The sequence below is a fragment of the Oenanthe melanoleuca genome, chromosome 7 (assembly GCF_029582105.1).
Source record: "Oenanthe melanoleuca isolate GR-GAL-2019-014 chromosome 7, OMel1.0, whole genome shotgun sequence".
Taxonomy (NCBI): domain Eukaryota; kingdom Metazoa; phylum Chordata; class Aves; order Passeriformes; family Muscicapidae; genus Oenanthe; species Oenanthe melanoleuca.
The window spans coordinates 31,030,355-31,607,070 of NC_079341.1; the positions used below are offsets into that span (position 1 = coordinate 31,030,355).

A 576,716-nucleotide genomic window follows, 5' to 3' on the forward strand; every position below is an offset into this window, starting at 1 on the left:
AGTGTCCAGTTCCGTGTGGGAGAGCTCAGGGGAGAAGTGGATCACCTCAATGGAAGTGAGGAGAAAGACAGCAAGAAAAGCAGGCTGGGGGCATGACCTGAAAGGCCTTGGAATGGAAGGCTGTGAGCACTGAGGGGCAGGGGAGCACAGGAACTCTACATTTACTTTGCTGTCAAATTAAATCTAATGTGAACTTTGCTCTTGTACAATAATCCCTTCTTCCCTTGTTTTCTTGTTAGACTCTTGCTTCTCTTATCAATGCATTCCTGTACTGAATTCCAACAGTGACATTAATGCTTTTTTGAGATGTAATTCCTCTCACAAAGAGCAGGAATAAAAGATTTCAGATTCACAGTGAACCTAATATTGACAAGATACATCTATTGCTATCACAATAAAACATGTCTGTAAAAACACCAGAGTTGTTCTCTTGCTTCCCACAGATTTTACAGATGGAATTGGTCTGTGGACACTGAGGGCCCAGTTTCATCTTCTATTATCCAGCATACCAACATTTCTGTCTTTGGTGAACTCATGTTCAGGCTTGGCAGAATCAGTGTTTTCAAACACATTTTAAATATTAACTATTTTCCCTAAGGAAAAAAACCCAAAAATATTAGCCTAAGAGAGGACAGTATTGAAATGGAGCAACCATAAGAAAGATGACAAGGAATTGTGGAAGAAAAGTTAAGGGAAGGTGTTCTGCTTTTGAACTTCTCAAGTTTATTTTGTGTTATATCTGTTGAAGAGTGCCACAGATTAGGATTATCACCAGGGATAATTATTGCTGTCTGGTCTAATTCAGCAGAGCGCTGAGTTCCTGGGTGGCTCATGTTCTTGAAGCTGTGCTGGTATCAATAGTGACACTGACAGGAAGGTGAGGGCCCACCTCAGCCTTTCTTATCCAGACCCCTCTCTGGAAGATCTGCTCCATTACCAAGTGCTTGATAGCAAAGAACCAAGGAAGTAAACAAATGTCTGCTGGGATTGCATTTTAAGAAACTTGAGAGTAAAATCAACCTTTGAGTTTAAATTTTTCATACAATACAGCAGTAATTTATCTTTCAGCTAAAGAAAAGCAGATGTTGGAATGGAAATACACATGAGAAGACATGGCAACAGTTGTGAAATCTGTAATTTCTTTTTAAATTTCTTTTTACTTTTTCTTGTTTGTCCTGGATATTTTGTGTAGTCTTAACAGAACAAAGCCATTAAAATTTCTATGAAGACATATTTTTAAAGGAAAAGTTAAGTAGAACAGAAAAGAGGGTAGTAGGAATAAAGGGCAGGATCAACAGCAAAATAGTCCGAGTCAAAATCAAACCAGAATGGAAGCCAAAGAACTCTGCAAGTGTAACCCTTCAAAAATCCCTCATAATTACTAATTACTCTGACATGTTTGTGTGGTGAGAATCTGTTCCTGGTGTGAATTCCTAATGACAAGGATATTTTAAATGTTGAGCTATTTCTTTCAAACACTGCCACTGAAGAAAAATTACTGCGGGACCATCAATAGCTGGGTATGCAAAGCTTGCAAGCCTTCATTAAGGGAGAACTATTTTGCTGAAAATTTATTTCTGTAATGTTCAGCAGAACAATTCCACCTGCTCCATACTGAAAGATTTAGTTTCATATACTTTTCTGACTGCACGTGAAACCAGTTGCTGGTTTCACTTGTAATCTTCATTTGTAATTGATTTGGGCTGTAAGATTGCACACCTTATGAAGCATATTTCTTTAGGTACCCTGCTGTCTCTGAATTTAGTTGGAGTTTGTCACTGAAGCCATCTGTCCTTCCAAGAAAATAGTTTTAATCAATACCTGCTACATATGTAATGAACCCTGATTCCTCTGAAGTCAGTGGTAGCTGTGCTGGAGCCTGGATCACTTGTATCAGCAATTGAAAATGGTGCTTGTAATCTACCTCATTATATACCTGTAGATGTATTTATGTTACATATTTATGAATAAGCAAACACAAAGTACATTTATAACCAGCTTCTATTAAAATGTTTTCAAAAACAGTAAGTGTATAGCATTGTTTTATAGTATGACCTGATAGAACTAGAATAGTTCTAATAGGGAAGATAGTAAGAGAATTGTTATTAAAACAAATTCTCTTTAAACTTCACCCTGTTGAAGATGAAATATTTTAAGAGAAATTTAAAAGAATTACAGAAAAATTGTTACCTAAAGAGAAAGGATTTAAAGAAATCTGTGCCTTTTTTATAAGCAATAATCCCAGTGCTATGTAATTTCAATTGACATGTGATTTATGGCTGTGAAAAGGAGTCTGTATAGCTCTTTCAAAACATAAAGTGAGGGAGTGGCATCCTTTGAGCAAAAATCTCTGGGGCTCTATCTGCTTAAGTGTTTCCTAAGTTTCAGCACTATGAGAATATGAGAATACTCCATTGTTAGGGGATTTTGGAAGCATGCCTGGATCAAGGAAGTACTTCCTCGTCATGCTGTTTCCTTTCCCAAACAATGTAAAAAATGGTCTTTTCAACCAAACATCTAGAAATGGTCACTTTGTACATTGTCCAACTAGAGCACAACCATCATAAGATAAACCATTCACTTGCATGAATAGCTCCATGTTATTACTGTGACTTCCTTTTTATTTTCAGGGTGATTTTGTTTTGATTTATGTATATGCATAGAAGTTCAAGCCCCTGTATAATGATTGTGTCATAAAACTCACCAAGAAAGCAGCGACTCCCCCTGCTCACTGCCCTCAGTGTGCATTCACTGGGGCAGCCTCACTACACCCCTCAGCTTTTCACATGCTCCTCTAACATGGACTTGGTACCACCTGATCAGAGTAAAAACACACCTACAAATAATGGATTACCCCACAAAGAATGGGTTACAGTGCATTTTACCCCACTGCTTTGAGTGTTCTGACTTTACTTCCAAACATTTCAGAGGAAGCAAAAGTAATTTCGCATCATATTCCATTCTTGGTTTAGCCTTGCATGATCCAAAGGTTTTCTAGCTAATCTCAGGCACTCAAAATGTGTGCATTAGAGTATTAGGTGAATATCCATGTTTTAGTCCAGCATTGCTGTTGGCAATTGCAAAAACATAGCAAAATACTTAGTGCCTGAATTCAGTGGAAAAAGTCTTTGTAAATACATGATAAATCTTTTAAACTGACACATAGCATTTTAAACTGAATTGTAACCAATACTCAGTGATTTGTAATCAAACTCACATTTGTTCTCTGTTCTGTGTCTTGAGTTGCATATTTAAAATTACTTGGACAAACTATTTTTTTATTACTTCAAGAAAGTGCAGAGACTATGCATTGTGTATATCTTGAAGAATGTCGTTATTATTCTGTATGCTAGAGAGGAGTAATTTGTAAAAAGACTTGGAGAGTCCCTTTGAAAACTTAGGAGAATTCTTGGTTTGTGTGGACTTGTCCAATGTATAAATCACAAAATTAGATTCATTTGCCTTTGTTGTGGAATTTACACTTTGAGAAACACATTTACTGGAACCACTTTTGCTTCACAAACATCTTAAAAGCCACAAAAAATCAGCTTAAAGGTGAATTTTGTTTTGAAATTGAGTAAATTAGTATTTTTTACCAACATGGTATATTTGGAAAAGCTCACTTGATTTGAGAGAAATTTACCTTATTTTCTCTGACTTACTCATAGGTAAAAAGACAGAACTGGATTCATAATTACTTGCTATGTTTTCTCATGACAACTTCATCCAATTTGCAAATATTTGCTCTGTAAACAGTACAAATATATATTATATTCATATTTATAGGTATTTATAGATATATAAAGTTATTTAGAAATAAATACATGCATCTTTTGACTGGAACAAAACCCCAAGGAACTTGCCACTCCTTTTCAAGACAGTTTTCTGTCCATAGATTCATTAATGGCAGTTAACAATGGCAGTTTTATAAAAATCATTCCTCTGGGGCATGGGTTTAAGTTTTTTTAAATATTACTAATTAATTTTCTACACAAATTCTTTCTGTTGTTTGTTTAGTATCCTTTTAGTGGTCTTTGGCAGTAACATGACTGCTGAGTTTATTCTCTCTTGCACCCTCTTTCCTGTTAACTCTGCTTGAGGTAGCAGTTGGTTGACTGAAGCATAATGGGAATAATCTAAGTTAATGTTGGGGGCTCTAAACATTTCCTCAACAAATAAGCAGCAGTGTGTTGATAGCCTGTAAGTATTTTATAAGTGCAATTAAATCACAGTGATTGATTGGTCTGGGGTGAAAATCAGAATCATTTGGAACAGCAAATTCTTCACAGGGAAACCCTCACTAAATTAAGAAAACACATAAATGAGCAACAAAAATAAACCATTTAAGTTCTACCACTATACCACGTTTTCTTCATTTTTCAGCCCTGTTTAGGAGGAACAATGTGATCAAAGTGAGACCTTTTGTTTCTTGAGAATGCATCTTTTCTGGTGTTAATTTGAGTGAAAACACACATTAGACTTAGCTGATCTAAAAGTTTAGTTGCTAAAAGCAGGGGAGGAAATTTATGTCCGTTTCATTTTATCTCACTTTTCTCTCCCTTTGCCTGGCTCCAGGTTTCAAAATCTTGCACTTTTGTAGTACTTGTTGGATTCCTCATAGAACACATTCAATTCACTAAATTGCTGGAAAATTACCTATTTTCTGCCAGGTTTTGTGCTGGTTCAGCACTGAATCAGCTCAGCACAGAATCAGATGATTACTACTGTCATTGCAAGGGAAAGAGTGCAGGATGCAGCCAAGGTTGCAGCCTCCTCACTGGAGAGGAGTTGAAAATAGAAAGGTCTTGTATTTATGAGAATATCTAATATAAAACATGGAATTTAATGTAAAGTTTAGCATAGTGGCACCAGTTCCACTAAATCAATTGGGTGCAGTGCCTGTGAAAAAAACCCTGCAATATACATGTTGCCTGTTTCAGCTCTGTTTGACTATAGGTATTAATTTTTTTGCTTTTTTTAAATGCTAGGTTCCTTTTTATATTTTTTACATGTAAGTAATAGTTGTGTTTGTTTTGTTAATGTAAGTACATATACTCTCAATGGCTCTGTTCTCTTGGGTATCCATTACCTCTGAATGCACTCAACTAATGTGAAGACATGATTAATTAGACAATTAAGATTTCAGCACTAATTATTGATAATTCTATAATCTGTCTAATTCCTACTAAAAATGCTTTGATGAACTGACGCACATTCTGTGTTTTTAAAAGGATCCTAAAGATTGTATTATTACTTAAAGAAATCTGGATGTACCCAGGAAATGGAAAGCTTCCTAAGAGGAAAACCACTTACCTCCCTCAGAGCAGATACACTTCAGTAGAATAACTTTATTTCTAGTCAAAAATGGCTTTGATTCAGCTACATTTGATTGCTATTAATATGTGGAACTAAACTAAATTTAGAACCACAGCAAAGGCAGAAGAAATGTAGGATTGACTTTGTAGACATGGCATAAAGGTTAGGCACTTACACTAATCTGAGTTTGATTCCTGAGACTATAAACTTTAGCAATTGCTTAAATAGATTGGTTTTCACTTGTAGATATTTTGCCTCAAAAATTCCTAAATAACAGTTTAAGTAATTCTAAACATAATGTTAACTGCAGCAAATGTATTCTGGTGAAAAAAAACACCTGACATGGAACTCAGGTGTCAAGTGGATAATCAGTATGTACTGAAACTCATTTTCCTGCTTTTCACAAGACATGCAATTTTCTAATACATTATTGTGTATTTAGAATTGTAAATAAAAGCACTGTGAAAAATTCAACCAGAAATGAAAATACCACTCAATAACTTTTTTTCATATACTTTTATTTTACCTTGAACAGAAAATTTTGCAAACCATCAATTACTGAGAATGGAGGGAAAAACCCTAGCATGTAACAGAGGAGGCTTTGGTTATAAGTGCCATTTCTACAGCAGAGTTAAGCTATTGTAAACCAAACATCTTGTAGTAAGGTAAAAATATCCAGACAAACTTTTAGGAATAACAGCAACACCAAAAAACATTTACATATAAACAACAGAGAAATATTTTCTAAACTTTTAAAAGTCACTTTGCTACAATCCAAAGTGTTTAGTTCACATATCTATACATACAGACAGTCACTAAAACTTTTGTGAACCAACCACTTGTCCACAGGACCTGCCTAGACAGTTTGTCATCAATACGAAAGGTTTTTTTTATATAAATAAGTCAATTAAACTTCACAGAGACTAAAAGAAACAATATAAAATTCCAACTGTAAATAAATCTGTACATTATGGTCAGTCTTATTTGTATGAAATCTTGCGCAACTTCAAAGTGTCTCTTTGTAAAATGATGGCAAGGAGCAGCGTTAGCTGGAATGGAAACTCGAAGACTCTGACTCTGTAGAAACAGAAGAATGTCCTGCACGTTTGCCTTTTGAAAGAATCTTGAGGCTTGATCCTCTGCTAACTGATGTTAAGGCATTTTGAGCTGATGTTTTGAACTTGGCACCCAGGAAGGCATACAGAATTGGATTCAGGCAGCAGTGGAAGAATGCCAGGGCTTCCGTAATGGAGATCCATTTGTGCACTATGGTATCCAAGCTGCAGCGGTGCCTGATGACTCCCAGCAAGATGAAGGTGTCAATGCTGATGCCAATGTAATAGGGCAGCCAGCAGGCAAAGAAGGCAAGGATGAGGATAACTGTGGTCTTCAAGGCCTTGCGCTTCTGGTGGCCTTTGGAATGCGATAGCTTGGATATGATAATACAATAGCAAATCAGAATTATTAGACCAGGCAAGACAAGTCCTACCAAGATATGCTGGAATCTGAAAGAGATCAGCCAGTTTTCGTGAGGGTACATGCGATCACAGAGATACTTCCCTTCTACTTCACTGGTACTGGCAAAGATTACATCGGGCACTGTCAGGAGCAGAGCTGGCAGCCACACACCTACATACACCACCTTCTCAGCCAGCAGCTTTCGTGGGCGCTGGCTGTTGGTGGCATGCACTATCGCTAGGTAACGATCTAAACTTATGAAGGCCAAAATCAAGACACTGCTATAGAGATTGACTGTGTAAATGACATGAACTGCCTTGCACAGAACATTCCCGAAGTACCAGCTTATGGCTGCATCCACAGACCAGAATGGCAAGGTGATGACAAAAAGGAGGTCAGCCACAGAGAGGTGCAGCCTATATTTATCAGTCATGTTTCTTTGCTTCTTCTGGTAGCCCATAACCATAATAACCAATCCATTGCCAATTATTCCAGTTATGAAGATGATGGAGTAGATTGTTGGCAAGAAGATCCGGTTGAAATCGGCATTCTCATGCTGAAAGCATGGCTCTTCATAGTCTCCATAGTCACCCGAACCAATCTCATCCGTGCCATTTTCAGAAAATTCAATTAATAACCCAGATGACAGCTAAAAAAAGGGAAAAAAATAAAATTAAATATTAGTTCCTCTGCAAAAACTTACTCTATATGACAATATGTAAAGAATTGCTTGAACAGTCTCCACTGTCACAAATGGGCCAACGTTTTGAAAACCAGATGCGAAAATACAATGTTTATATACACATATATAACATACACAGCGAGTAAGAATAAGTTTGAAGAGTTCCTTTGTCTTTGAGGAGTAAGATCTTGCTAAGGGCAGGGCATGATGGAGCAAAGAAAGATAATGGCTACTCCCAGAAATATCGTTTGTTCTGGACACTTCAATGCTCTTATCAGATGGACACTACAAATGGAAGAGCCCAGAAAGTGCCAGATGCAAGAGGTCTGTCCATACAGAGCATGACCTATCACATTTAACTCCTACAATAGAGGGCTATAAAAAAAATTACTTAGAAATGCTGCTGCTCCAAAGTCCTTTCTCATTAAGAGGATGGGGTCAAGGAGAAATAGAGAAGGTACCCTCGGCTGATGTAATAAAGGATAAATAATAGCAAGAATTCCCTGCTGAGAAGCAATTGACAGCTCCACACACTCAGCCAAGGAAAAAACCCCAAAGCCCATAAAGAAAGAATGAAAGCGAGAGGTAACCTTAATCAGAGGAACTCAAACCCTGTGAAGGGTCACCACGATGGGCCACGTTCCCTCCCTTTGTTCCCCACCCTCTGCGGCTGCGGGGCAGGGGGTAAGCGCGGCCGGCGCGGGACTGCAGCCAGACGGACCAAGTGAGCATAAGCGGTGGAAAAAGGAAGCGAAATTCGGTGAGGGCATTGCGAGCGCGTCAGGAAACCACCAACGGTTTTGGGCACGGCGCTAAAAGTAGTGGTGGCGGGAGAGTGCCATCTGGCTATGTGCAATTCCTCAGCTTTTCAGATTTTTCTTGTCGTGCCCTGTGTCCTACGGACCCCCGAGCTCCGCGCAGGGCGCGCCCGACAGACCCGCAGCGCTTCACACGCGGAGGCACCGGCTCCACGCGGGCATTAACTGCGGCCCTAAAGTTGGAACTTGCCAGAGATCTCCTTTTTGCTCCTAACTACTCTTCAATCCGAGGCGGAGGAGCTGCCTCCGGAAGAGTGAGACGCGGCCTCGTTAGCCCGGGGAGCGGGCGGGACGGCCGGGCGCTGCCGCGGCTCCCAGTCCCGCCGGCAGCCCGAGGTCTGGGCGCGCACCGAGGCAAAGGGTGCCTCCATTCCCTGGAGTCAGACCGCTCCAAACTTCCTCGCCTCTTCCCCTCTCATCACTCCTGCAGCGCTAATTGCTTTGCCGGAGTTTTGCGCTCCACAAAGTGCCACATGTCACTTGAACTGACGGCCGAGCAGCAGAGCCCCGGAGAAGGAGCGGAGTCCTGCAGCTGGAATTTGCAGCGACTGCAGCTGTGCCAAGGTCCGAAGCGCTGCAGGCAGAGGCAGCAGCGGCCGGGGCTCGGAGGGGAGCCCTGCCCGTTCGCGCCCCGCACACCCCTCCGCTGTCCCTACCCCCGCCACCCGCAGCCTCGCCGAGGGCACCTTTGTTTGCAAACAGCGCGCACATGGGCGGCCGGCCGCGCTCCCGGCACTTACATCCAGGCTGTCGAGGCTGCTGTCCATGCTCAGAGCCATCGGACGGCTCCGCGCTCCCAGGCTGTTGCCGCGGCTGCAATGACACTACTGGCAGCTCTTCTAGCGGGACTCTTTTATACGGCCCGGGCTGGCCCCCCCGCGCCCCCGGGGCAGCCGCATCTGGCTCCTCCCCAGTGTCGCCGCCCTCTCGGGCTCCGGGCGGGCGCCTCGGGCCGCTCTTTGTCTGCCGCCCCGGGCATGGGAATTGCACTTGCCCGGAGCGCCCGGGGGGACCACGCTCCTCACGGGGGCATTTGCCCCCCTCTGATTGATGTGCTCATACAAGCGGGCTTTTGAATTTCCCCTCAAGAACATTCTTTGAAGTGTGTTGTAGAGCCCTGTGTTGCCATGGGTACCTCAGGCGGGCTCCGAATGAAGTCACTGGTCCAGGAGTCGTGTGGAGGAGGAAGAGCAGGGGTCCTGTATACCATTCAAAATACTGGCAACTCTGTACTCAAAGTTGTCTCTTCCCCCCTGCTGAGGAGAGGCAGGAAGCAAGGGCTGGTCCCTGCTGAGGGATGAGAGGTTCTACAAACCTTTCAGGGCTGCAAAGTGAGTGGGTTGCAGGTTGCCCTCTGAACTCCTCTGGCACCTGTGAATTTGGGTAAGAAGTTGGATGATGATCTGTTTCAGGTGCGTGAATAATATTAAAAAAATCCAAAAACGAAACAAAAAGCCCCGAAAACAAAAACCACACAAACAAACAAAACCCAAAAAAACAACACTACAACAAAAAAACCACACACAACCCCTGCAAAAAAACCAAACCAAACCACAAAAAATCATACACACGCACACAAGTGCACACACACAGACACTCGCACATGCAACCCACCAAACCCCTCCCCAAAACCCGAACAAATAAACCCCCAAGCCCTGAAATTATGTATGAATATACATAGAATATACATAGCAATCATAGGATAGGTGTGCAAGAGAAAATCAACCCAAATATAGAGAGAGACAAACAAAATAGAATAAGTTATTTCCTCTACAGTTATCTCTGGTGTCTCAGTACTGTTACTATTCATACAGGCAAATTAATTTGCAGAAAATATTTTGATTAGCATAGTGGGTTGTGTGTGTGTCCCCTCAATTTCACAACTCACAACAAAAAGTTAGTGAATAGCTATATTGGGAATAATTCATTCAGTTATATAGATTTACTCTTTACACTTGATTTTTGTAGTGGAAAGAAGGGAGAAAATATTCTTTATGTAATAACCATGTGCTCAAATTACCCTGGTAGCCTCAAGGGATGATAAAAGTGAAAGTTTGACCAAAATTTTATTCTAAAATACCCATATTATCAGCTACATTCTTTGAGTTAGTTAAAACACCAGTTTCAAATGCAAATATTATTTTCAAGTATTTGACAAGAGCTACTCTCTTAGTCTTCCTCTAAAAGCTCTAGAACTCTTTCTCACACCCTACAGTGAGTATGAATTTGGTTATGATTAATAACCAAATAATCTTTATCTTTAAAACATGGTATATAAGGCATGATAATAATATAATAATGTGATTGTATAATTTAGCTGCACTGTAATTTGATTGTAATTCTTATTTTGTTAGCTGGTCTGGGATATCACATACAAGTTGCATTAAAATTTAACTGTAAATTTTTATAATTCAGGAATTACCAGTCTTCAGAAAATTCAGTATCTACTTTGTGTTTATATCCAGAAAAATCCAAGGGACACCATGCTAGAATTCTATAGAAATAAAAGATCTTCTCCTGAGTCTCCATATTTAGATGCTAATGACAGATAACTTATGATGCCCTAAGTCTTCTTTGAAAACTAATATGACAAAATTGTAATTATTGATATACATTCTTTATTTTCCATGGAATCCGTGATATGTTTACTACTTTTTAGACACACAAATAGGGACAACACACATTCCCCAAGTCATCACAGAATGTGCAGCACAACATTAGATTACCAGGCAGATAAATGAGCAGATGAGGGATTTTTATCTACAAATGAGTAGGATCATGTCTAAATAATCATCTTTCACTCTTTCACTTATGCGGGATGCCCAGCTCATAGCACCATCAATTGCCATGCGGTTTTCAGCAGGGATATGGTGCTGGAAAGGCTCTCCAGCCTGATAAACATGCAAACCTGAGAAGCAGATTTTCAGAATTACGCATATTGAACAGGCTCTAAAAAACTAATCGGGACATGGAACCACTCACAGGGGAGGTGAGCTTTAAGGGAAGATTGCCTTCTGCTTGGTCAGAAATTCATATAGGTGACAGATGTGTTTTTTGGAGAAGTATTCTCATCTTGGAGGGGCATACATGATTATACATTGCTCCTTCTCTAAGTGTGCAGTGCAGGACATTAAAATATGCTCATAGTGCAGGTAACTTGTGGCAATGACTGCAGATAAGCAAAAGATATATAATGATATCATAACATAACAGAACAGAACATATAACATAATAGAAGTATGTGAGGTCTAGAGCTGTTTGACAAGTTTGCGAGTTGCTTTTTATTGGGGTGGATAGCATGGAGTGCATTGGTATGTGGGGAGGGATGCACAGAACTGTGAATGTAGTTACAGCCCAAGCAGACAAATGCTCCCACAGCTTCATTTTACTATACAGATAGACCTGTAACAGCAAAATATGTGATATAGGAATAGATTATGTTAATTAGTGGGATATGGGACAATCACTCATTGTGATTTGTGTTCTTTGTGTTCATAGATAGCCCAAGAAATTCGGAACTGAGGAATGGTTCACTGAATTAGGCGTGAAGCATGGTAGTGCTGAGTGAAGGGAAATTTGGGCATGATACTGATCTGATGAGATGTTACTGTGACTTGTTTGGATGAAGGTCCTCTAAAACTGTCATTCACACTGCTGCTTTGTTATCTATGATCTCTTTTGTTTCCCCTATCAGAAAATCCATGTGAAAACTTCCTTTGGTGCACAGAGGACCATCCAGGGCAAGTTAATGATTTCCAAAGTGATAAAAGAAGGGAGCTGTTTCTGCAGAGCATGTAATTCTGAGTCAGCTACAAATCTTCTTGAGACAGAGCTAGCAAATAGCAATTTCCAAGCTTATGTTTTGCATTACGTGTTTTCCTGGTCACAAAATTACTGTGAAAATCAGACCCTTCCTAACCCACCTAATACATGTTTTTATTACTGAAAGCATGCCTTCTAAGAGTCAAAATCCTACGTGTTCTTACAGTGTTATACTAAGAGTACAATTTCTCAGGTTGTGAATCATTAACTGCTTTTCTTCTAAAAAGAGACATAAGTGATGGTCATGTAAGAGCCAAGTAGTTGCTAACAAACCTTTCTAATGGTAAAAAATACTCTTTTGATTTAGCATCCACACAAGTAGAAAAATAAATTGCATTTTATTTAACCATGACCCTGTGGTAAATGATTTACTTGATCTGAAGGCTTCATAAATGCTTTTAACAAAATAAACTTATAGCTAATAAAACTTTGATGGACCATTTCCTGTGAGCAACACCTAACACAGAGGAGGTATGATCCTTGGATTTGTGTAATGTATCCATACCACCATGTATTAGTTACAATGGTGTGTTTATAAATTGTTTGTTATTTTTGTGGCATTAATGGAACTATATTTTCAGGACACATTGAAGACTGTATCATAAAAACACATAACCACCAATATGACTGAAATGACTGTACTGTATAGTAAGAAGTTAATAATTTTCAAATATTCACTGATTTTCTCTGTGCATGTCAACTCCTGTACTGAAGGGCTTCTGAAATTAGAATGTCATCTGAAAAATTGACAGAAAACGTGCTCAAGATTACATGCAAGACATCAACTTTGAGTAGTGGATTTTTCTATTATAAAATATATTCCAGTGAACCAATGCTGTGGATTAGCTGCTAGATGAAAAACCGTTTCCTGATAAAACTCAGAAGTTTATTACAACACACTGGATTGACTTAATGACAAATGGGTCTTCAAGTGGCCTGAAGTTGTATACATAAAAAGGAAAAGGATATACTCTCCCTTTTCCATCTGATCTTTCTGTTGAAGTGGGAAAGGTATCAATCTTACGCCTGTTAGAATGGTTACAAGCGGTTTGCTGGGGTTGGGTTTCACTTAATGGCTTTCTTTGCTCTTGGTTCTCAAAGCTGCCTTTCTCCATTTCTTCCTGCCTGTGCTGCAGTGGAAAAAGCCTACCAACTGTTACCCTGATCTTGGAAGGAAAGTGCCCCGTTTATGGGCAGGGTGCCACCTACACTTACTAATTCGAAAGCACAAAGACAAAATAAAACCTGTGAAGGAGCAAGACATATCTTTCAATTAGTAGCATGTTACATTGCCACAGAAATAAGTCCCTGTATGAAAGGAATGATATTGGAATATCACAACAAAATTATAGGAAAACCCTTAACATCAGTATAAGGTAACAAAAGTGTTATCAGCCCAAACTCCAGATTTCTTTATGTTTCCTTCCTTTTAACAAGGACAATTTATTTTGTTTCCTTTAAGTGTTGCCACAAGGCCAATATGTCTAAAGTCAGCACAGAAAAGTCAGCAGGAAAAAAAAAGAAGTGCTATCCTCTAAAAAGAGTCATAGTGACTCTTGTGTTTTAATCCCACCTCCATCTGTGGCCTGCAGCAAATCACTTAACCCTCTGACTGTGTTCAGCCAACTGTAAAATGGGGATAACAATACCTACTTACCTACCTCAGAGGAGACTTGTAGGGATTAATTGGTAGATGTTTGCAAGGCACTTTGAAGACAGAAAGTGCTTAATTTAGAGCCTGTTGAAATTATTGGTGACACTGATCAGCTAGAATTCAAAGGGGACCAAACTCATTAAGGTTCTGATCTTCCTCCATTTGGCTGTGTTTATGGGTTAGCAAATCTCACTGCATGCGGACAGTTTATTGTTTGTTTGGAAGCAGAGTAGACTAAAAAGATGCTTTGAACAACTTTCTTAATCCTTTTAAAAAACATGTCTTCATTTGCATATCGCTGGAGCTGAAGGGTTTATCTTTGATGATTCTATAGCAGAACACTTCTGGAGACATGTTGAAGTGGGGTTTTTTTCCAGAACTGTGGTCAGTTCAAAAGTATGAAAACAAAGTAAAGCCCTAATGATGTCATAAGGAGTTTCTTTCCTATAACCAGAGATAATTTTGGCTTTCAGAGCATTTAGATAGATTTCTGTTTAGTTATGAGATGTGTTTCTTATAATGTTCTTTTATGCTGTAAAGTTCCATTAGAAACTTGCTCCAGTTCAGTTTGGATTACTAAGGATAGGATTTGTTTCTGAGGATCCATGCTTAGAGCATACTATATTTTAAGAGAACATGGATAAATTAGAAAACATGTCCAGCTATTCATGCATACATGAATATTTGTCAAATGTCATTTTTTCTTGTAGATAGCTTCAGAAGCACAGTTGTATCTGGGACTGTCCATTGCTGCTCCTACCTGTGAGAACAGGACTTGGCTAATTGGAGACTAAGAAACTAAATAGGGCCCAGAGCAGGTTAGTCTAGCTTGGAATCTGCAGGTTCATTCCAACTTGAATTATTCTATGACTGAAAATGCCTCCATCAGACCATGTCCTCATGCCGCTGCTACAGGCAGTGCCCAGAGTTATCTGGATCAAAACAAATCCCCTTATGTTTAATTACGTTAAACCCATTTGCTCTACACAATGGAAATGGCATTTTGATGTTGAGTTTCCGCCCTGACAGTTTTTGATCAATCTTTTGTTGAAATGGTGTCTATGGAATTGTGTGCTTGGGATGTAGTAAGGTGTGCCAGCATGTACCATGTTTTCTTCATAATTTTCACACATTTCTTCTACTTCTTTTCTTTGGATGCCATAGTAGGCATTTTTTTTCCACATGTTGTGAGCTTCTGAGCTTCTTGAAATAATTTACTTAACCTCATTTGCCCACTTGTCTACAGAGTGGCACTGAAAGCAGAGCGAGAGCAACCACTCTTCCTGTTTAGCTCAGTTTGTCATCTGAAGCTCACAAATGTTTTAGTTTTATTGCATCAGCTCTGAAGTAAAGTCTGTACATATAGGTGCTGAATGTCAGCTCAGATGCTTGTTTTAGAATCCAGGATTTCTGCTGGTTCAGCAAGTACGAAGGTTGCCCAAATTCAGTGATGAACATTAGTTTCTTTCTTTTGGATCTCTCCTCCCACTATTTCCCTGAAAATTCACTTTGGAATTTTAAAATTCCAAACGCTTTTTTTTCCTTAGTATTAGAAACCATCTTTGCCATATGCAATTGAGATATGTGCAAGACCGAGACTAAGCTTACATTTTTGAGTTAGTCCTTCCTACTTAGGTAATATTAGCTCAGTAACTGGGATGTCTGTTGAAACATGACCAAACATTTCTAAAACAATTAAAAAACTTCCACTAGATGATGACAAATTTTTGGTCCTGCTGCCAAGCCCTCTATATACAGTTCTTGGCAAAATACCATGAGTAAATACCCATATACAGCCTGTTGTATCCATTTATTTATAGCCAAATACAAGGATGTAGATGGAGACCTGTAGGAATATTTATGGCGGGTAAATTCCTTTCTCTGTTCATTAATTGCCAGTGAAATGAGCATGATATTACACACTCCTTATTTTAAGCAGATTTGTCAAAAATAGTGATATTTGTTCTTGCTGGTTTGAAAATTTAGCAGGTAGAATTTGAGGCCAATAAACACTAAAATCACATAGTAGGATTTCTTCTCAGTCATTAGATGAACAATCTTTTGAAAGGAAGAGAACTGCTTGAAGAAATTATTGGCATGTTGAACCTTTTTCTTGTTTGATGGGGAGGTAAATCCAATTTTCAGAGTATATCTTGCCACATATAGAGTCACATGACACAAGGAGCTGTTCTCTTACAACTGAACTTGCTAAACTTTCATCTTGCTGGTTTAGATTCATTTTTAGTGAGTGGAACAGGCAATTTTAGACAAACTTTATGCTGAACCAGGCATCATCCATGTTATTTCCATAATGGGTGGAACAAAGATTGTACAAACATCATGGTGTGTGCTCTGGCTGATTCTAGAGAAGAGTGACAGCATGCTAGTGCCTGGTTCAGGTCAGATCCATAGGGAACTGGGGATTCAGCAACAAAATGAGAAACCATGGAGCTCTCCCCTCTACAAGAGAAGTTGAGGCAGAATCCTTACGGAGCATAAAGAGTAGAAGATGAGCACCCTAGAAAATAAAGGACATTAAAAAACTCTTCATGCCTTTTCCTTTTGCACAAAGAGAACTGCAATAGGCTGGTACATGGACCTTAAGGTAAAATAGCTCTGTTCCTCCCTGCCAGGGAAAGGAGAAGTCTCCACCTGAACTCAGATCAGTTCTTTTTCTACTGTCTCACCAGACTACTGCACACATCACAGAAACATCTAGAAGCTGAGTTGTCATTATTATGTTTGGTCATGTGTGCACAGTTGTTCATGGTTCAGTATGCCTAGTTATGCATCAGGCTACATAAAAACATCTTCCCCAAACCTGCATGTAAACAGGGAACACGTGAGTGTCAGTGGAGAAGAGAAAGCACCATCCAAACAAAGTGTCTCTGTGTTTAGGTTTTTCATCACCCCCAAGGTACATCTGAACACAAGAACAGGGAGTAGGAACTCCAATACTCAAGTGATGATTCCAATTTAGCTTAATTTGCTTCAAATATTTTCCATTTAAAACTGTAGTCTGCAATCCTGTTCCTTCATTTGTGAGTGAAGTACAATTGAACATGGGAAGAAAAATTTTAGTCCTAAATACTCAGTTTATAGATTAATTTGCTATTCTAGGAATTTGCTATAATTTTAAGCAGATGGTTCTATATTTCTGAGGTTATTTTTCAGTAGTGAGTGAATATTGTGAAAAACATACAAGAGGGGAATTCTAAAAATACTCCTAGGTTACAGTCTGTGTTCAGGACAGACTGTACCAAGTTATGTTCAATTTTTTTTTTTTTTTTTAATTTTTTTTGACGTATAAAAACAGGAAGAAGCCTTGCTTCTTCTGAGGACCCTGACAAATGTTTCTACCTGGCTCTTTCTAGAAAGATCTCTTCAAGTGCCAAGCAGGGGTCACTGTAACCATGGATACTTATACTCCATTTTCCCCTGGTTTTCTGTTAAAAACTTGGTAGGATGCCCAGTTTAGACCACATTTTGAGTTAGGTAATCATAGGCTCAGCCTGCTCTTATGCATTGTGGTTTTAAGTTTTCAACGGTTTCTCTGTGGTTTGAAAGCTCTGTTTTTTATTCCCTCTTCTTTTCTAAGCAAAGAAGATGTTAAAGCAAAGTTACTTGATAACACTTACTCCACCAAAATAATATCTTTTGGGAAGGTTTGATTGCTGCGTGGTTTAAAACTGAAAGCCACTCAGAAACCACTTAAGCATCATATTCAATGTGAAATATCTAACATTTTACTGCATCTGGAAAGAGACTGTTCAATTTCTGGAATTTGTCAACATGCACCTAGGAATTAAGAAAGACCTGATCTGTTTTCAACATGCATCTTACAAGTCAATCATAAAAATATTTCTAAATGATTTTAGTGAAAAATAGAATACTTATGATGTAGCCTGTCAATCCTCCTTTGCTGTTTGATATAGACCTACAAAGGATTTGAGGGTGGGATGAGTGGTGTAATCCAGCTGAGGGGAGAAACCAATTATAGATTTTTCTCACCTTTTGAAAATATTGAGAGTACTTAGTAGGTGGACAAAGACAAAGATTCCCAAAATAAACAAGAATGAATGAGTATTTGGAAATGGAAACCACTTTTCTGGGTATGGAAGCAAAGCTCAAGAAGGTCAGAAGAACCCTATCAGCTCCATCCAATTCTAAAAGGACTGTGTCAAGCCTTGAAATTTAGTTAGTTTTAAATAAATCTGTCAACACTAGGACAAAGTTATGTGACTACTGAGTGGAAATGCACAGCCTATATGTGAAAAGAATAACAGAGGCTGCTATTGCTTTAGTTGTCTTACTGGAGTGCAAAGCTTTAGAACAACCTCTGGTGAGAAAAATATTTTAAAATGTGGAAATAAATGGAAAGTAGAGTGAAAAGAAAGTTGAATTTATAAAGGTATATTGTAGTAGGACTACTTAATAGCTTTTATTGATAATCACTTCCTTAGGTAAATGAAATACAGTAGGTTCCATTTGTCTGGACCTTAGTAAAGCATTTCATAGGATGCTCTTTAAGTGCTGACAATTCATTGAGCTAGACTCTGAGAGTTAATACAAGGTATCTATTATGAAAGAAGACATTTATAAAATAAAATAACGGTGATGACACTGAAAGGGAACCAGGAAAGCTGTTCAAGGTTCATGGGTGGAACAATGGTTACTCCATTTTGCATTAGCTTTAGAACAAAAAGTTGACTCCTGAAATCCACTGCTAGTGGAAAATGAGGTGCCACTGCTGAAATTGGGATATCCTCTGACCTGACAGAAGTGACAAGACACAAAGAGAATAGCCAGTTTCAGGATGAGTCTGAATTTCTCCTGTACATCTCGGAAAGCTGCATTGTTCATTGAATGCATCAAGTAGGGCATTCTAAAGGGAAAAAGAAGTACTGAGGGGAGAAAGTGCTGTTGCTGCCAAATAGAGCACTGAAAAGGTGATTTTGGAAATATTTTTTTACAATTCTTAACAAGAAAAATGAATTCAAATAGAAGGTGCAGAGAAAGGTGATTGGGGTGAAGTGTAGAATGGAGAGCTGCTCCTGCAAGAACAGACTGAAAGAGCTTCTTTTCATCCCTTCACAAAAGGGATGTTGAAAGGGACAATGGAGCAAGGTAGTAGACATCTACTAGAAAAGAAATACTGGGTGCAGTATGGCACACAGATGACTGGATGTAATACCATGGTAAATATACACTGTAAAAATATGAACAAGTTGTTAACTGTCAGAGGAATGAGCTTTAGGAACAGCTCCCCATAAAAGAGGATTTTAACCAATTGCCTGCTTTGACAGATTTGTTGGGCTTGTTGACCCTAGATCAGTCCCATTATCCTAAGTTCTGATCTGAAATTCTGTTCCTTCTGTAGCTACAATGTCTATGAAATTTAAAATATAATATACCTGATGATCACAGAATATAAGCATTTGTAAAACTTTTACACTATGCATTTTTGCTAAATTCAAAAGTTTGTGTTTCTTTCTTTTGGGTCTCAAGAGCTATTAGGGTAGCAAGATCTATGTGTGATGCAAAGAGCTGCTGAGAATCTACCCTTCTGAGAGAGGCCCCTAAAGACAAAGTAGAATTGAATAGTCTGTAAAATCCTGATCTTGTTCTAAGGGAGAAGCAATTTTCAGCCACAAATGTCAGATTTTAGTATCCAAGCTATGCCAGAGTTGGTGAGCAAATCTCTGTTGACCAATACAATAATAACTGCTCATGTCAAGTGTATTTGTACCTTGAAAATGTGTATCTTAGAGTAAAATCAGTCATGTTCTGTGCTGCTGCTTACCACAAAAACTCAGAGTCATTGATTCAATAGTTTCTGACTGATTGTGTGAGAAATGCTCTTGTAAAGAAGATTCCAGAAAGGCAAATGTTAGTATTTGAAAAGAAGTCAAACACAATTCAAATCTTACGAACAAAGGGACAGAAGAGCCTTTCCATCTTCTGTCTGACTGCCAGTGGAAGGTGGTTTCCTCTAGGAAAGGTAGAAATCAAAGGCAAGAAGAGGCAAGTAAAAACAAAATGTAAACACGCAGAGCCAGAATCTGGAGGTCAGGAGGAGGTCAGTGCCTGACATGGTAAAACTAAGGTTTAATTGTGTTAGACTTTGATTTTTAAATTAGTACCCCACTAAGGGAAAGGCTGCATTCTAAACAGCAAATACTTTGGGTGCATTATGTTAGATATTAGGAAATACAATCACAATCACAAATCCATTGTAAAGTTGTTTTTTTTTAAATTATTGTAGCTTGGATGCTACTAGAATGTATCTTTAAATTTTAAACACTCTGTAGAATTTGAATGCTCATTTGTGTCTGTTCTTATAAATTGGATGTACACAATGAAATAGAAGTAATGTAATAAAGAACAACAGCTTGTCTCTACCTCTAGATAATATCCAGTTGAATGCAGAGCAAAACTTGTGCAGCTTCTTACATCCCAGTCAGGGACAGATGGACAAGAAATGGCAGTGAGTGTTTAACTGGCCGCATGCCCAGTCTTTAATGCAAAGTCCCTGAAAAGGCTCTTAGTTCTGGGTAACAAAACACTGGCAAGTCTGCCTGTGATTCTTTGTAATATTCTTGACATGGAAACCACTTCCCATACAGGTAAATTCCATCTCAGAGAGATAACTTGTGAGCAGGAACCACAAAATAAAAACTGAAAGACAATAAACTTCATGGTAAGAGATAAAAGGAAAACACGTGAAAATAATACTGTATATACAATATAATACATGTATATTCATCCCAGAACAGCTTGTCCAACACAAAATATCATCCATGAAAGAAGAGAAAGAGGAATATCAGCTCAATAATTTACTTGCAAGTGCTGCTACCAGAGCTGTAATCTCCCTAGAAGCCAGACTGACTTCTGCATCAGCTTTTCACAACTAATGTGGTCAGCTGGGAAAGGAGTGTGGATCCAGGCTGTTGTTCCCAAGGTGGAGAAATCACCTTGATGGCAAAGCTTTTTGTTGTGGAATGAGGGCTGCTTCAGGTTAAACAGTGAAGAGAGTGAGGACAGCAAAGAGGAAAGATGAACAATAAGTTCAGAAGAAGCAAATAAATAGGAACAGAGAGAGTGGGGTCACTGAAGGACAAGAACATGAAAAGATGGTGACTTATGAAGTTGATAGTCCCTCTTTTTTATTTTTGGTTGTCACAAAACCATAGAAAAGCAACCTTATACTGGTGCATGAGACAAGGTGAAGATTTTTCAGTCAAGGAGCAGGTCTGTTTGAATTGCTGCAGGCTGAGCAGAATGACAAATGAAAATGGAGACAAAAACGGGGGCCTTAGGGGAAATTTGTCCTAGGTCAGTACAGACAGGGATAGTACCAGAGTCATACAGACTTATTTATCATCCAAGGAAAAAAGACAAGAGAAACCAGAGAAAATAATGGACTTACTTACACTTTATTTCTGTGAGAAATACTTTAAACACAAATAGGCAGACACAAAGTTCTTTAATAACACATGTTGGTACCTTTGTACTTGTGTCTACTTTAAAAAGAAAGAAATGGAGTGCGTGTGAAAGTGTAAGATAGGCAGGTTTCAAGACAATTAAACCTGTTCTATTCCTAGAGCCAGGAGAGCACAACCAGCAGAAGTCAATTATGCATGATGTTATCATTTCTGTCTCTTGCTGTTAAATAGCAAATCTCTTTATCTGTTTGTCAACCATGTTATTACTAATACATTTTAAATGTATCTTTATATTTATCAAATATCAGTATTCTTTCTACTACTGTTAAACAGGAAACCTTTGTGAGTTATTCCTGTGATTTCTTGCTTGATATGGAAGAACATGTACACACATTCTCTGCCCTTTGCACTGTGCAATGGTGTGGGGGGAACAAGTCTCCTTTTAACTGTAACAGGGGACAACTTGTAGTGTATTTCCCTCTGAACTGCATGACAAAGGACCAAAATAATCACCACAACAACTCACAAGATAGCATTTTATCTGCTCTGATTGCAGGATTTCCATAGATAGAGGGCTTTATTTTTTGCAGAGTAGTGCTATAATAGCCCTGAGAGTCCCACCAGTTTCATTGCTAACCATGAGGACCTACCTACAGAATAAAAAGAGTTTATTTAGTTCTTTCCTTGCAGTAGTCAATGGAATGTCACTCAGGTCGAAGTGTAAGATGGGGCCACTTGTCCATTAGGAAGTGGAATGAAACCACTAATTCATTTTATGTAGACTACAAACCAGCTGCCAGACAGTAATAATTTTCAGTCAGTGCTGACCTGGGGTAGATATAACAAGTGACCTAGAAATAAAAAGCTGGGTAGGCAACTGCAAATCCCCTGAGTTGTTTGAAAAGGCATGCCTCTAAAAGATTTAGAAATGTATAATTTAGTAAGGGGCAGACAGTGTGTTTTAATTAATATGCTTGTATTTTTCTAGGTTGGATTTTTTTTCCAGTTTACTTGATACTGTAATTTATGTCAGTAAAGAATGGGTATAAAATGTTATTTCCTAAGAATAGTTGCATTTTGTATCAACTTTACATGCAATTATATTAACCTATGAACAGGAAAGTAGTACAGAATCAAATTCCTGCAGGGCAGATTTGCATTTATGAAAATGAATGACAATGCTGTGAGTAAATGCAGTGCATTTTGAAATCACTAAAATATTTCTTTGGTTGTCCCTGTCAGGGGAGGTGCCCAGAAATGAGTAATGAGACTCTTCAGGGCAGGGGCCTTGGCAAAAAAAGCTGACACTGTTAGTTCTGAACAAACATGAATAACAGGGGGGCAAATTATAAAATAATGAATGGCCTAGAGAAAACAGAGGAGGACCTCATTGTTATCTAATTTTACAAGACAAAAATAAGGGGACAGTCAATGAACTTAATATAGTTGTGACCTATTGCTCTTTGGCTGAGGAAGTCACACAGCTGGGGTGCCTGAGAGCCAGTGGCAGAGGGAGGTCACTGCCCTGGTGTGTTGGGAGCACTGCTGTGATTTTCAGAATGCTGAACCTAGAAGTGGACAGATTCCAGAGAGGAGGAGATGCTTATTAGAATACTGAATATATCCAGAACTATTCCAATCTGTAATACCTGCTCCCACAGTAATAAGTTTCAGGCAGATAAAGGGTAGATGGCTATTCACTTTTTTTTTCCTGATAGGGTTAATCTCGTGATATTTTAGTTCCCTAAGCTGGTTCATTGTGGAATTGGAGCCCATACAAGGGAATGGTGGGGTTGTATTACTAGAATCAAGACTGATATTAGTGGGGCAAGCCATTAGATCTTCTTACCACTAATGTGAAAATGCATTTTGAGAGATCCATGGAAAATATAATGGCTGGCATGAGGGCAAAAAGGAAAACATTTATCAGCTGGGTAGGGGAGGGTGGTTGCATTTTCTCCTGCTGGCCACTGACAAATGAAGGTAATATGTGCTAGGGCCTAATGCAGTGTAGAAATTCCCATATTTCTATTGATATAAACCACAACATTTTAATTTACCTTGAGAGAAGCTACACTCCAGTCCTTGCTACATAGAACTTGTCAGTTGAGGCTCCAGGGTTTTGATAATGGCTCTACTTTTCATTGTTGGATGACTCCAGGCAAACCATTTCCCTGCCACTGCAGCAGCTTAATGCTTTCTGAAAGGAAGATAACACATTGTGTACTGGACTCCAAGAAAACCTTGAATACTGGATGATCTCATAGCTGGGTTAGGAAACATGAATGAAAAAATGTTTAGTTAGTTAGGCTTTGGAGTTTTTAGGAGGAAGAAAACCCAAAAGCAACCAAAAAACCAACCAAATTTGGGTTTGAGCTATTGGTAAAGGTGACCTCAAATTACCTTGCATTGACTGTGGCAGAACTGTGCCTAAGAAGAGGGGACACTACAGGTGTGACCTGCCTGTCACAATCACAAAGTCACCTTATGGCACCTCAGTTTACTACGAGGCATTAGTCTCCAAAGGCTGTCCATGCACACCTTTCACCTCTGCAAAATCAAGGTGATCTGTTGTCTTATTCTATGTCTGTCGTGGTACTATTCTACTCATTTTCTGAAACTGCAAGATCTACAAAATATTTTGTTTTTACTTTCAGCCAGCAAGAAACTTTTAGCCATATTTTGGGCTGTTTGATGGAAATACTGAGCTTTGCAGTTTTCCCCATTGAGGGTGAGGTTGCTGACCTCTATTGAAACAGTTTGTGGGATAGATACTAAACCATTTTTGTCTTCTGCACAGCTAAATTTTGCTCTTGATGTTGACAGTTCCATCGTTCCAGTAGGATAGAGCTGTCATCAAGGGAAGTTGAGATCACACAGCATGAAATGGTGTCTCATTTAAATGGCACTGAAGGAGAGCTTGGACATAGAGAACAAATAATTTAACCTAACTGAATGTCCTGATGAGAGGAATGGGGAGGACTGAAAATGCAGATGATGATGGACTTCCAGTGGTTTGCACTGGTTTGAAGGTTTAGTGAAATATCCTTCCATACATTGATTATACCTGTAGACATAGAAAATTGGACTCCTCAGCCATTAGTCTATGACTATCTATAGTAAATTACCAAAGAATGGATGAAGAACAGTTCTTTTTTGATCAAGGGTAGAAAAGGTTTTACCAACTAGGACAAACCTCACATTTCACTTCTATTATGGTTTTATGTCTGCAATCCAAATAGAAATGTCTGTTTCTAAGGTTAGAAGAAATGTTTTCCTAAAATAAATTTTAAAGCCAGGAGGCAAATAAATTTGTGGCTTAGGCAGAAATTCCCTGTTTTGTAGTATACATTCAAACTGAATTACTTCAGAGTTAATAGTGCCCATCTATGGCTGTCTGCAAAGGAAGTTGCCTATCAGCTGGTTGGGGAAATATTCTGAGGTTTCTCATGAAAAGAAATATGAATATTTCCTCAAAAATATAAATTAATTAAAAAATAATGAGGACCAACAAACAGAGCAGAGCTAACATGAAAAGCAATGAATTCAGAGTACAGTTCAGTGAACTGGACCCTGCGTTAGCATCTCTTCTCTTAAACCTTGAAAATTAAGAAACATCAAAACAACGACTTCTGATAACCCCCTCAAATAAGGCTTAAATTCCTGCAGTGATTCCTTTGCTGAAGTAGCTGCTTTGTGTAACAATGAGCCCTATACAAAGGCTCCCTGGGGCAGGAATATAGGCAGGATGCAGGCTTATAACTTTGCTGGCCCAGTCAAGACTTTTTATAGCCTTGGGCTTCACAGCACCAGTTAATTTGGGGAACTGTTTAACTGACTTTTAGTTATACAATGTTCCTCTCTCTGTGTTTAACTGAAAACTCTTGGTTACACCAGTTAGCATCATTGTGGTACTTGTAAAATAACTAGAAAGCTGAAATCAGTGAATTTATGTTGCAAGTACAAGAGTGGGTGAAGAGAATGAAAACAAAGAAGTTAATTCGAAATTTTGAGTAATTTTCCTTTTCCTTTTGCTACAGTTGGCATGATTTCTTTGTAAAGCAATGGCCACTGCCACTGACTACTCAACTGCAGCTCCACAATAAAAGCCTCTGTTCCTCCCCTTGTTCCTCTCCTTCAGCCCTCCACCCTCAAAAATCCCCTCCTGAACCTCATTCTGAAAGCAGAAGGAGCTTCACACGTTCTGAACATCCAGTAATTACTAAATACATCTCTATTGTCAAGTTAATTTTTGTATAGAACTGAGGCTTACTGAAGTTTCCTTTGTTTGTGATGTTCCCATGTTTGTGTCTCTCAGAGGTCTGTAGGAACATGATAAATTATATTTTATTAGCATCTTTTCATTACTTCATTGGAAAGCTCACACCAATAATCATTTTCTGAACACTCTGCAACCAAGGATACGGTACAAGACCACTCAGATCTTAGGCTCAGATCTTAGGTTTCTAACTTAAGAGATTGGAACTCAAACTGAAAATGAGAGACCAAAGATATAATGGAAAAAAATTGGCAACATCTTACAAAAACATACATTGGATTTTTAACACATATAAACTAGTAATTCTGATCTTTAGCAAAACTTCATTGTGTTGCTAAAAGGAGGTCTGGTTTTGTTTTTTTTTTTGAGAGTAGAAATTTGAAAGGGAAAGAAAGCTGCAGTGATCAGGTTCTACTTCCCTTCCCTTAATTGCAGACCCACCTAAAAATAAAACCTTAGCATGGTGTCACATGAGAGAAGAAAATGCCATCAACCTGCCACAGATGGCATGCTGGTTTCTGTGGTTCATGGTGAGCATCTTCTGTTCATTGACATAATCAAAAGGCACTTGGTGACATCAATTGATCTGAAACCTCCTGCACACTGCCACTTTTTCTGCTTCTTACCTCAAGGGTTTTCTGTGTTGGTTTCAGCTGTAAGTGAAAACTGGTTTGGACTTATTCCTTGAGCTAAGTATTTCTTGATGCAATTTATATTAAGGACTTTTTTCCCCCTTGAACCGTGGTAGGAACAAATATAATGCAATCAATTCTCTGCCAGAGAAATCTTTCTTAAAATAATATTTTCTCTTCAGAAATCTACCTTTTTTTTGTTTTGTTTTGTTTTTGTTTTACCTCTGTTTTTTAAAGGCAGAAGAGGCATCTAGTAGAAACCAAACTGCTTCCTTATGGGAACATATCCAACTCAGTCTTCTGAGTTACTGAGATATCTTCTGGATATCTGAGATACTTCCCCAGAAATCTTAACATGATACGTAAGTGGAGGCAGTGTGATCAAAACCACAGCAGTTCAAGTGATTTTTATGGAGTGGTGCCCCCCTCTAAGTGACTACATTGATTAGAAGGAAATAACTCAGTTTTAGAGAGCTTGAATTACATGTCCATGCACACTTAAACACAGATTTGGTGAGACTACTTGCACAGAAAAGTGTACTATCAATGCAAATCTTTCTTTTCTTTTCTTCTCAAATAATGATTCATTAATAAAGAGTGTAATATATTTTTTATATCAAGAAAGTTTTCACTAAGTTAAGTGTAGAGCTGTTTGAGCTGCAGGCAGCACAAGGAAAGGTGTACAATAATTATGGAAGCAGGTAAGAGATTTCAGAGCTTGCAGGCCTAACGTGTCAGAACTCTGAATAAAAACCTACATTCCAACAACATTTCCTATTGCAAGATTTCCAAGATTCTGATGAGAGCTCAGAACAAAAGCTGCTCTGTTTCTCCTGGGGTTTGTGTCAACCAGTTGTCTTATTATTCCTGATACTTTGCCAATTATACTGTACGCTTGGAGAAAGGGATGAAAAAGCAGCTTTTCTCTTTAAAGAGATTTAAACTTCAAAATCTTGTTACTGTGACTGAGCTGCAGAAGGCTGGCTGAAATGCCAGCTATGGAGTACAGCAGAGGCACTGCTGGCAACATTTTTACAAGGTTCCACATAATAGCATTCCTGTGTGATGACCTTAAGGTTATAGATGTTTCCATAAATTATAGATTTAAATTTTTTTATGGGTAGGAATTGTAGTACAATAGATGAGATTAGAAACAAATCCAGCATGATGAGCAATCTTTGTTTTCTAGATTTCTTCCATTTTCTATCATTTTGAATGGTTGGATTTACAAATTTATAATTATTTTAAACATATTTCTGATGCAAATATATTTAATTTGATTGTCTCAACTGCCTTAAACATTAAAGCAACATAAAGAGGCACAGTCTTTTATGCATTAACTGTGTTTTAAGGAAATGTGCTTTTATACTTGTATCTTTGGAATAGCTTTGTCTTAGTAGAAATGCATTCTTTGTATTTGCATTGTATTGTGTGTATAAATAACCTTTAACAGAGGTTTTTGGAGTGCCACAGAATAATTTAGGTTTTAAACCTAACTTTTACTTAATCAAGTCTTCTAATTTAAAAGTCTTGTGGAATAAAACCCCACTGATTTCTTCCATTTTTAAAAACAATGTTTTAAGCCCCTTCTGACAGCTTTACTAAGATAAAATTGCCACTGAACAATACATAGTAAGTATTTTTGCATTCAACTATATTTCCTTAACTAAAATCATCAAAATTGCATTTATTATTAATGCTACTTGTCTTGGTTCTCTTATGAGATCACAATCTGCGACAAGAAATGATATTTCAAAAGTTCAAATCCTTGCATATCATAGCCTGAACCAATTGGAGAAATTTTGAGTAACTTGGATCTGATGTGAGAAAGTCATTCTCAAATTTTCTGCATGTGGACTTTTAGAATTGTTAATATTAGTAATACAGTACCTGAAGTATTTTTCAGTGAGAAAGCTGTCAAACACAACAAAGGAACTTTCAGTCAGTTTATGAGAATTTTAAATATTTTTTGGTAATATTGTCCAGAATCAGAAATGAAACTGAAAGCTGGATTGTGGGAGAAACCGTCATGTTGAGTCAGATGTCTTTTTCCCAGGACTTAAACTAAAACCACACCAAAGTGGAGCTATGAAGAAAAGTCCTTTGAACCAAGAAAAATCCTGTGGGTAGCAGGAAGCTGAACAGTAACAAGAGGGAGGGGCAGTAATGGAGCTGCAAATACAGCCTTGGTCAAAGATGCTTTTATATCTGCTTGTTATTTTAGGGCATTTTTTTTACAATAGGAATTGGTTACTTAACATTCTGTCTTGATTTCTAAATTTATATATATTTATATTATTTATATTTATATTTATATTTATATTTATATTTATATTTATATTTATATTTATATACCTACAATTTCTTTTTCCAGTACAAAATGTGTTCTTTTATAGTACACATTTTCTATACAATACAGAGCAAGATCATTTTAATTAAGGAGACAGATTCTGACAACTATGCAAATTATTATTTTACTATCTGGTATACCAAATAGCCATAAGAATCTACAAAAATTAAATAAATCCTAGTGGGGTGCCCCACCAGTAGTCACAAGGCTGATGGCAAACTTACATATGTGAGACAATAGAAATATTAAAAGAATTTTAAGGATAGCTGAAGTTTTGATATGCTTTTCAAATTTTTACACTGTTACATAAAATAGTAGAAGGAAGCAAAGAAATTGGTTTATTGCTGCAATAAATTAACCCAAAAGAAAGATTCAGAGGCCATGGGTCTGAATCATGATGTTGGTATTAATGACACAGGAAGGCAGCTCTCCTTGTGTAGCACTGCAAGTTTATAAAATTGAAATGTCATGCTCGTGCTGTATTTCATAGATGGGAGATAAATGGCAGTACATGTCATGAAATATGAGGGACTAACGGAATCTGGTACAAGCACTTTGTGAAATTATAAAGGTTAAAAAATGTTATCACAGTGGAGAATCTCCATCATCAAATCTAGGGAAAATAAGGTCTTTGCAGAGTTAATTTCATTACATTGGCCTTATTTTCATACACTGCTTAAAACCTGTTGTTGAGGACTGGCAGAGGGCATGCTGCAGAAAAAAAAAAAGATCAAAGGGAAAGGTGTGTCTTTGAGACCTTATTCATTGGAGAGTGTGTGTTAATGGTATTGAACTGGCATGCAGCATTTTATTTGTAGATATCCAAATGCTCTGACGCAGAAAACCATTATCTCTGTTCTACAGATGGTGAGATGGGAGCACAGAGAGTTATCTACCAGGGCCATGTTGAAGATTATGAAGTCAGGAGCAGAACTACAAGATCTCTTTAACTCTGTCTCAGGACAGCACAACAGGTATGGATTTGTATATTCTTAAGTAGCTACACTCACTATCATACCTGACTCTCTCAAAAAAAGTTCAGCTATCTCTTGATTGCACAGCAATGCTCTCTTTCTGCTGTAAATCTTGATAGCACTAATTATATTGGTAGAATTTGCTACAGACAATTTTGCTGAAGCAATAAGCCAGGTTACCGTTCCATTAAGTCTAATAGAAACCTTTAGGGGAATGCTGGTATGGGGTCAAGTAAGCCTCCTCCCTCTCCTCCTCCTCTTTTTGTTATTATTATAGTTACTCCTTGTTTAGGTAGTGTCTGCAATGTTCTGGGCAATTTCCCAACATAAAAGAAGGCAATATTTCCTTCCCTAAGAGGTTACATGATAAAAAACAGTCAAAAAGATAAAGAGTAGAAAAGGTCAGAATAGAAGCCATTAGTGGTTTAGCATCTTGTCACGTTTAGTGAGTGTACTGAGTCACTGAATAATCTCCAAGAGTCCCTGCCTGGCCATCATCAACTTAAAAGAAAGCTCTTCCCATTTTTACTAATTTGACCTGTTTGTGTGTAGATGACTGTTGCCCATTCTCAAGAAAGTAATATTTTCTGCCCCAGTTGTTGATTTGGGAGGGCACCATGAAACACCTAATGTTTAAATAGGTTTAGTCATAGAGTTCCTACTGATAATGAACCATTCTGCTCAGAACTTCTATAATCTGTACATCTTGGCTGATTTTTAGTGTGTGAATGGGGGCTATTGTACTAAAAATACAAATCAGTGCACAGGGGCAAAGCTGCACACACAAGCAATTGGTAATAATCCAGTTCATAATAACATTACAAAAGAAGAACACATTATAAGCCAAACGTTACAGAGAACAGTAATAGAACAGATTGTCTAATGCTTTTAAGTCCTCAATTCAAATCAAGTTTTGGTCTGTATCTACCAAATGTTACTGTTTGATTGTTTTTCAAAGGCCTATAATAAAGACATTTACCTGTCTTAATTTGTGTGCTTACAGCTTGAAAATTATGACTGCAATAAAAATCTTGTTTTAGCAGACTTCATAATGCCCTTAATTTACTTTTGGCAGAGTGGGGACATTTGGAAATTCTTAATAAGTCCTTTCTGGGAATTCCACCTGCATAGAGACCTCATCAGATGGTTACTATCCTTACAAGGACTATGTTTAAGTTTAAAAACTGTGTGTTTATAAAATGCAAGCATCAGAACAGGGCTGAAAGCATTGATTACTCGTCTGAGCTTGATGGTTTTCAAAATTCAGAACTTGGCCAATTATTTTGATATTATTAATGAATAGAGTTTTATCTGGGATGATGTTATTTATCCACCTAATAATCTGTCTAATGTCCACATTAAACCACGACAATGGTAGAAGTAACTTAATAAAAGCAACCTATTCTTCCCACATTTTTCCATTGCTGTATCTTCAGCTGCCATAAAAGATGCTCTTTCTCATCTTGCAACACACATTAGAAGATAGATAAAAACAGAAACAGTACAAAATAAAGCTCACAAAGGAGCAGGATGCTTATCATCACAATAATGCCCAGATAAAATCTAACAAACACGATAGATGGGATCAGGGGAAAAAGGATCTTCCTAATTGCTTTACAAGCAGAGTTAGCAAAAGATACCTGAAAATACACAAATTAAAATCTCCAATGCCAGGTTAAAAATACATAAAGTTTTAAAACAACCAGGTAAGAAAAGTGCTAAAGAAAAATTAAGAGGTGAGTGACAACATTTTCATGATGAGTTTATTGTTTGAATCATATTTCTCATGTGAACTAAGTATTTGTATATTTGAAATACATTTAACAAAATTAGTGTTTTGCTGAAATTAGTTTCATTTAAACTGTTGTTTCTTATACATTAGCATCTGTGAAGTCTGGGGATTTCTAAATTGAAAAAAAATTGCTCTTTTAAAATATTGTAATTGCCTGCAACAGACTACCAGGTTTTTGTAGTATCTCACTTGTTATGCAGTTATTGATAAATTCCCTTTTTTTGGGCTTATGTCTAATGGTGAGGTTCCACAAACAATTTATGCAAGGGTTAATTGTAGATTGTCACACAAAGAGGTGTTTTCAGCTCTTTGGAAACTGGCTGAAAACTAAGTATTTTCAGTGTTAGTTTTCAGTAGGATCAGTGAGCTGATCTTGTTTATCCTTTGGCTGTATGATCTCTAGAGCCCACACAAGGGAAGTGGTGGGAACACGCAGCTGGAGATAAAAGAAAGTTGGATTGCCCTGTTCAGGAGCAGTGCAGTCTTAGATCAGCTTAAATTGACTGTGAAATCTCACTTTTAGTAGAGAGGGAAATTTGCTGATTTACAGAGCGAGGACATTGGCACCGATGTCTGATTTCTGTCTTACATGGGTTTAAATTAGCAGCAACTTTATTCAAGTAAGCTTAAAATAATAGGGAAGCGCTAGGAGTATTTTTTTAAATTAGGAAAATTGTTATACCCATCAAAAGAAACAAGTTCATTTCTTCAGTGATATATAAAAAAGCTTTTTATATATTCTATTTGAGCCTTTACAGGCTTCCCATTTATGCACAGGTTCTAATGGGTCTGTGGGACCTGCCCAGGCTTACTTCCACCTTAATAAATTTACTATAAAAGTCAGGAAACTGAACATGGAAATATGTGTAGCGGCTTTCCCAGTGCCAGGCTGTGGCTTTATCAAAATTGATCTTCTCTTATGCTGGGTGCCTGTTTGCCTTGGAAATTGGTTGTTGGAGGTGAACATTTCTGTGTCTTTGTTTCAATGGGTAGATTTACTGACTTGCTGTCAGGGCACAGAAGCACTGAGAGCCCTTAGCAGCCCCCATGGCACCTCTGTGACCCCACCCATGGCGCAGGACCCCATCTCTGCCCCCCAGTGCCATCAGCCCTTGCACCAGTGAGATGCCACAGCCCTGCCCAGCCTGGGCACTGCAGAGTCTGCTCTTGTCCTGCCAAACCCTGCTCCTTGCCTATGTCACACACTTTGGGGGTGCTCTGGAGTGTCCCCAGCTGCCCCAACCTGCCCCTCTCCCTCAAGGGGGCTGAGATAGGTGCTGTAATGCAGTTTTACTGTGGTAAAGCAGGCAGTGGTTTCAGCTCTTCCATGTATTGTAAATCAATACCCATCACAGAAAAAAAAAAAAAAGGATATTCTACTGGTTGTGCCATGTTTTTGTAATTCTGCCATCTCATGCCTCTTCTGGGGAGATTTGTTTTGCAGTAATTTTGCACAGAGCTAAATGTGTACTTATTGCATTCATTACATGAATTATTACTGGCCAATCAATTACTATCTGATACAATTATTTTCTAGCAGAAAAGAAATTAAACTGGTAAGTGGGCAATTTCTGTGGTCAGTAAAGTTTAATATTTAATGACATTATTGAAATGTTATTACTGTGGTATTGATTTTCTTATTAAAAGTTACAATTGAAAGCATAATTGATACTATTTTGATTTGATTTCTCTTTAAACCAGAAATATATTTTTCTACTTTATCTTAGAAAAGATTTTCCACAACCTTGATATTTCTGGCTGTCTGGCTTGAGTAGTCTGAGATTTCTTTTTGTTGTTAAGTGGGGGAAAGTTCTTTGTCTGTCACTCATCTTCGAAACAGAAGCAACACTTGAGTGAGAGCTTCCCTGTCACCTTCTCGTGTCTCCTTTTGTTTATCTGACACTGTTGTGAGACATTTGGAACCCTCCAGCACAATATAAAACATTTGTTTGGCAGGTTGGGCCTCCTCATCCTTTGATGGGTAGAGCACATGTGAAGAAGAGTTGTTGGACACATCTGATCTTGTTCTGTGTGCCTGAATCTATAAATTCCTCTCATTTAATAACTTAGAAAAACTCTCCTCCCTGTCCTTGAAAAAGATCAGCTCCACACTCTGTCTACTGAAAATATTTCCATTTCAAATCAGAGCAAAATAATGTATTGCTGCTTTTTAAGCATTGTTATTAAATACCTAGTACTCCACATTTCAGCTCACTTTCTGTTTTGTGAGTGGTCTTTGCTGGGATTTGAAGCCAGCTGAGAAATGTGCTTTGTGCTGTGCACATGCCCAGGCAGTCCATTCCATTTTAGATACCATAGCACAAGCAAGTTTTTACTGTTTTCTGTAGTTAATAGAGATTAGTTTCGAATTTATACCAAATTTATACCAAATCATCTTATCTGGAAGAATACAGAGAGAAATAAAGTAAGAAAGAGCATTTGAGATCAAAAAATTCCACAGTGCATATGTGAACTTGGATATTTCTTCATTTTATGTAAGAGAAATGTCACATGAAGCTGCTCATATAATTTAAAATGGCATCAGATTTTGTTTTTAGATGCACACCTACAAATTGAGCAACATTGTTCAGTGCATGGAAAAGTACCTCTTCCCATTGTTTTGAGCAGGGAAGTCAAAGCTGGCCTCTTGCAAACCATTTTTTTCTGCTGTAAAGATTTACACTTTGCCTGTGCCTGTTTTTCAGGCTGCTTCAGCAGAGCTGCTATGTCCTAGGCCATGCAGAACAGTGTTTTGAGAGACTGGGGGGACACACCAGTAAATGCTCTGAGAGCTTGTTTGCACATCTGCTAGTTATTGAATTGCTCCATTTGGTCAAGTGATGGACAGGCATGTTTTTATAGTTTGAAGATGCTGGCTTCAAATCGAGATGGCTTGGGGAAAATAAAAGATACATTATTTTCCTTAGGAATGGCAAAAGGGGGTGTGTTCCCTGTTAGCACAGTGCTGCTGTGCCACAGGAGTGCCACTACACCAGGGCTCGGACACGAGCTTTCTTACGTGAGTTTGTGAAAATAGCACAGAAGCTGGCAGCCACCAGTGGTCTAAGGTAAGTGTGTGTAAGACATGTACATGTATGGGGTAAATAATAAACCACACTGTTTGTGCCTGCTTGAGGATAGATAAATCTAGATAGATAAATAGTGCATGTGGTATCTTAGTGGGTTTGTGTGTGTGCAAAGGGCTACCCTCAACTATGCAATAGTATTGAATTACAGCTAAGACATTCTGCTTCTTTGTGAGAGGAAATCAAACATTTGTATTCTAATAGAATACTCTGTGCAATGACCTAAGATACTTTTAATTACAAATAGACCTGGAATCCACTCTCTGTGTACCTGTCAGTATTCCACCAAGACTCTCTGCAGTGTAATGTTGGTACAACATTCACCTTTGAATTACATATTCTGTACACTTCATGCATACAGATCTTTAGAATTAGAAAATCTTGAAATATACATAGTTAGAAAATGCAAAAGGCTTTTTTCCCCTCCCTGAAGTGATTGTTAGTAACCTATCATCACAATTAAACACAGAGGATAATAATTACTTTCCCTTCCTAAACACTTCTAATCCCTTTATGCCAAACCAGGTGAGGCACAGAACATTCTCTATTAATTCTCAGTGATCCAATCTGGGATACAGATAAGACATATTTGACTGATTCTGCTAACCTTCACTGTGAAGAGGAAAGATGAGTCTCAGGAGAACAATGAGCAAATTGAAATTGCAAATTCAGGAAACAGTATTGCAACTTCAATTACTTGAGTGAGGAAACAAATTGAAGCTCTGTCACAACTTAACTTGCAAAATGTAAAAACACCAGACATAAGTAAAACAAAACCTGTCATTAAATCCATCTATCCATTTTGATAATGCTTTTTAAGTTTTTTCCCCCCGAGACTGTAGATTTCTTTATCTTATGGGGAATTGTGTGCAAGAAAGGTTTAAAGCACTGTAAATATATCAGAGAAGTTTTACAGAAACTGCAGTATCTATCTAATTGCATTTATTGATAAATGCAAAGCTAGCATTTACTTGGGATAAACTAAGTTTCACTGAATAGTTACTGAGATATTTTCCAACATATTAATTTGCTTTAATATGGTCTTCAATTTGTTTCACACTTCAAGGTCAGTCTGAGCCCTTGTAGCTTTAAAATAATTGCAGGCCTTGAATATCCAGCTTAAAATGTTGTCTTTGGTTTTCAGAGATTTACACATCTGTGTTTTCACTACAAATCTATGTACGTGCAGGTACCAGTTTATTCCACACTCATGGCTTGTGTTTCTTTCTGTGCTATTGCATCACCAAACCCAGTTCAGTGTTGTCATAGCAAATTTAACAGTAAATAGTGGCAGTAAACTTTCATTTGAAGAATGGGTCTATAATCTCAAAATTAGTATACAAATTTTCAGAATGCAAAATGCTACATTGTCTTCAAAGCGTAGACCTAAGCTTGTGGGTCTTCACTTTGTACTTGCATTTTATTTTGTGTTTACAAAATATTGATGACAAAGGAAACTTCACTTGTTATTATTATTGTTTTTGCCTTTTCTTGAAGAGATTTGACATTTCTTGTGAATAAAACAGTTACTAATAATGGTGGCATGTGCTAATGACATCTGTGTAAGCAGCAACTCTTAACAGAAATAAAGCTTTTGGAAAAAGCTTATGAGGTTTGCACTCTTGCCAGGTGAATTAACAGTATTTTACTAGAGTTTCAAATGTTAAAACCTTTTATTTATACAGAAATTGCCCATCCTATTATGAGAAAATGTATTCAATAAAGAGGAAGCTTTTTGAAATTCCTGTCTGTTTCAGTTTTCCTTTTCCCATGTGTTGCAATTTAAAAGAATCTATCCACAAGCTCAGATAGAAGTTGGTTCCACAAGACATGCATGTGCTGAGGCCCCTTGGCTTCAGGAGGTCACTAGGGAATGGCTAAGTCCAGCAGTGACTTGATGGCCACTCTTTTGACAGGGGATAATATTTTTTAAGATTCATTGTAATAAAGAAGTCAAGAGAATAAACATGAGAAGTTGGAAGGCAAAAAACTCGAACCAGATTAAACAGGAACTTCAGAGAAAAAGTCATCTGAGCAAGGTTTGTGGAAAATACCAACGTTGTTTGTGTGGTGAAGTGTTAGATCAGCTGTGAGCTCTTGCAGATGTTTGACAATGCAGAGTTTATCTTCTGTGTCTGCAGAGTCCAGTGCAAGAGTTCTGCAGAGAAGTATCTTCTGTAGGATATATAGGATGCAGTTGTACCAATCCTTCCTTCTCTGTAGACATAATGGGGATGAGAGTTATTCTCAGAGAGGCAGAGGCAGAAATTACCTTTTGAGTTTTTGAGCTCAAGGCTTTGGGAAAAAGCAAAGAGAAGTTGATTACAGAACAAAAGGATGCAGAGGAGCTCTAAAGCTGGAACACATAGCAGGTGACTAGACAGATTACCTAGTCATGAGTATAGGGATGAATTATAGATCCAGATAAATTAAATGTGCATGAAATTAAATTTAAAACTTCCCTTGTTTCCTGAAGAGTGGAATTAGAAAGACTTGAATGTAACTACTGCAGCCCTGGTGCAGAATAAAACTCCAGTTTTCAGAGATCTGTGTAGATCTAGATTAGGGCTCTGGCAACCACCAGTTGTTCAGATGTATATCTCTCAATTTGCTTCAGAAGTGTTATCCCTGATTTGCAGAGCTGCACTTTTAGGTGTTAGACTTCTGCACTGGCTTATTCTGTCCCCAAAATGAGCCCTTGGCTCTGCTGTGGGCACATCCCCTCGTCTCTGTAGTGTTTGTGTAGAAATGTGGTTCCAGGAGGTAACACCAACAGACCAAGTGTAGCTGCTGGGGAAATCGTTGGGTTGCTCTGATGCAAACAGGATATGATATGTTTCTGGATGTGGGCTGTAAAGGCTTTTTGTGAACCTGTGGAACACTCTAGAGCTCAAAAGTGCCGAGAGGCTGCTCCCTAGAGAAGTAAAAATTGCTTTACAGTAGAGTGTCAGAGGAGCAGAAGAAAAGTGCCTAACGGAGCAGGGACTCCAGCAGTATTCTGGGAGCTGAGAGGAATTAAATCAAGGTTCAGGAAACCAAAGAATAAAGATATCAAAACCCAGAGCTTTTGAATAGCCTAGTTAAGAGAACCTGAGGGAGTTAGGCATCCTGTCAGTGTTCAGTTTATAGTGGACATATAGTGTTTATGAAAATATATGCAGATAGATTAGCTCTTTGGAACACTGCTGGAAAATTGTCAGCAATTCTTTGCTCTGTTTTTCTATAAACATTTATATTATACCCTCTTTTATATTTTATGCTTCACAATGACATTTGGCTTTGCCAAATGTATTTCAGAGGAACTTCATTATTTTTGTATTGTTTGTGGTATGAGCATGAACTTTGACTTCCTGCCTTCCAATTTAGTTTGGTGTCTAGCTTTTTGCTGTCTGGGTCACTCATGTTACAGCTGGAGTTTCCTGTTTTCAAACCCATATCAGCCAACCATGTAAATCTGAGGGTCAGCTCGTTTAGAAATGATGCATGATTCCAGTCACTTGTTTACTGAAATAAATTAGATTTACGTAATGAAAGCTGTCAGGTGCTGTATCAATCTTCTGCACTAGTCAAAGTACTTCCTTATTTACAATTCTTGTTTCTTGATGTGCAGCTCAGCCACACAAAAATGCTTCATTTCACTTGGAGGACAAGTGAAAACTTCTTTTAGACAAATCTGTTCTTGAATTTTGTGAGCCTGATAGAAAAAGTCATTACTAATGAGAGTTGACAGTATTCTCTGTGTAAAATCTTGGGTGAAATAGTAATCATTTTGGGTCTAATATCATAGTCTATACCTGCAAGTAAAAATGTCCGTCTGTGTATGTGTATTATCTCCTCTATCTGGAAGAGGAAGGGAGAGTGGAGGGACATCCACAGGTAAACATGATCCTGAAATCTAGCACTTCCTAGAGAGAGTTTTTTTAGGAAATAGGAAATGCTGTTTCCTAACTCTAAAAAGAACCCCCACAGTTTCTGTAGGATGACTATGGTGGGTCAGTGTGAGCCTCCCAGATCCATCTCTCCAAGAGTGGAAATGCCAAGTCATTTTAGAGGAAGGGTCCCCAGAGGGGGTCATCTGGAGATTTGTTCTCTTTGGGCAGTTCTGGGGGTGCTGGAAGGCAAGGCACTTTGCCTCTCTCTTGTCTGTGAGTGCTAGATTTTCTCAAAGGGGTTTGCTGATGCCATCATTTCTAATATCAGCAGCATTGCCAACCACAAGTATAAGCTTCTCCTCCCTTGCCCATCAGAGAGCCTCCAAAGCATCATGAGATTTGCTGAAGTCATGAGAATTTGAAGCTGCCATACTTATGAAGTTCTTTTTATTTGACTTCTTGTTTTTGTGTCTTCAGGATACACCCAAGTCACACTGGGCAGTGTTCCTCCTAGAGGTCACATGGTGGCCCACAGTTACATCAGCTGAGGCCTGAACCAAAACACGAAAGTGTTACATGCAGTAAGTCCTGAGAGTTCTGAACACTGTAGCAGATGGAGTGTAGTCAAAACTGGCTTGCTCTTCTTTTTCTGATTCAGCATGAATTCAGAGTAACTTCTATTAAATATGAAGAGTGTTTACTCTGCAGCAAAAGAAAGTACATATTCATCTGGTTTGTGTTACTTGATTAACTATGCCCCCAGTAGTGATGACTACTAATTTAAAAATAAAAAGCATTTAGAACATTTAGGTGTTGCTTTTATTTACAATTAAGGATTCTTTGCAGAGCTCTAACAATGTAAATTGGCCCTTAAGTGCATTGAAATTGCATTTAAGCTTCAGCAAGGTAATAAGAATAATTTCCACTGATTTTCCTGTCAATTTAGGGTTTCTGATCACAGCTAAAGATCTGTCTGTATTTGATGAACAGGCCAACAAGTTTACCCGAGCAAAATGGGTATAGCTTCTTCATATCTGAGATATTCATTGCCAATAGAAAGGGTCTTCTAATCAGTGTACTTGTATTTTTAAAAATCAGTTTGTTGGATAGATGATAATATGATGTGAATTCCACCTCAGACAAATTCAGATTGTCAAAGCAAATGTTGTACTAAGGGTGTGAGTAGTACTAATGGAAATAACTGGGTCACAGACAAGCGTGAGAGGAATCAGAATATTAACATTTTTCTTTTACTTGACATTCATAATATATGATTGAGAGTTTTGTGCATATTTGACCAAGCCATTGTCAGCCTCAAATCTGAGTTTTATATTTTTATATTCACAGTTTTTAAGTCCCAGCAATTTTCCTATGAGTCAATTTTGTTTGTGTGAACTATGAAGTTGAACTTTATCTTGTAACTTTAAAAGAAAGTGTACTGGCAGCAGCTGGGGGCTATGGCCCTCTTAACATCCTCCATGAGTGGAAGTGGTGGTGGTTAGTTCTAGGCAGACTCAGGTATTGTGTTCATCCCTGGAGGCCCTTCCCACTGTACATTAAGCCAGATGCTTTGCGTGTTCCTTGGGAGCAAGCGTGCACAGTGAATTAATCTGTCAAGCTTTTAATATGCAAATTTATACATATATACATACACGCATCCACAGAGAAACACAAAGAGAGGTGCAGGCACACATTGGTATGCACAGTGATCTTCCTTTGTTTTAGAGAAAATAAGGTCAGACAAGTGCAACATGGAGAAGGAAGCACGTTCTCCTTCTCGAGGGAATTCCTTCTGTAGGCCTGTGTCAGCAACACAGAATATTCCTGCTCTAGGATGGATGAGTGAGTGTCACCATTGTGATCCAGTTCTGAAGGTTCTAAGCAAGGAGCTGCCAAAAACAGCCTTTACCATAAAGGTGTATAAAATAATTTGTACAACTTGCCAGCAAACTGGTGAGCACCATATGATTAAAATAAATGGTCTTAATTAAAATTAATAGTCTTAAACTTTATTCAGCATTCTGGTGGATGTCAAGGTAGGACATGTTTAATACATTCATGGCAGTCTGTGTTTCAGGGGATGTGCATTGCTATAATTTGAATTGTTGGCACTTCCTGAGGGTCAGCACCTTCATACTTGTGTTCTGCATTGTTATGATCTGGTGAGTAGGTGAGAAAGAGCAGCCTCCAGGGTGTGAGCATCCTATAACTGGATCACGTGGGGTGTGTCTATTTTTAGGGCATTTTTTAAGCTGTGGTGTTTCTGTGTCTGTACCTCAGTGGTGCAGTTTAGTCTCTGCAGGAAGCAGTTTTGTGACTGATGGAAAACAAGCACTGTGCAGATAGCAATACTTAGGATGTGGATACAAGGTGCCTCCTCCAGAGGAATGTGCACCTTCTTTGAGGATGATCTCCCACCAGTTTGCTTTCTGCATGTGGGATTTTGCTGGTAGCAAGAACATCACAGTAACAGTCCAACTTATAGGTAAATGTTGAAGTGTTCCTAGGCCTTTGCCTTTGGAAGGCCTTTTACAGGGAATTTGGTTAATCCTTGTTGGGATCAAAGGGAAGGGTCTGACAGTCAGGGTGGTAAGAGCTGAACTGAGCAAAATGTCAATTTTTAGCGGATAGGACTTGGTGAGACTCTAAGTAACAAATCTGTTGTAAGCCATAACAGTAAATAGTGATAGAGCTGGGACCGGTGCAGCATTCAAATGGTTACTTAGGCTGACATCACTGATGAACAAATTGGGTGTCCCTCATCTGTTTGTTTGTGACATATATAGTTTTCTTCAAAGGTATTAATCAGCATTCCTACTAGGAATAGTGTTTAATTTAAATTAACCCTGTAACTGATTAATTACATAAAATGTACCTTGGTTTTCTAGGCAGCTACAGAACTTGCATTGATGGTAGAATAGCAACAGATTCCCTACCTTCACTTTAAGTTTGGTATTATAGAAGTCTCCCATGCAAGATAAGTTTCAGCCCTCACCTAATTAAAGCTCAAATGTATTAACTCAGACAAGATGTTAAAAAAATTGAGAGCTTCAAGCTGCAGTGGTAATTCCTAATGCTCCTACCTTATTCCAGTAGAAATTATATGTACTCTTAAATTCCCCTTCAGGAACCCTCAGTAACCTGTAAGAGCTCTCTAATTCTGCCATGAAGATTAATTTGTATCTGTGGTGAATATTTGAAACACTGACTCTTGCTTGTAATTCATCTAGATTAGGCTTCTCCTCTGCTGTGATTTTACTTAATAGTGATGCAGTTTCTCCATCTACCAAATGATAAAAACATGAATTCCAACAGCTGCAGGAAATGTTCTGTGGTGAATTATTTTCTTTTTGTTTATTTCTGTCTTCAGAGATTACATGTGATAACAAAAATTCTTTTAAAAAACCTTTCCCAATTTCTTGGATAAGACAGATATTTGAAGGGGATAAGAAATGGAAAGTACAGTACCAGGAAGCACACAGTTCTGAGTATTGATTTACCCCCACCTTAAATCCAGCATTTCACTACAGACAGCCTGCTGCTGGATGATTTTCTGCTTTAGACAGATTCTCTACAAACTTCCTCATATTCTGTTCATGCGAGGAGGGAAAACAACTGGAACTGGTGTGAGTTACTGAGTAGGCAAGTCCCGTGCACTGGAGCCAGAGACTGCCCTGCGTTTAATCTGGGCTCAAGATTCTGACTCATTTTGTGATCCCGAGCAAATCATTTGACCTTCTTGATCTTGTGCCAGCTCAGATGGAAAATTAGCAAAAAAAAGGTAAAAAGCAAAGGCTGCAGTGGAAACTTGGTTGTGTGACTGAACGGAATAGATGAAACGAGTAAATGTACAGGTGTTTCCCTGCGTTTACCCAACTGATACCAAAGGGAGCCACAGCAGGATTTAAACAAAAGACAGAAAATAGCAAGTTTGGCATTTTTTCTGGCTGGGCAGTCTTTCATAATATGTGGCATTTCACTGGAAACAACCCATTACAAATACATTAAAACAAAGCAGTTCAGTCTGCTGTTACTACCGAGGTGCCATCCACAAGGAATGTGAATTTGATAGCCACAGTAATTTTTTCTGCTCTTATGTTTCCCCTTGGCTTTGGCATGGCATTTGATAGCTCTCACTTCCACTTGTCCTGCCTTGAACAGAAGAGCCCCAGAAGTTCAGAAACCACTATGAAAGATTCTACTCAATGGGGGGAAATCCCTCAGAATCACAGGGTCTTGCTTCTACTTCTCCCACTCTTTCCCACTGAACCTCTGTTTTCATCTTACCTATCTCTAAATTATTTGCATTGATGTTCTCTAATATACTGAAATAAGCAATACTGAAAATTCGAGGATCAAGTACTCAATTAAAAAAAATTGGTTTGCTTTGAAAAAAAATTAGTTACTTATGGGAGTGTGATGGAAGCAATGGCTGTGATAATGTTGAGGCTTTAGTGCCTCTAGGAGGGAAGGTACAATTAGCAAGGGAAAGGAATAAAGTTAATGGTATAGTCTGAGCAGGAATTGAAAACAAATAAAAAGAAAAGTTTTACATTATATTCCTCCTCCATCCACATTACTAAAGCTCCTTTAAAAATTGAAATCCTGGAAAAAATTGTTACAGTTGTGGTTGTATCACAGGCCACTTTTTCAAGCTTGTTATGATGTCACCAGAGCTGCACAATTATTTCAAGTCTTACTGCCCACATTGCTTTTATAATTTTTCTTTGCATATCACTGTTACATTAGAAACTGTTAACACCAGCTGTGAGTTTGTTTGACATTCCACTAAGAATTCAAAAGTGACTTAGTCCTAGATGTAGTTTTATGGCATTGTTTTATTTTTATTACCGTGTCATGGAAAACATGTTCATATTACTGAAATCCATCTGAGAGAGATCTTATTACCTGAAAAAAAATGGAGGTTTTGATCTTCATACATCAAAGGTAATCCTTTTCCACTCCACAACTGGTTTAACACTAGTCACGTGAATGCCACTTTTGTAAGTGTTTTCTGAGAATGTCAGAAACTTCCCTATTCCTCAATGCCTTTAGCTTACATGATTTTTCTTTTTCTATCTAAAAATGTATAACTAAAAATGTATATTAATTATATTTTTTTTCCACTGGTGCAAAGCAGACTCCAGCCATAGATGCCTTAAAGCATTGACTTGGAGTAAGGAAATTTTATTTCCATTGTTATTAAATCTGGGACGTTTTCCCTATTTAAGAATTATTTTCTCATGTATTATTTTCATTTACTAAGTGAGCCTAAAACTGAGTTTTTGCTCTGAACATCTATTGCCTGTGCTGGACTTCAGCCTGGTGCAAGCTACCTACTGTAAAGGCGAGATAAAATCTGAACCTTGAACTAAGCCTGTCTTTGAAATAGAAGTAAAACTTTCATCTGAGCTTCTGGGAGGAGTGTCTGAAAATAGGACTGAGATCTGAATTTCACGGCCTGATCCTGTCTTGCTGATTGGAATTGTCCTATAGTTACACTGAAGTTATTTTGATTAGGGTAGTAAAGGAAACTGTTTCTCATTCAGTCTGATTCACCATGCTCGGACTTCTTTCTCATGACTGATTAAACAAAACACCATTTATTGTGTGTGTAGGTTACCATGGTGACAAGAAACACTGAACATCAATGAAACTGATTAGAAATTGTGATTCTGTATCTTCAGGAAGTTATCTTTTGTACAGAGACTTTCTTATAATTTTGGATTAATGAATTAGCTTTGGGAAAGCAATCTCTAAATTTGCTACCACAAACATATGGTCTAGGTGCACACCAGTAACTTGTATGGGCAAATTAGCCCATACAGAAGCAAACATTTTCAGAAGCAAACAAAGGCAAATCATTTGTTTAAGATGTGGATCTGGGAAGCCTGAGTCCTTTCCCAGATTCAAACACAAACATCTTGTTTGGCCTTGGACCTTATCACATAAAGACTTTTTTAAAGGCCTGTTCTTTTGAGCACTTGTGTTTTCAGGCACATGAGGTACTTTAGGCCTGTTTTATTTCAGATATTCTGTATATCTGTGATTTTAGTTGTCATCTTTGAGAAACTACTTTTTTCCCACTCTAAAATATACATCTTAAAGCAAGACAGTACAGCATAAATACTTTGTTTTCATATAGTAGCCCACTGTGCAGAACATCTTTTCACTTCCCTTTTCTGGGCTATTGATGAGATTTTCTTAAAATAAAAATGATGTTGTTTTCTTTTACCAGTAGGTTCCAATTGCTGCATTTGTTTGGTGCTGTCTTTCTCAAGAAAGTAGCATGAACTAATCAGGCCATTTTCATGAATGAATGAAGACTAGACATAACAAAGATTATAGCAGGATGAATCTAACTTAAAAATTAATCTAGCTTGGCCTGAATCAATTGTGTGGAAAAGAAGCAGCTTTGATCTTACCCCGTGTGACAGAATTTAGTGGATTTTACAGTTCCTGTAAATGCACCTGCTTGGGCCTTGGAAGAGGATGCTAAACATATGGAGAAATTATCTTTGCATTTACTCTTGTGTCTGTAAAAGCCTATCTCCCTGTTTGTTTTCCATGTCTGGAGTGAGATTCCATTATTTTTCCCTGTTTACAGGGATGCTTCAGAGACAGGCATCAGCTGCTAATGCCTTAGCCCTTATAATGTCCTGGTAGACAATTTCAGAGATCCTCAATATGAAAGCAGTCTGGTTAGACTGGGATGGAGACAAGCTTAGAATTGCCAAAGTCTGAAACATTAATGTGGTGGGTTCAGTGTGAGGGATCTGAGGTTTTCTTTTTCCCCACAAAAAAACCCAAAACAAGCTAGCATGAAGAATGAATTTATGGATTCCCTACAGAATATGATTTGTCCTGGCCATGGAGAGGTCACGGGTAGGGCGGTGTAGGTAGGATTAGACATACAGACTTGGCTTGATGATTTATTTTTGGTTTGAAACTAATATCACTTTTCTGCTATACTGCTCAGTTACAGTCCATGACAGATGGGAAGAATCCATAGCCATTTGAACTGCTTATAATATTTCAGCATTTACCACTGAAATCCTCCAGTTCATTGTGTGTTATTTTTGAGAGAAGTGATTAAAACAAAAAAAAAGCATAAATCAAATTTTCTTTCTCTCTTTATTTCTTCTGTCTCTCCCCCTTCTTCTGTCTCCCCTTCTTTTCTTCTTTGGAAGAGCTCCAAGAGATACATTAGGAAATCTAATGCCAAATGCCAACAAAGACTCAACCAGTATCAGGATAAGTCTGTAAAATATATTTTTGTTAGTACATAAAAAGGCCTGCAAACTAAAGACTTCTTTATTTTACTGAGTTACAGATAAAATACTGAATAGCAGTCATCTCAATCAGACATGAAACTTTTTGAAAAAAATTCCATTTGACTCTAAAAATTGTGTAACAGCTTTTTCTCCAAAGCTTTGTTGGGAGTTTGACACCGAGACATGTTTGTTCCAGTCAGCTTATAGTAGAAGTGTTTAGTACTTCTTGGCTGCAGATGCCCATGAACTTTAAAAGGTGCTGAAGGATTGTTCAACACATAGGGAGACTCAAGGAAAAGATTTTATTTGATTTTATTTTACTTGAGAATATTAACCAAAATATGTCAGAGGAACTGACGGCAGAATTCAGGACTCTTGACTCTGTTTGAGTCTAACTTTGCCAGATGCTGCTTCATTATTCCTGTGCTCCATGGGAATATTAACTTCAGCAACAACTTTTGCAAGAGTAAACTTGTATTTGCCAACATTCCTTTGGTAGTGATATGGATGGATAAGAATATTAGCAAGATACAGACTATTCTTTATTATTGTTCCTGTGGTTAAACCTACACCAGAAGATGATGAAAGGTGGAAGGATTGGCAGATGACAGCCTGACACCAGTTTGATTGTCTAGGAAATTATATCCTATGTAGGACAAATTCCTGTATTCCTCTATTAAACACAAGCTACAGTGTGGTGAATGAGATATTACAGTGCTAAAATGCACTAAAATGTCCAGGGAGGTGGTTTCAAGTCTGTCATGGAATGGGCACTTCTATGGCCTTCTTGGAGTTGAAGCTACATTATATCCCACACAACAAAAAGATTAGGAAGGGAAAGATTAGGTAGAAACAGTTTTTTATTTTGGTGAGCCAGAAGGAATAATCACACAAGAGTGAAAGTAGAACGATATCTTCAAACCCTGCCTAAAGGGTTTTGCTGACTCTTTTGTGGAATTACATAGCAGACTGGCTAAGATTATAAGACTTAATTATTGTAAGGTTGGTATGGATGAAAACCTGAGACACTTCCTCAGGAGCAAGGGATGAGTGAATTCATGTCACAGTAGGAATCCTGAAATCCACTGAACACAGAGGGATTGAATGGTGCTACTAATGTGGCTAATTTCTGCTAATGCCACTAATAGTTTCTTTGTGGGCAAACTATTCTCCCCATGCCTTTCTCCACTATAGTGCACCAAGCTTAGGCTCCCACATTGCTTTGGTAATGTTGGAGGCAGTAGGCTCAGCTGACTGCACTGACAATATAGGACATTGCTGCCAAAGATACAGCAGAGGGATTTATCCTATAAAACAAATTCTGCCTGTTTCATATAAAAATCTTCCTCTGACAAACGGTTGTATACACTCCAAAGCTAATCAGTGCTGCAAAACAAGTGGTCTTTAGTAGACAGCAATTAAGGAATTAGGGGGATTCTCTAAAAGGGAAAGTCCTTTGCAGTAAAATAGGTGCCATGAAAGTGACAAAGTGATTATGGGCCTTCTTTGGTGTGGAAGGGAAGTGTCCCGTCACACTGGCTCCAAGACCCAGCAGGTGGGTTCCCCACCTGAATGGTCCCGGGGGCATGTGGTTGCACCTCGGAACAAAAGGAACATGAACAGCTTGGGATGAGCTCACAGGCAGAGCCTGAGGCTGGAGATAAAATCTTGAAAGAAAGAAAATTTCTTTCACTTTCCATTCTGAGGAGGAAGATGTTTTGGACTAGGTTGAAAAAAAAAAGGAAAACTGAAAGTTGTCGAGAAAGACAGTAAATAAAAGTAGATTAGGACAATTTAAAGATTCGATGTCCACAGTCTGATCATTTATTTCTTGAGTTGCTATGGACTAACTGATCAGTACAATGAGAATTCATCAGCAGAAGCACGAACATTTCCTGTTATTATTGCTAAGCCATTTTTGGTAACCTGTTGTTCCCTATGCTCTGGGGACAGTTACAGGATCTAAGTCAGTCACTGGCAGAAGGGAGAGAACTTTATAAGAATGGGACAGAAAGCAGGTGTGTGATGCATAAGTACATCCCCGTTGTTATAAATAATCTCATTTATTTTGTCTTTTTCTGGTCAGTTTAATTCTATTCACTTTTGTTCATGTTAATTTATTTTTTTTCCTCTTTTCGTTTTCTGTGTTCTAGCTAAGACAAAGAATGATGTTAGCTTGAGTATTTGGACTGCTTTATGCTCTGGTTTTGCCTGCCTCATTTGATTCCCTTTATATCTGCTTTTCTATATCCCACCTCTGTAGTTTTTTCCAATTAGTTTTTGTTTCTCCCCTTTGTTACTCCTCTCCTTACAGTGGTGATTTCTGTACAGAGGACCCACTATCACCAGGAATTAGTTTCACACCCCCCCCCTCAATTTACTTGCCCCATTGTGGTGACACTCAGTCCCTGGAGGCCTGGATCCTATTGGTACCCCTGACCTGAGCTCAAGGTTCTGTAGTGAGCTCTAATTAGCTGCTAACAGGGGCTGAGAGGACAAACTACAAATCCCTCTATTGTGAAATAGTCTGACCTTTCGTTTGCTGAAGCCAGTGATTCCCAGGGAATTGGGATTGGGCCCAAAGTCTTGGAAGAAGCTTAAGCTATTTAAATTTTCCTGTGTAGCAACAGAAGTGGCATTCTTGGCTCTCTGAAGTACAGCTCTCACAAGGCCAGTGCTGCTGTTTATTCTCTCTTGCCATACTATCTCAGTTATGAATTCATCATGTTCGAGACCCTAAAGTACAGAGTCAAATAAAGCCACTTGCAATGATCCAGAGTTGCCATTACTGCCCCTCTTCAGCTATGGGTAGCAAGCCTTGCATACATCACCCCAGCAATATTTACCCAGAGCCATGAAAACTGCTGGAATTGTGCTTTGCCCCTGCTAGACTAAGTGCACTTTTTAATAGGCATGGGTTGAAAGCAAATTGACTTTTTAAAGGGAAACAGGCTGCTCCTCAAAAACTATTAGAGATTCTGTCATCTGGAATATCCCTATCGTGTTGACCTTATTTACAGATTTCATGAAAAATACAGCATCATAACATTGATGTATAGACCCTCTAGCATCCAATTTCTTTAAAGGATGCCTCCATATGAAATAAGGATGCTGGTTGTGAATCCATGCATGCTGAGGCAATACTAATGAGAGTAAGCACTGTGGAATATATTGCACACAAAGCCTTTTTTTAAATGTAGTCATACAGTTTGGAAATAAAGCAATTTGGCATCTTACCATGGCTACAAATGAGGTGGTGTTATGGGAGGGGGAGTCAGGCAATAAAAGTGACAGTGGTGGGGTGTTATTGACAGCTCTTTTCGTAATTACAAACTGTGTACACATCTCTCCACATTATCCAAGCTCTGGTCTTCTTTAGAAGTGAAACACAACCATAGGATGGTGACATTTCATTCAGTCTGTTGGAATAACAATTTATCATAAGCAATTAAAATATCTCTTTTATTATTTTTATGCTTTTTATTGTTACAATCATGCTCACAAACATAATTTACATGCTCCAAGGACCATGCCAGACAAGGAGGCAAAATAGACACAAATCAGGTGTTTTACAGCCCAAATTTACAGTGAAGAGGTCAGGATTCCTCAGGGATTCTGAGTGAACGCTAAGGAAGATTCAGGAGAGCTGAAAACAATGCGAGTGATAATGTGTTCCTTTGTCTAGAACTGCAAATGGCAGCTACTCTGGGGAGCCTTTTGGAGAGAATAGACTTGAAACAAATAGGCTTGGGATTCCTGGGCCTCTTGCTGATAAGGGCTGGTAAATTGAGGAGCTGTAGTCCAAAAGATCGACCAAACAACAGTCCACAGATGCTTGGGCTAATGTGAAGGACATTGGGGAAGGGAGTGTCCGGTTAAGGGAGTTCTGTCAGACTTGTGACTTTTCCAGTTGTTTTTAGTGTCTCCATCTTCTCTCTTATTTAAACAAACTTAGCAAGAAAGCCTGGAAGTGTTTATTCTGCTAATCTTTCCTGTAATTCCAGGGAATTCTTTACTTGTCTGGAATGCTTTTATACTATCCGTGATTTTTGGGTCACAATAGAATGGCAGTCATTGTAAAATTGTTGTATTTATGAAAGTGAATATATGGTCATTTTTGCCATTTATATTTGTACCTAACAAAATGACAGCAAAATACTAAAGATATTGTCTAATTATCTTTCAGAAAATTTTCAGTCTTTTTTCTCTTTTAAGTTGATAGCTAAGTGCTTTTTTATTTGAATTGGTATCAGCCTGTGAAAGCTATGCTATATCTTGCAAAGAAAACTATTTATCAGTGTGACATAAATCCTCATAATTCAGCATTCAAGTATACAAGTATGCCATATACAAATACATTCTGAAGAACTTTCAATAAAATAAAATAAAATAAAATAAAATAAAATAATGCTTCTGTGATACAAATTTGTCTTTTCCCTGGAGGCTAAAGTTATCAAGAGCAAAGATCTTTAGTCTGAAACAAGGGTATCTGTTTGGCTTTCATACCTTGGCCATCAGTGCATTTTGAGTGGGGCTTATAGAAATTTATAGCAAGCGTTGCACACACTTTTAGCCTGCATTTTTTGTATGATCAATAGATCAGAATTGAATGATATCTGTACCTTAGAGTCAGCAATTCAATTTAATAGACAACATATTAAATTATGCAGAACCTCCTAGGTCCTTAAAATAATGTTAAAACTCAATTTCATGTTTGGCAAACAGTCAGTGTGGCTCTGTTGATGCTGAGTGAACACTGAGGTCATGCAACAGCAAATTCTGCTCTGGGGTGCTCATGTAATGAACAAATAACAGCATTAAGATCAGTGGGGTGACTGACTTTACAACAGTGTGTGCTGGGGCACTATGTGACTCTTATGGGAAGAGTCTCTTCCTGCTGCATCTGAACAGTGAGGAGCAGATGTGGACTACTGATATAAATGGAGTTTAGATTTTTCACTGACAAGTGGGAGCCTTTGCTGACAAACCTCAGCATATCCATAGGTCAAAACACATTGATTATACATACTGACATATTGAGTTAGTTCAGAAGTAATCATTCTTCCAATAAATGATAAAGTTATGTTCTATGCAACATTGCTTACTGGAAATTTGACCCCTGACTCTCATATGTCTCCTCAAATTGTGTACAACAATGCAAATGATCATGCATCAGGGTGCTCTGTGCAGCACAAATATGCTCTTTTGAGCCAAACAAAAAACAAGTCCATCTTGTTTTCTGTATTCCATTTTCTTTAAGCCTTGTGCTGACATGTAATGGTTGGTATACTTTCAGCAGGTAAAATTGGCTCCTTTTCCAATCATGAAAATTTGTTTCTGCCCCTAATAATATGGGTTCTTTTTTATACACATCAATAGAGTCAGCTCCTTAGGTGGCCATGTGAGTACCTGAGTTAAAAGAAGTGTTGTTTTTCTGAGATAAGTAACCTTTGGATATGACTGCCTGCCATTCTCAACTTGTGCAATGAGACAAGTTCCTATATTTGAAAGTCTTGAAGATTTCCAGCTCTTTGTTTTCACCTGGAAGAATTTTAACAATTAGTGGATGGAAACTTCAAGGCTGTAACTGATGAGTGTCCTTTCTTTGAAAATAAATTAGTTTAGCTTATGGTTTATGGCAATTACATCACATAATATGAAATGATGTTTATGGGACCTCATCCATCTTGATCAGTTGTGACAGAAGACACTTTGTGGGGAGAGCTGAGCAGGACTTCAGAACTCATTTCACCTTCTGTTGCTTAAAGGAGAAAACTAAGGAAGTTCCATGTTTCTGGTTTAGTTTTTGCCAAGGCTGAGAACTAAATTATTATTATTAGTGCTGCTATTGGAGCACTTTCACATATTTTTGTTTTATGTCATCAAGGGCCTGGTACCATTTCAGGGAAGGTGATACTGGTGCTGAGGTAGCAGTGCCCTCACTGATCCTGGCACTGTCCTTCAGGGTCTGCCCATGGTGTCAGACAGGGACAGGAGCTGATGCCAGGTCCATCAACAGCCCCAGAAAAGGCAAGGGATGAACCAGGTCCAGGGTCCTTCCAGGGAGCCCAGCCAGGGGTAAAAGGAGACAGAGCCAGGGGCAGGATGGGGGACAAAGCCACAGGTGGGTTCAAAATGCAGCCGGGGGATGAGGCCACAGGCAGGATTTGGAGCCCTTTGTAACACATCTGTGAGGATGGAGACAGCACACCGCCTGCCACGTGGGGAGACAAACCCAGAGGCAAACATACCTACAGAACAGCTCAGGCAAGGACTGAAAGCCTGCAATTAAATGGAGCCCCGGGGCCAGACCCCAGGGGCAAGGGAGTGGAAACAGGGCCATTAAGACCTATTAGTGTGCGCAAATCCCAGCATTTTAGAAAAGAGAGTCCTTTCACTGAAGATCTTTGTCTACCAGTGGAAAATACACAATACACAGAGTTAAAGAAATTGTGCAACTCAGTTACTCAATGTGTCTTAGTATCAGGTTCTTTCTGTCTTTGCAGAGGCAAAATAATAATCTAACAAATATTTTAAATGTTTTTCGCAGAAGGAACCACAATGTAACAGGAGTTAAGAGAATAACTGGGAAGCCTGTTTTAAAATGTTGTACCTTTAATATGTGATCACTACCAAAGCTCTGAAAATAGATTACAGAATTTGAAGCTATTTTACAGTAATTTTGACTATTGTCTTTTAACTTCTATGTTATTGGGCCATTAGACGCATTAACCCACTGTGTTTGTCTAAAAAGCAGTGGAGAGGAAGAAGCAGGAAAAAAGAAATTATTCCTGAGAGGTGCCTTATCTCGATCCCACACTTGAGAGCTGTCGAGGGACAATGGCTGAGCCATTGGTTTTGAGAACTTTGTCTTAATCTCCTGCTGAGTTTACGGGACTGGTATTATCTAGGAAGGGCAAACCCTGAGAATGCAGAGGAATAACCCCCTTGTGACTGGGTGGTTAAAAGGGGTTCTTCCTCAATAGAGAGGTCAGTGAGTTGTTGGGGGAGACAGGCTGGAGTGTGCAATGTTTGAAAGGGCAAGGTCTGTCCATCCCAATGGCTGACAGAGTGAGCCTTTGACAAAGATAATCCAGAAATGTCTCCAGCTCTTCACAGTCTCATTTTAAGACGATGGATTTGATCTATGAGTTAAATAATAAATGTTTTTTACTTTTGGGAGCTATTTTGTCAATACCTCATACCTGTCAGTATGTCTGAAGTGGAACTAAACAGCCTGTTAGCATCTGACTCAATGCATATATCCTGATTCCTGTTAAACTAAATGTGTCTGACTAATCAATTCAAAATATTTGCTTTGTGTTTATTTTTGTTTAGAAAACCAGGGCTGGGTAAAGACACATGGTGGCTAGGAACAGTAAACTTTAGCAGTAATGGGGAAATTACTAGTGTCTTGTGCCTCACAGACCGACTTCCAAGTATATCCTTCCATATAAACTTACTTCTTTGTTTGGTTGTTATACTCCAAATTGCATGGTATAATGCATCCTCCAACATGTGCTTTCTGGTTTTTTTATTGCAAACATCTAAAATTAGAAGAAACTCAAGGAAGTTTTTAATAAACACTTTGTACCACTTGTGGGACTTCTAATTTAATTTATGAACTACCATGACAAATCTTGCAAAGCTGTGAAATTAAATGAAACAAAAGCAGCTTGTTTACATGATAATTATTACCATATAATTTCCATACCCCAAAGGTGGTACTACATCACAATTAATTGATCATCAGTGATTATGAGTGCCAGGACCATTCAGGTTATATTGGTGGCCTGCAAATAAGCTGTTACCAAATGCAAGGAGCTAAACTGCACTGGAAATGCTGGAAGTAGCAACCCATGCCTGGCTACATGCTCAGTTCTCTCTATAAATGCACAAAGATAGCACTGCTATGTCACTTATCAGAAGTGCAGTGTGAGCCTGGATGCTGAGAGCCTGTATGGTGTTTGCCATAGATAGATCAGTTCAAAAGAAAATCAGACTGTTTATATTTCCTGGAAATTCAGCTTTGTAGCTCACTAGGAAAAAAAGTCCTTGTTGCAAAACTTATTCACTGAGAAACAAAAAAACAGTGAGTTTATTTGTCATAAAGGAGTGGAGTACAGGAGTCAAGGCCCTCTCTCTTCTTGTAGAGAATCCTCCTCTGCCTGGCTCTAGAACATGGGAAGCACTGATACTCCTGCTCTCCTATCATGGAGAGGTGGATGAGAATATATTAACAGCTTTGTATTTGTGCAGCTAGTGAGCAGTAGAGGGTAAAAGTGGATTTTCTCATTCTCAAGTATCCTGTTGCTTGTTGGATTGAGTCTTCACCCATTTATTACCATTTCAAGCAGTTCTTCCTATGGAAATGTGGTGAGTATGGTGATGAAACCTCAGCAGATTTTTCCCAAAACTTCCCATGAATTAAAACTCAGGAAAAGATTCCTCCTGGAAGGAAGGACAAAGATGGTAGTGTGCCAGCCAAGTGAATTGTAGCATGAGATGTTACACTCGGAGTTTTCCTATTAAACTTTCATTGGAGCCTTTTAAAGAAATCTGTTGCTTTGTAGAATGGGGAAGCCAATGAAATATTTCTCCTGTCTGGATATTTGGAATGAAGAGAATGGTAACTTAGAAGGAGAAATTCCACGGCTTTCAATCTATACATCAATGAGTTACTTGCAGTTTCTTCTTGTTGTCTGCTCAACTGGTATTTTCAAATGTCTCTCTTTGTTGATTTTTGGCATTGAAATATGAGTAGGGGCATGACAATAGAAAGTGGAAAGGCACATTCCCGAGTTTTTTGGTACATTATTCCATGAATCTATTTTGTCAGTTGCACATGACCAATTGACCTTTGAAAATGTGTCAGAAATAACTCCGCATCTTGATGGATGACACTGACCTTAATAACAATAACAAAAAGCGAGTAAAAAATGCGGTCCCTTTTCTTTGTAATCACCATGGACTGCTGGCTGTCAAACTCAGACTTTCCTTATTGTTCTTCTCATTTACAAGCCAGACAGCATTACAATGGTTTTTACTTACTGGCTACTGCAGGAGCTAACGTGGGGCTGGGTAGTGCAAGTGCAGCAGCCAGAACTCCCTGGTAGGGACAGAAAGGGGAAGGAGTGGGAACTGACTTCAAATATATGGCAGAGGCTTTGAGGCAAGAGTGTCAGTCTGTTGGGGCACACTGAGACTGGCTGGTGTTTTTCCAGCTTATTTCTCCTCTAAAGAAAAGACTTTTGAACACTGCAGTGATAAGCATGGTGTTTGCACCTAGCAGCAGGCACAGATGAAGACATTTCTGGCTCCTGATAACACACAATATATGCTTTATTGTGTGTGTATTGCATAGAGAAACAGACGTGGATTAGATTCTTGTGGACAGATTATGAAATGTTTCCTTTGTATTCATGGCTGAAACGGACTAATAGGATTTACCTGATTCAGAGATCAGATCAGGCCTTGTTTAAAGGAACAGGCAAACCAAGAATGGGAACAGCAACTTTCTGTATCAATACAAGCAGGGAAAAATAAAGAAATATAACGGCTGCAACTTCTATAATACTTTTATCCTGGTGTGGCATGATGCAACCTACTTATTATAATTTAAAAAAAAATCTTTCGTGGAGCCATTCATTGAAAATGTCATAATTTTAAAATGTTGATAAAGAAAACATAGGAAATAATACAATATCTGGAGTTAATGGAAAAAGTGCCATATTGATCTGATACACCTTTTGTGCCTGTAAGTTTAGGAAGCAGAGAGTACTCACAGTACACAATTTACTAAACTTGTCTAAAAAAGTGGGTCCAGTATGATGAGCCTTTACTCTCATGCTTTAAAGAAGGCCTTTGTGATTCTATTCTGATCGGGTACTTTTCCAGATTTCATGCTCATTAAAACATCAATTACCTCTGACATTTCTATCAGTCTCCTATTAAGTTTGCACTTACCAAATTTCCAGAAATCCTGAGCAAATTAATCCAGGCATTAATCAGACTGCAGAGGGAATAACTTAAAAAATGAGGAAAAAGAGATTGGTATAATTTATGATAATAGATTTTGAAATAAATTGCTTCCTTGAGTTAATAGCATGTTCTCTTGTGACTATATACTTGATATTACACTGGAAGCAGTTCTTTTTTGACTAGATCAATTAGTTATTGTTTGCATAGCACTTTGAAGGTGCAAAGTACCACGTTAAATGCCGGCTTGTTGTTATAATTGCTGTTTCAGTCAATGATCTACCAGGATCATATTCCTTTTTGCAAAACGCATTTAACAGCTGTCCAGTTGTCTTTACCCACCCCATCAAAGTCTTTTCTTTCTCTTCCATATTTTTAGCGAATCCTCAATTGTGCTGGTGGGTTTTCAATTGGAAGGTTTCTTTCTTGTAACACTCAATAGCCACCTCATTGTGCCGAAAAGACCCAGGAGGGAGACAGGCCAAAGTTATTATTACCTATTATTACTTACTATTGCCTCAATTAAGGGGTTTAAAAGCCCCCAGACCTGGAATCAATAAGATCAGAAATGGAATAAATTAGTTATATTTACTCTGTTTATTTTCCTCCCCTTACATTACGGAATCTCTTACCACAGAGATAGGGTTACATCTCTGTGAATTTCAAAGCCATTAGAGTTTTGAAATGATAAGAATTAACTGAATTGAAATAAATACTGTTTTCAAAGGGACTTGTTTTGGGGCTGCACAGCAGGGGACATTCTGCATTGTATGCTGAATTCAAGTTAGATATAGAGTCACAATGGGTAAGTTGTTAAGCTTCAGTTGAATTTAGTTGCAATTGAAATACTCAAAGCTGGTGGGATTCTGGCTGTTTGCAGGGAAGCTCTCAGGTACTAATCTAGTCATTCCTAACAAAGAGGTGGAGTTGCTGAAACGCAATGCTTGTTTTTCTTTCCTACTTTTTTGTCTAGACTTATAAATATTTAAGCCTATTGCTGAGCTTCTATATAATACAGGACTCTGTACATCACATCCTAATTGTACTTTCAGAACAAAATGAGAGCTAAGCAAAAAAATGGGAAAGTGAGAATAGGGACATTGCAGACATAGACATCTAAGAAATTGTGATTAATACCACTCACCAGTTTTATAACGCTTTTGTCTAGTGGCACTGGCCTGGAACAAACAATAACAAACCAACCATAATGTAACATCCCCTGAGAGCCATTTGGATCATGCAGGAGCTGGAGAGCCGACAGCATGAGCTAGTGAAAATTGCTCTAATTACTTGTTAAGATACACTCTGAAATCTGGCAGAGGAAGCTGTGCTGAGCGCCTCAAATGGTGCAGCAGTGCCACCACCTGAAAGAAAGGGAGACTCTAAAGGGGTAGGAGAAAGCAGTGAGGACAATTAAATGAAAGCATGGTAAAGGGATTTCTCATTCTGAAATCTAACTGAAATTCTACTGCAGTCATTCCCAATGAGACCAGCCTTTGACCTTGCACCCAGAGATCAGTTAGTTTCCATCTCTAGAACTAAATCCAGGATGTACTGGGTATGGCATATGTGTAAAACCTGAGCAACAGAGAAACAAAACTAGGACAGGAAAGGGTTCTCTCCTTGCGTGGGGTGTAGGAAGGTGCCATGAAGGATCTCTTGTTCCCTGAGCTCCTCCTTTAGACTGATGTTCCTTCTGCATGCCTCCTTTCCTGCTTTCCTTTCCTGCTTTTCCTTTTAATCTTTGCACAGGATTCCAGGATTGGAAGGTGAGAGTAGAAGTAAGAAAGAACAGCCTTTACACTCTCTTTACATGCATGTCATATTGATGACTGGAGGACAAGATAGTAAGAAGTGTGATCACCAAGGAAATATATTTACTAAGGGGTAGCACTGAGCAGCCCTGCCTTCAGGGTCTTATCTAGTCAGGCATAGCTGATGGAGCACCTTCACAGCCTAACATGCACTGGGGCCAAATCATTGGAAAAAAAGAAGAATGGAACTCTTTCTGATAGCAGCTTGTCTCTCTGATATATGCCAGGGACTGCTAAGATTTTATGTTAAATTAAATGTCCAAAGTTCAAATGTTTTGGGGTAAGAAACCCCAATAGTTAACATCATAGAAAGAGGTCAAAACTGTCTATATAAATTTGTTAATTTAGAGCTTTAAAGGATATATAGTTGTCATCCTAGGCTGATTGTGTAAAATGCCATCTGTGGATGATTTTGTAGGATTGTCATCCTTGGCTGATTTGAAAGGCCCACATATTGTGGCTTCTGAAGAAAAAGTAAGACTGAAATGTGCTGTTTAAATAATTCAATTTTTTAGCCAGGAGTCATTGTAAATATTTTCTATGTGTGAAATGGTTTTGCATTCAGAATTTCAGGCTCAGTTCACACTTTTAGTCCTCTTCAACACTGCTGTTTATGAGTTGGAATCATTAATTCCTAGCAATCAAATCTATGTTGTCATTTGGAACATTGCATTCAATTTAATATAGGTTACGTGGATTCGAGTTTTTGGTAATGTTTCATTTGTTATTCAGCACTCAGACAAGCCTCCCCCAGCACTAACAGGTTATCAAAATCAAATTTCTGATGATTAACCGGTCATAGTCTTTGCTGTGTTAGATATGTCAGGTTTCCATTGATGATTTTAAACACGGATTTTTAGTAAACACTATTCCTAAAAAGTAAAGAAAAGATAAAGTTTCCCAGTTGGGAAATGAGTTGCTGAAGTGTTTCTATCCATTTATTGGCAGTGTGAATGATGAAAAACCAAACAGGTGCACAACAGAGAGCCAAAATCTTCTGTGGGCCTGTAAAAACAAACTCTCCCTCCCTCTTCTGCTGAGGTGAGTCTAAGAGGGAGCCTTCCTGTTTGTTTTTTCCCAAACAAGGAGGAAGCACTGAGCTTTATTTTCCTATATCTTGTTTAGCCACCTTGATTAGAGTCTACATTCAGGTTCCTTCATGGACAGTGTGTTATATAGGTTGTTTGAGGTTAAGTAACAATGGGGAGCAGGGCTAGCACAGTTTCCCATGTCTCTAAATATAAACACAATAAGAATCCTGTTAAGACAATGAAGCAAGATAGAAACAGGCTTGCTGCTCGAGCGTGTAGGTTCTTTTTCTTGTTTTTTGGCCATTATGTAAACTGACATTCTGTTTTTCCCATTTGAGAGCAGACCTCTGCCTTATCATCATCACTGCAGATGTGCCCAGAGAGTGTTTACCAATAAGGAAAAGAGACATTGCCGTTGTCTGGGTTGTTATTTCCTACAACAAAGAATAGGGGAGTTGGGATGAAGGAGGAGGACGGAAAGCAGCCGGTGTTAAACGCTGCAGGCGACAATGTAAGCAGAGCCCCTGATGCGTGGTTAGAGCAGAGCTGTGCAGAGCTGCCACCTTCCCTCTGCAGTGTGGGTGGAAGGGAGAAGTGCAAACTGCTGCCATACTGTTGGCTTTGCACCCATATCCACAGGCACAAAGTCCAGAATGTTTCAATGCAAACTCTGCAAGCTTTTCTCCCTCCTCAGTGATAGTTACACCAGGTCAAACCCTTCCATGCAGGTTTGTGACACTCAGATCAGCTGGGTCTCAGACCACACAAGGCACCTGTATATCAGCTTGGTTTTGCTCTAGTGCAGGCCATTTACACCAAAATTGGCTGAAATACTAATTAATGTAACTTTAATGCAAAAGATCCTGCCATCAGTAAATAAAAAAATATTTTCCATAGATGGAGGAGAGGCTAGTTCCACGACAAAACTGAATTCTCTGCAAAAATAGGCAATACTTGCTTTCAAGCAAAATCAAATTAAAGTATAAACAGAGGCAGAATATAACAATTTGTAGGCTGGAAAAATGTTTGTGCAGTAATAACAATATTTTAACTGTTAAATATTCATGAATATAACAGAATTTAATAAAGACAAGAAGGTTACAAATTTCAGCTGAGCTCTGGATCAGAGCTTTTCTCCTTGCTCAGATACATGATCGCCTTATGCCTAAAGTGGCTGTGACTGCTAAAAAGCAATTTCTGAGAGTCATGGAGTATTCAGGCTTGGGATTTTAGATTGCTTCTTTGTCTGAAAAAAAGCAAGCTAAATGTCTTTAGAAAGTGTACATGAACTCCACCAGCCACTAAAACCTTCCTTCTAACCACACAGCTGTCACTGCTCTTGTGGCTTTGTAGTTTCCGCAAAATACAAAGTATAGTTTTCCCTAATTAATTGTTAGGACAAGGCTTTAACAGATACTTGATTAAGATCTTGGGGCATAAACGGTTAAAGAATGGAAGGATCTGAGAAGTGTTTTTGCCTGTGGTATACAGCCTTATGCTGTTTGTTTCTCAGTGACACAAAAGGTTCTTTAAATTTTTGCAGTGGGAATAATAAGCACAGAGTTCAGGTCTCACTTATGTGGTTAAGAGAAATAAAAAAACAGAGGTAAAAGTGAAATCCTGACCCTGTTAACAAGTAAATGTAGAGTGTCAGGACTTGAAGTCATTCTGACTTCTCCAAGCTATAAATGTTAAAAACCCACCATTGTCTATTTTGGAGTGGAAATGCCTCAGATTCTGTGTTCAGTAAAAACAACTTCATTGTCTCTTCATAGCTGATTAAGACACGCTCAGCTGCAGAGCAGCACAGGTACAACCAAGAGCAGAATTTGTGATCTTTGGGTTATTTGTCCAGATTCAGCCTCCAAGACAAAGTGTCACCATCTGTGAGCGAAGGTCTTGGCAGCTGTATTCCAGGTGGCCGTTTAACTTGTATTAATATAGCTTCACCCTCTGCATTGATCCCTTTGTGACAGTTTGGAGATGCCATAGAAATGGAAAGCGAGGGCACAAGGTTACTTCTCCTGCACTGGAGTCACACACATAATATGTACTGACCTCCTGGGATTTGGTGGAGTGGTTCATTAGTGTAGTGGAACTTATTCAAGACTCTAAGCTTTTTCTGCCCGGTATTTGTCTCTATAATTACACGCTTTTTTTTTTTTTTTTTTTTTCCTTCCCCTCCTTTTTTTTCCCCCTCCCCAGAAATACTTGTTTCTAGAAAGCTATAGGGCTAATGAGCCCGGAAATTTAAAAGAAGCCTTTATGTAATTGTTATGGCACATTTTATGTGCATTGCAACATCATATTCCTATAGAGAAGAAAATCTATATTTCTCCATCATACTTTAAAGACTAATTCCCTGGAGTAATCTCCATTCTTTACTAGTTTATTCTAAATAAAATTGATTTTTTCCTAAGAGATTAAAACCTACCTTGAAGATTGTGAATGGTTTTGTTGTGTAGGACTTTATTAATAGACTCCCTGCAGCCTAATTCTGTTTATACAACTTGAAAACAATAAAAAGAGTTGACAGTTTTGTCAGTTGTGTTTGCTAAAAAAAAAAAGTAAAAAAGGAAACACAGAGTCCTCCTTGCCCGATGTAGCAAGCGCCAGCGCTGTAAACAAACTTCAACGGAGCGTTTAGGAAGATGTGAGTCACGGCTCAGGGCAGAGCGGGCTGTTTGTTGGGTTTCTCTGTGAAGTGACAAGTTCTATAGGCAGGGAGGAGCCGTGGGGCTCGGTGGCGAGCAGGACACGCGGGTTTATCGCGACAGCCCCGGGGCTGAAGGGGCCCGATGGCAGCCAGAGACCCCGGGCTGGGGCACAGCGCGGGCCGGGGCCAGGCTGAGCTGGAGGGGCCGCGGGCAGCGGCTTCCTGCACACACACCGAAACTGTGCCCTCGGTGTGGGCGTGGGGGAGAGAGAGAGAGAGGGAGGGAGAGAGAGAGAGAGGGAGGGAGGGAGAGAGAGAGAGAGAGAGAGAGAGTGAGAGAGAGAGAGAGAGAGAGAGAGAGAGAGAGAGACAGAGAGAGAGAGAGGGAGGGAGAGAGAGAGAGAGAGGGAGGGAGGGAGAGAGCGAGAGAGAGAGAGGGAGGGAGGGAGAGGAAGAGAGAGACAGAGAGAGACAGAGAGAGAGAGAGAGAGACAGAGAGAGAGAGACGGAGAGAGACAGAGAGAGAGAGAGAGAGAGAAAGAGAGAGAGAAAGAAAGAAAGAAAGAAAGAAAGAAAGAAAGAAAGAAAGAAAGAAAGAAAGAAAGAAAGAAAGAAAGAAAGAAAGAAAGAAAGAAAGAAAGAAAGAAAGAAAAAGAAAGAAAGAGGTAAACTCTACACCGCCGCATAGCAAATGCAGTGTTCAACTGGTAGATAGGAGTGCAAATTTACAGTTCCTAGGCAATTGTATTCGAAGCGAGAGAAAGGAGATGACACCGGGGGTGTTAATGCGGAGACATTTAATTCTGAATGTGGTTATCTTCACAGAACTGAAGATCGCTTTGCAGGTGATCGGAGAAATTCTCCAGGTTCTAGAGTCAGACGCCTTTGTAATCTGCCTTACTTTGGGAGCTGAATGAACCGTGCCTGTCCCCCCTGGCAGAGCACAGGAGTTTCTACTACTGTAGTAAACTTTTTGTTCAAGATAATTTGGCAAAAGTGACTTGTGAGCTTGACTAAATTTCCAGCAGCTTAATTTTGGTATAGGTCAGGCTCCCTCAGAACTCAGCTGAGTTCTGCCCCCCGAATCCTGTCACCAAACCTGGTCTTAAAATTCCAATATTATATTATTTAGCAGCTTGCATTCATTTAAGATACACAATTTTACTCAAGACACGTTCTCTATTTCTTCTTCATGGCGAATTGCTTCAAATTTTGGAATTTGTGCTTAAATCTCTCAGCAAACTGCTAGCTTAGAACGGATAAGGATTGTACAAACGTTTTTCTACATGAAAAACCATCAAAACATCTTTATTAGGTTCTTCCTAAGAACTTTCACTGAGTTCTTCAGCTGACAGATGTGCTGAGTAGGAAGCACGTGTGTATTCCTACTGATTTGAGTTCAAACTGGTCTTAAATTTCATCAAATAGTGCCCTGAAACTAATGGTGGTCTTTTAATTGTGGTAAACCAGAAGTGACTTCAGAGATATCGAAGTGTGATATGCATTTAAGCAGCCCAAATCACGACAAATAATGGTCTTGTGACACAAGCACCTTGGAGGGTTCAACCCGAAATTTACATCAAGTGCAGGGAGGTTTTTATCAGAATGCTGTTGGGGTCCTGCCCGTTTCCCTTAAGCATTTTTTAAATGGTGAGGTTTTGCTTTTTATAATAAAATTGTAGGAATACAATTTATAAGGTGTCATCTATTCATTAGTAAAAGGTTTAAATTTCACTTTCTTTATAAAAACCGGGGAGATCCATCCCTAGAAAGGTAGGCAAAAGTGCATTAGGAACATAGAGCACATAGGAACATGTTACAAATGGGTGTATTGGGAGCGGGTAACTTAAAATTAAGCCTTTGTCACAGAAATGAGGAAAAAAACCAACAATCTGTTTGGCTGACAGCAGACTGGGGGTGTGAACCAGGTCAAGGAATCCCAAGCAAAGACAGAGGCTGAGAAGTATGAAACTCAAGAAAGGAAATGAGCTAAATATCAGTATTTCTGAACAATCTGGGGGTCCCAGGTTGGAAAAAAAAGTTCTCTTATCTTCCCTAAGTCAGAACTTGAACAGTTTTGAACTTGAGTCATCTTTTGTGCTTTCCACTTGATATGGGAATTATCTTCAAAGCAGTTATCTAAAGTTTTCTGTCCACATAAAAAGACCCCCAACAACTTAAAAGGAATACTAAATACAGCTGAAAGCAGTATAAATCTACTTAATGCTGAGTAAAAAAATATCCTTTTATCTATCAGTAGATCATTGATTCGGATACAGCCACATCATAGAGGGGGGGGAAGAGGAGCTCCTGAAGAAAAGATAGGAGAGAGGATAAAAAAACCCAAAACTATTTTTACCTCCAGGAATTATATTTAATTTTCTTGGTATTTTAAAATATTTTTATGTAAGACAGGATTTCCATTGAGCTAATAATAATCCAAGAAACATGCTGTCATAAATTCCTGGGATATATGTTCCTAAGGTTTCTTTTTCCACCCTCTGAAAATGCATTGAACTAATAATGAATGGGGACTCCAGGCCCATAAATAGAAATACTTCACTTCCAATCTATTTTTGAGAGAAGTTTCATGGAGTGATTTGATCCAGGTACTGTGTACAGTGACCTTGTTCTCATTCCAGTGACACTGGAGCTCATTACAGGCATTACAGGCAGCAGGATTAATTTGTGTGAGAAAGAGGAGAAAGCTGCTATTTTAAAGCAAGAATAAAATTTACATGCAAAAACCCATAAGACCCTCAGTGATATTATGCAACTTATTTGTGATGTGTTTTTCTGAAATATAATCAATGTTGTTTGAACCTGGCCTTTTTCTTGGGAAATTATTTTTGGCAATAAAGAACAGAGGTGGAAACATGTTAACATTAGCCAGCTGTGAATCTCATTAATTTAAATAATGCTGCTCTCAAAACTCATCCAACAGCAACAGCTTAGTTCAACAATTTCCTTTTCAGTCTAGTTCATTGCTATCAGCCTTTTACCCAGTTTCTTCATCACCTCATGGTGTCCATAGAGTTGTGTTGATCATTTTCTTTGTGGTTCCGTTTGAAGGCTGTTGCTGGAGTCCATACCCTGTTCACAGAATCTAAAAGAAATTGGACTGAATGTGGTGAAAAAGGTTAATTATCACTCCTACCGTGTGTGCATGTGAGCCTGATGATATGGGATAGTGGAGGTCTATATGTATATATGTATGTATATATATATAATTAAATGTTAAATTTTTGCACATGCCTTGATCAAGATTATTACAAAGGAACTTTTTCAGATTCTGAGAAAGTGCTTTAAATGAAAGTGTATATTTGATATATATGTGCTTCTTAAGTTTTTGTGAAAGGTCATTTTTTTATCTTATGAAATACGCTTTAAGAATATACATCTATGAGACAACCAAATGAAAACAAATTCTTGCTATATCCTATTCGTAGTAAAAAATGGGTAAAGAGTAATTCAAGTTACTGGTAAATGAATTTCATCTTTACTTGACCTTTGTAAAGCAATAGAATAATAATCACAGGTCTCGCTCCATGGTTATTCCGTTGTTTTTAGTCTCCTAGTGCTGTTCATACACACAGGTATGGTGCTTACAGATGCATTATCATTTCCAAATAACTGCTTCAGGCAAACCGTTGATGGAGTGCTGCCATCTCTTGGTTATGCAAATTATATGTTGCAAGATATTGGGCACTTTTCTGAGATGGAAATGCCCTCCCTCAATAGCTTTGTTATGTGAAGGGTGATGCTCAGCTCTAATATTCAACACATTTACAGACATTTTCCATTTAATATGTGCAGCAAGGTTACTAGAGATTTTTTAATGGCTTTGAGTTTGTCCTTCCTATTAAAGATGGGGAGGTTGGCTGCTGTTGTGAAAGTTTATCTTTAAGATAAAAGATAAAGGACCCCTGTTTTGTAGCTGGTGATGTCGAGGAGAGACCATGCACATGTAGCACTAATGCTTCTGGTTGTGTGTGCTTATGTAATTAACAGGTACTTATGACAAGTTGTCCTTAGTGAGAGTCAATTATCCATGACCTTACAATAACACACAAAGTAGAAAAGAACATACAGGTGATGGGACCAGACCCCTTGGAAGTGTGGGCACAGGAATGGTACCAGAGGCCATAGGGTCATCAGATTAAAGAAACAACAGCCACCCAAAATGTTAAAGTACCTTTTCTATAATGCTGAAAAGAATGTGGATTTGATCAGAACCTCAGGTGCGTTTGTCGCTATGGAGCTAGGGGGACTCAAGTCAACCCACTCATGGTATTCCACATGCAGTTGCTCACCCAGGGGCACCCATTGCCTGCTCCAAGTCCTTATAAAGCCACCACACTCTTCCTCAGAATCCATTTACTGTGGCAGTTTCTTTGGGAGAGCAGGATGACAGAGCAACATAAGACATTGTGCTTATTAAACGGTACACACTGAGCTTTAGCAACCTGAATCCTAAGGAGGGAAGCTGTGCATTCCCTCTCTATGCCAGCTCCTACATTGTATTATGCATTCTCCTCCTGGTTATTATCTTCTGTAATGCAACTTTAAACTGGTTATTTATCCTTGCATAAACATGTAGAAAATTCCACTTACTGGCAGCAGTATTTATTCAGTTGGTGATAGGCATCTTTAAATACTCAAGTTAGGTACTTCCTGGTCTGTACAGGCTCAGAACATGCCGCAGATATGTTTGGTATATCCTTTGATAATTTACAGAAATTCTGTTTGGCCGTTAATTTTCTGCCTACAAGCATCACTCCACTGTTTCAGTTGGATTCAGACATAATAATTAGGGCACAGGCTTCCAGTGATAGCCTAAAAAATGTTCCAGTCTCAGCTCCACCTACTACAACTTTCCTGGTGTCATATCCAAGGCTTTCAGTGTTGACCTCTTTTGGAACAGTTCTAGTTTTGGAAAGGTGTGAAGCATCAACTTGATTTAAGTGGCATTGAACAAATAGGCTGCATTTACACAAATACAAGTTAGAGAAGTGACTGTCACTCTGTTTTAAAATAAATGGTTGAAAATATACCTCCAACACTCTGTTCAGGGAATATGGTGTCTCTAATTAGCACAGTAAGGAAATGACACATCTGCTGTATCCTAGGGACATGATACATGCATGGGCCTGAGTAGGAAAGAAAGGAAAATACCTTCTTAATTAAGCTTTAGTTTACTTTTCCTAGTTCATCTTTCTTTGCTCAGTTGTTTATAGTAGGTGACAGCAACAGTGGGAGATGAAATAATTAAATGAGATTTTTTAAAATCCTCATTCTCTGTGTGAAAAGTGGCTGCAATCTATGAAACACCCTGATGGTTTGCATTCTCTACTGCTCTTTCAATATTCTCAAATCTCCTATGTTCCTCCTTCAGCAGAAGCTGAGATAAATAGTCTTGCTAATTGGTTGATTCAGTTTCTCTAACATCATCCTTACCGAATTCCTTGTTAAGTGAGTGGGAAAGAAATAAAGACTGCAAAACTCTTTCAATTTTCTTGCTTTGTCTGGGTGAGGATCAAATATTCATGGAGAAAATGAAACACTTTCATGAGACTTAAAATTCAGAATAAGTGGTTTTGAAACTTTTGCCTAAGGACGTGTTTTATAAAGCTTGGAAAAAATGGTCTGTCTGTTCTTACCAGCTGTAATCTGTATGTGAGAGGTGTAGTGGGGCTACATTGAAAATCCTTTTCCTTCCCTTTCCACTTCACCAACAGTGCAGCAGTTTAAAGAATGTGAAGGAATGAAGAATGTGAAGGCCTTCCAAATTCACACTTGTTATTAGAAAGGTCAGGAAACCATTTCTCCATTGTTGGTCTTGTGTATATTTGCATGGCCAGTATGGACACCGCATTTCAGCAGTGATGTGAGAAAAACAAGGTGTTACCTCCATCCCCTACCAGGACAGCCTGAAATTGCTGTTTAACTTTGGAATGCCTACATTTCAAGTTTCCTTCTGAAGTGAAAATCTCCTGCTGCGTTGCCAGCAGCTAGGGACAATGTCACTTTTCACTGTATATGTCAGAATCTTGGATGGGTTTTTTTTAGAACACTGTTTAGGTCAGAGAAGCATTTTGGAGGTAGAATAGCTATGTCTGCATTATGTGAGAATTCTGAGGCACCTACAATACTAGGACAGAAATGAGATTCCCTTCTGTGAGTAAAAATAGATAAGCTGGTGTGGCTGAACTAGAAAGGCTGCTGAAAATCTGGGAAAAAAATTTTCCTGGCCTTATTTAATATCCAGTGATATTCATGTGTTGCATGTCTATTCTGGTGAATATTTCCCATGGCCTGTAGGACAACAGTACAACCACCTGCCATGCTGCTTACATGACCTCTCAGGGGATTGTTTCTGCTCGCTTACACCCTGCCAAATGAGCTGTAGTTTTCATTCCCACTCTACTCCCTTCACTGTAATTCATGCATTTGTGAATAACATGGTTATTTCTTCTCATACTTTCCACTTTTTGTGTGAGGAGAGTTTTGTGCTTCCTGGACACATATGTAGGGACACCCCATGCAGTTTGGGAGATGCCTTACTTAAAAAAATATATTGACTAATTTAATCAGGGGTGGTAATAAGTTATGCTTGTCTTCACTTCTTCAAAAAAGAAAATCTTTGCTTTTGATTCTTCCTAGTCACAGGCAATCAGAGGGTGCCCCATGTGAGCAGTTAACTGCTGTAAGCTTTGGAGGACAGAAGCAGCTCCCTGGAGGTGACAGCAGCTATGTTCAGTTCAGAGTGTTGGTGATGATGAAGGAAATACTTCTTTCTCCAGGAGCCAAAGCTTGGAGGCTGACAGTGAGAGAGTGAATGAGCCAACTCAGCTTGCACAAGGCAGCCATCAGTGGCAGAGATGGCAGTTTACTGGGAAATGGCCATTTCATTTTCTGTGTTTGTGCTAGTAAAGGACCCTGTCAGCACACATTCACACACACAACTCTAAGTGCAGCTGTCTTTGATCGATTACACTGCAAGGAGGCTGCTTGTAATTCTTTGTTTGTTCCAGTTTATATACTAGACTGTCTCTTGGTCACCTTATTAGTCTGATCCTTGGGTGAATATTTAATACATAATCACATATTTTTAGATTTTTTTTATTTATTCCGGGCTTCTATATTAAAGCTAATTAATATTTATACTTTATTCAAATAGGGATGATTTTTTTCTTCTTTCACCTTGTATAAGATAACAATCCTTTCTCTGCTATAAAACTGGGATGTTTTCAATCACCCTTTTCTTCACTAAATGTTGGCAGCAAGTTTTACAAGCTTTTGTTTTATTTCCCACTCCTCTTAGATGCTCCTACACAGTGTATCTCAAACAATTGGCTATGAACTATCTATATTATTCTGATCCATATGTTGGTGAAATTATATCAACAATATTTACTGCACTGAAAGGCTTTGAGAGCATCCAGCAGAACAGCAGCTTGGCTGGTAATAACTTTGAAACAGAAATAGGTTGTATTTTTTATAGCTGAAGAAAAAAAGTTTAATATTGATGTCAAAAATTCATACACAGCCTTTTTTTTGTTTTTAGCATACTCAGTAAAAGAAAGGAAGCGTGTATATGGGTCAGTTTTAAGAAAATGTGCAAATAATAGAAATGTACTGACCAGTCACATTGTTCTGCCAGGTAGAAATGTCTAAACCACAGCATCATTTGGTTATGTGTTTTTGTGTTGCAGAAAGATTGTTATGTTACAAGTTTTAAGAATTTCATGGCACAATCAACTTACCAAGCTGTCCTAGAGAAACAAACTTTAGCATAAAATTCAAGTACAGTAGAGACAGTTACATTTCTGCTATAGGTGAGCAACACTGTCAAGTTCAAAAGTGAATGGGCAGTGACTCTGGTTTTACACCGCATTTCAGAAAAGAATTCTTTTATTTGCCAGTGTATGTGTGTGCTGTATTTCTACTGTCACTGTTCTTTACAAGGAAATTGTAGGCTCTTGTTCTTCATCAGGAAATTGAGAAAAAGTGCTTCCAGCTACATTATTCCATGGCAGTGAAACAGTTTAAATGGTTCAGTTTTTATGCAGGTGAGTAAAGATTTCATATCATTATGCATCTGTCCTCCTGATTCTTTGGCTATGGCTCACATGGCCTAAAACTTGAGATGACAGCATTGTTGGTGAGCATTTGGAAAGGAAGGCTGCTATGTCCTACCCTTTCCAGCGAGTTACAGAAAGTTGTCTTTCTAACTTCCAGTAGAATATCAGTACAACTTGCACAAGACAGAAGAAAGCAAAAGCCTGAGCTAAATAGCAAAATAGAACACAAAGTCAATGAAGTTTATTAATAGAACTATTTAAAAAATAATAGATTTCTAAATGCATACATGTCTTACATGTAGTGAAGGCATCTTTTGTAACAATACTTACTTCCAGCCATAGCACGGAAATTTGCCCAGGAGAAGATAGGAAAAAATGTGTTTAGAGTTCTTAAAGCAGACAAACAATTTCTGACAGACTGACTGATAAGCAGAGCAATCATTTGATGAACAGGGAAACCTGCCTTGGCATGATACTGATATGTTTTTCTTAGATAAGGTGCACCATGGGGTGTAGAATGCACGCCAAAATATACACCAAACACACACCATTCTAACAATTTTATTTTTTATAAAATACGCATCAGAATACTCACTCCATGAAGTTCTACATGAGGGCTGGAGCATCCTCCCTTTTTAAAAAAGGACACTCTTACAGCTCTTACACTGTTTGTGCATGAATAACAGTTCAGGCAGAATGAGTACACAAGTCCTAATGCAATTTGACACCCACTTGAAATTTTAAAGCTCTTTCTCTATGATGCAAAGATTAATGAGGATTTAATCAGAAACCTCTGAGAATATGGGGCATAACTGTAAAGCTACAAATGAGAGATATTCACTAACATGTTACTGAGAAGAAAATCTGCTGGATATGTTGCAGTATCAAGAGTTTTTTTCTTTATTTGTGAACAATTAATCAGGTAAATCTGTGCCCTGAAGTCAGTAACATTCTGAAGAGCAACAAAAATGTCCTCACATGAGTATGCAGTTAACAAGAAATTGTGTTTTACATTTAAATATAATTGAACTAAATAACAAGTTCCCTTCTTTAGTCAGACAACAGCAGAATGACTGGTAGACCTTTCAGTGAAGAGTGACTAGCACCCAGTCAGGAGGAATTTCTGTCTTTGCCAGCACTAATGATATTACTTTGACTATTTCAAATTATTAGGAAGTTAAATAATGTTTTAGTATTAAAAAAAAAAAAAAAAAAAAAAAAAGCTGAAACATTGTTGAGCAAAATCATTAATTTGGCTGCCGGTAGTTTGCTGCCTGTGGGTCTTCAAGGATGTAGATTGAGGACATTGTCTCACCAGAGGGGGTGTGCTCTCTGTGTGGCAGAACTCAAGGATTTCAATTCTGCAACGCTAACAATGTAACTCACCTTTCCTGAGGTGAACAGACTGCACAGGGCATTTTGACATAATTACTGCACAAAGTGGGACCTTCAAATAAAGATATAATCCCTGTTTATAAAGTGATTCATAACACCTTAAGCGAGTAGATGGCAAACCTAATTAGGCTGTTTCATAATGATCACTTTCTGCATTTGCTGTTGCTTTATGGGTCAGTGTTTGGGAGACAAAAGCAGCTGTGACCACCATGTGATCCAGAACCTCCTAAACCATGCTCAGCTCTGCTCTGTGACCCACTGCTAGTCCATGAAGTGTGTCATTGTCAGGCACCAGCAGCACCAAATTAACACTTGATAAAGCTGACTGCCAAAAAAAGGCACAGCATAGGCTCACCCAGCTGATGACTCCCTGCTTCAACATCAGTCCAAAACTTTGTCTTGGTCCAAACTTGATCCCAGCTGATCACCCAGAAACATTGCTCGCTTGTACCCCTTGTTCAGGATGTGACAGCAGAAGCTGACAAAATGAGTATATGCAGTTTAAGTAGGAAAATGTGAGATTGCAGTGCTCATTTGGAAACAGTGGGAATGGGAAGACAGGAGAAATAGTATCAGGATCCCGACCTGGGAAAACTGAGGTTGTGCCCATGCTCTTCCATGTTACAGGATGGAAATATGTCCCTGTACATGTCACACCACATACCCCACTCACAATAAGCATAGTATAATGCAGATGTGGATTAAATATGATGTTTGAGAACTATTTTTTTTTTTAATAAACTGCTTCATTAACTTCATCCATTTTAACAGGAAAGTTAAATAAGAGGGTAAGTTAAAGGGAAACAACATCCAAAGAACCCCTATTCTTACTATCATTTTTAAAAGGATTTTCTTTGACACATTTTTAATCTGCTGTAATATATTATGATGTATTACTTTTCCTATGGATCACTGGTGGATAATCTTGTACTACTGCTGATTTACATCACTGCAAGCCATGCCAGTGTTTGTGTGACAATGTAAGGCAGGAGTCATTCACTCACTTTCTGCTGGTGGAATTAAGAAAATTCATGCATATCCCTACTGTTCAGACCTTGAGAACTATTAATTGCCTTAAGATTAGGCTTAGGAACAGAGCAGAACACTTAATCTTCTAAGAGGTCTAAATCTTATTTACCATTCAGCTACAAGCTCTTTATTTAAAAAAAATCTTCAACGAGAGAAGCTTTTAATTGTAAAGATTTAACCCTTAACCAGATTCCTAGTTAGATTAAATCTGATCTAATAAGCTAATTGTTAAACAGCTGATGATGTGTGCCAAATCTCTGTGGTCATTTGCTTAAGGTGGTGCTTGTACCAAGTGCACCCAGATTTGTGCCGCTGTGTAAGGGTGGCCTCTACATGAATCTTCTTTATGTAAGTGCCATATTCCCATTCACATTGTTTTTGTGAGATGCTTTTTAGCCATAGGAGCAGGGCATCCTTTAACATAACATAACCCCTTCTCTTATACTTAGCACAGACATGGTATAATTGTATAAAGTGCTTCCTTATACCATTAGTGTCCATTGCAAACTGCCTGATCCTTCCTGCTTTGGATGTCAAGGGTACTTTCCCTTTTTAATGCTGATGTTAGGAAGATCTGGCCTGGCGTTTGATAGTTTTCTGTGACAAAATATAAGATGGCCAAGGTGGAGCTACCAGTGATGTACTGGGATCATAGGAGTTGAAACAACCTCCAGTGTATTCTAATAAAACATCTCTGCTCCAAGATCTGTAAAGTACATGTGGCATTAGGTACACCAGCCTTTTGCAGAGTTTGCTAAATAATCATGTAACACTTTGTGTCTCCTCTGGCCGCTGTCCTCTTAAAGATAGAGATGTTCTTCCATATAATTATGTTGGAAAATAACCCTAAAATTCTGAGTTTGAAGGAAAATGAGAGCTTTACCAAACACAGAAAGCAAGAGAAGTTGGTCTCATGCCTATTGACAAATCACTGACTTTCATTGCTGGCTTTGGCTACTTCTGGACCCCGTCAGTAGCCAGAGCTGTGCCACTACTGCTTTCCCCACCACTGCCAGTGTTTGAATTCACACAGAGATTCAGATCATTGCTGCAAAGGAGTGATCCTTAGTTCCAGGTGACTCAGCTTCCATGCCTGTGATCCACGCAGGTTGAGCATCAACAGGAGCAAACTGGCCCCAGATTCAGCCTTTCTGCACTGGAGCTGATTCAGCTCGTAGAATACACAGTGACAAATTACTAAATGTCCCCTGTTTTTGAGAGGCATTCAAAATCCAATGGGAGCAGATGAGACCACTGCACTCTGAAAGTGGTGCTTCCTTTTCTTCTCTGAACACTGATAATAGCAATTGACTTGAGGGTGATAGTAACCATCTCCTCTGAAAATAAACGTGAAGCATTTTCCACTCATCTTGCTGTAATAACTAAAGGAAGCAGCTTTTTCAGAGTGTGTAGAAACCAAATACAATTATTGCTTCCTTCCTAACACTGACCCAGCAGCCTACAATTGGTCCCTGAAGAATCACAGGCAGGTTGAAAGCATCAGCTGAACACACCATCCCCACAGGCGGCTCCCGGGGACACGGAGCACCAGGAGGATCGCATCCCCATGGACACGGTCACATGGACACGGAGCACAGGAACAACACTTGTTTGGGCCAGCTGCCGTTTAGATTTTTATTTCGATAAAAGATGACAACGTGTTCTCCGGTCTCTGGTTCCCCTCTCCAGAGCGGGAGGTTACAGCCCGAGAGCGGGGAGGGAGCTGAGGCGCGAGGCTTTGGGAGCCTGTCCGGCTCACAGGAGCTCTCCTGAGGCTTTCGGGATCCCTGAGCTGCCGGTGCCCCGAGCAGCCCCGCCCGGCCGGTTCGGTCAGAGAGGAGTGCGGAAAGCGAGGCCGGAGCGGCTCTGGCAGAGCGGGGAGCGGGCGCGGCGCGCCGGCCGCCGCCGGAGGGCAGCCTGGTGTATCCAAACCCCGAAACCTCCGTGGTTTAAAAATCAGCCCAGTCTCCAGAGATGAACGGCTCCACGGAAAATGCTTCCATGAAAATACCTGTTCCAAACCTTAAAGCCCGCCCGTGGTTTAGCAGACAAAGGCGCGGCCAGCGCGGGGACATTAACAGGTGCCCGTACAGCCAGCGAGCGGCTCACGGCTATCGCTCCAGGGAAAATGCAAATTTTTATTCCTTCCATTTTCCTCAGAGAAACAGGGAACTGCGGGTGAGAGGAAAGCTTTACAAACAATTTGATAGGGGAAGGTATGGATATTGGCATCTTTGGAATGGTTCAAAGTGTTCCTACTGGCTTTGGGCAGCAGGTTTATTATAGAGACCCGACTGCTTGGCTCCTGAAACAGGACATGGGTCTGCACAAGGCTGAACTTCTCAACTTTGGGGTAAAACTGTAGCGGTTCAAGGGGAGAATATGTGGAAAGCGGTTCAGGAAGGCTGTACCTTCCTAGTACCTCAGTCAATTGGGAAAAGGAGAGGGCAACAGGCGGCCGGGAGTTTGGGATAAAAGGAGGATGCGCCCACCGAGAGCTCGAGAGAGAAAATCCAGCGGGCGTGTGTGCCAGTGGACTCTCTCCCTTGATTCGAATAAAGTCTCAGGACTCCTCTGTGTCCTTTTCGGACATAAACTCTGGCGTTTGTGGATTTTCCTGGCACGGGCAGGGCTCTGTTACTGCACTGTCTGCAGGAACGGGATATGCAGACGGACGGCTGCGTCCCCCACGTGCGCACAAGTGAGGACAGGAGCTGCCACTCAAAGGCTGTGACAGAAAATCAGGTGCAATGCTAAAACTGAAAGGAATAGAGTGAAAGAAAAACTCACCACTCCCCCTCCCCAGTGTTTGGCATTACACGTTTGGCTGTAATGGCAGATACATTAACCCTAAATTACATGGAAATGTCAAAGCAAATACCCCATGAAAGCATCTAAAAGCATGTTTATTCCCTGACTCTCTATTGCCTTTGAACTGTTATCCTATGTCTGTGTAGCTATAGATGTTAGAGGGAATTTCACAAAATAGGCAGAGGAAGGTAAAAAACCACTTCAGAGTAGCAAACATTTCTTTTAAGAAAAAATTACTACCTTATAGTAGGAAAAGCTTTTATTTAGATTTTTGTGTTTGAAGCATTTCTTGATCTGACCACTGCCAGAGGAAAAAAAACAAAACCAACAAGCCATTTTTTTGAGTCTCAGGCTTTTCAATCAGCCAGTGGTGCCACCTCCATGTGTGGGTTTCAGAATTCCTCTGGTCTGGAGGATGCTGGTGCAGGTCAGAGATGGCACAGGTGCCACTTCTGCAGCTCATGCTGTACCACAGAGCTAAGAGAGGAGGGAAATCTTTTTTTGTACTGAATGAAAACAGCAGCTGGTCAAATCATCCACCTGTGAATTGCTTTAGGAGAAAACGAATCATGGGGCAAGCCCATTGAAAACAGCAAAGGAAGTTGGCTTCATTACCATTCAGGAAGGTGTCAAACGATGACCTTCTATGAAAATACTTTATGACACCCCTTATGTGTCCTTACTTACTTTGTGGAGAATTCAGATTTAAAAAGTAGCTACCCAATGTGCATGCTTTCATGGTGCCTGTAATTGGAAGACTAAAATAAAAACCTATAACGTATTCAAGGATACAATATTCAACAGGGATAGAACAGCCTATCCCTTAATATCTTTTGAGCAACTTTAGATCTGGATTAGGCTTAGGAGCAGAGCAGTAAAGTTTGAGGATGAACCAAAAGACTGGGGGTTAACATGGATGAAGTGTAATTCTCACATGGTCTTCCCACAAGACTTTGGTCATAAATGTTACAAGCCTTGTGAGGCCCAGGGTGTTCAGAATAAGGATGTACTTCTATTTATGCTGGATCTCCTATTTGAGATCCAACCTGGAACTTATATCCCAGGTATCGATTTGCATGCAAAATCCCTTAACTTTTGTTGTTATGATTTCCTAAGTTCTTCTATAATTTATCAGTAGCCATCTACACTATAACACCTCATACATTTTCCATGACGTCTAAAATGCTAAATTTCCCAGTAGTTTAAATTATTTTCTGTTCCAAGCACAGGTAAAAGATTTTTTCCTACTGTCTGCCATTAGATTCCATACAAAGCCTTGTTAACTAGATGGAGTATGTAAGTGAAGTTTGTGATTACTTCTTGTGCTGCAAGTCTTTCTGTGGTTGCAAGTGTTCTGTGGAGTTTAAATAATAAGACTCAGTCCTAAGATGTTCAGTAAACAAGATGAATTAAAAAATTTCAGTATCAAAATAGTTCAGTGTCACCACCAGACGAAGAGTAACTTCCCATGCTCACAGCTGCAGGGACTTGGCAAAGGGACTATACTTCTCATATTCTACAAGCCAACCCAAAAGCCAGATGGAAAGGCAGGAGGAGGTCTGGAAACTCCTGGATGACAAACTGCCATGTCACAAACACCCTTTGCAATGCATTTTAGAACTGAAAGGCTGGACATGGCTAAGCAGCATCAAAAGCTCCAGTCTCAAGCTAGGATTCTCTGAAGTGATCCCTTGTAGCCACTGTAGTTCCTAGCTGCAGACAGAAGTCAAGGTGATGCTTGGAGCTGAACTCATGGAAGCAAAGTCCAAGTATCATCTGAAAATATTCACTCTAATAATTGAATCTGGATGTAAAATTGCATAATTAATCTTGGATAAAGGCAAAGCCAAATAAATTGCAGCACTAGCAGGCCTTTTGATTAACAGAACAAGAGGTTCTCTCTGACAGACTGCAGGGCAAGGATCTCTCTTTGTAGTCTGTTCCCTCTCTGATGGTAGATTTGGCTAATTCTCATTGGGTCTATCCAGTCTGAAGTTTTGCGGTTCTTATTTTCTGTAGAAGGAGTAGAGATTTACGAGATACTTGGTTGTTTAATTTAGCTGGAAGATACGGACAGCTCTAGCTTAGGAGTCTTCCTGAGAAACTTTTGGAAAAAGCTGTACTCTGGACAGGGAGTTCCTACATACCCAATATGAGAATATGGCACAGCACAAAGCCTGGGAGCTGCTGGGGTGTCACCCTTAGTGCTGCACCTGTGTGACACTTCTCTCTCCTGTCTCCCATATTTCCATTCTGTTACTGATGCTGTCTCCCAGAGGCCACAGAAGCAAATCCACAGGGATCCCCGCCAGGCTCCCTCTTGCTGGACTGGAGAGGGTCAGGATCTGCACAGTGGTTGGGATTTGGAAAGCTGTGAGGAAGACACAGGCCATGCTCTTTCCCAGCCTTTTAAGGTGGGCATCTGGTATCTGTACTAAGGAAAGGGAATTTTCAGCTGGGTTAATAAATAAAATGTGAAGATCTGACACACTGTCAGCATTTGTGGGGTTCTGGCCTCCTGAGTGTCTCTCTGATCCTTTGGACTGGATATTTCCTTTGTAGCCATCAAACAGGCTTGGGCTGGGATGAAGAGAGAAATCAAGCAGCCTCTGCTTTTGCTTGCATGCAGTGCTGGAATTGGCTTAATACACTCCTTTGCTTAGGAGGAGACTTACTGCTAAGTTTAAATTCAGAAAACATACCTACCTGTAAATCCCTTCTCCTCCCAGTGGAGCTGAGAAAGCAGCAAAAGACCAGCTGAAATAAAGTTTAATTTGACAAAAATAGGGAAAATAGCTATTATTTATTCATTAGCTTAAGCGGTGAATAACAGCACAGCACTAAAAATGTGAATGACAGGAATAACACAGTGATTCCCACATAGAGCCACAAAATCTTGATGCAGGCAGAAAGACTGGTTTGATGTGACACTGATGTAGACATGTAATTCCAAACAGTTGGTGTGTATTACCTTAAATGCCATTAAAGTAATCAGTTGTGAAGGTACTACAGACTTAAATTTTCAAATATCCCTGAATGACTTGAATATAATGCTATGGATGTAAAGTGAAATCTTCCTTTAATGGATTTAAATCCATTGCACGATATTTGAAGGCTTGAAAAAGAATAATTTTCAGGATTTTGACAGACAAAATGTGAGTTCTTTTAGGCTTAGATGTAAGTATTAATGATACAGCTGAATGAATTACTTCCTTTTACTTTTCTGTGATTTATATATAAAAGAGAAATTTCACAATAAGTTTGTGTCTTCAGCCTGTATCTTTGATTTCCTAAGTAAAAACCATAAACATTATTCTAAAGACCTTTTCTGTTTTTTTTAAAATGTCATATATGTAATTATTTAACTGTAAATACAGGTTCTTAATGTCTAAAGAGGAAACCTGAAGAAAGAGATTAGCTGAAAGGAATTCCTTTTAAAAAAGTGTGGATTTGTTTAGAATGTGAGTTGTTTCAAATGCATCAGTTGAACTGATTCAGTAAGAGAGGGATTTTGGATTTGCACAGCATTACAATGTGTATCATTCTCCCCATGCTTTGTTATGCACTGCAGATTCAGTGAGACATATCCTTACTGCAGGTCCTCTGTACAGTTGTGTTTTTAGACCTGCATATAATCTCCTTCATTAAAAATATTTGTTTTGATAAATAAGAAATGCTCTTTTCCTGATCCTCACAGCACTAACGAAGCAAGCCTTCATTGATAAGCTTTATTAAATCCAGACTCTTCCTATTTTTAGAATGATACAACTGAAGAGATACATTCTTGTGTGCATTATTTTGAGGTTCACTAATTCCTTCAGTCTGAAAATATTGGTATTAATGTACAGCAAACATCCATGCATATTGCACAGTGGGTTTACAATGGGGAGAGACACACACATGAAGTAGAAAACAAACACACCAGGAATTACCTCCTGGGATTTTTTGAGAGAAAAGGCATTGATAACCAACAGAGGGTGTTTCAGCCTGATAATGAGCAGATGTAGCTGGCAATCTTTCCTACCTTGCTCTTTAAATAAATCATTATGTGAGTAAAGCCTAATTTCTGATGTGCCTTTGGTGAGTTGCATGTAGAACATGCACAGGGGAAAGTAGTCCATGCTGCACCATTCATTAGGCTTCTTTAATGGTTATTTATGTAGATGTCAGAAATGTATGGTGCTGGTGGGAATGGAATACATGAACAGCTGTAAAGGCAAAACAGTATTTTGGAAGTTGTGCTGTTCGTTCCTGCTCATTACCCTCAGGTATAGATATTGTCTGGGTGCCCATTTTGAGGACTTGATATAAAAAGATTGCAAGTGACAATCTTTTTTGGCAATGCCTTGATATTATTTTCTTCATTTGAATTTAAAGAAGATTCTTGATTTTGTCACATGTACTTGCCTCAATTATTGGTATTTCCTCACATGATGAGTCAAAGATTTGATATAATTATGTAAGTTCAAATTGTGCTGTGTTTTGTTTAATCTCCTTTTATATCTGGGGAGCTCAGAAGATCCAGGCATTGTGAAAACATTTGTCTAAGTCTTAATCTTCTTATTTGATTCACAATGCTTCATATGAAAACAGCTCAAGGACTTTCAAGAAGAACAAAAAATCGGAATGGACCATTTCAACAGTCGAATTGAAAAAGATCTGATTTTGGTTTTGTGGTTCTTTGGAAACTAAAATACTTAGATGTAGGATTTTACTGTTTTGTATTCATGTTTAATTATTCAGCCCACATTGATATAATTTAAAAAATATGGTGCAGAAAGGTTCTGAGTTTTCACTAGTGAAGCTGTTAACCTGACATGCACCGAGCAAGCTTGGAGCTTAGCAGGAATGCCAGTCCAGAAATGTGGAAAACAGTCCAAAAATGTGGTGTTTTGAGTTGGTTCTTCAAGCACTTAAGGAATTACGTGCAAAAATATCTTGTTCAACTATCCTTGTGCCTGGTGACAGACATATTTAAGTTCTCAGAGATTTTTTTCATTCTAAAGATGAAATGTTTAGAGTTCTAGTTTTGGAGTAAAAATTTTCCTTTTCTGATATTTTTTCCTTGAGAAAGGTTGCTTGTAAAATTGTGTTGCAGAGGGCTATCAGTATTTGTTTACAATTGCATTAATTGATTTATGACCAAAGCAAATTAATAAAGGTAGCATATGTGGATGGTCATTAGAAAGACATATTCCCTGACACCAAAAAGGAAGTAATGAGATGAATTTCTTATACTTGAGCAAGATCCAAGACAGTTTTAGGGAAATTGAGAAGGTCTCAGAAGATATTAATCAGAAAAATATCAATAATGCTTAAACATCAGAAAAAGCAGCATATCCTAAAAAATAGACAATATTTTATATACACTAGCAATACTTAATTGCTATTCCTAAATTCCAGTCAGGCTGAGCTTCAAAACATGGGATAAGTCAGAGATATTAAATACTATGAAAACAAGTTTAACATCCTACTAGTTTTGGCTTCTTATTCCTAAAGTGTGCATGGGAGAAAACCAAGAGATCTATGGCTTAGAAAAGCTAATTTGAAAAGAACTTCAAGCTCGTAAGAGTTAAGAAGAGACTCAGTGTCACATAGTGAGAAACCCAGACTCAGTAGAGCTTGTAAAAGTCAACTCATGAACTGTGCCATGAAATGTCCTTGGTAACATCAATAAAGATACTTTGGGTTATCTGCATGTGGACAGGAGAGAGAAGGACAAAATGGTGAATTTGTATTTCTTATCCTCTCTAGGCAACTGTGATAAAGTCAAGTCATATTTGTAGCTTCAAGCAAGACGAACAGGACTTTGATAATTCTGAATCATAGATGATTCAGAGTTTTGGACTTGTATTTATACAAGTGTTAAAACGTAAAATTCATGTGATTTTGTACTGATAGAGGGGATGTACCACATACATGCATACATGTACACACACAAGCTTAAATAGGTAAATTACTGCATTGCACCACTGCAGTTGCAATTACAGGATCTTACACCTACGTACTGCTTTCCAGCAGTGAAGAAATGTCCAAATATGAATAAACCTCCTTCTGTGCAAAGGCATTACTCTTATATTGTGCTCCTTTCCAAACTGATATAGATTGGTGTATGAAATGCACAAGCATGTTCAGTGAGAGAGTGATAGAAAATTTCCTGATATTTTTGCATCTGAAATGGATGAATTCTCTGTCAATCCGTTTTTCTTCAAAAAATATTCTGACATCAAGGCTGGATAGCATAGCAGCACAAATGCCATTATCATGTTGATTGAGGTAAAGGGCAGAAGTGTTGGTCGTGGCAATGCAGCAGAGAAGAGAAATTTCTTACAGCAAAACTAAAGCTTAAAACAATTTAAATAAAAAGCCCTGTACTATCCAGGGGGGGCAGTACTTTCACAAAATCTGGGAACTAATAGTAAAGATCAGCATAGGGAGAAAAAAATGTGATGGGAGAGAGAATAAATCAGCAAAAAAAAGAGAAAACTACCCTGGAAAAAAAACAAGTAGAGCAGAGGAGAAACATAAAAAACAAATACACTCCTTTGTTTCAGACTTAGCAAAGCTGCAGTGTGGATTGCAACTTGAAGTTAAAAACCCCTCAACCTCAAGTTGCTCGGGTCAGAAACAACCTGAACACAGCTTCAACACTTTCTTGCCAACAGGTATCATTGGTTTTATCTGGACTGCAGGGCTGCAGCCTTTTCTTCTCTGGCTTTTCAGGACCCTTTATGGTCCATACCAAAGAGCTCCATTCTGTATTTTTCTTTTTCACTTCTTGTCTCTGCTTTACACTGGCTCTGATAATTCCTTTAGCATCTGTTCATACCTACTGTGCTGCTCCAGATCTCCCTAACAAGATTCTTCTTTTGTATGATCCTGGTCTCTACATTAACCTTTCTCTTTTCTTTGCTTTTTCTTGTGTTCTGTTAGCACCTCTTATCCATAAAATGCATTTGTAGTGTCCTGCCCTGCTCTTAACACAATCCTTGTGCTGGACTTCATGTGACTTTCCTTCAGACCATTGTTTTTTTTTGGAGATTCTTGGCAAAGCACTTTACCTCCCTTTCCTTCAAGTTTCACTGCTGTAATATGGTGATAATATTGTTGACTTCCCTTGTAAAATGTTTTTAAATCTACCAGGGAAGCTCTGCATAACAAGTGAATATTATTCCTATTGAAATCAATATGCACTAAGGTGAGCAGTGGGTATCTCTTTAATGTAAGATCCTGTTTGATCTTCATCTGTCCAGCTGAGACAAAAAATGTGCATGCTGTGTATCAAGTGCAGGCTGCAGCCTGAGCTCCAGCTCAAATTTATTTATAATACACAGTGTGTACATGATTTCAAGGTTATATCATTGGCTTGAAAACCTTAAGGAGGGATTGTGAGCTGCATTTGTGGCTCCCTTCCTGCCATGGGTATGGGTACACAAGAAAGAGCGAGAGCAGGTGCGTGAACTTCCATCCTTGGTCTAATGGACGCATGGAAGCACATTGTTATGTGTATGTTAAGCTTTCTACATGTGCTAACTCAAAAATATGGTCATGGCTTTCCTTAAAATTTTCTCAAAAGTCCTTTCTCTCTATGTTGAGAATAAGCAAGAGCAATTCTCCCCAGAAGGTGAAGTTCAAAGCTGCTATTTCTGAAAACAGTTGAGAAAGAAAATGCCACATCAGTTTTGGCTCTGACATCTTGTGTCTTTCAACTTACCCTTTTGTGAAACAAACAATACAGGTAAGAAGAAAGCTGGCACACACTTATCCTGCATTAGAATGAAGGTTGTATTGAAATTATTTCAGAGAGCTTTTTGGTTTTACATGAATTATGAGTTGTAAACTTTTCTTAGTGGAAATGTCTGAAGCATTTACCTTGTGAAGCCATTATTGCCAACTTCCCATTGGTTTTTTGTGTGGAGAATAATATGATATTTCATCAGATACTGAAATACAAAATATTCTGAAAAATAAATGAAATATTGTGTGGAAAGCTGTGTTTCCATAAATAGTGATTAAGTTTTTCTGCACCTGTGAATGAATGCTAAGTGTTACACATTGGTATTGGATAGGAATTGTTGTGGTTACATAACCTCTCAAGGTAATTTTCACACCCAGATTCTAGTGTTTATAGTATGATCATAAGCTATCTGTCTATTAGTCATCTGTCAATCATTCATATATCAATGGATGTAATGATGTCTATTTTTATCTTTGCTTGTTTACTTGTTTGGGTTGCTTTTCTTAAATTTATTTAATACTGAAATTTTAACAAGAAATTGTTGTGCTCGAATCTTTTGGGGATCTTTGGTAGAACTGATCACCTATGATCCCAATGTTTCCCTTTATTTGTACCCACTTATTCCCATGTTTTGAACAGGCCTGTTGGTAGGAGTGCTTTAGAGTTTAAGACTATGCTGAATGTCTAAATTCCCACTATCCTGAGATGGTGTCATTCCATTAGGTCTTGCTTAATTTCTTCTTCAGTGCTATTTTCTTGTTTCCTTCCACAGTAAACTAATGTATAAAACTTAAAAGGTCTGCAGACACTAAGAAATGAAAAGGAGAGTGATTCATCTTGGCTGTGGACTGAACAATAGATTTCATCACTGTCACTGCTGAGCAGAGTTCCTTGTCTGCTCCTGACATGATAACAGTCAGCTGCACTACCAGCCTCCAGTGCCCCAGGAGGGAAGCTGACTGCCAGCTCTGACTGTGGATATTTTCTTTTTTTTGCAGCACCATAGAATAGAATCTAAAGCTGGGTTTATACTAGCAAACAAAGAATTTAAAACTATTTGAATATTTGCTTTTCTATTTCCAGTATAGACTTTATATAGAGATGAGAATATTTCTGGGCATTCTTAATTAGTCCATAGACTGTTTAAGGAAAGGAAAACTTGGATAGCTGCTGGTTTGGTCTGCTCAGTGTTTTGCCCTTCCCAGGCTTGATCTGTATAGCTCAACCAGAGTGAGCTGGGGCCTCTTGTTAAGGCAGAGGGGATGTTTAGGTTTCCTGCTGCCGTGTTGGTGAGTTTGACAGTGACATAATCAAGAAGCTGTGTGTGTGGTGGGTAGATGGGGTTTGGTAAGAGGACTCAGAGGGCTCAGATCTGTGCTTGCCCAGCAAGGCAGGTACTGACAAAATGACTATGCCTGCCTATGACTAATCTGCCAATCTCTGAAGTAGCCTCTTCCTACCATTTCTCCTGAGAAAGGAACATACAGTTTTCTCTCTTCTGGTGTGGATCCAGGTAAATCTGTTGTAATCTTAGAGCTTGCAGTTCTGCTTTCTCCAAGAACAATGACTGTATAATTTCTTTAAAGTGTAGTGCTCTCTCCAGTGAAAGCTCTTTGCAGGAGCCATGACACACATAGCTTGCTTTAAGGTTTTCCTTTAGTCATACCATTCCCTGAACCGGGGAAGATGCAGCTTCTCTGGGGACTCTCCTGGGATCTCTCCTCTGACCTCCATCCTCTCTTCCTATGAGATGTCTCAATTTGCTGGTGCTCAAACTCACCAACCTGCCTTTGACAAATCCATTTGTGGAAGTGGAAATGGGATCCTTGAGTGTGACTCATTTGTCTGTCATCTTCCACGTGCATCCTGGACATCTGCTCTTTTGCATTTGTCTTTGCTCTTCCTGCTACAACACAGTCACACAGGGGATTGTCACCATCTGCCCTAGTTGGTTATTTGCCACTAAATAGTGTGTAAATAACATTTTATTTGGTAAAAATAATGAAAGCATCATTTACTTTTGCAAACAAGCAGTTTATTTTATTGACAGTACCAAGATGATGGAATTTCCTAACTTTTTATACTGAACTGCTTCTTGGGAATAGGAGAAAACTTACTCTGAAGTGGAGATAAGAAAAATCATTGTCTGAACTGATACCATCTGAAGTCTAAGGATGGTAACTGCATAGACAGAGGTCTCCAGATTCATTTCTTGTACACTCAGTAGAATTAATCTAAGAGTGGCATTATTTTGGATCGGTGCAGTGTTGATGTAAGAAAACCACTGGGAAAGAAAAGAATTATTTTTATTAGTATCAGGACTGAGCAGAAAAGTACCTGAGCAGAAGATATAGAAATGTCTGTTTGCATGTGATAAGCAGTAAATCACTTTATTTGAAACACTTTCCATGTAATATATCACGATTGTCTTTGCAAGGTACTTCTTGTATGTGTGTGCTCCAGTCTCATCATGCTCTACACTGTCCAAACATAAAAAAGAGTAAAAGCCATCCTCAAACAGTTGAAAATCTAAGTGAAAGGCAAACATAAAGATAAAGCAAATAGATAAAGGGAAGAGTGGAAGATGTAGGGAGTACAAATGGTTTGAGAGAATGAGTCTTAGCCTTGTGACTAGTTCCTGCAAGAAATGTAGAGATCATGCTAGTATGGGGTTTTATGAATCATTTTGATAAAGCTGTTATCAAAGAATGAATCAAAATAGTTCCTGTTAAGGAAAACATTATCTTTGCAGTCCATTAGAATTCTTTCATTACTTGAGGACAGGAAATCTTGTAGCTACTATAGTAAATACAGTTTATGTGGATAAAGTCACTCAAAAAAATTATCTCAGTACAAGAAGGAAGTTCTCTTGCAGATTAGGGAGTTCTAAGAAGGTGAGAAATAAGGACTTGAGAGAAAGATTAATAGTTGAGCAATGTAAAGATCCATACTGGAACTTGTGAAAATTGTCTGGAAAGGAAATAAATAGTCCTTTTTTTTTTTTTTTCTTTTTGTTGCTGACAAGGTGAAATTACGTGGGCCTTGTTGACTCCAGGAGATACGAGGAATGCAGAAGGATCAAACTGTGATCGAGCAGTCAGTAATAAATGACAGGTGAGCTTCAGGGTAGACAGCTGATGGTAACTGATGCTGAAGGGACAATTGGAACTAATCATACTGCCTGATAGATTCTAAATTAGCTGTAACAACTCAGAGAAAAATACTTGGTCATTGCAGGGAACAGCATTGAGAAGGCTGCAGTTCAGTGCAGTCTAGAAAGAAATTGAGATGTTAGATTGTATTAAGACAAAACAAGTATTGTTACAAGAATTTATAGTACACCTTTGCCTGTATTAAAGGGTTCAATCTCAACATTCTATCTCAAAGAGCACATGAAATAATAGAAAAGATCCTAAAGAGAGCAACTGGAATGATGAAAAAATATCAAAACAATTGCTGGAGAAGTAAATGTCAGGATATTTGAAGACAGTGCTAAGGGGAAATTAATATGGGGAAACATAATAGATGAATGATAGTAAGGTGAATCCTCTTTTGTCTGTTTAAAATGAAGTGAAAAGGATGCTTCAATTAACTTTACCAAAGTGTAGTTAAAAGGCAGCAGACTCAAAATAATGAGCAAACTGAACTATCCAAATGTTTTCTTTCTTGACACTTTGCTGAGACAAAGATGAGCTGAGATGTTCAGAGTTGGCTGTTCCTCAGTGGCTCCTGCCCTTGGTGTGTGGCCACTCTGGGCTCCAGGGCTCTTGGTACCCCAAGGTACAGCTGGTCACCAAAGAACCACAGCTGGCCACTCCAGGAATGGTTTCTTACCCCATTTTTCAGGACCAGAACCTAAAACTGTACCTTGTACCTCTGAATGACTGGCTAAGCCCCAAATATTCTTGTGAGTGCAGTACTCTCTATACAGGTGAGGGAACAGCCCCTGATGCTGCCCAGCTTTCTGGCATCCCACACCTGAGAATTCAAACTGCTGCTCATTTCTGCCTTTCTGCCTTCAGGCCCTTAGATGTTTTATCAAGGATCCTGTCATGAGCACTTCAGCAGGTTAATTACCTTTCACCCTGCAAAGCTTCATTATCACTGCCATCTGTTTAGTGAATACTTTATCTGGACAGGCTCTGGTCTAAGTTTCTTCCATAATGTACCTTGGATATTTTGTGTAAACTTTTTAAATGGGCAGGTAGTTGACAGTAAAAGGATCAGAATACCTGGAATCTGTTATTCACTCCCTCAAACATGTCATTGCTCCAACTGCATAACTACAGCCATTGCAATAATTTCCCTTTTTATGCCTGTGTACCATTGTTTAGCCTAAAAGTGACAGATTTTTGGTAACTTAAGGATGACTCATTTTCTGAAGATCTCCTAAAATAACTCTGGAAATTTTACCCTTTAATATAAATTTTAAAACAAATAATCAGAGTAGTACTTTTGTTATTTTTCATAGATTTTCATGGGCAGAACAAGCATGCTTTTATGGGAGGTTTGAAAAATAGCATTGATAAGACAAGGACAGCAGACAGGATTGATGTGACTGAGAGATCCCTCAGCCCTCTGAAGTAACTTCTGACTAAGTTTGTCTAATTTGTCCTTTAATACTCCTGTCTGCAATTTAGACATATTAGCAGAGTGGGCAGTAAGGGTAACCTCTTGCAAAACTTCTCTGTTATTTGATGACTGTTATGTCTCCTTGAGTCCTGGCTGAATTAAACAAACCCAATTCTCTCAACCTCTCCTCTCAGAAGGTATTTTCAAACCTTTGATTGTTCCTGCTGCTCTCAGCTGTCCAGCTGACTTGCTTCTTCCTGGAAGTTTGGTGAATTAAACTCCCTACAGTGCTCCAGCCTCAGGCTGTGGCCTGCTGAGGGCTCCTTCAAATGTCCTATGTGTGTCATCTTCATCACATGCCCTTGTAAGGGGATAATTTTATTAGCAAAAATACCCACTCATATTCTGCTGGTAATTGTTTATCCTCCACATCTTTTTTTTTCCCAAATTAATTGTGTTATTAGGTGTTCCACATGTTGTATGTGCACAACTGATGATTTCTACATAAGTACAGTGTATTGCACTTGTTTTCCCTGAATTGTATCTTATTTGTATCTTCAGTTTGTTTAGATAAGTTTTGAATTTTAATCCTGTCCTCAAGAGTCCCTATGTATCCTGCCAGCTCGATATTATCTGCAAATTTAATTACTGTGTGTTTTATTCCATCACTGAAGTCATTCATAAAGATGCTGAATAGCACTGATCTCAGCTTAGGCTCTTGCAGGAGCTTTGCTCTATGCATCGTTTCATTTTGGCAGTTAACCAGCAATTTTACAGACATTTTTTAGTACTTGTACAATAACTTCATCGAGATTGTGCCAGCTTAGCTCATTTTTGACAATATCACAAGAGATTGTGTAAAAAGCTTTTCTGAGGTTAATCTAAAACTAATCCTCAGCTCAGAAGCCTATTAACCTGTCCTAGAAGCAAGTCAGGCTGACTTTTAGGGAGCTTGATATTTTATAGGTCGCCTTTTTCTGTTGTTAGACACTTGCCTGCCCCTCTGACTTCAAAGGTAAATCACAAAAGGATCTAGGTTTGAATAAAACCAGCACAAAACATTTCTGTTACCTGATTTCTTTCCCCAGACTGTCTCTTTCTATTTATTGCTAATGTACTTAGGAAGTATTCTCATGTTGCTGTTTTCTTATGTATTTATAGTTGTGCTTTAGCTTTTTGTATTTTTTTTTTTTTTTTAGCTTTTAGTATTTTGCCTCTATGCTCCTGCAACCACATCAAGATACTAAATAGGAGGCAACTGGCTTTTATTTCAAAGCCAAGCCATTTTTCATCTTTAATAAGATGACCTAGTGGTCACTGCTGGCCTGTACTTTCCAAGCAGACTGTTCACAGTTTCCTGCATTGTGTGCCTTTGCATATTTTCCAGTCTATATACACTGGATGTTGACTCCATTAAAAAGACACAGAGTAAGCTCTTCTCCTGGTGTGTCACTCCTGTACGTTCCTTCCTCTTCATGTTCGAAGAAATAAAGTCAGCTGTAAGAGAGCTGATTTCCACTGGTTATAATAATTTTTGGTTTAGATGGCTCATTTTTTTCTCTTTCTGATGCAGCAAATAGTTGGTGATAATCAGAAACAAAAGAGCTGGTGTGTATACTCATTGTAAACAAAGCATATTTTGCTGCAACAGGGGTGATTAGACATGAGCTGTCAGCATATTCCCATGTTCTACAGTTAACTGTGCATTAAAACTAATAATGGGAATAATAACTTCTATTATACAGAGCAGAGCTGCTTTGCAGTCCCTACCTAATGTACTGTGGAAGTGTAGCCCCTACCTGGGGCAGGTGACAATCAAAGAGCACAGAGTGCACCAGCTAAGTCTGGGAAAGGGAAAATGTCTGCAAAACTCACAGAGAAAATATAAAGAAGCAGGAAATTTTTTTTTACAGCCCAAGACAGGATAAACATTTCTGTTAATTGACTGGCCAGGGATGGGAGGACATTCCTTCTTTTCTGTGGGTTATGTGGGTAAAGATTTAGTGGCTGCATTCTGGCCCACAAAGGTAATTTCACATATGGTGGTCCCTGACAGCCAAGGAAGTTATCTACTCTCTGTTACACAAGCATAAACTTCTTTTAATATTCCTCTCTATTGCCATTTAACTGGGCTGTTTGTGACATAGAAGTGGTGTGATATACAAATCAACTCTGGATGAAGTAAAGTGGGCATTTTCAAAAGACCTGATTATGGCACATTGTGAGTCTGTCTGAGATTAATCTGTTTGTTTGTGTTCACTTTCTGTTGTACTTTGGTGGCAATAATACTCATAAGCAATAATAGCTGATTTTTCTCTATGATCATTTGCATAAGAAGTTAGATGAGAAATATGGTATTGCCCAGTGATCTGTGCATCATCATCATCATCATCATCATCATCATCATCAGTGCATCTAATCAGCATTAGCTGTGCAGCTTACGCTCCGAGCTGTAATACCAAGGAAAGGAATGAGAGCTGTGATTAGCAATTCTGAAAGATGGGGTCTGATTGGGGAATCCCTGCCCACAAGAATGATTGAACTCATTCTCCCTCAGAGTGGAAGCTGCTCCTGGCAGTGATATGGATGTCTGTGTGCTATAACTTGGACTGAGGCCATCCTTTCTCCTCTGAAAGGTCACCGAAGAGCCATCAAATAGCAGCAGCTTTCAGCTTCATGTCAGAAGTAGTTTGCCAGTCACAAGGCAGCACTTCACCAAGTTTTAAATTCACCCTGTTACATCAGGAGCAATGTAATAAGCTCTGGTAGTCACACAGAACATGAACTATCCTCTTGGATAACACTTAATGTATGCTTTGTCATCCCTGAAACTCCACAGTCTTGTATTGTGCTATTATAGTTAAGGAAGAATATCTACCTGGTGAATCACTCCTACTAAATCTGATTTACTTGTGGCAAAGCCTAAAACAAACAGCCCAACACATTCACAGAAGTGAGATGTACGGCTTTCCCTTTGCTATTCCACACACAGGATAATGACAATGGAAATAACTGCAAAGGGTACTGAGACACCTTGAGGAAAATGACTGGTTGTAATCGTGCCTGACCTCTATCTGTCGCCCGTCCTTTATTCGTGGTCTGTACAACAGTGGAACCAATGCACATTATTAAAAAACAAAACCAATTCTGTACCTACTGAATGATAGACAGGGCATGTTATTTTTCAGGTCTACTGTCTTGCTTTCTACCACCTTTCTCTTACTACCAAAAAAAGGGCAAAGGAAACTTTTTTTTTTTTTTTTTTTTTGTTTAAAAATGTGTGCCTTGCATTTCTCTTCTGATAACAAAAAAAACCAGTGTTCCTATACTATTATTTATTACTGTGCATTGTCTGCTAAGGCTATGTTTTCTATCATGGGATTCAAATTGCTTCTTGTGCCATCAGCATTTTCCTTTTTCACATTTCTTTCAAGGCAAAATAGAAAATCTATTTCTCTGCAGTAGCAACAGTGATCTGGGGAAACTTTATTTAGGGTGAAAGGTAAAATAATGGAGTCAGAATAAACATCTACACTAAAAGTCTATTTAGAACATCAAACCCCAATGTATTCATAAGACAGAATTGTATCTGTTCTAAATTGAGCTTAAGAAGATATAGAAACATAGTGTGTAATGACCACCAACCTGTCTATTTGCATTACAGATTAAAAAATCTGAAGATGTATTAATGAGGAGTGGAGATGAAAAGACTATGTGTTTATGGCAGACAGTATATTTATTTTGCAGAAAAGCTGTGTGAAGGCAGTGCCATTCTTGTAATGATAAAACCTGGAGCACATTTAAAACTTAACAAATGCATTCCCATCCAGGGTTATTGCACAGGAGACCACATAAATAAAAATTCAAACACTGCTTTCTTAATTCACACATACAGTTACATTTAATGACACCAGGACTTCCAACATGAGTAAAACCAGCAGGGTCTGGCCCATAAAAATGATTCTTGTTTGCAGCCTGCCTGTTTTATACAGCTTAGCACTAAGATATCCTTTACTGTCTTTGCAGCAGCAGCAGCTCTGATTTAAGGAGATGCTGACTTCTACCCTCCAGCTCCTCATTGCCTTTCCATGGTACCTCCTCAGCTCTGGCAACACAAGTCTTGATGGGACCATTAGACCAACCAAATGTGGAAAAAAATTACAGCCAGTACCCTGTGCTTATTCCACACACAAATAGCAATGCAGAGGAAAAGATCTAGGAACTTTAACGAGTGTAGCTCATCCAAAGATAAATAAAAGCAGTCATTAGGCAATGACAGATAGAGAAGCAGGGTCTGGTTTTGTGTGCCAGACCTCTCCTCTAGTGCAGTAAATGTTTTAGTGATACAGCGGTCAGAAAAGAAAGGACTGTGAAGGCTAAATATTTAGTTTAAAAAGCAGTATTAAAATGTACTTATTCCAGCATCTTCTGAGTTTCAGAGTGAGCCTGTGCATAACAGTAGCATTTACAAAATTTAGCTATTACAGGAACTGACAGGTTTATGTTGGACAGCTTAAACTTTCAAGTTATCAACTTTTTACAGGTAATGAGAAATGATAAGAAATTCTGTCTACAATGCAAGAGAAAAGAAGGAACATAAATTGCAGTGCAATTAGCTTCTTTTTCCTCTCTTCTCTGAATACACGGCTAATGGATATCATTCAAACTGCTGGAGTCACAGATGGGGTACAAGGCTCTGCTCTGAAATCATTTAACTATGTGCTTAACTTAAAGATGTGAGCACCGTAAAAGCTGAAAACGCTGAGATGGCCTGCTCTTAATCTGTAGGGGCTCAGTATTTTGCTGATCAGGGCTGGACTACTGAGCCTTTGCAGGAATGAATGCAAGCTGATCTGCTTATGAGAGGCTTTAATGGAAATTTCATTTTCCCTTTCATTTAAAATTCTGTCAACAGTATGTCCTTCCTGGCCCCTGCAGGAGGAAGTGTATCTCCATAATGCTTCATTGTTGCTGCAGCAAATGGGCTGTAAAGTAAATGTCCTAATTAGTATTTGAATCATTAGGCTGGGTGTAGTTTGTCCTGCCGAACTCTGAGCTCTTTGGTATTCTAAAGAAAAGAAAAGAAAGTCCTCTGCACATTTTCATAGTTTCTTTTTGCTTTAAGACTGTTGTGACTCGACAATCACTCTTCTGCTGCCAGCTAGCAAGGGGAGGATCCTTATTTTTGTTTTTATTTCTGTACTTTCAATTTTTGACCTGAGAAGAGAGGTTGGCATCCCAGAAAGCACATTTACCTTTAATTTTTACCTTGAGGATTTCAGGTGCAGTATAAGCATTCTGCTTCAGAGGATCATTTATACATCATTTATATTTATAATTTTTGCCCTCTAGAATCTTTTTTAAACGTAAGACATAGGCATGTCTTGGTGTCCAAAGGGACTTTTATGTGGGCCTTGAATAATTTAGTGCTGGTACTAACAACAATGGATGCTGACATGACTATGTGTCACCTAGAGAATCTCTACATAGAGAGACTGTCTAGCTCTGAGTACCCCAGTGAGCTCTTCAGAGTGTTGAGGTGGCTTTCAAGTACAGAAGAAAGAAGGAATAAATGTGTAAAAAGTGAACCCTTTTGCAAGAGAGAGCTGCAAATGGAGTTTGGATGTACGAGATCCTCAGTGTGTGAAATAGCTGAGGCTGTTAGGAGGACAAAAGCACTGTAATAAGTCAAGGAAGAAAGAAAATAGAGAAGCTTGAGATTAAATTCCATATTTGTAATTCCAGGTTGGTTTGGGTGTTTTAAAATTTGTGTTGTGGTGTGAAAACTCTTTGAGGCTCAAATATATTCTGGAGCTCTTCCAATTAAAGACCTTATTGAAACCAAAGTGAAAAAATGCTCTCATCTATCATGTTTGCTCTAGACTTAGTTAACTGATTCCCTCCAGAAGACATCTACAGGCACAGGAAAGTCCTTAGGAAACAGCCTGGCAAAGGATCCAGGCAGCTCAAAGTGAATGGTGCAGTTGAGGAACTGTTGAGGAACACAACTCACTAAGACACTGCCAGGAGATTGAACAAACAGTCCTGCTTTGCAGGAGGACTGGCTTTTGGAACAAAGACACTGGCAATTCCTGTGCTGCTGTTTCACCTTATTTTATCTATTAACATGTTTGCCCTGGATTTTATCTGCACCCTGAGCAAAGCTGTGGGAAGCAGTGATAGTGTAGATTGACATTAAGATAGACATTAAGAGAGATCTGATGTGATCTGATTTGGTCTGATGTGATCTGATCTGATCTGCCTGGGAAGCAGCAGTGGCTCAGGTGCAATGCTAATGCAGAACAGCATTCAGAGTGATCAGATTTACTGGCACAGAGCTGGCATCAAGGTTGCCTTAATGGCAGAAATGGCCCATAATGGCAAAAATGGCCCATCTGCAACTGGTGCTGTCGGCTGGAGTTGCACTAAGTCTCTGGAATGGCTGGTTGCTTTCTCTGTGTGCTGTGTGATGAGTCTATTACTGTTTATCTTGTAAATATGCATTTAGGGACCTTATAAACCTGCCTGAATTGTTGCATCTGTATACTAACTGCTCCTTCATAGCCTTGGTGGCTTAGTTAAAGGACTGTCGAAAGTGCACGTCATTAACTTGACTGACTGCAGGAGCCCCAAAGGTTTATCTTACCAGTGCAGGTGTTGAACTGGAGTGTGGGAGTAATTTGAGTGGCTAGAGCAGAAGAATAGGAGGCTGGAAATGTCATGGAGTCTCTCACTGGTGTATTTTGAGTCTCTCTTAACCTCACTACTCACCCTTGTTACAAGAGTGTTTGAAGAGAGAAAGAAATGTCAGCAAAGGCTTTCAGAATCTTGGAGTTTAGGTGCTGTAGAAAAGCATGCCAAATCGTATGTCTCCATTTAGGAAATAACAGTTATTAATTCTTTCAATCAAACTACTCAAAGCTTTTATTCTTGTGCAAAGTTGTAGTTTACAGCCTATTTAGGTTAAAAAAAACTCAAGCAAAACCAAGAAAACCAACAAAAAAAGGCTTTGTTAGGAGTTTATTATAGGAGTACCATAAACCTTGCCACTAAAATTGCACTTTTGCAGAAGAAAAATGGCAGCTAGGTTCTCTCATTAATGAGATACTGGCTAACTGCATTGAAAAAGATCAAAATAAAAAAAAGAGTAGCTTAAGTTTGAAATGAAAACTTCAGCCCTTTCCAAATGCAACCTCTTCCCATGGAGTTTGTGAACTTGCAACATAGGAAAACACAGTTTGGAAGGGACCTTTGAGAGCCATTTGAGTCTTCCCCCACACAGAACCAACAACATCACATCAAGGATTGCTCAGGGTTTTGTCTGTCTAGTATTGAAAATCTTCCATGACTCAAATTGCTCCCTTAAAATAAACCACACCAAACCAAACCAAACCAAACCAAACCAAACCAAACCAAACCAAACCAAACCAAACCAAACCAAACCAAACCATACCAAACCAAACCAAACCAAACCAAAAACAAAACCAAAAAAACCAACCAACCAATCAACCAACCAAAAAACAAAACAAAAAAAAAAAACCCAGGAAACTATTTTGGAGGGATTGATCTGGCTTCTGCCTTTTGAGTTTAAGCCTAAAGTTTCAGCTTTCAAGATCAGTGAGCAACTGTTGATTGAAGAACACAAAAACATCCTCCAGGAGGGAGGTGCAAACTGTCCCTACACAGGTGTAAATTCCTTATGAATAACTGTCCTTTAGTACCTAAAGAGTGAAACAAACAAACAAACAAATAAAATGAGCAACTTTCCTCTCTCTTAAGTTTCATTTCCAAGCTAAATTTTAAACCACACTGCAGTGACAGGAGTGCTGTACATAAAATTTTTGAAGTCAGGATAAAGAATGGAAACACAGATCTTTTATTACAGTGCTGTTAAGGATGTTGCTGTAGTAAATAAAGTACTGTTAATATTTTAAGAATGGCATCCCTGAAGTATCTTATAAGATATTTCTCCTCAACTGCCTTTCTTTAGCTGGAAAAAGGAAAAGTGGTTCATATAAACACATGTGCCTCTATCTCATCAACCACACATGTAATTTTTTCAGGGGGCAATTAAATTTAGTTGTACAAATTTTTTCATATCAAAATTAAATACTTAGTTTTATACTAAATATAAATTAAGAATTTCTGAACTGAAATAATTTGTACATTTTTCATTATTTTTCTTTGTGGACCTCTAGTGCCTTAGGATAATGAATATAATTATAAAATAATGCCCCCAAAAGACAGATATGTGCTTAGCATTATTTATTCCAAGCAGAAAGCTTGTATTTACAAAGTTTGGCTTGTGCATGTGGCTGGATCATGAAATTATTTATCAAATTATTTCAAATAATTAATGAGATGATTGGAAACTGTTCACAAATAATTCAAACAAAAAGTGATTACATTAAACAAGTAAATAATTGATTGTGAACTGTTTGTCCAGCTCAATTCCAAACAAATTCTTCCAATGTCAGGGAAATGAAAGAAAAGGATATTTGTAATACCCACAGATTGCTTTCACGCTGCTCCAGCACAAGCACTCCTTCACTGATATGGAGTGATTGCCAGAATTTTTCTGTCATTTCCCTAAATTACTGCATGTGCATATTGTGTCAAATGGACTCCAGTCATAGGGAAATCATCTGAGGGAAACAAGGTCATTTCAGAACTGTAAGACAAAAAGTGACTTAACTTAAAGGAGTAGTATATACTATAATGTCTTTTAAAGTGGTTTTGAAGCAAGGAACATTTTAATGAACTATGGAGCACAATAAATGAGTTTTTAAGTAGAAGGAGAGGACAGAGATGAACTGGGGGAAAAAAGAAATGGAACTGAGGAAACAAAATGAGTGAGGTATGAGCAAAACTGCTCTGCCACACTGTGAGAAGGAAGAGAGCAAATCTCGTGAGTGCCACTTCATTCAGTGTTTAGAAAAGCACTATTTCTTTGCTAGGAAATGTAGGCCATTATCAGTCACTGATATTTCAATCATAACATGGGGGAAAAAAAACCCATTAAAGTAAACTCAAGTTCTATTTTCCCTCCTCTTTTCATTTGTTAAGTGCAGGGACAAAAACTTCTCTTCTAAAAGATACATTTATCAATTTATTTATTTACTATGTTACCTATCAAAAGTCAATGTACAGTTGTATTTGGTAATTTATTTCACCATGAAACATGCAGGAGTCGGTTTTTTTCCATGGAATATTTAAAATTATGTGAACGTCTACTTTACACTGCTCTACTGATAAGCTAACCAAAAGGGATATTAATTCTCTCATATTGGCCATGATGTGCATAATTTCAGATAACAAATGCAGAGCTGGAATGTGACTCTTCTTATTTCCACTCTATCTCCATCTATTCATTGGACATTGTTAAAACAATAATGGAAAAAACAAGGACCCAGATATAAAAAAACAATAATGGTAAAAACAATAATGGTAAAAACAAGGGACCCAGATATAAATAAGGTATCATAGGTAAATAAGTAAGTTTACTCCACAGCAAATGATTTTTCACTACAGCTACCCAGAAAATAGCTTTTTTCTTTCATAAAATATCCAAGTCCAAACCTGACAAATATGTATTGAAATCCCTGGGTTGATTCAGGACTGATCCAGATGTTCTGAAGGGCTCCTGGGTGGGCCAGTCTGATGAATGGGGCATTTCAGGCAAAAGTATTTTAATTTTCAAGACAAAATATGGAAGGCTTTTTTGTTGTTTGCATTTTTTCCTTATTCCTTTCAGGCAACAGTGACATTTCCACAGAAAGAGAACACCACTAGTAATTTTTGAAAAAATAGAGTTGTAATTTTTTTATCCATTTTTTAAAATTGGGACTTTGTTGTCCCCATCCTTTCCTCTACTTTATGCCTGCTTTGCTGGGCTATGGCTGAACCACCTGTTTCACAGACCTGTGATAATCCATTTCTTGGGTGGTTTTCTACTTGTGTTTAAATTAGAGGTAGGGAAGGGAATTGAAATATTCTCCTGCTATTCCATAAATGTTAATTCTGTTGCAGAAATACAGATGAGAGCAAGACTTTGTCTTCCCTTGTGAGACCAGTAAAATATACAGACAAAAAATGTTTGTACATGCTCAACAACCAGATAGTTTAGCAAATCCTTCCTTAAAATTTTTTCTATGTAAATAAACACCAATAAATGTTTTTGCTTTAAACACCTTGATTGTTTAGCATGCAGAATTTTAGACATGTCAGCTCTGGTTGTTTGATTTATACCTCTGACCTATCTCTAATTATTTTAACCTTATAATTTGCATAAATCCAATCTTTGCTGTCAGACTTGGAAGACAACAGAAATCCCCTTATGCATTGTGATTCACTAAAGAAATTAGAGGTGTGATGCATTCTCATTTGACCCTATACAACTTCTTCTAACTTTGAATTACTCCAGTGAATTTTTCTGCTGTTGAAAGTAAAAGATGTAGAGAACAGATTACTGCTGAGTGCTGCCTTGTGATAGGGAAATGCTTTTTGCCTGCTTCTGACAAAGGGAATCGATGACTCCCTGCAACATCTGTGCTGTACCTGAGCTGCCCAGCTCAGCAGGGAGGGTTGGACTGTGGCTCTCAAGAAATTCAGGTCAGAGCCACTGGTTTGCTTCATTATACCAGCTATCAAACTTGCAAACTTGAATTTGAATTCTGTTTCGAATTCTGCATGCTGACTCATCATGCCATAGGGAATTCAGTTTTTTTAGACCTTTGGTTCAAGCCCACTTTGAGCTGTGAGGATGCTGCCAGACTGCTATTGACACTTAGCACTGTATTAACTGGGAGATCTCTCTGAGGGGCAAATGGCCCTTTCTTGCTTTTCTCAGCTCCCTGAGCCAGAGTGAGCATCTGTGTGGGTGGTGGAAAAGTGTGCAATGTGAAATGACAGTTTAAACTTCCAAAATTTATTTCTATGGAAGAAGCTGTTTTGAGAAGAGAAATGGTGGCCTTATCAGGTATGGTTTCATACATAAAATTGAAAAGTTTATTTAGGTGGCATTTGCCTGGTGCTTTACCCCAGTGCAAGAGGGTGATTAGTACTTCCTTACCTCACAAAACGTGGTGACAGGCCTTCATCTGAAAAAACTGGGAGCTGTTCTGATGTTGCAATACTGAAGGCCATTACTATCTATTAGCTCAGATGGATTAAAAGGTTAAACCAGTTTCTGGTGAAAATTAATTATGCTGAGAATTCAGTTAGAAGTGTTCTTTGATGTCTGGCATTTGCACGTCTGTGATGAGGAATAGGTCACCTGCTTTGTGCATAAACTCTCAAGGCTTACAGGAAGAGGAGTAGCAAAGTTCCCTGCTAATCTGCTTCTGCTTAAGGATGAGTTTCCTACTGATGTGGAGGGATCACACCTCGCTGATGTGATTATCTGCAGGCTGGCTGATGCTGGGCAGGAATTAGAAGCAGCTTTGTGGCATCATTTAGTGATAGTTGTCTCACTGTCCTGCTTAGTTACAGCAAGGAGCTCTCCATCCTCTTTCATTCTGCTCTTGTGGAGGTGCTGGGGAGAACACTGATACTAAAAGGTGGAAATGCAATATATTTATTTAACAGTAATGTGACAAATCAGGCTTTCATTGGTCTGGCCATGGGCTACATGACCCTTCCACACCATGAGGTTTGATAACCTGCTGACTTTGACACCACTGCTCACCTACTGGAGTCCACCTTGACACAGGTACTTCTGTGTCAGTGCTGGAGCGTTATCGTTTTGTACACCTGGCTCTTAGCAGGCTTGGGTAAGTCCTGCCCCCACCTTGCTGTGCCTCTGTGTCGTGAGGCAGTGCCACAAGCTGTTGACAGTGTGTCTGGCACAATTTGGGAGTGAGCTAAGTAGCAACTTTATATACACATGTTCCTTTATGAAGAGAAGAAAAGGAGCTAGGTTATGATGACCTGTAAAAATAAAAGCTTTGAGAATAAGGTCAGTGACACATGCTTAGGAAATTGCTTGCAGGGAAGACTCATTGCCTTCAAGGCAGTAAATGTTACCGGTATGTAGTTACTGCCTTCATGAGAAAGGTGCTGTATACTCGAGAAGTGGCAAAGCTCCTGCCAATCACACAGCTCATGGGGCTCATTTCAGAGCAGCCTCAAGGATGTTAAAAACCTGCAATGCTCGCTTTCTCTACATCCTCTGCTGCCTTCAGCATGAGAGTTAGTCATGTTAGTTGCACGGCTTCCCTGCCCTCTTACAGACAACCTGAATTCAGAGTTTGAACATAACAGCTGGTTTTGTAAGCCTGAGACATCAACTGACCACTCCAGTTCCACTGTGAACAGAGCCAAAAGCAGTGCTCGAGTAATTCTCGTGATGATAGAATAGGCTTGCAACTGTGCTTAATTGGAGTCTATTATTGCTGAAGAAATTGTTGATTCCACACAGGGCAATTAAGTGCTCAATATTGCTTCTACCTGGAGAGAGTCTTGCTTTTCAAAGAAAATAGAAACAGAGAGCCCAGCCAGCTCTGTGTTTGCAGCATTTTGCTCACCTCGGCTTTTGATCTTTATGTAAATGAAATAACCATTCCACATCATTGAAACCATATGCACAGAGCAGTTTAAAATATTGGCTAGTTCTCGGGTCAGTGATGGCAGAACAATGTGGAAGTAACAAAGAGGAAGATGATTATGCAAAACAAGAGTTACCTTCTCAAATGAACAAGTCACAAGCATTTTCCTTTCATGACACTTAGGAGAAATGTCCCCAAGCTTTGCAAGCAATTTGGATCTGCTAAATCAAAATATTGCCATCATTAAATATAGTCTGCAATTAAATAATTATCTCCCTTCTCTCCATTGTGTTCCACTATACAGGAAGCCTTACTGGGAGTGAGGATTTTGTTAGGTGACTTTGTGATTAAGCTTTAAAGATACAGGTTTGGAAAAGTTGCAGTAAACTTACTTTCCTAAGTGCTGTAAGTGCCCCATTGCTAAAGTGCACATCATTAGAATAAAGACTGCAATTCATTACCCATGACTTGTAACTCAGCTCTTTCTTATATCTCCCTTTGATTAAAGGCTCTGGCTTCATGCAACTATTTCATTTCTAGGTCTACTCGTTATAGATGCAACATAATCTTCGATGAGCTGTGGCTTGTAAATTGAGTATCTTTAGACAAGTGTTGTTTAGCATCTCACTGTAGAACTAATGAGTAGAGTTTATGTCTAAATTCATCCCTAACATAGTTCCAGTAAGGATAAATGGAGCCAGGAATGCATATTCTGCTATGTGGGTTTTATCCCCTACTTCCCTTTACTGAAGTCTCTGACACCATTGCAGCTGAGGAAGAAATAAGAACAAACAGGCATTTGGTGACTTTGTAACTCCACTTGTGCTATGGTGGAGCAGTGCAAGTGTGCAGAAAAGCAAGCAGCACATCATGAGAATTCCTTCTTTTATCTGAAGAATATCTCTTATCCAGAAAGATCATGAAGAGCTTTGCACTCGGGGAAGTGTGAATAACACTGCTAAGTCCTTCTAGTCAGAGAGGTGAAAAGGCAGTCATTGGACTGGGAAAGGGTAATTGACTGATGGCTTCTGTGACCCTGCTACTCAGAGAGAGAAGGACCTTGTCAGTCAGACAAAAAATTACTGCTTAGGAACAAGCCCAGAAATTCAGTCATATAGCTCCAATTATTAGTTAGGTCTGTGCATTTTAACCCTTCATGTGATGCTTTAAAAATGGAGGGACACACAGAGCTAGCAGCAGTTGGAAGGCATTTATGCCTTTAATGAGAGACATCCTGGCTGCCAGTGTCCTTCCTTTAAAAGCACAATTAGAGAGCAGCAGGAGGGAAGGGAAGATGGTGAAACCCGAGGGAGCTCTGGGATCTCTGCTCCCTGCAGTGCTAATGGTGCTCCTCAGAGGCACCTTCATGTAGGGGGTATGATGTGTGCCTGGCGAGGAAGGCTGAAGGTCACTGCTCCAAATGTTGTTTTTACACTGAAATGTAAAAGAAATTGCTCAAGCCTTACAGTGGCTGAGAGCAGATTTTGGCACAGCCTTCATTTGTAGCCCTCCCTATCATAAGATGAAAGCTTTGCAGTCCAGCAGAGTTTGAATGACCTTTACACCTCAAGGTCAGGCAGGTTTTTTTGTCTGAGCTTCTAAGACTTTCCTTGCTGCTAATTGTATGTGTAGAAATAGAAATTTTCCTGGCATGTAAATGCACCTGCCTCAAATCAAAGCCTGAATTTGACTTCTGGAAAATGTCAAAAGAGATCTTTCCTGTTCCTGTTATGTTGTGTGGTAGCTCTGAATACACTGACTTCTGGATTTTGCCCAAGGAAGATCTCAGAAGCCTCCTGTGGAGTTTGTTACTGCCATCAAATGGACTTGAAGAAGGAAAACAACTTGCTGTGTTTTCAGACAAAGCTAACACATTTTGTTTTTGCTCCTTGAAGGCTTTTCAGAAGGGGGCATGTACTGTTTCAACTGACTAGGACTTTCCTGGTGTGTTTCATCACTTTCTGATTCAACGTTTAGGTTTTTGGAAAAGTTGCTTACAGCATTGAGGTACCTCTGCTTTTTTTTTTGTTTTTTTTTTTCCCCTTTTCCCATTTGAAAGGGAATTTCATTCTTTAAAGTGTCAGCAGGTGTTCAGAGTACAGCCTTTCTATAAGGAGAACCAGCCTTTGTTATATGTGATTTATCTATGGGATGTTCCTTCATTTGTCATTGGTGAGGCAGAAAATTAGGCAATGTGGAGGGAGGCTGGAGTGGTGTGAGCAAAGATGAGTTGTCCTGGTAAAAGGCTTTTTGCTGGCCAGCTCTGCCTGAGGCTGAGCAGAGGGGCTAGAGAAAGGCTAAAGGGCTGCAACACAGCTAAATCAATTTGGGGTAATTTGGATCTGAATTCTTTCTGATTATTTGGCCTCAACTACTTCTGGCCTCAACTACTGGCCTCGACTGTCAGTGAGCATAGTTGTGGAAACAGTGGAAGTGCAGTGGAAATGAGAATTTACTGTGCCATGCATTAGTGTAGAAAGTCAAACAGTGTCTTTTTGCCTTGCTCTGAGACAGATTTCTCTGGTTGTTTCCAGAGATCAGACAAAGGCTCTGATCTGTGACTGAGCACATCACACCAGCCAACCTCTCTTGTGATTGATTTTTGATATTTACAGATGCTGTGGTACTGCAGATGGAGGTTATGAGCTATATCCTATGGTTTTGTCTGTCCAAATCTGAACACGTGTACTATATATTAAAAAAGGCACTAACTTAGATGAACAAATTTATAATGAAGAAAAAAAACCCAAACACCTTAACACAGAGCTAGGATATAGCAAAATAGTTTTAAATCACTTGTTTCAGTCTCATAATTAGCAGTTCATCATTTCTTGACCTTGTGTAGAGTCTGTAGGACACAGTTCCTGTGGTGCTGTGGCTGAGCTGACACTGGCTGGGCACCAGGTGCCCACCAAAGCCACTCTGTCACTGCCCTCCTCAGCTGGGCAGGGGGAGGAAACTTAATGAAAGCTTCATGGGGAGAAATCATTCAGTTACTGTCACAGGGAAAACAGAGTCGGGGAAATTAGTTTAATTTATCACCAATCAAATCGCAGCTGGATAAGGAGAAATAAAACCAGATCTTAAAATCATCTTCTCCTCACCCCTCCCTTCTTCATGGCTCCACTTCACTCATGATTTTCTCCACCTTCCCCCCGCACCTGCCATGCAGGGGGATGGGGAATGGGGCTGTGGCCAGTTCATCACACCTTGTCTCTGCCATTCCTTCCTCAGGGGGAGATTCCTCACTGTTCCCTGCTCCAGTGTGGGGTCTCTCCCATGGGAGACACTCCTCCATGAACTTCTCCAATGTGTGTCCTTTCCGTGGGCTGCAGGTCGTCACGAGCTGGGTCCTTCAGGAATGTGCAAACATGCTGAGACTCACTCTGCCATCCTTGTTATTGATTTGTATCCACCTGACATTCCAAGGAATGTTAATAATACCTGGTGCTCTTCAGTGTATAAAATATGTCTTCTTTTTTCCTCAAGTGGAGCTGAATAAAGACTGTTTATTTTTCACAGTCCTTAAGTGAGGAACACAGTGATTGACTGTAGCTGTGAGGTGTACATATCCTGTTGAAACAAATTATGGGCAAAGAGTTGTATAATTCATTCACTGATGTGAGCTAAGTTCATATAACACTGTCTCAATATCTGACTGATACTGCTGTTTAGTAGATGTGACATTTAAAAGTTTAATCATGATCCTGCAGCATTCACTTGGCTCATCCTAAATTGTGGAATAAGAAATGGGGCATTTGGCATGCTTTCAGGCACACTGCTATCTGCTGCAAAGTACTCAGTAATATTTCTAAATGCATGGATCAACCTTTTCATCTATTGATCTCAGAATGTTTTACTGAGTTAAGTAAGAATCATCACCTTTCCTATTAAAAAAAAAAGAAAAAAAAGAGAGAAGAGAGGTAAGAATGAAGAACCTTTAGAAAATCTCTTTCTTCTCACCATATGTACAGCAGGAGACCAGTGTCCAGCACTCCTGTGGTTTGGGAGAGTCTTTCAGGGTTTGATTTGAGGCTGATGTCTGTTCACAGTGAGACTTTATTAATCTTCGAAATACCAGCTCTGTCTTGATGGTGTTGTAGGTGGTTGCACAGATGAGGACAGTATGTATCACATGTATCTCTTTCCCTCTGCTTTCAGATTTTATGTTTGTTTGGGAATTTGAGCAGTAAATCACAGGTGAAAAAGAAAGAAAAAAGTAAATTATATGCTGATACTGAATCTTTTCTTATTACAGACATCGAACAGCAAGACTGGACTTGTGTAGAACAGATTTAAAGTATTGAAATGTCAATGTTGTTAAGTACATGCCTTAAATTACTTTTCCCAATGAAGAAGAAACACGAAAATATGTTCAAATCTTTTATCTGTCTTCAGTGACCTAACATAAATTTAGATTCACAGTTTTAACTTTGGCTGTTGTTTTTTTCCCTGTCTGTTGATAAAATGCTACTCTTGTAGATAAGTGTAAATACACTCCACACTTCTAACTTGGGTTTACCTGAGACATTATATGGACTATTTTATATGGGCAAAAGCACATAGTCTATTGGGAGGGATTTCTTTTGCTAATTTTTTGGGGGATTCTGGAAATTTGATTGTATGTGATTCAGACTCAATTTGATCTTCTTTTAAGAATAAGGCAAAAACTGCTGAAAGCCCACCCCACATACACAGAAAAATAAATACAAATATTCTTTAGACTCTTTCTTGATATTTCTCTAAGGAGTGAAATAGGGTTTGCTTTTATGCCCCTTTGAATGTCAGCACTGTTTTGGAGAGTCGAGGTGGAAATGCCTTCCTTGCACTTTTGATGTAATAATTTTGGAAGTTCAGATGCTGGCATCTGTTGTGGTGGCTGGTGTCAGAATCTTAGTTTTACCAAAATGAAGCAGCTGTACTGGCTCTGGCCTCATTTCTTCCCAGTGCCTCTGCCTGATGTCATTAAACTGGTTTAATGGCCTGGTTTTACCTGTGCTCTCTGAGAAGTCACTGGTTGTTGCCTCCTTTGTTTTGGGGCTGGGTACACAATACCCCCATGTGTGATTTTACCCTGTGGTCTTGAGCACTGGCCTTGGTGCTGTTCCAGGGATCCTGGAGCTGTGTGGGGTGAAACAGCTGCTGCATCTTGGGAATAGCAGCTTTGGGAATAGGGGTGAAGGCTGATACAATGAAGGGGGTGGCTACTAATCATGATGTTGCATTTCCTTCATTTGGTCTTGATCTAGACCTGCCCCAAGTAGTTTTTTACTGGCCTTACAGAGTGGGTGCTCTTCTCCTTCCTTCAGTTCTGGTGCAAATTTGTGGTGTTCACCTAATGGCATTTTCATTGTACAGATTTAGTGGGGGAACAACTGGAAGCAGAAGGAGACAGAAGACAAAAAAAAAAATCATAGTGCTGAGAGGCTCCAACCAAACCTTCAAAGAAAGATTTCAGCACTTGCTAAAATATATTTCAGTAGTTAATACAAGTGATTGCCTCTCATGGTCACAGTATGTAACACAAAATAAGGAGATATTTCCCATGTTATACAGATGAGGAGCTGTGAGGAAATGTAGATATTAAAGAGAGCCTACAGTTGAACCAGGAGTTCAACAAGGCTCAGGGGGAAAGAACCTTTATTCAGTTCTCTCTAAAACCACTTTCCTCCCTCCTTTTACTTGTTCTTTTCACTTCTCTCTAACTTCATTTTTAACCTGCTTCTCTTTTTTCATTATCATTTACCCTTCTACTATTTCCCAGAAATCAAAAGCTTTGCTGATGCTGGTAGCCCACAAACTGCAGCAGTGTAGAGTGTGTGACTCATGGGGGAGTGAAAGGTGCTTGCACAAAGGGATAAACCTCCTACTCCAGCCAAAAGAGTAGAAAAAGGTAGATTGTCAGTCAGGAGAATTTGTCTATTGGGCTCTTGTAAACTGGCATGATAAAGCCATAGGTAAGGAAAACTTAATTCCATTTATTATGCGGAGATTAAAAGTGACTTTAGCATCCATGTCAGAGAGATGATGGATGGAAACTTCTTATTCACACATTTTTTCAGTGAACTCTATTAAGGTGCAAGCCTAGGTGGAATTTAGTATGCTAATTTCAGAGCAAGTACATTAGACTGCTGAATCTAACAAAATATGTTTCCTTAGTAGATCCTGCAATGTGTCTTACTGAAAACAATGTTCAATATTCTTAATGATGGTCTGTGCATATGTAGAGAATTGATTATTTAAGAGCAAAAAGGTGTTCAGTCATGGTTTCCTTTCTGGACCCAGCAAAATTCCCACTCAACATTTTATTTCTCTGAGCTCTGTTAACTTTTTCAGCACTTATATTCTAATGAAAGTTACACTCAGGAAAGTTTTATGTTCCTTTCAATGCTAACGTTTTCCTTGGTACTACTTTCCTTACCCTGTTACCTTCCCTGTATGTGAAGGGGTGCAATTCCTGAGCTGTAATTTCTTTTACTGGTTCAGAGGAGGTTAAATCCCACTGGTGTCCCTCCAGGGAGTCAGACACGTGTTATAATCCTGAGTTACACAGCTAAAGCTGCTGAGGACTTTCCTCCTGTTTCTCTCCAAAATCCTTTGAGTAGCATTATCTGACCCTCAGCACTCAACCTCAGCTATACTTCAATAGTCACTGAAATACCAGGCAAAGGGAAGAGACAGCACCCTTTCAGGCAGTTAGTGAGATGGCTCTCAGCTGATCCGTCTCCCTTGGTGTGCCAGGAGGTTGACAGAGAGGAGAGAAACACAAAGTGTTTAAGTTTTAATTTTTTTTTTTGTTTTAATCTTACCCATCAATTTGTATCTATTTTAACTTTTTTAGTGATTCAGTTGGTGGCACAGATTTCTGCAGGTGAGGAGGTTTTAGTCAAGGCATACCTGTTAAGGAACAGGAAAAGTCCACCTAACCCTATCTGGTATTTTACAGGAATCCTGAACACTTGTTAAAATCAGAGAGAGTTCTACTAATTTCGATAGTGTTAAGTTAATAAACAGGAGGTAAGTAACCAGGCTGTACAGTAAGTCAGGCTAAGATTTAAAACCTGAATCTTCATCTCCTTGCTGCTGTGCTGATCCTTCTGGAACATGTTTCTTCCTTAGGATGCTTGTCTTTTATTCCAGAAAAAAAAAAAAAAAAATATAGGAAAATAAAATAAGAACAATAAAAGAAAATATTTCCTTAGACACTGAGTATGTGAGTAGATGGAATGCACATACAGACAAAATTTGTGGTTACTGTCACCACTGGCACAGGGATTGCCCTAAAGTGTGCTTGGATGTTAACTTAGGGTCAACATAGTCAATCTCTCCAATATGAATATTTTCAAGAGCAAAAATGTTGAGATATTCCTTTGCTATTTCTACTAGAAATCAGTTGTGATTGGATTTTAGAAAATGGCTTATTTTTTCAATACTTTTATTTTTTATATCAAACATTGTAACATCTTTTATCCAATACATCTTCTAGGTACAGATAGTGCAAATCCCATCAATTTCATATGTTCAGAGAGATAATGTATTAAGGAAGCTGTGACATACACTAGAAATACTGTGTATCTGTAGGAAATACAGCCTTGTATTTCTACAGAACTTATTTACATGAAGTTATTGGCACCCAGAATTTCCATACTTCTGTACCTACCCAGCAACCTGCTATAAAGTTTCTGTGGTCAGTCATTGCCTGCTTTGCACCTTATTTATGCATTGCACAGCTGATGTCAAATCAGACCTGGCACTTTGTTTATGCTGCACTTACTTTGCACATATATGAATGACTGACAGGACTGCAATGCAGAAAGGAACAAGACCCCTATTTCTAGTGTGTGTGAGTGTGTGTGTGTGTGATCTGGATTTTTTAAAGCAATACAAAAATGAATAATCAAATCTAAGGGTACAGAAATTACAAGGAAAAAGATCACTATTATAAAAAACCAGTAATGCCACTTTGGAGCTGAACATGCACAATATAGAGAGATTTGCTGATGAAGTGTTACTGGGGCAGATGATTTCTGGATGGATGGATGATAGAACTGCAATAAGACTACTCTGAGCTGGCTGCAGGTAAAGTTCCTTCTTTGAAAGCATGGTGCAAATGTAAATAAAAGGGAAAATTATTCAACTGAAAACATAGTAGCCAAAACCCTCAGCCTGTTTTGTCCAAGATAACACTATTTCAGTCTCTTTTTCTTCTCATTAGTTTAGATTAATTTGTGAAATAGTTTCAGATGAATTAAGTAGAAAGATGTGATTTTTGTTATTTGAATCATTCTGTCCTGTGATACAGTATGAGCTCATGACATATTTGAATTTCCTTTTGCATGAGAAGCAAATTTCTTACCAAATTGCTGAAATATAAAGACTAACGTTTTCATGAGATATGTTGAACTGTAGCTTTATCTTACCAAACACTTGATACTGGGAAGATAATGAAAACTGTGCTGCAGGCTAACTCCACTACTAATTTCCACTACTAATGGTAGCCCTAGTTTGGATACTGAAAAAAATATGGTTGCATTCCTAGTTGTAATAAAAGATAGCTATCTTTTTATCAATTCTTTCCTGTTCCCACTGCAAACAAAGAACAAAGGTGGAGTTCTTGAGTGAAACAGGGCAAGCCAAGATGGAAGAGCTGGCAGGTCCCTCTCTTCTGTCTGGTCATGGTCTGAAGGCACCATAAGTCAGGGGACTGGAGGAAACAATGAATTCCCACTTCAAAGGGAGTTCAGTCAAAAACTAGTGAAAAGGCTTCAAAGCTGATAAGTCAACTGGGAGTTGAAAGAATGGGGAAGATGGGCGTTCTCCCACTCTAGGGGTACACTCATTACATCATTGAAAGTAGTTTTAAAGTCTGAAGACACAGGAAGCATTTGATTGCAGATGGATTACCTCAGTCAGTCTGAGTTCAGGCCGGGCTGGAAGATGATGGCAGTCTATTTTTTCCTGTGGTATCATGGAAATCGATCACTTTTCATGCACAGAGAGTTGATAGACAAGCACCAGGCATCACTGGACATAACCTTATTGATTTTCTTGATAATCAAGAATGAAAAAAATCACAAGGGAAACAAGAGACAAGATGAACTCCAGACCTCTGACTAGCTGATCTCTCAGTTTTACCTGTACTTACAGCTTGTTTGTACATGAAAGAAAAGCTCATGTGTCTGTTCCTGTCCTTCTCCTCTGCTTTTACAAAGGTGGATTCTCTGAATGTGTTCTCAAGCAAAAAGAGAAGAAAGAATAATCAGGTGCAAGAGTTGAAAATCAAAATTTTTGTGAGTCTAAACTCAAGCAATCATTTAGAATTTGTCAGTAATTTGAACTGTCAACTTCAGCCTCCCTTACATGAATTGGCATTTTTAGGACACTATTTCATTGTTGAGAAATTCCTTGGAGTTTTTTTCCTTCCAAACTTAGTTTAATTTTTCCAGAAAATATGAAAGGAGCATCTGAATGAATTCCTCTGCTTTTACCAGTTCTTCTGGGTCAGTGTGGTACTGTAATCCTGGACAAATGTTATAATTCTCTTGGACATCCAGCTCTGCTTCTACTCACACAGCTAAGCAAAAGCTTCCAGGATGAAAGAGTCCTTCCTATTAGGGCAAAAGCCAGCCTGGAATCCCAGAGATGTTTATTGTCATTTTCTGTGGATTTTGAATTATGTCAGTCTATTCTCTGAGGTTATCATATGTAATAATGACAGTAATAAGTCACTGTAAAATAACTGTGCATTTCCAGACCGTTCCAGGAGAAATAAACATCAGAAAAATGTGTTATGAAATAATCACAAAAATACTGTTAGTGTTTAAAGTGAGGTTTCCAGCTGCCTTCTCCACCTTGACGTTGTTTTTTTATGGGAAGTGATGGGATTGGATATCTGTGTGTAATAGGAGAGGAGAGGGTGGAGGAAGGAAAACTTCCTTGAGCTGTTGTTTCAGCCTGGGGGTACAAAGCACTTCATCCACTCACATCAGCCACCTAAACTGGGTATTCTCTTCCTATAAATGCTGGAAACACATGGGTAGTTTCAGTCTCAGCTATAGGAATTTCAGTCAAAAGCAATTCCACTGATTTCTCTGGAAACCTTTGAGCAATTCTTGAGAAAAAGAAACCATAGCAATAATCTTTGCAATGAAAGTACTCTGTATTGGGGTGTTTTCTGGGGCATGAGCTGGGTTTCCTGGAAGACTGGGAAAATCTATGGGTTCTAGAAAGGAGGACAGGAGCTAGTTATCAAAAATTGCAAGTACAATCTTAGAGTTATTATACTCCAAAGTCTGGCAATAAGTGCAGGTTACCTGAAACTGGGGCCTCTGCAGGCTCTTCTGGAGGTGACTGAGGCAGTGGGACAAGAAACACAGCTGCAGTTTTCAGTTTTGAAAAGCAGGATTTGCACCATGGGCTGGCTTAAAATCTGGGGAAGTCTCAAAGCATGTGACAAAGAACATCTTAATTTTGCTTTGAAGAAACTGGAAAACTTAAAACTTGCAGTCACCAATGGAAATCAGTGTGCTAGAGATCCCTCAGAACTAAGGGGAAAACAAGAACTTCCTGATGAGGTTTATATTGTCATGCATTTTGAGCATTCCCTTAAGAGCTGTTCCTGCTTCAGCCACAATATGGAGGGCTGTCCTGAGACCAGCCTGGATGTTTCCATGCAGATGACTTGCGTTTTCATCATAGGTTTCAATAAAATAATGTTTAAAGTGATCGAGATCTCTCGGATTAAGTGCTCTCTGTTGTGTCTTAAAGTAGTCTTTAGCCTCTACAGAAAAGACTGATAACTTACAGAATCTCCTCCTGAGAGAGCCAGTTTAGACTTTAAGACATAACCAAAGACTTTCCTGGGAAAACTTTAGAAGAAATACTCCAAAGTGCAATACATTTATCACTAGGTCTAAATTTTATGTAATTTGGGTTCTTTATGATTATATTTCAGTTGTTATACTGCCAGTCTTGTGTGTTTTGTTCAGTGCCTGCCCATTTGTATGCTGTGTAATTGGAAAGCAGGATGAACAATGGGGAAATAACTGTTACACTGGTGCTTTTATGGGCTCTATATTCCAGGAGAAGTCAGCCATAAGGGACTCCCCCAGTCCCCTTCCTCCCTCAGAAGAAATGTTCCATAGGGGTTGGTGGAGGAGTGATGCAGACCGTCTGTACTTCTGGTCAAATTTAGGAAACAAGGCTGAAATATTTCTTGCTTTGTGTTGCTGGAGCGAGGAAAGTGAATGAAGACCTAGGAAGGGCTGGGTTTTCTGGGGAGATGCTGAATAATGCTGGGGGAGTGGGACAGTGCTGTGCCTGTTGCTGCAGATATTGCAGGGCAGGAGAGGGGCTCTGACTGCCACTTCTCTGTAACAGTGAAAATTCTCAGTTTGTTCCTCTTTTACAGGACTGAAAACAAGTAAACATGTTTAAGAAGGCTTTTTCTTATGTGCTTAAGAAATATTTTTAAAAATCCTTTTTATGATCAAAACGTTTGTCAAAAATTTGTTGTTTTCCCAGTCAAGAAAGAGTGGAAAAGCACTGAGAGTTCTGGATGTAAAACAGACAGGAGGTGGTCACACTGTGGTTTCACTCAGACATGGCAGAGGCAGAGGTGAGAATTAGTAGGTTTAACAGGAAATAGAGGAGAAACTGTGAGGATCCAAGTTTTTATGAGAGAGTGTGGCTTACAGGCATGGGGAGGGAAGGGGACCCTAGGGGAGAACAACTTGGCTGTGGAGCTTCTGCCTTGGATCTGTAGGGATGAGATTGATGGAGCTGGATGAAAAAATTGATGATGGAGAAAGAAACTGAAGAAGCAGTTATAGATCAAATTTGAGGTATAGGGAGGCATTTGCAGGTATAGAGGAAAAGATTTTAGTGCTGGTTTGCAAAGAAATCAAGGACAATGTAAAAGAAGGAATTCAGTTCAAGTTCATGCAAAGACATGGAGAGGAGGGAGGAACAGTTGGAAGAGGGGGAAGGGGGAAAAAGTGGGAAAGGAGGTCCTGATGTTCTGCTTAAGATCTCTTTAGCAGAGGGATAAAACCTAACAGCAAGGGGACATTCTGTGGGACTGCTAAAGTTGCCTTGGTGGGAGGCACAGAAAGAGCGAAACTGCGATTAAGTTTGTAAGAAAATGGACAAAAGGAGAAGGAGAATTCCTGTGGAGGCAAGGACAAAAGTGAACAGACAATAGCACTGCACTGAATTGGTGAAAACTGTTCCTTTCTGCATCAGCTGCTCGATGGCACATTTTCTGTGGCGCTGTAAGGAGCACCTGCTCAGATTCCCAGTATCCCCGTGATTTCTGTTGAGGAACCACAGTGCACATGAAAGGTCTTTTATAAGTGACCAATTAGAGGACAAATAGAAACTGTTTTCCTAGCAGAAGTGCACTTGAACTGCAGGTTGAACAGACTGCTCTGAGAAGGATACCACGGTCTCTGGAGGCAGGGACAGAGCATTGCTGAGCAGCCCCTGCAGTTGGGGAAGGGCAGGATGTGCATGTGGCCCTCCACAGACATCCAGCTCCATTAAAGCTTCTTAGTTTCTACAGGCATCATTATTTGAGAATATATTTTTAAGCTAATGGAAAGGTTTTTAAAAATCTGTTGGGATTTGCAAACTTTAAAGAGAGATTTCCAAGAAAGTAATTGGCTTTGCCTTCATTCAGACACTGAAGCTCAATTTTTGGTGCAGGAGAGCATTAAAAACAGCAAAGAAAAATAGCCTAGGTGCATATAGTTGTAATACATGCTGCATTTGTAGCATCCCCAACAGGATACAAAAACAATATAGCCAAGGCACTTTGCTAGCGTGAAAGAGCATCATTCCTTTGGTATTAGTTTATAGCACATGGAGTCATCTCTCACTTGCAGGAAAAGTCACTGAAATAATTTATGTCACTATTAAACAGCTTCTCTGCTGATCCATTGCAGCCTCAGCACATTAACTATATTTACCATCTAAGATACAGAAAGGATTCTGTCCTATCTGATGAGGAAGCAATAAAGTTTTAGTGAAATGGACGTAAATCAAAGTTTAAGTTTGCCTAGTAAAAATACATAAAGCTATGTTTCACATCATGTTTTATGCATAGCAGTATTCTGCATATATGAATAAAACCTGCATTTGTTGGTAAATACTGCTTCCATATTGTTGATTGTTTTGGTCTGTAAATTAAACCTGTGTACATGCAATGATCTAAAGAAAAATGCATTTTTTGGTCCATAACTGTTTGTAAAAAAGATGCATTGAATGGTAGGAGGAGGAGAGGAAATAGCCTAAATATGTAAAGCAGTCACTTCCTGACATCTTCTTGGTTTCAAGTGCACAGTTTGCTGCATTTACCTGGATTTCTTTTTGGAGCTGGAGGTTTTGCATTGAGCTGTCACTTTATTAAAGTCTTGCAGAGTGTCTCTGTACGTGTCAGACTGGCCACAGGATGGGGTTTATTCCTGTAAGTGCTTTCCTGGAAGATGATTTGGCCACCAAGAACCTTTGTATATATAAGGTAATGACACTTTACTTGGTCACAGGGAAACATAACACAAGCTTCTTCTGTTCTTGCTTTGGTAATCCTGAAATCATCATTCACCAAGTGCCTTTGCTCAGACATTTACTGAAGTTCTGAGGTAAGAGCTGGTAGATGGCTGCTTCTGTTTTAAGTCAGGCCCAGTGTTAAAATGTGGCTCCTTTCTCTGATGACAAAGAGCAGCAGGTTTGGGGGGAGTGGGATCAGGCCCTGGGAGTGCTCAGGCTGGAGTGACAGTGCCTTGAAGATGGATTGTGCTGGCCCTCACCTATCAAGGTAAGAATTGGGGAGCAACAGGATGCTTCATTTTGACACTATGTGATATTTCAATATCATCTATCATGGTTACTTTAATTTATCCCTTTTCTGTATATCTTGAAGACTTAAAAAGTTCCACTGAGACATATCAGTAAGATAGGAGCTATGCTGAAGGAGGCAGGTGTCAGCTGTCCCAGAAAAAGGATATTCAGAATCCATCAGAATCTGTAGCCATCACCTTTTATATGGACAAAGTTACCATGCCTGGCAGGCTGTCTCAGTGTGTCCAATTGTCTGCTGTAACAAACACATCTTTAGGCTTCCAGAAAAGTAAGGTCATTGCTTGGATGAGTAATCTGACACAGAAAGAGATGCAGTGGGATAGGTCTGCTGCTCTCCAAACAGTGTGCAGAAAAATAATAGTAAAACCAAAAGATAACATATAAGCAATAAAAATAGCAGGTATCTCTTCCTAGGCACATCAATCCCAGCATCATCAGCCCAGCCATGAGTTAGATGGTGAGGGAAAAACAGAGACAAAATGTGTCTCATTTCAGCACTGAAGATTACATGCCATCAAAAAGATAAAATTACCTGAGACCCTTCCAGATCACCTAAAAGTTGGGGTTGTGTATATGCAGCACATTGGAAAACTAGCCCAATTTATCATCTTTGCAAGAAAGCAAATACTTGGCAGGTTTTGTATTTTAAACAGCACTCAAAGTGCATGAAAATAAATAAATAAGGTAACCTTAAAGTCTAAGCCCAGGAATGAAAATCTGAGCAGACTTCAGCCTTCATCATCAGCTTAGCTCTCTGGGTGTGACAGGCAATTTTCCTTTTTAATTTTCTCCAGCAGTAAGGAAGCTAATGGTACATCTTAAAAGATATGACCTTATCCTTGTAAAGCTACCTGAAGCTTGGCAGAAAATAGGATGGCCTCACTGTCTAAAAAAGGCTGGCTTGAAGGGAAAAATTCCCTTCTTTCTTGCACCAATGGGCTGCAGAATGGGAGAGAATATTTTATACTTGTACACCATTTTTATTCTGCTCCAGGTTCTGCTGCATCCCTGTGGTGGTTTTTAGAGGTATTACTTTATATATTTTTATATTATGGATGTTCCACATAGATAGATATGACTCTGTTTGGCCAGAATTAATATTGTTAGGGCCAACTTTCTCAATAGCATACCTAGGTGCAGACTTTTCCTCCTCACAGTCCTCTTGAAGTCCACAGTCTGGTGTGTATTCATAAGGCTGTGGGTTTGTTTGGCTTCAACAAGGCAAGGATTTTGATAAAATAAAAAATATAAATTGCAGCCAGAGCTATTTCAGTGAGCAATCTGTCAAAATATCATTGGTGCTCTGAATCTGTCATAACTGTGGTGAGAGAAAATAGTAAATTCTGCTGTGTTTGTTTCTGTAGGGTTGCTGGTCTGGATACACTCTCACTTTATTGGTAAATGATACATACAACTGTATTAATTTTATATATATACATAAACACCTTTTTCTATCATCTTCTGTGGTTTTTAGTAGAGAAAGGCATTTCACCACTAGTTTTTGGCAGTAGTAACTCCATTATCTCACAATTTCATCTGCTGTCAGAAAATGAAATGTTTAAACACCATGAAATTCCTTTTCTAAGATGTCATACAGGACAGAGCCCACGTCACAGGGCTGTAGTTACAGGAGGAGTGTATTTTCCTTTCACTGCTCAGCTCTGTTGCTGTCTCCTGCTTTTCATTTGTTGTATATTTTCATTAGAAATGCAATGTTGCATCCTCTTGTCATTCATGGAATTAATGAATTCTGAGCCCCTGGTCTGTTCAAAGAGTAAAGTCTGGTGCTTTCAAATATTTTGAATGGATTTCCAATCTTGTGGCCAAAGGCTGGGATTCCATGCCAATCCAGCCATAGATGGCAAGGGAGGGCAGGAGGCAGAGCACTGTCATTCTGGCACCAACCCTCAGGTACCTTTTGGGAAGAACGTGTGGTTTAAACCTTCTGTCCAAATTCCCATTCTCTGTGTGGTTGAGCAGAAAACTAAACCTGAACATCACAAATGCCAAAATAATGATCTAGTCATTGGACCATGTGTCCTCTATTTAACTTGACTTTAGATTTTGCACTCTGCTGACTCACACGTGCAACTACTGTTATTACAGGTGCCTAAAGACTTGAGCACACATGATGTGTTGCTTTAAACTCATTTCACATTTCAAAGGTTTGCTTCATGATCAAAGGGGCTGGAGACTTCTTTCTAAATGAAAACAGACATTTTGGGACTATTTTGTCATATAGCCACCAGAGAAGAGAAAAGGCTGGGAAGGAGGAGAGGGACTGGCAATCAAGTAAAAACAAGCTTCTTTTTTCTGGTCTGACTTTGCATGACTAAGACTTGGCTGGAAAGAAGAATATCTTCCCATTCTTTAGGTCTGTTCAATCAGGAAGTTTTTGAAATGCATCTGGAACTCAAATGGAATAGAGAGTACTTCTAATGGATCTAAAGAATGTTTTTGCATAAGAGAACTTAGTTTTGAGCTACCAGGTTCTCTGTCAGGCCCTGAGTGTTTGTGGAACAGTGACTCAGTTTCAGGAGCAGGGATGCAGCATGGCCACATCTGGGAGCTGTAGCCTGTGGGTGCCAGCATTTAGGGGGAATTTGGAGCCTCCCCACCTGCCCTGTCAGGATAAGAGTTATCTATTTTCTTACTTAAACCTTCTGAAATGTAATGTATTTTCTTCATCCAAGGGCAAAATCTACCCAGTTTAGCTGGTTTTGGTCCATGTCTGTGACTCTTTCCAGTTTGCTGTGGGTCTCCTGGAACTCAGGTGGCCCTCTGGCAAGCCATAGCCCCTGTATTTCAGGAACTCTCACAGATCTGGCAACTGTTTTTCTGACTGGTATCAAGATGATCTGTAGAGATACCAGGCAGAGAAAAAGAGAAGATTCAGATGCTGTCAGGAGTTGTCAGGGTGTTTGTTTATTTGCTTTGATAGTTGCAGTGGATGTTCTGGGTCATTAGTTTCAATTCAGGAAGATTCAAGCTAAGGTCACTTAGCCCAGCTGGAGAGAGCAGCTCAAGCTGTTTGCCTCCACATGTGGGTGGTACAGATGCAGATGTTATTTTGGACCACTTTAATGTTAGTTCTGCATCCTTGAAGCTTTGTAGTTTTAAGTGTCTGAAGTGAGTGAGTGTCCTGGGGCAGACCCTTGAAATTTATGGCATCTGAGGGTCATGATTTGAAGCACAACTCTATATTATCTTCAGAAACACAAGGAAGAGATCTCCTGGAGATACTGTTTTGTCAGAAAATAATAATTGACTGGACCTATCAACACTCGTTTGCTCTCTGACTGCTAACCCTGGCTATTACTGATCATGTAGCATGTTAAAGCTGATGTCTGACTTGAGTGATGTATTGATAAGGATATTTCAGTGGCTTTGAAGTCTAGAAGAGTGATGATTTATGGAGTCTGTGCCTTTAGAAAGGGAGGAACTATGTTGCAACAAGAAGCTTTCAAAATGTGGGGTCAGTGGTTGCCACTCATTCCCCAGAGTCCCATTATTTGTGCCTTCATCCAATAGCTGAGGCCAAATGCTTTCAGATGTTTTATACCCCAGGACATGCCTGCTATTTTGAGAGCAAAAGCAAGTTTGGGTGTTTCTGGATTTGTATTTGCAATGCTCCTAGTATGAGGATCCTTCACCTCAGATTACCTTTTGCAAGTGATCTGTGAAAAATTTGAATATCCAAGGACTATTGTAAAGAGTGCTGTGTAATGCTTATGAGCTTAATCCATAGTATAATCCCCAAATTTAGTGTATCCTGGCAAGTTTCCTTGAATAAGTGTACTTTGCAGCCAGATCCAGCAAAAAGAATAAACTCCATGAGTTAAGCAGAATGGCCAATATTCTTTTTAAAATTAATTCTTGCTTATGTGGCTCTAGTCTGGCATGGCTGCGATTGCCTCTGTGTTGAGCATTGAAAAAATAAATGGTTTAAATCCCTGAGAATCTCTAATGATATTTCTGAAAATTAACAGCTTCATTTTTTCCTCTTTCTCCTCTATTTTCTGCCACCTTTTCTCACATCTGTCTTAGTGGACTTGTCAGAACTCAAGACAAGAAGTCAGCCAGTACAAGTGGGAAAGTGGGGCATGATATCAAGGAGTGTCTTTAGGACTTGGTAGATGTGTAGCTGGAATGCTTTACAGGTGATTTTATGTGAGTATGGGTTGGTGCTTGTCACTTCTGGTCTGTGAACAAGAATACTTGCCATGAGCACATCAATCACTTGGAATAAGAAGTTGCAGTAGGGATTGATCTTCCTTTGAAATACCAGTTCAAAGCCTTATTGTTCCCCATATTATCTTTAGGATGGAAAAATGGTAAAAGATGCTTCCCTGGTTAATGATAGCTAAAACCAAAGTATCATTTTCCTTTTCTTAGAGCTTTGGGAGAGATTTCTGGATGTATTTCCTGATTTCTTAATGTGTTTCCAAATTTCACAAAATCCTACACGTGGTTCTAGTTTTTAACCATCTTCATTCTGTGCTTGCTCCAGATTAAAACACCAATTCTATGAGTAGAGAATTTCCTCCTGAAACACCAAGAGGGCTCTAGGGAGGTGGTGGTTACAGACCCTTTGGAAGGGAAGGGGGCACACACCCTTAGCCAGGGGCTGGGAATCCTTTGCCTTGGCACTGTCAGCACCAGAGCTCTAGGATATTGCTCTTAGCGAGGACAGTTTAACAAACAAACAAACACCACAACTGACAGGGCAGAGCAGCTGAACAAACAGACAAGGGTATAATTTATCCCTTTCCCTGGTTTTCAGTGTCTATTTAATGCATTAGCTAATATGATCCTGACTGTGTGATGTCAGTTGTGACAGAAGCGGCTTCCTCTGTTGTTTTTAGCCTGGGTTTAATTTGGAACAAAGGAAGAGAGGGTAAGAGGTGGAAGAGTTGGCACAAGAGAGGAAAATGGGAGGGCTGGGCAGAGAAGAGAGAAAGAGCACTGTCACCAGTGACTGTGGGACAGAAAGTCCCTAATAATCTTGTCTAGGCTTTAATTACTCATCTCTTGGCTACCACTGATAATTTTATCTGACCTTGACAATTGTAGCCATGCCAAATCCCAACTTTTTTTCTATCCCCTTGGTCAGGATGGATCATCTTGCTGAGAACTGACAGATCATCCCACATCCCACGACACAGATCTAGCTTTGTTGCATTTACAAATGCAAGGTTCTGTCTCAAACTGCCTTCCCAGTCTGAAGACACATATTGGAAATGTCTTTGTTGCCATCCCTCACATTGCTGCTTATAATTCATTCCTGATGGATCCTGTCTTATTCTATTCCTTTTCTGGCTTCCTCCATTTTAGATCCTCTTTGATTTTGGGGCTGAATCTCTCTTTATTTGTTTACAAGGAGTTTAGCAGAATGGGATTATCTCCCACGACAAGGGCTTTTGCATACCATGCTGATGGGAATGACAAAAATATATGAAAAAAATATTGACAGACAACTTGTATTCCTTGTATTTTAGTCATGTTTTTGATATCTCTGGTACCCACAACTCCCACTTTTCCCTCACAGTTAGCTGATGACCTCCAGGGTCATCAATACCTAATGCTTTTTCGTTTCATTTGGCAGAATATGCCACTGAACTCTGGCTGCTATTACCACCCCTATTTCCATGTGAGTGCTTCTGCAATAACTGTGATTCACAATCATATGGAAGGACACTGGAGAGCTGGAAAACTACTACCTATGAGGAAAATTAGAGGAAAAATTTCTGCCTTAAAATATCTGATTCCTGTCTTCCTCAGATATACAGATTGAGCCTTAACTACACAGAGGAGTTTTTTATTGTTTCTGTCAAGGAGGATGAAGTAAGGATTCTGATTGAATAAATGATGTGTGTGAGGCATGGCTGATGACTAGCAATCATTGATTTGCCCAGCTTTAGTTTTCAAACACTGCAATTGTTTTCCTATTTTGAGTTCACTGTCTCTGAAACTATATTATATGTTAGTACTCTGAATATTTTATATTGCCATGCTTCTTTTTACCCAGGTTTCTGCCTCTCTTCTTTTATCAGCATTGTAATGGCCTGGGCTTTGAATTGTTTTATCACTTTTGAAGAAATTGACTGAACAAATAATGTTGCTCTTTTGTTGATTGCCTTGTTGTCACTTAAATTCTATTCCAATATAATGGGTAAGTTATTACTTCTAAGACAGATTTGCTACTGCATTTTTTTTCTCTGGTTTTGAGAAAAAGGAAGAAATCTCAGTAACAATTGTATTTCTTAGGAAGGAAGAAGATACTGTGCATTTGACTCTCATGAGAATATTTGATTTTCATTTTAGGGTAATACACTCTCTAATTAATGAAGAGGAGACTTTCAAAGGTGAAAATGCAAGTGAGGTTCATGGTAGTCCCTATGGTTTCTCTTTTCTTCTCTCATTGTATGACTTTGCACCTTTTTTGACTAGTGGCCCAATAAATGAATACTCTTTCATCTATATTGCTCTGATTGTCAGTAAGAGGAGGAATCCAGAGCACCCAAGCAGGATGGGAGCAAGCCAGCAGTCCTGTTCTCATTAGTAATGTTTGGCCACACACATTTTGCCTAAGTCTTTGAAGCAGTGTAGTTACTCTGAATTTACTGTGAGGAATTTGCCACAATGAGCTGAGACAGAATGCAGGTCTCTATTAGATGTGTAAATAATTGCACATTTGTCACATGTGGAAAGCTGGCTTGATGTATGTGTAAAGATAACTGTTTCTTGATGAGCTCAAGTCCTTGAGTTTTAGTGCTTTAAGAGATTTATGGATAGTTGCCTGAGACAGCACAATGTCTGTGCTTGGAACAATGTACTTTTAGAACCTATGCATCCAGGTAATAGGCCTGATATTTACATCTAAGGAATGCCCCAAATGAATGCTGTAATCAATACCAAATCTGAGTAGTCAGCATCTCTGAAAGGTAATGCCCAGAAAGAGAAGCAAGTGGCTTTCCTTTTGTGAAAGAAGAAATTAAGAAAAAGACATCAAGAAATAAAACACAGAAAAGGAAAATAAAGAAAACCACCAAACAACATCTCAACTCTCCTCTGCTTTTCAGAAAATAAGGGGTTTGTACCATTTTTACTATTTATAGCTCTTCTAAGTGTGAAGAAGCAGCTATGAAGAGGAAAATTCCCAATCAAAGGTGTCATATGTGGGAGAAAAGGAGCTGCTTGTTTTCAGGCTGAAGAGGTAGAGGTTAAGTGACAGTTTGAAAACAGCTGAGACTCATTCTAAAAAACTCAGCATGGTGTACTTATTTGTAAAGGAAAGGGGTACGAGCAGAGGTGCTGATTTCTTTTTCTCTTCAAGAAGGAGCTTTGTTGGAGTTTGTCTAGGCTGCTGTCAAAAATAATTAATATTGTGTGGCATGAAAAAAAACATAAAAACTAAAAAACCCCTCTCAGAACCCCCAAAATGTTCTTTGCTTTGTGGCTGCCTGTATCACATTGCCCTGCAGCAGAAACTGAGTGAAATCAAAGGCAGCTGTAGTGAGATTTTCACAGGGACTGAGGCAATGGTAAAAAGGTGCATCAAGAGGGAAGTACCTCCTGCCTGGGTCAAAACAACCTGAATCAACTGCAGCCTCTCCAAATCGATATCCAGGATGATAAGAGGTATAAAACTTTTAGAGTGTTGGCCTGAAGAAATAGTAGGAGCTGTCAGAGTCCATCTGAGAGGCAGTTGAGCAAGAACACGATGGTGGGAACGGAGCTGTGCTTGCCTGATGAGGAAAGGGGGTTACCTGGGGTGTGGGGCCTCCTGTGGTCACGTGGAAATGTCCCAAGGGGATGCAAGAACTGGTTCTCTGATGTCCCTTTGGGTAGTTAATGGCACTGGGAGTCCCAAGTGATTCTCTGAGAAAGCAGAATTGCTGCCCTGCTCAGGACCCAGGATGCCAGGCAGTTGTTCAAGATGACCACGAGGTTCCTCGTCCTGTCTAGAGCACATTGAGAGCATCCTGCAAACCCCTGTTTTATGACTGACTGGAAAACAGAATTTAATTTATCATGTGGAAAGCAGGAGTGTGTTATTGGGATAGGGTAACAGATAGATGAAGAACAGTTCTATGACACCTTTTAGACCAGCTGCAATATACAATTGTATAAAAATAAGGTTTAAGAAAAAAAACGGAAGCAGATAGATATTAGATGTATTGCAATTTTCTTTTTAGTATAAAAATTATGTTGTACTTCCTGCTGGGAGGGACTTTATCAGTCCAGTTAAACTGAAGCTTTGCAAATTTATCATGGAGGCAACTTCTTTGAATGTAGTAGAGAACTGCTGCTGGGACTTGCATGAGTCTTTGTGTCTCTTGCTTGATTTTGGACAGCTATCAAAAAGCAAGCATAAATTATAATTTACAGGTAACAGTGTGCAGAAAAGCTCATTTGTTGCTGCTCCACACTGTTATATGCTAATTGTCAGCCACACTCTTTTCTTCAAAATATGAGTCTGTCTGTCTAACCACAGTGTGGCACTAATGGTATAAATGCAGTAGAACACAGATGGAAATTAAACAGCAGCTGGGTAATCATCTTCATAAATCTAATATTAAAAATACCACAATCCTTTAATTTTTGTTCTGCTTGTATAAGGCAGAGCTGCATGACAAATAGCTATCATAACTTTACTGAGAGGAATGCAGCTTGTGACCGGTTTAAACCAAATGACTCTTTTGCCCTGCTGTCCTCACTTGAGCTTTTGAGCACCAGTATTAACAATCTGGTAAACACCAGATCGGGGCCATAAGCACTCATTAGCCTCCCAGAGAAGGGCCACCTCTGGTTTGTTGAATATTGATTAGGAGGCACCAGAACACACCAGTCTGAAGCCACCAGGGAAGATGCTGAACATCTGAAGCATTTCCTCTGCATTTCATGAAGCTCTGGATCAAATCTGCTGTGGCCACTTTCATTTTTGTTTTTACTGACCACCTTCTTTATCCTTTTGCTATTGTACAGGACTGGGCACTGTAGAAAGCTGATTGAACAATAAACAGAAGTATTGCTGTCACCCTGAGCCTCTCATGGGATGGAGGAGTACTCTGACAACTTAACTGGGCTTTCCCATCCCTCATGGACATGCCTACTTCCTTTCCTTCCTCTGATGCATTGCAAGTGTAATGTGTCTTGTCCTGCTGCCAATACCACCACAATAGATTGCTGTGCTTCTCTGAATAGAGATACTGGTGAGTCATTTTCATCTCTACTGAAATTAATTCATCTGTTTTCCCCCAGTTTGCATCGAAATCAGGTAACTTGACTGATTTAAAGTCCATACTCGCAATTGGTAAATATAGAAAGCCCTTCTAAAGACAGTTTCTTGGAATTGGTAGCATAATGGTAAATACTGTTGAAGATGACCTTGAGGTAATAACTTCAAAAGCTGATAATAGGATTTATGCTCTGGTAGTAGAAGGTGTTTAAAAATTAAACAAGCAAAACATTGTTTCAGTATTAAAAAACCTCGTATGTTGTCTTAATATGTGCTATAATCCAAGCCTGACTGTGCATAATAAGCTTGTAATTCCATTGATCCATTGATGGGGAGATAACAAACCCCTGTAAATGGCAAATGGGTTGTGTGTGAGCAACGTGATATTGCTGGCCCTGCTGCAGTGCTGTAACTTCTCTGTAGCCTTTGCTGTGTCACTGTCCTGCCTGGGGCTGCCCTGCCTTGCTCAGAGCCCTCAGCAGGCTGGAAAGCAAACCAGTGAGGTTTGCAGATGATTCCAGCAGTTCAGGCCCTGCTTTGCCTGCCCTGGCAGCCCTCCCCTCCTAAGGGCTGTGCAGGCAGTGGTTTGTGAGCATGCAGAGCTGGATAAAGGCATCCCTGCACTGGTTATCACACAGCAACCACACCAGTTGCTTATGTTGCTGGTTTTGCAAAAGGTTCTTGAAGCAATTTTCCCCATTTTTCCCTATGCTCACATTAAGAATTTTCAAGGGGCTGACATTTTATGGTCATACACAGTGTGATAAGGGAGGCAACTTTTTAATGTGAAGTTAAACATGAATGTTGAATAAATGTGGGATGTAGATATAAGCATTAAAGGGGAATGTTATAGTTGAAAGGAAGTGTTTAGTATTGTGAATTACTGGCAAAAGGGGGGCAAACTTGCTCTTCAATTCTTCTCACTGCACAAAAAACTGCATTTCTTAAGGCATGATCCTCTACTGTTGAAGTCAATGACAAAAAAAAATTTACATACTTCTTTGATAAGTGAAGGTTGAAGACTCAAAAGAGCTGTTAATATCGTCTTGCCCATTAGTTGTTTTGGAAAATGAAACAAGCTCCTTTAGACCTCTCTTCCCATCTCTTACAGCTCCAAAATCAGCAAAACAGATTATGGGCTAGAGATACAATCTCACTTCTCTCCGCTGTCTAGGAGTCCATAAGTTTGCCCTTATGAAGCATAGCCCTGCAGAAAAGAGGAAAATCTATTTAATTTTGTTCTGCATTATACACTCCAGAAAATGTAACTTTATCTATATAACAGTCTGTGATGAGGAAGAGAGGAGGAGCTGCTCGTCTAATAGTCTGCTTGTTCCTAATTCTGAATCTTGCCACACTTTCCTGAGGCAACACTGATCCAATCCATCCTAATTGCCTCTCTTAGCTCAATGTAGACTTCATAAAAAGTAAATATCAGGTTCATGCAAAATAAGTTTTGCTTTGCTGAGTGTTAAAGTCTGCCCTTCTGATTCAGACCCTTATTTTTATTCAGAGAAAGTCAGTGGATGTGTCTCATAACTTTTTGGGAGCATTTGTACCATCCATATGGTTGTTTTTTTCTGAAGAGGAATATGACTGGAGTTAAGGCATTTGCTGTTAAATAAATGTTTCTTGTTTTAATTTCTCATCACTCCCAAAGAGTTTGGATGGAAATCATAGTGCTTTGATACAGATGGAGCTCTGAGGTAGATTGCTGCAGTGATGAGGAGATATTATGGACTTCTTAAATAGTGCGTAGGTGTCTGGGGAGAATGGGATGCAATCTTGTCTTGAGCATCAGACAAGGTGGTGATCCTGGGAGCTGGAAACACCAGCTGCCTCCTGCCCAGATGCAGGTCACCCTGCAGTGCTGTTGTGACACACTGGTCACCCTCTAGCTCAGTTGTGGGGCCAGCAGCACCATATGTGAGTTTAAGGTTGGCGCAAGAACACTTGTTTCTCCCAAAAACCCCACCTTCTCTGTGATTTTTAATTCAAATGAGGGCATCATTAACTGGGAAGTCTAGTTTAGATATTCAAGTCCCTAAAGATGTGGAGAGGAAAAGATTTGTCAGGGATTATTCCCAGGGCAGGATGACCAATTGAAGGGAGTGAGAGGAGGCACAGCTGGGATCTCCCACCAGAGCTGCTCAGAGGGGTCTCTTGGATTCAGCTGGGTGCTCTAGACCCAGCCCAGGGCTGCTATTGCCCAAAGGACAGCAGTTGCTCATATTCTGGGCTGGGTGACCTCCTTTGACATTGCAGAAGCCTCTCTTTGGGCTGGCAGACAGGGAGCTACCCTGAGCTCTCCCCTGTGACTGCCCCTTGGGAAGTGTCTGTTGAGGGGGACATGTGCACACAAATAAAAACTACAAATACACCAAGATGCAAAATGTGACTCCTTCAGTCTGTGTACAAGCTGTGAACACCTTGATATGAAAAAATGAAGTATTGCAGTGTTCAGGTACCAGTTTGGTGGGAGGAGTTTAGAACTTTTCAAATCAATGCAGTGTCAGTGACCTGTAACTCAACACTGCCAGATTGTCTTCAAATCAGAGACCTCAACCTCTTCTCTGTTTGTGTTCAAGATAAACCTGACAGTTTTCAGTCTGAGCTGTTTTTTACTTCCCTAGCCAAGATTGTATGCCACTAAAAATAGAGTATATAATAAAAATTATGGCTTTTAGACATGAGGCCTTCAGGATGGCTCCATTATATTGCAGTTTTGTTAATTAAAATGAAGAGGGGAAAGATATCTAATAGGGTTGTGCTAATAAAGCATGAAATGAACAGTCTTACCTTAAGACACTTGTCTATCTGTTTTTCCTTACTGTGTGAGCAATTGTCTCTGTCTTCCTTAAAATACACTGAAATTGAGGAAAGTTTTTCTTCTGTTCTTTTAAAGGAAACTTCTAGGCCTTCTTATTCACTGTCATTCAGGCACCCTCTGATTTGTCACATAATTGTGTTTAGGCATCTTTGGGCAGTGCATGGGAGCACAGTGGAGCCTGGCTCAATAGGTGCTTAGTGTTGAATTCAGATTGCCATGTGCTACAGACTGAATTGCTGGAGCTGCTGGATTAATAGGCTGGGATTTTTTTTCCCCTGTGTGATTGCAGGGGAACTTGGACTGAAAAATAACTTTCACTTCTCACCTTAAACCTGGAGAGTTTCTCAAATAGTCTGTGGTGTTCTAAATCTGCAATACAATTTGTAGACTCTTAATAGTGATCATAATACAGAAGCAAAGCTTTTATATCAGTATGACTATACCAAGAAAGAAAATTGAATCTTTCCCCATGTTTTCTGAATTAAATTTTAAAACATTCAGCAGCAGTGTAGATCTAGAAGCAGTAGGTAATGTTGAACTCGATTCTTTGAGCATGATATTATGCCCCCAGCATTAATTTTTTTTTTTGCATGGTTGTACTACATTTAGCTTTAATTCTTCATATGAAACCTATGCATTTGTATTTTTTACACATTTCCACCCAATAGAATTGGAGCCCTCATGAACGGATTGGAGTGACCTTACGCGTTCACAGGGCTGGGAACAATAATGGCTTCATTTAAATACCATTTAAAACATTACATTTTGCTAATGCTTTAAAGTATTTTGTATTAACATGAACATTGCTCACAAGAATATTGGTTTCCAAAAGAAAGAAATAGTGCAGCTGTCAGGTTTAAATAAAAAGAAAGTTCATGCAGAAGTCAAGTTTGTCCGTGCACTTTCCAGGAGAATTCAGAGGTGAGAGCAGAGCAGGGGTTCAAATGGGCAGAGTTGCCTGGCACTGAGTTGCCCATGGGACTTCTGCCAGTGACAGTAGCCAGCACAGCTTTCAAATGGGTTATAAAATCCTGGAAATCCAAGCAGAAGCAAGATGTAAAATATGTTAGCTTCTGTCACTTGCAAGGCTCAGAGAGACACCACTGTAGAAATAAAAAGTAATATTCTGAGTAAACCAAAATGACAGAACATGCATTGCAAAGTGCTGCTCAAGCATATAAAGTGCAATCCAGCCACTAACTCGAATGAAATATTCTGCAAAGTGTTATTGAGCACCAGCCTTGCACCACAGCAGTGTCTGCACAGAAGATCTCTGGGTAGGAACTGGAAAAAGTTCTGATAACTTATCCAAAGAAGTCATTAGAGCTAGTAAGGGAAAAATTTTTGGAGTATAGCTGATCAATCCATCTGAAACTGTTGCTAAAAGGAAACAAAAAATATATTTCTTGGTACGAGTTTTGATAGCTGAAGTGAGGTTTTTCCAGAGTTGAAATGCATCAGGTTTCTGATAGCCATTATTAGATGAAATACTGTTGGGAGACTTCAGCTCTGAGCTGATCTTGTCCCATTTCACCAGAATTAAAGGGTGATTTGTGAGGTTGCTGTGGTGGGAGCAATAGTAGTAATTTTTTGTTGCAGGGCTTAAGATTTTATTGGGTGTTGTGCAAGGGAAAATGAAAAATCTCAATGTATGTTCTCAATTCTACGTTTTTAAAATGTGCAATGCTGGAGCTTAAACTAGGCATTGCTTTTGGTGTCTGAATAGTAAAGAAAAGTCAGATTTTTCATCATGTACTGGCTGTGAAATATTTAAAAGTAATGAAAATAGTCTGGATAAAGATTTTAATCTCAAATATTAATGAATGTCTATATATTTGTCTGCTCAATCTGAAATTGGATATTAATTTTAAAAGAAAAAAAAAAAAAAAAGAAAGAAACTCCAAACTTTCTAGTCCTTCACTGATGGTAACAAGGAATGTGAACAGCACACTGGGCAGGCACTGTGTGCTGGTGGCACACCAGCCACCACTGAGCTGGCACAGCTGCAGCTCTTGGTGGCACTTGCCAACTTGTCACAGCTTCTTGCTGAGCTAAGTCTCCCTTGGAGTGAGTGTTTTGTGTGAACAGGACTGAATCCACTGTTTTAGGTTGCCAAGCCCATGGCTTGTGTAACAAAGCCTTGTTCTTCAAGGAGGGTGACTGCAAGCCAAGCCTTCCTCTGTGACCACAAGCAGAGAGTTACCAGTGGAGTTTCAGTCTCTTGAGAGCAGCTGGAGCTGTCAATGGGATGTGTCTGGTACTGTGGTGAGAAATGGACCCAGAATCTCAGGCTGCTGGGGCAGCACATCAGTCTCTAATGCAGCCACTAGGGACAGACATAATCACACACATTAAAGGCTTATTTTATGGCACAGACTGTGTGACTAACTAGGTCTGACATGTTTGATCTAGATCCTTGTGCTCACATTGCAGTTTAGCTGTGCTGAGAGCTGCCTGGGCTCTCTCCTTGTCCTGCAATGTGCTGCTGCAGGCTCAGTGTCCTTGCCAGGACACCTGCCCTGTCTCTGTCACACGTTTGACTACAGTGCTCATGTACCTTAAACCTGTGCGGTTTATTTCCACTGAGCTTGTCCATTTGGGTTCACATTTAGATTCTTAGCTAGTGCCAGCTGGGTGTTTCTCCAGTTGTTTTAACAATGTTTTTCTTTGTGGAGTGAGACTTCAAGCACACCTCAGGGATAAAGATAAGATTTGAAACTGGGAGCCATATCATTTAAGAAAAATTCAAACTCTTCAGAAAGAAAGAAACAGCAGGAATGATTTGATTTTTCAAATCATGTTAGAGGGAAAAGTTTATGCAACAACAACAGAAACAAATTTGTTTGTATGTTTGGTGGGTTTTTTTTGCCAGGCCTCAGATTCAGGGTATCGAATGGATTATTATTGGTTCTTATCTAAGTTTAGAAAGAGCTGTGAATATATAATGAATACAACAGAGAGATTTCAGTGTTTATTGGTTTACTAGTTTATTGATGCTTCACTTGCCTGTCTTTGTAAGATGTGCCATTTATGAATACAGGGCTAATCTCCAAAGACAGTCGAGATTTGTTCCATTTATTGCTCTTCTGAGTTTGCCTTTTGGCAAAAAGTCTCAGATCAGGAACCGTTTGCATATCAAGACTCACAGGTCTCCTTTGAAAACCTGCCAGGTCTTGGAAGTCATGAAACCTCTCACTTTAAATTAAGGGAACAGTAATGGAATGTATTAATTCTAATTATTAACATTTTTTTTGTAATAGGCGTAGTTAATTTTGCCATAACTTCATGTAACTGAATAAAGACGGCTTGCAGTGTTCTGGCTTTCACTCAGGGGAAGTACAAGAAATTCTGCAGAGGGGAGGTATTTTGGACATAAGTTACAACAAAGTTTATGTTTATTATGCTGATAAGGGAACAGCCAATGCAACACTGGTCATGCTGCTGGTGGTGTCCATAGGGAAAGGTCAGGTGCAGTTGTTTCAACCCTTTTAGAGGGCTCTGAAGCTGCTTCATAAATGATGGTTTATGTTGATCAGTGAAGCAGGGATTGCTGCATAGCTTATTAACAACAACCAGACCGGGAGGAAAATACCTTAAACATCTCTGTTCTTGGGTGGAGGCAGTCTGGCAGCAAGGAGAGCAGTGAAGCAAGCACAGCTTGGGGCTGGACTCATTTCCCTGGAGCCTGTGGGCTGGCTGGGCCTGTGAGCAGGCTGGAAGCACCCTGTGGCTGTGGCCTCAGAGGGGTTAGCCAAGGATGGCTTTTGCCTTCCCTAAGTGTCTAATTAGAAATGTTTCTCCTGAAGGAGCTTCAGCTTGCAGAAGGAGAGGGAAAGTGCTGTGCAAGGAATGGTGAAGTGGTGGTGATGAGCAGAAAAAGCAATAATTGGCAAATAGTGGGAGCTGCAAAGGCACAATCGAATGCTTGTAAAGGGCACTCGGGTTTGAGAACAGGAGAGGGAGGCAGGAGGATCTACTGATGGCACTGCACAGGGAGCTGATCCACAGTCATTGAGAAGTGTCTTTGCTGGCTGCTTTATAAAAACAAAATAGTGCTGCCTCTTGCCATTTTAAAAAGCAGGAACTGAGCTTCTCTCTGTCCAGCACCTCCTCTGTTCCCAGATCCTCATTTGTGTCACAGGAGAGCTGGACTTGTGGTTACAGGAAAAAGTGGCACTGCTCTATCGACTCAAGCACCCACAAACCACCTGTCACTCCTCACAACTCAGGGAGGATTGATGCTCAGAGAACCCATCAGTCCAGAACAGCAAGGCAAATAACAGCCCCAGCTGCCCAGACTTATTTAATATTTATCCCAGACCTATGCGGTGCTCTTCCCTCTGGAGCTCAATTCCAGTTTTTGCTCATTTGATCCATCTTTGAGACAAATATAGAGGTGTTCTTTCAATGGGGGAAAGAAAATGAGTGCCATCAGCAGGGAGCTTGATGGCAAATGTGCCCCTCAGTGTATTGCACTGTCTGTTCTCTCAACAATCAATCCATAAATGACCTTTTCCCTTTGCACTCTACTCTATAGCAGAATTTCTCTTGTATAAGCTGACCAGCTTCTTTCTGTTTCCCAAATCCTCCTATTGTGCTGTAACTGCCTTATTAAAATTTCCATGAGCATATGGAAACGTTATAATAAGTTTCTCAATATGAAGTTCTAACAGTGACTATTCAGTTCTGTAGGCTATAGATCACCTCTCATATGCTTTTGAATCAGGTATTGATGTTGCTCTATATTATAATGGGGTTATATTTCATTTTCTTAATGTCACATTTTTATTAATTTCTGATATTGATACCATACTAAGTATCTTATTCATATGAGCACAATTTCTTAGGTCGAAGGTATAATTAAATGTGCACCAGGAAGGTGTGGCTTGCATCTTGGTACTGAAAATGACTTATAATCTTTATAACTATTACATATCTTATGTTTCATAGATAGGTGTGTCATATTCCACTTAATGCTTTGATAGTGAGGTTCTTTAGTTGTTGTAAAGTATTTCTGTGTATTCTGTATTTCCTATCACTCTTAAAATTGCTGTTCCTTTTACTTAACATGTTCTTTTTGCTTTGCCTCAGAATTTCTCTCCAGTCTATGACTATGTTGATTCTGTCACTCATCCTTTATTATCTATTTAGTTTTAGTTGCATTGGTGGGACTTACGTACTAATTGTAGTCTTCTGGACCAGCTTTTCCAATGTGACACTGCTACTATGAAGGCAGTGCTTAGCAGAAAAATTCTAGCAGTGGAAGTCACATGGAAGTGACTTGAAGCAGTGAAATGCAATGTCTCAGAATCTGGAGAGCAAATCAAGCCCCCTGAAATTTCAGTTCTGATGTGAAGGACAGCTTGACTTTTTGTATGTTTCCTCCTGTTATTGCAATAACACTGGTGGGAATAATGCTGTGAGTGACTTTCCTCTAGAACTGAAAGCAGGAAAGATGTCTGGGTGCAAATGGATACAGCTCCTGTTAGCTGCTGGTGTGCACAGAGGTCAAGGGAATTTGCTTGGTGCAAGATACGGTTCATGAGACTTGTGATTTCCTGCTTGGTGTAGTTTGCCTTGCTTGGCATCTTCTGCTAATATTAAGGGAGGGTGCCAGGCAGCTAAAGCCAAAATATCAGTTGTGTGTTTTGGAAAACTGAAACATTCTAAGACTAAAATATTCCTACTTTAATAGTAGCTTTTTGTCAAAGATACAAGAAAACCAAGTCTTGCATAGGCAGCTGGTGTGGAACATGGTCAACAAGGTTTAAAACTGTAAATTGGCTGAAATATGGAGCTAAATCTTGAAATGTTCTCTCTGAATAACCTATTTTAATAGTCTGAGAGTCAGCTGCATAAAGTTTGCACTATTTTCTTCAGACTCCAGTAACGATGAATGTTCTTACAAACCTTTTGTTTTTCCAACAAGAAAAAAAAGTAATGTTGTTTCCCAGTATCCCTTTAGCAACAATAATGAATCCTCTGGCACTCCTAACTAAGAATTTAATGTCAAGTTTACCTTTCACCCTTAACTCATCTAGACGTTAACTGATCTATAAAATTCACTTGAGGATTCATTGCCAATTATAAAACTCTTCTGAAATGTGGATTTTTTTTCTTTATATTAAAATACTTCAGTCAGTGAAATATCTTCACATCAAACAAATGATGGATGAATGATCGATTGCCAATACATCTGGTTCATTCAGTTTTGCATTTTATTACTTTGTGGACGAGGCAGACATTATCCAGATTCTTCTGTCAATGACACCAATGGAAACCCGAACTAATTGTAGTGAATGGCACTGATCTGCATTTTCACACATCATTGACCAAAATACAGCCCAGAGCCCAGAGGAAGAGGTGGCACTTAGGAAAGCTGTGAAGGATGCAATGCCATAAAGCTCAGAGCAGCTGGACTTAGTTAAAAATCCTTGGAGTCTTGCTTTGCTACAAGCACATTTGATTTTTGATTTTTCACTGTCTTTTCACCAGGACTAAATGCTGCTGCTTGGTGGGAAACATTTGGTTTTGTTAGGGGCTAGCTAGCACCTGTTCCTTAAGGGGACTTCCATAGAAATGGGCTGGTCCTGATGCTCTGGGAGGAATGTGGTTGAGGGGGTCATCATGGAAAAGCAAAAGTCAAATCCTCTCCTTCTAGAATGAGAGGAAAATGTGGAAGCCTTCTGCTCTGTTTTTTGGTAAAAGTTTGCTGATGTGTTTTATGGATTTGGAGGCAGATATAATGATAAGATTAAAATGGAAAAAAACCAAAAGTAAATGTGGGGTCAAAGGAAAGCTGCTGTTTGGGGCCCCTTGTTAGAACAGGGAGGTTTATTGAACTGCTGCAGAGTGACAGTGCAGTCCTGGTGACTGGCACTGCCCACCTCAGTCAGGTGTTCCATCACCTTCCATATTCACAGCCAGCCCCATCCTTGGGGCTCTGATGTCACTGGAAAGGAGCTCAAGTGAAAATACTGTCAGGACTCCTGTTTACCTTGAGGAAGGAGTGGAAAGAAATGAGGTGAAAGCTGTATTTGCAATGAATCACTCCCAGAAAATGGTTTATTGCAGAGATATCTATGAAAGGGAAGGCAGGATGAGAAGCACACATGAGCCCACCAGATCTATTAACTGAGGTTGTCCAGGGCAAGAATCAACAAGAGAAGATTTTGCACTTATTGCTGGAAAATATGTCAGCATCCCTCAGGAATTCCAACTGCCCTTTGATAATAACTGCTAAAACCCAGTGTTTTCAGGATTTGCAGGTGTCAATCTAACTCATGTTTTTTCTCACCTGTGATGTATATTTCAGTTTATTTTTTTCTCAAAGTAAATGTGCTGCAAAAAACCCTCCCAGTCCAAAAAGTGCAACACATTTAACCAGCAGACAATCAGCTATGTAGATTTTAAATGTATCATTCATACAGGATATTAAGAATAAAATGAGTTTACTCATCGTCTGAAAAGCTCTGAATAATAAATTTTTAAAATGCTTTTGTATTTTCTGGAGAACGAGGTCACAAAGGTAATTTAGATGTTTCTTTATGATGGTTTATCTCAGTATTTTAAATAGGTGTATCATTGTGTGAAGGCTCTAAAAAACAACAAAGGAAAGCAAAGCATTGTAACCTCTATTTGTAGTGCTTGATGACAGTGAATTGGAAATGTTAAACAAGAAAAATAAAATGGCTGCAGTGTTCTGTGATAGTTCTGTGTATATTCTTGACAAATGCTTTGATGTTGAAAACTCCCATTGTGATATTTTTCAGAAAGGAACACTTCATTTTTTTATTATCCAAACTGCTTTAAAAGTATGTCATTGTTTCCATGTTTACAGTTTATGTAGTCTAATAACAATGTTTAGGGAATAAAAGGCACTGAATACTTCTTGTAGGGGCCAGAGACATTTTTGGAGAGTGAATATTTGCAATATTAAACAGGTATTTTGCTTTGAAATGGGGAAGAAGAAACAGTTATTTTTGGGTTTTACTGTGAAAGGGCAATTTTGCATTGGGCAACTAAACTACTGGTTGTACACCCATATATCAGCGAAATAGATTCTACAGCTGCTTTTCAGCTGTTGGTGCATAGCCAGGCTATGGTAATGCCATGAGTTTCCAGCTTGCCCTGCAATGCTGTAAACTCACCTGAGCTGCAATTGCACACCTGCTTCCCGATGCTGCTGGGCTTAGTGTCTTAAATACACGTATTTTTAAGTCTTTGTGGAAATTTGTGCAGATTTCCCTCAGGCCAGGAGCTTGAATAGGGCTCCTAAATGCTGCAGTCTGGAAGTGTCTGTGGTGTAAGTGCCTGTCATGAAACACGAGTTGCATTTTCTCACTTTGCTGTTTGATGTCTGTCAGAGCTGGCGGTTCAGCTGGAGCCCTTCACACTGGGAGAAAAAGGAGCTGGGTTTGGGGCTTTGGCTCCAGCTGGGAGGGTCTAAACTTTTCCAGAAGGAAATGACAGCCTTGCTCAGGGCTGCTCTTACACCTTGGAGCATCATGGAACTCCCCAAAGTCACAAGGGTTGTCTTGGCTTTATACACTGGTTTTCTTCCTCTGGTACTCTCGAGCTCTGTGTAAGTTTTGAATAGCTGTAGGTAGAGAAATTCATCCCCAAAGATGTTCTTTTCTTTGTCTGCAGAAGTTTCTGTCTTTCGGAGAAGGCAGGTACATTACCCTGCCTAAACAACGTCTTTGAGATTGACTGTGAGAGTACACTGTGAGGCAGCACTAAAGACACTATAAATAGTGAATCATCTGTCGCAGACAAACCAGCTCCTGTAATGGAATCACTTGGATAGGTGCCATTTATCCTTATCATTTTTCTAGTGAAAGTTTTACATTAGGGGAAAAAGACACGAAGAAATGTTTTCTAGCTGCCTGCCCGTCATCCTTGAACCAAGATTTATACAGGAACTGATCTTTGTATCTTTAACATTTATTGGTATTAACAACAGAGGAGTGTAACAAATAGTCAGACTCACCATTTTTGCAAGATATCAAAGAGGTCGGGAATAATTTTATTTCTTTTTTTCTTTCTTCTTGGAAATCACAATGTCATTTATGAAAAAATATTTGGGAGGAATATGAAGAAAGTTAGAAAAGCTGCTGCCTGTCCTACTAAGCTATTTAGAAAGATTTACTAATGAGTCACAGTGAAAGAAGCCAGATGAGCAAGAATGCAATTATTTACACTAGATTTGCAACACGAGATGTGTAACAGCTACACCAGCTTAAGGAGCACCCAGCTGCCTCCCCTCGTCTCGGTTGGTGAATTCCCACCTGTGCTGTGGTTGTTCCTGCAATTGTTCAAGCAGCAGCACAAATTAGAGCAATAAAATTATCTGGGTGAGGTAGGTTTTAGCCTGGATAATTTTACTGGTCTGCAGTGTGGCACCACAGAGGGATGGCATCAGAGTTTGGTGGCAGACTGAAACAGAAATGTGAATAAGCAGTTGAGAGCTGGGAGGAAGATTAGAAACGTAGATTAATTTTGGTACAGTCTTGTTATGTCCAGACCTGTCATAATTAATGAGAAGCACATGAACTAACTGTGTAACTTGTCTTTCATTGCTTCATCTGGTTTCCTATTTTATTGGTCCATGCAGCTCAGAGTGAAAAAAACCCCAGTTATTTGTCTCTAAGTGCTGTAATTGTTCAGTGTACCATTCCCTATGTATTAGAGTTAACTGTAACAGCCTGGTGGAGAAAGTGGTAGCAAAACCTGGGTGAGAAGGATTCAAAACCAGCAACAGCAACACAGGGGGAGGAACTACCTCCAAAAAATACTGTATTGTAGAAGCCAAGTCTAAATACAAGTCGAGACTGATTTGCTGGCAGCAAAAAGACAAGGAAAAAACCAAACGTGAGATGCAATAAAAAAACAATGATGGTGAAAGTAAAACAAAACTGTTTTCTGACTTAAGATCAGTCATTTTATTGATTTTTAAAATAAAAGCTCTATTTTGTTATGTGTGCCTGAATATACCAGGCAAAACATAAACCCTGAAATGCTCACATAGCCTCGGGCAGCCCCCAGCCCCCTGGCCAATAACTCTTGTCTGGCTCGTGCTGCAAGTACAACAGTGTGTGTACTCTGTCTGCAAGGTCATTTATCCACAAAATCCCAGAGAGCTGCATCAAAAGGGTCAAGAACAAGCTCTTTTGGATCTACACTAGGCAAATCACTGCATTTTTGTTAAAACAATTGTAAAAATCACTGAGAAAGTTTAAAAAATCCAGTGCAAAGACACATGATTACTACAGTGTGTGTCTAGAATCTGCTTCTTAAATGTAGTTCTGCAGCAGTTAAACACTAAGGTAACCCCTGGAGCTCAGATTTGTCTGACAGAGGAAATCCAGGGATAAAATCTCTTTTCAAACAAAGCCATACCGAAGCCGATGAAAGAGAAAGATGATGCTCATTGGGTTTTCTAGAAAAATATTAATATGGTAACATCTTTAGATCTATGGATTGTGCAATTCCAATGCCTTCAGTGGGATTGCACCAGCTTAGCCTGCTGAGCATTTCAACCAGCACACCCAGCTCTGCACTGAATGAATCTTCTGATAACAGATTCGAGAGGTGTGATTCAATAACTCCTGTTCTCTTAGGCGCCAAAATGCTTGTAGCACATCTAGAAGTGCAGGGCACTTGATCCTGCCAGAGAGCCCTTGCTTCTGTTGAGGGAGTTGCCAGTATAATTGCAGAAGGTGAAATGGGTTAAGTCTGTTACAGCTGGTCACTCGAGCCCCCTTTAGGGAGGTGAGAAAGGCACCGAGTCAAGTGGCACTGCTGAACTGGCTCCATTCCACCCCGGAGTGTGATTCAGCATCCCAGTGTGCCTGTGGCATCTCAAAACTGATGGCAATGTGATCCTGCCTTATAACCAGGTATTGATTGAGAAAGGTGGAGCCATGGGCATCTGTGCTCATTTGGAACAACTTCTGACTGCTGACAGGGTGGATTGGGGTTGGGAAAGAATTTGGTGTGCAGCCACTTGTTAAATGAGAGATATGGAGTTAATCCCACTAATTGTTCTAGTGCCCTGGGACTTTTTCCTTCCTGGTCCTCATTTTGATAGCAGAAGTCCACTGTGGCAGTTGTGCAAATACAGAACAGTTGGAGACAGAGTGATACAAACTCCCTTCTGCAGTTGGAGGAGGAAGAATGATATATATATGCAATTTCCATAAAATCCAGACCTCTGGTAGTTGTTCTGCTTACTTCTGGGGCTCTGAATTGGAAACTTCTGCATTTCGTCACACACACTGTGGTATTTTGGTAGTTTTTGTCAAATCGTTTCTGGGTTTGCTTATACATGAGTCTTATTTTGGTTTTGGACTTTGCACAGTACTTGAAGAGAACGGCAGAAAATCCAAAGCCCTTAATATTTCACTTCAGACTCTAAAATTAGCTTAATGCATTTCATAAAAACACCATTTGAAAGTCAGCCTTATGCTGAACAAGAAATTAATGTATTTTAAGTGAAAAGAACAATTTAATGATTGGATTTATCAGATATTTATGTATAATGAATGCAAAAGTAGATATTTATTTATGCTTTAGCATACGTTTAAAGAGGGAATTAATAGGATTTATAAAGATTTGAGAATTTTTCTTAATTTTGACCGATCCTTGTAATAAGAACTTATTAGGGTTTTCCTCAAATGTATCAAAATGATCAAAATGAACCCAAAGTCTCTGGTTTAAGTCTTTGAGTACACTTAAGACTACTTAGGATTAGTACTTGAAACCAGCTTTTTTTCCTGATAAATACTGAGGGCAGTTCCTAGGATCCCAGTGATAACTTGCTGTATTGTGTCTTCTTCCTTACACTGTGCATGCATTGAGTTACAGGAAGCTATTCAGATATCCTAATAAGCCATGATAGAAAATCCTACACAAAATTCTTATCAAAACATAGCTTAAAAACTGAAGCACTTGCTCAGCTCAGATGGAAGCTCTGATATCAAATGGAAATATAGTAGAAATCTTTCTATGGGCTCTGTTAGAACTGGCTGCAAAGTACTCAGGACCTACCTACAAGTTAGCAGGCATTGCTTTCTGGCTGATAGCAGAAAGAACAGATAAGAAAGAAAGAGTCATTGGATGAAATGGGGAAAAAGCTTCTTTCCATTTCACAAGATAGGGGTATTTGTAGGTGTAACTACAGCACCCTTGAGTAAGAAGAATAGCAATGTTCCTTGATAGTGTCTAAGACCTAAATTAAACTATGCTTTGCTCAGGGAATGAGTAAACTGAAACACTTCTCTTTTAACCATGGGCCATTTTGCTTGGCAAACTGCCTTGATATTTAAATGGTGAAATACTTGATAAAACCATGCCTTAGTCTGGTAGTGCTTTGATAAAATTAACCCATTAGTCAGCCCAGGACAGGCTGTCAGTCCCTCTGCAGTGATGGGACTGGTGTTGACTGCCAGCAGCCTCATCACTTCTTTTTCTTGTGCTATTCTGTATTACAAGAGAAAGTTAGCTGTTGAAAAGTTATTTTTATGCTAGTGCAGAGGCAATATCTCAAAAGGGAAGCTTCTTCTGGAATTTATTTTGCTTATCTGAAGTGAAATGTCCCACTGCAGAGCAGAGCAGCCACTACCTGTGTTTCTGTAACATGGGTGAGTGTGTCAGTCAAGATAATGACTGCTCCAACACAATCTGGTCTCTTCATTTCTCCGTCCCTTTATTCCTTGACTTGTTATCATACCCACGCCTAGAAAATCCAGGTCAGCCCGGCTCCTTTCAGCCAAAACAAACCCAGTAACAACCCCCACGCTATTAGCAGGGGATGGGGACAATTTCTTGACGTGTGAGGAAGGTTCTCAGACTTCCTTCCTAGTGAGTCATCCTGGAGAAGACCAGCATGAAAGGTTGCATGGCTCCCACACCCCCACCCGCCAGCCTCTCTTATACAGACTCCTCATTAATGGAGGGATTGCGTTAAAAGGAATAAACCTTCCCTCAGAGGATCAATTAGCAACCTTAAAAATAGAATAAAGGAAGACAGAAGCCTTTGCAGAGCCTTTCTGCCAGTAGCTCTCCTTTGCAGTGAAAAATCCAGGAGTAAGCAAGAGTGTGACAGATGATGGAGAGGTTTCTGTCCTCATTCCCTTTTAACACTTCCTTCACTGTAATTACTGGAGTGTTACTGGTCACAGCAATCCAGTTAGACCTGCAGCAGCTCTTCTATTAACAGTTTCTATTTCCAGGGCTTTTCACTCAGCTGTAAATACTCACTAACGGGGACAGTTTGGCACACAAAACCTTACTAAATGCACAAAGTTCAGAATGATTTCTCCATGCAATTGTTCTAAAATCTCAATATTTCATTACTGCAACAAAAATACAAGTGTTGCAACAGTTTCTGCATCTATGACTTTGAGTCATGAGAGTTTAGATATAAAACCCAATCCATCCCTTGGATCTGCCAAAAATACCTTATTATCTCTACCAATCAATTGGCAATATCTTGGGAAATGATAGTGTTTTGATAATTAAATAACTTGCAGCTGTACAGGAATACTGAAATCTTTTTGACATGTATAGCAAAGGCAGGAGGCTTAAAGGATCCCTGAAAATGTCCAATGCAGACTTCCTTATATAGGAATTAATCTAAACACTCAAATCTAGGTCACAAGTAGATAGCATTGCCCAATGTGTCTTTAAAATTTCCTGCTACTTTATTTTTACTTTACAATTCATATTACTGCCCTCCTACAATTGGCCTTAAGTGTTACGATTTTCAAAAATGTGAAATGTATTTTTCAACACCCTTTGCTATCAGTAATTTGACACAAAGGACACAAAGCAAAGATTTCACGAAATACCCTTGACTTTATCACATTTCATTATATAACATTTTGTGGAAGAGAAAAATGATTAAAATGTCTCAGTCCAAAAAGTAGTTGGAATAAGTTGCAGATTGTGTATGTTCAGCTGCCCTTATGCAGCTTTGATTTGTGTGGCCAGCACTTACTCAGCAGTTCAGTATAACTCTTATTGACCTTGGCAGCTGTCACATCGCTTGCTGGATTTTATGTCGCTGGAGGTGTCAGTGTTCAGGGGAAAGATGTGCAGAATATGCGTGGTTTTATTTGCAGGCGGGAATGAGGTAGAACCCAAACTGCATTTCCAACAGCATTATTTCACAGATGACAGTCACAGGAGACCTGTGACCAACTTTAACCTTTTAATAGTACGCATAAATTAAGGCTACGAGAGAATACTGAGCTGCCAATTATAGAACTGTAGTTCCAGGGTCTGTGATTAGCATATTCTTCCCTACTTGCCCCATGACAAAAATGAATAGCAGAAGCTTTATGAAACATTTTCTGAGAGCAGAAACTCATAGAAACTTATCTCCAAATAAATTTAATGTGCAAAGTAGGTTAGTAAAGCTTCCATTAGCTACTAAATACCCAGAGTGAGAAGGTGGAGCAGAGTGTAGACTAATGTTTCCTTTGTTCCTTAAACAATACCTGATGGGGTTTTTTTGGCCTACAACTGCTCCTGCAGAATGCAAAGAACAAAGTATGAGGATGACCTTCCCCAAGGCAGTCAAGTTCACCCTGAATCCTTACCTGCATAATGGTTCTGCAATAAACAGATGTGGCTTTGCAGTATTTGTAATATAAAATGTAATGTTTTCTGAATGTCTTGATGTCCTCTTGAGAGTGTCCCAGGGTGAGTTTGGATTTCAAGTCTGAACGCTGTTGCACCTCAAGGTTTTCTTTGGGATCATGTTTCTAGGTGGTGTGCAAGATTCTTGGAGTCCCCAGCCTGGTCTGATCCTTGTGTGCTGAAAAGGCTGAGCTCTGTGGGTTTGGGGATGTTTTTTTTGGTGTATTCTTCACTCTGTTGATCCACCGGACCTGTCGGTGCACGTAACCCACTGCTGGGCATGAAATATGCCTGAGAAATGGTTTGTGGATGTTGCCTGCAGAAGCTCCCCACAGAAATGGCCTCAGCAACAGCAGCTGCAGCATCGTGCCAGCTCCTGCAGTAACTCTTGGTGACAGATGTCACCTTTTTGGAATGTCCAGAGCCATCTGTGACACTTTTATTTTGACCTTGTATTGATTAGCCCTTTGTTTTTTTTTAAAGTTCCAGCAAATAATGATGCTAATCCAGATAAAACCCAGTCACAAGTGAAGGTCAGCATTATCTAGATGCCAGCCTCCAGCCCTTTCCTAATGGGAGCTGAAATGGCACCTGAAAGATTTTATGATTTTAGTGGACTTTTAAGAGAGACAAATTTATTGATATCATTCTGAAAATGGTGATTTCAATCACTGCAGTTAATTGTGCATGATTTCCCAATAGATTAAAAATACAACATTTCATAAAAAATGAATAAGTTGCAAAAATTTAAAAGCCTCAGAGTGATTTCTGTGTTACACCAGAGCATTTTTCTTGTATTCTGTGTTTATAAAGTGTTTTTTAATCAAGTGTAGAATAAAAAGCAAAACAGCATGCAGACACATGAATATGACACTGTAAGAAGAACACTTGAGCTACTGATTTCTACTACATGGTAAAGCTTAACAGTTCCATCCTGTGTTATATCTTTAGTATTTTTAATGGCAGATACTGACTTAATTTTAGTGGCTGTGCTGTGAAGAGTGTCCAGACATCCAACATCCATGTCCTTGCAACCCCAGACATTTCTGTCACACGAAGCTGAGAGAATTGCAGACTGATACAGGGGTTTTGCACTATTTCATTGGAACTAACTTTTCATTGACCTTTGGTGGAGAAATCCCTTTAACTACAGCCTGGTCTTTTATTTCCTGGAGGGTTGGAATCAGAGTTAATGAGTGTATATTGAGGTGAGAAACCCTGGTGCCCTTTTCTTGGAAGCGTGCTCCCCTCTCTACTTACCATTACTGGGTGGCTATTAGGAGAAGCACACCAGCACCACAGAAAATAAAGAGCAAAGCAGATGCTCTCTCCCTTGCTTTCTTTTGGACAAGAAATTTTCAGTTTAATCCTAAGTTGGGGTTTCCTTTTTCCCCCCTTTTTTCACAAAGAGGAGCATACTCAAACAAGGTTTTAGTTACCATGTTTAAACATGGCTTGGGAGACTTCTGCCCTTTTGCTGTACAGATGATGCCCTGTCTCCTCTTTCTGAGCTCCTCTATGAATTCCTTGGCTATTCAAGGCCATGAAAAACAGAGTGGGAGATACTTTCAACCTTACCAGAAGTGCAGTGGCTGTTGTACCAGAGCTCTGCCATTTCCTGCTGCCCGTTGCAGGTTGGGTGTGTCCCAGACGCTCAATCAGACATGTCCATTACAACTGCTGAGTCAACAGAGCCGGGAGGCAGAGGTGGCTGTGTCATACTAAATAGTTTTCTTTGCAGATCCTTTCCTTCCTGAGTCTCTTTGTACCCCTGATCTTATCGATTGTATTGGCTCTGCTAATTTAGCAGTCCTTTGGGCTGATGATCATAATTACAACACACAGCACAGCTTGAGTAAACAGGTCCATTGCAGCCCTAATGTTTTTGGCTGTCCAATGGCAAATAAACACATTTGGCAAGAAGTGCTTCTTTAATGACTTTCACTGGTTGCTACAAAGCTGGAGGAGCTATTGCAGTGTATGCAGAAAAGGGGAACTATTCTGTATAAAGTTCAGCTCCATACACTTTTCCAGGTAGTTCTAAAACTGTTGTAAGACAGTTCTTTTGAAGCAGATAGACATTGACAGGATTCAAGGTAATTTTTATTATGCCTACCTAACTACAATCTTTCGATTGTTAAAAATGAGGTAAATATTTATGCTTGATTTTATTTCGACAGCTATCTTGGAGTAGATGTGTCATACAGTTGGCAGAGCAGATTTTAAATTAACATGTTTACTTTAAAGCTCGGTGGTAAAATGTAACTGCAGAGCAGAAAGTTGCATATATTATAGACAGTAATTGGAAATAATTATAAAATTCTCTACTAGAAAATTGTGATGAAAGAACACTTAGATGAATGACAAATGAGCTGTTCAAAGTTCCAGTGATGACAAAGGTAAGGCTGTGTGGGCAAGGTTAATTCTCTTCCTTTGTGCACGAGCACTGCAAGTACTAATGATCCCCCCTTCCACCTTGAAAGTTTTGTGCTGCAATCACTGGGCAAGCCCCATACTCTTTATTATTTTATGCCTACCCTTGAAGGTGTAAAACCCAATACCATTAATTGCAGTTGGGGTTACACTGTGCCCTGGTGCAAGCCCACATATTCTCTTCATTAACCCAATATGACAACAGAATCTGGACAATAAGCAAAAGCCCTTATTTGCCTCATTATACATTCCTATCCCAGTCACTCTTCCCTTAATTTAGCTGCAAGGTAGAATAAATAATTCTGCTTAGCAAAAGAAATGTGAATTGGAGGGATTTGTGTATTCCCTTTGTGGCATGGCACTGCAGCCCTTGCCAGGGGCAGTTTGCTGGTGGTGGCTGGGGTGCTCACCAGGTGCAGCCCTTGGTCCTGGGCACCCAAGTGACCACCCAGGGGAGGGTGATGCCCACCAGCTCCTGCCCATTCTCCCAGGTGGCTGAAGTTTTGACAACAAAACCCACCTTGGATCCAGAAATTCTAGCCTTTGGCATTCCAGATGAAGTCCACAGGACTTCAGAGAATCAGACAAAATTACCTCCTGAATTATCTCTTAAATTAATTTAAAACTAATATACATTCAGTTCTGAGGTAGGACAGGTGCTTATAGGCAAGGTTTTGAAAGGAATTTAGTGATCTAAGATATGTATGTCTTTAAGATGCAGCAAGGAGGAGTGATCAGTGTTGGGAAACAACTGATGTGATCAGTTTTAGCAGCATATTTTTCTGTCAGTTTTATCCTTGCAGCTCTTTGGATAAAATAGATTTAGTGGGAGTTCTGGGCATACTGTGATTCATCTGGCTGGAGCACTTAAACATGTCTCGGCAATTTGTTTTTAGTTTAACCAGCATTTAAACTCAATCTTTTAAGTAGGTACAGACATTATTTGTACATTATTTAATCCTATGCAAAAATTTCTTCAGTTTATTGCTAGCTGTGATACCCAAATCAGTTTGCTGCCAGAACATCAAGTACTGTTTGATCTAATTCAGCTTTATTGGATAAAGATTATACTGTAAGTTAGGTCTACTTGTGAAAGCCTTTCTTTCCTGTAGACAAATATTTAATATCTGCACTCACTTGTAAAGCTCACTTTACAAGAGAGATACTTCAGAGAAGAATGTTATCACCCTCAACGTGACTTTACCTGCAAGTAAAGCACAGAACTAGAAACTGTAAGAAAATGAATAGAAATAGTGTTTTCTCTTGGGTGTGATCATAAGACAAGTGCCAAGCTGGGAAAGTCCATTTCTGGCCAGACTTGCTTCTGTTTTATTGGGATGTGACTGCTGAGCTTTTGTCACAGCTGAAGCCTGCAATTAGGTCAGAGGGATTTTTCCATCTCTTTGGCCTTCCCTTGATTTGTGGGCAGTCGTGGTACTGTCTGAAATTTAACAAACTGATTAAGGAATTTTTGGGCCACAGTAAACTCTGTATTTTCTAGTTAACTTTTTACTAAGGGCAAATCTACTTGTGGGATGATGGCCCTTGGTTAATGATTAGCTGTTATTGATCACTGTATTTTGAGGAAGTGTTCCTTCTTGGCTTTTTTTGGGTTGAGTAGCGAGTGCTTTGCAGAAGAAGAATCTGTGTGATCATGACACATATAGGAGCAAAAAGAACAAGTGTTTCAAGAATGTCCTGCTGTGGCATTACCTCCCCTGCAGAAGACAGCAGCTGAATTTGCACTCTGTCAGAGAGCTGAGAAGTCAGGCTCTTTCCTATGACCCACAACAATTTCCAGAACAGTCTGAAGAGCAAAAGGTGATTTCTTTTTTTTTAAATTCCTTTTATCTGAATGACAGGATGCAGACAGCCCAGCAGAGATTGAGGTTTATGTGGAGAGATTCCCAGGCAGCCAGGAACCCTTTGTTTTTAGCCCTTCCTCCTGTTTGCACTCCTACACGTTTAAATGAGCAATGTGTGCCTGACTTAGGAGTAGCAGAGAAGCCACCTGATATAAATGAGGTTTCCTCTCTCCTTTCTTTCCTGCCTGGAGAAATCTAAATGAAGGATCATCTTTGTTATTATGAGACAAGATGTGCCTGGTTGTTCTGCAGGATTATTTATGAAGTGAATGCCAACAGGAGAGTTAGCTCTCTGAGGATCAGTGCTCAGGTCTGAGCTACTACCTTCGGCACAGTAATAACATCACTGTCAAAAAGTGGAGGGTTTTTTTTCCCCCTTCAACCTACAAATTTCTTACAGCATATCTTTTCTATTATTTAAATTTTTGGTATGATATAACTCAACTTGTGCAATCTTCCTTGTGATTAGGTCCTTAAATACTCAGCAGTCCAACTTTAAACTCTGGAAGAAGCGTAGGCATCAAAACATTTTCATAGAGGGAAGGAAGGTTTCTGAATACTAAAGCTGTGTTGAATCTGTAGTCGCTGTTACGCATTGCAGGGAAGCCCGTGGATGCTGTGGAATACAGTCCAAGGAAGAGTTCTCAGAATTATTGATATTCAGACCAATAAATGTCTGACATTTATCCCTTAACAGGATGGTGACTTTTCACCTTCCAGGTATGCTGCAGCTGGAAACCTTATGCAACCACTTCTCACAGAGAAGATAATTGAGCCACATTAACTTCAAAGGTACTACTTGCGTAAGAAAATGAGATTTAGTGCAAGGTTTATAAATATGCTATAATCAGACCATTAATTGTGTCATCTTTTTGGCACAGCAGTTGACATTGCTTGTTCCTGTAAGTATGTATTATTTCATAGTTTCATTTAACAATTGTTTTGCCTCACACCGAGGAAGTTTGACGTACGCAATGCTGACGATGTGGAAATAAGGCAAATCTAAGAAGACATGGGTTGTGCATGTTAGTTAATTGCCAGATTTTTTTTAGTTCCTTATTGCAAAACTCCACATCTAACAATTATTAAAATAGTGTATTTCCACTGACTAAAATATTTGCTGGATGCCAAATGGATATTAGATTGATTTCGTATTAAATGAAGAAGAATGAATCTAAGTATACAATGAGACTAGTGAGCAGCAGGGTTTATTTTTAGATTTTACTTTTAAAGCTAAACACTATCTTTAAGTCCAAAAGGAATGTGCCATTTCTTTCATTACTTTTTTACACTTGATTTCTTTTGGCAGGTTAAGACAGCAACTTTGCATGAAATGGATGATTGGTTGGGAAATTGTGAATCCTGGTTTCCAGGTTATTTCTTTTCTAATAAATCATTTATAGAAAAAGTGGTCTTCTGAAGTTGTCTCATTAGTCTTCATTTTTTCTGTCTTTTCTCGATTTTCTTTTTAAAAGACTCTGGTTAAATAACCACCATCCTCTTTCAAATTCATGGGTGCAACTAACCCCTCAAAATGAACAAATGGCCCCTCTTTGATCATTGCTGTTGTTAAGAATTTAGTTTTCACAATGAATATAATACTGAAATCCTTTTTTTCTAAACCTAGAGATGAGTCCCTGTCCCTTATTAAGGTCCCTTTTTGCCTCCCTCAGTACCCAGGGCGTTCATCACTGGCTGTGCACAGGTCCTGGCCTCTGTAGTAGCTGCTGCAGCCTGTGCTGCAGTGGTCCCAGGTGGGGAAATGTTCTCTGGAGCTTGTCAGATCTGGAAATAATTTGCTGTGCTGAGGGTCAAAATGCCTTCTCACTTCCACTATGGTTGTGAGCACAAATGAAATTTTAAAACTACCTTTGTTCTGCTCTCCTTAGTAGAAGCACTGGAATCCAGCCACCTCAGGTCCTAGCCCACTGTGTCTGCCATTTAGAAACCCATGTAGGGTTTTTTCTGTCATTCATTTTGCTGCCAGGAATCAAATATTTAATCATTTACAAGGATCCTTTTCAGATTTCTACATGGATGAGAAGACATCAATCAAATTATGGGCACTTGCTGGCAATTATATGGACTTGATCTGGCTGCTCAGAGGAGCATGAATGAATTTAGAGTAACATTTAATGGCTCAGAAAAAAATTTCTCTTTTGGTCATCTCCACATGAAACTCTTAGTGTCAGGATTTGGGTAAACTGAATAGCTTGTGACTTCCTCTTCCCATTACCTTTTTCCTCACTGTGTTTGCTCTTGAAACTGAAGGAATTAAATCTGCACAAGTCTCAGATTTTCTTTAAAACTTCAGTCCATTTAAGCCAAGGTGCCCTTTGTAGGAGTTGGGAGAGAACTGAGTTTCCTCTGATTTATTTTCATCTGGGCTCATGTAATTCTAGATACAAAACTGAAAAGAAAAATGTTTTGAATTCCTTTGGCACTGTTGTATCATAGCTAAAAATGGTGTGAAGTGAAAGGGAAGTTGGTGGCTTGTTGTGGATCACCCCTTTCAAAGTGCAATAATTTGCTATCAGTGTCCTACTCCCTTGCCAAGGTGAAGCCAGTCATTGCTGGCTACAGGGTTTCAGAGAGGACCATAGGAGACACAGAATGGTGGAGGCTGCTCTAAATTTTGTCTGGCAGTTGGGAGTGTTTGAAGGTTTAAAACCAATTTGGGGCTTCCTGCAGCTGCTGGCAGCCTGAAGTGTTAGATGGGAAAAGTATTTATCAAGGAGCAAATATTTTTTAACTGAATCAACACCTCAGAAAAGAGAAAGTTGGTTTTGAAGGATTTCTGAAGACTAGGAATAAGTTTCAAGGAGTCATGGAGGAATGAAGTCTCCTTTGAAAAATGTCTGATGTGGTAAAGAAAGCCATTACTTCTCTGGAGAAGCTGGGAACACCATCTTGTCTGTTTTCCTTTGGGGACTTTTATGAGCAATTATTTTATTCCAGGTATGAAATTCCTCATCACTTGCCACTGAGATTTAAATATATATTTGTTTCTCTCATTCATGTTTGAATGAATGGTAGCATTGACGCTGTTCTTGCTATATTGATAGATGAAAGTTTTTACAGGCAGGGTCTAGATGTCCCTCCTTTAATATGATGGAGTCAGATCCATTGCTGATAACTGTAGAATCACAGAATGGTTTGTGTTGGAAGGCACTTTAAAGACTATCTCATTCCAAACCCCTGCCCCAGGCAGGGACACTTTCCACTATCCCAGGCTGCTCCAAGCCCCATCCAGCCTGGCCTTGGACACTTCCAGGAATGGGGCAGCCACAGCTCCTCTGGGTACCCTGTGCTGGGACCTCACCACACTCAGGGAAAATAATTTCTTCCTAATCTCTAATCTAATCCTGCCCTCTGTCAGTTTGCATCCATTCCCCCTTGTCCTATCAATTCACCCAGGGACATGGCATTGCCTTTCCACATCCTGGAAACACGTGAGGATTTACCTGAACTTATCTCTCGTGTAAAGCACACTGGTACCAGTAACATTGGTTCTCCTCTTCAGATGCTTTGCCCAAGGGATGCAGCTATACTTTGGTGGGTCTTTGTTTAGAAACTACCTTAATGTGTATGTTACTAATGTAATTTAACTTCAGAGCAGGAGATCACCAGTCAGTGAGGGATATTACCTCATCTACTCAGTAAAGGTAAATGCACAAGTACAGCACAAAAGCTGAGCAAATGTATCATTTCCCCCTTCTTTACATAGTTAAAATATTTTATATTGCATCTTTCATTAACTGTTATTTAAATAATCTTTTTACTGTGCAAGTTTTCGTAGTAATGAGTTTTAGAAGGTTGCAGAGAGACTGCAGAAAGGGAATGTTTTGCCCTTCAGACTGGTGAGGAAATGCATGTGCTGCATAAATGGGAGAGGGAATTAAGCTGTGTCCCAGAGCTGATCCCAAAGAAATGAAGTTGCTTTTGTGTGGTGTCCCTTACCTGCCCACACTGCAAAATGAAACCTTGGCTCTGGTAGGAGCTTGCTCCTACAAGGCAGTGAAATCCTTACACCTTACACAGAGCACTTCAGTTACCAGCTACAGCTCAGAGTTACATGAAACAGAACGAGGGGGAGAAATCTCCCTTACTTTGGAACTTTGAAAGAAATAGACATCTTTTTCACTTGGGGTAGTATTGTATTTTTGTGCTTGTATTTTCTGGTCCTTAGCACAAGAGATATCTTACTCTATCTGACCAGGGGCCTGCCTCGTAGTCTTTGCTAGTGGCAGTGGAGGTGTTATTCAGAGACTGCACGAGTGCCCTGCCCTCCTGTGTGACCATTCCTCTCCTTATTCCCCAGAATAATTGAATTATGAACATTAGAGTATGTTTTTAAACGGAAAGTACATGATTCTGCTATAAAATATGATTTATTTTAATATTGCATTCATTTTTACAATGCCATCCATTTCCACCCCAAATAAATAAAGTCTGTTCAAATGGGAACTGTAAATATTAGGGGTTTGTGGTGAACCACAAAAAAGTGACCGTCAACATCCACAGTTAGTGATTGCTCATAATGATTTCATTTAAGAATACCTTTATAGTAACTGCTGCTAACATTTGTATTCTGAAAATTATCATATCATAGGTGATACATTAGGTGAAAGCCATCACCTCTCATAGAGATGGGAGATATGGATTCTGTTGACTCTCAGGCTGCTGCTGCTGAGCTTAGAGACCTTTGCTAGACTAGGAAAACCCCTGATTATAGGTAGTTTTATATTATTTTTAGTTAGCACAGATTGCAGCTGGTGAGCTACCATTAGCTGTCATTGGCTCACTGAGGAATTCATGTCCTTTTAAATTATTTTTGAATGTGTGCCTACAGGCTCTAATGGGCTCCTTGAAGCATTATAAATGAATAAATCAGCAAGAGGTACCCACCAAATGATTACACCAGGGGGTGTAAATGGTTTAGAAAGGAAGCACTTACTTAATATTAAATATTTGTCTTAAGCTGCATACAACTTCTGAACAACTGACTCCCCAGTTGCTGTTAAAAATGCTTATTTTTGTGTTGTAGACAAGGCACAGGAATCTATGTAAAAACTGAGATGTATATGGAGAAGAGCTTGTGACCCCTGTGAGTTAAAAATTAAGTTTGGGATGGGAAACAAAGAGAGACATTTTAATCATGGTTGCTGCCAGGGGAATTTTCCCCCCTCATTTTTTAAAAATCTGTGTCGTTGGGAGAAAAATGACATGATGACAGTTAATTATAACTAATCCTGCAGTGCTTCAATACAGACTAATATAAAGTTCAGAGGGTTCCACCAGCAGTTAGTTATATCCTTTGGAAGCAATGAGATTTTGCCTGAAATAGTTGTATTGTTTCTTGGCATTTGAAAAAAACCCCACATTGTGCAGTAAATTAGTCTGATATGGTGCTGAAAACCAAGGGTATAGTGAAAGAAGGGATATTTCAGCATACGTATGTAAGTTCCAGGACTACAAAGTGTCTTTTAAAACAGTTTTTGTTACAAAAAACAAAACAGAAATGTCATTAAAAAATGAAACTTAGCAGTTAGTAAGACCATGGGTCAAGTGAACTGTTTCAACTTCTGTAGGCATTTAAAGTGAAAAATAAATAACTGCAAAGCAGAGAAAGAAACATTAGGTTAGGATTTCAGAGGTAGGAAATCATTAATAAAGTTAGTAACTGTTGCCTTTACCCATCAGTAGTATTAAGGCATTCTACACCACGTGATCTTTGCCATTAGAAGGGTTTGGGTCCATTATTCCCCATCTCGTTGCTCCTGCTGGATGTGCTGCATGGGATGGCTTTGTGGATTTATTAAAATGGGAGATGACTTGTCATGGAAAGAAAGAGGAGCAAATACACTGAACTAAATCCTAAATGCTGTTAGGAGGCTGCAGTGTTTTTCTGGCAGGACAGCCTGTGTGGGAAATGATGTGCACAGTAAGCAAGCCTTCAGGAGAAATGAACCTAAACACTTGGCTTCCCTGGAAGTGTCAGACAAATTCACTATCACCCTTAAATACAGAGGAAGAAAAATGTAGAGGGTGATTTTTTTTAAACCTTCCTTAAAAATGTAGCAAAAATAGTTTCAAATGTTTTGTGGCTGTTCTTGAACTTTAGTTGAGGTCTTTTCTACATGTATCCCACTTACATAGATATGAATGATGTTTGAATTGAATCTTTACTATTGAATTGAATCCTTACTGCTGGAAACTGGTTAAATTTAGAATGTTATTTTCTATTAAAATTGCAGAAAAATGCAATTCTAGAAAGTTACGAAAAGCTTGATAAGGTGATGGAAAATTGTGAATAATGCATTTATTGTGTTTGCATGTGTAGACAGAGGGGACTTATACTCAGGTATTCTAAGTGCTTTTCTAAGGTAAACAGGGTGCATACAAATTTTGGAGAGTGCTGTGATGTTTAGTCATTAAACAGGTAGCCTCTGGAGAAGGAAAGGGACCTGGCATGAAGGGAAGGCTTTTAGCTGAGTTGAACATCCTTCTCATCTTTGGTTCTTCAGGCAAAAAGTGATGACTGCTTTCCAGTACAACACAAATCAGAGAAACCTTCTGAAAAATGTGGCTGAATATTAATCTATTGGCTGAATTTCTGTTTGTTCTTTCATCCCAATTCTGTTCTATCTTTTTGTCTTTAATTTTGTCTTTTTTTGTCTTTAAAATTGCAGCCATTTATAGAGTGAACACTTTACTATTTCATGATATTTTTTTCCACACAAGATGGAATTTAACAGCAGCTCATTGAAATTATAAATTGCATCAAGGTAAATGTTTAAGGCCAGGCTGGATGGAGCTCTGAGCAACCTAACCAGGAATTTAGTGGAATGTGTCACTGTCCATGGCAGGGGGTTGGAACAAGATGATCTGTAAATTCCTTTTCAACCCAGGCCATTCTATAATACCATGAATCTGTAGTATTATCAAGGCAGATTTTTTTTGTAGTGTTGGAAGTACTTATGTGTACTGGTTTGTAAGACATTCATGAGATAAAAACACCTAAATCCAGTAAAGCATGGTAGGAAGTGAAACCTGTTCATTCTGAGCGTGGCTGAGCCAAACCAGATTTTTGTAGACATGCAGAAAGTGCTTACCACCACTGGCATGTTTAGAGGGACCACTCCTCTCTCCAGTGGATCCCCAGAAGAATGAAACAGGATTCAACCTCCTTGAGACAAAGTCCTTCTTGGGAACCTCCTGTGCTGGTGTGTATCTGCAGAGCCCAAGGCGTGACTAAGGATGATAGGCAATAACTAAGCAGCATGTTAAAAATAGCAAGTCAATTTAAAATCAGCATCAGAATGCCATTATTGATTGTGTAGAGCAAATCCCTTACCTTGTACTCAACACTTAATTAAAGCAGTGGAACAGAAGCACTAATAGAGAGAAAAAAACCCCAAAGCAAAACCATAATGATTAGAAAATATCTTTAATTTTAGTGTTCTGCTCCACAGTCATTGATAGATTTCAAATCTAATTACTAGTCACTAGCTTGAGCCTTCTTTATCTCTTGTTACCACTTTTTCTACTAGCAGTGTGTTGGGACAAAAAACCCTAACACTCGACAGGTGCCCAGCTGCTAAATTATTGCCAGTAACTATTTGCAGGGAGACCCTTCTTTGAGTAGGTGCTTGCTGCTCCTTCTGTAAAGCAAGACTCCAATCAGGAAAGGTTAATAGCTTGTGAAGAGCCTCCATGCAGCTTTTCTTGCCCTGCCATGGCTGGTGAATAGGTGGCAGATGTGTTTCTTCTTGCTGCACCCTACTCATGTTTTTCTTTAACCTGCAAACCAAGCACTTAAAAAGGATTTTCTCTCTTAATCACAAATACTACTGTCGTGTTTCCTCTGACATTAACAAGGATATCACAGTTTTAGGCTCTGGGGGCTCTAGTAATTGGTCTTTCATAGGAGTTCTGCTCTGTGCTTTAATTTGTAGTGATTATTTATTCGGTGAGTGTTCCTCCTTCTTCAACCCATCACTGGCATCAAAAGGTCTGATCCTGCATTCTCAAAAATAACACTCAACATGATCTTGAAATTTGAACAGGACGAATGATTCCAATTTACACCCTCTACTGCCTGTGCCTTGAACTATGGTGTAGAGTAAGGCCATGTAAAAAGGAGCTTTGTGTGCCTTGAGAAACACTTCTCATTTGTGGGACAGTTGGGTGGAGAAAAATAGGAAGTGACAGATGGGTTGTGGGGAAAAGGGGGTTGTTGTGCTGATCAGCCCCTGCAGGTCTGTGCCACTGGGAGGATTGATTTCAAGCCCTGGTTCAGAAGTTATTTCAGGTTCAGTCAGGGATGCACACTGGGATTTGGGTATTGTACTCACTAATGGTGGTGGGTTGGGATCCAACATTAACACAGGCTGGATCTATTCACAGAGGTGTGCTCTAACTAGGATGTTGGTAAAGATGAATATCCTGTCTGAATGCATTTCTTCTGTTGCTAAAGAAGTCATCATCTAAGGATATGATCACAACAGGGCTGCCATCAATTATGCTGGTGTCTTGATAACTCCATAATTAAAAATAAATTATGCTTGGTCCTTAATAGGACCAACATTAAACTGTATGCCTGTTTAATCTCTGTTAAATCTGCCACAAAGAAATGACACCATGAGAAGTGCGAATGAATGATACCCTTTTTTCCCCTTCCCTGATTCTAATTACACATGATGGCACTTGCAATGTCCCTTGTGAATGCACAAAATTGGTGCAGCAGGGGAAATGCAAGCTTCCCTATGCTGCAGTCTGTTCATTAACATCGATTTCTGAGGCACTGCCCCTAAGGACGAGAGGATAATTTCTTTTTTCAGTTTCTCATGATCCCAGGTTGTAATAGACTATTAAAAATAATTTCTAAACCTCAGTGTAAGTTCTGGAACAGTGAGAGGTTTATAAAACTCCTCATAACCAACCTTTCCATGGAGCATTAAAGCCCAACTAACCACTCCTACTTTGTTCCTGGCCTGCATATAACACTTACCTAAAGCTGTGCCTTTGGGCTGCTAATCCATTGTGTCAGCCTTTCATTATTTGCTTGGCTTTCTGCTGCTTTTCTATGGTGCAGTATGAAAATTGATACAACTTACTTTCCATATTGGGAAAACTGTCATTTATTTGGCAAAGTTATGAACATCCTGGTAAAGCTCACATAGTTCAGATTTCTTCTCCTGAGTTGTACCAGCTTTTGTGGTACAGCGTAGAAACATCACTATGACTACACTGACAAAGTTTTCACTATGAGAAAAATAGAAACTTGATCTATTCGTCTAACTGGCTTTGCTCTGATTTGTACGGTCCCTTTTATTAACTTGGAGCACAGGAACAAATGCTGAATATTCATGAAAAGGGTCCCTATTTCCTGAGTTCCACATTAATTATTATTACAAAAATTGCACCCAAGACACTTTCCCTAAGTTTTTTCTTTTTAATCTTCCTCTTTTGAAAAAAAATTGCCATCTACAGAAAGAATAAAATTTAAGTCCAACTAGCTTCAGTAACAAATCATAGTGTGCATATTAATGATAGAGACTGAGAGAACAAATCATAGGTGAGCCCTAATTTCGACAGCTCTTCATCCACATTACTCTAGTAGCTACTTTTAGATAACATAAAAAGTGAATTATGGGAGTATTATGAAAGACTTCCTAACAAATGCAGAATACATTCATAGGGACATTCTGTAACAGTTTGCTCACTTTCCATTAAGGCTGTAGTGGGTGGCTTGTACCATTTTGCTCTGAATCTTTGCTCCCTAAGAGGCAGACAAAAACTTGGCATCATGTTTTTATGCAAGATTACCTCTTTGTTTTTAAGCCTGGAATGCCATGTTTTGAAACTGTTCTCTGTTCCTGCATAAGCTTTATTCCAGATGCTGTGCAGGCAGGCTGGTTCAGGTCCCCATGGTACTGAGTACAGGAGGAGGTGGCTGCTTTGCCCATCTCGCTGAAGATGGACCTGCCTGTAGTCTGTGGCTTTCTGCCCAGCTCTGCTGGAACTGGCTGTTGCATCGTGAGCTTTGCCAAAATTTTTCACAATAACAAGCTCCAATCTACATAACACCTGGCCTGTACAAACCAGGTCATTATGAACTTGATCCAAGCTGTCATTCAAGCAGCTTTGTTATTCCCTTCTTAGGCTGGGCCAGTCATCCATAAGCAAGAGCAAGGCTTAAACCTCCCAGGCCCCACAGCACTCAGGTACCAATTTTCTTTCTTTGAGCCCCACCAAGCAGGTGAGATCCTTGTAACAAGAGGATCACAAGTAGCAGAAACATGAAGGGACAATGAGTGACCTGGGCTAAACCCCAGCCTTACAGGTTACTCCGAGTTCTGAGCTCTTTCCACTCTATTTTTGTGCTTTTATTTTCCTGTTGCTGCTTCTTGGTCTCATTCTTCAGCCTTTCTATTCAAATTGAGAAAAGCAGGTTTACTTAATGTATTTCCTGCATATTCACTCCGTATTCATTTCCTACACATCTTTTAGGTATATATAGTCAATCCATGTTTTTGAGGAAAGAGAAAGTCCTATGGAAGAGAATCAAAGCCAAAATGTGTGTGATGAGGGGAGCTGGCACTCAGCTGGCTGGAGGACTGTGAGGACTCTCTTGCCCTCTTGTGCTGCCTCTTCTTTTCATCAGTGCTACTCTTGGGGCTTCAGGGAGGAGTTCAGGCTCCCATATCCAGATGCTGGATTAGCTGCATTAATGCAAACTCTGCATTGGCAAATTAAGCTAAGAATTGCAGCATTGCAGTTCCCCATATGCTTCAATTCCAGGTTAACCATGAGGGGCAAAATGTGGCTATTCTCAGCAGACAACAACACAAGAGCTGTGAGAAGGCAAAGAGAGTGTAACTGCCTGTAGTCCAGAGCCAGTCAGGTAAAAGGAAGTGTCACTTGTGAAAAACTCCTGACATTTCAAGAGGTGTCTTTTTGTCTGTGTCAGGCAAAAATGAGACCTTTAAATTTTTTTCAATGGAAAAAAGAGACCAGTAAAGCTGGGGCTAGTGCAGCTGTGGTGGGTGCCCTCTGCCACTCACTCTTGGGACAAGGCTCTCTGACCAGGGAAAGAGCCAAGGAAAAATTCTTCTTAAAACCAATCCTCTTTGACCAAGTGTTTCCACTCTGACAAATATAAATTTTCTCACAAAACTTAGTTTGGAACATTCCTGACCAGCTGTGTGCAATCTCTGGTGAACTGTCCTTCCCCAGCAAATGTCCAGGATTTTATAATTCATCAGAGCAATGAGAGAGGCTGAACCTGGAGCCAGGAAATTCGTGTTTCAATCTCTGATCAGGATTTCATATCTATGATATGTATCACCACATCTCTCTGCCTTCATTTCTACTCTTCTGTCTCCCATCTTTGTAAAGTAGAACTCTCTGAAAGTAAAAACAGTGATTTTTTTAAACAGCATGGAGCAAAACAAAGTTCTGGTTTCATTTTGAGTTTGTAAATGATGTGAACAATCCTCACATGAAGATTTAATCGTTCTATAATCAGGATCATAGATGATGCAACCATGTTCATTAAAATATTATATATGTTGTTCTTGTTAAATAGAGAATGTCCAAGTGAACCTGAACATTTTCAAAACCTGAATAGGTTATCCCTTGGGTTCTTTAACATACAAGGGATGTTCTGTTCTTTAACAGAAATAAGAACTGTGTGAAAAGCAGGAATAGATACTGTAGTAATTTCATTGTGCATACAGTCACCTCTTACTGTCTGAGTTGGATATATGCATTAATTTTTCCTGAAAAATGCTTAAACTTAATGACCGGGTCTCAAATAAAAAAGAAAAAAAAAAAAAGAAAAAAAATGTTCTTCAGAATAATGGCTATTTGAATTTTTGAATAATGCAGATCTCTGAACTGAGATCATTCACTTCATGTATTTAAAAAGTGATGGATTCAGTATCCTCCATGCAATCAATAAATGTTCCTTCCTTAATCGAGGACTTCCGCCAGTTTGGTGATCTCTGGCACTAATTACTTCCCTCAAAAATATGACTTAGATGAATTTGAAACTAAATGGGACCAGTGTTCCTTGGGCAAAGATGGTGATTGTGTGTTCAGCTGTGGGCCCCTCATCTCAGGAAGGACACTGGGGGGCTGGAGGGTGTCCAGGGAAGGAAGGGAGCTGGGAAGGGCTGTGCAGCTCAGGGTGATGGGGAAGGAAGGGAGCTGGGAAAGGCTGTGCAGCTCAGGGTGATGGGGAGGGAAGGGAGCTGGGAAGGGCTGTGCAGCTCAGGGTGATGGGGAGGGAAGGGAGCTGGGAAAGGCTGTGCAGCACAGGGTGATGGGGAAGGAAGGGAGCTGGGAAGGGCTGTGCAGCTCAGGGTGATGGGGAGGGAAGGGAGCTGGGAAGGGCTGTGCAGCTCAGGGTGATGGGGAGCAGCTCGGGGAGCTGGGGGCGCTCAGCCTGGAGAAAAGGAGGTGCAGAGGTGAGCTCAGCTCTACAACTCCCACCTGGAGCATCCCGGTGTGGGTGGGCTCTGCTCAGGGTAACAAGACGAGAGAACACGGCTTTGACTCGTGCCAGGGAAGCTTTAGTTGGATATTTGGAGGAATTTCTCCATAGAAAGGGTGATTACATTGGAACTGCCCGGAGAGGTGGCGGAGTCACGGTCCCTGCAGGTGTTTGAGGAAAGCCTGGCTGTGGCACTGGGTGCTGGTCTGGTTAACAAGGGGGTGATCGATCACAGATTGGACTCGATGATCCCACAGAGCTTTTCCAGCCCAATCCCTTCCGCAATTCTGCGATCACCTGGAGCTGTTACGGAAGCACTGCAAGCACCCTCAGCACTGCGTTGCGAGAGCACGAGGAGATCGGTGAGAACGCGGTGTTGGGAATACGGTGTGGGGCAAGCATACAACTGAAATCCATCTTTGGCTAGTTTTGTAGCGCGTTTTTAGCACAAGCCTCGCCGTGTGCGCCCGAACAACTCCCGGGCTCCCTCAGCCCTCAGGCCTGTCCCGCCGCCGCCCGGCAGAGGGCGCCGCGCGCGCCGCGCCGCTCCGCGCGGGCTGCGGGGGCAGGGCCGCGCCTCCTCCATCTTCGCTCCGCCCGCGGCCCCTCCGCGCCGCGGGGCCGAGCGGGGACTGCGCGCCCGTCCCGCCCCGCTCGCCCGCGGCGCCGGCTCCGGCTCCGGCTCCGGCTCCGGCTCCGGCTCCGCACAGCTCCCGCCGCAGCGCGCCGCGCTCCATGCCGCGCCCCGGGATGCCAGGAGGTGCGGCCGCCCCGCTGCCGGGGGAGAGGGTGGGTCCGGGGGCTCGGCTCCGCGGGCGGGGTGTGGGTGCGTGGATGGACGGACGGACCCGTCGGGTCGCGCCGCGCGGGAGAAGTTACCGCGGTTCTGGGAGCGCTCCCGTCTCGCTGCTGGCCGCATCTCGCTGCGCCGGTCCGGCTGCTGCCCCCGCGGAGGAGCGGGGCAGGGCGGAGCAGCCTCAGACAGGTGAAGTTGGGATGGGGCCGGGCAGCGGCACCGGCGGCTCGGGCGGGCTCGGTGCGGGCACCGCCGCCAACTCCGCTCCGCCGAGCAGCGCTCAAAGTAGCGCGGCTGCCGCGGGCAGGGCGGTCGCGGCTGGGTCTGGGCTCCGGTTCGCTTCTAAACCGCTACTTTTCCACCTGCCCACCACCGCCAGTCACAGCATCGCAATGTGCTTGGGGTGTCTTTTTCCTTCCGTAGATTCTTCAGTCGGTGTTTTAAAGAAAACGCTTATACGCTCCTTCATTAACCATTCATTACTTTGAACGTTCGTTCTTAATTTGTGCTCGTCTTTGTATTTGCTTTGTGTGCTATTATTCATTCAAGGTCAAACCGTATAGAGTTCGGACTTTATTTATGTGAAGAGATGGTGAGGACTCTGTAATGCTGTTCCTTTCCTCCTCCTCGCCTCCCTCCCACTCCTGTGCCTGCCTGAGCGTTTCTGTAGAAGGCTTTTAAAAGAATAGATGAGGGTCATAAAAAGTATTTGCTGACCACTGCCTCCAGTTCTTTTGTATAATTGAAAAATATTGGTTAATTCCTCTAATGAAAACAGAAAATCAACTTAAAGAATTGATTGCCTGAGAGTGTAATTTTTTTGACGAAGTTGTGCAGGAGATGTCTGTTGCGTGTGCAGGTGAGTGACATAATCTACCTGTTAGAAATGGGTACCACTGAAGGTACCTGTGAGAGGACGTGATGCCAGAGAGCTGCTGCTGTTTGTGCCTCGTGTCACACAGGTGCCTTGCATGTCTGCTCTTGCAACTTGCGTTGTGAAATCTTCAAACTTTCGGGAAACTGATTGAAAAAAGTAGCGAACTCGTTAGCTTCTGAAAAGATTCCAGTGGAATTTAGGTAGTGCCGTGTCAGAGGTGAAAGCTGGGGTTAAAGGGAGGTGGTGGACTCTAGGGGTACATCCCAAGGAAGGCAGGTATGGCTGTGTTGGGGTGTGCGAGGTGTGCGTGGGCTTTGCTGGTTCTTGGCTGCTCCGTGGGGCTGGGACCAGCTCAGAATGCACAGCTTTGTGTCTTTGCGGGGGGGCAGGCTCAAGGTGTTAAGTGCTGAATTTCCCTAAGGATGGAAGCGGGGGAATTCTGTGCCTGCCTGTACTTTACATAGTGCCGAGCTGGTTTTAGAGCGTTGTGGAAGTTGCTGCTTTTACTGCTGCGAACATCAGCCAGGAGAGCATGACCCTGCTGTAAGTTGTGATGGTTTTGCTGCTTGCTTTGGTAGGACTGGATAAAGTTTTCATTGTTAATTATTACAAAAATTATCGAGAGTCTGTTCTCAGCAGTCTTTTCTGCAACACAAGGAAAGAGCAGGAGATTGTACACTCTGCTTTTTTTATCTCGGCTCCGTGAGAGGAAGCTGTGTCTAGTCATCTTCGTAGGTGAAAACAGAGGATTTTTTTCACAGCATTGAAAAGCATTTTCTGAAGAATCAGAAGTAAACATCACTCATTAGTAAACTTTCTCTTCTGCTTTGCCTCAATGGTGTTTCAAAGATCCCATTTCACTCTGGTAATGGAAGACCAAAAGAGCTGTTAAGCTCCATCTGTATGCATTAGGGTAGGTGGTTGATTTGTACCCTGGGGCCATATTATCTGCTATTTCATTACTTCTGGATCAGTAATGATATGCAGGAAAACTGTATTTGTAGTGCCTGCTTTCCAGGGATGTGTGTTCACTAGAAAGCCTCCCCGATAAGATCGCACGCCGCGCGTTCGCTGACGCGCTGCGCTGCTGGAGGCGCTCGGGCTGCTGCCTGCAGCTGGCACACAACTTCTGGGGTTTGTGACTGAGGAATGGGGATTCCCACGGGTCTCCTTGCTCCTTAATGTAATTTATTTTTTACCTAACCAGTATTTGGTGTCTTACGTGCCCTCTTGTACCTGTTTAGATGCTTTCCCCTTTAGTGATTGGGCACAGCAGCGGCTGCCCCAGTGGCTGGGAGCAGAGGAGAGCACATGAGGAACCCGAGCTGGGGCAGGAGAAATGTGCCAGGTATGCTGTGCCAAGCTCAGTGCTGAATAATAGCACAAAGGTAGCCGTGTAAGAGTGGTTTTGGGCAGTGGAAAACCCAGGTGGTTGCTGTACTTTGGAAGCTTTTGATTCCCTGCTGGTAGGTGAGCAGGGGTGTTGTGGTGAAGATGTGATGTGAATGGTTTCATCCAGGTGTCCAAGGCAACTAAGCTAGTCTGGCTTTGCAGGCTGTAAGCAAAGAGTGGGATAAGAAATTACCAAACAATAAATTACCCTGAGTTGACAGTGCTTCACTGGCACCACAAGTACCTGTGTCTGCTTTTCTTCCCTGCCCTGCACTGCTGCTGGCACCCCATACCTTAACTCAAGTGGGTTATGAAATCTGAGCAACAGGGATGCTGTTGCAGATTAAAGAGGTGATGGAAATGCCCCTAGGCTGTTGTTCGAGGAGGTAAGTTCTTTATTCTCCACTAGAAGCATATGCTGTGCTTTAATGGGTTGTGCTCAGTGCTGTGGATGGGCTGGATGGGGAAAGCAGGGACCTGTCTGCTTGAGCTGCCTGACACAGAGCTGGTTTTGGCAACTTCTCGAGGCATTTTGTAGGTGAGGGAAACTGTCCCGATGGACTGCCTCAAAGTGTGCTCAGAAACTGTGCCTGGGTTGTCAGTTTTCAGAAACTTTAGTGAATTTCGGGGGGTTTGTTCCAGTATGGTGAGACTAAAGCATTGTTTTCACAAGACAGAGCTGCTCTGTGGTTTGTTGAGGTAATAGAAAATGAAAATTTGTCTGTTTCTGGCAGCAGTTCATAGGCTCTGGTGCTGCCGGGTGCAGCTGAGGATCAGGAGTCCTGCTGGGGCTGCCTAGGGGTGAGAGCTTGTGTGTTTTTACTCTAAACCAGCGAAGCTGAGAAGCTGTGGATGGGCTGTCATGCCTTGTTATAACTGAGTTTTTTGATACAATGGCATCAGACTTCATGGCCAAACTGTGCAATTGTGGTGTGTTTCTCTGTGTTCTGAGTCCTTCCACACCGTTCAGTTTTTGCCCACACATCACTTCAGTGCTTTATCTGAACTTTGAAAATATTGATTTGGTTTTTTTAATGGAGATCGTGTTCCAGCTTTTCTGTTATTTGTCCCAGTATGATGCACTATAAAGTGAGTGTGAAGGTGTGGTGTGACATGGGGGTGTGATTGTGAGACCAAGATGGAGCTGAAGGATGCTGAACTCTGCTGGGCTCCTTCTGGAAGCTGGTTATCCCATCTCATCTATTGCTGCTTCTAAGGTGGTGAAGTGGGTGCTGTGGAGAGGAAACTGATAAATCACCAGAGACAAAATAAGTGCTGTTTGTTTGAACAAGAAAAAAAACAGTCCAGGAGTTTGTGCCAGAGGATGAGAGCCGTGTGGGTCTTTTAGAGGCAGAAACTCTTCAAGGAAGGCTCAGCCTCTGAGTCACTGGTGACCTGTCCTACCTTACTTCTGTGTCTGAGCACAAGTTCCCACTGTCTGCAGTCTTGTTTGGAACACAAGAGCAAAAAAAAATACTGTGCTTTGGACTGGCAAGCTTATCAAGAACATGCTGGTAGTGCTCTTTCTGCTTTGAATGCTTCCTTATTGAGTCATCTTTAAGCATTCTTTTGTACTTTTGCTGTATTTAGTTAAAACACTTGAGTATTAAGGACATGCATCGTTTTTGTAGGGAATGCTTTTAGTTGCGCTTCCTTTTCTATTATGATTTTTATTTGTTAAGCTTTTGTTTTGGTTGAAACAAAATCTTTTAATATTTTTTGGAAAAGCAACTTGGTTTTTCTTTTCAGTCTCATCTAGCTGATTCTCATATTTGTGTCTGAAAATAAGGTAACTACTTTAAAAGGGGGTTGGGTTTTTTTTCCTACACCACCTGTGCTCAGAGCAGGCAGCTGTTTTGAGAAAGTGCATGGAATGGGTAAGGAAAGATGTTCAAGGGCCACCAAGAAAGCAAACAAAAAGCTGTGTTACTGATGTAGGGCCATGATGTGTGGTGTCCATGCATGTCCCAGGCAGGTGGAGAAGGAATCACACACAAGATAAGCTTCTGTCTGATCCCTGTAGTGGTTCCAGTGTGCCTTGAGCAGACTCCTTGTTGATAAGGGCAGAATGTGCAAACCTCTTTACACTGCAGTGAGGTGATCTGAAAGATCTGAATGAGGCATGAGAGAGGGAAAAGGGTTTTACAAGTGAAATGAACATTTGAAGGTACTTGAAAACTACAAGAAAGTGGAGAAATAGTCACTCTCCAGACTCAGTTGCTTAAGCAGAAAATGTTTGTGCAGGAAAGGGATATTCTGGTAGTGAATAGTGGGTATTTTTGAAAGATTGGAGGTAGGATAGCTTAATATGTCAAACTTTTGATCCCAGCCTTGTTAGGAGCGAGGGGGAATTCCTTATGTGTTTTGAGGTTGCCAGGAATGGACAGAAAGACACTATGTGCCATTTGGCTCTGTCAGACTGGCATAGCCTTCCAAAAGAAAGATAAATGAAACAATCTCTTCACTTGTTAGGTATAATTGTGGCTGTTTCTGATCCATCTCCCACAATAACTTGTAATTCACATTGGCATTGTTTCAGCACATGGTGACAGCAGTGTGGAATTCTGTCTGCTGTGTGTTCAGCAGGGATTTGTGGAGAGCATAAGTTGCCACAGCTCATAGTGGGATATATAACCATGTGTGTAGATATATATATATATATATAAATGTAATTTTTATACATATATAACAGGACAGTGGTACTGAGTCTTTAGATAGGTGTTTTTATCTTTGCTTAAGTACCTATTTTACCTGAATTGCTGGGGGTTTTCATTGCAAAATTGATGTCAGCAGATAGCAGAGAACAGAGCAGAGAGCCTGAGGGCACTGCAGTGTGGGGGAAATGACTCCTGGGCATTAACATATGCCTTCTGAGACACTTCTGAGAACTGTAGGCTGCAAATATTTACGATTCTGTAATTGATTTCATGTATCTGTAGTAAACACGATATACACCTTTGGTAAAGGAGGAAGCAGCAGTCTCTGCAATTGCCATTTTCTCCAGCAATGGTGCAGTTTATGGAACATCAGTTTTTAGTGTGTGGTGTTTATTCAGGAAAGAAAACTTAGGTGGTGGGAGGCTTGACAGTCTCGGCAAACTTTATTTTACCAAGTCATCCTAATAGAAACACACAATAGGATTTATTCTGGTGTTTCTTTTATGTTTTTAATCTGTGTGTGTCTTGTTTTGCTATTTAAAAATTAATCTGTGTTCTCTCTTGTGAAATGTGGAATAGTCAGAAAAATCAGCTGTCCTGTGTAGGAATATATATTGAATTAAATTACTGTTAATAAAGCAGAGAATACAACCACAGCACCAACTGTAATGGATGGAAGAGCAACCTGAGGATGTGGTACAATAACATTGGGCACAATCCTGCTGTTAATGAATGGGATTAAAACTCATGTTTATGAGCAGGGGAGGCTCTCCACTGGGATGGAGTCTGTTTTGTGGCTGGCTTTTTGTCTCTGGTGGGTTGAAACAGAGTTTTCTTCCTGAGCCTTTCTGAAGCTCAGCACAGATGATTTGTATTCTCCTGGAGAGTAATTCGTCAGGAGATGAACAGCAATATGCTCAGTGTTTGCTGCAATAGCAAAGACCAGTTCAGTTAAAGACTTATTTCTTGGGATAAAGTAATTTTTAAAGTTTCCATCATAAAAAAAGTCACAAATACCTCTGCCTGGCCTAGATTTTTTCCATCTCAAGTACTTTGGTGGCAAGTTCAGGTGTGCAGGAAATGAAGCAGCCCAGAGCTTCCAGCTGGGGAAGACAGAAGGTTGGGGAGGTCCCTGAAGAGCACATTGCTCATGAAAGGTCACTGTCTCAGAAGTCAGATGATGTGGGAACTTGGAAAATTTGTCTAGACATTGCAATGTATTTTTAAGTAAAACTTTGATGCAAAATGGAAATTGAAATGAAATAAACAAAAGGTTAAATTTCCCTGAAACGAAGCCATAATTTTTCTGTAATGAAACTTGGCTGATTAAATGAAAGCTTTAGTGTTGATTTCTAGCAGAGGCAAACACAAAATAAGCATTCAGTTCTAGATAATTTCTTTTTTCTTTTGGGGAGGGAGGTGTGGGCTGTGTGGGATTTTTTTTTTTTCTCATTTTTAATTTATTCTTTTTATTATTAACAGGGAAGCCAAATCATGTTCAGCTCTCTGAGCACTGAGGATTTCTGTTTTCCTGTTGCTTCTTTGGGGCAGAGCTGGGAATGATTTTTCTTCGGTATCTGGTGTAAATTAGGTTTTATGCCCAGGCTGGATGGGGGTCTGAGCCACCTGATCAAGTGGAAGATGTCCCTGCCCACATCAGGGGGTTGGAGTGAGATCATCTTAAGGTCCCTTCCAACCCAAACCATTCCATGCTTCTATGATTCTATTGAAATTTGGTATTGGGGCCAGGGAGAAGGGATGTGTGAGTGACAACCAAGAGAAGATGACAACTTGGAATGGAGCTGTGATGTGATGGGAGGGGGTTTTGGTGAGTGCCAGTGGAAACAGGAGAGGCAGCAAGTGAGCTGGTGTTCAGGAACGGATTTTGACTGTGAATGTGTTCAGAAAGCAAATGGCTTGAAGCCTTTGATTGGCAGGGAGGGAAGAAAAGACATGAAAAGGAGACATGATGCAACTTCAGTTTTAGTTAACTGCATCAAAAAAAGGATGTTTTGTGCCACTTTAACTGTGAAGGAAATAGGAGCCAGAAAGGAGAGAAAAACTTTAATGAGCAACAGGATGGAGACAGACATGATGCAGGCTTGTCAAGATTTGTTTTTTTTCTTTAAAATCTGTAAAATCCTATTCCCATCCTTCAAAAAGCCTCTTTATATTTAGGAATATCAATGGTAATATATCATGTCAAATTCGTTTGTTATATCTGCTTATATCATGTCTAATTTTGGCAGGAATTATAACACTAATTACATTTACTGTCAAGTTGATTGCCCCTTCCCTGTGCAGCTCTAGCTGAGCCTGTCTTGCTCTCTGTTTAAATAGGTATAACTTTTTTCCCCTGGCTATTTGGAAGAGTCTTGTCTGTGGAATACCCTTTCTCTGGGTCTAGAGAAATATCAGCTTGTCAGTCTTCCAGATGAGCTGTAACGACTTTCTTATCAGGGGAAGGTTTAAAGCAGAAAGGTATTGATGGACTAGAATTATCAGATTTTTTTTTTTTTTTAAATTTGAGAGAGGGTTCAGGATGGACAGGATATATATATATATATATATTACATGGAAAATGATTTGTGGGGCAGTTCTGAACATGACATGCTCTCTTGGTTTTTCAGGGCATCAAATCAGCCTCTGTGTTTGACAGTTTAAAATACAGATTATATGAAGACAGTAAATAGTAGATACATTATTTTGATTTTGGGATGCTCTTTATGAATATTTCTGAAAGGAGTAACATAGCAGCTGAGTAAGAAGCTGTGGGGGAAAAGTGTGAGGCAGGAAGGTGTTAGCAGGAATAAAAAAATGGAGCTTGGCCCCGTGGCCTCATTGGAAATAATCCTAGGGATAGGCATCCTCCTGCAGAGGGTGGTGAGGGGGAATGCAGAACTTCAGAACTATGTGAAAGCATATTCAAAGTGTTCTGCCAAAATACCTCTGGAAGGCAGAACCTAAACTGCAGTAGTTTGGAAAGGCAGAGTTTGGGAAGCAGTTAATCCTGCTGAGGAGCATGTTTGGAAGTGAAAAATTTAGAAATTACTTTTCCAAAATGGACTCCAATTTGAGGTTGGGATTAATGCCTGTCTGCCTTCAGGAAGATACAAATAGTTACTATTTTTTGCTAAACTTGAAAAGAAGAATCTGAATAACACTACTGGGACTGAGAGTTAAAGGTCAGAAACTCTGAATAGCAGCATTAATTGCTCCCTTTAAAGGATATAAAGGATCAGAGTCTTTCAGGGCTTGCCTAAAGAGGAGAGCAATATTAATGCCAGTAAAGGATGATACAGCAAGATTCAAAAAGGGGAGGGGTGCAGGTTTTTTCACTTGTTACTCCGTAATAAGATGAACATACAATTGGCTTGGGTGTAACCACTGAAGTACTGCAGTGTTGCTTTAGTTGTGTGTTCTGTTTAGTACTTTTTATTCAATTGAGCAGGATCAAAGTGAAAGAAATATTATGGGCAGGGTTAGATTTTGCAGTGCACACAGGATTGCCTTGGCCCATCCATTGCAGAGAACTTATTTCCTTATTTTTTCAAACTTTTAACTCTTTACAAGATTGTTATCACAGCCTTTCAACAAATGATGCCACACTTTATTTCCTACCTTTGTAATCTTCAGGTTTGAACCATTGTCTTTACAAGTTGTACTCCATTCTCTTAGGTGGTGTTTTAGTGTTACTGACACTAACTAAAAAAGATGGGGTGCCTCAAAATAAATGAATTATCTTATGCATGCTCCTACTGTTGCTGACCTCTTATCATTAGTTCAGGCTGTGCCAGAAAAGTGTAAATATTGAAGGAATCAGTGATATATAATAGAACTTGCTGTTGAAATGGATTATGCCTTTTTAACATGGCAATAATTTTTGGGGAGCCTGGGTTTCCACAGCTGCCTGTAAGATTCTGTATAATGATGATGAAGCTATTTCTGCTTTCCTTCTCTCACTCATATATTCAAAAGATTACTGACATGCTTTTTCCTGCAAGGAAGGGTTTTGGAAATCAGAACTTCTCTGTGTTGAAGAAACAAATAAAAAGCTTTGTTTTATCTACAGTTAGATTTGCAAAGGAGTCCTTGTTGTAAAAGCACTTGATGCTAAAAATGTTGTTGGGTTTTCCTTACTTCTTTTCTTTGCATCCCTTGCTGCATCCTTCAGGAAAAACCCTCTTTTCTCTAGGGAATGAGGAAAGTTGAGGGGAAATTGTCTTAATTTGCAAACAAGAATGCTTTTTAAATATTTACATTTAACTTCATAGCCACGGCTGGCATATTTCTTTTTCTTCTCTTGATTTCATATATGCTTCTTGATGATCTGTTGAAAAGGATTTAGATTTGGCTTTTGCAGTTAAAATAAAAAAAAGGAGTTGCCTGCTGACTATTTTTTTGTTTAACTTCTAGGAGCTTTCTTTCACTGGGATAGATTTTAGATTTTGTAAGCAAATCCTGTTGGACTAGGTAATGATGTGTTTGGATTAAGTTTCCTCCCTATCACACATCCTACAGGAAAATGTATTTTCTGTTAGTCTGGTAGATGGTTGTATAGGATAGATTTTGATTGCTTCTGAAACAGCAGAAGTCTCCTAGGCAATTCTATTAAATTCCAGGTATTCAAGGGAGTGGAGGGAAAGGAGTTTACCTCCTCCCCTTACCCTGCCAGACTGGCTCCCCTGGGGCTGGGCTCAGGTGAAATGTGCCTGAAGCTGATGGGGGTAGCTAAGAAACTTCAGATACTGAGGATCTGGGATGGAGTGTGGTAAGTAAAACATAAGATTGCACAGAAATGATGGTTAAAAAGTTGTATCCAATACTTCTAGCTCTTTCAATACACTCTTAGAATACCTAAGTGTTCTTGATTTTTGCATTTTTCTCTCTGTAGTTTTGTGAGTTCTCTAAGGATGGTGTGAGCTTGCCTTTTGGATCAAATAACAATGAAGAAGGGAAACACTTAAGCTTAAACTCAACTTTAAATAGTTGAAGTATTTAATTATAGTAAGCATATTAAAAAAGTTCAGTTGATATTTGGCAGAGCCAAGATTTATGTGCTTAGGATGGACAGTGAAGACCTTGTCAGGCAGGTGTTCAAGATCTGATGTTCTCCCTGTAGACTGAATTTTGTACTAACAGTGTCTGCAATTATGCATTGTTGAAAATACTTGCATTTTCTGTGGATTCAGATCCCTGAAAACAAATGGTTGGAGGTTGAAATATTGGCAGCCTGGCAGGGTATTTAAGCTTGCACTGTAGATTACTATTATATTTGTTTACTATCTGGGGATGCTGCTTGCAGAGCTAAAACCCCTCTGAGCTGATCATTATCCAGCTTTTTAAAGGAGTAGCAAAGGAGGAGGGTCAAATTCTGTCTGACATTTGAATAAAGGGTTTTTTTTAAAGTGAACCTATCTAAAACTTCAAAAAATAATACAGTAACTAAGGTCTGACCTTTTAATTAAAAGTTCACTAGTTTTTTTAGGAGTTAGTTTTGTCGAGATACTTTTGCAGGGTAATGCTCTTGGTGGCAGAGCTTTTTGTATTCTCCTCGACGGATAAATGATTAATGATCTCAACACTGCCTTCTGGATCACCTTGTAAGAGGTCTCCTTCATCAATCTGGCAAGGGGATTGTATGGCAGTTTGCACCCTAATTACAGTCCCCAGCTGGGGATGTGCTGCTTAACAGATTACTTGTAGCAGAAGTGGAGTCAGTGCAGATATGGATGGCCACGGACTTGCTTGATGCCCGGGTTCTAAAATTAGATTTCCTTCTAGAAAAAAACATCCACTTCATATAAGCAGTGCAGCAGATAAAAGTGTTTAGCTGGAATTAACTCTGTAACTTAAAGGTTTAATAATAACAGTGCTTCTGTGTTTCCCTGTTTTCATCGTTTCCCTTCCCTTCTCTTGTGGTCTTATAGACCAGGGCGGTATTGCAAGCCAGAAATTTTATTACCAGTGGAAACATTAAGGTATTCCACAGGGCAAAACAAAAGTGATTCAAAAGGTGCTTTTACAGATAATAAGTTTTAGCATTGAGCAGTTTACCCAGAAGGCAACAGATTATTTCTAGTGGTCTGTCGTTATTGTTGGCCTTTTTTTCTGGCTCATTTGTGGTGTAATGCTGCTGCTCAATTAAGATGTATTTCGGTGAAAACCATGAATGACAATGTCCACCAAGCATATTGCCAAGCATATACATCCGTGCCTATTGCTCAGGCTGACAACTCTGAGTGTGCTGCTGAGAAACAGCTCATTTAAGGACTAAGGCACGGAGGAAAACTTGCACAGGATCCAGGCAAACACCAAAGCAAAGTGCCCATTTGGTTCTTGACAGCAGGAAGATTTTAGGCTTGGGAAGGATGTAATTGTCAAGTGATTTTTCCAATCATCAATGTTTTAGTAGTCAATATTGCCAAAGCAGATAACATTGTGAATATCATGACAATCTGGGAAAAAAAATCTAATTTTTTTTTTTTTTAATGATAAGGATTTATTTTCATTGTCTCAGGGTCATCTGGACACTGGTAACTTCCCAATAAGTGCCATGTGTTCAAAGGATAAAGGCAGTGGAGAGGGATACCAGTAGACTGAAGCTGGAGGTAGAATATCTACTATTTGTGTTTACATCCTGAAGAAAACTAGAATTGGAGAGGTTAATATTTGTGTTTAGGACAGTAGAAACCTTCAGCAGTACAGTGGCTGCTGTGAACGTGTGGGTGTGTGTGTTTGAGTTCATCTAACTTGAAAGAGGAAAAGAAGTCTCTACTACTCAGTGAAAAATTAATTGACTGTAATTGACCTGTGTTTTAGTGCTGTGGAATGACAGCAAGTCTGGACAGCTCCCTGTCTGGGAGCTCAACTCTTGGAGTATGGGAAGGACCTGATAGGTGTGTGTGAAGCAGGAATTTACCTCTCTTTTCCTACATTTGGAAGAAAATCTCTGGAGTTTTTAGTCCTAGAGATGGTCAGATAGTGATTGGTTGTGGTACATTTACTCTTTCTAGGTTTCCCTCCCCAAGAGAAGTGGAGGAATTGACTGTAGAGTTGCTGTATTGTCTGGAAATCACAGGCACTTTGAAAACACATCTGAGAGATCATTTGGAAGCTCTGCTGTCTTTGACCCAGGTTTTCTCTAAGCTGGGACTCAGAGCTTGCCCCGTTCTGCTTCCCTCTTGCTCCTTTGGCTCCCACCAAAAGTGAGCAGTCCTTCAGTGCTTCATCCTCTCAGCTAAAAACTAAAGGCTGGCTCTTCAGCTTCTTTTATTGTCTTGTTAAAAAGCATATGCAGTGTTTCCTCCCTATCAGTCTTTTGGATGGGGGAGCAGCACGGTTTGGTGTTTTTGTGAGCTTCATCACTCTTCTGTTTGCAGAAGCAATTGGAAGCAAATGATCCAGGTCGTCGTTATTACTCATATTTTGTTTTTTTCCAGTTCTGCAGCTTCAGCTCCTTATTTGAGCTGCGTTGGCACGTCATGAAGCACCACATTTTGGTCTGTAGTCGTGCATATTAATAGTGAAGTGCTGCACAGCCTCTCCCTGATCTTGGTTTTCCATGGTGGATCTCTCGGGTTTTGTTCCAGGACAAATACATTGTAGGTACTCAAGAGGAAAACATTTTCTCCTAAATTATTCCAGCAAATGGAAACCCTTTTTTACTCTGGCTGAAGACTTTGTCTTGGCTGTAAGCCTGAGAGATTTAAACATTTGCAGTTCCTTTTATTGTTCAAGCCTGTGCAGCATATTTTAAGTGAGTGAGCAGTCTGTCAAGTTACTAGAAATCATTACTTTGCCAGAGAGCTATCGAATGGATGTGAAAACAGGTGTTTGTCAGATTTTTACCTTCTGGACTGAATATTTTTGATGTTTGGGAACTTTTATCTGCAGTCAGCCATTGTGCTTTGTAGAGGAGAAGGCTTAATTCAGATTATCTGAGCAATCAGGGAGCAGAGATGCGGTTCTGTGATTCATAATTGAAATTTAGCCTTTAGATTAACTTCATTAGTATGCTGTTGAACAAGGACAGAGTGTTAATAAATGAAAAAATCCTTCTGTGTTTTACCACCAAGAGCCACAATAGGTCTTTGCAGTTCATGATGATTTTTAATTTTTGCTGTGACAGCATTATTTTTGATTTGACCACTCTCTTTTTGTCTTTTTGTCTTTCTTCCTCAAAATTTACAGAGAGAAATAGAGAAGTTTTATCTGATGTGAGATTAAACCCAAAATTCTTCTAGTAAAGCTATGTTTATAAGCCCCTCTGAGATCAAGAAAAGGAACATTAAAAAGTAGACTTTAGTTTCCTTTCTAACTGATGATTTAGAGTAATGAGTGAAACCTGACTTACGTTCTTCAAAGACGTGAAACTTTCTGAGGAAGTAGAGACAACAGAATTTCTAGTTGTTATCTTATAAATGATTATAAAATGGTTATCATACTGAGATGACAAATAGCAATTTCTGATTACTTTGTACATTCTTGATCTTGAATTTAATTAAAGGACTTTTCCAGCCTAAATGGTTCTGTGTTGCTATCGGGCTAGGTGAGTGTCAAAAAGGATGTAGCAACAGTACTTCCTTCATGCAGAAAAGAAGTAAAAAGCCCTTTATTAAAGAATCAAATCACACTTACATAGAGTAGATCGTGGTGGCAAGGACAGGAGTACTTTCATTGGTGCAGGGGCAGGTGACACCCCTGGTAAACATGCTTTCACAAAAACATCACGTCTCTCACACATCCAGCAGGTGCTTAATCATTGTTATAATTCTTTCTCTTATGTTTTCCTTGAGCAGCCTGAGAAAATCCAAGCTGCTTCTTTCCCTGGCTTTCACCAATATCCACAGTTCTGTGTATATCTCACATTGTCCGTGGGCCATCAGCATAGAAGGAAGTATTCAGACTTCTCCTAGAAGAATTTTCTTGCATGAAATGAAGGTTAATGTAGTTGAGTTTTGAATGATTATGCTGCGATGGAGGAAGTTATAACTGGTTTATTTGTAAGACTTTATTGCATTTTTATGCAATGTTTTTATGAAAGATTTGGATAGATTCTCATTCATTAGTCGTAGAGCAGTACTAAGAAAGTAGGTTCACAAAACAAAACAAAAAAAAAAAAAAAAAAAAAAGAAATCACAGTTACCAGAATGGAAAAGAAGATATTAGGGAATTTTCCATCTTCAGAGTTGCTCTTGATCTCCCTAAAACCTGTAGCAGAATATTTTGAGTTGTCTGTACATTCGCTGTTCAGCGCGGAGTCGTGTACTCGATGTAATCCTCTGTGCTTTGAGGTGCCGAGGCATCTGCTTCAGCAGGGAAGGATTATGGATGTAACTTTTTTCCTGCCTTCAGCCTTGAGGGAAACACAGATTGCTGAACAACAGAGCAGATTGGTGTCTAGTGCTTGAAAGGCTGGGAGCTGAGTTTGAACTCCTGCACCGAGTCTGTGTGGGCCTGCAGGGGTTTGGGAAGCTTTGGGAATTGCTGCAGCTGAGGGTCTGGGGTAAGGGCAGCTTGGAAAAGAGAAGTGAAGAGAAGAACAGAAAGTCTGTGTTATGATGAGTGATGTGTAGAGTCCTTCAGTATTTGGGAAAAGCACAGATTCTGATCTGACATACATCAATGGGCTATGTTGCACTTTTCCATAGGGTTTGGTCTGGGGGAGCATGTGCTTAAAAAATGTTAGAAAGTTGTGACTGAGAAAACATAGCCTGTATGAGGCAGCTTAAGATATATGGAGTCTAATAACTTCCATTGTTTATCCCTGTGGAAGATGAATCCTAACCAGCAGACACAGTTCACATCCCAAAATGTCTTAATTCTCACAAAAAGCTGTTGTTAGGAAACCTTGACTTGCTGGACTGCTGTGGGGGGAAATTGCACTGTCGGTGGTTTCCAGCTTCCTGGAACCACTCTGTAGGAGAAGTTAAATACTTTCCCTCCAGAAGGATCCAGGCTCAAAAATATAAATTAAAAATAATTTTAAATGTGCTTCCTTTTCTTTTTTTTTGTTTTGAGTATTTGCTCTGCCTTTGAGTGGTGCCCAGAGTATAACATGTTGTGTTCAGTTTTAAGTAGGGAAGCCTAATCTGTAAGAGCTTCCTTTTTTTCAAAGAGAAAATGATGCAGAGAGAAAGAAAAGAGAGAGAAATGGGAATAAAATTAGAGAACTATGGACTTCAGATAACATTTAGCTATAATCCAATAGTACAAAGTTTGAATGATGAACTACCTGCTTGAAGACCAAAAGATAAACTCGATCTCCCCATAATCATTAACATTGCACTTGATAGATGCTGTGAGAGCAAGCACATTGTGAAGATACTTGAATAGGGATGATGATGGCTTTGATTCACTTAATGAAGTGTGGTTTCCCGTAGGAAAATATTGTGAGAGAAACACATGAAATGTCTAAAGAGATTGGGAAAAAAACAATGTTTGCTTTTCAGGGCACCACTGTTGATGTTTCATTTTGATAAGATGCTGTAAATTAAATTCCCTGGAGATGTGCAAGAGTCGCATATGCTTTCCAGTGTTTTGTTTTCTATAACTGAGAGCATTGCTAGTTACCAAGATTTTTTTTTATTCCTCTTGATCATTAAGTTGGGAGGAGTCCCCTAACCTTGGCAGCACCAGCAGGAGAGTATGTTTAACCTTTGCACACTCTGGAGTGCTTGGGTCTAAGCAAGGGGCACCCTCTGCCAGATTTTGGCTGCCCCTCACTCAATAGTTTTGCCAGCTGAAAGAGAAATACATGAACTAGAGATCATGCTTAGTTCAAATGGCAAAATGCAAACAGTCATTTATCTACAAGATCTGAAATAGTAAAATCCTGGATGGAGAAATGAGAGAAAATCTTTACTTCCTTGTTCATTTGCAAAGGTTGACCTGGGAAGGTTTGTCAGTGGGATGTGTTGGAGCCTCTCTTGATGTGGTGGGGGTCAAGTGTGTTCCTCTTGCAGTCTTGATGCTTCCCATAGTGTTAAGTGGAGAATATTCATGAGTGTGCTGGTGTTTATGGCCAGTCTGATGAAAGATGCAGACAAAATTTAACCTTTTAACTATAATTGAGTTTATTTTTCTTACTCAGGGGTTAGCATGACCAGTCAACTAAAACAGATGAAGCTTTTTCTTTTTATTTATGCTGGTGAGAGGCCTTGAGGAAATGGCTCTAAGCTGAGATAGAGGAAATTCAGATTAGGTACAAGAAGAAAGTTTTTCACAATTTGAATGGTCAGGCATTGGAAGAGGCTGCCCAGGGAGGTGGTGGAGTCACCATCCGTGGAGGTGTTCAGGTGGAGCTGGATGATGAGGCTTAGTGGTTTAGGGTGCAGTGGAGTGCTGGGCTGATGGTTGGACTGGATGATCTTAAAGAGCTTTTCCAATCTTGCCAATTCTGTGATCCTTTGCAGATCCAAGTATGTATAATTTTCTATATTTAAGTAATTACTTAATTACTCCTCGCCTCAAAGGATAAAACTCTTCTACATCTGTTTGGTGTCTCTGTATAAGGAGTCTTCTCTTGTACCTTGCTGTGTAGAAACTGTGATTCCAGATACAAATATTTAAAATACTCATTGGTAATTACTGGTCCTTGATTGAAACCATGTCACAATGATAGTTACCTGATGTTGTGTGACTTACCCAGTCCATAAAACCTCTAAGAAGCTGTAACACATGGATGTCCTTATTCTAATAAAAAAATATGGTAATAAAGTTTATTTTCTGTGTGAAATGTGAATGAAATATAACCCCAAGTGGAGACCTTTCAGTGAACTGACAGCTTTTCTGCTCTGTCCTCATTCTTTGTGCCACTTTTTTCACTCATCACTTTTTTCATGGGCACAACCAAAAGATGAAATGCAAAATGGGAAAATATTGAAACCCACTGAGGTATGAGGTTTCTTGTTGATATAAATGGGAATGCAAAAGCTAGAGGTCCTGTCCTTAGCTTTAAATAAATTTCCCTCTGTATAGAAGCACTGTCTGGAAATAGACTATCAACATGCTTTTAAAAGGATTCAAGCAAAAATGAAAAGGCAAGAGTAGAGTCTTCTTCCAGCTTTTAGTATTATTGTTTTGGTATTCCAGGTGTTCATATCATCCTTTTCTCTAGCAATTCACAGAATCACAGCCTCAGTTTTTTAAAACATCTGCTCATTTGTGAAGATATCCTGGTAGGCTGTCTCTATTGAAACAGAGCTTAATCTCTGGCTTCACTGATCCTCTCTTTTAGTCAGAGCTGTCACTTCAGGTCAGTTCAGGCACACTATAAATCAGGACCTTCTCACTAGTCAATCAGTGATTGATTTAGTTTTGCAGCACTCGAAGGCAGTTGTTTCTGGTTTAAAACTGAGTTAATGTGGCCTAACATTAATGTAGGGTTGAGCACAATGCTGGGAGCTTGTGGGTTCTGGAGCCAGGACTGCTGGCTTTTTTCCACCTGCTCTATGCTAACTTGAGTTCTTTAAGGCCCTGGAGTTGGAGTGTTCAGAGTTACATGGCCTCCCTGGAAGAACTTAGAGTGCTGGAAAACCCTTCAACCTGGTGTGTGCATCAGATGGAGACATTTGTGCTAATGGAGCTTTAAAAAACAAAAAACTATGTTTGCAAAGGCCTTCAACACTTTTGCAGAATAATTGAAAGTAAGACCAAATGGAATTTTTATTTTCTTTTGAAGATATAAAAAGCTTTCATCCCATTCCATGCCCTGTCTACACCACAGCCCAAGTATTGGAAACCCTCAAATCCTTAGCAGTACTGAATAGTGGGTAACAAGTGCATCATGATGGGACTGAACTCTATATGATAATATTAAAAGTACTTGTGAGGGACCGAATTCTGTAATGTGCAGTTTTGATTTCTGTGCCTCATACAGCTTTATGTATATACTTGTGCCTCTCTGGGTTTCAAAGTTATCTCATGTGTATGTTCTGTAACCTTTCCATAATCTCAGAAAATGGGAAAGCACTGCTGGTGTGAAGATGATAAACATTTCAGTTTATTAGAAAAAAGAGAAAAATCCCTTGAAAAACATCTACTTTTTAAAATGCAACAAAGTTCAGACTTCTGTAACTGTTTCAAAATTTAATATGCTTTATAAGCAATAACAGATGTAATCTGTTTTCCTGAGGCAGATGAAAATAAAAGGATAACTGATAGCAAATCAAAAGAAAGTGGGAAAGGACTTTGATCCTCGTATTTCCCCTCTTGCAGTCTGTGGGTTTTCCGCTGTGGTGTTCTCCTACTTTGAAATTGCCCCAGTTTGGTTGGTCTGAAGTTATTGTTGCTATGAGAGAAACGTTTTTTGCATTGCAAAGGTGTTTCATTTGACTAGCCTTGGAAGGTGGGTATTTTTTCAGTAGTAGTTTTGTTTCCAAAAATACAGCCAGCATCTCAGTGAGGGCGAGTAAGGAAGTCTAAGAAATACATTTTCTGGCAGTACGTGGTATTTTTGTTTTGCAGGATGACACTAAAATTCTGTTCTCTTGAAATAACAGTGAGGAAATACTTCTGGTATTCTGGCTAGGGGGAAAAAAAAGGAGAACTATTCTGTCTGATGTGTGGAATATACTTGGAACAATTCCAGAGCAGTGAGGGATGCTGTGGGCAGCGAGCAGGATCCTGCAAGGCAGACTGCCCTCGGTGTTCAGCAGAGTGGCTCTAACTTATTTAGCTCTTTTATGTCTCAATATTCGGTGTTTGCTGGGCAGTGATGGCTGCTGTTGTGTGCTGGGATTGCTGCTGGTGTCACAAGTGACTGGATTGATGAATCTGTGCTCCCTGGAGGAGCTTTGCTCCCTGTGCCAAGCTGACACGGCACACACAGATCTCCTCCAACAGCATGAGCAGAGACTGTGGCAAAGCTGCACATTGGTCCAAAAAGGTTCTTTCTGTGCATCTTGAGCTTCTTTAAACATATGCCTGTATTTATGCCAGAATTTCTGAGTAATTATTCTGTTAAAACATGAATATTTGAAGTAACTAAAACAAATGAGGTGTGATAACATGAAATACAACTGAATTTGCATAATCTAATAGATACGAATTGTTACTGTGTTTGGTTTAATTTGTCATCATTTGCCCTGCATTGCTATTGTTTTGGATGCAAAAAAATTAATATCTACATACTTTTCTACAGAAGCTTAATGGCATCCATAAAGGAGTGAGTTGCTTGACTCAGGAATTTGTCTGCTCATGTTTCCACCTCACCTTCTCCTTCCTGGTTCCTTCTTGCTACTTTAGACTTTGGCCACGACAATACTCGAGTGGCAGCAGCTGTAGAGATGAGAATGAACTGAAGCCAGCCCTTGTAAAGCAGGGAGTTAATAATATATTTATAAGGATACTATATATAGCTACTTAGGTATCAATATATACTATTAAATAATGTATAAGGTATTTACAGGAAAGGAGCTTCAGCTCTGCAGAAGCAACTGCATGTACAATTATGTGGCAACAAGCATCACATGCTGTGTTGTAGGTATAGGTAATGTTAGGCTGTTTAAAAACAAGTGGAAAATTGCTCTAAAAGTCCAAAATGAGCTAAATGCCATTGCTGATCTTGAAGCAGGTTATAAAATTGTTCAGAGAAATCTTCTGAGGTAGTAAACAGAATTTAAAAGCCCCACATGACTTTGAACTTGAGAATTGGAGCATCTTCTGTGAGAGATTTGTCAGTGTGGGAGAGCAGTGTTTTAGTGAGCTACCCCTAGAATAGATCCCATGGGGAGCTCAGGATTATTGCAAACCTCTCCACCAAGTGTTGGGAATATTTGTTCGGCCTCGCCTTCTTTAATAGAAGAAGTAAATGGTTGGATGATAGGGCTTTGGAGATTAAATAATGGTTTTTGATTATATGGAAGAAAACAAGAGCTACTCAGCAGTGTGGAAGATTGGTCTTCAACTCCAGTAAGGCAGGTGGCAGAAATCCCTGTGTAAATATTAACACTTAATAAAATCAAACCTTTTCTTTCTGTAATTTCACCATGTTAACAGGAGAAAGGGGAAGAAGAGGTTAATAATTTATAGTAGAAACAATATGTTGGCTTATAAGGCAGTTTCTGTTCAAAGGCATTAAGGCATGAGTATGTGTTCTACTTCATACATGAAGTCAAAACCAAATAAAAACAAAAAACACAAACAAAGAAATAGACTCCTCAGTTCCCCCTAGGAAATCCCAAAATAAAAAAATCCCCTGAAAATAAACAACCCTAAAGTTTGATAGCTGTCTGCTTTGACCTGGGAAATCTTGTCCCATCACCTCATATTTTTTGTGTTTGTTTTTGCAGACTTTTTTTTTGAGATTGTCCTTGTTTGGAATAATGTAGTAAGTACTAGGATGAGAAGAAAAGCACAGATAGCAGAGCCAAGAGGAGCAGTTCAGCTTAAGGGAGATGGGGCTCACTACCAGCAGAGATGTCTTGGGTGACCCCTGTGCTGGAGGCAGTGCTGGACACGTGCAGGGGATGCATTTTAGGGCACATCCCTCTCCTGGGGCTTTGGAGAGAACCTGCTCCTGCCCTGGTTTCTTCTGCCTGCCAAGTGCTACTGCCAAACCTGCATTTTTTGGCTTCCCAAGGGTTTGTACTGAGGAGAAGCCACCTCAAAGAGCAGCTGGCAAGGACCTAGTGCTACCTTCAAGTGTTTCTTAATCAATTCCCTCATTCTGTCAGGGCTCCATCCTGGTAACCTCTGACAGGGATCCTTCCCTCAAACCAGCCTGACACTGAGTGAGGATAATACACTGCTCAATGATGATGATGATAATGGATGCATTAATGTTATTTGACATGTATTTCATGTTAAAATTAATGTTGTCTTTGATGTTGTGAAGGTTGAATTCAGAGAAGATAATTGATTCTTGAGCTGAAAAGATGTCTTCAAAGTTCTTGACATATCCTGGTAGTTTGGGTTGCAGGTGTGTCCTGGCTGTCATTCCACTTGCAGAGCATCCTGGCAGCCTGGTGGGAGGAAGTGCCACAAGTGCACATGTCACATGAACTCAGAGAAACAGCAAAGACTGAGTCCTTTGGGAATTTTTTTGCCTTTATACTAAAACTCCCAGGGTTTCTTAGTGTTGCAAAGTGCCTGTATCATCTTTTTTCATTTAGAGCTGTGTAAATTAAAATATGTGTGGGAAAAACAGATAACTGATTTGCAACTAGGACTAGATAATTTACTAATTACTTGTATTTTCCAGTGTGTAGAGATTATCATTTTAGAATAAAAAGAGTTGCCTCCAGAAGCTCTTTTGAATTTGATTTTATGGAAGATAGTGAAGGTTCAGGTATTCATCCTTGGAAATACATTTCAGAGAGGTAAAACAGCCCTGAAATGACTCCTTCATCCTCTGATTCTGGGTGGAAATACCATGGATTGCTGGCTGTTTGTGTTAGTTGCATAATCAACATTATTGGAAGTATTTTGCCCAATAGCAAAGAATTCTGACACTAACAGGTCCAATTTATGTTGTTAAAGCTTTGTATGGTGGTAGCTACCATTTTTAATGTAGAATTGTCTCCTGTTATTACAACACTGGGAACTGTCATCAAAATAATCTCCAAATAATACTAGCCATGACATATAAAAAAGTTTATATGGTGTTTTTATTATTAAATAAGTATTTCTTTAATATTTTATTAAAATTCTTTTTAATTATACCTTTAACTATAAATGTGTTGACAGATTGATTTATGTAATAAATATTTGAATTATTTTCAATGATACCTTTCACTTTAAACATGCTGTGAGATAATAAATGACACCTTTAATGTTTTGTTTCAAAGTTCCTCTATATTTTCCTGAAGAGCCAAGTGTATTTTCCTTGTTACTTGATTAAGACCAGCAAGAGTATTATTTTAATCCATTTTTGGATAAAGTAGTAAGACTGTAATGTGCAGCAGTCTGACAAGATGTTAATTTACTATAATATTGTTATCAACAGACTTCTAATAACTTTAAATACATCTTTGCCATATTAAATGTTCCTGCGTAGGTAGAATGGGAAAGGTTGTTTTCAAATTCAAGGAAAGTGCAAAAGAGTGCTATTTGTCCCTAATTAAATATTGAGGACTTTGTATTAAATATTTAATTGACCAGCTGTACAGTGGAGTCGTGGAGAAATGATAAAACCCTGCATTTGCACTTAAAGACTGTTTTTGGGCAGTCAAGTGACCTGTTGCTAAATGAATTGGAAGGGAAGAAGAGACGTAAATAAAAATACTTCTGGTGTGTTTCCCACCACTGCTGATCCAGGAAAAGGGCTCTTGATAATTATGTAGCTACACAGGCTCTCTAAGTGCATATCTAAGTGCACTGAGGACCTGTTTCTGACTCCTGTTTTCTGAAGGAGTCCTGGAAGTTTGGAAAGTCTGTAAGGCACAGGAAAGCAGGAAATGCTCCTTCTGTGTGTATGAAAATTGGTATTAAACCCATGCAAATTGAAATGGTTCAGGTTGATAGACTCTTTGTCAGTCTAAGAGACAACTTTGAAGCAGACAGTTACCAGAAGGGAAGATGTTCTTTCACAATGTGTAAAGTAGTCCTTGTCTGTTCAGGAGAAAGTGTAAAAGTGTAACAGACTCAGGTCTGTTTTGAGCACTCCATAGATTCTGTTCAGAGCAGGTAACTGCACTATAAAAGATGCCAAGGCAGAGCTTTTGGTGTGGAAATGTTGGACTGCACCTGTGACATTGTCCTGGGTCCATAAGGCCTCAGACAACCAAAATGTTCATGTGGTGTGAGGCTGTGTCACGTTATCAGTTGGCCCCGGGGTTTGGGGTTGTGTTCACAAGTTCTGAGCCCCAGTAATCTTAGAAGGTTTTGGGTTGGAAGGGACCTTAAAGAATTCCTGGTCCAACCCCCCTATTGTGCGCAAAAACTTTATTATGAACCTTAGTAGTTGTTCCTAAGATGCTTTGAGGAATGTGTGTTTGGAACTCTGTGTATGTGTCATCCCAGACATCATAAAAGGTGACATGATGGTTCTGCCCCATTTGCTTATCCTGCCTCTTCCATCCTGTCTCCTACCCCTCCATAAATAACTGATAAGGTGAAGGAAAGATCAACTCCACATCTCAAGATAAATGATGTGACAACAGCTGACCTGGGCACACATTTGTCAAAAATTATTTAACCTGGAAACTGAGAGTTTAAACAATAAAGAGGGGTGTCTTGGAATGGAATTTCTCAGTCTGAGAAATTTTGTATCTGAAATCTCTCTCTCTGCTGCTGTTCCCAAGGGAGTTTCATTCTTTAGCATACAACTTTGAGTATATGGATTTTTGTGGGGTTTGGTTATGTTGTCTACAGTGTGTTAGATTTAGGTCACAGCAGATGTGTGTTGGTGTCTCTGGGCTCAGGTTAATTGGTTTATGAAGCTTAAGGAATGGAAAGCATGCTCATCTTGAGCAAAGGAAGATGAGATCTTTGGCTTTCTTTAGCACGTGGGGTCATACATGTTCCTGGATCATTTGGCTGTTTGACCCAACAGAGGGTGGTGCCCATGATCTGTTGTGCATTTCTGTTTCACTCTACTGCCCTGACTACTGTGTTTTACTCTGGGCTTGGTTTGTTACTGGGTTTGAAGTTGCTGGTATGTTTGAGGGGACATGCAGAGGTGCTTTATGGTTTAACTGTAGGTTAAACTCCCACCACACCTCTCTGTGGCTGTGGGACTGAGTTCAGTGGTGCAGGCAGTTCTTCCTTTGTTATGTTTCTTGAATATATTAGCCAGTTTTTTTCCAAAAGTGAAGCTGTTGTTAATTACTACTGTAATAAATGATGTGGTTTAATTAATGAAACTTAAAAATATTTCATTGGGATGTCATAAAGCCACGTCTTTTATTAAGTGTGAATTATTGTAAAAAGTAGCAGGACTTACTAACAATGAACATGATGCTGTGCAAGTGTGCTAGTATGCTATAAATTCTGCCAAGTATGTCACATCCTGACATTTAGTAGTTTCCTTATTCCATTTGTTGGTAATTTCTGAGCAAATAGTATTAATGAGAACTATGTAAAATGCTTTTCATTGGAGACCAGTGACTTTGAGGGCACTTAGTGTACAAGATTTGCACACCTTTTTGTCCTTTTTTTTTCACCAGGTATCACATATTCCCTCTGAATATTATCTCTGTGTGTGTTTGTGTGTCATAATTGGTTTTATATTTTAAATTATCTAAGTTTTGTCACATGCAGTGAACAAGGGGGGCATAGCACAGACCCAGGAATATTCAGTGAAGACTGTTGTGTGCCAGAGAGAAGAATTGTTTAATAAAGCAAACTGAAACTTGTGCTCATTCCTTGTATGAGAAACCAAAGTCCACTGAGTGGGAAAGTCTACCCAAGATTCATATTTATTTTCATATTGCTGTGTTAAGAGATCTTTTACTTTGTGAAGATTGTTTGTATTGCAAAGTGAGTTTCAGTTCTTCCTGTGACTTTACAGCAGATGAATCCTTCCTCCCAATTTCTGAATTGAATATGTGCACCCATAGGGACAGATTCCATCTTTTGAATGTCTAAAACTTTTTCCAACATCCTTATGCAAAATACTTTTTTATCTGAAAACTCTAATTGCAACTTGAAGCAGCTTAATGAAATATTCTGGGCTTGATTGAAGTTCTTCAATATTTTTTTTCATGTTCCCAGCAGAATTTCTGGTAATTCACCAGAGTCTGTAGCTGGTAGGATGGGGGTGGAGATTTAGATTTACTTAGGATGAGGGATGCCTTGAGTGATGATGCATTCAGATCAACTCTTCTTGGCTTCGTTCAGATCTAGGACTTGGGTTAATATTCAGGGATTCAGTTGAGTATTTTGAGTAAGAGCTGTGGTGAGGTGCATTCTCTCCCATGTTTTTGATGTAAAATATATGTGAGAAGGATAACCTTCGTAATCTGCCAGAATATTAAAAAGTTGCAGGATGAAATAAACCAGTTCTGTTTTAATGACAGTCATGGATGAACCCTGCAGCTCCTGAGTGCATAAGACAAGACTTATAACTGGGAAAGCTGCTTTAATTTGGCTTGAAATGTGGTCCATCAGGAAGCCTTATAAGCAACTTTAACTGTATTATGCAATGGAAGGGAGCTATTACTTATCTAATTGCCTGGATTTTTGTTAATAATGTAAAATTCCCTGCTTTTTTATTCCTCCAGGTGATTAACTGAAGATTTTTCTCAGCAATCTCCCCTCTGTTTTGAGAGAGGAGCAGTGAACAGTCCAATAGATCTTTATCTCTGCTTTAGAAAAAAGGAATTGATGTGATTAACCTTTAGCAAAGATACCATGACTGTTAACATCTCCTATGGCAGCTGTGCTGAGCCAGTGCTGAACTGTTGGGAAGAAGGTTAATGACTGATCCTCAGGCTCTCAAAGACTTTGTGGCTCTTTCCAGTACCTGAAGGGGCTCCAAGAGAGCTGGAGAGGGACTGGGGACAAGGGCATGCAGTGGTAGGACAAGGGGAAATAAATTCTCACTGATGGAGCGCAGGGTTAGATGGGATATTGGGAAGAAATCCTTTCCTGTGAGGATGGTGAGGCACAGGTTTCCTAGAGAAGCTGTGAATGTCCTGGAAGTGTTCAAGGCCAGGCTGGATGAGTCTTGGAACAACTTGGTTTGGTTGAAGGTATCCCAGCTGATGGCAGGGAATTTCAAATGAGATGGTTTTTAGGGTCCCTTAGAACCCAAAGCATTTTATGGTTCTCAGTTGATCTCTCATGATTTAAATACAGATCACGGTGTGAGTTGGAGACTGTTGGATTTTCACTGCTTTTGATTTCTGCTCTAAAACAACAGCAAAACTTTGGTGACAGAACCTGCACTGAAATTATTAAATTTAGATAAATGGTCCACTCAGAATCACAGATATTATTTTAGCAAGATACTGGGGTAATATCATGAACTATAACAACAAAGCTTGAGTATTTCATGTGTTTACTGGAAGCTGGAGGTGGTGTGGGATGGTGGAGGTGGCCTCATTATCTTAAATATGTTGGCTCATACTTAAAATTTAACTGAAAAGGTATCCCTGGATTGTGCACTGCTGTGGGGGGTTTTTTAGGAGAGCAGCAGTTTGTTGTCTGGATTGCTAATGGCCATGGTGGGATTTTCCTTCATGAATTACCTTTTCCTCTCTGGGTTAGTGCCATTACCTTTACAAAGCATGAAAATTGCTAATTGCTAGAACTAACAGTTTACCTTTGTGTGTAGCTGCCAAAGAAATGTTGTATATAAACCACATGTGGTATGTTGTGGCATTAATTGGCTTTTATTGGTTTATCTTAATGATAGTCCATGCTTAACATAATCACAGGAATCCTTTTACCTGAATAAAGGCTGGGATCCTTGAGCAGAATATCTGGATAAAGGCACTGACTGTTGCTTCCATTCAAAACATTGCTGTGCTCCAGCTGTCACATAAAGAACAAAATTCTCAAATGTAATATTTCTTAGAATTTATTTTTGTAGAGTTGTTTCTATGGCAGTTGTTATTTTCTGTGCAAATGGTGTGGTGAAAGTCAAATGGGTGAATGTTTCCTGAGGCTGAAGAAGCTTAGCAGAACAACTGTTGCTGACTTTGGAACAAAGCAATCAACATCCATAACTAATGCCTCAACTTTTTAATGTGATTTTTAATATTTAAGTAGGAAAAAATGCTGTGAGATTGTATAATCAATGCAACTGATAGATTTTAAGGAGTAATATTTTATTGAAAGTACTGCTTTTTTTCAGGTTTCAATCCATAATCATTCAGTGCATTGTTTTTTCCATAACCACATGTTCATTATTTTGTTCAGCCAGCCTTGAACTGAAGGGTTGATGGATTAAACCTAATTCTAAGCTATTGGTTTATTTTTCTAGCTACAATGTTAAATCCAGGGATACATTTTAAGTGCAGAAAGTTGTGATTACCACGGTTGTCAGAATCAAAGTAGCGTGTGCATTCCAAAGTGAGCTGCAACTTTAAAACAACTTTATAATTGCAGTGATTTTGCTGTTCAGCTTAAGAGAGGAAAACTTGACAGCAGGTCCGTGGAAGTTAAAAAAAAAAAAAAAAAAAAAAAAAAAAAAAGAGCTGAAGCTTTTAGTGGCAATCACAAACCAATTTATTTTTGGAGCCCCTCCTGCAGTAGGACATCCCCTAGGATGGGTTCTGAGTGAGCTCTGGAGAGCCTCAGTGCTGTGTGCCCATTTCTGTGCCTTGGCTCGGTGTCCCTGTGCTCGCTGGAGTGTTCTGTGTCTCCTGCAGCTTCCCCTGTGTGCTCAGCATTCAGGCTGCCCTACAGAAGGGCTGGCTGTGCTGTTCTACCAAAGGTTCATTAACCTCCTTGCCCTGCTGCTTTTTCCTGGAGGGATTGTAAGGGTTATGGAGCGAGCCCAAGAACAAGGAGTGAGTCAAGAGGGGAACACAAAGATGCTCTGAGTCCTTGGGCACCTCTGTTATGGAGACAGGCTGGAAGAAGAAAAGGCTCCAGGGAGACCTTAAAGCACCTTCCAGTGCCTAAAGGGGCTCCAAGAGAGCTAGAGAGGGATTGGGGACAAGGGATGGAGTGATGGGATCACTGGAAATGCCCAGAGAAGCTGTGGCTGCCCCATCCCTGGAAATGTTCTTGACCAGGCTGGATGAGGTTTGGAGCAACCTGATCTAGAGGAAGGTGTCCCTGCCCATGACAGGGGGTTGGAGCAAGATGAGCTTTGAGGTCCCTTCCAACCCAAACCCTTCTATGAGTCTGGGATTGGACTTCTTGGAATAAGGTCACCTTTTATCTTGCCATCTCTTCTGAACACTTCCAGCCCGATTGTCAGCTTCCTTTCCAAGCAGGGTGGTGGCAGTGCCTCTTGCTGCTGTCCTGCTGCAGAGCTGTAACTGTGTTTTTGTGAAACAAAATGTAAGTAAGATGCTGTCTGTGTTTTTTCTCAAATGACTTTAATACTCTGGGAAGCTCAGTGGAGAATTAGGTGTTTATGCATGGATGAGGAGAAGTTTAATGAAGAGGAAAACTACAGTCTTTACTCATTTTAGCCTTTCTACTGTTTTTCAAATAAATCCACAGAGAAGTCGCAATATTAACAGTGTGCACCTATTCTTATTGTACCTCTCAGCACTTTAGCATAGAAATTAAAGACAAATAAACCCCTCCAAACCAAACCCAAAGCCAAGCTTTGAAAAATGATAATGGGAAAAGTCCTCAGAGCACTGTTTGTTCCAGGCTTTATAGAGTAAACTTTTTAAAAAATGAGGGACTCCAGGGCTGGTGTTGTAAAGTGAACCTCTGCTTTAATTTTAATTGCCCAGGTGTTGAGAAATGAGAAAAAATTTGAAAGAAGGGGTTTTGCCTGGGCACAATCTTAAAAATAAATAAATAAAATAACACAGAAATAAACACACACATATATATGTATATGCACCAAGAGTTAGTTGCTGAGGGCAAGACTTCAAATGCTGTCTGGCTTTATCCTGTTCATCTCCCTGCACACATTTTGCTTCCCTGACCGCATGTGAGAAGGGGCAGTGGGAAGGAACTTGCTCTGAAGCATTGATATTCATAATTTATGCCTGCAGTCTTGAAATAATCTCATTTGTCTTCCACTGTTACCGGAACAGTTTTGCTAGCAGTGAAGAATGCTTGGAGCAATGAGGGATTCTGTTGTTTCAGCTTTTCATTTGTCTTCTGTAAAGAGTGGTTTTGAATAAAAAGATGAATCGGGCAGCGCTGTGTAATGCAATTGCCGGGACGTTCCCAACCTGATTTTGAGGAGGCTCGCAGGACTCTGCCTTGTCTGTTCAATAGATAACCTGGTTTATTGGGCAGATAATGCATTTCTCTGGGGCACAAGGAGAGAGAGCTTGTCAGACACCTTCTCCTGCCTTTCCAGGTGATGGGCAGTGCTGGAGGAGGCCGTAGCTTTGCCAGGGAAGCGCAGCAGGGGTGAAGGGAGGTTTTGGATCCCTGTGAGTCCCCTGCAGCAGCATTTATCTGCCCCAAGCAATAAAAGAGAGAAAGCAGAGCTCTGATTCCACTTGCAGCTGGGAGTCATTCCTTAAGTGACCTCAGATCAGGCAAGAACTGATTTCTTGAGTGAGTCCTGACCAAGAGGAAGCCCTGCCCTGAGCAGAGGCTGTGTTGGAGGTGTCCTGGAGGACAGCGCTGGTTCACTGTGCTCAGTGACAGAAACAGCTACACAAACTTTAACCTAAGCCAACTAAACCATCAGCAGTCTGTCAGCAGCACTATGGCACTCCATGTGGATTAATTCTTCCCTCTTGTCAGTAGTTCTGTGATTGCAGAGCAGCAGTGCCCTGTACCTGCAGTTTTTGTAGGTAAAACCAGCAGGTTATAGGCTGCACTGCAAAGTGGTGAATTGAGTCTGTAGATTTAAACGATTTAAAATTTTGCTTGAGAGGAATTTATAGAAGATTTTGGCTACTACAAACACAGGAAACAAAAATGTTCATGTTAGGCATTTTGTGTAACTTCTTACCTTGTTTACTCTGGAGTATATCTCAGTGCGTGCTGGTGATTTAGGATGTATTTGGTGTAAATTAGATTAAAAGTCACCCTTGGGGCCTAATTAAGCCATGTTATAAACAGGGCAGTAAGTTAAACACTTGCAGTAGATTTTGCAGATAACAGGTATGAATAGATGCAAATAAATTTAAGTTTTCATTGATATAGGGATTTTAATTGCAGTTGTTGGTTGCTCTTGGGGTGACTACCAGGAGCTCAGGACCATGGGCTGTGAAGCTGTGCTGCTGCCCCTGCACAATCCATGCCATCCCACCTCTGCTTCTTGTGTTTCATGTCATGCTGGTTGATTCCCCTTCCTCTTCTGCCATTGATCCAAAAGAACATAAATGCATTTTTTTGGTTAGTCTAAGCAAGGGGATAAGATTTAAGAAATTTTCCTAAAGACGCTTTCTTTTTGACAAAATATTTTACAGACAGGCTTCAGTTTCCCAGTTGCATTAAATCCAGTCACTTCCTGTCTGATTAAATATAAATTTTGCAGAATTGATTATTAATTCTAATGTAGTGTTTTCTACCTTGTTCCTGATAGCTAAGGGTGGCTGTGGGGAGTTTCTATGCATCTTCCCTTCTGTTTTCCTGATGGATGTGTCTGCAGTCAGGGATAAGGTGCCAAATTCAGCATCAGCCACCTTTCACACAGAGGCTCTGCCACAGGCTGAACCCTCAGCAAAATCTCATTGACAAGCCACATACTTAGTGGTGGGCATAGAGACCTCACAAATGTGTCATTACTGTGCTTAATGAAGGAAACCACCCCTTGCTAGAGCACTGGCAAGATGTGTGTGTTTCCAGCTTGGCTAGTTTTATATTCTGTTAAATTTTAAATATTGTTTCTTTTAACTAAAAGCTCTATGGAAGTAATAGAGAGCTGGTATTTTATTTTCTATTTGATTGAATCTTGAATTCAATACTAAAAGTAAGAGATGAATTCATATTAAAATCTCTAACTCTTTTCCCTAAGGAAATTTGATAACTAAACTCCACATATTTTCTGCTTGTAATAGCTAGCTGATTGGCTTTTAATAATCATAGTGTTTCTGAAGACTGCTGATGTAAAAGGAAAAAGTTGTTAACTTTTAAAAGTATTTTTATTCACTTTCACAGTATGATTACTGCAAAGTGCTTTGTGGAACTTCAGTTAGGGAATGTCACCTTGTGGTTACCATTCTTCCAGGAAGTTTACATCTGGTAGGATTCATCCTGCTGTTGTTGAAGATGACAGCTAAACCTTTCCAGAATGCAGCAGTTCTTGTAGTTGGAAAAGGTGACATTTGCTCTGATTGCTGATTTATAGGGAATTGAGGCCCTTCCTCCCAAAATCAGGGCAGAGGGTCGTGAGGGGTGGTGTGATTTGTTGAATTTGAGCTGTACTCCCTCTCCTGCACAGTAGTGCCCAGAGGTCCTTAGCAGTGTGTGGCTTCTCTGAATCTTTTCCCCAAGAACAGCTCTGTCATTTTTATCACCCTTGTGCTCTGGTGAACATGGCAGAGGTTTGTAAGGCACTGAGCTGCTTTTCACTTGCCATAAAACTAAAAGAGGGCCTGGGGAGCCCCTGTGCAGCAGCTGGTGATGCTGTACCCGTGTGCCTGGCTCATCCTGGGGAGCTGGTCCTTTGCCTCTGCTGTGAGTCTGGAGGCAGGTGTGCAGCATCTCCCGTGAGTGCTGCTGGTGAACTGAGCAGAAGGGGAGTGCAGGTGTGATTTGGGAGGTGGAACAACCCATTCTTCTGGAAGGCTCGTGCTCCCATGATGTGGCATCCTGCTCCTGGGCTGGTGATGTCCATCAGTGAAGCTCCAGGGCTGGGGACCAGAACAGAGCAAGCCATGCTTCTCTGTTTTACATTTTCAGCTAAAATTGTGCAAAGCAGCAAAACTAACTTGCCTAAATCAGACCAAAGCCTAAAGTCTAACTTCTGCAGCTCTACCTCAGTTTAAAGCATTTGCTTTGATTACCTGGTCTTTGGAGGTCTTTATGGCTGATCCATTTTCTTTATTTGGATTAAGAGAATAATTGAAGTGAATCATTGCCATATAAGATATGGAAGTTCAAATGTAGTTCATGTTTAAAAGGCTTTATAATGAACTTTGTTAAAAATGTCTGCTAATTACCTCTGGTGAACTGAAGTGCATATTGTAAAAGCTGCTGATTTAAAGTCCATCTTACATAAGCTTATATATTGAGAACATAAAAGATTTTTTCAATATAAATTTGGACCAGCTCTTAAAGTGAGATTACACTCTGGGTTTTTGGGATGTGGAGATTCCAAAGATGTGTATCTCCACATTCTTTCAGGTGTCTTTGTAGGCCAGAAGTCCTGTCCCTTAAACAACTCCTAAGGAACACAGTGGTGCAAGGTTTTTACTTGGTATAAACCCTGTTTTGCATATATAGAGGTTCCACATGAAATTTCCTAGACACAACATTACTCAGAGGAACCTGCTGCTGTCCCTGCTTTGAAGAGCTTAAAAAACCTGTGGTTTGACCTTAAGCAATTGGCTGAATTCCTCCAGCTGGGCTCTGTCAGGAGTTTTGTATTCCCTGTTCTGCTGAGCATGGCTGTCACAGCACACATACACCTCCTGAACCTGTTAGGCTTTGCTCAAGAGTGGTGGAGCAGAGCATCACCTGGTCCCTCACTGTGCACTTCTGTGGGGCTGCACCTGTCTAAAATAGCCATGTCTGTATTCAGTAGTGACAAATACTGAACTGTGCTGTGAGAAGTCTCTTGGACCAGAGACCTACAAACCTTGGAAGAGCTCTCTGTGTAGAAGTCTGTCTGTGTGTGGGGTTTCTCTTCCCTGTGGGGTCTGTCTGTGCCTTAATGTGCTGGTGTTTGGAGCTGTAAGCCCAGATCCCTGGGGGAGGACAGCTGAACAGCAGTAATTGATGGTGCTGTACTGCACAATATCTTGTGGGAACATAACTTTGTCAAATGAAAAGCTTTAAGGCCAATGGCTCTAACTTATCCCATTTCATTTTCATCTCAGGGATTTTTTTTGTATTTTTTTTTTTTTTGAATAAGCCTAATACTCATGATGTCTTACTGAAAAATTGCTCACAATTATTTTATGGGTATCAAACACTGCAGGAGGAGTGTGGTGGTTAATACTGAAATAGTGAAACAATTGGGGGCCTTGTACCTTGGCTAGAAATAATTGTCTCATTAATCTCAACCACATTGAGCCCACCACTTGGGGGTCAAACATAGTTTAATCCTAATAGGTGGGAATATGTCAGATTACACTCCAATTCTGACAGTTATACCTCTCCCTGGAAAATCTGCTAATATTTTTACAAAGAAATAGGAAGAAAGAGAGTAGAAGATACCAAGCAAACTCTAATACATGTACTGAGACAAAAAAGCAATGTGGCAGAATTTAAATCTTTACAAATGGGATTCTGAGGAATATTAGATGAGAGCCAACAAATGAGAAAAAGAAAGGGGAAGGATGTGTCTTTTTTTGAGTTTGATTTTGCCCTGTGCTGGTTGGATGTTGGTCATTTTCTCATCCCTTTGGAAATGGTTGTTCACCCATGTACTTGTCAGTCTCTGCTCCTAAGTCAGATGCTTAATTCTGTACCACCGTACAGAATAGTTTTTAAGCTTGAATTTGTCTCCTATCAGATCTGCATGTTACAAAATGCCACATTGCTATGTAGTGGTTGTGATACGGTATCCTAATTTAAATAATGTTTCTAACCATTGGCAAATACAGCCGAGGGTCTGATAAATGATGGATGGAAATTACAGTCGAAATGGGAATGTTAAATAGCCATCCCTAACAGATGGTCATCAGAAATCATTCAGCTTATCTTTTATAGACAGCACAAACACAGATATCTGTGCTTCTGCTGAATCAATTTTTACGTGAGCTCCTTGAAGTTGTGGAGCAGTGTCCCAGCAGTAGTGGCAGCTCTGGGAGGTCCAGATGATGGGTGGGTCTGGGTGTGGATCTGAGCATGGTGGATTGTGGAGGCCTTGCCTTCAGGCTGCTGCTGTCAAACCTGTGTAAAAAGAATTGATTTTGCTGGGGAGAAAGTCTTGGGCTGTGGGCTGAGTAAGAAGTGGGAAAGGTGTGTCCTTCCTCCTGGGCCTTCTCTCCATCCTGGAGCAGAGATGCTGTGTGTGGTTGGGCTGAGGAACTGGGTATTAGAGCCACATCTTATCTTATAAATCAGGGATGATTGACACCTAAAACTGCACCATGGCCACCAGTGGTGTGTTATACACGAGTTGTACAAAAACTGGCAGTAAGCCCATCAGGCTCAATTTCAGACTCTGTGTAACAAACACTTCCCTATATTCCTGTGAAGGAAAAGCTGCTTTAGAGCTCTAAATGATTCAGTTAGTGCAGATGGAGTCTCCTTGAAAAGTGCTTCCCAGGCTCTGGTATGCAGACTGCTCCTGTCTATGACTGTGCAAGCAGCTGGTTCTTCAGTCACTATTTAATACAGGTTTGGGGATTTTTTGGTTTTCTTTTTTGGTTAGATTAGGAAGTTTGGAGAAAGTAAATATGAGCCATGACAGGGAAAGGAATGGTGGCTGGTAGACCTGTGCTTTGGAAAAAGACTGCCAAAATTAGGAGAGCACAGGGGTATCATGTTCTTGTGTGAGGTATCATGTATGTATGTGTCAGGATTGTCATTAAAGGGCCCAGAACAACAAGAGGAAAAACCTTTAACATTCTGTGCTGCCTCAGATGCTCAGTGACTGCAGAGGTTGTTGGTGCTTTTGCAGATGTGAGCAAAACAAATCCAGTACTGCCAAGGGCTCCAGTAATGATACTGGAGGTACTGGTACCCTTAAGCAAATGAAAAGGCCAGGAAAGTTTTGTACACACTTTATAGTGCTGCTCTCATTTCCCCCAGACAGCTGGCTTATACTGTAGCTAATCAGGGGATTGTAGGGACAAAAATGCTTCTGATCCCAGATGCAGCCAACACAGCAACATCCAGCAGGATGACATGGTTTTAGAGATGACCTTAAGGATTTTGCAGAGAAGTGTGAGCTCAGACATGTCGTTGGCAGTCACCATTATTTTTAACCAATAAAGTAATGAAAAAAGTGTTGAAATAAAAAAATGCCAACTGAGACAGCTTCAGAATCAGATTCTATTTAGCAGTGTTACACTGCAGATACATGCCCATGAAGCAGGGGCTGTCAGCTGCTGGCATTTCACTCAACAGCAAACTGAAAGATGAATGCTTGTGCTGTCTGATACTGATGGTGGAGTCATTGGGGATTACAGATGGATGAAGACAGACATGAAAAAATCAATGTGATTTGGGGTTCCAGAAGTTGCCACCACTTTATGAAAGTGATGCTCTGTGTCCCTCAGGAGGAAGAGGTAACTTCAAGGTCACAGGAGATGGTTGCTCTGTGCTGTGGCATGATAGGTGATAACACACATGAATTGCAGGAGTGCAGGTGATGGCTCTTGATGTTTCATGGGGTGTCCACAGCTCTGATAACTAGAAATGAGAAATGTTAAGGCTTCAGGATTTAACACAGCTCAGACAAATGAATATGTTCTCCAGTGATGCTGATTTTCAGGAGTGGAATTTTATCCCAGGAGCAGCCTGGGTCTCCTCAAGGACTAACTGATGTTGGCAAACTTACGTCATAGTTTGGCTGTGCCTATTTAGATTGTCTGTTTTGCTTAGTTACAGAAAGGAGGACATGGTGAGAACTCTCGAGGACAGGTTCTGCCCATCAGGGCTTTCTCAGACAGAACATCTAAAAGGTGTCAGAAATTGGACACTAAATACATCAGGGCTTCTGCAAGAAAGAGAAGCAGTGAATTATCAGTGAAAGTGGCCACATCTTTCTTCAGATTTGTCTTGTGATTCCTTGCTCTCAACACAGCACATACATTATCAGATATCAAGTGAATCATCTGTGTTGTTATGTAGCAAATAATTTTTGAGTAGCTAAAACAAGCTCTATGCTGTGAGTCTAGTCAAACATATGTATGTCGACAATGATACATGATTGCTGTTAAACTTTATAAATCATTTGTAGTGAGGTAAATGAGCTAAAACCAGGCTGGAAGAAGTATGCAAATTAAAAGTAAAATGGAAATGAAGAAGTCTAGAAGGAAAAGGAGAGATACCTACATTTGTGAGAGTGCATGAGAAGAGGCTGTTCTTGTATAACATTTGCATTTGTGTAATCCAGCTCTGCGAGCGGGGGATGGGAAGTTTCCTAATCGGCACAGCTGTCTCAGCAGCAGGCTCAGGTGAGGATGAGGAGCCTTGCTTTGATCAGAGAGACACAGTGGAGATAAAAGCCAGGGCTGTTCTGGGAAAGAAGCATCAGGTGCTCAGCCCCAGCACTCACCCATGTCCTGGTCTCCAGCTCAGGCATGTGGGCAGTGGTGGGAAGGGGTTGGTTTGGTAATGGAACTCTGCAGGACAGAAGTGCTGCTGAATTCATCTTCACTGCTGGTAACTCAAAGATGCTGTGAAAGGAATCTGCAGCTAAAGATGGACTGAAATTTCAGGTAGACTTTGATATTTTTCCTTTGTGACATGTTTCAAATGTGACCATGAAGCAGGAAACCTTTACTAGTGTCAGCTGACACGTAGTTCCCTGCCTGATGCTGCTGATGGAGTGGTGACAGGCAGATCCTGCTGCAAGGGATGGCTCATTGCTCAGATTCTTCCTTCACAGAGAATGGCATCTCACACCAGGGTTATGGACTCTCAAAAGCTGGAAGAACTTTCATATGAACTTGGGAGAATGGATGAGACTGAAGGATTTCTGTTCCAGCTGATGTGAGCCAGTGGCCTTCCAGCAATTGGCTTGTGTGAAGATGGCCAGTGGTTTAGCAAGAATGACTCCAGAGAGATGCTAATTTTTCTTATGCATGTCACCCACAAGTTGAAGCAACTGGTGTGCTCATAGACTTTGAGAGGAGTGGAGGTGCCCATCGGCTGCTAGAGGTGCTTGGAAGATTCAGTAGTTCTCAGCTGGTGTAGTTGGGTTGTGAGATTTTGCATCCCCTGAGGAGCATAATCTGCAGTGAGGGAGGGCAGAGTACAGTGTGCTCTGGCATGTTGTCTGTAAGCATGTGGCTGGTGGTTGTTCATAAGATGGAAACTCATCTAGGACTGTCAGTATTGGCATTTAACTGGGCAGGAGCCTTAATCCAACAGAAATTGTTATGAGGCTTTCAATTCCCTCAAATTAAGGCTTCAGCAGTAAGTTTCTTTCAAAAGACAGGAAGATCTCGTGGTGCTGAGGTGCGTGCTGTATTATTTGTCTGCCCTTATGATTCAATTTTCTCTGTGCTGCTAAACTGCTGTGAGGAGAAAGGCAGAGTGGTTTGGTGTGGGAGAGCTGCTGCAGAGCAGGCTGTGCTCGGGCACTCCGAGACAAAATCTGAGACAAAATCCGGGTTTGGCTCACACACAGAGCTCTGCTCTGGGAGCTGCAGGATCTGTGCAGTCCCCTCAGTCAGCAGTCACCCCATAGCTGCCTTTAGGTCTCCAGGGATGGGGCTCTTGCTGCTGCCTCCCTCTGCACCCAGCAGTACCCAGGTGTGGTTTTCTCTGTTGAGCTTCACCTGCACCAGCAGATCCAGAAGTGGATGTCACTTCAAACCATCTGTGCCTGTATGGCTCTGTGGGGCTCTGGACCTTGGGCTGGATGCTCCTTCAGGGTTCATTGCCATAGTCCTGTCTTGCAGTTCTGTACTGGATATTTTAATGCAAAACATCAGGTGGTTTCCCCCTCCCTTCCCACACTGTGCTCTTTTAAAGCATTAAGATATATTGAAGTGCTTTTAATTTTCTGTTGGGTTTCTGAGCATCCCTTAGGATGCATTCAAGGTGGTGTCTGCAGATTTTATGTTGCCACCATGAAAGAGACAAAACTTCCTCTTCTGAGATAAAGGAGATTCTGATATAATAGCACAATATATAGATTGGGTCCTTCAGGAAAAGAAACAAAGTAGTGGTGCACTGTAAGTGGAATATTTACAGAGGAAAATTTTTTCCTGTTGTAGTAGGAGTGATTAATTTAAATTGTAGGTCTTGTACCGTGCCAGTTGCAGACAATCAATTTTGTATCAAATAATATAGAATGTGTTGCCAAATTATGTATGCTAATTGATTATGAGCTTGTGTGTAATGTATTATTAAATTTTATTTTTAGCCTGGACTGTGCATGCCTGTGTTCTGCTGCGTGGTCTGAACCAAATTTCATGGTGGTAGAAGTGTCCAAGGCAATTACATTTCTGTGTGGGAAGGGGGCTGGTGTCTGCCTGCAGCAGACACAAACTCAGTGCATCCTGTGCCTGCTGAGCATCCCATGTGTGTTGGGCATCCCAGCTATTGCTGCTGCCTCTGTGGAGGGTGGAGTGTGAGAAGGAGTCTGGTGAGCTGATGGAACAGCTGAGCTGGTGTTGGAAACTGGAGGGAAGCATCTAGGGAGCATCCATACAAATCCAGGCTCCAGTACATCCATGAGACACCTTCTTAATTAGGTAAAACCATAAAGGAAATAAAGATTTACATTTTTCTCTCTGGTGGGATTGTACTTGAGTTAATTGCTTCTAAAATGAGACCATAACTTTTAGCAAGGAGGATGGGTAGCTACTGTTCAGATTTCATTTTGATAATTTTCTTAAGACTTTGTTTTACATCAGAAACTCAGCTTGAGATGGAAGAGGCCACTTTCCTGTTTGAGGCACTGGAGCGCTGAGGAATCATGCTAAACAAATATGTGAACTTGATTTCTGATGAATTTTTTTCTTCCATCTTTGCACTTTGCTGCAATACATATGTGTTTTCTTGCTGTGATATTTCTAAGAGGCTGTGGGAAATGGGGTTATTAATAAACACATTCAGTAAGTACATTAATGAGTGTATTTTATGTATATGACTGCACATCTGCATACATTACATGCTCCAGGGCTTTATCCAGAAAGGCAGTTTTCCTTCTGGAAATAAAGTGAAATGAATTTTAACCAAGGAACTTGTTTTTGAAGTGGATTAAGTTGCTAACAAATTTCATTTGAGTTCAGAGATTGCAGACTCAGGTCCAGTATTGTAATACTTCATATCAAATGGCATAAATTCCTTTGATACAGGATTTATCTAGAGCTCCTTGTAGTCTTTTAAAGAAAGATTTAGCGAGAGCTTTTAATTCATACTGATTTTCTTTTTTAAAAGAAATGGAATTTTTCATCATGAAAAATTCATATGTATTACACTAATTAAGAAGTGTATGCACCAAATATGTCTAGACATAATTTTTGTATGTTTTTCTCCTTTCTTTTCAACGTCTCTTTCCTCTAGTGCAGACTTTTGAACTAGATCCTTTCAGAGGAGTGTCACTTCTTTACAAAAGCTTTAGGTGTTTGCACAAGCTGGGTTTTTTTTTTATTTTTTAAAGATTAATCTATCTTAATATTTTTCATATCCTATAGCAATGTATAATAGCTTTTATTAGGATCCTTACAATGTCTTTTTAAATCCCCAAATAACACTTGGCATGTCAGGATTATATATAAGCATAACCTTTTTTTTGAGCGTGTCTGGAACTCACAAGGAGACTGATGGACGCTTATTTTTCACAGGCTGCTGTTTTAACCCCCCTAAGGCAATCAGAAGAGAGCCTGCAATAGTCTATGTAATGTGAATAATTTTGGATACATTTCTTTTTCATTTCTCTAAGATGCCTGTAAAAAGAGTCTGGCTTCTGGAGCTTCTCATCACCTGCTTTCTGCAATCCCAGCCCATTTGCTGTGTCCTTAAGGGGCACCTGAAATCACTGGCCACGTTAGAGGGTATTGCTAAAAAGGTTGGAATGATTTTTATTTTTTCCCCCCAGTCATTTTTTTCCATCAGTCAGACTCATACTGCTGTATTGGAATGGAAAGATACAGAAGAGACAGGGTTCACTGCTTACATACCTGTTTGTTTGTTAATTTGGTACTTTAAAATTCAAATTTATAGCTATAAATGATGCTTAGCTGCAAGAAGAATTTACATAAATGCACAATTTCTTGTTTTTCTACTCTTAACACTTTTAAAGCAAGGTGATATTTGTATTTAAAGTCCACATCATAGCTTCAGTAAGAGTTTTGGTCTGGATACATGGGATGGGTCTTTGGTCTGTTTAATGCAGGAAGTGAGACTGGATATGCCCAGTGATCTCCTTAAATGGTGTCAGTATTTATTAGAGAAAATAAAATTACAAATTTTGGAGGAAAACATATATCTCTCTATTTGTTCAGAAGTTAATTAAACAGTAGCAAACAACCTTTGAATGGATTTTGAATTACAGAAATTTCTCTGTATTGGAATGGAAACAAGGATGCATGTTGAACAGATTCTGTTGGGTGTATTGCATGAGGGTACTTAGAGAAGTGTATATATACAAAAAGAAATAATTATATTGCTGTAACTTCATTCCTAATTAAAACTGTTTTCATAGAATATTATGTTTATTTTTAGCTTTGAGAGCAGCTCTGGCTCTTTGATGAGAGATGCTATGTGAGACAGAAGGTCGATACGTTTATTTCTCTCTACAAGTTGTTTTGCATTAATAAACAATGATATTTAATGCAGCAAATGTGTAAGGAGAGGAAATGAGCAGTGTTTCCCCTGTGTTCCAGTGTCTGTATTTCAGTTTGGGTGCAAAAAGTGTGCACTGAAACACCACAAACATTGAAAGGTTTGTTCTGTTCAAGTCACTGACGATGTTAAGGCTCAGTGTTTGCTGGTGGAGTGTGCATGGCATGGCAAGGTTGTGTTAGGCTGCCAAGAGATAACAAAACTCTGCAGGTAAATGTTCAGGAGTTTCACTAGAGCTGGTCCACAGCCATTTACTGGCACTTCCATCCCTGAAAAGCCTCGAGAGGTTTCATCTCAAGTGATGAGAGGGTCAGAGTCCTGCTGCCTCTGGTGCAAAGATCTTCCTTTGCCTGGAACAATGCTGCTGTCCTGTTTTGGGCTCTTGCTGGCTCCCTGATCCTGGTGTATTTCAAAGTGGCATCAGAATGAGATGATTTTGCTCAGCTTAGTTCTGATGCTGGTACAAATTTTGTGGAGATGGTAAAATTTCCCAGGGTTGTCATCCAAATATCTGATAGCAATTGGCCTAATCCAGAAATAGAGGAGAAAAACTCCCTTTTTCTTTCTCTTGTTGGTTTAGGACAGGCTATCAGTGTCTGTATAATGTTCCCTCATGGATTAAGTGCTGTTCCCCTGTTGATACACCAGACATCAATCTTGCCAGCAAAGAAGAGAAACACCTCTGAGCTGGCCATCAGTTCCTGAGTGCACACTATCATCATTTCACTCTTGGGGGATGTGACATCTGTCACTTACTCCTGTGGGATTTGTGGACTGTTGGGTGTTGAGAGTGACAGCTGCTTCAGTGAGCCTGGCAGCATTGATCTGAGCTGGGAGAGTCCTCATGGCTTTGCTGAGGTGATCTCCTCTCAAGGTGGGCTTGGCAGAGGAATCTGCAGCTTCTCTATGCTCCATGAACCTGCCTCTTTTCTCCCTGGTGCTGACAGCTCGTTCATCTGCAGCTCTGCATTGATATTCCAGTGCAGCTCCTCAGCTGCTGGAGGTGCTGGCACATCACAGGGATCTGTGGGAAACCCTCCCTTTGTGTGTGTGGGTTCCAGCCTTGCCCATGGAGCCACTGGCACAGCTGGATCACCCTTGTGCAACCTTTCACCCCCAGCCTTACATTGCTAACAAACCTCATCAAGAGATTTTCTAAGAGCAGTTTGTTAAGTTCTTCCCAAATAAATTCCTTAAGAGTAAAAATATATGGCTTGTAATAATGTCTCTATCTATTTTGTATGAGGAGGTGTATAGCTCTTTCTGCCTGCTAAATGCTGCATATTGTTTAAAGTGTGTCTTGTGCTTCTTCTTATTGATTAATCTAAAATACAAATTTACAATTGATTCTCAAGTCTTGGATGCTGCTGAAAACCTCTGCTAGGAATAGATTTATATAGATGATATTCAGTGCAGCTTCCAGCATATGGAAATGCACTGAAGCACTATTTTTAGATGTTTTATATTCAGTCAAAAGCTTTTTGCTAACCCTCTCGCCTGTACTTTTATTTCTTGCAATTTGGAGAGTTTTGGATTCAAATAAAGGGAAAATTAGGAACAACAATCAATTTACCCTTAGCCTTACAGTCCCTTATTACAATTGCTAATTTATCAGTGGGTAGGTACCTCTCTTTTGTAATGGATATTGAGGATAATTTTAAATGCAACTTTTAAGCTTAGCCAATTTACATAGTACTCTGGGAGATTAGTCGCTTCTGCATAAAGAGCTTCGTGCATTTCAGGGGGGTTCTGGAGCCCTCTTGTGTGGTTTTTTGAATATTTGTTGTAATAGTCATTGATTTCCTTTGCAAGGTGTTGACCTCCAAGTAAGTATTGCAGATTGAAGTAGGCAAACTTTGGAAAATTGCTTGGAAGTCTTTGGTTGGAGCAGTTTTTCTCAACTCACAGTTGTATTGTGTTTGAAAGACTGGGGTGGGGTCCAGGAAGACTGTTGGATTTTACTTTCTGTGCAAGCTGTTTCCATGCTTCTGAATTTGGGGTTCTTTGGTTCTGGTTTGCTGTTTTGGTTTTTTCCACCATCAAATGATCTTCAGTGAAACAGAAGCTGCATTTTCCTGTCTTCTGTCCTTCTCTTCTGCCTCTGTATATTTATTTTCCTTGTTTTTTTTAGCCATTAGCATCACTAGCATTAGGAGAGAAAATGTGAGAGCCACTAAATAGGATTATGTTAAAACGATGATTTAATTGAGCTCTTACACACGATAAGAAGATTGTCTTGTTTTGCTGAGCTGCAGTTTACAGAGGTCCTTGGCAAGGGGGTGCCAATTTGCTTTCGGCATTCATTAACACCAAATCCAAATCACTGCTAAATTTGCTTAGCAGGAAAAATAACAAATAGAGGAAAAGCACAGCCCATGACTTTAAGTGTATTTGTATTTGCAAATATGTGTTTTCCTGTAATTCAGAGGAAATTCTTCCCACAGGACAAAAAATCCTCTGGCTTTTTTTCCCTTTATCTTAGAGTTGAAATGATCCTATGAAACAATTGCTGGCATGACAAAATCCCACTCTTGAAAGTAGGACAGGAGACATTTTCCACTTTCTACAGATCAATCTTTTTGTATAACTCAGAGCAATTGCAGTCCTTTAAAAAAGGACTCAGTTACTGAGTAAAAATTACATAGTAAGTGGAGTTTTAACTCTAGTTATAACCCAGTTCCCTGCTAGTTTTAACCACATAAAGAAAAACAAATATTCATAGAATTATGACCTAGCTCTTGCACCCCCTCTGCCAAGTATTGCCTGATAGGTCAATTTTTAAAGAAATGTTCAGGGCTTGCAATATATTTATTTCTGCCATTTAAGTTCTAATTTATTTTTAGATTTGTTTATATAATCAGATATATTGGATTACTACTGCTATCAAGTCCTGTATTTAGTTCAGACTCCCATCTTTCTGAAGAAAGAAAATGCTGGATGAATATAAAAGAGTTCAAATAATGTGGAATAGTTTTGATACTGAGAGTATTTGTAGAAAAACTCCTAAATGCTTTCAGTTAGCAAGAAGATTTTATTCAGGTATAAGCACAGCTTTTTCACTGCAAAGCTGTTAATCTCTCTCTTAGTGTGAACCCTCAAAGAGAGCTTCTGCCAGCACTGATTTCTCCTGAAGGTTGGCTCAATTTTTATTTAAATTCTAAAACACATGGAAAAGAAGGCTGAAGTCTGGTAAACATCCATCTGGGTGTGCTTTTACAGAAGCCTTTATGCATTAATTGACTTATTAATTCAACTAATTGGGAAAAGTGTAAAAAATGAGCTGGGAAATACGTTAACCTGCAAAAGTCTGATGAGGTTACCTTGGCTAGTATGACAAATGTGTTTTTGAACACGTTTCTGCTGTAACCATCCCAAACTTCAGTGGACAAAATGCAGGTCAAGTATGGATGATTGGAATTGTGGAATTTGAGCAGGTTTCTCCTGCTGTGTTCCTAAAATACCCATGTAGGCCTGTCTTGGCACTTGAGTTGTTTTCCATCCTTCTTCTGAAAGAGTGCTTTATTTTACTCACTTGCAGCTTATAGGTGTGCTGTATATGACTGACTATATATAGCTATATATATGTTATATAACTGTTTTAATTTGCTATTGAGACTGACATGCAGCTTAAATCAAAACTAGCTAGTGAACATGACTCTGGTAGCATTTGTTGCATGGGCCATGTCTTTCTCTAACCAGATGGAAACTAGTCCATACTGTGGTTATCAAATTTTGAGTTATTTAACCTGACATATTTAAATAAAAAGCATTTTTTTTTTTTTAAATGGTGCACAGAACTGCTAAGAGTGAAGTAAATAACATTTTCTGTAATTGCAGTTATTGGATTTACAGGTACTTTCTGCCTGTTTCAAAGAGAAGTATGAGTAAGGCTTTAAGAGAGGGTTGAAAGCAAGTGTGATGAATAGATAAAAGCAAAAGAAGTCAAAGATAGATTTAAATTGCATTTTAATATAGACTTTAGTAATATGGTAAAAATAGATGTAATCATGAAACCTGACTATCTTAATACATTCCTGCACGGGCAACCTTAATTCCAGGATTTCTTAAATGGTGATTATTTGTAACTGTAAAACTGTTATAGTATCCTCTTTTGGATGTAATGCAGTGTGTCTAGTGTTTCCTCTCCAAGTGAGAAAAAAGAGGCAAAAAACAATAGAGAAAAATATGTGAGAGTCATGAAAATGACTCCCAGGGAAATGGAAAATAGAAGGGAAATGTAAGTGAACAAAGGGTTAGTGAAGAGAGGAACAAAATGCTGTAGGGTGAGAAGATGGATAAGAAAACAAGCTGAGAAAAGTTGGTGGATGCAATAAAATTGTATCTGTTGCCTTTTGGAAGAAGTCAACTAGTTTAGTATGGGAGAGAATTAAGGGCAAAGGATAGAAAGGATTTGAGGATTAAGGACAAGGTACTCAGGAGGAGATGTGCAGCAAGTGATGGCACTGGTGAGTAAAGGGATGGCAGAACTGGATGGAGAAAGGAGAATGGTATTGAGGTGGGGGAAAGTCCTGGTTGTGGGACTTGGACAGGATGAACCACAGCTTCAGATCTCACGTCAGTTTGCATCAGCTTGGCAGACTGAGATCTCTGGTGGGAGCAGAAACAAAACAAAAAAAAAAGTGGGACAATGTCAAGTATCTTGTGTGATTCAACATCTGTCTGGTCCTGCTCTGAGCAGAGGGTTGGACTGAAGCAGGGATGTGCCAACCTGTCTTGTACTGGGAGGGAGGAATGAACTGCCCTGATGGCTGTACTCGTAGGAAAGAGTGGTCAGAGCAGGCAAGCAGTCTTTGGGGCAGTGCATATAATTGTGTGATGGGAAAGGATGTGGCTCTAATGAAGCTGTGAATGTGGAGCTGTGGGAATGGGCAGCTGTGTAAATTCACTGTGGTTCACTGATCACTTTGCAGAACTCAGGGAGGAAATACATCTTCCTTTTTTCTCCTCTCATGCCTATCATCTTCAGTAAATCTGTGCCTTAATGATATTAAAGAGACATAAAATATAAAATTGTATTTGAAATCAAATTAATGTCCTATTTCAGTGAATAAGATTGTTGAAGTAAAGCTGCAAAACTCACACGGACACGACAATCACTAAGCAAAAATAAATCCACATGGAGCCATATTCCTCAGACACAGTCCCTGTGACATCCAGTGATGGAATAGGAGATGAATGGACTGTGGATGGCTCTGAGTGTTTACTGATGGAATAGATGTTCCTAAAGCAACAGGAGACAGGCAGAGGATTGGTGGAAGTTAAGGGAAGTCTCTGCTGGAAAGGTGCAGAAGGAAATGGAGGGAGGGAGAAACAAAATTTGGGCACCAGTTAACAGTGTGTCCTGTGAGGCAGGGAGAGAAGACCCAGGCTGACACTATCTAGTGTAGGAGATTTGGCTTTCTGGAAGTGTTTCATCCAGGTTTGGTGTTTGTGTGAATTTCATTCTGCCTGAATTACTTCAATAGTAGTTTTGGCCTGTTTTTTTGCTCAGGTGTTTAATTTTTTTAATTCAAACCAACCACTGCTGAATGCATGAATAGAAACCATTCCCTTGGTGGAACAGGCAGAGAGAAAATTCGAAAAGATGAATCCTTGTGATGTGGGAAGGGTTGTTAATCAGGGACTCACCAGGAACAGTGGTTCTGGATCCTTGCGGGCAGCACCACCAGAGAAACCAGACAACACTTTAAGTTGCGTGCTGAAGCTCTGAAATATAAAATTAACTGATAATTTTCATAGGTCACGCTCTTTCCCATAAACCAAACTCATCTGCTCTCCTGGAGGGAGACAGAACAACTGGGTTGACTTCTCATTATCTCTTCCTATGGCGTGTCCTTATTGAATTACTGCCGGGTAGAGGCAGCAGATGCTCATCAAGCCACTGCAGGACTCCTGTGTTAATTGAACTGTGATGGGGATGACAGCAGGGAAGGTCAGGATGATGGGACCAGTGATGTAACGTGAACTCTGGGAAGAACAACCTGCACAGGCAATTGACCTTGCTTAAACAATGTCACAATGAGTCTTTTAGCAGTTCAAACAATTATGATTATTTTTTTGTATCAATACTGAGACAGTGTCAGGGCCCCCTGGCAAATTGTATTATATTGTGTTCAGGGCAAATATATTTTTCACCCTTAAGAGATTAGACTTTCCTACATGATAAAATACTGTGAGGGGCTATAGCCAGCAACAAGGGAAAATAAAGGGGAATGGGAAAGGTAGCAAAATCACAGAATTCCTGACTAGAACTGTGGTTTTACTCAGCTGGTTGCTCCGACTGCTTTAAAGGGTGGTGTTATTCTTTCTAACTGCCCGTATGGCAATTTGGAGTTTTTTTTTGTTGCTGTCATGCATAGTTAATCCTGGGTTGAAAGCAAGTTCAGTTTTAAGTAAATGTGCAGATATTATGAATGGATTTTGATAGGAAGAACCACATTTTTACCCCTGGTTCTGCAGCTCTGGTCTGGGGATGCCTGGGTTTTGGGCACACATCCCAGGGCCAGGTACTGAGCTGGAGTGTGTGCTGATGTTCTTCCCTCTCTGGAAGAGGTGGTGGCATGTGCTGGTGTGGCACTTGGCTGCTGTGTCTCTTCTGGAAAGGCAGGTTATTTCTGGACACTGCCATGGCAGGGAAAAGGTCTGGAGACTTTCCATGGGGTCCCTGATGAGGCAGTGTGAGGAAGTTTGGTGAAAGGAGCAGCTCATGCATTTCTGAAAATGTATTCCAGCTAAAAAGCAGATGCTGCTTTTGAGTACAAGCCTTATACCACTGCACTGTGTTGCTCTTGGTGTCTTGAAGTCTGTGTGGCAACCAGTAAAATCTGAATTTGGAGTACAGTGTGTGCACATTGGCATCTGTGTGTATGCTCAGGAAGCAATTTTTAGAGGTTCTTTATGCCAATATTTGTTGGTTTTTCCTTGTGTTTTTAGCTTTCACTATATCTTTATATTTTTATTTAAGCAATATAGCTTTTTCTTAACCCTTTTGTTATACTGTGTCCCTGGCCCAGCTAGCATCAATGTTGCAAAGTAAATAGAAGGAAAAATCAATGAATCAGTATTAAGGAATCAGAAAAATATTTTTTGATTAATTTATTTTAACAATTCCAGCTATAATTATTTAAAATACATATTCTGACATGGGACCTGACTTAAAGAGGATATTATTCTATAGAAATGATAAAGCCTTGGTTATAGGAGACTTCCTCACAAGACTTATAGATGATGTTTAATAGGAAATGAAGAGGTACATTGTCAGGGCTTGATGAACTCTGTGTGTTCCTGGAGTGCCTCAGTGTTTGCCATGCATTGTGCTCTTTATTTTCTCCTTTCCTACAAGTTTATTCTTTGGTGCACTGAAATAAACAGCTGATGGCAGAGGATGCATTGGAATAAACGTTTATTTCAGCACTTTGGAAATGAGTTTTTTGAAATGGGATCTATCTTGTGGATGTGTGTGTGTGTCCCTTCTTATTAGCTCATTTGGGTATGGGCTACAGCTAGGTAGGGCAAATGGAAAAATAGTAATGACTGCCTACAAATAGAGGTGGAGATCTTTTGGAAAAGAAATTATTCTTAGTGTGTGTGTTGCAGCGGAAGGAAAATTATACATTTAAGAGGTATTGAAGGTGGCCTCTGCATGTTTGGCTGGCTATTTTAGCCAAAGCCACCAGTGTTTAGAAGTTCAAAACTGAGCCCCACATCCTCTCCCCAGAACTGATTAACAGGCTAAAGTGGTAAGATTTTCCTGCCTATTTGCAGTTGTTTCTTTGGTCAGGGGTTTGGGTGTGTGCATGCACCCAGTTGCTCTGGTTGATGTGTGGAAGTGTAGAATATAACAATTTAAATTGGAGATAAGCTTCAGCTGTGCCAGACCTGTGTCAGGGAAGCAGATGGTCCTTCCCTGCTAGGCAGAGCCCAAGTCTTTGCTGAGCTCATATGCCTGGTGGTACTTGATTGTATTATTCTGACCTTGTGTTTAAGATTGATAAACTCTACGTGGTGACCATTTTCCAGTGAGGAGAGAAAAAAACCCTGACCTGCAGCCTGTGATGCTGTACTAATGTCAAATAATATAAAGTAATATCAGAATGCAGAAGAAAATCACTGCAGTAAAGCAATTTAATTTCTGAACTGAAAGCACTTTAATGGGAATGCTCAGGAAATCTGCCATTGTTCCAGCAGCAGAGGTTATGAGGTTGTTTATTCTTTTTTTGAAACTCTGCTGCCTTGTAATTGGTGACTTTGAACCTTTCTGTTGTTTTCCATGTGAATGGTCCTGCTGCTAAAGCAGGGACATGGCTCTCTACTGAGTTTGATTTCCAGGTTTGCCTTTTAAAGGAAAATAATTTCAAATACTAGTTTTCAAACAGTATTATACTGCTGAATGTGCATTATATGCAATGCTTTGCCAGTGAAGTGAGAGTAATCCTCTTTGAACAAAAACTTGCAATAGCATTTACTGAAATGGTGTTGGAAGTAGTGCCAGTTCCCTTTGCCTTTGTTTAATTGCAATTTAACAGTAATCCAAGATCTGTGCAACTGTGACAGCAATTCTTAGATATAGCTGAATTTCAAAGGACCTTCAGTTCATCCATTGCCAATGATAAAAGCTACAGCAGAGCAGTGTATTGATAATAGACTCAAACTTTTCTCTATCCATTGAGAAATAAACAAAAAGAAACTTTTTTTGTCCCTCAAAGCTATAAAGTTTTGTTGTTACAGAAAGGATGTGCTATAATGTGAAGAAATCACTGGTTGTGCTGGTTGAGAAGCCTGGCATGAGGCATTCAGCTGTAATGTATAATGGCTGTATATATAACCTAGATAAAATACGCCCCAAAATTATTTATCCCCCCCAAAAATGGGACTTGGTAAGTTTCTAGGATGACAGTTGGTGTGTTGATGAGATGTTTGATTTGAGTTTCTACAGCCTTTTTGTTTGTATTTAATTAAATATATAAAAGTGCTTGAGCAGCCTGAAAAGGTTACTTAAAAGTTGTTGGACACTTTTGTGTTCTGCTGCTCAGAAAAAAATCAATGCTTGAGTTCACAAGAGAAGCCTATTGACAGTCTTGAACATTTTGATCTTAATTGCTGTGTACTTGTTCCTGCTGCAAGGGGTATGATAATGGCTTGAAGAACATTTGTGAAGGTAAATTACCCTACTTTGAGTGCTAAAATACAACACCAAAAGCTCCAAAAGGTCTGTGGCTCTTAAATCCCATTGAGAAGTCCAGGGCTCAGATTTCACTTGGGCACTTGCACACTGGTCACACTGAATGCAGTTTATCTGGGGAGCTCTTGGGTGCTGAGCATCATTTCTTCTGCTCTCAGTGAGGGCTGTGTCATGGACAGCTGGGGAGTGTCAGCATGGTGCCTTGCACAGACTCCTGAACCCTTGGCTTGGAAGTCTCCTGCCCTTCTGTGAGGGTGTAAATCACTCATGTTTGTGGCAAATGAAGCAGGTTTTGCTTCAGCTGTATTTACCTGATCTCCTGAACCAGCTTCTTGGGAAGAGTTTGCAAACCATATTCACTTTATATTCTTGAAAGTGAAGTGTGTTCCCGTGGAGTCCATTGGAAGTACTCAGAGTGAAGGAGGAGTAAGAGCAGCATTGTTTAACAGAACAGTTCTGCTCCAGCACTGTTGTAATTAAAGTCGTTCTACTGATGGAAAGTCTATTCTCTGGTGTTTTCTTTAATGTAGTCATAATGCATCAGTCTGAGCTCCCTTGCTGGAACATCTTTCATTATAATCCACTTAGCTAAGTTTATAATTAAGCTTCTAAATTCAAACCTGCTTTTGTTACATTTTTAGGACGTACAGAGACTGAAGCAGGAAAACTTAGGATTTGTGTTTTTTACCCCAAACAAGTTGATGTAAGTTAAGAAGCAATTAATTGGCAGTAATTTCATATGCTTGCTTTTAATTTCCAGCATCTTCTATAGCTTTGGAATAAGAATTGGATGCAATTGAATAGAAGAATAAAGGAAAATGATTAATAGATTCTTACTGTTTTGGCTGCAGACAGCTCCAAAATACCCAAACTTTTAAAGATAACTGGTGATGATAGTGATGACTTACTGAGCTTTCCAGCAATGGAGTGCTGAGGAAGATTGTTGAAGTTTCTATGAAATTTCTGTCGAGCTTTGCTGATTTGGAGGCTGTGCAGGCTTCCTCCCACCCAGAGCAGGCTGGTTGAGACTGCCTGCTCATTGTTTGGAAGTATCTTGTCCATGAAGAGGTGTGAACTCTAAATACTTTTTCAGGCATTATTTACCCTTACAGTTGTTGTAGCAAATTACCAGAGAGCTGTGGAGATTAATGTTTGCATTCCCAATAAGTGACCAATTAGGACAAAAGTGCTGTCAGGCAGTTGTCAGCCTGATGTGTAAATCTCACTCATTCACTCTCTGTGTTTTTAACCAGGATTTTCTCAAATGCTTCTGGAAGAAGAGCAAATATTCTCAGTTAAGGTTTGGAGGTGAGGCAGTAGAGGTATAGAAAATCAAGCTACCATTCTCATATATGCAAAGTCACTCTTCTGAAAGCATGGGGAGCGCTTGCAGAATCGAGTATTAGTGTTGGAGCATGACCTGAGGTGACTTTTTACACAGGAAGTTTCTGACAGAGTTGGAAGTGGAGAGAACTATGGGTGCCTCTGCTTTCACCAGAAGACTGTTTCCCTCGAAATGTGTAAGGGAAAAAATTGTTTTAGGTATGGAAGTGTAAGGGAAGTTTCGTGTAACTGTGTTATCATGAAATAAAAGACTGGGCACATGGGTACTTACATTTGTATCCCTGTTTCTAGTTTGGCATATGTGATTGTCCAAACACTTCTATTTTGTTAAACTCCATGCCTGTAACACTAGCATTAGTGGTTTTTTTTGGAAATCTCTCCCCCAGGGATGGTCAGCACTTCTTGTCTGTGGTGATCAGCCTTTGCTGCTACAAGCCAGGCATTCTGCTGCTTTAGAACAGTATATAATTAGCTTTTTGGATAGCAGCTTTCTGAGCAGGCTAGGCAGACTTTATCCTCAGATAAAGAGTATGATATAAACATCCAGATTATCTTGGAGTATCACACAAAGTGGGTTTGTGTGTAATAGGCAAACAGTTGCACAGATACTGCTTACATTTGTATTAAGAAAATTTATTAATAATTAATGATGTGCTAGACACCTGCCAAATGATTTATAGCCACACATATAATCTGTAATGGCTCTTCTTATTTGTTGTTGCTGTTCAAAGTATTTGAGATTATTCTAATTGCATGATGTGTTTTAAATTGAGAGAGCTACCCCAGGTGTCCTTGTCAGCATTCCCATCTCATACCAAAAAGTAGGTCAGATTTACCCATGATGGGAAAGGTCACAACTCCAGTGAAGTCAGGGGGAACTGAACTGATGTATGACAAGGCTGAAATCATGTCTCAGGCCTGGATCAGTTAAAATTGATCTTTTTCTAAAGCGGTATAAAATACGTTGTAAATCCAAGTTGGAGCAGAGCCAGGCTGAGCTTGCCTAAACCACAGGAATGGAGCAGGACTGGAGAAACCCCTTTTCCCATGGAAATCTGGAGAAAGAGCAACTGGTCCTTCTTTAACAGTGCATTATGTGAGAGTGGAGAGTCAAATTTGGGCCATCAGTTTTTTATTTTTCAGTGTTGGATGATTTTGAGGACTCTGGTGTGTCTTGGACTAGCCAGTGTCTGTCCCTTTGAAGAACCCACCTTTGACTGCTCAGCAGTGGCTGTAAAATGGGAAAAGTTTTCCTCTTTTCCCCTCCCTAGCTAAGCAGGGATTAGACTGGAATTTGGCTGTTGGATATTCCATTGAGGTTGAAAATTAAATTAAATTTTGATCACTTCAGAAATAAGATACTTGTCAGCTGTATACACGTTTACTTATTTCTAATATTTTGTCACTGGAATGCCATGCTTTCAGCAGAAATGCAGGTTTCTAAAATAAGTTTGCTTTTTAAAACTAGTTTTATTCAATCCTGTCATTAAGAGAATTAGCAGTGGATTAGAAAATGTAAATTTGTTATGATCATTAAAAAACTTGCACGTGTCTTTTTTGAGACTGCCTGTATATTCCCAGACATTACAGCTAATGCATGATATCCTTGTTTTTCTCAACAAACCAAACAAAATGACAAGGATGCTTGTGACTAATCCTCCAAATATCGAAACAACACTTCATTATTTAATTAGTGCAAACTATTTACAATCCAGGCCTGGATTATAAAGGGTATTGACTGAAGCCAGATAATTTTGGAGGAGCAAAATATTTTTTTGGACAGAAACACATACCTTGAATATATTTAGGGAATAACATGTTAATGTGATGGTGGTGAGGCCTGGCATAGATTGCCCAGAGAAGCTGTGGCTGCCCCATCCCTGGAAGTGTCCAAGGCCAGGTTGGATGGGGCTTGGAGCAACCTGGGATAGTGGAAGGTCTCTCTGCCCATGGTGGGGGATTGCAATGAGATGAGCTTTAAAGTCTCTTCCAACCCAATCCATTTTATGGTTTTATGATATTTAAACAATTCCATGAATTTAATGTCTAGTTTTGATTAAATTATTTTTTAAAATATAAATCTAATTTTTTTTCTCCTTTTTTTCCTCTGTGTTTGCCAGTTTACAGTTAGCCATGCTGGCACATTAGGGAGCTGAGATATCATGTAACTAAATTTGATGTGAAGTGTTGGTGACCTTCATAATATAATTTATTCATGTTTCTGTAGATAGCATATGTTGCCTGTGCAATAATTTTTTATCGTATCAGGACAGAACAGCTACCATTCCAAACTGTGTTATACAAACCTAGATACACAGACACATTTTTATTGTGCTTTGCTGGGGTGTAAATCAGTGGAATCTATTGAGCACTGCTGGGGTGGAGGAGATTAGAATCAATGTCATGGTGTCTAATTTATTTCTGTTTTTTCTGACTTAATGTAATCTCTGTTCTTGCTCCGTGGGGAGCAGCAGCCAGGTATCTTTGCAGTGCTGCCCAAAGAATGAACATCCGTGAAACCCCTTGTTTTGGGCAGGAGGCTGCTCCTCCCAGGGATGTGCTGCTGTTTGCTGACCCTTTGAGTGCTGAGATGAAGGCAGTGCAGAGGGAAAGCAGCTCATGAGCACTACTGGTGCTTCATTAAAAATCTCAGCATCTTTATCAGCTGTTATCTGAGGTTTCCTTGGATTCGCCCATTTCACGCCCCCGCCTGTTTGGGTTGTGTTGTTTTTATGGCATTGTCTGGCCCTGGGCGTGGGGCTCCCCTCCAGTGTTGAAAACTGAGCATCCAAATAATTTCCTTCCTGTTTTTGTAGGTGAAGCACAAGGCTGGTGCTGGAGCAGTGTCACTAATTCCTCTGCTTCCCTTGACAGAAAGTCAGTGACTCAGTTCTCCGGCCGTCCTAGATGGTGACTGCGATGCTGAAGGCACTGGGCGAGTCGCTCCTCCTCAGCTCCTCTGTGTGAGGTGAGCAGCCATCCTGATGGCCAAAAGTGCTGACTGGCAGGATTTCTGGGGGCCCTTCTTCCCCACACACCAGGACTCCATTGTTGTGTTGTATTTCTCAGTGATGCTCAAGATTTCTGAGCTCGTGTGCTTCCTGTGAGGCCACTTGTGGTCTGTGTTACATTGCCTGGGTGTGTGGATTGCTGGGTTGCACTCTGAATTAAATGTGAATTCTGAATAAAATTAAACCAGAAGACATGAGCAAAGCATGAGCGTGGTCCCTTGCCCACATTACTGTGTTTGGTCAGGTTGTTGGGTTTTTGAGTTGTACATGAGATGCTGTGCATCTGAAACTCAAGGATGAGCTAAACCAGATAACAGATACTACATAGTATCTCCCACTGTAGTCAGTCAATATCTGATTAAATGTAATTGCATGAATTTATCATGATAGAAACTGTTTCAAAGTAATTTGAATACAGCCTGGAATTAAAAGCTCTACTGTATATTCAGTGTATACAATGTCCAAATTTATCTTCAGTTTCTTATCAAGAACGATGCTGTGTATTATGTGCTATGACAATGTTGCTTTTCATAAGGTTAGGAAAGTAATAGAATTTTCTGGACTGAACTTCTAATATCTGATAATTTTAATGAAAATCACCAAGATGAAGCCCGTGAAGACAAATCTTGAAGGCAGGTGTTATCTCCTTCCTTATGCAAGTATGGATGTGACATTTTTACCTATAAATTAGGTATTTTACCTAATTTTACCTAATTTATCTATAAACTAATAAGTAGAATTATGTGGAGAATTTGAGCATGGTGTAAATACATGGTATAAATACAAAAGCTATTGCATCAGAAAAATTAATATGTAAATTTACATCAGAAACTTGTTTGATGTGAAAGTACTACGACTGTTTTTTGAGATTTCTAAATTGTTTCCACCTGAATATGGATGAATCCAAAATATCTTGAAACTCATGTAAAATCTGCCTAAGTGTCTAGTTGGTCATCTTGTGGAAGGAGAGACACAAAGATTGGAATTACTAAACTGAATTGGAATTTTGAAGATTTTATTTTGTTGTATGAGTTTCTTAATCTCTGCTGTTTGGAGCTTTTCTGTAGTATATAAATAATGTGAGTGTTTGCTGAAGCTGGCATTTAGGAGTTGGTCTCCTGCTCTGTATAGAAGACCCAGAGAAACATTCCTTCTTGCTTCCAGCACCACTCAGTGATTATTTTAATGAATTGTGTGGTCAAAAACTGCTGTAGCAGCAGGATTTGATCCACTTCTGTCTCATTCATAGTGTGCCTCTGGTATTTGTCTGAAGTGTTGGGGAGCTTAATTAAAATCTCTTAGTCATAGAGACCTCTCTGGAGTAACTGGTTGCTGACCTGGAGCTCAAAGGGATTGTATGAGTGTCCCAAATTCCATAGAAATGCCTGTCTAGTGTCTGGTTTTCCCTTTCAAGCTGGTCCATCATGTGCTAATAAGCATCCCTCATTTCCTTCCTTTTCCTGCTGCATTTGTGGAGTTGCTCTTGGGTATCCCATGTTTACAAAGGGTTTGGAGCTAAAACACTTCCAGGCCTGGGTCATAAATGTAGGGTATGGAGTCTGGATTTGGAGCTGTGTTTTGTACATGGAATTCATTCTCACTTTGGTTTAGTCTGCCTATATCAAGATAAGAATCCTGCTAAAGCCAAAGAGAGAAAAGAAGGGACACACCACACACTGCTGCTGGATCCCTTGCCATTTATTGGCACTGACAGATTTCTTCTTAAGAGCCTGCTAAAAGCATTTACAGTGGCTTTCAGGATGGGACTGTAGTTCCTCTGGGAGATGGCCCTTCCCCTCTCTCTTCCCCTTCTCCTTTTCTTTCCTCTCTCTCCCACTGAAGCATCTGTAATAGACTTGTCCTCATCAAATCTGGCACACAGGGACTTGTAAATCTGCAGTGGCCACCAGGCAATCCTTAGGCTGAGCCTGTTGCCTTGGTGGCTTAAATATTTTAACAAGCCTTCTCTTTTTTTGCTTAATTCTAGGACCAAAGAATACAAGAGACTGAATTATCTGAATTATGCTTCTACAACAGAACTGGGTTTCTCCTCATTGGGCATGGCAGAGCCTGGGGAAGCCCTTCCTTTTGTTTGTTTTCTTAATGTTGCAAACAGCTGATCTGGAAGCCAGGAGAGGTCACCAGTTTGTCTGGAAAACAGGTAGGAAAAAGATATGTTAACTTCTCTACTAGATATTTGATGTATTAAAGGATGGCATGATTGTCCTTTCTCCATTCTGTTTTAGTTCAATAATAAATTTTAAAAGTCTGATAATGTCTTGTATTCTATTTTTTTTTATTCTGAAAAATAGAAGGGGTTGATCTGTGTTTGACATTAGTAATCTACATGTCTATTGCAATTATGCAGCCAGAGCATAATTCTGGACTCCTTAATGCTTGTCATCTGAGAGTATTTTTACTGGATTATCATCCTAATGTTGCTTTCTTTGAAATATTTAATAATTTTCTTTTAATTTTTGTATGCAAGGGGCACACCAGCATCTCTCAGGATGAACTGAGTCAGAAGTCCATGCTCTTGGTCTATCTGTTTATAATTCCATTGGTACATTTAAGGAAATATTCCTGTATCTCAGGTTGGATACATGCAGTGGCTGAATGTGCACAAGGTGTGGAAACCTGTGCAGATGCTTTGGGAGCACCACAGCTCTTGGTGCTGGAGTGGATGGGTGGCAGATGGGGTGGTGCAGCTGCACAGAGCCAATCATGGTGCATTGGATGCTTGTTTTGTAGCACAACACACAGCAGCAGAGAATGTTCAATGAAATGGAAAGATTGGCAAATTTGGTAAATGTTCACTTAGAGTGCTTAATCAAAAATACTCAACTGAATCAGGGGTTTCATTGCCCAGGATCCCTTTGAGGTTTGGCCTTTTGTGACTGAGCAACAGAGTGATTAAATGTGATGAAAAATAATTTCCCTTTTTTTTTTTTTTTGTTTTTTTTTGAGACATTCTTTGGTATTTTGGTTGTTTTTTAATTAAATTTCTGTAGAAGGTAATAGATTGAATTAGTGAAATAATGAAGCAATTTTTCTGGGAGAACTTGTGTGTCCTTCTGAGAGGATCAACACAAACTTCTTGCCTGGCTGCTGGTAAGGGAAGTTGGGGAAGGGCTGGTAAAGTAAAGCATGATACTATATTGCTAAAGATTTTTCTTTACACTGTCTAGCATGTGAAGTGAGGAGGAAATAAACAATGACTCTCTTTTCTCCAATTCACTGTTATTTACATGATTTTTGAACAAGCTTTGAAAGGTAGAGTTGTTTTCTTACGACAAATTAGAGCCTTCAGTGCTGTCTTCTCTTCAGTTCCAAAGTGTGTTGTACTGTCAGTCTTTAGGGCTGTGCATTGGAAATCATAAAACTTTAATTTGACTTGATGATTCCAGCTGAAAATAAGGAGCTTTCAATGCTTCAAAAGCATCTGGGGCAGATGTAGGTAGAAGTAAGAAAATTTGGTGCCCAGGTTTGTGTGAGCACCATTGCTCTGAAAGCCCCACAATGGGCTTGTTGTAAAGGTTCCTCTTCCAGATGCACAAGAAAATTGTCAGTTCTTGTGACTCCCACAGTGGATTAAAAATATCTGAGCTCTCAAGAGTCATCTTAAAAACTTTAAATCCTAAGAGTATTTTGGTGTATTTTCTCTGCTTATGGAGTGTCATGAGGTAGAAAACAACTTTGACTGATATGTATTCCAAATGAAAATATTTTGTGAGTTTCAGCTAAATGTATTGTCTTGATTGCAGAAAAAGAGTTTTCTTCAATGTTTGTAAACATTATCCCTCTCCCTTTTTTTTCCCATTGAAGTATTTTGTTGAAAGTTAGATAAAAGTTACACCTCAGCCCCAAATGTTTCATTCCAGGTTGAAATGAATAGTATGTTCACCCAGAACATTTTGTTTTGCTGAGAAACTGAGTATAATTTGTGAAGCCCCTACTTCCTCTGCAGTAGTAGTGAAGCATCAGCATTTCTAAATCCTGAATCTTGTGGTTTTGCAGTCATCCTAAGAAATAACTCAGTGGGCAGTAAATGGCAGTGTGTCAGGGTGGCATATGTGGCTTAATTTCATAAGCATTTCCATGCCTTAACTGAAAAGGTTTCTCAGGTGTGAATAATCACAAAGGTGTGTCTTTCAGAAAATTGAAAGGAACTGTTTTGGGAAGAAAGGGGTGGTGACTTAAATGGAATAGATGGATATAGGGAGTTAGAAGGGTTAACATAACCCCTTGTGGCAAGACATTAATAATAGAATAACTCTGGGATGTAGGTCATGGAGATCTTGACCTGTTGAGAACTGTGGCTTGTATAATACTGTTTAAAAAATCATCCTATAGTTTGAGGACTTTTGTGCCCAATACAAAATAATAAAAAGTGAATATAAGCACAGAACTGTGAACTTAAAATTAAGTAAATTTTAAAATAAAAGCTGGGCAGATCCATTCCAATAGCAAGAAAAATTTTCTGCTGTTGTCCTTTTCCTTAATAAAACAATCTGATGAGAAATGAGCAATTCATAATGGGGAAGGGGATGATCTGTTCTGTTTTTAAATCTTGAAGTGTCTGTTGTAAGCATGGCAAGTTACTTACCTGCTGGGGAGAAATTCAACTTCTTATTGAAATGTCATGCTTTATAATTAAATAAGATTATGCTACTGAAAGCTCTGGCTTTATGAAAATGAATTTATATGTACTGAAATAAATTTTCCTAGCACACACAAATCCAGGGAGGCATCCTTAATATGGATGGGGCTGGGGAAAAGGAAAAAATCATCTCATTGCTGCAGTTTATAGTACAGACTTTTTTCAGCTAGATCCTTGACACTGTCTAATGAAGAGTTGTACATTTTCATGCTGTGCTTGGTGGTCTTGATCTAGGGGAAAACAGCAGTACTGAAATCACTGCATCTAAAAAAACCCTAGGCTCTGTTTTTCTAAAGCATGAGGACTTGGCAGTGTGAGGTATTTTATATAAACTCTTCCCTCAGCTGTTCAGAGAGCTGTCACTTGCATGTTGCTTATTTGTGGCCTGTCCTAAAACCAGTTATTTAGAGCTTTTGGCTTCTAGAAGTCGTAAATTAATATCTGTACCCTGTATCTTCTGGTTTCCAGACATTTCTTGTCAGATACTCTTTTAATGGCCACTAAACATGAAAGCAATAATTGTATCAGCTAAATTACTCAGCAACATCAAATAGCTGAATAATTTTCTCACACTTGCTAAATTTAATTGGATCTAAATTCTTGTAAATTAATAGTATTTAATGCAGTTGCCAATTAGCAATTTGTATATTTCACCATGTTAATTTTCTCCAACACTTGAGTAGTCCTAAGAGTTCCTGGAATTTCTGCAATGCCAGTATGCCTATGTTTAGTGATGGCCTTTCAGGGTTTTAAAACTGTATATAGAAGATTGACAAGTACATGAGTCCACAGCATAATTCTAGTTGTTTTGGTTTTTTTTGGGTGAAGTTCCTAAATTTAGTTCCAAAATCAGAATTAAGTGTAAGATACATGCAAATATTTTGTGTGCTTTATGGGAAGAGGCTGAAAATTAGGATTATAAAGTGCTGGAGTGGCTCTTTCCAGATACTCCTTTTGTAGCTCGTGGACCTCTTATAGCTCAAGGTTTCTGGCTCCCCTTCACTTCTGATGTTTTCAGCTGGAGTCTTTGTTTCCCCCAAAATGCAAACAGAATGCAAATATAAGAGACATAGCCCATAAAAGGCTCTCAGAGCTAAAGCAATGACGTGGCTTTATTTTTTAATTTTTTATTTTTTATTGAGGGATATGTTGTAGAAACGTTTTTTTCTAGGATGAAAATTCCCTGATTCTTAGAAAAATGGTTCTTTAATCATGGTTAAAATGCTATCTGTGATGGAAATAATCCTCTGTCGACTATGGAAGGGAAGAAGGAGGCTGTTAGAAACCCAGATGTTGTGTCCCAGTGAGTTTTCCTTCTCTAGAAAAAAATGACTCAGGATGGCTATTTAGCCCAGCAGGGACATGCTCCCTGAATATGAGTGGAAGAGCACTGAAAGTGAGATTTCAGACTGGGAAATGGGTTTGTAATGATTCTGATCACAGCAGAGAGATTTTTACCTGAGGAAGAAACCATTAAATGTCTGGAGTTCGTGGGCTTTTGGGAGCCAGGTGTGTGAGCTGTAAATACCCCTGCCTGAGGTGAGCATATAAAAACTTTAATTTTGAGTTACTACCTGTATTTGAAAGTCATCCTTAAAATAGGGTTAGCAAATGGGTTTTGATCTTTAGTCGTTCTTCAGAAACAATCTGTAATGGAAAAGGGACGAAATGAACTTTCCAGAGAACAACTTCTAATGTGGAGGAACCTTTGAAGCACCCTGGGTGTGGGTGAGCCAGCCCTGGCTATGATGAAAAAGGGTCTTTTGTTCTCTGTTCTCTGATAATACCACCACAAAATGCCCTTTCTCAAGATCGTAATTTCAGGAAGGTCAAGTGCTGGTTTGGAAGTGCCTCTGACCTTATGGCTTAAAAGACAAGCTCTTACCTACGTACACCAAATGTTAAAAGGAGTCCAGGTCTTCAAAGGAGAGCAGAGCTCAAACCTGCTGAAAGGAGACTCAAAAATAGCTCTGCAACAAGTGAAGTTTTCCCGAAAGCTCGACAAAATGAAGAGTGATTATCTGTCCTAAATGAAATGATTTCTATGTGATAGGACAACAGCTCATGAATGAAGCACAAATGGCTTTTTAGTGATCTTTATGTGGTGTCTGGAAGGTTTATGATGTGTCTGACTTCCAAACTTCTCATTATCTGGTAAAACATTCTAATAGGGGGTTGTTCTTGTGCTGCCTTGGTGGACAGAGTTTTAAAAGCTGAAACTTTCAAGTGGAAATTTAGCTTTGATTTAATCCAACTTTGTATGACTCAAAGGATCTTCACTATGCTAAGAAGTTGGAAGAGAAGTCATACTCCTGGGTTATAGATTGCAGTCTTGTAGTATTGACAGCAGAAGCAATTAGTACTTTTTAAAAAAACCTATTAAGTTCTGCCTCAAACTAACCAGGACACTGCCATAAACCTGATAATGAAAAGTTGTTCTAAAATGATAAATCTTCATATTTTTACCTTTAACTTTATTCTTGATCAGTTTATGCCTCTGTTCCTGAGCCAGACTATTCTTTAATGTAAGTAATTCTTCTTCTGGTCATTGCTGCTAATGTATGTATGAATTGAGGATACCAAGCTTCTGGACCCCTGTGAGTAAACTTATTTCTTAGAACTGGTTGGTCAAATGAAATCTTTTCTTAGTGCTGCTCCTCAGAATTATATGAGATCTCAATTAAGATTTAATCTACTGGTATTTTACTGTATTTAATTTGAATTAGAAATGTCTGGCTTAAAATATCTCAGAATAATTTTTGAAAAAATATTTTGTAATGAGCAATTTCATTTGAAGCAGTGCAGTTTTTAATGTGTTGGCATAGTTTCATTATGTAGACATTTAAAAAGTGATTTAAATAAAAAAATAGTACTTTAGTTCTAAATTTGTCTAAAATAATTACTTACAAATAATATTTTATGTGACAGCACAAATTATGCTTCTATTTCTACAAAACGTTAAAAAAAAGCATTTGAAGATTCAAAGAAGGTTGTTTTGCAAAATTTCATTAGGAGCAAAATTTAATATGCTGGTTGATATTAGTCAATGATATTTGAGAAGCTTTAAGGGTGGCCTCAAAGCTAATCTCACGTTTCCTCAGACAGAAGTGCAGCTGTTTCAGATTGATAAATATTTGGTTTTTTCTTCTTTGTTCCTTACCATTTCCTATCCACATTTCCACCCTTCTGTTCCAGGAAACTCAAAATTTTATTACATATGGTTCTGCTGCTCCACTTCACCCATCTTACTCCACTTCTGATATTGGTACCATCATCTGATCTTATTTTCTCAACAGCTGAATCCAGCTTTTCTTGGAATTGTGGAGATGCACCTGATGCCTTAATTTATAACTCTTTGCAGGGGTTGGTCAATTCATGTTTAGTTGGGTGAGACATTTCAAAGTTGGTGCAGACCTTGTGTCCTCAGCCAGGAAATTCTGGTGAGTTTGGCAGAGAGCAAGACAAACGTACACCGGAAGAATTCCATAAAAGCTGGAGAAGCTTTCTTATGCTGGAACATCATTTTCCAGCCTGGTCTTTTCTCCAGGTGCTTGAGGTCTGGATAAATGCCAGGCTGCCCATGGCACATCCTCGTGGGTCCTGTCCTTATCCCACCAGGCTGAAAGTGCCATGTATGGGATGTGGCTGAAGGACCAGTGGCACAAAGAGTTCCAGCCAGTATCAGAGATGTTGGAATGGCTCCTGGAGGAGTTTGGAGTGGTGGTTAGAGATTCAGAAATACTTAAAGTGGTGCTGTTTTTCCTTGCTGTAAAACCTGGCTTGTTTATTAGCTCTGGTTTCCTGTGGGGAACCGTAGACAGCAGAGGGAAGTTCTTGGTGCCACTGCTTAAAGAAGGAATTATTATATTATATATATAAGAAGGCTTATTATATTTTCCTAGAAAAGCATCCAGCAAGCAGTTCAGGCAGCACAGTCCAATTAAAAAGGCAAGCAGAGGAGGAACTGGAATAACCCTGAAATAAATGCTGAAATGAATACTTGATGTGCTTGGAGTAGGAGTTCCTTGGCAGAGGTGAGTGCTGAGCCTGGCTGTGGGCTGGCTGCCTTCAGGGAGGAGCTTCTGCAGCATGTGCCTGGGCATTTTGTTATTGTTGGGCTTGCAAAACTATTTCAGCAGTTCTTTTACAGTAAGGCTGCCTGCTTTACCAAACATCTTTGTCAACCAGCATCAGATGTTCAGTAGGTGGTGGTTTAAACTAGATGACACAGGAGATTCACACTGATCTTTTAATGTCCCCCTTCTTTTCTTGAGAATAATACTTTTTGAGAATAAGGTGCTTTTTCCTGTTTTTTGTTGGTATTGGGGAAAGTATGTTAGGCTTCTTATCCTTTTCTTTCCTCAGTGGTTACTATGGGAACAGTGCTGGGGGTCACAGGGGAAAATCTGCAAAAGTGGTTTCTTTTAAATAGTTCATTTTAAAAAATAAAAAGATAGCTTATTATTGTAGTACTTTTCATTCAACTTTGTTGGATTGTATTGTTGTACATATTTCAGTCACAAAAGAAGCTCAGTGAGTGGCAAGAAAAACAGATGGGTGTGTTTTTGTAGTTTTTCCTTGGGGTTAATATTTTTTTAATTGAATGCAGCTGTTGGAAAGATTTCTGTTGTTATGTATAGGCGGAGCATTAAAAATGGATGATCACATTTTCAGCCTGTTTTAATGGAGTACTAGATTTAATTATTCTGCTGCCCTTGTTCAGAACCCTGCAGGTTTTTTTAAATAAGTGTATCTTAAGGATTTTACTTCGCCACTTAGTTGAATGATTTCAGTATATAAGGGTAATCACTTCCTCATTCAGCTCTTTTGTAGAGCACAATTGTGGGTGAAAAATAACAGAAAATTGTATTAGAAATCCCTAAAATACACATTGTTGTTCACAGTATGAAAGTGATGCTGCCCTTTCTAGGGACTTTTCATGAGGTTTGGGAAATCTGCCCTCTGATAGCCTTATTCCCTAGATTGTTTTTTCTTCTGCTGCTGTTTTTGAGAATAGCACTGTCATCATCATTTTATTCTTTTTCCTTTTCTTTCCAAAAAGAAAAAAATAATTTATTTGCATTCTTTCTTGGTTTCAAAAAATTTGAATGGCAAAAGCCGGGAACACGAAATAGAGAAGTTAGAAGGGATATTTCATGGTGATCCAGGTTATTTCCATAATCTTGGCATGGTTTAATTCAATCACCCTCAGCTAGTGGATAGATATGATGGAATGACCACTTAAAGCAGGAGTTTTGAATGGGCTGAGACCAGTCTGAGTGCAGGGTGTGATTCCAGAGGAACTGCTGGTCCTTGCTCTTGATGGCACTGCCTGGTCTCCACCTCCTTGCAGAATTCTGCAGTTCCTTCTTCCACAGACCTTTTAAAGCTCATGGTTGAATGTGTCTCCATGTAGTACTTGCGTGTAATAGTGATTTAGGATTATGGAGCTAAGTTTGGAAAAGCATGTTAAACCCTCATTGTAGTGCTTCTAAATACATTGGTTCTGTATGCTAGGGGTGAGCTGTAGACAGTTTCTGAAGCAGATCCAGCTTTTGTGTGGCATGTCCTGGAAGGCCAGCCATGAAAAATCACTTTTCAAATGAGAACTTAATAAAAACTTTCCTGCTCTGAACGCTAAGCCCTGCTCCCCGTGCGATTAGTGGTTTCATTTCTTTCCCAGCAGTTGGGTAATGATTATGGCTCCAGATGCTGCAGGAGTGATAAAGGGAGTGATTAATTTCACTTGAAAGGGCATATGTTCAAAGAGGAGCCAGCCCCCAGCGCCTCCAGTGTGGAGCCCACGCTGCTGAGAGTGTGCTGTGGTACCCAGCTGATCCTGGGGACAGGACCAGGCAGCCTCCCTCAGCTACCTGAAGCAATACATTTGCTGCTTGGTTGTTGTATTATTTCCCCAGGATTTGTTTAAAAGCTCTTCATGGCTTTGTTAAGCAGTGCTGTCAGATTTTTTCAGCTTTGAGGAGGGGCTGATGTGACCAGCACAACCCAAGTAACTGTGAGTGAGCTCGGGGTTGTGTTGATACCCTGCACAGAATTAAGTGGTAATGAGGGGTTCGTATTCCCTGGCTTAGTCAACAGCAGCTTTAAAAGTGTTCCTACGCTTCATTTGCAAGAATAGTTCACGCTGTATGGCTCTGAAATATTCTGACATTTAAAGCATTATATATTCAGTATGCTTAAAAATTAAATGTGCAAGGTAGGTATCTTCAAGTCTTTATCAGGACTTTATTGACCCGTTGAGCAAGTCAACAGAAACATAAAACATGACTGGGCTGCCACCCATGTGCTTAAATGAGGGGATATCTGGTGTTTATTGTGTTACCAACTGAAATTTTTCACTGTTTGCTGTCTTTTGGGGTTTATTCTGTCACCCTTGAGATCCAAAGACCTTCAAATTTTAATAGTGTAATAATATCCACCTACATGTGAGACATGTTTTAATTCTCTATATGGTGACATTTATAACCACAACTTTCACAGGTTTGAAGTTGCTGAAGGGAAAACTTCGGTGCGTGTGACATCTTTAACATCCTTTGACCCATTAGTTGCATTTATATCACTAACCTGCTTCTAAGCAAAATAAGCACTTCTATCTGTTAAATATCTTCACAGTGGAGACACTGGATAGAGGAGTTGTCTCTGTACTTTTAATTTTCTATGCGTTCATTAAATTTAGATATGTATTAGCTGCAGAGTTTTGAAGCAGCTGTCTGGATGGGATATGGAATTAGATTAAAAGGAGGCTTTAGTGATAAAACACCAGAAACTTTCTGGAAGTTCTGTTATTAACTATAGTGCTCATAAGGTAGCACTCATGTTTTTATTGTAATTTCCTTAATATTCTTGGTTGCATTAATAAAATAATGCTGTCTCCAAGCAGAAGTGAAAATGAATTTCAGTAAATTGTTTGCAGCTCCTTGTGTTAAATGCATATGGTGTATCACTAGAATAACTTATTTAAACTTTAGTATTTTCAGTTAAACTAATTCAGTACATCTGTTTTTCAGTTGGTATTAAATATTTCATAACCACTGTATAGATGTATCTTGATTTAAAACATTGTTAGTGTGAAATTTGTGATTCTGCAGATTGGAGGTTGTGTCTGTATTTAACAGGAGGCTCATTTTGGTATGAAATTGTAGGAATCTGATAATGAAGGTTTATCCAAACTTTTAACTGTTATTGATCCCACTTTTCTCTTAAGGAAATATCAATCGTCTATCTGCATTCCTCTGCAAAATGCCAAGATGATCTTGCTTTTAGAATTGTCCCCAAACAATTTCAAACATGAGAAAGTGTGCAAACCAACCTTCCCAGCACCCCAAGTACATCCTTGCCTGCACAGCACTGGGAAAATGATCTATGTGTCTGAGAGTTAAATATGTTGCTCAGATGTCAGTGCCTGTGTGTGTATGTTTATGCATTATTTTTTCCCAGTGTTTTATGTCACCCTTGCACACTGACAGTGTTGCCATCCAGCCAAGGGCACTGGCGTGGTGGCAGAAATAGAAACAGAGCTGCAATGTTTTGAAAAGACTGGGGACAGATCAAATGAGAGACAGGGAAGTCGGAGTAAGTGATGACAGTAATGTTATTGTGCCCTAAGGGTTTTGCAGAGTACAGTACTTAAAACCCAATTTTTTGCTTTGTAGATAAGTGAGCGTGTCTTGGTTAAATCAATATACGTGTGCAATAGATGATAAAACTTGGTATTACATACCTCCTTTGATATTTTTCATACTTACTGCTTTAAAGGTAGCATTATATTTATGTTTGGAACACTCCAAAGTACTTTATGCCTTCTGTTATGAGCTTTCGAACATGTTGCTTGGTTTAGTAATGGGAGCTCAGGCAGCCCGAAATTGTCGCTCTCCTGTTGGGTATTTATTGGTGTTTAATTGACTGCTGACCTTTGCCAGGACTCTCTTCAAACAACAGGGAGTGATACCAGGGGATAGTAAATCAAAGAAATTGAAAAGCAGGTGAGAAAAGGTAATTCTATGCAGTTATATTTAAATTTTGAATCTGATTTTTAAGATAAAAACAAAAGTTAAAATCAAACAAGTCCTCACCCTCATTGCTTTTCCCATAGATATTTCAATGTGCTCCAGTATAAAAAAGAAAGTTTTACTTACTCTTCTTCTTCACTGTGATTTACTCGTCCTTGATTGATTTTTTTTTAAATAGATGAGCCAGCTTTCAAAGTCTTCAGAATGATTTAATTATTACAGCACACAGGGCCCCAAATCAGATTTAAGGGTTTTTTTAATATAGTTTATGGAATAAACCAGCAAACAGATGCAGAGGATGGAAAGCTGCTGGTACTCAAATCAACTAGATGATTCTGCAGCCAGAAGATTCCCTGTAGACCTTAACTGAAAGGTCAGGAGGCAACCTTAGTATGTGCCATTTAATCCAATGTCATTGGGATAAATGTATTGTAACTGTGAGCCTGTGGTGTACCAGGAGCTAAAGAACTGGTAAAACTCACAGTGTTCTGACTATATTGCCAAATAAAGCTATGCTACATTCAATAAAGCAATTACATAAAAAGCGTTCTAGTCAGCTTCAATTCCAATAGCAGCAGCCTGATCAATCATCTTCAATCCAAGGGACGGCCTAATCGCTTCTTGTTGTGCTTTGAAAGGTTACATTACTCAGTTATCTTGCAGCTGAGCAACCTTTTCATGTTTGCCTCATGTAGGATTTTATAAATGTTCTTTCTTTCACTCTCAGTGTTTTGGTATGACCTGTTTAGTGAGAGTTAAAATCTTGCCCTAACTTTTTCTTGTCCCATTAACTTTTTACAGTTCTTAAACCTTTTTGGAATAGAAGACCTAATTGTCATGATCAACAAACATGATTTTTTTTTTTTTCAATCTCTTTATGAAATCTTTTTACTCCTTTCAGTGGAATAAGCATCCTGCCTAAGTAATTTCATCTGGCTTTATCCTGGGCTTATTCCTGTGCAGCTCAAGGACTTCTCTTCCCTTGGACAACCCAGCTGGGAGTGTGACTGACTCAGTTTGTTGTTCAGTGTCATTCCTGTGACCAGGAATCCTCTTCCCCTCCTCTGCTTCACTCCCAGCTGTGTGGGCAGCACATTGCAGGCTCCATTATGGATGGTGGATATTAGTTGATACTACCTAGGAAACACTATTGAATTCCTTCCTTAATCAGGCAATTTGGGAAGTAGTTAAGGACAATTGTGTTACCATCATTAGGACAGTACTTGTGAGTTCAGTGCAAAGACAGACACGAGAGAATGGGGAAAATATTTCCATCAAGCTTTCCTTTTGCTTCACTTCTCAAAGGTGTTTGACTGATAAAGTGACAGATGATTTAACTTCTTTTTTTCCTAAAAGTTTTATAGATCCTGATTTGTTTTTATATTTTTTCCCCAGAATCCTAGATACTTCATGAAAGATCCTTATTTTCAGGTTTTGTGGAACCAATTCTAACCAATACTTTACTTGTGGATAGTGCCATTTAGACAGTATTAGTCACAATGCAAAAGATTAACTTTTAAGCAAAAGGATACTTCCTTTTCTTAGAGACAGACCTGAGTAATAGTTACTGTACCCTGGATGCTACTTGTTGGCCCATAAATTTGTTTCCTCCCTACACCAGTATAATGAATGTATTTTGCCTGAATGAGAACTAAAAGGTCTGTAGCATTTTAGTTGTTTTTTTCCCCATGTAAATAGCAATTGAAGCAGCTGGAAAATTTTAGCTTAAGAATAAATTATCAGAGATTTGTTCCTTTTTATGTCTTTGGTATTGGCAAAGCTGTCTTGTCTGTTAATGTATTGCTGATGGATTTTTCATTTATTTATTCACTAAATCCTAGCAGTTTCTTTATACCCAACTCAAATACACATTTTAGTGCTAGAAACTGTCCTGTTACCTATGGACACACACATGTGTTCTGTTCTCCTTATCTTTGTGTAGCTGTTAACATGTGGATGATCCATACATCTGAATGTCTGGTTTTTTTAAAATTTTTTACTCTTTATCAGAACAAATTTATTCAGCCTGACTTCTGTATGCTTTGTGCACTGACAGCTGCATGGAGGTGCCATAGGATGTCACAGGAATCTGCTGATTGTTAATGTCATGCATTATTCTGGTTTCTTTATATTTTTTTTTTTGTCGTTCTTGTTAAACTAGGCTGGTAAATGCCATATGTAAAATTTCATAGCTTTTTCATAAAACCCTTCTAGTATCTTTCTGAAGACTCTGTTGATAAACTTTCCCTTAAGCAGACATACAAATTAAATGTGAGAACCTGCGGCTAAGAGAAGTTGCTCCAAGGCAATGATTCACAAGGATGAAAAATCAATAAAAGTTTCATTAAGAAAAGGGAAGAAAGTTTAGACTGGCTCTTTGCTTTGCTTTCCTGTGGGAAGTAAAGGGAGGAACCATTTTATTCAGCTTTATTCTTAGAAATAGGGATCATAATGTGTGTGGGGGTATTTTTGAGTGTGCTGCAAGTGGAATTATCCTCTGGAGAAGCTGCCTTGGAACCTGTTCAGGTGGGTGTATTTATGCAGGAGGTTGCAGCATGGAACTGCTGTCACAGGGAGCTGTGTCCTCCCCTGGGCAGAGGTTTCCACCAAATCCCCACTCCTCAGGGGCTCAGCTTGTATCACGCTGCTGGAGGAGTCCATCTGAAGCCTGACATGAAGGAAGCTGTATTTCCCCCCTATGTTTGGGAGGATTTTCTGTAGAATCAGCAGCAGTGGGGGTGAGCAGTGGGAGGGGGCTGTGGGTTTGGGGGCTGAAGCGTGTGTGCCAGCCCTGGCACAGGCACCTGCTCGGGCTGTGCGTGGGAGCCCCTCTCTGCTGGGAGTGTTGTCTTTTGGAAGCTGGACTTCTATAGCAACCATATTTCCCTGTCATAACTCTCAAGCTTTGTATTTTTTTTAGCTTTGCTATTAAAACTTGGTGATGACACATGTTAACAGTCTCCCAGTGACGTCCGGCAGTTGTACATCTGTTTGTTTTTATTAAATACTGGTTTTTGAAAAGTTGAAGGGCTGATCCGATTAAAACACAGTTAGGATGGAAAAGCTGGCAGAGGCTCTTGCAGCCAAGAGCAAATTTATTTCTCCAATCTTGTTTAAAAAAGCAGGAGTGCTGGCAGGGTTGAGTAGTAAATATGAGCTGTACATCTTGTTCAGTGAGCTTTTTCTGGATGCCTTGCGTGAACTGAACGGTGAGTTAAGTGAAACACACGTGACTGGGCTCTGACAGGGCTGTGGTGATGGATTAAAATCAGATGAGTGAAGCTGCTGCCACCCCAGACCATCTGCCCCACTCTTTGTTGTGCATCCCAGAACAGCAATATTTGGTCTGTTCATGAATCAGCTTTTATAAATGAGAATTTAGCCTGGAATTTTAAAGTCATCTGAACTGGGGCTGGTTTGCTTTAATCTGCTTCTCCTAAATGGTTTTGGGGAGCTTTCAGACCGCCCCAGCTGTTTGATAAGGCATACTAGAAATGGGCTGGTGTGTGTATTTCTGACCTGGGTAACGTACTTGTGCTGCTTCCTCACTTGCCTCTCCCTGCTCTGTGTGCACATTGATGTGGTTGCTCTGCTTTGTGTTGTATCCACAGCCCCCTGAGCGTCCCTGTGCCAGCATTGCCTACCCTGGGGGTCAGCACAAATGCTGCTCTCAGGCTAAACTTTCCTCAATGTACAATTGAGGTCCTCTTTCCCATTTCAATCCCACAGAACCACTGTACCCATTTGTAAATATTCTGCCTTAAGAGCAAGTTACTGTTTTTTGCTTAAATATTTGATAACATGCAGTGATTGCCTAACTTGCATCTTCACCTGCAGTGCACCTGAACTGTAATTTGAGGAAAAGTTGCTTGGTTTTAGAGCAAAATTGGATTGAAGTTGATTAGCTACAGCAAATGTGGTGTACCACAAACTGATGCTGGGTTGTGTTGATAGCAATAAACAGGAATAAACAAGTGTGTGGGGCTGGAAATCCCGTGCCTGCAGGTGCTGTGGGCTCCAGGGCGACCTGTTCACCTTTCCCAGGTTTTGAGCAGTGGCAGAGGAACAGATTGGATCAGATCTTGTTTCAGCATCGTCTGTTTCCACAGCTGAAGCTCCCATATGATCAGATCCTATAAATTATTTAAGATGCAGAAGCTGTGTAACCAGAGTCTCCTGTAAAGGTTAAGGCTCCATCTGTTCTGCCAACCTCGAGGACTGTGCATTTCATGCCATTATCTGTATTGTTGGGTGGCATTAGAGGAGTCAGGAAGATTCAGGTGTTGCTTCCCATTTGCTGCACAGCAGTGCAAACCTCAGTGCATTAGCACCATACACCTGAGATGCTCTTGGTCCAACTTCATTCTCAAGCAGTGAGAAAGGAGCTGAACTGGGCTGTACACAGCACCAAGGGATCTGAGAGGTTCTTGTGAGGAGAAGACAAAAAAATTAAATAGGAAAACCCAAAAAATCCAATCTTTTAGGTTTTCTTGTATATAGTCTGACTTGTTTAAAACATGCTTTCAGTTTAAAATCTTACAGCTAATCAGTATCTCAGGGATTCTGTTCAGCAGTGACAGTAGCAGAATTTCCCATGTAGCACCACCAAATGAAATGATTCCATGTGCAGGTGATGAGGATAAGAATGGAGTTTTGGAAATTGAAACTTCTTTTCCAGGTTTCTTCCTTTTGAAGAGCAGGAATTGAGTTTCTGAAAAGCTCCCTGAATTTTGCTTTGTGATATTAAAATGAAATATTGACACTGTTTTCTGTTTTCTCCTCCAACTCAAGTGATATAAAATCCCCAGAGAAATGCATGTTCTTAAAATGAGCATAGCTTCAGGTGTGGGTAAAGGAGTTTTTGCAACTATCACAGCTGTTTAGACTAAAATTATGGGAGTAAGGAAGGATGAAGTTTGGTCTCGTGGAGGAAGATTACAAACTTCTAAAGCTTAATTTTCAGAGCTTCATTTTCTCTTGTTCAGTTTATTGTGACCCTTCCTGGAGTCTCTTTCTTAAAGCTGGATGATTTCCTTTCAGTTGGAAACCAGGTGGGATTGTAGATAAAATATCTTCTGGGTAGCTCCTGTATAATTTTTCTAAGTATAATAATTATGTTTCAGTCTTGTATTCTTCTGATGTAAAACCGAAACTCCATGTAGTGTTCCAGCTTTTTTTTTCTGTGAGCAGTCTATAAAGCTTTAACAGGCATGGTGGTGACAGCTGCCTGGTACCAGTGTTGTTACTGGTGGTTAGAAATTGTGTTAATGGGCTCTGTTCTGGGGAAATTTATAGCTCACAGTTTGGGAGAGGAGGAGAACAGCCAAAGCTAAATAAAATAGGTTGTTTGCTTTCTTTTCTTCCTAATTTGAGAAGATTTTGTGGCAGAATCTGTTTGGCAGACTGGTCTGTCCTCATCCAAAGCTTTGTGTTTGTGACAGCTCAAAATTGGAATGATTTAGACCCTCTTGCTGTCATATATTAGCAATCTTCATTTTGCAGCTTCTGAAGACAGATCAGACAGGGCTGTTGTGGGAATTTATGGGTGGCAGTAGCACAGGCAGAGTAGAGAAATCTTGTTTCTATTGCCTGTGGAGATCCTGGTGGGGTGGGCAGGGGATTGGCCCCATCCCTGGCATCTCTGAGCCCTGGTCTTGGGAGATGTTTGGACTGGGCTATGGTGAGAGCCCAGGAGCTGTGAAGCAGTTTCAGGAGGTGTTCCAGGTGTGCATTTCCTCTGTCCCTACTGGAGAGTAGCTGAGACATTCAGTTTGCATCAAAGATTTATCCCAGAGTTGAAAAAAATTAAGAAGAGGCAGTTAAATCTCTCTTTATGCTTTTTGACTTTATGGGATTTTTTCATTCAGTGCCATGACTGAGGTTTTCTGAGCTGAATGCTGAAAATATAACAGAACATAAAAGCTCATAAATTTAGCAGAAGGTAGAAAGGCCATAGAATGAATAAATACATTTACTTTCCAGGAAATACCTTTTGCTAGTCAACTTCTGTCTGTTTAGGTCGGGCTCCACCTTCTCAAGCATATAAACTCCTGTGGATCTTGTTTCCAGAAAGAGATCTCTCCCAGAAGGCTTTGGTGGCTCCTTGGAGGGATACTAATTACTGAGGGCAGATGGGCATCCTTCCTAATTTTAATGCAACCACTTAGCTTCTTGATACTTTTAAAGAAAGAGAGTGGCCTAGAGCTGCATTCTCTTTTCTCTCTCTTGCCCTTGCACTGCCAGCCCCGTTTCCTGCCTGCTTTTGTGTGGACCTGTCCTGTCCCTGTGCAGCTTTGCATCCATCAGGGAAAGAGGAAAAAAAAAAAACACGGGTGAAATGAAGGTTAGTGGTCGTGTAGGACACCCTGTGCCGAGGGCTGTGATGGAGTGGGAAGAAGGATGTTTGCCAGCACATTACTGTGCTCTGGGTCATCAATAAAAGGAAATGTAATTGTCACTTTTCTTTTACAATACTTTCCCTTGGATTGTTTTTCCCATTTCTCTGAATTCATAGCTGTGACAACAAATGCTGTTTATGGGGACCAGTCAGCAGAGAGTTAAACTCTAGTAAATGGTATATAGTTCACCTAGGCTTAGCAGAATTGCAGGAAAGCAGAATTTACAGCAGAAAACTAACAATAAAATCCAACATAACAAATTGGGAGTTGCTAACTGCTGCTGCTGCTGTAGCAGGCGTCCTGCTGCACTGTGACCTGCCAGGTGTTCTTTGTGCTGTTGTGAATGCCTGTCTTCTTTGGGGGGGAAGCAATTCAATGAACAGACAGACAGAAGAGAGTATCTGTGGTTTTAATAGTTTTGTCAGGCCTCTGCTTATTCTTATATAAATTTTTTAATGGAAGAAGTAATAAACTTGATATTAAAATGCATCAGTGTATCTGAATGTATCTGAAGGGTGGTCAGGCTTACCTGAAGTCAACATGGCATTATTTTTGCTCATGCAAAGATGTTTTTGTCCCTCTAAAATCAAGGGGAATCATTTTCTCAGTCAGTCCTCAAACTGATCAGTAATTTCCTTCAGGGGGCTGAATTAGCAATAAAATGTTTGTGAGTACAAATTTTCTGAAGTGTATTGTTTCTCAATTTGTCAGAAAGACAGGCAGGGAAGGCTGTGACACCTTCCTGCTGCAGCGAGGAGCTGCTCAAATAATCTAACAGAAATCAAATCAGGATCAAAGCACTTCATTGATTTATTAATGGGATGTAATTAACCAGCAAGCAGTGAACTGGATGTTCAGGGCCAGTATCAGTAATGCACCAGCTGAGCTGCAGTACAAGAAGTTTAATATAACTTTATAAACACCTTTCAAGTTACAATCCCCAAAAGTTCCTAATCACCATCCCAGCTCCTGGTTGTGTGGGGATCTCCCACAGATGATGTGGATGTTGTGCCCTGTGGTATCTGCCTCCCACTGCTCTCTCTCCTCTGCTTTAAGAAGAAAAATCATGTCTTTAAAAATACTTTTCAAGCAGATTTCTCTCTTTGTTTCAGAAGTCTGACTGACGGCTCATGGTCATCCTCTTGAGTTCTGGACAGGCACCTTTTTTGGCAGTTTTGGGTGCTCCCTGTGCCATACAGAACTCTGATAAACTGCATCTTGGAGTGGCTCTTTCTGCAGATGATATTTAAATCCCAGCCTTGGGCTTACCTTAACTTAATGTACTAAGCAATGTGATACAGCCGTGACTGCTCATCTCCCCACTTATCTCCACTCACTTTGCAGCTGCATCCATTTCTGTTATTTGCTAAGTGGCCTTTCCATTTATAAAGGGTTTCAAGAATAGACGAGAAAACACTTGCAGTTTTTGCTGTATTATGTCTCGTTTTAAGAGACCAAATACTATTTTCATTTTAACAAAGAAGAAATACTTACTCATGTCCATGACTTCCTCTGGGTAAATAGGCAGTTTGTCTGCAGTAATTTCAGAGTGATGGAGCACTCAGATAAATTTTTGGTATTTTGTTTAGTTTAGTTGATGTGATCTCCAGTCTCTCACTCAGTTTCAAATCAAAATATTATTCTGGGTATCAGTTTATATTTCTGGCTTATTAAAGGAACAGATTATGTCTTGGCAGTTTATTGATCTGTTGCCAATTTACCTTTTCTTCCCCTTTTATTCACGGTGCAGCACAGTTCTGTGCTCTGATGGGAAGGAGGTGTGGTACTGAAACTCTCTCAGTGTCTTGCCAGTGCTGCACTTTGTGCATTGACAAGTCTGTTTGAAACATGACCACATCAGAAACGAGAGTAAATAAAATACAAATTAAAATAAAATCAGTTTTATAAAAGCTTTTGGTGCAGGGCTGTCTGGGGTTTCCCACCAGCAATGTGTGTGTGCTGGGATGGAGCACAGGCTGCAGCCAGGGCACTGCTCAGGAATACTTTACATCTGTGTGTGTTCTGCCCCTTGGGTGTCCTTCAGGGCACAGTGGAACCAAAGTTCGATCCAGGGCAGGGAATGGATCACTCAGTGTCCGAGAGGGATGGGCTGAGCTTGTCTAATGGCAGCTTCACAGGACCCAGGAGGCACTTAATCATACTGATGGCATGATTCCTTTAGCTCCTGATGTTCTTGAAACCTCATCTGTTTCTTAGCCTTGATTCTAACCAGCTTTTCCATATTTTTCTTTTCATTCTGTGGTAAGTTATAAAGGCTAATCTGTAATAATTTTTTTAAATACAATTTTGTGTTTTGCATGTTTGGATTTCTGTGATCCGTTTTAACAAGCTTATGCTTCTTTCTAGCTTTTTCATAAAGTACTTTGCAGTGATCATTTACATCTCTTGTAAAGATTTTGTTCTATTTGATTTGGGCTCAACATTGTTTCAAGTGTATAGTCATCACCCTTTTAACAACAGTGTAAATAGATATTGAGTATTCAGTTCTTTTAACTTATGGTTTTGCAGTTAAGTCAGAACTACTCATAAAGCATAGGCTACTACTGTGTTGTAGTTTCCTTCTGTTCATTCTGGTGCAAATACCAGTAGCTGAGGCTCTCCTGGTAAGTATACAACCCCAAAATCTGTGGAAGAGATATCTGAAATATTGAATCCAATTACTGAGTTTTTAAAGAAATATTTTACAGGCAATTAACTGTGACTACCAGTAATTTTTTGAAGTGTTATGTTGTTTTGACTGCATACCTAATGATGTTTTAATAGATGTCAGCTCCTATGCAAATACAAGAATTAGAGACGAGGGTGGATTTTTCAACAGCACAAAGGATAATTGGGTGTCTGACTCACATCAAAAGTTAATGCAAGTTGAGTGCCAAGGCCTTTTTGTGCCTCTGAATACCTCAAAGAAAGATAACTAGTCAGTGCTCCCACTGTATGACCCTGGACCAGTTATGTGTGCATCTAAGATTAATTTCTGTTTTGGTCTTTTAGCAATTTTTCAAAGTTAAATGTACATGAGTTGGCTGAAGTGAGTGACACGTGTGTGTGTGGAGTAAGATGTGTCTCGTGGGTGTTGGCTGGGGGTGATGGTACAGTCAGTACTGCCAAGGTGCTTTTAAAATCATTGTTGGGAATGTCAGCCTGAAGACACACTCTTGGTAGCTCCTCTCAACTAACTACAGGCTTTTCATAGAAGGCTGAACATTTTGATAGCCAGGTGTGTCAAAACTGATCAGCTGCAAAATTGCTATTCTTGAAAAGTAATGTTATCTAAACTTTTTTTATATTTTAAAATAGTGCTGTTGTAAAGACTCAGCCAAAGGAACCCTCTGCTGACAGTAAAAGGAAAAGCCAGACTTTGAGCCTTAGATGACATTCCTTGTTATGATACAGGCTGGTTTTTGGACTTCATGATGCCTGTTGGAGTTTACTGTGTTGTTCTTTGTTCTCCTTCAGTAATCCAGATCAGTATCCAAGCGGGAAACTCATTTGACCAAGCAGTTAAATAATATTCTCTCCCTCAAGCTGTATAACCACTTCTTCTTGTGGATACACTGGCTCTAGTCCAAGGTTTGAGTCAGCAGGAATTTCCACTGACTTTGTGTGAGGTCTGTGGAAACAAAATGATGAACACCACAAACCCAGGCACAACTTCTGACAAATGGTGTCCCAGCAGACAGCTTGATTGCTGGAAAACATTAATCAGATAAATGCTTCTGGGTAGTTTCTTTGTTGGTGTAAGGCCAGAAGATGATGTATGTGAGAATGAAGGTGTGTTTCTTACTGACCTTCAGCAAACTTTGGTTTTCCCTTCTTTCAGATGAGTCCAAGAGAGCAGCAGGAGAGGCCAGCCCAGAGTGCCCCAGTGGCTGTCCCTGTCCCCAGCACTGCCCACGCTGGCTGCCTGTCATGTTCTGTAAAAATGGGGAGAATATAGAGACGTTTTGATGTCCTCTTCCACTTCTGGCAGCCTGGAGTTTTAGAAAGCTCTGAGCTGGAGATGGGAGCTCTGAGCTGCACTATTATGAGGGATAATAACCTTCATAGCCCTGATGAACTCTGCCATGAATCTGTCTAAATGACTCTTGAAACAATTTGTACTTCTGACATCCAACCATCTTAGAGCAGCAAGGCCCAAAATTTCATTCATTGCTACCCTTCTGTGGCAAGGCTGAAAGAGAGGTTTTGCTAACTGCATCCTTAGGGCTAATAAATCATATTCTTTTTCCTTACAGTCCTTGGTTTTTAGCTGAATTATGCCTTGTATTTTTATAAGGTTTTAACATTGCTCCCTATCAGCTAGTGATACAGGGTGAATATTCCTTTTTTTTCCTTTCCTCTTAGTGGTTCTCATATTGTATACTATAGGCAGTATTTGAAATGTTTCACCCTGAAAACCTGAAGCATTCAGTGGGACATGGGACCCTGAGATGGTTTTTTCCCTCTTTTGTATAACCTCAGTAGTGATCATAAATACCAAAGGCAGCTCTATAATTTGGTTTAATAAGTCTTCAACTCCAAATGCCCTGCCATTTTCTGAGCCAGGCAAGCAGCACTGGCATGGTAGGAGCTCTGCTGCAAGGCTTGGAGCTGGAAATGAAAAAGGGAATTGTCTCCCCAGGAAACAGAGGATGCCCTGGGAATGCTGCACAAAGCCAAAGGAAAGATGATAAATAGACTCCTTAAGACCCAGGATATTGCATCCTAAAGCTGAAATCCTGCAGGACTGTGTAGGTAGTTGGGAAGCACGGCTGTGCTCTTCTTAAATATTAATTGAACCTACTGGCAACTTGCAACGTTGCAATTTTTGTTGCCCTATTCTCTTCTTTGGAGAATCTGTTACATTTTCCCTACATCTCTATTTCTGCTTCTGTTTCTTAAATATGCACTTGGCTGCCTGCTGCCAAATTACATGTTTAAGAGGTGAAAAGAAAACTTAATATCAGCCCTGTCATGGACCTTTTCCCAACCTTGCTGTGTAGTGCCCATCTGTTGACCAGACTGATGGAATGAATGATGAGAGATACCCTGTGAGATGTGTCAAGCTATTGAAAAATAATTTTTTCCTGTTTTCCCTTATTGTAATAAAAAAAAATAGATCATTAAAACTGTTTCATGAACGTGAATGAGCTAGAAAATATTATGACAAGGAAAGTTACTGAAGATAGAGAAATGAAATTTTAAGATGAGATTTATCTTCTTACTCTAATTTGTACTCCTGCTGTACTGTAAATGTAATAACCATCAAAATGAAAAATGCAACAGATTGATAATACCATTGAGTTTTAATTAAACCACTGAATTGAAAAGGGCCCAGATGGATAACTGGAAAATGTAGTTATAAGCCTGGTATGAAAAATGCTGGATTGCTAGTGATATGTCTTACAAATAAATGCTGTGCCAAAAATAATCTCATTTTTAGAACATCTTCCTAAAATTAATCATTAAAGTTTCTAAAACAGATGGTTTCTAGATTTTATTTAATTTGGCTGCCAAGCAGTTACCCTAGATCAGGAGTTGTGATTTCACCAAATCCCTGTCCCAGAGGCTTGTCCAGTGCTGTGGTGTCCCAGGAAGCACAGAGGTAGTGCCAAGGAATGTGAAAGCTCCAGTGAGGAAAATCATGCCTTAAACTATTTCAGTGTGGAAATTGCATTAATTTGGCACACAGTGCTTAACACAAAGTGATTTGACATGAAGTAGTGCTAAACACTGCCCAAGCAAAATACATCTTTTACTCCTGATATTTTTTAAATTATCATTTCAGTGGAGACTCCTAATCAAAAGGTGGCTCCATGATGAGACCTCCTGGACTCCTGTCTTGGCACATCACTCCAGGTAATATTTTTTGCCACTAAACAAGCTGGTGTGTAAACTCATACCTGAGTGTGTGTGCACAAGTGAGTACAAAACCCTGAAGTTTTCCTGATTTTATTTTCTGATGGAGTCTTCTGAAGTTATTGTCAAAGGGAATCTTCATCCTTAAGTTATTTTGTAGATATCTAAAAGTAAAAAAGCACCAGTCAAATTAAATTAGCTGTGATCAAATCCTAAAATTAGCATAGAAAGTCGTACAAATCAATATCTTGTTACCTTCAAAGCTTGTTATCTGTACCTTCTCATGAATTAATTCTAGAAACTTTATGCTAAATGATGTAAAAATTGATCTAAAGCTAGAAAAAAAAATTGGTGATCAATAAATTTCTTCTAGGCGGAGAGAAATTCATTAAATTCTATAGGTATTACATTGCCAGATATTCTTATCCTGCTCTGTTCTAATCACTACATTATTCTTGACTGAAAGCACATTAGCTGTAAAAATTCATGGAATGAGAAACAGAACATTATAAAGATTTTCTTGGGGTTTTGTCAGTAATGAGTTGTGCAGAAAAGTGGAACACACTCTCCTTGCCACTGAAGATGTGCTGTGTCTGGTACTGCTTAGCACTTCAGCATAACTGTGCCTTTTATCATTGCATAAGAAATTATTTCCTGATAAATTTGGAGAAGCATAAAATACACTTTTCTTTTCCTATCAGAAAGATTGAGCTTGTATTTCTCTACCTAAATATATTTCTTACAATAAAAGGGAGGTAGGAGTGATGAGGTTCAGCATGTCATTCAGAGAAATGGTTGATAGAGTACTTTTTGCTTTGTTGGCTTTCCCTGTGGTGATCATCTGTGTAATTTTAGCTGGGTGTTAGTGGCAATGGGACAGCTCTTTGGGCTGAGTCACTGTTTCAGCTGCTGTCCAGTGCTTTGGCTGGTTTTTTAACTATTAAGTTTTATTTTCTGGCCCTGTGGCTGCAGTGTCTGTTCTTTGCAGCTGTTTAGGGCTGGGTTAGGATTCCTCTGCTGATCAGCAGAGGTGTGCTCCAAATTAAATCATGTTTAGGAGACCCCCTGGCTGGATGCAATACTGGTGAGGACATGCCTGTGTGTGTGCTCCAAGGAAAACCCTCTCCTCTATTAATTACCATTTTCTTACCCTGTTTTACCTGATGGCAGATGTTTTTCCTAACATGCTGCCTGCCCTCTGGCCTTTTTTCCCTGTTCTTTTTAGTATTATTTTTCAATACTTTGGCTTCTGTATGGATGTCACTAGGAGTGAAAAATAGGAGTTGTTGATATTCATGTAAGTCACTTCCCTACTACTTCAGCTTATTTTGATGATTCAGGAGAGCCTACACATTATGTAAATTGAATAGCAAATATGAATTCCTATTGACAAGACAGGAGAAGTACAATTTAAGAAAAATGTAAAGCATGTGCCAAATAATAAATAATTTAAATGGACTGAATTGTCAGAAAAAACTGGTTAATAATTTGTGACTGATGTGTAGCTCTATTGTAATAAAGAAAATTTCTTTTTTGTGCATTGTAAGTCACAGAATAGACACATAAATGTGAAGGTACTATTTAAAGCACATATATTAAAAAGCCCCAATTTGACACTTAGCTCACACGTGGGTGCTGATGTTATCCCCTCAGAACAGTTAATAGAGAATAAGATACAATGGTGTCATGTGAACTTTCTCTTTTCCTGAATCTTGGGTGTTTTTGTTTAAAGAAGAGCTGCAATGTGGGTTGAAGTGAAATTCTTTGAGCACATCTGATTGAGATTGGATGAAGCCCAGATAACACTTGTTATGTCTGTGACAAATTTTGAGCAGTCACACTTAAATTGTCACAAGAAGTGGGCTTCTTTTGTATATCAAGGTTTCTAATGGATTTGCATCAGCAGAAATGAAGTGGAAAAATTCACATTTTTAATTACTGGAATCAACTTTATAAAGTTAAGCATTGCCATCTGTTTAGCAGTTTTATACTCAAAACTCCCCTGATTGGGCAGAGGGAGGTGCCCAGTGTGTGCTAAAACTGTTACCCTGGGGAAACCTTCACTGGCATTTGCCAAAAGTGCCTTTTATGACCCAAAGCATTTTGGTACCTGGAGCCCAAATCTGTGCAGTTATGTACTTCAGAACGTGTGCTACCTTTATTTCATAAACCAAGATGTCTGAAGTGCAGTGACTTTGAGAATATTTCAGTAAAACCCTAGTTTTGTAACAGCCCAGTCTCACAAATATGTGTTTAAATGGCTCACAGGTTGTTTCATGCAGCCTGTGAGTGGAAGGCAGGCTGCAAATCCAGTCTGTGAGCATTCCACCCAACAGATCTGGATAGCCCTGTCTGCAAGGGAAATGTTTTCCAAGGGTAGATCTGAGGTGCCAGCCACAGGCAGCCTCACATCATTCCTTCTGTAACTTCAAATTAAGCATGTGTTCAGTTTCCCAATGATTAAAGTGCTAAAATATTGATATTATATATACAGTATTTAAAAATTGCAAATTAATTATTAAGTTGAAACTTTAGACTCTTCCTCCTTCAAAGCTGAATTACTTTTAACAAGGCCACAGTTGTATGTTAGCCTGAGCCAAAAGTTTGACAAGATAGATTAAAAAAGCACCTAATTACCCTGTAATTCAAACAGTGTTATGGAAAGCATTTTCTTATTTAGACTCTCTTACTGTGTTTACTCATCCCACTGCAAGTTCACCAATGCATCATTGTACCCTTGGCCTCATTAATTTGTGCAAAAATGGCTTTGAAGAACACTTAGGGGATGAAGGTTGTTAAAGCTTGACAATTTAAATGATGTTTATTGATTTATGCCATTAGTGTTAGACATTCATATATTACAGTGAAAAAATGTTTTTTCATGCATATTTTGTGGGACTTTTGCAGTGTCAGAGCACATCTCACCTCGTGCCCTGCTGGGGGTGGGTGGCTGGGTGTTTTGGGGTTTCCTTGTGCTCGCTCTTGCTCCATGTGATTTGGGAGGTTAATGTTACTCTCAGTCTCTGGGAGTTCTGATTTTTCTTTTCTTGGAGAAATGAGGGACACAGAGCCTCTGTGTGTCACCCCACCTCTGATAGCAGCACACCTCTGAATTTACTGGTGCTGTGCTCTTTCAGGTTGTGGAATAATTTGGAGTTGACAGACAGTAAAATTTAGCTTTCAAAATTTTGCTTTTTGACCTTTCAGGAGAGTAGCATGTGCTTCTGTGTACTCCAGGTTTTAATACAAATATTACAGTATTCCAAGCTCTTGTAAAGTTGTTTTATCACGAATGTAAGGAGGTGATGGAGATGGCTACAGCAGGATGCACCTGCTGGGGAGCAGTTTCTTTTGATATCACCTGTAGTTCAGTAATTTTGCAAAAATTTGATAATGAAAGCACATGCTATTATTTCTGTCTCTGTTCCCATGACATTTAAGCCCAGGAAATAAAGGCAGGCGTTTAGTCCTTCATACTTCAGAGGGGTATGAGCACTCTGTTGAGCCAGGGCCTGGTGAGAATGAGTTGCCTTTAGGAGCAGTGAAATGACTGAACCTCTGAGTCTCATTATACTATTTTACCCCTGATCTTCCAAAGCTATTGCTATTTGTTAATTCATTTGTAAAGCAGGTGTCCTATCTGAAATTTTCTGAACAGCCCATCTAGTCAAAGATAAAATCAGATACAAAATTGCTGTACAGTGAAGTACAGAAAACTTTCATATACAGTAAAATTTACTGATAAAACTGGTGGTAGGCTTAATAAAAGGCAGTTGATGAAAAGCAACATGTAGTCTCTGATATATACAAGGGAAAGAGATAAAATATAGTGGCTTGTGAAATAGTCAAAGGAGGGCTTTGCCTGAATTGTGAGGAGCAGCTGGGCTTTGCACGCTTCAGGGCTCCCAATCATCCTACTCAGAGCTTTAGATCAGGGGAGCAGCTTTTGGAGAACTCCAGCTCCAGAATGGCAGCATCCTAAGGCTTCCCATTCTGGGGTGGGGCTATCCCACAGTGCAGACCTTGTTCCAGCTGTGGGACTGATGCTGAAGCCTCCACAGGCACCTCCAGCTCTCAGCTGGCTCAGCACTGGCTGTAGGACCAGTCCTGCAGCAGCAGCAGATCATTTTCATTGAGCTGTAGCAGCTGCTTTAAACTTCTGCAAACTCCTGCTGTATGGGAGGGCTGGAGCTCACACAATGTGGTGTCAAATATGTGATGCAGTGAGCAGAGAATGGAAGATCCTGGATGTTCCTCCCTTCGTGGAAAGGGAAGCTTTGAACAGAGGAGTGTATATGCAAGGCATTTTTTTGAGAATTATTCTCTGGCATTGCAAAATAATTGCAACAATTGCTCTTTTTAAGAACAGAGCAATGTTGTGAGAGAAAATTATTTGTATTTTATGCAAAGTTTTGATCCAAGTGTAAAGTGGTAAAATATTTGTAGTAATTCTCCATCTGTAGCAAACTTTTATAACCAGTGCCCCATCTGTTTCAAGCTGCTGCTTTGAAACTTTCAAAGTGCTACATCTCAGCCAGAGCCAATACACTTGTGCATTTATAAATTCAGTGTTTTGCATGATGCATTTAGTTAAAGAAATACACCTGGCTTACTGGGTTGTTTTTTTCCCTTGTACTGTAATGTTTCATGGAGTGTATTAATAAATAGCATTTTGTTACTTTTTGCTGAACATTCAGTTTTTGAGGAAGAAAGCAACCATTTCTAATAAAAATAACTGGTTGTGCTTCATATTGCAGCTGTGACAGAAGCACTGAACTGCTTGAAGGGAACAGTGTTGGGCCTTGTTATTAGCATGGAAAACCATAATTATGTTTGTTGAATTTGAAGTCTGAAGTTCTTAACTCAAAATCCAAGTTGTTTTTTTTTCCCCCCCCACCTAATTTATGAAAACCTCATGGCAGATCATCCTTCAATCTTCTTTTTGGCTCCCCCCTCATCTGCATCATCACAGTTTTGCCTCAATTATTTCCAAAGTTGATCTTGTCTCCCCCTTTTGCTTCCCTATACCTACAGTTCAAGCATAAAAAGTTCTTTTAGTAGATTTTATGGGCTCTATTTTTGGTTTTCAAAGCTTTCAAGGAGTTGCCTGCACACCAGACAACCTCTTACTCATTTTCATTTTTGTCTTCCAGTCATTACAATAATGAAAGATTTAGGAAATGCCTCACCAGCAGCATAAGCCATCAAGTCTAAAGATGTAAACAGATTACAGTTTCACCCACTGTCAGCTTTGCCTGCTCCACCAACATGCTATTTTACACCAGACTTTGGAAATCATTTAGTTGATTGATACAGCAATAAAAGGGCACTTAATAACAACCAAGATAAAAAGCTTTGCCTAACATTCTTCGTCATGTGATAATGATCCTTGCAACATTCCAGACCTTCTTAAATGATGAAAGTATTGTACATGAAAATGCTGTTGGAGAAAAAAAACCTCCCTGCACTCTGACAATTCCTGCTTGGCTGAGAGGACCAAATAAAAAAAGTTTCTGTTTCATCTTGTGACATCTGTCATCGCAGGAGAATTTGGAATTGAGTGAAATCAGAGGAAAATTAACTTTAGAAAAGCATACCAACCTTTTTGGGCATGCAGTTATTTCCTGCTATGCACTGGTCAGAAAAGATTAAGCAGCAGTCAAAATAGGGCTGAATATTGTATGATCTCTTAATTTATTATAAATTTGGTTGAGCAGTACAAGTATTACTTTGCCACAAATATTTTCTAGGTTTTTCTGCCTCAGATTAGATGCAAATGTGTACTTTCTCCAGCTAAGGAAACACAAAGCTGTGGATGGTTGCAGTTTTCTGTTGAGGCTGTTTTCACTGTTCCAGGCAGTCCCTGCAGCTATGGCCATGTGGGATCTCCTTCCCTGGGTCTCCAGTGAAAATGAGGTGTTGGTTCCTCTGTACTGAGCTGCACTTCATGGTGAGGAGCAGGGAATGAGTTGGGAGCTGCTGTGTGTGTCTTAGGAACACATTAGAGGCTGTGCAAAAATATTGAATGTAGGGCTTAAGAGATTATGTGTATGAAAGAGAAAAGAATCAATTTAAGATGGAGAATCAGGGATTTTGCTATACTGCTGCATCCAGTTGATCTCTGCTGGTGGAATATTTCTTGCAAGATTGGGGCAGTTAAAATAGAAACAGTTGAATGTTAGTGGACTTTCTCTGAGAGGCAAAGAAAGACTGAGAATAGCACTGCTAGGGCAGAACTGTGGATGAAATCTTTGCTATTTAATTAGAAGCTTAATGTTTGGTGTGGATGGGTAGTGGCAAAATTGCAGAAGTGAAAATGACAATTGAAACTCAGATTCAAGGAGCTCTGACATTTCAGTTTCTGCTCAGAATGCTGCTGACAATGGAAGGCATGTGCATACTTTTCCTTTTGCTTTTAGCCTGGTTTACCATCTTGTAGTGAATTAAGTCTTTCCCCATCTACCCCCATGAACCTGCCCAGTTTTCAGCATTTTGTGGCTCAACAGACCCTTTTGGTGTCTACTTCTCAGGGCTTAAAAGCATTCCAGGTAGTTAATGGGATATGCCTCCTGAAAGTAAGGATTTCTGAGGTCATACCTACAAACTGCTTTTTGAAAGGTGACTTAAATATTTATATTCCTACACAAAGAATGGGAAAATTCAGAGCTTTAGGTAAAGAATACCTTTAACCTCAGCTGTGTGGAGAGCTTCTCTGGGCAGAAGGTGCACATGTGGCCATGACCTGGGTGCTCCCAGTTTGCTGCTGGAAAAGCTGATTTCTCTCAGTTAACCACTGAGGGCTCTTCCCTTGAGGGGCTTTTATATCCAGTCAGTGCATCTTCATATCCACCCCAGCAGTAGTGTTTGTTCTTACAAAAATATCACAAGTATCTATCATAGGCTTGTCTCTAAGTCCTGACATCTAGTCAATAAAAATTAGTTATGTGTGATTCTTCCTCCATCTGCACTCTCATTTAAGCCAGTTCACAGAAAATCTGTCACAAAGTAAAATTGCAGGGCTGTAGGTGGCTGCAAATTCCCAAATATCTGCAGAGGACGTTTAAATATAATATTTTGCCCTTTGAAAACACTGGTTCAGTTTTGTTTCTGCACTAGCCACTACTACAAGGTGATTTCCATTTCATAGGGAACACATGATATGCCCAAATGTGGACTTGGAAAAACTCTTCTCTTTGAACTTATATTTGTGGAGTTGAGTATCAAACCAGAAGGAAAATGCCTGAGGTGTTAGTGTCTAATTGACATGGAGTCACACTGCAGGCATAGAATTTTCCTTTTCTTTTTTATCGTAAAAATACAGAACAAATATATCTAACATTCCATTGACTTTCACAGGCATTGACTCAGAATGTACAGTGTTCCATTTTGGGATGAAATAGGATTCTTGTTCAGAACTGGCACCAGTCTTATAAAAAAAAAAAGTACTTAACCTGCCCTTAAAGTGTCTGCTGTGCAGAATTATCTGAGACTTGAAGTCTGAAGTAAGTGTGTATCCTGTTCTTAGGCCTCTTCATATATATATATATATATATATATATATAAACATATATATCTCACTAATTTATTAGTTCTGAACTGTTTGAAGATCAAGCAGCATTCTAATTACTGCAGTTCATTACTGACAAGTGTGATTAACAGCACAGCAGTGGTTAATCCAGATGCTGCTGCCAGTGCCAGGCTAGGTGGGTGTATGAACTGCTGCAAATAAATTGACAAACACAGGTAGTGCTGATTTATTGGAGGACATTTTTTGGGTTTTTTTTTTCTAATAAGTATTTTAAATTAATAGGTATTCTATATATTGCAAATGACTATAAACTGCTGTTCTGGGACACAAGGTGCCCAGTCTTGGGTGTCCAGTGGGGCTAGAAAGTTTAAGCATTGATCCAAGCCTTGATCCAAGATGATTTTGGTATTCTTTCCAAAGAGTAGAAATTAAAAATCAGCAAACCTAATATTTAAGAAGTGATTCCCCATCCTTTTCTACCTGTTGGTGCCACCTCTCCCTGAGCTGAGCAGTTCTAACTCGTGTTCTGTGAGGATACAGAGCCCTGCTGGATGAGTAGGACAGCAGAGGGAAAAAAAGGGTTTGGCAGTTACTAAATTAGCACTGGAGATGAGGAATTATTGCCATTTCAGTTCTTAAGTTGTCACTGGAAAACAGGATTAGAGGAGGAAGGATTTCTCTAAGCCTCAGGAGAAAAGCTTTTTGCAGTGGAATATTGACACAGGAAGAAATGCCTGTATTCTGTGCTATAGAGCACACTTATGAAAATTATTCAGTGCCAGTCACAGTTGGCTCTTCTGATATTTCTTGTATGTAATTCATAAGAACAATCAGAGGAAGCTGATTTATATAGAAGTCAGCCTTTTTCCACTGTGCCTCTGTGGCTCTCCTAGGTTCCTGTGAGGTGGCTGATGGCAGTGAAGGTGTCCTGGCTCTGGCTGCCACTGCTGGTGTAAGACCTGCCCTGGTGTAAATGTCCTGGCTCTGGCTGCCCCTGCTTGTACCTGCTGGTGTAAGACCTGTCCTGGTGTAAATGTCCCAGCAGAAGGGTGTAGCTGCCTGGAGAAAGGTTATTCACTTTGATAATGCTGGCTGGTATTTCCTTGATTTGCCTTTTATTCCTTTACAGACTATTTTCTTAGGTCTGTTTTTGCTAAGAAAATGCAAAATATCTTCTTTAGAACTTTTTTTTTTTTAGGGTAGTTTCTTTCCAGTTTTTGTATGGTGCATCAGATACTGGGTCTCAGTCATCAGAACTATGAAATGCTTAAATAGTGTGGTGTAAGGAACAGTAGGATGTTGTCTGCATTGTTTGATAAAACCTGTGCAGACAGGCACCCAGTGTAGATTGACTAGCTAAACATTATTTCTCAAAATTGAACATTTTTGAGAATACTACAGTAGAATTTGGATCACACTGTAATATTATTTTGGTTAAATGCAAGATGGTAAATCAAAAGGTTCTCTTAAGGGGAAGCAAATGGGGCTAAACCAGTGGCAGTGATGAGATGTTCTCACACTGATTACTTGGGTTCTCAGGGGAAACTGTGGGGAACTGAGCAATGGAAATAAATCACATTGTGGCACCCATCAATGTGCTATGTATTGCTTTTCTTAAGCAGGTCTTGGAGTAAGGAGCATACTAAACCCTGAAAGGCTCTTGTCTGGGCAGAGAAAGAAAAGGAACACCTTTAGGATGACAATAGAGAGAGAGTGACAGAATGGGAAAGAGAACAATTTGTTTTACCAGCACTGAGGTGGACATATTCTAAAAATGTATAAAAGAACAGGATAAAGTATATGTACATAGAATGCATTCATAGAGACTTCTTATTGTTTTTACCCTCCAATCTCCATGTTAATACCTTTGGGTGAAAGAATAAATAATTATTTGTGCTGTGGAGAAATGGTTTTTGGACTCATTTTAATGGGAAGTGTCACAGTGTTGTGGAAGGGAAAGAATTAGAGGTGTTGTGTTAGCAGGGCTGGAAAGCAGAGGCAATAGCCCAGAGAGCTATTTTGAGACTGGGTGATTTCATCCAGGAGGAGAAAAAGGCTGCATAATCCCTTCCCCAAAGAAATGAATATAGAGGAGCCAGAAGGAGCCCAAAGATCAGCTCATTCTGCCACTTTTAACACAAACTGGTTGTTTTAACTCAGGTATTAGCAAAAAAGCTACTGGAAAATTCATGCAATTTGTTTTAATTTTATAATTTGGATCAATAAATAGGCTTCCTTTTGGTTATAAGCTCTCATCACCAATAAAAATTACTTTGTATTGTTCCCCTGGGGTTTTAATTGCATTAAGAAATGATTGGCCCTAATAAACTTCTCCAGTCTGTGATAATTATAATCAAATAAGATATCCATATAAAAGCACAAAATTATGCTGAAGCAAATGCAATCTTGATCATTAATTAGTGAGCTATCAGAGGCCTTGCAGATGGTGGTCTTTGGTGCTTTTCAGACTGCAGCCTGACCATTGCAGCCCCAGCTGTGTGCTGTAAATTTCTCTTTCAGTTATTCCTGCATCTGAGTGTGCAGGAATAACTCTGAGTGTGTTTATAGGCATGTGCTGCATGCAGTTCCCAGTTGTTTTTTATATGTGGAAATGTCACCAGTAAGGGTATTTGTTGTTTCAATAAGACTCTGACCCTGCACAGTGCTTTACAAAGCAGAGGAATGGACAAAGCTGCAGTTCATGGCAGGTAAAATATAGAACAGCAATTCACAAGTAATGGTAAAGAAGAAGCTTGGCATAAGCAGTGTCTGTAGAAACTGCTGGATTTTGTGAGTTCTGTGAAGTGGAGGAGTTCATGTTTGGTGGCAGATTGTGCCATGTTTCAGTGGCAACATAGGGAAATGAGATTTTTTCCCTGTGAGTGTGCTGAGGCACCGGGATAGGTTGCCAGAGAAGTTGTGTTGCCCCTGGAAGTGTTTTAGGCCAGGTTGGAGCAACCTGATCTAGTGGAAAGTGTCTGTGCCCATGGCAGGGGTTGGGATGAGATGGTCCTTAAAATCCTTCCCACCCAAACTATTCTATGTTTGTATGAAATGAATTAATGAGGAGAGGAAGAAAAATGAAGTGGACCTGTGTTTAAGCTGTTCTCTGACTCTGTGTTTGGCCACCACATTTGGTTTTTGTGTGACCTCCTCACGGGACAAGGTGGGAGAATCCATGCTTAGCAGCTCTGGGCACATTGGTACCAATCCAAGTTCTGCCCATGTGCAAATGTTTGAAATGAATTGCAAGTTTAAAGGCACAATATGCTTCCACCTCTGGAGTCCTTGGAGAAAAACTGGACCTGCAAAAAATGAATCCAAAGCCTTACCAAGGACAGGTGAGCTCATCTGTCAAACTCCCATGAGATGCTGCCATCAAAAGTGTTGAGAGTACAGCTTTATTTACAAAGAATGCCAGCCAGAACTAAAGATCAGGAGCATCGTTAGACCAAATTATCTTAATCTAATGACACATGACTCTCTTGTGTGTGGTATCAAGATAGAATGTGACATTTTTGTCTTACAGTAAGTTCCCTCTAGTCAAATGGGCATAACAGCTGTCTTTGAGTTGCAGGAAGACTTTGATTCCTAAATCCCATAAAGTGGATTTAGGTCCCAGTTTGCCTTTTATTGATTAGAAAGTTAAATTTAATTGCTTACGCAGTGTTTTTTTCCTATTTTACACATTTTATCAGTGAAATACAGGCCCGCATCTTTGACTTCAAACAATTCCATTTACATAATCAGCACATTTACCATTCTCCCTCACAGTTTACATATTGGTTGAGCTTGTCTGCCTGCAATGTGATCTGACCACAATGGCTAACCACTCCTCAGAGATAATTTACATTATTATTGCAATATGGATTAGGCATCAGTGGGAAGCGAGCCCGAGTCGATACGGAATTCTTTCCTGTGACTTCTTAAGATAAATTATATAACAGCCTGATACCCATTTGGAAATTCAGAGAAGTTACTGTAAGATGTTTCTTGGCAAACTGAGGTTCATCAATGAAACTTAGCAATTAGTTCAGCATCCAAAATGTAGGACAGAGTTAAATGAAAAACGGCGTCGGAACGCGGACTCTGCTCACCTCAAATTGACATTTTGAGACCAGTTTGTCCCTGTTTGCCTTTGGAAGATGATGCCATGGATGCTTCTGTCAAATGCCTGCTGGTCCTGACACTGCAAACCCCCTGAGTGAAGAACATGGATGTTGCAGGGAGAGAGATTTAGTTTTGCTGCAAAAGTGTTTTTCTTCTTGAGCTGGCAAACACGTACACAAAAATAGACTGGAAAGAAATGAATTCTTGTGCCTGCCCAACCAATTTATTTCTCTGGGGCTTGAATTCCCTGAAGAGAGGAAATGTGACGGATTCTACAGGAAATAGCAGCTGTTCTTCCTCCTCCCTGGGGCATGGTGATCAGTAAACCCCCCTTATCTTTTATCAGTGTGATTGGCACCCAGTGTCTTGCTCTAATGGTCCAGCTGTTGAGTGCTGTAATCCCTGCTGGCCTGATGGCACATGCTGTTGTTTCTGCTGCATGCCCTCTATCCATATTATTGATGCTGAGTTAATACTTTAATGTAGCTTGTACAAGCATTTTCATTGTAATTGCATGATTATGGAGGGTTTTTTAGGGTAACCATAAAAAGGTGTTTTCAAACCTCACCAAAGTTTTGATAGGGAAAATCTGTTTTTCCCATAAATTATGAATATAGAAAGCCCTACAGACTTGTTGTTATGGATGGGTTTATTTACATAAGAAACTTAAGAAGGGCTTTAGTACATCCTTAGTCTAAGGAAGTATTTATAAAATGTTCTGATTAGTTGGTATTTAAAAAAAAACTAATCAGTTTCTGTCATAAATCTCTTTATTATGCATAGTGTTCTTCAGCTATTACATGTGAAATGAAATGAAATGAATTATTTGTAAAGATTAAGGTCTGTTGCAATACCCAAGACTCTGAACTTTTTAGTCAGGGAGCCACAGTGACTTGTTTTTCCAAGGCATTGCAGTACCTAGTAAATGTAAAGACTGGGAGGGCTGATGCAAAACATCTTTATTTCTACTTACTGAGGCTGGTTTATTCCCAAGACTCATGATTTGAATCTGTTGCATGACAGCAGGCACTTGTGTGTTTCCCAGTGTTCTGGCACAGCCTGGGCTGGTCTGGGAGGACCTGGTTCCCTGTTCCAGGTTCCTTGTTCCTGGTTCTCTGGTAGGATTTGGGACTGCAGTGCTAGGAATAAAAACAAACAGATCTATATGGACTGAGAAGTAGAGTCCATCTCTAATATGAGTCAAAGGCAAGGCAAATTTTTTCTCCTCTTGCTCTAAGTGAAGGAGGAAGAGATAAATAAAGCCAGTTAATTAATGATGATGTGGCTGTAGCTGTGAGAGGGTCATCATTGTTAGTCCAGATCTAATCACTATGGAAGAGAAGAGTGATGCAGTTCAAGTGTTGCACAGTTCCCACCTTTACACCTTTCCTGGTGCTGCTGTCCCCTTGCTCCCATGCATCCTAAGGCTGGGGTGTCACCTGGGGAGGTTGTGGGTTGTCAGCATCTGGAGTTTTCTCCCAGCAGAAATACGATGCTTATATTGATGGTTTCTTCTCCAGGATCCTGTGAGAAGCTGCCCTGAAGGGCCAAGAAGATACAGGGCAATGTAGGAGTGCATACACTATTTTATTCTCTCTTTATTGCAAAGTTTGGTGTGAGGCTTTCTGGACACATGGTGGGAAGCTTCTGCTTTCATAGTCTGGTGCAAACTGATGGCTTGTGGAAATAAATAAGGCTTTCTGTGGGTATGGTGTGTGATCACACATCCGTCATTATCAGGGGAAAATTCTTTGGGCAGCAGCTATTATAACCAGGCAAATTTAGATAAATGGAAATGGTGACTGAGTAATCATTAATACTGTGTTTTTGTATGAGTAAAAATGAATGTGGAAGAGTATTTAGTTGCTTAGTTTGCCTGTCAAGAGTGTTTTATTGGTTTAAGTTAGAATACCTGGGAAAATGGGAATATGGTACAGTGAAGTGGTTTGGGAAGAATGATGGGATAACAAAACTAACTGTTCTTTAAGTAAAATAACCTATGACCATGCAGCCTACATTGCCTTACAGTGACCAAGCTCACAGGTCAGGAGGTGTTTTCCTCTTCTCTTCTTAAGGCATTAAAGTAGAAACAGTTTAAATTCAGCATACCAGCTTTAAGAAAGGATTTTTTAAAAACACATCCTGTGAACAGTAAATATTGTTTAAAGAAATTGGAGTTTTGTTTGTTTTAAAAAGACCTGAAGTTTATGCAGATTATTAGCCATATATAGCTTTGTTTTTTTTGCTTTCTGTTTATGCCTTTTGGAACACCCTGTCTATGTGTGCAGTACTATCAAGATTAGATATAAACTAAAAATCTTTCTGCATCATGGCAAAAGGAATACAAGTTATTTAAGATCAATTTTCAAAGATGATGAATATCTTGAATTTCTAAACTTCAGACATGGTAGACTGTAAATGTTTTAAACATGTAATGAATATGGATTGCATTTTCTTAGCTCCCTTTTCTTCATTGATTTTTGCATTTGACCAGTCATTTCTCTTTGTGTATGTAAAATATATGGCTTACTGTTCAAAGGATCTCAAATCAAACTGGCTTTATTTACCTCAGAATAATCTGAATAAAGTTTGTTATGGGAATCACAAGAAAGGAATAGACATTTATAATAGAATACTGTTTCCAAGTGGCTTCATTGAATTAAAGAATTCCTAGGGGAATTAAAACTCAATTAAGAGCAGTTATGTCAGTATCCTTAGTGGGAAAGCCAGTTTTTCTTATTTCACAGAAGTACCAGTCTGGTTTGTCTACAGCTGAGTGTTCCCCATCTGCTGGGGGTTCCACGTGGCTGGTGGGTGGTTACACAAACTCTGCTCTGAATTTTGCAATTCTTTCAACCAGGGGAGAAAACCAAGAACTGGATTTCCTTCTGGAAGAGCCTGGAGAGCCCCTGCCATTTCTTAAGGAATTTCTTTCTGTAGCAATTTATTGTTTTCTTGTGGTGATACTGAATCTTCATGTGCTGGTTAATGAACCAGCTGGGGCATGCTAATGAGCTGGTTCATATGGAAACAGCTTACTCGTATAAAAGCAGCAAAACTAAAAGCCACTTGAAATCTGTGGTTCAGGATTATTAGCTAAGTGTTTTTGTTGCCCTGTTCCCCAAAATCACTCCTCATTCTGCCTGTCTGCATTACTCTCAGGGGATTTGGAATAATTAATTACCAGATTTCAGTGTTTTGTCCATTGCCTATCATAATCTGATCTTCAGAAGTATCCACAGCCTCCAGCATGACCTCCAAGGCACTGGAAGTGTCTCCTGTGGGAAGGGGAAGGAGCTGGCTCCAGTATTTCAGAGCCCATGGTATGGCAATCATGACATTTTACATATTCTTCTGGTGTGTTGGGTACAGACTGAGCAGGACAACACTGGTTGATTCCAAAATGTGAGCAAAATGGGATAATTTGGATATAAATATCTCACAGAACAGATTTATGTGTCTGTGTACCTAAATATTTGACATCATTATGTACATTATGCACATTCACACATATATCCTTTTCTTAAATAATTTATGGTTTTTCTTAATCAGATATGTCTTAAGATATGAAGGGGAAAGGGATATTTGTCTTGGCTTATCTTTTCTGCCATTCCTGAGCTTGAGCAGGTGTTGAAGGTTCCTTTGATAGCATCTCCTTTCAGTCAGGACTTTGGGCTCATCCACTCCTTTGATTAAACACCAGGGCAGCAACATCTCCTGTCAATATTTAGTAAGTTGAGGGATTTCCGTGCTATCTGATGAACCTAAATGTGACCTAAATGGAACTGAAAGCAGCTTGAGGCGGCAATGGCTTTTTATCTTCTTGAATCGCATTTGAAGTTGTGATAGTTCTTTGAGGCGTATTTAAATTAATAACCACAGCATTATCTTGACAATACTGGTAGAGATAATGTGGAATTTCCATTATTCTGGCCAGGTTTTTGATCATTTCCCAGTTACAGTGAGGATGATGAATGAACATCTCCAAGAAGTTATATTTTAAAACATTAGTTTTGCCATGTGATGGCACAGGGGACCAGAGATGATTACCAGGGCTGATGTTTAATTTAAAATTATCTAAAAATTTTTACTTGACCCCTTTATATCAAGGTGAACCCGAGGCAGGCTTAGTTTGTGCTGGTATCTCAGGCAGTCATGGTATCAGTGTAAGTGTTAGATTTATTGTGCAGGCTAAATGATCATTTTATATATTCAATAGAAGAACTCAGGAGTACAAAAGAGGACTCTTTGCAGTTGGATTTTCATGCAAATATCTTTATTTGTTGTGTAAAACAGTAGAACAGATAGGTTCTCTTGTGCAAATTACTTGCACTGTTTGTAAATATCTCTGCAATTGAAAGCAGCAGAAGTGCCAGATGTGTAATTACATTAGCACAGATATTCTACAGAAAGCTGCTTCTGTGCAACAGAAACAAGCTTAATGTGAAAATCTTTGCTTTTGAGAGCATGCATGCTATGCACATCATTAACCTGTTAATTAAATCTATTAAGGGCTGCATTTTCTGAGGCCTTGTTAAATGATTACTTATGTGTAAGAACGTCTGTTTCTAAAAAATCTTCAGTTGCAAAGTGTGGGCTAACATTGTGATAGCAGATGCCTTTGTTTGGATGTGAAATAGATGTACAGCATATGTGCATCTGTGACTGATATTTTCCCATGCCACCATTCTTTTATTTCAAAAAACCAGAGTGTGAGATCTTTTATGGCAACAGTGACCAGATTTCCAAGTTCAAGATTGTTCATCTCTGCTCAGCAAACAGAAAACCTGAATGCTACCTGCCACATCTGGTAGTGGTTTTTGAAAGAAATGTGGGGCTGTGCTAGCAAAACCAGCCTCAGGATTAGGTATTATCAGCTGTTTAAACATCTCAGAGGAGATGGTTTTATCCCTTGTGCCGAAGCTGTGAAAATGTAAGTAAAGCTGTCCATCTGTTAGGATTCCAGTGATGGATGAAGGCTATTCAGAAATGCAAAATCATTATAAATTCAGGACAGTGTGAGCAAAACACCTGCCAAAGAGGTAGCAAAGATCTACCAGTCTGGAAGGCTGACCCCTGAGTAACTTCAGGGTGCAGTTTGATGTCTGGACACTTCCATCTTTAACTTGCTTTCAGCTTGCTTTATTTCAGAAGTACAGATATTGACAAAAAGCATCTCAAGCTCTGCCCTTCCCCTAAACGTGCTTGTTCCCAGCCTGGACTGTGGATTAACACCTTGTAGGACTTGTTATTGACACATGTTATTGACTGACACAATTTATGGCCCAAACTACAGTACTGTCATCTCTCTTTATCCTTAGAGCTTTTGCTCCATGGAATCAATCTCAGCTGGAAAAGGAAAAAAACTAAATTAAAATTAAAACTAGTAGAAAATTTCATGGGTTAATACAACCCCTTCATGTGATCCCTGGATCTCAGTCTGGCCTGATATTCAGATCTTAATCTGACCATATTCTGCTCTCACTTACCTGCATGTGCAGTCATTTGGAATGATGCCTGGCAAAATCTGCCTCCAGATGAGATGGAGTTTTTTCTTTCTTCACATACTCATCCAGATATGTGGATTAGTTATATTTTGTAATTCTTGGCATAAGATTCCCAAGAATTTTCTTATCTTAACACCTGCAAGCCTGAATGAGGTAATGTAGTCATATTCCCTGAGTGCAAACTGAAGTATTTTAGTGTTCTGTTCTGTCAAGAAGAGGAATTTATGATTTGATGGGAGTTTATTTCAATTAGGACATTATTGTCTTTGTTCTTGCTTTCCTATTACATTAATTATTTTCCCTTCCAAACTAAACTTTTGTGAACTGGATTTAGCTTTTTTTTTTTTTTTTTTTTTTTTTTTTTTTTTTTTTTTTTTTTTTTTGGTTGGTTGGCTTGGTTTTGGATTTGTTTGTTTGTTTTGTTTGAGTATGTGCTATATGCCTGTTCTTCTTTCCCCATGCACTGTAAGCTGGAGCTCTTTGTCCCTTTTAGATTGCTCAGCCACCCTCCTGTCAGCAGCCAGGGCTCTGTGTCTGTGGGGCAGTGAAATTGATTTATTGCTGGAGAACACTTATATTCCACATTTTGGCATAGCTTCTCATTTGGTTTATTCCTGCACAGTTATTTCCACACAACACAGCAAGTTGTGCTTTTCCAAAGTGCTTTTCCTCGAGAATATGGAGTGTCTAGAGTAAATGGAGATTTAATTATTAATAATTGAAAGGGGATAATTAAATACAGACTGTAAATAAAGTGAAAATGACCAGTAAAAGCAATTTGTAGAGTTCTACAATAACCTCTGTCCAGTTTTTATAGAATTGATAATGCACATGTTTAAAAATAGTACTTTCCACATGAATTAATTATTCTGTTGCCAGGGAATCATTATTATAGGTGTTCTCCATCTTTGCAGAAATACTAATTAGCAGCAGTTGGGCTCCATGGGGCTCCTGCCCATTGTATAGCTCTTCTGTAATGTTTATTAGGAATAATGAGTGGCCCATATGGTTCAGAAGGTATTTCTGTAGAAGTACATGATGTCTGTTTTACCTTTTCTGTTCCAAGTGCTGTGGGCAGCCCAATTCTGTTCCAGGTGGGGCTCACCAGAAGTCCCACCTGGAGAACTTCCCCAGGAGGACACATCTGTAGGAACATCAGCTCTGCAGGACAGGTAAAGCAGCTCCTGTTTCACCCAGCCAGACTTGGTAGCAGCTCTGTGTGCAGTTCTGGATTTCCATCTCTTTACCATCACATACATACATCACATTGCTGTAGTAGCTGAAATGTGTGTGGGCTTCTGGGCTGTGGTGGGTTATAAAATGTGTAAGGTGGAAATAGGATGAAGCTGAGCAGAAAAATTATAGTTCTCCCTTAAAATGATGTCTGGAGGGGGATGCATGTGTTTCTGTGATAATGTGCTTGTGAAGTAAATTTGGATACTTCACAAAGGTTTTGCAGGTGTGCAGATTGCTGTATTATTTCACAACTTTTTTCTCGAAAACAATTTTGAAATTTTGCTGTTATTTCAATGAACAAACACAATTTAAGCTTCATGAAAGAGTAAGAAAATTAGAAACTGCAGTTGCCACAATTTGGAAGAGGGGTTGGGCTCTGTCTTTGGTGTTTGCTGGGTAACGAATTATTACAGAACTAAAATAAGAATTCTCTGTGTGTCTTGGAGCTCAAATAAGCTGATACTGAACTGCTGCCAGTGCCTCCCCCAGCTGTCCCACCAAGGCCTTGTCTCAGAGCAGTGAACCTCTGACAGAAAGTTTCTTGCTGTGGTTTCTTCAGGAGTCAGTGGAGATGAGTGCCAGTCTTCACTGTCTTCATGGGTTCTTCCCTGTGAGGATGCTGAGGTCCCAGCACAGGGTGCCCAGAGAAGCTGTGGCTGCTCCATTTCCCTGGAAGTGTTCAAGCTGGACAGGGCTTGGAGCAGCCTGGGACAGTGGAAGTGTCCTTGCCCATGGCAGGGAGTTGGAATGAGATGATGTTTATGGCCCCTTCCAACCCAAAGCATTCTGTGATTTTATGATCTTGGTGGTGTTTGCTGGGGTTCCTTGTGAGGATGCAGATGAGGTGGGCTCAGAGCTAAGTGCATCCCAGCTGGGCTGTTAGCAGAACATGGACATGGGGTGAAACCCAGGCTTGCAAAATACCTCAGAGTGACTGCCTATGTGAAGGGCAGCAAAGAGAAGGCAGTGTGTGGGAAAAGCAGAAAAAACTCTGTGTGAAGCTTGCTGGTCTGAAAGCAGTGGTGTAAGGAGCTGTATCCAACTGGAGATACCTCTGAATCACCCAGTGCCTGGAGCCAAGTAAGAAATAACCCCACTCACAGATATCTCTCTCTTCCTGCAAATATCAGAGTGGATCTCCTCAACTTCTTGTTTCATTGTGCTTTAAGGGATCTGAGGTTTCCTGTGGACTGGATAAAAAATTTAAGTATAACTGGGGTTCAGAAGAAGGTTCTGCTGAGTGTGTCCAGCAATGCCCACGGTTTCCTCACAGGTAAACCCAGGGCTTGTGTTACAGGAGGTGCTGTGTAACCTGTCTTGTGTTGATTTTGGTTTTTGTTTGTTTTGGGGTTTTTTTCCACTGATTGATAACAGTTGCTGTTGGGGATTACAAACCCCAGAGTCAGGATGGAGCGTCTGAAGAAACATTTCTTTTGCTGCTAAGGTTACATTTACAAACACCTTACAAAGGCTATTGTGTTTTAAGAAGAATTGGTTTCCATAGATGTTTGGAATTCCAAAAAGGCCAGAGTTTGATTATAGCTATTTATAATCCAGTACTGAGGTGGTTTTAATCTCATCTGCAGTAAACAATTTAGAGTTGTAATCTGTTGATAAGATCTATTTATTCTTTGTGTTTTCCAGCACATAAGCTTATATACATTATGGTCTCAGCTCCTAATATCCACTGCTGTCAAGGCCAGAAATCTATTCTCACAGATCCTCAAAATGTGTTGGATGAATATGACAAAAATGTTTTGGAATGTGTGGGGGTATTTTTTATTTTTCTATTTTTAATTGAGAGTTGAAAGGAAAGACTATTTTTCCCTGGGCTGTCTCCGGGGTGTGGGCACGTGATGGAGTAGCTCAGCTAATACCATTTACATTAGTTCTGTATATTGGGAAGTCCTGCCTTCCAGTGCCAAGGGGTTAGTAAATCTCTGTATTTTCATAAACAGCAGTATTCATTACATTCTGCTGCAGAATGTCTTTCTTGCTGAAGTGTGTCTTGAGTGTTACAGCATATGGATAATAAGGGAAAAACCTGGAATGTAAAATTGGAACAAACTGCTGCATGGCTGTAAGTCACTAAATTTCACATTTATTCAGATCTGAAATAAGATGAATAACTAAGCTGCTGAATTGCTCATTTGTGTAGGTCATGAAAGTTTAAAAAAGTGCTGCAGATATTTAAAATTAATCCCAGGAATCAGAGGAATTTTTTATGCCCTGTGTGACACACTGCAAATAGAACAATAGTCTTCTGCATAGAATCTTTCATACAGATTTTAGTAAGAAGAGATTTAATGAATTGCTGTTAATAATAAATAGAAAAATGATTGAGACAGTTAAGAATAGGCACAGAAAATAATCTGTATATTTGGCTGAGATGTGGCAGTAGATGCAGGACTAGGAGACAGGAGGGCTCTTTTGGAAAGCAAGGGAATGGGCAGTTCAGCTACAGCTATACTAACATAATATAATACTTTGTATTATAAAATACTGAAACATCATAGATCTGGTGTCCTAGACTCCAAAGATTTTATCTTGTTTAGTCTACATGAAAAGATGTGACTGTAGGATCCTTACCTAAACCTCTAGAATTACTTTTCTTGGCATAATGTGCCTAAAACCACAATGACTTTGTATCATGCAAAGAAAAAAGATATTGGTGAGGAACTATGTTGTAGTTTGTATGAACTTCAACAGCTTTGGCATATGAGAAATAAATATATGTCCAAATCTCGTAAAATATGCATAATTCTCATAAGATTGCATTAAAATTACATAAATCTCATAAAATCTTCTCATAAAGCAACCAGTTATTCTGATGAAACGTATTCAGTGGAATTTATTTTTTGTCTCTTACTAATAATGAAGATTAATTAGCTGTAGTGCCTTTAGGAATAAGGCTTATGTGTTATCTGAGTCAGTTGTTGCCTGTTCTCAGAATTCATGGGCTGAGTTGGAGCTTTGCACTTCTCATAACCATGTTCTGGTGGAAGGATGACATTCAGAGGGGTTCTGGGACATTTCAAGTATTCAATTAAAGTGGATGCTGCAGGGATTTTGGGGAGTTACATCACATCTGCTGGAGTTACTCCTCAGTAAATGAAGTTGTATGGCTTTGTTATGATTGATAAGAATTAGGAGATTCTGTTCAAAAGCAAGTTGTTAAGGTCTTGAATAATTGCTCCTAAATTTTATACTTAAACTGAAGGAGAAGGTAAAAATAGGTAGAAAATAGGACTATTGCAATGATTGTCCATTAATTTTTTCAGTGTTCCTTCACTGGAGCATATCAATTATCTGATACAAATTACTAACATACAAATTACTAACACAATATTCTATTTTACTGATTGCTCATCTTCTGCTAAGTTTGCAAATCAGAGCGTAGCAACAGGGACAGAGTCATTGTGGGAGATGCTTGTTATTGAATGAATTCTCTGATGGTGAAATGGTTTCAATTAAGCTAAAATGTTGCAATAAACAGAGCATAATTATTCTAGCAATTCTTATGAAGCAATAACATACTAAGCAGCTCTTATTGGGATTCCTTTCTAACTTTAGTGTACAATGGTGTTTTATTTTGTCTGTAAAGTGTAATTATTGTTTGTATAACCTGCTTGCCTTATGTGTGTGTGACTTGTGTGTCAGAGAGCAGATGTCACTGCATCCTTTCAGACACAATTATGGTGCAGTTGTAGGTAGGTCTTGCAGGCAGGAAAAACAAATCAGTGCACAGAGCATCAAATAAACTCCAGTTGCTGTGTTATTGCATGTTTTGAAAGGGGTTAGAGAAGCTGTATGGGGTGATAGTATAGCTCTTTCTGGCTGATAAAAGATGAGAAACAGAACAATGTGTAATTTTGCTTTAATAGACTGTCTTGACTTATTAATCTCTTTCATGTCATTGCTTGTAGTGTTACAGATGCCCTGGAAGGAACAGTGGGATGTCTTTGTTCACAGTTGTTCATAAACAAAGACACCTCATCTGTCTGTTATGCTTTTTGTGTAAGCCCAGCAAGTTTTGTTTCACTTCTCATTTTTGGAAATAGTGATTTGGTTAAACTTTTCTTTGGCTTGGTTGACTAATGGATTTATTCATGCTGTTGTGTGTTTATTGGTACTTTTCAGATCTAAGTGGTATTTATTAGTGAAAAGCTTTTTTTTTTTTTTTTTTTTTTTCTTTGGCATCCTGCTGGAGAAAGCCTTGCTTTCAGTTGGATGCTCCTATGAGAAACCCAGATTGAAAAGAACCACAGGAGTTCATCTGGTTGAACCTCTTTGCAGAGCAGGTCCAGCATTGAGTGCACACCAGATTTCTCAGGGTTTGTTCAGTCAGATCTTGGAAACCTCCAAGTGATGCCTTGGGTTTTAACTTTTATATTTTTCAGATTCTCTTCTGCTTCGTGTGTAACCCTGAAATTTCATATTAGGTGTTAGTAAGTTCTCTTTACAGGATAGTCAGACAAAAGAGTCTCTTCTCAGCTAGAGAATCAAGGATGAAAAGCAGAAACAGCGGCAAAGGGAAGGGGGAAAGCCAAGGGGTTGAGACTTCATAGCCTGGGGCTGTCATTGCACAATTGACCACTTACAGAACTTACAAAAGTGTAAAAACTCATGACTGTGATCCATCTTAAATTTGATTTGGGTGTAGCTCTTGCCCTGCCCAAGGTGTACCCTTTCAATAAATTCCTATTTTATCCCTTTTGCTCTGCCTAGTCTCTGTTCCAGGTCGGCCTTTCCAGGCATCACAAGGATGGGGTTCTGTTGTGCCTTGGGGCAGCCTGTTCCCAGGGTTATCCTCACAGCAGCAAGGTTTTCCTTACACCAGCTTGGAGCTCCCTGTTTCCATGTACATCCACAGTCTGTTTCTCCCATCCATATCCTGCTGTGAGGAGATCAAACATCCATCCAGTCTCTGATTAGGTTACAATACATAGGAGACAGACTGTCAACCCTTTATCTTCATATTTTTGTACTTTCTACAGACAGATCACTGTGAAATTAATTTCCTTTTAGTCTTCTTGTTTAATTACCAGTGGCCTTCCATTCTAGATGGGGAGTTGTAAAGCCTGTTTCTGAAGTACAGGCTTCTGATGCCTAAATTCCAGTGGGTTTATAACACAGTTAATATTATAATTCACATTGTGCTGAGATGTTTCTTTTAATTGATTCAGATATATTTTGAGAAAAGTGTAAATTTAATATGAGCCTTCTAAAAATAATTAAATTCTAATTACAAAGTGGACTATTGACTAGGAAATATTTACAGCTTTCTCCTCATTTAAGCTGCTGAACAGGATATTTAACTAAGCAGTGAAACACTATGGATACGTTTGCTGCCACGTCCTGAAGAGATTGTCAGGAAATGAAAAAAATCTATAGTAATGGCTTTTTCATCTGATTTTTGACATTATTTTTCATGGTTCTGTTTCTGGTATGCCAAAAGCAGGCTCTGTTTTTAGCATAATTGCAAATTGTAATGTGTCTAATGACAGTGTAATTACTTACAAGTTCTTGCTGCCTTTTTTTTTTTTTTTTTTTTTTTTTTTTTTTTTTTTTTTTTTTTTTTTTTTTTTTTTGTAGTTTTTTATTCTAGATTCACATCTGACTTTAAATAATGGCCAGCTCTTGCTTCTGGCTTCAGCTGAGTCCTTCTCTATCCTGTTTGTGTGAGGAGTGGTCATTCTGATGTTCATGAGCAGCACCCTGGAGTGCATAAAAAGTACTAAAGAAACAAGTTCTGTGCAGTAGGGAAAGAGCAGTGATGAGTTGATTTCCTCTGCTACAACTACTTGGCATTCCTCCATGGGTGGGGTTTAAATGCTATTTTTATGCAATTCACTGTCTTAATAAATAGTAAATCTTTGATTGGTCTAATGTGTTTCAAGGTCTTATTGATGTGTCAAATACTGTTCTGTTCAATGCTAAAGGGAAATTATTTTTTAAACATTTTTGATTTAAATAAAACTGATGAAAATGAAACTTCTCATGCACTGGAACTTCCACATCTCAAAAAACTAAATTACCTTTGCTGAAGTGCTGCATAGAAATAAATAAGTTCACAATACAATTATTTCATAATACATAATCATTGTTACTTTTCTCTGTTAATAAAAAGCCACCCAGGACTTAAGGTCTGAATTTGACTATTATCTTTGGATGACAGTTTTTAAATTCTGATGCCTGGTTTCAAATCTTGGTGGCATTAGAAAAGAATATTCTGTTAGATCAAGGTGAAGTACCAAGGACAAATATTTAAGTTGTCAATGGACCTCTTCCCTGTAATAGAACTTCAAAAGCATATTTAAAGATTAATTTTTTTATTACTTAATTTTTAAGCACACTAGATTCTGTTGAAAGCCTGTCATTAGTGTAGGATAGCTTGTAGAGCACACTAGAGTTTGGTGGTGCTGTTTCCCATTCAAGATACCTGTCATGGCTGAGTCCTTACCTTGGGCTGATGTCTTTTGGTGTGAAACAGAGGCATAAAAAGGACAAGGATTTTTTGCACATAGCCTGAGGGATTCAGCAAAAGCTGGAGCTGTCTAAACCTCGAGGACTCTGCAATCCCCTCTTGCTCCAGCCTGTCCACCACTGCAGAAGGTACCTGACTGAGGGCAGCCCTGGCCTGGAGGAACATGGGATCTATTGGAAAAGAAGTTTAGTTATATCCAGTTCCTATCTTCTTTCCCTCCTTTCCTAAAAATAAAATAAAAAAAACACCGGAGTTTTTATTTATTTATTTTCATTTTTCATTACACAATGTGAAGCCCTTGTCTCTGGAGGATAAACTGCTCTATTCACAAAGAAAGAACAATGGGATTGCCAACAAAACCTCCATTGCCTGAACAAAATACCTGGGATTATAATTGCAGCTGTTATGGGACTGGTTTTGGTTTTTATGTGTGTTTAGTTTTGTAGTATGAACATGCAACTGATTCCGGTAGTTTTAAAATCAATTTTAAAAAAAATTGACTGCAGTAGCATTGCTTAATATAAATCGACTTATTTGTTACAAGTTCATTTTCTGCCTTGAAAAAATAGAAAAGGTAGGGCAGTTGCAATGTATTTTCGGGCAAGAATTACATATGCAATATTTTTACTGAACAAAATGGCTCTTTTATGAGGTATTGGAAAGTTTTTAAACTTAGGAACAAGATAACACCCCCTGGAGATGATCATCAAAATCCCTTTAATAGTTAAGATTTGGCCTGAGTGCTTTTCTCTACCTTTGCTCTTCAGTTTGCCAGCAGTTTTGTACCTTATAGCCCTTATTATTTTTTTGATTTGGTGGATTTTTATTGAACAATATTTTCACAGCCAGATCGTTCTATTTAGTCTTGTCTGATTGCTAAATCCTCAGGTAAGATTCATATGATTACATATATATGTTCATGTGCTCCCGGACTGAAAGTGACATTGCTGGGTTTTATTTTGGTTTAATTTCTCCTCCTGAATGATGGCTTTGCCACCTCTCATAGTGCCACGTGCTGCAAGTGGAAACGATTTACTCAGTGTACCTGGAGGGTGATTATTTTCATGTATTTATCCTCACTGTTTTATCCCTTTGGATGATGATTCTGCTGCTTCCCAGTGCAGTTTATTCTGTTGACTAATTGCTCTATTAAGACTGTTTTCCTCTTATCTAACTTGACTTTCTTTTCCTATTAGCGATTGTTCTTTTATGATCATTTTTATATTAATTTGCACAAATGAAATGAAATATTCATTTGGGACGAATTTTACTGCTGCAGAAATTAAAGGCTTGCCTTTAATTTGAAGCACTGTGAGGCATTTTCTTCTTTCCCCAGATTTGTCCAAGCGATTCAGTGATATGAGTACACTGGGAGAAGCGACTCACAGTCTTTAGGAAGCATTTAACCAAATTTAGGGACTAGCTGGTAGTTATTTGCTTTTTAATACACGACAGGATACGGCTTATATTTTATATATGATTTGTATTTTTAAACATGGGCAGATAACGATAGGAGAAGGGGAACATATTTAAATTAAAAGAGGCAAGATTTAGGTGAGATGTTAGGAAGAAATTCTTTAAGCAGAGGTGGTGAGGCCCTGGTACAGGGTGCCCAGAGAAGCTGTGGCTGCCCCTGGATCCCTGGAAGCGTCCAGGTTGGATGGGGCTTGGAGCAGCCTTCGCTGGAATGAGAAGAGCTTTATGGTGTTCTGACTTTCTGGCTTTGTGATTTTCAGGGCAGATCGTGGGGGATCGTTTCAGCATTTCTGACCAGCCCGTGTCTTGCAGGTCACTGGGGCCGCTGCATCGGGGACTGCGGCTGGGGCGGCGTTCGCAGCCGGGCCGTGTGGTGCACCCACGCCGAGGGCTGGACCACCTTCCACGCCAACTGCGAGCAGCAGGACAAGCCCGAGGGCCAGCGGAGGTGCTTTAAAGTCTGCGACTGGCACCTGGAGCTGTTCGAGTGGGAGGTTTCGGGATGGGACAGGTGCGGGCTCGTCTCGGCCGCGGGTGCTGAGGCGGGAGCCGAGCTCTGCGTGACCGCCCAGCACGGGCTGCAGCGCCGCAGCGTCCGCTGCCTGCAGAAGCTGAACAGGACCGTGGTGTCCAGCGAGATCTGCGAGCACTTCAGCCCGCAGCCGCCCTCCGAGCAGGCCTGCCTGGTGCCCTGCCCGCGGGACTGCGTCGTGTCCGAGTTCTCGGCCTGGTCCCGCTGCGGCCCGGGCTGCGCCCGCGGCCTACAGCACCGCACCCGCGCCGTCCTCGCCCCGCCGCTCTACGGCGGAGCGCCGTGCCCCAACCTGACCGAGTCCAGGCCCTGCGGAACTCCTGCCTGTCCGCTCGGGGAGGAGCAGCACACCTACAGCCTCCGCCTGGGCCCCTGGGGCCAATGCCGGCCGCTCCATCCTAAGGACGCGGAGCTGGCGGCGAGGACCATGCTGGACTCGGGCTCGGACTCTGCAGAGCGAAGCGCAGCCGCCGTTCCCGGCTCTCCCCCACAGGGCCAGGCCGCAGAGGTGGAGATCGGCCACCAGAGCCGGGCAGTGCGGTGCGTGCGGAGCGACGGGGAGCACGTGGCGCTGAGGTAAGGGCGATTGGCACTGAGGTAAGGGCGATTGGCACTGAGGTAAGGGTGGTTGGCGCTGACGTAAGGGTGATCCTGCTCGATGTGATTCCCGCTCAGGGTGATCCCGCTTGGGGCAATCCTGCTCAGGGTGATCCAGCAATTCCTGCTCAGGGCGATTCCCGCTCGGGGTGATTCCCGGTCTGGGCGATCCCGCTTAGGGCGATTCCCGCTCAGGGTGATCCCGCTTGGGGCGATCCCGCTCAGGGCGATTCCCGCTCGGGGTGATTCCCAGTCTGGGCGATTCCCGCTCGGGGTGATCCTGCTCAGGGTGATTCCTGCTCAGGATGATTCCCGCTCGAGCCAGCCCTGCTGGGCGTGTGCCATGTGGTAGCACCACGCCGAATGAGCCCCACTCTTGAGTTTTAAATGGAATTTTTTATGTGTTTTCTTTATGAACCTTTTCTTGACTTAATTCCTTTCTAGCACTCGTTGAAGATTTTGCATTCTACGATTTGCAGATGTTTAAATTCATTTTATATTTTTAATAATTCTCTTCTGGATTTTTGTTGTTGTTGATGTTGTTTTGAGGAAATGGAATTATATATCACTTTGTGCTGTTGCTGGGCCCTGGCTGTGGGAGAGGGAGGTTTCATTCCCAGTCATGTACTGCATATATTTGCCATTAGAGGCTAAGATTGAGACAGCTTAAACTCCTTTATTTTTACAAATCAATACAGGATAAAATAAGTCTGAAAAGTTTGGCCTTGTGAATATGCTGGAAGGTATATTTTGGAAAGAAGTCAGTGAGTAAACCTGAGGTTATCATCCTGATTGAGGAGCCTTCCTGTATGGGTATCACTCTTGGGTGGTGGTACAGGGTAGGTGACTGGCACTTCCGTCTTTGGTAGAGGTTGTTGATTTCTGTCCTTATCTAATGTTTTATCTAATTGTTATAAATAATAACGAGATCAGGCCGAATTAAATATTATTAAAATAAGCGATAATTTATTTCGTGACCGAAATATGGTCCTTGATAGTCACAATCACAAAGAACAGCGCCGTGCCCGGGATCGGCACCTGGTGAACACGCTCTGATCTGACCTCTATTGTACTGGATCCCCCAGTGCTCACAAATGCTATCTTGGTCCGTCCTGTTTTTATACAGGTTTTTCCTAGCCTGGAGCAGAGGTCTGTCTTTCTTTTCGTGGTTTTGCATATTCATGTAGTTTTCTTTCTCTGCTTTGGGCTGGACAAACGCATTTGGGGATGAATTTTGGTGAATGCAGATCTTGGCTTATGGGAACCAGGCATTGAGATGTAGATTTCCTGATGACTCCCGTTATCTTAATCATCGATACTTGCCGGGTGTTCATCGCTTGGGTGTTTCCTGGACAGTTTCTGAAAGGGCCATCTCCGTTGGGCTGTGTCTATTAACTTGCTAATCTGAGCTCCTCAGCTTTTGTTGGCAGTTACAGTGTGGCGATGGGGCAATCCCTGTTCCTCCCTCCACTGCTTTAGGTTTTCAAGTTTCTTTATTATTTTCTTTACTCATACAAACATGATTTATTTCACATGAATTACAAACTAACACGAATTATATGATAACATATATTACATAATGATTTCTCTTTGTCTATATCAGTTACTTTGCTGCAATTCGAACGTGAAGGTTACAGTAATGTGCAGCAAATAATGAAAGATTTTTCTTTGTATTTCTCATGTTTAAATTTAAACTGAGCTCTGCTGTTTGACTTCAGGTTGGATTTCAGTAGGTGCCAGTAGCTACAGATGACTGATCAATTGATAGACTTCTGAGAAAGTCAGAAGTTCTGGAGATCTTACTGTGTTCTTTTTTTCAAGGAATTTAGAAGTTTTGAAAAATCCTGCTCTTGAATTTTGCAGGAATCAATCTGTTTCCCAGTAATCCATAGCTCCTGGCACCTACACAAACTCAAATGGCAGAGAGAAGAGGTTATTTTACATCCAATTCTCTGCCCCTGTTAATTTCTGCAAGTGTTTTTTGCACACACACTGAGGTGAAAATATGAATTCTAACCTTTTTTCTTACCCACTTCTATTATACCCATAGCCAAGTATGGAGTATTTTTTATCAGTTGGAAAAAAGTCAGGCTTTGTGAAATATTCCAGCAGTTTCTAACATCTTGAATTTATTACTTGTCTCTTAATATATGCTGATTCTAAATATACAGATTTTATGCTCATGTAGCTGCTTGACTTTAATGGAGTCCCTTGTGATTTATTGCACAGTGCGACCAGCAGCAGGTTTATGTGGCTAACACTTGTTAGCTTTCTCCTGCCTCTTGTATTTCAGTCCTTATCAGAGGCTCTGGGAGGAGGGTCCCGATTTTTAAAAAAATTTCACTTGCTCTGCCCTGACACACTCAGTGCTGTATTTGCTCTAAGAATGGAAATGGAAACTTTCTATAGATGTTTTCTGTGTTATATGTTGGATTTCTGGATGACAGTGCAGAGGGTGCTGGGAGCTTTAGTGTTAGTGACAATCCCTGATGGAGCTGTCTTTTTCCTTGTTCCTTTCTGAGTATTTTGCTGATCTAGCCCCCTTTTTGGGAGTGTACAGCTCCATTACCACCTCCTGGCATTCTTTTTCTGCTGAGCTTGTGTCTCAGATTTACTGCAGAGCTGGGCCTGACCCATCCTTTACTCTTACTCTAAATGCAAGAGCAAAGCCCATTGATTGAGTAGAGGAGAAAAGGTCATGTCATGTTACAGCATCCAGACACTCACACACTTTTCCTTTTCTCTTTTTGGATCTAAAATTCAATGCTAACTATCCAGCCCAAAACCCAGTCCCTGTTTAGTTCTAGGGCTGGGGTGTCACAGATATCAAATACTCCTGACAATGACTCCCTTTAAGCATCCCCTGGTGGTGTCCTCCTTGTTTTGTTGTGCAGCAGATTTGCTGCCATTCTTCTGAAGAACGGCCTGATCTTACAGATGTTGCTTTACAACAAGGATGGTATTTTGGCTACTGATAAAGAAGAGTAAATGCATTTGCATAACCCTGTAGTGGGGACTGGCAGGCAGCCAAGTGTCTGCTGTAAACCAGGAAAGAAGTGCCTTATTTGTGCTCCTGCATTTCCCTGGCCAGTGTTTCCCATTTCTACTAACATTGCTAAGCAAGCACCACTGTAAATTAAACTTCTGGAAAACTGAGGCAAGGGACAGGAATATCCCAAGATGTGCTTTGTAACAGTGGGCTCTGAGCTGCTGTTCTGCCACAGCTTTGCCTTCCACCACTGCCCAGTTCTTGCAGGTGACAGGAGTGGTCAGCTAACCACCACCAAGGGCCACCAGAGGAGAGGGGCCATGTCCTTATCCTGCCTCCTAATTTATAATGAAATGGCAAAGATGCCCAATTTATTACCAAGGTTGTTTAATTTACTGGTGTCTGATCACAGGGCTGTAAATAGGGATTGCTTGGAGAGGAGCATAAGCATGTGGAAAACTGGACAATCTTCTTTCAGGGAAGCAGAGCTGGGGATGTTTTGATAAAATATCTTTTCAGTCTGGAGGTTCCACATTTCACAAAAGGGAAGGAAAAGGGACAAAGGAAGAGGAAAGGAAGGACAGACCTTTTTGAAAACACCTGAAATGACAACAATTGAACAGCCAAACATCAGTAGGCTTCAAGACAGGTCCACTTTTGCTCAGAAACGATTTTCATGTAGAAAGTTATATTCATGAAAATAAAAGGAATAACATCAAAATAGAATGATACTGTGGATCTGATTTGAACCTTTTAAAGACTTTATTTAAAAAGTTGGAATTTTTTTCATCCTATTTCAGATACAGTTCAGGTTTCATTTTAGTTCAGAAAAAATGTTTCAGTTTTGCCTTAAGCCTTATATCCAATAACAGATTCAAACATAAGCACTTCTATGCATTTAAAAAAAAATCCCTGAAAAAGATGCAAGAAATGAATGTGAAAGAAATCTTGCTCTTCTTATTTTTCTGTCTTGTCACAGTTGTAAAAATCTGCAGGATAGTGAGACAAAGGCACTTGAGTTCCTGCCTTTCTTTCTTTCTTTTTTTTTTTTTTTTTTTTTTTTTTAAATAAAGGGTTGTTTAAGTTAGACACTAAATTGCAGTTTAGTAAAATAAATGTGTATAGTTAGACATTGAAATTCTCAGTAAATTTAACCTGATTTTCTAACCTGATGTGTGTGCTCAACTAAGCATACTGAGAAGTTAAAGTGAGGAGCAAACAGTTATGAGGTGTTTTTTTATTATTATTATTTGGATTAGGAGTCTTTTATGTACATATTTCTTAAACTCTTCATCCTATGTGTAAGATGACAACAGTGATATAATAGAGTAGGATTTGGGTTTCTATTTACTTTACTTTGTAAGTGAAAATTCAGGTCAAACTCAGTCAAGGGACAACCCATCTGTCAAGGCGGAGGTGGAGCAGCATTCAGCTCTTTTGTTTGCCTCTGTAATTTAAATTTCCATTATCCATTTCCTAGTGGATTGTGCTCAACACTTCGCTTTTGTACGTTTTTAGGAAAAAAATATTTGCAGTTTCAGTGTTGACATTCTTCTATTCTCTGGATGAATACAAAATTCTGCAGTCTGGAGGTGAAAATGCTGTGCTGTAAAATGCTATTTGATGGTTGTGATTCCAATCTGGGAGAGGAATTCTATGTTCACATTCCTCCTGGCAGATGTAGGAATCAAGCCTCAGTGCTCAGGCTTCAAAACAAATCCCTGAGCTGTTGGAGAAGAAGGATATTTTATTTTCTAATGTTCTTTTCAAAAGTTTTGTCCCTCATTTATTTTGCTTTTATTTAAAAGTGGAAGAAACAGAGGAGCAGTAATGGCTTTTTTTATTTCCATGAGTAACATTTTAGGTTCAAAAGGTGTGTGGATGTGGCACTAGGGGATATGGTTTAGTGGTGGACCTGGCAGTGCTGGATTGATAGTTGGACTTAATGATTTTAGAGATCTTTTCTAAACAAATCTGGGGTTTGATGATTTTAGAAGCAGTGTCCAATAATAACTGTGTTTATTCTCTTTTTTCTAAATTTTGCAGGGAGGCAGCTGCCTCTGTAGCCCAAAGATCTCAGAGCCTACCAAGGTAGTGCAAATGGAAGCAGCACTTAATTTTAATTTTTATTTTAATTTTTTTATTTTTTAAAACAGAGGATCCGGTGCATTAAGTTCTGGAAACATCAAAACTTCAACATCTTTACTGATATTTTTTTGGGTTATGGACCTCCCAGTTCCCTTTCCCTTAGGTCAGTTGTATGGCAGGCAAATATTCCTCATCTTCACCACCCTGGTGCAGAAGGGGCTGATGTTCCTTCTGCCAAAGAAGCCTCTGCTGCACAGATTGAATATATGGTATCCAGAACAGCCCTGGCAGCACTTGAAGACCCTAAAATACATTAGGAAATATCAGAAGAAATCTCAGTGCCTGTTAACACTGATTTCCGATTTCTAAGGGAAATAAGTGTTTTGATGCTGTTAGAAACATGGCAAGACTGTCCATTATAAGACCTTAATATTATTGGCCAAGTGGAAAGAGCAGATAGTGTGTATTCCAGCATCATATAGGGCTGGGTCCTTGATTTCAAAATAGGACACACTGCTAAAAAAGAGAAAAAAAATGGAAATGGGTTGTTAAAGCATGGCTTAGCTCACTTCAGGATTATCTTGCTCTGCAGCACATGGGTTTGAACATGAGTTCCCTGGTCAGGCATAACACTTCCCAGGAGCCTTCCTCAGCTGTGAGGGAGAGCCTGGCTGTGGATGTGGTACCCTGTCCCCCTGGTGCAGCCTCTGTGCCAGCACATGGCCATGGTGACAGCTTCTTAGTGTGCCCAATTACTTTGCAGATGATCCTTTCAGTGTGAAAGGTTTAACAATAACCGCCTGTCTCATCCTGTAATGTAAGGAAATGCATTCACCTGTGCTTCTGAATGCCTTGGTACAGTTGGGAAGGGAAAGCAGGGGTGACTCCTGTGCTGTGCCCAGCCTGATTTACTGGTGCACAGCTCCTGGGTGGTGTTGCTGCTTTTTCCAGCTGATGGACCTGTTCCCACTCATTCCCTTGTGGTGGATGTGATGGCTCTGTGGCTGCAGGGCATGTAGCACAGGCACCGAGCTGTTGGAAAATGTGCTATTTTTGATGAGTTGCGTTTTGTCCAGAGCTGGGAGGTGGCTGTTCAGCTCAGGGCTGCACAATTCCTGTGTCTCATGGGTGTGTGTGGCTGGAGATGGAGGAGATGAGTGGTGCTGCTCCGTGGGCAGCAGCCTGAGGTGACACAGCCACGGAGAAGTGGAGCTGCACAGTCGGGGTGCTACCCAGGGCTGCTTTCCCTCCTCCTCTGCAGTTCTGCTCCAGGACTCTGCAAGTGTGAAAGAGACATGAGTAGGTTTCCTTTGGTTTAGTGTTTTGTGTTTCTTCAATAAGTGGTTTATTGCCCTTCAGCACACAAGAGGCTCAGAGGGCACTGTGCCACTTGAGTGAGCTGGGCTCTGTGCTGCTGCTGGCTGCTCACTAATGGATCCATCCTACGCCGCAGGCACCGCAGCGTGGGCTGGGAAACAACTCCTGTGGTTTTACAGTGTCAATCCAAGCATGTAATACAGAAAAAAGCATCACTTCTGTAAGTACTCTACTATATCACAGTTACCTGATCGACCCCCAAGTGGAAGATCTAACCTGAGACGTTAATATGTCGAAAATCAGTTTAAAAACTGGGCTGATATAGTACCTCCTGTCCCCAAGACCTTCTTCCTGTCCCTGCTGGTTTGGACAGAGGCACAGCAGCACAAATCTGTGTCTGGTTTGCAGCCTCAGAGCAGCGAGTGTCTCGCAGGTCTGGGCTTTATCTGTATTAGATCGTCCTAAATACATCTGCGACATGAAAGGCTGTGTCTGAATTTCATGCAAAAGAGTGTTTTTACATTTGTCTTTGTGTTGCTCTGTGTCACAATTAATTTGACTTGGAGGCTCTGAGTGAGTAGGTACAAGTTAATTAATTTTCTTTCTGTTCAGCAGTTGCTTGTAATTCTCCCTCAAAAGCCTACTTGAACAGGATGGAAATTGCCAGTTCCATGTCTCATTCACCTTGAGGTCAACAAAGTTAGCATCTTGCCTTTTATAGGAGGAGCAGTGGGGGGATTTTCAGGGAAAGAAACAGCTATTCAGCCTCTAGCAAAGGCTTTTGCCAGTGCAAGGGTGATTTCTGGGCAGGGATGGCTTTTCCAGCCAGGGTGTTGGTGTAGATTTGGAGAATACATTAGGGAAGGTATTGGAGGTATTCTCTGGCTAGGAACTGGGACTGGCAAAGATCATTTGAACCAAGACTCCAATCCAGATTTTTAAAGGCTACATTTTATTTGGTGTTTCAGTAAGGATCATGCAGGACAAAGATATTTTTTTGCAGTGGTACAACCCCAAAAGTGGATTTGCTGTTCACACTATATCTGAATGGGGAGTTTTGATCACTTTAAAAAGTAACATCAGTTACCTCTCGCCCCCCACCCCCCCATTCTGTATTCTTAGATAAACTTATTTTTTTTCAATTAGGGCACTCTTTTATGTGCTACTGTTTTATCTACTCAAAATCAAGAACTACTCTTCCTTGTTAATGTTTTGGCATGGGTGGCTTCCCCTGTTGAAAAAAATAATAAAAAGGAAATAAAGTGACCATTCACATGACTGCACCTAACCTAATGTTCCAAAAAACACTCAAAATCCCTGGGTTAGTAAGTACATATGTAATGATTATTACTTTCCAGAACCTTGTTTTGATAGAACTGACATTTTGTACCAGAGACAGCTTTGTAATCAGTTCCATTTGACTTGTAATAGAGAAATGAAGGATGTTTTTCAATTGTAAGCAAGAATAGCTTCATTTTGAGGGGGCTACATCACAGGTGGTTTATACTTGTTGAAGTTGTTTAAATAAACCTCAGTAAATTCATCCTCACAGCACCTTTGAGATTACTGAGTTTTATTCTGGGTGAAGAAATTGAGACAAAAAGTTGTTACAGTTTTTTTTGTTTACTTTGAAGTTCAAATAGAAGCCACTAAATGCTCTATTTTGCTGGTGGTTGAGGGTCTAGTCAAACTTGATGGGTTTCAGTGGGAATATTCCTGTTGATCTATGTGGAAAGGGGACCAATTTCTAGACTGGAGAAGGGAGTGAATGCCCTCTATCTTCTTTGCTTCCCCCATGAGGCTGCCCAGCAATCCTGACATGATTGCCCCAGTTTGTTTTCTTCAGAGAGGTAGGTTGGCCAAACTGTGCTTTATGGAATAGCAGGAGAAGTAATGGCTGCTTTCCTGGCAGCAGCTGTGGATTTCACACCTTTTAAGTGTACCTGTGTTTGCTCCTTACAGTTGGCAAAATCTTGACCACAAGCAGCTGGAGACTGGAGAAGAAAAATGAGAGTTCACACTGAGTTCATCAAGTGTGGTCTTAATTTCAGAGGCCAATTTACATCCTCTGTATAAGTGTGCAAAGTCAAAAGATGTTGTAGCTCTGAGACTCTTCAAAATGTTATTCTGAGACTTTGTATCTTGATACCAAATCTCACCAGTTGGTAGCCCTTAAAATTTGGTTTCTCACTGTATTTGGCCTCGGGCAGTGTCTTGATATGTTACAGAATGGGTGAGATCATGTCCTGATGTCAGCAGGAGTAATTGAGTCCCAAAATCCAGCCCCAGTTTCAGCATTCCTGCTGAAATTCCTGCGTCACTGGTTGTTTGACAGGTTGGAAAACCCTCTGATGTTGTTTGACAGCACGTTTGATAACAGCCTCATGGAACTGAGACCTTTCCTATTTAGTTTGGGATTAGTTATTTTTTAAAAGAGCAGAGTTGCTCAGCAGGATGGAGGAATGGATGGATGGATGACATCTAGTCATGGTGCAGGATGTTGGAATGGTTACCAGTGTCAGTATTTCTCTTGGGCTTGGATTTTGTTTTCTGTACAAGGCAAACTGTGAAATTCTAGCTACACGGGAGTAAATATAATGCCTTGTGCATGTTTCAACTCAGGATAAATGAGATACATTATTTAGAAAGTACTCAGCATGCAAGTTTGCATGAGTTTGCAGAGCTCATTGGAAATGTGTTATGTGCCCTGCATTAGAACTTCTCTTATTTCTGTTGCACTGGTGTTGACTGAATGCCCACGGGTTTCTTCTCGGGCAGTTTGGCTTGAATGAATCTCACTAAGCAAGACTCAGCTGTTGTACTGTGTTCTTACCGCAGCCTCTGCCTGCAAGAGCCCGTCCCCGTGACCTCCAGGCCCTGTGTGATGCCCCAGGACTGCAGCACGTCCGAGTGGTCCCCGTGGAGCCCCTGCTCCGGCAGCTGTGGCTGGGGCAGCCCGGCCGCGGGGCTGCGCAGCCGGCGCCGCAGCGTGCGCAGCGTGGCCGTGGGCGCGGGGACGCCGTGCCCGCAGCTGGAGGAGAGGGAGGCGTGCAGAGCAGGAGGGAAGGCAGCGCTGCAGCCCTGCCCCAGGTATGGCCACAGCTTCTCCCCCAGGTTTTGGAAGTGAAGAAACCCCTGCAGATCCTCCCTGCTCGGTTTGTGCGTTGAGAGGGTTGCACGTGGTCGAGATCATCCATTTGGTCATTGTTATTTATTGTTACTAATACTCTTTTAATTGTTGCTATTTGAGTTATTCCTATTACAATAATTACAGTTATATGTACAAGTGAATTTGAATTACACCCACTACAGTTTACACTTTCATATTTTAAAGACTGAGAGCATTTGTTCTCTGAAATGGCTTTTGTACTGATTGCTGTTTCAGAGAATGGACAGGTCTCCACAGCTGAATTTTTATTTGCTTTGAAATTGTAATTTTTACATAAGATTTAATGATTCCTCTTTATCTCCCAATAAAAAAAATCCCAGTCTTGCTTGGATTGGGGTAATAACTTGGGCTCTACTCAGCTTTCCTCTGTGTGCCTCTTGAAATGGGAAACTTTGCAGTCCCTGAGAGCTTACTTGGTTTGTGGTGTGGTGTGGTGAGGACGAGAGGCTCTCACCTTTTTGCTCTAGAGGTCCATGCCATTATGCTTGGCCAGGCTAACAGAGGAGCTTGATAGTGTGCTTTGCAAAGAAAATAAAATATTGCTTGATTTTTCGTGTGACATGTTCTGAGATTGACTGTAAAATGCTTTGGGATTGATAGAATTTTATATGCATGCAGAAAAATCTCCCTGTCTGTGAATGAGTCTGTTTAATAGGAGAGCTGTTCAGTGCTCAAGTCATGAGTTTCTGGGGCTTTTGCCAGATACTGCCAAAACCTTCTATAAAGCCTTTGCAAGATACATTTCTTAGGAAGGCATCACCTGTAAAAGTGTCTCTGTATCACTGGGCTCATTCAAAATCAAATGCTGATCATTTTTATGCACCCTGCTAGCAGAAGAGAGAAGTATAAAAAAATATTCTGTTGCTTGATTACATCCCACGGAAAGGCTCTTACGGAGTGATTTTTGCTCCTGCCCAAGTGCACATCAATTTCAAAGACAATAGATTAACACATTGTCTTGCTGATTTTGTACAGGAGGGTGGGTGCAGGCGACACCTGATTGGGGGAGACTGGCTGGAAGTTAATCAGGGAGTGAACAGACGTGGGTCTGTCCCTGGTTTCTCACTTTCCCTTTTTGACATTGCACTGTATTGAAGGGTGAATGGCTCTGTAGAGCCAGGAGAGCCCAAAAGGTGAGAATCTGCAAACCACTGATAATTTTTGTAGGTGCTTCTCTTTCTGTAGAATAAAATCTGTTGTTCTTTCAGTGTGTTGCTGCTATGCCCAGGTATTCATGAGCCTGTGAACTATGAAACCTTCCCCATCCCATTACGCCTCCCTACCTTGAGGCAACACCTCTGGGGCAATGTCTGCATCAGTGAGGATGAACTCTAATGTGCTAACTCAGAAAAATAACATTAAACTTGTAGGTTAATAGAGCCACTTAGCTGAAAATATTAGAAAGTACAACTCTGGTATTTAGTTAATTGTTATTTCTAGGGATGTAATATCTCAAAATGCAGGTGGTAGGTTATGACCTTCTCACACTGTGCAGAAGAATTTTTCAGCAGTGCCTGGTAACTAGACTTTGATTGATTCACTCAGTGTAAAGAAACAAGCAAGAATGAAAATCCATAATATTGCTGTTTGTGCTGTGTGTCTATTGGATGTAAGGCTGTGGGGAGAAGGATTTTACATTAATGAACAGAAGTAAAAAATGTATGTTATTTAGGTTTCAGCAGCTGGTAAAGGTTGCTATTGGTCCATATTTCAGTTTGCAGCCTGGTGATTTGATGTTGGTCCTTGGGAATTTGAGACTGAGCTACTGGAAATAGCTCAGATTGGACAGCAGCAGCTTTCCAGACAAAGAGACATAGTGTTAATCCCTGTGAAATAATGCTCCTATTGTCATTATTTGACTACATTCTATTCGTAGGGTGATGACTAGAAAGATGATGCTTTTCTCCCCCTTAAATATATGCCACTTCATCGGTGGTTTGCTGAGGCTGTGATCTTTTCTTTCTTCCCCTTAAATGAGGATGATGAATTTAAGGAGCTTCAGTAGCAGAAATAAAAGAGGCTCTCCTTCATTTGTCTGGCCTCAACACAAACCACTCCTTTTTCTCTGTTTGCCTCATCAGATTAGTTTTTACATCATTTAAGGTGAGACTCCTGTTAACTTTCCCAGTTCCTAGAAATCTTCTGTGGTTTTTTAGGTTGATTTGGAAACAAGTAGTCATTCCTTTAGCTTTATTTTTAGGGCAAGCATTTTCCAAAGCATGCATCAGCCACAGCAAAGAAAATGGGCTAGGACATAGACAAGAAGACATTGCTGAGCAGAAGGAATGGGATTAGGAAGAAAATAATATTATATTTAGAGAAATATTAGGAAGAAATTCTTCATTGTGGAGGTGGTAAGTTGCTGACACAGCTTGCCCAGTAAAGCCATGGCTGCTCCAGCCCTGGAAGTGTCCAAGGCCAGGTTGGATGGGGCTTGGAGCAACCTGGGATAGTGAAAGGTGTCCGTGCTCTTGGAAGGGGGTTGGAATGAGATGATCTTAAAGGTCACTTCCAACGCAAACCAATCTGTGATTTTATGATTTTCTAGAGACTGTTTTTTAATGCAGGGGCAGAGAACACCCCATGACTGAATGAAGTATGGGCTTCTTCCACTTACATTAAAAAGCAGCAGCTAAAGAGATAGAACTTGCAGAGTTGTACTCCACAGAGAAAAGTGGGTGAAGTTATATTCCAGTCTCCTAAAAGGATCCAGAGGTGACATAAATACTTTAAGCCTCAGAACTGCTCAGTTAAATATAACTTCTATGCCCATGGCAAAGCTACAAGTTAAAGGTCCTATCACAGGTGGGTGGCACAGGTGTAAATTTGCTGTTAAATGGGAAGGGCTTTTAATTTTATGACTGAAGTTTGCAATAGCATCTATAATCAATAGTCTAAATGCAAGAAAATAAAACACTTTAACTGCATGTAAGACTCCAGAGCTCTGTGCTTTGTTTTACCTTTGGTTATTTGTTCTGAAAGGATTAAGTGCTTAAAAAGCTTAAACACATAGGAGGTGATTCTGCTTTCTTTATTGTGATATAAATTTGGGATAGTTCAATTAAAGTGAATGGGTATATACAGGTATAAAACTTGTGTAAACACTAAGAGCTTAAGTCTTACAGACTAAAGAGACCAAAAGGTTACTATAAATCGGAAAGATATTGAGCCCTTGTTTGTTTCATAACTGTCACAGAGTCATCAGTTTTAAAACAATGTATTATATCTTTTTTATCCTTGATGTGTCGCTTTCATGTTCACTGGGAATAGATAGATTTTCCAGAATTATGATTATGTCTTCATATCATTCATTTTGGTTGTGGTTGCTACGTTACGAGACAGGGATATAGCAAAAAACTCTCTTTGCTTTGTTGGAAATTCAAAGCTTTTCAGAAGTTAAATGATGGAAAATGGGAATGTTTTAAGACTTGATTTTTAAAAAAAAAGGCTTATTGCTGAGATACAGATGTGATGGTATCACTTTTTAAAGAGGTTTATTATGCCCAAATTAAAGATAAGGCATTAGTGTGAGGTAGTAAAGACTGGAGAGGAAGTGCAGTGAACTGTGCTCTGGAGTTGTACTTGGGGAGTGGTAGCAATACTTCAGCCCTTTGACCTCCTGGTGGGCTTGTTAATGGCTATGAAAATTGTCCCTTTTAAGGTCAGGATTTGTTTTTGGAGCACTGGACAGCTGAGGACAAGTGCAGGTAAGAGCAGAGTTTTGGAGCTTGTGCCAGCTGCACCGGCGGAGCGCAGAGAGCTGTCCTTGCACACTGCTCACACACAAGTTACTCTGGGAGAATATATAAAGGGATTTTTTTTTTTTTTTAGATTCAGGAACTGATGAAGTTTAATTATCTCTCTGAGCTCAGATTTAGTTATTTTGCATAATTTTAATCACTGATGGCCTAATTTTCATAGGTGTTAACTCCCACGGCTCACACTGAATAGGAGAAACAGATGCTCACACCTCTGGAAATGAGTCTTTAGGATCCAGAGTTCACAGCTGACTTCCTAAGCCAGATATTGATAATGAGTTTTACCTTAGCCAATTTTAGTTTTAAGAAATACTTCCCTGAAACAACTATTTCCATGGCTGTGAAAAGGTGTGTGTGTTCTATATTTAAGATTTTAATTTCAAAAGTAGACCTGAAAAGCACAGAGTTCTGAAGGTTGTGGAGGAGGAATCCTCTTCACCCATTGTGTGATGAAGAGGATTTTTCATTTCCTTTATGGTTGCATTTAACACTGCAGGCCCAAGAAATGAGATTAGGAATTCCCAGAAGGAATAACGAGAAGAATTCATGGCTGTGCTTTATATGTTGTGGGAGTTAGGTATTTGATACTTGTCATGTGAAAAGTGTCTTCATTATTTTCTTTGGGTATAATGAACCCTGTGAGTGTATCCAGATTTGCACAAGATACTGTGATTTATTTAAAAGAGCATGACAGCTCATCTGAGCAGTACCTGTACATGCAAGTAATTGGCAGTATTCACAAATATTTTCCATGAATACATTGCAAAATTTGGAAGTGCTTTGGGGTTAATTAAAAAAAATTATACACCAAAAAAAATTGACAAAATAAGTTAGGAGAACATTGATGTGTGCTCACATTAGTGATTTTATTTTTCATATGGTTTTGAGATGAAGGTTTGCTTGCCATAGCTGTAGTCAGGAGCAGACACTCACTGTGGAGAATACACAGAATTATGATGTGGAAGGCTTTTTCTGCAGAGACACCCCACTGTGTTTGAGTTTGCAGTGATCAATCAGCAGTTAAGGAACATATGTAGTTTTAACAACTGTGGATCTGCTGTAAAGGAGAGAGCATTTGTCTTGAGGATAAAGGAAGGAAATTATTTTATGTAGTTTACATTACACAAAACCCAAAGATTCTGGGGTAAAAGCAAACTAGGAAATTTAGAGGAGTGGAGGCATAAAGCAGCACAAGTGTGAACAGATTGGTTATAAAAACAATATTGCCTAAGATTTGTGTTCAGGAAGCTCGGGAAGAATTTGGGCTCTTATTTACTCCCCTCATACTGTGACCTGTGAATCAAAGCAAACTCTGCCTGTGGAAACAGTTGTGTTAGAAATATGCTCTATGTTTATGATGGGGAAATAAATTCTGCTTTCCATGGATACACAGTACTGTTTTCCCTGTGGTTTTAATAAGTTTTTCCTGGCATTTAAGCTGGTACACGCTAACAATTATTGTCCGTACAGCATTCACCTACCTGTGCCCCAAAACGTTTTAATTCCTTGAAAACCTTTAATGCTCTTTAGGTGTGAATGGAATATAGAATGAAAGTGGTTTTTGTCTAGAGCTTGCTGTGTATCACAACTTGTGGAAAATGGAATTAACTGAGGTGCTTTAGCCAAGCCATTGTAGGAACTGGCAGTACCTTAGGCACTAAGAAAGGTCCCCCTGTGGAAAAGCTGCAAGTGCTTGGAGCTCCATCGAGGTGTGCAGGATTTCATCTGGTAAGGGCATTTCAGAGCAAGATGTTCAGCTCTTGGCAGAGAGGGGTGGTTTAGTTCTTTGAGACACGTTTGAAAACTACTGTTCACACTTAATCAAACCTCTTAATCTTTGCTCATTTTTTACACTGTGCTCAAAGGTGCTGTCAGGATGATTTAGTGTTTCAGAACGCTTTGGAGATTGGTGCTCTGTCAAAAGTTTTACACAAGTGCTCCAGACAAATAGCACATACTTAACCTATGTAAATTTAGCACTCAAATGTTTCCAAACATTACTTGTTTTGAATAGGAAAGTGCTACTAAAATGATTATACCAATTGTATTTTGTCATTTAATAAAGTACCTCTCCCTTGCCTGTAGTCTTTCAAAAACTCATTTTACCTATTCTCTTTCTCAAAGGTTTGCCTGGAGGACTTCTGAATGGAAAGCTTGCCAAGTGTCTCTGCTCCTTGACCAGCAGGAGCCTGTCCAGCAGCAGCAGGCAGGGCTCTGTGGAGGTGGGACCCAGAGCCGGGTGGTGTACTGTGCCCAGATCAGCGTGGAGCCGGGGACACAGCGGCCGAAGGAGGGTGCGTGTGCAGGCTCACTCTGAGGGGCTGGCCTGGGTACATCTGAGTAGGAGAAACAGGAGGAAAGAAGTACATAACGTGGAGTCATTGCTAGCCTTTGGCTGGCTGAGACCCTCCTTGTATCCATGCTCACACAGGGAGGTGCTGCTTGGCACCAGAGGAACTGCCAGGAGCCACAACCTCCTGGGATGAATTGCTGCCAGTTCTGTTGTTCACCTGCATTGGGAGGGGTACAAAGGATGAAGGAACTAAATTATGCTTGGAGTTGACTTTTATTCATCTGTCATATATCAGGAAACCCAGCCTCTTGGTAGCTGAGTGCACTTATCTGTAGTGTAGTCTTAGTTTAGAATATAAAACAGGTTGTCACACACCATTCTGGATATGGCTTTAGCCTCTGCTTCAGGTTGATACACAATCTTGTGATTTGAAGGGGAAAGCAAAAATAATATTGTCACAACTTTTGAGCAGAGAGACGGGTTTTGGACTCTGGAAGTGAGTTATATTTCTTTAAGAATAATAAGTAGTTACAGATTCACAATGAATAATTCATCATAGGCTGTTTTATTTACTCAATATAGTGCTCTTGCAGAATGTGTTTTTGAGCAGAGATGTAAGATAATAACAACACAATATTGTATCTTAGATTTATTTACTTACAGAGCAGAAACTGAGTGTTTCCCAGATGCCCAGTGTGTATCCCAGCATCCCTTAAAGACTGAGGTTATGGGAAACCAGACCTGTTTTAATCTCTAGTCAGTCCATGCACAGTGGCTGATTCACCTCTCCCAGACATCTGGCACTTGTTTGCTCTCCCAACACAACCCCTCTCTCTTGTTCCACACAAGTGTGTGATGCAGGGGACTTTCAGAGTTAGAAAAGTGCTGTTGATGAAAGGTGGCATTTATTGACTTTATTCATCACTCCCGTGTTCCTTGCAGCCTCTGCAAGGCAGGTTGGTGAGCAGAGAGCTTGAACTGACTTCATTCAAGTCTCTATTCTTTGTCAGAATTGTGAATTTCTCAGGAAGACATGAGGAGTGCCTTTGAATTCCTTGAACATTTACATATCTCATGACCAGAGTAGTGCTACATATCCAGTGTGACCCACCTGCAGCTTTTCCCCTTGCTTAATGTCTTAAAAGTTGCAAGCCCTCTCCTCAATTAAAAAAAATAAAACCAAACCATGGGATACCTCTTCCATGTAATCTTTCCACTTCTAATTTAAAAAAAAAATCTCATATAGGCAACTGAAAAAACCCAGATGTGCAGAGCAATTGTACAAACTATAAACTATTACTGTAATTTCAAAGCAGTAGTGCAGATGTACAGTAGTGCTTGGAAAGTGAAAATCCCATCTACTGTCAGCACAGTCACATGCAAATGGAAACAGGGAAAGCCTTGCCTATTACCCCTCCTCATCCAGTAATATTCAGTGTGTCTCATTTGCTAGCTGACTAATTTTCTTTGAATAAATAAGGAATTACGTATTTTTTGGCTTTTTTCTTCTGGCAATCAGAACTGGCAGAATACTTTTATTCATCACTAGGGCATCTCATCTTTTACTGTACCAATTTTTCAGTGATGAGGAGAAGATGAGGAAGTTAATCCTCTATCTATAAGCAAATATAGTATCTAATTGCTACCATCAAAAGCACAGTAATTTTTCTTTCTTCACCTCTTGAGTGTCCTTAAAGGGATCATTCAGGAATCAAACAAGCGAGTCTAATGGGATATTACCATCCATCACAGTTGTTATTCTTCTGGTTACTTCCAAAGAGAATTTGGACCTGGGCCCAATGACATATGTGAAAGAAGATTTTGTCCCGTGGTCTCTCCAGCAGCATTCTGGGATAAAATATGTTGAATCCTAGTTGGAGACAGGTACCATCTGTGATGTGTTTATACGTACTGCTCAAAGCTCTTTTATCCCCCAAGGATACCTCTCCCATTTTTTATTTGCTTAGTCTTCCCATCTATTTCTTCTTTTATTAAAATGTCTGTGTTTGGAAAGGGAGCACCTGTTTCCTTGAGTCCCTGTATATCAGTTGTTCAGAAGGTTAAGTCTACTGAAATCTTTTTGTGTTTTGCTTATAAGGTTCCAACTTGAAGATACTGAAAATGAAGAACTCTCACTCAGGTATTATTTAAGAAATGCATTGATAAGATTTCATATTTTTCCTCCCCAAGAGGTGATCTAACTAAGAAATCCCTGTCTTGATCTTATATGTTTTTTAAGCCTTGAGGAGGAACTTCATACTATTAATATGAGTATTTGGAAGGAAAAGGTCCTGCAGTCTTTGGAGTCCTTGATGATATTCCTGTGTTCTGAGGCTGTTAAAGCTAAATTTACACTGATAAAGTGATGTGTAGTTCAGAGGTCTGTGTTCCTGTGTGTGTAGGTAACCTGAGTGAAGAAACTGCTGGTTTTAATGCTGACTGTTCTGTCCAAGGAGTCCACATCCCTCCTCATTTGTTAGGCCTTTGTTAATTTAGGCTGAACTTTAACCTGATTACCTTTCAATTGGTCCTGCTGTTTTTAAGTATCTCACTGAATTTTAACATGTTTAAATTTATAGTGCTTAATTTTCAGAGATGTTGTAATCTCCTAATTCCAGAGCTGGAAGTAGCAAATCTGCATGTTTGAAATGATGTTGCTTTTAAAGAGGTGACACATTTTGCACAGAAGGTAGCACAGAAAATGCCAGTGAGCTGCTTGTGGTATAGGACTTTCTGCCCTTCAGCTCTGGATACTCTCTGATCCCCATGCCTGGACATCCCATTTCTGGAACAAACTGTAGGAATGGTGGTGACTACCCTTCTTTGTACCTCTTTTTACAAGTAAAGCTGTTCACTTGTATGAAAACTCTTTTAAGCAAAGAAGAAATGCACATCCTTAACTTGTTTTCAAAGCCAGACACTGCTACCATAGGACACACATGCTTTCTTCTCTTCTGTAAACGAGCTTACAAAAAGAGATAAGATTTTTGGGGTTTTATGAAATTTTATCTGAAGTGTATTTTTCCATAATAAATTTTAATTGATCTGGGTGAATGTCACTAACTAGCAATCCCCAGTGTGCCAACAAAAAAGACACCTGGAAAAGACAGGGAAGAATATTATGCAACAATCTGTTTATGAAGCCTCTCCTTGTTTGGCAGTACAACTCTCCTCTCAATCACAATAATTTATTCCAGTGATATGGGAATAAAAATTCCTCTTAGAATCTGGGACTGGTGTCTGTGTTTATGTTCAGTCAGTTAATAATTATATGTAGTTCCTAGATTTAATCTTGTACCTCAAATTTTTTAACCTTATTTTTTGAAGACCTGGGCATATCCTTCTGTTGTCTAATTAATTTTGCTTTTTGGATTTTTCTGGAAACTGTATCTCTTTATCAGTAGTCTGGGAGATGGCAGTCTTTCTAAAATACTCCAGAAGTATTTCCTCTCTGCACTGAACTAGTTTCCTGCTGTCTCTAGTGACTGGGATTGCTGCTCTTTCCTTATTTTCTGTAGTTTTCTAACTAGGGTTCTCTCTGCCCTGTCATTCTTTCATAAAATTGTGCCTGATATATCTTGACATTTTTCCTTTTTTGCTTGTTGAGTGAGATCCAATTTGCCTCTTGCTTTCAGAATTTTCTTAAAGTATTTTGCAGCCTGTCTGCTTAAGTTTTAATTATAGGACTGAAAAGACCTTTGTGAAATAATGCTTTGCTTCCTTGAATCCTCTTTATTGTTTACTCAGCATAGTAAATTTGGCTAATAAAATGTATTTCTTATTACCTGCTCACCAGAAATCATTGCAGGTTCCTATTTTCTTAATCTTTGTTATTTTACAGCTGCAAATCCACATAAAATTCTCATGCCTGTACAAGGTTCTAAAGTTTTGTATACATTTTTTTTTTGCTTAATGAGTTGCTTTATCATATTATTTATCTCCAAATTTATCTTTATCTGAGCTTTAATTTTAATATCACGTATGTGACATAGTTGTGCCTTCATTATTTTGGATAGCTTTTAGTGTTACCCTGCAAAACTATTTCTTACAGAAGTCTCTATTATTTTTATATTCTTCTTTCCTTTGAGAGAGATTCAGTTCTCTCCTGTTAGTAGACCTAGTACCTTGCCTGACTTACTCCACTGCAGCTCCCCAGCCTATACTAATTTTTGCTTTATTTTTAGGATGCAATTCCACCTGGTTCATTTTACATCAGTTTGTTTTTTTATAAACTTCTGTGTCTCCAGCTGTAGCAGCAAAACCTCCTTTAGTCTGTTTATAACTGAGGACTTGGAAAATACTCAAGTACTTGTTCAGGTCTAATGGTTACTGTCTGATCCATCCCTGTGTGTATTCCCTTATGTAGTTTTGTCTTACAAGCCCCTTTACTGACAGAATCACAAAATGGTCTGAAGCTGAAACTGGTCCCTTGCACTTTCATCTAAGTCCTATGTCTACGAGTCTCAAAATGATTATTTTATGGCCTTTATATGTTCTTGTTTTCCTCAAAATATTGAGCTTTCTCCCTATTGCTGACAGACAAAAATGTCTATCCCTTTCTTATCTGATGAGTGAATCTTTCAGACTCTTCTTGATTCCCACATGGGAAATATTTTGGCATTGTGTTTTGTCTTTCAGATATTGGTGCCTCTTTGGACTTGCACACAGATTAATTTGAGGAGTCCTTTCATTCTTATCTTATGTTATTCTCTGTTTTTTCTCATCCCTTTCTTTTTTGCCCTATTGTCTTTTTTTAGCTCCAAAATGCGCTATTTTACTTCATTTGCTCTGTGTGCTCTTTTTCCTAATGAGGGTGCCACATTTTTTTCCCTGCAAGTTCTTTGTTCTGCTCTGAATCATGACCTTCCAATGTGTGTCTCCTGGGGGATTAGTGTTTCAGATTGGTGCATGTGACATCTGTTCAGTAAACCATGGAGTATTTTTGGGAAAAGGACAATACCAGCAGAAAGTCCAGTTGGAATGTGCCACCATCCCCTTGGGTGCCAGAAGTCCTGTGGAGCACCAGGTCTGACTCTTTAGGATCTGGAGGTTGGTTGTGCAGGTTGTTGTTGTTGCTTATGGCTGTTGCTATCCTGCATATTTAAAGGAAAAGGACTGTGTTGATGGAGATAAGCTGCCTGTGGGAGTTGATCCAAGTTATGCACTGCTGTTGGAGTGAATAGGAGCCTTGTGAGGAGTGTGAGCCCTATATTAAACACACACTTTTTTTTTTTTCCTTGCTGTTGTTGTTGTAAGTTTATGCTGGTGAAACTGCAGGAATGAGAAGATTAATTTGTTCTACGGAAATTAGAATTTTAGGACTTTGATGTTTAAATCCTGTTTTCCTTGTCTGGTTTATGAAATTGAAAAGGAATAGGTTAGAATGCATTAGTAATGAGAAAACTTGACTAGGACTGTAGGAGGGAGAGAAATGATGGTCAGCAGTGGTGTGAAAAAAGCTTTGTTGAGCTGCTTCTGGTGCAGCAACAGGAGCATCCAGCCTGGGGCTTAGCTGACCTGAATCACAGAAACCAGAGTGGTTCTCAGGTGGAGCCTCTCCCCCTCCAGGATCCCTCTCATCCCAAACTAGTTATTTATCACTGGGATGGCTGTATTGGCTTGAAAAGATGAGAAATACACCTCTGAAGTGTGAAATATATTCAGGGAAGTCTGTATCAGATTTATATTGCTGGGATGCCAAGTTATTGATCTGTAAGCTCACCAAATGCTGAGCAGAATTTATGAGATAGAGCTCACATAATGGAAAAATAAATATGTAACAGCTGGCTTCTTCAGGGGAAACCCTGTAGAAGCAGGAGAGGAAATGATTTTATTCAGATTGTTGTAGTGCTTGACAGTGGTGTTTAAATGTGCATTTCAGAAATTTGAGTTTGAATCCATTAAGGAAAAAAAAACATTTTCCTTAATGTTTTACAGAGGTGTAGTATTTTCAGTTCTTTCATATCTTAAAACTAATTAAACTAAAATGAAGTGACTAATGTTTAAAAAGACTTTGACAGTGAAAAGAAGTGAGTTTTTAAGAAGTGCTTTATAAATAATAGGGCTTTTTTTTTTGTCAATGAGCTATTTGTTATGACTGTGAATAGTTATCCCTTTATAAATGCTTTAATTTGTTTAGCTGACTGTGGTATGCAGCAAATAATAAGCTGCCCAGTTAGTTCACGTGAGATACTAGGTTTTAGTCCAGGTTTTTATCCTTGAAGCTAACATTTTTAATTGCATCTGTATTTTTTATAATTATTTCCTGCCACTGAAACTGGATTGATTCCATTCAAGACAGTGATGGTTTGTTCTGTGTAATTTAGTTCTGAGGCCGAGGAGCTGCATTGTGTTCAGACAATAACATGGAGTGAGATGAAAAATTAAAAGGATTTGTGTGTACAAGGCTGTGACACAAACTGGGACACTGTGGGGAGAGAACAAAGCCAGAGGTGTCTAGAAGAGGAGACACTGGAGATAAATGAAGTTTGTGTGCCAGGGCCAGCTCTGTGTGGCAGCTCCCAGGATCCACACTGGCTTAGCTTGGGGCACCTGTGCCACATCCTGGCATCCCTGGCACATCCACAGAGGTGCTTTTCTCGTGCCACTCACAGCAGAGGTTTCTCCTTCCTGTGGAATGAGCCCTGAACTCGGCAGTGGGCAAAGCTCTCCCTCTTAGGAGGCTTTCATGACAATTTCCTGGATTTTCTTACCTGTTTCATAGGTTTTCTTCCCTGATTTCCTTATTTCTTCTCTCACCCTCTCTGGTGGTCTGCTCCAGCGATTTCCAGCTTTTTTTGGATAACAGCCAAATGCTCAAATATCCCACATAATCCTTCTTTCCTTCCCATCATTGCCTTTGCTGCCATCCCAGCATTTCTTGTTGCCTGTGCTGTTTTTCCTGGACACTCTTAATGAATTGTCACCTCTGATCTGCTCAGTCATGTGGCTGCTGGTGGGGAGCCCTGTGCTCACTCTGAATATTTGCCAGATATGTAGAGCCTGTTGTTAATCTCCACAAATTCTGCTGTAGCAAAACAATGCAGTATCCCAGCTGAGACCACAGTCCTGTTGGGCAGCAAAGGGAGGACACAGGGATACTTTTTGTCTGTGTCACTTTAATAAAATGGTGAGGATTTTTATTGTTCTGAAATACATTAAGCCATTGTTGCTCTTGGCAATTCACTATTAACCCTCTTTCATGCTATGATTAGCCTTCTATTCATACGTTGTTCCTTGTCTGTTTAATGGATTTTAATTGAAAATAGGCCTCCAACTTGGTGCTTAGTGGCTTCAAAACTAATTGATTCTTCCTCAAAGCATAAAGGAACCCTTTCCATCAGACATGGGGTGTATTAGGCCCTTAGTGGAAGGATGCAATGGAGTTGGTGCCATTTCCAGGCTGGTCAGATTGTATTCACCACTCCTCCCTTGTGTAGTGTTTTGGTTTTGCTATAAAAATGTCTTTCAAGTTAGAGAAATTACTTGCAAATGTTGTGCTGGGTTTACCCCTATTGTGTTTTACACATGAAGGTGTTTTTATAACATAACTCACTCCTTTGTGGTTTTCTCAAGTAATTTCCCTGTTTTATTGATCCAAGTGTCTTTGGTTTATAAGTCCCAGCAAAGGCAGTAAGAGCTTTCAGAAGGATATGCTATCCCTTTCTCATACCTGCCTTGTATCCTGGCAATTTTTAATTTGGATTAGTTTTGCCATATGGTAAATATTTGGATTTATTTCCTTGAAAAATGAATATTACCTAAAATATGTAAGAGGCAGACCTGATAATCTTTGTGTGTATTCCAGATATATTAGTGATATTTAGAAAAGTCTCATTTTGGTTTTAGTATGAAAAATACTTGGGTTTTCTTTGTAAAAGGGAAATGTAGTTAAACTCCAGGAAAAAAGTGTTATTTACCTCCTGAGGAGTTGAAAAACCATATTTGACAGGACCCCCTGGAAACAAAATGCCATCCTATGCATTTCTGCCTCTGTCTGGTCAGCATTGCTTTTAACATTGTGTGGGTATGTGTGCCTGCAAGTATCTGTCCACATGACTGCATTCAAAAGATAATTTATTTATTGGCTTAAAATTACATTATAGAAATAATCATATCAGAGCTGATTTCCTCTTCTACTCTTCCTCCAAATCATTACCTCAGTAAAAAAATATAGGGAAACAAGACACTTTAGAACCCAATTTATTATCTCCTGCTGGTAGCAATAACCTGAAAATAACAGCAAATAGTAAAATTCAAACTTGAGGCAAGACACTGGTGCTGGGAACAGCTGCAGTTGCATTTATAAAGGATAGATTCAATATAACAGCTATAGAAATGTGCAATGTTTCAGAGGCTCCCAGATTAGTACTTGATTGCTTTTTCAAGTTTATTCTATAGATTGGGAAGAACACAGGATTTTAAAAGGTACGAACAAGTGTCATAAATAAGCTGCTACTTGAATCAGAGATGTTTCCTTCCCCTCCCACTCTTTGCTTCCCTGGCTTCTGCCTTTTACCTTCCTCCAGAAAGTGGATAACATTGTTCCAAGGAAAATAATTACCCAGAAAGCACTTTTTCTATATGAATGCAGGAAAATGCCACTACAGAGTCAATTATTGAACGAAATCAGAAGGCTGGCCCATTCCTAAAGACATTCCTGGCAGCTGTGTTCATTTATCATAGGCATAATGTCAGGTTTTTTTCCTGAATAGGACATCCCCAGCCAGGCTACCTGTGCCATTTGAAGGCTGCAGTATGTGAGAATTTTGGCATTTAAAAGGTTCACAGAAAAAGTCCCCCTTATTCCTTTATAATGAAAAAAAATAAATTTGTTAATATATAAATATAAAAGAATGGCAGTAGAAAATCACATCAAGCTTTATAATAAACCAGATGGAAATCAGAGTTTTTAATCAAATGGCTGAAGAAGAAATGAAATTCTCTTTTAAAGAGGATCCTGCTGGTTCATCCTGTCACTCTGGGTGGAAACTTGTGTCTCTATACATCTGGCAGGTGTTGGAAAAGGATGGTATTGTATATGCATTTATCATTACAGCTTGGGTTTTTTATTCTGGTCTTACTCCTGAAGACTGACTGGAGGATTGCTGTTAGTATAGAGTGAGGAGTATGAGTTGGCACAGACTTGGAATGTATTTGGATATTTGATGAGAATTGTTTTTTCTTACTTACTTTTTATACAATGCAAAGCACTATGTAAGGAATTGAGCAAACAAGCAGCCTTATTCCAGTGCCAAATAGGATGCAGGTCCTGGGAAAAGAGCTCCCAGTGCTAGAATTAAATAGGGTGTCAGCCCTAGGGAGGAAGAGGAGCAGGAGGATGGTTGGCAGGGAGAGGAAGGCAGGGATTTCCATCAGAATGGGAAGAAGTCATCCATGAATCTGGGTTGGGTGGTAGCCCATTAACTTTTTGTAATAAATTTTACTTGATCTTTTTAATCCAAAATCAATTTAAAATAGTGTTGGGCACACTGGTTGGTTTTCAAGAAAGGAGAACCATCCAGTTGTATCTAGGCTTCCACATTTAAATAGTTAAATTCAGCATAGAAACCTAAAAATCAGTGAGGAGGGAAGAGCCATTCCTGGCAAGAACCCCTTGGGTCAGAGCAAAGCAGGACTGGACTTTATTCCTTGGGTTGATCATTTGTACTCAGTTTTATTTCCTTTCATTTCTCCAAGCAAACTCTGAGAAAACTGATACAGTTTTGAAAAGCTTGATGCTGAGAGGCAGGTGAAGCCATGCATGAGACTTCTTGGTAAAATAAATACTCTTATCCTTAAAACTCTTAATATTTATCTCATTCTGTCTGTCACTTCACTTGCAGGGTCCCTAGAAAAGGTCTCTTTATGTGGGTATTCAGGAATTGGATTTGTGCCATCTTGTTCTAATCTTTAAATGAACATGTCAAAGGCCTTACAGTCTCAGAAAACATCCAGAAAATGGTCTTTTTTACCAATGTATTGTCTTTCATCTTAGAATTAAATCACAGTTGTTTAATCCTGTTACTCTGATGAGCTGGAATCATAAGCACTGATACTGGTCTGAATATCACTTCAGTTTGATATATCACCTGAATATCACTTCAGACTGATAGGTCTAAACTCAGCTTCAGGATGTGCAAATCAGAATTTGAGATTTTGAGCACTAAAGTCTTGTGTTTTAAAAAAAAAAAGTGTTTTTCTTCAAATAATTCATTTTAAAGAAAATGGTGTAATATCAGAAAAAAGGAAAGATTACTCATATATTGGGCATGGTTTTACAAATTCTTTTAAAATCAATTCTGTGCATGGAAGCAAAGAAAAACAGACATGAAAAATAAAAAAGAGGATAAAACAAATTCAGTAGCTATAAAAATTAATGAAGTCTTGGTAATGCCATGGCAGAGTAAACTCAAACAAGCCTTTGCCTTTTGAAAGACTGCTTTGATATTGATTTATCTAAAGAGACAGCCAAATTCAGCCCATAATGTAATTAAAATGCAATATCATATAATGACTCAGAGGACAGATTTAAGAGTCTTTTTTTCCCTTTCTTTTCTTTCCTCTCTCTGCCCCAAATAAAAAGGTGAGAGAAGTTAATTGAATCTAGAAATCTCTTATGATTAATGAAAATATAAAGAGAGTCAGCTTTCCAAATCCATTGTCAGTATCAACTAAACTGGTTCTTGGCAGGGTTTGGGATTGGCCCATTTCTGGGATAAAGAGATCCATGGGTGCAGGCAGCTCAGGTAAATGTCTCTCCTCCTAGGCAGGGAACATGTTTCATGCTTGTATCTGTGTAGAAGAATCTGAGAGCTCTGCTCAGTTTTATTGGAAGTAGATGAAGAAAAGTCCAAGGTCTGGACACTGCATCCATAATCCAGAGATGGCAGTGCCCTGAAAGGCATGGGAATGGGGAGAGTCCCCTGTGCTTGGGTTTTTTACTCACCTGCCTCTGCCTGGCTTCCTGTTGCAGTGGGAGCTTTTTGGATTCCCTTCTTAGGTATCTTTCTCTTCAGTCCTGTCTAAAGAGCTCTCCTTGGCTGTAATTGTGGGGATTAGATCCCAGTTTGTTACTCCAGCAATGTCGAAAATCAGCACTCAATCTAGTCTTAAAGCACCTGATTATCACTTATCATTGTCTCAACTGCCTTGCTGAATATGAGTGATTTAGATAAAACTCTTAAGTGCCTTTCTGATCACTGGATTAACTTTTTGCCCAGGGAGATAAGACCCTGAAAAATCGCTGGAGTTTGGTGCGTTCTGGAAAACCAAGGCCAGCAGGAGAGAGTTACAGCCTTGATTTTATTTTTTCCTTTTTAATTTTTCCTTTTTTTGTTCTCTCTTAGTTGCCAGACCAGTTGCTGGGAAGCTTTGCCAGGGTCCTGCCCCAGCTGCCTCCCAGGTGTGTCACCTGCCGTGCCTGGCCGAGTGCGCGGTGTCCTCGTGGTCACCGTGGGGTCCCTGCCTGCCCGAGAGCTGCCAGCACCGCCACGGAGGGAGAGGTGAGCAGGGCATGGACATTACCAAAGGGCTGCTAGAGCAGGGGTGTCACACTGCACATTGGGAGCCTCATGTGTTTTTTTAAAAAATTAATCTAACACAGGATGAAGCTGTTGGGTGTGTGCAGTGGAATCTGACCTTTAAAAGCTTTTTGCCGTAATTCATGTGAGAAGAAAAAGTAAGATTTTTTTTCAAGCTGATTCAGATCCTTGTGCAGGATGATCTCTTGGGCTAGCAGCTGCCAGGCTGCCCCTGTCTGATCCCCCTGTGAGTCCTGCTGCATGCCTGTATTCCAGGGCACTATGTTGGGATGGAGGTGCATCCCATGGCCCTGAAATCTGGAGACTCAGCTGGACCCAAGAGATTCTTCTTATTGTTGTGGGTTTGGTTAAAATTCCTGGAAGGATGTGCAAATGTAACTCAACCTCCCTCCGATTTTAATTGTCTGCTGTACATGTTTGTTGCTGTGACACGTTGAGATTCCTTGCAGAGCCTTTCCTAAGGATCTAAGTTGCAAAGATGGCTCTTGGAGTGCATGTCCTTTCAGGAGAGGGAATGAAATCTTGTGATTTCAGTGAGCATTATTTGGGCAAGCTTTGGTCCATTTCCCTGCACTTCTTGTCATCCCATTCACTTTTAGTGTTTTCATTTGGTTTTGGAATTTTCCCTTTATTTTCTTTAGCATTTAATTTTTTTTAGCATCTTCTCTACACTTCTTTTTTCCCTTTCTTCCATGATTTCAGGATTTTATTTGGGATAATTTCAGCAAGTTTTGTTCCATTTCACTGCCCCTCTTGTCATCTCAGTCCATTTCATTGTAGTCCCTCAATTTCTAAATTTCCTGATTTTTTTCCATTGCATTTTATTTCATCATATCTCCTTTCCAGAGAATGAATATTATTGTTTGGAAATTACACTTTTCTGAAAACTGTTTAAGTATTGAAACGATTTCAACTGGTCAAAATTTTTCAAACAAAAAGAGAAATAATAAAAAAATTATAATCTTTGCAAAAGCATTTAATGTTTAAATTGTTTTGAATCATTTATTTTTGCTCATTTGAGAACTGTGGAATTTTGATCTATTATATTCTCTGGGGTGTTTTACTTTTCATTTTCTTTTCTGTTTTATGGCCAAAGTATTTCCATGTGGCCTCTACTAATGCTGTATATTTGCCCCTGCTCCAAGACTGTCAGAGGAAAAATCCCCATGTATTTTTTTCACCTTTTTCTTAGAATTCTGTGTCATTTGCATAACAGAACTTGCTGAAAGATACTTGTATATTAGTTCTGCATTGTATATAGCAACATGACTTTTGGTTTTATTCAGAAGGAGGTAGATTATATAATCAATTCTATGATTATTTCTGTAACCTTTTTCTTCCACTTTACATTTGAATCTTCTGGTTTAATAGGATGTCATTTCAAAGAGGTCTGATATGCATTATGTATCAGAAAACCTTATACCTTCATAAAACAGAATACTAATTTCTTAGTAAACTGCTCTGCTGTGTCTCAAAACAAATCTTTTCGTTAGTGGATTCCCAGGCAGAATATAGATGTCATTTATATCTTCAGTTCCTTAACTGTTCCTCTCTTTTTATCTTAATGCTGTTATAACATTAATATATGCATCACTGGTAAATTCTATATCTGACACATATATTTTTATATGCTGATGAAAGGGAAAAAGACGTGGAAAATGTGGGTTGGTGGAATCCTTTGCACACTCTTAGATTTTGCATGCCTGGGCATCTACAGCTGAGTGCTGTCCCAGTCAATCCAGTTTGTAAATATTGTTCTCTTGTTTGTCTTTAAATCCTCCAGCTCCAGATGCCCCATATAGTCCTCTTACTATTGTATGTATATTTTTTCTGTTGTGCAGTTAATTCAGCTGTGCTTTTTCCAGGCTTCAGGATGAGGCAGAGGCAGGTGCTGGTGGATCCAGTGGGCACCCTGGCAGGCTGTCCTCATTTGGTGGAGTCCATTCCGTGTGAAGATGCGCGGTGCCACGAGTGGGTGGTGTCAGAGGGATCCTGTGTGACCCACCGAGGGAGATGTGGGCCTGGGCACCGTGTCCTGAAGGCTGTCTGCACGAGCAGGACAGGTGAGCTGGGCTGTGCTCTTAAAGCCCTCTGGTTTTTCCTGCCTCCTAGAAGGACATTTTGTTGCAGAGCAATTGCAATTACATACAATGGCTCTTTAATGAATTTTTTATGGAACTTTCAGATTTTTGAGTTGATTGTTTTGCTCCTTAAAGCCTGGGGCTGATAGAACCCAGGATTTTGCCTGGAGCCAAAGGAGATGGCTCACCAGTATAGGTTGTGTGTTCTCATTGCTGTCCTTATTACCACAAAAGTGGGATTTTTTTGTATAAAATCAGGGCTCTCACTGAGATCAGCAGCTCTATGGGCATTCAGAGTATCAATCCAGCTCCCAGAACTACTTCTATGCTCAGTTTTTAGCCTGTGGTCTTGAATAATTCTCTCGTTGGGATAACACTGTTACAGTCATGAGCAGGGATGCTCGGTTGTGCTGTCAAAATTAATACAAGACTAAGATGTAAATTAAATGATTGTACTGAGTAATCCTTCCCTTGGCAGCAGTTTGAGACCTGCAGAGTGCTCAGTGTACAAGTTGCTAATAATGAATAAGTACATTTTTATGTGACGTTTACAAACAGCCAGCAAGATGTTATTTCTTGTGTATGGTTTGAACCTCAGCCAAAAGTTTCATTTCTTGATAAGGTCACTGTTGTCAGATCTTTAGATTCAATTACATGGAGCACAATTTTGCAGTCCTTAGTCACAGCGAGACTGTGCTATCATCTCAAAAGTGGCAAAATTGTGCAACTTTAGAGACTGATATTGTATCTGAAATGGAGAATTCTTTTTTTACTTGGTGGTGAGACCAATCACAGGAAACAATTTCAGGTTGGTAACAAGTGGTTAATTGGTAAGTGGTTGATCCAGTGGGTTGTTTACAAGGCATTAGAACCTGTCAGAAAGAGATAAAGGCTGCTTTGCCTGGATAGCGTGGGTTCTCCTGAAATATATTTAAATCTGTGTAGTTTTCTTGTTAGTTTGTGAGAATGAGGGAAAAAATACAAAAGTGACACAGGCAGAATGTGGAGGAGAGCAAAGAGCTCGCTGAACTTTGCCTGAGTGGTCCCTGCTTGTGTGTGATGGTTGCTGTAGGTCCAGGCCAGCAGGACGTGTGCAGATGGGGGCTGGCACTGCTGAGGAGCACCATGTACTTCACACTGTTAAAGCTGCACCAGCATCCATCTCTGTGCCCCACCTTGTGCTGGGGACAGAAAGCAAGTTTCATGGCATGCTCACTGATCTCTGATCAAACTGTTCTCTGTGGCTGTGATCCTTCAGAAGCCAGGCCTTTGAAGTGTCCCTCCTTCACTCAATTGTGCAACAAGGTATTGGAAGTCTCACAATACCCTTTTCATTTCAATTATTCTGTGCATATTCTAGTTACAAAAAAATATGTTGGGACACTTACCACACCGCCAGCCTGAGGCAGATATCATTAGATGTGATCAGTATCCACTTAAAACTGGGATGGTTTCACCAGGAAATACAGGTTACCAAGGTTACACAGGTTAGAATCACTGCTTAATACTACTCTGAAGAATTTCTGAAGTCTTAAGTGAGTATGAGAGGTCTGGAAGAATCCTTAGAGTTGAAGTTGGAAAAAGAGTCAAATTGTTTCTTCTCTCAATTCACTAATGTAGTTGCTTTGTTCATAACCTTATTTATTTCCTTCTGTAATATTCTCTTACCTAGATTTCCTTTGCAAAAAGTAGTCTGGGTTTTTTTGGATAAAAGTTAGAGTGTCAGCGTTGCCTGATGAGTTTTACTTGGAATAGCTGGTTAGTTGGCAGTAGGAGGTCAGAAGGGAGTTATGTTAAACTGAGATGTGTCATTTACAGGTGAAATAGCATAAAGCCTGTGTCCACGCATTGTCCATGTGTTCATGCATTGTGCACATGCTCATTATTCTGTACAAGCAGAACAAGCTGTATTATGTGCTGCTATTTTCATTTACTTAAGCATCTTTTGTAGACTTCAACTCTAAAATCCAGTGATTTATCCAGTCATTCTGTCATCCATGCTTGGCATTGTTGCTCAGTATTCCTACTGAATGCCTGAAGGGATGAAAAAAATAAATTTTTGGACCCTGTTAAATGCCAAAATCCAGTACATCATCATCTTAACAGTTCATTTGGGCCTGGAGTGTGTTGATTAGGGTACTTTGGGTTGTCTCTGTATCCCTGCTGGCAAGATGCCTTCGTTTCCATGTAAATGCCAGGCTTGGTGACGTGGTGCTCCCCTCCTGTTGCTGCAGTGTGCTCACTTCTCCTCACAAGCAGCTTCTGTGCTGTTGGTGTCAGCTGTGCTGCAGAGGAGTTTGCCATCAGGCTTCTTGTCCTTTCCTGCCTTGTCCATCCTCCGTGGCTGAACCCTTGTCCTGTGCTGCCTGTGCTCGGCTGGGTAACGCTGGGCTCTCCAGGCTCAGACACAGGAGCCCTTTGCCATGTGCAGTCTGTTTGCTCCCTTGCCAAAAGAGCTTCTGGTCACTACATTTTCCTTCTGCCATGTACTGTCCATGGTGCCAGCCCATGCCCTTAGAGAGGTGAGCAGGGGACAGGGGCTGAAGAGCCTCCTTCTCCAGCTGAAGCCTCGCCTTTGAATCCCTCGCAGTGTCCTTTCTTTCCATGTTAATGAGCAATCCTTTCTGGTGAGATTGTTACACTGGCCCAGGTAACAAACTGCTGCTGGCCTGAGCTGGAGATTCGACAGCTTGGGGGTGAGTCACAGATGGGTCAAGCTCTGATTTGTGGGGTTTCTCTGAAGACTTCCCTATCAAAGCAACATCTTTGTGTAAGGGCTTGCATGAACTTCAGTGATGAAACACTTGTGCTCAGCCTACAGGTACAGAAGTGGTTTTTTGTTTCTTAAATAGGTTAATCTGTAATAATGAAGTGGTTCCACAGAGCACATACTATGGACAGCAGAGTTTTATGTAGTAGCTGGAGTCTGTAATTTGTGATTTGCAGCACTTTAGCACAGATGAGGAGTAATGAGAAGACAATAGTAATCTCATTACTTTGTCATTATTAGGTGTCTGCTCCCACCTAGGAGTGTCTCTAATCTCTGTTAATAAGTTACTGAACATGTGCAAGATACTCTTAGTGTCTGGTCCATATCCCTTGAGTGCTTCTCTTCTGTATCAACAAAAGGCAGTAGTGTAATAAGTCAAATGAAATTAGATAATGTGTGGAAATGCAATGTGAAGTAATGCATAGAATAGAGAAGTTCTTCTGTATGCTGCTTCTAAATAAAATTTTTCATGATGGTGTTTTTTATTTAGCTGGTGAAGGTCAATGGATATGTTTGGGAGTCTGTGAAGCCAAAAGAACAGTATAGGAAAATTGATGATTGTACTAAAAATTGCACTCTGTGTGTCATTGGCTACATTGATCTATAATTCAGATAGAAGAATTTATTTGAAAGCTCTTTTTTTGTATGTACAGGCACCTCAGGAATTGTTTGTGATTTTTCTCAGAGTGGTTGTTTTTGGTTGTTCAACAAGGAATTGAATAATTCCTATTAGTAATGTGTTCTTGGGCAGATAGCTGCAAGTGGCTGACATTTGATTTTGGGCAGCCTTGATTAGCACGACAAACATTATTGTGCATTGACCAGATGAAAGGAACTCTCTGAAAACTTTCCACTTCACAAAACATGAACATGGTCAAAACTTTTTTATTTTCAAATGAAGTTGTGCGGTAGCCAAAGCATATTGTCTTTCGTGTTGTTTTAAAAAAGTGACCAAAATAATCTTTTGTGTACTTGCTTCTTTTGTCCTTTTAAGTGGTACAAGCAGGTTGAGTGTGGTGAGTCAGGGGACATTCAGACAGCAGGGCTTGGCTCAGGGTCAGCAGGTGGAACTTCAGTACAGACAGGAGTACTTGTCCTTCACAGTTGTTTAATTTAGGTGCTACAAAATATATAAACATGCTGGCTTCAGTCTGATGAAGGAACTTGGGCACCCATTTCATTGCTATTTTCTGTATCTGTTTTAGGCTGCATTGATAATAGAAAATGAGACTGAAACAAGGCAAATGTTGAGCCAGACGTTTTTTTTAAAAATGCCCATTGTGCAGCTTGTGCAGAGTAGGCATTATGGTAAGGAGTACAACCTGAGAACATACGTAAGAGCAGCTGTAACAATAAACTCATGAAATAACAAGTATGACTCATAAAAGTAACAATTCATTTTCCAAGCATTTTATAAAGGTTTCTGACAATGCCATAAACAAATTCTTGCCTATTAGCAGTGCTCTTGAGTAGATTGTAAAATGTTATCATTCAGAATCATACCCACAAGTCATCAATCTATTTTGCTGGAATTCCCATGTCATCATTTATTAATTTGCTTCTGCTTGTTCAGATTCATACGAGAAGAACTATTAGTAGCAAAGAGGATTTCTCTGAGACAGTGAACAGCATGGTGTCTAAGTAATCAAATATATGAAATAAGTCATACCCAAAGGCTTAATTGTTATAATCAGAAAATTATTAGATCAACAACAGGGATTAATTCAAAGGTCATGTGATTATACTGGATTCAGACTCTTCTACTCTACTCCTGGTTAACAAATCTAAGCACAGCTCAAAAGCTGCTGAGTCTTTGCCTCCCCTTACTGTCAGCTTGGGTGTCAGGGTTTTGTTGGTTTGTGGGAGTTAAAATTCATAGAATCAGAGAATGGTTTGAGTTGGAAGGGACTTTGAAGATCATTTTATTCTAATCCCCTCTGCCATGGGCACGGGTGCCCTGAGTTTGCTTGGGGCCCCATCCACCCCAGCAATCCAAACTTGTTTTGAATAGTGTCTTTGTTTTAAGGACAGTGTTTATAACAATGCTGATTGATCTCTCTGCTCCTCATGCATGCACAGCTCAGGCAGTGCCAGGGAGATGCAGGTGCTGAGCCACAGGAGCAGAGTCCAGGATGCTGCTGACTCTCCCTCTGTAGCATCCGAAGCACTGGTCCAGGGACCTGTCACAAAAACTCCATCCTCAGCACCTTCTGTCTCACCTGGTGCTCTGAGGGTGGTGTCTGTGCATCCTTTCCAGCTGAATTATACCGAGCAGGTCTCAGCACTCATGGCTGTAGGGGCTGAACCTCCCTGCTATGGACCATCTATCAAAGGGCATTTTATTCTAGTTTAGGAGAAAACACTGCTGCCAGAGGGGTTCTGGCTGTACTGCTGAGGGGAACTTCAGCACAGCAGTTCTGTTTTATTTTTTTTTTTATTTTCCTGTGCCATCTCTTTGGTTCTAGGCAGTTGGAATCTAGAACCTGGTGCCTGCCAAGAGGATAAGAGGATTTTTGTTTTTCAGTGTTAATAAGGTCACTGAAAAAGTACATTTGGGTTGAAATACATCTGTTTCCAAATTTCTGTTCCATCTGGCAGTTTTATTTGTAAAACTGGGGAATAGTATTTCAGAGACAAAATGTTTTCTTCAGCATTTTTTAGATTAAATGATTAATGTTTAGGGGTTATTTTTTGGTAAATGAACTAATCTTAAACAAAATTAAAAATTCAAAATATTTTTAAAAGAGGTTGTTAGCAAAAGCAAAATACTCCTTTTAGATTTAACAACCATTTCACCTTGCCTTGAATTTACTTTTTTCCTATATCCTCCCCCAGTCTCTCTTCAATTCTATTTTAAACATTTTTTTTTCTTCCCTTTCCTACTTTTTTTCTCTTCTTTTTTTTTTCTTTTTTTTTGGTTCAGTGCCCAAACAGAAATCCATTATTCACACAACTCAATTGCCAGAGCAGACACTGAAATCCTGTTGGAATTGAAGCGAGGAGTAAAGGGAAGTAAGGTAATCAAAGCCGTGTTAGTTTAAGATCCAATATTACGTTCTGCCAGGGCTTGACAGTGAAGCTCTGCACTTGGAGAAGCTGAAGACTCTTTGGGGGTTGAATATCAACAGTGGTAAGCTCAGCTGCCTGTGTGTGCTTCCAGGTCAGTCCCAGTGTGTCCTGTGGTCCCCAGGGGTGTCTGTGATCCCTGCTCTGCTCTGTGCAGAGCATCCCAAGGGGCAGGAATATCCTGAGGGGCAGGAGCATCCCCACCAGCTGAGCCCAAATCCTGCAGGAGGAAGGGGCTGCAAGGGCACAGGACAGCTGCTTTTCTTCCTTCTTCAGGGCATGAGGGAAGCAGCCACCACCTGACCAGTCCTGTTTTAACACAAGTCATTTAATGACTTTGATAGGAAAAGACCTCTTAGAGTTCAATCTCAGCAAAGCCAAATTCTTCCCTGGGTAGCATTCTTGATTTTTCATTTTGCAGTGGATTGGTGATAGAAAATTAATTTGCAGATTCTGTTTAATTTCTCAGAGAAAAGATGTACTATGTTCAATTTACTAAATATAAGTTTGAAATAAGTTCTTTCCTCTTAGTTCCTGAGTGTGTCTCACCATACCCCATCACTGGAGCTGCTGATCCCAAACCTGTGTTTTCCTGACTTTTAGAAACACAGATTCTAAAAGGCAACATGCAAAGCTTTCTAGCAATTAGGTAAGATCCATATATCTCATTTGGCAGCCATGGAGGAAGAAAAATGCTGCAGTGTAGTAGCAGGGCTGAGGATTATGAGTGTTTGAGGAATCCTGAAGGATGATGTGTGAGTTGTTCACTAGATTTGGGACCTGTGTTTCTTGTAGTCATAAAGATTGATGTTCTCTTTGAGCAGGCTGGTTGTTAAGGAGCCAGGTGGAGTGGATTTAGTTACCTCCATCAAGTCTTACCTCCCAGTAGCTGGTACTGTGCCAAATATTTCATGTCTCCTGCTGGAAACATTAAAAAAATCAAAATTCAGATTGTGCCCTGCTGTAAAACTGGTGCACAAACAGTGTGAGGACACACACTGCCATGTTCAGGAGAATTTACTGTCTTTGAATCCTCTGCTGAAATTGATGTCTGCAAAAGGAGCAGAAGATCAGTTTCTGGTTAATTTTAAGGTAAGCCACAGGAATGTCAGAACTTTCTCTTCTTAGTCACACTTTAGCAGTTTTACTTCATTCAAGATTATAGCAAACATGTGGCCCACCAGCCAAGGAAGACAGAAATGGAGAAGTCTATAAATGATTCTTGTAGTAGCTACGTGTATGTAAATAACTGTCTTGCAGTCAGGAACATTTCTCTAAAGTACAGACTCAAATATCTAATGCTGGACAGGTGGAAGGTTGTGGGCTGGAATTGTGAGGTTAAACTCGAGCATATTCTGATTTATTTTCTTTATCTTTGAATGCAAATGTCTTGCATGATTTCCAGCTAAGCTGTGGCTGTGCTTTTACAAATGCTGGTGGTGTGTCTTGTGCCAGTCACTAAGGAGGCAGCTACAGTTGGTATCCAGTGGTAATTTTAGCTCCTCATATAGGGCTCCTGGAGATGCAGAGGAGTTTATCAGATATAAAGCCAGCTTTCATCCTTCCTGTGCTGTCAGTATAGGGTATTACAGCCACCTGTGAACTTTTTATTTTTGGTGCCAGCTAAGTGTGAGCTTGTGGTCAGTGCAGAATGCCCTCAAATGAATTGCTATGCAAAACCATGATTCTTTTCAGTATCTAGTGCTCCTTTTTGATACCCTCTGTCTCCAAAAGATGTTTTACAAGACTTCAGAGCAGTGCTAAAATGATGAGGGCAAAGGCTGCTTCTTCCCTATGGCTGTTTCAGCAGAGAGGGGATGGATTTTCAAATACTCAGCTCCCACTTGCACTGAGAGGGAGCAACAGGCTGATGTTTTTTAAAAATTAACCTGAGCTTCAAACACTTGTAGGTTAGGAACAAAGGGTCGAGGTAGCTCCTTCAGAAATGGGAGCCATAACATTAAGAAAAATATAAACATCCGTTAATATGGCAAGATCTGTATTGCCCTTTCTGTTTTAAATGTTAAGGAATAAGTTTGACCTGCGTTGATCTGAGCTTGTGGTAAAGGTTACTTAAAGAGCAGGGGGGTGTGTGTGACCTGTAGGTCTGTCACTTTGGTGCAAGTGCTTTGAAGAAACTTCATGGAAGGATTAGCATTTATGTACAGGCTACTGCATACATATAGTTTAAAACTGTTTTTTTATAAGCTGCTTTTAATGTCTAAGAAGCCTTTATTGAGTTTGATGCTTTCTAACCTTTTGATTATGAGACTGAAATAAGGTTCTTATATTGTATTTTGTAACTGCTGAAGTATCACAGCTAATTTTTTTTAATCTGGAAAAGAAATGGTATAATTGTTTTATTTGGTTTTGTCCATATTGTAGACAAAAGTCCCAAGTTGTTTCTGTACAAAACTAGAAAAATAACTGTAAAGTACAGGAATTCCTGTTTCCTCAGTGAAATGAAGCACTGCTTGGCTGTTTTTTTTAAACTAATCAGAACTTCATGTAGTTGTAGCTCATATTCTTTTTGGAGGGTTATTGTATTTCTTAGGGAACTCTGATTCAGAAAAAGATGTGAACAAAATAGGATTGTTCTAGACCTGTGTTAAAAAGGTGGGTTGGTGACAAGTTCTAAAATTAACTAGGAGAATGAAAGAAGAAGGAGGTTGGAAGGATCTGCTTGAGAAATATTACTAATGATAAAATGCTGCATCTGTGACCCAAATGTGGCTGAAGGTACCAGGAGGAGCAGTGACAGTGAGGGTTCATCTCATCCATAAGGGTTCTGTTTTCTTGGATTAAGTGGGTTCCAAAGGGCGTTAAGGATTTCATGGCTTTTCTGCTGGAGGGTTTCTCGTATGTAGATATGATAGATGGCATGCCACACTCCTTGACCATGATTTGGTGATATTTATATAAAGACTTTAAAACCCACAGCTTCTTGGGCAATATAAGTAATGGGGATATTTTATGTCATCTTTTTATCCTCCTCATCCCAAGTGGAGCCTCTAAGGCATTTTGCTTTAATTAATAAAAGGTTTCAAGATTTTCTGGTGTTCAGCTGATGGATAAATTGTACAATGGCAAATTCTGATTTTCTTAGGTTGCCAGGCTGAATCAAGCCAGAAAATAGTATTTGGCATATGTGATATTTTTCAAATTCTTAATAGAGAGAAAAGTGCCCAATTCACATTTCAAAATTATTTTAGCCAAGACTTTTTCTTTCCTGAGAGAAATAGTCAGAACAGTATAAAATTAAACAGGAGATCATTAGGGTAAAGAAGTGACTGGCTGTGTTTTATTGCATTCTGTGTATGAGGTTTAGTGGGATGGAGTGCAAATCACATGATATGACTCATAGAAGAAAAAAAAAAGTTTCAAAATAAGCCAGTTAAGTATGAAGTAGAAATAAACTAAACCTGATTCTGCAGGTAGGAGACTGGTAGTGAATATCTGTGAGAAATGGGGGTGGGGGACTGGGGGCTACCCTGCAGCTTAGTTTGCAGGAGGAATTGGGGTGAGGGACAGGAGGGATGTGGAGGAGGAAGGGCTGAGAGCATCCAGGAGGTCTCAGAGCTCCCAGTTCCTGGGGCAGGAGCTGCACCCCGTGTCTGGCTCTGTGCTGTGCTCTGGGTGTCAGCACCAACCTTCTCCCGAGGCTCCAACAGGGAAACAATTCCAGCAACTTCAATAGACAGCAGCTCACATTGATCTCTGACCACAGCCCTTCAGTGGAGGGAAAAAAGCAGGGCTTTTTTTGTGTAATTTAATCCTTCCCTGCTGGGTGGCCCTACAGAAAGCTTTTTCTGCAGCTGAAATTCCTTTGGTGCTGGACAGGAGTGATTGCGAGAGCCACCTTTGTACAGTAGTTCTGAAGGCTGTTGAGTGGAAATGAAAGATAAGTCTTGTACTTTCTTTGAGTTTCTTTTTATCAAGCTGTTTATGAAGTAGAGCTGATTTAAAAACAATTTAGTCACTTGTTTTGAGGTTAATGGATGCTGGAGGGGAAAGCTCCCCCCATAAAACAAGAAGTTTTGACAAACTTTTAATTAAGGATTTGGAACGTGGAAATTCTGGGGTAGTTCTGCACTACTGAGATTGGCTCTGGGGCATATTGGTCAGTCAGGTTTTTAAAGTAAATCTTCCTCTTAATTCTAATTAAGTATTGTAATGCCAGCACTCTTCATTAGGCAGCAATTTGTGATTAGTCAGGTGGTAGTAATGGGAAGAGAAAAACGTGATGAAGTAGTAGAGAAGTTGGAGAGCATGGAAAATAGCTGTAAGATGTGGCTCCTAAATGCTCTTCAGCATTCCCCCGTTGGCAGATTTCCCACTGAATATAGTCAATTCTGTGGGACAAGATTCAAACCTCACATAGATCCTGCCTCATGTGGAAACACAAGTTCAGAGGACCTCGATTACACGACCTCAGCTCTGAAGTTGTGACAAGAAATGATGCTAAGAACAGCTATAAAGAGGGAAAACTCCTAATTCCCCCCAAACTTTGAAGCCAAGCTATTATTTTAAGTGTAAATTACATTATTGAATTGTTTATCTGTGAATTGAATCTCGTATTTAATAAATGGGAGCTTTTTTGAAGTGCTGGAGTGAATGTGAATTAGTGAATTGAGAAAGAGATTAGCTCTGTGAGGAGATTGAGAACAATTTAAAATTCCATTGTACGGTGTTTTTCTTTCTGTCTGCATGAAGTATGGCTGTAATTGCCTCAAATTAGGTACTGTCTTTGTTTAGGAGAGTTAAACAAGTAACAGGATAAGATATTTCATGGTCCCTTTCTAAATAAACAGCTAGTTCAGTTTGTATCTTTAGGCAGCTTGCAAATGTCAGAGCCAAGTTTCTGGAGAGGAAAAAAAAAAAAAAAAAAAAAAAAATATATATATATATATATATATATATATATGAGGTGGAGTTTCCTTAGAAACAGAATCATACTGGATTGTTGGGATTTATTTTACAGTTTGAAGCCTGGTCTTCCCCTACTGTATAATTTTAGTGTCACCTTTTGTCATGGTTCTTAAAATAGATGCTTTATTAAAAAATTCCTATGGAGATGTGGACCATAGGCATGAATTTGCCCAGCTCCTTTCTAACAGCCAAGGTTTGTATTTTGCCATCAGTTGCCTGATGGTGTTGTTACCAATGAACCCTCACATAGATCTCATAATTATCAAGACCAGAAAAAGAAAAAAAAAACCTGATAAAATAGAGCCAACACACCCACATGGATTGGGGCAGTAGCACACAGACAACAGCAACAACTGCTTTTTCCTTTCATATTCCTGAGAAGGAAAAAATAATCCCACAAAGTTCTTGGGTTGTTCTTGTGGCCAGTGTTGTCCATGGGGACTCAGGCACTGCATCTGGAGTGAGATGGTTGTAAAGTGACATTAGCAAGTGAGCAGGGAATTTTCTGGATCTGGGTGAGCCCAGGATGCTTTGCTGGAGGGACAAAGTAATTTCCAGCTGGTGTGAGGTTTTCCTGGCCCTTTCCACATCTCCTCTGGTACTGTACCTAGGGCTGTCCCCAATCTGGGCGTTGTTTCCATTCATTACTGGCAATTGTGGCTGTCACATAAACAACCACATCATTTTTGTAGTGAAAATGCAGCAGAGCTGATAAGTCCTCATGAACTTCATCAGTGTTGGGCAGTTCTGTAGAAAAGTGCTTGAAGCAGGGTGGGGGTGAGCCTTGGCTGCCCATAATGCTTGTAAAAAGCAAGATGAAGTTCAAATTCCATTTTTTGTTGCCAGATGCAGAATCCCCATCCCTCCCCTGCCCCGTTTTCAGTGGATTTCCCAAGTTTAATGCCACGTCAGCAAGGTTTGTTGTACACTTAGTGCTGTGTCAAAGGAGACTAGAGCCAAGAGGGTGTTTTGTTCTATTTCATGGTGTTTGCAGATAAAGCTGAGTGCTTTGGTAACTCTCTTGGAAACTCTGAGACTCTAAGTTGGGCAGAGTGCTCCCTGGGCATGCATAGATCTAAGGATAGCACTTTCTTGCCTATCAATAAGTATCTTAAGGCCTTTACTTTTAATGCTATATATGACTAAAGTCCCAGGGAAATAATTCCACTACTGCTGTTCATTTATATCATTGGAGTCTGAATTAATTCAGCCTAGGCTAGGTTTTCTAATACATTATTTATTTAGGTCTTCAAAATGTCTGTGGTACTGCATGTGGTTGACAGAGCATGTTCTTGTTTGTTAATATTATATGGCATCCCATATCCCAAGATGCTTCAATAAATGCATGTCTTTGAATAAAGCTGGGATTTTAACAGGCATTTTTTTCCCCTTGTGTTGTAGCTGTAGCATCCCAGATTCTTAGCTCTGATTTATCTTCTCTACAACCACCTATTTTAAATAGTTCTGGAAAGATCTGCACTTCTTTAATGTTTGTTGTTGTGTATTTTTTTTTCCTTATGCTTGTTTACTGTTACTGATAGGTAAGGCTTTATAAAGCCTTACCTATTGGTAACAGTTTATGTCTTGGTTCTAAATATGTAGCCCAGCATCTTCCACTGCCCCCAGGCACTAGAAGTGTATAAATACCCTTAAATTCAATTAAAAAATCCCTGACATGAGGAGTGGAGCGCTGAGCTCATATTTTCTGACAGCCCACAAAACTTACAAATCAAAAGACACGAGGGCTGTGTAAGTGAGGGTGAAACAAATGGAATACAATACTTGGAAATGAATGAGTCCTGTGAATGAACATTGGCATGTACATCCTCGGCCCCATATGAAGATTAAAGTGAGTTGTCTGCTCTAAAATTGCATAATTGCTTCTGTGACTGATTTGGTGCAGCTCCATAATAAGTTGTGAAGACTGTATGCTGACCTGGTTAATGGGATGTTTACTAAATGGATATATTTGTGTCGTTTAATAGGAGGATGCTTGGAAAAATTAGCAGGATGGGAAAGAATGGCTGGAGAGAGTAATTTTTCAGCAGGTGCTGGGGTTGTGAAGAGGAAGGCTGAGCTGCCTTGCCATTGGCATTTGGGGGCTTGGAGGGGGAAATTGGATGGGACTGGGTTCCCAATTTTCATGGAGCATCCTTGTCCTGGATTCCTGCAGGAGTGGCTGCTCCAGGCGTGGGGTGCCCAGGCTCTGCCCCCACTGAAGGTGCTGCCAGGTGGGGATGTGTGTGCCCGGGGAGCAGCCTCATCCTGCTGCCCTAACAGCTTCATTTGCTAAACTATCTTCCTTGAATTTAGCTATTTTAAGTACTATAGACTAAGATAATTATTTCATGAAGTAATATTATCTGCAAATTAACCTTGGATCTCTGCGGAGGTTCAGAAAGAGTGAGATAAGGAGGTTTATCACAAATTGCAGACTTACTGGGTTTAACAGAAAGGCCGTGGCAAGTAATACATTTAAACTGCATTTAAGTAGTAAAGACCAGAATATCAAAGTCTAAAAGCAATAAACATTAAATTATTCAGAAAGTTTTTATATTTTCTTTCTAGTTTATATGTTCTTTTCACACACTGTCATTTAATGAGGTTATATCCTGATTAAAGTAGAAAAATAAGAAAGTAAAATGTTTTATTTCAGTGGATAAAACTGTAGCTTTTAAAATATATCAGCTTGCCCTGTGTAGTCTGAGCAGACTGTACAATTTCCCCTTCGTTCAGCATGGTTGCTAACTAACGGATTTTGGGGGGAAAAAATCCCCCTTTTATAGAGTTTCAATTCAAATCCATATTTTAATTTTAAGTGACGACTAATACATTTACTGTAATCCCTTTCAAATATTCTCTGGCAGGGTTCCCAGACATATATTTTTGAAGGTTAAATGGTTTAGGATTTATGTACTGTACTATGTAGGTGTATTGGCTTTGAGTGGCAAGGTTTTGGTAGCAAGTGAGCTACAGGGGTGGCTTCTGGAAGAGAAAATTTGGATTAAAGTGAAGCCTGGAGAGGAGGGAAGGTGTTTTAAGATTTGGGTTTATTTCTCATTATCCTGGTAATTAAACTGATCTCCGAGTGGAGTCTGTTTTGCCTGTAACTGGTGAGTGATCCCTCCCTGCCCTTAACTCACCTCATGAACCTTCCATGATAATCCATTATCATCTCTCCCCTGCCCAGTTTAGGACGGCAGTGACAGAGTGGCTTTGGTGGCACCTGGTGCCCAGCCAGGGTCAGCCCACCACAGTAAGTCTGTCTGAATAAGGTACTGAGTTTATAGGGCCCCTTCATTGCCAGACACCAGTTTGTGGCTCAGAAACACCACAGCTGCAGCTGCAAAGCCCTGCTGGTTAATGACCTGTGTTTCTGACTGGCCCAGGGTGAGGTGCTGGGCTGAAAAACTGCTTTTTGCTGGTTGCAGAGCTCTCTTGAGTATCATTACACAAAGCTGATTCATGTAGTGTGGATGTACCTTTCTGGCAGCTCAGAGTTTTGACTGTCCAGAAACATTTTTTTTAATAGGCTGAAATTGGCATGGATAAGCTGCAGTAATTAAAATAATATTCCACAAGGTTTGCATTTCAGTGTGGCAGTGTGGCTGAAATTGGTCCTGCCTTCTCCTGTCCCTCGGGAGCCATTGTGTGCTCCATGGCTAATGAAGTGGAATGAGCACTGTGATCAATATTTATGGTGTAGCTCTGGGCACCTGCAGTTCTTACAACCCTTCTTGCACTCTCAAGCTGGAGTGGAGGTTCCTGACTCGAGCTGTTAATGGCTCAACTGCAGCTTGGTGAGAAGGCTGCAGAGACTGTTCCTGGTGGTGTTTCTTGTGAGGCCACCTGCACAGATTTGCTAGTTCTCATTACTGATTGACAAAAGTAGGAGCTTGATTTTCTTAGTGGTGTGCCTTCAGATATTCCAGTCATCCTTTGGTGTTTGGGCTCTCCCTGTGTTGGGAATGACCACCCTTGGGGTACCATATCTTGCCACTGAACACACAAAAAAGATGGTGTTTATGGATTATTTCAGCAGAATTTATAGACTTCTGCCCTATGGCTGTTCTTCCTTTTATACTCCAGTCTGCACTACAGATTCTGTAACTGCTGGGGACAATGTTTATTTATTTCCAACATGATGCTGTGGAGAATCTACTCTGCACTTTTGCACCTTGCCAGTTTGGGAGCTACTCCCAGCTGTGCCAAAATATTTTTCTGTAGCTGCTTATGAAGTCCACAGACTATTTTCTGTCCAAATTAGTCCTGAGCTACTTTATTGTCTTGTTTCTTGACCCCTTCAAGGCTTTCCCAAAATAATAATATCATCTCTGAACTCTTAGTGGGTTGGTTTGTTGCAGAGTTTGCCCATTCCCTGGCAGTGACAGCGGCTGGAGGCAGTCCAGTGTAATTAGTAAGTATTTTGGAGACTGCCTTGGCAGCCCTATTAAATATGTGCAGTGAAAGCAGGATTAGTATGTGGCCTCATCTTTTTTTTTTTTTTTCTCATTAGGGCATCTCTATGATCTGTAAGCTTATTTAATTGGAAATTAGCCATTCTTATTAACACAGGAGATACCCTTTGGTCCAAATCCTGACATTGGATAAATGTATATAGTTTCCACTAAGGAGAAAGAGAATGCATCCATATACTCCAGGGTGGAAATTTGCCCTTTAGTGTCCAGTGCAGTTCTCCTGGAAGAAAATTTCATTTTCTAGTAAAGGCAATAAATTTTCACTGCTCAGATAAGTGACTACGAAGGATCATCATCAGGATTTGAAGAAATAAACCTCCTAAGAAGATGGATGATGACAAGGGGAGTAAGAGTTGTTATCCAATCATTTGTCATGGTCCAGAACATTAAGATGTATTGGTAGGACCCCAAAGGTGTGTAGAGCTTCCTTTTTTCCAGTGTATAATAAGTTATCCTGTGCAGTCAGCCAGTATTGCACTGTCTGAAAACTCATTCTGTTTGCATCTCTTTGTATATACAGCATACAAGTGTTAAAATCCTATATATTGCTGGGAAGTATTCTGCACATCATGCAGATGTAGCCCCACAAGTACTGAAGAGAGGCTGACTTTGTGGGTCCTCACTCTCCTGCCCTTCTCTCCCTCCTCCACCCCACTCCAGTTAACATTTCTGCCTTGCCTCTCTTGCTGTGCATGTTCTGCTCCGGGCTTTCTCCAGAGACTTTTCCCTCTGACTGATTTCCTGTGGTTCCCTGCTCTACAGCCCTTGCCTTCTCGTTCTTCCCTTGTCTCAAAGCTTCCAAACCACAGAGCAGCCATGGGGGACTGTGTCAGCTCATGAAAAACTGGATTAAACATTCATGGCTGTAGGAGTGCTTGTTAGCATATATGTATTAATTCAACATTTCCTGCTGGTTTTCAATATGTTGGGAGGTTGTGTTGCCAGTGAGGTGACTTAAAGTCCATAATGGAATACATTCCAACTAACTGCTTGAGACCAGGTAGAAATTTTGCTCTGCTTATCTGGTTTCAGAGAAAAACCTTCCTCCTTACTTTTTAAAAGTGAGTATTCCTCTGTAAACCACACATGGTTGAGACCCCGTTTCTGAGGATTTTGTTGAATTCTGGCTCTGTAGCTAGTATAGCTAATACTGAAAGTTCATCTTCGTGTAGGAGAGACACACCATCATAGCTTGCTGTGGTGAACTGCTCCCTGCATTGCTCTTTGGTGCTGGGAATTCATGCAAAGGTAAGGTTTGACTTGTTTTGTCTGGGGCTGATGTGACACAGAATGGCTCAGTAGCTTAAATTTGATCCAAAATTGAGATCTGGCACCGTCTGCCTCCAGGAGGACCCCATGAGTTTGGGAGCCCTTTGCACCATTTCTGGCAGTGTCTTCAGGTCCTGCTGGCATTCTGCAAACTGGCCATGGTGGGGAGACCTGTTCCTGTGGGTTTAGATGTCAAACACGGGGCTGTGTTTCCAGGGAAGCAAAATGTAATTCTTCTGAGTCCCAGCCATATAATTGCAGCTGTAATAATAGCTATCATTTTTGATGCCTCAGTGCCAAACGTAAAGGTTGTCGTTATTTCTGTTAATGTTTTCAGAGGACTCTGTTCTGCTGCTTTTTGCCTATTTGTGCCTTATCTGTGACTGAACAATTACCAGGAAAGTGCTGAGGACATGGTATGCAGAAAGTCACCCCCTTGTCTGTCTGCTGATGGCTCTGAGGAGTGTGAGCTGCTATCTCGGCTGCAATCAATGGAGCCGCAGCTAATGTGCGCGGTGACCTTTGCGAGGAGAAGGGAGCTCGTGCCAATATTGCACTTGCAGTTTGAGTCAACTTCTGCACTTTGTCACCTGCTTGACTGCAGGAGCTCCCCCTCACCTGGATTGCTGGATCAGTTGCTGTTCTATCCTCCAAGTTAAGAGATGCCCCAAATTTCTCTTGTGTGTAAGTCCTGATGTTTTCCCTGGCCAGGTATCATTGTTTTATGGGTGACCCCTGATCCTGCTGGTCTAAATTCCTTTTGTGCTTGGTTAAGTTCAAAGTGATCCTGCATAGCTGTACACTTCACAGTTTGGGGAAATCAGTGGGATTTTTACTGCTGGAATTAGACACAATTTACAGCAGCCCATGGGTGAGCAAAGGTTATTCTCTAGCATTTCCCCTCTCTGCATTTTTATAGTGCTTAGGAGTCTTGATGGATGGAGCTTTCAATAATTTAGCATCTATCAAGTTTTTGCTTACAACACCTAAACAAACACTAGTATTACATAATTTTTTTCTGAATATATAAGATATAATTCTGCTACAGTAATTTACAAATGTGTAAAAAACACATACTGTTGCTTAACCATCCCTTTTAATGGAATAGGTTTTGGATTGAAATTTTAAGTATGCATGAAGACAGTAAGATACCATTTTCACTGTTAGGATTTCAATAATGTATGGAATTAGCAGAGCTTTATTGTATTTCTGTGCCTGCATGCCCTCCATAGAGTGAAAGTTGTAATAAATATAAGTTCAAAGGTAAAATTTCATTGCTGTGCATGAGGGGAGAGAAAATAAATTAGAATAATGTAATCATGCTCATATATGTTATGAATTTTGAACAGCATCTATTAGAAAGTTTGTCAAAATGTGCTTAGCTTTGAAAATACAGATTAACGCTGAAGGTTTTAATATTGTTCTTCCTTATATTCCTATTCCTTGCAAATATAAGTGTAAAATATCTCCTGCCGAAAGCAATTGTCATAAAACGACACTTTCCTATTTTAATAGCTGAATAATCAGAACAAAAATATTTTCTAAGTTGCAGAGAGGTTATTGCTTTTTTCACACAAAGAAATTTAGTGGTAGTAAACCAAATTTTAGCCAGATATTCTTTGCTTTTTGTGTTTCTATTCTTATATGTGCAAAGCACGTCCAAATGTCTCCTGACAGCTTCAACACTTCAGAGTGATTAAAAATGGGGTGAGGTGTGCTCATCTGATTCCATTTACTGATTCTGTATTTTTCTTTAATCTTGTAGCAAGGTTAAAACAGCAGCTCTCCAACAGGAGCTTGAAAATCTGGTAGGGGATGACTGGTTGGTATCAATCTGGACCCTTTGGGATTCTGGTTTTTTTTTTTTTTTACTACCTTGGAGCAAATAAGGACTGGGTCAGTGTGGGAGGGCAGCTGCTGGCACTGAACCCAGCAAACATCATTTGTCTGAGCTCCCACCTCAGCACATGGTCCTTCAGCCTCTCTGAGACAGCCCTAGGCTGGTGAAATGTTGACAACAAAGGCAGTTCCTTCTCCTGGGTTTTCTTCCCTTACCTTCCTTTCTGCCGTCCTCTGTCACCTCGCTCTCTTCTTCTGTGAGCCCAGGCACACCATGAGGGCACTGCAAAAGCATTGGCAATAAGCTTTTTTTTGACATTTTGGACATGGTCTTCAGGTTTATTTCTGTTACTCAGTTTGGGAAAACCAAGCAGCTATTGGTGCACACACCCCCTTTTTTTAAAATACGTTTTAAACAGTTTGGATGCTGAATAATTGGGAAAAACATTGATAGATTTTTGTTTTGTTTTGTTTTGTTTTGTTTTCCTGAAAGTAACTGTCACCTTTAAATTATAGAAACTTTCTGCAGAGAGAAAATATCAGGCAACTTTTCTAAATAAACCATTTGAGGTCATGATGAGTGGTTCCTGCCTTTAAATTCTTCTGTGGTGCCATGGAAGCTGAGATGTAAGCAGGATGGGGCTGCTGTTCCAATATAATCAGTGAACCAGTTCCAGAGGGTGGGGCAGTTTAGAGACCAAATGCAATTTAAATGGCACTAGAGGAATGATGCACTACTGACTGAAAATGCAGGCATTGTTATTAATGGTGTAATTAAAGTTCCACCTCATAGGCAAAGTGGAAGCATGCAGAAAATATTGTTAATATTGTGTTTCCTACATTTGATTTATCCCCATTTTAAGTACTAAATGATCTATGCAAAATACAGTGGGAATTAAACACTCTGTCTAAAATTCACAGCTTTATTATGTAAAAATGGTTCAAGCAGAGGTCAGGGTACATTAGCCAGAAGTAACTTAACCCAGCTGAAAAATGTCTGATGCACTTTACATGCACAGTTGCTACTTGGCTAAACCTGGGTGTGCAGGAGGAAGCTCTCCTCAAGAACCAAAGGTCATGGCTTGCTGTTTGTATTGTTTTGGTCAAGAACAGATCTCAGACATTCATCTAGACCCTTGACTGATGATCATCTGTGGTACTGGGTGTATTTTCTTTATTGCAATTTTTAAAAGCTCAGTTCTGAGATTTGTGGATCAATTAGAGACAAAATTGAAAAAGATAGTAGCAATAATAAAAATAAAAAATAGCCTAGTATTTGGTCCTGCAGATTCTGAACATTTTCTGATGGATAGTGGGAGCTCTCAGAGTTGCTTTATGAGCTTAGGCCAGACTCTGCAGCTGAACTAGAACACATTTTTGTGTTAACTGCTTCTAAATGAGCTCTTAGTTTTAAGTAGTTGGCATAAATCTAATTTTAATTTACTGTTTTCATTTTCTTTTGCATTGATCCTCTTTTTATAGAGATTCAATTGCAGACTTGGAGAAAGATGTTTTTTAAAGAGTCCAGATGGTATTTCCAATTATTTATTATCATTAGCATTCACTGTATCTGAAAACAAGACTTTTGCCAACTTAGATCAACCTCATCTGCTGCACTATTGTTTATGAGTTTTCAGTGTCCTATGTTAATGCCAACTCACTGTTGGGATGGTTTCTGGGACTACAAGAGAAAAAGGGTCTGCTGTTCCCAATACATTGCAAATTGCCAATTTACTTTGGATAACAATCAGTGATAGGTTTCTCATGCTTATGAGGAAATGAGCAAGGCATGTCATTATTGAGAGTACCATAATCTGAAGAAAAATCACAGTAGTTAAAAGTTACAAAAATTTTACGTTTTTCCATGTCTGATCACAAAAGTTTGGAGTCAGTGGCTGTGTGAGAGCACAATTAGTTTGCCCTGTATAATAAGCCCCTTATAATTTTTTTTCAAGTTTTGAGATTGAAGATGACACCTTAAGTTTTCAAAAATAAAATATTTGGAAATTCACAGGTGTGATGCATTGGGTATAAAATGCCACCTTCTTTTTTCTGTACACTTTTGGAATGAGCAAGTCCACTAATACTTTTTTTTCTCAAAGTTTTGAAAGTATATGTATATTTTATAATGTTTTAATACATTGGAATTATTTGTGTAATTGGTTTCTACAATATTTTGTGTTGTTTAGCATTTGGAACAAAGCAGTGCAGAGAAGGAAATAGAGGGACACCTGTTTCAATTATACCATAGCAGCAATTTCAACAATAAATCTTAATTGCAATCAGTCTTGATCAATCCACCTGTGTAGAATCCCTCATTTACAAGGAGAAGGGATAATGGAGAGAAAAATAGGAAAAAATTGGAAAGAAATTGAGGAAAAAAAAGTCTTGCAGAACACTAATATGGATTGTACTTTGAGTTTTCAGATTGCTGCGCTATGTTAATTATTAGGAACAGCAGCCTGAATTTCCCTGCTTTTCTCTGGGGATACAGTGAACCCATGTTTACTCTCAGCTGCCACTTGAGTAATTTCTCTTCCATTTGGGAGGGATTGTGCAAACAGCCATGAGGTAGAACTAATTCTGCTTCTATGCCCGAGCTCAGCAGGTGAAGGTGCAGCAAATTCCTTGAAAGTGACAACTTGTCTTTCTTGTGTGGGGTAGGAGAAGCAGCAGAGCTGATGTCTCTGTGGGTAACCTTCTGCAGGTGTGCTGGTTGGTTTAACCTTGAGTGTGGAGATGCTGCTCTGAGCTGCTCTGGGACCTCCTCTGCAGGCCTGGCAGCTGCTCACTGACATGCCTCTCCTGTGCTGAGCCTTTGTGGAGCTTCCTTGGAGTCACAAAGGAGTTTTCTTAAGTGCATTTTCATAAAGAGAGGAAAGAACTGTGGGTAAACAATCCAAATTGCAGTACAGGATGCATAGGGAAGAAAAACAGATACTGCTTTTTTCTATACTCGTCATCATCTTGTAACCTCTGTAATGAACATTTGGACATAGGTAAGGGACAGGATTGTAGCCAATTATTAGATTTGTGTGAGACTTTGATTTTATGGAGATTTTGTAACATTTTCAGACATACATTGCTTTTCCATATTCATTATCATATTCATTATCATTGCGTCTGTTCCTTTATTGTAGTTTTTGTCTTTACTTTTTCCTTATACTCCTGCACTGTTATTCCCTTTTTCTTCATTGTGCATTATGTGATTAAAAATGTTTTTGTAATGGCATTTGACCAAGTATTTTGACTCAAAACCTCAAGGATTGTCTCTTCTCTTTTGTTTTTCCTCCCCTCTAAAGAATATCCTGGTTTATTTGTGTTTGTTTCCTCTTGTCTGTCACGAGTCCTTGTTCTATTTCACAGCTTCACCTTCTCTCACGCTCTTGACCTCCCTTCCTCTTCATCTCTTTTGCATCCTCTTCCCCTCTGTGGGACTTTGATAATAGTGATGGACCAGTGCAATTAAATTTATTCCATACACCGCTGCTTTCCCTGACAAACTGACACCTCTCTTCTCCGATGTTCTTACCTGTTGACTGGCATTAAGCAAAGTCAGCCAGGAGCCAGGATTGCAGTGGAGTGTGACATTCATCTGTGGAGATGAGCACTGAGCACAGCAAGCCCTGGATGCATTCTTCTCTAGAGCTGGTTGTGCATAGTGGGAAAAAAAATAAATCTGCGATGTTGTGATGAGATGAAGACATTCAGGAGGGTTATAAGAAATTTCTCCTATTGTAATTTGATTGTTATTGCTTTTAAATGTAATATTTCCCTTAGCTGATGAGATGCCCAGGCCAGCATCCTGCCAGCACAGTTTCTCTGCATGCAGTTGCTCTCAGCAAACTGGCATGCAGTCAATAGGAATCCCTCTGAATTTACTGCTGCCTGTTGACATCTTACTCTGTTACAGGCAAGTATTTAATCAAAGTTTATTGTCATTCTTTTCTGAGATTTAAGTGGGACGTAAAATTTTACGATAGGTGTAGTATTTTAGATGACAGCTTCATTATTTCCACTGAATAATTTGAAATGCTACAAGGAGAAATATTGATGGCAAACTGGTAATTGTCATTAAATATGCAGCATTTTTGCAGCAGTCACTTGTGCAAAAAATAAATTTCTGAACTTCTAGGTAGCAGTGCAGAATGGTCTGAAATGCAATTCCTTTGTCTTGGGCCTTTCCCATCTTGGAGGTCACTTGAGACTCCAAACATGTTCAAACATGAAAACTTCAAAGTGACTTTGCAGTTTTTCTGTCTTAAAAATGAGTATGGTATCATATTATTGAATGTCAAAAGGAGAACACTTGGTTTGTTATTGAGTTGATCTTTTGGTTACTGCAGCCTGATGGGATTTTTATTTTTGCTGCCTTAGTTGTCTTCTGTCCAGTGGACATTCCCTTTTTCCTGAGCCAGGAGGGATGTCTTTGGCAGGAGTAATTAAAAACTGTGTCATGGGAGATGGGCACAACAGGTCACTGGGAAGAATGAGACATTACACCAGAGCTGCAAGGCAGGGTGTAAAACAGACAGGTGCAGTTTATGATTGGACTGATTCCAAACAAAACATTCTTGTTGGTTCAGTGGCTCACCATGGAGTGCATTACTCAGGACTGTGGGAATAGCTTCTCTTCTGCAATGCAAAAGACAATGAAAAAAAAGATTAAGTTTCTGGAAAAAAGCCAAGCTCTTCAGTTCAAGGAGGAGTTTAAGTCATTCCTTATTTTGTTTCCCTTGTTGGGAATAATTTAGTTTGCTTTTAGGTGAATGAAAAATTCCACTCAGAATGGTGCTTCTCTGTTACCTTGTTAAAGAATTCAAGTGAGGGACAGTACATTAGGTAATGAACAAGTCTGTTAGCAAATATATTTACAAAAATGCCATGCTTATCTTCTCTTTTGTAATTATTACACCCTGACATGAAAGAAAATGGATTAAATCTTTCCTATAAAATGCTATCTATTTGGTATATCTTGAGTATTTACCTTTATAATCACTAGACTATTCAAGAACAAGGCAATCAGTTTAAAAAAAATGCCATTAGAATTGGTCAGGATGCTTTCAATAAAGCATTTTGAATAGAAAACTGTAACGTTTTTCTTAACTACAGCTTCTTTTAGGAAAGCAAGCATTCAGCAAGGCTGAGAACAATCAGTGCTTAAGGCATGAAATGAGCGCGTGAGAGGGATCAGCTGGGCTCTGGGGATGCTGAGGGTGCTGCTGCAGTTCTTGTGCCTCAGGCAGATCAGCAGCTGGATGCTGTGGGCTGTGCTCTCAGGGGATGGTGTCTGGTTGTGCTCTGACCAGCACCCACAGCAGCTTTTCCATGGGACCCCTCAGCCTGGAGAGATGCCTGGGGGTTTTGTGGTCCAGGTGCAGGAACTGGCTCTTGGTCTTATTGAACCTTGCAGAGCTGGCTTCAGCCCTTTGATCCAGCCTGTCCAGATCCCCCTGCAGAGCCCTCCTGCCCTCCAGCAGATGCACTCCTGCCCAGTTTGATACTGGTCCAGATCATCAGTAAAGATGTTAAAAAGTTAAAGTGTTGTCCTGGGAAGCACCACTGGTGACAGCCCCAGCTGGATGTAACTCCAGTCACCACCACTCCCTGGGACTGGATGTCAGACAGGTTTTTACCCAGCAAACTGCACCAGTCCAAGCCATGAGCAGCCAGCTTCTCCAGGAGAATGCTGTGGGAAGTGGTGTCAAAGGCTTTGATAAAGTCCAGATAGATTCACACACTGAGTGGATCATGTTGCCATAGAAGGAAATCAGGTTGGTTAAGCAGGACCTGCTTTTCCTAAATGCATGGTGGCCAGGAATGATCCCCTGTTGTGCTATCCATGCCATGTGATAGCATTCCAGATGATCTGCTCCGTGACCTGCCCTGGTACTGAGCTCAAGCTGCTGACCTGAAGTTCCCTGGATCCTCCTTCCAGCCCTTCTTGGAGCTGGATTTCACATTTGCCAGTCTCCAGTCACAGTCACCTCTGGGACTTTCCTGGATAGCCAGGGCTGGTAAAAGATGGAGAGTGGCATGATGAGCCTTTCTGCCAGCTCCCTCAGTACATTTGGGTGGATCCCACATCTGGCCCCACAGAACATGCTTGTGCATGTAAAGATTATGGAAAGATCTAGAAAGATTATTCAGCCTTATGTGAGATAAGAATTACACCTTTGAGGTACTGAGTGGACAGTTTGGAAGCTCTTGAGAATTTAATATTCCCTTTAAATCTGCGACAATGCATAAAGCACACTTCAACTATATCCTGTTCTAGTATTTTTCATGGAAAATGAAAGATTATTACCTCTCTTTGTAGTATACAGTAGTTTTCTGAGAATTCTCTGCCAGGCAGCTGGTACAGAAGAAATTCTCCTTCTGCAGTAATGGAAGGCAGTAATTAAACCTGAACATGGCGAATGGAGCTATAAAGTAAATCAAAGTAAGTGTTGAATTGTACTTTTATGCACCCAGTGGTAAACTCTTTCTAACAAAGCACAAAACTTCCTTTCTTTGCCCGGGAACTGTGGATTGCAGCCTCTGTTGCTGTCACCTACTGTAAATCCAATGTGAAAAGTAAATGTGGAAGGAAAAAGTTGAAAGTGTATTTGCCTCCCCCATAGGGTGGTCACCCCACAGTATGTGGCATGTGAGCTTATGGATGGAAAAAGCCACCCCAAAGGGGCCCCAAGTGCTTTAAATCATCTTTTGAGAGGAGTGGGTTGGGTTTTTTGAAGTGTGATTTAATCAATGGAAAGGCTCTCTTGGCTTTTAACAAGTAGTTCTTCTCTGATGCTTAGATCTACACAGTCTCATTGGTGGAAAAAATTGGGCTAAATTCAGAATTTGGCAAACATGATGGCACTTTCTGGCCATAAAGTCCTGATGTAACAGGTAACCTGTGCTGTGGATGGAGGGGTGGGGCTCATGCTTTCAGTGTCCCATCTCATCCTGTCTGGTTCTGCAGCCTGTCCCTGGCTGTACACATGCTCCCTGTCAGTGATGGGAGAGGAGGACAAGTGTTTCACCCTGCTTCACCAAAGCATGTAATCTCCTGATGCTCCTGTGCCACTGACTCCCGAAATCCGCCTGCCCGGGCTGCCCTGCCATTACCTGCTGCTCTGCAGACAGGCTGTCAAAACCTTAGCAGGGATTTTGATGCTTAAGTGACTTGGGAAGACAGCTGGAATAAGGATTACAGGTTTATTTGCTGTTTTCACATTGGTTTTGTTTTTTTTTTCTGAAGGTAGTTCTCAGCATTAGGTGAACATCCAAAGCAGCAGTGGTGATAACAGGGGCTGGTCAAAGTGGATTCAGCTTGGTTTTCCTTGGGATGCCAATTGCAGCACCGAGGGATGGGGGCTCTGTGTAGGGGGGTGATGCAAAGACTGGGTACAGCCAGCCTTTCCAGGTGAGCACAAAGGAAAGGGAGTATAAAATCAAAGTGTTTTTAACCATACCTTGCAGTCTGATTGCCTGCTGGATCTACTGTTCCTTCTCATAATACGCTTGAAAAGTTTTATCTGTGCCTCGAGGGTGATGAGCCTGTCGTCATTTAGGGATGCAACTGCAGATAATAGCACTGTGCTGTTGACAGCTTTATGTGCTCACAGCCTGCCTCTCTTATTTACTCACTTGTAGATGTGGGCTCTTGTAAAAGCAGCACAGTTTTTTACCCTCCCAGTTATAATTGCTTCCTAGGCTGCCTTGTTATAGAGCCTGTTCCTGGAGCATGAGGTGAAAGAAGCACTTTCTGCCATTATAATTTCTTTTTTTTCTTCTTACATATAATTAAGCCTGGATAGTCATTATGGTTTTTTTTTCCTAGGTTCATAATTAAAGAAACCTTGAAGGAGAGGTTTGTAACTATTATAAGGGCAAAAGAGGTAACATGTGGAGGGAGTCTTTTGTTTATAAACAGTTGAGCTTCTAGAAACTTCAGATATGTAGCTGAAGTTTCCCAAGGATCCAGAAATAATAAATAATAGAACAGTGTAGCAAAGTCAGTTATGTCTGTTCATTGCTTAAAATACATTTGTAAGACATTGGGTGTAAATCAGTACTTAAAGAGTTATATTTTATTAATTTTTTTGAATTATGATGTCCTTGTAAATTAAATGTAATTGCCCAAATTTCTTATTTAAAAAAAATAGTTTATTTTATTTTCCTTTCTAAAAACAATAGTGTTGTATTCCACATGATATCCTTCATGTGCTCTTTTGCTGCTCATTGTGGCAGTAGTTCTTTTGGTTGGTAGGTTTTTCCCCATTGTCCTTCTTGTTGAAAGGGCTTTTGGAAAGATGCTTCTCATCAGGAGGTCTGCTTTGGTCCAGGTGCATTGGTTCATCTGCAGCAGAAAGTATTTCTCTTTTGGATGGTGGTGGCCCAATAGATTCATAATTTCAGATCTCCCTAGCTTTTGGGTGAGAAGCAAGATTCAGAAATAAGAGTGGCTCATTCTGGTGAGACTGAAGGGGAAGGACCAAAACATCTGCCAGATACTTCTCTGGCCTACAGGAAAAAGAAATCTGACTTCTCTGGGGACCTGCACAGTTTGTACTGTGGAAAGTAAATTCTGTAGAGATTGCCAGAAAATATGGGGCAATTGTCATTAGTTCTGTTGATATATTACAGCTTTCTATTGATGAAATTATTCCTTTTACTTACCTGCTTCAGAGAGTGGACTGCAGCCAAGATGTCACACACTGAGTTTGAAACATGTTTTGTTCTGCTTTGCTTTCCTGAATAAATTTTTAAGGTAGTTGTTCAAGTATTGCACTTTGCAGCCTGAAGCCTCACCACATGCTGTTCTGCAGCATATTCCTCCACGGGCAGGTGGATATTTGACATGGAGTCAGTCTGTTTGGTGCAGGCTGTGGGTATTGAAGCAAGCTGTGCCTCCCTCCACGTCTGTCTTGTTTCATTTGCTCCAGGTGAAGAAGTACCACATCACCTCTGCTCAGAGCTTCCCCATCCCGAGGTGGTGGACTGTGAAGTCCCTTGTGCCAGAGACTGTGTGGTCAGCGAGTGGTCCCCGTGGTCCCCCTGCTCCCACTCCTGCTCCAGCAGGAACGCCGAGGGCACTCAGAGCAGGAGCAGGTCCATCCTGGCCCTTCCAGCCGAGGGTGAGTGCTCTGCATTTCTGGGTAATTGCTGTTCCTTTCATGCTTTGACTTCTTTCCTGAGCCAAACTGTGTTTAGATCAGAGCTAAGCCAGTTCCTCGGGAATCAGGGGTAATACTGAACGTTTGTCTCTGCCTAGAGACTAAGAGGTCTTGATGGGCTGGAGTTCATGTGTCTCTTGGAGGAATTCTGTCACAGTTCAAAGCTATTTATTTCAGCCTCTGAATTGTTATCTGGGTGTGAATTTGGTTTGGAGAGCTGCATCCTCTACCAGTAAAAATTACTGCATGACAGAGTTGTTGTGCAAGTGTCTTTATATGGGTACATATTAATAATGATTTAAAACCACTGAGCTGTGAAAAATGAGGAAATGGAAAAGGACTTGCTTTTTTTTTTTTTTTTTTTTTTTTTAATAATGTAAGACCTGGAATGTGTTGACCTGCTTGTTGTAGTAAGTAACTAGCTCTTGAGAAATATATGTCACTTCTTCTGGATCTTCATGGACATATCTGCTTTTTTACATATTAACATCAGTGATACAGCTATTTAAACAAACCATTTTGTAATGGAAGTGTAGTCTTCTAATACAGTTGCACATATGATAATTAATTGATGTGTTGGTTTATCAGACAGGATTTGAAAGGTCTTGGATCAAGTGCATAAAAATTCATAATACGTGAAGAGGTCCCACAGACTAAAGCCTTGTTGACACAAAACACCAGCTAGTGCCAAAACTAGGTGCAGTTAATGCAGCAGCAAAACACTTTTAGATGCAAATCTAGTCCAGGACAAGCTCTGTTAAGTGCTATTTTGTAAATTATCATTAAAGCCACCCACTGTTTCTGGGCTAATGTAAGGACTCGATCTTGAGCCCTTACTCATGTGAAAGGTCTGTATTCACATAAACATCCTCATAAGCACTTGTGAAGAGAATAGGTACCCTTCAGGATGAAAATAATTTTTGATTGAATGATAATAACAACTGCTAAAAAAGTCTATGAGCTAGAGAATAATTAAAATGAAAATACAGTTAGTCTCATATTTTCCATGGAAGTAATGAATCCAAATAACAGCTCAAACATGGAATTACGAGAGTGACATTGTGAAGGAGTGAATTCTGAAAGTACAGAACCACAATCATCTCAGCCTGAAAGGCACTAACCTAAAAATGGTATATTCTGAACTGAATACTTAAAAGTTCACCAGGAAGGAATAATTAACTGTTAAAATCAAACTTCCTGAATTTTTCTGTGCATCTTCAGCAATGGTGTGACAATTTGCTTTGCAGAGTCACATATCTGTGTGCAGATAGTGATTGAAATTTGGTAGAGTGGAAGTGGAGTTAATACCATTATCACTGCAATATTAAATTACCTGCTTTCTCTACCTATTTCATACCCAGCTCACAGCTGAGCACCTGACTTCTACAAAGCTCTGGTACCTTGGCAAGGACCATTTTTTCTGGCCTCTGTCAATGGAGGAAGTGTCAGCTGTGGCTCTGCTGTTGGAGGACTTATGGAAGTTTAGGGTCATTTTCTCCAAACCCTTTACCTGCTCCCAGAATATGATAACCAGAAAGCTGGGGGACTTGATATAAAACAGGTTTTAAAAGATAATTCTTTGCTCAGCAAATGTCTGGAACTTGGTGCAAGAGGAGATCATGGAGCAGACACTCCCAGCAGGCGTAAAATTAATTATAGGAACTGCTTAGCATCATAAAAATATCTGTAAATGGCTATTTGACTGGCCAGGCAGGCATGAGGTCCTGCTTTCTTAGTACAAAAGTTGTCAATGAAATGCAGAAAGTGGCCAGGCCCTTGTGCTCTTTATAAAAACAGCATCTCCTGCTTGCAGTGTTGGAGATGAGTTTGGGTGAGCCATTTCTGACTATGCTGAGTTAAATCTGCCTTGTTTAAGAGAGCTTTGTTCACATATTGTAACTAAGATAATACTGGAAAAAAGCCACCCTAATTTTTCCCTGGGAAGTTCAAAATTCGAGTTGGATACATTCTTTAATTTTGTGGTTTTTTCTTACAAACGGATCAGGCATTTTGCCGTTTGCTTGTTGCAATTATTTGTTTTTTAAGACACACAAGAAAATTAACAAGTTTGCATTTTTTCCTACCAAGTCAAATTCTTCAGGAAATAAGCTACCTGGAGCATTTTCAGCTCCATCATCATACTAAACATTTCTGAGGCTTAACACTGTGTGGAACAGTCCATTTTCATGAAAAGATGAATGGTAATGTGGCATGATTATCCAGTGGGTTAGGTAGTTTATCTCTCTCTTTTCTCACTGCTATTCATTGTGGCCATTTGGGGCCTTACCTTTTTTCAGGAGGATCAGTCCTGCAAGGCAGTGGGCATCCCTTTGACATCCCTTCATCTCCTCTTGATTTTAGTAGGAAGTAAATGTGCTCTGAACCTTGTGGTATCTGTCCCCAACATCTCAGCTCTTTCAAAACCTGCAGCACTTTGGCTGTATCCCAAGTTGTCTGGGTTGTCCCTCCTGGAGGAGAATGGTTTTGATTTTAGTAATTTTTCCTTCTTGCTTCCTAAAATGACAATGCTTACTGTTAAATTTCACTGCATTGCTCCATAGCTTTTGAGCTATGATCATCTACTTTTATGGATAAATTCAGGCTGCTGGCTGGAGTGTTACGGATTCCAGGGAGGCTCTTCAGACTCCTGTTCTTTGGGACTTTGGCACCAGCTGCTGACAAAATGCAGCAGTTTAGCAAAATCTTTGGACAGGAGTTTGAAGGATGGTGGTTTAGAGAAGTGAAGGCTTCATACTCAAAGCATGTTTTTCAAGTTTCCCTCCTCCTTGATTTGCAGACCTGGGTGTAGTGTGATGCATCCTGCTGTCATTACAGTTCAGTTTCCTCTGCTGCTCAAATCTTCAGGGCGACACATGAATAGAGTCCAAACATGAGAGAGAGATGTTCCTTCTTGGGAGATTAGCAAGGAGAATGAACATAAAAATAATACTTAATTTGTCTTTAAACCTGATTGCATGTTTGCTGAGTGATACTGGCATTTAAATGGAATTAACTTGACTGTGTGTAGGAGTTATTGATAAAGTAACTCGGAAATATACTTTGCCTGTTTCTGTTTCCATTATGCATTGGAATACAATTTTATGCAAGGCTAGTTTAATGAGGAAACAATATTTTAGAAGGTTGTTATTGCAGCAATAAAGGTCAACAGCTTTATTTAAGCTTTATTTATTTATTTTTTTAATGGGGGGGTGGTTGGGATAGAGGAGGTATTGTGCAAACCTGACATTTTAAAAAAAAGACAAATTCTGCATCTTCTTTTTGCCACGTGCCATGAGATGAGGATATGGTGTTCTCTTGACCCTTTCCAGGTGGGAAAGCCTGTCCCCCTGAGCAAGCCCTGCAGGAGCAGCGTGCCTGCAATGAGCACCCCTGTGTGCATTTCTTCTGGGAAGTGTCTCCCTGGAGCTCCTGCTCCCAAGATGTGCTGGGCACTGCCCTCAACACCACCATCAGCTGGAGTGGGGAAGCCACCTGTGGGGTGGGCATTCAGACAAGGAAAGTCTTCTGCAGGAGGAGCAGCTCTGGCCAGGTCACTCCCAAAAGGTATTTAAAGAAAGATTGTTAGTGTTTATTTATAAAATACATGTGTATAGAGGCATTTTCAGCAAGTGTATGGACTCTGCAGCATTGAAATAATTTCATTTCAGGACTAACTCTACAAATACTACTCCATCACTGTTGTAACAGGTAAAGAAACCAAATATGCAGCCCATTTTAACTTCCCATGTAAATCCAGGCAAAAAGCATGCTTTCCGTGGTGGAGATTTTTTGCTTTAGCTCCACTGCTACTCTAATTTACAGTTTTCTGCAGATATTTTCCCTGAAGAACAGGTGTGAGGAAAATATAAAATACATTTGAATGTAATGTTCAGCAACATCTTATTAACAGTGCTCTAATAAAATTGAAAAGGTAAATAGATTTTGCATTATATTTACACTCCAATAGGGCAGTACCATATGTGTGATCTATATTGTTCACTTGGTTTATAAACTTTTGTAATGTGATAGCAACACAACAAAATTATGTATTCTGCAGTAGAAATATCCCAAATTTAGCTTTGCTTTACTAAATGAGGAAAATAAGTGGCGCAGATGCTTTCCTTAATATCGAAAAATCAAGATGTTGCTAATTATTTTCACACCATTAATGAGTCTAGAGACTTAGAACTGAGTTTCCTTTCCTGTTGTAACTCTCAAAACAATGCTGTTTGTGTAAGCAGACTGTGCTGATTTCAGTAAAGTTAATTAAAATTCTTGAGGTTAATGAGGTTAATTAAGTAAAAGGAAAGAAATCTGGTATTCTTGTATGTCTCAAATGCATTGATATGCTTGAACTTTACCTAATTAAGCACATTGTTTATAGAGCCATGTAATGCCTAAAATGGTTGTTTGCCCCCTCCACTTTTGAGGTGGTGTAAGAGGAAATGGAACTGAAGGGGGTGAGTAAACACTTGAGTAGCTGAATCATGGTTTTAACTTTTTTTTTCTCATACAGATTAGTGGCACATTTCTCCTTCAAGTGGGATCATTTTGGGTTGCATGCATTACTAAGTATTGAGTGATCTTTTAAATAGGACTTAATAAGGAGTGATCTTTTAAATAGAAATTAATAAGGAATAAGAAAGAGTGATTCCCTTCCTCTTAACCCACTTGATATCCAAGATCTAACTGATCCATAAAATTTCCCTTTTCTGCTCTTCAAGTCCTCATATATTGACTGTGTCTGAAACTTTAGTTAGAAAATGTATGGCATGTTTTCCATTTAGGAGTTAAAAATGAATGAAGAAAATTGTGGCACAGAGCTCTTCATACTGTATTACACTTGAAACTATTTTTGTGTTCCTTGGAGGTTGAAGGTTGAGGAATATGTCATCAGCCCTTACAGACAGGTGGTTTGAAGGCTGTTGCATGTTGTGCTGAAACAGGACTACTTTATAAACATAACTACTCACTTTCTTTGATAATAAATATATCTGTTTTACTCCCATGAGCTTTGTTGTTTTGATGTCACAGACAGATCTACATTTAGCCTGTAGTCATCAAGCCAAGCTCCTCTTTTTAATTTTTTTTTTTTTTAAATCCTTGAAATGGACTGAATTTAGCTGGGTTGCATGAGTGAAAAGAAAAACAAGGCTTGCTCTGGCCAGGAGTGGTGTCTTTGGTATTGGAGTGTGCTCACAGCCCTGTGAGAGTGTTAGGAGTAAAATGTTTCTCCATAGTTTTAGTTTTTATTTTGCTGTATCTGCGTTTGGACCCGCAGGTGTCCGGAGTCCGTCCGGCCGGAGGCGGTGCGGCCGTGTCTCCTCCCCTGCAGGAAGGACTGTGTTGTGACTCTGTTCAGCGAGTGGACACCCTGCCCCACAGCCTGCCAGCCTGGTAAGCCTTTAAGAAGTCAGAATTTGGGGGGGAAATTAGAGCATTGACCTAGAAATGCATCGCAGATGAAGCTCACACTGGTCTAATAATTTTTAGGGCATTCATCTGCATGAGTTTTGGACCTGAGAACTTTAGACCTTGACTTTTGAGTTGATGTTCTTGGGTGGGTGGGAGCCTTGTGAGCAGCTTTGGAGATGTGAATTCTCTTTGCCTGGAGGAGATTCCTCCTGGGTTTCTGCCTTCAGTCAGAGCTCCAAGGCACCTGTGCTGTATGGCTGCACATGGAATTGCTTCCATATGAAATGTGATTTTCTTGATCAGCCTGGGTGTATGTACAGGGTTGTGCAAGTGCCTCCTGTTCTTTGTGGTTCTTCAAGGGCCAAACATCTCTTTGATCTTGTTGGTTAACTTTAAGGCACAATGAGTGTACAACAAAGTTTTTTTTATAATCATCTAGTGTTGGGTTTTCTTACAAATTTGTGTGTTTCATTAATTGTTCAGATGAAAGTCTGTTCAGTTATCAGAATATTTCATAATTGTTGGTAGTTTCCTTGCCCTTCAAAGATTCTCAGTGAATGCTTTAGCATAGTCCTTGTTAGATTTTACAGGAAAATGAGTTGCTTTCTAAAACAGTGAATCCTGTTTTAATTAGCAATTTATTTTTAGACTTTAAATGAGCTGCCTATGAAGGAGTAGAATAAATTACCTGGTAAATTACTTTGTTTATTAAATAATAGTCTACAATTAAAATGAGAAGAAATTAATTATTTAACCTCCTTGGCAGTGTTATCATTTTAATATAATTCTAAATTAAAACTTCTTAGATGAGGGAGTTTGTTTTTTGCTAAATCTGTTATTGATATGGCTGCATTGCAAGAATTTTTTTTTTTTTAATTTGCATGGCACAATTAAAACCTAAGCACAATAATGAAATTTCAAAGCCACTACACATACGTGAGTTGTTAGGGGTGTTGTGGTTTTTTTATAGAAAAGTTGTATTTAATGAAAGCAATATACAGATGGTGAATTACTAATCAGATCAAGCAGGAACAGGTATTGCCTGGCAGATTTAAAATTAATTGTGTACCAGCATAAGATCAGAACTTAGACAAACAGGGTATCACTAAATCAGCTTTACACAGAACTTCACAAGTTGAGCTGTTTGTAGTTTATCTGAGGAAATACATCCGAGTTTACCATCTCATAATAAAAAAGCTGACATTTTCCCTACATTGAAATGTCATCAGACAACCGTCTGTCTTGTGGCAGAAGATTATCTCCTGCCTCAGAGGTGCAGACAGCACTGAACTTAGGGCAGGAACAGATGGATGGACAACATAATTCACAAAGGAAGTGCCACTGAATCCAGGCACCTGTTGGGGAGGCAGGAGCAGGAGGCTGTTGCAAGTTATTGATTCTCTGCCATTTCAGATACTTAGAGGTGGCAACTATCTACTGCAGTCTTCTGTAGCATATCTGTTTTACCTGGGCTTTGAGGATGGATTGAAAAAAGAATCAGTAGGGTGATTTCAGGGTATGAAATGGTCTGAATCAGCAGCAGGTAGATTTTCCTCTGTCACCTGCTTTCCTGGGGGTGAAGGTGGCCTGGAGAGATAACTGCTTTCAGCATGGATGAGGTGCTCCCTGGTCTGTCAGCATAGATTTAAAACAGGGAGATTTAAAAAAGCAAACAACTAACAATAAATAACATGTTTCATCTTCCTTCTGAAAATAGATGGTACCTGTAAGTACCTCTTTTCTTCGGGGCATTGGTTGCCCAGGAGGAAGGTTAGAAATTTCACAGTTACTTAATTCTCTAAACAAGTTTACATGAAATGTTAGATAGTAGCTGTCCTATTTTTGTCCCATGCCTTAAATCAGACTTGAAATGAGATGGAGTAAAAGTGGATAAAATGCATGGTGTGCCATAGTAAGAAATTTCAACAACCTCTACCTTGTGCCAGACAGTCCACAATCTGCCACTTCCAATCCTCATAAAGCAGAGCTGGTCAAAGCCAAAGATTTAAGAGCTCTTATCTCTACCATGGTATTGGAGACAGTACTGATTTTGGTGACTAAAGTCTCAGAAAATCCCCGAGAATTTGTCCTTTTTTGTGTGTGAACAGAGTCTTGTGTGGACCTGACTCTGGCTTTCCATCTGGTCAGGAGCAGAGTGGGAAGCTGGATGTTTTCTGTGGAAGCTGGACCTGATAGAGCACATGTTCCATGAGTGGAAAGGGATTTTGTCCCTCACCTGAGAAGGATGGTACAGCTCTGTGAGCCCTGGGGGTGAGACAGAGGAAGGAAGGATGCAAGATCCAGGGAGGAGTAAGAGTGGGTTGGTAAAAGTTGTATGATGCCGTAAGGGAGGAGAATGGAGGCTGGTGGCACAGGAGAGGGGAGTGGAAACAGAGGTAAGGCACCCCTGAAATTCTCAAACAGCATTATCTGAGTTGCAAAGTCAAGGACAGAGAAATTAAGATGGTCTTTAGATCTTGAGGCTTGACTTTTTTTTCAGGACTGCCAACAGTCATAGCAATACTGGAAATCAGTTTGGCTTTAAAAGGACAGTCCTCCACAGTGCTAGTACTCTGGAAAAATCAGGCTATAGCAATTTTAACTGAAATATAAAAATTATGCTCATTAACATTTGTAAGGAATACTATGGAAAAGCCAGTGAGGAAATTCAATTTTGAAAATGGGGTTTGAGTAAGGTGCAATAAATGTTGAGAATAATTTAATTTCTTGAGGTGGAGAAAATTACTGTGGGAAGCTCATTTAGATTTGGTACTGATTAATAGGAAAGAAATGGGTAAGATTCTAATGGTGGTAGATAATTTGAATGAAAATCATCAGAAAGTGATAAAGAGTTCACAGTTCTTGAAAGGGAAGGATGGCAATATTAAGAGACATTTAAAAACAAAAAGAAAACTTTAACAAACTGCAGAGATTGGTATCTACACATCTTGGTAACTTGTTCTCTGCAGGCAGGAGTGCAGAAGACCTGGAAGCTCCAAGAAAGCCTGTCCAAAGGGCTGAAGCCCTACTGGACTGTAATTTCTATTCTGAAATTGTGCTAATAGCAAGCCAGTAGCTCTGGGCAGCAAGGAATATGTAGATCTGTATGTGATTTGTAAGATCAAGGTTCAAACCATGAAGAGGAACATCGCACACATTTAGAGAGGCTTTTTTTTATCTTACTATCAGAGTTGTTCAGGATCTTGTTTCCTTTTGGATTGTCTTATTGTTTCACAATGAAAATGGCATAAATGGATTAAAAATAAGGAGAAACTGAATGAAATGTACATTCTGAGAAATGAGGGAAGCACAACATGGGCAATGTGCAGTTGTTGCTATTATTGCCTGTCTGCAGCCAGGAGGAGAGTGTAGTAAGGAGTATTTCCATTGAGTAGCTATTCCAATATCAATGAGGTTGTGTGAATAAGAAGAGAGTAGTAAAGTAATGCCAGAGCCTCAAATGACTGTCTTATGGGTGAGAAATAAGATCTTAAAGAACTAAAACTCAGTAATACCGAGGCAAACCAAACCAAAACTCTCCCCTTCACCTCCGCTCCTCCAAAAAATGTCAAGAAAATTGTAGATTACTCATCCTAACTTCATTATGTAGAAAACTACAAGAACATGTTATTACTCAAGATACAAACATTTCAAGAACCAGATTGTAATAAACTGGCCAGTAAGGATTTATTGAGAACAAATTGTACCCAATAAATTTAATCTCCTCTTTTTTTTTTGACAGCATAGCTGTTCTAATTAAGGGAAGTGGTAGATTTTTGACACATTAAACTTTTATCAGGAAGCTGAGGAACAGTGGCTTAAATTAAATCACTCTTAAATGGGTACTCAGCTGCTTGAAAATTCTCACAGTGGATATCACAGTGAAAATAGTCTGTCTGTGTCTCCTTTACTGCCTGTTGTAGTGCATTGATACACACTGCTAGATCCTGTGAGCCTTCTCTCCAAGCAGAAGAGTCCCAGCTTTTCTGATTCTTATGTGTGTCAAGTGCTCTGCTCCCTAAATAGTCTTTGTGGCCTCAGGCACCTCTGGAGACTAAATGGACTACAAAATGAATGAAAGTCAGCAGTTTAGCAGAAATGCTAAAACTCTTACCAGGCTTGTCAGGTTCCTGGGCATGCTGTATGTGAGACCCCTGAGGTGTCACTGTGCTGTGCCCTGGGGAGGCTGCAGCTCCTTGGGCACAGTGTTGTGAGAAAGTGAGCAATGAGAGGGAATTGAATTGGACCTACAAGGGACTGGGTTTGCCTAGTTTAGAGAGGGGAAGACAGAATGGATGCAAATCCTTACAGTTTTGTAAAGGGTATGCATTAGGTGACAGGGATAAACTCTTTTCTTCATGTAATGGACAGAAGATAAAAGAGTTTAATTTCCAGGAGTGATGCTGTGGGCTAGATTTTAAGAGAAGGCTCTTTGTTAGGCTTTACAGGCACCAAATCAGGCAGGTGAAAGGAGGCTGTAGGCAGCTGTAGAGCTGCTTTAAGTGGTAACTGTGAAAAAAGCAGGAGGGAGATCTCTCTGGATGTGCTTTTCCTGCCCCAGGGCTGCAGCCATGGTGAGCAGCCTCCTGCCACTCCAGTGTCCCTTTGCAGTGATCGCACAGTGGTGGCACATGTGCCAGTGGAGGATTTGTAGTATGTGCCAGTATGACTTGGTAGTTTTAAAGCCAACATTTTTTCACTTTTCTTGGAACTGTGATTCTGCTTTGTGTTCATGGTGTGACTTCTAAGTTTTCCTTCTACTCTACTTCATTGTAATTTTGCTGCTGCAGCTTTGCTCTTATTCTGAGCTGGAAAAATAATCCTCATAGTAGGCTTATCAGCATACTGCTTTCTTCTTTCATATTTGATGAAGTCCACTATTTAAAGCTTTTAATGTGGTCTGTAATCCTTTAAGGAGTTCCCCTGAGATCCCTTTTTACTTTTCTAGCACTGTTTTGCAGTGTGAATACAGTACCCAGAGAAGGACAAATGCCACATGCAGTGGTTAAACCAGCTCTCAGTTTGCTTTTGCCACTTACACAGCCAAGGATTGTGTTTGCATTAGCTGTAGACAAATAGATAAATCTTGTTCTTGTCTTTCCTGCTTCATTCTGCACCATGGATTTTGTGAACTGTGTTTTTAGATGGATTGGTCTTGCATCAACTCAGGTTAAGTAGAGAGTTAGCCTCTGTTGGTTGCAATGGTTTTCCTATCAGGAAGTTATCACCTCTGATTTCTAGAGCCATAAAGATGGGTTACTGGTAGCAGCCTGAGACCACCAGAGTGTGTTCTCAGAAACAACACCTTCCATTATGAAAGTCTGTTTCTTTGGCTTTTATTCTTTTTCCCAGTTAAGGTATTTATTTTCTTATTTATTTATTTTCCTACTTGATTTGGTATTCTGTTAAATAGATGTTTTTTGATGCATTTCTTAGGCTGTTGATTTATATCCTTCCAGCTGCTGTCCTGCTGAACTACTGGTAATTTTAAAGGAAGTAATGTTACAAAGTGCTCATAGTTTCAAAATATAAATGAAACACAGAACATATTTCTAACCAAGGCAGATAAGGGATGGCAGCCATGTCTGAAAGACAACTCTTTTTTGCTTTACAGGCAATGCCACTGCAGTTAAGCAGTCCCGGTACAGGATTATCCTTCAGGATTCTGCCAATGGGGGACAGGCATGTCCAGACACCTTGTATGAGGAAAGAGAATGTGAAGATGTTCCCATCTGTCCAGTGTATAGGTAAAACCTGTTAGCTTGGGATCAGTCTCTAGTGGGTGTCCACTTCTCCAGAAATGGCTCTTGTCCTGCACAATTTTCACCAGAAAATAACATTATTTTGGAAAATGCAGAGTTTAAAATAATTAATGCACCTTGCAAAATGTGTAAAAGTAGGGTTCAAACTGGAGATTTTCATAGATCTGGCATCATCAGAACAAGCACCAAGGGACACAGCTCCTAGAAATAGTAACCTCAGGGTCTGATGTGTGTAAGGAAGCTGTTACTGGGAACTTCCCCTTCATTGTGTCTAAAAATCCATGTAAGCTATTTTGGGACCATAAGCCCTAGAGTGCCTTAATCATAATTGCATGCTTATTGGAGAAACTCTAGTGTTTTCCCCTGATACTCTCACTCCAGTGAACAGTGAGCACTTAAAAAGTTCTGATTAGACAAATAATACAGTAGAGCAGTTATTCACTGCTCTTCATTAAGATTCTGAGGCCCATCTGTTGTGCAATATTAGTAAATAGAAAAGCATTATATCTTTGCATATGAATCTCCAGCCTGCACATCCCATGGGAGATGGTCCTGGAGCAGAGTGTGGAGCTGAAGGCAGTGCCAGGCAGGGGACACAAGGCTCTGCTCTGCCTGGTGCCATGGAAAGCTGCTTCCCCTGGCTGGCACACGTGTGAGCATGGAAAGCAGCCTGGGAACTGTATCAGCTGTGTGAGAGCAGGAGGTGACAAAGCCCACTGGAGCTATTTCCTGTGAATCTTACTGACTTTGAAACATGTCCTGCAAAATGAGAAGGGAGAATGTTGGCATCTGAATTCCAGTTCCCAGTGCTTGCATCAGGAGTAATTACAGCTTTGTGACTCCAAAATCCCCACGGTGTAGTGTGGTTGGTAACTGGAGTTTGTGCTCAGGTTTGTTCTCTGTTGGTAACTGGAGTTTGTGCTCAGGTTTGTTCCCTGTTGCTAACTGGAGTTTGTGCTCAGGTTTGTTCTCTGTTGGTAACTGGAGTTTGTGCTCAGGTTTGTTCTCTCTTGGTAACTGGAGTTTGTGCTCAGGTTTGTTCTCTGTTGGTAACTGGAGTTTGTGCTCAGGTTTGTTCCCTGTTGGTAACTGGAGTTTGTGCTCAGGTTTGTTCTCTGTTGGTAACTGGAGTTTGTGCTCAGGTTTGTTCCCTGTTGCTAATTGGAGTTTGTGCTCAGGTTTGTTCTCTGTTGGTAACTGGAGTTTGTGCTCAGGTTTGTTCTCTGTTGGTTACTGGAGTTTGGCTCAGGTTTGTTGCCTGTTGGTTACTGGAGTTTGGCTCAGGTTTGTTGCCTGTTGGTAAGTGGAGTTTGGCTCATGTTTCTTGCCTGTTCCCAGTTTGAAGCCCTTCTCTGTTCCCCTGCAGGTGGAAGAGCCACGGCTGGAGCCCCTGTGTGCTGGTGCCAGGGTCGGTGGGGCCGGCCCTGCCCGGGCAGAGCGAGGCGTGTGGGCACGGGCTGCAGGCCAGGGGTAAGATTCCTCCATCCAGCCCCCAGTGCTTGAGGGGCTGGAGATGGCATTAAAGTAGATAAGTTGGAAACTAACTGAAGTTCTTTATGAAATAAAGTGTTTTGGGAGCTGCTTCCATGATACAGTTGTTCTGCTGTGCTGGGCATTAGAGTACCACTAACACAACTTGGAGGATAGCAGGAAATCTGTGCTTGATCTTCAAGTATCTTAACCTGCTCTTCTGCCTAAAGCTGAGCATGTGAGCTTCAAATGAATTATCTATAGGCCTTTATGAAGTAATCCATTCTTTATGCTAAAAATGGAAAGGATAATTTCCTTATGATTTTGAAATTCACTAATGATTTGCCTGAGGCCTGATTTTCATTAAGACTGTTGAAGAAGTTCAGCATTGGTAAAAGCTTTCTTTGGGCTCCCACCCTTGACATAATTAAGCACTTAGAAATTAGTGGTCCCATTGTCTGAACAGAAGTGGTGAGAAGAATGTTCAGAGTATCCATCAATCTGTGGTGGTGCCTGTAGATGGCTGGAGATGTGGCTGTTATCAGTCTCCTGGGAAATACAATTAAACCTTTAACAAAAGGTTATTTTTATTGAAAAAAAATTGCTATACAGGTATGCTAACTGAGGAAACTTGACATTATAATTTACTCCTTCACAAAGGTAGAAACTATTCTTTAAAGATGAAATGAATTTCTTATATAATCTGGAAACAAAGGATAAGAAAGAAAAGCTCTGACAGTATGTGGGATGTATCTGAAAGAAGAAATGTGTTTTAAACTAAAACTCAAAGGGGTAAATATCTTAAACTAGGTTTTGACCACCAACCTTTCCACAAGATTTTCAAATCTGTAAATTGTATTGTTCAGTCTGTGTGAAGGGAGGGTAATCTTTATGTTCTAGTGCATGAACTTTGTGTTAATCTTACTCTGACAGAATTAGAAGTATAATAGAAGAGCATCACACTTTCACTCTGTGGAGAGCCCTCCAATAATTACTTAGGCTATGTGCTGTTCTAGGGTAATTGTGAAAAACCTACCTTGGTGAGTTTAAGCAAAAATCGTTTCAATGCCACGTTCACTTTTTGTAATTAACTGTGGCTTTTGTAACAGCTTCGGTTTTCATAATTACATGCAGTGATAGAACCACTCTGCTGGGTATTATTAAAGATGAGTGGGGTCTTAGGAAAATGAGATCTCAGATGAAACCCATGGAAGAAGATTTTTAAAGATATTTTGTGTGAACAAGAGAAGTAATCTCCACAGAGAAGGCAACTGAGACCCAGCTGCTAACTCTGGCCTTACTGTGTCTGGAAAAGAAGCTGCTGGGTTTTCAGCTATTCTGTATCTTTTCTATAGAAGTGTTTAGTAAGGGAAATTTTCATAAAGGTTTTGTTAATGCCTCTTCTTGCTGCTACTTGAACTCGTCAGGAGTGTGCAGAGGTGCTCTGTGTTGTCAGGGAGCAGCCCTTTAGGCAGGGGAGGTGTTTGCTTACGTGCCTTGCAGGGGCTCTTCAGCTTGGACACCTCAGCACTGGAGGACTTCTGATCCTGTCGTTCTTCACTGGAAGGGGGTTTTGGAGACATGCTTTTGAGCTACCATGTGAGGTGAGGCTGGGGATTTGGGCTTGTTCAGCCTAGAAGAATGTCACAGAGGAGATGGAGCCACACTTCCCAGAGCTGCACAGTGAATTAACAGAAGATAGGACATAGGCTGGAGTCAGAAACTCCCAGGTTGCCCAGAGAGACTGTAGATTGCTTGGAGATACTGAACACTCAATAAGAAAAAGGTCTTGAGCAGCCTTTCCTAACTGTGAAGTCAATCCTGCTTAGAGCAGGCACTGGATCCTCAGAGGTCCCTTCTGTCCTAAATTACCTTGTAAGATACTGTGAATCTGTGGGTGTTTTCAGGGGAATCTGTGCCATCACTGGAAGAATCCCAGGTGTAGGAAATAGATGCTGCCTTCCTGCAATATTCAGGCATCCTGTGAATGAGCTTGCATTCTAGGTATCACCACCACTCCACACAGTAATTGCATTACATAATTTACAGCATCTTTAGCCAGTAAGTGCTTCTTCTCCAAAGAGTATTCATATGAATTTTCTTTGTTCCTTTTATACCATGTTACAGCACTTACCCTTTTACCTCTGAAGATAATCAGTCTCTCTGTCCCTTAGAGCATCCAATTTTTAGATCTTTTTTTTTTTCTGTCCATACTCTGACTGTAGTATGAAAAAGGGGATTTTTAGTTTTCAGTGACTGTTGTATCTAGCCAATTATATAAGAACACTGAATTCATATAAATTATTTCTAAAGAAAAACAGTATGTGTTTATGTGTGCCTATTTAGGACAATGACTGTACTGAGGGAAAATGAGGTCTGAAATTACTTTCAAGCTCCATTCTTTCCCATGGCTAGATTCTGAGATAGAAATCCTGTTCCATGAGCATTTTCACTGAAATTGCATGTAAACTTACTGCATAATATGCAGAAGATATCAGAGTTTGCCTGTGAATAATAAGCAGAATAGCCAAGGAGATGACAGCTGCCTGAAACTGCAGTTTTGATGGTTTTATCTTGGAAAGATATTACACTAATTACAATAGCCTTTCATTTTTTACATCAGCTTCAGTGGACTAACTTATTCAGCAAGCAGTGCTATAGGAAAGAGAAAGGTAGCCTTTAGAGCTAATAAATACAGTTGTTATTTAAACTTAATTGAGGCATGATTGGCAAAAAGCTCCCAAGGAAGGGCACTCAGGTAAAACAGGGTGAGGATATTGCTTGGCAGTTACATGAGACAACATTACTAACAGTAAATGAGGAGCTTTGCAAATTTGGTGCTGCTGTACAGCTGTTATTTGCCTGCACCAGAGACTAATTTACTAGGAGGTATCAAGACTGTGAGAAAAGGTCCTGCACAGGGATGGGGGCAATCCAAGCAGAAATTCAGGCTGGGTGAAGCATGGATTGAGAGCAGCCCTGGGAAGAAGGATTTGGGAGTGTTGGTTGATGAGAAGCAGTGTGCACTTGAAGCCAGACACCCAGCCTTGTCCTGGGCTTCATCCAAAGCAGTGTGGGCAGCAGATGAGGGAGGGGATTCTGCCCCTCTGCCCCACCCTGAGACCCCACCTGGAGCTCTGCATCCAGCTCTGGAGTCCTTAACATAAGAAGGATGTGGACATGTTGGAGCAGGTCCAGGGGAAATCACAGAGATGCTCAGAAAACTCAAGAACCTCTGCTGTGAAGGCAGGCTGAGAGCTGGGGTTGTTCAGCCTGCAGAAGAGAAGGCTCCAGGGAGATCTTGGAGCCTCTTACAGTGCCCTGAAGGGGCTTCAAGAGGGCTGGAGAGAGCATGGAGTGAAAGGACAAGGGGAAATGGCTTTAAACTGGCAAAAAGTAGAGTTGGAAAAAAGCCTTAACCGTGAGAATGGTTAGGGCTGGCACAGGATGCTCAGAAAAGCTGTGGATCCTCCCATCTCTGAAGTGCTCAGGGCCAGGTTGGATGGGGCTTGGAGCAGCCTGGGATAGTGGAAGGTGTCCCTGCCCATGCAGAGGTAGAATGGGACGAGCTGGATGGTTTCCAGTTCAGACCATTCCACAACTTCATGAGAGTCACTGCTTCTTCAGGTGCTGTTTGGTGCCTTCCCTGGTCTCAGATGTTTGTGGTGGAGGATCCTTCAGGAATGACCTCTCCTTTCAGTGCTGACATGAAGAGCCACCTGGGACATAGACAGTTTTTGGGAAAAAAATGTGTTGCTGATTACAAGGGATTGTTAAGGTTTAATTAGTGGATGGAAAGCCTGTTTTGAGCAAATGTCTTTGAAGGTTGCTTCAAACACCATTAGCAGTGTAAGTATACACGTATTAAAGACCAGATGAGTCTAATGAGACTCTATTTTAAAAACTGGTCCTGGAAATGCACTGACAACATGATTATGAAAAAACAAGTTACTTTCCAAAAGCAAGGAGAAGCTGCAGCAATGGAAAATGCCATGTCTTATTTCTCCTGCTCCTGCCACTTTGCTTTGACTCATTTGGAGTATTTGACCATATTTTCCCCTATTAATGAGACATTAAGTCCTTCTCAGGGCTGTAGCTCTCCATCTCAAGAATACAGAAGTCCTGTGACACAGAGCAGGAAGTATTTTTCTAGATAGTTTATTGATTTATGTACAGGAAAACAACAATGCAGACTCACCAATGCAGTAATAAGAAGCTACTCCTTTGCTTTGGAGAACAGAACTCTGTTTCACTGGAGGTCATGGGGTGGATCATTCCTGGACAGCAGGTTTCTGGCTCTTGCTCTGGAGCTTTCTGATAGCTGTAGGGACACTGCAGACAAGACTGGTTTTAGACTGATTCAGACCAAAAGCTTATCATCATAAGAAAAAAATGGTAACAGTCTGCTATCGAAGTTTCCTGAGTGTGTCTAAATGCAGTGATAGTTCCAGTGAAATCTTATATAAAACATAGGCAGTACGTGATCACAAGTCTAATAGTGAGCAAGTTAATGCATCATATTAAGCAAGATGAAAGAATGAGTTTAGATATAGCCTGTTAATATTGCAGTTACACAAATCTGTCTAACCGGCATCCTTTAGCTGTATTATCTCATGTATTATCCATCAGTAACTCAGTAATGGCCATATATACTGTTGTTGTTTCTCCTGCAATTATTGATGGTAACCTCTTTATAATGAGATGCGCCAACAAAAAAGCATCAGTGTTACCATTTTTACTTTTTTTGCTCATAAGTCACCCAACAGTTCTTATTTTCTGTTTTGTAGGCAGTTAATATAACTGCTGATTAGCTAAATGAACACATCATTGTGGTTTGAGTTGCAGAATGCTTTGCACAGAATTACCAATTTCAGGAGGTACATTAGAATCTTGTGACAATTTACAGGCTGAAGGCAATGTGATAACCTGGAGTTTACAAGGAATGCAATTATGATGGTAAACGTGGCAGAGACTCAACTGCTTCAGTTCACTGGTGATGTGTTTTGAGCAGGGATCTTGGTGCAGTCCTGTGTCAATCTGTCCAGCTGACAGCAGCTTACCTGTCATCAGCAGCTCCCTCCAGTATCTGGGAGGAGGTAGCATAGGTGGGACAATGGCACCTTAAGCCTTATCCTGAGTGATGCTGGGTGTTCATTTGTTGGTCAGTGTTTTTCCTGGTGGTTCTAGTCTACTGTGTAACAGATGGTTACAGGGAAGCAAACAGAGCACAGCAAGCTGAACATGAGTGGTCCCAGCCAGAATCCAGGTCTGGAAGACACCTGCCTGGCAGCTGATGGCATTGGGAGCAAATAACTAAGGGGAAAAATAATTACCAGGGTAAAGACAGGAACTGAGTCTTGTTTGTGATACCTTTGAAAAGAACGTGAAGCAGAGTTTGTCTAGGATGGCACTGAGGTTCAAGAAGGAGATTGCTTTTCCAGAATGAAGAGCCTTGGTCTGTTTATCAGCCATGTCTGCCCAAGGCTTCATCAACACTCTACAGATATAATTACTCTACATCATATTGCAAATGCACAAAGATGCATTGTGTTTTTCTCATGTCAGTGATATGGAATTTTTAGCTTAAAAACACACGGAGAGTACTAAGGTGGTAAGAGACAACCGAACCAGAATTGATTCACTATTACTGTGTTTGATAATCTGATTTCTTTCCTTGACAAGGCAGTGGGCTGGAGGTCAGGCAATAAGGTAAGTGAAAAGCAGCACAGATAATATTCTCTTAGCTTCAGGAAGACATTGAGTCCAGTCCCACGTGACACCCTCCCATGTGCAGTATGAAGGTGTGACCTAGAGAAATGCAGGGCAAGGTGGTTGTGCAACTGTTGAAGAAACCCATTCCAAGCTCTGCTATCAGCTATTTGCTGTCAGTCAGGAAGGCTGTTTTAGATGGCTTCTGGTCAGACCCTGACAACTTCCCACGGGGCACATGCACCCTGGACTGTCATCAGTGCTGTCACTAGCAGTGTGGATGATGAACTAGAGAGCACATCTGTAGCACATCTGGGTAACTGCATATCATGAGTACTTTGAAGGGCAGACCAGAAATACATATTGGATAAATTTAAGCATGCTCTGAAATCAGAAAAGTGAAATTTTCATTCAAGAAAAATATGTCAAATGCAGCACTTGCCCTCTAGAGAGGTGAGCAGCAGTACTGTAGAGGAAATTCTGGGATTCAGACTTACATCAGTGGCATTATCCTGCTGTTAAAAAGCACCCATCATAAAGTCGTGTTTTCCTTACATTTTCCTTCTCATCTCCAAGTTCCTGAAATTTATTCTTCTGTTTCATAAAACAGAATATATTTAACAGGCAATCCTCCCCCCCTTTTATTTTTGTTCCATAACAACTTCTGCCACTATAAGTAGTGGCAAACAATTGAGGTCAGATAAAAATACCAAAACTTTCTCTTGAGTAATTCCAGTTCCTGGTTTGCCAATAGAGTTAGAATAGATTAGGAACTTTTTTTTTTTTTTTTCAAAATACCTGAATTTCGTAAACAGAAAGAAAGAAAGTAAGTATTTAGGAGTCTACCTCTGTTGAATAGGACTGAACAAATTAAAATCTCTTGAGCTTAATGAAATTTACCCTTGGTTTTGCATTTAAAACTAATCTTCATTCTTGGTGAGCCGTGTATATCTGCCCACAGGAAATGGAGAGAATGATCACTGCAGTGTGGATGTGGGATTATACGAGTCCAGATTGTTTGTGTCAGATTTCTATCAGTTTACCTATAAGATTTGATCTGGTTTTAACTGTAGACTTAATAATAGATTTGCTTCATGCAGGAATCTGTGGCAGTGTTTCACACAGGGAGAAACATGGAAAAATTAAGGAGGAGACAAAAATGCCATACCAATATAATGCATGCATATATGTATGCATTCTTAGCCTTCCCTTCACCAGTGGAATGAAGAAGATATCCTCTCCCAGAGAGATTTGCCATGAGATTAATTTCAGTTTTGTAGTATTAGAATTGACTGGGAGCAGGTGGGGAGGGAAAGGTACGGATGAGGCTATGTGAGGTATAGTGGATCAATCTCTCTGAGCATTTCAGCTGCCTTTGATATTCCTGTGGTTTAATTTTTGAGAAATAAAGTCACCTGTTTTCACAGAAATCATCCTGGGCCAATTTCTTAAAACCTGATGCTGTAACAGAGGTGTCTCTGCAAATGTGCACAGCTGGAATCTGCAGCTGGACACTGCAGTGGAAATGGAAATTTGTCCTCATATTGTATTACATCCCACTGATCTTCCAGGTAATGTGTTCCCCTAGACCAATTTTTCTTTCTTGGGTGTGAGTTGATAGGACAAGGGGAAGAAAGATTGATACTGGTTTGCCAGTGACAGGTTGTTCACAGAAGAGTGATGGTGGTCTGCCCTCCTGTTTTTAATGGGGGATGTCAGCAGGCATCAGAGGACACTTAAAACTATATTTCAGCCTGGGTCTGCCCAGCTTCCACCTCAGGTAAAGCTGCTCTAAGAGTATTTCATAGGCAGGAGGAGAATGGGCATGACATTACTTTATAGACGTGAACTAATAGCAGGAGAGACTCCAAGTCATTTCTGTCACTGTAGCCTTATGCCAGCAACATAAAAATTGAGGAGACTCTTAGAGAATTTGTCCTGACAGCAATCTACAGTGCAACATTTTATCCAAAGGCAACTCAATGATCTGTGGACTTTCTGTAAAATAAAGATGATGAAGACTGCATCAGATAAATTACATGTATTTGATTTCCTTCAAAACCAGGACAGTATATTGCACTCTGTAGAAGCGAATAAGCAGGCTCTCTAGCTTAACTATATAGTGCTCCTGATAAACAAAACAAATATCAGCCTCTCAGTATCACACAGAGCATTTGTTTTCTGGGGGAAAGGAATAAAAAGCCTAAATCAAGTAGAACAGTCTTTTGAAGCCAGAAGGCATGGACCCTGAAAATGCACACTAAGGGCATGTTCCAATAGAGGGATTGTTAAAAGATCAAAATAATGAGAGGTAAAGCAGAGGGACATCAAAGCTTGCCAGGCTGTGTATTTCTGCCTTGATTAGGAGGAAGGAGGGAAGAAGGGGGGAAAAAGGGTTTTAGATCAATATGAAGTGGCCTGGTCACCTCAGACAGCACCATCCAAATGTGTACAATTTGCAGGAATTGCTGGAGCATCTCAGTCATAAAAGTCCCACAGGATCTGACAGTGCTCACACCATATTTAACAGGCACAGAGGGAGAGAGTCGAGATCATCTTATCTGAAGGAAACTCCTTTTTTAAATGTAAGGGTAGATAGATTTTCATTTTGTCTTTCATCCCTCTGATTAAGTTCAGCTCTCTTTGGTCCTCCCAAGATTTCTTTTATCTAGTGTGGAGTCTGTATGATCTAAGCAACTATCGTTGGCGAAAGTCGTTTTTGGGGTCCTTTTTTAAATGATGGATTGTCATTAAACAGAGTATAGTAGATGAAAGAGGTCCAAGGAGATCCAAACTGTGCAGAGACTTACTCAGGAGGATGAAAGGCATAATGAGAGATATAATGAAGAGCAATCTCTCCCTCAAACTGGAGACAGGCCCTTCCAATTATGACTTGTTTTTACCACTAGCTTCCAGTGATTTAAAATCTTAGTTATGAGCAGTTGATTCATACTTTGCACACAAATTTTGGCAAATTTATATTCTGTGATCAGACCTGTTCACACAGTCTTGTGTGTGCTCTTGATCAGGAATACAGGAGCTCTTTCATCCTAAAATTCTGTTTTCTTCACTTAGAGCCTAAAACACAAGAGTTTCCAATCCTTACTATTTTAAATGTGCTCATGTAACTGTTGCTGGTTTTTGGTCCCTGTGTGTGTCTGGCATCCCTCAGTTCAATGGGGTAACCCTGCAGTGAATAAACTATTCTAGTTTCTTGATGATTTTCAATTTAATTGAATCATCCTTTGTTCTTAAGACATTTGTGTCCTGGTTGGTCTCCTCTTTTGTTTGCTACTTTATATAACACCTTCACATCCCCCTTGTTCACCTCTCTGTGTGGAGGCCAGCTCATTCAGTACTGATTTAAATCTACTTTTGCTTTTATAAAATTTTAATTTCCTGAATGTCACAGTTGTGCTGTTTACAACTCCAAAGACAATTCATGCCAAAGCTGCTGTGGTTCGTAGGGAAATTGTTAAAAATTCATCTGACCTGAGCAGGATAAGATCCAGGTTCTCTTGAAAATGGCCTTAAGGAGAACTTTTCTTCAAATAGACATTTTAAATAGGAAAGCTTGAAGCATGACCAAAAAAAGCAAGTTTATTTAAAAAGGCTTTTATGCTAATTGTTGTCAGGAAAACACTTGAGATGTTACTGTCACAGTCTTTACCCAAATAACCTCTTTTTTTGTCCATAATGGTCTTAGTCAAGTGAACTATCAGCTTGTGAGTCATTCCAGAGATATTCCAATTGGAAGGATGAAGACCAGTTGTTTATTCTTACAGTATGGTAGAAGCAAAGGGGTTTAATCTGAGGAATAGAGTACTGGGTTGAAATGCTGATCCTGTTTCAATCACTGAAACGTTCAAGGGCTTTGTCAATTGTTTGGACTTCCCCCTCTTGCCTCCTGGGAAAAAAACCAAAACAACAAACCCTAATAAGTAAACAATCTCCCCCCCCAAAAAAAGCCCTAAACAAAAACCCAAATCAACAAACAGAAAAACCAATCAACAAACAAACCCAAGAGTTGGTGAAAGGAAAATGGAGATGTTGAAAGGAATGCAGAGTTTGATTTATAGCATATATTGTTCATTGTCAGACTCCTGGGGTTTCACCTGTCTGGGGAATTTCCTTCAGAGGAACGAGATAAAAGTTTCAGTTTGCATTTTCCCTTTTTATACATTACTTAGAAAGCACTTCTTAATGGAAATGATTGAGTAAAGTTTCTTTCAATAATTAAGAATTAATACTCACCATGAATATTAGCATCCTAAATGGCAGAGCTCATCAATATGGTTTGCCATAAATCTTCAAGCACAAGATTTTTTTAAGAAGTGTCGTGCCACAAAGGTGTAAATGGAATCCTGATGTCATGTTTGTTGACTCTGAATTTGTATATTAAAGTTACTCCAATTGCTTTATGTCTGCAGTAGAGATTTTAGACATGAGTTTCCAATTTCAGAATAAATGAATAACCTTGAATCAAACTGTCTTTCACAATTCCCAGCATCTCTCTTTCAAACAGGTGCACTAAAGTGACAGAAGAGTAACTGGAAGTGACAGGGATGCTTATGAAGTGCTTGCACTTGTGAGAATACAGCAGGTGCCTGTGAACTGGTCGATATTACATTTGCTTTGTGTGTCCAGTGGTGCTCTTTTCTGCTGGCACACTTTCTGAATATGTTCAGAAATATTAAAAATTCTGAGTGGTGTGTTTAGCATTTTCTAAACTGAGTCTGATGAAGGCAATAGTAATACTTCCAAACATTTTTCCTGTTGGAAACAACCCTTCTTCACTTCCCTTATCGTCATCAATTTGCTTCTGAAAAGACTCAGGAGAAGATTCCGTCTTCTTTATTTATAATAAATCAAGTGAAACTTCATCCAAAAAATTGGAATTCCCCTGGAATAAAATTACTACACAAGAAAAAGCCATCTCTATACCTTGATGGCAATAGATAGTAATGAAATATATGTCACCTTCTAACAAAGATTTTTCTAAAGTCAATTTTTTGCTGGCAGCTGCTGGTTTTCCAGATGCTTGCATCATTTTTTAAAGGATTGCTGATATTGGCTTTGTGAAATAAGGAAAGTTTTGAATAATATATTCAGGTATTTGATAGAGTTCTCCTGAAGCAGGGTATTTTTGTAGTGTTAAATTTGGATCTTGGATGTGAAGCCTTGTAGCAAATGTTACTTTTCGCCGCTTTTCTGATCAATTCAGGTCAGTACTATTGTTTCTTTTTGACAGTTCACTGAAGTTTCAACCCTGCAATCATATATTTGTTTTCTTTGATGTGCCCCAAGGTGATTGAAATTTTTCTGAGTTATCTCTTTCCTACTGTCTCTTATATATTAACTTTCTGTATCTTAGCTTTTATCCCTTGTGTAGACAGAGGAAGTGCCTGAACTCGAGGTATGCAGTATGAGGGGATCTTACCAAGCTATTAAAATGCAGTAGGCTTGTCCAAGGTCATCTGCTTCAGCCTGTGTTCAGTTCAGGGTGAAGGAGATCAGCACGTCCTCGGGGGCTGCGGGGCGCGCTGGCGCTCGGGGCGCGTGGCCTTCTGCGCACTGCCCTCGCTGGCCACGGGCCTTTGCTGCTGCTTGTGTTTATATTTATTTATATTCATTTATTCCCTGTGCTCCTGGAGGGCATCCTCGTAATAGGCACTTAACAGCACTTGAGAAAAATCAAGCGTAAATGGGCCTGCAGATGTGAACTTTTGAGGGCGTTTGGGGGATTATCTCTTCTGTTGCATTTTAACCCCAGAACTCAGGATATGGTCACAGACATTCCCTGTTCAGGTGGAGAATTTGTGGGACAGATCAGAACTGCCCTGTTTGTGATGGGTTGCTTTGACCACTAGGTGCTTTTTAAGTGCCTTTTTGGGATGTTTATTTAGTACAGAACTCAGTCCTGTGAGATTGGAGGAGTTTTGTACAGGCCACGTTGCTGATGTAGTTGCATGTGAGCAAACCTCCAAACAAACAAGGACAAATTTCTGCTTTAAGATAAATGGATATCTTCAGTGCCTGGTTTCATGGAGTATAAAATTTTCTGTAATCTAAGCACATCTGCTTATAATAATTAACTTGTGTGGTGTGTGAAAAGAAGAGCTACATCAGCTCTATGGCATGGTGAGATACATTGCTTCCTCTCTGTTCATCACAATGATTAATTATAGTTTATAGGAAGATGGCTACTTTTTATTAATTTTTGGGTTTAGATTATATATCTGGCCCCCTTTTTAAGCTTATTTAAATGTTAATACTCTGCAAATCCCATATAAAGCATAAACTTTGTAATTTTAAATGCTTTGATGAGAAACAAGGGAAAATGTGTCTGTTCGAATTGTCTTATCTCAAGCCTTTCAAAGATGCCTGTCTTTCCTTGTTAGATGAATTTCACAGGTAACTGTAAATACTGAAGGCAACCATGAAAGAAATTTAGAAGGATTATGGAGTTTCATTTGACCCTAATTGCTGGTGTTTCCAAGGGGCAGACTTAATAATAATGAAACATATTAGCAATTTGCAGTTGGTTCTGTGGTTTTGCAAGTATTACATTTTTACTATGAATGAAATAATCACCTAATGTGTTTCCAGAAGTTAAATACACTTAGTTCTTGGACTGTATTTGAATAAAATTTCATTATATGCTTTGGGGAATGTAAATGTTCAGGCTTGCAGAGGAATAAGTGATGGGTACATGAGTACAGCTGTCAAATAGGTCGATGAGGGGAGCCCAATGATCCTGTTGTATTTTCTCCCAGTGCAGTCATCGTCATTTTCCATTACTTGCAAACGAGTTAATGTGTTCTATAGATGGAATTCAGCCACAGGTTTTTATTGGTGTTGAGTTTGCACAGTCAGAATGGCAGAAGGAAAAGAAATGATGTGTGGAGAGTCTTTATTGAGCAGAAGTCTGAGACTTGGGTAAAGTTGCAGGAGAAATGAACAGAATTTAGCTTACTATTTAAAAATCTTTCTAGGTTGCTCAAATCATATTGATTAAATGATAAACAAAGTGCTTTCTTGAAATCTCAGTTAACTGGCATAAACACCCTGATTGAATTATGTTACAAACAGAATAATATAAGGGAAAATGGCTTTATCACTTACAGTTATATCTTGGGTTTTTTTAGGATTTCTTATTAAAAATTTCATCTCAGGGTTTTCTCAGAAGATAAACTAGACTCAACAAAGAAGCTAATGTAAAAATAAGCTATTGCAGTGGCATCAATGAACAGATACAATAAGCAAATAAGCAATTTGCAGATAGAGAGTCAACATCCCATGAAATGTTTATAAAGGTAATATTTAAGATCTCATAAAATCAAATTGTGTTCAGATACAATAACAAAAGTCAGTAATAAACCAGTGGTGAATAGTCTGAGATTATCATAAAGCAAAAGGCTCTATTCCATTTCAGAGGTTTTCTTTAGTGCTAAGCATTCTATGTGTTTTTATGTCAGCTCCACCCAATCTTTGCTTACCCAGTTACTCCTGGTTAGAGTGTGCACATCTGAATCAAAGTGCTGGAGGCATCTGCCTTTTGATGCAATGTAATTTAATTGCTAAGGAAGTCATTTAGGATTCACGGTGCTGAGCAATTTAGGATTTTTTGTCCTCAAGGAAACAAACTATTCTAAAATAAGGCCATTGTTCTTTTTGTTTCATTGTGTCCATCAACCTAGTACAGAAAGAAAGTTGATGTGTTTAATTTCTTTCCTTTTTTTGGTATAGCTGTCCCTGTTGGATGATTATTCATTCAAAGGTTTTTGTGCAAATCAAAAATAAGCTGATGTTCACCTCTGACACATCAAGATCAGTTTCTCTAATTGTGCTAGAGCCAGGATTCACTAGAACAGACCCTTTGGAAATAGCTGGTTAATCCTTTATAGCCCTTTCCCTGTAAGGAGATCCACTCCCAGGAATGCACTGTCCTGGCCTGTGATGGGTGAGAACCTGGGCCAGGTTTTTTGGGGGTGGTTGACAGAGTGGAGGGTGTCTGGGTTTTGCCAGGATATTTGCAGGAGTATCCTTTGTTATCTTTAATGCCCATTGCTAATTCTGATTTTGCATGCTTGTGCTGCAGCCTTCTGCAAATCCATAGGAACCTGACCTAATTTTCACCTTTTTTGTTGTTGTTGTAGTTCCAAGGGCAGTGAATAGCTTTTGCCTGAGCTCAGCTGATTTCTCATATCAATAATATTCAGATTATCCCCGTTGTGGTTGTGCCCATTCCCTCATAGGAAAGCTTTCACTTTGGCTTTTGTCTTTTTTTCTGAGCTGCACCTTTCTTCAGCTTTCTTTTCCCTGCCAGTCCAGGTCTTCAGCATAACTTATTTAGTTTCAATGCAAATATATTTATATGAATGTATTTGTCTACCTTCCCATCCCAGCTGCTCATGGCTTATGCTCTATGCTGTGTGAATTTACTCTATTTCTACCCTGGCACACCAAATTTTACCAGTCATTCTCTATAAATTGTTTATAAGATGTAAAAGGTGTAAAATTGACAGATAAAATGCATTTCATCATCATTTACATGCCTTTAGAGAAGTGCTGCACCCCCTTATGTTACTATTCCTGTCATGTGAATTCACCTGTTAAATATTGGCTACAACATTTTCACCCCAAAATGCATGTTAATGGGATAACTGTGTAAACATTTTCAGTCTGTTTTTGAGTAAATATATTCATATTGTGACACCTTGGTTATCTAGGTTGATTTGTGATATAAAGATGAAGGAGGAGCCATCACAATTTGGGAGAGGGATTTAGGTGTCTCACCTGGCACTGCCTCTGTTTCTCAGGGTGTAGGTGCACTGGGCAGCCTGTGGGGGACAAAACTCGGGTCCCACTTTTTTATTTCCTCCTGTAAGTTACTCTGAGAAGAGTTGTTTAATACTGGTAGCAGGTTTGTTTGAGGTTGTTGCTGAAGACTCACAATGTAGCTTTAATGGAAAAGTTTAATTTAAACTGCATTTTAAACATATCCAATAGAAAGCATTTGAAACATTAGAGAGTTAAACAGTTCCTCACATTTTCACAATGTTTTCTCATCCTTTTGCTTTGAAAGAACTACCAATTTTTCATCTTTTAACTTAGATGTAGCCCATGTCCTTACTTCCAGTGAACACTTACGTTTTTTAGAATAATTTTATGTAACAGTGTGAAACAAGCTGTTGTTATATTGGACAATGTAGGATACAAGAATCTGTTCAAAACACCACATGAATCTCAGGGGGTTTTCATGTATTTACTGTATTGGAAAACATGGGAGTTTCATCAAGACTTATTATTATTTGATAGACACATCAGTGTTGGTAGCTCATCTTTTTTTTCCTTTTATTACAAAAACTTGCATTTACTAAGTTGAGTAGACAAAAATAAAGAGATTACATCCCGTGTATGTAGTTTATACAAGTACACAATTCTCATCACTCCCAGGAAATAATGTGGTTTGGGGTGCAGTTGTTTAAACTTCACTGTATTTTACCGTTGTGCGAGTACCTAGGACAATGGGTTAATAGTTAAAATGGCCGTTTTATGCATTCCTTTATTATTTTCAACAACTAGAGAAAAACTTTTTTTCATCTTGATGCTGTCAGTAACTCCAACAATAGTACTCAATACCTTTTCTTTACATTTGTATATGTTAACCATACACCTTCAGTATGTGGTATTTAATTTAATTTAAGATTATTCTGTTACTTTAGAACCTTACATGGAAGGCTGTGAGGATGTCTTTGGTTCACACACCTAATGCTGAGATAAACAAATAATTCAAGCTCTGTAGTCACCATGCTATGTAATGACTGAGTCATAATTTTTGAATTGACAGTCAACATATATTAAATCAGATCATGTGTTTGAAACAGTTGTATTTCATAAACTGTAGCTGACAGTTTATTATCTTATCTGTGAGAACTCCTTTCTTCCTTCATCTTGCCTCAAAACCAATACCCATACAATTGAACTTTTGGTAGAAGTCAAGGTCACAGCATTGGAATAAAGTTATATATGGGAATTGCCTGTCTTCACACTGAAAAGGTGAGTAAATCAAAAGTGCTGATGTGGTAATCTGCAGTGTGTTCTCTTGCATTTTGTTGAAACAAAAGGATAAGAAGATTTTTTGACTTTTAAAAACTGACCTTGGTGAAACTTCCTTTAGAAGAAAGCATCTTAATGAACCTATTTTTAAAATACCTTTAAAAATAAATTCTAAAAAATTAAAAAAAAAAAAAAGCAAGAATGACAGTAAATTATAAGATGTGTAAATATATATATCTTGATGCCAGATCACACAACTTTTCTGGAATGACAGGAGTCAGGAGCTCAAGGGTGTGATACTCTCTGGGTGGAAGAGGTGTGCTTGGAGTTGAGCAAAGGGCTGCTGGATACTCCCAGTCTGTCAGGCTACAGCTCCTATTCAGATTCTTTTTTCTTCTTCTGTGTTTCATCCTTTCCATTGCTGGGTTTTTCACTGAAATTTTGGGCTGTGGGCAAAATTATTTTCAAACACTGGCTCTTGTTCAATTCTAGTTCATTTTTTTTTTGTACACATCAGTGAGATCTGCTGATGTGAGGTGAAGAGTCAGTAAGATAAAAATCAGAGTTGCCTCTGAGGATCCTCCTCTTTCTTATTTGTTGATTCAAACTTTCCAGATCAATCAATTCCTCTTTTATTCCTTGCTGGCACTGACCCTGTAGGCCTGAATGGAGGCAATGGTTTTCATTGCCTCTAGGATGTTGTTGCTAAATTGTTCATTAATTTGCAGTGAAGAACTCACATATTATACACACACACAATCTCCATACTTCCCCATTAGTGCTGCCTTGATCTATTGAAAAGTAGTGTTACATTCAAGGGGTTTTTTTGGGGGAGCGGTGGGGGAAGAAAAAATACTTTCAATTGCAAGATTTTATTTTTTTCTGAAATGAATTATGCATTATTCTGAGTAAGTGAAAACCATGGATGAAATATTGGCATTTAATAATGTAATGCCAGAACCTCCTGACATAAAGTTCAGTAGCTAGGCCAATATTTAAACTGTTGAGCAACGTTATTGCTCTACTAAACCTCATCACTTCACATTTCTCTCTGCAAGATCTACTATTGCCTCAGGCTGTAAATGGAAGATGAGATTTTATTATAAGTCTCCTGGATTAGGTACACAGGAACACACTGGTTGACATTGGCTTTGATATATATGAGCAAAAGTTTATATAGTCATTTTTGCTACGTTTCCATTCTAAAAGTTAATTAACTGATAAGATATAACCCTGGAGCGTGGGCCTTCAGACAGGACAAGAGAAAGGTTTAGAGAGAAATTGAGACAAAGGTCTGATACAATGAATGATGGGAGAAAGGCAAAATGTCAGTGCAGAACTCAGAGAATGTCTCACTTCTGTGTAGCTGTACAATCTGAATTTATTTGTCTGTGCCATGTCAAACTTGCTCATAGAAACAAATTACTATGAATTCCTGCTATGCTGTATTTATACTTTCATTATAGCAACAGCAAGAGTTGGTCTCCCAAGTACAGCACATTCGTATGGAAAGTTCCCTTTCCTCTGGGCTTCTGATGAATTAAAAAGCTGCTATTTACTTTCTTTGAAATACACACTTAAAATTCCAAATATCAGTTCTTGCTTCTGAAAAGGAAGTGTGATGTGAATCTTGATGGATTTTCAAAGTACTGAGCTGGTTTTGCATTAAATTTTATTTCCTAAATAAGTTATTCTAAAATGTAAGAAATAATTACCGCTTTGGGAAATTTTGCAAGTGCCCCTGGTTGTGTTCCCTTGGTTTTAAGGGTTGTGGTAGTGCTGGGCATGGCTGGAGATAGACTTTGTTCCCTCTTCAGGAAGAAAGGGTCAGGTGTTCCTCTGGGCTTCGTGTCCCTGAGGTCTGGGTCGCTGCTGTGCCCCTCAGTGATGCCCTGGCTCTGCCTGGGTGCTGCCTCTCCTCTCCCAGCCCCTGCTGTTGTGTGTGTGGACAGGGCTGGGAAGGGTATTTCTGCTCTTACAGGAGGTGGAAGCTGATGATAAATCCTTATCCCTAGCTGAGAGAGGCTCAGCCACTCTCAAATGAGTCTGTGAGGTAAATGTGGGTTCGCTGTTGTTGCAGTGGCACAGTATGAATAGCCAACTCCACTTCTATAAAATTTTATTCCAACTTAATTTCCAAAGATGACCTTCCCCTGCTTTAAGTGCTCCTCAATTTGAACCTCTGATCTTGTAATGACAGTTGGCAGAAACCTTCTGCATCAAGAAAGATTCACACAGAGAGCAATTTTATGGCAGAAACTACTCTGAGCTCCAACAAAGATGAACAAAACTTCACAGGTGAAAAGAGGGTATAAGCTGAGTCTAACTGGTGATTTATTATAGCCAAGATTAAAATGATTTGTACTGGAAAGACTGTAATAAAAGAAAATGCAGCATAGTGCATAGTGCAGTGTCCCAGGCTGTGGTTGCCTGGAATGAAGATTACTAATACTAATAATCCTTCAGCAGGATGGAAACTATTTCTGGGTCTGATGCAATTCATGTTCTGTTGTATTAATTTTTTTATTGCATTAGAGTGCTTTTTTTTTCAGTTAAGTAAACCATCAATTATATGATCTGTACCAATGGTAAAGAAATTATGATAGAGAACTTTCTGTGTCCAAATTTTGCTATACATGAACGATCATATTGTGATCACTCAGTGTTTGGATTGTGTAATTTCTTTATAAACAGATGCTTGCAAACAAATGCTTTTTTCATAGAATAATCATTAAAAAGAAAAATATAATAGAATCTGTTGTTTTCCTGGTGAAATAATTCTGAGTTTTCCCATTGTTTCAGCAGGAATGCAATCTGCTTTATAACCCCCCTCAATAATAACAATTTAGTGCAAATTTAAGATGAGCAGCAGCAGCCAAATAAGAAATGTTTCTCTTCTTCTGCCCATTAGAAAGGAAAAGAAGATCACTGCCTGAAAATCAAAATGTCCTGTAAGATATCTCTCTTTGCATCTTCTCTGATCTTCTGCCTTGTTTTTAAGAGACTAGAAGGAAAAAACAAATAGTTCTTTAGATCTGTTAGCTTCAAAAGAGTAGTAATAAGGAGTGTACTGGCAGTGAGAATGTTCTGAACAGCAAACCTAAGGGAAGATGAGTGTAATTATTTTTATTATTTTTAAGAGGCTAAACTATTGGATCTGCTTCATTCACATACGAAAAGTTCATTTAGCATGAGCCAGGGGAAATACCACTCCTAATACTTATGGAAATCAGGGTCTTTTGTATGCCCAGTTTACAAATACAGCCTTCTTGGACTTCTAGTCTCTTCTGGGGGATTTGGGTGTCTTTTTTGATTTTGTTTTGTTTTCTTTTTGTTTTGGTTTTTGTTTTTTTTTTTCCCTGCCAAAGAATGGATGCCCTGACATAGGGTTTCCAAAAAAACACTTCTCCCCTGCGCAGTAGGAATGTTTGGGAAAAAGTAGCAAAAGCCATTCTGGATGGATAATTTACATATTATGTATATATGCATGGAACTCCCACACATCAGAGTGTGACTGCTCTTACTGGGATTCCAATCTGCGTACTCAGTTTTCCCACTGGGCAAATCTCCTGAAAACCCTCAAGCATTTCATTTTTCAAGACAGTGGGAGGGAAATTTTTCACAATCTCTTTCTGCCTCTTTTACCTTGAATCTAAGTACAGTGTCTTTACTGTACTTAGACTGTGCTGACCCTTGAATCTCAAGTCCAATATCTTTATTTTTTCTCTCATGAGGTGGACAATATTGTATGATGGCTGAAAGATACTTAATTTAGATAGCATGAATTATTTGAGTATGTGTTTTTATTAGCTTCAGTCAAAGTAATTTTCGTTGCATTATCAGTTTTAGGCTGGAGATGAGTAGTCAGACTTCAGACCTTAAAGCATTTAGTATTCTTATCTTATTTTTTATGGTAGAAAAGTGATAGTTAGAGTGGAAAGTTTTATGCAGGACCATATATACACAATGCATTGGTATTTCAGAAAAGTTTGAGAGCAGTTTCCATGAGGGAAAGATAGATTAGGATGAGTTGGAAAGCTGTTCAAGGGCCTGTGTATGTTCCAGTAGATTTAACTGCTGGTCCCTGAGCAAGGGCACAAGAGCAGTGTGAGTTTGGAATCCCCAAATGAGACAAGAAAGAGCTGGGGGATGGGGAGTGAGGAGGAAAGGTGGTCTCAAGTCTGGATGTGTTACCTTGGACCATCATATTTTAAATCTAATTTTGGGGCAGCTGTGAATATGTGGGTGTGCTAGTATTGTGTTCTGGATTTAGTATCTGTGCCTCACTGCAAAGAAAGCCAGTGCTTGCTTAATCACCTCAGTAATTTTCCAGCTTGAGTTACTGGAAATACTCTAATATTGTGTTTGTTTTCCATTTTCTCTCTCTCATGTTATTTGGAATGTTTGAATCTCTGTGTTTACTGTCATCTCAATGCATGTATTTATAGCAGGATGGCTTAGTCTTATTTTCAAGTTGAGCAATAAATAATTCATCTTAAATATAACTTGATGATAGGCGCTACAAAGAAATTGAACTCCAGTAATTTTGGTAATTGTGGGCCACAGAAGGAGGAAAAAAATTAACATGTTTTTTGTATTTTATGTTCTCTGAAAGGGACATAATTTGTATCATTAGTCATCTAATGCACTTCCATTGATTTTCTTTTTAATATAAAATGAAAGTAAAAGCAATTCAAAACCTATAATACTGTTAGGGGGAAAAGGGAAAAATTGTGAAAGATTCTTTAGACTGATTGCATTATGTAGAAGCACTCAGATTGCAGTTATTCTCTGGACAAAGTAAATTTGAAACATTAGAAGCTCATATTATTTTGCCTTCCTGGCCAGGCAAAGTGTGAACCACTTAGAATAAGAAAACACTTGTATGAAAATAGTGCTCAACATTAATATATCAGTCCTGTGTTCTGCATTCAGTGTGTGGGTGGGATTAGGAATGGGCTTTACAGAAATGTGCTTCTCTCCTGCTCCTCCTCAAACAGTGGGCAGTTTTGGTTCACAGATGAGGAAAAAATAAAACCTCAAGTCACACGGCTTGGCAAAACTGACATGTGCAGCTCAGCTCCTACAACAATTCAGATCCTGGTATTCCAAACCAAATAATTGATCACCTCATCCATGAGTATCAAACAAAAATTGCACTCTGAGGAGTTATTTTGGATGGAACAGAGGTGAGTCCAGTTGAAGGCATTAAATGGTACCAGAGGTGCCCTCCCACCTTGCTGGCCCTGAGCTGCAGCTGGGGCTCCTCCTGAAGCTTCTGTGCCTACATTTACCCAATGTGCATCTTACTGTGGAAAGGCTGCAGAGAGAAACCAGCCTAAAGAGCAGCTACAACACGAAGCTTTAGCTTGAGAAGGATGTTCACAGGTTTGCATGCTGTTTCTCCCTCCCTTCTAATTCTGTCCAAACTTCTCCCCTTTCCCATTAAAATCTATGCTAATGCTCTGCACCCAACTTTCCTGCCCATTTCTTCCCTGACCCCTTTTCATGCAAATCATTTCAGTTGCTTTCCTTTATCTTTTCAGTTGGTATTTACCATCTTTATTGCATCCCAAGCTCATCTAGGGCTCCCCTTGTTTGTTTATAAAGACTGTTGGTCGGGATCTGTGTTTATTCAGCTCTGTGTTTGCTCGGTGGCATTTGTCAGCCCTTTAGCACTACTGTCAATATCATTAATAATTACAAAATGGGAAACTGGTGACCTCAGAGACAGTTTTCCTGCTGAATATATAGTTGTCCCAGCTCTTCCTCAGTTATTTGTATGAGATTTGTGTCTCTGATGTCCTTCCTGGCATCTTTTGTTCTTTTTCTCTGACTTACTTTGGTTATCTTATGATGTGTTTCTGTAAGTCCAGACTTTGAACACACTTCATGGTATGCTGCTGCATCCAAGGGGGCTGCCACAGGGATGGAATTAAGTGTATATTTATGTCCTTATAGAATCAGGACTTTAAACTTCAACCTGAGTCTCAGCAGAGCCTTATCTTATGTCTTCTATTATGTCTGCTTCTGGCCTGCTATAATTAGGGGTTGCATTAACATACCAATACTAGTGTAAATGTTCCACCTGGGATTCTGAAGAAACTTGTAAGTATCAAGGAGCATCAATATAGAAAATAAATGAGGTCATCATGAGTACTGAGCAAGTCTAGACCCTTATAGTTATTTTACTTTTTAATTTTCTGATATATTATCCCTTAACTTCTTTTTCACTTACCAGGAGCAATATGTGTAAGAAATAATGTAATTTCATAATAAGACATGTCATGTCATAATAAGATAATTATCTCATTACATTGAGGGATACCAAGAATAATTATGCAACAGAAGTGAGGATTCTTCTGAACAAGAAGGTAAACACCTATATTAAAATTATTTCTTTGACTTCTACATGCTGGCTTTGACTTTTCAGCCATTCTTAGAATTTGAAGACAGGGAAGATTACGACCTTATTTTGCTTACAGCTCTTGGCATTAAAGCTCCTGTCTAGCCTCATAGCTCATCCTATTGTTCCTGTAGTAATTCCAGTAGTTTGATTTGCACTACTGCATAGCTTTAGTTTTAGTGTTTGGCCTGAGTGTACCTTCCTGGAATTATCAGTCATTGTTTTCAGATGTTCTAATGACATTTAATTCCAGAGTTTTGAAAACACTAATTTACTTTTCTCAAATTGAAAGTGCCATGGTACAATACAATTTTACGTGTTCATAGTTGATACTCTGTCTTTAGCTTTTACCCTTTGGAATCTGTTGGAATGCATTTTTAAAGGAAAATTGATTGTAACTTTGGTAAATGAATATGATTACAGAGGCTGTCTGTAATTGGATTTTTACTTAAGAGGAATTAAATTTATGTGATGTTTCCTTATTGGAGGCAATGCTGTGCCTGTAATATTTAATTCTCAATACAGTTCCTTTTGTTAGGATCATCTCCAATGCTCAAAGTCAGGCACGAGCACCTGAGTTCCCTCAGTTTGATGCTAATTCTCTTCTTTGCTGATGATGTAAGATCATCCAAGGATGCCTTCAGTGCCTCTGCAATCTGACAGTGTACAAACATTTGATTTCACCATCTAAAAGTTTATAGGAGAAGTGTCTGTTATTTACTTTCAATTTAGGAGAAATGTAGTTACAGAATGTAGCTCCCATATGCTTGTGTGTGCCATATGCTGCAATGCTGGCACACAGACACACTCATGTGGGTGGGAATGCAAAGCCAGAAGACAGAGACTGTCACACTGAATATCCCCTTAGCAGTCCTTGCTCAGTCTCCTGGCGGGGCCCTGTAGCAGCAGAAAGGGAAATTTGCTCCCCAAGCTCTACATTTAACACTTGACTTAAGCCTTGAAGCAAAGCAGTTGCATCTGCAGCTATTTTCATTGCTCATATTAATTGCTATGTTGTGTTGGCACCTTCATAAGTGCATCCACACAGTCTGCTAAACAATTCCAGCCCTTCCCTGAAAAAAAGTTATTTTCTTTCAGCTTCTTAAATCTGGTTACCTTTCAGTTTAATTCATGATCTCATGTTTAGCATTACAAGAGAAATTATTTTGGTTTTTATTTTTTTTTTGTGACAGCAGTTTTTTTTATATCTGTGGAACTGCATTACAATGTCCTCCCACAGTTTGGTCCCAAGTGTTTAATTCCAGTTTGGTGGGGTTGACTGGTGGTAATAAAAAAGAATAGCAGTAGTTCAAAAGGAAATCCTGCATTTCCCCTATTCATGGGAATCAATATTATAATTTGAAAGCCTTTATCTGGCAGTGTCCTATTATTAGCTGTTTTATTCATATGTTTGTGTCCATTTTAAATGCTGCAGAGATGGTAGAAATCACACATTATGCCTAGGAGGGATTTATTACTCTGATTTTTTTTCTCAGTGCATAGGACTGCAAATGGACTGCATTTGCTCTCTGGGGGTATCCCACTTGAAAAAACAAAAGAGATGTTGACATAACAGAAATAGCTTTGCAGTATGAGTTTATTTAAAACCATTGTGACAGAACTTAGGATTAAGGGGAAATATTTTTTATGCAGCATAAACCACATATGAGCCAAACCAATCAGTAGTTTGAAACCACCGAGGATAAATAATTTTGCTTTCCTGAAGGTTCACTGAAAACAAATTTCTCTCATTCTCTTTCTAGTAGTGCTTGGATATGAAAATATTTTTCTCATAGAAGTTAAAGCTAGGTAAACTAGGAAGTTAGCAGGAAGCAGAAATGAGAGGACTGGTTCCTGATGGAACCACTGGAGTTGGGTCCATCGTCTCTGTTGCTTTCTCCCTGTCCCTTCCCAATCTGTTAAGATGCCCTAATGGGCTTTTGCTTTATCATTTTGTTTATTTTAGCAGTTTATACAGCTCACCTCAAGCCAGGTTTTAAGTGTGTAGCAAGAGTCACAGGAGATCCTCCTCCTCCCTTCCTTCAGGTATTAGTCTCTTACAAGAATATACATTAAATATTCTTTTCAGCCCCTCCTCATTGCCATGCTTATACATATCTAATCCACTGTATTATTTGTTATTTTAATTTAACTTTCCTCTCTCATGTTTCCATTGTCAATAATTTCTTTAAGCTCCATGATCTCTGTCAAATATTTGCCCTGATTTCATATGTTCATCTATATATATATATCCATCTATTTTAGCATCCAGATAGGCTCAGTGAACCTGGTGAATGATTTGTGTGCTCAAAGCTGTGGCCGTTTGTGCAGGAGATTGTGTGGTTAGATGATAACTGATCACAGCAGGGGCATGTCTGGTTTAACATCCATACCTAGACTTCCATCACCTGTGCTGGCATCATTAATAAATGTCAGGACTGAGCTGTGCTTTCCTGCCAGCTCCCAGTGAGCTGTGCAGAGGGGTGGGTTGCTCTGCAGTCACAGTTCCTGCAGTGGGGCTGCAGTGGAGGGCAATGTTCGTGTCCCTGCCACTGTCACAGTGCTGAGGAGATGCTCTGCATCCCCTTGGCCAGACCTCACGTGCTCAGCTGTGCTGCCAAACCTGGGTGTCCTTGCTGGAGGTAATGAGGCTGCACAGACCTTGGGCACCAGAGTCTCACTTGTTTAACCTCCCTGAAGAGGGCAATTACACCGTGTCCCCACACAGAGGTGACCTCTGAACTGTAACTGGGGAGGAGAGAGCTCCCAGTCCAGGAAGGGTCACGGGATTGGAAGTGAAAGGCAAGGATCAGCAATTTAGAGGTGGTTATTAATATGCTGATTTGCTGTCACTTGAGTCTAAAGAGACTTTTAACAATTGCTTGCCTTTTGCATGCTCTTCAAAATGCTGTTTTTTTCCATAGAATCTAATTACATTTTAATAAGATTTTTTTTTCATTTCCAGGTGATTGCCAACCCATACCCTTCTCCCATATATTACTGTAGTTAAAACCCAAAAAAATCATGTGTATTCATCGCAGAGTTACACCCCAGTAAATAATTTAACTGTAACAAAACAGAGTTCTTTTTACCTTTCTTTTCGTGCACTCTTGCTCACATTAAATGCTGGCAACAAGGAAAATATATGCAGCCTCAAAAACCTGAATTATTTAGCAATTGTCATAAAATAATATCACAGGTTGTAAAAGTTAAATAATAAAATCTGGATTAAATAATTTCATCCTCAGTAGCTTTATGATGCAATGTGTGGACTTGCCTAGAGTCATGGAGCCCAACGTGACTAAACTCTCACGGCCAAATTCAGTTCATTACTCTGTCCCTGAGTTTATTACCTTAATCAAGTCATGACCTATCTTTGCTTTGTTTAACCTACACTGGAGGATATAAATAGCCTATAATCTTGGAGGTTTTGTGAGAATTAATTATTATTAATGAAATGAAAGACTCCATGATGTGCAGGCTATTTTTATTTATTATAATCACTATTATTTCACTGACTCTAGCAAGTTTTATCCTAGGCTTCCTGTGACTCAGATTCATACATTAGGTACTTTTGTTCTCTGTCATGGCTATACAGTACCAATATCCACTGTGAAAAATTAATTATTAGTTCTAAAAAAGGACAACAGACAAAGTGGGAGAGTATAAGAGGTATCACAATATTTAGGGAGCTCAATATGGAGGGGCCAGACTTGGAATTTACACCTCACTGCAAGAAGATTCAGCTGTAGCATCTGCTCAGTCATTGCCTTCATCTGAAAAATGGAAAAAAATGACAGTTTTGAAGAAAGAAGCTTTCTTTTCTGGTTTTTAGGGGCATTTTTTGCCACTTTAAAGCAATTTCAATTCCATGAGTAGCAAGTGCATTCCAGCTTGTGAATCCTGGCCTGGCCCAAATATGTGTTCTGGCACAGGGCCACAGTGTTACCTGTTTTCTGCTTGGTTGTACAATGTATCATTGGCTAAAGTGTCCCCACCACCTTTAAAATTACTGCCTCCTTGAGAATATTGAGTTTATATTATCATTGAGATAACACAGTGGTCAGATAAGAAGGTGTCTTTATGGCTTTGTGAAGCTTCCAGCACATCACTGAGTGACACATGAACAATGCCCTAAAACCAAATCAGCTTTGTTCTGTTAATCCAGGCGAGCGAGTCTCGCACAGAACAGCAGGACTGGCTGCCCAGAGTGTGCTGCAGTGTTTATGTACAGGAGGATAAGGGTTTCTGTCCCCTTGCAGCTGTGACGTGCGTGTCGGAGCAGGGCGGCCCTGCCGCCGTCGGTGACTGCGTGCGCTGGGCAGGAGCCGTGCCAGCCCTCGTCCAGGAGTGCCTCGTGCCCTGCAAGGATGACTGCACCTTCACCCCCTGGTCCAAATTCACAGCCTGCTCCTCTGGCTGTGACACTACCAGGAGCAGGAGGAGGTCGCTCACAGGTATAATCCTTTACAATATTTGTCTGGTTGGGAGTAATGCCTCTGGAGTGTTGGGGTGCTGGGAAAATCCAGACAGAACAGTTACTGTGCTTAATTGGTTTTTGATCTGGCACTGATCATTGCCAGCCTTATCCACATTCCAGTACAAGTGCAGTGGAGAAAAACTCGCTGGTGGAAAGGTTTTAGGCATAAGCCAAATGGAACAGTGACCACATTTTGTGCAAGTTTATCTGACCTATTAATCTGGGAAGCATGCAGAAAATACACATACAAGAGTACAAATCAGTGTGATTTTCTGGAGGAAGCTTAAAACTGGGAGTTTTGTGCTCAGCAGTATGCCCCACTTCAACAAGGCAAATTAATACTATGGATAAAGAAAACCCAGCACCATTAGAACAGCTTTGTTTGATCTTTTACATGTATTCATTAAACTCACCAGTTCAAACCATTTGATGGAGCAGTCTTCCATGCTTGCTGTCGAGGTTTATTATTATGTTATTTGAATGCTGACCAACCTGAAAAGCTTTAAAACTCCTTAACATGAATAGTTTGGAACTGCACATTTTGCTGGGAGTTTTCTTCCCCCACGTTCATAATTAAATCAAATAAAAATGAATTATACTGTTCTTGCATGGTTTACAAGAAATTTACTGTTATTGTTCTTCTCAACACTCACATCTTTCCGTGTTCCTGTGTTGTGTTTGAGCTAATATGTACCTGGCTTGAGTTTGCTCCTTTAACAGAGGTGAAACTTCAAAGATTTTGACTGTGGAGTAGAGTACTAAAATTGCTGTAAGAATTTCTGCTGAGATAAAAGCTGGGATCTGAAGGGCAACAAAATGTGGTGGCCACCAGTGCTCCTTCCTCCTAGACTCACTTGTCCTTGGCTGCATGGCTGTTTTCTTACTCTATTTGTTACTGCTGGAATGTTCTGTGTGTTTTACTAACTAACAATTACAGCATACATTTATACTGGTTTCAAGCTGCCATTCATCCGTGTGGCTCATTAAAGGATAAAGTTTTCTTTTTCACATAAAACCCAGTATTGTACAATACTCTGTAGTTTCTGGCAAAGAGCATATTCTAAATTGTTCTCTATACCAGTGCCTGTATAGTAGGAGAAACGATTGATCCCCAGGAAAATAATAGATCCCTGCACATATAAAAAATATGTAAAAAATAATGAATAATTACTTACAGGTAGTTTTAAATCTGATTTTTCTTTATGAACGTTGTGCAAGTTACAAAACAGTACAGCCCTACCTATCCCCTTTCTTACTCTGTTCTATATCAGATGGAGATCTGTTCAAGTAAGTGAACCAAAAATGGTTTGTAATGCCCAGGTTTTGCAGGTTTGTCTCCTCACCTGCACTGCCTTTGTGACCAACCACCACGAGTCTCTCCCCATCCGATTGCTGGGTTCCATTTTTCCTGCCAGGATGGAGCTCCTAGTCTCATCCTGTGCCCAGTGAAGAAGTCCTGAAAAGCAAGTGGTGAACATGCAGTGAGTGTCCCAGGTGGGGATGTGACAACACCTCAGAGAGCAGCAAGGGACAGCCAAATCAGACCCTGGGCTTGCTTTGGCCCCCTCTCCAAAGGGGAAGTCAGTGAGACAAATGCCAACTTGTATTTGCATAAATACTTCTTGAAAAATAGAGGTAGACAAAAATCTTGAAAAAAATTTCATCTGCTATTTTCAAAAGTATTTTGTGATGGTATGAGTCCTTTATCCATTTGCATTTTACCTTTCTGTAAGCATGCATGAATTGTACCTCTTCTTCATCAACTGCATGTGTCTATGCTCAGGTGAATGCTTTGGTTTCATTATAAGAGTTCATTATTAATGCCATTTAGTGGAAATCTTCTAATTGTTTGCTAAGTATTTGCTTGCCCTCCACTCAGTTTTTAATAGTATAATTCATTTTACTTTGTAATTCATCATCAACTCTACATATAAAATTAGTCATTGCTCAAGTGAAAGACTTATTACAGAACATATCAAAATTCAGTCATTATAATGAAAACACAGTTTTTGGGTGAGTCTTCAATTAATTAATACAGTCAGTTAATTCACCATACCATGGATACAAAGCCCTTTCTGTATTTTTAATGTTTCCTATAATTTTTATGTACAGTATATATTAGCTGATAATATTTAATATATATAATGTTTGTTAGTATTCAGAAATATAATTTAATATTCTTCTATTTATTTTCTATTCTATTTAATTGATGGGTTTATGTCCACAAAAAATTTTGGAGATGGTATTTTTAGCAGCAATTTTTAAAGCAGTCTGTGAAGAAGATAAAAATATCTCTACCATTAATTCTAAAAATATTTCTTTGTGAAGAGTATGGAATCAATGTCACTTTTCCCCTTAAAATAGCCTTTCATAGCAGCTTAATTTAGGGGGAAGATTCCAACGAAACAGATGGCAGGGCAAGTTGAAAAAAGCCAGTCACATAAGTGTGAGATTACTAGCATCCTTACCTCAGTCTGTCATGCTTTGTGTCATGATGGCAAAACATGGGCAAATCCCAAATTCCCATGTTCGCCAGTACAATGCAGAATACACGACTGAACACACAGAGTTTGTGGCTCCTCATGGCTTCTCAAACAGAAGAGGCTGGAAATGCCATTAGAGAGCTCAGAATCTTGTGAAAGTCTTATAAAAGACTTTCCTTGAAATATGGGGAGTTGTACCTGAATTTCCTCATAAATATATACAAAAATAATGTAAACATAGCTTTACCTACCAGACTGTAAAGATGCTGGCACTGATTGATTTTTTTCTGCATCCCTTTGTGCTGGCAAATTCTACATTCCACAGAGCTCTGGCAGTACAATTTTGAAAGAGCTGGGGCTTAAAGGATGGTGTTATTAAGGGTCTAAAGCCTTTTCTTTGGAGGTACATATTTGTATGGAAACAGGCACTGATGAGACCCAGCTTGTCTGTGGTGGCATGGCTCTTGGTCCAGTCTGGACTGTTGAGTTATATAACTTATCTTTTGGTTTTAGTATCTTATTTGTGTGCAATGAAGAGAAAACATTTTTCTGGGATCAAAGCTTTAAAAGCCTTCTACAGAAGTGTTTTTAGTGTATCCAAGATCCCCAAGGAATGTTTTGAGTGTGGGATACAAATGCAGTTTGTTGTTAAAGATGAATTCTTCCTTCTGTGCAGATGCCAAATGCAAAGAATTTCCTGAGCTCAGCCAGCGCCAAGATTGTTCCATGGCATGCTGGCTGACCTGTGCCAAGAAAAGCATTGATTTTTATCTTCAGAGGCTGTGTACAGACATTTGTTCCCTTGAGCAGTTGTAGGGCTGCAGGGAGCTTGAACTCTCTTTTTTGCTTTATTTCTTCTTGTACTGGGGACCCCTTCTCATGCCTTGAAGTCCTGCAGGTGGAGGGCATGGAGAGTGCAGTTGCAGAGAGCTGTACTGTGAGTTTATTTGGATGCTGCTGCTGCTTCTTAAATCTACTGAAAGAGCCTTCTTTTAAAACCTGTTGAAGGAACAGAGCAAAGGAAAACATAAAAGCAAACACAGCCATTGAAATGCTTTCCAGCCCTAATAATTGACTGAGGATTATCTTTTTCTGTTTTCTTCAAAGCGTGGTTTGTGTGCACAGCTCATCTTTAACTAATTTGTAAAGAAATCTCAAAGAACTTGTAGCTAATGTAGAGTCCTCTGGAAGTTGTCCTGGCAACCATTGATTGTGAACAAATAGAGACAAAACAATCAATTTATTTCCATCAGATAATTAGAGGAAAATGATATTATATGAAATTACAAAGCGGTTTCTGGGCAGACCATTCCTAGAGTAAGACTTTGTATTTTACTCCTTGATCTACCCATCAGAACAATACTTCCAAGTTCTCTGGTTGCCCCTGGAGATAAGTACGTTGTCCTTGCACGCCAGAGCACTGGCAGCAGCTAATAGATGCTTCAGAAACATCCCTGAATATTAACATTCGGATTGTCTTGGTTCTAATGTGTTGAATTCATGCAAGTATAAATAATATGACGTGTTGTTATCAAGAGCAGCAGATGTTGAGCTAACGCGCCGATTTCTGTGGTTGGAACAGGGCGAAGCAGAAAGCGAGACAAATGCCAGAACACCGAAGTTTACCCTCAAGTTGAAACAGAGCCGTGCCCCTGCGAGGCCTTCACCTCCCAGCCCCACGGGAATTGGTCTGACTGCATCATCAGAGAGGGTCCCTCCCCGCCGCAGCGGGGAGCGCCAGCCCGGGCAGCGGGCAGGGAGTGCGGCCAGGGCGTGCGGCTGCGAGCCATCGCCTGCTACGACAGCGGCGGCGCGCTGGTGGAGCCGTCCCGCTGCAGCGCCTCGGGTAAGGGAGGCACACTGCCCTCAGCCTCACTGCCTCACTGGGCAGCTCATCTCAGGGTGTGCTTGCTGGAACAGCTCTCACAAGTTTGCTGTGGGTGCTGAACGCAGTTCTTCAGATATCTCCTTGTTGCTCTTTAATACTGAGGTTTTCCTCGGTGTAAGGGTCTGCTGGCATTTCTGCAATGGAAATGAAGCACAAGTAGGCTAAAGTTGATTACACTGCAAGAGTACCAGAGACATTTCTTTTATTTCCCTGAAAATCCCATAAAAGTATAGGCTTTGGAGGAGGTATATTTATTTCAATCAGTATTTTGTTTGAAGATACCTCCTTCAACTTTTACTTGTTCAGAAGGTTTTTATTCCCTTTCACTGAGTTTGCATGGTTATTTTCAATGAAGGAATTCACAATTTTCTAGAGATAATACATTTATTCGCAAAATGCCTGTGATGTCACCTGCTGTCCCTCATGCCAAACACATGTGGCTTCAGCAGCCAGTGGTCTCCTCCTTGCAGTTATGTGCCAGTGTTAAGCTCAAATTCATAGAGTATATTTTCATGTCACTCCTTGCTGGGGTGCTGTCCACCTATATTTCTTGTATAATCAAGTAGCCTGTATCAGAAAGGAACAGAATTAAAAGAGAGTAGGATGTATCATTCCATTTGGGTGTTTTTTCTCAATTTCCATGACGTGCAGTTCATTGAATAGTTTAAGTTGGAAGTGACCTTAAATATCATCTCATTTCAGCTCCCTTCCACTATGCCAGGTTGCTCCAAGCCCCATCCAGCCTGGCCTTGAACATTTCCAGGGGTAGCCACAACTTCTCTGGGAAATTTGTGCTACAGCTTCACCACTCTCACAGTCAAGAATTTCTTCCTGGTATTGAATCTAATCCTGCCCTCTGTGCATTTGAAACCATTGCCCCTTGTCCTATCATTTATCACAGACATAAGCCTTTATTTTAGGAGCAGAATCTCTATCTGGGCTGCCCCCAAACCACTTCTGCTCTCTGACTTACAGTTAAAAGTCCTGAGACACCATAGAGCAGGGTGTAGTAGTTGGGAAGACTGCTGATGGTCTGTATGATGGGAAGGGAAGAAATGATGTCTCAGGAGGAGATTAAGTCATACAGTGGGCACCAGGAATGCTCCTGAGAGTATAAGGGAGCAGAGAAATCAGCTCTCTGGAGGGTCTTCATGATGAGGAGCAGCAGCCCGAGCCGTGTGTAATAAAAGGAAAAATCCTCCACTCTAATGAAGTGATTCAGTCCTGGAGTGAATTCCTCTTGCAGCTGTTGATGGCTGTTCCAGCTGGCTGCACAGGTTCATAAAGCAGCTTTCCATGGTTTGTGTTTCAACAATGTGCTTTTGTACCAATTGATTATGCCTCTGTGGCCCATGAAGGAGGAGCAGTATACCTTTCCCCCACATCACCTTTTCTTCTGCAGAAAGGGAGCTGCTGGGGTTTGGAAGGTGGGTTTGCCTGTGGCATGACTTGCTCTTTTGAGAAACTCAGGGTTTTTATCACTGTTAAAAAGGGGAGGTTGTCTGTGCGTGGGGTTTTCTAAATAACCTTGAAGCCTGTTTTCTGTCAGTGATATTTATGTGGCATTTTTAATGGTCTGGCTTCTCTCAGGGGGGTAGTAGGGAGTGGTAGCTCCAGGGGAATATTGTTCACTTTTTTGTTTTCAGCTTTTTATGTGAGCAAAAATTATTGTGGCACTGCCCTGGCACAGGGCCCACATCAGAGGCAGAAGGGTGGTCAGTGACTTTGGGCATAGAATGACTAAAAATGGGCAGAAGCTCCTTAGGCTCCACTTCCAGCACCTAAGACCTGCCTTCCAAGGTTACATGCAGACAAGTCTGAAATTTATGGTCTCTAGGCTGGGAACTTTCAAAATGCACTTCTGAACACCTTATTGAGTTAGTGATAGAAACAAATCATTATCCAATTAATAATTAGCAGAATGCTTTTCAGCCATAATGGAGAAGAGCAATTTACAGAAGCATGCAGAACTGCTAAGCCCTGAGAAATTATTCTCACAGTGGTTTTTTTAAACAGCTGAGTTTGTCTTGCTCACAGTTAGTATCAGGTGACCTTTTTTGACATTTGCTGGCTGGCCATGATTATGGCTAATTAATCCATTGTCTTATATATTGAATGCCAATGTGGTGGGGATAAACAGGTTCCTCTTTTACTTCTTTCAGGTTTTCTGACTTCTCTTTGTTTCCTGCTCTTTTCCTTCTGCAGGACAGTGCTTTCCCTTTGTTTCCCTTGAACCAGAATAGAAGTGAGAATTTATGACTCAGACCTCAATTCTTTGATGGGTCATTTTGAAGAACTGCAAAATGTAGAAAGAGAGATGTAGAGATGTAAATTGTGCCTCAAGAGTAGGAGTAAATTTGTCCCAGGTTTGATAATGTCCTGAGTACATGGTGTAGGACAATAAAAAAGAACAGAATAGATCAGTTTGTAGATTTTCTGGAGAGCAAATTCTGGGCTTTTGCCTTCTTGCTGCAGTGATTTTCATTTTCCCTGACTGAAACCTTGTGAACTTAGACTTGAGTAGGGTTTATTTCACTTGGTCAATGTGACCTATTATGTGAGTGTAACAGCCTTGTCAAGTGAATGTTGAGTTCACTTGAGTCTGCTGTAGAAATAAACTGCTCAGAAGGGTTCTGGTTCTGAGGCCCTGCTCTTATGTTGACTTTTCTGAGTAATTCTGCATTTTAAACTTGGAGGGCAGGGGGGAACCTAACCAAAAACTCAATGCTGTCTGTTTCATCTGTGTTTCCTAAAAGTTTCCTCTGACTGTCATAAGCCTATTATCCAAAAATATATTAACCCTTTAAGCATACCTTCCCAGTTCCTCCCCATTGGTGTACTCATTGCAAGCAGAGTATCCCAAAGTCCAGAGTTAAGACAGAAGCATTCCAGCTGTCCCTTCTTGGAAGTGCTCTATCTGCCTGCCTGGGGTCTGCAGTTTCTTCTGTCAGGACCTGGAGCCTGGGCTGGAGGGAGAGACCTCTGCCCTGATCCACCAGAGCTGGGCAAGCCTGGTGTTCAACACTTGGAGCCAGCTGTAGGGATAATGTTGCTCACCACTGACTGATTTACCCATCCTTACTGCTATTTAATTGTGTCTTAGCTCCTGGTCATTAGATACAACAAGGTTAAAAATACAAATCACAGGCCTTTCTGAATTTTATTCCTTTCTATACAGCAAAAAAGTACACTTTTTTTTTTTTTTTTCATGGCCAGCTTTTGTGATAAACTGCTTTATTTTGGTGGTGTCACCTTTTTCCTTGACCACCCATTCAATAAGCTTGGGAAATGAGTGATCTGCATATGCCAGTTGAGCTAGTGATTTTCTCCCAGTTTTGGTTCACCCTTGTTTTTCTTCCTTTAATTCAGAAATGCATCTGTGAAATCATGGATAGAGGTAACTACCTCTAACTACATTACAGAATTGTAATTGGTAGTTTGCCTCAATTTTCCTTCCCATCAGAAGGCTGCAAATATTGTGTTGAGCTCACTGCTAGTCCAGAGTGTCTCCATTTTCTAACTCGTGTCTGGAGCATCCTCTTTGGCCATGAAATTGTCCTTTTAATTGCAGTTCATCCGCTTCCCAATCTGTCATCTGAGCTGCTCATACTATTTTTGAATTCCCATCTCCTTTGTTTTGAATGATTTCCCATTGTCCCTTCTCTTCTCTTTCTTGTGTGCGATGCCAACAGGGTTTTTTTAATCTTAGAGGAACATAGGGTGCCTCATCTGTTCCAAATCAAAGGCTGGAGATTTCTGTGCTCTTGCATGGAGGTTCTGCTTTTGATCCGATGGGCAATTTATGGAAAGCAGGAATTTATGAAGGGTGCTTATCCTATTCAAATTCTGCTGTGCTCACAACAACAGGAACCTGGAAGAAAAAGACACGACAGACAAATAGATCCTGGTTTTAAATCTCTGAGTGCTTAGCTGCAACCTGCACTCACCTTAAAAAGCTTTAATTATCTCTGAATTTATGAAGGGCACAGCAGGGGTGCTCAAACACCTCCTCACTCTCAGCAGTTCAGTGTCTCCTTCTATGAGCTCCAGTTGCTGGTGGACAAACACATCCTAAAATGAAAATGCTGGGATTGACTCCCCCTGTTTTTGGAGAAAATGAGCTGTTTTCAGGTAGTTTTTTTATCCCTAGATTTTAATAAGCATTCTGCAAATTTTTATTTGTGTGGCTCAAAAAGCCATAAGCAGAGCCTAATAGGTTAAAAGAATATGAGTCAGGTCTGTCCTGGTCTAAAGCAAAATTGCTGCTCCTACAAAGTAGCAGTCTTGGGGGAAAGAATAAAAAAAAAAAAGGTTGAAAATGCAATATTGAATAGATGCCTGTTTATTTTTGGAAGTGTATCAATTTTGGTAATTACTGTGGTATACATTTTTGCACATCTAGTAAATTTTATTTTAAAGAGTGAAATTGTAGAAGTCCCTGATTTTGAAAACTGATTTTCAGACCTAGAAACTTTTCTGGGCAGACGTTTCCTTGTATTTTTGAAAATATTCCAAAGTTTAATTTCATTCTTAGTCTGAGTGACATTTTATATTGAAATTTCAGTTGTTAGTACAACCTGTTGATTTCAGAACCCAGCTAGGCTCTCTGTAATCACTTCCCAGGGATAAAAATGACATCCCTGTTTTATCAACACTGCAGCACAAATCCAAAACACAGCCCCATACTAGAAACTCTGAAGAAAATTAACTCTATCCCACCAAAAATCTGCACAGTCTCTCTCTGTGGCCTTTTTATTTCATTATTAGATTTTTATTTTATTAATGGCTGCGTTGCTACTAGAAAGCTTTTCAATGATTGCTTGAGAAAAAAAGTTTCAGCTGAAAATTCACCTTATTTTCTGTCTGTCCCATTCCCTGGAATGGGAGTTAAGGCTGGATCACAGGACTGTCCTGCCCTGGAGTCTCCACTTCAGGACTCTTTGAAGCCACTGCCATCTTTGACTGTTTTCTGCTCTGTCACTAAATAGCTTCTAAATTTAGCTCTGAAATCCTGGCTGGGTTCTGCTTTGGACTCTCTCTGACATTCCTACATGTCTCCTTGGGTGTGTGGTGACACTTTTAATTACAGCTGTGGCTGCCAGGGGAGCTGTAACACAGACACAGCCTGGGAAGGACCTGGCCTCCATTTCTTGTTTGACTACAGGATTTTTACATATTGCTCCCATAACAGTGCTCAAAGAACGTTGATTTATTCCTTATCTTTTCCTTTGTTTGTTTCTTGTTGTTCTTTTTTTTTTTTTTTCCAAAATCTGTTCACCATAAGAAAAGTTGGCCACAGTTCTTCCTTTATGGATGTTAAAAGACATATCAAATGAAATTGGATCACAGGACAACTGTTCAGACATTGAGTTCTCTGTGTTTTCCTGGCAACAGAATCAAAGTTAAACAGCCATCAAAAAAGTTATTTCTGAATGGGTCAAACTGGCTATCAAAGAAGCTTATTTAAAGCAAGGTAAGACTTCCCCTGAGGCATTAGTACATAGAAATGCACATTTTTCTAGGACTTTATCTTCTTACAGAAAGGAAACATGCATCTTAAGAAAAAATATTTAGAGACTTGGTTTTTGGAGCAGCATCCTCTGTAAGTGCTGCCTTTAGTCAGAGTGATGTCTGTTGTTACTCCTTGGCTCTAAACACACATCTTTATTGCTTATCTTCTTGCCCAAATTTCTTTATGTTTTTTGCTGCATTCCATAAAATGACCCTTTGAAGAGGTGGCCAGACTTTATGAAGGAATGGCTTTTTACTGAACTCAAACAGACTTTCTCATGTTTGACATTCACTGTCAGCTGCCTCTTGCTGGACCACCTCTGCCCACCCTTGCTCATGTCCATCCCTTTTGTTTCTGTTATTAGGCTGAGTTAGGAGTTTGTTTTGTTTTTTACAATAGATTAAAGCTCTTCCATGGGACTCAGGAATGTTTTTAGTGCAGGAATTGTAACTCAGTGTAGAAATAGTCTATGGGAGTTTTAGGAGAGCTGTGATAGCAGGTTAATGCATTGGGTGATCTCCTGCCCTGATTTCTGCAGCAGGCTTTGGAAAGAGAATTTCCTTGAAATGTGGCCCATCTCTTTGGCCTTAATAACACATTTGTCACAAATACAGCCTGTTATGAAGCAAGGCTCTATTAAAATGTTACCATACAAAGATAGGCTTAGAATGTCATTCCATTTATATGCTATATTGGAATTATGAAGAAATACCCTTTTAGCCTAATCCTGTTCATGAATTACATATTCTAGTCTTAGGACCTCTGTGCTTCTGCTGTTCATGGAGAGCTTCCTGATCCCTCTGAGATGTGGCTGCACTGGGAAGTGATGGGGTGGTAGTCCATGGGATTCCTTCATGTCTTATGTGGGCTTTTTTGCAGCCTTTTTAAACCTGTTTGCCTTTTATACAGCTCTGATGAGCAGAATTTTCAGGCAAATAAATGGATGACAAACAATTTTTGAGTGAAGAGTGACAATTCCATATCTTTACCACTATTGGGGAGCCCTGTGGCAGCTGGACAGAGTAGGTATTGCAGTGGAGTTCAGTGGGCATTAAAGGGTTTGATGTCTGATGCACTCTGAAGGTTTTCAGAAGCAACTTAATTAAAATTAAACTTAAACTTCAGCTTGGTCTGTTCTAAGGATTATCCCTGTGATACTGATGAGTAGTAGAGAGTTTATCCTGCCTTAGACTGTTCCTGGGCCTGAAATACACTTAATAACTCTCTGTCCTCCAAGGTTTGCAAATGAGGATGGTGTAAATTAAATTACTGAGAGCCTGGTTTGCAAATCTTCAAATATCCCTCACTGCAGAGAGAGATTCCCACTGTGAAATCTTGGCTCTCATTTGTATGTGGTAACATGGGGGAGTGACCACTAAAAATAGTGTTATTTAACAGGATTGCATTGCCTTCTGCTTCTGAATTCACTGAAGTCCTCCAGCACAGGAGATTGAACTACACAACCAGAGAGCTCAAAGTCACACTGCAAAATTGAAACAAAAGTCTATCAGAAATTCAGTACATCAATACTCTGTGCTGGGGCCTGCTAGTGTCACAAAAACGTCCTGTTTCCCTCTCAAGGTTTTCCATCATATAAATGAGCTGCTGCTCTCCCTGAGCCAGAGCTGTGGAAAACCAGGACTGTTCCCTTTCTTAAAATCGTGTTTTCATCAGATGTTTTTATAGTGCAGCTTTATTCAAGAGGGTCAGATGCTTCTGCAGCAAGGTGACCTCTCATAGGTGGAGTGAAACTCCTCATGCAGGCAGATGGGACCTGGCTGCAGCTACCTGGATTTTGGGGAATCACTCATGGATCTTCCTGGTGCTGGTAATGGTTAGTGGCATCCTTAAAGCAGCACCTGTATAATTCAAGTGTGCACTTGGGCTTACTCGTTTAGTGTTGATGGGAGAAGGAATTGAGGCAGAGTATTGATTTAAATGTATTGATTTGGGGGTCACTGTGTCACTCACCTCCTGTGACATTGGGGAGGGGCTGTGGAGGTCACAGCTGGCTGACAACTTTCCCCTGCCTTTCTAGTGCCTGTGTGACCTGTCATGAACACAGGTCCTCACACTGGAAAAACCCCTTGAGTTTGTAAATTAAAGAACTAGGAATGTACATTTAAAGAAAAGCAAATTTTTTTCATGCTGCTGTGAGCCCTCTTGATAATATTAATTGCACACTGATCTAATTAGTGTTCCTGTTTTCTGCAGAGTCATCTGCTGGTTTATTTTGTCTGAAATAAAAGCAATATTGTAATGCAGAATACATGCCAATTATCAGGATGCAAGGAGATGCATCAGCATGTCCCATTCTGTCAAATGAAAGCCATAACGTTGTTGTCCAAGGCAAGTTGTCTAAATGAGGCTTGTCTGTGTCTTGGGGTCACAGCTTGGCAGCAGAAATGAGGTGGCATATTGTGTTGACAGTGCCCAATGTCATGGCTTCAGAAACTGGCAGAAAGATGCTCTCCACAGAGGGCCCCAAAGTCTGAAATTGAGTTTCTTAGTGTGCTCCAGCAGAGCCTGAAGCCATTGACCTTCAGGACATATATGATTTACTGAGGGGGGTAGATATTTTCAGTGACATTTGGTGGCAGCTTTCTCCCAGGAATGGACCCTTGGCTCTGGAAGATGCTTCGTGCCTGGTCCAAATTGCCCAAGTCTGTATTGATCTTCAGAGCACTCTGCACATCTATTTTCAGAGCTGCTGTGCCATCAGGCCTCTGAGAGAAGTCAGGTGTAGGAGAAAAGGGAATTTGATTGTCTGGACAGTTTAATTGTGTTCAGGCTTTAAAAATGTCTTGTTTTCTTGTATAAATATAGTAATAATAGAATATAAACACAGTCTTGGATTTTTTTTATAAACATGCTCGTACATGCTCATTGAGTAGCCTCAAAAATATGTATATGGTAAACAATCCACAATAAAATACAGTGGGCTAAGTTTTTTTCCTGATATATAGAGGATTCCAGCACTGCTAAGAAAAAAAAAAAAAAAAACTTACTCCATTTTATTTGAAGAAAACAGATGATTTTCCCAGTGGCAGAGTGATGAGCAAAGTATACAGAAAAACACAGCTGAGCTACTCCCCTAACTGCTATTGATCCCAGTGGATGGTTTTTTATTTGAGTAAGGACTTTGTTAAGATGTCAGGGCTCCCAAGCAGCCAGGCCAGCCCTTCACCATGGGAGAGCAGCAGGAAAAGGGAGCATCATTCCCACAGTTGGAGCTGGACAGACCTGTGCAGTGGATTTCTGCCCTGCTGCACCACATGCTCCCTGTGAGATGATTGTGTGCTCTCAAGTCCTGTTTATTTCCTCTATTTACTTGCACTCAGAAGGCAGCAGACGAGGTTCCTTCTCCGGAAGAGTTCTCAGCTTGTTCTGCAATCTGTTGCAAGGAAAGTGCTAATTAATGGAGATTTCCTTATTGAGTTAAAAGATTAAACATATCAAATACCAGGGCTTGTATCTAACGCCAAGCGTATGCTTGCAAGTTCTTCGAGGAAGAAAACTGTAATGCAGAATCAAAAGAAATTAGAAATCATAATGCAAAGTCAGCATCAACCCAACTGCCTCCCCGGGATTTATAGAGACTGTGAAATTGAGCAATAAAACCAACCTTTGGATGAATTTCAATAACAATAATGTTGAGTTAAACTTAGCAGCCTTTTTTACAAGTCCTCTCTGGTCTATTTAGAATCTCTAATCAGTCTGCTACGAGATAACGTGAGTGTGTGCATCTTTTGTTGAGCAAGTGGGAATAAATTAGCTAAGGGTCCATTATTTGAGCCTTGCAAAATATTTGATGTGGAAGTTATTTTTGCTGGGTTTTTTGGCTGTGCATTTACTGAATGTAAATTAGATTATCTCCTAAATTTCTCAGCAAACTAATAATGCATAAAATCTCTCAAATCCTTGTGTACTATAAAAAAAGAAGATTAAACATTTGTTCTGTTGCAAGATTAAATCCTTTTCGGCTGCAACTCAAGTTGTTAGCAACTTAAGTCTCCTAGACTTACTATGCTTAGTTTTCTTGTTAATAATTTTCTCCCTTGAAGCAGGATCTAGATTTTGAATGAGGATTATTTGGGACGAGGTGCTCCCCTTGCAGCTCACAGGCTTCTGGATCTTTGGTGGTGCCATGTGGCCCATGGCCAGTGGCTGCCTCATTCCTGGCACAGTGGGAAAGCCTCAGCCATAGAACTATGATCAGCTGGAGTTAAGTTTCTGGGCTGCAGTCTGTATTCCATGCTGAGTTTTAATCTGAGGTGTAGCAAGAGGTTTGCCTTGCAGGAGATCCCAAAGCTTCAGCTGAGCAGAATTTGGCCTGCAAAATGCTGTGGTCCACCAGGTTTCCCTTATAGCTGTTAGATTTTTAGCACTGCTTGGATTTACTGGTGTTATTTTGTGATATTTCACAGTCAGTAACCAAGTGAATGTAAATATTAATTGCAAAATGAATCAGTTTTTTTTCCCCTCTACCTCTGATCTGTGTAATTAGAAACATTTCTCCTGTGTCACTGTCCACTCTGCTGCTGCCTAGTTTGTTAAAGGGTGATCTCTCCTGTCCCACAGACTGCAGGGGAAATTAGCAGTGTTATTACCAGTGGCAGCTGTGGTGATGCACAGAATTGTCCCTCTCACAGTAATGACCTTGAGTTTTATGAAGCACCTCAAGGTTTACTAACAAGGGTAGAACTGCTAGAAGTTTGTTAATTGAAACCATGAAATATGTTAGAGAGGATACAAATGAGTCTAGAGCCAATTCAATTAGAGGTGCATCTGTTTCCAAAGCTGCTGGAGAAATGTTTATTTTCGCATCACTTTTAAGCCAGTCTCTTGGAATGCTGCTGGCACTGTTGTTTAACGCTGTGTGCAGACCTTACACCCTCAGCAAATTTATCTTTTGGAAGTGCAGCAGTCAGGTGGAAGTGTCCCTGATGTTTGCTTGTAAACCCACTGATGTCCTTCTCCCTGCACAACCCCTGTGCCATCACTGACACCCCTCAGCCCGTCCAGGGGGAGCTGCCTCCTCTTGCCTTGGCTCTGCTGGGTGGCACAGCAGAAATGGGACAATGGTAGTTTTTGCAGAGTGTATTTGTGCCTCTCTGATGGTGGCACAGGGTGCCCAGAGAAGCTGTGGCTGCCCCATTTCCCTGGAAGTGTCCGAGACCAGCTTGGACAGGGCTTGGAGCAGCCTGGGACAGTGGAAGATGTCCCTGCCCATGGCGGGGGTGGGAACAAGATGAGCTTTGAGGTCCCTTCCAACCCAAAACTTCTGTGATTCCATGACAGCCACCAAACCATGGTCCTCACTTTATCCACTGCTGTTGCTTTGTGTCTGGGCTGCACAGGAGAGCTGAGCTGAGTCAGGGCTGCTGCACTGTGTGTCTGAGCCTTCCAGGGCATCCTGTGTCACCTGTGGGTGCTTTGTTTGTTAGGGACACTTTAGAGTCTCCATTTGTGGCTTGTTGAGCAGCAAGCACATTGTTTTTAATGAGTAAATCATAGCAAAATGAGCAGTGCAGCCTAGGCAAATGCATTTGTTCATCCTGATACGTTGACAGTGCCTCAGTAGAAAAACAATAGCACTTAAATGTAGAAAAGGCTTATTTGGTCATCCATATCAATTTCTCCTGCCAGTTCCCAGTAGCACGTTTCAAAGTGCCCACTTAAATAACCTGGTGATCTTGTCACTACCTCCTGTGACATCTGTGTGTGCAGCTCCAGCTCTGTGGTGTTCAGGAGCCTGCAGTTGGCCCAGGTAGGACAGAGGCTCTCATCTGCTTTGTCTGAATTAAATGAGCTTTATTTTAACAGTGGCTGAGATTTCAAGGAATAATAATAGTAATAATAATTTTCAAAAGAAGGTTAAAGGAAACTTCAAGAAATAATCTAATAATACATGGAAAGCAGGCTGAAATGACTGGGAAGTAGAGAACATCTTTTTCTGTGGAAGGTTTTGGAAACATAACAGTTGTTTGGTACCAGCTTTTGCAGAGGGTAGAAGAAAGGGGGATGTGATGGATGAGAGAAATTTAAGGATGACACTGACAAAACCAGCTGTGTAAACTCAGTCTTGGGTTGGTCTCCCAAGCTGAGCAACAGTAGTTCAGAAATGTTATTTATTCATATTCTATAATGGTAAGAATATTTCTCTGGATAGTAGCTTGAATGTAGAATTCCTTATTAATAGATTTTTTTAATAGCATCTTGCCCTTGGGGGTTTTTTTGTTTGTTTAGTATTGTGCATCATGCCAAAGCTACAGGTTTCCTAGGCATGCCAAAACTAGGACTATTGTGGGTCTTTTTAGTCCCCTGACAACAGCAAGTTATTGCTTGGCTCCTACAGAAAAAAAAAATCCTCACAGACAATGGATGAGCTGAGTACAATGTTGCTTACTGCTCACCATAAAAAGATAGCCATAAAGGCATTCTCTGTCAGAGCAGAGAGGGTACATCACTGGAGCATTTCTGGAGGAAAATTTTGGTTGAATGAAATCTTTGCTCTATGAATAAATATCTTAGTGTAGGATTAACCTTAAGTGGTTGATAGAAGAGTAATGGCAGTAAGAGTAAGGAGAGCTTAAAGGGAAGTTGTGTTCCCATCCTGATTTTGTGGCATTGTTCAGTAGGGACAGTCAGCTTCCTGTGGACAATATGGAAGTGTAGTGCTCTGCAGCTGCCCAGTATTTGATTATATTTAAAGTAATTAAAAATATGGGGGAGGAAAGTCGAAAAGGAATGAGCAACCTCTTAGCAATGGGATGTCTTTGGAAATTCTGTGGTTCAGTGAGGGATGACTCACAGCACTTCCTGGGGATGGAATATAGGTTCTTCAGTCTTCACAGAACAGTCTGTGTTGGAAGGGACCTTTTAGAGGTCATTGTGGGAATCCAGTGAGCTAGACCAGATTGCTCCAACCCCCATCCAACCTGGCCTTGAACATGCCAGGGATGGGGCATCCACAGCTTCTCTGGGCAGTCTGTGCCAGTATTCTACCACCTTCATTATAAAATCTTCTTTCTTATATACAAGACAAATTGTTTATTATAACTTTTCCTTCATGTTCCTTATTTTTTGTAGTTTATTTCTTTTTTTTTTCTTCTATTTCTTTTTATTATAGATGTAGATCTTGAGCTGCCTAAAGACTTAGCCCATTTTGCCTTCTCTGATAAGTTGATAACCCCTCTGACTAATCCTACTTTGAAACAAGGCACTTTCTTTGTTTCTGTTGAAAGTTAATTACCCAGGCTGTCACACAGCCCAAGGAAAGATGATATTTCATACAGTGGTGGAACAGAACTCTTTGGAGAACTGCCTAAGAAATGCTTCTCATAAATCTATCATGAGAAAATTTCTTTTACTTATCATAATGTATTATGAATTGCTTTGAGTGGCAACCTAAACAGATGGAACAGAATATCAGTGGGATATTTGGGAATCTTATTTAGGGGGAAAAAGTGAGTCTGTTTTAGAAATATTTGTACATGTGTGTGCATGGGTGTCATCTCACTGAGGTGAACATACAAAGCATACAAATTTGAAATATCTCAAACATTCCAATATCACTGGAATGGATTCAGTCAGAAATAATTAAGATACCAAATTCCAGTGGCTTTGGAGCTGCAAATGCAGAGGCACCACAGCAGACAGAGATGAGAGGCAGCAAAGGAAGCAGAGCACACTGTATGGGCACAGGTCTGCACGTTGGGGAAGAGTTCCAGCCCGAGTTCCGTGGGGAAATGATTGCAGCTGCCAGGCTGCAGGGTGGCTGCTGTAAAGAAATGGGAGCAGCACCACCACAGGGAATCAGGAGAGGAGAAATAGAGCAGCACTGAGCTGAAGGAGCTGTTGCTACTGCTGTTTTTTTAAGACACTGTTTGCAAAAGCAACATCAGTATTTCTTGTACCTCTAGAAGGAAGATATTTTCCAGTGGATGGATGCCTAAATAAGACTGAAACCTTTCTTGATGCTGACTTCAGAGTGAAGAGCAGGAGGGAGGCAGCAAGTTTGCTGCTGTGGGTTGATGCCCAGACTCTAACACAGTTCAGCTTTGGAGTGAGCAGCAGGCTTGGGCATGGTTCAGCCAGTAAATCAGCTCTGAACCAGAATAATCTCCGTGCCTCAGCCTTGGTGTTTCATGGCTGTCTGGGGCTGTTGTCTGGGGGTTTTGGACACCAGCTGCTTCTGGGTTGAGTTTTGTTGTTTGTGTGTTTTTTCCCTCTGTGCTGCAGTGAGTGTCAGCTGGGTATATGGGGAAAACCCTTCCTAAAAGAGTCACAAAATGAGTTAATTTGGTATTCTGTAGGTGAGGAATCAAGAGGGAGTGTTCACATGATGAAAACCAAACAGAAATTCAGGGCATAAAAATAAGAAGCATCAGAACAGTGGTAGGGATGAAGTTCAGTTATTTCCATAACCATCATTGCCAGAGCTGTCAGAGGGATGAAGCTGCCTCTAATAAAGGCTGATCTGAGCAGCCACTGGCTTTCATGATCTAACATGAAATCTCTCTTTTGTTTAAATTAAAATAATACATACAGACATGACAAGCAGATAATAGGAACCAGGGGAGAATGAATGCAGCATGGTAAGCAGGAAGGTGCAGGAATTATTCCACACTGGCAACCCAGGACTGGTGCCGCTAATTCCTTGGAAATCCCCAGGGTTCAGCCACTCTCCACTGCTCTTCTGCACACCAAGAGCTCCACGGCCACTGCTGGGATCTGCAAAATCTCCCTTCTCTCCTAAGAGAGCTGTGGGGTTGTGCCTTTTTGGAGGAAACTGTTGGGCTTTATTTCACAAGGTGCTGGTCCTGTAGATGCCTGGTGTTGTGATTTTAAGAGATGATATCTTGTGAGGACTTTCATGTCAAACCAGCTTAAGGTGAAAGTAAAGCTTTAAAATGCCATTTTTGAAACCCAGACTAAGCAAAATGTTTGGGAAGAGGTATAAAGAGAGCTTGTGAGATGTGAGAAGCAGGTTTCATCTGTTTCTCCCAAAAATAAATCTCACATTTCTCCAACTGGCAGGCAGGTCCCTCCCACATCTGCTGGGAGCTGCCAAGAGAAGGGCTCTCTGTTGCCTCCACCACCCTGTGGTTCTTTCTGGTGGGGAGAGAGCCTGTCTCTGTCTCCTGCCTGTGCTAGCTCTGGGGATGGCCAGTGTAATGCAGAATGAGTACACACCTGGGCTGTACACTTAATTCTCCAGAATTTGTCATGGCCACAGTCTAATAAGGAAGGTAATTACCACATATTGGTGACCACCAGCTTCACAGCAGGTACTTTTGCCATCATTCCGTTATATCACTGCCTTCATTGCACTAAACCAAGTAAAAATTAATTTTAGTCACTGCTGTTCTTCACAAATAATGCCATAACCTCGAGTTGGATGGTGTCAGTCTGCCAAATGCCTTCTCCTCAAGAAGTTCTTGTTTTGTGTTGGTTGCACAGGTTGCATCAGAGGACGGGAGTTTGTTGCCTGCGGTGATTAAAACCTTTCTCGCATTTCTGGTTTAGGTTACATGGAAGAGCCTTGCACGGTCCCTTGCCCGTTTGATTGCAAATTAAGCGATTGGTCCAGGTGGTCTCCTTGCAGCTCTTCCTGCGGGCCGGGGGTGAGAGTCAGATCCAAGTGGCTCAAGGAGAAGCCCTACAACGGAGGCCGTCCCTGCCCCAAGCTGGACCTCAAGAACCAGGTGAGCGACGTTCCGAGAGCCACAGAAACCTCTGAGCTGTGCTCTGGGTGGGATCCAAAGTTACTGTGCTGCTGAGGAAGTGGAAGATAGGAGTTATCTCTGGGACCACACCGTGGGTCACCTTTTGTGGGCAATCCTTGACCTTGAGGACTGAAGGAGAGGTGCTCATGTATCAGCAGAATTTGACCTGAAACACTGTATTTTTATATGAGAAATTGTTATCTCCCAGAGCATGATAATTGATGGATTAATAATCCCCACCTGGGCAGCATGTAGACATAAGAGAACTCAGATGTCAAGGATATTTTAACTATGGTTGCTGTAGAAACTTCAGTTAAATAAAAATTGCTATTTTTAGCAATATTTCCCATCAACACAGCACGGGTTTCCTTGAACATTAATCTCTGTATATTCAATATTGAAGTATCCCATCAGAGGCAAATCTTTAAATTGCTACTCTTAAAGGAAGATCAGCATCTATTTAAATGCTACTTTATGCTCTATGCATTTCTACATAGTGATTTCCTACATTCACTGATTAATTCTCAGCATTAATTAACACTGATGAAGTACTGTTTAGTTTTGTCTGCCCTATATTTCAGATTCAGCCGTGAAAATTAATTAATAGGACAGGAACAGTCGTGCTGAAGGAACTTCATATATATGTTATGAATAATATGAATATGTATATGTATAAAATATGTGACATGTAGAAGTACTTCAGTGGTCTCATACAAATATTTATTTGGTAGGTGCTAGAACTGGTGGATTCAGTTGTTTTTCTGCACAACCATTGCTGCAGCAGTCATGTCCTGTAATGCAGCACCAATTCCAGCTCCTCATTATAAACTTGACTCATTTTCCTCACAGTTAATTTTATTTTCCTGTGAGAAACTTGGTAAATACTCCTTGGATTTTTTTTTCCTTCTTCTTTTTCCTTATTTCTATTTGAAATTCATCGGAAGTAGGCTAACAGAAGCAGCAGGAACTGCAGAAATATAAAACTGCTATAAAGTGTATGTTGTCCATAGCTCAGTGCTTTTCTTAATAGATCAGACAGATCACCAGAGAGGCAAAGTGAAATCCCACAGTAAGTGATAAGGTAACAATAAGCTCCTTTGTAATGAAAAGATAGTGGAGTTTGTTAGCCATAGACACAGCAGACTCCTTCCATTAATAGCAAACTTATTGCTATCAATGCTGTGTTGCCTATTCCCACACACACATTAGAGTTGCCAGTTTCAAAAGCCTTTCAGAGGATATTAAAGGAAAGAAATTGTTCAAACTTGGAAGTTATGTCTTTGTACAGTTTATTGGTGCACAGTGCTTGCAAAGTGCCATGGCTGGTATTAATATAAATGTGGTTGATGCTTTTTGCCTCTTTACCAGGAACACACCTCATGATCCAAAACCCACTGAATTCATTAGAGGCTTTCTGTTGCAGGCTGTAGTAGAAAAAATGTAGAATTGCGTTCAGGTCTGTTTCTTTAGGTTTGTGGCTTCTTGTTTTTCGAGGTTTTTTTTGGTTGGTTGCCTTTTGGAGCTTTTGTTTCTTTCCTTGTGAGTTTTTTAGGATAAAACAGCAGCTATTTCTAACTGTGTTTGGCACACAAATGGTTTATCTTCTTCTGATTCAATTTTAAAGGATTGAGTCCAATTCTATATATTTCAGAGCTTTTAGGGTAAGAAGAAATTGTTGTGCAAATAAGAACAGTGTGTATATATGTGCACTTAGACATGCACATGTTTTGCCTGTGATTCTCTTCATTGCCTTCCTGAATGATTCTCAATACTTTGTGAGCTTCAGACAGAGTTTTGCTCTGCACTCACTGGGCTTAGGCTTCCAGCCCAGATTTAACACACTCAGGTCCCTGGGCACGTTGCAGGATGCACAAGTTGTCTACCCATATGGTAAAGTAAATTAGCTGGTGGCACTGCTGCTTAGCTAAGCTGGACACATATCATTAATCCACTGTCAGGCAGATTGTCTGCTGCTGTTCCCTCTGGTCTGGGCAGCTTTTAAATCCTAGAGCAAAGCTCTACAAATTCATTATATATAAAAATGTGACATCCTAATTATTTTCTATAATCTGGATTAAATACCTGTAGTAAATACTCACTTTGGTTTGGTATCAGATAGAGGAAAACTATATAGCAGTAAAGCAGTATAGCACCATTGTGCTGAGTTTTACTTTTCAGTGGCTACTGTGTTATATTGTGATTTATGCATTTGATAAGATTTTAGATAACTTAGAACAAATAATGAATTCCTCCAGGTGCTAGTAGATTTCATTTATGATTTCCATTTTATTCTCTTCAGTATCTTTAGTTATTTTGGTTTTGATTATTGCTTCTGAAGTTGGGCCTTGCTATTGCTTCATCAGTTACTTTGGAGAACTCTCCATTTTTCCAGTGTCTTATAATTAAATCCCTCAGTCAGTGTGTGTCTTTTTCTTAAGCCAGATAATCTTTTCACTCTCTTTTTGTGCTGGGTGCTGTCTAGGCTTTTTGTCAGACCCCTGTATATTCTTCAGTGCTTTTCAGATATTTGACAGAAGTCTAACTATAGTGTTACTTGAAACACTATTCTAGCAATTGTTTCTTACCATTTCCCACCATGTCTGGGGCTCTGCCAATACAGATATTTAATAAAGCTACTGCTTTGGACAAAGGGGCAATTTGCATGATCAAAAAAATTTACTTTATGAATCTAAGTAGTTATTTGATTCACATAAACTGTGTTGTAAAATGCTGTCCCCCAAGAGTTTGTTCAGTCACTGTAGTGCAGCTTGCTTGTTTATTAAGGACAGAATATTTTAGCAGGAATTTGATTTTATACAGAAATAATGGCATGTCCCATTACTGCATGATATTCCCTGGAGTTTGTGCTCCTTATTCCAGAGAGTTTTACTCTTCTGGATTATCTTGAAGCCATTCTTTTGGATGTGTTCATCTGCCTGTAGAGCCTCTCAAGCAGCCCAGTCTTTTTACAAGAGATGTGAGAAGTAAACTCAGGAGAATTAATTCAGGATTTTTGTATTTATTAGTCTCATTGTAGGCAATGAACGAGGTTGAGCCCTTCAAGATTTTATTCCAGGCTGTTTTCTAATAGAGGTACCAAACATTTGCATGGGCTGAATGCTCCTGGTGCTCTGATAAAATCACTCCATTTGATATAGTCCCTTCAGCCTTAAACTCTGTCTGTGTTCCTGCCCTGTGAAATTAGAGGATAAATTACAATATTTGGGGGAAGAGATGACAGTATTTTAATGCAGCTCCATGTAATATGCAGAATTACTTTCGCCTTGTACCTCTGTTTGAAAATGCTTGAAGAGCTGGCTAACTACATTTTGCTCCATCTCTTAAAGAAAATGGGCTTTGCATGTAGGGGCTGTGAGCTCTTATCTGAGGATGTGATTGCTTCTGAGCAGCCGATTGGATTAGGGGGTCAGCTGGCAGATGTTCCTGCCTGTGCTGTGCATGTTAAAAGAGGTGTAGCATTTACATTTTTCTATCCCTGCTCTCCTTTGAATGCACTCACACAGCATGCAGTTGCTATTTAATATGTAGTTCTACATGATGAAAGGTTAAATATGAGTTAAGGGGGGTTTATTGCTTGAATATTCTTTTATAGGTTTTTAGGATTACTGTGAGAAAATGCATCTTATTTTCAAGACTCATGAATTCCAAGGATTATTTTTTTATTGATTGCTCTCATACATATTCTTGTCAAGGTTTTCCCTCCTTCTGCTTCTTCCCCCTCTCTCTCTTAGCCAATACTGCTAAAGGACAAATATCATAGCAAGTAGTTTATCCCCTCTATATATTCTGTATATATTTAAGCAAACGTTTTTAAAGTATTGGGAGTATTTGTAGTGGCAGGCATAGCAGGAGAAAAATGTAGTGTATTTAGAATGTAAACTTACTGCTTTCATTAAAATGAATATTTTATTCTTAATGACATTTTCTGGTGTTCACTGTGGAATATGAGAAATACAGACACTTTGCACATTAGAATTGCAAGTACTTCTGCTGAAATTGCAGAGAGGAGTTTAAGGAAAGGGAAAAGGAGGGTGGTGGTGTGCTTACAGACCAGGTCTCTCAGAAACAGGTGTGAAGATGTGTGAATTTCTGGAATCTTTTCATAGAAAGTGGCTGCTTTAGGTCCACTTGTACTTCAGAGAAAACAGTTATTTTCAGCATTTTCAAAACTTTTAGACTCTTGTATTAAACGTTAAGTTTGAGCCTAGCATCTTTCATTGCTGTCACTGAATTAGCTCCCATATAGTCCCTGGCTGGTGAGTTCCATGTATAACCTTCTTCCAGCATTAGAATTGGTCTTCAAGAATATAATTATTTATGTACTAATTATAAATAGCTCCTACTCAAATCACTTCTTTTGTAATACAGATTTCTAATTTTCAGAAAAGTCACTGAACTTTTTGAGGCACTCAGAATCTCTTTCTCATATGGATTTCAGGTGCCAGCAGTTCATTCCTAAGCCTAGTCCTGCATCAGTCCATCAGCTGTGTCAGATCCCTTCCTGTGCCATGCAGGAAATCATCTGTCTTACATTTTTCTCTGGCTCTATCAGCACCCATTTGCTTCAAGTGCAACTTAACTTCTGGGGAAAAAAAGACCTATCCTTAATCTCAGTTTTATCTTCAGAAGGTCTGATTTCCTCCCACTCTGCCTTAAAGGGAGGAATTACAGCATAAAACACATCTGTCCTCTGATTCTAGTGCAGTTTTACAGTATCATAAAAATGACAAGTTTTTTTGCTTGCTGCACTAATGTGGGAGAATTTTCAGTGTCAAAAAGTAGCAAGAACCTCCTGTTTCCCTTTACACTTTTCTTGCTGTGACTGGAAGTTGTACTAAACTGCAATTTAGTTTGTTAAATGAGCAGAAGTAGCAGCCAAATGTGTGCAGGGTGAGCAGTATCTCACCTGCCTGAAGTGAGTCCCCCATGTGGGTGGGTATTGCTTCACTTCCTTGGGAAATCAAACCAGTTCCCATGTACAGGATAATAACCCTCTAGTGTCTACTCTAATTCCCAGCATGTATTAATTTTATATTCAACTTCAATAGCTATCCACACTTGATTTTCATTCCTCCTGCAGGTTTTCTGTTGAGTAAAGAGTCATATAAACATATTTTCACAATTGCCACTCATAAAGAGCTTTAGCTTCAGGAACAGAGGTGTTTAACAACTCCCTCAAAAGTATTTTTCACTTGGCTTTCTTTTTTTTCTGTATAGCTTCTTTAAGCTTCTCTTTAATAAAAAAACAACTTGATGTATGGTGTAATGCTGCTTTCTGTAATTGTGAGAGAACATTTGCACTTTGTGAAGTTAAGTATGTTAAAATGTCAATCTGCTTCCTGGCATTACTTTCAAATCCACAAAAATTAGAAACCTTTTGCTACTTAATGAAACTACATCTTTTTCTGCCTACTATAGCCCATACCAAATTTTTAATGAAATATACACCAAAGCATGAACTTTCAGTTTAAATGAAATTTATATTTTTGCATCTTTGGAACTAGGAATGTATCTCTAATAGAGTTCCTATGTTTGTTGTTGAAAAGGAGTATTTATTGTTTAATAGGATAGACTGTTGCAAAGAATAGGAAAAGACAGGAATTATACCCAAAGTCCTCTGTCCTGTTGATTTTTTTCAGAGGAGATGGAATTAAATGGAAAATCAGCCATAGAAAGCTAGGTGGCCCTGTGAAGAAAGTATTAGCATTTCACCTAAGGACCTGAAGTTCAATTGGTTTAGGCAATGCTTTTTTTTTTTTTGAGGAAAGGAGTGTGGTTTGTGCTGAATCTCTGGTGGACAATATGTCATGTTGGAGGACCTGCAAACAGCGTGTGCCATAAATCAGGGTGACAGCATCTAACACTGAGACTGAACTTACTCTTGTTTGTCTTTGTCTTAGGAGCAGAACAAGAAGGATTGATGCTTTGGTTATTCCTTGGCAGCAGTTTTAATCTTGGTTTGGTTTTTTTTGTTTTTTTTTTTTCCTCTCTCTCCTTCTTTTAGGAAGTTTTTTTTATTTCTTTTCTACAAAGTTTTGTGATTTGTTCTCAGTTTTAGGTTTGTAGTCATTAGGGAAGGGGAGATGCTGCATAACAGTTAAAGTGAGGACCTAGCTTCTGTTCTAATTGGAACAAACCCAAGAATATTCAGAACAAAAAATATCGGTACATCTTCACCCTTTCATATGGTAGAAGATGTGAGAAACAGTTATTTGTCATCTTGCATTTTATCACAAGTGATTTAATCTTCAGAGAGAGTCAGTTACACAGAAGTACCCCCTTCTTTTGCTTTTGGAAAGTTAAACGAAGATTTTGACATATTTTTCTTTTTTTTGCTGTCCTTCATAACTCTCTTCAAAAATTAATTTCCAAAATATGATCTTCTTGATTGCAAAACATTGTGGAATTACACAAATGTGGAAATTTCTTTTGAAATGGATTCTATGCCAAGTCATGAAGTTCATGACAATAATTTATAGTTCTAAGAACTTGCTACATAAAAACTTCAAAACTTTTTGAAGTGTGAATGCAACAAGATGTTGGCAAGATGTTGGACCAGGAGTGTGTTGGGCAGGAGGCAGCCTGGATCTGTGCAGTGCAGGGAGTGCTGTGTAAATCTGAATCACAGTGCAGAGCATCCAGCATGAACAAAGGTTGGGCTGAGTTGGTAAATGAGGTGCTGATGTTGGCCTGATGTAGCATCTATTACCACCTGTGTGAATCTGCTGGTTGTTAATGAAGATTTTGGTCACTTCTTTCATTTTGTTATTGGACAGCAATGTCTTCAGAAGGACTGAATTTTCTCATAAATATATAGCAGATTCTGTGTCCCCAGTTTAAAGCTGACCCCATTCCAGTGGATGGCTTTACTCCTAGGAGGAACAGGAGTTTGTTAAACGTGGTCTGACTCACCTGCGTGCTGTGAATATACCCTGAGCATTCAGAGCAGAAAATTTCTACTTTTCTGACTCTCCTTTATGAATAAGAGAGAATAATTGGAAATGAAGTTACTGCTCAGAGAGGGAGAAGGGACATGAAGATGTATGCTGTGTGAATTCATCTGTCAGAGCTCCTGAGCAGCCAGGAACTCTCAGGTGCCTCTTGCATGATGGTCATTAAAATAACCCTGGTCTTGCCTCTTCTAAAGTATTTAATATTGCTCTGTTGTTCTGTCTAGAGCAGTTCTCATTGATTAATACTTAACAAGTGTTAATATTTTTTCTGCTGCAGACGTTTCTTGTGGCCATTGCTCAGAAATTATAACCAAATCCTTTGCTGGGTTTGCATTGTTTTATGCTCTGTAGCTGATTGATAGATTCAGAAATGGACTTCATTTTCTTTTTATGTTGTTTAATTGGTTTCTTCCTCCAAGACAGCAGCATAAAAGTGCAGGTGACCTTCTGTCTCCTCTTGATGCCTCCCCACATGACTGGAAGGATTGTGCTGGTTTTGCCATCAGCTAAATGTGTGCACTTGAACCTCAAGCTGAATACATGAATTTTGCATCTTCTTTAAGTGACAGCATCAAGATCATCAGCATTACCAGATTGCTGGCTGGAATATAAACCACTCAGAGATTTCAGATTTCAAGGCCCAATTACGGCTTTCTGAGTGGTTGTCAGATACAGCTCTTGTGTCAGGGAGGGCTTTTTGCAAGGGCTCTTTCACCAAAGTCGAAATGCTCTTTCACATTCAGGTGGGTTTGGGGAGAGAAAGGAAAAAGTTTAAGACATCTCCCCTGTAAAGCAGTCTGGGGCTCTCCCTGCCTCCTGAAGTCCTTGTTTTAGCAGGGCTATCAGGACAAGAGTTGTAAATATGAGTTTGCACAAATTCACCTAATGCTTCCTCATCTATAAATCATGACACGTTTTTGAGTTATAAATAAGTGTGTTGCAGGCTATAGCCATCACTAGAAAAACCAAAGGTGAGCAGATTTTTATGTATGAATGAAGTGCCAAAGGATAGATTCTTCTTCTCCAATAAGATGTATATTCTGTCCATTCTAATTTTATTTACTGCTTCTCACTGGAGGATTGCATAAATCAGCAGTCCTGTGCAGTTTGTTGTGATTTATTGCTTAATTAAAAGTGATGAGGGCTTTTAATCCGTCTATAATTTATATTATTTTTGAGTCAGCTGTTTCCCATATTGTAACTTAACCAGGAAATTTGCATCCTTTTATGAAGGGAGCATTTTGTGAGCCCTTGGATTCACTAATAGATGTGGTCCATGGTGGTGCCAAATTTACTTTGGAGTTCAGACTCAGAGCCAAAGATAATTAAATATTAGTGCACTTAATAAAATTTCTCCAGCATCAATTACAGTTTGATGGCAAATATAGTCTACATGTTTTTTAGAGTTACAGATTAATTTTAAAAGGGATACAACTTGTGTGATTTCACAATGAACAGATGTTAGCTACACATTAATAATTTAAAAAGCAGGCTTAAAATGGTTATGTAGATTTTAATGGAGGATTAATTTGGTTCTAGTGCTGGACCACATGCTGTTGTCAAAAAAATAGAACATGCAGTTTTAGTGTTTTCTTTCAGTTTGGTTATTGGGGGATTTTTTGGTTTTGTTGTTTTAGGTAGGTTGCTGCTGTGTTTTTTCCATACAATTTAAAAACAGACTTTCTTTTTTCTCTGTATGAATTACTATAGAAGAATAAATATACTATAGAAAATTCAATTTTTGTAGTGATAGGAGGGGTAGCTGTCTTAAGAGAGAGCACTCATTTGCTTTGAACTTCAGTAGGTTTGTCTCCCTCTTTCTCAAATATCTTTATTATTTGAAAAGACATGCTAATTTCACTAGCAAGCTTTGTACAATCCTGATAGTTTCAGGTGAAAGGTTTTGAGGCCAGCTTGGATTTCATAGTGTGGGTTTGGTTCCCTTTAGCTGTGAGTCAGCTGCCCTCTGTTGGTTAGTTTAGCTTGGCTGTGGTTTCATTTGTGATCCGTGTGACTTGTGCAGGGATGGATGGAGGAGCCTTCCCCGAGTCCCTGCAGCATTCCCTGCAGCTGCCAGTCCTGTTTGACACCAGTGGGGTCCTTCCAGGAACCCCCTCCACTCCATGTGAGGTGTAACCAAACACTCAGCTGCTCTTAACCTTACTTTTAAGTTTTTTCCTACATAACTTCATATGTAATTACACTGTTGTTGCTGAATGAGCTTCACTGTTTCTTAAACAAAAAAAAATTGTTCCTCCATTAATTTTTTTAACCTTTTTTAAAAAATCATATTTTAGATTCATTAATAAAACCCATTAAAGTGGTTTCCTACAAAATCAGGTAGAAAATGTTCTATATGACATTAGATAAAAACTGTAGGCATCTTTTGGGTAGTTAGAAAGATTTTTATCCAGGCCATTCTGTAGGACTTTGAGAACTGGACAAATATAAGTAAGCATGAACTTTGGCCATTAGAAATGCCAAACCAGATAATATCTGTCAGCTTTGCTGGTCAGTCTACATTCAAATTCCAATATCTGTTAAGTTTAAATGTCCTTTATGCTCTTATAAGTTAGATTTAAATTACTACTTTGAATTTTAAATTATTACTTCACTAAGTAAAAGTGAGAATTTTTCCTTCTCTAAGTGACATTATGAGGTTCATGAACTTTCTAATTAACACCAGGCATAAAGATACTTCATTCTTGTTCTGAAGAGTCTGAGCAAAAAGAATAAAGTGGAAAAGGTTTAGCAGCCTCTTTTAAGCAAGGCTTTGAAAAGGAATGAAGATCTAGTCATATGCTACTTTTGTAATGTCTTACTGTATTTGTATTTAACTGGCGGAAAGAATTAGTGTCTGTTTGTTGATGCTGTTATACAGTGTTCTATTTAATACATGGAGCTCATGTTTCTCATTCAATATTGGAAGATTTTGCTCCTCAGTCTGTGCTTCCAGGTCATGCAGCTGCAGTGGTTGGACATTCCTGAGACCCCTCAGCTGGTTTTGGTTTTTTTGGGAGTACTTAGTGGTCACTCCATCCCTCATTTGGCTCTTCATCAGTGTGCAGATTTTCAACATTTCTTAAAATAAAGCCAGTCTGTTTCTTTAATTTCAATTCTGTGTACTCTCAAGTGGCCACGTGGAAGACAGATTTTTCTTTCTGTCACTTTGTAGCCAGAATTTCAGATTCTGTGGACACCAATGATTTTATTCATGCTGCTTTTCCCCAGTTTGTAGCTTGGTTGTGAAGTTTGGCAATAAATAAAGAGATTTGTGTTTGTTGGAACACAAACCAGTGAGTACTTTAGCAACTAGAGTAACAATAGATATTCACTAGAAAATCCATTGGAGAAATCAATTATGCTTTGAATTTGTCTTGTTGAGAGAATGGAAGTACTTGGTCTGTTCAAAGGAGATCACTCCAGTGATCTGCAGGTGGGCAGACAAAACAGGCTTTATGGAGAGTCTCACAGGTGAGTAAAACTGTGAGAAAAGATTAATTTTCTATTCTGCATGTTCCCAGAGCAACCATTGACAAAACAACTGGCTTTTTTGAGAGTGAGATGTGTAAGATTGTATCTTACAGTGCACAGAACATGCACAACTCATCGGACCTGAGAAAGGAAAGTCATGATTAAACTCAGTTGGATTAAACATTTGCATATAAAAGAGGTTTTTCTTAATATTCATTTCAGGTCAGTGTTTGATAAATGACTCGCAGATTTTCATCAGCTTTCTCACGTCTTGGCTTTTGCATAATAAGAATCCTCACAGGAGTTGTATGCAAACAGCAACATTTCAGCCTGGTTACTTATCACATAGCAGATTTGAAGTACAAGTTGTATTGGGCCATATCTGCATGCTAACCTCAGGAATTAATCCCAGCTAGAGTTAGAATAAATACCCTTTCTAACCTTATTTTGTGTTTTCATCCTGTCATAATGATGTAGCATATCAGGGTGCCTGAGAGCTTGGCAAGGGAAGGGAACACAGATGATTTCTGAAGTTCTTCTGATAACACTAAAATATTTATTTGTTTAGGAGTAAAATATTTATTTTAGGCAGATCTCTTTTAGTCTAGTGATGCTGATTCTATGCACCTGATTTCTCTACAGCTGAATAAATGTTAATTTGTGGTTAGATCCAAAAAGTAATCAGTGCCTGACATTGGTTTAAAACTGAGGATGAGACACTTTTCTTTTAGTCCCTAATGATGTTATGGCAGTTACTGCATCTTCATTCAGAGCAGCATCAGGCAGCAGTTCTTCCCACAGCATCCTGTACCAAAAGGCTGTGCTTGAAAATCAGCTGTGGGAAGTTTGGGTGTGGATCCAGGCTCTGCATGGCTCATTTCCCACCTCCATTTGGACTCCCCTGCAAACCCTGTGTGCCCAAACCAGTGTTCAGCTCTTGGTGGGTGGTGGGACGTGAGCTCCAGCTGCTCCACGTGCCTGGTGGATGTGCTGGCACTTCATGACAGCTCCTCACTCCTGGAGCATTCCCAGAAATCCCTGGCATTTGGTGTGGCAGCAGATGCAAACACCAGTTTTATGTCCTGGTTTCCACCCAGTGTTTTTCTAACTACTGTGCTGTTCCAACCAAACGTTTCTGGCCCAACTCTCATGGTTTAATTAAATAAAGGCAAATTCCAATTAACTTTTAAGACACCTGGAATTGGCTCAGCTTTTTTTCTTTTACAAAGCAGTATTAATTTAAACAACATTTCCCTTTTTCTGGTCTATTCAATGAAGGTAAGACCTTGGATCCAAGTTAGATATAAAGCCCTAAAAAGTGGCCTCTCTATAGAATAGTCAGTTATTTAATATACCAGGAATTTTCATGTTTTTTTCTGGGTTGTGATCCAGTCTGCAGAATGGGCAACAGATGACATTTGATTTAAACAACCAAAAGATAATTTTTTTGGCTTGAGCTAGTGTTTATCAATGGAGTTAATAATGAAAGAAACAATCAGTCTCCACATGCTTCCCTGAAATGTGTCCAATAGTATTTGCAACACTGTTGGAGTATCATTTAATGGAGAAATGAGGAACATTTGTTTTTAAAAAAGGGTTCATGTGTTGCAAATGGGGAAAAAAACAAATGTTTGGAGCATGTCTGAGTCACACAAATATGACATGCTCTCAGGATTGTATTTCAAGCATCCAGTGGAAAGGAAGGCTGCTCCCAGAAATTGATTACAACAGAGCCAGGTGAGGCCAGAATAACCTAAGACAATGTCATTCTATTTAAAGTAAAATAAAAGTATTGTCAGAGGTCTGTGCATTCTGTTTCCTCAGTTTAAATTCTTCTGTTAGAGATCTGCCCCTCCATTTATGCTTTAGGGGAAAAAGACTTGTTTATTTTCAGTTCTTTTTACTTACATTGTGTTACTTGCAGTGTGTAAATTGATTATGTTTAGGGAAAACTTCCACTTTTCAGTTTTACTTTATGAAACTGGTTTTGTTATTATGTTTGATGTGTATAAGGGTAACTAAATCATGGAACTTAACCCATCCTTCCTAATTTGCTGGGAGGTAAATTCTTCCATTAAATAATAGGCCTTTTCCTATTTCCATTAGATTCAATTGATTAAAAGTCCTAATGGCTTTTATGGAAACCAAAATGAGCCACTTCTGTGGTGATTCCACACAGCCTTGCTTGGTTCCAAAATTGAAGCTGTTGAAAACAGCACCGACTAGAAAAAGAAAAAAAAAGAACCATTTTTCATCTAAAGATAGTTACTAAGAACAAATATGTTGGTTCAATGTGTTTTTTAAATTATATTTTGTAATGAACTGAAAAAATGAGTGTTTATCTTACTAGCTTTACATTAGTCATTGCTTAAGCCAATTTATCTTTTCTTTGATACTCCAGAACTACAGAAAACCCATTAAGAGCTGCTAAAGACAAAACCCAATTCATTACCTACTTGCAATCAAAGATCACTTTTTCAGTGGTCTTGAATTTAATTTGCATTTAATTCGAGGTTTCATTAGGATAATTGTCTATTGGTTCACTTCTGTAATTGAAGGTTTGCAGGAAAATTAATGTGTGATCAGCTAAGGGAGAGGAGAGGTGTCACACTGCCTATTCCAGGTTCACACATGAAACACTCGTGGTGTGTCACAGACACAGGACTTACCACAGCCACAGAAACTGCAGGCAGCTGTATTTTCTGTATTTTCCAGTTGAAAACATTATTAAGTTTTGCCTTGGCATTGGGCAGATGATCTACATTACTCCTGAAAGCCTGGCCCATCCTCTCCTGTTGAAAAGCATTCCCAGGCTGAGTGGATGGATATTTTCTTCTGTCTCATCTTTCCTGAAGTTTCCATTAGTGCTAAAAGCTCTGCTGTCTGGTATTTTCTTTATAGGAAAAAAACATCTCTATCCTCTAATGAAAAGAGAGAGATCCCTTGTAGCTTCCTGTCTCTAGACATACTAAAACCTTTTAGCCACTCCTTGCAAAATGTGAACTTCATTCTCAAAATTGCCATGTTGTTTTTCTTCTGCATTTCTTTGTGTTTGAATTTGGGAAATTAAGTGTCCAGATTTTTACACACCACACCAGAGGGGGTCTTAGCAAGGCTTTGTAAAATACTGGTAATTGCATTCCACCTTCCAGGGAAATTCTAAGCTGAAAATTCTAAGCTAAAAGCAATTCCTGAATTGCATTTTTGTCTGGTTTATTTCACAGCCACATCACATAATGTTTCATCTTGTGATTCCCCCCTGTAGTTTCCCAAGGCTGATAGGGTGTTTTTAGTCTCCAGGTATGTGATCCATGCTCCCTTCTCCTGAACTGCAGCCTCTCTCCCATGCTCCAGTCCAGCTCCATGTGGATCTTGCTCCACACTATCCCACTCCTCTTGTATAAAAATGTCATTTAGCTTCTCTCTTCAGTAAAATTTTAACAGGGCCATAGCTATTTGTGTGCCAGTATAATTGGTGAAATATTATCCAAGGCTGGCTGTCAGAGCAGTCCCTCAGCAGTGATGCTAATAACTTCCCTCCAGCCTGACGTTCCCCATTTCATGCTGCTGTTGCTGTCCTACCTCTAGCCATTTCAGGCCAATTTAAAATTTCAGTACTAATCCCCAATCTTCTTCAATTTAACTAGTAACTTCCCAGGTGACACAACGTTAAAGCTTTCCCAAAATCAGACTGCCAAGATCAATTTAATTTCCTTTCTCTGGAAATTGAGAGATTTTTTTCTCAGAGAAAGATGTCAGATCAGTGTGCCTTACCTGCATTAAATCCACGTGGCAGCACCCCCTCCAAATTCTTTTAACTTCACTGGCTTGGATTATTCTTTCCTTAATAATTGTTCTGAGGCTTTGCTGCTGCTAAGCATAGAAGAAAGGGCTTGTAGTTGCTCTAATAACTTTTTTTCCTTATTAAATATAGATGTGACATTTATTGTTTCTGATTGTAGGATATTGTTTGTGTCTTGTTAGATTTATTAAACTTGCTACCCCACATGAAATTTTGTATGCCAGTTCATTCACTAGTTTGAATGAGAAATTACTTAATTTCTGGACTGGTTTTTCTTTTCTTGAGCTTTGTGTTCATCTCAACCTTGATACTTTCTGTTTGGTTATTATCATTACCATCAATGAGAATTGAAGTGTGTATTCATGTAATTTTGAGTTACCTTCTGCCTGTGGTCTGCACTCCAGCTGCTCCAGCCTCAGCATGGAGCAGCTCTGCCCCTGTGCAGATTAACTCTTCACGTAGCATTTGTCACCTTTCATCACTTCTTTTAATAACTTCAGCACAGCTCCCTTGTCTGGGCTGTGGCAGCTGCCCCTCACTGCCTGCTCTGCTCTCCTCCTCTGCCATTTTCAGTCCCTGAGGGTGGTTTCCCTTTGGTGCTTTCTTCACCTCCTCTCCATCATCCCTGCAGGATGTTCTGATCTCCTCAGTGAGAGGGCACGCTGCCTGAGAATTTTTATTTCTGACTGAGATGTGGATCCCTGCAAGTACCAGATTCTCTGACTGAAAACCTCCAGTCTCCTTCCCCTGACAGATTTTTCAGCCCCCTGAGCAGTGACTTCCCAGCTGGGTCCCTCACTGTGCACAAGTTGCCCTTTTGAAGCAAAGAGCTGTGATTGAAAATGCCAACTTGTCTTTTCTAAGGGTTCTGTGGATGCTAGTGAATAATTTGGAATTGTCATATAATCACATGCTTCAAATTTATTTTTATAACCAGCTCTTTCATTCCTCTTCCCTGGGGAGAAAAGAAATCTGAAATAGCACCTTGTTTCAGTGGCTGAATGAAACTGTCAGTGACTGCTTTTGGGAATATCTGAATCTAGTATTTTTATTAGCAGCATTTGTTCTGCAAGAAATGAGAAGTCTTTTTAAAAAATAGTGGTCCAATAACATTGTTTTCATATTAATTCTCCCTCTGGAGGTCTGTGGTGTGGTGCTCAACAGTATTATCATAGTGGAACCATCCCAGTGCTACTTTCTGGTCCAGTGACAATTTCAGCCTGGTTTTGGTGAACTTCTTCAATAATTTAATTCACTGAGTTTAATTTACCTCTCACTCTGGTGAATCTACATGACATCAGGTAAGTCCCTTCTGATTTATATGTCTATAAGAAGAAACTTGAGGTGGCTACAGGTCGCCTTTATTTGAAGCCTTACAGAGCTGCACTGTGCTGCTTCTCAGCAGGAAACACAAACATTTGTATTTGCTTCCTGCTGCATGAATTGTAATGTTCTGGGAAGAGTTTAGATTTTTTTCAGTAGAACAGCTAAAGAAGTATTTTAGTGTACATTTTGACTTACAATATGTATGTATTAATATGGCCACAGATACACACATGATACTGGAGAAAAATGAAATTATGAGCTAAGTTGAAAATACGCTCTATAATCATTTTGATTGACCTAAACACTCATTCATGTCATAAATTCAGTAAGATCTTCCAGTGGTCAGTTGGAAGGAAATACACATATAAGATATTGAGATGACTTAAACCCTGTTGACATGTGCAGAAATCAACAGAGCACTTTGGTTTGGTTGCACAGTTTTCAGAAGCTGAACATGCCCTCCTCCTCCTCTGCCCTTTAGTCAGGCATTTGGTTGTGCATTCACTGATTCTGTGTTCAAGCTTGCCACTTTTCAGCCTTAAACACTCGTTTAAGGTCTGAGTATTCAACTGCAAGTGCTACATGGGAAATGCAGAGATGTTTAGCGAGTGATTGATGTTTTTTACCTTGTAATTAAATGTTATCCATGAATATTTGTTCACGTGTAAAATAAATAGGAATATAGGATGTTGGCCAGCAGGTTATTGAGAAAATTAATGATGAGAAAAATTTTCTCAGAGGTAGTGTGGAAAAATGAACTGCACATGTAAGTGGTCTGGATGCAATTACTGAATACAGCAAGCAAATATAAATATATTTAGATTTGTAAAAGAGAATGTAGAATAGTTTAAGAACTTTCAGTCATTAGTTTGTCCTGTTTGCTGGAAACATTCACCTTTGGGGATGATATCTGTGAGTTCAAAGATAATAAAGACAGATCCTCATGAACAAAAAGGTCTTTCAGTTATCAGTAGTACAAATTTAGGAAGAAGAACTTTCTTCCTGTTGGAAAATGCCACTGGCAATTTTTTCCCACTTAATCCCCAAGCTGCAGAATGTTGAAAGGTCAGGCTTGATGGACTCATTTGGGAATATGTGGTGTCAGAGTAGAACAAAATGGACACTGTCAGTGGGGGTGTCTCTGTTCTGTCTCACCTGTCTGTCTGTCCCAAATACACTTAAATGACAAATTATCTGCAGCTGGAATGGTGGTCCTGTCTGCATATTTATTTCATCTCTGGTCTTGTACCTCAGACTGTCATTAGCCAGCCCAGCCATTTGGTAGAGTGATGGGTTTCAATAAAGACACTCATACATTAAATTCTAACTACACCCAGGCAGGGCTTCTCTGCTAAATAGCTGTGACATTCCTGAAGTGAGTGCTCCAGATTAGATAACAAGTTTGAAACAGGAGAGACCATGATTATGAAATTGCTTTCTAAATCATCAATGTGCAACCTAAGAGTTACACTTCTTTTATTCCTCACTTTAAAGGTGCTTTGTAGGACTTATTTCTTCTTTAATCAGCTGGTAAAAGCCATTTTCAGAGGAATATTCTTTAGAAGAAAGAACCTGTGCATTGCTGTGTTGTTTATATTGACTATTAGAGAAACATTAAACTATTTTGCACAGCTAATGGATATACCCTGATAAAATGCACTCAGATCCTTGCCCAAACAGCACATGAGAAAATCTGATCAGCTCAGAATGGTTTAGATAAAAATCTAATGAGCATGAAGTGTAAGTAATGACTGCCAGGTTGGGCTCATTGTTTGTCTGGTGCTTTGGGCTAAAAAGGGGCTGTTTATATGATCTGCAATGATATCAGCTTTATTAAAAGTAGCATTGTTTTGGTCCCAGTACAAATATCCAAATTCCCTGGACAACTGCCTTCTTTTTTGTTTTTTTTTTTTTTTTTTTTTAATTTGAAAGTCCTTTAATTCTTCGTGACTCTTCAAAATTAGTGAAGCATTCTTCTGTAGTCACATAAAATCCACTTTTTATTAATGTGCATCATCTCTTACCCATAGCCCAGACACTTCACCATAACACAGAAGGGGATAATAGGCTGAATTATCCTTAAGCAATTGCTGTTGTAACTATTTCATGTCTTATTGTGGTATGTAAATTTGATTCTTTGCCGGGTCCCATGGACATATCTTCATTTTGACTACTGGAAGGCACAGTGGGATAAATGGATTAGAGTATAACTAGCTCTTAGCACTATTTCTTATCACTTTTATGGTAATGTCTTTACTGATGTAGTTGCTGTATGCACACAGAAGGCAGATTTCTTTCCCAAAAGAAACCTATCAGTATTAAACTAAATGTTAAAAAACATAATAAATGACAAAACAATGGGAAAGAATCAAAGAGCAGTGAAAAGGGTGGTAGTGCAGAGATTGTTTGGTCACTCAGGTTAATAGTAGACACAATGGGATGATGATGCTATTTTTGCCAGGTTATTTTTTGAAAGGAAAAGTACAATAAGTAGCAGCCAGTATTGCCAAGAGTTGTGCAGCCAAGATGTTACATCTGAGTGGTTTTAGGAGGAAGAGGTGAGGCTTGCAGCAGGAGTGGAGCTCGAGAAAGTACTGAGAGCTGGGGAAAGGAATGATATTTCATATTAATTCCAGTTAAGTATTCCTGGAGGGTGGCATAAAGAAAGGTATAACAGAAGTTCAGCCCTGAGTGCTCCTCAGTGGTGTCGTTGATGGAGCGAAGTGGGGACAACTGAAGTGAGAGAGAGATGAGCTAAAATAATGTGTTGACTGGAGAGGAACGCTTCAGCTATGACAGCCTAAGTGCTGGTTGAAAATGAAAGTTGAAGCCATGGGGGAGATAAAATTAGCTGTGGACAAGGGAGGGAGAAAGAAGAGCAGGCAAGCTGAGGGATAGCTCCCCTGTGCCCTGTAAAAAGGAGGATAAGTGGAAGGAGCAAACTTATGAAAGGCATAGCAAAGAGACAGCTAACTCCTGCTCTCGATACAGTTATTCCTTGGTGCACTGATATAAAATGGGGTGTAACATATTTGCATCAGAGACCAGCTTTTTTTTGTTTCTTGTTTGAACCTGAGGCTTTTAACACCTGACAAACACAAGTCACTAGTGAGGTGCTCTGGAAGGAGCACAACATCTGGGTGGTGAGCAGGGCACGTGCTCTCCCCTGTCTGCTCAGCCTGGGGTGGCAGTTTAGGTGGCACTTTGTGCCTGCTGATGCTGCTCCCGCTCTGGAGTGCCTCCAGCAGGCAGGGATGCATGGCTTTTGCCTTTGCAGATGGAAGGACCTCCACAGGGAATGTTTCCAGCTAAGAGGAGGAGGGAGGGAAGAAGTTCATCGTGGCCAGCAGGTGGGAAAGTTTGCTACTGGCACTTAGCTCATAACTTCAGGAAGTTTGGCCCAGCCTGGCACAGACCTGTGTCATGACCATATGCTCTGCCTTATAACACGGCACTCTCTAAGTCTCAGAGAAGCTTTTTTTATTAGAATGGTTAGATTAATTATGTTTTGTTAAGTGTTTTCTTGCCAGGTTATTCATTGGTGTGGAGTTGGAGAAAAGGGGGAACGTGAGACTGAGGGGCAAGCTGCAGACATAAGTGACAGGGTTGTTCCCCAGTCTCTGGGGCAGGGACCAGCTGCCTGGGCTTGGGGGATTAAGCTGGTGTTGATTGAAGGTCAGGCAGGAGGGTCCCTGCAAGGAGCCAGAACTGGCATTCCCTGGTGTCTGAAGAATGGATTGTGCCTTCCTTTAGCTGCCCCAAATCAGCAGCCTCTAAAATACAATTGTTCCCTCCTCTCAGCCTTGCCTCTGTCAGCCCTCTGTGCCCTCCCTTGGATCCAGCTCTGCTGCTGCCACCAAATTCAGATTTTCAGCCTGCAGAGTTAAGGCAAAATAACTCATTCAATTTTGCCTCAGCCATGGGCTGCCTCAGAGGGCAGGTGGGTATTTAAAGTGACATTTGCACTTCTGAAAGGTTCTGGCAGTGTCATGGGGGCCAGCTAATATAGGTGAGCAATTGCCAGTGGTGGTCTAGTCTTGTGGAGAGCAGTAACATGACAGTTTATACTGCAGGCTTCTCTCTGTGGGATGATACTGCTCAAGGAAATTAAGCCTAAGAGATAATTTGGCAACAGGCTTATTTTAAATACTGATTAATGACTATTGCTTTAGTGCAGCTCCTGCTTTACTCATGATGTTTTAATATGGCAAAAGAATTATGATTAGTGCTTTTAGGTTTTTAATGTTCAGATAGTTAAAATGTCCCGTAATAATCGCTCCCTTTAATATTCAGCATAACTATTACAGAGGTATAATTGCTTTGGTGTTGGAAAGAAGAAACCAGGATCCCAATGTGATCATGAATGACTTTTTCTGGTAGCTTAAATCAAATCCTTGAATTTAAGTCCTTGGCAGCAAGTTTTCAGAACTTTAATTAAAAAAGAAGCCTTCCATAAATTTTAAAAAAATAGTAATTTAAAGGAATTACTGAAATATTGCAGTAAAAATGTAGTGGAATATATACTAGAAAGCACAAGTAAAAGCATCAAAATCAGAAAACAAATTCAGATTCAGGGTGGCTATAATCTGAGATGTACCTGTGTAGTATACAAAGTGCCTCCAAGATTTGTTGTCATTATTCTTGTGACATTAGTGTGTTTTTTAGATCTGATCTGCAACATCTCACACCATTGAAAGGAGTAATTTTTCTAATAAAACTGCAAAAAAAAAACACCCAATAAAAATGAGAACAGGCTCCAACACTGCCAATCTGGCTGATCCTTGGAAAAAGCAAGAAATATTTGCATACATCTCTCCTGCTTCAGAGGTGATGTCTTGCATGCAGCAAGTTTGATTTTGCCTCACCCAGTTTGTAATTCTGTTGCTTTGGGTTCTCCACTGTAGCTTTGTAAACTGTGTTAAGAGTGGAAGGAGTGTAAACTCAAAGCTTCCCTTGAAAAGAATCCCCCAGTGCCCGTGCAGGGCCCCTGCAAGGTGCAGAGAAACATCCCAGCATTGGAGCCTGGGAGTGCTGCTGGGCTGGCAGTCTGAGGGAATATTTAATGTACAATCACATCTCAGAGGAATGACAGTGCTCCCACACAGCCCCACAGGCTCTGCCTCTCCTCTGCATCAGCCTGTGAGCTCATCCTTGCCTGTGTCTCCCGCAGGGTGAGCCCCTGTTGTGTCTCTGCATGCACTGTGGGGTTCTGCTGCCTCCCACAGCCATCCATTGGGTCCTCTTGTCCCTGTGCACCTTGGGTGATATCCCACACTGCTTCAATGCATGGGGAAAACTTCTCTCTCTGGTTCCTTAAAGCATGGCCTTACCATCTTCCACCCAAGATATTAGTCTGACAATTCATGAGACCCCTGGTTTTGCTGAGTTTTTTCCATAATTTTCTCTTCTCTCTTTGCCTGTTTCTCACTTGGCAAAGGCTGCTGTGATCTTGCCATTCTTTCTGTAAATGTGTTAGTAGTTCTTTATTTCAGTGTTGTTTTTGCTGATGGCTTGGCTGGTCTTGTCCATGTGTTGAAGTACCACAAGTACATGGTCCTTTCCCCCACTCCATGTGTGGCTTTTCAGCTGTTGGTTCCTCTTTCTTCTCTCCCTCTTCCTTCATTTGCCATAAGGCTAAATAGGATGACCCTCATTGGTTGCTTGGTGTGGCATTTCCCACTTTTTCAGGATGAATCCAGGAATGTCAGATGTAGTAAAGCACCCAGTTAAAGCACCCACTGGCATGAGGTGGCTGCTTATTCCTGTAGGAACACACCAAGGACAGGTTGGAAAGGACAGCAGTATTGTTGATACAAGTGAGTATTACCCATAGTGGGGCAGTTTAGCAGCTTCTGACTTTACTTGTGTGTTGCTCAGGTAAGGATGAGGTGGAGAAAGGGGAGGTAGTTGGGTGTTTTGCCTCTCATGGGAATCCCTCTGTGCACCTTCCAGCTCTGGTAGAAGAAATAACCTCACTGTGTAGGACTGGCTAAAGTAGGGACTGGACAGGGAAAGGAGAAATGGGAATGGTTTGGCTTCTAGAGTAGGATAAGTTGGAGGTTAAAGAAAAATTGGGGGAAAAATATGCTGTAGAGGTATTCCCATTAGTCTTTAAAGCTGGGAGGCTGACATCCTTACAGAGTCAATGGAAGGAGGTGAGTGCCTATAACATGCCTTAACTAGCAGCCTAAATTGAGGGGTTTAATCCCACCTGTTTTATTGTTGTGATTCGTGATCTTATTGATGCATTTTTAGAATGAAAAGAAGTGTCAGACATCAAAAAGGATAAAGGGTAAGTGGAGAGCCTGAACACCTGATAAATGTTGTTCTATTCATTTTAATAATAATTTTGGGTGTTTTTTCCCTTCCTCTTTCATTATTTTTAGGTAAATGAGATTGTAGCTTAGCATGAAACTGATTTTGGAGATAAATTTGATGGCATGCTCCTTCTCTTGCAGAGGTGGCTTCATCTCTGTAATGCAGTTTCTTGCATAAATGCATGAAGCTTTTTATGTAAGTTTATTGCTTGTTAAAGATGTGTCCTCAAATGTAGATTACTACTTTAAAGGGTTTGTCTGTGGCTGTGGCCCAAACAATTTTTTTGAGATGTTTAATTCTGGTTTAGGAAGTGCAGTGCTTCCTTTACTGGCTACATATTCTAATTTTAATAAGAGCTGCTGATTTTTCTTGTATTCTTGCATTACTGAACCTCTGGTATTTTGGCAGGAGATACACCTGGCAGAAAAATTTGCACACCCAAACATAGCTTTTATTTATTGGCAACTTACAAAACTCTGCAGATGTAATAAGTGTTTAATATGTCTGAATTCACTTTTCACAGAAAGTCAGCAGGAAGCAGAAAAATTCTCATAGAAGCATTCAAATACAGCTTGACCAGTTTCTGCTGTGTTCAAATATGTCCCAGGGATGTCTGGAAAGTGAGTGCCTTCCATCAGTACAGCTCTGCACCTCAGTCAGGTGCCTCAGTGGTGCTGACCCCATGTAATTGTCCTGGACCTGCAGCAGTCGGTTGTCCTCTGCTGTGTCTCCCCCAAGCCATCATCTCTTCCCTTACCTTTCACTCTAAAATCCTGTCAAGCTCATAAATGCCTCTCCCATCCTCGTTTCTCTCTGGGGGCTGAGCTCCTGGCTGACATGCTGATGGATTTTGTGAGGAATTGCTGACAGGGCACATTTCTGACCCCGGTGCTTACAGTGGCTGTCTCCTGGACAGGCAGGAGCCACTCAGGGTGATAAGTGAGCAGTTACAAAACAAATGATGCCTCACATGAGTTAATTACTGGCTCCTTCACTTCCCTCAGTGAAAATTGAGGTAAAAGTGGGTTTTAGCCCTTGTGCTGGTTTGAAGCTGCTCCATTCAGGCTCTGAATTTGCAGCACTGTGAGTGTATTAGTGATGTGCTGGATGTGAGTATCTAGAGAGGCTTTATGGACCCACCAGCCTTCAGCTGTGAGCTGTGTTCTCCTGGGGATGTATTGCTGATGGTGTGTGGGCTGCTGTTCACAGGCAGAATGGGAAAGGGGATGTAAACCACAACAAGGAGCAGAATAACCAACAGAATCCAGTGGCATGGTGATGGTCACTTAAACTGTTAAATCAGTAGCTCAAGTAATTGTGAGTGGTCACCCAGATTCAAAGGAAATTTATTGAAACTGAGGCTAGAACATCTTGTCCCCAAAGGATATCTCAAAACATATTCTGAATGAACATTGAGGTGTAAGTTGGAATGATTCTTTCGACCTCAGTAATCCTTGTACTTTTTGGAAATTGTACTGACACTTGAAACATCAAATTAGCCAGGAGGTTTTTCAGCTCTGATTTCAGAGATGTTTTACACTGCATATTAAGGAGAAAAGAGCTATGCACAGTGAAGAAAAAAAAATAAAAATCCCAGGTAACTTGATGAAAGCCTTATAAATAACTGTGTAAAAATAAGACATATAAGACATTGTCATACTGGAACTAATACTGCTATTGAACTAGTTGGAAAGTTATATTGATATTATTCAAGAATATTTTATCTCTAGTACTTGTGATTCTAAGCTGTGCATTTATTAGATGTTGCCATTGGGAAAATGGCCACCTATTATATATTCTTCTAAGAAAGAACAGTCATCCGGGATTCAGCACATGGCTGAGCAAAGGAAGCAGAGAGAAAATTAATTTTCATAAGGAAAGTTGGGCAGAAGATGAAAAAAAATGCATTAGAGAGGTGACTGAGTGGAATAAGATAATCTAAAGACCAAAGATCACCTGTTGAATCAAATAAATAATTCAGGAAAACCCTTGAGCTCTCCCAGTCCTTGCCTGCTGTTATGAGTCAATACCTGACAGCTCCACTGCCCTGTGCCAGAGGCTGGGATCTCCCCCAGCTGATCTTGGCAGGCTCTGCCAGTGGCTTGTGTTGTCCTGAAACAGCCATCATTTCCCTGCCTTGCATTATGATGTGTGCTCTCAGAAATTACCTCCCACTGAACCAAGGGCCAGCTCACTGACCTCCTTCTCCTGTAGGAACTTCCATCCCCTACATATACAAGGCTGAATGTTTTAAATAAAGATTTAACATTAATAAAATACCCATCAGCCAGCTGACCTGCCTGATGTGGGAGCCCAGGCAGGATGATGATGTTTTGGCTTTAAAGGTGTCTGCAGGGTGAAGTCCCATTGACACTTGGATTCCCACTTGGAATCTAAGAATCTTTCAGACCACTTGGTTGGTCTGAAAGTATGATTTAAGATTCTGAGTGACTTATAGCCTCATACTGTTCTTGATGTTCATATTAAATAGCTGTAATCTCTGCAGAGAAATGTGCTGCAGCCTGACGAGAGCTAGGTCAGGCAGTGAGGGTTAGTCCTTGGATTTCTCATGACTTCTAGGAAATCATGGACTTTCCCTTGCCTCCAGGTTTCTGAAATCCAGTGCTGTGATGAATCCCAATAGTTGGCAGACCAAATTATTCTGGTAAACGAGCCCAATTGCAATAAATGCTTTCAGGTTATTGTCTCAAATGATCTATTGAAAAAAGAACAGGTGGAGGCAAGAGTGAGCAAATGAGAGCATTTTCAGAAAGAGCAAATCACAGAGGGAGCCCCTGGCCATTTTTCAGGCTCTATCATGTAATCAGAAGCATTCAAAAGCAGGAAGTGTTGGAGGGAGATAAGGGACATGTACATGAGGGCAGTGAGGTCATGGGTAATGATTGAGAAGAGAAGCTGACCAGTCTAATCTCCCTAGGTTTATCTCAGAGAAGAGTAAAAACATTTATGCAATACTGAGATACACAGTTCCAGTTTGTGGGAGAATGCAGATAAAAGCAGCACAGAGAATCTTAGGAGCCAGCGTGGTCTAATTAAGAGAAAATACTGAATGTAATCCCCTAAGACTCCTCTCAATGGTTCTTTGCTAAGGCAGCAGAGTTGAGCACAAACAAGTTAAATATGCTGATATAAAACTGAATTGTGTAATCAACATAGATAGAGAGGTTTCCTTCCCTTTTAATGCCTGGGAAGAGCACAGTAAAGGGGCCAAGAAGCCAGGGGAGAGCAAGCAGTGTGATGTTTGAATGGTGTGTTCCCCTTTTCCATCAAAGTCTGGATTCAACCTGTGTGTGCTTAAGCTAAACATTTCTAGGGCTTGTGTGGGCTGGGGCCACCCTGTGCTGCCCAGGCTCTTCTGGATGGGAATTTGGGCTGCAGGTACCACAGCTGTGTCATCCCACTGCTGGGGGAGGAGGCAGAGCCAAATTCTGCTGTGAAAAGGCATCGGGGCTGAGCAGTGTCTGTGGGGGTTCATAGCAGCTCCCAAGCACATAAAGGGTGTAAATATCAGAGAAAGACACTGGCTACAGACTGGTGCCCAGGGGTATAACAAGGGTAATGGGCTGGAATTAAGAGTGGAGATAGAGGCTGACTGTAAGGAAAACTCTTCCTAGCTAATGAAGCAATGCCACAGTGCCCTTTTCAGAGGCAGAGAGCTGTTGACACAGGACCAAACCAACTCTTCCTATAAGAATTTCTTGAGTTCATGGGGTCCTACCAGAGGCCTGGGCGTGGATTAGTGCTGTGTGTAATTCTGCTGATGGAGTGGGCTACAGGGAAGATGGATAACTGTGCTCATGGTCCTGTTATTCCTGATAGAGAGCACCACCTCACTGGAGATGTGCTTACATCCCCTGTCTGCTGGTGCTGTGTCTGCACTTCTGCTTGTGGTGCAGTGGAAACAAAGAAAATAATCCAAAAGAGACAATGTAGCAGGAAAAAGTCTGAATGCTTAGTATGGCATTGCTTTGGGATAAAACAAGGTAGGCTTCTGGAAGCATTCAGTCTGAGGGGGGTAATTCCCAACAAAAGCATGCATTCTTATCATTAGAATTGTTGAAAATGACATTTGCTATAAGTAGAGGCGCTCTGAAGAAGTCTGCACATATTACTGTACTAAGCAAAGATAATCTTGCCTCACTGAATCTTGATTTGCTCTCTATTTTAGAGCTGCCTTGTATACACCATCAGGGGCTTCCTTCAGTACTTCACCTAATTTTCTTTAAGCCTCCCATAATTGTTCCCCAAGGAAAGGTGTATTTTACCCACTGTGGCATCTCACCTCATCCCCAGGAGGTCTTAAAAGCATAGCCATTACAATAGTGTCTGTTATCAGCTTTTTCTCTGCCCCAGCCCTCCCTGCTGCTGATGTGTGTTGTTGATTCCAGGAATGCAAAAAGCATCAAGACTATAATAATCTGTGGGAAGCATCCAAGTGAGTTTTCCAGTAGGCAGGCAGGAGTGTTGAGGTGCCTTTCTCTCAGTGAATGCTCTTCTGCATGTGCCAGCACCTCTGGGTTGCTGCTGTAGGGGCTGCAACAGTTCTGGGTGGTCTCCATGCCATTCCCCACTGGAGAGATGGGACTTTTGTTTCTGATTTTAGGTGGAAATCCCAAGTGCCAGCAGTAGGGATATCTCTGATGTCTTCTACTTGTGTGACCTGTGCAGCTCCTGCCCAATGTGCCATTAGGCTTCTTCCTTTAGCTGCTTTGGGTTCACTCTGAAGTGCTCAGGTGCAGCCATAATCGTTTGTCTGGATGAGTGAGGAAAATAAATCCTTTTTCCTCTTGTGTGAGGAACCTCATGGCAGAGCTATTTACAAAGGGCCCTCTGTCTGGCAGTGCACCACAGCTACCTGCTCATATTCCTTGTGTTTAACAGGAGCACATCCTGCTCCAGAGACCTCTGTCCAGAGCTTGAGGAAGCCAGCATGAACAGAGAGTCGTAAATTTTTTTGTTTGGGTTGTTTATTTTGAATATCCTATTATGCTGACCATCACAGTGAGAAATATGTTTTGTTTTTGTTGGTGTCCAGCAGATGCCTGAATTAAGAGAGTCAGAAACTGTCCTTAAAAAGCATCTTCCACTGTATTTAGAAGAGAAAAAATGATGGCTCAGGTTTCTGTTTTCCTCAAAATTGCAATGTCTTTTGTTTTTATTAAGAAAAGTAATTCCATGTCTAAACATGCAGGAGCACAAATAACAGTTGATTACTTTTTTTTTTTTCCATTTCCATGGTGCAAAAGAAGGACTTTGTTTGGTGCTTTTCCTTCTCTGATAGTTTTCGTTGATATAATAGAAGGTAACAGAAGGCAGCTCAATTGTTCTATTACATAATCTGAAAAAAACCACCACAAAACAATCAAAATCCAAACTAAACTGTTATTTATTCCAAATGCAGTGGGTTTTTCAGTGATCTCTAGCAGGCTATATTTCTTTATACCCATCTAAAGCAATGTGCTCTATGCTGGTCCTTCATAGCCTAGACTTGCCAACACTTGGCAATTAAAAATGTCATTTGCAAACTATCTGATGTCCCTATAATAAACACTTAGAGGACTTTACTGCCATGCTCAAGTATTTTTAGATGGCTCTTTGAGTGAGCAGTTACTTTCCTTGCTGTGGAGTGTTCGTGTCTAAGTCTCAATAAAAAGGCAGTGAAATGTGGCTTGTTCCATGTCCCAGTATTTAAAGGGTGGCTACAAAGAAGCTGGAGGCTCCCTTTTTGCAAGGAATCGTGGAAAAGGCAGCAGGTGGAAAAAAGGTTACTCCTTCCTTCTGGACACAAGGAAATTTTTTCACAGTGAGAACAATCTATTGGAATGATCTCCCCAGGGAGGTGATTGTTTCCCCAGTGTTGGACACTTTTATGATGCTAGACAGGGTGCTGGGCTAGCTTGTCTGGACTGTGCTTTTGCCATGAAAAGTTGGACAGGTGACCTCTGGAGTCCCATCCAACCTTGTATTCTCTGATTCCATGATTCTCTGGGATCTGTGTCTGGACACACACTGGTGTGCAGCTGCACTGTGGGAGGGGCTTTGGTACAAACTGAATGGAGCTTGACTCTTACACCTGCACTGCTTGCTGAAAGCAAAGATTTCCAAAGTTGGCTTTGTGAAATAAGCTGAAAATAACCATACAAGTGTTGCCAATAAAGCAAATGATGGCACTAAGGTCACTGTCACACTGTCAGTGGATATACAGGCATTAGCTTTTTAAGCATTGCTGCTTTTCCAACTTTTCTGTCTATTGCATGTGTCTCACATGATCAGAAGCTGTTACAGGACTTGCCACACCACAAAGAGATGACCCAAGTCGTGCCCAGCAGGGTTCCATGTGTTCTCTGTTGCAAATAACTTTGTCATTGCGTGTCTGTGCACCTCTGTCCTGCCTCAGACGTATTTTGCTTTGTGTTACACTTTGTCAAGCCTTTGTAAAACACAGTGAGCCTCTTCCTTTAGTGTTTTCCTTTGTCTTTTCTTTGCCTTTATCCTTCACAGTGTCACTGCCAACATTCCTTGTTACCATATTTCTCCTCTTTTTCTTGCTTCCCCTGAAATGTACTTCTGCACTGTGAATATTTGCCCTTCTTTGCCAGTTGTTCTCTCTCTGTTTTCTTTCTTTTCGCTTTCCTGTCAATCTGCTCCTGTTTATTCCTAGTGATATCCATGCATACATGCATATATTTGTCCATATGCCAGGTACTACTCACTGACCTGCAGGAAGGTCAGAGATGCATTTCTTAGTGAGGGGTCTTAGTAATAAAAACCAGCAGGAGCAGCTGTCTCAGAAGCAAAGCAAAGATCTGGAAGCCTCTATCCGGAGACAGGAGACTCCAATTTGCATTTCCAAGTATTCCATCTATTTTACCTACCCCAGAGTTACAGTTGAGAAATGGCAGAACTCATTGATGAATAGATGCAGGCAAGGAGGTGTTTGCTTTATTTAAATAATTGGGGTTTTTTTGTTTTCCTGCTCCATCCTGATGCCATTGGTGCCATCATGACCTAACTAAGAACTGTATTCTCCTGCTGAATTCTTGCTGAAGCTCCTCTCTTGCTTAAAATTTAGTAGCTAGATCTGATGCAGTAAATAAAATATTGTCATCTTTGGGAGATCAGCATTTATGGGATGATACATGAACTGGCTGAACTCCAGTGTGCCTCTGATCTATAATGTAGAACTAAGGTTTTTTGAGAGTCTCTCAAAATGTACATGAAATCCACACAAGAATCCCTTCAACTTCAATGTGCAATTTCTATTTAAAGTATGTAGTGTGCCTTAATAAATGTGGTGCTCACTGGATGATTAATACATGGCTTAGAAGTCTTCTGTGGAGTTCCTCATTCAGAGATCCTAAGACCAGAGTTACATGATAATGATGATGATGACTGCTTTGAGCTCTAGCATAGGATGAGCTCCTTGTCTGCAGCCAAATCCCCTCCTAGTTGGGCAGGTTTGTGGAAAGGCACACTCTTTGGCTGGAGTAGGAATAACCCTGGATAAACTGATCCAGTAGTTAATTTCTTTCATACTTAAAAAGTTCCCTCTTTGTTTATAGTTTGAGGTTGAATTTGTCTAACTACAGCTCTCAGCCTTGGGAACATGCATCTTTACCTGCTAGCTTAAAAAGAGGTCTTTTAACAGAAATTCTCTCAAAAGTAATTGAATGTCCTTTTTCCCATCTCTCATCTGAACCAAAGTAGGTTCCTTTATTTTGCTACTTTTAGGCAAGTATGCCAGACTTTGAATTATTTTCCTGGGTTTCCTTTAACTGCTCTGTCATTATCAATGCTACTTTTACAATGAGGAGCTGGGACTGTAGGCAGTGTTACAACAACAGTGTTGTTAATATTTAATATAATGGCAATTCCTCCCCCCTATTCCTCTATGAGGTGTGAGACAGCTCCTGGTTTCAAAACAGAGTCTGGCAATCCATGATTTATTTGAGGCAGCAGTGAATAAGCCAGCATAGAGCTCAGTGATGCTGTAGATAGATGGTTTCAAGCTGCTGGAAGATCTCTTTAAAGCTCTCTCAGGTGTCTTTTTGCTACTCTGCATCTGGTGTGATACAGCAAAGTTATTTCTTTTTATGGCTAAGCATTGCTATTTTATTTGACAGGGATACCATGCTTTGGTTGACAGACCTGCTGTCATATAGATGGTAACTAATTATATTGGTGTTTTAAATGTTTGCCTGTAAAGCAACAGAGAAAATGTCACCACTCACCTTGGCAATTTGACTCTGGTCTTTATAGTGTTACTGTCATCAGTTGTTCCCCAGTTGGTTCAAATCCTTCAGATTTCTCATGAAGTTGGGTACCTAAGCCTGGATGTGCATCCTGAGCTGAATCTGTGCCACAGCTGAACCTCAGTGTTCTACAAACTCTGCATTTGTCTCATCATTTTACTGTACTATTGAATCACATTCTCTTTATGGTTCTCTGCAATTTCTGGATCCAGGACAGTGGTACCACTGAGGGGCTATTTATTTCTCGTCCTGTGTTCTCACTGTTGTCTGGCCAGTCTCTTGTCACTGTAGTTCTGTACTTCTCTTTCAACCTATTATTTCATTCCATGTCACCAATTCATAAAGTACATCTTGAATTCTGTTCCTGTTCTCCTGTTGCCTCTCTGTCCCTCTCACCTCGGCAGCACCCACAGTCAGTAAGAATCATTTTCAGTCCATCAGCCCTACACTAATGAAAACAAGGACTGTGACTGGATACAGAACATAAAGCTCTGCGGAGCCATGTGTGTGATTTCTTGCCAGTTTTACACTTTGCTATTCTGAATGTGATTTTCCAGCATTGTACTGCAGAGTATTAGATTAATCCAAACCATATTTCCTTAGCCTGAAGGTTTGTGAAAGGCTTACTAAGGTCGACATAACACCTGTTATTTCATCCCTATCCACAGCATCTCTTATCCTGTTACTGAAGAACATTAGAATGATTTCACACAGTTTGTTCTTGACAAACCCATGCTGCCTGCTACTCCTCTCCTTATTATCTCCTGGTTATAGATGATAGATGATGTCTGTAAAAAAATATTTTCCCAAGAATAAAAGTTTGTATGACTGTTATGCAGTTCACTGTTTTTCTTATTTCTTCCTCTGGTTCTCTTGCATTGCATCTTCTGAAGATGCTGGGCATCTTGTCCCTGTCATTCCTAAATAACCCCATTGACACAGAAGTTATTTCAAGTGTCTCTTCAAGTTTGCCCTCCTTGTTGGCCAAACTTTCTGAGTCAGTGCCTATCATAAAAAGTTTATCTCATCTATCTTTGTCTCACACTGTTGGCAATCTTCCATTTTCTGCAATTCTCTCTGTTGTGAATTGACCTTTTTTTAGTTTTGTGTTTTCTCTGCTTGGCTCCTGTGATAGTTAAAGGTGTTTCCCCTTATTTCTTGGACTCTTCAGTTCCTTTCAGATCTGCTATTCAACATCAGTTTCTTATCTCTGCCTTGTTAATTTTCCTTACTTTCCCATCTGCAATGAGCTGAGTGAATACTTTCCCTTAGACCATTTACATGAACTCTAAATTACCGTGTCTTTAATTCATATCACATGCTATTTGCTATGTTGCATTATTTAATTCTCTAAAAGGTTTCAGGTAGTGTGGTTCATGAGTACGACACACTGCAAAGCACAGCTGGGTTGGGTAGTCTCCATATGCATTTGCTTTCTATTTCCTCCTTTTACTTACTGTTTTGGGAAGCAGCCTTTTTCACTCCATTATTTCCAGAATCATGGGTGCGTGAAGGTGGTGCCCCAGGGAATGGCCGAGGTGTGAGAACTGCTGAATCACTCGTGCCCTGACATGCCCATCCTGAGTGGTGCTTCAGAGCAGGACTTGGTGCGCTGGTGGTGCTTGTTGTAGGGTACAGTACTCTCTGGTACATGAACAAATCAGGAGTTCAGTGTTCTGGTAGTGTTCCTGTAGTCAGGCACTCATAATCTCCTTAAAACCAAGAAAATATGTGCTACTATCTAGCTATCTCCTAGATGCTGGTGTTTGCAGAGCATGGGCACATGTGCATGAAGAATTATTCTGTTGTTTCCTCATGGAATCATAAAATGGTTTGGGTTGTAAGGGAACTTAAATATTATCTAGTTCAACCCTCCCCTGCACACCCTTAGGGATGTGCTCCTTGTCAGATTTATTCAAAAACCCATTTATTTACTTTTTATATAGCTTCTCATTAATCAGCTATATATAGGCAATATTGATGTCCATTTTAAATAAATACATACTGCAGCAAAAATTTACCATGATCAATACTTTTTATTCCCTAAATTTTAGTGAAGCACCTATAAATGTTGAGATGTTTCGTGCTTGTTACAGCACATCCCAGTGAAACTCAGCAAGAAGTCTTGCATTGATTCGTGTGGGTTTGTGCAGGTCCATGTAAAGCATTTAACCTCAAACTACAGGCCAGTGATAAAAATGTAGGAATCTGAAAATACATATTCCCTGCCCTGAAAGAAAGAAGTGGAAACAGAGAAGAAAGATACCCAGAACTACAGGGACATCAGCTACCCCACAAGGCAGTGGCCTGCAAGCAATTCCCTCTTATCTTCTGGGGACAGTGTATGTGCACTCTGATGTTTGAAGTAGGTTGGGTAGAATTTAACTTCTGGCTCAGGGGAGCCTTTAGTTTATTAAATATGGATGTTCTTTCAGGTAGAAGCATGGTTTCTCTCTGCAGCACATCACTTTCCTTGAACATATGCATTCGGGGAAGAAAACTCGTCTCTTCTGTACCTAAATCTTCTCTGTCTGGATCCACCTGCAAGAAATAGCAATAAAATCTGTCAGATTGTAACAACTGCAGGATTTTTAAGTTGCAGTGGTGTGGCTTTGGCTGCCTTCACATCTGTGGCATTGTGTGCCTGGTCCCGAGGTTGGGCTCTGTGCAGCACTGCTGGGGGACCTGCCTTTGCCTCCCCTGTAATTACAGGGAGAAAATCACTCGAGTTATTGCCGCCTCTGCCTGTCCTGGCAGTAAGACAGCTCCCACAAACAGGCTGTGCAACAGGCTGTCACATCCCCTGCCTTCTGCATTATCTTGCTCTTCTAGGAAAATTTTTCCAGCTGCAGTTACTAATCAGGCTATGGGTGATTGAGCTCTGAAGCCATGGGATCGATCACTCATCCGTCAGCGCCTGTCCTGCTCTCCCTGCGAGCATCCCTTTCTGCCTGGATGCTGCTGAGGAGGAATGAGATCTGCTGCTGAGCAGGCTAGGGTAGAGCCACAGTCTCATCCTAATGAAACAATCAGGTTATGGGCTGGTTTGCATTTCTGCTTTTCAGGAACATAAACTGGACTGTTTCTTGCTGTGGCTGCGGGAAGCCTCGGGAGCCGTTTGCAGTTCTCTCTGCTTCCATCCTTTGGTGTAGCCTCATAGAGGAGTTTTTCAAAAAACATAACTTTCAACTGCCTGACACTTCCCAGTCTCTTCTCTCTCTTGTCTATAGTACTATCAATCAAATTGTTCTTGTCAGTTAACTGGTTTTAAATCTCGTATGAAAAAATTGTCAGTTCAAGATCATACTACAGTAAGGACAGACGTGACTGCTCTCGTCGCGTTAATTCAGTCTTGCTTAAGACATGAAAATAAACCAATAGAATATCAGTTGAAGCTCTTAGACCTTGAAATGATTTAAAATCTCCTAGAAGAAAGGCTAGGGCTGAGCTTTGTCTCAGAGGCATCGTTTTTTAACTTAGCAGGAAGCTCTGATGGTCTTTTCTTTAAATTGCCTATTGTCCAGATGCCTACACAGAAAGTGCTTCTGCGGGGCTGTTGGTGTTTAGTGACGGCGTTTATTTCATTTCATGTGACAGATGATTGGCTTCTGGATGGAGTAATTACGTGCTCACATCCCTCTGGGGCAGGTTTCTGACCTGCTGGAGCACTGATTTGCTCTGGGAGTGCTGGCTGGCTGGGCAGGGAGCTGCACTGCTGGCAGTGACAGGCTCCAGAGCCCCGTGTCCCCAGGCTGGGTGGCTCCTGCTGCTCCTCTGGGGCTTCCTTGGCTGTTTCAGTCACATGAGAGCAGAGGGACACTGCAACTGCAGGCTTCACTAGTGGCTGAGCCACCCAATTAATACTTAAATACCTGAAAGCCTTTCTGGTCTGTCATGACTGATAGTCCATAATTGTGGGGTGTCTCACCAAATTTCAAGTGCATAGATTTTCACAGATTTTTTTTTATTATCATAAACTTTGATTGTGGGACACAGTGATGAGCTCCAGAGGGTTGCTGGATGGAGCTGAATGAAGTCTGCTTTATTCTTCAGAATAGTAGTGCTTTTCATTCACTCACAAAGAAATGCTTGATTTCTGCTTGAGGTAATTTTTTTTTAAAGATGGGGAAATCAAAGGATTGAATGCAACATTACATTGTGGCAATTTCATTTTAAGCAGATTTTCTGCCTTTTTTCCTTTTTTTTGCAATATTACCGTGCAGAAGCCAAACTAATGAATATATAATTTTCTTTCCTTTCTGCTTGTCATGCCCTGCTAACATGGACATCTACAAAGGCTCAGGTTGGTGTTGCAATCTGTCTTCATCTTGTTGTTCTCATCCAGTAAAAAAGGGCTTCAATGTTTTCTTCATCAATCAGCTTTTTTGTCTCTTCCTCTCTTTAAAACTGGATCCAATATTATTATAACATAACAGATTCATCCAGAGAGGTGCCACATTTGTTTGTTACCCCTGAAACTTCAGCTGCAGCAAAATGTGCTGTTTCAGAAACAAGGGATATTGATTTATTTGTACCTACTTAAATTTTCTATGCTTGCCTGGCTTTGTGACAGGTAGGCAGCAGCACCTACAACTTCTGAAATCTGCAAAAATGCACTGAAACTCTCACTAATGAGTTTCTGCCTTGCTTTAAACCCCTGTATTTGACAACATAGTAAGATGGTATTTGTTAGCATCTTATCTGGATTCAATATTTTCTTGATAGGAATGAAACAGAATTAAAATGTAAAATAAAAAGCAGAGGCACAGGAACTGACCATTTGTGACTGTATTCTCATAAGCCCCCATTCTCACTTTAACACCTCAATTTTTTTTGGTAACTCTTGAGACTATATTGTCTTGTCTGAGTATTTCAGGTAGAAATAGATACCCAATATGTGCAAGGTTATACTTTGTGCTATGTCCTGCTCCTCAGGGGTTCTACTGACAGTAAAACCATGAGGAAAAACCAGGCAGGCAGGTTTGGGACCAGGAGCTGCATATTTTTTCCTTATATACTCATGCTGAATGATGCCAACTTGGTGTTTTAATCTCTGAGAAAGAGCACTCATGCTTTACCATGTTACAACTTGGTGTTTCTAGTGCCTGCACCAGTCTCACAGAAAATAAAACCACTTACTACTCGTAAATATGAATTAATAAACCTTGCTGAGCAACGTGGTAGTTCTGTCAGTGAGATGTAATGGCTGGGGTTCAACAGAGCTCGCCTCAATTAACTTTCTAAACAAGGCATTTTCCACTCATTGCACTTAAGAATTCGAAATAAACCAGTGTCTGACTTTGAATATTTAATTATCCATTAGAAGAAAGTAAGGGATTTACTAGGAGCATTTTGTAAAGTCCAGCAAAAAAACAGATGAAGTAAAAACATGTGAAGGTCATGGTGAGGGAAAATGGAGCATCCAGATGTCTTTATATCAATAATACCCCCCTGCTTTCCTAATTTCCTCTCTTTTCCTCATTTTGCAGCCAGAATTTTACAGTGCTGCTTTTTTTTTTTTTTTTTTTTTTTATGCCTTCATCCTGAAATGTCTTTATCTGAGCTTTCCAGGGTCTGATTTTAGGCTGAGATATCATCCAGTTAGTGCAAGAAACTGGGCATTTCCAGATTGAGTCCCCCACTCCCCGAGGGCTTCCTTGCCACCCTCTGCTAAATCACTCAGCTCTTCATCCTCAGTTGTCTCATGTGTAAATTAGGATTAAAGTTGAGCAGTTTTGAGGATTGGGCTATAACTAGATAATCAAGAGCAGGGGAGACTTCAGAGGCTTGATAAGTGTTTTCACTCTTTTCAGAGAACATGATTTTTCAGCAGTTTTTGAAGTGGTGCAGTAAGGGTCAGGGTCTGTTTGTGTAGGGGCAGATCCTGGGAACTGGTGCAACTCTGTGTCTATCCTGTTGTAATTACTGCCCTGGCTCTGAATTTAGAATAAAAATGGATCCTATCCTTTTGCCAGATACAAAGTTTTAGACAGTTTCATGTTTTTTGGTTCAGCACCAGTGAAGGCTTTTCAGAACCTCAGCAAAGCTCTAATTGATTTTCTTTTCTCCACATCACAAAGGAGGGAAGAAACACAAACTCCTTTGATTTGGGTAAATAAAAACTAAAACTGCTGAATTTGTTTCACAAGGATTTGTGCAGGGATCTGCTAGAGGCATACAAAATTCAGGAACTCTGATAATTTAGAAGTCTTACCACAGATCAGTCCAAACTTTTGTGCTCTAAGTAATTTTTTTAAAGTTTTGGTAGCTATTTGCTGCAGCATCCAAATACTAAAGACAAGTATTCATCAGTGAAGCTGCTGCTTTGCAAAATCTAATTTGCTTGAAAATTAACTGTTCAACCAGGTTTAACACTGGTGATCAGTTAGCATATTTCTGGCAATGGTGATCAATATGTAAACTAGCATGAAATAAAATCAATTTTATTTTAAAGAGAACTATTTAATGCTGAAATTTTAATGAGATAATTTCTGTGATGTAGTGTTTGTTAATGTGCAAGTACTTGTCCTTCAGATACACAGTTAATTCAGTAAGGCTTTTTAAGTGCATGCTTAGATCTGCCAAATCAAACACACAGTTAAGTAATTAACAAAGCAAGTACTCAATTTTAATTTCACTTTTAAAGAGCTAAATAGAAGAAATTCATTGTTGGAAATTAGCTGGTTAGGATTAAACAGAACGTGAAAGCAGTATTGGAGCATTATAAAAGTTACTCAGTTAATATGCAGACATCTTTCAACCAAAGAAAAGATTTGGGTGAATAAGAGGGAGTCAACATAGAAGTCAAATCTGTGGATTATTACAATGAATGGACATTTTTTTTTCAGATGTATTTCCCACCATACTGTGGATCCATTTGTGTCAGGCTGGTTGCAAGAGAAGTGCTGGCTGTGGCCCACATGTCACCAGCTGGTGACCATAACCTCTAAGAGGAGGAGAACATCCCACTGCTGCCTCCTCTTGCAGCCTGGATATCCAGAGAACATACTAGTGATTATGCAAAAAGTGATCAAAGGGAGCACATTTTGTCCGGTGTCAGTAGGAGTGGTTTTAACCCTTACAGCAAGTGTCTTTGCAAACCAGAGCAAGTCAGCTCTCTTTCCTAAATGAAATCTTCTCTGCCTTTACTGTTACTCATGGTGGTCTCCATAGTTTGAAAATGGGTTGTTATTTCTTGGGTTCTGACCGTTTCAATGTATTAGGTCTAATGTAACCTTGATGTAAGGGCAGATGTGTGAAATGAACTTATGTTAGCAATGAATTTAGCCCATTTGTATTAGAAATGAATAGCACAGAGGTAGTCCTCAGGGTCTCAGGCAACTGCTACAGTGATCAGTTTGGTTGTTCTAATATAATAAGCAGATATTGACTTAGTTGGAGTGAACACCAAGATTTACTGTCATGAAAGCTAAAATATCGACTGAGGGAAAACCAGAGTCAATATTTACCTTGAGGGACAATAAATCTTGATGTTCACTGAAATATGAAGTCACTATGATTTTCAGAAGTGTTGAACCTCGTTCTAGTTTATTCTGCAGGTGCTCATCAGACAAGCTGTACCTGAAGTATAGGTATGAATTTCTTTTCATGAATCACATCAGTTGAGCAAGTGCATTTATTTCTAGAAGTCCTTTGCAAACCTACATTTGAATAAGTAAGTTAGAAAACAGTATAAATCACATCAAAGCTCTTTAGTGGTTAGATATTTGGATTTTTCATTAAAATGTGAGTATCAGCTATTAAAAGAGAAAATAAATAGATTAATATATGTATATCTTGTTGAAGTAACTGTCCACATCAATAATGCATTAGCAAGGACTCAGGAATTGCATTTGAGTGAATGGGAACTGGATTCTTTTGTTAGGGTAAGCTTTAGCAATCTGTCTCTTCAAAAGTAGCTTTTGTCCTTCTTCCCTTTATTTATTGAGAACTGTGCCCATCAACTTGATTTTAGGATTTGGGTGTTAAATCAGTGTTCCAGGTTAATTCTGACTACAAAGAGTGCTACACTGATCCTGTGAAAGGCAGCAGCAAAACTCCCCTTGGCTTCAGACAGGCAGCCCTTGGTTCATTGAGCCCAAAACCAAGCATGTAAATATGAATAAAAATTGCGGAAAGCAGTTAATGTGCTAAAATGGCAGAAGACTGTGTTTATTTCTTGAGGCAGTAAGGGATGAAGCCAGGCTGGTCACCCTGGGTGCTGATCTCTGCAGCTCCTCACAGGTCAAGTGTCTGCAGCTTCCAGCATCTTTCTCCCTCCATGCAGAACGGTTCCTGTGCCTATTGCATGGATTTTTTTAGTTTCATTTTTGTCCTTCAGGACATGGATTGTGGCCCTGGAGCTCCATACATGGGTGGGGGGCTCAGTGGGAAGGGGTTTGTAAATGCACTGTCGTAGCAGGTTTGCATAAGCTTGGGGAAGGGTGAGCATTAAGCAGATTATTTTCAAAGGAACTGTTGTCTGTGCTTGGGAAGAGAAGTGTCATAGTTTTAGAATGGATTTCTTTATCTGCAGCAAAGGTAGTGGATGGCCATGTGTAATTTGAAGGTTGGATGCACTGCTACAGCCAGGGATCCATGGGAGCACGTCCCAACCTCTCCAGGACTGGGTGCTTTGGGTTCCTGGGTTGGTGAGGAGTGAGGGAATGAAGACACCACATCCCATCCCAGCCTCTGCTCTGGGCTGGGACAGGGCTGTTCCCATGGACCCAGCAGGTGAGAAGTGAACCTCTGTTTTGTGGGACCCACAGAACAGGAATGCTTAGTCAAAACCCTTTGAAAATGAAAAATCAAGAGCACAGCTGTTTGACCTCCTTAAGTAGCACAGCTCCTAGCAAAAGCAGGAATGAAAGGCTTTAAGGTTTGCTGTAAGTTTATTTTTAAATTAAAAAAAAAAAAAAAAAAAGGAGGAATGGAAGGTGATTGAAAACAAATTATGGCAAGCCAGAAGAGAAAATGGGAGAAAAACATTCTCCTGTGGAAGAAAGGACCACATGCCACATCACTGTGGTTTTTAAATGCAAAGATGGAGTTACAAATTGTATTCACAGCTTCCTGAACTCATTCCCACAGAGTTCCACCTGTGGAAATCTTGCATCTCCTTGAGACTCCCACTTACTTAAAAGCTTAATGGCATGCATGAGTGCCTGTTGTAACTTGTTCTGCAGAAATCTGTCCCTCCCCATGCCACAGGTGGTTATTTACATCTCCCCAGTGCCCCAGAGGTGCCACCAGAGATGGTGTTCTCAGCACTGAGGGCAGAGGGGAGAGCTTGTTCACAGGAACAATGTGCCGTGGTGTCAGCACAGTGACTCAGGAAAGCAGGTTATTTGTGACAGCTATAATTCAGTTATAATTTTGGTGGTGAATGTAAGCTGGGGATCCTGGCCAAAGAGGAAGTACAGCACAGGGATCTGGGGTACCACAGGGACATGCAGCCAGGGCTGTGTGTCCTCCCTCCTCCAGCACAAAGTGGGATGTCTGTCTGTCTGTCTTTTGGAGGAGGAAGGGAGCCAATGGCACTTTACACATAATCAAACCAGTGTGACACCATCAGACAGCAGACTAGGGGTGCTCTATTAATGGCTTTGTTATTGTGATCCTGCCTGCTCTTCGAAGAGCACATTTGAAGTATCACTTCACATTATGTGTGTTTGTGTCAGTGCCTATGGTATTTCTGTTTTGGCTCACAGGATTCCTCAGATAGATTTTAGTCCATGTGGCATCCCCATGCCTGCCCAACTCTGGCTTTCCTACACAGATGCCACAGGAGGTTTTGACCACTAAAACACATGTATGGTAAATGCCTGATATTAAGCCTTTGCTGCTATCCACAGGTGGCCTTTGCTGGTTAGGAGAGGTCTGAGGTTTAACAGATGTTAAGGCAGAGCAATCAGAGGTCACTGAGACAAGATGGGATTCCCAAGCTTCCCTGGCTTCAGGCAGCAGGGAGTGCTGAGAACCTGCAGGATTCACAGTGGTACACTCTAACCCTGAGGAAGGGTTATTTATTAGAGCAAGGGAATGAATCTTAAATCCCCAAAGCTGCTGTTTGTGCTGCACTGCCCCAGCTGCACCACTGCGCCTGTGGAAGGTGGGAGGGAGGGAGGCAGCACCTCCTGCCTGCTCCCAGCATCAGCTTCCTCTCCAGAAGTCTAAACAGCAGGAACAGGCCACCCAGCTCTTAATAAAACTTACTTATTAAGTTTTACCATCCTTGACACTGCCCTGTGAGGCACCTTGGCTCTGGGCTGGCCCCTGGCAGCCAGTTTTGTCCCAGATTTGGATCTTTGCTCATTCCCTCTGTGATGAGGAAAGAGCTGATCATGCCTCAAGCCCCTGTTTCCCTCACTAATCGTCTCCTGTGGAGGGCAGGGTGTTTTGTCAGGCAAAATAGGCAGGCTGTAGTTTTTCCTTCCCTCTGTGGAGCAGGGAAACTAATAAATACTCCCTGAGTCTACATCCATCTCCTGGATGGATGTCTGTGGGGAGCACAGAGGCTTGGCAGTGCCTGAAGAGGGATTGCTGTTGTCCCTGGTGCGTGCAGGGACGTGGCTGCAGGAGTCAGTGGAGGTGACAGGATGCTGGTCAGGGGCTGGGTGGTGGCTTCAGCTCCGTGCCAGCATCCATGGGCTCCCTGCTGGCTGGTGCTGAGCCCAGGCTTGCTGAGTGCAGCTTTTCTGTGCTCCCATGTACACTGGTTAATGAGAAGGAGCCTGGCTGCTCAGCTAATTAGCAGTGCTTGTGCTGCTGCTTGCTCAATGAGGGGAGCTTAGCTCTGTGAGCACTTTGGGCAGTGCACAGACACCTGGACATTCTGGAGTGAGGCCAAATGCCAGTGCCTTGGTGCACAGTCCAATAGAACCAGAGTGGTTTGGGTTCAGATGGACCTCAAAGATATCTCGTTTGCTACTCCTCCATCATGGACAGGGTCACCTTCTGCTGGTTCATGTTGCTCAAAGCCACATCCAGGTTTGTCATTTGTGCTTGATAATATGCAGAGGAAATGGTGCTAATGGTATGACAGCCTTTGCCCCCTTTGTTCCCTTCCCTTTCCCCTCCTCTGTGTGAAATGTGATGCTCTAACTAGTTCATATGGTCCTTGCCCTCACCTGTTCAGGCTTTGATTTCCCTCTTTCCTGTCTTTTCACCTTTAGGTATTTTCTGCTTTTCATCATCTCTTATTCTTCCTGCTCTGCTAAACCTATGCACAATGTATAGGCAGACCCACAGTTACAATGAGTTTCTGACATTTTCTGTTTCAGAAGCTGTCTTCCTTCCATTTCAAATGAGGGTGATTTTCTGATGGGACACCAGTTTTGTTTTCAGACTGGTATCTCAATTTTCTTCCCATCTCCAAAATGTTACAAAGAGGGTTTCTTTATTCTTGTGGCCACAACATGTCTAGTCATATCTGCTATTTTAAAATGAAGCTGTAATTTATTAAACATGTGGCTGAATCTTTTTGGGGGGTAGCTGGGAGGAAGGCCATTGATTTATAGTCATTCTAATGCTGAGAATTAAATGGCTCCACAGCAGCAAGGCTGAGGAGGTTTTGGTGTGTGGAAGAAGAAATTTTAGGTGTGTTGTATTTTTCCAGGGCAGCACATTATGCTTCATGCAAAGCAACAGGGAATACTGTATCTTCAAATCAGCTTCTGCAGATAAACCAGATTCAGAATAAATAACTTTTATTCATCACTGTAATAGAACTGTTGATGCATTCATTTATTTAAACCTGAAAATCTGCTGAAGTGCTATATCTCAGTGTGCTGCTTTTAAACACCTGAATATCTGGGACCTTTTATCAAGCTTTTGGCTGTATTTTTCTCCCTATGTAGATACCATAGTTCAGGTGAACACACTGTCGTGTTTGATTAGGAGATATGTTAGAGATAAGTCACTTGCAGGTGAAAAAGCATTTACCATTTTTGTGTATAAAAATGAAATTTGTAGGATGCATGAAATTTCATTCTTTTATGGTAAATGGCTTATAAGAATATGTTAGATGCAAAGGTAAATGAGTGGTGATTTTAAGTTTGTACCTTCTGAAACACAAAAGGATGTGGTACATATGATCTTGGTGAATGACATGTGATAAATTATACTGAGAGCAGACAGAGCAAATGAAATTGTAATGGAGTTCCTCTTCTGGCTGCAGGAAATAGCTGTTATTTATCCTGCTTCCGAAGATGCTGCATGCATACATCATATAATGCTGTTCATTATATACTTAAAAATCCCTTGGCAAGTCAATAATGAATAAATGAACTTAAAGCCATTACACCAGCCTTAGCAGGAGGAGTGCAAGCCAGGGTATTTTTCAGTGTGCCTTTTTGAGGGTTTGGCTGAGTGTTTCTGCAGACATGCTAACCTAGACAGTTCAACTGGAGAGTTTGGTTCTTTCTCCTGTCAGGTGCACGAGGCAGTCCCATGCTACAGTGAGTGCAATCAGTATTCCTGGGAAGTAGGACCATGGTCTCCATGCAAAATCAACGGCGAAGAAAATTCCCTCCACTGTGGAGAAGGAATACAAACGAGGAAAGTCAGGTGTGTGAAGACAAAAGCTCAGGTATTCCAGATCAAAAAGAGCTGATGTGTTCTTGCAAAAAGCTGCAATATCTGGCCATCTGATATTGGCCAGATATCAGTGGGTGTGTTGCTGAGTCCAGTGTATTTCAAATGAAAAGAAACATGTGTTTATGTGCCATGGTTTACAGGAAAAGCATCTCAGAGATGCAGCCTTGGTTTTTCAGGAACACAGCATGATATTTAAATTAGTATTCTTCAACCTAAATGCCGTGTATACATAAAGCTCCCTGAGGTGCAAAGCCTCCATATTTTGATTTGCTAACATTTTCCCCTAGTAATAGCACTGCACGCACCAGAGTGGCATTCATTATTACTGAATATTCATTCCCCAGGCATGGGAAATGCTGAGTTATTTCCAAATGTTCAGATGTTACTAGCAGGAGCACTAAGATTTGTTCTCACTGGTTGTCACTTTCTGTTTGCTCCTTTGTCAGCTGATCAAAGTTAAAATCCCTCTGTATGAAGCAACAAAAGCATGTTGTGCACGTAGCTGATTTCCATTTGCATTAACATGTTAATTCTGCTTTTTTTCCATGCTGCTTGTAGCTATGCCATGTCTATGTCCTGCATGGGGTTGAGAAAACTTGTTGATATCCATCATGTCTGTGATACTCTAATTAAAATGTGTGTTTTCTGTAGGTGTGTGAGCACTGCTGAGGACCATGGCATGGAGACTGTGCCCAGCTCTCTGTGTAACCAGGCTGAAGTGCCAGAGACAGAGCAGAAGTGCAGCTTGTACTGTCCCAGTGAGTGTGCAGTGTCTGGCTGGGGACAGTGGAGCCCATGCCCACAGGTAGGCTCTCCTGCCCGTGCCCCTGGCAGTGCTCCTCACATGGCAGTCTTCACCTGTCCAACCACTTCACAGCCTAGTTATTTTCTAGGGAAGTAAATTATTTTCTGAGGGATGTCAGGCTTAATGGATCCTGCCAGGATGGTTGAATGTGGAGATATTTATGTCTCTACAGAGACAGAGCTATAGAAAGTTGGTTAGTGAAACACATAGTTATTACTGTGACAGTTGATTCAACACATCCCTTCCCCTTGGTCTGCTGTGGGAGAGAGCCCACACAAGCAGAGTGGGTGAAGGGACAGTATTCAGCTGCAGTAAGGGCTGAATGCCTTAGGAAATGTTTGCAGGAGAGACCTCTGTCAGTGGTGCATGACTGCCATAACAACCTGCTGGTAAACCCTGGGGGCGACACTCCTCTGGACAGGTCTTGGTCCTGAGGGAGTGACAGCTCTCCCCTCTCAACACACACTATTTCTGTCCAGTGTCTCCTCCTCCTCAAACCCTTGGGGGAAGATTTGAGGCAACAGCAGCAGAAGGGTGTGACAGCAAGGTGCCTGAACAATTTGTCATGTCATGAAATACTCAAAACTTTGTGAATTATGCAGGGATCCAAGCCACTGCCATGTGCTCTGTGTTTTCCTAAGTGTGCAAGATGGAAAGAAGTTGCAAATTCTGTATTATGAAAAGCCTCTGTCCTCAAACCACATGACTTCAGATCTGTTGTTTCTCCCTGATCAGTGTTGAAATAGGTGCCAGGTTTAATCTCAGAGGGGTTTTTTAATAGACTTGCTTGATGTATTTAAGTGACAAACACATATTCATTGCCCCCATGTTAACAGGGCCATTACTGAAAGTTGAGTGCTTATTGGACAGGTATTTATACTAGTGCTGACACAGGTAATTTCCTTCCATAATATTTTGTGTAGCGTATCAATATACTCGGTAAGAACATGTCAAATAAAATCTTGTGTTTCATTTCCTGTGTTCACCTCCTCCTGAGCAGCATGGCTTTGATGAAGTATAACACTCTTGCAACCCATACAAATGCTTGGATACCTTTCAGAGTCCCACTGTGGTTGGGCTGTTTCTTTGCCATTGACTTTTTCAGGCACGGATTTTCTTTTTTTAGTGAACTGATGCAGAGATCCTTGAGGTGTTGGGCCTTTCTCAGGTGCCTTGGTGGCAGTCAGTTGGTTATAAAGGACTGCTTGAAGCTTTAAGCACCCTCATATCTTTAAGATGCACAGACTTTTTGCCTGAAGACTCTGTTTTTTGAAGACAATAGCAAGGCCTCCCTAGCCCAGAGAAGCAGAAAAGGGAAGCCCAGAGCTCGTGGGCTGCACTCCATCAGGCAGCACATCTCTTGGCAGGCACAGGGCCACATGCCACAGTCCCTGTGTCTCCTTGCACATCCCTTTGCCATAGTGGATGTTAATTCATAAATGTGAGGGCATCTGCATGCCAATGCAATTAACTGAACAATATGTTTTCACAAGCTGTTCTGCAATGCTTTGTTGTGAAACTGAGACGACTGTGTGCCAATGGAGCATGTGTTTCAATAGTTGTGTCCAGATACAAGGCAATAAACAGCTTGAAGTTTTATGGGCAGATAAAACCCTCCCTTTGATGAGTTTACTGCAGTGCTGTCTCCCTTTTACAGCTACTCTGGCTGTTTGTGTTGGGTTTTGAGAGAGAACCACACAGCTCAGTCCCTCCCAGGCTGCACGTTCTGCACATCTCCAGGGCAAGTGCTGGGCTCGCTGTTAGTGCAGAACGACTGTGCTGTGCCACTGGTGTATCCTTGGTGTGTGTGGGGCAGGGATTGAGGGAATTGTGGCTGGAGTGAGGCACTGCCAGCCCCAGGGTGGTGAATGAACCGTCCATCTCCTGAGCCACTAGGAAAGGTGGTCACTTAGGACAGCTAAGAGTCAGTGGACTCAAAAATTTGAAAGATCACATTGCATTGCAATGAAAAAGCAGAACTGGGGATCCTGGCTGCTCTATTTCAAGCACATTTACATTTCATACCACAATAGCTGGCACTCTTTTAGTCACAGCACTCTCATGAGGCAGCTGCCAAAGACCATTCCAGGAAGTCTTCCTGTAGCTGTGGTCATGTTTGGCTTGCTGGAGATAAAGAGGATTTATGAAACTTGACAAATTCTATTTTATAAAAAATGAACAATCACGATTTCAGCCTCATTTTTGCCTGAGGAGCTTTTTGATTTGAGATATTTACCTAAGATTTTGGTCAGGTGAGAATTCTTTCCCAGTCTCTTTGGTGTTCTGCTCATGTTTTACAGTGTTGATCATAAATTCATCCTGATAGCAGAATAACTAACTCTTATCAGCTGAATATAAAAAGGCCTTTTAGATTATCCATTGTACCCTTTGTCAATATGTCATTGTACTCTGGATACTTTCTAGGGTATTACTTGGTTTTATCTTGTAGAAATATTCTTCCCATGTGAATTTTCCACTTTCAGGATGGTAAATGATCTTGGATCGTGTTGAAATCAATGAGTCATAAAGGTGGTGACTGCTTTGTCAATGGAAAGTATTTTCTTCAATACTTTTTTCTGCTAAAACATTGTATTTGTTCTGCCTTTTTTGGTTCCATTTCCCTTTTGCTTTTAAACACTTTTGTGGTCTTTTATAATTTCAGATGCTCCCACAATTCTTTTATGTGCGTTTTTCAACTGAATTACATATTTTGCTTCTTGATTATGGTGCTATTTAACACTGCTACACAAAGGTAAATTTTAATATTTCATCTAATGGTCAGAAATTAAGCTATCAGAAATATAATGCCTCAAGGTTGTTTTGAGGTTTTGTCTCCATACTGGAATCAAGAAATGCATAGTTACTGATTTAAATCTTCCCTTTTATTCTCACTTTTTCTGTTGAGAGAGAGAAGTAAATTCAAAATGGTTTTCCCTGTGGCTGAAGACTGTTTTTTGGCTTATAATGTTCCCTTCTTTGCCACTAAGTAAGATCCAAGTGACTTAAATATCATGCTTTAAAGCCATTTAAAATAACAGTCTGAAGCTTGCTAGTTTAAAAAAAAAAATCCACAAGGAAATTAGGTTGACTTGCATTTTGCTTAAGAGATTTCATATTTGTTCCAGGGACAATAGCCTGTTCAGTCAGACATCATCACTTGATTGCTCAAAGACCCAGCTAAACAATCTGGGAACTGAAATCCTGTCATCTCTGTTACATATTCAGTGATGGAATAACACACACTTCCTGCGGCGCCTCAACTTTGTATTCATCTGACTTGGAAATGTAATTAATTGACTTCAATTGAATTCATCAAAGCATTCTTAAAAAGAGTTAATATGCGAGTGGTGCTACAAGTCCCTGAAATAATTACCTCCAATCTATTTCGTTAGCTCTCTGTCGATGGATGGCTGTCGCAGCCCGTTGTGGATTGGAGTGGCCTCCTTGCTCGCCTCAGCTGTTGGCATTTCTAGCAGCTAATTCCAAGAGGTCTGAAATTAGTTAATTATAGGAGGCTGCGTGTGTAGTGAGTGAGAGCAGCTGTCTGCATTTCAGCCGGCGTTTTCCTCGTGGATCAATGGCGATGTGCGCGCTCAGGACTCGACAATTGAGTTATTATTGCCTGGAACCCGCGGGGGGAGCTGGTGCCCACAGCTGACCGGATGAAAAGTGTCACCCAGCCAGGCAGCCAGCTCTCAGGTCTGCAGTGACTCCCTTTGTCCATGCAAGCTGCAGTTGGTACAGTTTGGAGATGCCAACTGGAAGAGAAACTGTGGGCTCCTGTAGACGCTGGGAGTCACTGCCTGGATTATGGAATCTCCATCACAACTGCTGAATGGGCAGGGTTGGAAGGGACCACTGGAGGACATCCAGTCCTTCCTTTTCAAGCAGGATTCACCAGAGCATGTTCCTCAGAATTGTGTCCTCAGACACCTTTTGGATGTCTCCAGAGGAAACTCCCCATCCTCTCTGGGTTTGGCACGTAAGTTTGGCACAGGACCTGCAGTGTGAAGGCTGAACTGAAGAGTGAGGCTTGCACAGAGTTGTTTTTCTAGCCCAAGAGATAATTTATTCAATCAAGCATGAGAGTTATGCTTGTCAAGGCTTTTTGGAAGAACATGCACTGCTCCTTATGCATAGCTGTGACTTGGATGTTTTTGTATGGCTTTGTCAAAAGAAGTGGGTAACTGCTGTATTTTTTTAGATTCATTGTTTTTATTAATCTTTGTTAACAATCACTTTTTTAAAAGTAATGGTTCTGTGTGGAGGCAGGCAAGGTTTCAGAACGTGGATGCATCTGAAAAAGAAAATTTATGCAAATGCATTTTCATTTCAAAAGACTGCTGGTGTTATTGTAAATGGCTTGTTAAATTGTTACAAAACATCCACACTGGCATGAACAATATAACGGTTCATTGCTCTGTTAAAAATAGTCAAATACAGTTGCTGCCTTTGCATTTACCTTATTTTGAGGTTGTATGTTTCCTTATGAATAGCCAGTGGAGAATAATGCAGCCAACTATTTATAGTGCAGGATGCATTATACAAGCTGCTTGATAAATTAAACAGCTTAAAGGGCCCTGTAATGGGTTACAGCCTCTGTGCTGTGCAATTATGATGCATATGAAAGCCTGGATCAATGGACAGCTCTTAAATTCCATCACAAAGAAGGTCTAATAGTGTATATTAATGTGTGATATGTTAACAGCTCTTACACTGGAACTTAGCTTCATAACCTTGCAGCTTTATTTTATTTAATACCCTTCTCTTCCAGAACAAATTTCCTGTGCTTTGTCAGTTCTGTGACTGTCAGAAGCACAGGCTGGGTGCATCCTTTGTGTATGTTTTTGTCCCTCACTTTTTATGTTAGCTTTAACTAATGACAAGTGGTCATGGTAAAAAATAGCTTTGGCTAAAAGAAACATTTAAAAATGCAGTAGTCAATAGTGCTAGGAATTCCCCCATAGAATCAAGATGATGGCTGTTACAATTTCTAAGCAGTCCTTTGAGAAAAACTGATTTATGCCTGCCTTAACATTTTATGGACCTCTCATTGCTTGAGAATATTTTGTTTCTGTAGTGGTTTGTATAATCTGGCCTGTAGATCCGTGGCTCCAGCTCAACTTTTTCATACTTTATGGAAAAGAATAATGGAAATGGTGAGATTTAGTCCTGTGAAGTAGGCTAGAACACTTCTGTTATACCCATAATGAAACCTTCTGTGTCTGTGGATGACATCCTACTGCTGCAGGCTGTTGTTATGCTGCCTGAGGCGGCACCCCATTATTATTTTCATCCAGAAATGAATTCTGTTCCTATCACCTGTTCCAAAGAATGCATATGCCAGAATTACACACCCCATTGCTTACAGTCATCAACAAGAAATCTGAAGAAGCAACATTGCCTGGAAAACCTAACAGCCAACCTGATTTGCACCTGATCATGAAGGTACATGGAGTTCTCCAGGCCTCTGACCTTCTACCACTGTTGCTGCCATTACTTAGGACTTGTTTCCTTTCCTATTATTTATGGCTGGTGGGCACCATAATCATTGTCCTTCTTTGATCCATAAGTTTTTATTTCTAGTCTGAGGTGGTGTCAGAAGTGGGTTTCAGTTTCCCAGAATAGGGAACATTTGCTGTTACACCCACTTCTATCCCATGGTTACGTTCCAAATTCTCCCAACTCTGGAAACCAATTAAAGTTATAACCACAGGCATAAAAATAAGTATCATGGACATAAAGAGATGATCTCAGAAATACAAGTCAAACTCCCACTCCTGAACACATCTGTTGTAGGCACCTGCCTTTCCTTATGCTTCCACTGTGGAAATTTTGGCTGATCCTGAGCACAAACCAGTTGCAATAGCCTTACAGGAGGTAATGGCTGACTTAATGTAAAAAATAATTAGAAAAGCTTCATCTGTCATCAGTGAAAGCACTAGTTACTAATAGAGCAGTAGAAAGTAAAATAATGTCTTTGGAAGTGTAGCATCCACTCAGTGGGAAGAGAGGAGTTGTAAATGAAGATATTCAGTAAAGCATTGCTGAATCACAGTGGGCTTTATTTAACACCCCAGAAACTGTAGATTCATACAGGCTTGTGATTAGAAACTTGGATCCCTAGGGCAGATCCAGTCCTGATCCAAGTACCTGAATGTCACATTCACTGTTGGGTATGGAAGATTACTTGAGCAGTCAAATTAGTTTTGTCATTTTCTTCATTTGTGAGAATATTCAGAATTAACCTGTTATCTTGCTCAAATCTTAATTAATCCCATGATAATTTCTCACTTTAGCTACTCAAGAAATATTTCTCTCTTTTGCTGCCTTTTCTCTAAATGGCTGATGGACATTTCTGTCCTGCCTCCTGAACCTGTGCTTTGCCATTGTAATTGGATTTGCTCTCAGTGTTTTCTGAGATCCACATTCAGGACTGGACATGCCCCATTGGCATTGTTAGTGCCCTCAGCATCTCCCCACTGGAAACAATCCCTCTTTGCTTTCACTGTTCACATCCCCTAATGACACTGAGTCTGCCAATCCATTCCCCAACCTTTGCCATGTCATAAATATTTGATTTTTTTTCCAGCCTGGGTTTTTGGAGGAGTCCTGCAGGAGTTGTGCACCCAAGCCCAGTGAGATTTCAGGGTAGCTAGATACTCAGCTGCCTCTTCCTCTTTGAAAATTCCAGCTTTCATCTTTTTCTTTGCTAGTCATTCCCTCCTGCTGCTTACTCAGTTCCATATATATTTGGCTCAGTTTTTTACGTGGTTAACTTGAAAGAGCAAGGGCAGAAAATCAATTATAAAACTAAATTGACTTCTCAATTGACGTTAAGAGAAATTCAACAAATAATATTACAGGATATTAGTTACAGTTTGCCGACTTTGAATTTTACATGTTTCCCATGTCCTCAGCTTGATTAAATGAATGCTTTTCCTACAGAGATTCCTTATTATTCAAAACTAGTAAAAGTAAGGGGCTTATTGCATTCAACTCTGGCTTCTGAGCACCATGGCTCATCAGCACAGTGAGAATTCTGGCTTCAGAGCATCAGTAAACCAGTTGTTTGTTTGGATCCCATCAAACACCAGATAGATTTTGACCTGTTAGACTGTTCTGCTGCCTACCAGGAGGAAAATGGTCCTGCCAGCCAGGAAAACTCTGGGGCTCTGTGACAGCACTGGCTGCAGCAATGTCCTGTAATCGAGCACAACGGGGGGAAAAATGCTATTTTATTAAAAGAATTTACTTATCATCAAATGAGGCATATTTTCTGTCTGCAGGTTCTTATTTTAAAGGGAGAAAAAGCTGGTATTTCTGAGCTGGCACAGACAGCTTCTGTCACAGCATCCATTGATTTTTTTTTTTCCCTTTGGTAACATAATTCAGAGAAACATTAATTAGGAGTAGCTACAGAGACACATGCTTTGATTTTTTTTCCTTAGTCATTTTGCTTTATTGGCAAATCATTTAAGTTATTAGTGTTAGTTGTGAGAATGAACAATCAGATTAGTTGCAAAAAAGGCTGTAAACTATTGGTAAACACTTAGCATGGGTTTAATTTTCAGACAATTAGAAGCAATTGGGTATTTTAGCTGACCAAGGGTATTTGAATAAGATTACCTTTTAAAATGATTTGACAAGGTGTGTGTCAGCAATAAAAAAGTAATAGATTTTCTTTCATGTAGTGTAAACATAAGGAAAACAGGCCCTGACAATGTATTTTAAGACCAGACCAGACTTTTTTCCCCTTTGTCCTGATATTTATTCTGTTCAGTTTTGCTATCATCTATGCAGCTAATCCAGTTTACAGCAGTCTGAGATCCAGATTTATGCTGCAAGGCCATTACATTTCCCTTTAATATTCACAAAACAGGAATTATCCACACTTCCACCCGTGCTGGGTTCAGTGTTTGCAGGCTGTTTGTTGCATGGCAATATGTTAGTTATTTTTTTGTAATTATAGTACTCTATAGAAAAATCATGTTTTAAATCCCCAAGCATTTATGAAAATGTATTTCTATATGCATTGCTTTTTTTTTTGTTGTTTTTCTTTTCTGTTCCTGAGCAATCCTAATGAGAATCTGTTAGGAATTAAATGGGTCATCTTGTTCAATAAATGGCAGTGAATACCTTTAATAAGGGATTTATTTCCATTAGGTTTGCTGTGACCACTTCCATTCACCATTCCTGTTACTGGATTGTGGGAAAATAGCTCCATGCTGCAGTGCTATGAGAGTGAGGATTGAGGGCTGCTAAAAACAAACACTTTTCATGCCTGTGATGCACAAACAGAAATGAAAACCTCCCTTAGTTGGTTCATATTCCTGTGGAAATGTAAACAAGCAAATCCTGGTTTATAGGCAGCTGGACATCAGTATTGGTATCACACACTCTGAAAAGTCACCTCGTCTTCTTGTCAGCATCATAACTGATATGCAATTGCAAATGTCCTTTGAAATGAGTGCTTTGCTGTAACATCAGATATTACTTTAAAGGGCATTAATTGTGACAAAAATACTGTCCCATTGTTCTGTACTGTGGCATTTTACTGGAGGTCTTGGAAGGAGGTGCAAAGCAGCACACAGCAAAGTGCTGCAGTCTTTATCCCATTGTCCCCAAGGATCCTTACCAAAAAACACAGAAAAAATAGTATAGGAGGGCTCAAATAGCCAAATCAGGGTGGATGAAGGATGACTTTTAGTAATACTGGATTCTTAACTTTGAACCACATTTCTTTTCCTTCATATGCTTTGAAGTATTGTTGGAACAGGAGTGGGATTGTATCCTACCTCCATGTGGATGTGCATGAGCAGCCCTGGTCTGTGGTGTCTGTGATTTTCTGGGGTCAGTGATGTCTGTGTGATTTACTGGGGTCTCTGTACTGTCCATCCCTTCTCTGTCCAGGTGTGTGACCCCAACGTTATGCAAACCCGAACCCGACAAGTGCTGAGGTCTCCTGGCAGTTCTAAGCCCTGCCCTGAAGATTCACAAATGAAGCCATGTATTCTTAATCAAAATTGCTTCCAATACCAGTACAACCTAACAGGTAGGTCCAAATTTTCAATTTACCCTTAGTATGTGTTTTAATTATGTTTGCTTGGGATGTTGGTTAAAGCCAACTGTAAAGTTTCTGTAAAGTTAATTACACATTTTTACACATTAGTGGATAAATGCACAATTTTTATATTTAAGTTGTTGTTGCAAGTACACTGGAAATAAAGCATGCTAGATGGGATTTTCAATGGGTTATCAACAGAATTAATGAAAAAATTCCAATTAAAAGAGGATCATCTGTGTGATTCTGGTGAAGCCAATAATACCAACAGAAGTCTGCTTTGAAGGCAATGAGTTATATGGGTGGGCATAGGATATTCAGAGCAAAATGCATTATTTAGGACCTTAGAAGCAATTGGTTCTGTTGCAAACAAATGAGCAAAACAAAACCGAAAAATTCCTTTTGTTTTGACCAGCTGAAATAAATGAGGAAAGCATACAGAGGAGAGATCTAAGAGGAGTTTGGGGGCTGGTGGGAAGGGAAAACAAAGCAAGATAAAATATATGAATATAAACTCAGCCTGTTTGTAATAAAAGCCCCAGAAACACAGGCAGCAGGATGATGCCTTTTTTATCATCACATTTCAGAAATGCAGAACATTTATGTGTTCATGTTTATCAAAAGTGGAAGACACAAAATAATGGGTTTTCTTCTCATCCTTCTTATTTATTGGTGGTGAATGGAAATTTTAGTGGCTTCTGTTATGCTTTTTGTTTATTTTAAATGGTGCTTTAGAGCTTATTTCAGTTTAGTTGTATTCTGACCAATGTAATTTCAGACACGTAATAAGATATTAATTTTCTTCCGTTCGAAATACTGCTTTTCTTTCATGAGCATTAGAGTTTAATTTTAAATAATGGATAGCTTTGCCTCGAGACAAAAACAGGTTAAACCAGAGTTCCCCTTCAGAAAGTTCCCCAGCTGCTTTATCAAAGTGGAATTTAACTTCAGACAATAGAGTCTTGTAGCTGTGCCAAGTGGATTGAACTGATAGCCTTTATCAGCGTTCAGCATGTGCACTCTGATGTGCTGGTGTCCTGACAGGATACGGGGCTGTGAAGAGAGGTGTCTCCTCTGAGACTTGCCTGGCTTTGAGAACAACTTTGGTTTGTGGGGGGTTGTTCTTGGGTTCCTGCTGACATGGGGAGGTGCTGCTGCAGGTGCAGGTAACACCCGTGTTCAAGGCTTCAGAGCCAGGCTGGATGGGGCTTTTGGTCTAGGGGAAGGTGTCCCTGCCACAGCAGGGGATTGGAACTATGCAATCCTTAAGTTCCCATCCAGTCCGTTCTGTGTGATGCTATGTTGAGCCCCCTTTGCTTTGTGCCTGCAGGCTGGAGCGGGTGCCAGCTGGGTGCCAATGCCACCTGCGGCCACGGCGAGCGGCGCCGCCTCCTCAGCTGCCGGCGCAGCGACGGGGCCACCGTCAGCATGCAGCTCTGCCAGCAGGTGAGCAGGGCTGGGGCACACCCCTGGGTGCTTCCAGACAGTGGGGGCCCTCTGGTCCACGCCAAGACATTCCCTATAAACGCTGGAGAAGTTTTGTTTGGGAGCACACAGCTGGGGCTTTGGGAAGCAGAGGGGTGTCAGTGGGTGCTGTCACTCCTTGACTCGAGCACACGGGGCATGGCTACCAACCCTGCATCATCCCAGAGCTGGGGGCCAGGGACATTGTGTCCTGCTGTTAGAAATCTAGGGTTGTCCTTTTGGAATGACACCCAGACACTGAGGGATGCTTGGATGAGAAATGCTTCAACGCTGAAACCGCGAGCACCCGTTGCACCCTTGGGAGAGCTCCCCATAACACCATGCTGGTGCTCTGCAGAGCTGCTGCCAGTTCTTATTTGGGTGCTGGGGTGGGGCAGAGGTGGCTGGGGCCTGGGGAAGCTGATGCCTGTGTTTCCCTGTCCCAGCTGCAGCTGGAGAAGCCCGTGCCCACGAGCAGCCGGTGCGTGGTGGGCTGTGCCGTGGATTGCCAGCTCTCGCCGTGGTCAGCCTGGTCCCAGTGCTCCCACTCGTGTGGCACCGGCGGTGAGTCCCTGCATGACCCCCTTAGCTCAGCAGCCACAGCCCCAGGTGGGCTCAGGCAGTCCCTGGGCAGGGGTACAGAGCTCAGGGATGGCCTCGAGCCACGCCCGAATCCTGGGTAGTTTTGGGCACCCTGGAGGTCCTGACCTGGTGGGTGCTTAGAGCACAGCAGGCTATTTTCAAAGGACTCTAAAGTGAAAAATGCAGCTTAGGGGACAAGTCTGGAGGATTATTTCTTAATTAATTCAAACTTTCAGAATTCAGTCACAGCAACTGTTAACCCCAGAGATGGGGAGTGTGTAAAGCTAGCAAAGAGCTTGGGAGTGTTACAGGATTCTGAAGAGATTACTAAATAAATACAAATTCTCTGCTGAAGTAATTTTTAGTAGCATGATTGTATCCCATTGAAGAAAACACACAAAGACTATTTTTCATCATTTAGAGTATGCCTCCATCTTGCATCCACAGGTCCCTAAACACTTATATGACCTCAGTAACTTCAGCAAGACTTCCTATAGCCAGGAGTGCTCACCAGCATACAAAAAGTGAAAGGATTAGGACCTTTTTCAACTTATGGGATTTAAAATACCCTTTGAGTATTGACATGAGGAAATGCATTGAAAGTTTTATTCTCAATAAGCTTGGGACTTTATTTCCCAGGCTTCTGATGTGCATTAGATGTACAGCTAATGATCTTTAAGATTCAAAAGCCATAATGTATATTTGAATCAAATTCACTTAAGGTCAAAAAGAAAAAAGCTCTTAACTTCCATAAAATGTTTCCTTCAGATGGATTCCAGAGATCAAAGCGTGTTACAGAAAAAGCTTAATATTTGGATTAGTGCTGTTCTTTCTTTGCTGAGCTTTTAGCCTGTTGTGAAGTAGTGCTTTCTTAACAGAAATGAATAATTCATGGACAGTGTTTTAACAACAACACACTGGGAGTACTATTAATTCCAATTTTTTTTTCTTTAAAATCCATTTTGGAGTGTTAATGCTTGTGTTGCTGAATAAACTTAATTTAATTTTTTGAGTGTTCAATCACTTACTAAGTTAAACAGAGTACAGTGCAAAAGCAGGTTGTTTTCATGGCTTTTAGCATGCTCAAGGAGCAGCTCACCCTATATAATATCTGAAGGTTTTTTCATCCTGAGCTCTCATATTGCATATTTTGCAAAAGGAGGTGAAGATGTGTCTTGTATTCGGTCTGTGATCCTGAAATGGTTGTGCAAATTCCAAAGACTGGTTAAAGAGCTGCCAGTGACTACAAGGAGTTAATTCATATCCTAAATCAGAGGAAAGCTGGAAACAATCGTGCCTTGCTGAGAGAGACTTTCCAGTGAGTGTTCTGGCTTTAGGTGCCAAACCTCATTGGGGCTGCCTGAACCACACAGTCAAGCCCAAGCTCAGCTTGGTGTATGGGTGATCCCTGATCCTCAGAGATCCTAACTCTGCTATACTGCTGGCTGGAGAGCTGACTTACACAGGCCACTATGCTACTGCTCTTGTTTAACATGGATTTGAAAGCTGGAGATACCCTTCTGTGAACCTAGGCAGCTGGGAAAACTGTCTAACAAACTGTGACATAAAGCCAAGTTTTGCTCAGTCCTTCTCTACCACTTGAACAACTTTACAGGACCCAAGAGTCTCCTGAACCTCGTGCCAAAGCATCAGTGGAACAGAAGTACTCTGCATCCAGGTTATTCCAGGCACACAGTTTATTTTCCTGCAGCCTCAGTCCTGATGTGGCTCCTGCTGTATCAACTCAGGAGTGTGGAGCTTCTGTGGCACCAAACATCCCTGGTGGAGGGACCTGGGCACCAGTCCTGTGGTGGTTCCAGCAGCACAAACAGTGTCACTTCAGCTGCTCCACTGAGTGCCAGTGGGTTTGAATACTACTGGATGATGGCACTGCAAAGACTTCACTCATGCACTCGTCTGCAGGTGATGCTTCAGAGGAGCACAGAGAGGGTTTCCAGCCCAGGGTCATGGGCTGTGACACCTCTAAAGTCACCCTGAGATTCTCATGGGCATTCGTGGGAGTTGGATGAAGCCTCAAATTAGATGGGAAAAAACAAAGGATGACAACAAACGAGCTGTGGCAATTGGCTGTGGTAAACACTCCTAACTGCTTCCCTTTGCCAGTAATCACCCACTGTTTGGTACAGCTAAAGTGCAAGGCTTAGGTGCTCAGTGTGCAGAAAAAATTCACAGCAAGTTGAACACAACATTACTGGATCAGCTCACAACAATATTTTGCTTTTCTGGCTTTTATTGGAGAGCATGTGAAGGGCCTGTAGAAGCACCATAAAGGACTTCAAAGAGAAACATAATTTAAATATAATTCAGGTCAAAATTGAGTGTTGCTGGATATGTATTTTCATGTGTATTTTTACTCAAGCATTGTTGCTAACAATTTTATTCTGTCCTTCTCTTCCAGTAACAGTTTGATGTGATATATTTTGATGAGTGGTACCTTTACTCAGGTTTTATTTTATGGAATAATGCATTTAAACATGAAGTGGTGCTGCTGTGCATGTGGCACTGGCATCTAACACAGCTCTGGTACACAGCAGCCAAAGGCGAATATATTGATTTTTATGAATGATGATGAATAAAGCAGATATCTCTTTCCTGCCTGCACTGAGCCTGTGGAGATGTGTAATTGATGTTTGCCTGTTGCAGCTGTAGTTCTGGGCAGCATCTGCTCAGGATGCTGGATAGGGCTTTAGGCTGACACTGGGATATATATAAGGATTCCTTATATCAGTTGCTGTACTGCTATGAAAAGATGTATAGAGCTGCTTTAATGGATGATGCTGCTGTGGCCTGAATCAAACTTACTGGAAAGATGTTTGGTAAGGATAATCCCCAGCAAATTGAATTTCCTTTGTTAAGGCAAATGAATACATGAGGATGCTGAATTTTTCTACATAAACGTTTTCCAATCCCACATGGCTTCTCCCAAGTTCTCTAAGAGGACTGCTAAATTGTGTAAAACCACCTATAGCTGTGCTTTGCCACTTACAAAGCTGACTTTATCAGATAAATGTCAGGATTTACCAGAGCTGAACATATTGCTGTACCTCATGTAGGGGGCTGTGGAGATGTGAGTCCCAGCACCAGAGTGACCTGTGGGACAGGAGTGAAGGGGCACAAGGATGCACACAACAGAGAAATTCAGTTGATGTATTCTTCCCTAGATCATCACCAATTTGGAAAAACATTTTTGGTGTTGCCTTGTGAAGAAGAACTCCTTGTGATGCTTTCTCACCTGCTACTCAAACCTGGCAAGCTCCAGTCTGACTGTGGATGTTGCTGGGGATGCCCCAGTGCTGCTGGAGGCACTGGCAGTGGGAAGGGGATGAAAAGCCCTATTTATCACCTGAAAAGCACTATTTATCACCTGTCCCACTTGCTTGTGACTGGACCTAACCTGACCTTCACATAACTTGATCCCTGCTCTGGCCTTTTGGTTCCTTGATGGAGCTGTTTTTGATGTGCTCTGCTCAAAGTCACTGAACTGGGTACAACATGTTGGTCATTCTGACTGGGATGAAGTGCAGCAGGAATTTGAATCTTCTTGGTTTCACCTGTGACATATCACTTTGTGGGGATAAAGTGCAAGTAATGGCAAGAATTTTTGGGGGGGTAAAAAAATCTTCCTCTTTTTATTTGAAAATATAATCCTTTATTCCTGAGATGCAAGTCTTGCTGCTAACACAAAAAAGAATTTTGAGTGACCAGCACTAACAAGACTGGCCTACTTTGGCTTTTCCCTTTCAGAACTAATTGGAGGATATGAAGAAATGTTTATTTTCAATTTCAGCACACTTTCTGTATAGCATTGCAGAACAGAGGAATCAGAGATGTGGCCAGTTCATTGGAAAATTAGAGAATAATTCAAAGGAAAATTAAAGAAAAACTAGGATTGCTTCAACTCTTTAGAGTTTGTATTGGAAAGAAATTAATTTCAGATGCAGTGAGATTCTGTTCTGCACAGGCAGCAAAAGATAACGTATTTAAAAAGGAGAAATTAAGTTCTTCTGCTACTTGAGTGTTAGTCAAGCACCTAGATAATGTTTTTAGAGTAAAAAAAAATTAGAGCCTTAAGAAACTCACTGCAATAATTGTGCAAATGAAGATTTCAATGAAAGTTCTCTATTCAGTTATTCATTCACGGTGTTAAAATAAAGGGATAGACATCAAGCCCCAGCTGACCACTGGGACTGTAGTGAGTTTTGGTAGTTTAGATAACCAGCTGTAGAAAACCAAAATGGAAAGAAAAGTTGTTAGTTCCTCTTTCTGTTCAATGATCTTCCATTTACATATTGCTAGAAACATGTTAAACAGAGTGTACGAAAGGAAATTATTTAGTTAATTAAAATAGCTTGATGAATGCTTCAGGCTTTCAATTCCCTCCTGATGAAATTGGATCTTTTTACCTTGGGAGACCTCCTTTTCCTTAGCTCCATGTAGGAGCTGGTGCCTGGCAGAACCCTGCAGCCACAGGCTTCCCCCTGTTTCCCAAAGAGCCTTTTACATTGCACACCAATACTCAGCATTCAGCATTCAGCATTAAGACAAATTTGGCAAATTTGGTCTCTGGCTGGAGAGAAAAGAACATTTAATTTTGGCCAGTTGGGCTGGGGAGAGCTGTTGTGGGGTTCATCCAACAGCAGGCTGGGAGATTTCCTTTGCTCTAATCTCCCACTGAGCCACAGGAGTTTTCCTTTCCTTTCCTTTTTTCTCTTTTTGTGCTTTTTCCCTTTTCTGTCCTCTCCTGTCCTTCTCCTCCTTCTTTGCTTCCTCTTCCTCTTCCTTCTCCTTTCCTTTTTCCATTCCTTCTTCCTTTCCTCTCAGCTGGTAGGATTTTTTCCACCTCCCAGTGTATCTGATCCTGTGGTGGCTGAATGCAGAGTCTTGTGGCCAACAGCTTTTATCATCACTTCTGTTACAAACTCCCCAGGTCTAGGGGATTAAAACTGGAAAAAGAAGAAGTCTTAAAATTGGTTTTAATGGGTTTTAAAATGGAATTCAGTGGGTCAGAGCAAGGGAATAAAGGTAAAAGAGCTTGCTAAGGTAACAATCAGTGCCTTTTCTAGACATCTGCTTTTAATTTTTATTTGCTAAAATGTTTTTGGAAACCTTGCTCTGTGTATAGTCACGATGACAAATATCAGAGATGTGCCTTACAGCTGCAGTATCCTTAATTAAAAATCATGTGTATAAATAACTGGGAGAAGGATTTTGCTGGGTATTGCAGCCTCCCTGTTTTGCAGGGTGTTTTCTCCCCCACCAGACTCTGCTCTGCTCACAAAAGCAACTGGAGGGCGGTGATCCAAAAGGGAGAGCTCCACCACAACACCTTATCTCTTCCTTTGCACTGGGTTAGCAATTACCACTTGCCTCTGCCTTGTATTTGTCTGCCCTTAGTGCCCAGACCTTTCAGTTTTTAACTCAAATCCACATGTATTGAAAGACATGGCAGAAATTTTATCCCCAGCACAGTCTTCTGCATCCCTCTGCATAAGGACTTTTTCTTTTCCACTTTTCTTTTTAATTGGAGATGGAATTCTAATTGAAACATTTTGAGTGAAAACATTCCTGGACATAAATGGACAGCAAAGGAGGCAGAAATGGAATTGCTGTAACTTTAATGAATATATTCAGTTTTATTAGTTCAAAAGTAGTATCATAATTGCTTTTTCCATTCAGTGGCTGAAGAAGTTTTCACCAATAATAAATAGGTTTTTTAATGGAAATGGTAGAAGTGCTTATGGGCAGTAATAGCCACTACAATGTTTGCAGTTTTCAAATTAGGTCCACATAATTGCTCATAAAAACAAAATTTCATTTGTTAAAAATCTCTGGAAACATATTGAATGTGTAATGGTAGAAATGCTGCTGCCATAGGAATTATTTTCCTGTCATATTTAATAATCAGGATCTAGTCAAGTATTTAAAAGTGTTGCATAAACAAATACTATATTTGGAAAACATACAAAACAGTGTTTAAAAAGTGTGCTTGAAAATATCAGTGACTGCATTTCTTAGACTTAGCGATCGCATCCCTATTATCCAAACAGTTCCCAATTAATTGCTTTTTTAACAGATTTTAGCGCTGGGAAATGAACTAGGAACGCTGATAAATTACAAAATCTGTCTTTCTTTGTTTGTCTCTCTCTCCTCTCTGGCTGCCTCTCTGTGGGCTGCGTGCTGTCTGCCCTAGGCCAGATGGTGCGTGGGCGCTCGGTGCTGCTGCGGGCAGCGGGCGAGGGCAGAGCCTGCCCCCAGCAGCTCACCCAGCACAGGAGCTGCCCCGTGAAGCCCTGCTACAGCTGGCTGCTGGGTCCCTGGTCCCCCTGCTCCGTTCAGGTAGGGCTTTCTCCAGAGCTTCTCTGTGCCTGGAATGGCAAAATCCACCATCACCTTGTGGGACTGATGGCTGGTCGTGGGCTCGAGGTGTCTGTGTGGCTGGTGGAGGGCTGGAGGGGGAAGTTCAGGAGTGGTGAATCCCTGCCCCTCATCTTCCAGCCATCACCAGCTGTTCATGAGAAGTGATACAGGTTCAAGTATTGTGAGCTCATGGAATTACTGAAGGGGATTTATGGAGTGAATGTGTTTGACTGGGCATAGTCATAGTGACCTATAATTTAATTACATAAAATATCTCTAACAAGAAAATAGATACACTAGATATCAAGACAGCTTAGCCTTTTTTTATCCTTTTTTTATTTCCATTTTTTTGAAGGGCTCTGGAGCAGGTCATCCCCCTCAGGTCTCTGGTACAATAGTGTGAGTTACTGTATGAAGGGCTGGTTTCTACTTTCTCCTTACCCTGGCTATCTTTTTAATGATCTAAAATTGTCTGGATTCAGTTCCCATGTGCTGTCCCTACACCTGCCACCTCTGCTCAGCACTGGGGCCATCATTTTTTCACTGGCAGTGAACTTCCATCAAGCTTGAATTGACTTTTTCTTCCCCTCCGTGCTTTTTCTTCTCTCCTTATCTGTTAGATCACATTTCCAATATTAAAACGCATTAGTTGGTAACCCAGTTTAAGCAGAGGTGAATCTTTCACAGTGAGGTTTATCAGCCTGCTTAAATCTGCCTGGTGAGATGGAGGTAGGAGAATGTGGTGGAAACAAGCCCTGTCTGGTCCCAGGGGACAAGACCTGTGCCAGATCTGTGGCTGCTTCTGCACATTATATCATGTAGGAGATTGAAGCCAATAATGCACATAAAGACACACATCCCTTGTGATTTCTGCTCTGCCAGTGCCTTCAATACCCACGTGGTTTCTCTGTGGTGGAGGGACGTGTAGTGAATATGTGAGTGGCACAATAAATACCCAGAATTTTGTCAGGTTTTCACAAATGAAATCTGGATTATGACAGTCCAAGATCAGAGAAACAGAAGTATATTTATATTTTCTCTAATCAACAACTCATTACAACTGGTGATGTGAATGTGGTCCTTGTATGTGCTGTACTCAGCATGTGTAAATGTATATAACATATGTAGAACATAAATAGAACAAAGTGATAATATCAGCTGTTATTTTGTCTAGCTAACATAAGCAGATTCTGTTAAACATCAGGGAAGAGACCTTCATAGGAGCTAACACAGCTGATAAAAAAAATAGTAGGGGAGCTGAATTAAGTCCGTGGCTTATTTCAGATAAATAACACATTGTGCAGATTAAAGTGTGCCCATCCCAAACCCAGCTAAATTTCAGCTCAAAGCGAGCAATCACAGCATTATACCATCCCTGCATTCAGTGACTTAGAGCCTGCTTCCCTCCTTCAATTACCACAGAGCAGTTTCTCTCCCCTTTGCTTTGTTTTGGAGAGAAGCCATTCTATTCATGTTCACTTCTCTTTAATGAGGTGCTTAGGAATTAAATGTAGTTCATAAATACAGGGTGATTTATTCCTGTGCTTTACTGGAAAAGAAGCTTAAGCCTGCATTCTAAAGAAAGCTTTCAGAAGCCCTGTTTTCATGGATGCTTTGTGAAATAAGGTAAAGCATCCTATGGTAAGGCCAGAATGCATAGTGTGAAAGTGTCCTCCTGTAATAATAGAAACAGGACAATTAATTATAAGGCTAAATATTTTTTCCATGTATTATAACTGAGACTGCAATTCCTAGTTGTAGGAGGACTATTTTATGCTAAATTGACTTCATGTGAATAATTAGAGGTGTCTTTGTGGTTAGGAATAGAGCCTGCAGTGTTCTGTGTTGCTGATTGTCATGGTATGGAAGTCAGTGTGTCGCTCCCCAAGTAATTTCACGTATCCCAGGCACACCTGTGGCAGCATGGGGGCATTTCCCCTGCATCCAGAGGGCTGCAGAACTTAGGAACTGGTCAGTACATCCAGTTTTAAAGGGTTACAGGGTTAAATAATTTTCCTCCTAGAGTTGAAGTAGTTTACCCTGATTAGCTTAAAAACAAGGAAAAAAATTAACAGTGTCTGACACTGCTCATCATTTTTTCCACTAAGTGAATATAAGTGGAATAGCCAGGCATCATCAAACAGGAGCTGGCTGACATTCCTAAAAAGACTCAGAACCTTTCCTTTCTAACAGTTTTAAAAGCACTCCCATAAATGTGATCATGCAACACTCCCTTATTAGAGAGACTTTTACCTGATTAAATGCTCATCAACCTGTGAAAGCATTGCCCAATCAACTCTTTACTTAAAATAATTGTGCACACATGAACCCCTCTAAAAGCCAAAAAGTGAAAACTTTTCTTGAAGGCACATCTGGGTGAGGCATCTCATTAGGGCTATGACCTCCTGTCTCGTTGGAGTGTTACATGTGGGAAGTATCAGATGTGATGTGAGAGAAGGCTTGTGGAGATGCTGCCTTGCATTAGTCTGTGAATTCCAGAGATCCCTGACTGTCCAACACAGGAGCTGTAACCTTCTCCTTGTTTTCCCATCACAGTGAGCAGGGTGAGAGGTGGAGGCTCTGTGCAGGTGCTGGTGGAGGGGCACATACATCCTGTATTTAGGAAACCCAGCATGGGTTCTGCATCCTCACTAGGGTCAGCACAGGAATTTTTGCAGATAAATGAGCAGGAATCCCTTGGGGAAGATAAATTCCCACATATTTCCAGCAAGGAAGCTCAAGAGGCAAATCCTGGTTCTAGGCAAACCTCAGAGGATCACTTCTTTCAAAGAAGAGCATTTACAACAAAGAATTGATCCCGAGTTTTGAATATGTGATGGTTTCCTTGGCAGTTCTCCTCTGATTAGCAGCTATTCCCTGAATCCTCAGTGTGCCATTGCTGGCACAAACTTCCTCTGTTCCACATCTATTAATTAGATCTTCAAATGTATCATTTTGGGGACACGAATAAGTTTGAGGATGAGAAGGAAGTTAATGCAGTGCTCCTGCATTGCTTAAGACCTTTTCAAATATCCCAAAAAGCATCTCCTACTGTAAGTGACAGAGTGACATTTTAAGTGTGTTCAATTGATTTTTAAAAGCCATTGCTGGTCTTGAAAGAAAGCAAGCAAGTGGGAGCCACTGTTTAAAAGCAAATGTTTATTTTTGGGATTGTTTTGAGAAGTTGTAGGTTTGAGGTTTGTTTGTTTGTTTTTTTTTTTTTTTTGTTCTAGACGTTAAAAAATATGAATGTAGCTCCAAAATAGTGTGATAGAAAAATGGAGGGTGTTGCCTGTAGCCTTTTATAGTGGAAACATTTGTACTGAAAAAAATTAATGTTTTGACCTATTTATTTCTCACTATTCCTCTTATTATTTATATATTGATATATATATATGAATAATTACATACTGTTTGTAGGAGAGGTATATTTTTGAAAACTCTTCTTGTCTTCTCCAACCATTTAGTCATTCTTTGAGTCACTTCAAACTGGAGATACTGCAGTTTGATTAGTGTCTATTTTCCCCAAGAATATTCTCCCTTCATCTTCTGTTCCCACAAGTTATTTCTAAGCACTCTAACCTAGTGGACAGGTGCACAAGTTTTTCACACACCATTAATCTCAGACCACAACAGAAGTTTCAGCAGTGAAACAGTAATTTAGAACAGTAGGTTACACACTGACTAAAGTGAAACACTGTGTTAAAAACCTGGAATCTGGCTGCATATAGTAAATCTACACTATTACTTCTTTAAGATGCTTTAGATGAGCAGCTGCTCTAAATCCAGCTGGTTATGCTCTTAGTCCCATTTTATTGTGGATCTGCAGCAGAAGGGAGGGAGAGGATGCAAAAGCTGCCAGGTGTGTGCAGGAGAGGTGTTCTCAAGATTCCTGCTAGCAAACCTGCTGCTGGATGAATGCACTCAGTAGGAGCCATTCTGTTCTGCAGATGAAGTCCATTATTTTAAAAGAACCCACTGCCAGGAAATCCAAAGGAGTGTTTCCCTTGGTTATATAAAGGCAATGTTGTCTCCTTCTCCTTGAGTTTTGTTTACTGAATTTTTCTAAAGTGCCATTTCCATGAGGCTTCAGGTGTGTGTTCATAAGGCACCCTGCAGACATGAGCACCTGAACAGCATTACAGCTCTTCATCTGATGAGAATGAAACAATTCCACCCTCTAGAAATAGGCTCAGTGCTTCATCTCTCAGAACATCCTCAGCCCTGGATCATAACTTTAGCCAGGGAATATTGATTTTCCACTAAGGGATGTCATCTTCAGTAATTTGGTGTATGTCTGTGTATTTCAGGACTGGGATGATGAGCATGGAGTGGCTCAGAGAGAGCCTCCTTTTTCTTGTTCCAATGGGGTTTAGTGCTGACAGTTGATGGCTGACTTGAGTTGGTGTTTGGGTAGAGTGTGACATGAGCTGGTGATCTCTGCTCCAGATATGGTTACTCCCTTCTGAACATGACACAAACAGCCCACAATGCAGTAAGGATTTTTGCTGTTGGAGGGTTTAAATCATGTGAGTGCTCTTCTTGGGTTGTATCATCAAAGGAGTGTAGAAGAAATGTCTGATCCTTATGGGCAAGCCCTGTTCTTGGCTTCTTAAGAGAAGCCCAGAAATTCTGTGCTCGACTACTTGGCATTAATTAAGAATCAGTAAATTCATTAATTTGAGTAAAAGGCAGGAAGGGCAGACCTCAAAGATGGTATTAATCCTTTATGAATGTATTCTCTTCCACACTTTTGATAATGACACACTTTCATGTGTGGCCCTGCCCCTGCCTCCGAGCTTCTGTAGAGAGGTGTACAGAGATCTCCATATGTCTTCTCATAACTGGGGATACTGCTGCAGACAAAATGTGTAGCTTTGAAGACTTTTCATACAGAATCAACTATGTTTTTTCTGTCATTTTCTAATGTCATTGATGTGTGGCTCTGTTCCCTTTCCTCATCCCCTAGGGTGGACAGTGTGGAGATGGATTGCAAGTCCGCAACCTTACGTGTGTAGTGCACGATGCATCAGTTTCTGCTACATCCAAACCAGTAGAAAATACATTGTGTGGTGAGCTACCATCAAAAGAAAATGTGCTGCAGTTACCCTGCTCTGTGCCTTGCCCAGGTAAAGGCTTTAGAAGGTCTCAGTGAGTTTTCTGCCTGTGGTGGTATCTGAGGTGGACATGCTCCCATAGTTCTGAGTACTGTCAGCCCTTGTAGTACAAATCTGTGCTTCAGCAGATCAGGTAAATGCTCAGTCTGCTGTTTCTAGACCACCTGAGCAAGTCTTCCTTTGTTTTTTGAGAAAATGAGATATCCCATGAAGCAGGAAATCCAAATATCGTGTACTACTGAGAGACATCTTAGGGATATTTCACTATTAAAGCTGTTGTGTGCTTAGGTTAGCCTTAGCCTTATCCTTCAAGGTTAATTCTTTTTGAAAACCTGTGGTCTCTTGTTTTGATGTGCAGGCGACTGCCACCTGACAGAGTGGTCAGAGTGGAGCTCCTGTGAGCTGACCTGCATCAGTGGCAGGAGCTTTGAGACAACGGGGCGCCAGTCCCGCTCCAGAGCCTTCGTGGTCCAGTCTGCAGAGCACCGGGGGAGCTGCTCCGGGCAGGACACGGAGACACGGCCTTGCTCAGGTAGCCAAGTGCTGCTTCCTGCCCAGCAGGAGTTTGTTCTGGGTGCTGCAGGCTGCAGAGTAACTGGTGTTGGTGTTGCAGGAGGGAAGTGCTACGACTACCTGTGGCAAAGCAGCCCCTGGCGAGACAACGTGCGCACGGTGTGGTGTCAGCGCTCGGATGGAGTGAACGTCACGGGTATGTCCCCAAATGGCCTGGCACACCTGGAATGAAATGTCTCCAGAGGCTTTCCTGCCTCTGCATCTGTTGCTCAGAGGGAGTTGGGCATCCTTCCTCACTCTTCCAGAATTTCGGTTTGGATTTTTGTGGGTAGGAAAGACAAGTGGGAGCCCAGCAGCCTTGCTGTCTGCCCAGCATCACACATGTATTGCACAGGAGTGTTTGGGCTAATTGCCCTTACTGTCAGGCTGGTCATGGGAGGAAATGAGTGTACACATACTAAAGGGCTGCCTGGGCTGGCTTGCACAGCCCTCAGTTCAACCTTCCTGTGGCTGTGAAGAGCAGAAGAGAACATCACACACGTGGTAGAGACCCCATCTTCTGTACCTCTTCTCCTTTTCTTTTGTTTCTTCAAAACACAGGAGTCTCAAATCACTCAAACTGTGAGATTCCTGCTGTTGCTGTGACCTACAAATTCTCCCTGTGCAGGATGAAAAGGGAAATTCATGGTCAGAACTTTGAAGCTCCATGAGAGATTGAAAAAGGCAATAGGATGCATATCCATGGGATCTCTTTCAATATGCACAGGGTAAATGAGGAGAGAGTAGAAATGAAAATGCAGATGTTCATGTCTTGTTCTATTTATAATGACTAGTTAAGATAATAACAGAAGTCTTATGTGCAAAGGTTGCCAAGTATTTAAGAACTCATTAACATGTTTTTATTCCTATAGAAACACAGGCTTTCCCAAGTGAGGATGGGCAAGGGCGTTATGTGGATTATGTATTTTTATGTAGATAAGCCATTAATGAGGACACAGATCTGCATCTAATTCCAGATTCTGTCCCCCACTTCCTATGTGGCCAGTGGCAAATTGCTTAAATCTGTATATCTCTGTTCTCCATTAACAAGATGGGTATGGTAATGATTCCCAGCCTTGTTAAGGCAAATTAATTAATGCGATGCCTACAGATATTATGCTAATGTGCTTAATAGACTAGTATTTAACTATATAAAATAAGCAGACGAGCACTTCTTACACTGTGGTGATCTAAGAAAAAAGCATTTTGAAGCATGCCCTTGGAGGCACTCAGTATTTTCTTTTCCAGGAGGGTGTCCTCTTCGGACGAAACCTGCCGAAGTCCGGCACTGCAGCCCGGCGTGCAGAAAACCCTTCTCCTACTGCACACAGGTAACTGCAGAGCAGGGCTGGGAATCAACTCTGCGAGATCTAATCAATTCCATTGCATCTTAGATTGCATTCCAGGACTTAGAAAATAGTTTAGTTTAGCCGTGGTACCACCTCGAGGATGTTGTGGGAATTTCATCCTGAAAGGAAACCAGGGACCTGCACAAACGAGTGATGGAGTATTTATGTGGTGTTGCAAGTTTGGGTTTGGTCTATGGAGGGGTTTTTGTTTTAATTTTAATATTAAACCTCTTGGCTTAATTTTAATTGAGTGCCGTTGCACTGTTATTTAGAAAAGGGACTGATTAAAACTTTTGCAAAAGAGGAGAGCATCAATCATCTGTTCAGACCAAGAGTATCAGACCCTCAGATAGACATTATAGATATAAGACAATTAGTAAAGGAAAACAATATTAAAAACAATTTTAAAATAGAAATCCAGAAAACTGAATATCTATTTAGCAAACCACAGACTTCTAAAAAACCTCTTGAAGAAACTGCTTAGTCTGATCTGGGGCAATGGATATTTGGTCATAAGAAAGCTTCATTTTAGATAGTCCTGTGAAATACTGGAGTGGAAATATGTGAGGAGGGTTTGGGTCTGCGGGGGGATTGGTTTTTGGTTTGTCTGTTCTATTGCCCAGCAGGGTCAATGGGAAAATTGTTACTGACAAGCGGAGTATGCCACAGATTCCTGTTGTTAAGCCTGTTGGGATGAAATATTTATATGTTGGACTTCTCTGTAATTACTGACTTTTTTCAACCAATTCCCCAAATATATTTGGGCTTTTTTTGAACTGAAATGGGCTTGCAATACCAGTTCCTGGCTGGTTTGGTTTGGCAGGGGTGAATTTGCGTGTGCAGGTTACACCTTGCAGTTTGTTCAAGCCTTTCCCTGCAGTGTGCACTGTTCTCAGTGTTCACAGTGTGTTCAGTGTGTTCAGTGAGGGCACTGCTTGGTTTAATGCTGGATTCCCTTTTATCTCCCAGAGAGGAGTCTGCGGCTGTGAGCGGGGATATACAGAAGTAATGAGATCAAATGGGCTCCTGGATTACTGCGTGAAGGTACCAGGTTTAGAAGATAAGAAAGCTGATGTTAAGACCATTGCCGGAAAAAATAAACCTGTCAACTCCAAAATGCATGACATTTTCAAAGGATGGTCTATTCAACCTTTTAATCCAGGTGAAAAACTTAAATATGAACGGAATAGATTGTCTTTAGAAGGTTTCTGTAGAAGGGAACAAGCTTTGTGGATGATAACATCAGAGATTTTTTCTGGGAGCTGCAGAGCGACCTCCCAGTTTCCAGCTCGTGTGCTGTCTTTCATGCCTTTGTGGCTGTACAGAGGAATCACAATTTCTTATGTTGAGAGATAGCAGAGACAGAAGGAAGCAATAATATTTTGCAAAAGTGTGCTCATATGTGATTTGGGGGGATGTTTAGAGCTATTATCTGATGATGTTTCTAGAAGTAATATGTTTGGACTAGGAAAGATATTGAGCACTAGTGCTTCAGAAGTTTCAGAGCACAAAGTGCTTAAGATTTCATTAAAGAAAACATTGGTTGTTTCTTACCATATTTCAAAAATATATGAAAAGAACAGGGTAGAAAGTGTACAGTTTAGTCTTGAGGGTTGAAGTTACACATTAAAAGTGTTCCACAAAGGCAGACCAGCTGCTGTGCCCAAGCAGCTCATCCCAGGTGGATCTTTGACATCTAAAGCATAAAATCCTTCCCAGTTGGAACCACAGGCTGCATGTGCCCAGACGGGCCCATGGCTCTAATATCTGATTCCCTTTTTGACTGTGGTTTTGAAGATGAATTCATTCAAAACAAATTTATGAAATGCAAATAGGACTTTAAAAATGGGAATCAAATGTGTCAGGTTTTACTGAAATGCATCTGTTCTCCTTGTATTATAAAATACTGGCAGTGCAGTTCTTCCTCCTCTTCAGGTACCTGACATTACATTTGTTTGCAATTAGTTCCTAATGAACACGAGACTTTAGAAAACATGAACTGAAAGGTTCTGTTAGGGGATTCAGGGAGCCATAATTCTGTCTGATATATGTGATCACACTTTGAATGTTACATTTACATATTTGATTTGCAGACAGTGGTTAACCTTTGCACTGACAGTCTCTGGGCTCACAGAGCTCAGTCCAAAGCCTTTTAAAGTTGGCTGCTTTTTGATCAAACCCTTCATCCAGTTCACCCACGCAGCTCACCAGCAGTTTGAGTCACAGGTTTGGGGTTAATTGCCTTTTTGTCAACATCCCTGGCCCTCTGTAGGTTGTCTTACTTGGGTGTCATCTCTTTGGCTGGTACCTTTCTGGGGTTAGAAAAAGGAAGGGAGGGAGGTGTAGGTGGATGCTGCAGTCCTCTCTTTTTAAATCAGCATTTGAGTTTGCAGCACTAAAAGCTTCTGGAGGGCTTTACCTCAGTGCAGCACCTGTGAGCCAACTCTCACCCAGGGTCTGCAACAGAAACAGTGACTGAACAGTTACAGAACATGGTGTGGCTTAATTTTAGGGCAGAAATGTTATAGAAACAATACATAGGAAAGGAATAAAGGTCCTCCATGTGTGCTAAGTATATCAGCAACCCTGTGGCATCCTGCAGTTCACTCTTCAGCTCAAGGCTGCTGCTCTTCAAATCACTCCCCTTTGTCTAACTTCACGACAAAATGTGTAATTGCTCCCCTCAAAGAGGCTCTCAGGCTCAGTAGTCTGGGGATTTGCAGTGTTTACTGCTGGCTGAGCCAGGAAACCAGTTACCTCCCTGTTCTGCTGTTGATAGCAGGTCTGTGGTGAGAGCTGCCTGTATGGATGGCACTTAACACCCTGCAGCACCACAGTCCTTGACATTGTGCTGGTCAGTGAAAGTACCTGTGCCTTCCCCAGCTTATCTGTGGTTTCCCTTTCCATTTACAGTTTGGAACACTAATTTTATTTGGATTTAATGAAGCTGACGTTTTTGTTCTTTTAAACACTCTACGGGAGTGCACAGGACTGATTACAAATCAGGCTGTGTTTTTCCTCTCTTAACTATACTCTGAGAGGCCAGAGTTCAGGTACAGAAACTTTTCCTCAACTTGAGAGGCAATTTAAATAGTATTGTTTAAATTGTCAGATGACATGGTCCAGTGCCTTTCTGCTGGGGATGGAGAGCAGAGCTGCCTTCAGAGCAGACATGCTGTGATGCCTTTATGGGGCTGTGACAATCCCTCTGCAGGATTGCTAAATATTTCTTGGCCATCTCCAAATGAGAGGGCAACAAATTTCATACCTAAACTTCAGCAAAATAACTCAAACAAACCAAGCCAGACCTGATGAACAGAGCTCTTCTCACATGGGAGATAGTCTGCAAGTGTTTTGAGGAGCTGAAAAAATCTGTGAGAGGTACTCAGCCTTTCCACAAAGTCTGGAAGAAAAATGAGAAAGAGTGGGATCTGATTAAATGTGCTTCCCTTTGAAAAAATTTGTCATTCAAACATAAAATGAAAACCAGGCTCAGTGATTGTCCCTCTCACTTGACTGAATTTGAAATGGCCTCTGTCAAACCATGTCTGTGGGCACAGCACAGGTTCCTGTTCCTGCCTCCAGTGTGTATTTGCAGCTCTGTTGATGTGAATCAGCTCAGACTGCTGCTGTGTGGAAAAGTACCAAACCTGCTCCCTACAAGGAAAGCTGCCCAGCCAGAAACAGAGTGAGGAACAGAAATATTGATCTTGCAAAAATTGCTGTTATTATTAATGCAAAGCTTGTAATTAAGGACCTGTCCAAGTGAAGTGTTCTGAGAAAAGGGAATGTTTGAACAGACTCAAGCCCACGTGCATGGAGGGGTTCCTGCAGGGCTCCTGGCTCACTGCAGCCCAAAAAGCCCAAACCACAGCCTTACCTTAAAGCCACTTCAGTCTGCTGCTCCTGTGGCCCAACCAGAAAGCTCTTTCCCAGCTTTATCCCTCTTACTGTCACAAAGCCTATTCTTCTTTTCATTCTAAGCTGAATTTATTCCCATTTGCTGCCCAAGTGTTTCCCAGTTCTAAGCAGCTTTTCCCCTCATGCTTGCTGGTGTTTACCCCAACTGACCCCCAAGTATTTATGGAGAACAATCCCATCCCTTCTCAGCTCTCAGCTAAACACATCAGGTATTGCCTGTGTCTGTCTGGGGCAGCTCAGCATTGAACTGCCTCTGCCAGAGCAGCCACTGGGCTCTGGAGGAAATGCACCTCAATTATCCTGAGCTTCTGCCCCTTTCCATTAAAACTTTTTATTTAAAATTAGGGATTTTTTTTCAGAAATCTTCCTTGCTATCAAATATATGGGGTTTATGAATTACTCCCAGCCAATCTCTGCTGTGTTCCCCATCAATGATGCTACTAATTTCTCTAAAATTGATCTCTTAAAACTTTGTGTGTTTTAGAATAAAGTTTTTTATTTTCTTGTCTTTTACCTCTGTCCTTTTTCCTCTTGTTCCAACAGATGGTAAACTGAAGGTATGGGTATATGGAGTATCAGCTGGAGGGTTCTTCATCATCATTTTCCTGATTTTTACATCCTACTTGATGTGGTGAGTATGGCAGGTATTCTGTTCTTAAATAAAAGCTCATTTTTTTTTACTTAAACAATCCAAAATACATACAAAAATCCCAAAATACATCACAACAATGCATTGCAGGCATTTAATGCTCAAGGCTTCAGGAAAGGATAGAGGTTTGACTACCTGAGTGCCTTAATTCAACCTCTACCTTGGAGTAATTAAAACTCTCCCAGTTGTAAATGTTAACAGCCATTATTGTGAAAAAGTTTGGTGGCCATGCAGGGAAAGAATTATTTTTGGTTATCAATAGGCCCTTATATTTATTCAGGCTTCTGCTGGGATTAGAAAGAAGTTTTATTGTATTCTTCAAAAAAAAAGATAAAGTAAAACTGAAGAAAGGCCAGGAGAGTGATTGGAACAAGGAGCTGGCTTCTGCTCAAGGAAGGGCTAAATAGAATGGGACATTCAGCTGAAAAATGATGTTTGATGTGACAATACAATAGAGATCTATGAAATCATGAATGGGGGAGAAAAGGGTGCTATGGAATTTTTATCTCCCACAATAAAAGATGTAGGAGGCATCTGATTAAATGGTCGTTTAAAATAAACAAAAGATATTATTTTGCACAGAGTGCATTTAATACCTTGTGAGCTTGCTGCTGCCAGGGCTGTGCATGCCAGGAAGATAAATGGATTCAGAGATGGCATAAGAGTTCATGGGAGATTGGGTCTCTTGGTGTTAATTGTGGTTTTTTGGCTGTTTGCTACAGCTCAGAAAATCCCTAAATAGGTTTCTGCAGTGAATACATGAGGTGAAAGCATGTCCTGTGTCTAAAGCTGCTCTTACCAGCCATTGTTAAGGACAGGGTAGCAGGCCTGCACCTTCAGTGCAGAGGCTTTTGGGTTTTTCTGGGGGTGAGGGGTTCTGCTCTCCTGCAGACAGGGGAGGTGAGCCCAGCCTGGCAGAGCTCGCCTTGCCCTCCCTGCTTTGAGGTTTTGGACAGGCACTGCCATTGATGCCTCTGGCAGGACACAGAGGGAGAGGTAGGAGGCATCCAGGTGTCCTGCAGTTCCCAAGGATTTGGCCTGAACTGACAAACATTCGTGGTGCAAGCTGGCCCAAGCCCAGTCCAGTCAGGGCAGGCAACCAGAGAGCCACAGCCATGGTCACAGCATCACTGCCCTCTCTCACCCAACAGCCTACTCCTTTCACTCAGTCTTTCTCTCATTCTCTCTCTTGGGTTAAAAGCTCAAATAACAGCCTAGGAGCTGCAGCTCCCTTATTTTCCAAGCCATGTAGTTCCATTCTCTGCTTCACAGCAGAGGTTACAGAGGATTTTTTAAATAACATTACACACTTCTCCATCACATGGAGGCTGCTAAGGAAATGCATTTCTCAATAATAATTATTGTTGCTTCAATACCATGCCAAAGAAAAATGAGAATATCCCATTCCCATTTTTCTGTGAGGTGTTGCTTGTTCTCTCAGCTGTGAGAAGAGGTGGGAGACGAATGTTCTTTATTTCCTCTGCAGATGGGGAGCAGAGCTGGCTGCCCCTTTCTGGCTGTGTGTCCAAACCACACACTGAGAGCACCAGAGGGGCATGTGGTGCCACCCAGTTACAGCACTCTGTAGCCACTATGGAAAGTTGATTTTTTAAACTAAAGTTTGGGGGTTGATGATGTTTCTGAGCTTGTTACAGTTTGTAATTCTGTCTTCTGAATTGCTTTTCTTGTAGCAAAAAAACAAAGCAGCATCAGAGCCCTCCACCACAGCAGAAGCCTCTAACCCTGGCCTATGATGGAGACATTGATATGTAACATAAAAACAAGAAATCCAAATGTAGACATCGACTGCCTTAACTGCTTTCTTTTTTGGAACTCTCCGACTTCTCAGTTTTTTGAGGAATCTCCTGATGTATAATATCCTGGGCAGAACAGAAGGATTGCAAGCTAAAAATTTTGCCACCTCTTTATTAAAAAAAAAAAAAAAAAAAAAAAAAGGAGTAAAAAACTTGGATCTTGTGAAACTTTTCTGAAGAGATCAGAAACTACATCCCTTCCTGTTGAGCAATGGGAATAACAAAAAAGGAAAGAGAGAATCTACAGATATGGAAAGGAATTAGTTAAAAAAAAAGGCATGACAATCCCAAGGAAATAGTGACATTTACTGTAAATGACAAGTTTGACACAGCATCATTATGCACTATATTAGTGCAGGGTTCTTTATTCTTCACATACTTCAACAATGAGTTTTCTAGTGTTTACATTTCGTTCAAAGACTTTAAAACCAGATCATGTATTTTGAGAAATGCAAGGAAGAATGAGTTGAAGTGTCTGAAGTTATCAGGTTTTTTAAAGTTTCTTCCTTTTTATCCTGTTTTCTAGTCTGGAATATGATTTTGCTTCATTTCCACCTACAGGACAGAATAAGGATTGTTATGAAGAAGCATAGGTGGTTTCTTAAGCAAGAATATTTTCTAAAGAGCTGAGCAGATAGGTGTTTAGATGAATGGCTAGAGGATTTGATTGTTTAAAAAGGATTTTTAATTAAATCATGTAGATACATTATGGCCAGTTTAAATTGTTAGTCAGTTTAATTAAAACAAACTCTGCTTTTGTATTTAAATTTTCTTATCTGAAATATTTATAAATTCCTTTTTTTTGAATTTAATTACCTGACCTCATTTAATATACATCAAACACAAATGCAGTTTGTAGAAGGTCTTGCTATTTTAAATGTTTCAGAACCACTGAGAAGTTACATATGGTAAAATTCTGGGAACATTTGAAGAGGGTAAGTGTTTATAATAGTGTGTGTTGCAAGTAAGAAAGTGCCATCTTGTGGTATTGACTTGTATTTATAAGCAAATAAAATGCTAAAGAGAGTGAGAAAATTGCTTCTGGTATGTTGAATTAAATGTGTGTAAACAACTGGTGTTATTAGTCATTTGAGTCTGAGATTGGCCTTGGATTTCAAACTCCTCTGGCACTATTTTGTGCTGCAGTGATTAGTGAGAGAAAGAGTTCAGACAAGTACAAGTCGAGAGAATAATTGCAAGTCTGGAGAATGCTTGGTCTTATTTTTAACTCAATGCTGCTGCTTATTCCAATAATCAGAGGAGAAAAAGGAAAATTGTTACCAGCCCAGCACCTTTGTGGTCCTTCTCCATCCAAAGGTACTGGATCATCACAGCAGATGGGTATGACTGGGGCAAAAGGCATTGCTCAGCTTGTCATGTTGCTATTCACAGCTTTGAAAAGTGGTTTGAATGTTATGGTTTTATGGAAAAAATTATGTAATTGTAGATAGGTTTCCTTCTCTAAGTTGAGATCCCATCCACCCAACATTGCTCCTGCAGCATTGAATACCAGAGATGGAATTGTGCCATTAGGGCAGGGTCAGGAATGTGCTTTTCTCTTCCCTCCTTATAAAGGCTGATGGAATTGTGAGGGGAAATTGTCTCGTGTGTTTCTGGCCCTGAAGATGTTCTGCTGGTCCTACTTTCCACCTTACAGCTATAACTGTTTATGGAATATAAAGCAGGATCTGGTGTTCCCCAGTAGCATTGGGGTCCTAAATCTTTTTTCAACAGCGCCCTGTAGTGAACCATTGAGTAACTTCTAGAGAGGAAGAATTACGAGGGGAATAATGATCTGGCACCATTAGGAACACTGACAGATCTTAATATATTTTGTCTGTGGGATACCATGTCAGCAGAGTGGTACTCTCTGAATAATGAAGGAATAAACTCAATTAAGCATGCTGTTCAGCAGGGCATTGGAGTGGGAAAGTTGGTGTAATAATAGCAAAAATGACAGCTGGAACATGTGGTCATTGCCCTCAGCATCAGGGTACATTACAATCCAAACTGTGATGAAGAGAAGGCTCTGGGGAGACCTCAGAGCACCTGCCAGTGCCTAAAGAGAGTACCAAGAGAGCTGGAGAGGGACTGGGGACAGAGACATGGAGTGACAGGACACAGGACCAGGGGAATGGCTTCAAACAGAAGATGAGATACCAGGAAAAAATTCTTCCCTGTGAGGATGATGAGGACTTGGCACAGGGTGCCCAGAGAAGCTGTGGCTGCTCCTGGAAGTGTTCAAGGCCAGGCTGGATGGGGTTTTTAGCAACCTGGGATAGTGGAAGGTGTCCCTGCCCACAGACCTTTAAGTTCCCTTGTGACCCAAACTGTTCTGGCTCGATAATTCTGTGTCCAGTGTGGGAGATGTCAGGTCCTGGGGGAGATGAGCAGCTGCAGGTGGAACACTGCCAGGTGTGCTCATATTGAGGAGATACTGCTCATTTTCATGCCCCTCTCCCACCCTGTGTGCCCACGTGTGCTCCGACTGGCCACGGTTCCTGCTGGGCTGAGTGCTGCCTGCAGAGCTGTGGGCATGGCTTGGTGCTTGGGGACAAGACAAAACCTGCTGCAGAGCTGCTGCAGTTCAGTGGTGCCCTTAGGGAGTTGTTCAGAAATGCCCAGGAAATGGGTCCACCTGTTTGACTTGGTAAAATTAAATAAAATAAAATAAAGCAGCAGGGAAGGCTCGTGGGGCTGCTGTTGGAGGCAGCAGTGCTGACTGTGCACTGTCTGTACAGGAATCTGTGTCTGCTCCTCACCCAGCTTGGACAGGATGGTGATTCAAATGTCACAAGGTAATTGCATGTATTTGATAATTTGGGATTGGATTAAGCTGTGAAATTGAACCAGTGGCCCTGCAGGGTCCACGAGGCTGAGGAGGCAGCATAGTGCAAAATCAGGAATTGGTCATTTAAACAGATACCAAGGTTACTGCTCTTTGTAAGAGCCCTGGATATCCTGCTGGGGGGGATCCCAGCCTCCTGTGGGAGCACTGGAGTAAATTCCTGCCGTTCATTGTCCAAAATGAGTCATGGCATGGAGAAGGGACTACTCCAATTCTTGCCTATTTGGGATTTCTAAACTTTTTGCTGAAGTAGGTGGGGCTGCTGAAGACAGGAGAGAGATCTTGATCCCTCAGGAAGGAATTCCTCTACTCCCTGCTCGAGCATCCCATCAGCACATGTATGTGTTGTGATTGTCAATGAAAGTATCTGTGGGTGAAGAATTTCTTCCTGATACCTAATCTACCTAAATTTACCTTCTGCAAAGCCCTTCTCCTTGTCCTGTCACTCCATGCCTCAATCCAAAGTCCCTCTCCAGCTCCCTTGGAGCCCCTTTAGGCACTGGAAGGGGCTCCCAAGTCTGCCTGTCCAGCCTGAGCAACCCAATTCTTTTTGCCTTTCTCCATAGCAAAGGTGCTCCAGCCCTCTGACTGTATTTTTTCTAAATGTATAATGTGATTTGCACTTGTGAGTTTAAATATAATTTTAAGGCTTGTTTTCAATTGGGAGGTCATAATGTGGAAAAAAATGGCCTCACTCAGGACCTTCTGAGAGATGGATCAGGCTACCTGATGTATTAACGTGCCTCAGGACAGATTATGGGTCTGTCTGGTTTAAAATGTAATTTAAATGAATGAACTTCCACGTCTCCCAGCTGTGACACGCAGCTGTCCTGGCCAGGAGTGTGATTTGTATCACCCTTGTGAGGATCTGTCTGTTACATGCCATCCATATGGATGTGCTCCTTGATTCCCAGAGCCACGACCTGGCAGGTGCCTCTGTTACTGTCACTTAGCTGCTGACATGACTTGTGCCACCAGCCATGCCATTAAGCTGTTGAGATGTCACAGGACCTGCTCCCTGCTGCTCCTGTCAGGCGTGGAGGATTGAGGGAGCCCCAGTAATTCCTCCTGGCTTTTCCTCCAGCACCACCCAGTGCAGCTGCACGGGTGGGGAGGGACGTGCCAGGGAGTTGTTACTGCCTGAGGAGCTTGCCCAGCTGTGGGGCTGCCTTAGAGAAATCTGTTTGACCCAGCAGGAGAGCCAGCACTAGATGAGTGAGTGTGAAAAACCCAAAAGGCATTTGCATGAACTGCTGCAGGATAAATGGAACTGCACACAGTCATTCTTCTTCCTGCCTGGTGGAAATGAGAGAAGTGTCTTGCTGGGAAATCTGATAGCAAGGGACCCCACTCTGCCTTGGAACAGGTTATTACTTAGCCATGCTTTGTGGTCTGGTTATATTTACATTTGGGAGAGAAGAATAGGTTTGAATGAATAGTTATAACAGTAATCAAGGGATGCTTTCTGTGTGAATTTTTAATGTGTGCCCTTTCATCCCACAATCTAATAGAGTTTATTCATATTTTTAAATGTAAACCAGTGGTGAAATGGTCACATATGAAATGTCTGAGAAAATAACCTAAACCCCCTTATTTGCAGACATTGGTAATTATGCTCATTTGCTCTGATTACATGTTTTGTTACAATCATAATGGGCTGTAGGCAGATACCCAGGTTAAAGCAATTTATGGGATTTACCCTGTCTGTGAAGAGATGTTTTGATGGAATGAAAAATTAGATTCAATTTCCTCCAATAAGAAAAAATATTGCTATTCTCCTCTGCTTCATGAAAGCTCACCTGCATGTTTTGAATGTTGGGGTTGTCACATGCCAACCTGACATTTGGGAAAAACTCCTCAGACATGATAATGGTGAAGAATCTTTCACCAGCACTTGGGTGAAGTGGAGCACCCAGCATTTGTTTTCCAGATGAGGAAGATGGCATACATAATTTTATATTTTTTGTGTGCAATGTGGCTCCTGCCCCATGTGAGCAGGCCATAAGTAGCTTTTCTTGCAGAATTTTCTGAGCAGAGGAGTGCAGCCCAGAAATGGTGTTTGCAGGATGCTGCCATTGCCCAGTGGTCACAACAGTGCAGCTGCAGGACTGGGCCAAGGAATGAAGTGACATTTTCTTTCTCCCTGGCAGATAACCTTTGGTAACTGTTCTGGAGCTCAGGTTTAGCAGGAATTCATATTCTCTGTCACTGTTGTAACATCAGGCAAACCCATTACTGAGGTGGCAAAGGAGGGATGTATCTGATCTGAAGTCAGTAAACGATTCTTATTGACTTCATTTAGAGATGATCAGGCCATTCATGTGTTGTTATCTGCTGCTTCCTTGGAGTTTTCCACCTTCACTGAGCTTTGTGAATATGAGGGCATTGATCCTGAAACACCTCATGTGGCAAATTAAGTGATTTAATTACACAATTTGCGTTTGCTTTCTACATTACAAGTCAATTTAGCTCAGTGATTGGATTAGAGAGAAACATCCCAGCAATTGACAGGTCAGACCAGTAAAAGCTACAAATGTTCCCTGGGAAATACTGTCTGTGGCTGCTCTTCTGTGGTGGAAGGGCTGAGCTTCTTGGCTTGTGTGCACTGGGTACACCAAGTACATCCAAATTTATCTAAGTGAAGTAGTTGGGGTGTACCTGAGGATGGAAGTCTGGGATTGTTTGACTGATGGGATGCAACAGATATTCAGTTTCTGCTCTGAGAAAAGCATTTGTGTCAGTCAACAGCTGTGTTTTTCCTGTTAATAGTGGATGTTTTAAATCTTTCCTCTGATGGAGCAGAAGCCTTGTCTGCAAGCAATTGAAAATGGGACTTTGGAGAAGGGATCCCACTGTGACAGAGGGTTTTTTATTCCAGCATTCCACACAGAACTTTTGGGTGTTGTAGCACAGCTGAAGCACCAGTGAAGTGTTTGTTTTGAGAGAAGTAAGAAGTTCATTTGTGAAACCTTGACGCTGTGTACGAGCCACCCCTCCCAGTGACAAACTGAGGCACTGCCAGGGAGTCACAGCAGGGCCAGGTCACACCAGAGCCATGAGCAGCAGTCTCTTGTTTTCTCTAATGGCCCCACGCCACCTTTTTAACGGGGTAAACCACTTCATCTCCCGGTGTCTGACAGTCCTGGGGCACAGAAAATGGGCTTTTGTAACCCAGGCCAGTCCCAGCTGTGGTCTGTGCTCAGGGCTGTGCCTGATGGGCTCAGCAGAGGAGCAGCAGACACATACATCTCTGTAAGCTGTGCCCTGCTGGCACTGTGCTCCGTGGTGACAGCACTGACATTCAGACATTGCTGCTTCCCCACTAGAGATGGGCTGAGAATATCACTTCATACACCCAATTCAAGCAGCTGATGGAGCCTGTTGAAGACAGAATTGAGATGAAAAGCTGTAATGCAGATGTGTCACATCACGGTTGTGTTGTCACTCCATTTCTTTTTAGGATACAGCAGATCCACAGCAATTAATTTTAAATGCAGTCTCCATTGCTGCAGAGCAGTAATGTGAAATATTTACTACTTTATTTGCTTCATGCCAAGTGAGATTTCACTCAATTTGTCATTAGGAACACTGTTCTCTTCTGAGGAGAGAGTATATTTACATAAACTGCTCTCCAGTAATTCTGTGTTTTCTGCAGGAGTAGATTATGTGCACAAAAGTCTGTTGATGAGCCTGTGGGACTGAGGACAGATGTTGGGGAAAGAAGAATTTTGTAATTGCCCTCAGTGGGCTGTAGAAAGGCCAAAGAGATCAAACTCCCATGCCTTTGTCACTCCTGTACATGGAACAGGAATCCTCATTGACCAAAAAAGCCTCTAAAACCAACAAACCCCCACCTCTTCAATATTCAGAGTTGTGCAGTATTTGTGATGTACCAGCAGAGCATGATTTGGAAATGAAGAGCTGCCATCTGCAGTGATTTTCCTGGATCTCTTCTAAAGTCTCTGGAAACCAAAAACCAGAAAATTCTGTCTCACCTAATCATGTGAACCTAGGAAGTGGATTTTGGGGGAGGGAGGGTGGTGGAAGGCAAATGCTGTGAAATTTGAAGTGAAATGGAGAATGTTGCATCCTCCTGGGTGTAGAACCAGCTCCCTCCTGAGTCTCAGCTGCACCATGTGAGAACGACTTGAAACTTGTCTGTCCTGTTGTTTTACGGAGAGAAATGTGTTTATACATCTGTAGAAATGGCAAATACACACAGGAGGCTCAGGGGAGTCCCTCTCACTCTCTCCAACTCCTGACAGGAGGTTGGAGCCAGGTGAGGACCAGGCTCTCTGGGCAGCAAGATGCACCAGGAGAGGTTTGGGTTGGATGTCAGGGAAAATCCCTTCACCAAAAGGGTGGTCAAGCACAGGAACAGGCACCCAGGCAGTGCTTGAGTCCCATCCCTGGAGGTATTTTAAAAGCCATGCAAATGTGACACTGGGGACAGGGTTTACTGCTGGAGGAGAGGCTGGAGTTGATGATCTTAAAGGACTTTTTCAATCTGTTCTGTTCTGTCACTGATCCTCTTCTCCCTTAAACCTCTGCTGTTCAAGGATTGAGCTTCTTCTTAACCTGGAATCAGCCTGGCTTTGTTTCATGGGTGCAACAGTTCCATGTTGGGGCACTGCCTGCAGGGCTGTGTTAAAACTTAATTTAAACAGGAAAAAAAAATCTATTCTGTTTGGAGATAAGCCCTGCTACCAGCCATGGGCCAGGGGTAGCAGTGATGCTGGGCCAGTGCTGGGAGCTTTGGGAAAGAAATCCTTATTAAGATGCTGTCAGTGCCTGGATCTGTGGCTTGGTGCAGTCAAGCATGTTCTGTGTTTCACATTTTGTTTAATATTAGACACTGTCTGCTGCATGCTTTGTTTCTATTAATTATCTTTCATTTTCTTATCAGCTTTGCTTACTTTTTTTTATATATAAAACTTTGGATCAGCTTTCTAAGGCAAAAAAAAAAAAAAAAAGTAAAGCTTTTCTCCCTAGCTGACACTGAAACAATGAATATGGATCAGAATTTTCATTTCCTTTTTTTTTTGCCACATCCATTTGCTTGATAGAGCAAGCTTACCAGCCTAGTTTTATTTTGATAAACCTAATAAGGAAAAAGCACTTTCCACCTCCATATTATTTTATGTCTTGTTGTGACTCCAGCATCCCTTATACAGGTTTAAAGACAATTTATTCTTTATTGCCCTTGAGTCATTTTGGGAGAGCATTTGTGTTTTTCCCCACATAAAAATGTCCCCCTGTAGCATGATGAATATTAAATAGGTGCTTGAATGAGAAGGGATCAGCGTGCTCTGACCTGACAGCTCCATTTATCTCAGCCCCATAGGGAGAGCTGAAGTGTTGGTGCTGTCTGGCCGTGGGTGTGGGGCCAGGCACCCAAATTACTTCACCAAATGACCAATTTCACCATGGTGATGGTGTGAAATCCCCTCTGTCCTGCTTCCCTAAGGAGGCATTTGCTGCCCAGCTGAAAGCAGAGCTTGGCTGCAGAAGCTCTGAGCGGGTTTCAGTTCTCTGCTGGCCCAGGGGGGCTCTGCCAGGGCAAACATTGGGCTCCCTCCTGAAGTGTTAGTGAGACCCTCCCTGTGTCAGCAGCTCCCCACATCACCCCTCTCCATGTGAGAGGGATCAGCAGAAATTACCCTGGGGAGATTGAAAAGCCAAGGCAGGCAGGGGGAAAGCTGCAGATGGGCAGGGGAGGAGATGGTGGGACCCTTGTAGGGCTGTGCTGTCCCTGTGAGGATGGGCTGGGATGGGGCTGCTGCAGCAGGGCTGGAGCCAGCAGCCCTGGCTGTCCCCTCAGCAGGACAGGGACACTCATCCTGTGTGCCCCTGGATCACCCCTGGAGACAGAAAAATGCCTGGTGTGATATTTCCTCCTGCTGCCAAGACAACAAACTGACACCCTCCTGCTATAAAGAAGAATTATGGGGAATTGAATCCTTTCTAATTCCTGTAGTCCAAGGACAAGGAATCTCCAAGCAATGTGAGGTTTAGATTAGGTATTAGGAAAAAAATCTTCAACAAAAGAGAGGTCAGGCATTGGAACAGGCTGTGCAGGGAGTGGTGGGGTCACCATCTCTGCAAGTGTTCAAAAGGGGTGTGGATGTGGCACTTTATGGTTTAGTGGTGAGCATGGTGGGGATGGGGCAGCAGCAGGACTTGATGGTCTTGGAGGTCTTTTCCAAGCTCAGTGATTCTGTGGTTTTATGGTTCTGTGGTTCTGTATTTCTGTGACCCTGTGTTTCTGTAGTTCTGTATTTCTGTGATCCTGTGGTTCTGTATTTCTCTGATTCTGTGGTTCTGTGGTTCTGTGTCAGTCCTGGCAGTGCTGCCTCCCCTGACCTGTGTGTTCAGTCACTCCTTGTGCACAGAGCTGCTGCTGACGCCTGAACTTTCCTGTTCCTTGAGGAAACATCCAGCTGCTCTCCAAGCAGAGGGAGAAGCAGAGAACCCTCCTTGCACACACTTGATGTCAGTGCTGTCTGCAGCTGTCTGGGGTGGCCTTTCTGTGCTGCAGCTGGTGATGAGGGCCATGGGGTGGTTTGTGTGGATGAATTTATTATTCTTTTCTCTCTGGATTTTTTCTGAAAGTCAGTTCATATTGCTTTTTCTTCCTTTCCATTTGGGAACTGGTGGAGGGAGGCTGTGCTAATAGGGAGCAACAGAAGTGCCCTTGCTGAGTCAAACATGCTTATGTTATGAAAACTGCTTTTCCATGTGGGAAGTATTCATTTTTAAGGAATAGAAAAATTACAATATCTTCACTATCTACAAATGCAAAGGGGATAACCAGGTTAATTACTGCTTGCTTTAGCAAAAATGGCTGTGTAATGGCACAGAAAAAGTAGTATGGATCTGCCCAAGATTATTTTAACTAACACATTCTCTCAACTGAATTTAAAAACTGTGACATAGGAAAGTTCCTTGGCCATCTGCAGCAGCAATTGTGACTGTCCCAACCACACTGTCCTAATGTGCCCATCCCTGGCTATTGCCTCACTCACCTGGCAGTTCTGCATTCCATTTCATGGGAATGAAGAGCTGGCAGCTTTCTTACTGTTCCCTATTAATAAATAATTAAATTCTGTAGAATTATTAAGCAATAATAGATCTGACAGAGCTAATGTATTAAGATCTTGAGGATCATTAGCCAAAATAGTGTCTATTTCATAGAACCACAGAATCACAGAACGGTTTGTGTTGGAAGGGACCTTAACAATCATCCAGTTCCAGCCCCCTGCCTGGGGATTTAGTGCTAAGAATTTAAACCCAGTGTGAATGCAGCAAAGCAAATGAAGATTCATGGTGATTCCCTGCACCAGTCAGGACTACAAGAAAAAGCAGTGGGGAAATATCCACGTTCAATAGAGGCACATCCTGTTCCAATTTGTCAGGGCTGTTAAAGGTAAGAGCAGCTTTGCTTTGCCCCAGGCCAGGCCAGACTCACACAGGGCCCTGTGCCTGAGCTTGTTTGTGTGCCCTGATGAATGGCTCAGTTGTGCAGTTGCTCTTTTTGGGTTTTTTTAAATTCCCCCATCCTCCAGAGACCCTTGAAGCAGTCAAGCCCTGGCACCATGGAATGTGTGATCGTGGTGTGGCTCTGGGTGAGAGCAGCTCCTGGGGCTCACAAGCACAGAGGGGATCACAAAGCAGCCACTGGCCACCGTGGGGCCACCCCAGGCAGCCGTGGAGGAGCCCCAGCTCTCGAGGGGCTGTGCTGAGAGCAGTGCAGGGTGTCCTCAGGAGCAGGCAGGGCAGCCAGCCCTGCTGGATCTGCACCACCAGAACAAGGCAGAGCTCAGTGTTTGCACCATCCCCAGTGCTCTTGGGTTTTAACTCCTTCTCCAACCTTCTATTTCTTTCTGAAGCATCAGTCCTGACACATGGCAAGACCAGCCACAGCTGCTGCTGGTGGGTTCTGGCTGACTTATCCTGGCATTGCCATGAAGGTGGGATCTGCCCTGACTTAAAATACATTTCCTCTCTTAACTCTGACTTTTTTGGTGCATGTAAAGATATGGCAAAGCCCAAAATACAGCATTAATTGCATCCAAGTCAGTACAGCCCATCAGAGAACTACAGGACAAAGCTTGTCCCTCCTCTATTTTGCCACGCACGAGGGTTTGTAAAGGTGTTTTTCCCCCTTGCCGTGATGGCAATAAGCCTTTAAGTGAGCAAATTGGTTTTGAGGTACTGGAGTTTGTACCTTGTTTGCTGCTGCCTTTCCTGCTGTTTCCATCCTGGCTCTGGGCAGGTACAAATAATGAATTAACTGCTGGATAAGCCCCATGCTCCCCTGAGCAATTATTCTGGCTTCTGCCAGAGCAGACTCAATTTGTCCAGCAATAAGAACAATTTTTAGAGGAGTTAGTTCTGGTTCCGGTGTAATCACCCACATCTGTGCAGCCCGGGTATTTTGGGGGGACAGGAGCCAGTGGTGAGTCAAGATGCCAGATTGGCACAGCTCCAGATCATCAGGTGCTTTTGGGGATGTAAATGCCCTCCCAGCTGGGGGTGGCATTAAGTCAATCAGTGGAGGGAGGAGGAGTATCAAACACACAACAATCCTGAGCACTTGAGCACTGCTTGCTTCCCTGATCAGTGCTGGTGACCCAACATGGATTTGAAACTCAAATGTGTAAAAATAATTTGCAGAAGGTGCTGGAGGCTGGGAATGGAGGTGCTGGTTTAAAAGGTGATTTCCTACATCTGCTAATTAAGTGTCATTAGACAGAAAGCAAAGAATGGCAAACAGTATTTGAGTAGCAGTGGCACATGATGGGCAGGCACCTGTAAACCTCACACACACCTAAACACCAGGAAGAGGAAATTGTTTGGACACTGGGAGACCCCAGGCTGGATGATGCTGAGCTGCTCAAGGTTTTCTCACTGTGCTTTAGCTTCAGGATGCTCAAACACGGTGTAAAATGGGGCAGGGTTGGACACAAGCTCCTGGTTTTGCTGTGCATTGGGTTTATGGATCAGGACTGGGTACAGCAGTGCCCAGGCTTTGCCCATTTTTCTGGGAGCCCTGGGCCTGGTGAAAGACAGGGAGGTTTGGTCTGAGAGCTGCCTGAATGAACAGGCTGCTCAGCTGCTGTGTCCCAGTCACCTGCACATCAGAGACAAAGGCCCTGACTGCTCACAGCCTTTTGGGGGAAAAAGAGGAGGAAAAGGCTGTTTGGTATCTTCCCTGAGACCCAAAGTCATTGATTGCACAGCAGAAGAGCTCCTCAGGGCCTCCCCTGGACAGGGATCCACAGCAGCTGCAATAATCCCACTGTTCTCATGCCCTGGACTGGGTGAGAAGTTTGGTAAATTGACTCTGGTGAGTCTGAGAGCTTCTGCAGCAGTTCTATCATTGTAATCAGCTTCCTTCTTTGCATAATGTTTTGATGAGTCAAAATTGCCTGGTGTGTTAAAACAAATGATCTCTGCACACAGTGATAAGTATCTGCATAATTGGTGTTAATCACTGCTGAATCCTCTGTGAATCTGTGTAACACAGCCCCTGCCTTGGCTGGGCACACCCATGACTTGGGTGCACTTACCCTGCACAGAATGATGTTCCCAATGTCCAAAAGGCAAAGGCAATACTGAAAGGCTTTGGAAGTGAGATTTTATGGTCTCATGCAGAATCACAGTCAGGGTTATATCCTGTTTACTCACTTTGAATATATTATTAGGTGTTTATTGGTACCAAAAGAGCATAATTAAATAGCATGTCAGCTGCAGATCAACACTGTATTGATGAGGGCTTGTGGCACAGGAGAGGTGTGAATTTTATTAACATTGTCATTTCCAGTCCCCAGCATCATAAAGGGCTTGGACATTTCCCATTACAGTTGCAGATCTACCTTAACATTGCTAAAGCAATCATAGTGTGGGAAATTAGATATAAACTGAAAAATAATTAAAGGCCTGGTGACAACTTGATAACGCTGAATAATTGAAGTGTTGGTAACAAATTCTGAATCCTAATTTCCTCCCTGTAGCTGATGCTAGTAATCAGGATCAAAAGTATCTTTGTTGCTTTAGGAAAGCTCTCTCCCATTTGTACCATGTAAGGAGGGGAAGGAAAAGAGATGAAAACCTTAGGTATTGGGTTTGCTAACAGCTCAAAATCCCACTAAATCCTGCAGATGGGAATGTGCCAGAGCTGACCAGGCTTCTTCCCTCCTCACTCCTAGAAAAGCACAAAAGCTGCAGGAGATCCTCCAGGAGCCTCTGCAGTGCTGTTTAGGGCACACAGCCTGGGAATGTGTGAGTGCAGGCAATCAGGGACATTGACCTGGAGGGAAGTGTCCCCTCCAAGATCTGAGCAGGGGCTGGGCCAGCAGGAGCACAGAGCATGGCTCAGCTCACAGGGGTCCAGCTTCCACCACAGGTGCTCATTGGCTTCTGTTTCCTGGGATTTTTCCAGGTTTCCAGCTGTTGTCTTGACACATTGAGGGTAATGAAATCCTGGTGCTGGTCCTTTGTGACTGGAGCTGTGGGGCACCCCCTGCCTCAGCAATCAGACCCTTTCAGGGCTAACTGGTCAAAATCTGGCTGGGGAAAAGGAAATGAGATTCTGCAGCCACATGAGAGAGCAAGGATGGACGGGGGAGCTGGGGCCACCAGGAGCTGTCACCACCTCGGTGGCCATGAAGGACTTTGTGCAACAAAAATTGCAGTTGCTGTAGTGATGGCTCAAACAGCATCCTTGTCTGAAAAGAGATTAAGTACCTTAGTGCTGTCCAGGGCTCATGCTGCCCAATTCTAGCTGTGCTGGCAGCTGGAGCTGCCTCCAAGGGGTGCTGGGGCTGGTCCTGCACCCTTCCATTGCCAAGGCCAGCCCAGGCAGTGCAGGGGTGGCTCTGCTCTGTGCTGCAGCTGTGTGAGCACCCCACTGATCTGTGCAGCTTGCAGGACATGGGAGAAGCCCAGCAGAAATTGGTCATGGCTGGAGGGAATGTGGGGCAGCAAACAGTGCTGAAAAATCCTTTTATTTCAGTCAGCATTCAGGTAAACATAAATAAACTGCTGAGGTGTGTTACAACAGCACACAGCTTAGAAACTGGACAACATCCAGTGCTTTGCAAGGTGACAGAAGGTTGCTTGTGCTTGATGCTTGCAGTAAAATAACCCCATTTTTTTCCCTGAATATCCTGTATATCTATCCACATGAACATTGTAAAACTGCCTCTTTCTTCCCTAGGCTGAAACTAGTCATTACTGTTTTTTTTTTTTTTCCTGATAAAACCATATGATAATATTTTGGCATAACTTAAAGCCATATTTGAATAAAGCGGTTGGAGGCTGTAGTCACCATCCCTGGGGGCATTAAAAGATGTGGTGCTTGAGGACACAGTTAAATGGTCTTCACCTGTGGATTTTATTGATCAGCTTATCAAACTGGATTTGGCAGTGGGTGGGAGTGGGGATCATTTACAGCATGCTGAGGAGCATTTTGGCTCTGGTTGCACATTTCAGGCTGGAGGCAAGTGCCTTATCTCCTCCTTTATCTCATCCACTCCTGATCCCTTGTCAGATATTTTAACATCCTTTGTATCCCACCTGACCCCTCATTTGGAAGCTCTTTGAGTCAGGTATTGGATTTGCTATTCAGTGTTCATTTGGCATTTCAGTGGGACTGGGACACTGGAGGATGCTTGGCAGGGACAGCACACCCAGCACCCAGCTGCCCTCCCAAAACCCAGGAGGTTTTGGGATAAAATGAGGGACAGACTTTGCTCCAAGGGACTGATACCCTCAGTGAGCAAAGCCAAGAGCTTTTGGGAGGCAGGGAGGAAAAGGAAAAAAACTTTGATGAGGTCTCAAGGTAGAAACTGGCAGCTACTCTGCTGTGTGACATCCCATCTTCTCCAGCAGACCTGTGCCCACATTTAATGAGTTTGCTAAATATTCCTGTAATTTAAGAGCTGCTGCTGGAGCAGATGGGACAGGAGATGCTGGAGAACTGGAGGAGCAGGGGGGACACATCCTGCACATCACCCACCAGGGTGCAAAGCCCAGGGCAGGATGGAGGTGATTTTTCAGACAGGGTTTCACAGGGCTTGGCTTTGCTGCCTCTGTAGGGGCTGAGCAGCACAGCAGCAGATTGTAGAGGGACACAGGGCCTGTGACTCTATCAGCTTTGATCAGTTTTTCAGCCAGGTTGGGAATACACCAGGGAGAGTGTCAGTGTGCTTTATGGAGGCTGCAAGTGCCTACCATGGCTAATCCATAAAGCTCAGATGGGTTCCTGGAAAACAGACATTTTGTTGTCACCATGAGGAGACTACTAAGCAGAGAGGAGGAATAGCTGGATGTGCAGTGGCTGCTGGAGCTGCTGGGAATGCCCTGGCAGGGATGGTGGGCAGCACTGATGGGACACAGCCCCTGCTGCCAGCCCAGAGCTCCTTCCTGCACCTCCTCACCCTCTGGCCCAGCAAAAGCAACTGCCCTTCTGGTCTTGCTTAATGGGGTAAAACAATCTGGTTTTACAATTAGTGGAGATGCAGTTGAAAACACCGAGCAGCCCCCAGTGATTCTGTTCTCCCAATTAAAACACAGACTGCCATGAACCAGCAGCATTAGCTCCACATTTCCAGCATATGGAGCAGGAAAGACACTTATTTTGATAATATTTGAATTATTCTCCCACTTTTCTGAATACATCATTATTGATACAAGATTAATTTGCTTTCAGGGTATTTACCAGAGCCTTTTTTCTCAGACTCCCAAAGATGCCCTGACACCCACTCTCCCTCCCTGCCAACCACTGAAAACATTCCTGAAATTTCTCTGAAATTAATCAATTTTTGGATTTCTTTCAAAACATTTTCTGTGTTTAGAAGCCTGGAGTGCATTTTGGGTACTTTAGCATACTCCCAAAGCTGGAATTTTGCTGTTGGATATTTGCTAGAAAATTTCACCCGACTTCAGGAGCTGGGAATTAATATAAGCACCAAATATCCTGACACTTGAGATAAGACAGTAAGAGTGGGTGCTCAGTGCAGGAGGCCAAAGTTACTGGAGGTCAGAGCTGACAATTCCTGCAGGCTGGAGCCCTGCTCACCCACAGCATTCCTGATGCTTTGCACGGACTCCTGCAGCCTCAGTGTGCTCCTGCCCTGGAGAGCAGGCTCTGTGCCTCTGCACACCAATTCTCCTCATTTTGTCTTGCCTATTCTTAGGACAGCTCTGGATTTCAAAAGAGGAGAAACAACAACAACAAAATTACCCAGAGATTTGGCTACTAAGGAAATCTCCTGTTTTTTTCCCACAGTAAGTGCTCCAAAGTATGGACATTTTCAGAGATTACCAGTTTGCTGAGGACCATTTTCCCTCCTGTGTTCAAGCTAAAGTACCTTTTCTTCCCACAGCCCATAAAAGAAGACTAATCCACAAACTGAAAGGCAAACTCCACTCTTCCTAAGTCTTGGTGCAGAGGAGAATGTTCAGCAAGAGGCACTTGCACCATTACTGCTGCCTACAGGATGAGAACTCAGCGAGTGATGAGTTCCCAAATGAGCTCTGCCAGCTCCTAAAGAGAAAAGGAAAGTCAGCAGCCCCTGTGAGTGGGAAAGGCCAGTTCGAGCTCAAGGTGATGGGATCAAAGCACAACAGAGCAGAAAAGTGTCCTTGCATCCCCATCTAGTGGCTTTTGGTGAAATCAACCTGTAGTGCCTTGGTGTGGCTCTCCTGCGCTGCTGCAATCTGCTCGATGTCAGATCTGCACTTTGTAAACTCCACTTGCCAAAGCTGCTTGGTTTGATCTGTTTGTGTAAATACTCCTCAGGGCTGGAGAGGTGGCAGAACTTAATGCCAATGGAAAAGCAGCTTTGACCCAGCTTTCAAAGAAGAGTTAATTTAGCTGAGGTTACTCTTTCTAAGAGTGGGACAGAGCAGAAAGATTCACAGAGGAGCAGCCAAAGTGTGAGAAAGGTGAGCATCCCCCCGGGCTCATGCCCACTCTTCCACTGCTCCTTCCCTCTGCTTACCCACAGGAATGTGACTCATCATCCTGTGTACATTCCAGGAGATATTCCAATTTTGTGACATATTTTTGCCTGGCAGAGTGGCTTTTCTGGGATGCTTTGGCTGCTCAGAGAGCTCAGATCCCTTCAGATGTGGTGTGGTGGCTGGGCTCAGCCTGGCTTTAAGAGCAGGTAAGTAAAAATAATTTAAATTCTGACCCTTCATCTCCTGTCCCCCTCAATTCATCCTCTTGAACCACAAAAACCTCTCAGGGACCAGTCTCTGGTCTGACTATTTGCAGCTAATTTTAAGCTAGAGACAAAATCTCTTTTGCTGGCAATTCCTCATGTTTTGGTGCAGCAGGATTTGCAAATCCCCCTGTTTTGGAGTGCTGTTCCTGTTGGATGTCTTTAATCCTGCTGATGTTGGACTCCCAGCACAGGTACAGCCAGAGAAATTGAAATTCTGAGTGTGTTTTCCTGGCTGAAGATGTGTGAGTTTTTGAGGGGTAAAAGGCACATTTTACTATATCTATCCTTGCTCTCAGAGACATTCTTTTTTTGAATACTGGATGGGTTGTAGAGCAAAGCTGGTCTTGAATCAAAGAGCCTTTTCTGCAGGCAGCCACACTGGACTTTCCCTCTGCCCTTACCTTGGCTCTGTAATTACAGCTACATGAGTTATGACCTCCAGTCAAACAGGTGGAAAAGTCATTTTAAAAGGTCTGGAAGAGCTGTACCAGGATCCAGGCTTTCATGAAGAGGCAGGAAAGACTGTGTAAAAAAAAAAAAAAAAAAAAAAAAAAAAAAAGGAAAAAAAAAAAAAAAATCTACAAGTTGTAGATACTTCAGGTTTTTTGGGAGATTGGACAGAAACAGGTCTGGAACCCAGCAGCAGTGAGGGCTGCTGCCCCCAGGGTTGGGTTCTGCTTCTGCAGTGCCTTTTTTCAGTATTTATCAGGAATTATGTTCTTTTTCCCATTGGAAAATATCCTATATATCCATATTTTAAAAAAATACTGTTGCTCAAACTCCAAAATCTTCTGCTACCCAGGATTAAAGGATTAAAGAATTAAAGGAAAACAAAATTTCCTCCTTTAATGAGAAATGTTGTTAATTTTCAGGAAAATGGGTGCTACAGAATTGCTGGATATCCTTCTCTCTACCAGAATTTGCTTGATGGAAAATAACATGTTTGCATGAAATATTTCACCTAGGAGAGCACAGTATTGTACTTGAGAAGATAAGTCTAGAAAACTGAAAATATCTAACTGATGGAAGCATGTTCATTAAAACAGGAAACTGCTACAGAAGAGCTTTGCTCACAGGAAAATCAGTGTTACACTACTTGAGCTTTAATCCATTGTTCCAGGTGGATTTGGAAAGGTCTCAAAAAACAAACATGGAATCCTACCCTGGTTTGGGTTGGAAGGCACCTTAAAAACCATTTAGTCCCAAACCTTCTGCCATCAATACTCTAAAAATGCCAAGGACCTTCCTGACAATCATCAAAAACCTAAGAATTGGTTGCTATTTGTTGCTATTTGCTAGGAGGGAAGAATAACAGCACCACACTTCTTCTTGGGCAAAGAAGCACTTTACTGAAAACCTAACCTGTATTTAAAGGAGGGTTCATGAATCTAAGGACAGTAATTCATTGGGCAACAGGAGAAAACATCCCATGTCACCTGCATCACTCACTGTCCCACGGTCAGCACCAGGTGCCAATCTATGTTATTAATTCCTTTCTACCTGTAGGAAAGCTGTCATCCTGGGAAAGAATCCTGGCCAGAGCTGGGAAAGTCTCACAGCCTGGGAGAGAACCTGAGCTAAAACAGCTCAGAACCTGGGAAAAGGCCTGGCTGGAATTTTCCTAGGCCTCCAGCAGTGTCCACAGCTATTTAGAAGGGAAATTCATTGAAATTTCATGTCAATACCTGTTGGGAAGGATAAGGATGTGACAGGAGGGTCTCACAGATGTGTATGTATAACAGAAAGACCTTTGAATGTAGAATCTGAAGAAGGAATAGAAATGGACGTAAATTTTGATATAGAAGAAGAGAATTGCTGAGCCAGTCTTTGTAGGCAACTGAGGAGGCAAAGAGCAAGTGAGCTGGAAGGCGCTTTTATGACTTAGAGCAAAGGATAAGTCCACCTCAAACAAAGGATGTTTTTACCAAGCAGAAGGATTTTCACAGACAAACAAAAATACCATGTTGCAAGCAGAGAAAGATTTCAGAATTTTCCACTGTAAGAAAACTTTTAGCTTGAACTGTGACATCCTAACTTTTGGTGATTGGAAAATAGTAACAAGAATATGGTAATGTTAGTAGTTAGGCTGTAGGTAGTGGTCAAGGTGTTGATAGGTTGTTATGCAATAAGATGCACAGCAGAGAAAGAAATATAATGCTTTGTGACATGAATAGAATGGAGCTTCAGGACACACAGCTTGCCTATAGGCATCAATATGATACAATAAACAGCATCTTGAGAGCCCTCTGAAGTCTCCATCTCTCCATCCAGCTCTTACAAACACCCAGCCTTTCCTGCCTGGAGATTCAGGAGCATCTTGCTGTGGTGTGATAGAAAATGGGGCACTGAGGGGAGCTCTGGCCATGGGCAGCACCAGCCTCGCACAGCCTGTGTGAGAGGGGCAGTGGCAGTGAGTGACCTATTTCTGCAGGATCAGCCCAATCCTGACCTCCGCAGAGGGTGGGAGGGAAAACAGCGGCTTTGTTTTGCTCTCCCTGCAGCCCAGCTCTGGCTTTAGCCCCTCTGGGCGATCAGCAATCAGCTTTCAGCCGGTGCGGTGGAGGCTGGGGCGGATCGAGTCACGGGTTGCGGGCGCTGGCAGCGGCTCCATCCCAGCGCTGCCAGCCCGCAGCCCACAGTGCCCCGTTGTTCCCAAAACAAAGGCTGCTCTCCGGGCTAATGCGGGCTCGGAGCCGGGCCAGCCAGGCAGGGAGGGGGAGCAGCGCCTACAAGGAGCTTCCCAAGGGATCCAGCTCCCGTTTTCTGCAGGTTCCGAGGGCTCCGGGAGGTACGGCTGCTCCGGGACCCGCGGGGTGCCCGTCCCGTCCCATCCCGGCTTTGGCAGGGGGGTCGGGGGGTGGCTGGGCTGGGACAGGCAGAGCTGGCTGGGGACACCAGGCTGCTGCTCCTGGACACTCCGGGAGCATCCACAGCTGGTGTTTGGGGATGGCATCTCTGCTGGGACAGGCAGGGCTGGCTGGGGACACACGGACTGTCCCGGGAGCATCCACAGCTGGTGTTTGGGGATGGCATCTCTGCTGGGACAGGCAGGGCTGGCTGGGGACACACGGACTGTCCCGGGAGCATCCACAGCTGGTGTTTGGGGATGGCATCTCTGCTGGGACAGGCAGGGCTGGCTGGGGACACACGGACTGTCCCGGGAGCATCCACAGCTGGTGTTTGGGGATGGCATCTCTGCCGGGACTGATGAACTGACCAGCATAAAACCACTGCATCATGAGACAAAGGTGCACTTTAGGCCTAGCAAAGAGGTTCTGGTCTGTCCTCACCCGGAATATTTTGAATATTTGGTTGGAGAGTAGCAATGCACTTGTTAACGTGCTGCTGCAGACCTGCCTTGAGGTGGGTATCTTAAATCCACCTGGAAGCCAAATCTAATGTAAATCAAGGCAGGTTACTTGATAGTGAGTATAAACCAAGGCAGGTGAAGCATCTGCACCTGGTCCCTGGTCTCGGGGATCTGTGAGGGGCAGGAAGTTTTCTGGGGTTCTCAGAAAAAGGGGAGGCTCTATTTGTCCTCTGCTCAATCTGTTCTACCCATTGCCTTCAGGGAATGGGAGTGATGAGGATCCTAAGGCTGCTTTTTGCACCAGTAGATCTCACTTGGAAACATAAAGTCTTTAAATAATTTTTTTTTAACATTCGTGTTATTAGATGTTAGGCAAAAGGAGCATCAGTCCTGTGGGTGCGGGTAGGGAGAAAATCCAGAGTCAAGTGCAGGTAGCACTCAGGATTTTCTGAATTTGGAGCAGTGACCATGCTATCCCTTCCTGGGGATCTCCAGATATGTCTGCCCTGGATAGCTGTCCCCAAAAGTGTTTCCTTGCTTTCTAATCGCTGCGGCTCAGCAAGCAGAGTGGGAGCAGGCTGGGCTGGCTGTCCCCATCCCTTCAGTGTGCCAGGCTGCGGGGCTGCGCTGCTCGCCGGAGGTTCTGCCATGTGCCGCATTTCCCCTGAGGCACAGACAGAAAAATCGCTCGCTCAGGGCTCCGGGCAGCCGACGAGCTGCTTTTCTCCCTGGGGAAGGCCGGGATGTCCCAGCGCATCCCCCATCCATGGAGGATGCGGGAAAGCGTTCCCTGCTGTCCAGAAGGACAGACACGGCTCACAGCACATTAAAACCGGACACTGCGCTCTGCCCGGCTCACACCCCTCGGCTCGGGAGTAACAAGGTGTTCCTTCCTGTGCTTCTGTCCCCCGTGCCATGAGGACACCGCTGCGACACCCGCAGGGGCTCGGGTTTCCCCCTGTCCCTGTCCCTGTCCCAGTGACGCCGCCTGTCCCGACAGGTCCGGCAGAGCCGCGGTGTCCGAGCGCCGTGCGGGACACGCGGGACACGCGGGACACGCGGGACACGCTGGAATGCTGACCTAGGCTCGGCTCCTGGCTGACCCCAGCTCCGGGTCACGGCACCGCAGCGGGAAGGGACCCACGAGGCTCATCAGTGTGTCCGTGTGTCCCCGCACAGCACCGCCCGCGATGGAGCCGCCCCCGCAGCTGAAGAGGTGTGTGTGTGCTTGGCAGGGAGCGGGATGCTGCTGCCCCACCTGCTGTCTCTGTGTCACAGACGGGAGTGCGGGAGGTGGGAGGAGCAGCAGATGTCCTGGGAAGGATGGGGGCTAAGAGGGAGATCTTTAGCCCCTCACAGCCTGAGTTTAGCAATAATGAAGTTTATGAGTTATGAGGATATTCTTGAAATTTGTGTTCCTAGAGAAAACTTTTTCAACTTAAAGAGGCTGCATGTCCTGAAGTAACAATGTGACTTCCCTGCCCCTGCTGTCCATGATGCACCCAGCTCAGCTCACGGAGGAAGAGGTTTAACCCTGTGAGCTCAGTCTCAGCTGGGAGCTGTGGCAGGACCACCCTGCTCCCTGGCAGTCACTGCCTCGCTCCTGCTCTTGGGTATTGGGGTCCCAGGGTGGGCAGGACCGACCCAAAATGTTATTTGTAAATTTTAGGATCTGGTCTGGATTTTAACCAGATTTTAGAGGAAATCCATTTGATCCAGTTTCACCTTCCCAGGCACAAGTGTTAATCAGTCTCAGAATCTAACCTCTGCCAGGGAGAAATGGCAAAAGTGTCAGTGGAAGAGATCTTGGCATCGTCTGTGCTGGTGAATGCTTGTGCTGAAGTCTGTCCAGTTCTCCTGGCAGGTCTCCTGGCATGGCTGGAAACACTTGACCTGTCAGAAATGGAGTTCATGTCCAAAGCTGCTCCTCCCTGCACAGGAAAAGCCAGGCTAGCCTTCGGCATTTTAGTGGGAGGTTTACTCTGAAACCACCTCGGGTTCACCCAGCTGAGGGGACAGGACAAACCTCTGATCTGATGGGCAGAGATGGAAGAGGTTGGAGGGCTGGGTGGAAACTGGAGGAACTGGCCTGCAGCCAAGCTGGAGATTCTGGATGTGGGCTGGGTTCTGGCTTCTCCCTACAGAGCTTCTGAGAGGTCTTTCCTGGGGAGAGGTGAGGTCAAGGTGCTGGAAGAGAGACCTTTGACATACTCATGGACATGAGTTACATGGCTTTGGCACTGACCCCAGATGGAATCAGCTGCTCCTGCAGGACTCTGGAAGTGTCCCAGTGTCTCTGAGACTTCTGGAACATCTCAATCTTTTCTTGCCTTCATTGACCAAGGCAGTGCAGAATTTGCACATGGCCACTCCCTTGCCACATGGCCAGCATGGTCCTTACATATTTGTATCTCAAAGCCCCACTACAAACTCAGATCTTTACTTTTCTATCTCCTACCTTGTTTTTTCTTCACTTGGGATTTTTTTCCTTGGCAGAGGAGACTATTGGGCTGGGGTCTGCTATCTCAGACTGCTTGTCCTTGAAGAATTTTCTAACAGCAAAGCCTTGGTGTGTCTAAACACATACAGGATATCACCCCTGAGACTTGCTGTGCACCTTGATACTGAAATGTGGTTACCCAGGAGGAGACTCTTCCCTTTGCACAGACAGCCTCATCCCAAGCCTGTCCTTGCAGAAGTGAGGTCCTTGCCCAAATTTAAATCTCTTCCTCCTGCCAGTGGCATCTCACCCCTATTCTATGTATGAGGGATGTTGCCAAAGAAAATGAAGAAATGATAAATCTGATGCCTTCAGCTGCATTGACTGGTTAATGGTTCTGCAGGGGCATGAAAACTTGCACAGCACATCTCAGACAAACCCTGGTGCAGTGTTGGATGCTGTGTTGGAAGCCAGTTGTGGATGCCTTGTCCCTGGAATTGTCCAAGGCCAGTTTGGACAGGGCTGGGGCAAACTGGGATAGTGGAAGGTGTCCCTGCCCAAGGCCCAGGGTTGGAACAAGATGAATTTTAAGGTCCTTTCCAACCCAAACTCTTCTATTTACTCTAGGATTCCAGGATTCTATGACTATGATCAGCTACAAAGAAGTTTTGGCTTTCTCTAGTAAAAAAAGAACAAAATAAATTATGAATTATCAGGAGAGGAAAATTTGTCCTGGAGCATCTTCCCTTTGTTCTGCATTTTCAGTGCAGCTTCAAAAAAGCATACAGGTTCTTCAAATAACTGAAGTGCTATACTTTCCTTACAGGAATAGTTTCCCCAGCATGAACTTTGAAGCAGAGATTCTGACAACTCCACACGATAATTCAGGTATTTGGGGAAAAAAAAAAGAAAAAGAAAAATGAAAAAAAATATATTAAAGTAAAATGCCCACTCAGATTGCTGTTGCTACAAACATGTTTTAATTCTTCTGGAGTTAGAGATAAAAAAAAAATAAATAAAAAAAAATGGAGAAACAGGATGGTAAGCTGACTGCAGTTCAGGAGATTTCAGGTTTATGTTAGGGTAGAGTTCAAAGTGTTGAGGATAGACATTGATGTCTTTATCTCCTGTAGGGCTGGACCAGGAACACAGCTGCCAAGGACATGTGGTTTTGGAAAAAGCAGAGGCATTCAGTTTGAGATTGCTCTGTCCTGGATGAGACATGCATGGTTCTCTTATTAGTGGTGATTAAAAGCAGGTGATAAAAAGCAGCTCCTTGAAAGTCAAAAATGAGGATGAAGATGTTTTGCCAAGTCCTGTCCTTCATCCTCATTTCATTCAGGAGGAATAGCTGATTTTTTCCCACTGAATGATGCCTTTCCAGGACTGATCTGGCAGGTGGAGGCTGCACTGTGAGGGGCTCCTACAGAGACAGACCCAGCCCTGCAGGACATCTTCTCATGAGCCTCGAGTCTCAGTCCTGCCTCTGCTCCCCAGCCCTGACCCTGTGCCCTGGCAACAGTCCTGCCTTTGGGATGGGGCAGCAGCAAAGGGAGACTTTGCAGAAATTGCTTGGGACCCCTTGAGTATCCCTGGGTTTTGGCTCAAGGGAGAGATCTTGGTGTCAGTCACCCACCTTTGAACATGAGCCCATTCAGGTGAAATGTTTGGCCACCAGTTGCCCTCCTGGCCACGAGCTGCAGGTGCCAGCAGGAGTTCCTCCCTGGCAGCCCATGTCACCCCATGCTGTGCAGGGTCACAGGTGGGATGCACAGGGCTGTTTGTGCTCAGCTGCAGTGTTTGAGTGCATCACCCTCCTGGGCAGTGCCAGGAGCTGCCACCTCAGCCACCCTGAGGGGTGGCACACAGGTCTGGACCCACTCCCTTCCCCTCTTCTTTAGTCCTCCAGAAAACCCCTCCAGCTCCATCCCTTCTTGCAAACAGGGTGCCCCACATCTGGCTGAGCATTTTGGAGACATTTTCATGTAATGATGGGTCACTTAGCAAACATGCTGATGTCAAAGGGTACCCAAGAATAATTTTTGCACCCTGAGGGTGAACAGGTTGGAAAGTGCATCCTCTGCATAGCTGTCCCAAATCTCTGGCTCCTGTTGGGTTAGGTTGAGTTTCTCCCATGAGGTTTGACCCTTCTCATGCCTCGAAGCCTCTCACATGTAATCCATGTTTGCTTCCCAAGAGCTCTACACCATCCCCTCCATGAGAAGCCTCACGGCTGAGGAGTATGTGGAGGCCTTTAAATCCTTCTTGGACCACTCTACAGAGCACCAGTGCATGGATGAGTTCAACAAGGAGCAAATGCCCCACATCATGGCTGGGTAAGCAGCACTCCCCCCAGGTGGGAAAGCCATCTCTTGTCCTGGGAGCCAGCAAAAATATTCCAGGATTTTTGGGGGCAGGAATGAGCTTTAAATGCTTTTCAGTTTAAAGTCCCCTAATGGTGGTTTTTAGGATATTCTGTTTAATGACTCCAGAGTACGTGCTGTTTCAATTAATTCACTGTGCTGCCTCTCAGCTTATGTTAAGGAAAGACTCAAGACCTCATTCTCATATCCATCTCTTTTCATTAGCTGATTTTCCAAGGATTAAAGTTGGGGTTTTTTGGTTGTTTGTTCTTTTCTGAAAGAAAGCTCTCTTGTGCTTTCTCCCTGCTTTTGGGACTTCATCACATCCATCCAAACAGAAACACATCTCTAATTCTCTCCTAGTGGCTAATTCGTGTTTTTTCCAGTCCCCTAAGAGCTCCTTATTTCTATCCTAAGTCGATTTGCATTGCTTAAATACCAGATGATAATTAGTTTTGTAAAGTATTGATGTAATATCTTAGGGCTGGATAACTGCAGACAGCTTCAGAACAACCCAGATCCAAAGCACAAGAAAGTCCTTTCAAATCTGGATAATTTTTGGATGTTATAGGAACTGTACTTTTTTTGTAGGTAAATTTTTATTCTAAAAATCATATATATATATATATAGACAATAAAATAACAAAGATTATAATAAGAAATTTTAATTGTGAATTTCAATAATGGAAAACATTGTGGGTTTCTACAATTCTGATTTGGGGTTTGTCAAAGGGTCTTGACCCTCATTAGGACTGGGGCTCCTGGAGTTGCTCACACCCTTCAGGACTTGCTATTCATTCCACTTCTCTGGTGGGGTCATTACTGTGGTGCCTCCTGAGACTGGAAATCTCAGTCCCTTGGCACAATCCATGCCTGAGAGCAGAGTAAGGCCATAAACCATGTCAGAGCATGGCTGTTATTAAACATTCTGCATCTGACTTTTAATAAGCAATTTTTCTAAGGTAATAATTACTGAAGATTCAGACCCTTCTCCTGATTTCAATCCAAGATTAATGTTGATAAGAGATGATTTCCAGTCACCTGGATAGGCTAATGATTTTTCTGGATATTCACATCCAGTATTCCCTCCTGAGGGAGCTGAGACTTCCCCAGCAGTGCCATCCCAGTCAGGTACAGCCCCTTTGCCCTGGGGTTCCCAGAGGCTTTTTTGCACAGCCTGAAGAAACCTCCTTGACAAAGGGTGAGAAATTCTCCACCACGGTGCCCACTATACTCTGAAATATGAGCTGGCTACTCTGAAATATGAGCTGGCTGCTCTGGGCAGGCTCCTGCCATGCTGGTTATCACCAGGCTCAAGAGGGATAACCCAATTTCTGTCCCAGTTCATGGGCATGGCATGAAAATTTCCAGGCTGACATGTCAGCCAAGTTGTAAGAATGAAAATGTGAATTCCTGTGATATAGTGTGGTTAAGCAATGTGTGTTTGTCCTTTCAGTCTTGGCCCTGGAAAATCGACCATCAGCGTTCTGGGAGTTGGGAGTGGCACAGGTGAGGAGGGTGGGGATGGGACATACTGAAGAAATGGGCAATTAATTAATTAATCAGACATTAATGACAGCATTTCCCATTGATGCACAGGAGGGCAGGAGGAAGAGTGGAGCTGGGATAAGAGGAGTGCCCTTTCCCTTTCCCTTTCCCTTTCCCTTTCCCTTTCCCTTTCCCTTTCCCTTTCCCTTTCCCTTTCCCTTTCCCTTTCCCTTTCCCTTTCCCTTTCCCTTTCTCCATGTGATTTTAGCTCAGTTTCTGCCTCTTGGTGACTCTCACCTGACTTTATTTGCCTCAAATCAAGGACTCCTCCTTCTGGTTAAGTACAAGATCATCTTCAAACCTAGTTGGAATTACAGACACTGGAGAAGTTCTTTCCACCCAAAATCCTGCCTTAGACTATCCCCCTTGAAGGGATATCTCCTTTTTCTTTTTAGGGATCCCAGAGGCCAAGGCTGGGCAGTGTCCTGCTCTCAGTAGTGCAAAACCACCTGGCCACAACCATTAGCATGGGGCTGCATCAGCTTTTTCAAGATTTGCTTCTTTGTTATTGCTGTGTTTTTACCCAGTGATAAGGAGGGTTTAACTGCAAATGATATTTTTCCCCAGAGAGAAACCTATCCTTTGGAAAAATAGCTTTAAAGTTCTAAATGCATTTGTGTTTAAAAAAAAACCAAAACAACAAAACAAAAAAATGGTGAAACAGCCAACTTGGCTCCTAGGGAAACTGGGAGAAAAATAAAGAGTAGAGAAAAGAAGTAATGGTTTGATTTGTCAGAGTTTACTTCTGCTTTGAAAAGTATTTCCAGCTGAATTTTAAGTGCTGATACTTTCAAATGAAAGTATTTTTCTCACTTTTTTTGGTTTTGTTTTCCTGAGTAAGAGAAAATTAGCATTTGATTGTTTTCCCCAACTGGGAATATATTGGAGCATATGAGAAACCAAGCAGGAAGAAATGATTCAGTTCTCAATTACCCTCTATTTTCATTAAGTAATATAAAACAGAAATTCTGACTCCACAAAAGCACAAGGGGGAAATGAACTTTTAGCATCGTCCTTAATTTTCCTTTGTCCTCTTCAGAGGAGGTTTTAATGGAAAAATAAACCCTGTAAGATTTTCTGTGTTTCCTGGGTGAGATGCCAGCACAGGGGTCCAAGCTGCACCCCCAGCTGGCAGGGGCTGAGCTCTGGGGCTGGGCAGGGAGTGAGCTGGGATGGCACCCAGGAAAAGGTTACATCTGATCCCTGACCTTTTCAGAGGAGGACTCTGGTTTCACAGAGCCCCCAGAATTAGTTTGGTTGATGAAAATATTAACGGGGATTAGTGGCTGACTCCACACCCTGAGAGCCTCTGCTGTGGTCCAAATCACGTTTTCTCACCCACCCCACGGTTTCTTGTGGCTGGTTTAACTCTGAGCTGGAACCTTCCAGCTGCAGAGAGGTTCCAGTCCTGTCCCAGCATTGCTGTGGTCAGTGCTGAAGGGTTGTTGCTGGCAGGGCAAGCTGCAGCAGAGGAATTCCTGCCCTAGAGTGCTGTATTTTACTGCTTGCTTTTACAGACACCCCGGTTGAAGATGTTATTACCTGCTCTTGCAAGCACTGGGTTAAGGAATTTTACAGAGAAGGAGTGAAAAAAATCTCAAAAAATCTCAAAAAATCTCAAAAAATCTCAAAAAATCTCAAAAAATCTCCAAATCTCCTAAGCAGCTTTCAAGATATCCCCCTGCTGTTGATACATCCATTTTTCTCCATCAGTGGCTCCAGGGCATGGGGCAGTGATGTTGTGCCCCTGGCCCTGCCCTGAGCATGCAGACAGCTCTAAAAGCTGCTGCTCCCAACCAGGCACTTCCAAACTGGCATCTAGGACTGTCACAAATGGTTCAGCTGCTTGCTATTGGGATGTCCCTTCCTGTCAGCAATGTTGGTCCCTGCACCCACCTTCAATGGATGCAGCCACAGCCTCTTCCCTTGAGCCCCTGGCCAGCTCTGCCCTGCTGCCACTGCATTCCTCACAGGCCTGGGGTATTTTTTCTCCAATTTCAAAAGACTCATCCTTCCCTGGGTGTCCTGTGCTGGCATGGCTGGTATTTCCCTCCCTGAATTCTATTTACTGCAGCACCTGCCAGAGATGAGGGCTCTTCCTGTGGCTGGTGCATCAGCTGAAGGAGCAGGGAGGATGCAGGATCTCATATCAAGACCTCTCTGTGTGACATTTGCAAGGCCAGGACTATTTTTAGGCCCCACCACCAGCTACAGAAAGGATTCTTGCAGAGGTGGCTGCATCTGCTGTTTCTTTACATGGTTTCAAGTCAGCCAGGGGGCCTCAGACACTTGGCATATCATGGCATTTCTGGGAAATAAGCAGTGGGACTGGTATCACCTCAGAAGAGGCTGGAAATTTCCTAGAACAGAAGGACAGACTGCTGCTTGCTCCTCCAGAGCTTGCACAGCAGCACAGGAGTAGCAGTGGCTAAATTTGCAGGGCACTTCTACACAAAACTGTGAGTTCCTACCTGCATTTCCAAGATAACCATCAGTTATTTGACACCCTGGGCTGAGACCTTGTGAACAATCCCTGAAGAGGGAGGACCCAGGATTCTGCATGTGGATCTTTTCTCTTGTGATGCAGTTCCCAGGTCCTGGGGCTGTGTCACAGCAGCCACTGTGTCCCTGGGACAGCCCCAAAGCCACGGGCACCCCAGGCATGCTGGAGTTACACAGCTGTGCCAGCTGCCTCCTTGCACCCATTAGACTTCCTGGGGCTGCGGAAAACTCATGTTTCGTGGTTATTTTTGTAAACAGTGAGCTGTGACTCTTTGACCTGTCTGTCCCCAGACCCAGGGTATTGCCATTAGCAGGTTTCTGTGCTGCTGCTCATCTCTGCCTTGTTCTCAGGCTCCTCTGTCCCTCTCTGTTAGCTTGAGCAGTACTATACCATGGTGGGAGTATCACCAGGCTGTGCCACTGCCTGAGCCACAAAGCAGAACAAGCCTCACTTCTGCTGGGGGATTTCCTGGCAGGAGTGCACTGGCATCCTTCCATCACATTTACCTGCTTCCTAAAATAGTGAATTTGTGTTTATTGAATAGGTGAGCAGGATTTGAAAATGATCAGGATACTGCAGGCTGTGCACCCAGGGGTCTTTATTGACAATGAGATTGTGGAGCCCAACCCACAGCACGTGGCAGCTTACAAAGGTAAGGCTGCACCTGCTGCATGGGTTATAGCAAGGACCATCCATCTGAATTAAGAGTTTTTCTGCTATTTTATTAAATTTATTATTTTCTTCTACTTTTTGAAACAGAACTGGTGAAACAAGCTCCAGATCTGCAGAATGTTTCTTTTATTTGGCACCAACTCACTTCCTTGGAGTATGAACAGCAGGTGAAGGAGAAAGGCACACATAAGAAATTTGACTTCATCCATATGATCCAGGTAATGGACATTGCTTTAACCCAGGACTGTTGAGTTTAACTACCCCCTTCAGTTCTGCTTTATACTTGAATTTAGCACCAGAGCTGAGCACAGCTCTCCCATAACAATTCTGCAGAAGCTCTACTAACACCAGAGCTGGCAGTGCTCAGTGCTGTGAGGTGTCCCTAAATGGGCATATGAAATCAGGAAAGGCTGGGAAGCATCTGGAACAGAATTTAAAACACCTCTGAAAGAAAGGGTTTAAGCCTTTGGAGGGTCATTGCACTGTGGAGGAGGAATAATGGCTGTGTGTCACTGTCTCTTCTAGATGCTGTACCGTGTGGAGGATATTCCCAATACTATCAAATTTTTCCACAGCTGCCTTGACCATCATGGTAAACTCCTGATCATAATTTTATCAGGTAAAGGAGACCTTGCTCTTTTTTTTTTTTTTTTTTTCCTCCATTGCTGGAGTTTTGAAGCTTTGGAGTTTGAGAGACACAAATATTTATCTGGGGATGTCAGTGGTGCTTATTCTACAGTAAATAATTTTTCAAAATGCTGGATTTCATAAGGAGAATGCAATCCTGGGCTTAGCCTTGGGTCCCAGTGTCTGATGGGGCCACTTAGGCACGGCCTTTGTGCTCTTGCTTCCCTGCTTCTGGAATGTATGTGCTAGAGAGAAGTGTGGCTGAACTGTGTCCGTGAAAGTGGGTCCATCCCTCCTCATGGTGAAATCAGCACTGTAAAAACACATGAGCTCTGGGTGGACTCATCCTTAGGGCTCTTTTCTTTATGCAGCAATGACCCAGACCCCAGAAAGACAACAGATGCTGCCAAGATCTGCAGGCTTTATGGCAGGACAGGAAAAAAGAGGCACAACACTTCTTAAAAGAATAGAATGTTTCATGCCTTGTGCCATTCATGAATCCAAAGCACAAATTCCCATGTTCCCCATTAAAACTGCCTCTCCCATTGCCTGTAGGTGTTTCCCTCGCTGTCTGGGGCTGCTCTTTGAGGTGTGTGCTGTTCAAAGAGCACTTACAACTGAAGTTTGATGTGTGGAAACACGTGCACTGTTTTGGCCCAGTTAAGAGGCAGTGTGGCTGCTCAGGCTCAGCACATTGGAACATCTGTACCCTCCCTCCTGGGCAAACTCAGTGCTGGAGACTTCTCCTAGGAGTTTCCTTTAAACAGGAGAGTTTTGGAGGGAGGGCTGGGAGACACCAGAGTTTTATGGGGTGCAGATATTTGTAATCAGGCTCGTGGAAGGGGAAAGCTCTCCTGAAAGCCCAATGGAGTTTCCCAGCTGGTTTCATGGTTGATCAGCTTTGTTGACTGCCTTGGCTTTGCCAAAGTGATGTTCCCGGTGTTATAAATAATAAAGGGATCAGGCCGAATTAAATATCAGAATAAGCGATAATTTATTTTGTGACCGAAATCCGGTCCTCGACAGTCACAATGGAAAAGAACAGCGCCGACCCCGGGTGAACGCACTGTGATCCGACCTGTTCCCCCAATGTTCACAAATGCTATCTTGGTCAGTCCTGGTTTTATACAGTTTTTCCTAGCCTGGAGCAGAGGTCCTCTTTTCTTTTCGTGGTTTTGCATATTCATGTAGTTTTCTTTCTCTGCCTTGGGCTGGACAAACGCATTTGGGGAAGCGATGAATTTTGGTGAATGCAGATCTTGGCTTATGGGAACCAGGCATTGGGATGTAGTTTTCCTGATGACTCCCGTTATCTTAATCATCGATACTTGTCTGGTGTTCATCGCTTGGGTGTTTCCTGGACAGTTTCTGAAAGGGCCATCTCCGCTAGGGCTACGTCTATTAACTTGCTAATTTCGATTCTTCAGCTTTTGTTGGTAGCTGCAGTGTTGCAATGAAGCAATCCCTGTTCCTCCCTCTGCAGCTTTATGTTCGGATGTTTCTTCATTATTTTCTTTACTCATACAAACATGATTTATTTCACAGGAATTACGAACTAACACGAATTATAACATATATTACACCCGTGTCCCGGCTGTTATAAATGAGAAACAAAGTCTCAATATTTAGCAAAGTCTAGATTGGTTTATTTTATATAGACAGAGCAAGCAGCGCTGGGGAAAACGCGCCCACTCCACGCTTCCACCAAACTTGGTTTGCAGCTCCCTTTTTATACCATGGTTTTCCTTGTAGTAAGCAATAATTGTTATTGTTTTGTTGTAGTAATTCTGCAAGGGAAGCAGTGGTGGTCAAAGAAACTTCCAAACTTCTGTGGGACAACTCTTCGGACAATTGGTCATGTAACCATCTGGTCTTGGTAGATAAAAACAGAAGTAGGAAGCCTGATCTTTAGCAGATAGTTTGTGATTGATCACACAAAGGCAGGAAATCTGATTATGCAGAATCTGTTGGGCTGTGTGGAAGCCTTGTTTTGCAAGCTGTCAGTAGATACAACTTATTTAGGAAACATAATATTCATAACAGAGGGATTTAAACAGAACGGGTTTAATCATGTATTTCCCTTTATCTAGGTCCACGTTCTCTTCTTATTTTAAGTATTCTGGTTTATACAAACCCCAAAGCTTCTGTGACTAACAGGACTCGTTTCTCAATTGTCCCACGGCAGACAGCAGCGGCTGGGCCAGCCTGTGGCGGAGGCACAGGGACTGCCTGCCCGCCACCGACCGCGGGCACTACGTCACCTGCAGCGGCATCACGGCCGTGCTGCGGGCGCTGGGGGCGCAGCACCGCGTGTTCGAGCTGCCCTCGGCCTGGGACATCACCGCGTGCTTCCGCGACGGCGACGCGCTGGGCGCCCGCATGATGGATTTCCTGACGGGCACCAAAAACTTCCTGGGCACGGCGCCGGCGGCGCTGCGGCGGCGGCTGCGGGACGCGCTGTGCCAGCCCGAGTGCAGCAGCACCAGGGACGGCAGGGTCATCTTCAGCAACAACCTCAGCATGATCGTCGTCGAGTCCTAGAGCCCCTTGCGGGGCTGGGGGCACAGCAGCACCGCTCCTCTTCCAAGCAGCAAGGAGACAGGTTTATTGAAAAGCCATGGCGTGTGCATAAGGGAGATCGTGAAACACAAGGTAGAAAAGACTCATCGGTCAAAGAAGGCAACACCTCTATGATCATGAAAACAAACTAGGAAAGACTCATTGGTCAAAGAAGGCAACACCTCTTTGATCACAAATAATAAACTAGAAAAGACTCATTGGTCAAAGAAGGCAACACCTCTGTGATCACGAAAAACAAAGTAGAAAAGACTCATTGGTCAAATAAGGCAACACCTCTATGATCATGAAAACAAACTAGGAAAGACTCATTGGTCAAAGAAGGCAACACCTCTATGATCACAAATAACAAAGTAGAAAAAACTCATCGGTCAAAGAAGGCAACATCTCTATGATCACAAATAACAAAGTAGAAAAAACTCATCGGTCAAAGAAGGCAACACCTCTTTGAAAACATGCTTCGTGCAAAGTACCACAAGACACTCACACAGCTCGGTGATCAACACCAGGTGTCTGTCTGTGTTTTCTTTCTGCCTTCTCTTGTTTTGTCTCTGAGAAAGATGCCCAGCCTGGGAAAGGTCTAGCTTGGAATCATTTAACAGCTTGGGAAAAAAACATATTAGGTTCCCCACAAGCCTTCAGCAGTGTCCACAGCCCTGAGCCTCCCTGGACTTGTTTTTTAACACTGTGCATCCTTCCCATGCTTTCACTTCTGCACTTTTCCATGTAGCCAGCATGTTTGCACACCTACAGAAGAGTCTGTGTGGCCTCTGTAGCTGGGAGGGTGTTGGCTGTGTGTGCCACCCACTGCTTCCATGTGTGTGCCAGGACAAAACCAGTGTGAGATGTTACACAGTGATTCCTGTCATTATGAAAATAAACGACAAAATCAATATAAACAAGAATATTGAATCCAAAGTCAAGCATGGACATTAAACCCAAGAATATTTAATGATTTCGTTATATTTGTTTAAATCACTTTGTTGAAAATTGTTAATTTTTTTTTTTTTTATTATTTTTCACTATAATCATTAATTGTATCCACTTTTACGTATAAGGAAAATGTGAGCTTGTTTGGACATGAGCAGGCTTGTCCCTGCTGTTACCTGTTTGCTAGGAGTGTAACCTGAGAATGTCTTCAAGCCTTGTCCAGGCCTGGTGGGGACTTGTAGCCACTGCAGCATGGGCTCTAGCCAACATGTTTGGGCTTGCTCAGACTTGTACCCCAGCCCAGTGAGCATGTCATAGCCCACCAAAAACTGCCTGTAAAAGGGGCAGTGACCAGGGGCAGGACGGACATGTTGGTGGAGCACAGACTCCCCAAGTCCCCAGCACTGCTTTGCCTGTTCCTTATCAATGAACTAATAAATTGCCTTATTGATTGACCTACCCGATTGTGGTGAGTAATTTATAACACCAGCAACATGTCCCTGCTGCTTTGCACCAGGTAATGTCACTGCACCTGAGCTCTAAGTTGCTCTGCACTGGGCTATTTCACATGGTTTTATCAGCGTAGGCATTTACTGCCCCAAGTCTCTCAGTGCCTCACAATATAGATATGTCTTAAAAATTTATCAGCCTTTTTGTTTGGAGAATATTTTGGAACCCAGGATGATGGTTGCCCTGTGCTCTTCCAGGCAGACATTAATTTTGTTACTTTCTTACTGCTGTTTGTGTCCATATAAAATAAAAATGATCTTAAAGCAAAAAAGGCACATCTGGTTCTGCACGTGTGGGATTATAGAAAAGGAAGAACACAGAGGCCACTGAGTTAAAAACGAAAAAAATATGCAAAGTATCATTTTATGGAAGCATTAAGGGTTTCTTATAAGTGAGAAGGATGAGCCTGGGGATGTGGAAGAGCAGGGAGAGAGCTGCAGCTTGTCCTTGTGCTGCAGCCCTGGGAGGCAGCTAGGCTCTCTTGGAGCAGCATCACTGCAGCACAGCAAACAGCACCAATGGCACTGAAACGTGGTGTATGAGGTTAAAATGTTAATATAGGTGAGTTAAGACTATTTCCCCAGGGGCCTGAGTTGCTCAGAGGGCTGAAGGAGGAGCTGCAGGGCAGCCAGCTCCAAAGGGGAGATGCCACACAGTGAGGTTTGGTTCTGCATTTGGCACCGTGGTGCTGTGCAGCTTGGACTGAGCACCTGGGGAAAGCTGCCTGCAGTGTAGCAGCCTCACTGCAAACATCTCTGAGGGGGGAAAACTCTAGCTCAGTGGGAAATACCTGCAGGCACAGAAGCCATCTCTATGATTTTTCCATGCTTGAGCTGGGTAGGACACATCCATGTGCACCTGGATGGGCTCAGGGTGATGTGTGGTATGGATCCGATGATCCATGAACTCGTGGGCTGTCACACTGGCTTGCAAGACATTCCAGGTCATTGTCACCCTGCTGATTCTGCTAGAACTGCCCCACCCCACCCACCTGAATGCAGTTACTGATGGGGCAGCATTGCCCTGGAAAGGTGATGAGCCTGTGGAGTCATTGTGTCTCCACTCTGTCCTTTGTTTTTTTGAGTATTTTTTAGGTTTGGGTTTTATCATATATTTTTGAAATGCAGCCATATCTCCTGAAACTACTGTAATGGGAAAAATGAGCAAAATAATGGGAAAACAGTAGCATAATATAATCTCCCTGGCAGGACTGAGACACCCTGGCCTGCAAGTACTATTGCTGTCAGCTCCAGAAACATCAGTCAAAGCTGGACAACCTCCTCTGGAGTACCCCATGCCTGTGCACAAGCTTTTCCCTTTGATCCATCCTATTGTTTATTCCATGGGCATCTCCTTTGCTGGTGCTGGCTCCAAGCAGTGAGCAGCTGGGCTGTTGGATGGGCTCTCAGCACTGCTCCCATCAGGATTCTCCTTCCACTAGGAATTCCCATGGCTTATTGCCAATCAGCAGTGATGTCTCTGTCTCCACCTGGTAGATTAAGAGGAAAAACAAAAGGTGCCATAAACCAGGCTTGCTTTTCAAGATTCGAAGAAAAATCTACCTGTTGGTCTTTGCAGACATTTGGCACAATCAGGTTTGCCCAGATCTTCCCCAGCCCAAGAGGTTTTCCACCCCTCTTTGGAGTTTCCTGTGCAGACAGACACATTTCCAATAAGCAGATACTCAGCAAGACCCATCTGTAAGCACAAAATTTACCCACATCCCTATAAATCAATACACAAAATCTCAAAAAAAGGAGCACTTCAAAGCAGACTGTTTAGTGACAGGCTGGGGAGATGAAACAGGGCACCCATTAAAAACACAGCTGATCAATGCTTTATATGTAATTTTTCCTTTGATTCTTCAAAGGCAAGTAGTTTATCAACAATTCTGCTTGTACACCTGGAATAAATAGCATCCTAAGTGTCCCATTTGTTTATATATTTATTCTTTGTTGAATGTGCTATTTAATAACTATTTTGCTTTCTAAAAGACACTCTCCTCCCATGCAGAATTTCCGACTGTGCTTCCCCAGCAACAGGAGTGTGGCCACCAGAGGGCTGCAGCAGCCAGCAGAATAAATCCTCCTCCCAAAACGCTGGAAACGCTGAGCTGAAGCAGCAGAACCAGAGTCAGGCAGACAAATGTGTTCACTTTCCTTTGCTGGCTCATGGCACCCCGATCCCAGCAGCTGGGGACCACACTTATTTCTACTGCAGCCATGGACTCTGACTGATCCTGGGCTCTGCTTTGTAAAAAGTCATGATGGCACAGCACAGCTGCCACAAGGGATACACAAAATTATTGCCATTTTATCACTGGGATTTGCATTTCTTCTTCCATAACTGCCAGGCATGGCTATTAGTTGTGTTGGTGCCATGTTGAAATCTTCCTCCTTTAATGCTCTCCTGATCTCAGGGTCTCTCAGGGACCCAGGAGTGACAGCTCCAGGGACAGGGAAGGACCAGGAAGGGCATGGCAGGAGTGAGAAGCTGCTTCAGCCTTAGCTTTGAGCCAGACTAACCCTGCTGAGCTCAGTCCAGGAGGAGCCCTGCTCCACAGTTCATGGCAGCTCCCAGTTAGTGAGGAGCCAGCCTGTGTCTCCCAGAGGGAATTGTGATGCTCCAGCAGCACCAGTTTCTTCCACACAGACAAACCCAAACTGTACATTTCATATAAAGCAGTTGCAGATTTTATCCTCATTTCCAGTTCATAATATGCCCATTTCAATGCACAGCTCTGATTGTGTTACAGTCCCCTAAAAATGAATTACAGAGAGCAACTCTTTGCAACATAATTTTAGTTTAACTGGACCTGTATGAAGTCTTGGGGGCTGAATGATTTCCTTTGAAGTGTTAAGGCTTCTCTACTCATGGATATCATCAGGGGAGTGAAGGTAGCATGGGCACTGCAAAATCTAGTAGCTGATTTCTGAATAATCTCATAAAAAAACAAGCTCAGTAAAATACTGGAGCATATACTTAATCTCAGTGTGGGGGGGAATAAAGAGGCTGAACTTTTTCCCTCTCCCTTCAACATTTTCCCACAGAAATCTGTTGAGGCTTATATCAAGCATGTAGGATTGTGCTCACCCTTTTGGAGCTTACAAAGGCCTTTGTAGGAACAATAACCTCCTGGACATAGCTCTAGAAAGGTGTTTATCATCTGGCTTTTTAAACAGATTTTTTTTTTTTCAAGGTCATATCCTCCAGACTGAGGATGAATATCTAATCCAAGTCTAAAAAATATCTTTATTCTTGAGCATTGCTCCTTGTAGTCAGTCCCCTCCCTTACTGAAGTATCAACAGAAACTTAAATCTTGCTAAATGGTGAAAGTTCTCTTAGGCAGAGAACAGAGAATGTGTTGTTCATCCCCCATTCTCCTTTAATTCCTTGTTAACAGCAAATAAGCAACGAAGGATACAAACCCCTCCAAGATAAATGTTTGGAGTAGAAGCTCCAGCTGGAAAGGTCTCATGCCTGAAGAGGGTTTGGGGACATGTGAGATGCCAGGAACCCAGTGGGGCTTTTCTTCTCATCTCTGAGAAGGAGCAGGGAAGAGCAGAAGAGGAGTTTCACTTCCACTCCCCACTTCTGATGACACATTCGATTAGACCTGCCAGCAAATTGCCAGAGAAAACGTGTTTTGTCATACATTGTAATGATGGTACCTCTGGTGAATTTGTGAATGTGATAAGGAAATTTTCAGAGCAGTCTCCAAGTCCCTATTGCTTTGTTAACATTTTTTAGCATCCTATTAATCACTCAGTATGTATCTGTCAACAGCTGATATTATGGATTAAGGAAGATTACAGCTCATTGCTCCAGTGGCTGTTTTCTTTAGGATTTAACTCCATGGGAACTTTGCCATTCTCCTCCCTCTGACAAAACCAGCCCCTTGCTTTTGCAAACACTTTGCAGTGCTTCCCTGACTAAGAGTGGGTTTACTTTAAAAAGTATCAAAAGTGCTCATCCAGAAGGGAAATGCTTTGATTTTCTTATTTCTGGAAGAAGGGCTAATGCACTTTCAGTGTTGAACAAAGAGTCCACAAGATCCTGATTTACAGATGTTTCCATGTAGATAAATATTGACTTTGTTTTGTCATGCTTCTTTTTCATGTCACTTGTTATTTGGGGAAAGGGGTTGTTGTGTGAGGAAATTCAGAAAAAAAGTTCTACAGGTTTAATAAATTTAACTCATAGACTTTCTCCATTGTTTACTATCAACTACAGGTCATTCTCCAATTCTATGTATTTGTTATCCACTCTGGGATACAAAGAAATCCTTGTGACTCCTATGATGCAGCACAAAGCAGAATTAACAATGGAGAATCAAACAACTCACCCATGAATAACCTTCAGACTAAAAATAATTCACCCAAACTCACTCCCTTGTGCCAGGACTTGTTTTTATACATAAAAACAATAATGTAAAAAATACCAGTTTTGATCTAGACTTTCTACCTGAGCTTATTTAATTCTTACATTAATTTCTTATCACTCCTTGCTCCTTTCTCTGGCAGAGCATCTCCCCACCACAGCCTCATCCCATAGCAGCCAAATTAAAGAAAACTTTCCTCTGTGCTCAGGAGATGCAGGGTCAGCCTTGGTCCTGGCTGCCTTGCAATTCCTGCCAAATGTTAATGCAGATTTCTTGCTTCAGAGCCTGGGTGACACAAAGCTCCTCTGGGTGTTTTACTGGGAGCCTCTCACCCCATTACAAATGTCTTAAAACAGCAAGCACTGCCAGAGCCTGTCTTCTCTGCCTCTGTGTAAATTATCACTGGGCCACTGCTTAATGTTTATTATTTCTGATGCTTTGAAATGTTAAACTGAGGGCATTAATATAACCTATAGCACAAGGCCGGTAAAGGGGTTAATTGGAGAGGAAATTCTGTGGGAGAGCTGTACTTTACTCCACCTAACCCCCAGCAATTACAGTCCCAAATTCATTCTGGTTTTGGTGGGAATTTGAATAAATCTCCCAGTTCCATCTCTCAGCCACAAATTGCTTCTGAACATAATTAGCCTTTCTGCTGGTACTGGAGCCCTGTTTATTTATGTGTCAGTCCCTGGAAAGTGTAGGAATATATAGAATTTCTCTCAGCCTTAGACAAAAACTCCTCCTTAACCAGAATCCTGTACTTTCAAGGGAAGGAAGGAATGTAAGGAATATAGAAAATAGTTAATATTCTATATATTTCTCCCCCCACCCTTCCCTGCCTTTTGGAAACCTGTAGGTCAGGGACCTCCTGTGCTGAAGGCTGCATCTAGGCAGTCATCCCTCCTCCTTGCCTTCCCTCATTCATTGCCCTAATTTCTTTCCACATGTTTTGCAAAAATAGCCAACAAATAAATCCATATCAACAGCTCTGCACAGTCACTTTTTATCTTGGTGAAAGATATCTCCTTTTCTTAATACAATTTTCTCTAATGTGAGGATCACCTGGCCAAGTTACACGTATTGCAAAACAATCACCTTCTGATTTCAAAATCAGGCTAGAAATTATTTCTGAGACCATCTGCTGTTAAAATCTCTCATTTGGCTGTTGAACAGAGAAGCATTTGAGTCTGAGAATGCAAAGAAAAGTTCATGTTGGTAATTAAGGGCCTCCCCTGTTCCCAGGGTATCTATATTTGCCATGGGCTTTCCCAGGCTGGCCAGGATCACTTCATCTTGCTTGGAACCAATTTTCCATCTTTAAAACCTTCCTTTCCTTGCAGGCAGGTCATGAGGCTGGATCCATTACTGCAAGAGAGAGGTTTTATTACTGAGGTGATAAGTGTCATGCCAACACAATAGTAATAATAAATAACTTCTCTAAAAGTGTAAAAGGGCCTGACATTATTAATTGCATTTCAAGTTCTTGCAGCATGTGTGGATCAGGATGGAATGCAGAACAGACCAAAGGTTTTTTCTTGCTTGTGTTTTTGCTCTTTGGAAAGAAATGTGTTTTGTTCAGCTGAAATGTCCTGGGTGCACTGAGCCTGCAGCAAACCTCTCACCTGAGCAAGACCCACCACTCCCATCAGGGCTCAGACCCCTGCTGGGATGCAGAGATGCAGGGACACCCTCTGAGGGGCAGGAAAGGTCTTTCTTTCCTTTTCTTCCCTTTCAACAGCAAATGCAAATGCTCTGAATCTTCTCAGTCCTTAGTGGAGGTGGTGTCAGATGACTTCAACAGGAGGCAATGCTTTCAGAAACTCACAAAAATGTGATGTCCTGCATCTCTCCTGCAGGCTGCCATTCACTGATGGGGCCTCACCATGCCCCAAAAGTGACTGCAGCTCTTGCTTAGAGGCAGAAATTGTCTCAGGTGCTGCAGGGCTCTGGCACAAAGCATTGCACAAGGCTGCCCTGAACATCTGAGTTGAGATGCTCACAGACAAGTTCACTGAGCAAAAGCAGGTCACACCAGCAGATTTAATGTGTCCTTTGAGCCTCCTGTGCTTCATTTTCTGTCCTCTGCTGTAACATTTAACTTCTTTTGATCATTTAGTCGTGGGCAGTTGTTTCATTACAATGGAAAAAAAAATAGTTGACACAAAAGGGTGGAGTTTTGCCTATTCAGAGTAACAGTGAAAAGTTGCACTCCTGAGTTGGTTGGAATAGAGTGAACATTATTAAGTGGTGACATGAAAAAGACCTCTCAAAGAAGATAATGCCTTCATCCAATTAATCCTTCCTAATGAACTTACCCTTTGGAGGTGGGCAGAACAGTTTCAGCATGAAGTTTGTTTCCTGTGATCATTTGTGCCAATAAAAGCCTTGCAAGGAAGCTGATGAAAACTGATGTGAATGTGCCTGAAGTGAATTTATTTTGATATTTGACTTGTCAGAAAAAAAAAAAAAAAAGTGGTTTGCACTTTTCAACCTGATCTGCCATTGTGCACTCTCCTGATGATCCCATTCTTTAATAACTCCTCAAATTACAATAAGGCTCGGAGGCATCTGCTTCCCTTTGAATTTGCAGCCGAGAAAATTCTGCGTTTGAAACCTTTGGAAATGGAGTTTTATTTGATAACCTGTATTTTTGAGGTGGGTAACTACCTTGGTGAACACCTTGATGATTATTTCAGTAATAGTAGTCTAAAAATACTCCTCTGTCTCTGAGAAATCTGGATTGAGGAAAGAATCCTTTTCCCACTATGTTATGATGATACTTTGCACTTAGGCACATTCTTTTATCAAAGCATATTTTATTCATCAATACACCAGGCCCTCAATTGGTTTTGTTTAATTGTGACCCTCTTTATACCTTGGAAGTCCAACTGTGACATTTCATTCCTGCTTTTTCCTGTGCTTTGGAGATCTCAAGAAAGAAAGTGCCAGAAGGGGGAAAAGTGAAAGTTCAACCAAAGCAGAAGTTGTCAGACTAAAACAAATCCAAAGGGAGGAAAACAGTTAGAAGGATTGATAAGATTTTAAAAATCATACATTTATTAAGGGGTTGGTTCTTTTATAAAACTGGGAGGTCCTGTTTATCTGCAGTTAGAACTGGCTCTAAAGTGGGATACCATCTCCAAATGAGGGCACCCAAAATTATCCACCCAGCTCTGTTTTAATAACTCATATTAGTGATCTGAGTTTCATCATGCCAGTGAGTATTTTTGCAGCTTCAAAGAAAGCAAACATGCCTGAAAGTTAGGATTTAAGCTGATAAAATGAAATCCCCAAATTTTAAATATTGGCCACTACAACTTATCTGCTGCTGTAAAGTGACTCTGTGAAGTCATCATGAATAGCAACTCTAGGTCTTCCTCATCTCCAATTTAAACAGCAAAAAGAGACCTTTAATGAGGACAATGGAGCCAATAGCTGGGGAGAAATTATTTTCCAGCTGCTACACGGTTCTGGGGTCATGATAAAATTAACTGCTTTGAAATTGTGCAGCCCAGTTTCATACCTCAGACAAAGAATTGGGATAATTTTTGAGCACTGCAAGCTGCCCATACTTGCACTGCTTTTGGCAGGAAGGAACAGTTTTTAACTTGCACTTTGTTCAATATGGTAGTGGAACAGCCAGTGTGTCCAGCCTAGTGCATCCAGGTGGTGGCACTGAATTAATATTTCTTTTCATATTCTGGAAGAGTGTCTCAATCCAAATGGGACTTTATGGCCTGTTTTTAATTTCACAGTCATAAAGATGAACATGCAACTTTTCCAGAGAAATAATTTGGTATCACAGAATAAAGCACGTCCCCATCAAATAATAATAACACATTTAATTAAGTGAAAAATTATACTAGCTCTAACAGATTTTACTGTCTACAATTTATTTCTAGATTAATGAGTATTTTGTAGTCCACAAGTCCACTAAGTATACTTAGTGTATAATGATGATTTTCTTAGTTATTATTTCTGTTTCTATTCCATGTAGACTAAAAACTACTACATCCATTCTTTTCAATTAATGTCTTGGTATAGTTTCTTTTAATGAAAACATAGTTCCTTTGCTAATTTTTTTGCCAGACATTTCGCCCTGGGGCTAAACCAACCAATTTGTATTTTTGTTTCCCTGCTGGTCACATGGATGTGCTTGGATTAGAGTGGATGGTCATCTAAATGTAAAACACATATAATCACATGTAATTGCCTGAAAAGTGGCAGCAGGTTAATTAGTGCAGGCTGTGGTCCTGAGCTGGACATGCAGGGGGTGTAGTGGCTGTGAGACCTGAACTCAGGCCACCAGGAGGTTCAGAAAAGGACATTTCTGCTGTCCCCAGTTTTCTGTGTTCTGTGATTTGAGCTCCTCTTTAGGGCACTTTGGGCTGTGCCTCAGGGCAGGGGGATGCTGCTGTTGCCTTCCAGAGCATGGGCAGGTCAGAGGAGACATTCCCTGAGCTGGTTTAAAAGCTCAGACAGGGCTTTTTGGCTGAGCTGATGCTTGAGTGACTCCTCTGATGTTAAAGACACTGATGCATCAGCACCAGCCACCACCAGAGCCATCTATTTACCCAGGGAAGTGCTGCAATAGATCAATGTTAAATGCTTATTTGTGCTTCACTGCTCCAAGGCACAGAAACTAATTACCAAAGATAAATTAGCCCTTCTGACAATGACTAAGAAATACACATCCCAGGATAGACCACCTTGACCACAAACACACATAATTCTGCCTGTGAGGAGCAGCAGAGGGTTCCACAGCTCATCCTTCAGCCAGAGCTCACTCAGGGGAAAGTGCTGCTGGATTTGTGTCCTGGAGAGCTGGGGACCATTTGCTGAGCCCCTGGCTCTTCCCTTTCCCCACAGGAGTCACTCACTTGACTCTCATGTGTCTCTGCTTGCTGTGGATTAGCAGCAGCAATAAATAAAACACCTTATGCAGGTAGCAGCAGACCTGACTGATGGCAAACCAAGGGATTTGAGTTAACACATGAGTTTATGAGCTCTGCCTTTACACCTTGGCTGCTCAGGTGCAAATGCCTTGCTCTGTGTCACCTGTGCAGCAGTCAGTAACAAATGAAAGTTTTCAGTTTTGGGTGTGATTACGAAGTTTTTCAGCTAAAGGCCCTCAGTGTTTTCCATGTCAGCTTTAATCAGCAAATGAGAGCTTATCAGAGTTGCAGTAGGTTTCTAATGCCACTGATGCCTTAAGTTTTAGCTTTCATATTTTTCAGATTCCATACTGCCTTAGTGTGTAACTCTGAACTTCACATAAAGTGTTAGCAAGTTCTCTTCACAGCCCAGTCAGACAAAACAATCCTTTTCCAGCCTGAGGACCAAGGACACCATTGCAGCTTCTGGCCTAAAAGGGATAAACAACTGGGAACTGAGGAGAGAATCTGGGAGAATGAGATTGCATAACCTGTAATTGGACAATTAACCCCAATATGGAAATGGATCAAAACTTATAAAAGTGTGAAAACTTGGACCAGGTGTCCATCTTGGATCCGCCTTGGGTGTAGCCTCAGCCAGACTCTTGTACTGCCCAAGGTGTGTCCTTTGAAGGGCTTTTCATAAACACCTGCTTTATTCCTTTAACCCTGTCTGGCCTCTGTTCCAGGTCAGCCTCTTTAGGCATCACCACTGCTTCAGTCATCCCTCCCCTGGACCTTCTACTTCTCTCTTCCTGCCAAATTTGGTGGATCTGAATGTAAAAACATCTACCCCACCTTATTCCCTTATTCTCTAACTGGAGCTGAGGTACTCAGGATCTTTGGGAGTGCCTGGGAGGCTGCAGAGCTCCTCTAAATTTTCCCTGCAAGGAAAGCAGGAGAGAGCTGCTTCCATTAACTTTCTGCCCTAAGCCCTTACAAAAGATCTTGCTAGGCTGGGCACTGCATTTTCCACAAACTGTGTAAAACCAGAGTACAAAGCCATTATGGATTCAACCCTGCTCACTGTGTCCATCATAACAAGCTCAGGGGAGACCTGCAGGACTGCAGGAGGAATAACTTGAGTGGGGAAACCTTGGGAACACTCACAGTGCCTGGGGGAGAGTCATGCTGGCGTCAGTGTCTGTGGGAAAACTCCTCTATGAGCCAGGCTGGCTAAAGTGCTCTCAAATAACTCAGAAATGATTACACTCTTCCCTATCTCCATGGGAAGTGCCTCTATCAGGTGAAATATCTTAGCATTCCCTTCCCTTCTCACCTGGTTGTATCACTGTGGCCCCCAGACCCATCTCATGGTGGAGCAGAGCAGTCCCTCACCTGTTCCCCTGTGCCATCCCAAACTGTACTTTAGCTGTCAAGGACATCCACTACTCTCAATATCATATCCCAACTCTCCTCTGTATTGAAGGCACCCCCTGGTTTTGGGGCATCAGCACAATTTCATCACCCCAATCTTCCTTTTCTGCCAAGCTCATTAATGGGAATAGTAAACTGTGTGACTGACCCTTGAGGAAGACCCTGGAAAATGCCTCCAGCTCTGGTGCTCCTCTGGGCACAGCTTGTTGCTGGACCCCAGGTATAATTAAGAGGAATAACCTGTATTTTTATAACTATGTTTTAGCAAGCTAGTATTATCTAAACGTGAAAATCCTGATTGCTGCCTGAGAAAGTGAAGCACCACTGGTGTCTCTGTGATATCCTCTCTTCCCAGCCAGCAGAGCAAAGCACTGATGGAGTTTCTGCAGCCAGACTTGTAAAACTCTGTGCTGGCTGGGGTGGACACATCAGCCCTGGCTTCCAGGTGTGGGGATGGGGACACTGCCCCTGTCCCTGTCCCTGCCAAGCCAGCAGGAAAGGACTGGCTCCAGCCCCTGGCTGGATTTTATAGCATCTCATCAAGCTCTGCTTTGCAAACCTGGGGGTACAAACTCGAAGGTTACACCTGGGAGGGGCTGTGCCCACTCCATCCAAGCCTCCTGGCCACATTAGTGCTGTCTCAGGTTGTTTTCCATAATTTTGGTTCCCATCAGCAGAGGTCAGCATTGCCCTGCTGATGGACAGCCACATCCCCACCTGCAGGGAACAGCAAAACATCACAAAACCAGTTTCCATTAGTCCTTGTTCTTTTGTCGTGATGGAGTGTCTGAGCTCCAGAGCTCCTGCAGGGGCAGGTGACCAAGCCACCAGCTCTGCCTCCTGGGCATGACAAGGGAGGCTGTGGGGGGGCCTTGCTCATAACATGGGCTGCTCAGGGTGCCTGGGACAGCAGAGATGCTCTCAGGGTGCCTGGGGATAGCAGAGGTGCTCTCAGGGTGCCTGGGACAGCAGGGATGCTCTCAGAGTGCCTGGGACAGCAGAGGTGCTCTCAGGGTGCCTGGGACAGCAGGGATGCTCTCAGGGTATCCTGGGGACAGCAGAGATGCTCTCAGGGTGCCTGGGACAGCAGAGATGCTCTCAGGGTATCCTGGGGACAGCAGGGATGCTCTCAGGGTGCCTGGGGACAGCAGAGATGCTCTCAGGGTGCCTGGGACAGCAGAGATGCTCTCAGGGTATCCTGGGGACAGCAGGGATGCTCTCAGGGTGCCTGGGGATAGCAGAGGTGCTCTCAGGGTGCCTGGGACAGCAGGGATGCTCTCAGGGTGCTGTCATGGGACCTGTGGGACAGCTGTGCCCACCCAGAGCTGCAGCAGGAGAGAGGCTGACACCCCCAGCACCACACACATCTGGTGTTCCCTGTTCATACCAGGACTGTACTTTGTCTAACTGATTTGTGACTGAGGGATGTTATAAGCATGTGACTCAACTCTTATTGCATATTATAGCACTTCTAAATCTATTGGACTCTAGTCAGTCCATTAAGTAATTGCTGATTCTTTGTCAAAATCCTTTTGACACAAGGTGGGTCCAGCAGAGGAAACAAAAATATGAGCCAATCCTCCAGGAATCTATCTATTGCCTAATTGCTGTGCTTGTCGCTAATATTTTTGCCTGACCTGGGAAATTCATCTTTCTGACTAGAAGTAGTCTTTATTTTGAAGTTTTTGGGCCTTGATGGCTCCATGGATGGACAAGGTGCTGATCAGTCTGGATTGAAGGAAGTGGTTTCTATCTTCCCCTTTGCACTCCAGGATGTACAGAATTTTAGGAAATAAGTTTGGGCTGAATGCCTAACAAAAATAAACAGTTTGAAGGCTGGGTTTGGTGTGTCCTGGTAGTGACAGGGAAATTCAGGTGCAGTGGAAAACCAGGTGAGCTTGGCCTTCAGCCCTGGCTATCAACACAATGTGTGATGTGAGAGACTGTGTGGGATTGTTCAAGGGAAGCTGCTTAGAGAACTCTGTTAGAGGATGAACTCTTATTGCCATTCCCTCAGGCATTTATTGTATCTCACATCTCTGTTCTTTCTCAAAATTTCCATTTCTTGCAGATGATTTCAAGGCCCACAGAAATTCTGTATTAGATCCCAAATGAGAAATGCACCAATGGGACAAGGATTAACACAGCAGCTTTGGTCTCAGGACATTTGGATGTGGTGCCATGGAGATGGAGAATTCCTGGGAGCAGCTTGGTCCCCACCTCTCCCCCTGCAGTCTGAGAGGTGTTTTCTACTGACTTCATAAAAGAAGCACCACACAGAATTCCCTGGCTGTGGCAATAGATTCAATCAGTCTCAGTCCATTAGCTTAACTAATCAATAGCTCTAAGTGCCATAATGCTGTCTCCTACTTCATCACAAAAGCTGAAAACTTCCAGGAGGCCACGTGTAATTACGGGCACTCTCTCCATTAACTGCAGGGAAATTAAACAGCCAATATTTGGGTGTCTGGCAGGTTACTTCTCTCAGGAAAGCTGGCACATCCAACTCAAACAGAGCTGATTAATGGGAAAAAAAGGCACATTTTTTATTACAGCTTTTCCTGATGTCATCATGTCTCTCAGTGTTTTGGATGGCAGACCTGCATCTCCCCACTGCACTTGGTGCTGCTGGCCCCAGCTGCAGGGACCTGAGACAGAGACGTGCCCTGGTTTGGAATGACTGCAAAAGATCCCACTCCCTTGCTCTGGAGTGAGAAAATCCTTGGTGAAAACTGCAAGAAATAACACTAAGGGGAAAAAAAATCTCCCAAGTAATAGTAATTAATTTAAAACAACAACAACAACAATAATATTTTTCACAACTTTTTTTGCTTGTTTCTGTGCTGTAAATCCTCTGTCTGGAAAAAAAGGTAGCTCCAAAATTTTATATGAAGCTCCCTTTAAAGTGAAATCTGCCTCTGGGAAGCCAAAAGGGGACCACATTTGCATTTTTGTGCCTGAGGCTGGAGGCTGGACCTTTAACCCTGCATTACCAGCAGCATTCCAGAGCCAGGGGGTACATCCCCAGCCCGAGCCTCCCCACTGGGCTCTGGGTTTAAAAACTCATTAACTACAGCAAGACTGTGTTTTTCCAATTATTTTTGCCATAACTGATACCCTGTAACCCATTCCAGCTCTCTTTGCCTTTTCATGTGCTGTGCCCATCCTTGTGAATCCCAATTCCTGCAATATTCCCTGCTGCCTTCCCCACTCCTCCCAGCTCCCTGGAATTGGGATGTGACTGTCAGAGGAAGAAGCAGCCAGAGCATGGCCAGGGTGACTCCCATCTCTGAAATCAGGAGCAAATCCTGGAGTGCTCCTCTTGTCATCATTAACTTGGCCAGGGGTTGTCAGAGCAGAGACAAAATCAAACCCAAGTGAAACACCAAGAATGATCTGCAGAGCAGGGCAGAGATTGCAAAGAGGATTCCTGCTCAATAAAAGCATGAATGCACCTGTACAGAAAGAAACTCAGAGGCTTTTGTCTGAGGGAAGATGAGAGGTGAGAAGGGATCAAAATAACAAGATGGCAATGTCGCTTTCTAATAAAAGCCTGATGTCTTTAGAGTAACTGGTCCAGGTTTATTTAATCAGGAAAATGGTTGGGAGTTTAAATAACTTGCACAAAGGAGAGAGGGAGCAGGCTGGGTTGGATGTGTCTGTATCTTGTGGGAGGATGTGAGTTTGAAAGAAGCAGTGACACTTAGAAACTGCCTACAATGGCACCAGCTGGATTGAGGGGGGGGATAGAAATGGTATTAAAAAATACATTATTTCCAGCAGCAGTTGCAGGCCTACAGGGCAGAAAGGGAAGGGAGAGCAGGGATCATGGGAAGGGATGAGGAGGGCAGGTGAGGAGTGAGGAATGGCAATTGCTGGGGCTGTAACAGGAGAAGGGACCCAAAGGATGCAATGTGAGCTGAGCCCAGGCTCCCTGCAGGCATCCCTCACCAGGCATCCCACCCCACATGGCCTTCTGAAAAACTCCTCTTCAGACACAGCTCTTCACATCTGGTTCAGAGGAAATAAATGGAATAAATACACCTTCAGTGTAAGGCTTGAGGAGATGACTGTCATTTCTTTGGGAATGGCTTTTCACAGAGAGGGGCAAACCCACTTCCAGGGAAGCTTTAAGAGGCCTTTTCAGCATCTCTTGCTGAAACACGAATGGACTCTGCAGGGAGGAGCTTCCAGTCAAGGCTCCTGTTGGCTCCAAATTAAGTTGTAATTAAAAAAAAATTAAATACCAGTAAGTATCCATGAAAAGCTGTGGTACATTTTCACTCGAGCAATGTTACAGCACTGTGCCAAGGGCTCTTGCATGATCCATGTACCTTGCACTGATAAGAAGCTGTGGTTTTGTACTTGTATTTCACTGTGAAATCACACATTTGCAACATCTTTTGGCAGTAGGTGGTACACTCAGCTCCAAAATAAATATTTAGCTCAAACTGTAGTAAAAAATGTAGTATAACTTAAGGTATGGCTGTGTTCAAAGCCAAGCTTTAGCATGGCTTTGGAGAGCAACTTTTTTGCATAGGCAGGTGATGATAAAACATGGGAGAATGGCTTTAAACTAAAAGGGGGCAGGCTTAGATTAGATGTTAGGAAGAAATTATTTTCTGTGAGGGTGGGGAGGCCCTGGCTCCCTGGAGGTGCCCAAGGCCAGGCTGGATGGACTGGAGCAGCCTGGACAGGGGAAGGTGTGGAGGTGCTGAGTGCAAAGCCCCATTTCCAGGATGCTCTCTTCTGTCCCAGCAAGCAGAATCTCTTCAGAAAGGGATATGGAGCATTTTAGGTGTGAAGGTTGCCATGGCAATGCCCAAAGTGGTGAGATACAGACACCAGGGGGGTGCCACCCCTGTGCTGGCACTGCCATCCAGCCCAGGGTCCCACAGGCATGAAGGAAATCAATTTTGTCTGCAGGATCCTGTTCAGCAGGTCAGGGTAATCTACATGTGGGGTTTGGCATGAGTGGTGGCTTACAAACATCTGAAGTGCTCCTGATGCACACAGCTTCATGCAAAGGCTTTGATGATGAGAGCAGCTGCTGCCATTGGAGAGGAGTGGGAGTGCCTAAACCCTTCCCAAACCTAAGTTCCCACAGGAAGAGATGTGAAGGGCATGAAAATGTTACAGCTCAAGCAGAGAGATCAGGAGGTGTGTGAGCCACACCAAGGAGCTCCAAGCAGAATATTCAGCTGTTAAATGATGCTGTGAGAGCAGGCACTGCCATGTCAGAGCAGGCACAGCAGACACCAGTGCCACGGGCTCAGGGGGGTGGTGCCTTTCCAAACACAGCCTGGAAAAAAGCCCTGCTCATTCTGGTTGAGTGATTTTCAAGTGTGGCTTGTTCAGATCTTCTTTGTGGCACCAGCTCTTGAGGGAACAGCTAGAGGAGGAGAAAGGGGAAATTAGAAACGTGGGGGAGGTGCCAATGGGAAGTGGGTATTGCACAAATATAGGAAAGACAGTGAGATTTTGAGCCAGGAATATTTGTTTTGGAAAAAAAACCAACAAAACAACTATTGCTGTTACAATTGAAAATTAATTAAAACATGAACAGGTATTAAGAGCTGCATGAGTTCTGCCTCACTTCATGCTTTTATCATCCATGGGTCTGAAGCTCCACCGAGTCAGCCTGGGACCAGGGGCAGCCCCTCATGGCAAAAAAAAAAAATGCCCAAGTTGTTATTTTTCATTTTGCTGGATATTTCTGTCAGTTCTCTCCTCATATCACTGCCTCTTCAAAAGAGAAAATAATTATTCACATATATGTGTAAAATGCTCTAAGAATTCGGGTTTTTTTGATAATGAACGATTATTGCTTCCTAAAATGTGTAGAAAACCTGAATCAGCAGCAAAAGTGGCACACAAAAAAAGCCATCTCCTCTTCCCTGGCATAACTCTGCTTTCCCATACCATCAATAACCTGAGCCAGGTCTTTGCTGAGTCCTTCATGCTTCTCCAGCACAGAATAAAGTTTCTTGGCAGAGATTGCAGTCCCCAGGAAAAAATGAGCTGCACTCAGGGCTAGCAAGAAGCTTCTGTGCCTTGTCCATGGCTGCTTGTGGCTTCCCAGGACAAGAGCTGCACTCTGGGTGATTTCTAGCAGCTCCTTCTGGTGTGGAGCACCTGTTGGTGAAGGTGTGACCATCCTCAGCCTCCTCCAAAACCAGGCACAGTCATGAAATCCCCCTACCAATGCTTTTTTTTTTTTTTTTTTTTTTAATTGAATTTCTTTCTGAGATCAATTCAATTAAGAATTTCAGTTTCAAATTACTGAATGAAATGCTCTAGTATTTTGGTTTTTTTTTTCAGTCTGGGAATAGAGCACTGATTTGTTTCACTAATTGCAAGCCAGAAATTTGGAGTGCTCCATAATGAGAGATTTCACAAACAATTTTTGGTTCAATTAACTTCAGGAATGGGAAAAGCAAAATTATTTTAACTAAGGCACACATTTGTATAAAATTAATCTGCTCCTCAGATGTACTGGGGAAGATAAAAAGACACATTTGTTGAACAAATAGTTTCTCAGCAGCCAGGTTCTGGTTTTGTCTGTTGTAGTTTCTCAGTGTATTATGACAACAAAAAGTAAAACCTCAGGCAGGTACTACTTTTTGCTCTTTCCCCCTCTATTTTTCTTTTATCATTGTCTGTTTAAAAAGCATTTGGATAATGTCCTTAACAAGATGCTTTAACTTACAGCCAGCCCTGAAGTGGTCAGGCAGTTGGATTAGATCATCATTGTGAGGTCCTTTAAAGTGAAATCTCCCTCTCCTCTCCTCTCCTCTCCTCTCCTCTCCTCTCCTCTCCTCTCCTCTCCTCTCCTCTCCTCTCCTCTCCTCTCCTCTCCTCTCCTCTCCTCTCCTCTCCTCTCCTCTCCTCTCCTCTCCTCTCCTCTCCTCTCCTCCTTTTCTCGACTGTGGGTGGGACAGACCTGCAGGAATTAACTAATTACAGTGAGAGGGGTTTGGGAGCAGCAGCCCTGTGGTATGAAGATCTGTGTCATCCCAAAATGTGAAAGGCTCAGTTTTAAAGTGATGGTGCCTGTGCTGGGTTTGGGGAGGGACAGCAAACCCTGACCCAGACCACAGGGGAGGTTCCAGGGGTGCAGCTGTGGGGAGAGCTCTGCTCCCAGCCAGGCTGCTGTAGGTGCCAACCCACCCAAGGCTGGGCTGGGGCTGGTTCACACAGACCTGGGGCAGAGAGAGCCAAGCTCAGCTGCCCAGGGCTGCCCCAAGGGGCTGCAGGAGGAGGGGTGCCTGTGGCAGGGCCCCTCTCCCTCACTGGGAGCTCTGCACCCCTGGCCATGTGTGTGTGCATGCAAAGCTTTGGAAATTTCCATTTTAATAAAGGTAACCTTGGAGGAGCATGAGCAATAACCTGTCTGTTCTTTGGCACTGACAGTTCAGTTGTCCTGAAAAATGAGATTTAGCTAGCCCAGCACAGAGCTCTTGTTATCACCCCAGCTTACATCAGCGTGCTTTATTAGAGACAGCAGAAATCATTCTTCAGACATTAAGCAATGTCTCGCTGCTGCTTTTATCAGCTGGCCATGGCTGATTGCATCGGATCCAGAGGAAAGCCCAAGCATCTCCTGGATCTTTGGGCTCACATATTTGCTGCATCTACAGATGCTTTGAAATCTGGTTACAGGGTATTAGCCAGGTAGTTCCTGTGCAGCCTTTCCTGCTCCTTCTGCCTCTTTCCAGTTTCCTAGATCTGACCCAGGACAGTGCTGTATACAGGAGGGCACAGGGTACAATGGGACAGGGAGGGGATTTTTCATAAATAAATATTAAGAAGCTGTGGCTGCCCCATCCCTGGGAGGGCTTGAGGCCAGGTTGGATGGGGTTTGGAGCAGCCTGGTCTGATGGAAATTGTGCCTGCCCATGGCATGGTTTGGAATGAAATGATCTTTAAGATGCCTTCTAACACAACTATTCTATGATCCTGTGATGGTCCTATGATGTTAAATAGTGTACAACCACCCCAATGAACAAACCCACAGATCTGCCAGGTCTGTGTGTGGCCAGCTCCTCTGCAGGGTGTCACTTCACAGAACCATTCTGGGCTCCATCCTGGCCCCTGTCCTTCTCTGCTGGCTCACAGCCCCTGGCTCAGCATGGTCCTGCCCTGGGCACAGGGCTGGGCAGTGCTGCAGCATCCCCAAACCCCCAGAGTCCCTACACCAGGGCAGCACTGAGACACATCACACTGAAATCTGGGATTTTGCTTACAGCTCACTGAATGTGTCCCCAGGGGAAGCTAAAGAAGCAAATTAACAGCAGCATCTTTTATTTTCATACTGCACTTAAAAGCACCAGATGCATATAATCTTTATTTTTGGCTCTCTAAACTTAGGCTTTCATATTAAATGGCAACTGGCACTTGGAAAACCCATACTTAATGCTCTGCAGAGGGAACAAAGTGTGGGCCAGATGCACTGAGTTTATTTTCTTTAGACCAGCTTGCACAGCTTTGGTGATACCAATCAATACAGATTTCTAGAACTGCACAGAAAACCAAACACCACTGACCTTGCTGTTCAGCTATGTTTGAACAGCAGTGCTCATCACCAATACTGAGCCAGGATGGGATTCCCTGGGTGGGAGCTGTGGCTGCAGGAGGGACATTTGCTGGGACAGTGCCAGCCAGTAGAAGCTGGCTTAGTTTGTAGCTGGCAGGGTGCTTAGGGTTTCATTTCCCTCAAAACACTCCTTGAAAATAAAGTCACAGAATTAGAGAACTACAGAATGGTTTGGGTTCAGAATTATCTGAAAAACCACCAAGTTCTAAGCATTCTGCCATGGGCAAGCAAGTCAAGATTGTTGATTTGAAAGGGCAAAACTGCTGCTGGTCTCCTCATTCTGCCTGTGTGGATTTGTCACCACTCCTTGAAGAACAGAATTATATAATATGGATCCTTGGTAAAGGGCTTTTTATCTCATTCCCTCAAACTGGTGAGGAAATGGTGCTGTGAACAGAGAGAGAAAGAATTGCAGAGAGTGTTGCCTTTGCACACAGTCGTTGTTCTGGCTGAACAATTTTAACTGTTGGTATGAAATCTTCATTTGAGTAAACTCAGCTAAATGTCAAGCTGCAGCCATTCTCCCTGTAACTGTGCCTTTGAAAGCATTGTTATTAATATTACTGGTATTATTTTACATGACTTTTGTCATGTGAACAGCTCATTTCTCCTTGAACAGTTCATTTCTCCAACTCCAGAAGGAAAACATCTTCATTTAACTTAAAAGAAATCCTTCTTGCTAAACATGGAGAAACAAAGAATAATTTGAGGCACACATAGGGCAAATGTGTGGTGCCCTGAACACCAAATCCCAATGTGATAGCAGACATGGATCAATGGTTTTATCCATACTTATGTTCCTTGGGATAAAACCTCTCCTCACAGGGCTGCAGTGGGTGCACACAACTTGGAAATGTTTCCCATTGCTTAAGGTCTGGAAAGTAAGGGATAAGAAGAATATCTGCTGGCAAGAAAACCAGCTAAAAAAGCAAATTTATCTATAATGGAAGGGTTCTATAGGCATGATGCTGCCCATTGCCACATGCCACACACTGAGACAATCACTCCCAATTTGTCAGGAGCTGCATTTTCTATATTCCTCTGGCAGGGCTTCATTTGTCACCCCTGCTAATCAACACAGGACGTTCCCAGGGCAGGGTGGCCGTGCCAGGCGTGTCCTGGGGGACAGCTGGGGACAGAGTGGGTATGGCAGGGCTGGAGCTGCTGCCACATAAGGCTCCGACTCTGCCTGCTCCTTCCTTGGGCAGCAGAAGCTCTCCTGTGACGCTGCCCGGGGGTGGGACGGCTGGAATGGGGCTGGACAGGAGCTGGGAGCACATCCCAGGAGCTCAGCAGCATCGCTCACACAGCCCAGGACAGCCCAGGTGAGTGCTGGGAGCAGATTCCCTGAGAGGGATCCCCCTGCTCTGATAAACCCAAACCCCGCTGCAGACAGAGCACAGCTTTGGCTCCCTTTGTTTGCTGGCTTCACCGGGAGGGCTGGAAGGGTTTTGTGGCGAGTTTAAAGCAGGTTACACTCCAGAGAGGGGATGGATCAAGTAACAGCAGCATGAAGTGTCGTGTTTCAAAACTCCACAAACTTCTCAGGGAGCCACAGTTGTGTTTGGATTATCACTGGAGGGAACATGCCCGAGTGAGCATTGCTACCTTACAACTTTCTGCCAGCCTAATTCAGAAAAAAATCATTTCCTTCCTTCTCTTTATTTATTTTTAAAGTTAACTGGTCACAATTTAAACAGCAAAAAACCCCCACAGAATGAAATAAACGGGGCAAATTCCGACAGACAAAAGGGTAATGAAAGAAATGAGATAAATTCCTTGAACTGCACCCAACATGGAAATGAATCTCAGCTGCTCATTAGGGACTGCTGAGCAGGGGATGTTTGCAAATTAAATAATGGGAAGTAGAGGGAGACACAGAAAAAAGGGTTGATTATCTAAATCTTCTCTTATAAACTGCAAAATATTTTTTCGAGATTGAAGGTAGTAAAAATGTATTACTGCAAACAGCAAAGCCTCCTTATGCACTTAAAATAAAAAGCAAGGAGTCAGGCATAGCAAAGGAAAGGGTAAACACAGAATACCATTATGTTTTCAGAGGGGGTTAGCAGTGAGTAATTCTCATCCAAGGAGTGTCCAGAGTTTCCTTCCTTACTATCTCTGGAAAAATTCCCACTTGGATTCCCTAAGTTAATTCAGATATTGGTGGGTTCTTGAGTGCTGCTCATCTGGGTCAAGGAGGGGTTGTCAGTCAGAGGCTGATAAAGTTTTTAAAACTTTCCCATCTATTTGTTACTAGTGTTGTACCAGCTTGTTTTTCATTAATACTCTTTAAAATGCTCAATTTTGCTGTTTTTTCTCTTGAAAGTATCCTTGCTGTCTGAGAAGGTGGGGAGCAGGGACTGTACCAAAGCCAGCCTGCCTTGGAGGCAGAATGGGTGGAAAATCAACCTTGGGATCTGCTCCAGAGGTCAGCAGTGGTCTTTGGGACTGCCCCAAGGAAAGAATTAGGCATTGCTAATTGATTATGAGTTCTCAGCCACTGCCAATGGCTCTGGTAGCAGCACATGCTGGAGAGGGTGAATTGTCACCAAGCTTCACCATGGCCCTTCCTGCAGGAACCTTTGGGTTGTGAGGAGATTTGGCCCATGGGTTGCAAAAACAAAACATGGCACGACTTGGGTGTCACCTTTGTCACAGACAGGGAAGGAAGATTGGCAAAGCCACGTAGCTGATGTTGTCATTGGAAAGGGGGCAGGAGAGGGAGCTGGGCAGCTGCTCAGCATGACTGCTGTCCCTAGAAACAGTCCCTAGAAATAGTTCTCTATGCAGCAGAAAGAGAATTAAGATGATGGCCAGGCAATGTGGAAATACCAGGAAGAAATTGTTCCAAGCCCATCTTTGTGCTGGTGTACAGGGGAGAAGGAGATGGCACCACTGTGTGTGACATTCTCATAAACAAGTGAGGAAGATGTGGCCTTGATGAGACAGGGTGGGTGGAAAACTGGATACACAGTTAGAAAATTTGTCAGAAGCTCACTGCCAGAAAGGGAGGTGATGGCAAACAGGGCCCTGAGCCTGTGGCTTTTGTTTCTGTTTATGGTTTGAAGGAGGGATGAGACTGTGATTTGATGTGCAGCTGGGAGGGACTTCAGCACAACAGAGGCCAGATTTATAATTCAAAGGGACAAGAGAAGCAGTCTGCAGAAAAGGCCATGGTTTGAATTCCAGTGGTCATGCTGGTGAGTGCAGGGTCTCACTGGAGCCAGGGAAGCCATCCCAGCCGTGCTGGGAGCCAGGAAAACCAGCAGTGAGGAGGGGTGTGTGCTGCACTTCAGCATGGATGGGGTTTGGCTGGAGACAGTCCAAAGGGAGCTGTAAGAATAACAAGAGGTGGCTGGGATGTAACCTCTGCAGGAAAGCCAGAGAGGATGGCAAGAGGCACTGAGGAAATGCAGTGTGTCCTTAAACATGGGGCCGAGAGGAGGGAGAGGCTTCCCCTCTCTCCTTGCCAATTAGGACAAGATGAGATGAGCTCAACTGCAGTGTAAGAGAGGACAAAGACATCTTTGTGCACTTTTTAAGGTACAGCCTGACACTTCCCTGGTAACACACTTTGCCTTCCCCACTCCTGGTTCCCTGCAAGCTTGGTTTAGTGTAACACCTATTCCAGTAACTCACGTGGCTTTGGTGAATGAGCTACTTCACCTGTGGGAATTGTACCATCATCTTCAGAAGAACTAGAAAAATCAAGTGCATTTATAAGGTTCTTATTGTTTTCACCCCACCATCAGCATTCCCTTTAAGAACATCAAAAGATTTAAAAAGCAGATAGAGACATCTGCCAGCATCTCTGGAGATGAGTGTTGCACTTTCTTCTAATCCAGACCCAGCCTCTGGAGCCTCTCCATGCCTCCACAAAAGAGAGGAATTTTTTGTATTTAAGAACCATCTAAAGACTCTTTCACTGTGTTTAAACAGAGTTCTGTGTCAGCACAGTTAAAAAATGCTGGCACTTGCCCTGCACAGATTAAAGATGATAAATTACCCTTTGCTACTTGGATCCATTTACAGGGTTGTGCAACACTCGGAGGCAGCGCCAGGGCCGGGGACGTGGAGCAAAGTCTGGGTGCAGCCTGGACTCCCCAGCACTTTCTGTCCCTTCTGCAGCCCTGAGAGAAGAGTTGCAGGGAGCAGCCTGTCCCCTGTGCACCCTCCTGGCAGCATGGCACCAGCCATGAGGAACCTGCTGGCGGAGCTGGACAGGTACACGCAGGCATTCCGCGTCTTCCTGGAGAGGTCGACCGAGCACCGGAGCATGCAGCAGTTCGTGGAGAAGCAGCTGCCAGAGGTGATAGCAAGGTAACTCTGAGTGACCACACTGGGGACAGCTGGGCTCAGGGAGCTGCTGGGAGGGGCAGGTTGGTGATTCCTGCCCTGTCTGTCGGCCTCTGACAGGGCTGGGCTGGAGATTCCATCTGCACACAGGGCTGGATGCTGGGGCTGCCTATGGAGGAGGAGATAAGGCTGCATTGTCTCCTTGCACACAAGCACAGCTGGCCCTGAACCAGCTCTGAAATGCTCTAACAGATGCTACACACTAGCATCAAACCTGATGGGAAGCAGCTTTTTACAAGTAAGCTTTTCAGGCAATACCTAGGGTTTCTCTAGGATGGCTGGATGGTGCTCCTGCCCCTTGCTGGACTCCTCACTCTGCAGGCTGGCTTGGGAGCAGGCAGCCAGCACCAAATCCTGGCTCTGGGAGGATCTTCCCAGGGCTCAGGGTTTCATGGCTCCACCAAAGCCTCACTCAGGGATTTTAGGAGTGTTAGGAGCAACACTCTCCCCTCTCCTTTCTCCCTCCTCATTTTGCATAATGCGAAACTTCCACAAATAATTTTAAAGCTGCTGGTCCAGACTCAGAGGGCTCTCTGTTCCTCTGAGCACAGACACAGAGAAGTGTGAACTTGCTTCTGCTTGTATTCCCTCACAATATAAGCAAAATGGCATCTCTACAAATTGCCAGAATAATTGGAAATCATGAATATCCAAAGAGAAGAGTTCTGAATCTGATCCCTCCTGCCCGCTTCAGGGTGTGCCTGTGTACACACACATTACATTTGGGTTTTGCCCTGCAAGTTTTAGTCATAATGGGATCTCCAGTCTCACATCATGCATGGAGTCCTTTCTACTGGGCAGCTCTCCTAAAATGTATAACTAATGTTTTTCAGTATTGGAAATGGGAAGTCTACAATCAATGTTCTAGGCGTTGGGAGTGGAGCAGGTATGTATGGACTTCAATACTGATTTTTTTTTTCCTTTTTTTTTTTTTTTTTAAAGAATAAAGGACTAAAAATTTCAAAAGGAGCAGAATGGGAAATACGTCTTTCCTTGATAAGTCAGCTCCAGGGGACAGGTGTTGTTAGTTGGTGTGTGACCACATCATCTGAAAACAGCTTGTGCCTCCCCACTCTTATTCCTCTGTCCTCCACAAAATAACTCCCTTCTACACCACCAGTTCTCAAAGGCAGAGAGAAGCTTGAACTGCTCCATAGGGCATTTTCCCCAAAAAACCATAAAAAAACCAAACAAAAAAAACAAAACCAAAATAAAACATAAAAAAACCCAAACCCACCCCAACCCCAAACAAACTTATATCCTAGATTCCTCAGAATATTGCATTTTTTACCTGCATTGCAACTATTCTCTCCTGTAACTTTATTGAGGTGATTACTCTATATAACACTGCTTTGTAAGACCCATGGCTGAGCTCTGCTTTGCCTGTATTTTCTGACTGACACCAGAGTACAAGCTCCGCCTGGAGCTACTGTGCCCCCAAAACACTGGAGCTGAGCATAAGCTGCAGAAGAAATCTAGAAGAAATCACAAATAATAACTCTTTTATCTGATGTTCACTGAATGGTAATACAATAACAGTAAAGACCAAGTGGTTTCTTTTCATTAAATTCTTGCTTAAGTGCCCCCATAATTAAAACCTATGTTTCCTTCTCTGCCCATTAAGCCACCACACTTAAATTTTATATGAACAGTTAATCTGGTTTAAATGCTGTACTCATACCATCACCAAAGACTAACCTCAGCTTGTCAGTCTCTCCTCCATACAGTAATTGTATGTAAATGGTGGGCATTGGTTATAAAACAGAGTGTCACAGAGCAGGAACATTGCTTTCCAAAAAAAAGGAGAAAGAAATAAAGAGCAATGTCTTTAAAAGGAACACTTTACTTAGTGTGGTACTACACTGCCTGGCCAGAGACAGTCCAGCTTGCCATCAATCAATAATGGACAGGCAAAAGTCACCTTGTGATGTGAAGATCCCCAAATCACCCAACCCCATCTGCTCACTGGTTTGTTCTGAGCACGGGTGGTTGTGAGGCCAGGAGGGAGCTGATTCCCAAATCCCTCCAGGGGATTCTGGCTGGTGAGGGAGGGCAGTGATGGAAAGGGTTTCCTCTCTGCTTTTCCACCTGGGGAGAGAGGAACCCATCAACTGCACCATCCATCCCATCCCATCCCATCCCATCCCATCCCATCCCATCCCATCCCATCCCATCCCATCCCATCCCATCCCAATCCCATCCCATCCCATCCCATCCCATCCCATCCCATCCCATCCCATTCCCATCCCATCCCATCCCCATCCCATCCCATCCCATTCCCATCCCATCCCATTCCCATCCCATCCCATCCCATCCCAATCCCATCCCATCCCATCCCATCCCATCCCATCCCATCCCATCCCATCCCATCCCATCCCATCCCATCCCATCCCATCCCATCCCATCCCATCCCATCCCATTGATCCCATCCCATCCCCATGCCTGCCTTCTCTGCAGCCTCTGCCTTATTAAATTCAAGCTCCAGCACGCTGCACTCTGCACCTTTAGAAGCCATAAAAGTCATCAGTGCTGCTATAAAGTAGCAACTGGGCCATAAACTATCCCGTTACGTAAAATGTTTAATTAGAAACTTAATGGTGAACATAGTGGTAGCCTTTAAAAGGTAATTGTGTTGGAGAGTTTAAATAATTCGGATAGCCTAATTGCCAAATTGTTGATAATGCAAGCTGCCACCAATCTGACTGTAAAATGCCTCAGGACACTTGTTTGCATATAAAAGAGAAAAGTGAAGTCAGTTAAGGCTGTGGATTAAATTATGAATCAAAGGGGAGGGTTTTTTGGTTAAAAACAGTACAAGGGTGATTTGGCCACACAAGACTGGAAGGGAATGTATTAACCTATCTGCATATGGAAATACAAAATTATTATTTTTTTTAATCAGGACCTGCACAACCTTTTCAAAGGATTAAATCATTTAATGGAAAGTTGGCAAAGCAACCAAAATCCAACTACTGCTAGTAGTTCATTACAAATTCTGTGTTCCCAAATTTTACCATGGCAGACTACAGAATGCAGGGCTTGCAGCAATAGCAAAGCTGCAGCTATTTCTGCTCCCTAAGAAATTCAATTTCTCTCCCTCAAACAACATGCTTCCAGAGATGCCTTGAGAATGTTGGTGCTGCTGGATGCTTTAAGAAAGACACATAAGTCTGAAAAAATGCATCTCTTCCTCACTTTGCATATTACATCCTCTGGGCACAAATGAGCAATTTTTGTGTTTTCCTTTTGTTCCTCAACCATTCTGCAGATGGAGCTAATGCTGCAGTGGTGGGAGTCCAGGGGCTCTGAAAATGCTAAGGGGGACAGAGGCTGTGCAGGTCCTCCTTCCACTGCCCCCCAGCAAGGGCCTGTCCGGCCATCAGGGTGGTTTTTCATTCCATAACTTTGCTGGGTGGCCTTCCATTCAGTACAAAACTTTGTTCACTTGTAGGGAATTTCATAACATGGACTTTTGTGCAAGCACAAGTAAAAGTTCCAGGACAAAGCTCAATATTTACATGTAACATGACCCCTGGATCTGTTATGTACTGTAGTAACCCTCTGTTTCACTCTTTCTTACCTTAATTTATTCTGCTATTATTTTTTCCACCTAAATCTATCCAAGCACAATAAGCAGAGGCTGGAGAAAGTTGAGCAAGCCAGCAGGATATTGTTCCTGGACCCATGCCTCAGTCAGAAATATCATCCCCTGAGTTTCCTTCATTGCAGATGGGGTGAGATGGCTGAGAATGATGGACCTATTTTTAAATTTGGAAATCTTGGATCTACCAGTACACCTATCAATAAAATAATTACAGCTGGCCTGAGCAGTGTTTAGAGAGAACTTTTCCTCAACAAAAGCATGAAGTGCAGTCATCTCTGGGGTGTTCTGTAAACAGAGGTTAGCTAAACACAAATGGTATGTGCTCTATTCATCATTCTTTTGGCAAAAGTCACAGCACACTAAAGACAAACAGATATGAATATTGTCTCTGATTCCAGTGTAAACACATTTTCCCTTTCCCTCCCCCACATGACCTTGTAGGCAGTGAGGTGCCTGGCTAAAAATGCTCCTATTGACTCCTAAGAAATCCTGCCAAGTTTGGAACCATCAGAACTGGCACTGTGAGAGTTGTGTGGGATCTCCCCCTCCAGGTTAGACCATGCCCAGAAAAAAAAGGTGAAGAATGACTGTGCCTGGTTTCCCCTTGGTGCTGGTGGTGCCATTTCTCCTTGGGAGAGGAGAAATGAAGAGAGCTGGGACTGATATTTACATTTCTCTCAAATCCTAGAGCTCAATCTTCAGCTGAGAGTACAAAGATGCTGCTTGGACCTGTGAGATGCATCTGCACATACATGGCAGAAATCAATCTGCCCAGCTGGGGATGTGATGGTGGGGGAGATTTCCTTTGCCTGAGCTTTGTTTTCATTCTCTGCTTTGTGTCTCCTGCCTCTTTAGGAGAGATGGACTTGCAGATCCTCTCAAAAATACGAGCCAGATATCCCGGGGTCACCATCAACAATGAAGTGATAGAGCCAAGTGCTAGCCAAATCTCCAAGTACAAAGGTATTTTTACATTAAATAAATTATATTTACATTAATTTAGGTGCATTAAAATGTGTTGAAAAGTGAATGACCCTATGCTCAAATGGCTTCTTGTCAGAACTGTGGCTTAAAAGCTAAAAAATTCAAAATTTCTTGCTTTTATGCAATAATTGCTTCTCAACAATATTCATTCTCATTAAAATCTTAGTCTCTCACACTGCAAAGAGCTCTGCATGGCAAATGCTTGGCTAGACAGACTTTAAAAGCAAAACAACTGGGAACTGATGGGTGATTTTATGGGAATGGGGTGAAATCCCTGCGTTTCAGGAAGTTTTTCTACTTCAACTTGTGTTGAATCAGGATCCTTCCTCAGCATCAAAGGAAAAATTTTAGTGTCTCATGGTAATTCTCTCACATCTTAAAAATCGTTTCCAACAAATATCTAAACCTCACAGTGGGGCACTAAATTAGTTACCAGGATTTGAATTAGAAAACATGGAGAGGAAAGCAGGAGTGATAGGAAAGATTTTGCTGTGTGCTCTGGGGCTCAGAGCTCCTTTCCTTCCCCCAGCCCAAAGGTCTGAGCAGCATTCATGAGGGAAAACTAAACATTTTCCGAGGAGGATTGAGTGTTAAAGAGGGTACTTTGATCAAATTGTCTTACAAAGTGAGCATCAAGTAGCAAGGCACAGTTTGATTATTCCTGGATTAGCCAGGATCCACCTGGCAGGTGATGGAGGTGGAGGTGACACCAGCCCTGAGCAGAGCACACCTGGCCCAGAGCTGAATGGATGAACCTGGTCCAGCTCTGGCTGGAAATGCTCCAAACCATAGTAAACACCAGGCTGTAACACCACACTGTTAATCTCCAATCTTGCTCTTGCTTAAGTCCTTTAAAATGAAGCATTCCCAGTGAGAATCAGCTTGTGGAAGTCAAAGGAAAAAAAAGCAACAATCCCCTTCTCCCTACAGTGAGGTGGCTCAGAATCACTGGAAACACCAAAGGCTCCCAGGAAAAACTTAATTTTTTATATCTTTCTCAATTTAACACAGCCCTGATCTTTTAAAAGATGCCTTGCACAAAATCCCCAGAGCTTTTACATTGCTGCAGGCTGAAATGGTGAAGGGTGGGCAACACAGCAACTTCTCTGTTTATAAGAGAGTTTGTGCACTTAAACAAACAATTTCTGTCCTGTCTGGGCTACACTGGACTGGATTTGCTCTGAACCTTCCCAGTGGTCCCACAGCTACCACCAATTAACTGGCAGTCCTATCCTACTGCAGTGAGTTTCTTTCCAGAAGAAAGTTAAAGAAAATATAAAATGTTGTCCTTATTTTAAGTTTTATGCTAAACTAGGAATGAAATATTCATCTGAATTTCTTTCTTTAAACTCTCTTATTTGGTAATTAATCATGTCCCCAGTAGCTACCATTAATTAGGTTTCTGAGGCCTAAGGTTTTCTGTAGAGAATTAGAAACATTATCCTCACCTCTGAGAATTCAGTAGTTATGTTTTCTGCCTCACCAAATGCTTTCTCCATGGGAAGGGGAAGCCAAGCTCACGAGAGAAACTCCCTGCTGGGATGCTCAGTGATGACAAACTCAGGTTTCTCTTAGGCTGTAGCATGTGAGGGAGGCTTTTCCCAAATCCTCATGGACAGGCTGTGGCTCTGTCATTCCTGGAATGGAATGGAATCCCTCGGTGGCCATGGTTGGAGTTTTGGTGGCCCCACAGCTGAGCTGCATCACCAGTGCACCGCTGCAGGCAGCCCAGTTTTGATGGCACACAACCAGCTTCTGACTGGGGAAAGAATCTGGGGTGAACCCAGGGGGAAAGGTAGGAGAGCTTTTCATACTGGCTTCAGATGAATATTTAGGCAGAAATTTACCATAATCCCATAATGAATTTGCACTTCCTAGAATCTGGACTTCAAAGGCCCAGCCTGGAAAGCAATTCAGTTTTCTTCCCAGCTCCTCCTGACAGACAGAGCCACAATTAACCTGAACCAGATTGCCCCAGATTATTGGTGAGGGGAGAGGAGCTGCTCCTGAGTTTAGGACAGCAAATTAAATCTGAGCTGCCAGTGCTGGGGCCACTGGCTGATAAATGGAAGCTCTCAGAGTGACAGTGGCAGCATCTGAAAGGGGTGCCCCATCTCCAGCCTCAGGAGAGGAGATAAGCACTGATGGAGCATTTCTCATCTGCCCAAGGAGAAATGCTGTGGTTACTGTGCAGGGCACTGGTCCTGGCAAGCCGTGCTGCTCTCAGCATGTGCTCTATAGCCAAGGCTCAGCCTGCCTCTGGGCCATGTAAGTTTGAAATGGATGCTGCCTCCAGGGAAGCACAGGAGCTGCACCAGGGCCCGGAGCAATCCCGAGCACAGGCAGTGGGATGAGCTCCATATGCCAGCAGATGGACATCAGTGTTCCAGCACCACCCACGTTATGAAATTATCTCTCAGTTTTGCTCCCATAAAAACAAAGGAAATGCAGCAATGAGCCAGGCCCTCAGTGTAAGTTATTTTTTGAATCTACTTCTCCAAATTTCTGTTTTCCTCAGTTGCTGTGTGCATTGTGTTGAGGTCTGAAGACATGCCATGTGTCACTCCTTAAAGCTCTTTGCTTTAAAACCCTGTCATCCATTTTGCCTGAAGCAGTTGGTCAGAACTGTGGGCTTCTAAAAAACTGTTTTAACACAGAAGCAGCTGAATGCCAAGAGATGGGTCCTTGTTTTTGGAGCAAAGCTCCTTCTCTCTCCTACCACCCCAGTTACACACATTTAGAAGAAGATATTCACTTTCTCTGTCCTTCTCAACCTTTTAACTCTTCTCAAGAAACCCTTGCTTTGATCCATCCTTGAGCACCTGTTTTTATTTGGGGAAAATCCTGCACCATGGCCTGACTCCTGCTCAGCCATGTGGGTTTTGTGTGGCACATGAGTGGCCATCAGTCCTCCTGTTCACCATGAAATGTGCTGCTTGTGCTCTCATAACAATTCATCCCAGTCAACATCCTTTAATTCAGCTTGAGCCAATCATGGGGAAAAAATTACTTTTTATTTTTATCTCAGGTAAGCACCAGAGGAGCCCAAATGAGGGAGCAAAGGGAGAAGCATCAGAGTCTCTTAAGATTTTGACCTATAAAGCCCTCTACAGCCTTCCCCTCACATATGGGCTCAGGTTTTAGATATTCCACTCTTGTGTTGAACTGGCACCAAAACTCTCTACCTAAATATGGCTTTTGGATGTATTAAAGCTCTAAGCAGAAATCAGCCTCATATTTGCAATTGAGATAACTCAGTCCTGCCTTCTCCTCTACTTTAGAGCATGTGGCTCAGGCATCAAACCTCGAGAACATAAAGTTTACCTGGCACAAGGAGACAGCTAATGAATATGAAAGTCGAATGAATGCAGAAAAGAAGACTAAAAAATGGGACTTCATTCACATGATCCAGGTAAGAGTCTCTGCAAAGTAAATGTTGTCAGACTCAGCTGTTGAAAGTATGCATGAAGTATGTGACCTCATTATCCACTTGTAGGGGAAGAAAGGTGAGTTTACTTCCCAGTAATTTGAAGTGCTTTTGCATAAATGAACTGCAAAAATGAAAAGCAGCTTTGAGCGCAGTAGTCCTATTAACCAGGCTGTGGGTGGCAGTCAACTAAGAATGCATTTTAGCTAGTGTCTTCAAAAGCTCATTGTCCTCTCCATGAAATTGCCTTTGTATTTCCAAGTTCACTGAAGGAAGGCAAACCTCTTTATCTCAGGTTGCTGAATGAACATGAGTCAGTGCTGGCAGTGCCAGAGAGCAGGCACAGCCCCGTGCTGCAGTGTGAGCCCACTGCCCACCCCTTCCCAAGGTGCCTCATTGTCCCTGCCTTGCTGTCAGGATTGCCCCCTCTTGGCTCCTTTAACAATAGCCCCAGCATGGCCCTGTGCATCTCTAAGCACCTCTGCTCTTTCCAGATGCTGTATTATGTGAAGGATATCCCAGCGACCCTCCGGTATTTCCACAGCCTCCTGGAATCGCAGGGGAAGCTCCTCATCATCCTGGTGTCAGGTGAGAGCTGCTCCACCAGCCCTGCTCAGTCAGGAAAGGGCTGTGGGGACCCTTGGGGTTCCTGAGTGCAGCACAGGCCATCCCCTGAAACCTGCACACTGTCTGTGCTCTCATGCTTGTAAGAAAAAGGATTTATGAGCCCAAACCCCCAATGCCATGGGCACAAAACACCTTTCTGTGCCCTTCCCCGTCCCACAGCCTGTGCAGTGATGGATGCAGCAGGGGCCCTGCAGCAGGAGAGGCTCCATCCTGCAGCTCCCACCCACAGGAGCCCTGCTGGAAAAGGCTCTCCAGGCTGGGCACTGCCTTTCTCTCTCCCAGACACTTGTGGCATTAAGCAAACGGCTCTGGCAGGGCTCGGGGGTGCCATGCAGCAGGTGTTGGAGCACATATGGTTCATTTTCTTTTCCAACTGCCCATTTCCTTAATGTCATCATTCTGGGGACAAAACAGCGTTCTCAGGCTGTTTCAGATCTCAGAAATGCTCTGTGGTCAATCCAGCAGGAAAATGTTGGAGCAGAGTGAATGACAACTTTTTAATACTGTGGGCAAGGTATGCCAGAGACAGTGTGATGGTAGAGTCTAATTCAACTCTAGAATGCCTTTAATTTACCTCAAAAGCTATGGAAATTTCAGCTGTGTAAACAGCCACATCTAACAACTCTGAAAGGTATGTTAAGCATTATTTGTTCAGAGGTTTAAGCTTAATTTCTCATCATCTGCAAACGTGATGAAGTTCCTTTTAATTTTGTTTATGAAGGATCCACTATGAAGTGACACTTCTGACCTGAATTTATTCAGCTACTTTTCATCCCCAAATGTTTTTGGTCTGAAGTGTTTTCAAAGCAGTTTACAACAAGAAATCTGTATTTTAAATGATTTTTAAATAACCTGTTCATATTCTTTGGCTGAACAAGAATAGATCATAATATCAAACTATTGCTGATTACCTGCACACAGTTAATTAAAACTCTTTTCCAGTTGCTTAACCTGTCCCTTTGGATATTCATAAAATGTGAATACAGGAAATAATGTGTGCCTATTCAAAATTAAAATGATTAAAGTTCTGAGTTCATGAAAAGTATTTGAAGTCCTCTCTGGGCCAGATGACTCTGTATTTTCTGATGGAACAGAAATTGCTGGGGGCAACAAAAAAATGGGAGAGAGGAGCAGGACTCGGAATAGCAGAGAGGAAAGGAAGGGGACAACCTTAAGGAATGCAAGTGAATAGAGAGGGAAGGAAGCAGTGCCATGAAAATGAGCGCTGAAGCAAAAGGAGTGACTGAAAGAGGATCAGAACAGAGCTCATTTCACAAAAGGTAATGTCATCTCATGCAAACACGGCACGGTGTGTTAATGAAAGGCCAGCCTGGAGCAGGGCTGGTGGCAGGACAGGGCTGGGGTCACTCGGGGAGGCTGCTGGCCCCCCTGCCCCGGGAGCAGGATGGAAGGACAGGGATGGGGATGATCCCCCTGCCCCGGGAGCAGGATGGAAGGACAGGGATGGGGATGATCCTCCTGCCCGGGAGCAGGATGGAAGGACAGGGATGGGGATGATCCCCCTGCCCGGGAGCAGGATGTGCAGGGATGGGGATGATACTCCTGGGACTGAACCCCCTGCCCCGGGAGCAGGATGGCAGGGATGGGGATGATCCCCCTGCCCCGGGAGCAGGATGTGCAGGGATGGGGATGATCCCCCTGCCCCGGGAGCAGGATGGAAGAACAGGGATGGGGATGATCCCCCCTGCCCCGGGAGCAGGGTGTGCAAGGATGGGGATGATCCCCCTGCCCGGGAGCAGGGTGTGCAGGGATGGGGATGATCCCCCTGCCCCGGGAGCAGGATGTGCAGGGATGGGGATGATCCCCCTGCCCCGGGAGCAGGATGGAAGAACAGGGATGGGGATGATCCCCCTGCCCCGGGAGCAGGATGGAAGAACAGGGATGGGGATGATCCCCCTGCCCCGGGAGCAGGATGGAAGAACAGGGATGGGGATGATCCCCCTGCCCCGGGAGCAGGATGGAAGGACAGGGATGGGGATGATCCCCCTGCCCGGGAGCAGGGTGTGCAGGGATGGGGATGATCCCCCCGCCCCGGGAGCAGGATGGAAGGACAGGGCTGGGGATGATCCTCCTGCCCCGGGAGCAGGATGGAAGAACAGGGATGGGGATGATCCCCCTGCCCGGGAGCAGGATGGAAGAACAGGGATGGGGATGATCCCCCCGCCCCGGGAGCAGGATGGAAGAACAGGGATGGGGATGATCCCCCTGCCCGGGAGCAGGATGTGCAGGGATGGGGATGATCCCCCTGCCCGGGAGCAAGATGTGCAGGGATGGGGATGATCCCCCTGCCCCGGGAGCAGGACGGAAGAACAGGGATGGGGATGATCCCCCTGCCCGGGAGCAGGATGTGCAGGGATGGGGATGATCCCCCCGCCCCGGGAGCAGGATGTGCAGGGATGGGGATGATCCTTCTGCCCCGGGAGCAGGATGTGCAGGGATGGGGATGATCCCCCTGCCCCGGGAGCAGGATGGAAGGACAGGGATGGGGATGATCCCCCTGCCCGGGAGCAGGATGTGCAGGGATGGGGATGATCCCCCCGCCCCGGGAGCAGGATGTGCAGGGATGGGGATGATCCTTCTGCCCCGGGAGCAGGATGGAAGGACAGGGATGGGGATGATCCCCCCGCCCCGGGAGCAGGATGTGCAGGGATGGGGATGATCCCCCTGCCCGGGAGCAGGATGTGCAGGGATGGGGATGATCCCCCTGCCCCGGGAGCAGGATGGAAGGACAGGGCTGGGGATGATCCCCCTGCCCGGGAGCAGGATGTGCAGGGATGGGGATGATCCTCCCGCCCCGGGAGCAGGATGGAAGAACAGGGATGGGAATGATCCCCCTGCCCGGGAGCAGGATGTGCAGGGATGGGGATGATCCTCCCGCCCCGGGAGCAGGGTGTGCAGGGATGGGGATGCGCTGCCACCACCTCGCAAACAAAAGCAGAGCCATATGCTGAGCCTTCCGAGAGCCATTATCCTAATGCTGCGTTCAGGTAGGGGATAATTGTCTGCTCAGAGATGGCACTGAGTCACACAACACTGACACCAGCACATTTCCTGCAATTAGCGCTCTGCATTCAATTTCCACCAGGTGAACGAAAATATTGTAGCCTCTCTCCTAAACACCAAACTGTTTATTTGACTATAAGTAACTCTTTGGAGACAAAGCAACTGCAAAACCACGAGTAACTGGTTTTAGTAGCTAGAGAAAATGATTGTTGTAACTTTCAAGAGATGCTCATTAGGCTCAAAGTTATATTTGTCCTGTTCAGTCTAAGTAATCCTTCAAAAAATGATTTACAGTAGAAATAGCGAATCAAAGATCCAGGCTGGGGGAAAATAAAGATGTGAAGATATATTTGGGGACTTTTGAACTTACCCAGCTGGTTTGCTTTACAAAATGTCTCTGGAGAAGAGGCACACAAGTGTGAGCTGCTGTGGGCTCAGCTGGAGGCTCAAGGAGGGTGCTGGAGCTCCGGGGTCGGTGCCCACCCTCTCCTGCAGCCCCCAAAGCTGAGAACAGGAGCAGGGAGGCAGCACCGTGCCCCGGGACAGCTCTGGAAAAATCCCACTTTCAATGCTGCTAAAAAACCCAGACAATCAAAACTGCTTTCAAATAGCGTTTTTCCTAACTCTGAGTGTTTTTCTGGTGGTTTATCTCTTAGGAAAGAGCGGCTGGGAAACGCTGTGGAGGAAGCATGCATCCTCCTTCCCTTTGGAGGGTTTTTGCTCTTTTATTTCCTCTGGTGATTTGCCAAGGATGCTGGATTCAGCTGGGATGAAGTACCAGGTCTACGAGCTCCCATCCCAGCTGGACATAACGAGCTGCTTCATTGAAGGGGACAGAGATGGGGAGCTCTTGCTGGATTTCCTGACAGAAACAATTGACTTTACTAAAAATGCCCCTCCTGAGCTAAAACGTCAGGTAATGGAAGAGCTAAGAAAGCCTGGGTGCAGTGAAAGCAGAGATGGGAAGGTGTTTTTCAACAGCAGCCTGGGTGTAATAGTGATTGAGCCATGAGTTAACCATGATCTTGATCCAAAGCAGAGATAGAAAATGTTAACAGCTGAAATGCATTTTTTATCTTTTATAAATGGCTTAATTTACTTCAGCACTGATAATAATTTTTGGAGCTTGTTAAGAAATCAGTATTAACATCTGTTGTTTTAAGCGAGCTTTAATACTTGATTAATTCTACACTAATCTATGAATGTGCAACTCAGTAGGCAGTAAATTGTGCTTTATCATACAGATGTTGTGTAATCAGCTATAACTCAGACCATCCACTCAGGCACTGCAGAAACCCAACCATTTCCTAAGGAATAACCCAGAACTACACATGGTTCCACCATCTTCATTCAACAACTCTCTACAGCTCAAATAAACAAATTGCAATTTCTTGGTGCAGCTGGCAGGAGTGCAGGCTCAGAATGACCAACCATTGGGTGGGTCTTTGATGGGAATTCTTGAGCTTGTGGCTTCAGGATCTCACAATGCAGCTACTGTGAAAGTGGCCTGCATGGTCAGTGGCTGCCTGCTCCTGCCTCTGCAGCCATCTCCATTTCATGGCACTGCCTCCCCTTTCTGTGTTTTTACTTTGTGACCTGCAGAGCTGTTTGTGTGCCAGGTCCATAGTGGCAATACAAGAGGGGAGAAAGGGAAGATGGTTAAGGGTTGGTAACGACTGTCCTGGAGAGGGGGATTCCAGTGGTGAGTCCTGATGCAGAGTCTTTGTTAGGAATCAGCTTTTGCAGTCACACAAAACTTTTGATTTTAAATTTTTAATTAACCACATAATGCTTCTGGTCCCAGCTTTCCCCTGGCCTGGGAGTTTTGTAACAATAAAAATTTAAAAATAAACTCTGATACTAAAATGACTGTTCCGGTAGCATTATTTTTTTTTTTTTCATTTTCAATGGCATTGTGTCAGATAAATCTGTTCACTCTACAGGGTCTTCAGCAAGAAGGGGTTTCACCTCCTCAGCCTCTTCTCCATATGAAGCTGTTGTGGTTGATGCATTTGTTTTGCTAAATGATTTTATAGTTTTCAGAACTGTTTTCTCTCTACAAGGCACAATACATAGTGGGATACAATAGAGTCGCTTGAATGGATTTAACAGCCTGAATACTCAATTTATCCCCTGAGACAGGTGTGATTTCTGCCATTGAAATAATTTGATTCAGTGTTGAAATGGTTTACTTTAGGTAATACTTTAGCTGCAAGGATTTGTGTTTTATTTTTGCACACACATTTCTGATGCAATATAGATTATTAATGATTTGAAGTGATTTCAAGAGATCATATTGGGTGTAATAGCTGTTCATATTTATTTTAGGGCAAGTTATTTGTAACATAAACTTCTCCTGGTGCTCAAATATTAATTCTGGTGGATTCTAGAGCTCCTGCATTAGAAGACCTCAGTATATCTGTGAGCTGCTGTGGTCTCACACCAGAGCAGGAAAGAAAGAAAATCTGTCATTAGAACAGATTGCTGCACACATTTCTAATGGGAAACAAATTAAAGTTACATTTATTTTCGTGGCTCTTTTGGGCTGTCAGTGACCTTTTCTAAATGGTGCTTGCAAAGCAGGTGACTGCTGAATATTGCCACATCAACCCTGTCAGGGGTGAGATGTCTTAGGGAGCCACAGAAATGCCAGAACAAAACAAAAAAAACACTAATACAGCAACAAAACCCAGCAATGAGATGCCCTTGAAGATCCTGCTGTTTTATTGTCTATCAGACTTAAAAAAAAAAAAAAAGAAACAACAAAATGAGAAAAAGGGGTTTTAGCAGTTTTGGAGGAGACTTGTTCTGAAAATGTGAGAGAGCTGGAAAGACAAGAAGGAGCAGAGCTGATCTGGAGAGAAGAGAGGAGAATTTGACCATGCACTCACACACAAACACACAAATATTCTGTGTGAATGCACAGAGAGCTTCTTCCCCTGTTTTGCTTCTGAGGAGAATTTCATTAAAAACTGGGGGGGGGGGGGGGAAATACAGTAAACTCCATTCTGTATCTTACAACAGCTTGTGTTAAGGGGCTGGGAGAAAACTGAATTGTCAGAGCACCCTTAAGGGATAAATTAGTTTTAATTTTAAATTTGTAACACACTCAGAAATTTTCAAGAAACAAGTACTCTAAGTATTATTTAGAAGGAAATGAATGTGGGGGAGCACAATTTTATGCTCATTTTAACATAAAAACTGAAGGTCATTTTGTAAACCTCTCAAACAATTTCCTAATAGAGTGGAGAACCACATTTTCATGTGATAATGATCCTTAATTGTACAGTGAGACACTGCTTTCCACAGCAGGGGTGGGAAGTACAGTTTGTCCGTGGACTGGGATTTGCACAGCAGTCTGTGCCAGGGCCTCAAAACCCTTAGGAACTTCTTAATCTCTAATCTAAACCTGCCCTCTGTCAGTTTGATGCCATTCCCTTTATGCTCTCACTAAAAATCTTGTAAAAAGGTCAAACCCCAATCCCAAATTTTCCTGGCTTGCACCCCTAAAAAATGATTTGTAGGCTTTCCACACAGGTTGATTGAGAGCAATGGTATTAAACCAGCACAATACTGATTGGATCATGTTGGGCTTCAGGATACCTGTATTAAAATACCAGAAATGATCCTGAAAGCTCTTCATGCATGGGTGCCCCTTTCTGGTTAAATATATGGTTTACATATGAAATGTGACCCTGGGTAAATGCAATCCTCAATATTGCATCTCTGTGTTTGTCTCAAAGATGGCTCTGAGCAGTGCTTGTTTTTAAATTGGGAGACATTCCTTTTTCTTTTCATTTCATGAGCACATAAACCTGGAATACACAGATTCTAATGCAGGTACAGCAGAAAAAAGCTGGAAGGAGGGAAGTAGGGAGGAGGAGGAGGAAGGGAGTCTTTTGAAACAACAGGCAAACACCTGGGCCTGTGTCCCTCTGATAAGTAAGTGTGAGCTTGTGGCTCTGATGCTGTGTCAGGTGATTGTTTCCCAAAGGAATTCCCGAGGGAGGTTTGCCTGATGTCCATGAGAGAGGCACAGCTTGGCAGTGATGCCTCAAAGGCTGGGGGACCACAAAGGGGGAGGAAAAGGCTGCCCCCCTCAAAGAGCCCAGGCTTCCTGCACACATCCCTCCACATCAAACACATCTGCCCAGGCAGCTTCAGGGCTGTGGCTTTAAATCATACATGGAAAAATATTCTCACTGCTCCGTTAATTACCACAGCAAATTGAACAAATGCACTCACAGCTCGGCTGCTGTCACCATTCCTGCACTGGGGTAATTCATGCTTGCAGCCCATGATAGCATTTTTAATGTCATTACACAGTAGGGCAAAGTCTTCATTTTTAATAAAAATACAAATGCTAAAATGAAACGGATTAATATCTAATTTTACATCTTCATTTACATGATGTGCAAAATTATCTTAACTATTTGTTATGGATGGAGTGGCTTTCCACCAATTTAGGCTTTTTTTTTTCATACTGGAGAATGTTAACAGAAATTGTAGCATAAATCATTGCCTTGTAGAGTACCAGAAGGTGCATATAAAAACCCATATCTTTACTGCACATATTTCCCATTAACCATAATCTATTAGTAATTGAAGTTCATTACAAATTCTTGTAGACTTTATTGCTATCATGCTGCATGACATAGTGAACCTGGCTTGCATAACAAGAAGTCCTTGCTGGGAAATATCCTATTAACAATGACAGTGCATTTGTCATTGTGATAATAAATCCAAAGCTGCCTGTAGATTATAAATTATTGCAGCGCCATTTCCACTGTTGCAGTTTAAAAGTTTTGTCAGCACTTCCATTTTGCCCCTGCTTTACAGGCAGTTATAACTTGACCATAAAAATCTGCAGCAAGCTGAATCCCATCTTACAAGGTCTCACTCTCAGAGAGTCTTTCTTTCCCCAGTGAGATTCATATTTCATCCATATGAAAACCTTTGAGCCAGAAGCTGTGTTTGTGACAGATTTTTAGGTTCTGCATTTGCACAGATTTTAATTGGAAAGCCCAGGCCATTTGACAAGTAATTTGTCCATGATATTTCTAAAGATTGTGGTAAAATTAAAAAATTCAGCAAGACAAAAAGAAGGGAGATGGGATGAGCTGAGCATTTTCTGGTTTAGCACCTGAAAGAGCTTCTGTCCTTATCTCCAGGTGCCAGAGACTTTGGGGAGCCACTGGGCAAACCCTGCTTCTCTTCAAAGCAGAAACTGGAGAGAAATGATTCTCCCCATAGGGCTCACAAAGGTGTTTTGAGGATTAATTACTAACACAGAAATTCAGGCATGCACTCAAGTCATCCTTCATCATGTCTGTGCAATTCTTTCAGCTCTATATGGGTTTTAAGTGTTATTAAAAGAAAATTGCTATAGAGTTGAACTTTAAGTGTTAATTATGACTCAAGAAATAAATGACATCAGGTCAAATCTTTCACAATTTAACTCCCTAATTGACTTCAGCTCTGTGCACCAAGGGATATCTCTCTAGCTGAATGCATCTGTCTATCACATTTCTCAAGTGCCTATAGCAATGCATCCAATTAGCTGGACGTAACCATTATGCCTCAACAGCTCCCAAATAGTGCAGGATGAAGCCTTCATCTCCCTGAAATAATCAGGAAAACTTTACCTCTCACCAGGCCAGGTTTTCACATCATCCTGCAACACATGCTCTGTTTTTAAGTACTATTTCCACGTGTGGATAACAGATTCTGAAGTAAAGATGATAATTTTCTTTTCACATCAATAATGTCCTTCATCTCACAATGCCCCAAATTTCTTTAAAATCTTGGTATGCAGAATCACTTTGCTGCACCTCAGTGGTAAGTGGTCTCCTGGGTGCAATTCAGCAGCTGTTGGATTGTCCATGGCACCATTTCCCAGAGACTGATGGCAGGATGAGGAGGAGGAAGCTGGCAGTCAAATGCTGGGAGCAGAAAGCAATTTCCTGGGCTGGTACTGAGCAGGGGCACGGGCACTGACATGTGTCCAGCCAAAACTAATCAGCTTCCCCATTCCTTGGCAGGAGAGTGGTGGGACAGTGGGCTGGCACGTGGGGGTGGCTCAGGGTGAAGCCTGGCACATCCAGCAGCTCACACTGGTGGTGGCACTGAGGGTGAGAGCTTTGTGTGACAGTGTCCTGGTGCTGAGTCCATGTGAAAGGCAGGGATGGGTCTGATGGGTGTAAGGGGAGAGAAGATGTCTCCCCTTTTTGCTTCAATGTGAAGCAATTGCTCTTTGAACTCGCAGATGGATGTGAATGGTACCCAGCAGAGATATGTGAGTGTGTGGTACTGGTGTGAATCAGGATGGGGCTTTGTTCAAGAGTGGTGAACAGCTCTAATAAAAGGACCAGAAAAAAAATTGTTGCAATGTATTGCAGATTTCTTACTCAATGTTGTGTGTTTTGTTTGTATTATCTGGGCAAACAACCCCAAAACCCAGTGAAAACAGAATTAAACAAATTAAACACTCTTTGAAATCTCTAAACCTAAACCATGCCACCCTTTCCCATTTTGAAATCGCTCAATCTCAAACCTTTCATAGTTTTCCACTCAAACACAATAGAGAGACCTAATACCTTTGTGACTCTTAATGCTATAAATACATTTTGATACTTTTATAACCATGGCTTTACAGAGGTCACAGTGAGGTATCATTTATTTTGGTGAGGGTAAGTAGGCTATTTGCCAGCAGATATAATCTCTTTGTTTTCTTAGAGGAAAATGAAATGACAGTATTTGGAGGCTGCTTCAAGGATCCCGTGGGTTACAGGGGATCCTGGCGGAGATGAATTGGTGGCCAGTGTATAGGTGATCTTGCCAAAAATGAATAGCAATGCAATTTATCATACCCTTCTGTAATTTATCTCACAACCATGTATTAGATTAGATAAAGACAGAAAGACATGTGAATTGGATGGACTGAACTAATACTGAAAACTTACACCTGCTTTTATTGAGGCTGACAGGAAGATTTCTGTTGCCTGCATTGCAATCAGGATTTGGCTTCACATTTTTAATTTGCTTTGAAGTATGATCTTGCCCAGCAAGGAGAAAAAAGCTAACTCAACATTAAAGTTTGTTGATTGTGTCTGCTATTTCTTATTCAATACAAATTTGTTCCATCATATATTTCACATTCAATCAATTAAAAAGTGTAAATCTGAACAAAAAACCCCTCAGCACTCAGAAGCTTAAAAAGAAGAGTAATAAGCAGCTGTGAAACTGCTGCAAACACTCATTACATGCTACACCGTTTTCAAGGTAACAAACCAATAGTTTATTTTGTCCTCTTCCAACAAAATCCATACTTCAAAATCCACTTTTCTTACCTGTTTGTAAGACAAACAGTGTGCAGCTGGGAGTGTTTACCTACAACAGCAGAAAGATGTGCTACACTGCCTTCACATTCAGGACTATCACCAGCTCCCTTCCTCAGCTCGTTGCAAACCAGTGATTGATATCTGTTCTTGTGCATTGCTTTCCTCTCATATCTCTTTGTCCCTCTGCTATAATCGATCACAGATTTTTCCATCAGGCTTCATGTCAGATTAGGATAGTGAACATGACTGGCTTAGAACAAACTGCTTCAAAGTGCACTGAAGCAAGGCTGGGACTTGAACTGCTCCAAAAGAGATTGTTTTGGGCACATCCATGAAGGGAGTGCAGCAGCAGGCAGTCAGAAATATGCTTTTATGGCAGGGGTTTGGCATGGCTCCTCTCTGTAGAACCTGTTGTGGTCACATTTCCACTGTGGGGTGGGTGTTTTAAGTGAGGGGCAGTGTCCAGCCCATCCTTTTCCTGATTCAGGCAGAAATTTCTGCTTAGGAGTCCATGGACTGGCAGGACATGCACATGTTTTCTACCCGAGGCTGGAGCTGCAGACTCACACACACCTTTTGTGTTTAGTGCTTTATGTGTGCTATCAAGAACTGCAAGGAGTGAACACCCAACAATTTTCCCTGAATAAAAATAGATTTTAAATATTCACTGTGACCAGTCTTTCCAGGAGAAATAAAATATCAGTCCCTTACTTAAACAGTTCTTTGGGGGATTACTGCTTGTCTTTGTAGTGCCTACACAACTGAGTCTTCATCTTGGTGGGTGTTTTAGGTGCATCTGTTGTACAAATAACAATTTTTATTTTAATGTGGAGAATAGAGCATTGTTTAGAGAAGAGGGCTGTAAGGATGTGATCCAAATGTGGATCAGTGATCATGGATGAGTCTGCTGACAGCAGTGGCCCCATGGATGCTGTTGCTCAGATCTACAGATCCTGAAAGAGGAGCTGACCCATGGCAGCTGGGTGACTTCTCCTAGAAGTCCCAGGGAAGACACAGGCAGTGGTGAATTAGTGTAATGCTCTTAAAGATACTCTGAATAAAAGGCTTTTGGCTATATGTGTGTAAGAAACAGGCACTCCTGGATTTGCCATGTGAAAATGGGTGCTAAGAGTGCTGGAAATTAGAGCTTTCTGGGAAAAAAAAAAAAAAAAAAAAAAAAAAAAAAAAAAAAAAAAAGCTTGAGAAACCTTGAGAGTCAGCAGACACAGAATATTTCCATCAGGATCTATTACTGGTTGGGGATCTTTGCAGAAATATGTGAGGTGAAATGGGTGTACTGCCAGGGCAGAGGGCAAACTGTGAGATAAATACTCAGGTACTCATGGGCTGCTGTAACCCTGCACCAGGTAATGGTCTGGGGGGGTAAAAAAACAGGATTGAAAAAAGTACAACTAAAATCTCATACTCTGCCAGAGACAGGTTTTCAGCACAGACTTTGAAGTATTCCTGTGTCCTACAGGTCCTGGCTACTCTTCCTCTTGCCTTGCAGAGGTTCTGAGGCTGTGCCTGAAGACAGCACTTGCCCTAAGGAAGAAATTGGGCTCTGCTGGAAGGCAAAGGATGATGGCCAAAGAAATCTGGAGTTTCTTTCCTTGCAGGTGAACCTCAGGCCAAGCAGCTGAGCAGCTGATTTGAACTTTGGGTAGCCCCCACAGCAGGAAAGGTTAACCCAGATTACTGAGGGAAACCTCATTCTGGGATGATTTATGGAGAGGGTACAACTGCCCTGTGTGCAGGCAGGGGCTGCAGATGCCATGGTTTAGTGTTCAAATGGCTAATCCCACTGTAAGGTCATCCATCACACATTGCTTTGGACTCCCAGGCCAATACACAGCAAAGTCTGTCTCACAACAGGCACAGCCTATTCAGCTCCCATCTGCCCACAGCAGCCCTTCCATCCTTGCTAATTACATCCCTGCACTTGATTATCTCAGCTACAGCTCACCCCTGAGCCACAGCCAGAGTGTGCGCCCCAAGGGGAAATTGTGTTAATAAACAAAAACAAACACAGGGTCTCCTTTTAAGAGCCCATTTCAAAGCCCAGAGGTTGGAAGCTCAGCCTCTGGACAACCACACTCCCATTTATGCTCCAAGGCTGCTTTATTTATTTCAATGTTCTTGCTGTAATTCAGTTTCTCATGGATAAGTGGCAGGATGTTCCCACTAACAATGCATGGAGGGGGTCAGTTTCTTTTGCAGACAGAAAAATAAAGAAAGAAACACACAGAGGAGACATGAATTATGAGCTTGAGAGGGAACCACAGGAGCAGCAAAGCTGATGCTGTGACTGGACTGTGGTGCAGCAAAGGCTGAGAATTCCAGGTCTTCCCAGAACAGGTGTGAGAAGGGAAGCAGCACTTTCAGGAAGAGTTTCCTGTCAGCTGTTATGAAAAGCATGAAAAGCAATTAAAACAACCTAAAATAGGAAGGTTTCTTCCTTTTTCTTCTTTTCTATTTTTTTTTTCCCCAGTGCTTCCCAAGGCTTTTGCTGCCCTAGGTAGAGGTAAGGGGACATGTCTGGCCTAATGCACAGGCAAACATTGCTCTGTTTATTAACCAGGGCCGTGCTCTGGGGCAGCACTTGCAGCCCAAGCCCTTGGAGAGCCCAGGAGCTCAGGCTGCAGCTGCTCAGCAAGGAGCCCTGGGGCCAGGAGCACTGAGGAATGGTGAGCAGAGGGGTCAGATCACCATTTTTAGGACACAGGTGTTTATTCTGGTCACTGGACATCTCTATGCCCAGGAGGAGAGGGCCATGCAGCTGTGCACACCGAGCACTTGTCCCTTCTCCAAGGATGGACCAGACCCACCACAGCAGCTGGCAGCTCCCAGTGAGGTGGCTGCTGAAGGCTTTGTGGGCTCACAGCCACGGTGAGTTTTAGGAATGGGCTTGGAGAACATTCAAAACAAGCTTAGAATGCCTGGAAAGGAAATTTGGTGAGTGTGCACCTTAAAAAAATCTGATTGTACCAACAGCATTAACATAAAAAGAGTAGGGAATGGGAAATTGTGTAATGGAGTTCTAATTATAATTCCTTTTGCTTTCCTAAAGAACATTAAAAAGCCATGATGTGACCAACGACTCAAGCCCAAAAAGTACTTCCAATTTTATTTCTGCACTCATTGGGGCCCCTTGTTAATTTACAGCTAGTGAAATAATAAACAAAGCTGATCTTCTCATTTGCTTCTGACACTATAGAAACGGTAATTTTTAAAAGGTTACCCAGAATCAGTTCGAAGCTCTGATTTCTGTCATTAACATATTTAAGTCTAGCTTAAGCAAGGTTTCTTTCCTGAAACACACATCTTGTTAAAAGCTATTTAGTGCCCATAACCATTCTGCTGCTCTCAAAACATGATGCCCTAGCAGGACAGAGCTAACCTGTGCACATGAAATAAGTTTGGTTTAGTGTTGTGTTAAAAGAGTTTGGTCTCTGGAGCAGTCACTCTGCTTAATAATATGTAATCATATGCCTTCTATTTAGCATTCATTTAACTTGCCCCATAAAGCAATGAATCCAGTTTAATTAAACGTTCTTTTAAACAGCAAAAATGACACTGGTTTGTATTTTTAAAAATCTATATGCCACGGGGCACCCTCAAGACACAAAATCCGCATAAAGAGGATGTGAGATGTACAGCTAATAACACAGAGCAAGTTTGACATTTGCAGGGTAATTTAGTGAACCAAGTGCTTCCTCACAGGCTTCATGCAGCAGCACAGTGGCTGCAGTGCCATTTAATAGGAGATGAAGAGCCATGTTTATAATAATGCTAATAAACAGCTAATCTGGAAATTAGACTAGCATGTGGCAAAGGGCTGTTGTGCATATATAATAAATGCTCTCAGTGCTGGGTGAAGGCTGTCAGCTGCTGCTGGAAGTGTTCTGCTGATGCTGGGAGGCTGTCAGCTGCTGCAGCCTTCATCAGCAGCCTGGGCTGGCCAGGCAAGGCACCCCACCAGTCCCCAGGCTGCACACAAGCAGTGCAAAATGCACACTAACCCTAGAGGATGGTAACAAGGCCAGACAAGGGGCACTGCAGATGCCTCTTACAGAGCTTAAAACAGCTTTGTGGTCCTGACATCCAGGAGAACGGCTTTGAGCTCAGCAAGTGCTCAGTTCTCATCCCAGTGAGGGGTAAGGAGAGGCATTAAGTGTTTGAGAACAAGTTGGATGGGGCCCTGAGCAACCTGGTCTAGTGGAAGTTGTCCCTGCCCATGGCAGAGGCTTGGAATGAGATGATCTTCAAAGTTCCTTCCAACCCAAACCATTCTATGACTGACCAAGCATCCCCTTTCTGCTTTATTTTTCTCTGATAGTGTAAATCTGGTCTAACCCTGGCCAAAAAGTAATTTAAATCCTCTTTTATTGAGGGCATCATGAGGTAGAAGAGGTAAATGAGATAGAAAAGAGTGGTAAATGCTTATTTTTCTCCTTTAGAAGAATCAGAATGTTTAATAAAGTAAGTATTAGGGCAATGAAGAAACAAACACTGAAAGCATCTCACTCATTACTAAAATGAAAATGTCTGCTAATATATGCAGTGCACCTGGAAATGCCCATTCAAGTAATTACAAAAGGGAAAAACACCAGGGAAACAGGCAAGCATGAAGACAATAGCCATTAGAAACAATATTAAATTAAGCACGCCTTTTGAGATCCACAAATTCACTGATTAAATTGTGCATTACAAACCCTGCCTTGACTTCACTCAGCTGGAGTCCTGGGGCAAACCTGCAACACATGAAAACAGCCTCTTGTTTTGCATTGAGATTAAGTCAGGGATGCTCCTAACTCTGCTTAGTCCTGGGGTTTTTTAAAGACAAAAAAATAACCTTTCCCCCCCTTTTTTTCCCTCCAACCCCCCATATTCCAGCTAGCAGAAGGCATCACACTCCCTCAGTGTGAGCAAAGCAAGGGCAGAAAAAGGGCACCTCATGCCATGCAGTACTAAGCTTGGCAAATGGCATAAAGCCCATCAAAATCAGCAGGAACCTCCTCACTGACTGAACAGCCCTCGAGTGTGGCCACCCTGAGTGTTTGGGTGAATTTGGCTTCATCCAGGACAGGGATGTTTCCCCATGGAGCCCCTTCCCACTCATTTACAGGTCAGAACAGCTTCTCACACTTTGTTTTGTGCCTTTCAGAGTGGGGCAGGGGAATTAACCCTGTGTGATTCCTGCCCCTCAGATATTCCTACACCTGGGACAGCTCATGGGCAGCAAATGTGAGCTGTGGCTCTCCCAGGGCACTCTCACCCTCAGGGATGTTTGAGTGTTTGTGCAAATAAAGGATGGAATTGAGACCAAAATGTGACCTTCCTGGGGACAAAACTGCATCCCCTTACAGAGACATGAGAAATGAGTGAGGACAAGTTTATTAATACGTTTATTGGAGTGCAGGGTTGTTTATCACCATTTTCCTATTGCTGATGAGATTTCCAGGGCTAATGGAAACTCTCCCACTTTCTCCCATTCTCTGAGAGATCTCCTAAAATTGATTGTGGAAGCCAGCAACCACTTCCAATTGATTTTGTGTCATTAAACATTAAAAACTGTGTGCAGCTCTCATAGAGTTCTTTCTGCTGGAAAGTGGGCTATTGTCTACCAGCAATCCCAGTTTGCTGCTAAAACAATGGATTGTGTGGGAGGGGGATAAAATTACATAGAAAACTCTTTTAAGGTGATACTTTCTTGTAACAACACACACACATAACCTGTGCTCCTTCCTCTTCCAAAACCTTGTAGATAGGCAGTTGTTTAATTTTTCCAGCTTTTGGCTTTATGTAGTGAGAAGAGCTAAATAAAGATAATTTCTGCTTCTATCCACCCAGCTCCTCCTTGCTTTTCCCTAGGCAATGAGGTGCTTCTGTTTTGTTTGTTTTTAGGAAATCTCCTAATACACTTCCTCTCCTTTTCCCCTCAAAAAATTCCAGCATGCCAGAAGGATACAGAACCTTTGAGAAGCCTTTGGTCCCAGGACAGCAGAAGTTGAGGGCTCCTTCCCTGTTCCACAGTTCATTCCCTCCATCCAGAGGCAATCTGCACGGTGCAGGTGGGAATTCCCACCGAGGCTGCTGGGGGGCAGAGGGAAGCAGGGAGCTCCTGGGGTTCATACCTGGTGCTGATCACAGTGAGGGATCTCCAGAGACAGATATGACCAGGAAGCACTGACAGGACCAGAGGACACAGCCTCAAGCTGTGCCAGGGGAGATACAGGTTGGATAATAGGAAAAGGCTTTTCATGGAAAGGGTGATCAAGTACTGGAATGGGCTGCCCAGGGAGGTGGTGGAGCCACCATCCCTGGATGTGGCACTTGGTGCCATGGTCTAGTTGAGCTGTCAGGGCATGGGTTGGACTTGATGATCTTGAAGGTCTCTTCTAACCCAGTCATTCTGTGATTTTGGGAATCTGTGTGTGCAAACGAGGCCTTTCCAAAACCCAGTCTGAGAGAATGAATTTAGGGTGAATCTGTCCCTTTCATACCTAAATAAGAGAACTCTGTGGCTTGAAGCTGACAGGAGGCCAGGAGAAAACTGGATTCCCATAGACCCTTATTCCTCTACAAACCCATCAAGAACCCTGAACACCTCTCCCACACCTTTGCAACTCACATTTCCATTAGCTGTACCCAAACCCATTGGAATGCTGATGAGGGGACAGTGGGGAGATGACAAACAGCAGGACCAGCCACCTGGAATGCTGCTGTGCTCAGATGTCCTGGCCACAAATGGAAAAGAACTGGCTGAGGGACTAAGGCTCTGCTCCTGCAGGGAGCACATTCAAGAGGACAGCTTTTGTGCACCATTCCCAGCTTGGTAATTAAGGCTGGAATAACCCATAAAGTGACAGATAACATATTAAACACCTTCTGTGTCTCAGGAAGCACAAACTAGGTGTCACAAATGGAGGCTCATATGGCCCAGCTGCCTCAGGCCATCTGGTCACCCTGCTCCTGGCTGTGCCACGTTTGGGGGTGCAGCAGGGCAGCAGTCAGGATGCTGGCCTGGGCCAGGAGCAGTGGCACATGTGAGGGTGACATGGTGGCCACACAGAGCCCTGCCCCACCTGCTTTCTCTGCTAGGGCTTGTGGCTTGGTTCAGCCACTCAATTTGTGGTATGTAGAGCGGCCAAAATAATTCCATGAGAATAAAGAGCTGAGAGCAGATGAAAATAGAGCTAATAATACAGTCATTAGGAAGGGAGCCAAGGCACAAATTGCAGTGTTGAGTGTGAAAGGAGAAGTCAGGGGAGGGAAAGGACTGTACATACCCTATGCTGCTCAGGGGACACAAATATGTCCCCAAACAGCAGCTGTCTGTAGCAAAGGGACAGCAAGAGGCTGTGTGGCCAGACCTGTTGTCTTGGCACAGGACAGCATCCCAGCAGGATGGTGCTCAAGTGCAGGTTGTCCACGGCCCTGCCTTTTGGGCAGGAGCAGCAGGCAGGCAGGGACATGTCACACCACTCATTTGTGTCACCTGGGAAAGATGGGACAAAGACCTTGCTCTGACAAAGGTGCAGGACACACCTGTGAGGGCTCCTCTGCTGGCACCAGCATGGGTCATGACTGAGCTGCAGGTGGTGTTTCAAAACAGCAAAATGACAGCCCAGGAGAGTCAGGGTGGTGATGACAAATGATGCCCAGTCCTTGGATGGGCATTGATAACTGCAGCTTAGGGCTGGTTTGGGACTGGTTTGTCCTGCCTGGTGGGGTGGCAGTCCCCAAACAGAGCTTAGCCTTGGTGTGGTTTGTAAGGCACACACAGCACCAGCAGTGCTTAACAGCAGCTGAGCAGTCAGGGATATTTTACTGCCATCTGCCTGATAGCCAGTGTTTCTGCTCCATCTAAGGTCAGCCAGTGTGCTTTGGTTTGCCCTCAGGTGAAAGCTGATGATAATGCAGCCTCTCCACTGGCCCTCCACTGCACCTATTTAAAGCTGCTCAAAGAGCCTCTGCAACTGCATGTCCTTAAGTAGAAAACTTCAAGTGCCTTTTTGTGCCAAGTGCTGTTCAGTTTAGACCAATCTTCAACTTGAAATGGGAGGAAAGTCCTTCCAGAGAGTAACAAGAGGGTGATTAACTATGCACTTCATAGAGTGGTAGAATGGTTTGGGTTCAAAGGGACCGTGAAGATCATTCAGTTCCAACACCCCTGCCGTGGGCAGGGACACCTTCCACTAGCCCAGCTTGCAAAAATCCCTGTCCAGCCTGGCCTTGGACACTTCTAGGGATGGAGCATCCACAGCTTCTCTGGGCAACCTGTGCCAGGCCCTCACCAGCCTCACAGGGAAGAACTTTATAATTCCTAATTTAACCTTGCTCTCTGTCAGTTTAAAGGCATTACCCCTTGTCCTGTCACTCCATGCCCTTGCCCAAAGTCCCTCTCCAGCTCTCCTGGAGCCCTGTTAAATACTGGAACAGCCTCTGAAGTCTCCCTGGAGCTGTTTCTCCACCCCAAGTCTCTCAGAGTGTCTCCAGAGCAGCGGGGCTCCAGCTCTCAGAGCATCTCCCTGGCTCTTCCCCAGACTTGTTCCAACAGATCCATGTCCTTTTCGTGTTGGGAGCCCCAGAGCTGGATGCAGAGCTCCAGGTGGGGTCTCAAGAGGGCAGGACAGAGGGGCAGGATCTCCCTGCTCTGTTGGATTCCTGGGCTGCACATTGCTGAGTCACATTGAGCTTCTCATCAGCCAATATTTGTTTACAACATCTTTCTACCCAAGATGATCAAGTCAATTCTCCTTTATATGAGCATTTCTGCTATAATAAAAATGCTGTGGATGGAGCAAAGTGCAAGCCCACACATCTGAAGTATTGACTGAAATAATTTCTCTCCACTTTTCTTGCCATCAGCTTTCTCTGGTGGCTCCCATCCAGTCTGTTGCATTCTTAAAATGAGAGAAAAAAAATCCCACTTTCTTAATCACATGTAGTGGAATGGTAGTAGAATTTCCCTCAATATCTCTCTATGCCTCTAGGGAAATATAGTCTAGGCCAATTTCTGGCATCTCTCTTTCCTAATCCCCTATGTATGCCAAGGCAGAGGGTTTATTTAGTGGTGTGGAAATGTCTATGACTTAAAAAATTTTTTCCTGCTCTGTTGTCTCATTGCTGGAGGAAAAATGTTAAAGGATTTCTTTTCTTTTCTTTTCTTTTCTTTTCTTTTCTTTTCTTTTCTTTTCTTTTCTTTTCTTTTCTTTTCTTTTCTTTTCTTTTCTTCTAAAAAATTGAACTTTTTGCTGAAAAGTTTTTGTTTACAAGTAACACCTAAAATTGCAGTAACAGAATGGAATATGAGACGTTCACACTGCCTTGATTTTCTTTGTTCCCTTGAAGGATTCAATGTGCATAAGGAATTTTCCTATTTAATAAGGGCACTCATGGCCAGAACTTTCTTGTCTTCCCAAAATTTTAGGCTAGAGAAATAATTTTCTCTCCATAATACAGGTGAGGGACCAAGATGCAAAGACTTGAACCAGATTTCTAAAATCATTGTTATCTCTAAACATGAGATCAAAAACTAAGTGGCAGTTCAGAAGCTCACACTGTGTGAAACAGAGGAATTAGTAACTATTTTTTCATCTTTCAGTAGCTGAATGTACCAGACTCTGTCCCTCAGAGTGTGACTGAGCTCACCCATGCAGGTTGAACCTGCACTCCCAGCTCTGAAGTGGGGACTGAGTCTGTATCCAGGGATGGTGCAAGCATACTAAACATAGAGCAACACATCCAGAAAAGCACAGAAGGGTGCTGAGGGCAATTAAACAGATGTTGTGAGGATGCTCTCTGTGTCACACTGTTTGCCCAGGCAGGCAGGGTCCCTCTTTGCCAGGGTGCAAAAATGGCTCTTCTAAATAAATGTTCAGAGGAGCTGAATCCGACTGAAAGGTTTCCCTTGCTCCTCTTCAGTCCTTTTACAATGCAAAGCAGAAGATACCTATGCCAAAGCATTTCATTTCTTCCAGTTTTATTGCCAGCCTTCAGGCTGCCTCATTCTGGACCTGCTGCAGTCCAATCTGCTCTTGCTAATACTTCAAATATAATATTTATAACAGCCCAGGTTGAACCAAAGGCTACTTGCACTGACAGATGTCACAAGCTATAGCTCTCCTTTCCAATTTTATTGTTTGGTAGCTTCTGGCAAAGAGGGAGAGGATCTGGTAATGAAATGCTCCTTCTCTGCTTCAAACTCACAGGAACATTTTGCTGTGCTGCCTATTATTCATGGGGGAGTAATCAAGTGGTAGCTGCTTGGTTATCAAAGTGTTATGCAAGGGAAGTTTACATGATGGCAGAGGATAAGATGTATTTCTGATTTAATTATCAAGCTGCAAGCCCATATGACGTTTTATACTTGTTTTGGGGATGTGGACAAACGTGCAATGCTATGGACAGAAGGACCTTATTCTGTAACAGGGGAGTAAAATAATTTCTCTGTAACTAAAGATAATGAGTTCTGCAGGACTATAAATAGGCATGGAGCTGTTTTGCAGATAAAGCATCTCTTTGGTACTTTGCTGTAGCAGAGCAATGGGGGAAATTCTTCAGGGAACAATCTTCTCCTGGCAGATGACTGGACCAGGAGACCTGCTCAATATTTTCCACGTCTAGTTTTCATGATTTATACAACATCATCCCTTGGAAAAGCAATTCTGAAAGGACATTATGATTCCATGATAATTCACTGTACTTGAGAGAAAAGAAAAAAGCCTACATAAATATGTGTATCCCCTATGGTTGGAGTTAACAGACTTGTTCAAGTCTTGTTTCAGTTTTTTAACTTTCTTGGCTAGAACCACATGGAGCTTTTTGTTAGCTGGCTGATTAAGCAAATTTCCATGAGAATAATAGTGATTTTGGGGGGAGAGTTCAGAGAATGGTCAGAGGGGAAGAAGAGGGGAGAGAAGACAATCAGACCCTGAATTGTGCAAGATCTAAGTTCAGTCTCTGGGAAGCACCAGACTGAAGATTCAGGATTCAGTGCCTCCTGCCCTAGACTTGGGCCACTAGAGCACTTGTTAGCTCTCTCTGGGGAAGAAGGACATGTTTTCCCATAGTCAGAGAATAAGAAATGGAACAGCAAAAAAATCTGTTGGAAGAAAAATATATTTCCTCCAATCTCTATTTGAGTGTCTCATGGGTGACAGTCCTTCTTCTGGTCTTCATTAGAAAGAGAAGTGTGAATCAAGGGAGAAAGTAATATCCAAGGGGAGCAAAATTTTTTGCCCAGTACAACTCAGTTTAATGCTGCTGGCAGTGGGAGAATTTTGCACTGCTCTGTTATGAACTGTCACTCCACATTGCAGAGCAATGGGACCCAGCTGCTGTCCAAGAGCAGCATTTTCCAGAAGTGACAATGGAAATTGCCATGTTCATTAGGACATCAAAGACCAGAAATAAAAATATTTCAGATCAAGGAAATGTTGTCAGGCCAAACTGGGAAGATACAAAAATGTACAGACCAAAGAGCCCATGATGGCCAATGGCTGGAGACAGATTATTTTGAAATTAGCAATTAGCTTTAAATCAAACTAGCAATTCATTTAAAACCAGACTAAGCAGAGGACAATTAAGTCAGTAAATACAGAAACACTGTGGGGGAAAAAAAAAAATATATATATATACCAACTTTGCTTATATTTACAGTTGCACTCTGTCTTCCACCCTTGATCCTTCTGTACAAACACAGTGTGGAAACAAGGCTCAGAGCTTTCCAAAGGCCACACACAAGCAGAGTGCAGAAATCTGACTATTTTTTGGGTTTAGTCTCCCTTGATGTACATCTATGGCTACAGCATAGAATCAGCATAGAATCCACTGACAACTCCTACCTACTTCTGCTCCTCCCTGCAAAAGAACTGTGCTCCTCTAAATGCACTTTTTTTTTTAAGGCAAACCACCCTGAAAGCTGGATGTCCTCATCTTGTGCAGATTTAATCTTAAATCCACAAAACAATTTTAAAAGGTATTCTGAATGCAAAGCAAATAGCAATTACCCTGACAGCTTCCCCATTTCAGCAATGGACTGCAGCTGTATTTGCTCTTGGGCAGGGAACCGTTTTCACTTAAGCCATGGTGAGAGAAGGACACAAATCCCAGAATTTCATTGCCTGGAGGAATCCCCACAGCACACACATTTGGGTGTGAATTATCCTCTGCTGGAAAGGAGCCTGACCTTATTCTTGCTGCTTTTGGACACAGCTGGCCAGGACAATTTACACAGCTTGGAAAACCAGGAAACAGAGCTTATGTCCAACTCATTTTGCTCAACTACTGTTTTCTAAAAAGCCCCAGCCTCAGTAGTCCTCAAGAGGTCTCTCCCACTCCTTCAATTTCTTAATACATGTAAAACCAAACAGAAGAAAAATAGCAGAAGGTTCATTCAGTTAAGCTCTAGATTGACTTCATCCAACTTAATGCTTTTTAATCACTCTTTGAACAAAAGATTTAGTCCTCATAATCCTCCTTTTGCTCAATTTGCTGCTCCTTACTTTATGAAATCTACTATTTGTTTGGTTCCTCTGATTCCCACCCCCTAAATGAGCCTGTGGGAGGAAAAAGGGGGCTAATATCACAGGGAAAATGACTTTCAGGAATAAAATAGACTACAATTAACAGTGCCAGCTTTTCTTTCACATCCCTTCATTGGAAAGGTGCATGCAAAAGGTCACAGAGCCCTCTCCACAGGGTAACCTCCTGAGCTGCTCACCAAAACATCTCATCAATCTCCAGGAGCATGATTGCAATTAGACCTGCTGATTTCAAAGCTAATGCAGCCCTTTCTTGGAAAGACTGAAATTTAATTTTAGATTTAGAGACATTTGCAAAGAAATTCCTGTTGTAGGCTCTGCTTCTTGGCAGTGTCCAGCAGTGTGGCCACCACTCTCCCAAATATTTGAACCTGGTTTTGTCTACATATGTTTTGACTGGACTGTGATGGAAATTGCCAGCATGGTGGGCTCTCAAAGGTTCTGGTGCCTCTCAAAGGCTCTGAGATTCCCTGCAGGAGCCCCTGGTGCTGTGAGTGTCTGGTTTCCACCAGCTCCTCCCTTGCAGCAAAGAATAACTGTGCCCTGAGAAATAAGTCAGTCTTTCCTTTCCAAACATTTATCTCTGATTCATTGGGCCTTCAGGTCTGCTTAGGAGAAAGTAATTCAACCTCAGGATTTCAGCTGTGAAGAAATACACTTATGTGGGCAGGAGGAGAGCCAGACCCACAAATCACTGTCTGCCATCACTCAAATCCTGTTCTACCCTGGATTTCAACTCCTGGGTTTTGAACAAAATCCTCAAGAACTTTTTGCAAAGCCCAGAGCTATCTGTGCTCACACCTTTCCTAATTTTCACAATATATATCCCAGGCGTGCTACAGACTTTCTTACATGAGAACATTTGCAAAATAAAAAATTAAATGCATGTTATCCTTCTCAGAGTCTGTAAAGCTAAAAATATATCTCATCTTCCATTACTTCCTCATTTAAAATAAATCAATTAAATATCACTTTTAAGATATCATGAACTATTATGTACTTGAAAACATTTATTCTCTAAGTTGATCACAAATAAATGTAAGTGGAAAGTAGTCTAAAGTACTGAATTTTATCTTTTAATTAGGAAATTTCAGTGAAAGTCCTTAGGAAAACTTATTGCTGTGTTCCCTACCATTCCATAAGGCAGACAGATGTGATAAAAAATACCTAACACATAAGATATCCTCAAAATTCTCCTGCCACCATTTTCTCCTTATGAGAAAAGAAGAATATGCCCTTAAACCAGGTGAAGCAGAATAGTCCACACTCCTAGACTTGAACTGTATCTGGATTGTTTTGGAAAACTGGAACATGATTTCCTCTGAATAACAGACAGAGCCCCAGGCACTTTATATGTTCAAAAATTAAACTTACAACTGGCATACATCTGGCAGTGCCCTGTACACGGAATCCATTTGGTTGGCCAGATGGTCTGAGACCTGCAGCTTTTTAATCTCACGCACAAAGCACTTCAGGCTGGAAAAAACAATAAATACGACATAATACAGCATCGTGACAAAAAGCCCCTTTTATTGGTTTTCCAGCTATAGGTATGGAAAATTATGGGCAAAGTAAGTGGTATTTTCACACTTTTACCTCCTAAAATGTGCTATATCCTGTGACTGCATTATTTTCTCCTCCATTTCTTCTATCTCACCAATCCTCAGTGAAGGGTGAGTGATTCCTTAGGTACCAGGCTGGATGCTGGAGGCAGAGGATGGCATGATCTTCCACAACTCTTCCTTGATGAGCAAGAACAGGACTGCAGGATCCTAATCTCTCTTTTACTTCTGCACTCTTTGGGATAAAAGTCCTACATTGTCTCCTGCACTAAAAACAGAGACAGCTTTAAAAAGTGCATTTTGCTACTGTCAGTATCTTCAAACAGCCAGGGGCCAGAAAAAACAAACACTCTATTTCCTTTGCTCTGAATGCACATTTCTTTTTCTCAAATACCTTTCTGTATGCTGTTGGGGAAAACCTTAAAACCTTTCCTCTTATTGACTTCTGCAGGAGTTGCAGCCCTTCCCCTGTATTTGACTGATCACTTCCTGTGCCTTTATCTCCTTTTTAAGCCACATTCCATTAAAATCAAGGTAAAACTCCCACTGAATGCATGGCTCTGTGAAAAGCCATCCACTAAGAAATCATGATATGACCACAAACTGTCACCTGACCCATCCCACCATAAAATGAGGGGCACCAGGACAGGAGCACCTTGCTGTGAGTCTGTGTTCAGTGCTTTGCTGTTCCCTGCAGCACAGCAGAAGTGTTTGCACAGCTGTGTGAGCCAAGCAGGAGCTCAGCCCTTGGGTGTCCCACCCATTCTTGCACTAAAGCTGCACTTACTCTCACTCATCCTCTCCTAGAGCTGCCCCTTCCTCACCCTCTCTTTGGAAAGAGTAATGGACCATCTTTGGCTCAGACTTCTGTTATTCACCATGCAACCAATTCACTCAGGATAGCAGGGTGTAGGACACACAGATGACTTCACTCACTGGCTCGTTTCATCTTCCCAGTGATGCCTTTCTTGCTGGCAGCTTCAAAGGCATCTTAGTGGATAAACTGCCTGACCTACTAAAAGAAGTACAAAGAGAATCCCCTTCTCAATTAATTCTTGTGCTCCAAATTCATACTCAGATTTGTTTCTGAGCAGCTTTCATTTCTGTTAATCAGCTACGACAGTTTTAGCTCCCTTGAGCTGCTGCTTGGCTGCAGAGCTCCTCCTGTACTGTAATTTTCCCAATTGTTTTAGGAAACAGTGCTGCTGAAATGGCAGAGGCCTGCACCTCAGCTGAACTGAATCAATACCTCCACCACAGGAAATCATTTCAAATTCATTAAAGTTAAAGCAAGCAGATTTATGACACCTGAGGCTTCTGCCCCTAAATGTTACAGAGATAGCACATATGTACTTATTGCCTAAAGACCTGCTCCAAATGCTGCTCTGCACTCTTCAATTCCATCAACACAGCTAGCTGAGGGAAGAGTGCTCTACACAGCAAAGATCCTACACTAAATTTGTGCCTCAAGGCAAGTAGGTGAATATGAAAAGAGATGTTCACAGTATACATGGAAAATAAGCATTGTCCTACAGCCAAGAAAGGGGAAGCTTGGGAAAGGGTCACCCAAGGCCATGAGGAGTGTTCAAAGTGGGGCTGGGAGAAGGGGTCAGTGATCTTCACTGTCAGCTCTCTGTCCTGAGCACTGGGCTGTGCTGGTGCTCTCAATGGATGAAAAGGAAAGTGTGTGGTTCAGAGTCAAGATCTGAGGATTTGTAACAAAAACAAAGGGAAAAAAAAAGACAAAACTATAGTCTATATAATAGTATATATATAAAATAGTAATTTAGCTACTATCTAGGGTGGTTACCTACAGCATCTGAGGCCTGTAGACAAAGATTTGAGGTAAGAAGAAAAGCCATTAAATAAACTCTTTTCCTCATCCCCAGAGTTCCCAGTTCCCCCATTTGTCACTTGCTGAAATCTCTTCGGCTGGACAGACAGACACACAGCACAGCTGGGAGCAGAGGACTTCAATTCAGACTCCTCACTGCTAATTTCTGAACCCAACTCCAGCCAAGCAAGTTTGTCAGTGCTGGCCCCTGCCTATAATGCTATTAGTATTCTGGAGGGTCTGCTGACGATTTCATGCCAAATCAATTTTGGCACATTAAAGTGATTTGTCAGAAATCCAGCAAAAGAGCTTTCTTAATAATTCAGCTCTCAGACTCTGCAATGCTGGTGGGAAGGCAGTACGTGCCTGCATAGGTGCCCTCAATTAGCTCTAAAAATTTCAGAAGATTTTACTGGAACTTAAAGCATTATAACACTTTTATTTTAAACTTTTGCTTTTAATTTTAACACTGAGTTGTAGTTTGCTTCAAGGCAATTTTTAAAGAAAAGAAATAAAAAACTGTCTTTAAGGAAAAGTATTTTCACTTGCAAAAATGAACATTAGATTGTGAAAATGTACACTAGCAAAGTAGCCTTACACTACTTGGTGTTAGTCAGGCAGCACAGCTGTCCTTCTGCCAGAGCAATGATGGTGCACAGATAAACAAATTTATCAGTGTCCTTTGTGGGGCATGTATCAACTCCTTCCAAAATATTCAAACTTTTAACCCCATATGTGGATTCATACAAATGTGATAACTCATTGGTTTTAGATTTGTAAATTATACACATCTGAGATGAAGGATCACATGAACTGACTTTATGGGAAAGTTTACTTACCCATAAAGGAAAAGTACTTACCCATAAAGGGAAAGGTACTTACCCACTCAAAGCTATGAGAAGCATGAAATAGAAAATTCCTCTTGCCTTTGTGCTTGGGGTGAGGCAGGTTCAGAGGTTTAGTAAATGCTGACAGGTGGGAAAGCTAAGGAAGATGGAAATTTAGTTGCTCTCTGGGTTTGATATGCATTAGCAGTCACTGGTTTGGGGCTTTTTTTTTTTTTGGTTACCAAAGAAACATCCAGGGGTGCTAAATAGTTTGAAATGGGAAACAACCATCATCTGACCTGCCAGCTCATTTAACAAGTGTTTGAGTGAATGTGCTGCAGAGACAGAATTGTCTGAGGTCCATCCAAAAAGTGGTGCCCCAAATTCATGACAGCTAACCATAAAGGAAAAGCAAAATAAACATTTCTGCTTTCCCATTATGAAATTTACCATCTATCCCTCTTTATGGGGCTTGGATAGGGCCCCAGCACCAGCTGAGGCTTTGGGTCCTGCTGTCCAAGACCTCTGGCTCTGGCAGCCCAGGCAGGCAGAGGTGACACTGGCACTGCCACCTTGCTGGGCACTGCTCCTGCAGAGTCCCAGAGCCCCTGGAGTGCCCCACTCTGCTCCAGGGCTGGGCTGCCAGCAGTGCACTCCCCTCCCCTGGGAATGTGCCCACTGAAATCTGCTTTTGGGGTGACTAAAAATAATTTCAGGGAACGTAAAAATTACTCCCCTATAATGTAGGAGAGTCTGGTAATGGATCTGAACTCAAATGTGTGAAATAGAAATAGATGTCACATACAGGGAAAATCAGTTTAATTCCCTGACTTTCCACCATGCAGCTTGGTCAAGGAGACCTTTACAAGGGGACTAAAGACAATGTCCCAAAAACAAAGAGCTTATTTTGCTCTAGGTAAATGTACTGATATGCATGGGTGGCTTTTCCAGTTCTGGCACATTGCTTCAATCTTTTCTTTCCCACCATGTGGACAAATGTTTGCTTGCTTCAAGTTCAAAATAGGCTTTCCAAGGCAAAATCCATCCAGATGGTCACCAGACTAAGGGGGGAGCCTCAGATTGCTCTAAACAAGTTTTTAAACCAAATAAATTGTTTTCTACAGTGTTCCTCACTGATGATGCCTTTTCTGCTGTTGCTCATGACATTGACAGAATAAGCTGCTTTTGTTGATTAAAGCTCCAGAATCTCATAGGCAGCCTAAATCCTATCAAAAGGTTCATCTTTTCAGATGTTCTTTTTAAGTTCTTTAACTATGGTTTCTGAATTCTCCCTACTATTTCAATCCTCACAGCTAAGCCCTTCATGCTATCTTTATGTAGTTCCTAGAAATGACATGAGCACTGCATGCAGTACATATTTAGTTCAAAATAGCATCTATGTTATTTTTGTACACCTACCCCACACAAAATTTCACTCATGCACTGCATGGCAGAGTCAAATTTAGCTGTGATTAGCCCAAAACAAGAGGCTCTTCATCTCATCCCAGCCCTCCACATCCTAAGGTGCTGTGCAAAATCCCCTCTCCTGGACAGGGAAGTTCATAACCAATACCAGAGTGCTGCAGAGCAGTGTGTGGGCTGGGGGATGCTGCAGGAGCTTTGGGGCTGCTCCATGCTGCAGGGATGCTGTGGTGCAGCTGAGGAGGGATCTGGTCACCATAAGGCAACCAAAAAACTTGAAATATCCAGCTTCAATCCCTGCTCCACTGGTGTGTGTGACCTTGGGAAGCACAAAAATCTCTGCCTCAGTCAAATGGGGAAAAATGTGTTTCCTCACCTCCTGCAGTCATCAGGCTCCATTCCTGAAAGCTGCTCAGAGCCTGTGAACCCAGTGTAAGTACAATAGATTGATAGTCTTTCCATTAACTTTGGATGAGACCTTATAGGCATTGTGCATTTCTCTCAGTGTTCAAAGTAAGCAATTATCCTTATTTCCATCTGTTCCTTCTCTGCCTGTGTCCTTTAAAAGCTATGGCAAAGGCTGATGAGGTCAAAAGACTGTGTGCCTCAGAAATAAGCAAAGTGAAACAAAACCCCTCATATCTGCAAAATATATGTCTACACATAGGATCAAGCCTGAAATTTTTACAAAATATTTTGTGAACCATCATGAAGACTGTCTTTGAGGCTTGGGTGAGTGTCACCTCCTCATCAGCCTGTTCAGGTCAATGGCACAGCTGGGGTTTAAATGAGTAATTTCTGAGTATTGGCATGTTTTAGTTGCAAAACACTTTCATTTTACAATCTTGGTAAAATTGGCTCAGAAATGAACAGGGTAATTGACTTATTTGAGAAGAAAAAACACAAAAAACTTACTACAGCTAGAGAAATTCAATTCAACAAAAAGATCACTTCTGCCCAGTAAAGCCATGCTCACCCACAGCAATTGCATTTTTTACCAGATGTTAAGAGACCTGTAAAATCACATGAAACAAGACAGCTAAATATTGGTCTTGTATAAACCCAGCTGCAGGAAAAATGGGGGCAGCCTCTCTGTGAGAAGGGGAAAGGCAGAGTGGTGATGTGGCACCAGCACAGCTCTGAAGAGAGAAAAAGCAGTTGTGATATCCTTAAAATTGCAGTCCCAAACCTCACATATGGGCTCTCTCTTGAACTCTGTTTAGCTGGTGCCAAATATCCTCCTACAACTTCTCCATAAATCTAAACTGCCAGCTCCTGGGGAAAGTGCAGGTTCTTCCCTGTGTTAGAGATTCTCTAATACTCTGCCTGCATGAAGGTTTAGGAAATGATTTTGCAGCTCCCTTTAAATGCTGCTCTGTTGGTAACAACATATTCAGAGACTTGGAAATATGATGGATAGTTGGGAATAAATTCAGTTTCATTGCATTTGGGCCTGGATATCATGTTTGATTTTTTTATAATGCATTCTCAGCAAGCTTCAGCATCTTTCAGGTATCAGAGAAAAACCTGACCTGCTGCAAGTGCTGTGGGAAAGCCTTTCAGAGCAGCACTTACCTCCTCTGCAGCAGGTTGAAAGGATGAGTGAAAGAATGGCCAGGGAGCTGCTGCTGCTCCTCACAGGTGTCACAGGTCCTACAGGAAAGCAGAGATCTGCATTTCCAGCCCTACAGGGTAGAAAATCAGTGTTGGTGTAAAGTCAGAAAAGAGCAAGGGGTCAGGAAAGCTTTGAAAAACTTCTTGCTGGACACTTAAACAGAACAAGGTTGGTGAGAGCAGGGGGAATGGTTCATTTCACCTCCAGGGTGATTTTCATGTGAATTCAGTGGGATTATGAGATAGTCCTCCCTCCTCCCAAGTGGGATGGTGTGAGGGATAAAGGTCAGACATGGAACATTTCCAAAGGACCCATTCTGGCATTCTTTGGCTTTCAAAACATTTTTAGAGTTGTTCAGACCCTGCTCAGAAAAGGACAGCATCACTGATTTCCTTGATAAGCATCAAAAGAGGAATAAACAGAAATTGACACCCGACACTGAGGTTGCTGCTGAATTCACATTGCCCCCTTTATTCCATCAGGGTACACAAGACACCTCAGTGCCTATGGAAGTCTGGATTTCTGCCAAAGGTTCTTGGGGGCAACTTCTGCTTCTGTTAAAGAAGCTCAGCTGCAGTCACCCAAACAAATCAGTTGGCAACAAAGGTGTTAAATTTTTCTATTCACTACTAGGAGATATGGGTAGGAGTGAAATGTCCATTTGAAAATGTATTTCCATCTATGTGTGGATAGGCCTTTGTGTCTGGAAGTGTTATCAAGGTTAATTAGAAAAATTATCTCATCAGAACAGAAAAAAATCAGGTGAGTGGAATCTCTCTGCCTGCGACACGCTAATCTTTCCCTGCTCGGTTTCAAGTGCAGCTGTGATCCATCAAAGTCACTTCTCTGTGCAGCCCCTCGAGGACATCAAAAGTTTAGCAGTGCAGTGCTTGCATTGCACCCTCAGTATTAATGAGCATGGGTGTTGCCACTGCTTCCTGCAACAAAGCACAATTGAAAAAAAAAAATTAAAAAGCAAAGCTGACACATCCATGTCATTAAATACTGTTGCCCTTTGCAAAGATACTCACATGTTTCTCTCTGTGGTTAAAAAAGAAATTGTGGCCTTTGTCTGTCTCCATTGTCATTTGATTGTTCTTATTCAATATTTACTTACATGGTCTTTAAATTATTTTGTTTTCTTCTAATTAAATATGATTCCTGGCCAGGCTAGGCAGTGAATAGGATGTGCATCTCTGCAAAAGTGACTTTCAAAACAAAAGTTAATGGTATCACTGACTCTGTACTTGCCCAGGTTCTACCCCACTACCTTCTTCCTTTTTTCAAGTGGGCAGTCACTACCACTCATACCTTGCTGGTTGTTCAGGCCATTGATTTTGAAATGTTCATTGTCTCCTTCAGTATGGTTTTTATGGATCAAAAAGTCTCCCACAGCATGATTCAGTGTTCACCTGTCATGCAAATTGGGTACTAGTTGGAAAGGATTGTAAGAGAAGCCAGGTATTTCTGTTGTCAGCTATAATATTTCTCATACTCTCCTTTGACAGGATTTTGCTGTGCCTCTAGTCCCCTCTCTCATCATTCACAGGACTCATTCCTTGGACTTCAGTTTCAGGAGTGCAAGATTTAGCCCACACTGTCTCCTCCAAGATGAATAAACTGTTCACTCTTTTGTTTTCATTTTCCTGAGAGTCACCCACATGTAGCATGCAGGCCTTTGCCTGATCCTCTGCTTGGGCACTGCTCTCACAGACAGTGGAGGACAGAGCTCCAAAGTGCCAGCCTGGGATAGAGAAGGGACAAAATTTTCAGCATCAAGATCTATTTTTACATTTTGCTACATGGTGTGGCCATAAATAAAATGGAAAATCACTGCTGCAGCCCTCTCGCTTCCCCCTTTATCAGTCGTTGTCCTTTCTGCCGAGGCAACACAAAACAAGCAAGAGAGAAAACAAATTAAATTACTCTCTGGTGCATGAAAAAAAATAAAAAGCCATTTAGTCCAGAATTCCCACTGGAACTGTCAGGCTGCAACAAGGAGAAAAATCTTGTAATATCACTGCTGCGAAGTGCCAGAGCATTAAGTGCTTGTTGATCTCCTGGCCAAGCACCGTGCCCAGGGAGGCACCAGTCCCTCTGCAAGGGTGCAGGGAGCCAGGGGACCGTGCTGCACACTCTCCTGGGTGTTAGGAAATTCCCACAGCCACCAATTCATTAATCGCAGCAGTTGTCACAGCGTCACCCCCACAGTTCCAAAGTCAGAGCAGCATTTCCAGCATAGCTCGGGCTGCCCCGTGCACTCTGCAGCAGCAGATCAGAACGTTTCCAATCCCCAATTCACCTGCATGTAACACAGGCTGACTCCTGAAATGCATTTTTAAAACTCAGATTGGATTCCAGCATAATTCACAATTAAAGATCCTCTTCTCTGCTGCAAAGTGTTTGTTTTGTTCTGTGCTGTGTCCCTGATGAGCAGTTAACAAGATGTCAATTAATCATGCAAATGGGAAGAAATAGGTATACAGAGGATTGCTCTACCTGGAGCCTAGGTTTGGGACTTCATACAGTTACTTTTCTCTTATTTTTCTTTTGTTTGTTTTTGTCAATAATTTGCATGACTTTCTGCTTTTGCTGTTAAAGATAAACAGATGCTCAATCCCTCCACTGTGTCATTGTCTTACTGGTCCTGAAAAGGCACATCTTTCTGGCACATCTTATTTCACATTGAATACAAAACAATACACCCATGTAAGGGGTTCCATTCCTTCAGAAAGTGTGCACCTCCTGCATGGACTCTGCCCAGATTGTCAGCATTGTCTGCAAATCCAGCTTGGTGCTTCCCAGGAATATACAAAGTTCAAAAAGGACAAACATAATTTTGTCACCATGCTGGACATCACACCAACAGTTACAGGTATCTGTGATCCCTGAGCCCCAGCCAGAGCCTTTTTTAGTCACGGAATTAGTTTGGAAACATGTTTAAGATTTCAGGGCAGTGTCTTGTACCACTGTCCTGGGGGACAGTGCAGTCCTCACATATATTTTCCTCTTCCACCCATTGGGAGTTTCCTCTCGTTAATTTGATTTTGCTGTTCAATGTTTTCCTGAGCATATGCACTGATTTTTCTTCTTTTTTTCTCCTTTTCCTTTTCCTCGTTTATTTTTTGTTTTTTGGTTTTGTTTGTTTGTTTGTTTGTTTTTTGTTTTTTGTTTTTGTTTTTGTTTGTTTCCCCTGGCAAAACTTATCCAGTGATTATTTGAAAGGCTGCAAAGGCATCTGGGGAGTTTCTCTTGCACTGTTATGATTTAGGCTTGAAATTGCTTAATTGCTGTTTCCTATACTTCTCATTTTCAGTTCCCTAATGACTGTATCAATTTGTTGCCTATTATTCCCAATGACAGGGCAGTGATTTTTGTGAGCGTTTCCACATTTAAAAAAAAACTCTTTCCTGAGTTTTCTGAGCAGTAGCATCGTTTTTTGTTCTGCTTTGCCCCCTTGTTCCTGGAGACAGGAGGAATTCCCACATAAGGCATCAAGGGTTGCAGGCAAGATTATATTTGGTGAACATTTCTGAATGCCACTAAGCATGCTCAAAGATTTCCTGAGTTTTCCTATCACACATTGCTTTTGATTTAAATTATTAAATACTGATGGGATTCCATTGGATTTTTGTGAGGAATTACAGTAGTTTTAAAGTTATAAAAATCTTGAGTTAAAAGATGCACAGCAAAACAAGGACAACAGAGGCAGAAAGGCAGGAAAGCAAAATCAGTGATATAAACAAGTGAGAACAGTGGAAAAATAAAATAGCTATAAATTAACTCACACTTATACTGGGTTAAAATAGAAATTATTCCATGAAATTCACTGCTACAATATTTGTGAGAGAAATTATCAAATTCAGGATGTGTTTTTAGTTTTGCAGCAGTTCTCAACCCTGGGACAAACATCCTGAACTTGATGCAGACCCCCAAGGTCAAGCAGGGACCCTTTTCAGATCAAATTTGTGTAACAGACTTGTGACTATTAGTGCAACAAGAAGATAGCTCATAATGCATCACTAAATAGTTTTTCTATTGGAGATAAACTCTCTTGTTTTCTCTGCTCATATTCTGTTGCCTTTGCTTTCAAATGCCCTGTTCTGTATTTTAGCATTGAAAGGTGAGAAATAAAGATATTTTTCAGATCCCTTTTGCCATCCTGTGTTTTCAAATGTTAATCTTCTACATAAAAATTTGTTTCATTATAGGAGGGACTCAGAGTTGCCTCTGCTGTCTCTACAACCTCAAGTGTTGGTTAAAAAAATCCTCATTTTTATTTGTCCTTTTATGTGGATGGGCACTTTAACATGAGTCAGACACAAGTTAAACTTTGCCAATTGTGTCTGTTACAAATTTATTTGCAAACAGAAATACAGCTAACAATCTATTTTTGAAATGGATTTATCATACTCATCACTGGGAGTAGTAACACTTGAAAATGAGCTATGATTAGAAGAAAGCAAGCTCATGAATGGTGTCCAAAGTAGTATCAGCCCTCTGGAGCCATATGGCTCAGTGTTTAGGGGGTGACAGGTGGCAGCCAGTCTTGGGAAGGAGACTCCACTCAGCTCCAAGTGCTAAGGGAGGATACTCAGCATATGTCCCTCCAAGAAATCTGTGTGAAGCTGGAAAAAGAAATGCTAATGATGCTTTCATAAATTATCTTCTTTCCTGGCTCTAATGAAGTAATTTCAAGCTTCTGACACATTAGATGTCACAGGTTAATGGTCACTGATGTTTCTTAACCATACAAACCAGGATTTAGTTCCTGCAGTGTGTGACAAGCACAGCTTCAACCAGGAGGTGAGGCTTCCTCCAGGGCTCTGACCTCTTGTTGATTTTCCATCAGGCTGAGAGAGCTGGGGCTGTTCAGTCTGGAAGTGTCCAAGGCCAGACTGGATGGGGCTTGGAGCAGCCTGGTCTAGTGGAAAGTGTCCCTGCCCATGGCAGGAGGTGGAACAAGATGAGTTTTGAGGTTCCTTCCAACCCTTTCTGTGATTTTGTGATTCTAACATTCTGCTTCTATTAAGTACCTCATTTACTAAATTTATAATTTCCCTTAATTTCAATTAACCTCACTTTCAACAATCATCTACATGATTCCAATGTCCAGGATTTAATGTCTGGATCCACAAGGCAAAGTCCCAGTGAGCTGGACCCACAGGGCTCTGAGTTCCTCCACATCAGGTGCATAATTTCAAAAGTGTCATCCCATATTGCCAATTTGGTTAGCCTTCAAGTAATCTGGAAAGGTCAGATCTCAGTTCCATGACTCATCTTAGACCTGAGAGCACATTGTTCATGGTGTATTTTATTTCTCAGCACAGCTCTCACTGGAGTGCCTGAATAACTTACAGGTTGCACTGTCATTTAATATAAATTCACATACAAAGTTTAAAACTCCAGCAACTGCCAGCAAGAAACATGGTTGGAAAAATGCCAATTTTTGTCCAATTTTATTCAAAACATTTACAGCTTACTTGGTTATTTTGATGTAGTGCATTGGGTCAAAATACCCACCAAGCACTTTTTTTTTAGTTTGAGGCATGTATTTAGAATTAGCTTAGACAAGGTGCATTACCCTTGAATTATCTGTGTGAGCTAAAGCAAAGCAGATGCAGGAAGAATGTGATTATCTTGGTAATGTTTGTGAAACAGATGCAAGTACTAGCAGTAGAATAAAACACCCTTCTCTGTTACTAATGTTGTTGCCACCAGGTTAATAATCCACTGCACATCCACCACCTCCATACTCAATCTACTGGCTAGACATGTGAAAAAATGTTACTAGGAGAAGGTCATATCAGAAACACCTATTTAAAATTAGGTTTACCCATTGAAACATTGAACAGAGACTCTTCTGGCTCCTACAGCAGCAAATCCCTCAGGTGAGTAAAAACAAGAATCATCTTTCTGTTCCCTTCACTTTCTTTTTCCATTTATTTCCCCTCAAAACAGCATACCATAAAAGCACAAGCACACAATGAGACCAAGCACAATGCAGGCTTCCTCTGCAATAATTTTTTACCACAGGTTTGGTGATTGGTGAGCCCAGAGGAGAGAAGAAAAGGTTTGTGGCTGCACACTCTCCCAGGCAGCACCCTGTGCCCAGCCTGGCCAGTTCTGTGGGTGGCAGGGAGGGGAGGGGGCAGCCAAACCATCTCTGGTTGGCAGCCCAGGCTGACCTTGTGGGGCACTCCATACACTATTTTTTCATTAAGGACCTGGAAGAGGCTGGTAGATGCCCTGGTGTTATCACACCTTGCCTTCCTTTTGTCCTGAGCTGTGCAGCCCATGGCAGAAAATCTCCAAATTCCCAGTCTTGCCTCTCTTGGGCTGGCTTCACCCCTGTGCCAAGGGTTGGAGCTGTGGCCTCCCTCCCTGAGCATCCACTCCTTTCATCCTGCCTGCAGGTGCATCTTGCTTCATCCACACACAGGTGAAGCAAAAGATAAAGGTCCTTCATCCCTCTGCGTCACTAGAAATAAACAGGAGAGGTGGGGAATCTAGTGCTGTGCAAGGCACTAAGTCATACCTGACACAAAGTTAAAATGTGAGATGAACCAGAAATGTAAGGACTTTAACACTCAGCTCACAGCAGCCTGGAATATGTGGAAATTTTTCTAGGCATGAGTCTTTCATAGATTTCAATCCCTGGTTTAAAAAAAAAAAAAAAATCCGTAAAGACATCACACATTTGACTACTAAAGGAAATTGACAAAGGAAAGATAAAAAACTTATATATTTCTATCACCAGCCTCCTAGGGAATAAGTACAGAGCTCTATCTTACTCTTCAGCACTGCACAAGACACAGAATGCAAAATTTCCTCCTTGAAATATTTTGGCAGAAACAAGTATTCTGCACTATTTGTTTAGAAATCCAGTGGGGCTTCACTGAATAAAAGCTAGCATTTTCATACTGGTAGTTGAAATAAGAATTAATTTCATGCACAATTGGCAGCGCAGAAGGAACTTCCTTCATATCCAAAGAGCAAAAGATTTTATGAGGCTGCATATGTATTTATGATTATTTAAGGTTCTTGTTATAATGAAGATCCTTTAAGGAGAGGAATTTTGTGTCTTAATTTGCATAAAGACAATAAAAACTCTTTGAGAAGCAATTTCTTTCTGTATAAAAAGTGAGAACATAGCACCTCAGTGGCACAGACATCTGTTACTTAAGCAGATGCCACCGTGCAAACTCCATCAAGCAGCACAATCCACCAATCAGAAACCACCCAAACTACATCTGCAGCCAAAATTCGGTGGGTGGCTGGGAGCCTCCGAAACAGGTTGAGAAATGATGGGCTTTTCTTCAGTGTCCTCTTTACCCGTCCATCGGCATTTGTTAGTCGATTAGCAAACGCTGCTGCTCCGGAGCCGCTTCTCGGACAGAGTAACCCCAAAATCCGCAATCGGCAGCTCCTGCCCGCACGATTCATACCAGGGAGCCCAGCCAGATAAATTATCGCTTCTTTGTTTCTCATTACGGCTCCGCTTCCCCGTCCTCAGCCGGGAGCTGATGTATCAATATCTCTGCCAGAGGTTAAATATTGCTGCTTGCAGAGATACAAACTCGCAGGGCCAGACCCAGCACCCGGCAGCACCGCGGAGTCTGGGGCTGATAAGCCCTTTCTGAAGCCAGCTTACACTTTAAATCAGGAGTTCATGAAAGGCATTAAGGAAAACTATTATATTACTAGAATGGATGGCAGTACAGTTTACATGTTACACCTTGAAGTAAGCAGCAGGATTTTCAATCACTTGATAACCTTGAAACTGCTAAGGTATCAAATTGCTATCATGAATATTGTACAGGAGCAGAAATAACTCAGAAAGCTGCCTTTGTGAATAATAATGTGGGAAAGAGCAATGTTCTTCTGGGCTAGGCTCACAATAGCACCGACAAGCAAATACACATGAAGGCAAGGCATGTACTTAAACAAGCATATTTGCATTTGACTATATATCAATCAGTTATCAGTGCAGCTGCATCTTACCTGGCCCTCAGAGAAAATAAAAAGCCTGCTAGATAACTTTGCCTTGCAGGAAAAAGGAGCTGCAAGGGACTCATTTTTGTATGTGCACCTGAGACTATTAGGATAAATGCCCTCTACTTTGGCTGGTGTTACATATTGAACAAGCATTCTAAGAGAGCCACAGGACAGACCCATCCATGCAGGAATTTAATTTAAACCCCAAAACAACGTGTTTTCCAGGCTTGCATGCAGGAGCTGTGAACATATCTTGAGCCCTGACTCTGGTTTCGTTCACTGGATGAAAATGCTGAGGTTTCCTGCATCAGGCAAAGCTGGGCCAGCCCTCCAGGCTCCAATGTTTATGCCCTGGATCAGTGGAGTTTATACCAAACTCGGTTTTTGTTCTGAAGTACAGCAGGGGTTTAGTCTGGTGGCATTTTCAGGTGACACAGCCTACTAAGATCATCTGACAGCCATGTGAAAACTCAATGTCTGGAGTGATTCATCATTGTGTCAGATTGTCCTGCACTTTGTCACAATGACTGACAATAGGGGAAACTTGGAAATAATACAAAGATTCAATGCTGGCTGATAATGCCTGCATTGTGATTAGAGCAGGCGGTGAGCACGTGAGGAGAATGTTAATTTTGTCCCCCACCCCCAATTTCATACTGCTTGTGCTTTCAACAGCTGGGTGTCTGCACTTGCTTTCTTAATCTTCACTCCTGTGGCATTTTTAAGTGCAGAGCCTTTCCCCTCAGCATGTTAAAGAGCCATATTATTACAAATGCAAAATGCAGTAATATAGTGTAAAAGGGTAAATTCTGCCAGTGCCACTGGGCACTGCTTGGGCAGGAGCATCTCTGGTGGAGGTGCCCTTCCCTCCCAAATCCTAACCTTATCATGGAACCACATCAGCATCTTAAATAATGGTAAAAACATGTGGAGCAACACTTCCAGGAGTGCTGTAAAACCCAGCAAGCATGGGTGAATTTACATGTGGAGCAGGATCTTGCAGCAGGGTCTTATAAATAAAAAAATTATGCAAAAATATTCCCTTTATTTTGCATTGACTCACAATAAAGGTTTAAGGTAATTGCTGACTCGATAGGGTGTTTACACTTGAACAGCCAGAAAAAGTGTTTGCAGCAAGTTACATATTCTAAAGCTCTTCAAGTTTTATCAGTGTTCACAGCAACAACATCAGAGACCATGGACTTGCTGTGTAATTAATTGGGAAGAAAAGAAAGGTCCTTTCTGTGTGCTCCAGCTGGTCAGGTCATTTTGTTGGGTAAAGAACAGAGGGAAAAAACCAAGTAGCAAGGACCAGCAAAACAACCAATGCTGTGTCTGCCACAGCAATGAAGGCAATAGAATTTCTCCCATTTCTGAAAATATAAGAGGAGCAAGTGGCTCTGGCTTGTGTGCCCTGTCCAGGGAAGGGACAGTGCCTGGCTCCAGGGTGTGAGGGATGGGACAATCTGCCTCGATGGATTTTCCTTGCAGAGACTGGTGTGGCATGTGCTGCATCACCAGACAGGTGATTTTTAAAAATAGGGAAGTGCAAATTTCTCTGAAGATTCTTACTTGCTTACAAACTCAGAGGATATTTATAATTTCAGAACTCATTCTCAAAAGACACCCACTTAATTAGATGTGTGCTGTTGTGCTTTAGAAGCTGGGCCCTTGGAAGTAAAACAAAAAGAAATTTCTGACAGAAGAAGAAGAATGATCCAGTTATCTAATTGGCACTAGCAGTGTATTTTTCTTAAAGCAAACACCAAGTTTAAAAGTAGTCAGAATTAAAAATGGGCAAACTTCCTGCAGCATTGGTACTGTGCTGTGAGCCACTGGCTCTTTGTGTGAAGAGCTGCACGATGCCAGAAGTGGTTCAACACATTGGAGAGAAGCCAGGGTCAGACTCTGGCCTTGCTTTTGCTGATATAAAGCTGAAAAACCCACAGGACAAGGTGGAGTCACTCTGAACCAGCACTGGTGCACCTGAAAGAAATTGAGATCAAATTAGAACAACCAGTGGAAAGTTATCTAATTTCCAGTGACCACAGCTTGGCATGGGTTAGGTTTGGGTGAGCTGGGAGCTGGGCTTGGTTATATTGGAGCCCAAAGTGCATTTTACTGCAATCACTGAGCATTTTACCCCTAACAAATATGGGCATACAGCTTGAATGTGTTTAATGAATTGGTACATTAATTTAGGCTCAATGACACACTGCCATCTCTAACTGTGAAACTGCTCAGTGAACACAACTCTGTGCTTTATCTAATTTCAGGGTGCTCAATGAGGATACATAACAGGGTAGATGCTAAAATACATCTACACAGTAAATGATCCATAGATTAAAAATATGTCAGAAGCTATCTGTTAAATAGAGGTCCACAAACATTACAAGCTGAGGAAAAGGATGACTTTATTGATGTTGAAAAATCTCATCATTGACTTTATTTTCTTTAAAATGAGCAGTAAACAGCCAGACATATTTTTTCACTCTGTTGCTTTGGTAAGATGAGTTTGAACCATCAGCTTAAGGTCTCTGGACCTTTAACTTGTGACAACAGTGATGGAAGATGCAACTTTCCTAAAATGTTTTAACAACCAAAATGGTATCTATCCATGTAGATATTACAGATATAGTCAGGGAAAGCAATAGAAATCCACCATGAGATTACAATCTAAACATCTGGGAAACAATTGGTATGTTCAATCATTCAGGTGAAATCATGGCTGGCCTTTGGACTTCCCACCACATTTTTTTTCCACCAGTGGTTTCCTTCTTATAATTAACGCTTAGTATCGAGTAAAAGATTTTTTATTTTTATTTTGCAAAAATCAGTCTTTCTTCCATATGGATTGCAATAATCTTTGCAATATTTTAAAATTAGAAAAAAACAAAAAATAAAGAGAAGCTTCATTTTTAATGCCCCAGTTTAATTAAAAAATGTTCAAGTAATTTAAAAATGTAGGTATTAAAATACCAATTAAGCTTAAGGCAATTTTTCCTATTAATTTTGATTACATCAGTACAGGGGTGTCACATAAAGGTGACCCCTTAGAGACAGGTTATTTTGAATTTAACATTTGACTGTACTAGTGCTGAGAGAAAATTAATTAATTTATGAAGAAACTGCACCTATTTGGCTAATCCCAACAGGCTGAACTTTGAAAACCATGTCACATTTCTTACAACCAGTAACTTAGCAAGTGTAGCCTCCTTTTAATGTTTTAATTACAAAATTTTATTTCTCAGATGACCATTGTGGGTGGCCACCTTGTTAAAAAGTTAAAATATTTAAATTTAGTTTTAACTGTGCAGTATGAACAGAACTGGAATTTATAGTTTGAGATAAAGGCTATTCTAAAGTGCAGTAATTATCTCTAAAACTGTTTATTGTTCTAATTCTGCGTTGGTGGTCAAATGATAACATGATAAAATTAATTTATTACCTGAACTTTAATGCTTTAAGGAATAGAACAAGTTTTCATGACGGCAGTAACACTAAAGAAAGCAGAAATTTCTAGAACTAGTTTGAGTAATTGCAATTAAAGTTTTGTATGTAACTGGACACCCTAAAATCTCAGAATAGGTGACCTTGCAGAAACAGTTACTGGGAGTATCCTTATGGACACAGAGAAACTAATTCTTTAAGCCAGTCTGGTTATGATGGATTGAAGTTAAATTGATCTCATTTCATTTGAGATCTTAAATTGGTTAATGAGGCTGGAATATGCTTTATTTCAGGGAAGTCGTACTGGTCTGGAGGAGGAACAGAATTTATGCCAACACTGGAGTCAAGTGCAAATACCACCATCACTTCTTCATTACCACGTTAACTGGTGTGATCTGTTCTGCTCAGCAGAACTTGAACAAAATGTCAGGTTCCTAAATGAAGAAGCTCCTGGCTCTCGGTGAGAAACTGGCTGATTGGTTAAAAGTACTTCAACCTTTATTTAATTCATGCCTTATAAGTGCTCTTTGGCAGGAGCTCTTGGGATCTGATCTTATGTCACACTTACTGAAACTCATTTAATTATTGCAGCTGAGGAGGGCAGGGAGATAGTTATCTCACCATGAAAATCTAATCCTCTTCTTTATCAGCTTAAACCCCAGCCCAGGGAAGTTGGTTTGGATTCCTGTGCTTCCCTCAGCCCCACCCGCTGCTGTTTGTCCATGACCCTTCCTTTTGGTGTTTTTTTTTGGTTTTTTTTTTTTTTTTTTGTTTTGTTTTTGTTTTTTTTTTTTTTTGGTTGTTTTTTTTTTTTTTTTTTTTTTTTTTAGAGGGATGTTTTCTACCAGAGATTTAAAAGGGTTTTGCAAGCAGATGTCCACAGAGTCCCTGAACACAGACCCTGTCCTGGAAATCCCTGAGCTGCTGCTCCTTGCCATGCTAAGGTCACTAAGGGTGGGACTGCAAATCTCCCCAGTGGTTGTTTCAGTTGCCAGATGAAATGAATGGGATAATTTGGACACTGTGCAACCCCAGGCAGCCACTGCCCCAGCAGGGACTGACTGTGCCCTTGTGCTGCCATGACTTTATAAAGGGGCTCTGGCCCCAGTGCCTCTGGAGCACGGGTTAATATCGAATTTTAGTAAAGACCAAACTCCTGCCACAGATTTACAGGTGCTTGTCATTGGACCTCGCTGAAAAACTTCTATACTTTGTTCTAAAGAGAGGGAAAAGGCAAAAACCACACATACCTTACATGAAATGGTTTTGATGGAAGCATGAGCTGAATAAGAGATTCAGCCTAAGGCTAAAGATAGAGAATTGGTGACTTTTATAGCTTTGAAAATTGGTATTATGACCATCATTAAATTAAAGTATCTCTCCCCATGAGATTTATTTCATCAGGGGTTGAACATCTCTCAACACAATTAGTCACCCCCAAAGCACTGTCGTCATAAAACTTAGCATTTTGAATTGTAACATAAGAATATTGGAAATTTTGAGTGAGAATGTTCAGCAGAAGTGAGTCTTAGACCAGGATGGTTAGATTTATGATAAATTCTTATCTCTGTGATTCTCTTGTTACAAATTCCAACCTGAGCAACATACAAAACAAATGGTATAAATGTTTCCTCTGAAAACTTTTGTGTACTTCATGATTACACAGCTTATGAAGTTTAGGAGCCTTGGGCAAGCCAGCAAATGTGTAAGAGGAAGGCTTAAGAATTGTTTGTATGCTTGATTTGTTTTACAGTGCATTTGGTCTTTAGTTTTGATTGGATTGTCTTACTGAAACATGAAGGGCATTTAGAAAGTAAGGAAGTGAATAGGATACATTTGCAACTATATGCCCAAAAGCAAGATCTTAATGTCAGAAGTAAATTATAACAACTTAGGTTACTGATGACATACATTATAATTCAAAGCTTGGCAAACCACATCAAGGTTGTTCTTACCATGATCTCACAAAAATATCTTTAAAGTCTTGTGTTTTTCAGGATTTATTTATGGTAGGAACTTCATAAATAAAAAAAGCAAATATTACCAAAGATAAACTTATTCTTTCTAAATGCTACTGAATCTTTCTAAATTTTTTTAAAAATGAAAACATTGAGCCAATAATTGTCAGAGTAGGATGGTTGCAGTGGGTAAGACAAGCTTCAGCCATCATCTTTTATTCTGGTTGTTTTGGGTGACTGAAGTGTTTTCTAGAGATGGATCTATAAAGGACTTAGGTCTAAACTTGTTGCCTCTTGGTGAGGGTATCTCAGGCCTGTAAACCCTTCTGCAGGTGGTGTGGATATACAAACATGGGAAGTTTCGGTTGTGAGCAGCAGAGAAGCACATGAGACTTCATGCTGGCCTGGCACATGGCAGCTCTGTGTGTGTGCCCTGAGGATTTTCCATCTCAGCACCCCAGGTCCCTTATCCATGCAGAGCCAAGGTGTGCCAGCTCCCTGCTCTGCCTCTGCAGCAGCCCTGCCACAGGAACAGAGCTCAGTCTGTGCAGCTCAGTGCACAGGCAGGAGCATCCATCCCTTCCCCTGAACATGACAGCAGCTTCCCTAACCAACAACTCCTGCACTTTCTGTACCAAGGACAAGCTCTCCATATTCTCTACTTCTTAATGGATTTCTCTTCCATGCAGTTGTCAGGTCTTCCCCATACTCTCCTAAACCTTCAACATCCACAGCCTTGTCTGGCAAGGAGCTCCTAATTTAAATCACAGTTTTGGTGGGGGAAAAAAATAATCTTCTTTTGTTTGTTTTAAATCTGCTCTTGTTTTGGGAGGTGACTCAAAAGTCCCTGTTCACGCTCTCACTGCCACTGGTGATTTTACAGATTTTTATCATATCCCCATCTCACATTTTGCAAGCTGAATAGTTACAGCCTGCCTGCTTTGTGAAGGAAAGCCTTTCCAGCAGCTTAACTCATTTGTATCACAGGTATCTGGTTCAATGCCTGATCTCTCCAGTGGGATTAAACCACAAATCTCCCATTTCATGGTGACTTGACACCAAGTTTGTCTCCTGGGTGAGGTGAAACTCTCACCCCGGTTCAGGTTTTATATAAACAGGAGAAATGAGAGCAGCCACCTTCTGCAGGCTCCTGCTGGGGCACTTAGGGGAAGATGGACTTGTGTTCCAGCCCCTGTTCTGCTAACACTTCACTGAGATGTGCTGATTGCTCAGGGCTCAGGCACCCTTTGCTCCAGGGAATGAGTCTGCTTTAACTGCACGGTGAGTGATGACGAGGAGCAAGGTGATTGCTCCCAATTTACTCTGGTGGAAATGGCTACCACTTTAGAATCAGGCCCACTGAAAACCCAAAAATAAAAATATTCACAACCCTTAAATATAATAAGCCTGATTTGTCTTCATTTCAGCTGCAATCAGCAAGAGACATCCGTGCTGGAGTAAGCCTGAATGAAACATGAGATGGCATATTTAGGTTAACAATGGCTGAATTACTCTGGGCTTAGACTCTCGTGCAGGGTTTTAGTAGGAAAGGATCCATGTCATCACTGTGTCCAGACACTGGAACTGCAATCTTCTGGCACAGGAGCCACCACATTGTCACAGACAGGGGTTGTGCTGGGGCTGGACAGAGCTCCAGGGCTGCAGCTGGTTTGAATCTTGTCGTTATGAGCATTCCACAACTCCTGAAGTTTTCACCAAGCCCAGATTTATACCTAGTCTATGAACAAAACTCCATGGGGTTTTTGTTTATTCTGGAAGTGTACACATACTGAACTAGGTCTATTCTCTCAGCAGAGCACAAGAGATTTTTGTTTCAGAATGCACACAGTATTGCCATTTGTTTTCTGGAAATCCTAAATATCCCTAAGGAAAATCCATCAAAAGTAAATAAAATGTAGTAAATTAAAATTCCCTTAAACCCACACTATTTTGCTTTAAAAATATTGTAATTTTTGTTTGGTATTGTTCACTAATGATATTGTCTGTAGTGCTCTGCCTCCACTCTGGTCTGTGCAGAAGAATTGTGTGTGTGTGTTTGTAGCTTGTTCACAGCATATGCACAATAACTGCACTGTGCTCTGCTGGTCTGAATGAGAAATTAAAAGGGACTTGTCATATGGAAAATTAAAAAGTTGTAAGAGTTACAAAAATCTATTTAATTCATGCTACTCATAACCTCCTGAAAAGAAACTAATGACATTGCCTGGGAAATGTTACAACATCTCTGAGTACCCACCATGCCAACATGATTTGCTGTGCTATTTATATGTGCCTCAACTTCTAGAAGCAAAGTCTGAACATGGTATTTCAAGGCACTAAGCTCTTAGTGACTAATGCAAAATGCCATTATCAGGCACTAAATGCTTCATCTTCTTCTGTTTGGTTGGTTTTATTTCTATTTTTGCACAGCTTCCTTTGTTAAAATAGTGGCAATGCATCAGTCCTGTGCTCCTTGGACCAGGATCTGGTGCAATTTTGACTCAGGATACCAAGATGAAGTGCATCCAATATTGGCATTTTCCTTAGAATCCTAGACATCTCTGACACCCTCAAAAGAGGAAGAAACATTCAGTTCCCAAACTGCTTTACAAAAACATTTAATTCTAGGATGGGAATGTCTAAGCAATGCCAATTTATAATAGAGGAACCACAAAAGCCAGTAGGTTTGAAAGTGAATTAAATTGGTGTAAGATTAGAGTTTGGCCAGCTGGGATATGTCAACATTTATGCAAGAACACCTGACTGTTCAAGAGGGAATCTCTGTTCAGCCTGGATTGGAGTCTGAGAACCCCCTGGAGCCTCATCACTTTAATTTCTGCAAGTTTCCCATCAATATATCAGTAGTACAGGTATCACAGAATCCCAGGATGGTTTGGGTTGGGAGGAACCTTAAAATCAACTCATTCCAACCCCCCATCATGGGCAGGGAACCTCCCACTAGACCACATTGTTCAAGGCCACATCCAACCTAGCCTTGAACACTTCCAGGGACATTTTAAATAATTGTGTTAAAAACCAAGGCAAAACAAAGCTACTCACTCTGCCTGTTCTCCCAAATGCACTCTGAGCACAGGAAAATGGGAAGCCAGGAAGTTTAGATGGATTTAAACAAAACCCAGGCTCACAATTCTGCATCAGAGGATCAAACCCCACAGGTTAAACTCTTCAAGAGCCCAAACATGCAAGAAGCACTGAGCTCACCAAACCGGACCTGCCAGTCACTTACTGTGTTTTATATTGATTAGATTATGAGCCTCAGGGGTCATTGATCCAGCACTCAACAGAAAGAGTAGCTTTCACTTTTGTGGTCACTCCTTTGAACAGAATGCTGGAAGGAAAGGAGGATGCCAGATGGAAATGTCTCAGCCAGCCCTGCCTTCACTGGCAGAATTGAGGCCACCCCAAACTTTCCCCCAAAGTGATCTAGGCTGGATGCCTGCCTTACCTGGCACAGGTGTGACAGCTTCCATACCTTGACTTGGAATTCCAAGCATCCTCTACAGCACACACTGAAAACATACAACCTAAACACAAAGATTCTAGAGAAAGCAGTAGTTTACCCACTCAACATCTTTTGAAATTTGAGGAACTTTTGAGTTATTTGCCTCTTCCAAATACTCAAAAACAGCACAGTGTTTCAGAAAGCCCAGGGTCAGGATCAAGGGCAACTCCAGATATGTAAACACCACTCCTGTGTCCATTACACAGCTGACAGCATTTATGACTATTGGCTAATTGGGAAAAAGTAAAATGCATTTTTGTGGCTGCTCGAAAAGATCAGTGTTTTGATTTTTTTTTTTTTTTTTTTTTTTTTTTTTAAGAAATGAAATCTCTTTCCACATTATGTTAATTCTAAAGTAAATTTCTATTACTTGTTCTGTGAAAATTGGAAGTCAAATGAAAGGGAACTAATCTGGGTATCTTACTGTGGGAGAACCTGCAGTGTGAACTCAACCAAGCTATTAGACACCAGAGAAACCACATGGGAGGGAGCTGCTGGAGACGAAGCTTCATAAGTTCCACTGGCCACAGAATGACTCAATTCTTTGTTAGTTAGGATTAGCCCTTACCAGAGCAAATGGAAAAGCTGTGAGAAACTCCAGCAGGTAACTAATTACACAATGCAAAATCAAACACAGTCCATCAGATATGTTCTTTACTCTTCTCAGAGTATGAAAGGGCACTCCAGTGCCAAAAAACAAAACAAAAATTTCAAGGAATCTCCATGTTTCCATATAATTTCTGAAATTACTCCTTTTTAAATAATGCAGTAAGATTTGATGTTTTTGTGAAAAATATTAATTCTTTTACTCCACTGCAAATGCCACTTGCACAGGGAGGAAGGGAAGCATGAGCCAGATGCAGAAAATTGCTCCATTTGCTGGCAGTGAAGCTATTTATATGTTGACAAACAGTTGTGCCAAGAGCAGATGGATATTTTCTAGGACTGAAGAACTGCTAATTGTTTGCTGCTGTTCCTCTCAAGTTCATGGGGGAAAGCCATTGGTGTTCTGCAGAGCAAGGCACGAAGAAACCAGTTTGAGCCACGCATTTGGCAGAGTGGCCCAGCAGCTCCTGTGAGGGTGTGGAGGATGCCCTGAAGCAAGAAGATGCTCTGCCAGATGTCAGCTCAACAACTCCCAGCCAAGCACAGCCACGAGGAGCAGCACTCCCCAAATCTGTCAGTCCTTCACCGAGCTGTACAAAGAGTGCAGAGGTTTTCAGCTCAGCCTGCTGAACATCCTGAGCAGTGTCTCACACATATTTGAATCTTGTGGAAATATTAAAAGTTTTTGCACCACAATGTTGGAATGATATTTATTTAATCTGAAAGGAAAAAGGCATCTTTCCACAACTCTGTGTATGAGTTACCTGAGCTCTGCTTGTTCCTATCTGAGGCTCAGGCATGCACTGCCCACTTCCTGACATATCAGGTCCTGTTAGAGCAAAGTGAAAAAACTGAAGGCAGATGAAGAGCGGGAAATGTTTTGTTTTCTGTTTATTTTTTTTTTAAACTGAACTGCTCTTAGCCCACTTTGGTAAAAAAAGTCACTATCATGTGTCTTGATATTCTCATATATATCAGCACCTAAGTACAATTTAGTTAGCTTAAAAAAGTCTCAGATCTGATTTATCTATGAGACACACTTCACAACACAAACCAATTTTGCTGTAGTAATGCCATGTCAATATTTCTTGACAGAAGACAAATGTTGTTATTATTTTGCCATTTCTTACCTTTGTAAAAGTTTAGAATTTTATAAAATGACTCTTCTTTACATGTCAAAATGGTAAGTTGTAGGAAAGAAAAAAAAATTGAAGCCATTCTTATATCTATCAATGGTGATGGATTCTACAGTTAGGTTAAAAATGATTCTGGCACAATATTGATGATCAAAAAATAAAAAGTAGACAATATTTGTAATGGATATGTACATTTTTCCTATTGAAACTGAGTAAAATAAAGCAGGAGAAAATCCACAAGAGTTATTTTTATTGTATTTTTTTGGTATTTAAAATTATTTATATGTATGCTGCCTGCTGGACCTAATTGTGCAATATGTGTAGACAAAATTTCCTCTCCATGGTGATGATCTCCAGAAAAAGGAGCCTCTCTTGCCTTTGCATTCCTCCTCTCCTTGTCCCTTCACTACCCAAAGAGTGCCAAATATAAAATATCATCTCTGATTTGAGTTTAAGAGATTACTTTAAAAAAAATTACTAAAACTCTTAAAAGCAAAATATTTCAAGATTTTTCTCTTTCATTTTAAAAAGTCTCTATAATGCTTAATAAATACAACTTTGAGGAACCATGCCTTGCACTCCCATATGATCTCCCTCTTGTGCTGGTCTATTCTTGTTTCTACAATTATATCTTGTGCTAAGACAAAAGCTTAACAAGACATGCAAGAACCACTTATCTCTGCTTTAAGCTGAGAGAGAGAAACTTCCAGGATTTAGCTTGGGGGTTACCTGGGAGTGACTGCCATGAAGGAGGGAGGTTTGCCCAGCTGATTCCAGATGTGCAGCACCTTGTCCAGCTTGTACACCTTGTTTTGATCTGAACTGATCTGGAGTTAACCAGAGCATAGATATGAGGGCCTCAGGTTTTGTTCTGCAGACCCTCTGCATGCTGCTGCTCACCATAAAATGTCACAATTTATAGTTTCATCCCTGGGCAAGCCAGGATTTAAGGGCAGGGTAAAGAAACAGTGTGATGGCAACAGAGCACTTGGAGAGGGAAACCCAAACTACTTTATCCACCAAGTTACCCACCAGTGAATGAGTGCATTGCTCTGTAATAAAACATGGTCAGTTCTGACCTTTGCAGAGCATGTATGAATCAAGTCTGTTTCTTGTTAGCCCAGCCAGGTTTCCAAGATGTTCCTTCCCAAATGAAGAGTGAGCAAGTGGCAGTTCACAGATTCCTCAGGAGAAGCCTGACTCTGAGGTTTGATATTTGGGCTGTGCTCAGCCAAGTTACCAGTGAGCTGAATGCAGAGATATGGCTTCAAATGTGGGTGTTGAATAACAAACATAAATATGCAGCTATATGATATCTGTATTCAAATGAATTATGCAGGCCAGCTTCAAAAAGCTCCAAGTTTGTGGAACAGAAAGACCTCAAAGGCTATTATGATCAAATTTAACCACAGTTACAGTATTTATATATTCACACACTCCTTTTTCACTTTAGCACCATCCTGATTAATTTTTAATTGTTACAAATCAAAGCCAAGAAAAACACTTTACATTTCATTTCAAACCAAGGATTGCAGAATGAAAGCCTAAACATTTTCACTTATCTAAGGACCAGCTGCACTGAAATCACTGAAATTACTGCAGTGTTTATATTGCAACAGCTACATTGGCCTAAAACTGACACAAAGGGAGAATTAGGCCATATATTTACATTCAGCACATTCTATGGTTCACTTTCATGCTGATTATTTTGCTATGTTTCCCAAATCCATGCTGTGTAAGTAGGTGTGGATGATTATTTTACATTGCAGCTATAGCAAAGGTTTATCAATTTGTGTATAAAAGTAAACATACCCTGTATTCTGAACTTTAGGAACAGCCTTCATTTTTGCCTTAATCCTATGCATTATATAAGTAGAACATAAAAAAATTACCTTAAAAATAAATTACCTGGACTTTAATCTGAAAATTGCACAATAACGCAATTATCATATTTCAGAGAATTTTAAACTATTTTTGTTTGTTTATTTCCTATCTTTATTTCCTTGCTAGCACCGGCACAATGTCCCACAGAGCACATTGCATACATTCCCAGGTAGAAGCTGGGGATACAGCAGGGTCAGTGAAAAGCAGAGCATATTTCAGTGCATATTCCTGTAAAATTACCATGCTTCTCTCCTTCTTTATCTTCCACCAGAGACACAAAGCAGATGATTTTGCAAAGACTTATGGATTCATTAAGTTTGAACCATGCCACATGTTCCTCCAACTTCCACAGAATTGCTCACACACTGAATTTAAGCACATACTTAACTGTTTTCTCTATTAACTCTCTGAATTCTGCATGGAATTCATGAGCAGTTTTCCCTGTGTTCTTGTAGGTTTTTAAAATAAGCTGAAAATCTAACTGCTCATAATAAAATAAAATAAAATAAAATAAAATAAAATAAAATAAAATAAAATAAAATAAAATAAAATCTGTCAAGGAGGTTAGCATGCTGTTTATCACATAAAACATTTAACTTGATTAATTTTTGAGGAGAGGCAGTGACAGAATGTATTGAGCCCCTAATTCTTTTCTGTATCTTTACAAAGATAAAGAGACGTATCTTATTTACTGAAGCACATTCTAGAGCCATGCTAGAAGTGAATTTTTCTCAGTATCTCTGGACTTTTAAAGGGTGTCTGGTATCTATTTTCCAAAAACTCTATATGTTGCAGCTTTTTCTATGAACATAACATGTTATTTGGAATCAATGCTATGTGTTCCCTTCTTAGACCTGCTAAAAATCAGCAAGAGAAATTAATTTGTAGTGCAGCCTCTGATTGAAACTAAAGATTTGTACACAGAAAACTATACAGGAATTAAACACAGGCATTTGTCTGATACTTAATGATTTTCAGTCATTTTTGAGATGTGTATGTACAATATTTTTCCTATTGTTATGATTCCTCTCAATTTCTCCTCATAAAGTAAAACTGTGATTTTCTATTTACCTGTTCTATCTATTTGCAAAATGATTTTTTAACAGCTAAGGAAAAAAGGTAATTAAATTTACATCCTCAGAACAGAAATGTGGTTGTGCCCCTGATTTGTTTCACCAGCAATCAGGAACTGCAGATGCAAAATATAATTTCATTCCTCACCATACAAATTGCATACAATAAAGATCTTCCCATGTACTTCTAATTTTAGTAAATGAATGTATTTCTAAATCCCCCAAGTTCCTGTTCTTCACTCCCCACCAATCTCAGTATATTGCTACACAGGAACCTGACACAGGGAGCAATTAATCCACACTGCCAAATACAAGAGGAAAGTAATGCTTTTTCAAATATCAAATCAGTCCAATTTCATTTAGACTTAAATGATTTTTCTGGTCCCTCTTCATGTAGATACCTCTGCAGTCAATTAGCATTGTCACTTTTAATCTGTAATACTCAGATACTGGTCATTTCCCATTAGAGTCTTATTAAATAGATTCTTATGGCCAGATAGAACCTTCTGCAGTGTAATATCTGAGAGAGAAAACTGACAGCCATTATGCAGCTGGCATTTACTGAAAGGTTAGATACTGCAGATAACCTTAATCACAAATTACACTGCATGCCAGTGAACTACCTCACCACTTCCCAATTCCACCTAAACATTTCCCACCCAAACACTTTTAGATTTCTGCTCAGTTAAGCTTAACCTTCTAGATGCTTCCCAATTAAAATGTTCTTACACTTTAGAGCATCAGACTCCACACCAGGATTTCATGTTAGATGGGGAAACCTTTTCAAGAGCTTTGCTGCCTGTAAAGCCACTTTCCCCTGAGCTGTGGACACATGTTCCCACCGTGCTGCCCAACCTGTCATTCCTGAGGCTGCCCATGCTAAATGCTTCATTTGGAGGAGTCCCTTGAGCAGCTCAGCCAGGAGGCTGAAAAGGAACAACTTCTGGCACCAGGAGCCATCACAAGCAGCTGGGCAGTGACTTCAGATGTGCTGTTCTGGCACGGCATGGAGCTCAAACAGAATCAGGATTTCTCTCAGTGATCATTTCTGTACACAAAGATGACAGCACAGGAGTCCAGATTAGCAGGGTTTTGCCAGAAAGGAACCCTCTCTGTCTAGTTAAAAGGCACTCAACATATTCTAGTCCAAGTAGGAGAGAAGGACTGGGTTTTTTAAAATAAAATTCTCATTTTAAACAAAATTCTGTTGTGATAAACTATTAAAAAAAAAAAAAAAAAAAAAAAAAAAGAGATTTCATAGAACAGCCAAGAGCTCCTTTGAACATAAACCCAAAGGAAGTGGTGGGCTGGCTGGGATGCAGGTAGATGCAGAAATCAATATATCCATCATGTGGCCTTAAATAGTGACAGTTAAACCAGGATGCAGCAAAAACAGGTGATAAACTGTCTGATTTGTTTATTTGCTGCTCTTCAAACTCAGTAGAAACCCACAGACTTCATGAACAGCAGAGCAGATCTGTGTGACCAAAGAGCTTGAGTCACACTGGCTTACTGGTGTGAGATCATGGCAAAGATTTCTACACAGCAATCCAGCATCAGCAATGCTTGAACCATTTCCTGGGGGCACAAGCAAACCTCTACTCTCTGTTTTGTTGTGGTGCTCAGGGCTGTGATGGCAAATACAGGTGGGATGGCTTGGCAGCAGGCACAGGGAGACTGGCACTGGATTGTGGCTTGTGCTGTGTCTTTGAAGACTTTTTTCTGCATGGACACCAGGTTTAATCTGTGGCAAAATGAGGAACTGACCATGGATCTTCATGTTCTGGTTCTTAGACCTCCCTCCTAGGAAATATATCATTTGTGCAAAAGCTAACTCACTATTGTTCAGTTACTGCCAGTCACTGTATTCACACAGTAGGTGTTTTCAATATGCAGCTTTATCAAAATATCTGTTTCATCCTGTGCAATTTTTTTTCCCTCCTCAGATTTGTTTAAGTGATTGCTTGCCTGATCAGTCCTACTGATTGTTTATCTCTGGTGGCACAACAGCCTGCACGGAGCTGTGCTGCAAACTGGCAGGCACCTCACTGCATGGAATAATTCACTGCCTCATTAAAAACGAGAATTAGACCTGGCTTTGGAGATTAGTGCCGAGAGTTTTGCCATTTTACATTCCTGTCGGTGCAGACTGTAGGGATGTGTGGTGTGGATCAGCAGGGTTTCAGTCAGAAGACTCCACAGAGGTCACTGTGAGCGAGGCTGTGTGGGCTCTCTCCCGAGTCACAGGGATGTGTGTGGGTTTGTTTGTTGCTGAAATCCTTCCAAAGCACCCCTGTTTACACAGCATTAGGGTGACCCAGGAGAGAAAAAATGGAATAAAAGCCGAAAGCTCAGCATTAATGCTGCTCCTCATGCTTACACATCAGAATAATTTCTGTCAAACCCAGAAACACAATAACACAAATAATACAATGCTATTTGCTACAGTCTAACTTCTCTGTGCTTTACAGGTAAGTGTAATAAACTTGAATTCTGGTGTGATTTTATGTTTGTGTGAGATCTACAAAACAAATTAAGGTGAAAAAAATTAAGCAACCTTCAGTTACCTTCCTCTCTGTTGTGTGTTTTTCCTGTAACTTCCTGTCAGGGATGAACAATAGCAGTTCTTGGCACAATAAAAAGGATTTGCACATTCACATTTTGAGGCTATTAGGGATAATTCGGTAATGAAATCTTTTCCCTGCATCCTTTTAAAGTCTCTTCTTGAACCTTGGACTGAAAGCTAGAAAAATGCTTAATATCCTACCAGCTTTCCTTGCTGGGCAGACAAGGGGCTGTACTAAGGGTGGAGTTATATTAAGGATTACACTAAAGCAGCCTGACTTTTCTGGCTGTGGGCACTGACACAAGTGTCTGGGAGGAACCTCCTGCTATTAATCTGTCTGCAAACATGGGATTTGAGGACAGAGAAGGACTGAGGAGCCCCACTCTGTCCTTGCAGAGCCAGTCACAAACCAGGATTTCTGCTCTGCTGTTGCACAGGAAAAGGACAATCTCTGCCCAGCTCCCTGCAGCCCAGCTCATGATAACCAGAAAGCATCTCTTCATGCACAAATAATACAAATATTACACAGCTCACTACAGGGAATGAGAATGGGGGACTAAGCTCTAATATTCATTAACAAATAACCACTGTTTCATTAAGCTGAGCAGTGAGGACTGTGCAGAATGGAAAACCACAGTGATTTAATACAGATTTCTAGTTAGAACATTATGATACCTGTAGAATACTTTACTAAATTAGTGATGTCAGTTGTATTTCTCTTCGAGACTAGGGAAATAGGTTATTGGCACAATAAAACATCTAGAGGCATTTAAAATGTCAGTCTAATAGCAAGAACCAGTAAGGCTTTTAATTACCTTCTGTGCCATTTTTTTAATTGCTTCAGTGGCTGCAGTGCTTAGTGAATTCCTGACAGAGCAGCTGCAACTGACTTAATTTAAAATGTTTTTTAAGCTCTTGGAGGAAATATTAAGAATTACAACAGAAATCCAGGCAACTACATGGGATATTTTATATGGTGCATGTGAGGAAATCTTTGTCTGTTTGCAGCATGGGCATGAATGCTTTGAAGAGCTGGAATGGATGTTCATGTCAGCACTCCCCTGGTCTGAGTAGAAGATGGTGTTGGCTGGCTTTTGTAGGAGCCATGTTTTGGCAATTTAATTCACAGAAAGCAAAACCTATCCCTTGTGGTCCTGGCAGCTGCAGAGGAAAGGTCAGAGGCTCAAGAGAAAGGCTGGGTGCCAGAAAATGTCCCAGGTCCATGGTAGTTCAAACAGAACTTTTCCTTATATTGCAGATGCATTTGCAGCTCTGGAGATCAAACTGATTTCTTCTTTAGGAGATAAAGGTATTCTATGAACTGGGAAAAAAGTATATGAAAATTTTTCCCTGATAGAGATTAATTTGCAGATAATTGGTGCACTCCACATCCACAGTGATCACAGAGGTGGACCTGGAGAACACCAATATCCAAAAATACCAATACCAATATCCAAAAATACCAATACCAATATCCAAGAATACCAATACCAATATCCAAGTGAGGTCACTTTTTTCCCAGCAGAGAGAGGAAAAGGCCACCTGCAAAGACTCAGGTGCCACCTCCAGTGAAACTCTGCCAACCCCACCCTCCCCAGTTTGGGTTCAGGCACCACTGTCCCAAACACCTCCCTGAGAGGTTCAGAGGTTGTCCCAGTGCTGCTGAAGTTTCCTGGCAGAGGGAGGCTGGGACTGGGAAAACCACAGCAGAGTTCCAACCTCTGTCTCTCTGGCAGGGCAAGCCCACGTGCTTTCAGGTTTATTTCATACTACACTGCACTCTGTTAATAAAATGGACTTTTAATCCATTTGAAAAACCACACGGGGCACAGATCCATCTTGCAAACCTCTCTTTCCCTCCTGGGGTTTATCTCGATTAGGCTGTAAAAAGACATCATTGAAAAGGATTAGCTTAACACCTCCTAGCATTGTTTCAAAGGGTGTTTCTACTCTGCAAAAGCACTGCAGTGTCACATTCTGGCTGGAACATGGTTAAAGGAAACTTTTTTGCTAATGACACTGCAGAGAAGATATTCTACTGCAGCA

The 576,716-nt window shown here is 41.0% G+C and overlaps 4 protein-coding genes across 5 annotated transcripts; 3 read left to right on the forward strand and 1 right to left on the reverse strand.

Moving 5' to 3' along the window:
• Positions 1 to 5,961: 5,961 nt before the first annotated feature.
• On the reverse strand, positions 5,962 to 9,133 carry CXCR4 (C-X-C motif chemokine receptor 4). Its single transcript, XM_056495926.1, has 2 exons — positions 9,015 to 9,133; positions 5,962 to 7,423 (listed from the first exon to the last, which is right to left on the reverse strand). The coding sequence occupies exons 1-2, from the start codon at positions 9,051 to 9,053 to the stop codon at positions 6,362 to 6,364; spliced, it is 1,101 nt and encodes a 366-aa protein (XP_056351901.1). The 5' UTR covers positions 9,054 to 9,133; the 3' UTR covers positions 5,962 to 6,361.
• A 201,620-nt stretch (positions 9,134 to 210,753) lies between these two features.
• On the forward strand, positions 210,754 to 454,465 carry THSD7B (thrombospondin type 1 domain containing 7B). The gene is made up of 28 exons (XM_056496809.1): positions 210,754 to 210,847; positions 212,878 to 213,051; positions 262,494 to 263,289; positions 272,543 to 272,794; positions 278,756 to 278,925; positions 290,273 to 290,428; positions 292,333 to 292,530; positions 319,833 to 320,024; positions 323,393 to 323,627; positions 325,345 to 325,460; positions 331,093 to 331,225; positions 332,607 to 332,710; positions 359,150 to 359,344; positions 363,433 to 363,696; positions 378,782 to 378,960; positions 421,585 to 421,718; positions 422,400 to 422,553; positions 431,467 to 431,608; positions 432,948 to 433,063; positions 433,528 to 433,645; positions 439,875 to 440,020; positions 445,011 to 445,170; positions 445,517 to 445,690; positions 445,772 to 445,867; positions 446,959 to 447,041; positions 448,029 to 448,221; positions 451,524 to 451,611; positions 453,321 to 454,465. The coding sequence occupies exons 2-28, from the start codon at positions 212,913 to 212,915 to the stop codon at positions 453,400 to 453,402; spliced, it is 4,815 nt and encodes a 1,604-aa protein (XP_056352784.1). The 5' UTR covers positions 210,754 to 210,847; positions 212,878 to 212,912; the 3' UTR covers positions 453,403 to 454,465.
• An 18,700-nt stretch (positions 454,466 to 473,165) lies between these two features.
• Positions 473,166 to 488,273, forward strand: LOC130255525 (carnosine N-methyltransferase 2-like). Of its 2 annotated transcripts, XM_056496344.1 has the most exons (9): positions 473,166 to 473,316; positions 474,839 to 475,054; positions 477,105 to 477,166; positions 478,476 to 478,614; positions 480,098 to 480,150; positions 483,237 to 483,344; positions 483,452 to 483,582; positions 483,890 to 483,983; positions 486,177 to 488,273. In XM_056496344.1, exons 2-9 carry the CDS (start codon positions 475,029 to 475,031, stop codon positions 486,530 to 486,532), a joined length of 969 nt encoding a protein of 322 aa, XP_056352319.1. In that variant the 5' UTR covers positions 473,166 to 473,316; positions 474,839 to 475,028; the 3' UTR covers positions 486,533 to 488,273. The 2 variants fall into 2 exon arrangements, with proteins under 2 accessions (XP_056352319.1, XP_056352320.1); XM_056496345.1 differs by lacking the exon at positions 474,839 to 475,054 and having other exon boundaries at positions 473,239 to 473,316; positions 486,177 to 488,267.
• Positions 488,274 to 508,506: 20,233 nt separating this feature from the next.
• LOC130255399 (histamine N-methyltransferase A-like) lies at positions 508,507 to 525,194 on the forward strand. The gene is made up of 7 exons (XM_056496028.1): positions 508,507 to 508,625; positions 511,336 to 511,623; positions 512,493 to 512,545; positions 516,119 to 516,226; positions 519,529 to 519,659; positions 520,169 to 520,262; positions 523,982 to 525,194. Exons 1-7 carry the CDS (start codon positions 508,552 to 508,554, stop codon positions 524,335 to 524,337), a joined length of 1,104 nt encoding a protein of 367 aa, XP_056352003.1. The 5' UTR covers positions 508,507 to 508,551; the 3' UTR covers positions 524,338 to 525,194.
• Positions 525,195 to 576,716: the final 51,522 nt, after the last annotated feature.

Excerpts from the sequence above, each read along its gene's own strand:
- THSD7B (XM_056496809.1), top strand. The coding sequence starts at position 212,913 with ATGCTTCTACAACAGAACTGGGTTTCTCCTCATTGGGCATGGCAGAGC. Across the intron at positions 278,926-290,272 it reads GACACAGCGGCCGAAGGAGG|TTGCCAGACCAGTTGCTGGG; the intron begins GTGCGTGTGCAG and ends GTTCTCTCTTAG. Across the intron at positions 290,429-292,332 it reads GCACCGCCACGGAGGGAGAG|GCTTCAGGATGAGGCAGAGG; the intron begins GTGAGCAGGGCA and ends TGCTTTTTCCAG.
- CXCR4 (XM_056495926.1), bottom strand. The coding sequence starts at position 9,053 with ATGGCTCTGAGCATGGACAGCAGCCTCGACAGCCTGGAT. Across the intron at positions 7,424-9,014 it reads GCAGCCTCGACAGCCTGGAT|CTGTCATCTGGGTTATTAAT; the intron begins GTAAGTGCCGGG and ends CCCTTTTTTTAG.
- LOC130255525 (XM_056496344.1), top strand. The coding sequence starts at position 475,029 with ATGGAGCCGCCCCCGCAGCTGAAGAG. Across the intron at positions 477,167-478,475 it reads AACTCCACACGATAATTCAG|AGCTCTACACCATCCCCTCC; the intron begins GTATTTGGGGAA and ends TTGCTTCCCAAG. Across the intron at positions 480,151-483,236 it reads GGGAGTTGGGAGTGGCACAG|GTGAGCAGGATTTGAAAATG; the intron begins GTGAGGAGGGTG and ends TTTATTGAATAG.
- LOC130255399 (XM_056496028.1), top strand. The coding sequence starts at position 508,552 with ATGGGGCTGGACAGGAGCTGGGAGCACATCCCAGGAGCTCAGCAGCAT. Across the intron at positions 512,546-516,118 it reads AGGCGTTGGGAGTGGAGCAG|GAGAGATGGACTTGCAGATC; the intron begins GTATGTATGGAC and ends CTGCCTCTTTAG. Across the intron at positions 516,227-519,528 it reads CCAAATCTCCAAGTACAAAG|AGCATGTGGCTCAGGCATCA; the intron begins GTATTTTTACAT and ends CCTCTACTTTAG.